We start from the raw sequence: 458,908 nt of genomic DNA, 5'->3' as shown, positions 1-458,908 counted from the left end.
GAATTCTTTTTAATAGCTGAGTAATATTCCATTGTGTATATGTACCACAGCTTTCTTATCCATTCGTCTGCCAATGGACATCTAGGTTGCTTCCATGTCCTAGCTATTGTAAACAATTCTGTGATGAACATTGGGGTACACGTGTCTCTTTCAATTCTGGTTTCCTCCGTGTGTATGCCCCCTTGGTGTGTAATTCCACCCGTGGGATTGCTGGGTCGTATAGCAGTTCTATTTCCAGTTTTTAAAGGAATCTCACACTGTTCTCCATAGTGGCTGTACTAGTTTGCATTCCCACCAACAGTGTAAGAGGGCTCCCTTTTCTCTGCACCCTCTCCAGAATTTATTGCTTGTAGACTTTTTGATAACAGCCATTCTGACTGGTGTGAGATGATACCTCATTGTGGTTTTGATGTGCATTTCTCTGATATTGAGCATCTTTTCATGTGTTTGTTAGACATCCATATGTCTTCTTTGGAGAAATGTCTGTTTAGTTCTTTGGCCCATTTTTTGACTGGGTCATTTATTTTTCTGGTATTGAGCTGCATGAGCTGTTTGTATATTTTGAGGTTAATTCTTTGTCAGTTGCTTCATTTGCTATGATTTTCTCCCATTCTGAAGCCTGTCTTTTCATCTTGCTTATACTTTCTTTGTTGTGCAAAAGCTTTTAAGTTAGATTAGGTCCTATTCATTCATTTTTTGCTTTTATTTCCATTCCTCTGGGAGGTGGGTCCTAGAGGACCCTGCTGCGATTTATGTCAAAGAGTGTTTTGCCTATGTTTTCCTCTAGGAGTTTTATAGTTTCTGGTCTTACATTTAGATCTTTAATCCATTTTGAGTTTATTTTTGTGTATGGTGTTAGGAACTGTTCTAGTTTCATTCTTTTACAAGTGGTTAACTGGTTTTCCCAGGACCACTTGTTAAAGAGATTGTCTTTTCTCTGTTGTATATTCTTGCCTCCTTTGTCAAAGATAAGGTGTCCATAGGTGTGTGGATTTATCTCTGAGCTTTCTATTTTGTTCCACTGATCTATATTTCTGTTTTTGTGCCAGTACCATACTGTGTTGATGACTGTAGCTTTGTAATATAGTCAGAAGTCAGGCAGGCTGATTCCTTCATTTCCATGAAAATTTTGTTTCTTTAAAAAAGATCATAAAAAAGATTGAAACTAACATATCTCAGTGCTAATATATGATGAAATTTGGTCTTGAGTACATGAATGTTTATTACATTTATTTTTTCTGACTTAAAAAAACTTTATTATAAAATTAATAATTTTAAAAATGCCATGCAGTCATTAAAACAAAATTAATTATACCTATATTTCAAAAGCAATGTTAAATGAAGAAAAGAATTTGCAGCAGATTTTATATACATTATGATGCCATTTCAATTTTTTGTGTGTGTTTTTTCTTTTTCAGTTTGTTCTTTTTTCATATTTTTGCCATTTTAACTTTTAAATAAGTAAAATGACATTCTATATTATTGATAGATTTATACTCATGTGGCACAAGTATTTTAAAATGTAAGGGCAGGACACACACCAATGATATCGAATAGTTTTACCTTTGAGGAGAGGTGATGAATAGCATTGCAGATACAAAGATTCCCTGATAGTCACATTGGCTCAGTCTTGGTGTTGAGTACATGGCTATTTATTGTATGACTCTCTGTATTTCTTGGTATATTTCAGATAGTTCATATTTTAAAAAATTAATTTATTTTTAATTGGAGGATAATTGCTTTACAGTGTTGTGTTGGTTTCTGCCACAGATCAACATGAATCAGCCACAGGTATACACATGTTGGACACAACTTAGCTAAACAACAACAGATAAGTTTCTCCTCCCTCTTGCGCCTCCCTCCCACCTCCCACCCCATCCCACCCCATCCCACCCTCTAGGTTGTCACAGAGCCCTGGGCTGCGCTCCCTGTGTCACAAGTTCCCATCAGCTATCTGTTTTACATATGGTAATACTTATGTCTCAGGCTTATATTTTTAATAAACATTCTATTCTGATTGGTCTTTCCCTTTGATTATAATGAAAGTAACCACATAAGTATATGCTATCTCTTGACTGGCATGAAAAGAAAAGGTAAAGAATCTCTATAACCTCCAGTTGCCATATCTTTCTGGTGCATTCTTTACTGCATCGTATTTTCAAAACACTGACCATATCCTTGATTAAAAACAACCACCCCAGTGCTTATGTACTCAGTTATTTTTGTGGGTGTTAAACAGCATTGCTGCATGGAACCAAAACACTGGTGTAGGCACCAGAAGTTAAGAGAAGAATCATGGTAGGCAAGTCCTGGGTTATGCATTTCTCCCACTAAAAAAAAAAAAAATGCGGATTTTATGCTTCAGGTGAACCTAGTTCCAGCACAGGAGTGGGGTCGTGGTGGGGGTGGAGAGAGGAGGGTGGGATGAATGTAGACGTTAGAACTGATGTACATACATTACTATGTGTAAAGTGGATAACCGGTGGGAACCTACTATAAAGCGCGGGGGGCTCATCTCGGTGCCCGTGATGACCTAGAGGGGAGAGCAGTCCGAGAGGGAGGGGATACATATGTACATACAGCTGAGTCACTTCATACTACAGCAGACACTAACGTGGCATTGTAAACAATTATATTCCAATAAACGAGAAAAACAAAAAACTTACAAACAGCGCATGAGGCTTAAAAAATCCAGATTTTATATAATTTTATGGAGAAAGGATTTTAAGTTATCCATTTACACCCCTCCATGTTATCCTCTGATCCCTACAGAGCGGTTCTGGTGTTGTGTTTTTATTTAACATCAGTTAACATTTCCGTATATCCACCTAGTCCACACACTAGTCAGTGTTCCATAGTTTTCCATCTTGATCATGCACAGCAGTTTACTTAGACTTGTCACTATTGTTGAACTTTTGAGATTTTTCCAACTCTCCAGTATTATAAATAGCATTTCTATGACCATCTTTGTGCAAGCTACCTCTTTTCTTTCTGGTCACTTCCTTCAGGTATAATCCTAAAGTGGAATTAGGCCAAAAGGTATGAATGGTTTTGTGACTCTAAGTTCATATTCTAACATTGTATCCACTTACCTTAGATCCGAAATATTAAACTTACACATTTTAATATACTTTAAGATTTTAATAGATATGGAGTGATTGTTAAAAGGTGATTAATGAAAAGCTCTCTCAGCTGCTTTTTAAATCGTGTGTGTGTATATGTGTCTAGTTATTAAAAGTCATACTCTCATTGTGAAAAAATAAAATCAGGTAAGTGAAAGTACACTATAAACCCTGCTCTTAAAAGATTTCATGTTCCAATTTGACTTATACTCTTTTATATGATTCTGTATGCAAGCAATAGTTTCATTCTGGAGACATCAGGCAACATTTAGAAGTTCTTTAGAAACCAAGGAATACATCCTGTGTGCTTGAGTCTTTTTCTCTTGATTTTGTAATTCTTTCATTATTCCTTTCTCTTCAAATCTGCAGCCTTACTGTCTATCCAGCCCTTTTTTTCTGAAACTTCCAACATAATCCAATCTCACCAAAATCTTTATTTGGCATGTTAAACCTTTCAACTACAAGTTTATTTTTATTCTTTACAATCTGTTCCAAGCCACAGCAGCATCTCAGAATAATGCCCTTGACCCACCCCAGATTAGTGAAATCAGGATTTTAAAGGGTGTGGCCTAGGAATCTGCTTTTTCCGAAGTTCCCCAGGTGATTTTTAAAATAGACAGGATGAAAACCACTGTGTTAATCTAATTTCTGGAATCATTTCTCTGTGTTTGCTTGTTTTTACTTTTTTACTAATTGCTTTCTCCTTAATTTTCTATTAACTGGACTCTTGAGTCTTCTGTTTTACTGAAACCAATAACTTTCTTTAAAAAAAAAAAACAAATTCAATACAATTCAGTCCTGAATAGGTGATAAGTCTAGAAGTTGCCTTTTCTGCCCTTGATATGCTATTTTGTTACTTTGCTAGTTTCATATTGATTTCAAAGTTTCATGTTTGTTAATGTATGTTTATCTACTGCTACACTGTGAAGTACTCCAAAACCTAGTGGCTTAAAACAACAAACCATTCCTTTGTTCCAATTCTGTGATGTGGGCAGGGCTGGATGGGGACTGCTGGTGTCTACTCCTAGCGGTGTTGGCTGGGAATGCTTAACTGGGGGCTTGAGTACTCCTGAGGCTTGACTTGCACGGCTAGTGCCTCAGTTGCCTCTTTCTCCAACAGGGAGAAAAAGGGAGGCTGGAGTTTTTTTTACATAGTGTCTTGGGGCCCTTAAGAAACTAAAAGCTGAGGTCATCAGATTTCTGAAGGCCCAACCCTGAGATCAGCAGGGTGTCACTTTTGCCATATTCTATAGGTTAGAGCAAGTCACAGGCCAGCCAGATTCAAGGAGAGAGGAAATAGACTCCACTCTGGGTGGAGAGGAACGGCATGTATGAACAAGGACAGGAGGTTTCAGGGGAATATATGCATATGCCAGACAAAGAGTATCGGTTGTAATTATTGATGAACGAACAAGTGAATAGAGTAACAAAGAGCATAGGACAGGAAATATTTTAAAATATACAGACAGTACACAGACAACAAAAATACCCTTTTATATAAAGGGAATGTATTTAATGGTAGAGACTGACTGCGTTCAGTTTTGTATCAAAAAGGAAACGGAGGGAAGCAGAAGATATTTTACATTGAGACAGACTGTGTCGGGCAAGGCCAGACTGTGTGAGCTGAGAGACGCTTCAGCTGGACCAGGAGGAACTCTCTATGGCCCCTAAGAGACTTAGGTGCCCAAGGCAGGCAGGACAGAGAAGTCAGTTCTGGGTGTGGAACCAGAACAGGCGTGAGATGTGAGAGAGGTTCTGAGATCAGGGCAGCAAGTCCAGATCAGCCATGTCAGACTCTGCCACCAGAAACTCCGGACAGGAAAATGAAAGACAAAATAGAGACCCAGGCCAACAGGAGACAAGGTACCAGGCATGAACATCAAACATGGCCTTTGACCATGAGCATGCTGCTCAGCCAGCCTGATCTGTGGGCCCTGGGGGCTAGGATTACTGCAGCTGACCTGGTGCTGGGTTTGTCAGGATCTCTTTTCTGTTTTCTTACTGGATCGTCTGTTCTATCTGAATTTCAGAAAGAAGTAGCTCTTAGTCACTTTCTCCAGGATTACTCAAAATGTAGTGTAGCCATAGCCTCCGAGATGGCCCCTGGTGACCCCCACTTCTTGGTATTCATTCCTGTCTAGTCCCCTCTGACATTGTGAGTGTGAGTCTGTGTGACGCGTAGAATATGGCAAAAGTAATGATATATCTCTTCCGAAGCTAGGCTATTAAATACTGAGAGTTCCATCCTGGGCTGTCTCTGTCTTTCTGACCACTCTGTGGGAAGGATGTTGTCGGGTTGTGAGCAGCTCTATGGCGAGGCGCACGTCGGGGGTGGGAAGTGGGAACTGAGGCCTCTGGCTGAGAACCATGTGAAGGAACTTGAAAGTCAGGTTCTCCAACCTTGTTGAGCCTTGAGATGACTGTAGCCTCTGCTAACGATTTAACTTCAGCCTTATGAGAGACCCTAAGGCAGTAACATCCAGTTAGGTCCTTGCAGAATTCACGACCCTCTGAAACTGTGTGAGATAATAAACGTGGAGTTTCAAGTTGCCAAGTTTGAGTAATCTATTATGCAGCAGTTAATGCCTAATACATGTGGTCTGTATCAGAATTTTCTGGAGAACTTATTGAACAGGTAACTCTCCGGTTGAAAAAAAAACTATCAGGGCCGAGGATGTAGAGTTGGCGGTGCCTGACGGCGCGTCTGACGCGGAGCTGGGTGGGGTAGAGAGTAGGGGGTGGTAGTCAGGGGTGGTGGGAGAAGGAGGAGGCGGCGGCGGTGAATCTTTTATAAATGGCGCCGAAGCAGGACCCGAAGCCTAAATTCCAGGAGGGTGAGAGAGTGCTGTGCTTTCATGGGCCTCTTCTGTATGAAGCAAGTGTGTAAAAGTTGCCATAAAGGATAAACAGGTCAAATACTTCATCCATTACAGTGGTTGGAATAAAAATTGGGATGAATGGGTTCCGGAAAGCAGAGTACTCAAGTATGTGGATACCAATTTACAAAAACAGAGAGAACTTCAAAAAGCCAAGCAGGAGCAGTATGCAGAGGGGAAGATGCGAGGGGCTGCCCCTGGGAAGAAGACTGCTGGGCTACAACAAAAAAATATTGAAGTGAAAACGAAAAAGAACAAACAAAAGACACCTGGAAATGGAGATGGTGGCAGCACTAGTGAAACATCTCAGCCTCCTCGAAAGAAAAGGGCTCGAGTAGATCCTACTGTTGAGAATGAAGAAACATTTATGAGCAGAGTTGAAGTTAAAGTCAAGATTCCTGAAGAACTGAAGCCATGGCTTGTTGATGACTGGGACTTAATTAACCCGGCAAAAACAGCTCTTCTATCTTCCTGCCAAGAAGAACGTGGATTCCATCTTAGAGGATTATGCAAATTACAAGAAATCGCGAGGAGACACAGATAATAAGGAGTATGCAGTCAATGACGTTGTGGCCGGGATAAAGGAATACTTCAATGTGATGTTGGGCACTCAACTGCTCTACAAATTTGAGAGGCCGCAGTACGCTGAGATCCTTGCGGACCACCCTGATGCACCCATGTCCCAGGTGTACGGGGCGCCACATCTCCTGAGACTGTTTGTACGAATTGGAGCAATGTTGGCCTATACACCTCTGGATGAGAAGAGCCTTGCTTTATTATTGAATTATCTTCACGATTTCCTAAAATACCTGGCAAAGAACTCTGCAACTTTGTTTAGTGCCAGTGATTATGAAGTGGCTCCCCCTGAGTACCATCGGAAAGCCGTGTGAGGCACGTGCACCCATCCATGTTTGATCTCTGTAAACACCTTTTTGTTTCTTAGTCCTTCTCTTGTACAAACAATGTACTTTGGAAATGTTCGTGTATAACAAAATTGATGTTTGTTTTCTGTTTGATTTTAAACAGAGAAAATAAAAGGAGTTACAGCTCCTTTTCTTTCCTTTTTTTTTCATTTCAAAGTTGCTACCAGTGTATTCAGTGATGGACAACAGAGAGACATAACTGTAGAGTGTTTATTGCTTCGTTGACAAAGCTGCTTTTGAACGCTGGTGGTTTCTATTCCTTTGACACTATGCACTTTTATAATATGTGTTAATGCTATATGACAGAATGCTCTGATTCCTAGTGCCAAAGGTTCAATTCAGTGTATATAACTGAACACTCATCCATTTGTGCTCCCCCTTTTTTTTATGGTGCTTAAAGAGCCCATCCTTTGCAAGTCATCCATCCATGTTGTTCCTTAGACATTTTATCTTTGCTCAGATTGTTGAAGAACAGTGGCTTGTTTCATGGTTTTTGTATTTGTGTCTAATGCACGTTTTAACATGATAGACGCAATGCATTGTGTAGCTACAGTTTTCTGGAAAAGTTAATCTTTTAGAAATTGTTTTTCAGATCTTCAATAAATTTTTTCTTTAAATTTCAAAAAAAAAAAAAAAACTATCAGATGAAAAAACTATCTTGGAGTAGGGGCCAGTCATCTATACTTCTAGCAAGCTTCTGAGCTGAATCTTGTGTTAGCTGAATCTTAGCTAAGTCCCCTGATAAGTTGTGTCCAACTCTTTGCAACCCCACGGACTGTAGCCCACCAGGCTCCTCTGTCCATGGGATTCTCCAGGCAAGAATACTGGAGTGGGTTGCCATGCCGTCCTCCAGGGGATCTTTCCAACACAGGGATCAAACCTGTGTCTCTTACGTCTCCTGCATTGGCAGATGGGGTCTTTACCAGTAGCGCCACCTGATTCTGTGTACTTTCAAATTTGAGACCCATTGTCTTATGCATTTAATCCCTTAGAATTACTTCTTCCAAATGAATTTGCATTTTAATCCTAATTTCTATGACCTTAAGCAATAAGTATTACTGAAGGCTTAGACACTAAACCCAGAGATTCTGATGCTTTGGGGTTCAGGACACTATTTCAAATATTGCAAGTTTTCTTCATATGTTTGAAACAACTAAAAGACAAAATGAGTGCTAAACAAGCCAACGATGGTTATAACCAATCACTGCTGTTGTACAGACTTGTCCTTCAAGTGTCTGTATTAAATATGCTTTTCCTTGGTTACCCTTCAGCCTTGAGGATGAATCTATTGCTCTGTATGTGCTCGCTCATAAACTCAAGAGGCCAAGTTTTTCCACATTCCTACAGGAGTATGTCAGACTTTGTGCTAGGCATGCATTAGGCCTCACCCTTATTTTGCCATCTCTTCTATGCCCTATTATATATCCGACTCACCACAATGTCCCACTGATAAAAGATTCTACCTGGTTGAGTACCGTAGCTTAAACTCTTGCTAATACTCAGCAATAGAGATAGTTGTTCTATTAGTTAGGGTTCTGACACGAAAAATATTGCGTCTTCAAATTGTGATCATTCAAGAAGTGTTTAATGAAGGGAGGGTGAACAAAGGTGCAAGGTGGGAACACAAGACATAGACACCAGAAGCAGAGCCATCCCTAATGTAACAGGAGGGATTGTTGCTAGAACTGAAGGACAGAGGGCTGTTGAGAGCTTTGGTGGAAGGAGGCCCTCAGTCTCCAGGGAACCCCGTGTGGGGAAAGTAGGAGAATAATACCCAGACCACACTTTCTTCCCTTCCTCTTATCTCTTCCCAGTGTTCTGCATTGGTCAAACCCAACAGGAAGCCAGAGGTAAGACAGTTTGTGGGGGTACTTCATAAAGGTCAGCCTCTTAGAGAAGGGTGGACAGTGATCTGGGGTTTCAGAGATGAGAGAGATATAGATGTCTGACACAGATATCCATCTTTGCATAAAGCTGTCCTGAGAATTTTTCAGACCTAAAATGAGCTACTTCAAGCTCAATGAGACATAGCTTATTTAATAATGTGAAATTTGATTGCATGTTTGTTTGTTTCCAATATGTCATGCCCACAAACATGGCAGTCATATTTTCTTTAAGCCTTCATATTTCTCAACCGAATCTTAACATTTTATTCTATTTTAATCTGTGACCCTACCTTTGTGGTGATTTTAATCAGAAGTTGTAGAGGAAACGGGCTTTCAGAAATTGAATCTGGACTTCCCTGGTTTTACAGTGGACAAGAATCTGCCAGCCAATACAGGGGACATGTGTTGGCTTCCTGGTCTGGGAAGATTCCACATGGCATGGAGCAGCTAAGCCTGTGTCACGACCGCTGAGCCCACACACTGCAGCTCCTGAAACCTGAGCACCCTATAGCCCAGAAAAAGAGAAGCCGTGACAATAAGAAACCCGGGCCCTGTAGCAGGCAGTAGATCCTGCTCACTGAAACTAGAGAAAGCCTGTACAGAAACCAAGACCCAGTGCAGCAAAAAAAAAAAAATAATAATAAAAAAGTTGAATCTGTGACTGGATGTCAAAGTCAGGGGAAGATAAAAGTGTCTTGACTTTCAGTAGAATGTTGGAGAAGGTTCAGAGATAGAAATGGACACCTGGACGTATAGGCCTGAAGTAAGTGGAAGGGAAGAAAGGACTGGGAAGAAAGAGTTAGATAGTTTGAAGAGCACTTCTGAATGTTTTTGAACATAAGAAACAAATGGTTAGATTGACTCCACAAACTCTTCCCAGTTGGTAAGAATGGTCTGTAGATGGTCCTCTTCTCCCCATTTGGGAGGTTAAACAGGGGCTTTGCGAGTAAAAATTCAGCGCCCAGTAATTCTTCACTTTTATGGGCTTTGGACCTCTGAAATGTGGTACATGTGGAGAGGAGGTTCTTTGTGATACTAGATCATAAAACCCAGGATCTGGAAGGGATCTTTTACCACTATGAATCTCCTTTACAACTTTCTTGCTACGTTACTTTTCAGTCACTTACATGTGGCTAGTGATAAGGAGCTCAGTATTTTAATAAGCAACTTTTCCACTCTTTGCCTATGTGTGTGTGAGTGTGCGGGCGCACACGCCTATTCGCTCAGTCATGTCCGACTCTTTGCGACCCCATGGACTGTAACCCACAAAGCTCCCCTGTCTACGGAATTTTCCAGGCAAGAATACTGGATAAGGTTGCCATTTCCTCCTCCAGGGGAATCTTCCCAACTCAGGGATCAAAGCCATGTCTCTTGTTCCTCCTGCATTGGCTGACAGGTTCTTTGCCACTGTGCCACCGGGGAATCACTCTTTGCCTATGTGTGGGGGGTGGGGTGGGGTGGGGTGGGTTAGTCGCTCAGTCGTGTCTGTGTCTTTGCGACCCTATGAACTGCAGCTCTCTGGGCTCCTCTGTCTATGGAATTCTCGATCATAAAACACTTTTCCCTAAGGGCAGAGATATATTTTCTTATAACTTCTGCCCGTTATTATTTTTTTTTTTTGCCTGTTGATTCTTTTTCTGCCATCTAGATAGATTTAGAATATTCTGTTCCTTCTGCTATATGAAAAACTCTCTAAACGCTACCCTTCCTTTTTTTTTCTTCCAACTTTCTTTTATCCTGGTGAAATAATTAACAATAAATATATATATATATATATTTTTTTTTTTTTTTTCTTTTTGCTGTGCTTGCAGGATCGTAGTTCCCAACCAGGGACTGAACCTGGGGCCCCAGCAGTGAAAGTGCTGAGTCCTAACCACTGGACTACCAGGGAATCCCTAGGTGTGTGTGATATTTTATTGCCCACCATGAACCAGACACTGGCCTAGAGGTCTTTGGCAGGGGAGTTGGCCATGCTTCTGTCATGTGGGATGTAACTGTCAGTTGCTTCAGTTGTGTCTGACTCTTTGCAACCCCATGGACTGTAGCCCGCCAGGCTCCTCTGTCCATGGGATTCTCCAGGCAAGAACACTGGAGTGGATTGCCATTTCCTGCTCCAGGGGATCTTCCCAACCCAGGAATTGAACCTATGTCTTCTGTGGTTCCTGCATTGCAGATGGATTCTTTACAGCTGAACCACCAGGGAAGCCCTCTAGTTCCCTGACTGGGGATCAAACCTCTAGTGGAAGCACAGAGTCTTAACCAGTGGGCCATTGGGGAATTCTATGGCCTAGAGGTTTTGTACACTGTATCGTTAATCTTTATAAAAAGTTGAGGTCAGCATTTTCATGCTCATTTTACAGGTGAGAAAGTCATACAAGTTCTGTGTGGCTGAGCTAGGGGTAGAAAGCAAGATGTGTGAGTCCAAGTTTCAACTTTCCCCACTTCCAGTTCCTTCATTTCCTGGGTTTCTCAGCATCCTGGTCACTCTCTGGATTAGTACTTCCCAAAGCAATATTTTTCAAAATCTGGTTGAGCTGAATAGTCTTTGTTCTTACAACCAAAGAAAAAGAAAAAAGAATTTCTTTTTTTGGAAAACATTGTGCTAAAAAAATGAAGAAGTTCTATATTTTAGGGCTTCTCAGAGCCTTGAGTAACCTAGGTGCATTGTGAAGCTCTAGGAAGAATAAAAAGTATTCAGGGTTTTCTTTCTTCTTTTTCTTTTATATCTCCCCCCACCCCACCCCCCCTACCCCCCAAGGTTTTCTAACCTTATTTGAGACTGGGACTCTTTTGGGCACGGAAGATTTTACAGAATGATGTTTACTAGTCTTCACTTTGGTGTGTGATAAGGTGCTTCAGTCGAGTCCAACTCTTTACGACTATGTGGACTGTAGCCCACCAGGCTCTCTGTCCGTGGGCTTCTCCAGGCAAGAATATTGGAGTGAAATGCCATGCCCTCCTCCAGGAGATCTTCCCGACCCAGGGATAGAACCTTATGTCAGGGATAGTCTCTTACATCTCCTGCCTTGGCAGACAGGTTCTATACTGCTAGCACCACCTGGGGAGCCCATTCACTTTGGTACGTTTTTTAAAATCAGTATTATTTTGAAGATGTGGCCATACAAAACTGAGGATGATAATCTTTCATGTAACTGGCCAGGAAAAAAAAAATCCTGTTACAAGTGTAATTTTAGCTTTACTGAAACAAAATCTTTCAACACACTGATAACTGAAATAATTCCTTATTTCAATTGAGCAGAATTGAATTGAATTATTTTTTGGTACCAGGACTCTATATGTAGCTAGTCTCTATTCTAACAATGGGAAAAAAACCCACATGCTATAATAGGCGCTAACATTTTTTGAGCAGCAAAAGTTTTTTAGGAAAATGTCTTGAAAAAAATAACATTCATTTAAAAAAAGCATGCTTTATAAAAATAATACTTGATATTAAGCATACTTGATAAAGATAATAGTGATATGGAGACTGATTTTTAAAATGCTGAATCAAGTTTTTGTGGAATGATGTCAGGAAATTCTCTCTCCCTTTGTTTTAACTCTGAACAAATTGCAAGATTTTATCACTTAGCTTCCCACTGATTTAAATTCAGTTTGTTTAGGTTTCACAAAGCCTTGTCTCTGTGTTTAGATTTAACAGAATAGATTACAGCTCTCAACTTCCTGAAAGCTGTGCTCTTTTATTCATATGTATTCTCTCTTTTTTTATTCATTTCTTGAAATTGAAGTGTTAGTCATTCAGTCATGTCCGACTTATTGCGACCCCATAGACTGTAGCCCACCAGGCTCCTTTGTCCATGAAATTCTCCAGTAAGAATACTAGAGTAGGTTGCCATTTACTTCTCCAGGGGATCTTCTTGACCCAGGGGTCAAACATGAGTCTTCTGCATTGCAGGCAGATTCTTTACCCTCTGAGCCACCAGGGAAGTCTTGTTTTTAAATCTTTGAATATTGGTAAAACAAACAAACCCTACTTTGAGACATTTTAACAATGTACAGCACAAAATTGAATCTTGGGGTTCAGAATTTTTTAGTGTTAAATGTTTTTGAAGGAAGAATGATAGACTTTCATTTCCAAATCTATCATATAAGAGAGTTAGAGTAAACCTGTAATATAACTGATGACAGGAAGCTTATCTCCCATAACCAAAGACTCAACTCTTAGAAGAAATGGTGTGTTATAACTTCCCACGCGTATGCCTTCTTTCCCATTTAGAAACGACATTGAAGGCACTTGCTGTGAGATAACAGAAAATGTCCATCCAAGTCCCTGCCCCTGGTTTCTTGCACAAAGCTCCTGAGACTCGTAATTTCCTAGGTGAAAAGACCGCTTGGATGGAACATCTCTTGTTTTGATATTTGTACTGGCCTCCATCCCTGCCACAGGGCTCCTGAAACGCTTCTGGCTTCCTAAGGAGGAAGAGCACAAGGGTCACCTTTAGCTCTTTTGGGGCAACTCTAGTGGGCTCCTGGAAGGGGCTGTTCACCAGAAAAACCAGGCCCTGATTAGAAGCCTGGAGTTTTCAGTCCTGCCCCTCATCCTCCAGGCAGGAGACAGGGCTGGAAATGGAGTTAATAGTGGATCATGCCTGCTTGAGAAAGCCTTCATGAAATTCCAACAGTGCAGGACTCAGGGAGTCCAAACACAGCCACAACAGAAGGGCAGCACCCAACTCCTCTGCCTGGATCCTCCCAGACCTCTTCTGAGTGTCTGTTCATCTGTATCCTTTACCATATCCTGTAATAACCTGGTGAACGTGTTTCCCTGAGTTCTCTGAGCCACTCTAGCCAGTTAATGGAACCTGAGGAGGAGGTCCCAGGAACCCTCAATTTGTAGCCAAACTGGACAGAAGTTGTGAGCAACCTGAGGATCAGCTGATTGCGATTGACATCCAAAGTGGGGTGGAAGTGTCTTGTGGGGCTGAGCCTTTAACCAATGGGCTAATACATTAGTAGTAGCATTGGTATTAGCATTGAGTTAACTTGTAGGCTACTCAGCTGGTGTTACAGAGAAGTGTTTTGTGTGGGGCACCCCCCCCCAACATTTGGTCATCAGAAGTATCAGATACGAAGTGTCCTGAGTGAGTAGTAAAGGAGACATGTGGGGCAGAAAGATGGGAGCAGAAATTCAGGTTTTTCCAAAAACACTTGCCATCAATCTTTTATCTGGAGCATAAAAAAATGTCACAGCCCCCTCCTTTAAGATGCTTGACCCTAAAAACAACTGACCTTGACCATGCCCTCTTATTAGATGGTTCAACTCATTTTGTAGGAACACCACCAAAAAGAGTCTTGGGATTTCTTAAATCCTGCTTTATCCAATCAGGAGATTTATGATCCCTTTGAATTGTTGCACAAAAGAAAAAAAAAATCATTGTGAACCTAATGGGGGACTAACAATATTTAATTTTACTTAAAGATTCTGGAAAACAGGTTAAGGTGAACAAATCCCCAAACTCTTTCTGTTTCGGAAATTGACTTGTTGCAAAGAACTACTCTTCCCCACGTGATGTGCATAAAACTCATGGATGCTCCATTTATTTATCTATAATAAAGTCAGACATAGGTCCTCTAAATTTCCATTCTCTGTCTCATAAGTGGAATTGGAAGGAATTGGGATTGGAAAAAATGTGCTTGTTAACTAAATTTAGCTGGTAAAGGATCCATCTGCAATGCAGGAGACCTGGGTTGGATCCCTGGGTTGGGAAGATCCTCTGGAGAAGGGAATAGATACCCACTCCAGTATTCTTGCCTGGAGAATCCCATGGACAGAAGATCCTGGCAACCTACAGTCCATGGGGTTGCAAAGAGTCAGACACGACTGAGCAACTTTCACTTTCACTCCCAAGCTGAGCTGGCATAGCTCTCAGCCTTAAAGGTTTCTGCTGAAAATAGGTTGACCTCAAGGCAAAACCTTCTCTGAACTACTATCAGATCAGAGACCTCACACTTTCATCCCTCCCACCTCACACTCTCTGTAGCCTAGTTTACTCCTCTCTGTAAAAGAAAAGCCCTTTTTGCATGTGCCTGCATGCGTGCTAAGTTGCTTCAGTCATGTCTGATTCTTTGAGACTCTATGGACTGTAGCCCGCCAGGCTCTTCAATCCATGGGATTATTTAAACAAGAATACTAGAGTGAGTTGCTGTGTCCTCCTCCAGGGGATCTTCCTTACCCAGGGATTGAACCAGTGTCTCATATCTCCTGAATTGGCAGGTGGATTCTTTACCACTAGCGTCACCTGATATTTCTAGTTAGAGATACCAAGGGAGCATATCGTGCAAAGATGCACACAATAAAGGACAGAAATGGTATGGACCTAACAGAAGCAGAAGATATTAAGAAGTGGCAAGAATACACAGAAATATACAAAAAAGATCCCAATGACCCAGATAACCACGATGGTGTGATCACTCACCTAGAACCAGACATCTTAGAGTGTGAAGTTAAGTGGGCCTTAGGAAGCATCACTACGAACAAAGCTAGTGGAAGTGATGGAATTCCAAATCCTAAAAGATGATGCTGTTAAAATGCTGTACTCAATTTGTGCCAGCAAATTTGGAAAACTCAGCAGTGGCCACAGGACTGGAAAAGGTCAGTTTTCATTCCAATCCCAAAGAAACGCAATCCCAAACAATGCTCAAACTACTGCACAATTGCAGTCATCTCACATGCTAACAAAGTAATGCTCAAAATTCTCCAAGCAAAGCTTTAACAGTACATGAACTGAGAACTTCCAGAGGTACAATTTGGATTTAGAAAAGTCAGAGGAACCAGAGATCAAATTGCCAACATCCATTGGAGCATAGAAAATGCAAGATAATTCCAGAAGAACATCCACTTCTGCATCATTGACTACACTAAAGCCTTTAACAGTGTAGATCACAACAAACTGTGGATAATTTTTAAAGAGATGGGAATACCAGACCTCCTTACCTGCCTCCTGAGAAACCTGTATGCAGGTCAAGAAGCAACAGTTAGAACTAGACATGGAACAACGGACTGGTTCCAAATTGGGAAAGGTGTACATCAAGGCTGTATATTGTCACCCTGCTTAATTGCCTTGTATACAGAGTACATCATGCGAAATGCCAGGCTGGATGAAGCACAAGCTGGAATCAAGATTGCTGGGAGATATATCAATAACCTCAGATATGCAGATGACACCACCCACAGCATGTAAGATCCTCCTGCACCTGAATCAAACCCATTATCTCCTACTTTGGCAAGCAGACTCTACCACTGAGCCACCAGGCTAGCCCCTAAAGAAAGTCTTTTTAAAGGTTTGGCGCTATAGGTAACATCTCACTCAACCAACTGGGACCCTATTCAAGCTGAGAAAATTGTACTGGTATAATTTTAAGCAGTGGTTTTTTTTTTTTCCATTTATTAGTTGGAGGCTAATTACTTTACAATATTGTAGTGGTTTTTGTAATACATTGACATGAATCAGCCATGGATTTACAAGTATTCCCCATCCCGATCCCCCCTCCCACTTCCCTCTCTACCCAATCCCTCTGGGTCTTCCCAGTGCACCAGGCCCAAGCACTTGTTTCATGAATTCAGCCTGGGCTGGTGATCTGTTTCACCCGAGATAATATACATGTTTCGATGCAGTTCTCTCGAAACATCCCACCCTCGCCTTCTCCCACAGAGTCCAAAAGTCTGTTCTGTACATCTGTGTCTCATTTTCTGTTTTGCATATAGGGTTATGGTTACCATCTTTCTAAATTCCATATATATGTGTTAGTATACTGTAATGGTCTTTATCTTTCTGGCTTACTTCACTCTGTATAATGGGCTCCAGCAATGTTGTTTTTAATACAATCAGTCATTACATCAAAAACTATAGATTATCTCAACATTAACTGGATAATTTTGTCAAATTAGAGAATGACAATTCTTTAAGAATTCAAACTTTATATGTGATTAAAACTATATGTATATGTGGGAAAGTTGATGAGAAAAAACTGATATCATATGTAACTGAAAATATAAATGTTTATATATACACATATGTGTGTTCTTTCTCTCACTGAATTTGCCACTGGGTAAAGGTAGTACTTTTTACAGTTTTTCACTATGAAAAATTTTATAATAATTTGAAGAACTGTACACTACCTATATTAAATAATTGCTAACACTTCACCTTATTTTCATTATTATCCTCTCTATATATGTGCTGTTTGTGTCCTGTTGTTGTATAGTTGCTAAGTCATGTCCAACTCTTTGAGACCCCATGGACTGTAGCCCACCAGGCTCCTTTGGCCATGGGATTTCCCAGGCAAGAATACTGGAGTGGGTTGCCATTTCCTTCTCCAGGTGATCTTCCCAACCCAGGAATCAAACCCGAGTCTCCTGCATTGGCAGGCGAGTTCTTTACCACTGAGCCACCAGGAAAGCCCATTTTTGTTTTAGTCATTTGAAATTAAGTTGTAGACATTGTGAAACTTCACCTTTAAAAACTTAAGCATGTAGAACCCAAGAATAAGGGCATTCGTATACCAATGTCTTAATCATACATACTTAATCATCTACCCGCGCCTGGCTAAGGCTGAGGCAGTGGAAGTGGTCCACCTTGGGTGCAGGCAATGATAGGGTGCATTGCCTGTAAAGAATGAAAAAGCAATAAAAACTGACCATCCACTGTCAATTCTAAACAATGTCAGTAATAAAATACGTCTCCCTAAAAAGCTTTTTTTTTTGTTTAGTTGTAAATAATTGCTCTATAGTGTTGAATAATACATAAACTTCAAATTAGCACCTCTTACTGTTTGTATTTAAATAAACACTGTATTCTAATGGCAGAGAATTCTTGTGACACAATTGGCCCTGAACTTATAAGCATTTGGGTTGAACTACAAACATTCATTTCTTAAGTTCCTAAAGGTTTTGAATTGTTGAACTACATTGGTTGGATGGGAGGTTACAGAGACACAGTTCCTATTTGAGGTCCCAGTTGTACTAATACTCCTGCATCTAGACAATAGATGAACAATGATGGCATAGTAATGGTAAAGGTAAAGAGAACTTGAATACTTCAATTCCATTATTTTATGTGACCACTTGGATTTGTTATTTGGGCTTAAAATGTAAAACAGTGATACAGTTTGAATGCAAGGTGAAATATTTTTGTTTGATAGTTTTACATTTTCTAATGTCAAAACAGCTTTTAGTTTTGTGGACAGAATTCAGATATGAGCTAGGCCTGATTTCATAAGGACTTACCAGAATTTGGGACAAACCCTAAAATCTGTGACTTGGAGCAAGTTGGAATCCCTGAGCAGAAAGCTGACAAGTTTTAATTCATACATGAAATATCTCAGTTAACCTTGTATAATACCTTTATTTTAGGTGGCATTATTCTTATTTAAATGCAATTAAATTCCAATTGTAAGTGGATGAGGTAGGGGGTTCCTGGGGAAAGAAAACCAGGCATGGCTTTCTTGACTTAAGGGAAGCCGTTTTTGGCTTAAATCATTGTGTGACTAAGTCTAACTGCAATGCTTGCCCTTGAACAGGTCTCAGTAGTTAATTAATGATCTTAAGGGGATAAAAGAGTGAAGAACAAGCTACTGTTATAAGGCAAAAGAAGTAACAACAGTAAAAACTATATTGTTAGTTGTAAAGGTTCCCAGTTCTATTCAATGGTAAAAATTAGCTTGAAATGCTGAATCACCACATCAACTGCAACCTAAGGGGTGATGATTTTGATCTTTTCTGACCCTTTGGATTTCAATCCATTAAAGCTTGGACTCTGTAGACTGTCTGAACCCCTTGGAGAAGCCCCTTCCTTCTTTCTCCTGATCTTGGGCTTGGTTGTGTCTTTTGGCTTGACACCCAGCAAGAAGCAAATCTAGTTTTTGAGTAACATAATGTTATCATTCATTACTGTGAAAGGCCAACATGTTGGTGTAAATTTTTCCCTTAAAATCAATGCAGTTAAACAGGATGAATTCATTACATTTTTAGGTATGTAATCTTTGTTTTGTTATTTTTTAAAAATTTTACTGACATGTTTTATGCATATAAAATTCAATCAATTAAAAGTATACTGTCAATTTTTCTGGCCATTATCAATTTGATTTCATGATTATTACTGGAAAATGTTTGTTGTATAGAAAGTAAGAAATTTAAGTCAGCTCCAGACATCCAATAAAATAAGTATGTCAATGATCATGCATAAAAAAATTAGCAATAATCCTCTATCTGTATCAAAATCCAACCAAGTGGTACATTTTAGGCCCTAGATTTTCCAGAACTTGGTCAGATCCAGCAGGGAGAAGGGCATTTGATATTTCTGTTAACTTATTCCTCTAGAAAATAAGGTAAACCAAGAGAGAGGAAACAAAATTATTAAAGATTAGTTAAACAATAACAACCACCACCCCAGTTATAAAGTATGAAGAGAGATTTTGTTAACTGATCTAGCAGAAAATAAAGCGCAACAGCTTGCAGAATTTTAAAAGAACTGCTGCAGGTAGAATGAAGGTACTCTGGAGGGCTTGATCATTTGGAAGTCCCAGTGCCAGCCTGTGGTGGTCACAGACTCTTCTAGCAGCTTGATGACAATTCTAGGAGGTGAGAGCGCTTTCTTTTTGCTACTGCCTCAAAATCCCTCAGGTCAGTAATAAGTGAAAACGTGATTTTGTTTCTTCCTTCTTCTTGAATTGTAGGCAGCAATTCTGGAAAATCTTTCACCACCTTGTCTAACATTTCTTTCACTGTATCCTTTTTTCCACATGGGGAGTACAGTAGAGAGAGGGTAAACGTGGCTCATCTGGGTGAGTTTTAATCTTTTCATACTTGGATAAATTGCTTTCTCTTCACTTGAGAAATTGAGAGAATTATAGTGATGACAGTTAGGATGGTATAGTGAAAAATCACTCTGCTTCTGAAGAATCTATGCCTCTATTACTTTGTTTAACCCTCAGAACAAACCTATGAAGTCAAAACAGTTTTCAATCCTTTTGACAGAAAGGAAACTAAAGTAACCTGTCTAAATTTGTGATAGGCCCCTCTTAATCACACTACTGTACTTAACAAGTAGAGAGGTTGAGAGGATTAAGTAAAAGCATGCATGTAAAACTCTTAGATTAGTGCTGACAGTGTTGAATTTTGCCTTGAGGACTGTGATCCTGGAAAATAGTTATGGTTAAAGAAATCCTTCTACCCTTTGTGTTCTGGAAAAGGGTTTAGAATGTCAAAGAATGATCCTTCCCCATAGATTTCCATTAAAACTCTTGGGTGCTCCCTTGTTTACCTGTGATAAAGGCCAAACAGGGATCCTTCAAATTCCTGTTCTTTTTCTCATAATGAGTTGAACTGTTTTGTCCCCACTGATCAATCAGAACAAAACATTTGTTAAGCAAACTTTGATTAGGATTCTCCACTTCCCTCAATCTCCTCTACTTTTTTGTTTGTTTGTTTTTTGAAAGTTTTGAGTTAAGTTTTATTTGGGGCAAAATGACCGCAGCGCAGGAGACAGCACCTCAGATAGCTCTGAGAAACTGTTCCAAAAAGGCAGGGAGGAAGGCCAGCATATATGTGATTTTCGTGGAGGGGGAATACATGCAATCAGCACATATTTTTCCAGAAGCTTTCTGCCAGTCACTAGGGACGGTCATTACTACGAACATTTTAGTGCTTTTCTAGATGTGAGGAGATACAAGAAGTGAAGTCCGTCTACTTTGACCTGTCCTCAGCATAACTTAGCTTGCAGCCCTTCCTAAACAGCTTCTTATGAAAATAGGTTGACCTCAGGGTAACACATTCTCTGAACTATCAGATCAGTCACTGCAGCCCTTACTTCTCGCTCCCACTTTACATTCTTTCTAGCCTTGTTTGCTCCTCCCTCTGAAAGAATAGCCCATTTTACCTAATCTCTGAGACCCTTGCACTTGTCTTATTTTCAGGGAACCCTCCCTATCACATGAAAACCCTCTTCCTGTTACCATAAACTTCTTTCACTGCCACCTCCCATCCCTGAAATAATCCTTTCACATGAAGTTTCTCCTTGACTAAGTCTGGATTTGCTTTTTAACAGTGCCTGAACATACTAAGTACTCAGTAAATATTAGCTGCTCTTATTATATTTCCCTGTATCCTCTTCCATTGTCCTGTGCTAAAACTTTGCTGGTATAAGCGGGAAGCCATGGAGGAAACCAACTTTCTCCTTATACCTGATGGGTCTGTATTAATCTGAGCCCCCAAAGGAAGTGGATTAATCACATCTGGGTATTTTGAGCGGGATATATTTATAAGGGAGACTGGCTACAAATGTTTGGCTGGTGGAGGAGACCCACAAGCAATAATAGCAATAGAGCATTCACCTTCTCCGGGTCTGAGAGGACTGAAGAGGCAGATGCTGCCAGAACCTGGAAGGACAGTCATGGGGACCAAGCCAATCTGAGAGCAGCATTGACCTTCAGTCAATCAATCGAATGACCCAGCCGACCTCCATCAGGGAGTAAATATCTCGCCTCACTGTCCTCTCTCTCGCTTGGATCTTCTGCTGTGGCATTCTCCTGACTAAATCCAGCAGGAACGCAGGGACACAGGAACCCTGCTAATGTAATTCACACAAGTGAGCCGCAAGGGCCAGAAAGTCAAATGGAAGAGGGCGGAGATCTGGAGGGACAAATGGAAAATGTCTGTAACAAAGAAGCTCGCAGGTTTCTGTGTGTTGTCCATTGGGTCCTTGGAAACAGACTCTGAGGCCAGTTGTCACGTGCAGAAAGCTTATTAAGGATTTCGTTCAGGAGACACAGCTTTAAGGAATCGAGGGAGACAGGACTCCAACAGAGGGAGAAACTGACTCATGATGCAGCTACAACCCAAGGCCTCAGCCTATTCTATCAGGACTGGGATGGTTTTTTAGAGTCATCCCCAAACTGAGGCCATGGAGGTAGCCCTTTTCACTTATGTGTCAGCTAGATAGATTGACCTGGGGCTAAGGCTTGGGGCAGACACCAGGGAGCACGTTTCTGGAGCAGGCTATCAGGTATATCTGTCCCCCAGTCTCTCAGTGTTTGCAGAGAGGCATGTTTGGACTGGGATGTGGCTAAGTCTACCAGGGGACTGTACATCATCTGATGGACAGTGACCTCTAAGATATAAGTGACTTTGTATCTTACGCAGCAAGCATAAGAGTTTCTCTAATGGTTCAAGAACAAAGACACCTTAAAACAAAGTGGTTGAGCATAGGTGATAGCTGCTCAAAACTTCGAAATCTTGTGGGTTATCACTTAAAAAGGGAGAAATCTCATTGTCCTGCAAGTCAGTTTGAACGTGTTCATTCGTTGGACAATCCTTACTTTTTCATGGGGCTAAACACAGATCCCTAACCATTAAAGGTTTTAAATATCCTTCAAAAGATGGCCTTTCAAAATTTAAGGGATCCAAGGAAAGGTAATGAGATCAAACTTCACTCTCAAGGAAGTCAATTTTTCTTACTGGAACATAAGCCCTTTTGCCATAGCAAATCATACAGATAAGCCTCTGTATGCTTATGATATAATTTTTTTGAGATGAAGTATAGTTGATTTACAATATTGTGTCAATTTCTGCTGTGTAGCAAAGTGATTCAGTTACATATATATATATATATATTTATATATATACATTCTTTTTTACTATTCTTTTCCATTATGGCTATCATAAGATATTGAATATAGTTCTCTATACTATACCTTGTTTATCTATTCTGTATATAATAGCTTACATCTGCTAACCCCAACCTTCCACTCCATCCGCTCCCTAAACCCTTCCTCTCGGCAACAAGTTTGTTTTCTAGTTTTGGTTGAGCCAAGCTGCTTTCAGGATCTTAATTCCCCAACCAGGGATCGAACCTAGGCCCACAGTAGTGAAATCCCAGAGTCTTAACCACTGGACAACCAGGGAATTCCCCATGAGACTGTTCTTTATGTCCATGAGTCTGTTTCTACTTCATAGATAGGTTCATTTGTTAATATTTTAGCTTCCACATGTAAGTGATAAATGATAAAGTTTTAACAGCACATCTTATGAGAAGAGTCTTTATAAGCCATCATTTCTACGAAGTTCTACCAGAAAGAATGGCTCAAGTTCCAATCGTTGCCTTCCGTGGTCATCACCAGAATTCAAACAGCTCCATGCAGAGGGTCAGGTTTATGCAGGTGCCTGGCTGTACATTTTGCAGCTAATTCACTCTGGCAGGCGTGTCAGGAAATGATGTTGTTCAGAATCAAATGTTCCACAGGAACATTACTGGACTTTTTCTACGGCTGAGTGGCAAAACTGATGATACCTACTCTGAAAATTTTCCAGGTCAAACTTAACATATACCAGGCTCTGGCTAAACGTTCCTGCTGGGAAGATGAGTCTTATGCGGTTCTGTAGGTTTGTGTGTTTCTCTGGGACCTCAAGCAGGTACCAGAATGGAAGCAAAGGTGTTTTAATGAGGGAGAATTTTGGCTTTGACTCAGGAATTCTGAAGTTCATCTTCCCTCAGAACAGAGAGTTTGGAACAGGGTATTTTGGGGTTTTTTGTTTTGTTTTTTCTTTTTTTTGTTCCCCAACCAGAGATTGAACCTGGGCCATAGCAGTGAAAACCCAGAGTCCTAGCCGCTAAGCCACTGGAGAACTACCTGAGGCAGCATTTTCAACTTGCTTTATAGAATGTCAGCCTCGCTGCCTGCTTCCTCGATATACAAGATTTATGCATCTTCTATCAGTCAGCAACATAAAATCCTAACACTACGTTCTGGTTGGAGAATAACCTTGAACTGTCAATTACTTTACTCTTCAAAAGCTAAGCATAGACAAGTGACATTAGTGAAGATTAAGGGACATGTTACTCACCTGCTTTTTGGTGACTTTTAAGATCTGTCCTGATATCACATAGATCATGATTGACCTTTATATTTATGTGACATTAACTGAGTCCTCTCCAGAATCACTGGTGTTCTCTATCTTTTAGAGAATGCAAGGATCAAATTTTGCTATAAAGCTTTTGAAGTTGTTGACTAAAATATCTAACAATGTCTTCAACATAAGACGTTGTATGATGGTTTTATTTTGTCTTAGAGTTTAGTATTAGAGGAAAAATCCCTTCTAAAAAACTGGCTTCCAAATTTGCCATTCTAAGAACAACACATTCTATAGCTCTTCTTTCTCTGGTTGGCAAAAATAGAATAATCATGCCCAGATAACATGTTAGCCTTTGGGGCCAGAGTATATACATACATATGCTTCCTCCTCCTTTTTATGACTTTAGTATTATAGTTCTATCCCAATAAGTGTGTTCTATATGCATCTCTTATTAGAAGTTACTGTAAGACCTAAATTTATTTTTAGAAAAAGTAGCGCTATGAATTTACATTACTGTAAAATGCTTCCATTAAAAACATTATGTTCATATGAATAAATAAGACAACGACAAAAAACTATACCCAGGCTAGGAACAAGATTTTAAAAATAAGAAAGTCTGAGAAAGAAGGAGTAAAGGGACTCACTATTTGTTTTTTCATTTATCCATTCTTCTTTTTTTATGGCCACATTGTGCAGTATGTGGGATCTTAGTTCCCCAACCAGGCACTGAACTTGTCTTAACCACTGGATCACCAGGGAAATCCCATCATTTATTCATTCTTAAAGTTATTCCTGGACTTTCAAGGTTGCTCGGTGATAAAGGATCTGCCTGTAATGCAGGAGATGTGGGTTCAATTCCTGGGTTGGGAAGATTCCTTGGAGAAGAAAATGGCAAACCATTCCAGTATTCTTGCCTGGAAAGTCCCATGGACAGAAGGGCCTGGCGGGCTATAGTCCGTTAGGTTGCAAAAGAATCAGATACTTCTTGGTGACTGAACAACAACAACAAATTCATTCCTAGCAGTTGAAGTTCAGGTAAATGTATTGGTTCTCTAAATGTAGCAGTAAACTTTAAGTATGCCAAACTTCATGTTGGAGGCTGGCACCTGCACCCTTTTGGGAGATTCCAGGAAAGACAAAAGTGGGGAAAAGAAGAAGACTGGGGAGGCAAGAGTATCTTACACCCACTCAACATGCCTGCCCACCAGCTTAAGTTGCCTTAATGGATCAGTCCTGATCCTTCTTGGCCTGGTTCAGAAATGATATAAATCCTGTGATGGCAAGGATTTTTACCAGGCCCAACGAACTCAGATTTTCTATTAAATATTCGGGGAATGAATAAATAAATAAATGAGAAAACGAGTCTGTGTTATAGGTACCCACTTTGATGATGGTGATCCAAGTCTCCCAGGGCCTGAACTCCTGCCCTCAACCCCAAGCTTCTTTTGCTAGGAGATAGTAGCCCCACCTTAGGAGACCCTGGGAAGCAGTTGCTTCAGTGGGTTATAGGTCTTGGAAAGGTGATTCACGTATTTTCTACACCCAAACTTCACTCCTATAAACATAACATTGGTTATGTTTTAGAATACTGTGCTCTTTAAACCACTCATAAATTTCCAATATTCATTTCCCCTAATTTTTCATAGTTGGATATAAGACAGCATAATGTGAACAATATCTTGGGTCTTCTGAAGCTTTGTGATAAAATCATATACTTTAAAAAAAAGTCATGACATTGGGAAATCATTCTAATCCTATGGTTCTCAAACTTTTTTTTTTTTTATTCTCAAGGCTTGCAAGATTTTAGTTCCCTGACCAGGGACTGGACTTGTGCCTCTTGCAGTGGAAGCCCATAGTCTTAACCATTGGACCAGGGAAGTTCCCCCAATGGTTCTCAAACTTCATTGTGCATCAAAATCACCCAGAGGGGCTTGTTAAAGTTCACATCACTGGGCCCAACTTTCAGAATTTCTGATTCACTAGATCTGGGGTGAGGCACCAGAGTTTGCATTTCTAACAAAATGATGTTGAAGCTGCTAGTCTAGGGATCACATTTTGAGAACGACAGGTCTAAACCAACTTTCTTTACCCAACCATCTGCCTGTTGTGAGACTGTGGTCGCTTCTGCCCTGAATGTGGTTAGCAAATGCACAGAATGGCCTCTGAAGTGTGAGACTGACTAACCTGGTGACTGACCTGCATTATCTGCAGCTGCTGGCTGGTTGCAAAATGGAGCAATTAAGGATTAAAACATAAATCACAGGAAATTAATATGAAGCACAATTGAGAATAAAGCCCATAAACTTGCTGGCATTCCTCTGTTTTGGTCATACACGTGCATCCTGCTTTGCATTGCTGTTCTGCCCAAGATGGATGAGACCACACCCAGAACAAACAAAGGACCGTCTCTGCCATCAGAGAATGATGAGGTCACAGGCAGGCAAGAGAAGGGAAGTAGAATCAATGAAATAAGATCGTGGTGCTGATCATAAAGAAAAATGCTATTGTATTCATTTAATAAATGTCCTTTCTCAGCCTGAGGCATAGTGGAAATCTGAATTTCTGTTGCCTCCAAAGAATCATTTCTTAATGCCAAAATAATTTCTTTCTCAATGTTTTTTACAAGTCAAAACTTTGTAAGACTATTTCATAAGAATTCATTATTGATTTAGAATAAAAACATGAAGCATATTACATGATAAATATGAATTTGAAATATAGGTTGGTGAAGTGGAAACAAGCTTAAATTAATAATTCATTTAACATCTTAGAAATTTATATTTGGATTTCTTCTTATGAACCCTCATTTAAATATTTAAGTTGATTAGCACCAAGTAAAATGAATTTTGATAGAAAGTCTGGAAAATCTGGTTAGATTGACTGGACAAAAATTAGTTTGAAAGTCTTCTTTTTATTTTGTCCCTTTAATGAAGTCACACAGTCACTTTTCATGTCACTACTGCTAAGTCACTTCAGTCGTGTCCAACTCTGTGTGACCCCATCCCTGGGATTCTCCAGGCAAGAACACTGGAGTGGGTTGCCATTTCCTTCTCCAATGCATAAAAGTGAAAAGTGAAAGTGAAGTCTCTCAGTCGTGTCCGACTCTTTGTGACCCCATGGACAGCAGCCTACCAGGCTCCTCCATCCATGGGATTTTCCAGGCAAGAGTACTGGAGCGGGGTGCCACTGCCTTCTCCTTTCCTGTCACAGACTTCCCCAAGTGGTTACTTATTCCTTAAAGTTTTCTTTGACTAATCAGAGCAAGATGACAGTTTCTTTTTTATTTATCCTACTACGAATCTCAGTGTTATTTATCCAAATCTGCTCCATCTACTATTCATAATGATTGCATTGATGCATATAAGTTAAAGTGAATTGATTTAAATAAAATTGATTTAAATTTAAGTTACTACCCAAAAAGATAGAGTGCAATAGCTTCAACTGTAGCTTCCTATTTCTTATTTGATTTAACCACAATACAGTTCTCAACTGGTAAACAGATAGTTTCATTTTTAGAAGGCCTATGCTATACATTTCCAGTATTGACTGATTTTGATAATTTTGAAAATTATTTTTACTGTCTAATCAGAAAAATGAAGCATTTGAAACAAATAGATGCAAATTCATTGAGAGGGTTAAGCACCTTTGAGTCAATAGTTTTATCATGATTTTGTGTGGTGTATATTACAATATGTCAGTATATCAAACAAAACACAAAACAATGTACATGTCTGTAAATGTTTTATTTGATTAAAACAAAACATGATGAAAAATTTCTAAAGACACACACAAATGTTGAAATTCACAAAACTTGGAGAACAACTCTTTCACCCCCACTCCCTGGCTCTCTGGGACTAGAGGATAGCACAGGGAATAATGAGGACTCATGGTTGCAATCATTCCTTTGCAGAAATTAACATAGACTAAGACGAATGTCATGCTGCAGAGTCTAATCTTGCTTAAAGAAGAAAAAGAAGGCTGCAACTTTAGAGTCTTGGGCTGGTTTGTGTACAGGGTAATGAAGTAGGTGAGTTTAGAAGCTTAGAACTAGCCCAAAAGGGATATTAATATTGCTAAGCAGTAATGTGGTGTGCCATCTCCACTGCAGATGGGGGCTCTGTGCTGATCACCTTATGTAGGAAGCACTATTTTGTTCTCTTTATATACTTTAAGTATATGACCTTTAAAAATTAGTATTTTTCCTTAGAAGCTAGCTTGTGTGTGTGTGTGTGATTTAATACTCACCTCTGAAAGGCAACCCACTCCAGTATTTGTGCCTGAAGAATTCCATGGGCAGAGGAGCCTGGCATGTCTGTCTGTCTGTCCAGGATGCTCTAGAATGTGTGTGTGCTAAGTCATTTCAGTCATGTCCGACTCTTTGTGACCCTGTAGCCCGCCAGGCTCCTCTGTCCGTGGGGATTCCCCAGGCAATACTGGAGTGGGTTGCCATACTCTTCTCCAGGGGATCTTCCCGACCCAGGGACTGAACTTGCGTCTCACGTCTCCTGCATTGGCAGGCGGGTTCTTTACCACTAGCACCACCTGAGATGCCCATGCTCTAGAAGAGTGAAGGCTATATCTTCAGGTTACACCTGGAGTCCAGGTCTTGAAATACTGAAGCTCATGCTAGGCTGTCCTGGATTAATTCAAACATATAACTGCTGCACATTGATTGAACTTAAGAGATTTAAAATATTTTCCCTAGCAGGATATCTATAAACAATCTTTCAGGGTGGGTTAATTGTGCAGAACAAATGTTACCTAAGCTGCTAACAAATGCTTAAGTATTACCTCCTAACAGGTCCTCACAATGACCCTGAAAAATTAGCTTCATTTTTCAGAGGTAGAAGCTGAGGCACAGAAAGGCTAAGTAACTTTCCCTAGTTCCCCCAATGGTAAGTAAGTGGGAGAGCTGAAATTAGGCCCTTGTCAGTCTGGGTCATGAGCCTGAACTCTGTGTTTGTGATACTTTGAAAAAAGAAAACCTCATCAACGTTGGGGCACATTCTGCTCAGGGTAGCTGTTGTTGTCCCTGAGGATGAATGTTCTTTTAGTTCTTTTAAAAAGTGGGTAAACTTGAAACCAAGGGTAGTCATAAGTTAGAACCCTTGAACAGTAACTTGCTGAGTAAGAAGCCCTGTAATGTGTAATGATTGTTCCTGCAGGCTGCATACTCACCAAGCTTCACCCGGCTTAGGCAATACACCACACGACTCCTTTAACCGCCTGCTATAGGTAACACCTCTGCAGCGTGCGTTGCTATAGCAATGGTAACTTACATTGTTTTTCAGGGAGGTGGAGCTAGCCTTGCCCAGGTCAAACAGCTCAAGACTCCAACTGAGTCTGCCCGAGGTGCCATTGGATGACTTTTTAATGCCACTGGTCCAAAACCCCACCCTCGGATCATGCTAACACTGCCACTTTCTGAACATGCATCCCATGAAGAAGGATGGTACTCATATAGGCCTGCACAGAACACCCATCATTTCACCTTTTCTTGCCTCCAAGCATCTCTCTCCACACCGCAGACCACTCTGCTTCCTTGTCCCATAAATATTCTGAGCCCCTCATCTTCAGGGGGATAGATAGGAGATTTGTCGTCCCATCTCCTTACTTGGCTACCTTGTGAATAAACCTTTTCTCTGCTGCAAACCTTAACATCTCAGCATTTGCCTTGCAGTGTTTTGCACAAACCTGGTTCAATAACAAACTGTCTTCTGAAGGACTGTGGGCCTTTGCTGACAGATGTTCAGCCAGCTCATGTTTTTGGGTACCACATCTCAGGAAAGTGGAACCCCTCAGAAAAGAGCAACAGAACTAGCAAGGGCATGGAACTGCATCTATCTGAAGCAAGACTAAGACACTCAAGACCCTTCCCACTGATATCCCCAACTCTTAGCCTGGCCAGAGTCAACAAAAGATGGGAGAAGAATTACTATTCTTAATTGTGGATTTGTTATTTATTTGGCTATTCCTTTAATTAGGTATGTGGGATGTGAGTAAGCCTAGTTACATCATTGATTTTGGTTTTCTTATCGGTAAGATCGATTCTGGATTTTCAGGGAACAATATCTACACCAAGGCAGTACAGAGTGGCAGTTTGGAGCACTGAGTCTGGAACCAGGTCATCTGAGTTTGTAATAGAGTTCTCAACTAACTTCTCACTCCTTAGATTCTTGTTCTATACAGAGGGATAATAGTTTCTATTTCACTGGGTTGGGGTAACAGTGGATTAGTATGTATAAGCTCTTTGAGATTGTGCTTATGGGCAAGGTAGTCAACTCAGTTGTGTCTGACTCTTTGCTACCCCATGGACTATAGCCCACCAGGCTCCTCTCCATGGGATTCTCCAGGCAAGAATACTGGATTGGGTGGCCATTTCTTTCTCTAGAGAATCTTCCCAACTCAGAGATCAAACCTGGGTCTCCCACTTTGCAGGCAGGCTCTTGACCACCGGAGCCACCAGGGAAGCTCCCAGAATAGCACTTGGCACTTAGTAAACTCTAAACAAATGTTAGCTATTAACACTATGGGTTTCTAGTACAGTTTCAAGGTCCAACTGTATACAATGGAGAATATTTAGACAAGTCATCAGCTAGGATCCTTTTTCTTGGTCTCCCCAAGCTTAAGAGGTTCAGGAAATAACAATTCTTTTTGTGACCCCATTCTGTTCTCTTACCCAATCAGGCATCCCCCAGCTCTAAGCTATTGTCAGGGCAGGGTTTCAAACAGGTGGAGGCAAGAGTTGGAGCAAGAGAAGAAGGAGGAAGAGGGTATTACGGCCGGATGAAGGGCTGAGTGTGTTATTAATAGTACAAGTTGTGTATAACTTGGCAAACGCTTACGTACTAATACGTGTGAAGCTTGTTTCCCTTATGCAGAGTCAACAGTGATAATGAGCTTGGACAGCTGGAGGTATCACCCTGCCAGGCAGGTCCCACTGTCTCCTCTGCCACCAGCCGACTTCCTCCTACCTTCCTGCATTCTGTTATTCTTCATTTCCCATCAACACCAGCCATCACCACTGCCTACATGTCTTAATGGCAAGTGAGGTGTCCAGATACCAATGCAGAAATTGCCTGTTTTTATTCCACCTCCAGAGAGGAACTTCATGAGTCAAGGCATTTCCAGAGCTGGACTCATCCTCTTGAAAAGGGTGAATGCGATGAGATCATTTTAAAGTTGAAATTTTATCAAAATACAACATTGTAAAGCTCTCCTTGAAAGAAATAAAAATCCTATGGGATATTCCTTGGGGTATACTCAGGTTCAAATGTAGACAGATAATTTAAATTATGATCTACATCTTCATTTAAAAAGTACTCCTTAATTTTGAGTATATTTCTCTTAAAACTTTGAATTTTAGGAATGAAAAGCCTTCTGAGACCTTTCAGTTCTATGTCAGCATGCTAATTTATTTTTAACTGGAGGATAGTTGCTTTACATTGTTGTGTTGGTTTGTGCCATACAACAACATGAATCAATCAGAAGTATACGTATGTCCCCTCCTTCTTGATCTTCCCTCCCACCCCTCACCCCATCCCACACCTCTAGGTTGTCACAGAGAATAGTATTGAAACATACACATTACCATTACATTACTTATCAAGCTGTCCTCAGGTGAACTGCTCTAAATATTATCAACTCTTCCTGCAAAACATTGATTCTCAAATTTGAGCACATATCAGAGTCTCCGGTAGGGCCGTCCACCCCAGGCTAGGCTTCCCTGGTGGCTCAGTGGTAAAGAATCCGCCTGCCAATGCAGAAAGTCAGGTTTGATCCCTGGGTTGAAAAGATGCCCTGGAGAAGGGAATGGCAACCCACGCCAGGATTCTTGCCTGGGGAATCCCATGGACAGAGGAGCTTGGCAGGCTATAGTCCATGCGGTCACAAAGAGTCAGACATGTTTGAGGGACCGAACAACAATATACATTATCACATGTAAAATAGGTAGCTACCGGGAAATTGCTGTATAAACACAGGAAGCTCAACACTTGTCAGCGTTTTTTAGATGAGGGGACTGAGAAGAAGTGAGGTGAAGACGCTTGCCCTTGTTTATGGGGCTCATTAGCAGAGCTGGGGCAAGAACAGAATTCTCAGTCGAGAATTATTTACTTTAAATCACAGAGGACTCTTCCTCCAAATTGATAGCGTTGCACTGCAAAGCATTTCAGAATGGGAGGACAAGTGAAACTAGTTGCATCTTCAGCTCAGCTGGTGTGGTGGCGAAGGATGTGGCCTGGGGCCTCACCAGCAAGGTGGAAATCCTGTCTTCCTACTTCCTAGCAGTGTGATCACAGGCAAGTTATCCCATCTCTCTTTAAGTCACAGTTAACCTGATTGCAGATGTTTTAATGTATTAGGGGCAGAATCAGTAGTGGATGCATGTAACTCAGGAGCCATTTATGTATTTGGGTGTCCAGTTACTGTTAAATACTATTTCTGAAAGGCACATTATGAGTATCTAGTGCAGTGATAGTTTTTAGCTTTGCTAAAGCAAGATATTTAGGGATGTCTACATCCTGGATGCTTTTCTAGGAGTCTCCCAACTAAGAGTCTTGAGAAATCAGAATTTTCCTTCTAACTGCATCTTGTCCCTACCTGAGTCCAAGCAGACACTCCCCTGACTCTATAATCCTGAGGACAGAGACTTGGTCAGAGTATGATGTCACCTGTAACCCAGTGCCAGTCCAGTGCCTGAAAAAGAAATATTTATGAAAGACTAATGCTATGAGATCTCTGGGATTTGGATATAGAAATGCTCCCCTGGTGGCTTAGACAGTAAAGAATCTGTCTGCAACGCAAGAGACCTGGGCTTGATCCCTGGGTTGGGAAGATCCCCTGGAGAAGGGAATGGCTACCCACTCTAGTATTCTTGCCTGGAAAATTCCATGGACAGAGGAGCCTGGCGGGCTACTGTCCATAGGGTAGCAAAGAGATAGACACAACTGAACAACTAAGACTTTCATTGTAACACTTTCAATGCTGTGAGAGCTCTAGGATTTGTATATTGAAATGCATCATGTTGATATGGCAGAAAAGAGCAAAATTCTGTAAAGCAATTATCTTTCAATTAAAAAAAAAAAAGAAATGGTTTGGGGTGATCATCTAGTTGGGATTGAAAATTAGGGAGCTTGAATTGAAATTGAGCTTGCTGTATGAAATGAGGGTGATTAAAATTATGTGGCTAATGTCTCCTCATGTCAGCCTTAAAATCACCAGTCAATGAATAAGTGAATGAATGAAGGGCTGAGTGAATTTGAATGAAGATGTGGGGCTACAGCTTTGTTACAGTAGACCGCAGCAGTGGGATATAACCTCCAAGCAAAACCGGGGAGGAAAAATGCTTAAAATGGGACCTGAGATGGACTAATCCAATATAAAATGGGTATTAATGTGTCATCTTTACCTGTGGACATCTTTAGGCAGTAGATGTCTGCATTATAATGATTACACAGAGATGCATTCAATGCCCTTGCAGGAAGACAAACAACTTGAACCTGGCCTTTGACCAAAGACGTGTGACCTAGTTTATTCTAGAATGAACATACTTACTGATGAGGCCGTCATTATGTTTTCATTTTTCTTTACAGTGGTGTAAGAACAATGAGCTAAACATTTTACATCTTGATGTGAAGGAAACTCATATGTATAAATTATTCCTGTTGTATTTATAATCCAGAATGATCTGATGAAATAGCACATGTAGATACTTAAATGATAATGAAGAGTTTGTGCTGAGTTTTTAATTTATTTGATTGATTTGTCGAATTTTAAATTAATTTGAGTTTGTAACAGAAATGTGGGTTTTTTAATTCATTTGGAGCCAAAGGTTACACGGCTTCTCTTTGTTAACAAGTCACATTTTCTCCTGGTCTCTACATTTTTTGCATTTATTTTTATTTCTATCTGGAAAGTTGTCTGACTGGTCTTCGCCACTAAAGACATCAGGTTGTATGAAAGTCTTAGCAATCCTTGCCCGATGACTGCACAAATGACTAATTAAATGTGAGCAAATTCTTGTGGGATAACTTCATCACATAGTTCCAGAGAATCACTAGTACATGTCGGTCATTAAAGGATTTTTTTTTTCCTTTTAAATGACTGCCATACTTATTAAAATAGCAAATTGCTTTATTTTCTTTTCTTTCTAGAGGTTTTCATTTTTCTTATTTAGTCTTCATGGCTAGACTTCTTTTAGAAGCTTGAAAATCGTTTCTTTCTTGATATTAGGGCCTTTTTGGCAGACACTGCTTTTTTGTTGGAGCTGAAATATGGCTTGATTTATTTTTATTGTTTCTGGGTTTGTTTCCCAACATAATTAATATTATCAAAACTGTTCTTGGAACAGAGCTTAATCCCTCAGCTTTTGTTTCTGATGCTAGGATGATTAGGTCTGGAGAAATAAATTTAAAAAAATAATTGTGTGCCAGGCATGAGTGGTGGTAGCATTCCTTAGCCTTCCTGCTACTGCCCACTTTTGCTTACATGTATATTCATCTGTATCGTCTCAGAAATAATCACCATTCCTCCAGTTTAGAGAAAATGGGGAAGTCTCATTTCTGAGCTTCTTTCAACAAACAGACCATAAGATCCACTCACTGACACAAATTCTTTTTCCTAAGAAAAGAAAGTCACCGCTTTTAACGTGCCACTCCTTAACCTCTCTTAGCTAGAATATTTAATAGAAATATCCTCATTGTAAAATCTTGGGTTCTTTTCATAAAAGTAAATTTTGGCAATGCTGTTTTCATTCCTTCTGTCTCTTTTTAATCCCATCTTTTTAATCCCATGCCTAACACTTTGTGACCTAGTGGGATTTTCAGGTCTCTTAGTAAAAATATTCTGTCTGGGATACTGGACCACAAGGATCTCAAGTAATGAATGTCATGTTAGAATTTAGGTTCTACTAATGACAGATTGTGCAAAAAATAGTGCAATAGTGAGTTACTGTTTTTGTTTTTAAACCAAAAGAGAGTACTCTTTTCTCTTTATTAGCACTAAATTTCAAGTTGCTAAAGAACCACAGTTCAGTCTACAAGGGTTATTCTGTTAATTTGGCTCTTGCCTTAATATGCCTACATTTCATTTATTTTATTGTTCTTTCTGCCACAAAAGTTAGGGTTTTACTCTAAGATCCTCTTTCTCACAGACCCCCTCTCTGGTCTCTAAAGAAAGCCTGGGGAAAGGTCCAAGCCCAGGGACTGCAGAAGAGGGATGGAGACGAGGGGGAGGCCTGGCAGCGGGTGGGTAGACCTGCCCTCCACTCTTCAGGGCCCCCTCTTACGCATCTAGCTAACCCGACTCCAAAACCTGGGCCCACAGCTTCCTTTGGCTTCTGCACTTGACTTGGAGACCATCCTCTGGGCTGACTGCCTTAGAAGGCAATTGGTTATCCTCCTCGTTGGCCCACAGGGCGATTCTGCCAGGGTACTTGCTGGCCTAGCCTCATGGAAATCTGACAGGCCTGCCTTGCAGAGACACAACAGATTGGCTTCTTTCTCTTCTTTGCTTTATTACATTCAGAGAGAGGCCCGGAGCAGGAGGAAGCCGAGGGCTGGAAGTCGCTCGCTACAACGGAGTGCTTGTGAAATTCGCTAGGCAGAGAAAACAATACCGTGGGGGTGCCACTTTCAGCCGTGCTGTCTGCCGCTGGCAGGACAATTTAAACAGCACTGTTACCCTGATCTATTTGGGCTTGGTTTCCATTCTTGCATAATGCACATGCTGCCTCTTTGTACTGTGGGTAACAGAACCCAAGGGTGCCTGGGCTAGAGAGCTACAGGGTTCTCTAATTTTATGAGTCAAGCAGAGCACAAGATGCACATTTTAAAATCTCGTCTTTTTGTTGCTAAAACAATATATCAATGTTAAAGATCAGTGGTTTTTTTTTTTTTTTATGGGAATTTTCTTTTTTTTTTATTTTAAAGTGTTTTATTTATTAATTCTAAAGATAATAAAGATCAGTTTTATTCATTATGATCTATTTTAGCAATACAAAAAATAAAGATTAGCCCTCATCTCTCATTTTAAAAAATTCTCAACTAAAGGATAATTGCGTTACAATGCTGTGTTGGGCTCACCTGTACAACAAGGTGACTCAGTTGCAAATATACCTGCAGCCCCTCCCTCTCAAGCCTCCTTCCCAATCCACCCCCAGGCCAACCGGCCAGGTCATCACAGAGCCCCGAGCTGAGTTCCCTGTGCTATGTTCTTATCCCTCATTCAGTGGGACAGAGCTGGGTGCTCATTAGAATCACCCAGGAACTTTTCAAATTACGAAGCCCAGGTCTTACGCTAAACCAGATGAATGTGTCTGTAGTGGTGGGGCCCTAGCATCTGTATTTTTAATAAACTCTTCAGATGAGTTGAGAACCACTTAAACAACCAGATTACTTTCCAACCGGCATAAGAAGTAATCTTTCCCTGTGACTCTCTCCCTGGTCACATTCCACCCCCCCAGTTCAGTTCAGTTCAGTTCAGTCACTCAGTTGTGTCCGACTCTTTACGACCCCATGAATCGTGGCACACCAGGCCTCCCTGTCCATCACCAACTCCCTGAGCTTACTCAAACCCACGTCCATCAAGCTGGTGATGCCATCCAGCCATTTCATCCTCTGTCGTCCCCTTCTCCTCCTGCCCCCAATCCCTCCCAGCATCAGGGTCTTTTCCAATGAGTCAACTCTTCACATCAGGTGGCCAAAGTACTGGAGTTTCAGCTTCAGCATCCACCCCTCAAGCGTTAAGGTAATCACTATTCTAATTTTGGTGTTTATTATCCCCATCCAAAGATTTCAGCTTTAATCACACGTGTATATGCATGTTTGTACCCTTAAATAATATATGGTATAGAATTTATAAGTTTTTAAAACATTGTGTAAGTGGAAATATGTCATGTGTATCTTTGTGAAACATTTCTTCTCAAGATTTATTCATATTGATATATGTAGTTTGTTCATTTTCACTGTATAGTATTCTATTGTTTAAATATTAAAAAAAATCTGAGGGAGACTTTCTCAGGAGTCCAGGCACTTGGCGCTTCCACTGCAGGGGTCATGGGTTCGATCCCTGGTTGGGGAGCTGGGGTCCCACAAGCTTAATGACATGGTCAAAAAAATTTTTTTTGAAGTTAAGAGAGTGGTTGTACCACATTAACAGAATTATTTTCATTTGCAGTTTATGGTCAGGGGTGCATATTTTAACAGTGATAATTCCATTATAACTCAATTTTGGTTCTTTTTCCATTTAATATTTTTTCTTTCCATTTTGTGTTGTATCATAAACTTCTTTCCATATTTTAACATGTTATAATGATCATTTAATTAACTATATAATTTTCCTTCAGGTTTCTCCTAATTCACCTGAATATACCCCTAATATTTACTCCTAGTATCTTTTCAGGGGACGGAACTGGCAATGTGATAAGGAAGATTCAGATATGAGCAGCTTGCTTATCTGTTGAGTTTTTTCCCTGGAATAACTTCCCAGAAGTAGGATTATGAAATCAAAGTCTTTGAACAATTTTATGATTCTCGATACATTTTGTAATATTGTCTTTCAAAAAACACTTTTACCATCTCTCAGTTAACACTGGATAATTTTGTTTCATGGGAGAATAGAGTGTTAGAAGTGCCTCTTTTGGAGAAGTCATACTATCGGTTACAAACTCTTAGAACAAATCAAACACTGAAAAGTGTTCCTAGAATCAAATCTATTTTAAAAAAAAGCAAAGCTAAATGGAAACACACAGGCAATACTGAAAACAGTGGAGAGTAAATGATTCCTGATGTGATTTAACAATGTGAACTGTTCCTTAAAGTGCCTAACCTCTTCACTAAACCTCAGTTTGCTCATCTATACAGTGGGATTATAGTAAGAATGATGATAGCAGTGAGTAACACAACAGCATTTTCATAGTCTTTTTCATATGCTAGGCACTATTCTAAACACTTTAGGTATACCAACATTTAATTATCACAACATCCCTATGATATAGGCATTATTATTGTTATGCCTGTTTTATAGCTGAGGAACCAAAGCACAGAAAGAAGTTAAATCACTTTTCTAATGTGTAGTTAGGAACTGGCAGAGCCGGAATTCTAACTCAGACAGTTTGGCTCCAGAGTTTACACTCATAATCTCTAAATAAATAATATAGTTCATATAAAATACTTAATACAATGCCTGGTACATAGTAAATACTCAATAAATGATTGCTTTTATTTTCATTGTTATATATTTTAAAAAGCCGACTAGCTAGTATAGGGAGAGGCGGAACTGATTTAAAAACTCTAGAAGACAGAAATCAGTGAGTGGGAATTTCAGCAAGGTGACTTCTGACTATAGCAACAGTGCACTCCTGGGCACTGGGCATGAAGAAGGAGAGGCTGAATGGCCCCTTGTCAAGAATGTCGTAGGAGAAATTTCTGCATCAGGTGAGTGGCTGAGCTATATGACCTCTAAGGTACTTTCCAACTACAGGATGCTATGATTCTAAGCCAGAATCTTATGTTCTTTATCCACACAATAAAACCTCATTTGTTTCAGTTCAACATTAGTTTTAAATATTAGTTCAGTTTATGAGCCTTGTTGATGTCATTTTCGCTGCAATTATCTGAATCATTTGCCGACAAGAGCGTGGCTCTGTGGTTTGGGGAAGCCTTTGGCGGTCTCTTGTGTTGTATGTTTGGTGTGTTATAGCACCTGGACATTATAATGACAGGTGCCGGGGACATGGACACATAAAGGCATGTGTTTCTGTGCAGGGGTGGTCAGCCCTTCGAGGTGGGCGTCTACAGGATTACTGTCACTTGGCTGAACATCATTTGGAGTCAGTCACCCATAACTATCAAAAGACCCATGAGATCATCGTGGCATTAAATGTTTACACTGAAAAATTATGAGACTATTTTTGTAGATGTGAGTTGGTGTTTCATCTCTAATAGCAGAGTTTGCACGTGACTCAGGGGAGTGGCAGTGAGTTTCTTGCTGGGAAGGGGAATTACTCCCTTGATGGAAGAAATAGTTTTGCTCAAGTCACGGGGAAGCCACACCTGACCTCATAATTTGCCTTCCCTTTGGATATCAGCCTAGGCAATTATTTTGCCTTTACCACTGCATCTTAAGCAATCCTTTGGGAGAATACACAATTTTCTATATCAACTTTATATAAGTTCTCCAAAAAATGCCACCAAAAATTTAAAAGGCGTAGGTAATTCCATTATGAAGATGTTGATAAGTATATAAAGATGTTGATATGTATATAAAGATGTTGATACATATATAAAGATGCTGATATGTATATAAAGATGTTTGCTATGGCATTCATAGCAAACACACTAGACTGGCTCAGAAAGTCAATACTTAGAAAATGATTTCTTCTTGGCTATGTATTTTTGTCTTTGGTCTAAAGTTTAACATTGTGGGGAATGTGTAGTTACTATGGAGATAGATGAAAATAGGCATGGAGTTTAGGACATCAAACTGTCAACAAATTTACTATGTAAAAATAGGATGTGGATTCAGAAGGAAAGTAGACAAAAGCTTCCAAAACAATATTATGAGATTTAATCTATAATGTAAGGGGGATGTGAAAGCTGGAAAGCAGATAGAACTTTAGGCATTAGATTCCACAAAATCTTAAGCAATTTGAAACGATCGTGTTTGGGTCATCATCACTGAAACACACAATATATTTGCCTTATAAGGAAATTAATCTATTTTTATTTGATGAGATTTGACTGTTTTCAACATTAGTAATAATTCTCTTGAAACAGAGATTGTTACAAGTTGGCTTCTATTTATGATGGCACCTTCAAGCAAACAGCTCATGTATTTACATGTATGAGTCTTTACACTCTGTGTTTGAGAAATATTGTAACTCAAGTTAAATAAAGGAAAAAAAATGCCATTTTGTTTGGAGTAAGCTAAAGTTTTCTTTGCAATCTCACCAGCAAATAATTCTGAGCATATATTTGGGGTATCTTGCTTTGGGGAACTTCAAAGAGGATGACAAGCTATCTGCCAGTAATTACAAGTGTCATTGTTCTTGTGTTATTCATAACAGATCCAATAGGATGAGGGTGGTGTCTCCAGTCACCCAGGAACTTGAATTAGAATGCTTAGGACTTGAATGACAGCAGTAAGTGATCAGAGTCACTGCTCTTTTGGAATGTAGGTAGCATTTCCAAAAGGAACAAGTGTTATTTACATACATAAAGTAAATATTGAAAGATTGGCTTATGCTAAAAATACCCAAAGTAAGGTTGTAGGGGAGGACAGTAGAAGAATGAGTTTGACTTTTCAAAACAGAAAAATTCCTTTTGTCATATCTGTTTAAGGTGAAAGTCAGTTTTTTTGATTCAAATAAAACAGAAGGGAGTTGACAAACATAATTCAGAATAGAGTTAACAAAAAAAGTTTATCCAAGAAGTGACAAATGTATAGTATAGCCAAGAATAAATCTCAATTTAAAATATTATTCTTAAGCAAATTATACTTTGACGACATCTTGCTACATTTCAGATTGTATGTTTAAAAGAACGAACTTTGAAAATTATTTTGACACGTAGCATTTTGGGTTACATTGTGAAAAATGTATGCTAAGCAAGGCAGTATATTTATTGTCTATAAAACAAGGCAAAGAAATTGAACTTAGAGTCTTCTTCTGGTAGGTGAACCAACAAAACCTTCCTACAGACCTAGAAGTTGACAGTGATCTTCTTGCCCAGGGTAAAGCTTTGAATGAGACAAGAGTCCATTTGGGAAAATAAAACAAGGAATCTCTCTCTTCTCTACTGGGGACAGAAACACAAAGTAATTCAGGTGGCTTGAATTTATGCCTCTTGTTTGAAAATGTCCTTCTTGTGCAGCTACTTCCCTTTGCTTCAGATATTTTCTGTTGCAGCATAACCCTGCGAGAGGGTTACTGGGGAGGACACATGTTCTTTTTCTTTAAATGCAGGTCCAGCTGCACAGTAAACATGACAATATGCCGTGGGAGGCCTGATATTCTTCGAGGGAGTCTTGTGAGGCACAGCTGCAGAAGGGAGGCCTGTGAAGCCAGCGGCCGACCTGCTGAGATCAGAGCAGTGGTTAAGCGAAACCTGGCCAGTGCCTTCTGGGGGCGAAACTCCTCACCGTCACGGTGGCTGTGCCCTGCCTGCTTTCTCCGCCCGCCCCAGCCCTTCAGTCAGCCCAGGCTGGAGGCTGCTTGCGTTCCTGGGAGGAAAGGACAGGTTTCTCCTCTGCTCACTCTCCTTGTGGTTGTTGTTCAGTCATTAAGTCGTGTCTGACTCTTTGCACTGCCACGGACTGCAGCATGTCAGGCTTCCCTGTCCCTCACTATCTCCTGGAGTTTGCTCAGATTCATGTCCATTGTGTCGGTGATGTTATCTAAACATCTCATCCTCTGTCACTCCCTTCTTCTCCTGCCCTCAGCCTTTCCCAGCATCAGGATCTTTTCTAATGAGCTGGCTTTTTGCATCAGATGGCCGAAGAACTGGAGCTTCAGAACAGTCCTTCCAGTCCGTGAATTCCTCCTGTGAACCAACCCTCTCAAAGAACAGGGAGCCTCTACAATGCTCCTGCGGCTCCGGAGACCAAGTAGGTGACTTAACACTCCAATCCACTGGCAGAGTTTCGGGAACAAATCAAAGAATTTAGAACTGGAAGGAAGTTTAAAGCCTTAAAAAAAAAAATACAGTCTTCTCATTTTATATGTGAAGAATTGAGACTGTGTGAGAGCCTTGAAGCTAATTAGTGCCAGAGAAATGGGACAAGAACCCAAGTGTCTTGAGCAGGATTTTTGCAAAGGCGAGAGAGAGGGAGTCATTATCTCAGGAGATATGTGATGTGGATGCTGCCTCCAGGCCAGGGCTCATTCCTCTGTACAGTTACTAAGCAATGTTGGTAGGAAACATAATTTTAGATGGGGTGACTTGGGGCTTCATATTTAAAGAAATGAATTATTGTGAGTCTGTCATGTGCAAACGAGTGCCAAACACTTCTCTTCACACTGTTTTATAAAACAATCATAAGCCCCGCAGCTTTTCCTTATTGGGCTGTGTCCTTAACTGAACTCATGGAGGCACTTCATCTTCTGTCCCTTTGAGTGGCTCACTCACACAGTGAGGAAGCTATACTTGAAATCTTGAATTCTCTGGCCCATATTTAGGGATGGTTCTCTTTCTAGTAGATATTCTTTATCTGAGTCTTAAGACTAGGCAGCTGGGTATCCATTTAACAGGAAGACCTAAATTTCATCCCTTCCAGGCATAGTGCCCAACTTGCAAAATGGGAATCCTTGCAACTCTTTCCTGCATTTGGCCTGATCTGTCTTGTGTAGTCACAGTAAATTTATACAAAGCAAAGCGTGTTTGGGAAGCAGAAACAGACAAAAACACTTCATTCTTAGCATCCTGAAAGCAAATTGCATTGCTTTAGTTCTGCTCACCATGAATGCATAGAGTAACAGGCTGTAGATATTGGCTCTATGAAAGTTTTAAAGTAGGTGAATTTTTACAAAGTTGTGTACCTATTATGTGCCAGGCATTTTTTTTTTCATTCTCCTTCTGGTTGGCATCTATCATAAAAACTTTATTTTGGGGAAAGAATTTGATTGGTTATTTATATTTTAGTTTATGCATTTATTTACCCAGTGACTATTTCATGAGCAACTACTATGTGCCTGACACTATGCTATTTGTTTGGATACAATAGGGAGAAAATAATTAGACAAATTCATGCCTTTATGAAGCCATGAGAGAAACTAGTGAGAGACACAATATAACAAAATAAATAAATGTAAGATAACAACTTGAGGATAACTGTGAAAAAAATATGCAAATTGCTAGGAGACAGGGGACTAGACCTGGTTGTAAAAGCCAAGGGAAGCTTCCCTGTAAAATGATACTTGAACAGAAATGTGAAGGAGTCAGACTTATCAAGAAGGGAAGAGTGATTCAAGTCAGGAAAATAGTATATATAAAGGCTCTGTAATAGTGAAGGGTCAAAGGGGTATAGTTTGGCCGCCTGATGAAGAGCTGACTCACTGGAAAAGATCCTGATGCTGGGAAAGATTGAGAGTAGGAGGAGAAGGGGGCAACAGAGGGTGAGATGGTTGGATGGCATCATCGACTCAATGGACATGAGTTTGAGAAAACTCCAGGAGATAGTGAAGGACAGGGAAGCCTGGCGTGCTGCGGTCCATGGGACCGCAAAGAGCTGGACTTGACTTAGCAATGGAGCAACAACAGATGGGTATAGTACATATTATATTTTTGCTTTTGCTGTAATGTGGTGAATAAGTTTGTTTGTGGTTAGAAGGGATACAGGTAGACTTGTTAGGAGGTTATTAAAATAGACAAAGTTTGGGTAAAGGGGGTGAAGAAGACGTAGAGGAACAGACAGTTTTGACGGAATTGGGGGATAGATTGGGCACGGAGGTGCAGGGAGGTCACTTCTGGCTTTGAGGTTGGTTCTACTGGATGACTAGTTCACTGAGATGGGAACCAAGGAAGAAAACCAGGTTAGGAGTATTGGTGGGTATGGGGAATGATGAGACCTTGAATTCATTAAGCTTGGGCGCCTTTAAGAATCCTAAGAGGACAAACTTGCCAGTTGTATAATCAGGTTTGAAGCCTGAGGAGACAGAGGTTTGGGCTGGAGATCATCTGTGTTGTGAGTCATCTGTGTTTTGATAGTAGTGAAGAAATTGAGTAGAGATGAGAGCACCTGGGAAGAGAATATTTTCGATTGGATTTAAATAGATGCTTTACTTTTCTCTGGGGATGTGCCCGTTTGAGCCTTGTCTAAGCACAGAAAAAAGCTCTTTGTTTCCTGAGCAAGGTCTTTGCGGTTTTAGAGCAGGTGGGCAAACTTATGAATTGGGCAGAAATGTCCCTAAACTTATGCCACATAGGTGGATCCTCCTGGGCTTTTTGAAAAGTTAACCAAAAAGGCTTGAAAGGTATTTTTAAAATCCTTAAGAAAAATCAACTTTTAGCTATCTTCTTGGGAAGTTGATAGTACATCTGGAGAGGACAGGTAAAATGCAAATGTCTATAGAGCAAATTAAATTCTGTGTTGGCAAAAAAAAAAACTAATTAAAATGATCAGAGATGTCCTTTCAATCTAAGTCAGTTTGAAGATTTTTTTTATGTGAAGACTAAATTAATCTAAAGCAACCCAACTGACTTGTAATGAATTAAAAGTGCTTATTTTCATTCTATGTCAATGGGTTTACATTCCTTCAAAAGATAAACTCTATTTATTTATGTTTATTTGTTTTATTTTTGGCTGCACTGCGTCTTAGCTGTGGCATGCAGGATCTTCACTGTGGCGTGTGCCTTCTCTCTAGTTGTGGCTCACGGGCTCTTTATTTTGTAGCACTCGAGCTCCATAGTTGCGGTGTGGGATTAGTTGCCCCGTGGCATGCGGGATCTTAGTTCCCTAATCAGGAATTGAACCTGTGACCCCTGCATGGGAAGGTGGATTCTTAACCACTGCACCTCCAGGAAAGTCCAGTAAGCTGTATTTATATATTTATTTATTTTTATTCTTGGCTGTGCTGCGGGGCTTGTGGGATCTTAGTCCCCCAACCAGGGATTGGACCCAGCCTGGCAGTGAAACACCAGGTCCTAAGCACTGAACCACCAGGAAATTCCCAAAATGTAAGCTTTAATAGCCAGTGTAGGTGAAAAGGCTGTGATTCTTCCTTAGGGTTCTTACTCTCACCTTATCTGCCAATGAGTGATTGAATAGTCCTTTCCTGATTTGTTCCTTTGTTCCCAGGGCATGTGGAACTTCCCTGACCAGGATTGAATCTGCACCCCTGCCGTAGAAATGTGGAGTCTGGACCCACTGGACCACCAGGGAAGCCCACCTCTGATCTTTTTTATTGTCTCTATAGTTTTGCCTTTTCCATGGTGTCACGTAATTGGAATCATCTAGCAGGTAGTCTTTTCAAACTGGCTTCTTTGACTTAGCAATATGCATTTATGATTAAGAGTCCTCTATGTTTTTTCGTGGCTTGAGAGCTCATTTCTTCTTATGCTGAATAATACACAATCACACAGATGTGCCATACTTTGTTTATTCACCTATTGAAGAACATGTTGGTTATTTCTAAGTTTTGGCAATTACGCATTCGTGTTCTGGTTTTTATGTGGACATGATTTTCAGCTAATTTGGTTTTCAGCTAATGCTAAGGAGCATGACTGCCAGATCATATGGTTAAGAGTAGGCTTAGTTTCTTTTCTTTTTTTAAAAATGTTTTTATTGAAATATAGTTGATTTACAATCAACATTGTATTAATTTCAGGTGTACAGCCAGGTGATTCAGATATATATATGTGTGTCTTTTTTTCAGATTCTTTTCCCTTATAGATTATTACAAGTCACTGAGTATCATTCCCTGTGCTATACAGTAGGTCCTTGTGGGTTATCTATTTTATATATAGCAGTGTGTATGATTAATCCCAAACTCCTAATTCATCTCTTTCCCCTCCACCCCCTCAAGAGTAGGCCTAGTTCTGTAAGAAACTGCTAAAGTGTCCTTCAAATTGGTTGTATCATTTTGTATTCCTATCAGCAAATGAATGAGAATTGTTATAGTACTTAAAAAAAATCTAGCCGCTGTCCTTTGTTGTGGGGTCGTTGTTGGCTCCGAGGCCGCAGCATTCATGATGAACTTACTTCAGGTTGTGCGTGACCACTGGGTACATGTACTTGTCCCTATGGGATTTGCCTTTGGATATTATCTAGACAGGAAGAATGATGAAAAGCTAACTGCCTTCTGGAACAAGAGTCTGGTGTATAAAAGGGAATTGAAAGCTAATGAAGAAGTCACCTGGAAGTAATGGCTACAGCTGAATTACAGAATGTTCACATTTTTTAAATTATAAGAGAAATAAAAACACTCATTATTTTTAAAAAATCTATTAGCAACAACATTTAAAAATAAATCTATGCATAAGCTATTTGTCTATAAAGAATAGCCATTGTTGTATATGAAGCAGAGCCTCCCCCCTTTACTGGTCATATTTTAATACTTTTTTTTCCCCCAGTGGATAGAGTTTCTCCTCACTGTGAAGGATCTGCCTATAGATAGATTCCTCCAGAATTCAATTTTTGACATTGAATCTTTGAATTCTTGACTAGTAGTGATGAGGAATTATTTTTTAAGTTTTAATAAAATCATATACTGCCCTCAACAACACCACATAGAACACAAGGCCACAGTTTGAGGTATTTGTTACCTGCCAGTAAAATCGTTTACCAGTCAATTTTGCATGTAGGCATAATTAACGTTAGCATGTAAAACAACCACAAAGACTTTGAGTGTGCTCAGCTGAGTTATTTTTAGGTTCATGCAAAATATTTTGTTAATGTAATTTTCAGGTTACTTATATAAACATTCAAAGGAAAGACAAAGAGACCTTTCATGCTGCCACTGCAGGCTCACCCGTCCCCTCCTTGCATCTATACTGGGAACTCCCAGGATTGTACCATAGAAACACATACATCCCTTTACTCATAGACTCATGAGCTAGAGGGTCTCTCAAAGGCATAAGCCTGACCCAACTTAGGTCATATGCAACACAGAATGCTTACTCTAATCTTCCAGAATTCCAGATTTTCTTTTCTAGTGAAATAGAAAAATTCACAAGCTCTTCCTTTTTCAAAGGAAGGAAGGCCAAACTGAACTTCTTTACCCGCAGTTAGAGAATCGTTCCTTTGTGTTCTTCTGTTTCAAAAACACCAGGAGCATTTTTCTTAAATGTTCTCTCCATAACGACCACAAAATGGTAGTTATGTGAGGTGAAGGATGTGTTAACTAACCCTAGTGTGGGAAATAGTTTGCAATATATGCAAGTATCAAATCATCCCATTACATACCTTAAGCTTCCGTAACGTTGTACATCAATAATATCTCGGTAAAATTGGGAAAAATGTAAGTTCTTTACTTACATGAAGACAGGCTCCCTTTTCCCCATGACTTTTGTGTTATTATTTTAAAATAAGGCTTTCTTTTTACTCCTGGCCTTTTCTCTTATTCTTTTTTTTTTTTTTAATTCTCTTCCATTATGGTTTATTACAGGACACTGAATGTAGTTCCCGGTGTTGTACAGTTTGACCTTGTTGTTTATCCTTTCTCTCCATAACAGTTTGCACCTGCTAAGGCCAAACTCGCAATGCATCCCCACTCCACCTCCCTCTGCCTGGGCCACCGCAGGTCTATTCTCTGTCTGCGATTCTGTTTCATGGGTAAGTTCATCTGTATCATATTTTAGATTCCACATATAAGTGATATCATATGGTATCTATCGTTCCCCCCTGACTTATTTTGCTTAGTGTGATAATCTCTAGGTCCAGCCATGTTGCTGTAAATGGCTTGATTTCATTCTTTTTTATGTTTGGGTAGTATTCTCTTATCCTTGAGCCTACATATTTGTTATCTTTTTAGATAATTTGATTTAACATTTATAGAGCTCCTATTATGTGCCAAGTTTTGGGTTAAGTTCTAGGAATCCCTTTAAGGAAACATCGAGGACAGGAGTTGGCAAACTTTTTCTGTAAAGGACCAGATAAATATCTCAGTTTTGGGGGCCTATCCAGTCTGCGTCACACTAGTCAACTTTCTAAGCAATTCAATTAACATTTAATAATGTAGTGCTAAGGCAGCCACAGACAGTAAGTCAAAGGATGGGCATAGCTGTGTGCCAATACACCTTTTTATAAAAGCAGGTTATGGACTCATAATGAAGGAAATTACTGGTACTGCTAAAATGAATTGGAATACAATGTAAAGAGTACTCTTCATCAGCAGTATACACATAATATGTGAACTCTAAAAGCAGTACAAACAACTTGAGATTGGAATACAGTAAAGGAAAGTAATTCATTTTATCTGGCATTGTGAAGCAAGTTTTCATTTAGGAGGTGACTTAGGATTTAAAGGATTCCAGGAGGAAGAAAGGATTTTGCAAAGAGAATTCCAACTAGTGTGAACAAGGAATGTGAGCATGAAAGAACATGTCATGCTTGGGAAGTCTCAAGTTCTCCTTTTGTGGCTAAAACACAGTTTCTTTATAGGAAGATGTGGGTGAAAGGTATTCTGGAGCCAGACTGTCAGAGGCTCTGAGGCTGCCCTCTGGGAACTAGATTTCAGCTGAGGGTCAAGACTGGGACACCATCAGCTCTGTTTACAAATGCAATCTGTAGGTCTATTCCCGTGGAGGGCATTTTGGAGTAGGAGGGAGTTGCGGCAGGGAAATAAATTTTAAACCCATTTCTGTTGTCCAAGTGACAGGGGGTAGGGCTTGAACTGGACAGTGACTTTGGGATGGAGAAGAGAGGCTGTGGGAGATGAACTGACAGGTCATAATGACTGAATAGTTGTTTCTAAAATTCTGCGACTGTCACTGGATGGTTGTGTGCTGGTCATGTAGGGTTCAGGTTGCTCTTGGATCCCTTCCCTGCCCTTCCTTGCTGGGTATCTCAGGTAACTGACCCCGTCAAACTTCTGTGCGCGTCTCCCTTTCCTCTTGGCCTCTGGTTGGGTGCAGCCAAGTCGGAGGTGGGAGGAGGAGAGAAGCCGCGTCTGTTCTCCCCTCTCTGCCTGTCCGCATGGCACCAGCTGCCGTGGTCCAAGGCTCCGGCTTCCACTCGGTGTCCTGGCTCTCCGGCTCTCTAACCCCTCCTTTTCTGCACCCTTTCGGTGTCAGTGGTAATAGAGGCTTCCTGCTGCTCTAATCTGTCTCTGGGTTGCCTCACCTTTCTCTGTTTTCTCTTTCAGCTTTTCTGATCTGTTTGTAACCAGTTCCCCTCGGTTGAGCTAATTAATATATGTTCTATTTTTCTAACCAGATCCTAGCTGATAGAGATGTAATGATTAAACTAGTTGGGCAATACAGGGGTTTAAGTTAGGAAAGGAAGACAATTCAGTTTTCAATCTGACTCATGGTTTGATAGAAAGTCCCTATGGTATCTGTGATGACCTTCATCCCTGCTTCCTCTCGACCAGGGGTCCCTGACCCCTGGGATCTCCTGCCTGATGTTCCAAGGTGGAGCTGATGTAATAATAATAGAGATAATGCGCACAGGAAATGCAATGCACTTGAGTCACCCTGATATCATCCCCCTCCCCCTTCCCTGTGCCATGTGGGAAAACTGTCTTTCACAAAACCAGTCCCTGGTACCAAAATGGTTGGGAACCGCTGCTCTAGACCATTCATTGCAAAGCTAGTCCGAATATTTTTTTTAAAAACCTGAGCATATCATATTCTTCCCTACTTAAAACCTTCCAGGGACTTTTTGTTGTACCTAGAATGAAAGCTAAACTCCTAGACAAGCTTCTACTTGCACCTACTTGTCTCTCTCTCCTCACTTCCTGTCCAGCCTGGCCCCCTTGCTGGTCCTCAGACTCACTGAGTTAACTTCTGTCTCGGGGCCTTTGCACTTCTCTCTTCCTACTGGAAATGCTCCTGCTCCCCTCTCCACGTGCTGTTTTCATGCAGGTCTCTATGTTTGTGCCACCTCTTCAGAGATCCCACTGCCAGTTACCTCCTTACTGGTTTCTGTTCTTCATCACATGCATCACTCTATGGAATTCTGTCCTTTACATATTTCTACTTCTTTAAAGCTTAACAGTAAAAAACATTTGCCTCGTTCACCTTACTATTCTTAGCACCTACGTGCAGCCTGGCGTATAATTAAGGACAGCATGCATGTGTGCATGCTGTTGCTTTAGTCGTATCCGACTCTGAGATATCATGAAATGTAGCCCACCAGGCTCCTCTGTCCATAGGATTTTTCTGGCAAAAATAGTAGACTGGGTTGCCATGCCCTCCTCCAGGGGATCTTCCCAACCAAGGGACTGAACCCATGTCTTCTGCCTTGCAGGTGGATTCTTTACCACTGAGCCCCCCAGGAAGCCAAGGACAGTGTAAGAATTTGCTAATGAATAATAATGTTACCTTTATAAAGTGTTGTATAGCACAGGTGCCTTATATACTTATTTATTTATTTTTGGCACCTGGATTGGGACTTGAACCCTGGACCCTTGGATTAAAAGTCTGATGCTTTACTAGCTGAGCTGCCCAGGCACTCTTATACAAGGTACTTTTTTTTTTTTATTACTTTGCTTATTATTTTATTTTCACGCTATCTCTTCCTGAAATACCCTCTCCCATTCCATCTTTACTGTTCTTCCAAAACAGTTGGAATCCTTTCGTCTGTGAAATGTTCCCTCCTTACTCCACACAGGGAATTGACTTCTTCCTTCTTTGGGGCCCACTGTACCCCAGCAAGACTGATTTTTTATTGTAGTCACTTAATATTGATCTCCTTTTCCTAAATAGCAACCTCTTAAAGAGAAGTGGAGATCATGAATATTTTTACCTCCATAGTAATTCATAGTATTCAATCTGTAGAATAGTGCGTGATGCATTATTGCATTTGGTAAATATTTGTTAAGTGAGTGAATGAAGTAGGAGATACAGATTTTCTGGCTTCACATTTCTACTTGTTTCCATACACTGTGGATCACTGGGAAGGGAAATAGTTCCAAATCTGTAAAATGGGGATGATAGTCCCAACCTCACACTGTTTGTGGACATGACTAAAGTAATGGAATGAACAATCTTAGGAGATTATAAAAATAACATGAGTAAAGCCTGCCTTTTGTGTATTACAGGAAAAGGGCTTCTTCCATTGACTAGAATCCTTGTCAAGACTGGTACGAGTATCAGTCTTCCCTGAGAGTTGTCTATAAGAAACCTTAAACTTTCTAGAATTTTCAAGATGGTTTGTGAAGAATGTCCTGAAGGAGTTATAGTTGCGGTAGCGTGTGTGTTAAGTCACTTCAGTAGTGTCTCACTCTTTGCAACCCTATGGACCATAGCTCACCAGACTCCTTGGTCCATGGTATTCTCCAGGCGAGAATAACTTTAGAGAAAAATACAAAGATGTCTGAAATGCTTGGCTTTTTCAGACACTCCGTTAATCCTGGGAGGAAGGCCTTATGGTACATTTTCTGGGGATAAGTGTACAGCACCCATTGTAAGAGAAGGACACCCTCGGGGACCCCATAGCTGGTCTTGGGTGCAGGTCCAAGATGCGCGTATCCGGTACAGTGTCCACCTGCACCCACCCTTTCCCCTGTGAACCCGAGTCCCCAGCCTAGCACCAGGAAAGACTGGCTGTCACTGAGCACTCCAGAGTTGGGTCCCGACAAGTGCCCTCTTGATCTGGTGCCTTGAAATCCTCAGCTCCTGATCTTGGTGACTTAGAGAAGCCAAGGGCGGGATGGAAACGTACTAACCAACTCATCCTGCCGGCAGCTTTCCCCCGTGAGATTCTGCTCTGCCCTTGGGAAGCTGAGAGGCTGTTTTGTCTCCAGCCCTACTTTGCCCTGAGTTTTACTAAGCATATAATTTACTATTAAGACCAGAAAGGAGAAACAGATTTGAAAACATTTAAAAGTATTTAAGTGCCAAAGTTTTTTCTTTTTTTCCTAAGGATAAAACTAATAACAGAAGGTTGATTTTTCATCCAAAAGTTCCTTGAAGACAAAAACAACATTTTCGAACACATCTTGATTGAACCTGGCTGGGGCAGGGACATGGTGGATGGGGACCCTAGGCGAACTGGGGTTCTCTATGTGAAACTGATTGTGACCTTGGCTTTGAAGGTGAAGTCATAGTGTGCTGAGACACCTTCCCCCTTGTTTCACCGGCACTACGTATCCATGAAGGGGGTCTTAACCATACTTTCAGACATATTTCTGGAAAATAATCCCATTTCTGCTAAAACAATTGTGGGTATTTTTGCTAATACACAGAGCCAAGTTTTAAAAGAAATCCAAGGCTTTAAAAAATGAAAAAATATTAATTACCTGCTTCCCCCAACTCTCTGTCTTTTAAAAATTAAGTATTCTAGGGCTTCCCTGGTGGCTCAGTGGTAGAGTCTGCCTGCTAACGCAGGAGACATAGGTTGGATCTCTGATCTGGGAAGATCCTCCATGCTACGGAGCAAGCAAGCCCATGGGCCACAGCTTTGAGCCTGTGCTCTGCAACCAGAGAGACCACTGTAATGAGAAGCCCGCCCACCGCAACTAGAGAGTAGCCTCCACTTGCCACAACTAGAGAAACACCCATGCAGCAACAGAGACCCAGCACAGCCAGAAATAAAAATAATAAAAAATGAAGCATTCCAAGATAATATCTGTGAATGGTTGGCACATAAGCATTAGCTGCTCTTCTCTGTGATCTGTTTCTGCATTCCTTTCTCTCTTTTTAAAAATAACATATTGTATTTAATTATATGTTTTCACATCCCTCATTAGACTTGAGCTCATCTGGGTCAGGATCAAGTTTCATCCATCTTTGATTTATCAGACCCTATGATATGAGTGTGCCTAGTGCAGAACTGTTTCTCAAAAAACTACTTGTTGAATGAATGAAATATCATTTTTAGCTCTAGGCCTTTGGCTGTCTGACTAATTAGATAATTTTTAATTCATCACAAGCATTAGCTCTTAATCAGATCTAAGGGTACCGAAGCTCACTTTTAATAAAAGAAGTACAAATTAACACTACTCCCGATACCACTTTTTCATCTGCCATATCCTTGTATATGTTGTGCACATACTATCAACATTTTGTTAGTTGTATATGTTACTATTACTCCTAGGGAAGGCATTTTGGCATTACCTTTCAAAATTCCAAATGAACATACTCTTTGACCCAGGAATTCTATTTCTAGGAATTTATCTTGACAGTTATTCTCTCACACGTGGCAATGCTACAGGTACGAACGTTCACTGTGGTCTTGTGTGCAGTAGTAAGAGCCTTGAAATGACCTAAATGTCCACCAATAAGCAACTAGTTAAATAAATAATGGTCCATGCATGCAACAGACAATCTAATCCAGAGAAAGAAAAAGATGAGCAGCTCTATATTCACTGATAGGCGATGATTGCTGAGATACATTGTTAAGTCAGAAAAACAAGTTTCAGGGCAGTGTATCCAGTATGCAACCATAAATTATTTAAATGATGATAAGATTAACAGACACATTTGCATGTGTATGTGTAGCTATTCCTGAATGGACTTATAAAACCCTAGTAATACTGTCTATCTCTGGTTCAGGGAGCAGAGTGCATAAGGGACAGGGAGCTATGGTTTCTGTCCCTCACAACACGAAAAGTCCTCTTTGATTCATTTGTTTAGCCCTGCACCATTTTCCCATTATTGTTAGCATTAAGTCCCAAATCCTTCTCGCGGTCTGCAAGGTGCTCTGTCACAGGACTCCTACCTCCTTCCCCTGCCTCTTCTTCAGCTCCTTTCCCTCTTGGCTTGGTCTTCTTTCATTTCCTCAAACATCATTCTTCTTCTCATCTCACGGCCTTCACAGATGCTGTTCCTCTGCCTGGAACACTCCTCCTCTCTGCTTTCACTTCCCTAATTCCTTGTGATCCTTGAGGCAGCAAGTTTGAGACCCCTTCATCAACGTGAACTTTGCTACCTCCCCAGTCTAATGTAGACCCCTGATAGATGCTCCCACGGCATTGTAAACTTCTCTTTCTATAGTAAACACTGAATTGCAATTAATTGCAACTAAAACACTATTTGTTTGATGTCTGTTTTCCTTTCCAAGTCACAAGCTAATGTCTATCTTGGTTACTTCTGTATACATGCATAGTACAAAGCAGGTGCTCATGAGCACTTGTGAACGGAAGCAAAGAAAGAAGGAATGAAGGTGGTTGGGGGAGGAAGTGGAAGGTAACACGGAAAGATGAAGGAAGGGAGAAAGGAAGTAACAACCAAGACAATAAAGCCCACCACTGTAAAGTGCTATCCCTATGTGTTCATCATTAGAATTCATATCTTATGAAAATTGAGTATTGTGGTTTATTGCTTAGTGAAAAATAAAATTATCACCACCAGTGAATTTTTGTTTCACTTTAGCCTAGAATCATGTTGTTCTGAATTTTTCTTCTTTTACCACTGAGGGGCAGTAGCTTTTCACTCAGAAGGCACTGATTACTATCTTTTCTGGGTGGGAAAATGTATTAATACATACACATTAGGGCTTTAGCCTATTTTAACTAGCCCATATATTTTTACATTGATGGTGCTGTGTCTAAATATAAATCAAATGGTTATTTGACTGCATTTAGAATGAACCAAACTTCTTCCCAAGCCTCCAAGACCCTGACGGAGCTCGTCTCCCTTGGAGGCTTTGTCACTCGTTATTTCTTCCTAGAATGCCATCCTCATTCAGGTTTCTGTTCCAATGTCAGCAACTCAAAAAGGGCTTTCCAGGTCTTTCCATCTAAATTAGCTTCACCCAGGGGCCAGATGGGTTTTGTTAGGTCCAAATTTGAGAAAGAGAATACAAAATTATGAATATAAAAATCCATACAATAGTAAACATTTACTTAGAAAAAAATCACAGTGAAGGACAAAGCCAAAAGACTGACACATACCATCGCCATCAGAAAAGCCTGAAGAAGAACATGTAATTTTAATAATTAACTGCCTGACATAATATGCTTTTACCCTATAATTTTGGCTGTATACTCTTTGGTTACCTCTCCATATGACAGTAACGGTGTGGTATTATTTTCTAGTTGGTGAATAAAAAGATAATCCAGTTTCACCCCAAAACAATCAACTTCACCTTTTTCTCAAGTGCACACGGAACCTTCTCCAGAATAGATCACATCCTGGGCCATAAATCTAGTCTTGGAAAATTCAAAAAGATTGAAATCATTCCAGTCATCTTTTCTGACCACAGTGCAGTAAGATTAGATCTCAATTACAGGAAAAAAATTATTAAAAATTCAAACATATGGAGGCTAAACAACACGCTTCTGAATAACCAACAAATCATAGAAGAAATCAAAAAAGAAATCAAAATATGCATAGAAATGAATGAAAATGAAAACACAACAACCCAAAACCTATGGGACACTGTAAAAGCAGTGCTAAGGGGAAGATTCATAGCATTACAGGCCTACCTCAAGAAACAAGAAAAAAGTCAAATAAATAACCTAACTCTACACCTAAAGCAACTAGAGGAGGAAGAAATGAAGAACCCCAGGGTTAGTAGAAGGAAAGAAATCTTAAAAATTAGGGCAGAAATAAATGCAAAAGAAACTAAAGAGATCATAGCAAAAATTAACAAAGCTAAAAGCTGGTTTTTTGAAAAAATAAACAAAATTGACAAATCATTAGCAAGACTCATTAAGAAACAAAGGGAGAAGAACCAAATTAACAAAATTAGAAATGAAAATGGAGAGATCACAACAGACGACACTGAAATACAAAGGATCATAAGAGACTACTACCAGCAGCTCTATGCCAATAAAATGGACAACTTGGAAGAAATGGACAAGTTCTTAGAGAAGTATAACTTTCCAAAACTGAACCAGGAAGAAATAGAAGATCTTAACAAAACGATCACAAGCAAGGAAATCGAAACTGTAATCAGAAATCTTCCAGCAAACAAAAGCCCAGGACCAGACGGCTTCACAGCTGAATTCTACCAAAAATTTAGAGAAGAGCTAACACCTATCTTACTCAAACTCTTCCAGAAAATTGCAGAAGAAGGTAAACTTCCAAACTCATTCTATGAGGCCACCATCACCCTAATTCCAAAACCAGACAAAGATGCCACAAAAAAAGAAAACTACAGGCCAATATCACTGATGAACATAGATGCAAAAATCCTTAACAAAATTCTAGCAAACAGAATCCAACAACATATTAAAAAAATCATACATCATGACCAAGTGGGCTTTATCCCAGGAATGCAAGGATTCTTTAATATCTGCAAATCAATCAATGTAATACACCACATTAACAAATTGAAAGATAAAAACCATATGATTATCTCAATAGATGCAGAAAAAGCCTTTGACAAAATTCAACATCCATTTATGATTAAAACTCTCCAGAAAGCAGGAATAGAAGGAACATACCTCAACATAATAAAAGCTATATATGACAAACCCACAGCAAGCATCACCCTCAATGGTGAAAAATTGAAAGCATTTCCCCTGAAATCAGGAACAAGACAAGGGTGCCCACTCTCACCACTACTATTCAACATAGTTTTGGAAGTTTTGGCCACAGCAATCAGGGCAGAAAAAGAAGTAAAAGGAATCCAGATAGGAAAAGAAGAAGTGAAACTCTCTCTGTTTGCAGATGACATGATCCTCTACATAGAAAACCCTAAAGACTCTACCAGAAAATTACTAGAGCTAATCAACGAATACAGTCAAGTTGCAGGATATAAAATTAACACACAGAAATCTCTTGCATTCCTATACACTAACAATGAGAAAACAGAAAGAGAAATTAAGGAAACAATACCATTCACCATTGCAACAAAAAGAATAAAATACTTAGGAGTATATCTACCTAAAGAAACAAAAGACCTATACATAGAAAACTATAAAACACTGATGAAAGAAATCAAAGAGGACACAAACAGATAGAGAAATATACCGTGTTCATGGATTGGAAGAATCAATATTGTCAAAATGGCTATACTACCCAAAGCAATCTATAGATTCAATGCAATCCCTATCAAACTACCAACGGTATTTTTCACAGAACTAGAACAAATAATTTCACAATTTGCATGGAAATACAAAAAACCTCGAATAGCCAAAGTAATCCTGAGAAAGAAGAATGGAACTGGAGGAATCAATCTGCCTGACTTCAGACTACACTACAAAGCCACAGTCATCAGGACAGTATGGTACTGGCACAAAGACAGAAATATAGATCAATGGAACAGAATAGAAAGCCCAGAGATAAATCCACGAACCTATGGTCACCTTATCTTCGACAAAGGAGGCAAGGATATACAATGAAAAAAGACAACCTCTTTAACAAGTGGTGCTGGGAAAACTGGTCAACCACCTGTAAAAGAATGAAACTAGAACACTTTCTAACACCATACACAAAAATAAACTCAAAATGGATTAAAGATCTAAATGTAAGACCAGAAACTATCAAACTCCTAGAGGAGAACATAGGCAAAACACTCTCCGACATAAATCACAGCAGGATCCTCTATGACCCACATCCCAGAATTTCAGAAATAAAAGCAAAAATAAACAAATGGGACCTAATGAAACTTAAAAGCTTTTGCACAACAAAGGAAACTATAAGCAAGGTGAAAAGACAGCCCTCAGACTGGGAGAAAATAATAGCAAACGAAGCAACAGACAAAGGATTAATCTCAAAAATATACAAGCAACTCCTGCAGCTCAACTCCAGAAAAATAAATGACCCAATCCAAAAATGGGCCAAAGAACTCAACAGACATTTCTCCAAGGAAGACATACAGATGGCTAACAAACACATGAAAAGATGCTCAACATCACATTATCAGAGAAATGCAAATCAAAACCACAATGAGGTACCATTACACACCAGTCAGGATGGCTGCTATCCAAAAGTCTACAAGCAATAAATGCTGGAGAGGGTGTGGAGAAAAGGGAACCCTCTTACACTGTTGGTGGGAATGCAAATTAGTACAGCCACTATGGAAAACAATGTGGAGATTTCTTAAAAAGCTGGAAATAGAACTGCCATATGACCCAGCAACCCCACTTCTGGGCATACACACCAAGGAAACCAGATCTGAAAGTGACACGTGCACCCCAATGTTCATCGCAGCACTGTTTATAATAGCCAGGACATGGAAGCAACCTAGATGCCCATCAGCAGATGAATGGATGAGGAAGCTGTGGTACATATACACCATGGACTATTACTCAGCCATTAAAAAGAATTCATTTGAATCAGTTCTAATGAGATGGATGAAACTGGAGCCCATTATACAGAGCAAAGTAAGCCAGAAAGATAAAGACCATTACAGTATACTAACACATATATATGGAATTTAGAAAGATGGTAATGATAACCCTATATGCAAAACAGAAAAAGAGACTCAGATGTATAGAACAGACTTGTGGACTCTGGGAGAAGGCGAGGGTGGGATGTTTCAAGAGAACAGCATTGAAACATGTATATTATCTAGGGTGAAACAGATCACCAGCCCAGGTTGGGTGCATGAGACAAGTGCTCGGGCCTGGTGCACTGGGAAGACCCAGAGGGATCGGGTGGAGAGGGAGGTGGGAGGGGGGACTGGGATGGGGAATACATGTAAATCCATGGCTAATTCATTTCAATGTATGACAAAAACTACTGTAATGATGTAAAGTAATTAGCCTCCAACTAATAAAAATAAATGGAAAAAAAAAAAAGATAATCCAGTCTTTGGTAAAACATCATTGATTGAAAGGTGTTTTTATTATTTATAGTACAGAAAAGTTGTTCTTTGCTTTCTCTACTCATTATTTGTAAAGACATGTTAAGTTTTAGGATTGGTATCAAAATTTTAGAGGGCTTTCCAGGTGGCTCAGTGGTAAAGCATCTGCCTGCCAATGCAGGAGATGCAGGTTCGATCCCTGGGTCAGGAAGATCCCCTGGAGGAGGGCATGGCAACCCACTCCAGTATTCTCGCCTGGGAAATTCCATGGACAGAGAAGCTGGGTGGGCTAGAGTCCATGGGATTGCAAAAGAGCTGGTCATGACTTAACGACTAAACTAAAACAACAAAATTTTAGCAGTCTCTATTAGGTTTTTTTTTTTGGTAAATGGGCTCTAAGAAGTGTTTTTGTTTCCAGGTGTGTGGTGTGTGTGCATGCATGTGCCTTCACACTAGCCTAGCATCACAGTCCCTCCAGGGGCTTGGACTTGGCTTGCACAGATGAAGAGCTCTGAAGCTTAAGTTGCATTATGCTGCAGTCAATGCCCCTCAACTCCCCTCCTCAATTACTTGTTATCACTTCCCTTGGTTTTCATTTTCCTCAACACTAATCACAATCTGAGCTTACCTTATTATGTGCCAACCATTTGCAGATGGTCTTCCCCCTCTGCCATGGAGCTAACAGGGAACACAGGCCCCTGACTGTTCCACTGGGCCCCCAGAGTCTCCCACAGGCTTGGCCTAGGAGAGGGGCTCAATGTTTGTTGACTGAATGAGTGAAAGAAAGTTACGCAGGATTTGATGTTGATCTCTCAAATTTGTTCTTGGAATTTATGAATGTTGATCTCTCATAAGAGCCACTTTAATTAAGCTTGATGGTATAGCAAGTGTTAGGAGCACCAATTGTGTTAATAGGATAATTTTCTGAAATGGCAGTTTTTACCCACTGTCACAATGTGCACATTTCTTTGACTAGAAATTTCAAAGAAGTATAGCCAGATTCTTTAGAATTTGTGTGGGACTCAGTTCAGTTCTGTCCAGTTGCTCAGTGGTGTCCGACTCTTTGCGATCCCATGAACCGCAGCACGCCAGGCCTCCCTGTCCATCACCAACTCCCGGAGTTTACTCAAACTCATGTCCATTGAGTCGGTGATACCATCCAATCATCTCATCCTCTGTCATCCCCTTCTCCTCCCACCTTCAATCTTTTCTAGCGTCAGGGTCTTTTCCAATGAGTCAGGTGTCTGCATCAGGTGGCCAAAGTATTGGAGTTTCAGCTACAGCATCAGTCCTCCCAATGAATATTCAGGACTGATCTCCTTTAGGATGGACTGGTTGGATCTCCTTGCAGTCCAACGGACTCTCAAGAGTCTTCTTCAACACCACAGTTCAAAAGCATAAATTCTTCAGCACTCAGCTTTCTTTTTTTTTTTCCCCCCGCGCCCCTCAGCTTTCTTTATAGATCCATAATATAACAGCTTTCTAACTTTCTTGTTCTATTATAAAGTAAAAACAAATCAAGAGAGTTGACACTCTCATACATCTTCAAGTTATTAATTTTTTAAATCATAAGTTTATATATTTTAAAATTTTCAAAGGATGCATTATTAACTTAATTGATACCTTAAAAAGCAAACTGTATTAATTGGAAGCAAAATACCAAATCAATTTGATTCCTGTCTTTATTCCTTTTAGAAATGTATTAATGAACTCTTCTTAGATAGTAGAAAATACTATAAAGTTTCTTTTTCTTCCTTAAATCTGTATTCTCATTCTACTCCTCCTCTCCCCTCAGTGTCATTTATTCTTATGTCTGAACATCTTCTGTAGATAGACCCATCAAATTTTCTACCATAAAAACATGTTTATACATTTAAATGTAAGTTAAAGTTTCTGTTGTAATAACAAGTTCAAAATATTTAGCATTTCTCTTAGATTGAGTTATTATTACTATTGCTATTTAGGTGATCAAAAGATAAATATATGACAAATTTTGATATGTAATTATGAAAAGTAAAATGTTACTAGAAATACATTTCTTTATTAAATGAGTTGAACTGGTTTTTCAATTAGCTTATGTATGCATGTTTGAATATTATTTATTGGTAGGATGAGGCAGAGTTTAGCATCAATTCTATGCCTACTTACTTTTTTATAGACATAAGTTTAAGAAATCTTTTTCAAATAAGTAAGCAGATGGGAAAGAAGAATACTTTGTTATAGCACTATTACTCAATCCCCTGGACTCCTTCCAAGTTTTACATCAGAAATTATATAATGCTATATCACCAGGAATTATTATTATTAATGCCCTGCTAGCTAACATATCCTACTTCAGTTACACTAATAGCAAAGAATTAGGAACCAGCTGACTTGCAGAACTATTAATCAACCATTAAAGTCATTTACTTTTTCAGCACCAGTGTTTAGGAATCTCCTTGTGTTTGCGGCTTCAGATGTTTTGACGTCTCAGGATAATTTCAGGTTTTACAATTCAGTGTAGAAAGATTTGGGATGAGTGAAAGGTGTGCTTTAAATTTATTTCTGGTGGGGGAGTGATTATTAGGGAAAGGTGGGAGGAGAACTCACAAATACCTGGACCACAGGTGTGTTTTTAGACACAATTATTGTCCACTCCAGTGTTCTTGCCTGGGAAATCCCACTGACAGAGGAGCCTGGCAGGCGATGGTCCATGGGCTTGCAAGAGTCAGACGTGACTTAGGGACCAAACCACCACTATTGTATAAACAGTCCTTTCAAACTCAAGGTGAGGATCTGAAATTGATTTTCTTAAAATCACCTCTGTCTGTGCATGGAAGAGAAAAGTCCTGGAGTCACCATACAATTGGAAGATCATTCATCTGAACCCACTTCAGAAGTAGCTTTTGGGGTGTACTTTTCAATGGTCATACCACTAGCCCATTGCACCTCCGTGATGAGACCCAGTTGTCCTCATACCAAACCCTCTACCAGGTCCTTCTCTCTAACAGCAAGTAGTGTTTTTCGTTTTTGAAAAAAGCTGAAATTAAAAAAAATTATCATTTAAAAATTTATTTTACTGAAGTGTAGTTGATTTACAACATGGTGTTAGTTTCTGAAGTATAGCAAAGTGATTCAGTTATACATCTGTACATCTTTTTTGATATCTTTTCCATTATGGTTTATCACAGGATACTGAATATAGTGCCCTGTGCTATATAGTAGAGCCTTGTTGTTTATCCATTCTACATATACTCATTTATATCTGCTAATATATCTGCCTCCCCACCACCCTACCCCTTGACAACCACAAGTCTGTTCTCTATATCTGTGCTTCTGTTTCTGTTTAATAAATAGGTTCATTTGTATCATTGCTTAGATTCCACATATAAGTGATCTCATATGATATTTATGTTTCTCCCTCTGACTTACTTCACTTACTGTGATAATCTGTAGGTCCATCCATGTTGTTGCAAATGGCATTAAAAAATGCTCAATTTAACTTAGCTTGTAAAGCTCCAGCAACTTTGGTCAAGACCAAAATATGAATAATCTGTAGAGGGAAAAGAAAATTAGAGTTACATCATAATTCTACAATTACACCATATCAACTTCTAAAATATTCCAATTTATTCTCAGGATCTATTTATCCAGGAGCCTCACAATTGACAACTGTGGTAAGAGTTTTTAAGGGTGACCAACACAATATTTACAAGCATTTGGTAAGATTCTTTATGATCACATCTGGGCTTCCCTAGTGGCTCAGATGGTAAAGAATCCACCTGCAATGCGGGAGACCTGGGTTTGATCCCTGCGTTGGGAAGATCCCCTGGAGAAGGGCAAGGCTAGCCACTCCAGTATTCTGGCCTGGATAATTCTATGGACTGTATAGTCCGTGGGGTCACAAAGAGTTGGACATGACTGAGCGACTTTCACTATAGTCACATCTACCAAGCAGAGTAAGTGGGTAACACACTCTTATAAAAACAAACTAAAATTAAAACACAAATTTGGTGACTCAGTTTCAATTTATCTAGAAAATATTTATTAAGAGTCTACCATGTGCCAATAACGTACTGGCTGCTTGGGATTTTGAACTGATTTTAAACTAAGTAGTTTATTGCAGGAAGGCGTGGACATGTGATTAAGAGTGGCAGGTGACAGGGCCACCTCTGGCTTAACTCCTGCTCTATCCTTTCGGTCTAGGTGGCTTTACGCAAGCCTCAGTGTCCTCTTCTGGGAAATGTAAATAATAATATGTAGTTCCTAGTGTTACTGTGGGGCTTCAGGAGATAGTCAGGTAATAAACACTCAAGAAATGGTAGTTATTTTTATCACTATTTTTATTCCCTCCTCCACCCCAGCACCTGGCATGGTGTCTGCACTTAGGGGTAGACACTCAATAAATGCAATTGAGTCAACGAATGAGTGCACAAATAACAAATGTTTTGACACACTATCTGTAAACAGAATTATATGGTGAGCAGAACAGGTTATTCTCAAAGGTACAATTTTAGTCACAATATTTAGTACATTCTAATGCCAAGTACTTTTCAAAATATTTCTTTATCCATTTTTTTACTCAATGAAGTCATAGATCTCACTTTCAGAAAGCTTCCTGTGTATTTAAACATTTTTTCCATCAAGTTTTTTTTTTTCCCAGCAGTCTACAGGGTGAGAATTATGATAGAATCCCTCTAAATCACACAAAATGAGTCCTAGAAAATCCAAAAATTCCATAGAAATAGTGAGATTCAGTGGGAAAAACACTTCACATTTTTTAAAATTCCCAGGGGGGAATGGGCAACCAAGACATCATGCCTTGTTGAGAGCTTAAAGGGCCATGGAGGACATATTATTGTTAGAGCACTTTTCTTGTGCCAGTTTGGGGGCTGGAATGGCAGCACTAAGGGGGCACCTTTCTAAGGTGAAGAGTCCAAGCTCCGGTTCCAGGATCTTTCCTGGGATCCCCATCTGTCTGCTCCCCTCCCTCTGCCTCCGCTTTCATTGTTCTGGTGATTCCAGGACACCACCAACAGTGTGTTCATGGGAATGCTGGAAGCCAGAAGGGCTTACGTCTGGGATTGATCGCCTTTATTGCAAAACAGCATTGTTGGGATCCCACATCCTGTATTGCTTAAGCTTTGGTTATTTTAACATATTCATTACATTGACCTGAATCCTATTCCTTGCTCTTAATCCTTCAAAAGGATATTGTTTTAAAATTTGGAAACGTAAAGAAAGTCTAGGTACTAGAGAGCAGATTTGTTAATTAATCACTCTACCTAGTTCCATTAATCCAGTCCTGAGTGTGCTTGAGGAAATATACTTTAAAGTCTCCTTTAAAATAAATGTCATCAGTTCTAATTATGCTTCCTTTCACATGCAAAATTTCTTTTAAACCATTCTTTAGGTTGGGTTAGTATTTTAGGTAAAGTTGGTACTTCCCAACTCTTGTCCTGTTGAAAAACTTAAGCCCAGCTTCTGAACTGTACAAGAGAATATTTAGGAGTTTGTTTTGTTCTCTTTCTTAGCTCTGGTTTTCATTCCCAGCATGTCTACTCCTACCCACAAATCTAAGGCTACAGTCTTTCTCTCTAAAACATATTTCTGCCCACAGTGTACCCACTGGTTAATTTCCATAGCTCTGATTCATCTTGACAGTCACATGCTTCCGACAGGTGAGTACCTCCAGGCAGTCACCTGGAGTCACTTTTCTGTAATAGTACGTATGTTTCATGATAGTGCTGTGTATCACCCTCATTTTCCAGGCATAAGACATGACAGACAGAATTCTGGTTTTTTGTCCTAGCCCCTTAAGGCATTTATACTCCCCACCCCTGTTTCTTTTCATGTGTCTGAGCAATCATTTTTTAGTTTTTCTAACTTTCTCAATGTCCCTTCAGACATTTTGTTTTCTCTGTGGGCTTTACCTCTCTTCTGGTTTGTAATGTAGTAACGTGTCGTTCTGGTAATATATTAGTCAAAGATGATTTCTGCGGGGGGTCATGTAAATAAAGCAGATAATGAACCGTGAAGCCTGTAGTGGAAAACGTGGAAGTTATAGGAAGAAAACTAATCAAGCAGGAACAAGCTGGCTCAAGGCTGGGTTTAGGGCTGGCTATATTTAGGTAGAGGCTTCCCAGGTGGCCTGAGTGCTAAAGAACGCACCTGCCAATGCAGGAGGCATAAGGGACGCAGGTTCGATCCCTGGGTTGGGAAGATCCCCTGGAGGAGGGCATGGCAGCCCACTCCAGTATTCTTGCCTGGAGAATCTCAGGGACAGAGGAGCCCCACAGGCGGGCTACAAAGATTTGGAAACGGCTGAAGTAACAGCATGCATACATAGGTAGGAGGACTGTGTCTTTTAGTTTCTTCTCTCTGTTGCATCTTTCTTTCTTTCTCCCCGCCTGCAGCATCCATCCCTGAGCCTCTCAGAGCTTAGTATTTTTCATGTCTCCCAGTTTCTAGTCAGGAAGGAAAGCAACCACAGAGGACAACCCCTGAGGTGTCAGCCACACTCACCGTGTCTCTGCCTGTCATACATCTGACTCCCTCATCCACAGGGTGGCAACCTGGGAGCCATTATTAGATTAGATGACTCATGGCCCAGCCATGGTTGTTTGGATCAGGAAAGAACATTGTATCCAAACTGTCAATCAGATTCTGATTCACTTGAAAATTTCAAGTGTGATCCAAAAGTCTCCCCATTCTCTCAGCACACATGAGGCTCATGGCCCCAGTGACTTGTGTGTGAATCTGTGTTTGTGCATGTGAGTGATGGAGGGGTGCACTGTTCTCTCACAGAAGCCCTGCTTGTTCCACAGTGGACCCTTCTAGCATGTGGAGAGGAAGGAGAAAAGGGAGGTGTCTCCTGAGGTGAAGATGTCTTCTCACTCCAGGTGGCACTCTTTAGGAATTCAAGTCCAGACTGTTCCCAGGAAGAAGCCTGTGAGAGGTCTGGTGACCCCAGGCCTGAAGTCTCCCCCAGCATTCCTCTGCACCCAGAGCTCCTCTGCTTCACCCCTTGATGGTCCTTGATAAGCCTGCCACCTCTGATTGCGTACCTTCTGTGGTCCCAACTCTGGGGTCTAGGAGGAGGTGAGGGGCTCATGCTCTATCGTGAGGGACTGGGAACCTGCAAGTGTGTCCACTGCACCCCGCCTTCTGATCCCACCATCACATCTTGGGCTTCCATGCTTACTCCCCTACTAGTATCTGAGGTGGAGTAAGACCAATGCTCACCAGTCATGCAAACAGGGCCTGGGGTGTCAAACTTCTCTTTCTTTTAGACACCCATCAACTTGGAGCAGTTCTATTGAGTTCCCTTCCCTCAACTTTGGAGAGGACGCCAGTCCTGAGACCAGAGTCTCTCTTGATGAAACCTTATCTTTTCTCCCCAAAGGAGAAGTCCTCTTCTTAGATCTTCTCACGATAGAACCTGGCAAACCAGCCTGGTCTCTCTAGCCCCTGGGAGGGCAGAGGTTTCTAGTTAGCAACTGGTCCCTCTTTATTTCAGCTCCAAGCCTTTCATAACTCTTCTCAGTACAGCACTGACTCTGCTGTGATCCCTGCATTATTCTGCTAACATGAGTGACACTATATCTCAACCAGAAACGCATACTGGCCTTCCCTGGTGGTCCAATGGTTAAGACTCCACCGCAGGGCACGTGGCTTCCATTCCCTGATCGGGGAACTAAGATCCCACATGCCACACAGTGAGACAGACAACAACAACTAAAACCCCAAACAAAACAGCAACAAAAACTCAAACAAAACCAGTTAAAAAAACGCACACCATCCTGCTGCTATAACTCATGGAGTTACTGTTACTTGCAAATGGAATCTTGTTCCTACATTTGTAACTTTTCCTGATGACATGCGCTTGGTAAGATTATTGCCTAAAGAAGTAAGCGTGTCTCCCAAAAGAATGACTCTTTCTGGGATGCTTCAAATCCCACCAGCTTAGTGCCTTATGTCAGACTAGTCCTCCAGAGAAAGCGGGTGGTTTTGTGATTTTCCTCCAGCAGAGTTCTCAGCTTCCTTGTAGGAATAGACAAAGTGTGTGGTGGGGTTGCCCCCAGGCAGAGAAGAGGGAAGTGAAGGTACAGGTCAGGAAGTGGTTAAAGCAATGAAGCTCAGGAGGTGGAGCACCGAGTGGCTCTGCACCTTGGCCACTCACTGAAATCAACTGGGAAACCTTCCGCAATAATTATGGTTGTGTCCCTCCCCCAGAGCATCTGATGTCACTGATTAAGGCAGATTAGTCTTCCTGAGCCGCAGAAACTCCCCAAGTGATTCTAACACTTAGCTGAGGTTACAGAACACCACTGTACATAAGGAAAAAAAGTGAAGTGAGATGGATGCTGGTAGATTGAAAAGAAAATGAGAATTCAAGATCTTGAAGATCCCAGATGTAGAGAACTTGACTGAGCCCTGGATTCAGGGGGGAGGCTGCTCCTGTTACTGAAAACCCAAGTCCATGTGCCCGACGCACAATGGGGTCAAATAAGACCGAAACATCAGAGTTTGGAACAGAGAAAATTTTATTACAGGGCCATGCAAGGAGATGGGTGGTTCATGCCTTAAGAACCCAAACTCCCTGAAAGCTTTTAGCAAAGCCCTTTTCTAGGAAAGGTGAGGAAGGGGTGTGGGTAGTTGCTGCAAACTTCTTGGTGTCACATGCTTTGTTCTTGAGGTCAGGAAATGCTACTCCTGTAAATCTCTATCAGACAAATATTACTCTCTGTTCTGAAAAAAAACGGCAAGGTCCCGAGGCACACCTGTCATCCTCCAAGGTCCAGGTCCTGACTGAGAGGAGGCAGATCTCAGTTGGCAGCTCCCTCAAGCCCAGGCCCTGCCCCGCTGTCATCAACCAAAGGAGCTGGGCACCCAACCCAACTGGCCCTCAGGCCACCCAGACTGGCGTGTGTGGAGAGACCGGGACCCAGGCAGACAGCAGGGTCGCGGAGACAAGGATGGGAAGAGGTTCCCCACTGCCTCAGGCCTGGGATGCACCAGTGGGTGACCTTGGTGAGGGCTCTGGAGCCCTGCAGGACACAGCCCCTAGCCTGTTCCTGGGTCCCCCAGCTCACCTACTGACCCAAGGCCGGGAGCAGACCGGAGGGCCCCGGGGAGGCGGCCAGCAGCCGGCCCTTACGGCCCCACCACCCTGACCATTGTCGGGATCACCTCATTAAGGGCCCCTGGTTAACAGCGGGCGGCTTGTGGGCGTGGCCCACTGCAGCACCAGCCAATGGCGGGGCCGGACCGTTGGTCTGGTCACAGGTGAGGCGCGGAGCTGCAGCAATGGCTGCCTTTCTGCGGGCTGCTCTTGCGGCGCTGTGGTAGCACTCAGAGAGCAAGACGTCAGGCCTGAAGGTAACCCGGGGTTCCAGGCGTGGCTGAGAGCAGTTCTGCGGACCCATGCGGGCGATGGGGCTGTCGGCTGGGTCGCCTTCATGGATGGTTGCCATTTTCTGACTGGAGGCTGAGGTCGCAGGGAAAGAGTCCTGTGAGGAGAGGCGGGAGCCCTTGCTGATGGTGGTGGGGCGACCTGGGCTGGAGGTGGAAGGAACAAGGATGGGAAGCGGGGTGGGGTGGGGGTTGGAGGGCATGGACCTCAGAAGGAAGGGAGTGGGGGACAGTGACGGTTGGAAGTTGCAGTGGGGCGTTTAGAGCAGCTGTGTGTACTCGCTTCCCCGGCACGGAGCCTGGGAGAAGGGAGCTGTGAGGAAAACTCAGTTTTGCCCCAGCAATCCTTTCTTTCCTCTGTGTCTCCTTTACTCCTCACACAAAACCCTTCACTTCTGATCGTCAACGCGTGGAGGCTTTTCTCCACATCAAGCAATTCTCTGTCACACCAGCTGGGATAAGGGTGGGGGATCCTACAGTTTCACTCAGTCCTGATTCTGCCTTCTGGAGATAGGGTCAGATCCCACAGGGTAAGGCTTCTGTCCCACACGACTGCCCCCACACCCCCTGCAGATGCCAGTCACAAGGCCAGGTTGTTACCTGTGCTTCTGACGGATTGGCTATAAATTGGAGGTTTTCATGACTCCCTTGCCTAGGGCTTGATTAAATCGGTAGTGTGGTCCACGAAACTCAGGGAAACATGGTTACTGGTTTATTGAAGGATAAGATAAAGGAGACAGATGAGGGTCCTGATCGCAGGAGCTTGTGTCCCCGAGGAGCTGGGGTGCATCACCTTCCCGAAGTGGACGTATTTACCAATCTAGAAACTCTCCATGTTTTTACAGAGGCTTCCTCATGAAGGCCTGATTAGTTATTAACTCCATTTCCAGCCCTTTCCTCTCTCTGGAGCATGGGGGCTGGTGATGAAAACTCCAAGTTTCTAATCACAACTTGATCTTTCTGCTGACCGTCTTTCATCTGGGAGCCACCCAGAATCCCTGCAATAGATGAAGAGTCCCTGCAATAGAGTCCCTTCAATATAAAAGATGCTCCAGGTGCTCCTTTCACCTAAGAAATGACACGTTTTCAGAGGTTGTGTTCCAGGGACTGGGAGCAGATAAAAAAAATACATATTTTCTATTGTCTCCTCGTAGGGAAATGAGCAGTGTGCCCTAGACAGAGCTGTAGCACAAGTGAGGTCTTAGAAAAGAGCCTGATTCTTCAATATTTCTGAGACTTGGTCTCCAGACTGTTGGAAATTTCTTGTAAAGTTTTTCAGAATCGAGCAAATAGGTTGTTTAGGACCCATGACATGGCCCGTGCTGTCCAGGGTTCACGAACTGACTGACTTCTGGCTCATTTCGTTCAGCCCACACCAGAGTGTGGGGAGGAAAAATGAAACCTGAATGTCTTTGCATGGAGTCTGCTCCCTTCAGTTTACCCCAGGTCCCACCTTTGGGCTTAAAATGTAGCTGCTTCCTACCCTCGCAGCCCCAAGACTTTTGTTTCTTTCAGTTCAGTTGCTCAGTCGTGTCCGACTCTTTGTGACCCCATGGAATGGAGCACACCAGGCCTCCCTGTCCATCACCAACTCCCGGAGCTTGCTCAAACTCATGTCCATAGCGTCGGTGATGCCATCCAACCATCTCATCCTCTGTCATCCCCCTTCTCCTCCTGCCTTCAGTCTTTCCCAGCGTCGGGGTCTTTTGCAAAAAGTCAGTTCTTTGCATCAGGTGGCCTAACTATTGGAGTTTCAGCTTCAACATCAGTCCTTCCAGTGAATATCCAGGACTGATTTCCTTTAGGATGGACTGTTTGGATCTCCTTGCTGTCCAAGGGACTCTCAAGAGCCTCCTCCAACACAGCAGTTCAAAAGCATAAATTCATCTTTAGTTTATTATGAAAAATTCCAGAATATAAAAGTAAAGAGAATGTTATAATGAATCCCCCAATATTGTCTGAATCCCCATATTCTATCCCCCAGACCTGAAGATTTTTGATGTTGGGACCCTGGCTGGGGAGAAAGATAGTCCACTTCTTTGCAAAAGCTTTCCTTCTGGCGCTGCTTCACTCTCACCCAACCCTGACTTACTAGTTGTTCTTTGTGTCTCTGTTGAAGCAACGTCTTTTTATCCACTTTTCTACCCAAGTGTTCATGCTTCTCTGGTGATTCAGATGGTGAAGAATCTGCCTGCAATGCGGGAGACCTGGGTTCGATCCCTGGATTGGGAAGATCCCCTGGAGCATGGCATGACAACACACTCCAGTATTCTGGCCTGGAGAACCCCATGGACAGAGGAGCCTGGCGGCTACAGGTCACAGGGTCACACAGGATCAGACACGACTGAGCGACTAAGCACAGCACAGTGCACAGTTGTTCATACATACTTGTTGAACCCCCCGTATGTGCCAGGCCCCTTTGTAGGCACTGCAGCCAGTGAAGTGAAAGTCACTCAGTCGTGTCCGACTCTGCGACCCCATGGACTGTATAGTCCATGGAATTCTCCAGGCCAGAATGCTGCAGTGGGTAGTAATTCCTTTCTTCAGGGGATCTTCCAGACCCAGGAATCGAACCAGGGTCTACTGCATTGCAGGCAGATTCTTTACCAGCTGAACTTTACCTGAGATTGTTTACCAGGGAAGTCCTAGAAACTCTGGAGTAGGTAGCCTAGCCCTTCTCCAGTGGATCTTCTGGACCCAGGAATTGAGCCGGGGTCTCCTGCATTGCAGAGCAGAAAGCAAAACAAACAAGGTGCTTGTTCTCAGAGGACTTACAGCACAGGATGGAGGAGATAGACAATACATAATCAGTCAATCAATCAACAGGTCTTGTGAAGTGCTATGAAGGACAAAAATAAGATTATTTGACAGAGCATCTAGTCAAAGTGTAAGGGAAGGCAGGATTGGTGTAGTTGGAGCACTTCAGGTGTTCAGGAGGGCACCCTGAAAGGGTGGCATTTGATCCAAGACATGAAGGTACAACCATGTGAAAATCTAGAGGATACCATGCTCCAGGCAGTAGGGACAGCCAGAGCAAAGGTACTGAGGTAGAAGTGAGCTTAGGGGCTGTTGGAGATGTTTCTCAGGGCTTCCTTGGGGCAGTTTAGCCCTCCTCAGTGCTGGCTTAAGTGACTTTTCTCTGGGCCTCCATAGCATCCACTGTCACGTTTGTAATAGCCCTTAGTTCCTTTGGTGAATTCTTGTCTGTCTCCATCACTGGCCCGAGGCTGACCAAAGGCAGGGTGGTATTATTTTCATTTTTGTATTTCCAAGTGCTCAGCTCCATCTGGCTCACAGATAGTGCTCAACAGATATTTGAAGCAGCATATGTGCTTGGAGGCAAAATGAATATGGGAATCTGGGCCCCTGGGTTCTAGACTCAAATTTGAAAGTAACAGGCACATCTCAAAAATTTTCAGCTCCTAAAATTTTCCCTATATGTCTGAGAGAAGACACTGAATTATTTTTGCAGCAATTTAAGTTTTCTTCTTTCTAGCAGGGGCCTCCCCAAAATGCATTTGTTTTTTCATTCATCAGATATTTATTGAGCTCTTACTACATCCAAGGCATTATTCTAGGCATATGGGTATGGAAGTAAACAAAGTCAAGTCTCTGAGTAGCTTGTATTCTAGTCTGTGGGGAGAAGATGAAAAAACAAATATTTTTTGAGGGAAAAAAAAAGTATGACACGTGGTGATCCATTGATAAAAATAAGCAGAGTAAGGGGGATAGAGTAGAGAGTGCACTGATGTTTTACACGGGGTGGTGAGGGCAAACGAGTCACTGTTGGGTCCTTTGGGAATCAGAAGCCAACAGGACATAGAACTGCAAGGTTCAGGGGTCAGGTGGAGTGGAAATGCTCATGGAAGTCAAAGGGGAGAGGGAGCAGGAATGACAGGCGGAAACTCCAGACTACAGTGCAGGTATGACACCGGTGAAACAGGAGGAGGAGAGAGGACTGGGTTGAGGTTGAAACTGAGTTGTGATGAAGAGCCAAGAATGCCTTGGCCCACCCAGGGGTGAGTGCTGGAGAGAACACTGTCCTCTGGGGTCCTTTGTTCAAAGTTGTCCTTTGTCAGGTCAATACATCAGGCTTTTATACCCTTGTACTGCTCAGATACCAGGCGCAGGTTGTCCCAGGAAAGGTCTGACCTTGAACAAAGAATCCATCTGCAGCTTTGACCTTGAAGGAGCTGGGCATTGTGGTCATGTAACCTAGAGCAGGGCACTCTGTCCTTCCGTGAAAGGGCATCTGAGAGGCAAAACTCAATGTCTGTGACAGGAAGCAATTGAATTGGGGAGTGACATGATCTACTTAGTTTTTAAAAGAGTCGTTTGTGATAGTCTGTGGAGACTAGGTCTGCGGGAGCCTGTGGAGGAAGCATAGCAACTGCTAAAGAAGCTTACTATGTTATAGTCAAGGTGAGCGATGAAGGTGACTTGGCCCAGGGAGGTAATGATGGGAAGGAAGTGAAAAGAGATATGTATTTTGAAGGTAAGTCTGACAAGCTTTGTTGATGGACTGAAAGTGAACATGTGCGAAAGAGAGGAGTCAAGGATTTTGACTTGATCAAAATCTTAGAATATGGAGCCGCCGTGTTCTAATATGGCAGATTCTGGGGGTAGGTCAGATTTATGGGGAAAAGGCAAGATGAGATCAGGACCTGGTTTTCAGGTACGGGCTGCACCTAGGACTTGAGGGCTCTGGGAAATGTTTTTATGGGATACCTGCATATGTAAGCCATCTTATTTTAAAAATGTATGGATTTAAAATATATTTAAAGATTTATGGGCCCATGTGAGGTGTGGTGATCTGCCATGTGATTTAGAACAGTGCATTGAAAAGCAGTACTTCTGTGAAGTAACTGTCTCCTCCTCCTGAGGAACAGGAGCCCTCTCTCTTTGTTCTTCTTTGGCAAATGTACTAGTTTCACATCTTCCATTGAGATAAATAGAAAGCAGCGCTATTCTTGCTCTGAATGCCATGGTTCTTTGGAAACCGTTTGTGTTGAATAATAAGATCTTGTGTCTGTGGCTCCCTAATATCACTTATTTAATGCTGGCTACATCCGTATTCCTGACACTACATCATCCACGGCACAGCCAGTGAATACCGGCTTCCTCGCCTCTTTGGAGGTGAGTGCTGTGCTTCGTGGACAGTGACCACGAGTGCATGTCTCATGTGGGCACGTTGAATGATAGTTTCTTTTGTGGTGAATTCACTGTCATGAATATAACTTAGGGGAAGGCCTCTTCCAATTACATAGTTAAGCCCTACACAGTGCCCTCCTAGAATACGACCTCTCTCAGCATTGACTGTGCCCTCCCCCCTTCCACACCTCCACAGGAGGCAGAGCTGGAGGAGAGGTGCCATTCTCCTGGGGACCCCCCTCCCTCATCTGGCACCGCTTCATACCAACCTGGGAGGCCAGGCCAGGGCCATGTCCATCAGAGGCCAAGGGGTATGGGTGGGTGCAGCCCGCTGACCTTGTGGAGCAGTGTCTGCGAGCTCCTCAGAGGCTGAGGCATGGCCACCTCTGGAGGAGCCTGTGGGGCGGGGTGACCCCTGGGCGCCTGGGGTGGTGAGGAGGGAGTGGCCATGTCTGTGGACGGATGCTCAGGGCTGAGAGCACCTGTCTCTAACCCGGCTGCTGCTGCTGCTGGGACCGGATGCCATGATCTTAGCGTCTTTGGTTTGCTTTGCTTGCTGCCCACTGGGACTGTGTCCCCTCGCCCCTACCTTGGGCTGAGGCCAGAAGCCCCACAGCTGAGAATAAATGCGGGTCCCCACAGGCCGCTCAAAGCGAGGGCTGACAGTGGACCTCTGGTGGCGGCCCAGAGTCCAGAACTTGTCCTGTGTCTGACGTGAGTCGCATGCGGTCTGCTCTGTGCTGGGCAGCCTGGCCTCACCTGTTCAGACACTGCACCCTCCAGCGGGAGCCCTCCTGACAACAGGTGCCCCTCCTGGAACTGAGGCCAATGAGAGTCCCACGCCTCCCTGGAGCACTTGGTCGGTGCCAGGCTGGGATGGAAGCGGGGACATCTGGGGAAAGAGATGTAGATTGTCACTGAGCCCCTCACAGGAAAGAAGCCGGGACTGGGTCCTGTGCCGTTGTGTCCAGGCTGGGGGCAGCGCTCCCAGATGGCACTGCTGGCCCTGAGCATTCCGAACAACTACAGAGAGGCTTAGAAAACTTTGAGGAAGGTGTCTCTGGTGACCAGAACCCATGCAGACCAGGTCAAACAGACTTGGGGGACTCTCCCTGGACAACCACAGGAAGGGGCTCAGGGCAGCGATCTGCTTGGGTCTAAATATCAGGTTGATGTCAAGGGCATGTTCCTGGGCATGGTCCAGGCTGGAGATATGAATCCGGGGATAGTCACGCTTCTGGGAATGATTTTATGAAGGGAAAAAGTTCTGAGGCTTGTAGCTTCCAGACTTCATCATCTTTTTATAACACATGAGAAGACAGTTCTCTCTTTCCTAGGGAGATGAAGAATTCTAAACAAGAATTAGCCACTTGATGGTTTCTAGAATTTCCATAGCTTATGCTTATGCCATCCTACAAAGACCTCTAAGTCCTGAAAACAGAAACAGTGCATAATGTGAGAAACCACAGGCCCAAATCTCCCTAGGAAGCAGGTACCTATGGGGAAAAATGACATTTTCATTCCCAGTGCCAGGCTGATTCTAGCCTAGTAACATTTTCCCTGCCCTCTGAACAGTGTTGTTTGTTTTCGTCTGCTATCTGTTTAGTCAGGGGAATAATTAATTAACAACTAAGTCTGCTGGAAACATGCCACTAGTGGCACTCAGTAAATATTTGTTGACAATGATGAGGCTGTTGCTATTAAATCTCTAATACCTTGCTTTAAAAACTCCACAATTTTATGTTTCTAATTTGATGGTATAGTTGGGACTTCCCAGATGGCACTAGTGGTAAAGAATCTGCCTACCAATGCAGGGAGATGCAAGAGATCCCTGTTTGATCGCTGGGTTGGAGAGATCCCCTGGAGGAGGAAATGGCAACCCACTCCAGTATCCTTGCCTGGAAAATTCCATGGACAAGAGGAGCCTGACGGGCTCTAGTTCATGAGGTTGTAGAGAGTTGGACACAACTAAACACACACATACACACACACCTTTCAGATGAGAAAACTGAAGTTCAGAGAAGCAGGGTGATTTATTCAACATTGCAAAATGAGGTAGGGCAAAGCTAGGGCTTGCACCCAAAATTCTTGATTCTGAATTTATTTACTGCTTTTTGTATTCCATTGCAGAAGTGTTTGGGGGAAAGATGACTGTGTTCCACTCAGCCAATTTATATGTTGGGATGTTAACCTTTCCAAAGAACAGTAAAATCTCATTAAGTCAAAATAATTGGAAAGATGGCCAAGCTGAATTGGGGGAAAAGTTTGAACTATTTTCAAAGATATTCAGCCCTTTCCTTTCAAGGCCATGTAGTAAGCTGGAACGAATAACCGCAGAATGGGGCCAAATAGAGGTCTCACTGAACCTGCTTGAAGGAACAAATAGGAATCATTTTTAAGTGGTACAATAGCTTGCATATAAGTGATGACTGCTAAAAATATTTTAGGCATTTGGGAAAATAAATTTTTGTTAAAAGTACGCTGTTTCCCTTGAAAATGCACTTGTAAAAATTTACATGGGGAACATTCACAAATCTGTCACTCAAAGCATGTGATAAAATGATTGTGCGTTTGATTTAGTGGCATATAAATTAACCTCTTTTGTTTGGCTGTGCACAAATGGTTTGGCATTATGTCTGTAGCTCACAGCAGCACAAATGATGACATCTGTCTCTCTCACTTTCCATCTCCTTAATTTTTCATCTCCAAGGCCAACAGAGCCTCCAGCTGCTGGAAAACTGGAAGCATTTTCTAGCTATTACTTTCCCTCACCACACTCCCACCAGTTTTGGCCAAATGACCCTGTTCTTCCTGTCACCATCTGTGAGAAGTCTGTATTTGGCTGCCTTTCAGTCGTTTTCTGTTCAAACGCTAAACATTCATTTGTTCCTGAAGATGTTTAGAAACACTGGGCCTGGTTATCTCTAACTCTATAGTTAACACATTCTCAGACAGACTACTCTGGAAGCACTTCCTGGGACCCTGTTTTTCTCTCTTCAAATTGACTCCTTCCCCCTTAATTGGGTAAGAATCAGGATTCTCCACCTGGCAGGTTACTTACGGAAGGTTCCAGACTGGCTGAGTGGATGTTATTGACTAACAGGAAGGCTGTTTGAGAAAACAGTCTGGGTAGTGCTCTCAGACAGCCAGTGTGCTCAAAACCGGGAACAGTGACCCCTGGGGAAAAAAAAAAAAGAGGAGCTGTGTGGAGAGAGATAAAGCTTTCCGCACTGGGTGGGTTGTCCAGGATGTGAGCCAAAAATCCATGTATCTTAGGGAAAAACTGATCAAAACAAATTAAAGAGAGCTACAGCTGCTTCTGCCATTCAATGTTATAGTTTGTTCCGATGAAACAGCTCCAGTTCAAAGCAAAAATATGGCTCCTCTGGCATTCCCAGCTGATGCCTTGCTGCCCTCCTCTGGAGAAATTGGGAACTGACGCTTTGGATCTCTTCCTGTCCAGTTCTGTCTCCATTGTTGTTGCTGACCAGTTCCTAAGTAAAGTCTGACTCTTTGCGACCCCGTGGACCGCAGCATGCCAGGTTTCCCTGTCCTTCATCATTTCCCAGAGCCTGCTCAAACTCATGTCCATCGAGTTGGTGATGCCATCCAACCATCTTATCCTCTGTCGTCCCCTTCTCCTCCTGTCCTCAATCTTTCCCAGCATCAGGGTCTTTTCTAATGAGTCAGCTCTTCGCATCAGGTGGCCAAAGTATTGTAGCTTCAGCACCAGTCCTTCCAATGCATAGTCAGGGTTGATTTCCTTTAGGATTGACTGGTTTGATCTCCTGCAGTCCAAGGGACTCTCAGGAGTCTCCTCCATTTTAGGTCTGCATTGGCTTGGCTCCCTTACTCAAAGGCACTTTGCTACAGTGTGAATAAGTATCAGGACATAAACTACAAACAGTTCACTCAGCGAGTTTACACTGACTCTGAGTAATGCAGGGATCTTTATTTCTTGGCAGGAGGCTGAACTCCTTAGTTTTGTGAACTGTCTGTCCTGGTTCCACTCTCCTTACACCAAGAATCTAAGCTAAAGCCATCTTTCCTGGCAGCCTTAGACTAACAAGTCCTTCCTGATTTGGCATCCTGCCTTTAGAATCTTATCCTTAAAAGGGAGAGTTTAGACTCTTGATCTCTAAGGTTTCTCTGGTCTTGATTCCATAAAAATATCTTGACCAGTGAGAAATGTTGAACGAACCTCCCTTTTAATGAACAAAATTTCTGGAAATAAAATGAATGTACTTGGTGGAGGGATGAATTAAAAAAATTTTTTTTTCCAAAATATGAGATATGTCACTAGGAGGCAGTGTTGACACACAGTTTCATTCCAGTGTAGCTTCAGTGTATTTCCTTTGAGGCAAATATTTTTTAAATCAAAGGATATTAAGAATAATTAATACTTAGGGGTTACAATGTTTTGTGGGGCAGTAAAAGTTCTGAATAGAATATTAAAGGGGCATGCATCTTACACAGTAGTATTCGGTTGGCCAAAAAATTTCTCCATATTTTTCTGTACGATGTTATGGAAAATCCTGAATGAACTTTTTGGCTAACCCAATGTAATAGTAGATTGAATAGAAGTATCTATCATCTATGAATGAAAGTATTAAATACTGAACTGATTTTAGAATGATAGATAGAAATTTGGTTAAAAAAAAAAGGGAGTAAGGACATTCACTCTTTTATTTCACCTCAGCCACATGCACCTTTGGTTCTATTTCTGTGCATTGTAGGATAAGAGGTGGATTTCTAATTCTCTCAGAAAATTCTGGAAATTTCTTTTCCTTTTAAATACTGCTGACTTCTCCTTTAAAACTTAAGCGTACTTGTGTCTTTTTAAATAGAAACTGGGATATAGAAATTTCATATAAGACTTAGCAAATTATAGAACAGAACTAAGAATCAAATACATCCAATATAGTCTTATTGGTCTTTTTTTTTTTAATAGCTTGAGAAATTAAGGGTTTCAAAGCAGCCACACCAATCCAAGAATGTTTAGAAAGAAGCATGAACTCTTTTCTAATACAATGAGTAGTCATTTATTCCAGTGATCTTACATCTTCAGGCTTGAGTTTTCAGAGTAGGTATTACCAGGGGAAAATATAGTTCTCAATCTAGGAAACCCTGACAGAGTTTGGAAAATCTTTTTCTTTATTAGATCTTTTTGTGCTCAGTTGCTTACTCATGTCTGACTTACTGGAGTGGATTGCCATTTCAAGACCATTGTTCCCTAGCCTTACTGACTGGAGGCATTTAAGCCTAGAGCAGAATGGAGAGAGCCTGGTACCAATCCCTTCTTGGCCTCCCCATTGGTCTGAATGCTTCTTAGTGGTGGAAATGGGTCAGAAAAGAGGGAACAACTCTGGAACTCTTGACAGCAGGACTCTGAGCTTTGAATGGTTACTGATCTGATCCCATAGGACTGATTTTCTAAGGAGAAATATAAAGGAATAGCAAAGTCCCTATAGCTGAAATGTCCCTTAGCAGTGTTTTTTCAATGTGTGGTTTTCAATTAATGGTCATAAAATCAATTTAAAAGGCCTTAACCAGCATATTTTATTCATGAAATAGGGCAGAAAGGAATAGAATTTAAAAATACCAGAATGGATCACATTTTATTTCAGTGGTTGTACATGTGCCTTACCGGGTCATTATATGAATTGTGTTTCTTATTAAGGGCCATTTCCAAAAAGCTTGAAAGCCACTTTCGTATAGCACTTTGTCTTACTTGTCCGGTTGCTACACCATTTATGACAGCTCACATCTCATCCTCCCTGCCAGCCTGTGAGAATTTTAAAGTAGGACTAATGTCCAAATTATTTTTTTCTTGGCCACAGTGATTTCCTTAATACTGTGTACCTGGTGGGTGTTTGGTAAACCTGTTTAAGATTTACTTGTTATTCATTTTGCTTCCAAGTTTTAAATGCATACTTTTAAAAAATTGTCAGGTGTTATTTATAATTATTTTGTTTAGTTCCTATCAATCTTGACGTGTAAGCTGGCATTTGTATAACCACTGCCTTTTAACCATTTTTTCCTTAGTTTTGGAACTGTGGCCCAAGCCTAGAGGAAGTCACTAAAAATGGTTTCCATTGAGGCTACTGTGCAGACTTGAACTTGTGTTTTTCGAAGAGCTCTCTCAGCTGCTGCTTGGTTGTGGCTTCTTTCTGCTGCATAAGCTCGGCTGTTCCCTTGGTCACTCCCCAGGCGTCCGGCTTTGACATGGAAGGGTTGTACGGCCTGCCCGAGGCTATCCGAAGATTCTCCCAGTATTCCTTCCTGGCCCTGGGTGAGCAAAACACACAGAAGCCTGAGGGTCTGTCTCTAGGCTGAGCTAGAACCTGCCATCTTTGGACTCTCGAGAGTGTGTCCTCTGAAACACATCTATCTTTTCTTTTTCCTCAGAATCTGTAGGTCTAAAATTACTTTGAATTCCTTCTTTTCACGTGCACATAGGTTCAAAAGCTAAGGATTTGGAACAAGGACACTTTCTAAGTTATGTCGCCTCCCCGTCCTCACTTTCTGGCTCTGCCTCCTGAGCCACCTATGCCCACGTTTGCTGCTCTTCCCAAAGCCAGTGCTGCGTCTGCACCCTCAACCCGGAGATCCCGCCTCTGCCTCCTTGCTATTTCCATCAGCTCCTAGTTCCAGGCCTTGCCTGGTCTGGTCTCTTGCAGAAAAGACTTCCTCATAGGTTTCCCTGTCTCCAGGCTACTGAAACTTACAAATTGAACTTGGTCTCAGACCCTTCAGGCTCCTCACTGCCTTGAGATAAGGTCTTCCAGACCTCGTGAGTGTGAACAGAGGCCACCTCCTGTCTGGATGTGTGTCTCCTACCAAATTCTGAATCTGAGGTTCTCAGACTTCTAATGTCTCAGCATACCGTTCTCTTGGCACTCCCACCCAGTGCTTCCCTCTCGGCTGTTCTCCTGCCTGGCAATGTAACTCGTCCTTCAGAACTCAGCTCAGATGCTAGCTCTGTGGGAAATCCTTCACCAGCTCTCCTGCTTTTCCCCCTGTTGGCCGTTAGCGCGGACCCCCAGCACCTGTGTACATCTTCATCCTTAACTGACTATGTCAGGTGAACTTGGCTATTTGTCTCTCTGCCTACTAGACTTGGAGACAGGCCTGTGCCTTGTCCAGCTTGCTCCTTTGGCATCTATAACAGTGTATGACACAGTTTTGTTGAACTAATGTTGGTCAGAGAGACCGAAACTGCTGCCTCTGCTTGGGGGGCAGTTTCTACCCACTTCCTTCTTCTGTGGAAATCTACCTAGCCCTTCAAAATCTAGCCCCAAAGTCCCTTCTTCTACATCATCTATTAGGTAGAGATAGTTATTCTCTTCACTTCATTGTTACTTTTTTTATCCATGCCTCTACTACAGTATAATACATCAGCTTTCTTCTCCATTTCCCCCAGTAGACTGTGAGAGGCTCTGAGCCAGTGACTGCAGCCTTTCATTTCTGTATTCCTAGTACCCTGCACATTGCCTGATGTGAAAATCTATTTGTTTGTTGTTCCTCATCCCCCATGGAATGTAAGCTCTGAGAGCAAAGACCTTTTTTAATCTCATTCACTACTGTCTTCCCAGCTCCAAGGATCGTGCTTGGCACAGAATAAGCAATTAATATTTGTACTTGAATCCTAACAACTGATTCACTGTTAGTGTCCACCACATAGCTGGTGCTTTCCAAGAGTGTGAAATCACATTTTGTTGCAACTTACATTATTTATATTCTATATTCTTAAAGCTTTCTTCAGAAATCACTCCGTAAAGCTAAAGTTATAAATATTTTTGTGAGAGAATGTGAAGAGGCTAAGTGATTCTTTGACATTACACTGCAAATTGGCGGTACTTTTTGTAATGACCTCACTTGGATGTATTCATAGTTTGTGTGAGTTTGGTTTGGCAAATACAGTTTAAGGTTCTTACCTGGCTCTAATCCAGGGTTTGGTGTGCATGTCCAAACCACTTCCCCAGCTGCCATGTTTTTCTGAAGCCAGTGGTAAAAATCCCCTCTCCGGGGCCAGCTCCTCTGCAATTGCCCTGATGTGGTAGGGTTCAAATCCACAACACCCGCCTATGTACCTGACCCCCAGGTTGTAGGCCTCTCTGGCGTACTTTTGAATATCCCATCTGGTTGCAACTCTGGGTTCCAGTCCTGTAATAAATGATGCTCTGCTTCAGTAAAAATATTCAAAATAAATAGCTACAATAAATGTTATTTTCAGTAAATGAATTAGATAAGATCTTATATTTCTGAGAAGAAATTTTTAGTTCCTAACTTTTAAAAATGATTCGCTACCTTGCATTGACAGGCCCAGTTTAAACAGCTGTGACAGCAGGACTGCAAGATGACCCCCAATGATCTCTGCCCTCTGATGGTCTCATCCCTGTGGGATCCTTCCTGCATTGTATCAGGCTGGTCTGTGAGACCGATAAAGTATGGTGGAAGGGATGGCTTGTGACTTCTGAGGCTAGATCATTAGAGACATTAGGCTTTCTGTCTTGTTCTCTCTTGGATCACTCATCCCAGGGGAAGCCAGTGGTCACACTGTGAGATGCTCAAATATCACAGTGGAAAAGCCCATGAGCCAAGAAACTGAGCGGTCCAGTCAACAGATAGCAAAAAACTGACCCCAACTCCCAACAGCTAACTAAGAGAGCTTGAAAGAGCTCCCATCAGGCCTTCAGATGACTATAACCCTTGTAAGAGTCTGTAGTGCAGCCTATTAAGAGACTTAGAGTTAAGCACTCCCAAATCCATGACCCACAGCTACTATGAGATAAAAAAAAAAAAATTAGCTGTTTAAAGACACTAAATTTTGCAATAATCTCTTCTACACCAATAAAACCACAAATGCCTCGCTATTCTTCTGTGATTCTTCTAGACTGATGATTTTACAGAGTCCCTCTAGAATATGAGATAAGGACCCTAGAATGAAATAGTAGGCTGGCCAGGCCAGGCTCACCTCCGGCTTGATTCTCCAGGTAGACTCACGCCCACTTCCCATACAAGCTTTATCCCTCTTCTCAGACTGCAAGGGTTCCCCTCACATTATCTGCTTTGATCTCTTCATTCAAATCTGTTGCACTGTAACCCAGTGATGGCACCTTCCCTCTGTGCCCCGCCCCCCCAACTCAGATATAGCTAGAGTATTCAAGCAGCATTCAAAATAAGAGAAAAGTATACTGGTGATAACTTGGCCTAACCTTATTTATCTGATGAGAAAATTCAGATCTGGATGAACTAAGGAACTTTGCTAAGGTTCTGCCACTTAGCAACAGAGCTAGAACCAGAAGCAGAGTCTTCACTGATCCTGCTCAGGAGGGCATTCTTCTTACCAAACTCCATGTGTGATGAACTGGTTGTCTACCGGGGTGTTGACTCACCTTTGATTTTACCTTTAGATCAGAGGTCTTTTTTGCTTGCTGGTCTTGTGTTTCCTAATGTCTAATTTAAAAGCTTTGGGGCTGCAGGGAGAACAGCAGGGCCAAGAGCTGAGGAGACATGCTGCCATCGCTTTGCCATGACAAAGCTCTATGGCCAGAGGTTTATTTGGGATTTGTCAAACATGAAGACCCTGAGATGATTTATGAAATGGCTTTCTTACCAAAGGGGAACTCTGGCAGGTCAATAAATCCCTGCTTGCCGCAGTCGGGAGTGTGGTAGGCCAAGGGCTGACTCATCAGGTGGGCTTTCAGTCCCGCAGCCTCCAAGCCTTCTTTCATGAGCTTCACTGTTTGTAAGCTAATTGTGGGGTCAAAATGGCAGTTCACCCCCACAATGGAAGCTCCTGCAAGTGGAAGAACAGTTTAGTTTTAGAGATTCACCAGATACCAGATGCCAGCTCTGAGTCAGGGAGCTTTAATTTGGTATGGTGAATTAGAAGGATAGCATTTGGTCCCTGCAAACTTATCTTACCCTTGGGCAAGAATGACTACTAACAGGCAGCAAATGCTTTCTCTGAAAAGTGCTCTGAAGAGTCTGGTACAATTGAAATGTCATTTATAAGCACTTGGCTATCCATCTTTTTTGGAAAATAAAACCAAACATTATTAGAGGTTTTTTTAACTTCAAATTTTAATAGTCATTTTTTTCAATCTTTGACATTATATTGAAAAGCACGATAATATTTCACTACTCCCAGCTGCCCAGTGGCACCTGTGGTGACCATACCACTCATCTGAGGAATAAATCAATGTTCCCTTTCACCAGGCCAATTTAAAGCATTATTGAGTTTCTTGGGCATAAGAGCAGAATGAAATTTAGGAAAAGGTTTTTCTGAAACTTTCATGTAAATGAAATCATACAATATGTGTCCTTTTGTAACTGACTTATTTCACTTAATACAATGTTTTCAAGGTTCATCCCTATTGAAGCATGTGTCAGAATTTCATTCATTTTTATGGCTAAGTAATATTCCATTGCATACACACACACACACACTGCATTTTGTTTATTCATTCATTAGTTGGACACTTGGGTTGTTTCCACCTTCAAAAAGGACTTTTTTGGATGAACTCACGGCCTAGGATTTTGCATCTTGGATATACAGTTATCAAGAACAAGGAAAGGAAAGAATCTTTCTGGCTATAATGAGAGTGACACCAACATCTGCATTACCAGAGCAGCAGAGCTGATGCTACACGCTATGATCTCAGTGTTCAGTAGCAGACATCCTAGTAGTCCTCACAGGCCTGGGCCTGCAGTTTGCTCTTCATTCTTGTTCCAGTCAGGTCTCATTCCCCATCATTCCTCTGAATCAGTTTTCGTTAAGGGCACTGATGACCTCGATCTTGCCAATCCAGTAGTCCCTTCTCTGTCCTCATCTGCTTCAACGTCTCAGCCACTTTCATCCAAGTGGCACTCTCTCCTTCAAATACTCCCCTTCTCTTGGCTTCTGAGAACTTCTCTTGTTCTCTGAGTATTGCTCCTACCTCCCTGGCTGCTTTTTTGAGAGTGCTATGTGCTAACCCCTCCTCAAGGCTGAACCTTTCAATCCTGCAGTGTCGCAGGATCCCATTGGGCCATCTTCTCTTCTGCGTCTACACTTCCTTTTCTACCCCAGGCTCTCAACACCATCTACGTACACAACTCTCCCAAGCTTCTCTCTCTAACCATGACCTTTCCATTGGATTCCAGGCTGGTATATTCAACAGCTTACTGAACAGGGTCACTTGGATCTTGACCACTTTCTTTTTTTGGATATTCTGTAGTCAGAGTTTCTCTTTCTTTTCTTGACTTCATTACACTAATGAATTAATCATATGTTGGCTATTTGTTGGATGTCATTTAGGCACAAAGGTCCTCGTAAAGGGTTATGAAGAAATATAAATATAGGACACCAAAGATTTTATAATTTAGCACAGGGTTTCCAAAGGTTTGCTCTATGAAAATTAGGTTCTATGAACAATTACATTAGGAGTGGCCTTTTTTGTTTTTTTCAACTGTAGCCCCTTCCTGGAGACTGCAAATATATATGAACATGTCAAAGGCTCTGAGAAGTTCTGCAGTCAAGAGACTGCTTCACTTGGTTTAAAACTGAATTTTCTACCTCTGTGTAACTGCAGAACCCTATTAAGAGTCTCACAGGTTAGAAAATGTCTTTTTGACATAAAAGGAAAAAAAAGAAAAAATGTCATCTGAGGATACTACAAATGTGTGGTATAAATAGAAAGTGTTAAAGCTGCTGAGAGGAGGAAGTGATCACTTGGGGTAGGAGTGACTATGTAAGGACATATGGAAGTTGGACTAACAACACTGGAAGATGGACTTGATTGTGAGATGGATACTAAGAGCCTTTATGTGCTGGGTGGTATGCTGGGAACAGGGTACTCATTGCTGAGTCAAGCGGACATAGTCTCTGCCCTCTGGGATTTTACAGTCTAGTGAGAGACCCAGACATTTAAGATATAAACAAATGAGATATCTGGGTAAGTTCTATAAAGGATATAAATAGGGTACAGTGACAGCAAGCACTGTGGCCACTAACTCTGAATAGATGGGTGAGGAAAGGATGAGACACGGGCCAAGAATCCCTGCCAGCTAACAACTGGGAGGATGAGGGCCTCCTCTGATCTTTTTGAAACATGTTAACTTAGTTTCTCCCCCCATTTTTTTTTTAAATTTTAATTTTTGGCTGTACTGTGTCTTCATTGCTGCATGTTGGCTTTCTCTAGTTGTGGCAAGGAGGGGCTACTCTTTGTTGCCAGCTTCTCATTTCAGGGGTGGCTCAGACGGTAAAGAATCTGCCTACAATGCAGGTTCTATCCCTGGGTTGGAAAGGTGCCCTGGAGACGGAATGGCAACCCACTCCAGTATTTTTGCCTGGAGAATCCCACGGACAGACGGGCCTGGAGGGCTGCAGTCCACGGGGTCTCAGAGTTGGATCTGGTTGAGCAACTGAGACTTTCCCATTGCTCGCTGCCAAGCACAGGCTCTAGGTGGATGGGCTTCAGCAGCTGCGGCACGTGGGCTCGGTCGTCGCTGTTTGCCAGCTCTAGAGTGCAGACTCTGTAGGTAAGGCTCATGGGCTTAGTTGCTGTGCAGCATGTGGGATCTTCCCAGGATGGGCATCAGACTGGTGCCCCTTGCACTGCGAGGTGGATTCTTAACCACCAGACCACCAGGGATGCGCTCTTCTCATTTTTCGTATTTATAATCAGAAATTCGGGTTCTACAATGTCAACCTAAACCTAAATAATTGTAATTATTAGTGACAAATATGAAATAACTCTCATGACATATCAAGAGTTGGATAAAGATGAGAAATTAAATTAAATTTTGATTGGTCAGATAAGACTAGCCGATCAAAATCTCTACTTCACAGAGTGAGTCAGACTCTTCCACAGACATTGTGCTATTCGTCAGGTTTAAAGTGAGGCAGCTTTGAAAACAGTCTGTGAATTTTCCCTAACTGAAATGAAACCCAATATTAGGGATGGAAATTATAGAAAAAGATAAATTGAATATTCAATATTTCATATCAAAGGATTTTAAATTTTATGATACTAATTACAAAAAGTTAAGCATACCAGTAATTTATGGAAAATGGAAAAACTTTGGCAAAGGGGGCAACTGTCTTGAAAGATATTAATATCTAAAGACCTCAACTTGAGATAAATTTAAAATAAAACATAATTTGTCCTAATACTCTTTATGATCTACCAAAATTCTTCTCATTTCTAGGTATTAAACCTTCAGTGTAGATCTAGTTGCCCCTTTCAAAAGGCTGATGGGTGTACGTTTTTTTGTTTTTTTACATTTTTTCTCTTTGAGACGCAATAATGTATCAGCATTCTTAAGAAAGTAAATGAATGATTTTCCTGTAACAAAAGTAGTATACAGTGATTCATAGATGGACCTGTGTTTGTATGTCATTTAAAAGACACACTAGTTGCAAGTCAATCAAAATCTATCACCTGCTTTAACCAGGCGCACTGCACACTCGCCGGGGGTCACGCTGTGCAAGTCTCCCTCTGGGCCGATGCACAGAGTTGCCGCCACTGGTTTCCCTGATGCTTTCAAGGCTTCAACTGCCCATACAGCCTCTTCAACGTGTTCAAAATACTGAAATAAGTTAAAGTCAAAGTACTTTTAATTTTGCTTCTCCCCAAATAATTTGAAAACTTATCCTATTGCATATAACCTAATTATCCCCAGATGAGTGTTTCTTAATCTCTGAGTTGTGATTCATTAGCATTTAAAAAACAGAATAGAATGGTGATTTCTGTGAATTGCATTCCAAAGGTTTGAAGAATGCTATATTACATCAACTGAATCACATTTAGTTGAAGCCCTAAATTGGAAGAAGTTTTCGAAAATAAATATTACTGGTACTAGTCATGACTGGTACGTAACTCCAAATGGTCCTCGTAAGAGTAAAGGCATCATCTCACTTTTGATAGTATCTATTTACCTCTGCGATCAAGAAGTCCACGTTCTTCCTCATGAAGACCTCTAACTGTTGCTGAAAGACTTTTTTGACTTCAGTTTCGCTCTTGCAGCTAAGGTACGAAGGTGTCTGGCTCACGCCTCCTGCTACCAAAGCATCTCCTTCATCAGCCACTTGCCGCGCAATGTCACAAGCGGCTTCATTGACTTTCTGCCCCTAAAAAGGGTGAATATATGGTATGGTTACATTTTCATGTGAAATTGAAGCAAAATTGTTATTCAAATGTCTACATTTCAGTTGTATGTTACAACAGTGATTTTATTTCAGAAAATGAGAGTGATGGAATAGTTCAATGTTTACGGAGTTGAACAATTTGTAGTAACAACACTGCCAATAACAGTGACGAAAAAATAAATCTTACGATGGTATTTAGGGATATTACATTATACCAAAGATCTGTGAGAGGGTAAAAGTCTTTCTGTAAAAGGATCTGGTATCTTCTGGGACTTCTCTGGTGGTCTAGTGGTTGACTCCGCACTTCACTGCAGGGGGCATGAGTTCAACCCCTGATCAAGAGCTAAAATCCCACATGCCGCAACATGTGGCCAAAATAAGCAAATATATAAAAGGATCTGATATCTTCCAATGCTTAAACTGCAGTTAGAAGAATACCTAGCAAATAGTGGTGGTGATGATGATTTGCTTTTTTGATTAATAAAAATAAACTAATTAAAATGACTACAGAATTCATGACTTTTTGTCATTATATTTTATCAATTAACAGATAAATGTATCACAAGTAAGGTCTTTTTGAAGTTTTTTTTTTCATTTAAGATTTTATTTTATTTTTTTCATTTATTTTTATTAGTTGGAGGCTAATTACTTTACAGTATTGTAGTGGTTTTTGTCATACACTGACATGAATTAGCCATGGATTTACATGTATTCCCCATCCTGATCCCCCCTCCCACCTCCCTCTCCACCCGATTCCTCTGGGTCTTCCCAGTGCACCAGGTCTGAGCACTTGTCTCATGCATCCAACCTGGGCTGGTGATCTGTTTCACCCTAGATAATATACATGTTTCAATGCTGTTCTCTTGAAACATCCCACCCTCGCCTTCTCCCACAGAGTCCAAAAGTCTGTTCTGTACATCTGTGTCTCTTTTTCTGTTTTGCATATAGGGTTATCGTTACCATCTTTCTAAATTCCATATATATGTGTTAGTATACTGTAATGGTCTTTATCTTTCTGGCTTACTTCACTCTGTATAATGGGCTCCAGTTTCATCCATCTCATTAGAACTGATTCAAATGAATTCTTTTTAATGGCTGAGTAATATTCCATGGTATATATGTACCACAGCTTCCTTATCCATTTGTCTGCTGATGGGCATCTAGGTTGCTTCCATGTCCTGGCTATTATAAACAGTGCTGCGATGAACATTGGGGTGCACGTGTCTCTTTCAGATCTGGTTTCCTCGGTGTGTATGCCCAGAAGTGGGATTGCTGGGTCATATGGCAGTTCTATTTCCAGTTTTTAAAGAAATCTCCACACTGTTTTCCATAGCGGCTGTACTAGTTTGCATTCCCACCAACAGTGTAAGAGGGTTCCCTTTTCTCCACACCCTCTCCAGCATTTATTGCTTGTAGACTTTTGGATAGCAGCCATCCTGACTGGTGTGTAATGGTACCTCATTGTGGTTTTGATTTGCATTTCTCTGCTAATGAGTGATGTTGAGCATCTTTTCATGTGTTTTTTAGCCATCTGTATGTCTTCCTTGGAGAAATGTCTGTTTAGTTCTTTGGCCCAGACACGATCCTCTACATAGAAAACCCTAAAGACTCTACCAGAAAATTACTAGAGTTAATCAACGAATATAGTAAAGTTGCAGGATATAAAATTAACACACAGAAATCCCTTGCATTCCTATACACTAACAATGAGAAAACAGAAAGAGAAATTAAAGAGACAATACCATTCATCATTGCAACAGAAAGAATAAAATACTTAGGAGTATATCTACCTAAAGAAACAAAAGACCTATACATAGAAAACTATAAATCACTGATGAAAGAAATCAAAGAGGACACAAACAGATGGAGAAATATACCGTGTTCATGGATTGGAAGAATCAATATTGTGAAAATGGCTATACTACCCAAAGCAATCTTAGATTCAATGCAATCCCTATCGAGCTACCAACGGTATTTTTGAAGTATTTAAACCTTAAAAACTGACTCTTGTCCTCAAAATATCACACAGATGCATGGAATTTTAGAATTCCTTTTTCATTTTAGAGATGAAGTTGTTGATTTGATGGGATAGGTAAGTGGTTTGCCCAGCATCACACAGTTAACTGTAGCTCAGCTAGGAATACTCTAGATTCGCTGACTCCTGCCATATATGACCTTTCTCCTATACTGTCACATTAAAAAACTGTAAAGATCTAAGAATTTGTAAGGATACTCACTCAACAACTTAGTCAAAAGGCTTGGAAAATCATTAATAGTTAAATACTTCTTTGATCTGCTTCATTAAATGCCTTTTTGTTAATTTGGGGGACTCTAGCTAAGACCTAAGAATATTATTCACACATACCTCATTTCTGTTTAAAACAAAACGAAACTCTAACAAGGCTCAACACTTTTTTCTACAGGAGCTTTGTTGATGACACAGGTGCCTAAGACACAGTATGGTGTTACTCACGGATATTTTCTCTGCAACATAGTTTCCCCTGTTCTCCAGCTTGTCTTCACTGGCATAGAAGGTGAAGGTCTGCATGACGTTGGAGCCAGCTCTGAGGAACTCCCGATGAAGCTGGCGAACTGGGAGATTGAAAGATATTCTTTGCTATCAGTTTATCAGCCTGTGATACTTTCAGAAGGCTCTTAGATAAACAAACATGAAAATATGCGCTTAAATTCCTGGTTGTCTGGCATTTGCTCATCCTGGGGGACAATGAGAGGTAGATATGGAGTCTCTTGCTAGGAGCAAGAGATTATCTCTATCAGCGATGTGGGGTGAAGGGAAGAGGGAGGTCCCACAGAGGAGGAATCATCTCAGCGATTTTGCTAGGCAGAGAACGTGGGGAAGGGCATTCCCTAGAGAGGGAACAGCCCAAGCAAAGATAAGGAGGCAGAACAGTCTTGGCATTTGGGGGAATGACAAACAGCCTGGATGGCTGGGGCTGAGGATATGCTGGAGAAGTCGTGGGAGACAGACTTGGAGAGGTGGGCTGCCAGACAGAGTGCAAATGACCTTGCACATCATCCCAGGGAGTCTAGGCTCCAGACCATAGATATTGGGGAAACATCAACAGTTTTAAAGCAATTGGTTAATATGATTAGTTCATTGTTTTTGAAAAATAATTCTGATAGCAGAGTTGGAGTAAGGTTACCAAGCTAGGTTCACAGATGAATACCATGTGGAAAAGCTTTCATGGCTGCAGGAAATATAGTGGGAAGTTTTTGTTTTCCATTTAATCAAATGTATGCAATTTAAAGAGTTATCCATTATCCTTTGCTCTAAAATAGTGGTCCTAAACTCTAACTGCCCATTACATAACCCTGCAAGCTTTTAAAAAATTATGAATATTAGGGTCAAATCCATGTATATTCTAATTTAATTGGTTCAGGGTAGGGCACAGGCAATTTTTTGGAAAGGTTTCTCAACTGATTCTTACTTTCGGTTTTGTTGAGCATCACCATTCCAAGAGAGCAGAAGGTTGTTCCTTTTATAAAACAATAGTGAGACTCGGTGTTATGTTTTTGTCAAGAGAAATGACTGGGCAGAGTAAGAAGTCAGAAGTTGTATTTTGGACACTAAAATTTATTTCTAAATTTCAGAGGCCTGTAAAATCCACAGGTTTGGGAGCAACCACATTAGAGTCTAAAAAATTACTTGGACACTGGTGTTCTTAGTCCTTCGGGGTCTAAGACGAGATTAGTCTGGTGGCTTTGCAGCCTAGATGCCTAGTGGAGTGCCAGGAACATAGGAAGCATTTTTGTTTGTGTTTGTTTATAAATGGACTTAAAGGTGAGGCCAAAAAAACACGCACAAAAAACTGTAATGTATGTCAGAAAATGGATTCCTAAGTTTGAAGCCAAATCTTTGCTTTTAAAATCATGGAAACTTTAGATCTCAGTGGGAACTTGAAAACATTCATAAATTAGGGCGTTTCAAAGTTGTTTTAATTCACAACAGAATCGACTGAAAACCCTTACGTAGAGTAATCGGGAAAACACAGCGCTGTGGCAGGAGTAGGGGAGAAGGAACTACAGGCTTGGCTCCTGTTCTCCGTGACAGAATGGCTTATGAGTGACAAGTCCACCCTGGTGGTCCTTCGATGGATTTCCAGAGACTGTACAACACAAAATGAAAACCCTGGAGTAGTGTGCAAATTGTTTGCATGTACAAACATGTTATGATTCTCAGAGGGCCTATAAGTTTTATCAGATTTTTCCAGAGGGCAGTGATTCAAAAAAGTGAAGACAACTTTCACTTTTAATCGATTTGATTATTCCTTCATGCTCCTTAAAAAAGGAGAGCTTCTCCAAGTGTGACCTTACTAGGTTCACCTGGGAACAAATATTCAGATTCCTCAAAGCCTTCCAGGCCCAAATTCATTTCCAAATACAATGCTAATTCCATTGAGTGCAAGAACTACAACTTTTGGCATAAACTTTAGTAGGAGAATTAGTCTGGTGATTTCTGCCTATCCTTTCAATATCTATTTCCTGTCATCATGAAACTCTTGAGTCTTCATCCTCTAACCAGTAACATAGGATGTGACTGGTTCCTAGAACAATGATACAATCTATACTAATTATATTCATTTTATAGCTTTAAACTCTCCATTATACTAGTCTCATTTTAGCATCATAGAAGCTAAATATTACCAAGTATGTATTATACTTGACATACAATGTAATATACAATATTATATAAGTATATATGTGCATATATACATGATCATATATGTATATGATCCAGATATATATGTATAGAGCATAGCTATTACCTTGTAAATTTTCTGAGAAAGGCGAGTCTTTGGAATTCCACACATAACTCTAAAAAGTCAAAAAAAAAATTTTGCACTATTTCTTCACTGGGATAATAAATTTGTAGCAAAATCACTTGGGAGCAAAGTGACTTGAACTAATGTGAGGATATTTATAATTGTATCCCATTTAGAGTGAGTAGTCATATATATTGATGCAAAAGGAGTATTAATGTGTTTGATGGGGGCTGGGGGAGCACTTTAGATCCTAAAGAGAGTGTTACACAGTATGTAGCATATCTAATGTATTAATTTTCTAAAATTTCCTCAAATTCTGGATTCTAAGACACATTTGGCCCCAACAGGGCTTGGATAAGAGATGGTAGATCTGTAGCGTAATTTTCCTTTCCTCACTGCTTACAGCTCCCAAAAGTTAAGCCCAGGTACCAATCCTACAAAAATGTTTTGGGTGCCATTCAGTTTGCAGGGAAACTTATCAGAATCGATATGAATTCCAGCTATCACCCAGTCAAAATTAGAAAAGCGCCTGCAGAAAACAAACTCATTTGCATAAAACAGCATGACACTGACCATTCTCTCATTGAGAGCATGAGTGTGCGTGCGTGCTGAGTCGCCTCAGTCATGTCTGATTCTTTGCAACCCCGTGGGCTGTAACCCGCCAGGCTCCTCTGTCCTGTGGGCTTCTCCAGGCAAGATTATTGGAGTGGGTTGCCATGCCCTCCTCCAGGGGATCTTCCCAACCCAGGGGTCAAACCCATGTCTCTTATGTCTCCTGCATTGGCAGGTGGGTTCTTTACCACTGGCGCCACCTGGTTTTAAATACCTTTCACCCCTCCCCTCCTTGAACAGGTTAAATACATCTGAAGTCCTATGAAATGTTTCTATGAAGATGCATTACAAGCAGGAGATTTGTCTTGTCTGATGCATCCTGGAGTTGCACTGGGGTTGACAGAGTTTGAACTAGGCACTGGCAGACCTGAATATATGGGATCTCAATCTGTAGCAGAACGGATTAAATCTAATAACTCAGAATTATGGAGTTTTCATTAATTCTTGAAAAAGCAGGCAGCTCCCAGAAGAAAAAGTAGAGCAAATGCTCAATACATTTAAATAAGCTTAAAATATTCAAGACACAAATGGCTAAGAGATCAAACGTGCTGTTTCTGCATTAATAAAATCAAAGGAAATCAGAGCAATTTCTCTTGAACTCCTCTAATGTGTAACTTTAAGAAAGAAAATGTGACTCACAAAATTGAAACTTGCAGTTTAAACAAGAGTATTATTTTGTTTTCAAGGCAGAGTTTGGGCAAAGGTAGTTTATTGTTAATGTCAGTTTGGCCCAAGAAATATTTCATTCTGAGTTTACCCCAGCACTCAAACCTTAAGAAACAAAACATGGATATATTAGAAATCCTCCGTCTGAGGTCTTAATTATTCCACTGTATTCCTTACATCACTTTAATGCAGTGCTTCTGAAAGTGAGGTTCACCTTGCCATTATTTGGGGTCAGGTATTATAAATATGCAGGTTCCTGGACCCCCTCAAAACCTAATGAAACCAAATTTCTGTAAATGAGGGCTAGGAACCTATAATTTTTAACAAATTCCATTGGTGAATCTAAAATTTGAGATCTACTATTGGTTTAGCTTCCCAAACCTCCTTATTTGACTTTTTTTAAAATGGTAGAGCACACAGTATTATTTCTACTTTTATTTGGACATATAAAAGTTGTGTACATTTGCTAGATTTCATAGTGTGACTATAGCTCTTTTACTTTTGATACTTTTTAGGGACTGTGTGAATTGAACACATTTCTGTACTTCTCTAGCAGAAATAGATGGATACAACCAAGAAACAGACTGTTAAATCGCTAAGTTGTGTCTGACTCTCTACGACCCCGCAGACTGCAGCAAGGCAGGCTTCCCTGTCCTTCACACTCTCCCGGAGTTTGCTCAAACTCATGTCCATTGCGTCAGTGATAGCACCCAACCATTTCCAAGAAGTAGATTAATGCAGTCAAAAATATTAACGAGATAAGAAACAACTCAGTCAAGTGAATAATAACAATAGTTAATACTTGTGTTTAACATGCATCAGACACTATTTTAAATACTGCACATATAGTTTAATCCTCATAACAAATTTATGAGGTAGATGTCAGTATTATCTCAGTTTATACACAGGGAAGCTATGTAATTTCCCCGAGGCCATACAACCTAGTAACTGTGTCAGGATTTGATCCAGTTAGTCTGGGTCTAGAGTCTGTACTGGATCTGAAAGCGGTATTCTCTCTGATTAGGTTCTTCATTAGTTTCCATCCTTCATTTCTGAGTTCACGGAAACATGCTCTCCTTTACCATAAAGAAGCAACTTTATTATCGTATACGATATTCACAAGAACTCTGGCTTCCTCTGAAAGATTCAGATTCTTTCCAAGGGTCGATTGCTGCTGACTTACGCCTGAGACCCTCCTTAGGAAGTGCCTTAGGCCAAAGCGGGAGGGGAGATCAAGCTTGTGTGTAGGGCTTGGTCTATTCACAGGGGGAGAACGCAAACTAGCCCCCTTGCCTCAATCTGGGGCAACTCTGAGGGGCCTGTCCAACTCTGAAGCTCCTTGAGGGCTTGGCTGGAACCTGTGTTGCGACTCCTCACAGCTTAGCTCTTTCTGCTGCTCAATCCTGCTTGCCTTGCTCCTTTAGAGGTACTGTTTCTTGAAAATACTTCCTAGTAGAACTCTTGAGCACAAATCTCCACTTCATTATATGTTTCCTGACTGGTCTGACCTGCAAGAGCTAAAGCCACAACCAGCCACAGGAAATTACTCTTCAAGCATTGTTCTGGAGTCAGATCCCATTCTGGCCAGCTGGAACACCCACCCATTCAGAGTTCTCAACCAGAAAAGTACTCTATTGCCAAAAGTTAAGATCTGATTAGGAAGAAATGGGACTTGAGACCTGGAATAAAGACATAGTTGGATTAACCCATCAACCTTGAAAACCCCACATCCCCCTGAACTCTCTGGGTCTGTAGAAGTGGCCCATTTCCTCCCCTTTTAAAGATTAATCCTTCTCTATTGCTTAAGGATGATACAGAGGCCCTGAAAGACAAACATTTATTCCTTTCAGGCTGCATCCTACCTCCCTTCCTAGCCAAAAAGACTTGTAATCAAGAAAATAAGGTGAGAATAAGGTTTGTGGATACAGATGCAGCATAGGTAGATGGCTGAATTTAAATAGGGTGGAGCTAGTATACAATGAATTTAACTAGTTGGCAAATACAGACTGGAAGAGGGCTTATCTGCAAGATGGTGACTGACGCTATATCATGGAACTTAAAGTGGGTTAAGGAAGGAAGGTGGACTTATGGGGAAGAATGGGTAAAACTCACTAAAATGAGAGAGATGAAGGACAGAGTTATGATGAGATTGAAGAATAGGAGTACTAGGAAGAATGAGCAGAAAAGATAGGAGGGGGTGTGGCCAGAGAATATGGTACTTGTCCTTGAGATTTCAGAGGTGGACAGCTGTTGGTGATGGCAAGGCCTAGGAGTGGGTTGCTGAGGTAGGGATGGAGGAGAGTTTTGCTGGAGATGAGGAGGAAGTCAGGGTACTAATAGAAAGAGTGCTGGATGAATCACATATATGGGTGTTGGAGGAGGTAGGTAGGGGCAGAGGAGAAGGAAGTGAGCCAGGTTCTAGACTCATCTAGAGCAAGGAGCAGGGAGCGAGAGGGAGACACAGGTGACAGAAATAAGGAGGGGCCACTGGTATTTACCCAACAGGTGAATCTATATTTGTACACGGCACACTGCCCAGCAGGCAGTAATAAATACTTGGGAACCGTAGCATGGAGGCATCTGTTTGATGGCGTGCTCCTAGACATGGGTCACCACAGTCGTCTTTTGTGAGAACTTAAAATAGAGCTGTGCACCAACCTGCTTCTGGGTGTTCCACGGCAGCTTCTGGGGTCCAGGGCCCTGCCTTCACGTAGCCCCTCTTCTCCAGCGCAAAGACAAACCCTCCATCTCCAATGATGACCTCTCCAGAGTTCAGCCGTTCCAGGATGCCCTAACGTTGTTGGGGTGGGGGGGATGGAGAAAATGAAAAATGAATCATTTGAATTTTTAATACAATTTTCTACTCATTTCTACAGTAGAACTTTTGCTCTCATATTGTTGAGAAGTATGATTTCTTTAAAATTCTCAGAAAATACATATATATTTTATTCAGAAATTTGTGACTATAAGGCAAACCATCAGAATGCTCATATAATAAAAGCTTGTGTATCCATGTGTATGTGCCAGGGATGGGGGTTTTTCAGAACACACTAAATAGTATTTGAAGGATATTGTGGGAGGATGTTATGTTTGAATAAATATCTTCAGAAAGATTAAATGAAAAGGTTTTGTTGTAAAGCCTCAAATGAATACTTAAGCACACATTCTTAAAACAGTGACTGTCAGTCTTTCTCCTTTTTCTATCAATAAACAAAAGAGAGGATTATGTTTTATAAAGAAGTTGAAGTTGCATATGATGCTACAAAGGCGTTTTGAGACTGAAAAGTCAAAATATATTTGGTGAGGACAGAAGGCAGAAGATACCACCACAAAGATGGCCAAATCAATTAAAGATTAACGTCTTTGGTGCTAAAATTCAGTTTCCATAACAGCAGCTGCATTATGCTGTCCAGAAAGTCGTAAGTATGCATGGCCTGCTCTCTGCAAGTGAGAGAACTGGGAAGAAACCAGTAAATAAAATATTTGTAAACTGATTTCCAGTCCAACTTGCATACCTATTCCATTTACTATACATGCAATTATTACCTTGGTGTTAAAATAGCAACTTTGAACTTAATATTTTTAAAGTGATTTGTGAATTAGTAATATTCTTGTAGAATCATTTATTTCAAAATATTATAAATTTAAAAATACTCTGATTTTGTGTGTGTGTATATGCTAAGTTGCTTCATTTGTGTCTGGCTCTGTGATCCTATGAACTGTAGCCTGCCAGGCCCTTCTGTCCGTGGGATTCTCCAGGCAAGAATACTGGAGTGGGTTGCCATGCCCTCCTCCAGGGCATCTTCCCGACCAGGGATAGAACCTGTGTCTCCTGCAATGCAGGCGGATTCTTTACCACTGAGCCACTAGGGAAACCTCTCTCTGATTTTACAAAGGAGGAATTAAAAGTCCAATCTCTGAGTAATTTACACAGTCTCCCAGGTCAGCCCCTAGAGGGCTCACTGATTATTTTACCCTCAAATAGTATCTAGATTTGATTTTAAATGGGAGAGAGGAGAGTGGGACAGCCCTGAAAAGATCATGTAAAGTAATAACCTGGAATGTACATATCTACTGTGTTCCATTTATTGCCATTAATGGTTAATAAATGCTGATGTAACAAAGGTTACAAAATCTGAGAGGCAGTCATAAGAATTTGAATGGCGTCTTGAGTCCTTACCACCTTCCGCCCCACCCCATGTGAATTCAACAGCTGGTGCTCAGAGAAAAGAAACATCTGACGTTTCTACTTTAAAGCAGTATAACAGGAGGATGTGCTATCTGTTCTTCTTTGTTTAAATTGTGAAGTAATTTTACAGTTGCTTTTCACAACGTTCTGTTAGTTTCTGCTGCACCACAAAGTGAATCAGCTATACGTATACATACATCTGCTCTTTTAGATTTCGTTCCCATTTAGGTCACCACAGATCACTGAGTCGAGTGTCCCGTGCTAAACAGGAGGCTCTCATTAATTATCTGTTTTATACATGGCAGTGGACACATGTCAGTCCCAATGTCCCAGTTCATCCCACCCCATGCTTCCCTCCTTGGTAACCCTAAGTTTGTTCTCTACATCTATGACTCTATTTCTGCTTTGCCAACATGTTTACCTGTACCATTTTCCTGGATTCCACATATATGTGTTTTCTATTCTTGGATAACTTTTCCAGATAGAAAAAATTCAAGTATTGAAGTCCATGAGATAACAACTACAAAGTATAGAATTCATCACACGTAATTTCAAAATCCAAATACCTGCCATGATTACAATGTGTCTAAATGTCACATCTTAGAACTACAGCTTTGATCATTATGACCCAATTAATAAGAAAAATGGATATATTGCTAATCAGTACAGTTGTATAAAAATATGAACAACAGTCAAATACATGAGATATGACTGGCTACAAATTTCATTTGGGTGAAATAATTCATACTTTGTTCAGTCACCTAGAAACTCTCACTGAACTCTTGTGTGTGTTTTCATACTTTAGTGCCACAGCATCTTGATGTACAGCGTAGCTAACAATCTGATATTTGGTGGCGAAGTGGCTAGTGGTGATTCAGTTACCAGGCTGTACATGAATTTATTGAACAATTTCATCAGGAAAAACACTTAGATTCTACTGCATTTTAATTTTAAAATTTTATTTATTTATTTTTAATTGGAGGATAATTACTTTACAATGTTGTGTGGGTTTGGATGAACCCAGAACCTGTTATGCTTTCCTGGTGACTCAGACAGTAAAGAATCTCCCTGCAATGCAGGAGACCCATGTTCCATCCCTGGGTTGGGAAGATCCCCTGGAGGAGGGAATGGCTACCCATTCCAGTATTCTTGCCTGGAGAACCCACGGAGAGAGCAGCCTGGAGGGCTACATCCATGGGGTTCACAAAGAGTCAGACTCGCCTGAGTGACTAAGCACATGTGAGGCACGGAGCCTCTTATACAGAGTGAAGTAAGTCGGAAATAAAAAAGCAAGCATTGTTTATTAATACATATAAATGGGATCTAGAAAAATGGTACTGATGAGCCTATCTACAGGGCAGGAATGGAGATGCACATGTAGAGAATGGACTTGTGCATTTTTAAATAACTTGAACTTCAGATTTTTCTGTTCATTTTTTTGTTTTAAAATGGAATGTGCTATGAGAAATTGCTCAAGACATTGTTTGTGAAAAGGTGTTGCAGTGTTTAATATCAGACTGTTTTTGTTTAAAAAGTACATATTTGCTAGACAATAAACTAGCAGAATATACATCAAAATGCAGCAGACACTGCTGTTAGCGTTGTTCCTAGCTGTTTACAATGAACAAGCTTTGTAACATATTTTAATTTTAACCAGAAGTGTAGACATGGTATTGTCCATATTTTAACAGTGACATAGGCATGGAAACCAGCTTACCAAAGAAACTTTTTTCTTCTCCTTTTATGTCCATCTTGCTAAAGTAATCCTTTAAAATGTTTCATTTCCTGAGTTTGAGTTTGGGGAGTGGATTAGAATTTATGGCAATGCAAATGGGCCAAAGCAAAAATATTTTTAAAATCTCTATGGGAATCATCCTTTCCAGCCATATATTATTTTAGTAGATATAGGGATTGGCAAAAATTCTCTAAGTGAACAGGTGACAGCCTATAAGCAATGGCCATCTCAACATCTTAAATCCTTGGACTTCATGGCATTAAAATTTTTTAATTGAATTTTTTTTTCCTTATGTGAAGGTATTTTTGAGGTAGGGTCATCCCTTTAGAAACTAGGTACTACCCATTTCTAGAAGGCTGCTGCTGCTAAGTCGCTTCAGTTGTGTCCGACTCTGTGCAACCCCATAGATGGCAGCCCACCAGGCTCCCCCTTCCCTGGGATTCTCCAGAGGGATGACTGGCAATGAATTTGTCCTCAGGGGTATAGTTGGCCAGCCCTGTCTCCTTCCTTGCCATTCCCTAGCCTCTGCCAGGCACGGGGTCGGGTGTTTTGACACCCAAGGGGCAAGGATACTCCCTCCTCCTTCTCATCCTGCTTCCAGCTGTAACCTTGTTATCAGTCCATCCACCCATCTATCCACCCCTTCCCTCCCCGACTCCCCGGCCTCCCACCCCCACCCCAACCCTGCACCACCCAACTAGAAGAAGGCCTGCAGTCTGGACAGAAACACTAGTCCCAAGGGAACGGTGGCCTTCTTACTGGCTTTTTATTTAAAAAACTCAGCCGTCCTTTCTCAATATCTTAGGGCCATTGTGCTTAATTTTTCTTAAACAGTCTTTTCGAGGCCTGCACGGTACACTGTTCTGTGATTTCCGAATCTAAACTGCCTGTGAAAACTTACCATCATCCACCCAATGCCAGAGCCTTAGGACTGGTGAGAACCTTGCAGGGTGGGGTCCCCAAGACGAAACGGTTGGAGCCTAGGCTCGCGCCTTCTCTCGCTAGGGGCGCCGAGGGGTGCGCGCAGACCCGGAGGAACCCAGGCGCGCAGCAGGTGACTCCAAGTCCCACCTCCCACCGCCAGAGGGGAGGGAAGTCGCACCTTGGGGAGTGTTCTGGTCTTGGGGTGCAGGACTCAGAGCTTTAGGGGTGCCCTGGAGTTGGGGATCACATAGCTCTAGAGGGCGCTGTGGTCAGGGGACAGGGGTCGGGGCTCAGAGGCGCCTTGGTGTTCTGAAGCAGCAGTTCTGGGGGCCCTGGGCTCTCTCCAGGCTGGGGGATGGGGCGGGGCTGGGGGGCTTCTGCTCTCTCTGGACTGGGGTGGGGTGCTGGGGACCCTCTGCTCTCTCCAGGCTGGGGTGCGGGGCTGGCCGGTCTAAACCCAGAGCACCCTGGGGTCCCCCGCACACTCACCTTCTTGGCATTTTTGCTGCCAGCCGGTGCCATTTTCCTGGTGTCCCGGACCGCACCTAACACGGTGGATGGATGAGGAGAGTGCTTCCCCCTGCGAAGCCTGGAGCCCCGGCTGGGTTCTTTATACCCGTTGCTCCGGGTGTGGGGTTCCCCAGCCTCTGCGCGGTCCAACAAGGGCCTTGGGCGGGGAACACGCCCACCAGCCCTTTATCCTTGCCTGTCGCTGCTTGGGAACTTGTATTAGGAGTTGGTGATCGAAATCGTTCTCCCAAATGGGAGAACTTATCCAGAAGAAAATTAGAAAACTATAAATAAACAATGAGGTTGCTCCGCGCTCAGGTTTCAGACGTATCTGAGCCCGGCCCTTCTTTTCCCCTTGCAGGTCCTCGAACTCAGTTGATTTCTCCCATGCCTGGGATCATGCCCCATTAGTCATGCACCTTCAGTCACTAGGCCAGACCCCCAAGAATTCCATCCAATGCCCAAATATTTGTCAAAGGCCAAGGATACAAAATTATTGAATGGGGATTATTGAATGACTATAAAATGTGACCTCCAGTGTGATACACACTCAGTGGTTATGTATCTGAACAAAACATGACATTTACTGAAGGGTCCGATACTAACCCTGCATTAGTGTGTATGTGTGTTCAAAATGAACTTTGCCCTTATATTCAAACATGCCTTACAGTTTCTAATGATATCTTTGCAATGTTTGACAAGGACAAACACTTGATGTTTATATATGATAGTGGAAATGTACTTTATAGACTTAAAAATTCAGTGTGAAAACTGTTTAAAAATGAACAGCATTAGAGAAACTGGAGGAAAACAGAAATGTTAACAGTAGCTATCTTTTGATGGTAGAGTTAGGTCTTGCTTTTATTTCATTCATTATACTTTACTGTATGCCAAAATTTCTTTACAATGGGAACATACTCACTTTAAAATAATGAAAACATTACTTTAAAAAGTGTATAACATGACAATAAATAGCATAGAGAACAACTAAAAAGTCTGAAGTAGAGTTCAGAAACTTTTACCTAAATACATAAAAGGTTTGTATGTGGAACAACACCTCTATTTGAACAAATGCAAAGAGGGAATTTACTGTAGTAAATGATGATTTAATACAAATAAAATGATGTACATGAGATAAAACTGAAAATCAGAGAAGTCTTTTTGCTTCAGGTAATTGTCAAGTTTAGAATGGAAAAAAATGAATGCATATATTGTAATGCAAATGATCTATTATTTCACTTGTCCAGCAAGAATAAGACATGAGATATCGTAAACATTCTTCACAGTCCCTAGATTTTCGATCATGGCAGGGTTGGACTATATGAGTAGGCAATAGTTCAGTAGTTTAATGTATTAACTACTCATAGTCTTAACCAGAGGATTTTAGATTGAGCCTTGCTAGGGTGGCTTAGACTGTAAAGAATCTGCCTGCAATGCAGGAGACCTGGGTTCGATCCCTGGGTTGGGAAGATCCCCTGGAGAAGAGAATGACTGCCCACTCCAGTACTCTTCCTGGAGAATTCCATGGACAGAGGAGCCTGGCGGAACATAGTCCATGGGGTCACAAAGAGTCAGACACAACTGCGCAACTAACACTTTCACGCGGGACTTCAGAGGAGGCCCTAGTGGTAGAGAAGCCACCTGCCAATGCAGGCGACGTAAGAAATGCAAGTTCCATCCCTAGGTCGGAAAGATCCCCTGGGGAAGGAAATGACAACCCACTGCAGTATTCTTGCCTGGGAAACCCCATGGACAGAGGAGCCTGGTGGTCTGTAGTCCATGGGGTCACAAAGAGTCAGACAGGACTGAAGCAGCTTGGCGCAGGGCTTAACAAAGACGTTGTGGCGGCGGGTGCCAGGCGCTAGGGGGCAGTATCCGCGCTCGACAGTTAAAAACGGAAAACGGCCATGCTCGATTTCAGTTTGTCCACCTTCAACAAAATTTAGGAGAGATTTTAAACAGCAATTAACTTAAAAATGAATTGAAAAATTTCAGTAGATAATATAGACACCTGGCAAAAATTTAAAAGTCTTTCCCCAGTTGCTGTTCCCAGGTCAAGGTGTCCCTGGAGATAACTGCTATTATCTGTTAACTATTTCTCCAGAATTCTGTGTATATCTAAGTGTACACATGTATCCACAAATATTTGTATTTAAACGAAGGGAATTTAATTTATTTAGACAACTGTCCACTTTCACCTTTTCTAAAATGACTAATAAGCAGCTGTTGAAATAATTTTGTTTTTCTTCAGCTTCTCAGTTTGTTCTACCTCACCACGCCCCGCCACCGCTCCGATTAGGTCGATTACAAAAAATTCCTGCGCCAGGAATTCCCATAATAGCTAATCACAGCCACAACTCACTTGGTGCTTACAATGTGCCGGGCACTACATTAAGCCTTTTATACACACAGTGTTATTTACTCCTCACAATTCTGTGAGGGAGACACCCCCTATTTGTCCTCAAGAAGCATGAAGTCAGGGAGATACAGAAAGGTTATCGGTGTGATCTCTGAAGGCCTTGTGCCCCATTTCAAAGTACCAAGTGCTGAGGTGGCTGGATGCCCCCTGGGGAGTGGGTTCTGCGGTGGCTGTTCTGGGAGGCTGCCCATGTTCTCTGCTCTCTGCTGGAGCAATGAGATGAAGAAAATCATATAACACTGAAGTCTTCGGCCTCCTATGAAGACATTTGGGTTTAGTCAAAACGGTAAATACTCACGATGTTTGAAACAGCATGACACTAGCTGTATGATCCTACGTAAAAATGGATGCTTCGTTGGGAAAATGCTCAAAGGAGATCTAGAAGGACACATCAGATGGTAAACTGTTTGTAATTATGAATGACTTCATTGTTTGCTTCCTGTGTTTTTTCCTTTCTTATTATGCACATGTTAACTTTTAAGAAATAAATGTCGTTTTAAAAACCTTAAAAAAAAAATCCTGAAGAGAAAGAGGAGGGTTAGAGTTGAAGGTCCACTCCCCCAGTTTTATAACCTCAAAAACAAAGGTCATGGTTCTGTCTCCAGCTAGTGCTTTGCTCTCCTTATAACCCCATGCATTTATTTAATAGACACTTAAGGCTCATTCATGTGCATGCATGCTCAGTCGTGTCCGACTCTTTGGGACCCCATGGACTGTAGCCCACCAGGCGTTTCTGTCCATGGAATTTTCCAGGCAAGAATATTGGAGCAGGTTGCCATTTCCTACTTCAGGAAATCCAGCAGATTTTCCTGATCCAGGGATTGACCTTGTGTCTCTTGCATCTCCTGCATTGGCAGTCAGATACTTTACCTCTGGGAAGCTCAATTCATACAATGTTTCAAAGACCATGCTTGGAGGTAAAGGACATTTCCTCCTTTTCCCCAAAGGGGAAATAGATTTCATCTTATGTAAGAGTTAAAATGTCCCCTTTATCAATATGCAGATGAAAAAAATGTCAGGACTTTTCATTCCATTCAATTTGGATCTCCAATAATTTGGCCACCTCATGCAAAGAATTGACTCACTGGAAAAGACCCTGATGCTGGGAGGGATTGGGGGCAGGAGGAGAAGGGGATGACAGATGGCTGGATGGCATCACCAACTCAATGGACATGAGTTTGAGTAGACTCGGGGAGATGGTGATGGACAGGGAGGTCTGGCTTGCTGAGATTCATGGGGTCGCAAAGAGTCAGACACAACTGAGCAACTGAACTGAACTGAACTGAACTAAAATGAAAGTGGCTTTCAGTTCAGTTCAGTTCAGTCACTCAGTCATGTCCGACTCTTTGCGACCCCATGAACCACAGCACACCAGGCCTCCCTGTCCATCACCAACTGTCGGAGGTTACCCAAACTCATGTCCATTGAATCGGTGATGCCATCCAACCATCTCATTCTCTGTCGTCCCCTTTTCCTCCTGCCCTCAATCTTTCCCAACATCAGGGTCTTTTCAAATGAGTCAGCTCTTCGCATCAGGTGGCCAAAATATTGGAGTTTCAGCTTCAATATCAGTCCTTCCAATGAACACCCAGGACTGATCTCCTTTAGGATGGACTGGTTGGATCTCCTTGTAGTCCAAGGGACTCTCCAGAGTCTTCTCCAATACCACAGTTCAAAAGCATCAATTCTTTGGCGCTCAGCTTTCTTTATAGTCCAACTCTCACATCTATACATGACTACTGGAAAAACCATAGCCTTGACTAGACGGACCTTTGTTGGCAAAGTAATGTCTCTGCTTTTTAATATGCTGTCTAGGTTGGTCATAACTTTCCTTCCAAGTTGTAAGTGTCTTTAATTCCATGGCTGCAATCACCATCTGCAGTGATTTTGGAGTCCAAAAAAATAAAGTCAGCCACTGTTTCCACTGTTTCCCCATCTATTTGCCATGAAGTGATGGGACTAGATGCCATGATCTTAGTTTTCTGAATGTTGAGCTGTAAGCCAACTTTTTCATTCTCCTCGTTCACTTTCATCAAGAGGCTTCTTAGTTCTTATTCACTTTCTGCCATATGGGTGGTGTCATCTGCATGTCTGAGGTTATTGATATTTCTCCTGGCAATCTTGATTCCAACTTGTGCTTCATCTAGCCCAGCGTTTCTCATGATGTACTCTGCATATAAGTTAAATAAGCAGGGTGACAATATACAGCCTTGACATACTCCTTTTCCTATTAGGAACCAGTCTATTGTTCCATGTCCAGTTCTAACTGTTGCCCCCTGACCTGCATATAGGTTTCTCAAGAGGCAGGTCAGGTGGTCTGGTATTCCCATCTCTTTCAGAATTTTCCACAGTTTATTGTGATCCACACTTTATTGTAATACTTTATTGTAATATAATAAACTATGATCCACAGTTTATTGTGATCAAAGGATTTGGCATAGTCAATAAAGCAGAAATAGATGTTTTTCTGGAACTCTCTTGCTTTTTCGATGATCCAGCAGATGTTGGCAATTTGATCTCTGGTTCCTCTGCCTTTTCTAAAACCAGCTTGAAAGTCTGGAAGTTCATAGTTCACGTATTGCTGAAGCCTGGCTTGGAGAATTCTGAGCATTACTTTACTAGAGTGTGAGATGAGTGCAGTTGTGCGGTAGTTTGAGCATTCTTTGGCATTGTCTTTCTTTGGGATTGGAATGAAAACTGACCTTTTCCAGTCCTGTGGCTACATAGAGCTTTTTAGACTAAAAATGTTTTAGCCTTTAAACCATTGAACATGTTTTATGTTTTAACATCATATGTAGAAGAGTGTTTGCAAACTGGTGACATAGAAATGGAGCCAGCTTCTATGTTTCCTTTGGCAGGGTCAGTGTTGTTGTAGTTGTTGTTTTTGTAATTGAATGTGGATTCCTTTATGTGGCGCCTTCCTGTTTGCAGTCTGTCCCACACCCGGTTAGTTGTTCTGCTCTCATAGCTTGATTCATGTACTCATGTTACCTGGAAGGCATATGAGTTTTCAACCTCTGCTATAAACAGAAGGAATATTAGGGATTATCAAATATATGTGAGATGTCCTTTGGTCCAAGTTCTCCCAAATAGCCCCCAAACAGAAGGTTTCACTTCCCTTATACTGTTTCATTGCCACTAATCTCAGTTATTTTTTGTTGCCACTGCTGGGAATCATCATAAAGGGTTGATGAGAGGTGGGCTTTTTACCTAAAACTCTCTTTCCTGGGTACATAGCCATTCCTCATTTTACCTTTTCTGGTAGTCCAGCTGGTGCCAGGATAACTCAGGAATTAGGGAAGCCAATCCTCTGCACAGTTGAAAATCTGCCTCCTTATCAGCAGTTCCTCTGTATCCATGATTCAGCATCCTCAGATTCAACCACCAGCAAACAGCATATTTGTTGTTTAGTTGCTAAGTCATGCCTGACTCTTTGCGACCCCATGGACTGTAGCTCTCCAGGCTCCTCTGTCTATGGGATTTCCCAGGCAAGAATACTGGAGTAGGTTGCCATTTCCTTCTCTAGGGGATTTCCCCAACCCAGAGACAGAATCCGAGTCTCCTGCATTGGCAGGCGAATTCTTTAACACTGAGCCCCCTGGGAAGCCTGAAATCCCATATAACTATAGTATTTACTATTGAAAAAAAATACATGTATAAGTGGACCTGTCATTTCAAACCCGTGTTGTTCAAGGGTCATCTGAGCTTCATTCCCTCCGCCCACTGCAGTGGCCGCAGTCAACACGATCCCAGCACGACAGTCGCGTTAACCCACATCACACAGTTCCTCCCCTGCTAGGGGCCCTGTTTACTTATGTAAAATTCAAGTCAAAGCCAGGTGGCTTTCCAGATTCTTTTCTTGCAATTGGCTTAGCATATACTTAGAGCAAAAACCAGCCTTTTCCCACATTTCTTTTTTTTTTTTTTTTTTTTTGCATTTCCCTTGTAATCAGCAAGCACTTGCTTGAGTTGGCTAGGAGGATACCTCTGGCTCCTATTCCTGCCTTTAACTTCTGCCCATTCCTAGTTTCTGGGGAAATAGTGATTTCCATTTTTGCTGGACTGTTCAGAGCTTCTTTCCACCACAGGTAAAAATGCTTCTCTCAGAGCTCACAGATCTGCCAACTTGTACAGTTTCCTGGATGCCACAGAAAAACCCTGTAGCCAATGTTCCCGTAAATTCTGGAAACCCCCAGTCTCCCAGGCTGTCCTCCCAGCATGACAATTGCTTCCCAAGTTCTATTTCTAGCTCTGAAATTTTCTCTCCTCTCCTCCGTTTCCTTCAATGCCTTCTAACAGCATAAGTAGCCAGTCTTCCTCCGTCAAGTGCCCTTTTCCTCTTTTTCTTTAAAAAAAAGAAAACCCAGAAACTATAACTTATGAGTGCTTATTATGTGGAGTTAGCTGTGCTAAGTGCTTCATAGGCATTGTGTAATCTTCACAGTAACCCCAAGAGGTAGGTACTTTGCCATTCCCATTTTATTGATGACAATACTGAGGCACACAGGTTAAATGGGAACCTTCCCAAGATCATGCCAATAGTAAGCACCGAACTCAGAGGAGGACTGCAGCCCAGGCCAAATGACAGCAGAGATCATGGTCTTTAGAGAGACTTTATTCTTCCTGTTTAGGAAACTGTTTTTCTGGAAATAACTTCCCAAATTCTTTGTAACCTCATCCAACTCATGGCCCTTCCCACTCACCTGGCCCAACACAGAGGTCCCTTCCCCTGATCAAGAGAAGTTTAGATTCACTGGACATACAATTAGTTACTGACAATTAGTTACTGACAGAAAACAGTCTGCTCCGTCCAGGCCATCATCCCCATGATGACTCTCAGATTGTGTGTGATCCCTGGCTTGTCCAGGCATACTGAAACTTTGATGCTTTAAGTAGGTAGAGGAAAGGGAATACCATAATTCCCGAGATAGGCAATCTAACCTTGATTTCCTTCATCTTTGAAAGATCAGTGAAACTTCATTTGCTTCTTTGAATGGGAGAAGGTGGAGCAGAGGCCAAAGGTCCCCTTCTCCTGTGGGGTTGGCATGTGATGTCTGTATGGCCCATCAGCTCCCACACACAGTTCCTGGTTTAGGAGTCATACTCTGGGGACAACCCCATGTCTTGGTCTAGACCCTTCAGGGGACATACTCACCAGGTTGATGGGTGTGTGGCATGAAAAAGGAGAGATGGTGGCATAAAGAAAATGTCCTGGGTGGTGGGGTGGGAGTGGTATTCAGCCCAGGACGCATTAGACATGAGGACCTCGCTGAGGAGTTGATATTTGATGGGAAACTCTTTTGGGCTGGACTGAAAGATTCCCCTCCCTTTGTCTTTCTTACAAAAAAGCCTGCTATTTTCTCATTTCTGTTTCCTATTGGTTTGCACATCACTGTTTTATTCATCAGTTGATTCTGAAGAGGATTTGGTGAGGGCTTTTAGCCTGGTGATAATAGTAGAAATCTTTGTCCATGTAAACCATTTTTTGGGTACAAGCTGGTATATGCTGCTGCTACTGCTGCTAAGTCGCTTCAGTCGTGTCCAACTCTGTGCGACCCCATAGACGGCAGCCCACCAGGCTCCCCCGTCCCTGGGATTCTCCAGGAAGAATACTGGAGTGGGTTGCCATTTCCTCCTCCAATACATGAAAGTGATAAGTGAAAGTGACGTCGCTCAGTCGAGTCCAACTTGTAGCGACCCCATGGACTGCAGCCCACCAGGCTCCTCCGTCCATGGGATTTTCCAGGCAAGAGTACTGGAGTGGGGTGCCATTGCCTTCTCTGAGCTGGTATATGACTTTAGTTTAAATGCAAGAAGGTAAAGTGGTTGTCTGAGGAGGCCTTACAAATAGATGAGAAAAAAAGAGTAGTGAAAGGCAAAGGAGAAAGGGAAAGACCCATTTGAGTGCAGAATTCCAAAGAATAACAAGGAGAGATAAGAAAACCTTCTTAAGTGAACAATACAAAGAAATAGCGGAAAACCAAGAATGGGAAAGACTAGAGATCTCTTCTAGAAAATTGGAGATACCAAGGGAACATTTCGTGCAAAGATGGGCTCAATAAAGGATAGAAATGGCCAGGACCTCACAGAAGAAGAGATTAAGAAGAGGTGACAAGAAATTAGAGAAGAATTGTACAAAGAAGGTCTTAACACCCTGGATAGACACGATGGTGTGGTCACTCACCTAGAGCCAGACATCCTGGAGTGTGAAGTCAAGTGGGCTTTAGGAAGCACTACTACAAGCAAAGCTAGTGGAGGTGATGGAATTCCAGTTGAGCTGTTTCAAATCCTAGAAGATGATGCTGTTAGAATGCCACACTCAATATGTCAGCAAATTTGGAAAACTCAGCAATGGCCACAGGACTGGAAAAGGTCAGTTTTCATTCCAATCCCAAAGAAGGGCAATGACAAAAAAATGTTCAAACTACTATTCAATTGCTCTCATTTCACATACTAGCAAAGTAAGGCTCAAAATCCTTCAGGCTAGGTTTCAACAGTACATGAACCTCCAGATGTACACAATGGGTTTAGAAAAGGCAGAGGAACCAGAGATCAAATTGCCAACATCCATTGGATTATATAAAAGGCAAGGGAATTCCTAAAAGACATATACTTCTGCTTCTGCATTGTTTGCACTAAAGCCTTTGACTATGTGAATCACAAAAAAACTGGAAAATTCTTAAGAGATGGGAATTCCAGACCACTTTACCTGCTTTCTGAGAAACCTGTATGCAGGTCAAGAAGCAAAAGTTAGAACCAGACATAAAACAATGAACTGGGTCAAAATTGGGAAAGGAGTATGTCAAGGCTGTATATTGTCACCCTGCTTATTTAACTTATATGAAGAGTACATCATGTGAAATGCTGGGCTGAATGAAGCACAAGCTGGAATCAAGATTGCCAGGAGAAATATCAACAACCTCAGATATGCATCTAATACCACTCTAATGACAGGAAGCAAAGAGGAACTAAAGAGCTTCTTGATGAGGGTGAAAGAGAAGAGTGAAAAAGCTAGCTTAAAACTCAACATTCAACAAATGAAGATCATGGTATCTGGTCCCATCACTTCATGGCAAATAGATGGGAAAAACTGGAAAGAGTGACAGACTTTGTTTTCTGTGCTCCAAAATCATGGAGGACACTGACTGGAGCCCAAAATTAAAAGATGCTTGCTGCTTGGAAGAAAAGCTATGATAAATCTAGCCAGTATATTAAAAAGCAGAGACATCACATTCCTGACAAAAGTCTGTATAGCCAAAAGTGTAGTTTTTCTAGTAGTCATGTATAGATGTGAGAGTTGGACCATACAGAAGGCTGAGCACTGAAGAACTGATGCTTTCAAATTGCTGGAGAAGACTCTTGAGAGTCCCTTTGACTGAAAGGAGATCCAGCCAGTCCATCCTAAAGGAAATCAGTCCTGAATATTCATTGGAAGGACTGAAGCTGAAGCTCCAATACTTTGGCCAGCTGATGCGAAGAGCCAACTCATTGGGAAAGACCCTGATGCTGGGAGAAATTGAGGGCAAGAGGAGAAGGGGGTGACAGAGGATGAGATAGTTTGATGGCATCGCCAACTCAATGGACGTGAGTTTGAGCAAACCCTGAGAGATAGTGGAGGACAGGGAAGCCTGGCGTGCTACAGTCCATGGAATTGCCAAGAGTCGGAGATGACAGGGACTGAACAACAACAAATATCATTATCAGTGCACAGCCCTCAGTTAACTTAGTAAAGTAGTAACATATTTTTAAGTAGTAAAAGTATTATCATCCTCCAGTTTCTGAACCTCAAGATTATAGAAACCTATATGTTTTTCAAATTAACATGTGCATATAATAGGAACCCAAAAGAGTAAAGCAAGGGATACATTACAAATCAAATTCTCTCTAACTTATTCTTCCCCAGTTTCTACTTTTCTTTGTTTTTAAAACCTACCCAGATTAAAGAATTTTTAAAAGGAGCTGGCATTTTCAGAAACAAGCTTCCAGCCATACAATTACAAATCAACTAGAATAACTAACATGAAAAATAGAAAATGTTGGGAAGGATGGGGGAACCCCGGAACTCTCATCTCTTCTGGTTCAGTTCAGTTCAGTCACTCAGAAGTGTCCAACTCTTTGCAACCACATGGACTGCAGCACGCCAGGCTACCCTGTCCATCACTAGCTCTCAGAGTTTGCTCAAGCTCATGCCCATCAAGTCAGTGATGCCATCCAACCATCTCATCCTAGGTTGCCCCCTTTTCTTCCTGCCTTCAATCTTTCCCAGCATCAGGGTCTTTTCAAATGAGTCAGTTCTTCGCATCAGGTGGTCAAAGTATTGGAGCTTCAGCTTCAGCATCAGTCCTTCCAATGAATATTCAGGACTGATTTCCTTCAGGATGGACTGGTTGGATCTCCTTGCAGTTCAAGGGACTCTCAAGAGTCTTCTCCAGTACCACGGTTCAAAAGCATCAATTCTTCAGCAGTCAGCTTTCTTTATAGTCCAACTCTCACATCCATACATGACTACTGGAAAAACCATAGCTATGACTAGACAGACCTTTGTTGGCAAAGTAATGTCTCTGCTTTTTAATATGCTGTCTAGGTTGGTCATAGCTTTTCTTCCAGGGAGCAAGCATCTTTTAATTTCATGGCTGCAGTCACCATCTGCAGTGATTTTGGAGCCCCCCAAAATAAAATCTGTCACTGTTTCCATTGTTTCCCCATCTATTTGCCATGAAGTGATGGGACCAGATGCCATGATATTAGTTTTCTGACTGTTGAGTTTTAAGCCAACTTTTTCACTCTCCTCTTTCACTTTCATCAAGAGGCTCTTTAGTTCTTCACTTTCTGCCATAAGGGTGGTGTCATCTGCGTATCTGAGGTTATTGATATTTCTCCCAGCAACCTTGATTCCAGCTTGTGCTTCATCCAGCCTGGCATTTCACATGATGTACTCTGCATATAAGTTAAATAAGCTGGCTGACAATATACAGCCTTGATGTACTCCTTTCCCATTTTGGAACCAGTCTGTTGTTCCATGTCTGGTTCTAACTGTTGCTTCTTGACCTGCATACAGATTTCTCAGGAGGCAGGTAAGGTTGTCTTGTATTCCCATCTCTTGAAGAATTTTCCACAGTTTCTTGTGATCCACACAGTCAAAGGCTTTGGTGGAGACAGTAAGGCAGAAGTAGATTTTTTCTGGAACTCTCTTGCTTTTTTGATAATCCAACAGATGTTGGCAATTTGATCTCTGGTTCTTCTGTCTTTTCTAAATCCAACTTGAACATCTGGAAGTTCATGGTTCACGTATTGCTGAAGCCTGGCTTGGAGGATATTTAGCACTGTTTTGCTAGCATGAGAGATGAGTGCAATTGTGTGGTAGTTTGAACATTCTTTGGCATTGTCTTTCTTTGGGATTGGAATGAAAATTGACATTTTCCAATCCTGTGGCCACTGCTGAGTTTTCCAAATTTGCTGGCATATTGAGTGCAGCACTTTCACAGCATCATCTTTTAGGATTTGGAATAGCTCACCTGGAATTCCATTACCTCCACTAGCTTTGTTTGTAGTGATGCTTCTTAAGGCCCACTTGACTTTGCATTCCAGGATATCTGGATCTAGGTGAGTGATCATACCATCATGGTTATCTAGGTCATTAAGATCTTTTTTGTATAATTCTTCTGTGTATTCTTGCCACCTCTTCTTAATATCTTTTGCCTCTGTCAGGTCCATACCATTTCTGTTTATTATTGTGCCCATCTTTGCATGAAATGTTCCCTTGATAGCTCTAATTTTCTTGAAGAGACCTCTAGTCTTTCCCATTCTGTTGTTTTCCTCTATTTCTTTGCATTGATCACTGAGAAAGGCTTTCTTATCTCTCCTTGCTATTCTTTGGAACTCTGCATTCAAATGGGTATATTTTTCCTTTTCTCTTTTGCCTTTAGCTTCTCTTCTTTTCTCTGCTATTTGTAAGGCCTCCTCAGACAACCATTTTGCCTTTTTGCATTTTTCGTAGGGATGGTCTTAATCACTGCATCCTATACAGTGTCAAGAATCTCTGTCAGTAGTTCTTAAGGCACTCTATCAGATCTAATCCTTTGAATCTATTTGTCACTTACACTGTATAATTATAAGGAATTTAATTTAGGTCATACCCGATTGGTCTAGTGGTTTTCCCTACTTTCTTCAATTTAAGTCTGAATTTTACAATAAGGAGTTCATGATCTGAGCCATAGTCAGCTCCAAGTCTTGTTTTTGCTGACTGTATAGAGTTCTCCATCTTCAACTATAAAGAATATGTAATCAATCTGATTTTGGTATTGACTATCTGGTTATGTTCATGTGTAGAATTGTCTCTTGTGTTGTTGGAAAAGGGTGTTTGCTATGACAAGTGTTGTCTCTTGTCAAAACTCTGTTAGCCTTTGCCCTGCTTCATTTTGTACTTTAAGGCCAAGCTTGCCTGTTACGCCAGGTATCTCTTGACTTCCTACTTTTGCATTCAAGTCCCCTATGATTGAAAAGGACATCTTTTTTTGGTGTTAGTTCTAGAACATCTTGTAGGTCTTCATGGAAGAGTACAACTTCAGCTTCTTCTGCCTTAATGGTTGGGGCATAGACTTGAATTACTGTGCTATTGAATGGTTTGCCTTGGAAACTAAGAGATCATTCTGTCGTTTTTGAGATTGTACCCAAGTATTGCATTTCGGACTCTTTTGTTGGCTATGAGGGCCACTCCATTTCTTCTGAGGGATTCTTGCCCCCAGTAGTTGATGTAATGGTCATCTGAAATAAATTTGCCCATTCCAGTCCATTTTAGTTCACGGATTCCTAAGATGTCAATGTTCACTCTTGGCATCTCCTGTTTGAGATGGCAAACATTTCCAATTTGCCTTGATTCATGGCCCTAACATTCCAGGGTCCTGTGCAATATTGCTCTTTACAGCATTGGACTTGACTTTCATCACCAGTCACATCCACAACCGGGCGTTGTTTTTGCTTTGGCTACATCTCTTCATGCTCTCTGTAATTATTTCTCCACTCTCCTCCGTCACATATTGGGCACATACGGTCCTGAGGAGTTCATCTTTCAGTGTCATATCTTTTTGCCTTTTCACACTGTTCCTTGCTGGTAAGAGTTCAGATTGGTACAGCTCTTTAGGAAAAATGTTTGGTGGTATCTTTTGGAGCTGCACATATCTGTATCAAGCAATTTCGTTCCTGGGTGAAACATGTATAATTGTTCCTTGAAATAAATGTACAAAATATTCCCAGCAACCCATTCATAAAAGGCCCAAACTGGGAACTGCCCGTCGATAACGGCATGGATAAATGAATTGCGACACACTTACACTGTGGCATTCTGTACGTAAAGTGAATGATTTACTTGTAACTACATGCAACAATATGGATGAATCTCACACTGTTGTGTAAAAGGATCCAGACACAAAAGGGCATTACTGTAAGATCACATTTATATTATGTACAGAAGCAGGAAAACTAAACTGTACTCTTAGAAGTCACAATATTGGTTACCCTAGGGAGTGCTTTCAGGTTGCTGGTAATGTTTTAGTTCTTGGATATTAGTGCTGTGGGCACCATGAACTTTGCCCATACAAAATGACAACCTTGATAAATGTTGTGTGTTCTGCCTATTACAACTGATTGGCCATTACCCATCTCTCCCCCTCTCCTTGAGCCTTCCTATTCCCTGAGACACAACAATACTGAAATTAGGCCAATTAATAACCCTGCAATGGCCTGTAAGTGTTCAAATGAAAGGAAGAGTCACACGTCTCAACTTAAATGAAGTATCTTGGTTTAAAAAGAGATAGGCTGAAAGCTAGACCTCTTGCATTAAAGAGTTAGCCAAGCTGTGAATGCAAAGGTAAAGTTCTTAAAAAAAAAAAATGTCCACCCCAGTGAACTCACTATAAGAAAGTGAAACAGCCTTATTTATTATAAGATATAGAGAAAGTTTTAGTGGTCTGGATAGAAGACCAAACCAGCTACAACATTTCCTTAAGGGAAGGTTTAATCCAGGGCAAGGCCTTAATTATTTTCAATTCTATGAAGGCTGAAGATTACTGATCAGGCGTTTTATAGAATATCTATCCCCATCCCTTTCTCGGACCATCCCTTCCCCTCACCTTCATTGCAAGCCAGGTCAGCTTGTTCTGGAGTTACTGTTATGACACAGAAAGCAAAAATCCCTGGAAAAGTTCAATCTCCAAATAGCTTCACTGATCCAGTCTTGTCTTCTTCTGAAACAAAATGAATACCACCTCTCTTGCTTTTCAGTTTTGAGTGTCCATCAGTCTACCTTTAGTACCTGTGGGGTGGCAGAAGACTTGGTCTTTTGATCCCAGGCAACTTGCTTTTAGAAATGCCTATAGTTAAGTCTTAAAGAGCTGTGTGACTATACGGTTGGGTGAGAAGCTCAGACAGTTTTCTCTTCTTCAGTTCTTCAATGTATGGTTCTTTTGTCCTTGTGGTCTTGGTTATTCTGTAAGTTTCAGGTCAAAGTTTTGCATGGAAAATCCTTCCCTGATCACCTCTTCCCATTTGACTTTAGAGTAGGAACTTTGTGTGCAGTCACCTTCCAAGGTAAGAAAATGTGTTTCAAGTCCCAAAATATTTATAGATTGTTAATATACTCTAGAACACAGCTAAGAACTGCTTATATCTAAAACACAGTTTAGTTATAAAATGTTAAAGACATTGATATAAAATTAAGAATCATAAAAAATATTAAGGACCATAGTGTTTTTAACTGGCTTTCCTGAGATATGGATTTGATTTCAGGTAGTTTATCTGGGATGTGACTCTGGGCAACCAGAGTGAAGAGTGGGAACAGTAAGACAAGGATGGGGTAAGGCCCGGGTGTGGTCCGCTAAGGAGGTCACTGCTGCTACTGCTGCTGCTAAGTCACTTCAGTCGTGTCCGACTCTGTTCCACCCCATCCCTGGGATCCTCCAGGCAAGAACACTGGAGTGGGTTGCCATTTCCTTCTCCAATGCATAAAAGTGAAAAGTGAAAGTGAAGTCGCTCACATGTCCGACTGTTCGCGACCCCATGGACTGCAGCCTACCAGGCTCCTCCGTCCGTGGGATTTTCCAGGCAAGAGTACCGGAGTGGGGTGCCATTGCCTCCTCCAAGGAGGTCACTAGTTGGAGGCAATGGGATTGCATCGCTTCTGCTGTGGGATCTCCAGACCCAGGATGTCTGTGAGACTGTCTCCTTGGAGGGACAGGATGTGGAGCATTAATCCACCGGGTCTGTTTCCCTTTGACTGAGGGCTGCCCTGAGGCCGTCTGGTTATCTGCCTCACACACTGGCTGCTCCCCTGTGTGAAGAGGGGTTTGCAGCCCATAAGGGAGAGGGCCCTGGGCCAGCGGGCAGGTGACTCTGGCACCCCTCAAGGAGGGCACTGTCAGGGCCTGGGGGGTCTGAGTCACAGGGAACTGGCCTCGGTAGCTAATGTGAATTCAGTCAGGGGTACCCAGGGCCCCAGAGCTGTCTGCTAGAGTTACACTACGGACTGAGGATACGAGATGGGAGACACTGCTGTGGCTTGAAATTCTGGTCTGGAGCTCTCCACAACATCAGATTAGGGAAACGGTTCTGGGAGCTTATTGCTATTAATTCATTTGTACAAGGCCCCACATGTGATTGCATCACAGCTCTGTGGGTTATTCCAGGCGGGTATTATTCTCCTGACTCTTTAAAAAAAAAAATCATGGTAAGATGTAGATAACACAAGATTTACCATTTAAACTATTTTCATGTGAACACTTGGGTGGCATTAAGTACATTCCCTTTGTCATGTACTCACTATGACCATCCCTTTCTAGAACTTCTAGAACTTTTAAAAATATCTTCCCACACTGAAACTCAGTACCCATTAAACAATGAATCCCCATTTTGACCTCCCCTCATTTCCTGGACCATTCTATTTTCTGCCTCTATGAACTTGACTACTCTGGGAACCCTATATAAGTGGGATCATATAGCATTTTTTTCTTTTATGACTGACTTATTTCACCTATCATAATGTCTTCAAGGTTCATTCATGTTGTAGCATATGAGACTTTTCTTCCTCTTCAAGGCTAAATAATATACCATTTTGTGTATATACTACATTTTGTTCATCCGTGAATTTACACTTGGGTTACTTCTACTTTTTGGCTATTGTGAATAATGCTGCTGTGAACATAGGTATACAAAAATACGTTTGGGTTCTGCTTTCAAATAGGGTATACACCCAGAAGTAGAATAACATGATAATTCTTTTAGGTAAAAATAAAAAGTCAATCTAAAGGTGAAATAGAGAATTTTGTTCAAGCCAGTCTGACAGATATAACCCAGGAGACAGTCTTCAGAAAACTCCGAGGACTATTCTTTTTGTTAGAAATCAAAGGCACAGTCTTACACATTTTCAAGGCAAAGGATTATACATCAAAATGACATGCTGACGTTTTACATAAAGTTTACCAGAGATACATAGTCCAGATAAACTTGTACTAAGCAAGCAACAGGTCACCATGACCCTTTACGGAACTAGGAAAGGAAAAATTAATCTTCTGAGGAGCTACACTGCTGTCATCAGAAAAAGTGAAAAAACTCATTGATTTTAATGATCTAACAGGCGTTCCTGGCTTTGGTTAATGGTTAATGTAAAATGAAGACACACATCACACAGAAGGGAGCAGTCAATATAGACAGAGAATATGTTATGCTGAATTTTCTTGTCTTGCCTTAAAACTTAAATTTTATCCCATCAGCTCTAATTTTAATTTTGTAAGGAGCCACTGTACTCTTTTCTTTAGTAGCTATACCATTATACGTTCTTGCCAAGAGTGTGCAGGTGTTCCAATTTCACCTCATCCTCACCAACACTTGCCATTTCTAGTGGATATGAGTTGATATCTCATTGTGGCTTTGGTTTGCTTTTCCTTAAAGTTTAGTGGTGTTGAGCATCTTTTTATATGCTTGTTGGCCGTTTCTGTGTCTTCTTTGGAGAAATGTCTATTCAAGTTGTTTATCCATTTTTTTAATCAGACTTTTAAAAAGTGTTGAGTTGTAGGAATTCTTTATATATTCTGGATATTAACCCTATTCAGGTATATGATTTGCAAATTTTCTCATTCCTTGTCATTGTTGTTTAGCTGTTAAGTCGTGTCTGACTCTTTTGCGACCCCATGGACTGTAGCCCACTAGTCTTCTTTATCCATGGGATTTCCCAGGCAAGAATACTCGAGTGGGTTGCCATTTCCTTCTCCAGGGGATCTTCCTGACCCATGGATCGAACCCACATCACCTGCATTTGCAGGCAGATTCTTTACCACTGAGCCACCAGGGAAGCCCTCTGTTTCCTTCATTTGTCTTTTTTCTTGACTCTCTTGTTTGTTTTTAAGATATTGGGGCTGAGAGTGATTTAATGATTTGTGAAGATCACACATATCTTTATTGGAGCCTTTATTGAACTTGAACATGGGTCCCTACTCTTTACCTAATCTCCTCTTTTCACTATCTCACCCCACTCTCTATCATTGGTCGTATCAACACTAATAGTAGTTTTTCTTCTGGCTATTGATACTGCGTAGGCAAAGAACCAAGCAACAGACTTTTAACTGGTCCTTTGGATGGCCCAGCATCTTAGTGCTCCTCTCCCATTATCCAGTGGTGATGCTTATAGAGATATAGAACATAGCTGGGTGCCTTTATTTACATTAATTAGCTAATTAATTAAATTTGTTTTCAGTATCATATCCTCCTTAAAATGTTCTATTCTGTTCCTTAAAGATGTTTCTAAGAATCAGAACATGTTCTTCAAAGGCTATTTATTCACTTTAACAACTGCTCACTATTTCATGGTGATGACAGCCGATGGGTTTTTCTACCATATTTTAAAGAAGACACTAATTAGATGGAGTGAGCTTCTATGCTCTCCAAATTAATCCCAAAGCACTAATGCTAATAGATTCAGACCATTGCCTTGTATGGTGCTTGACATAAAGTAGGCCTCCACTGAATATTTGTTAAATAAATGTCATGATGCTACAATGAAGGGAGAGAATTTTCAGGAAAGCTGGTTCATTGTTTGATTTAGCAGGGGAAAATAAGCAGTATTTTCCACATTATAGCCTCTGTGGAAATTGATTTTATTAGTCTCATTCTTCATGTCTGAGGCTTTGGGATGCAGCATCCTTAGGAGGAGACGGGGATAAATCTCTCCAAAAGAATGGACATAGCGAGTGCAATCAGCCTTTCTGGTTGGATGTTGAAGGGAGCCAAGATTTGAGCTCTTTTGATCAAAGCAACTTGCTTCCCCACTCTATTGTGGGAGGCTCTGAAAAGTTCTTTAGACAGCAGGAAACTATTTGGCCTTTCAACATCATTTCTTTTCAACAATGACCCTTGAGTAAATCACTGAGCTTTCCTGGGCTTCATCTTCCTCTCGTCAACATCAATAGAGTCAAACCAGAAGAGTTATTCTCCCTGGGCTCTAAGATGCTGTATTTCTATTTTCATTGGAAAGAAAATCTGGAAAAATAAATTGAGCAGATCTAAGAGTTATATGTACATACTCTGTTTTAAATCAGATCCTCACAGTCATTAAAGTTGATGGAAAACTTGAATAGATTTTTCCCCTCTTTCTATTTTTTACTTCAATCATTATCTCTAACTTGAAATTTCAGTTTACAACCTCAATTAGAAAGAAAGCTGAGTGCTGAAAAATTGATGCTTTTGAACTGTGGTGTTGGAGAAGACTCTTGAGAGTCCCTTGGACTGCAAGGAGATCCAACCAGTCCGTCCTAAAGGAAATCAGTCCTGAATATTCATTGGAAGGACTGATGTTGAAGTTGAGACTCCAATACTTTGCCACCAAATGTGAAGAACTGACTCATTGGAAAAGACCCTGATGCTGGGAAAGATTGAAGGCAGGAGGAGAAGGGGATGACAGAGGACGAGATGGTTGGATGGCATCACCGAATGGATGGACAAACTCCAGGAATTGGTGATGGACAGGGAGGCCTGGCGTGCTGCGGTTCATGGGGTTGCAAAGAGTCAGACATGATTGAGCCAATGAACTGAACCTCAGCTATGCATTCAACATGGTGTATATCTCATATGTATGGTTAGATTCTCATGTGAGAGTACCATAAAGATTTTTTTTTTTTTTGTCAAACCAAAGGTCAAGTTTAATGACTTTGGTATTAACTATACATATACTAGTAAGTGCTAAGACTTAAAATCTTCCAGTTCAGTTGTGACTCCAGACAGGATCCAGAGAGGAGGTCTAAAAATCTCTTCTCTGGGTTTTATGGAGGCTTTGTTTACCCTCCTGTGTTAGCCTCTTAAGGCACTGCGTCAGCCTTCAAAGGGCACTGGAAAGGGCGGCCATAAGGATTTTTTATTGCTGTTGTTCAGTCACCAAGTCATGTCTGACTGTCTGTGACCTCATGGACTGCAGCACACCAGGCTTCCCTGTCCTTTGCTGTCTCCCAGAGTTTGCTCAGATTCATGTCCATTGAGTGGGTGATGCTGTCCAACCATCTCATCCTCTGCTGCCCCCTTCTCCTTTTGCCCTCAGTCTTTCCCAGCATCAGGGTCTTTTCCAACGAGTTGTCTCTATTTCCAGTCAACTGAATATTTGATTTCTCATGGTTAATGTCGTGTTATCTGCCTGCCCACCAATCTTTGACTATCTTTCCTATGTTTGGGGGTAATTTCTCATTCTAGAAGTCTTGTCTCCTCAAGTTAAACACTTCCCCGCCCCCCCAATTCACTTTCCCAGCTTTTCTGACAGCTAGGATTAGCAGGCCCATGACTGAGGCCCTGCTAATCAGATACATCAACTTGAGAGCATGAGTGAGAAGCAGTGGGTGTATTGAAGCAGGCATCATGTAGACCCCTTGTTTGAAATGGGTATGGCCAAAGCAGCAGTGATGGAGGGAGGTGGTCCTCATATTTGGTGTCAGCAGTGGGCTCACCCATGGAATGGTTTGACTGTTCCTTGTTAAGATCAGTCTGACTGTCATCCTCTGAAGGTTCTTTGAACTTCTGAATAGTCTTTAGTAAACCTTTTCCTGCTTAAACTTGATAGAATGGGTTCTGTTGCTGGCACACCAGAACACTGGCTGATAGAATTTATTTCTAAGATAGTCTCTCATGTGTCCAGGGTTTAAATATTTAATTTCCAAGGCAAAAAATAATCTTCAAATTATCTGTTCTTAAACTCAATTTTTTAAGTTCATAAAATAATATAACTGTTCTTCTTTTTCCTGTTGCTTTATGTGTAATATTAGGTTGTCTATTTGATGTTTCTATTTTTTCTTGAGGTAAGATTATATTGCTGTAAACTTCCCTCTTAGAACTGCTTTTGCTGCATCCCATAAATTTTGAGTCATTGTGTTTTCATTGTCATTTGTTTCTAGGAATTTTTTGATTTGCCCTTTCATTTTTTTAGTAACCTGTTGGTTATTTAGAAACACATTATTTAATCTTCATGTGTTCATGTTTTTTTTACAGTTCTTCCCCTGTAATTGACATCTAGCCTCATAGCGTTTTCATCTGAAAATATACTTGATATGATTTCAGTTTTCTTAATTTACCAAGGCTTGATTTGTGATTCAAGATGTGATCCTGAAGAATGTTCCATGTTCACTTGAGAAGAAAGTGTTGGTTTTCTGAGTTTGTATGGATTGTCCTGAAGATATCAGTTAGGTTCATCTGATCTAATGTGTCATTTAAGGCTTGTGTTTCCTTATGAATTTTCTGTTTTGGTTATCTGTCCATTGGTGTAAATGGGGTGTTAAAGTCCCCTACTATTATTGTGTTACTGTTGATTTCCCCTTTTATATCTGTTAGTGTTTGCCTTGTGTATTGAGGTACTCCAGTGTTGGTTGAATAAATATTTACAATTGTGTCTTCTTCTTGGATTGATTCCTTGATCATTATGTACTGTCCTTCCTTATCTCTTGTAATCTTCTTTGTTTTCTCTAAAGAAGACACACATATGGCTAGTAAACACATGAAAATGCTCAACATCACTTATTATTAGAGAAAGGCAAATCAAAAACTACAATGAGGTATCACCTCACACCTGTCAGAATGGCCATCATCAAAAAACTCTACAAACAATAAATGCTGGAGAGGATGTGGAGAAAATGGAACCCTCTTATACTGTTGGTAGGAATGTAAATTGATACAGCCACTATGGAGAACAGTATGGAGATTTCTTAAAAAATTAGGAATAAAGTTACCATAAGACCCAGCAATCTAAGCTGGGTATATACCCTGAAAAATCACAGTTCTGAAAGACCCATGTATCCCAGTGTTCATTGCAGCACTGTTTACAACAGCCAGGACATGGAAGCAACCTAGATGTCCATCAGCAGATGAATGGATTAAGAAGTTGTGGTGTATATATATACAATGGAATATCACTCAGCCATAGAAAAGAACAAATCTGAGTCCGTTCTAGTTAGGTGGATGAACATAGAACTGTTATACAGAGTTAAGTATGTGTCAAAAAGAGAAAGATAAATATGATATATTACATATATATGGAATCTAGAAAAACGATACCATTTGCAGGGCAGCCCTAGAGACACAGACATGGAGAACAGACGCAGGGATGCAGCGGGGGAAGGAAAGGGTGGGACAAATCGAGAGAGTAGTGTTGAAACATATACACCGTGTGTGACAATAGATAGCCAGTCAGAATTTGCTGTATGATGCAGGGAGCTCAGTCTGGTGCTCCGTGATGACCTCGAGGGGTGGGACGGGGTGGGAGGTGGGAGGGGACATGTGTATACCTATGGCCGATTCATGACAATGTATGGCACAAACCAACACAACATTGTAAAGCAATTATCTCCCAATTAAAAATAAATAAATTCTAAAAATATGATGCTTTAGAAACAGTTTTTTATTCATTCAGCAAATCTTGTGCTCAGAGCTAATAAGGATATGGGTGATTAGTAAGTCACAAGCCCTATCTTTGAAAGCTCACGTCTGTTTCAAAGCTGAGCCTCTATTCCTGGATGACTTAATAATTATGAGAATACATAACATTAATGAGCACTTATACTGCCCCAGACACATGTGTTAACTCACTGAATTGTCCCAGTAACTCTATAAGTAAGTACAGCTCTTATTCCTACAGATGAGGAAAACAAGGAATGTCTCTTACGCTAAGCTGCTTGTTCAAGGCCAGATAGCACACAGCAGAACTGAGATTCAACCTCAGGTGGTCTGTCCCCAGACCACACATCCTTAACAACACTCCATGGCAATAAGCTTGTGCCACTGTGAGACTTTCAACTTCGATAATACTGTTAATATTTATCATGTTTAAAACTGCTTCCCTCATTATAAGATTGAGAATCAGCCATCACAATTAGAGCAGGAGAGAGTCAAGACTCCTCCCCTGATCTCTTTTTCTTAAAGATAGAACAACCCCCAGATGGGCGATAATCTTTCCTTCAGTTTCTGGGGGTACAGCTAAGAGGAATCAGAACTTTCAAAAAGATGATGTAAATCTTATTTAAGATTTCCTCTCTTTCCTTCTCTGACATCTTTGTGGCTTATTCTCAATGCAGCAACCAAAGTAATCCCGTCCTCTCTTGGTTCAAAACTCTCCGGTGTCCTCACATATGATTCAGAGTAAAAGCCAAAATCTTTGTTAAGACTGCCAAGTCCTGACATAACGAGACCTTCCTAACTTCCAGATCTCAGCTCCTGTGACTTTCTCATTGTGTCTCCTGGTTCCTCGGCTGTTCCTCGAAAATGTGGGGCAAGCTGGCTGCCTTGGGCTTTGACCTCTGTGGACTTCTCCAACGTATCCATGTGTCGTCATCCTTATCTCCTCCAAGTTTTTTCTTGAAAATAACCTTTTGAGTAAGGGGTCTCTCTATCTAAAATTTCAGCCTCACCTCACTGATACAGGCTCTAGGATGACCAACTTTGGCCTAGGAGAGAGTGAGTTTCCCAGGACACAGGACTTTTAGTGCTAAAACTGGGTTTGTCCCAGGCCAACCAGGTCAGTTAATCACACTGTGAATTTCTAGAACAGTGTCTGACTCATAGCAGCCTTAATAAATATTTATTGAAGAGAACAAATGAATGAATGAATAAGTAGGTAAGAGAAACAAGTACTTTTAGAAGGGAGTGAAAAGGATTATTTATTGCCCTTGAAGTCAGAAAATATAGGTATATCTGTTCATCATAGCCATTTGTAAGGCTTCTTCAGCATGGAAAGAAGCCCACATTTCATGAATGGGGAACCAATATTTCTTAATCTACTAAACAGAAAGGTATGATTTATCATTTTGCTGTTACCAAAAGTAGTTTGTAATCGTGGGTTCCACACTCATCTTCTCCAGAAACAGTTAAAATGGCTACGTTGGCTTTACTTGTTTTTAGACTTCAAAATGGTTTCCACATTTAAAAAAATATCTATGTATTTATTTTTGGGTGCTCTAAGCCTTCATTACTGTGCATGGGTTTTCTCTAGTGGCAGAGAGTAGGAGCTATTGTCCAGTAGCGGTGTGCAGGCTTCTCATTGCAGTGGCTTCTCTTGTTGCGAAGCACAGGCTCTAGAGGTTCGCGGGCTTCAATAATTGTGGCCCATGGGCTCAGGAGTCGAGACTCGGGGGCTCCAGAGTGCAGGCTCCATAGTTGCGGTGCACAGGCTTAGTTGCCCCGTCATGTGGGATCCTCCCAGATTAGGGACTGAACCAGTGTCCTTGTCGCTGGCAGGTGGGTTCCTGACCACTGGACAACCAGCGAAGACCTGGTTTCCACATTTTAAATGTCAATGATGCATTTTTACAGGTGCAGTTTTTCCCGTTGGTAATGGTCCTGAGTGCAAACTCCCCGCTCTACCCTAACGCTTCTTCTAGCTACTCTAGCCAGAATCTGCCTGGAGCTGCTTCCCGAGCCATTCTTGTATAATGTGCTGTTCCAATTCCCAATGCCTCTTATTTTCTTGCATCAGTCTCTCCAACATCATCTTCTTCAAATGAACACAATCTGATGCTAGTCTGTCATATATCATGTACTTGTTCCTCAACATATTTTTGGCACAGTGAAATGAAGTGAAAGTTGCTCAGTTGTGTCCAACTCTTTGTGACCCCATGGACTGTATAGTTCTAATAATTCTACATTAGACTGTATAGTTCTAATATAATTCTCCAGGCCAGAATACTGGAGTAGGTAGCCTTTCCCTTCTCCAGAGGACCTTCCCAACCCAGGGACTGAACCCAGGTCTCCCGCATTGCAGGCGGATTCTTTACCAGCTGAGCCACAAGGGAAGCCCAAGAATATTGGAGTGGGCAGCCTATCCCTTCTCCAGTTGGTCTTCCTGACCCAGGAATTGAACCAGGGTCTCTTGCATTGCAGGCGGATTCTTTACCAACTGAGCTATTAGGGAAGAGAATTCAACAAAGCAGCATAAAGACAGTGACTTACTCATCTTTGCATCCCTCGACCCTAGCATGGTTTGTACATTCACTCGCCCACTCATTCATTCACTCAACATATCTTTTTTCAGTTCTACAATATGTCAGGTACTGGGAATACATCAATTAATAAGACATCTTCTCTGCCCCCTCTAGTGGGGATAGGCAAGTAAACAGGAATGACCAGGAGAGTATTAAAACTACATCGTACTTATTCACGATAAATATAGGGTACTACAGTAGCACATAGAAGCGGGTGGCAGTAGCTATCAGAAATCAAGTACTAGGAAAACGTTTAACAAATGGATGAGTGAGTGGTTGAGTGAATGAATGAATGACTGAATATAACTGGTATGGGAGCATAGAATCTTCAAGGTGAATAGTCACCATCACATGGAGAGATGCTTCTCCAATTTCAGTATTTTGAAAAGGTCAGCTCATGTGAATCCATATCATGAAAAATACAACTTTTATTTCCCCCTCTTCCTTCTTCTCTCCTTTCTCTTCTGACCAAATAGCAGAATGAAATGAAATATGGTTGTCAGAATGCCAGCAATGCCTGAGTCAGCAGGCCCCCATCTACTTTGCTCAAGACTCTGATGTCAGGCAAAATTGCACCCTTCTGAAAGTCTTTTCAGCATTTTCATTGTTGATTAGACAGAATATCTGCTCATCTTCAAGGCAGCAGGCTGTACAGCCAAAGGGGGTTGCTTAACTCTGCTTACGATTTTGCTCAAGGGTATCAAATTCTGGCTGTGTTCACTGCAAAGCAGGAACTGTTTTTCCAGCTGAATTTTGCCTCTTAGCTTCAGCACATCTTTTCGATCCCTTGTGATTGCTTCCATGCCAGCTATCTGCAGGTCTGCATTGCTGATGCTACACACAGCACAGCAGGGTTTATCCCAGGGCCATCTACTGTTCCTGGTAACTCCCCAGTAAGGTAAACATCTGCTGTGGAACTGGAAAGAGCTGGTTCAAACCAGTTGTTCTTAGTTTCACTGATCGTTTTTTTAACTTTTTTTTTTTAAGAAACCTAATAGCTAAAGAAAGAAAGTTGCCAAAAGCAACTAACAATCTAGACTCTAATAAAACCTGGAACACAGAAAAGCAGGACCAAAATGCTTTCTTTTTTTTTTTCCCCTCCATTTATTTTTATTAGTTGGAGGCTAATTACTTTACAGTATTGTAGTGGTTTTTGCCATACATTGACATGAATCAGCCATGGATTTACATCCCTGTACCAAGTCAGAACCTGTAAAAATTTTGCTTTTGAAGAAAAGCCTCATTTTTCCTAATTTTAAAATTTATTTTTAATTGGAGAATAGTTGCTTTACAATATTGTGTTGGCTTCTGCCATAACTCATTGTGAATCAGCCGCAAATACACGTATGTCTCCTCCCTCCTCAACCTTCCCCCCATCCTGCACCCCATCCCACCCCCTAGGTTGTCAGAGCACTGGGCTCAGCTCCCTGTGCCCATAGAGCAGCTTCCCCTGGCTCTCTGTCTCACACACGGCAGTGTATATATGTCAACACTGCTCTCTCATTTCAGCCACTGTGTTCTTCTCCCACCGTGTCCAAAGTCTGTCCCCTATGTCTGCGTCGCTCTTCCTCATTTCTATATGTTAAAATAGTTAAAGTGAATCATAAATAGTAATTTAACATTTTAGAATGTATCAAAAAATTCATATCTCTTGAAAAGTAAGGACAAAATTAATTCAGATTCCTTAATACCCAGTCCATATTAAATTTTACCCAAGTTGTACCTAAAAGGCCTTTTATAGTATGTTTGTCAAACCTAGGATCCAATCCAAAACTATGTATTGCATTGGTTCGTTTTATACACGTGTGTGTGTTAGTCCCTTAGCTGTGTCCAACTCTTTGTGACCCCGTGGACTGTAGCCAGCAGGCTCCTCTGTCCATGGGATTCTCCAGGCAAGAATACTGGAGTGGATTGCCATTCCCTTCTCCAGGGGATCTTCCCAACCCAGGGATCGAACCTGGGTCTCCTGCACTGCAGACAGATTCTTTACCATCTGAGCCACCAGGGGAGCCCTTTATACATGTCAGCTCTGCCAGTACACTGACTTGTGGAATGGACCAGGCCAGCTGTCCTGTAAAATATATGATTCACCTGATTGCTTCCCTGCAGTATTATTTACCTTGTTCCTAACCATCTATATTTTCTCTAAATTGGAAGTGAGATCCAAAGGCTTGATTGGAGTCCAGTCAGGCACCCTTGGCTGGTAGATCATTGATTAAGAGTGTTTCTCATTCTGTATCATGACAGGAAACTCAAAATAACTGATTTTCCCTCTTGCAATCAGAAATCTTGATATCAACTTTAAGATTATAAAAAATAAAAATTTTTATTTCATTGGAAAAGTAGCAACTACCCATATTAACATATTTGAACACTAAGAAAGGTATCAGAGAAAAGGAAGTCTTCTTCCATACTAAACTGAATCACAAGTTTCCCTTGCCTAAGAGGGAACCAATCCTCCCAGAAATATTCTACACCCAGGTAATGGGAGCATGCTTTCCCTTACAACTTATCTTGGGGATCCTTCCATTTCCATACATGTTAAGCTCATGTATTCTTTTTCTTTTTAATTTTTGAATACTTTTTAGATTGAAGTATAGTTGATTTACAAAGTTGTGTTAGTTTCAGATACACAGCAAAGTGATTCAATTATACGCATGTATATATGCATATATATTATTTTTCAGATTCTTTTTCATTATAGATTATTAACACAATAAGTATAAGATACTGAATGTGGTTCCCTGTGCTATCCAGTAGGTTCTTCTTGTTTATTTTACATATAATATTGTGTGTATATTAATCCAAAACCCCTATTTATTCTCCCCCACTCCCCATTTGGTAACCACATGTTTGCTTCCTACTTTGTAACTAAGCTCATCTGTATCATTTTTTAACATACTACATATGAGCAGTATCACATGGTATCACAGTGTGTGTTCTTTTGAATGACTCCATGGTCGTTATCCTGTACTTGGTTCATAAATCACTTAACTAGTATTTCATTCATGGATGTTTTGGTGGTTTCCAGACTTGTGTGAGTAAGTAAGTGAAAGTCGCTCAGTCGTGTCCAATTCTTTGTGACCCCATGAACTATACAGTCCATGGAATTCTGCAGGCCAGAATACTAAAATAAGCAGCCTTAGAGCCTTCTTAGCGCAGTAGGCAGTGCGTCAGTCTCATAAAATAGGCAGCCTTTCCCTTCTCCAGGGGATCTTCCCAACCCAGCTATCAAACCCAGGTCTTCTGCATTGCAGGCAGATTCTTTACCAGCTGAGCCACAAGGGAAGCCCTTCCAGACTTATGTGTTTTTGCACAAATATGAAAATAATTGTAGGTTACTTTCTTAGAAATGACATTGCTCATCCAAGGGTCTAGGAATTCTAAATTTGGATAGATATGGCCAAATTATTTTACAAATAGTTCCTACAAGTTTACAGTTCTACAAAAAGATATGTATGAAAGTATCTTTTCCTTTATATCCTCATCAATGTCAAGTATTGTCAAATTTTTTGTTTTTGTTAATAATAGATGAAAAAAATGCCTTATTGTTTTCATACACATTTACCTAATTTTGAATGTGTTGCATATCTTTTCCTTTATTTAATAGGTTAAGGAAATCTTTTTTTCTAATTTACAGGTTAAGGAAAATCTCCTTTGGTATATCAACTGTATGTAAATATTTGTGGCAGGATATTGGATTGCTTTATACACAATAATAATTTATAGATTTAAAAGAAAGAAAAAATTTTGTTCCTTCCCCCATCTTTTTCCTGCTTTGGAAAGATGAAGAACAAATACATTCCACACTTCCAATAAGGGTGCCTTTCAGGAATGTGGAACTCATTTCTCCACTATATTTTGTCTAATATATTGTTATATCAACAGAGCAAGAGGGAAAGAGGTTTTCCAGAAAATCTTAAAGGATTATAGACATGGGAGAATGTAGAGAGGAGATGGTGTGAGCTGCATGTGGGCTATGGGAGCTGTCAGCTAACCCCCAGAAGTTTCCCATGAAAGAAGAGGACCTGCTGCCTAGGAAGGAAAGAGTTAAGTTGGCCCAGGAGGTACCACGCTCAGGGATGTTGTGTCAGCGCTTAGAAGTTGCCTGAATTCTCTGTCAGTGCCTACAGACTCACTACCATCACCTCACATCCTCTCTACCAGATGCCCTGTGCTTCCACGGGCACCTGCCTCACAGCATCATATCCTATAGTGGGAAAGTGATCATCAGGCAAGCGTGATGATGCTAGCGCTGACCCCAAGGCTTTGCTTTGTCCTAGCTGTGTCCATCTCCCTGTTATAATGCCTGTGTGCCCAGGAACCCAGGGTGGAATTCTGAAAGCCAATCACATAGGCAAGCCCCTCACAGCATCTGCATAGATGGGTAGACGCTTGAACTAAGACAGCTCAAGACCCCTAACTGGAATAGTGGTTAAACCCTTGCTACACATTATTGCCACTTGACCTTACCTTTGTTTAGAGTATTCAGGTTTTGTGCACACATTTAAAATTTTTATATGGTGAAATTTATGTTTTACAGATTTATGTTTCAGACTTTGATCAACCTTGAACTTATTCTAAGAGATCCAGTTTTTTCTTTCTAGGTGATTGATCAAATGTCCAGTATTATTAAACAATTCAACTTTTCCTGACTGACCTGAAATATCTCCTAATCAATCCAGCTTTTCCTGATTACCCCTTTATCTCTCTCTCTCTTTCTCACACATACACACAAATATATATACATATATAGGCTTCCCAGGTGGTTTAGTGGTAATGAATCTGCCTGCCAAGGCAGGAGATGCAGGATATGTGGGTTCGATCCCTAGGTCAGGAAGACCCCTTGGAGGAGGAAATGACAACCCATTCCAGTATTCTTGCCTGGGAAATCCCATGGACAGAGGAGCCTAGCAGGCTATAGCCCATAGGGTTGCAAAATAATTGTAAGTGATATTCTATTACTTTTAAAAAAAAAACCTATGTTTTAAAAACAAATTCCATATATATATTTTATTATTTTTTTGTGATTGATTTTGTTCTGTATTTTTATAATGTATTTTTGAGACTCTAACCTCTATTCTAGGTTTTTAATCTTTGCTTTTTGATATTTGCTATCACCTTTATGAATCTAATCTTCAGTACCCATTTTCACTTAGGAATTTGATTACTGGCTTGATTGCTCTCTCCTCTTTTGACTCTCCCTTTCCTCCTCCAGGTCACCTCTATCTCCTTCCTCCCTCCTCTCTTCTCTGCACAACTCTGTGAATCTCTCTGGGTGTTCCTGGCTGCAGAGAATTGCTTCACCATTAACCTAGGGGTTTTATCTTCTGTGTGGTATGGATGGAGAAGTCCTGAGGCTACTGTAAGAGAAGGACTGAAAGTCAGAGGCAGGAAGCTTAACTATAAAACTTTAGAACATCAGATAACTCCTGATACCAGGAACATTAACAGACAGAAGCTCAGCCAAAAGTCTCCATACCTATGCTGAAACCAAGCTCTACTCAAGAGCCAACAAGTTCCAGTGCAAGACACATTATACTAATTCTCCAGCAAACAGGAATACAACCTTGAACATTACAAGACGGGCTGCCCAAAGCCATGCCAAACCCATAGACACCCCAAAACTCACCACTGGACACTTCATTGCACTCCAGAGAGAAGAGATCCAGCTCCACCCACCAGAATATAGACGCAAACTCCCCCAACCAGGAAACCTTGACAAGCCACTAGTCCAACCCCCCCTCCCCCAACAGGGATCTGACTCCACAGTTAAGAGGAATCACAAACTTCCAGCCTGCAGAAAGGGCACCCCAAACACAGCAATCTAAACAAAATGAAAAGGCAGAGAAATATTCAGAAGGTGAAGGAACATGATAAAACCCCACCAAACCAAACAAAGGAGGAGATAGGGAGTCTACCTGAAAAAGAATTCAGAATAATGATAGTAAAGATGATCCAAAATCTTGAAAACAAAATGGAGTTACAGAAAAATAGACTAGAGACAAGGATTGAGAAGATGTAAGAAATGTTTAACAAGGACCTAGGAGAAATAAAGAAGAGTCAATCAATAATGAATAATGCAATAATTGAGATCAAAGGCACCCTGGAGGGAACCAACAGTAGAATAACTGAGGCAGAAGAAAGGATAAGTGAGGTGGGGGATAGAATGGTGGAAATAAATGAAGCATAAAGGAAAAAAGAAGAAAGAAAAGAAATGAGGACAACTTCAGAGACCTCTGGGACAATGTTAAATGACCCAACATTCGAATCATGGGTGTCCTGGAAGAAGACAAAAAGAAAGGGCATGAGAAAATACTTGAGGAGATAACAGTTGAAAACTTCCCTAAAATGGAGAGGGAAATAGCCACCCAAGTCCAAGAGACCCAAAGAGTCCCAAACAGGATAAACCCAAGGCGAAACACCCCAAGACATATATTAATCAAACTAACAAAGATCAAACACAAAGAGCAAATATTAAAAGTGGCAAGGGAAAAGCAACAAGTAACACAAGACTAACAGTTGATCTTTCAATAGAAACTCTTCAGGCCAGAAGGGAATGGCAGGACATACTTAAAGTGATGAAAGAGAAATACCTACAACCAAGATTATTCTACCCAGCAAGGATCCCATTCAGAATTCAGATATGAAGGAGAAATCTGAAGCTTTACAGACAAGCAAAAGTTGAGAGAATTCAGCACCACCAAACCAGCTCTTCAACAAATGCTAAAAGATCTTCTCTAGACAGGAAATACAGAAAAGGTTTGTAAAAATGAACCCAAAACAACAATGGGATCATACTTATCAATAACTGACTTAAATGTAAATGGGTTAAATGCTCCAACCAAAAGAGAAAGATTGGCTGAATGGATACAAAAACAAGATCCCTATATATGTTGTCTACAAGAGACCCACCTCAAACCCAGGACACATACAGACTGAAAGTGAAGGGCTGAAAAAAGATATTTCATGCAAATGGAGACCAAAAGAAAGCAGGAGTAGCAATACCCATATCAGATAAAACAGACTTTGAAATAAAGACCATGATAAGAGACAAGGACACTACATAATGATCAAGGGGTCAATCCAAGAAGAAGATATAACAATTATATATGTACCCAACATAGGAGCACCTCAATACGTAAGGCAAATGCTAACAACTATGAAAGGGGAAATTAACAGTAACACAGTAATAGTGAGAGATTTTAATACCCAACTCACACCTATGGATAGATCAACCAAACAGAAAATTAGCAAGAAAACACAAGCTTTAATTGATTCAATGAACCAGTTAGACCTAATTGATAGTTATAGGGCATTTCATCCCCAAACTATGGATTTTATATTTTTCTCAAGTGCACACAGAATGTTCTCCAGGATAGATCACATCCTGGGCCATAAATCTAGCCTTGGTAAATTAAGAAAAATTGAAATCATTTCAAGCATCCTTTCTGAGCACAATGTAAAAAAAAACTATTAAAAATACATTCCTACTATATATACATATGTATATATATATATTCCATTGATTTTTAAAAATTCATATCCAGTGCCTTTAATCACTAGGTTATATATAGAGATTATCTGGCAAGGCCACACCTTTCTTACTATCTCCCTTTTTCTAATTTTCTCATGAGCCCTACAATATCTGCCCCCATGTGAACTTAAGGGTTTGCAAGTCTGTTTCCCCTCAATCTTCATGATTTTTCCCCTGGGATTTTATTACATTTATTAATTTAGAATAACTTTGCATCTTAAAATACTGTCTTTCTCTTTATGATCATGTGTATAGATTTCTTCATTTTATTTTGCATCTTCAAATTTACTTCAACAACTCTTACACATTTTTTGTAATATTATTCCTAGATAATCATTTTGCTGAAAACATAAAATAGATCTTTATGTCCACTATACTTTCAAAATAGTTGTTGAATGTGAATAGAGAAGTGATGGCTTTTGTATGCAACATTTTCAACCAGTCACTTTATTGAATTCTACTGTTGTTTGTAAGAACCTTCCAGATCATCTTGAGATTTCTAGCTATTTAATCATTTCATCTACATAAAATATAATTTTCACTTTTACATTATTTTAAATTATCTAAATGTATTGTCTAGTATTGCCAGACCAATGTAATAACAGAGAGGAACTGAGCATACTTTCTTGACTTTATTTGGGGGCACTTTATTGACCTTATTAAATTGGAGTTAAAACCACATGGTTTGAAATAATTTTCCCCAATATGTTTTTATTATTACCTAAAATTTGATCCAATTATTATATAAATTTTGAATCTTTCAATGTAGGAAATCTATTTTTTAAAGGCTTTATTGGTTATCTGTTTGTCTCTTGGAAGTTTTATCAATGTCCATCTCATCAACGTTCTATTCTGAACATTGTACTTATTACACCCAAAATGAAATCTGTGTGTTTCATAAATCTAGTCTGACTTTTGTCATATATATATAAAACAGAGAGAGAGGGGATGGGGAGAGAGAGAGAAGGGGAGAGGGAGAGAGAGAGAGAAGTAAGAGCCTGGAACATAATAAATGCTTGCTATTACTTATTGACTATGCCAAAGCCTTCGACTGTGTGGATCACAATAAACTGTGGAAAAAATAAATAAATAAATAAACTGTGGAAAATTCTGAAAGAGATGGGAATACCAGACCACCTGACCTGCCTCTTGAGAAGAATGCAGGCCAGGAAGCAACAGTTAGAACTGGACATGGAAAAACAGACTGGTTCCAAATAGGAAATGGAGTATGTCAAGGCTGTATATTGTCACCCTGCTTATTTAACTTATATGCAGAGTACATCATGAGAAACGCTGGGCTGGAAGAAGCATAAGCTGGAATCAAGATTGCTGGGAGAAATATCAATAACCTCAGATATGCAGATGACACTACTCTTATGGCAGAAAGTGAAGAGGAACTAAAAAGCCTCTTGATGAAAGTGAAAGAGGAGAGTGAAAAAGTTGGCTTAAAGCTTAACATTCAGAAAACTAAGATCATGGCATCTGGTCCCATCACCTCATGGGAAATAGATGGGGAGACAGTGGAAATAGTCGGAGACTTTATTTTTGGGGGCTCCAAAATACTGCAGATGGTGACTGCAGCCATGAAATTAAAAGACGCTTACTCCTTGGAAGGAAAATTATGACCAACCTAGATAGCATGTTAAAAAGCAGAGACATTACTTTGCCAACAAAGGTCTGTCTGTTCAGGGCTATGGTTTTTCCAGTGGTCATGTATGGATGTGAGAGTTGGACTATAAAGAAAGCTGAGCGCCGAAGAATTGATGCTTTTGAACTGTGGTGTTGGAGAATACTCTTGAGAGTCCCTTGGACTGCAAGGAGATCCAACCAGTCCATCCTAAAGGAGATCAGTCCTAAGTGTTCATTGGAAGGCCTGATGCTGAAGCTGAAACTCCAATACTTTGGCCACCTCATGTGAAGTGTTGACTCATTGGAAAAGACCTTGATGCTGGGAGGGATTGGGGGCAGGAGGAGGAGGGGATGACAGAGGATGAGATGGATGGATGGCATCACTGACTCGATGGACATGAGTTTGGGTAACCTCCGACAGCTGGAGATGGACAGGGAGGCCTGGCGTGCTGTGGTTCATGGGGTCACAAAGAGTCGGACACGACTGAGCGACTGAGCTGAACTGATTACTTTCCAAAAATATCCATGAAATTTAAATGTTCAAACACTACAAAAGAAATTATTTTTAATTTTATTAACTATTACAAATTGATGCATTGTTTTGAAAAATAGAGAAATCAGCACATAACAAAATAGCTCAAACAATGTCAAGAAAATATTAGACTGTGACAGATTTGAACTCTGACTTTTACAAACATCTTCTTCAGCTGTTAATCTATTTTTACTTATTTATTTACTTATTTAAAATAATCAACAATAAGTGTTTCACTGAGCATCTATTACTATGCCTGGCACAATGCTAAATACTTTGAGGAAAAATATAAGAAGCATCTCACATGGTCCTTGTCCTTAGTGGTTTATAATCTAACTATTTATGATTTATAGAGATACATTGAAAAAATTCTGGGACCTAATACCTTTAAGTAAAATTATCTTTGAACCTAATCACTTTGGAAGGTTATATGATTATTTTTTTAAAATCCTAAAATATTTTATGCATCTGTTCCTTTGGGATTGCCTTTGGAGTCATTATATAAGTCACCTAAGAAAGGCAGACTCATTGCTTTAATTTTAGTTTAGAATGCTGCTCTATCCTTCTGTACATAGTGTAGTCACCTGAATTAATCACTGTGTTTGTTGCTCACTAACTTTGGGTTATTTTAAAATCTCACATTCACCCTAACTGGCAAGTTTTACTATTGTTGATGCCCTTCCAAAGCATGTCCTACAGCACTACTGGACAGTCAGTACCTGGAGGATGAGAAGCCTTTCTCATCAGCTTTGCATCTTACCCAGCATCCAGCTCTCACTTAAGCACAGCAGGACTGTAAGACAAACCCTGTGTTGAATTGTCAGCACATAAGCTGGCACTTGTTCAACAGCTGGAGACGACAGGGTGGGCTGAGGATAGAGGCACAGAAGCATTCCAGTTGGGGTTTGAGGGGGATTTCTCTCCATTCTGCTGTTTCATATTTTCTTTCATTACTCCTTAGGCATCTGGCTTTGACAGTGAAGGACAGAGAGGTCTACCAGAAGCCGGCCGCAGATTCTCCCAATACTCCCTTCTAGCCCTGCATTTGAAAAGATATATAGTTAATCAGTGAAAAGATTTATGTCTATTTTATAAGCCAATATATTATGTGTGTGTGTGTGTGTGTGTGTGTGTGTGTAGGCTAAATACAACTAAGTTTGGTGGATGATCAGGCTAAGGTAGAATTTCAGTTTTAACATATACACAGAAAATCTGTGCCCATATCCATTAATTTCAGGAGTCTTTCTATATTTATATTCTCAATAACAATCACTGGGTTTCAAATTGCCTTTCAGAAAAAGACAATGTGTTTGAATTTTACATGTTTTTGTGAATTTTATTCATCCAGAAATATCTGGCAGGATCCTTCTAACCCTACTCAATGTTTTAACATAATGACAAGTATATGAAGCCAGTTTTAAAAAAAATTTAATTAAGTTACTTTTGGCTGTTCGGGGTCTTCACTGCTGCTTGGGCTTTTCTCTGATTGCCATGAGCGGAGGCTGCTTTCTAGCATACGGACTTCTCAGTGCAGAGTCTTCTCTTGCTGTGGAACACAGGCTCTGCAGTGCTCAGGTTTCAGGGTGTTGCAGTTTCCAGGCTCAGAGCACAGGTTCAATAGTCACAGTGCGTGGGCTTAATTGCTCTGAGGCATGTTGGACCCTCCCTGACCAGGGACTGAACCCGTGTCTCCTGCATTGGCAGGTGGATTCTTTACTGCTGAGCCACCGGGGAAGCCCCTGAAGCCAGTTTTTAACATAACGAGACGAAGTAAAATTCTTTAGAAACTAACTAAAAACAGAATACAAATCACGCAGTATTTGTATCTTGTTTTTAGGAAAGGAAAGAACACAAGGTTCCTGGTCACAGACTTTTGTGTTAAATATATTTTTACAGTTTTTTTCACTTTACTTATGAAACAACTAATAAACCAGTTTTTTTTTTGGATGATGAAAATGTCAGAAGTCTATAGGTTTTTGGGTAATCACAACTCTTTGTGAACATCAGTATGTTTGGGAGTTTAGGGTACAAGAAATGTCCGCCTTTAGTCTATAGAATAATGTTTTAAGTTGCTAATGAATTCCAAAGATCCTTAGACAATGTATATTAAAATAAGCCATTTCTCACTTATCTGAACTATTTAAATCATCATCAAAGTATGCTTTCCTCACCTTTTAATTATGTTTCTATTTAGTCCTTTTTTTTCTAAGCATGAGACCTTTAAAAAAATCTTTCTGGATAAATATCCATATCTTTCAGAAGAAATGTTTGCCTAAATGATTTCTTGCATGTGTCTACAATATAAACATATTTGCATTCAGAAAGTTGTCCCAGTTAAAAAATGAAGACTATTCTAAATCTCTTCCCCACTGAAATGGATAAAGTACAAAAATGGATTAAAGACATAATAGCACTGATTAGAGAAGATGGCAGAGAAGATAGCTGGTTTATGAAATATGGAAAAGTGATGGCATTGTTTGACAGGAGAAAGAGAGGGAGATGGGAAGAGGATAATTTGAAACAGAATAGTGATTTAAGGAGCCTCCCAGAAAAGTGCCTCCAACAATAAAGTGATTGATTGTAACAAACAGCATAATCTAGATACTGGAAAACCTTAGAGAAGGGGAAGGCCTGTTATTCTTCTTTCAACAATAGAAAAGAAAGTTAATTAGACATTCCTATAAAACCACATGCTGTATAAGGAAGTTGTAGTCCAACTCTGATGTAAATTAAAATATGACATGAATTTGGACCATGAATGGAATGTAAAAGGAGAGACTCAATTTGACCTTGATGCTGTGAACATTCTCCTACGCAGGGCTCAGGTTCTGTGAAATAGGTTTATTTCTATTTCTCTTGGTTCTGTAATGAATAATGTTTAGAAAATCATGACATAGTTACCAAGATATTAGATTGGAAATTTGATTAGTGGCACAAGATATGATATTAAAGCAAGACAGACACTCTGCAGAATTTTCAGAGTAGGTGGCTAAGAGCCAGTCAGCTGACTTACTGACTCTACACTGGAAAATCAGATCACAGAGACCAATGAGTTGGATACTTTGCTTGTGGTTAAACTGAGATTAGACCACACTCTTAGAGTTCATCTCCATAAAGGAAGGGTGAAAAGCCTTGTAGCCAGTTTTGAGTCTAATAGGAGAGGGTGCGTCTAAAATCAGGCTCAGGAGAAATACCAAGAAGGAAAATGAGACTCTCACAAATGGGGTATATCTGTAGTTGACCTATTGAGAAAGTCAGGATCTGAGGGTGAAGCAGAGAAAAAAATTTTACAGAAAAATGCAATGCCTGTAGCATGAGAAATAACACAAGTTCCTGGTGGAAACCTCTGTAAATACACTCATGAGGACCTGCCAGGCCCAGGGAGTGTGGTCTTATAACAGTGTGCCCGTCAGGCTGTAGCAGTTTACTGCTTTTCCAGCTTCTCTCCTCACTCTTTGAATCTGGAGAGGTCAGAAACAGTGACCAGCAATGTGGGAAGGGAGGGTTGGAAGCACAAGACAGAGAAAGAGAAAGATCAGATGAGCCATCCCTGCTTTCCTACATATTAAAATCTTCTGCTAGAAAAAAGGAGAATTTTAAGCTTGAAACAAGTTCCAAGTTTTGATTTCACATGGAATTGAACACTTAATTACTGAATTGCCATTGTGTTTTCTTATACTGTGTTTAGTTATAAACACTGATGATCTAAAAGGAATGGTATACCATAAAGAAACCAAGTACGTGAGGGAGGAAAAGTGAAAGAAAATAGAGGACGTCAATTCTTATTTTACAGAGAATGGAATCAAGAGATACTGCCTCATATTAATGGATTAAAAAATAGGTGGTTAAATATGAAACTCAAACTTGTAAAGATAACTAACAGAACAAGCAAAGATGTAACAAGGCAAAATTGGCAAAAGGAGAACAGGGAAAGTGGGGAGATCATCTGATTTAAATTTCTCAGCTTTCATAATTACCACTTAAAGTTGATGAAACAAGAGTTAGAGGAACAAGACTTCAAAACATAAATGGCAAATAAGTTACCCCTGGGATAGGATAGATGTCAAGAATGGGGTGGCTTTTACCCTTCATTTTATACATTTCTATACTTATGAATTTTTATTACCACGTGCATGCATAATGTTAACAATAAATGAGATTAGAGGAAAATAGTAATGTTAATTTAAAAATTCCTACCTGGCTCTAATCCAGGGTTTGGTGTGTGTACTGAGACCACTTCCCCAGCTGCCATGTTTTTCTGAAGCCAGTGGTAAAAATCCCCTCTCCGGGGCCAGCTCCTCTGCAATCGCTCTGATGTGATAAGGTTCAAAGCCACAGCACCCGCCTATGTACCTGACCCCCAGGTTGTAGGCTTCTCTGGCATACTTTTGAATATCCCATCTGGTTGCAACTCTGGGCTCCAGCACTGTAATACAATAGATACGGTACTTCTGTTACCACCTCTGTTTTCAACTGTATTTTTTTTTCAACAGCAAAACTAAATTTTAGAGTATGAGTTCTTCAGATAGCTCATTTTTGATTGACACTGAATGCCTTTGTCTTATGCAACCTCGTATTATAAGTCTGGGTTGTGTTATAGTTGTTCCTTACAGCCATTTCTATTTTGTCACAAGAAATCACAAGGTCTCTAATATGCACCCGAGCTCACCAAAGGGATATTCAGGGAGATCCAGAAACCCTCCTTTGCCACAGTCGGGCATGTGGAACCCCAGGGACTGCACCATAAAGTGTGCTTTCAGCCCTGCAGCCTGTAGGGCTTCCTTCATGAGGCTCATGGTCTTCAGGCTGGTCCAGGGCCCAAATTGGCAGTTCACACCAACAACTGAAGCCCCTGTGCAAAGAAATACATTTATTTACTTGTTTCACAATTTATTTACTTGTTTATTTTTTAAAATTGAAGTCTAGTTGATTTACAATGCTGTATTAGTTTCAGATGTACAGTGAAGTGATTCAGTTGAACATATATATAAATATATATATTCTTTTCAGATTCTTTTTCATTATAGGTTGTTACAAGATACTGAATATAGTTCCCTGTCCTATACAGTAGGTCCTTGTTGTTTATTTTATATATGAGAATGTGTATCTGTTAACCCCAAACACTTAATTTATCTCTTCCCACTTCCTGTTCCCCTTTGGTAACTATAAAGTTTGTTTTCTAAGTCTGTGAGTCTTTTTCTGCTTGGTAAATAAGTTCATTTGTATTATTTTATTAGATTCCACATATAAGTGATATGTGATATGATATTTGTCTTTCTCTGTCTGACTTCATTTCTATAGACTGACAACAAAACATCAGAAAGAGAAATTAAGGAAACAATCCCATTTACCACTGTATCAAAAAGAATAAAATACTTAGAAATAAACCTACTTACCTAAGGAGGCAAAAGACCCGTACTCTGAAAACTATAAGACACTGATGAAAGAAACGGAACATGATACAGACAAATGGAAAGCTCTTGGATTGGAAGAATCAATATTTTAAAAATGATCCTACCACCCAAGGCAATCTACAGATTCAATGTAATTCCTATTGAATTATGAATGGCATTTTCCCCAAAACTAGAGCAAATAATTTTAACATTTGTATGTAAATACAGAAGGCCCTGAGGAGCCAAAACAATCTTGAGAAAGAGGAACGGAGCTGGAGGAATCCCTGACTTCTGTCGGTACCACAGAGATACAGTTCGGTGCAGTTTGTACCAAGTACAGTTTGGTACTGGCACAAAAATAGACACAGAGATCTTTTTTTTTTAATAGTTGGAAGGTGCCTTAGAAATTAGCTATCCCCCTCCACTTCTTAAGTTTTACTGCTAAAGAAATCAATTCCAATTAACTATTTCCAAACTGCTCTCCCAACCTTAAGGAACATTGTTAACTTTCATAAACAATAACTGAACTGCTTATCACACCATGGGTCCACATTACCTGCCTTCACCAGCTTCACAGCACATTCTCCAGGTGTTACACCATGCATGTCTCCCTCTGGGCCTATGCACATAGTGGCTGCCACAGGCTTTCCAGATTCTTTTAAGACTTCTACAGCCCACACAGCTTCTACAGCATGTTCAAAATACTAAGAGAAATTTAGTGTTTTTCTATTGGTCCAAATAGAAAGCAGACTTTAAGTGGTAGACCATAAATGTTGCAAAACACAGTTATAAAAATTACCAAATATATGTAATAAAATGTGCTAAGTAATGTGCCTTTATCAGACTGACTAAAGAAATTTTTTTCTGAGTAAATTTTAATTCTTTTAACAATAACATATAGATTTTCATTCAGATATTATACTATTAATAAAAAAGGACTTTAAAGTAGTTGAGTACTTAAAATTATGATTTTGAAGGAACAAAAGTTTTATTTATAAATTTTGGACTTTTTTTTTTTCTAATGTAACTAGGGTGGTCTCTGAAGAATAGTGAATACTTTTTTATGCTTTACACTTCAAAATACTTTTCTATTCACTTCTAGTTAGATAGTCATACGCTCATGACCATGTCAGTCTCTAAGTCATGTCCTACTCTGTGCGACCCCATGGACTGTAGCCCACCAGGCTCCTCTGTTCAGAGATTTTCCAGGAAAGAATACTGGAGTGGGTTGCCATTACCTTCTCCAGGGGCATCTTCCTGACCCAAGATTTGAAACCACGTCTCCTGTGTCTCCTTCATTAGTAGGAGGATACCACCGAGCCACCTGGGAAACCCTGTTATTCATAAGTGCTCCATAAAATAGGAAGGGAAATATGATTATTTCCCCAGGTGAGAATATTGAAGCACAGAGAAGGGAGGCAACCTATTGAGTGTCCTTGCTGACGGTGGAGCAGACACCTTGTCTGGTAAACCCAGGCCATTTGCCGGGGTGCTTCCCCTGCACTTAAGGAACTCCCTTAAGTGCCACAACTGAAGAGCTGATCCTAGTTTAAGTACGTGGAGAAAAGCTAGCAGAAATCTCTGTGTTTCTCCCTTCTTGACTTAGATTCTGCAGAAGCAATATGTGAGTAATCGCAGAGAAAGTCCAAAGAGAGGCTTTTAAAAAAACTTGTGTCCTCACCCATGTGGAGAACACACAGGGTGGAGTTTGCCTTCATTTTTGTAGATGACTTTTTCCAGGTGGATTAGCCAGGTGGGTAGCCCTAAGCCTTGAGAAGGTTGATAAAGCAAGGTCTCTCATAGATTCAGTAGGATGACTGGAGAACTAGCAGTTGGGAGGCTATTGACACTGTCAAGGGTAAAGGCCTGGGTTGATGCCTTGACTCAGACAGTAGCCTTCATGATGGGAAATAGGGAGATGGGAGGAAGAGAATACTCTCAGACTTCATGTGTAGTCGATGACAACTTTCATTGATTCTAACTTCAAAATATTGCTCATGGTTACAACTTTAGTGAAAGCAGAGAGATGGGGTGAGCAAGGCATGGACAGAGGTGGGCAAGTAAACTGCTGCTTGGTCTTGAGTGTTACTGGGGGGCCTGGAGGAGCCCCAGGAGCTGCCTATCCTCTAGGTTTTGCTCCCTGACAGCCTCTACTCCCCAGCCCCCAGCTCCTTCCTGCCCTGCCTCTCCTGTAGAAGACGCTCCCAGAATCCCTGTCCCCATCCTCTTACCCTACATTGTAGGGTCCCCCAAGAGTCAGCTGCTACAACCACCCAGAATAAGACCAAAGGCTACAGGTAGGCCTCTCGTGGCTCCGTTCTTTGGCTTCACAGAGAACCTAGCACACAAGCGAGAGGATGTTGGCCTTGACCACAGTGCATGTAAGCAAACCTTTGACCATGCACAGGCAGGGAATGAGGGCACAGGGGGGGCCAATACTCTTATGAAAGTTGAAGACTATGCAGTTATATCAAAATATAGTTAATTTTTTCCCTATGACATTGGCTTACCTCTGCAATCAAGAAATCTACATTTTTCCTGGCAAAAATCTCTAGCTGTAGTCGAAAAAGCTTTTTAATTCTAACTTCATCCTTGTGGTGCGCGTACAACGATGTCTGGCAGATCCCCCCTGCTACCAAAGCATCCCCTTTGTCGGCTACTTCTCTGGCGAGGTCACAGGCAGCGGTGTTTACAGCTTCCCACTGAAGTGAGAGAGCAAGAGTTCACATGGTGAGCCTGGCATTTGAAAGGTGGAATGTAATAAATAACAAAGAGGGCAATGAGCAAGTGGCATGAGTGCAAGACACTGGTTTAACCTGAAATTCAAGAAGACCAGCAGAGCTGGGTACCATCTCCTATACTCCCAATGAGCTTATATTTCCATTATTGTACTTAACCACACTGGATCTTACTGAAGGCTCATTGTTGGAGAATCCCATGGACAGAGGGGCCTGGCGGGCTATAGTCCATTGGGTTGCAAGGAGTCAGACACGACTAGGCGACTTTGCACGCATGCGTGTGCCTCCCCAATGGGCTGTGAGCCACTTCAGAATAGAGTCTATGTCTTTGTATCGTCTCTGTATTTAGCACAGAGAATGGACTATAACATGTACTCAGTAAACATTGGTTGGTTGAATGAATAAATGGGCATTAACGTTTACAAGTATTCATACTCTCCATTTGCAGAATATCTCGCAATACTTCCATATCCTTCACCTTAGCCATTTCCCCCAACAACCCAATGCATGTAAGCATCAGTTATCACACAGCCAGTAGATGGCAAAGTTGGGTATCAAACCCAGTTCTTCTCATTCTTAGCCAGTGATGCTGTCTTCCCTAGAACCATCCTGTCTGCAGATGTCAGAAAAAGAAGAGTGTGAAATGAGAAGGTAAAGAGAGAGATCTATAGTGTCCTTTCTCAACAAAAACATAGCACAGAGGATGGCCATGCCCTTCCAATAGCCTGTTTTCCCCCAGTCCCATCCCCTACCCTTCCCTTAGATAAACGGACAAAAAATATTTATTTTTTACATAAGTTTACATAATTATTAATTACTTAATGAATATTCTACGTGGAGGAATTTGTAATAAAGCATAGTACCGCATCAGGTCAGTTCCATGGATTCTCTTAAAGAGGCTATTTTTATTACAGATGACCCCTCTTCCCACCCCGCCCCACCCCCAGCTGCCACATTGTAGTCTACCTGACTTCCCATATTGTCTTCACTGGCAGAAAAGGTGAAAGTCTGCATGACATCTGATCCCGCCCTCAAGAATTCCATGTGAAGCTGACGAACTGCAAAGGAGTTGCTTTTTATTTTCCATTGAAATAAAAAAAAGTAAAAATCACAGAAACTAACATTTTTAGCAGCAGCTCATCCACTCACATCTCTTTCAATCACACACACTTCCAAACCGAGTACTTATACAGAAGTTGCAGATTCAGGTCTGTAGAATTCGGGGACGGGAAAGGGCAGAGTGCATACCAGAGGGGGGCTGTTGAGCATAACCTCATGTTGACCTGCCAGTGGGCCTCTTGGCCTGGTGCAGTCACAGGCAGGCCTCAAGTCTGGGTTGGCCCACTGGTCCTTGGTCTCTTGGTCTAAAGAGGGCCTATCCATTTGCCAGTGTCAAGAAGGATGTAGCTGGTCTACGTATGGTCAGTAGTGGGAAGCCCTCAAAGTAGAATGAGGGAATTCTCACAGTGGGCAGAATGCAGATGATGGAGTCGACTTGAGCAGCTGCGGAGATGCGGCCAGAGAGCTTTCCTTGTCCATCAGACACGCCTTCTTCTTGCTCTTCATCCCCCTCCCTCCCACCTGAATCTCTATCCTACTATTTCAGCACTTTCTTCCTGGGAGCTCAAAAAAGATCTTCTAAAATTAAGAATGAGTTCTTCTTGGGCCAGAAGAAGTCTCCCTGCTAACACCAGAAAGACAGAACTTTGTCCTACCATCTAACTCTGAGTGTCTGATGGAACAGTAATCACGGCCATTGGGTACTTAGATGCTGGGCATTTCATGTGGGTTAACTCATGAGTCCTCACAAGCAGCCCATGTCATTCTCCTGTGTGACAGATGAAGAAACTGATCCTCAGAGGTCAAAAGACTTGTCCGGGGTCACTCAGCTGGTCAGTAAAACCCACGTTTGTCTGATACACTGTGCATGTATGAACAAAACAAGAGCAAATCAAAAGTTCAATCCCAGCTTGTATACTGTTTCACCCATTTCTTCTTTAGCTGTATTTCTCACTTTAATTTAGGAAGCAAATACAAAAAAGAGCAAACTTTATAGAATTAAAGTTTCAATTTGATGTTACCAACCAATCCTATCACAGTTTCTACCTCCAAATCTTTTTTCAGCCAAGAGGATGAAGTAAAACTGTGTTTATTTCTTTGCCCCTCTTCTCCCCTCAACAGAACTGGGCTGTCTCCTGTCTAAGCTCTATTAAGTTTAAAAGTGAAAGTGGAAGTTGCTCAGTTGTGACCAACTTTCCATGGAATTCTCCAGACCAGAATACTGGAGTGGGTAGCCTCTCTCTTCTCCAGGGGATCTTCCCAACCCAGGGATCAAATCCAGGTCTCTTGCATCGCAGGCGGGTTCTTTACCAGCTGAGTTACCTGGAATTACCATTAATCATCCCTATCAAACATACTGTTTAAATAGCATATGCAAATTAAACAGAAGGATGACTCCGAAGCAATAATAATTTTACTGTCTTACAGAAACTCTTGAATATACATAAGGTAAATATTCATGGAATAAATATTAGAATATATATTTTAGCATGCTCTATATATAAAGATGCAAGTGTGTGTGTGAGAGAGAGAGAGCGAGCGTGATCACACACACACAGAGCGGGGAGGATGGGAGAGAAAGAAGCCACTTCTGTTTGATTCATGTACAGCCACTATCACCACATCTTAGCAAATTTGGCAAGTGAAACAGTCCTTAGAAAACGCTCGCTATTATTTATCTTCTCTCAGCTGGATTTAAGCAGTTGTCACCCCGGTAACCACTGAGGGTGATGCGGGCACCTACCTGCGTCTGGATGCTCTACCACGGCTTCTGGAGTCCAGAGCCCAGCCTTCACGTAGCCCCTCTTCTCCAGAGTTAGGAGAAAGCTGCCATCTCCAACCACAACCTCCCCACTATCCAGCCGTTCCAAAAGGCCCTGAAGAATAGAAGGAAAAATCACCTAAGACCATTCTTTCATTTTTCCTAAAAGCAGTTTCCAATTGTAGGAAAGGTGGGTACAGTGCTCTTATAGCTCAGTTTTGTGAAAATCATCTGTGCCTGATGGTATTTCAGAAAATTTGAGTAGACTCTATTGGACAATCCAGGTACTTGTCTTGCCCCAAGTTCTGTGACTACTTTTTCTCAAATACCATTTAATCTGAATCAAATTATAGTGAAAATGCTGATTCCATGATATTTTGGTTTTTCAAGATGTTTGTGGCAGACACTGCTGATCGCCTAACTAATGTGCATTTTTTTCTCCTCATGTTTGCTAATGTATTTTGTTTGGCGAGACAATGTCCCCAACTTAAAAAAAATTCTCGGGTCTCAGGCTCCTTTGCTGTGGGGGACTGGCCGTGTGACACAGTGGTGGCCGATGGATATAAGTAAAAGCCTGCTGAACATTTCTATAAGAGATTTGTTTTCCTGATAGAGATGCCCACACCCTTCCATCTTATCCCTTTTTCTCCTTCCTGTCTGGAATATCAGCTCAAGTCCTGGTGCCACAGCCATCATCTTGCAGCCATGCCATCGAAAGCCACGTGCTAAGGCTGAGGGTACAGGTTGATAACTGCAGCCTGGTGTCTTGACGACAGCTTAGAGGAGCTGCAGACGCCGTGGACTGTGACTGCATTTTTCAGGTGAGAAGAATAAACCTCTTTTTTGTGTGAACCATTGGACATAATCCCACTAGACACAGCATTTGCCCTACATTTTCCAGCATATTCCCAGACTTGTTATCATTCGGTACTCTTAACAAGTCTGGGAGCTAGGCAGGGCAGACAGTTTTTATTGCAATTTTGTAAATGAGGACACTGAGGTTCAGAGAGGCTGAGTGAATTGCTCAAGATCATAGAACTCAGTAGGTAAAACAGTAGATGTCAGACCTTCTAAATTCCTAATCTAGTCTCTATTTTGCCACCTTTCTAGTCAGCCCACCTATAACCTGAATAAAAGATTGCATCCAGAGCAGTTATCCAAGGGCTAATGGTGTCCACTGAGTACAAAGTACATCCCCAGATACCTACATCCTCTCATTTCCTTCAGGTCATTTGTCAAGTGTCATTTTTTTCCAGAGAGACCTTCTTTTTGATTTATAAAAACTGCAAATACTCCCATGGGAATCCTTATACTTCTTGCATAGACTACATTAGTTGAAGATATAACCTTTTTCTCTCTTTTTTATTTTTTAAATTTTGAAAGTATGATAACACATTTACAGGAGGCTTGGAAAATACAGAACAAAGTTATGTATAGTTGATTTTTTAAGTACATAAATTAAGATTTTTAGTTGGGATTTCAATATCAGATTCTCAAAAATTAGTAGAATGAATATACAGAAAGAAGAACATAGTAGATCTGAATAGCACCAAGTGTCTCCTAGTTTATAGTCTATGGGAACTTGAATAAAATTTGTATCCTACTGTTGTGTGAAAGTTGTATAAATCTTAACTAGGTTGAGTTGGTTTGAAGATACGACCTTTTAGTGAAAATATCGGCCAGTTCATCTCAGCTCTGCCTACAGCGGGACACAGAGCAGTGCATGAACAGGTGAGCTGCCCCTCGTAACCGCCACATCTGCAGCTCAGGAAGGTACATTAGACGTGGTGGCCCTGAGGCTAAACACCGGGCCACCGTGCTTCTCCACCTTCCTGTGGAGGGAAGGGGAATGCAGCTCAGCTGTGTCAGCCAGAAACACTGTTTTGGCAGAGAGCGCCTGACTCTGGTTATTTCTCCATACTTCATATCCAAAGATAAATTTTAGCTGAATGTAGAAGAAATGTTAATGTATTCTATGATTCTCACCTCTCTCCCTACTCCCTCCATGGAGTGAAATTTGCTCCTTTCATTTTGTACTTTGGAAACATGAAAAGGGCTTAAACTTTCACTGAGACCTTCCCACATACTAGGCCCAGTTTCTAGGCAAGAGGGATAAACACTGGACTAATGGTCGCTGCCCTCAAGAAGCTCCAAGCACTGGTTGCCTTGGGGAAGGCCATCGCATCAACAGACCGTCACAGCACAGGGCAGTGACTAAACGCTGCAGACGGACGTGGAAGAGAGAATCAAAGGTGTCATCATTTGTCTAAGGTTCCAAACTGAAAATCTAACACATTTCAACGAAGTTAACTTTGTTAACAGTGGGACTGAATGTTACACATCCAACAATTCTAGAGGGGAAAATATTAACACACAATTTGGCTGTTATAAGTTAATCTCTCACCTCCCACATCTGATCTGTCATAGGGTTACACCAAGCATATCTATTTAACACATCTCACATATGTCCCCTCCCCCATCCTTACTGCCCTAGGACTATTGTAATGGTCTCCAGTTCACTCCAGCCCACTCTAAACTATCTTCCACTGCTGCCAGAACAAAGCCTTGTCTGACCTACTCTTATTTATTTTTACATCCCCTTTTGCCTCTTGCTGAAGTTCATATACCTTCTATTCCTATATCCATCATCTGTGTGGCAGTATCTGGTTATTCACCTGTTGCCTCTGTTTGGCTGGAAGATGCTTGAGGCTCAGGTGGCAAGCCTGTCTTGTCACCTTGTCTCTCTACCTGATACAGCACCCACCGTGAAGTGAAGTGACAGTCGCTCAGTCCTGTCCAATTCTTTGCGATCCCATGGACTATAGCCTGCAAGGCTTCTCTGTCCATGGAATTCTCCAGGCAAGAATACTGGAGTGGGTTGCCATTCCCTTCTCCAGGGGATCTTCCTGACCCAGGGATCGAACCTGGGTCTCCCACCTTGCAGGCAGATTCTTTACCATCTGAGCCACAGGGGAAGTAGGCCCTTAATCAACTATGCCAAGAGTTAGCAGATGACTGGACTGGTTTGAAAATGTCATGTATCTCATATGTTACAAGTTTGGTCCTGACAAGGAGGGAAAAAACAATACTCGAACAGAAAATTAGCTAGGGTTTTAAGAAAATGATGGTGGAAATTTGACTGTTGCCTTCATGATAACAAGTAAGACCTTTTGATCTGTTATTTGGATGTTTGTCCAGCATTTTAAAATTTTGCCAGTTTCCTAAACAGCTATTAGGAAAATAAATGATCAAGATATGCATTCAGAGCATCTTTCAGCCCCTCTTTCACTGCTAGACTTACCACCTCAGTTAACTGCTACACCTTCACAATCTAAATATAGCTCTAAAATGACAGAGGACTGGGTAAAATAAAGAACACTGTAAATTATTTGCACTATGTCTGTATTTTCACTCCATCCTCCCTTTCTGTTTGGCAGTGACTCTCCCTGGGATCTGAGTGAGCTCTGAGAGGCATGGATGCCCTTTTTTTGCAGATAGCAGTATCTAGACCTCTTGGATTTAAGATCTGGCTTCAGGGCCCCTTTATTCATATACAGAGGAGTAGGGCAACTTCACTTTGTGGCAGGAAGCTGCCAGAGGTCCAGTCTACTTAAAATATCTCTCCATCTGTCTGAAACTGCCACCAGGACTGCTCATTTGTATTAAAGAAAGCAACTGGAGCTGTCCTCTGTGGCAGTTAAATGAATTCTTAAGATGCACCTGTTAGCTAAAAGAGTGGTGAGGTGAGCTCTACCCCACTAACATTTAACTCCCAGGCCCACATTAGCATGGACTCTCATATGAAAATCTTGGTGTTGCAAAGAGCAGAGGCCAGTAGGGAATAGAACAGGGAAAGCATATATTAAAAAAAAAAAAAAAGCCTTTAAAGAAATGGATTGAAAAGTAAGCATAGTATTAGAGAAAGCAATCAGCATAAGGTTCTTCTTTTTATCATGCTTATTTTCTTCAATGCCTATATTTTACTTTTATAATCAGAAAAACATCTCCAAAATATGTTTTGTTAAGTTTTTAAAACTCATATTCCACAACTTATGTAACTACTACCATTATTGTGTCTTTCTTACAGTGCATGTATAAATATTTTTATGTAGTTGGGATCAGTCTGTGACATATCATATCTCCTTTTGTAACTTATTGCCAAAGCACTTTGCCTGTTTCCACACTCAACTTTTTTAATTGGCTGCCTGATAACTTATTAAGTGAATGATCTTTATTTACAGAGCCCAGGACTGTGGGGCATCTTGGTTGCCCCTATCTTTTTAGTACAAATGAAATGGTGGTGCACGCTTCCACTTCTATCTTGCCACTGCCTTGCCCACCCTCTCTTCTGAATTACCTGGCACAAGTGGCTTGCTCTGAGACGTTTGGAGATGTTCCACGTCCAAGTTCATGCCCTTCCTAATTGTGTTTTGTCACCCCCTCCTCCCCACCGCGCGCACATCTAGCGTGAAAATGGGGGAACAGGGCGACAGCTGGCAAGCACATCAGGAAAGGGGAGCTAGGAGACCAGTACTGCAGGACTACGTGAGGTGGAGCCCCTACCCCTCCGCCCAGCACGCCCCCACCCTCCACCCCGCTGCGGGTCTGAGGTGTCCGCGTCCGGGACCGGTTTCAGGCTAGTAGAAGGCTTGGGGGGTTCAGACAACCGCTCTTCCTCAAACGTGGGAGGAACACGCTCTGGGACAGTTGAATAGAAGAGCTGCGGGTGCAGGTGGGTTGAGGGTAGAAAACGTGAGCGCCACCTAAATCTGAAAGGCTGGATTTCAAATACCTGCTCCGCCTGGACCCGATCTATGAGCCTGAACTAGTCTGCTGAGTCTGAGCCTCAGTTTCCTCACCTGTAAAATGGGAATAAAAGTGAAGCGGAGATCGTTTGCATAGAGCACTCGCGCGGTGCAGGGTACCAAGGCGAGGCTCCATAACTGGTACCCAAGATTGCTATCATCCTGACACCTAGGCATACTGTAGTCCTGGCGACTCGCGAGGGGGTAAACGGAGGCTCAGAGCCCTCCAGGTGCCTCGCCCGGGCCGCAGAGCTTGGCCAGGGACTGAGATGGAGCCCTCCGGCCAGGAGGGCTGAGTACCGGGCTCCCCGAAACTCACCTTCTTGACTCTGAAACTCACCTTCTTGACTCTGGGCCCCCGGGTCGGGGCCATCGCGCCTCTGCGGCGCAGCGCGGGGAGGCGGGAGCGCACGCAGCCAGGAGCCCGCCCCTAGCCCGGGGGAGGGGCCCGCCCGCCCGCAGGCCCTTCAGTCCGCTGGCTCGGGAGCCGATGCCTGCGTCCTCGCCATCAGCCTCGCCATGCTCCGCCTGGGCACACGGCGGCTGCGGGGCCTCGGGCTGCGGGGCTTCCCGCTGAGGGCCTCCCCCGGCCGCCCGCACTCAGTCTGCAGCCGCCGAGGGTGAGTGGGGCCGGTCTACGCGGAGGTCCGCGCCTGGACAGCTGCGGGGTTGCAAGTGAGGGGCTGAGACGTCCCCGGCTATGGGAACTTGGGCACTTCTGACCCCGAAAAATGGGCATTTGGATTTCTTCTTGAATTATGTATGTTTTCTTTCCCATGCACAACCGTCCAAAGAGAGAATCAAAAGGTTTCTACTGGAAGGACTCTCCTACCCTCACCTTCTTCAGTCAACTGTTAGGGTCTTCTGTATTTATCCAGAGATGGTCCGTGGGAAGGCAAACACAGGGGCATATATGGTCTTCTTTGGCTTTTTATACCTTGTTTCTTTGCACTTCATCCTTGAGAAACTCATGATCTAGCTAGCTAGGAAGACAGTCGTGCATATAAACATATCCAGCCACTGAGCAATAATTACAATTAGAGAAGCAGGTGCATGGTGAGAGGACCTTAAGAGAGGAAGAACATTGTACTCCATCTGGCTTTCTTCAGCCTGGAAAACATTGGAGTGAGGAGGTGATCCAAGATTTATAGATAATGCACTTCATGATGATTATGGTTTTTCATGGAATAAAATGACAAGTGTGTTTTTAAAGTAGACTGAAATAGATTATTCTCTATATTTCTTTGCGAAAAAGAAGCCAACTGCTCAGTTCTTTAGCTCTATTAGTTAACTATGATGGGTCAGAATTACGGGAAATGGGGTTCAGATCCGTCCTCCTCCCTCTCCCAACTAAGTCAGGTTGAGGCTCCCCAAATGATTAGATCAGTAAACGAAAGTCTCACAGACACTAGATGTTAAGTATGAGAAGGGTAAATAAGGAAACTCACACTAGTCAGGAAAAAGAAAAAGAAAAAAACAAACAGAAAACTTTAAATATCATAGCCTAGTAAAGCTATGATTAAATAAATTGTCTTCCAGAGAGGAAAACCCACCCTTATCTGCAGAATCAAGATGGAAAGACCAAGCAGAAACAGTGATCATTGGAGGTGGTTGCGTTGGTGTGAGTCTGGCTTATCATCTGGCCAAAGCAGGCATGAAGGATGTGGTCCTTCTGGAGAAATCAGAGCTCACTGCTGGATCCACCTGGCACGCAGTAAGAAAACACCTCAGCACTGTCGCAGGCACCAAGTCATGCACTTGCATGATTGGTTTCTTTTCCATTCACAGCTCCCAACTGTGAGCCTGTTACAGTGAGTTCCCTTTTCATAGGGTTGGAAAGTGCACTTGCAGCTTAGTTGATGGAATTCCAGGGGGTTATCCCATGTTGATCATCTTGATAAGATCATCTTGAACATATGGCTTCTGGAATCACAACCTGTGTTTCTACTTCTGTGACTTCAGGCAAGTTACTTAAGCTTCCATTTTCCAATGTGTGAAATGGAAATATTAATAAGTGAAAGTGCAAGTCGCGTCCACCTCTTTGCGACCCCATGGACTGACTATACAGTCCATGGAATTCCCTAGGCCATAATACTGAAGTGGGTAGCCTTGCCCTTCTTCAGGGGATCTTCCCAACCCAGGAGTTGAACTCAGGTCTCCCGTATTGCAGGCAGATTCTTTACCAGCTGAGCCACAAGGGAATATTAATGGTCCCTACCAAATAGGGTGATGATAAAGATTGAGTTAATATGTGTAAAGTTATTATGGTAAGCGTTTAGTAAATGTTAGCTTTCGTATCAAAGGATAGTGGCTGAGTGATCCTGAATATAGGCCTAAGACCTATGTACCCTCACCTGGCTTTAGTCATCCTTTTATATTTATTAATTTATAATTTTAATTTAATGCTGGGTGACAACAGCTTCATGAGGACTTAACTGTGACAGCTGAGAAAGTATGACACAGTTTCATGTTGTGTTAATTAAGATACACAACCAAGTTTATCTTGAATATTTAATGGTATGCACAATTGTTCCAGTTCTGTACAATAATCGGGCTTAGGTGGAAAGCTGCTCAAGTAAATGAGGTGATTGACACTACTCTCATACTGCCCAACTACTTATTTCTGAAATCAGGATGGGAGATGAAGTTTTTAACAACATTAGATTTCATTTTTGTTTGGAGGAAGAGTTGGGATAAACAACAAGGTCTGACTCTGTAGTACAGGGAACTGTAATCAATATCCTGTAATAAACAAAAATGGAAAGAATATGAAAAAAAAATACATGTCTATTTACATATATTTTAATCACTTTGCTGTACACCAGAAGCTAACACAACATTGTAAATCAACTATCAGTTCAGTTCAGTGGCTCAGTCGCGTCTGACTCTGTGACCCCAGGGATTGCAGTACCCCAGGCTTCTCTGCCCATCACCAACTCCCAGAACTTGCTCCAACTCATGTACATTGAGCTGGTGATGCCATCCAACTATCTCATCCTCAACTATACTTTGGTTTTAAAAAAGTAGGGTAGTGTTAGCTCCTGCCTGTCATCCCTTTCTGTCATTAGCTTTCCTCCACTGAGACAAGAGGGAACCCCGCTTTTAGAGGCTTTTTAACACCCAGAACCTCACCTCATACAGTTGGATATCCTTTCTCCAGCCAAGTTTGGGGGAAGGCACTGGCCAGACTTAGGCCTAGTTCACTCCAGAGTCCCCATGGTCATGTAGTCAGGCTACACCCACCAACTGGACGGAGACTTCTAGAAAAACAGCACCAAGCCCAGTTTCTCTTCTTTCCTTTCCTGCCAGCCCCCTCACGCCTCAGTCTGGGGTGCAGGCCTGGTCCTCCTTGAGCGTCCTCTCTTTTTTCACCCGAGGATGTCTTCCGGCACACTTACACTGACACCCTTGTCTCTTGTGTCACTGGTCCTGCCTCATCTTGTTTCCTGCTATCTGGAGAGGTGGTCCAGGAAGCCTTGGACACTGTTGGCTCTCCTCCCCTCCGTTAGCTAGACTTTCTAGGCAGGCTTCCTCTTATCAAGTAATAGAAAGCTTGTCTTTACCCCCCACCTTTCTCTAACTTCTTTTTAGCAGATATTTGGTCATTCTTTCAACAAATATTTATGAAGAGCCTGTATTGTGTTGGGGCTTCCCTGGTAGATCAGTTGGTAAAGAATCCGCCTGCAATGCAGGAGACCCAGTTCGGATCCTGGGTTGGGAAGATTCCCTGGAGAAGGGATAGGCTACCCACTCCAGTATTCTTGGGCTCCCCTGGTGCCTCAGCTGGTAAAGAATCTGCCTGAAATGTGGGAGACCTTGGTTTCTTCCCTGCGTTGGGAAGATCCCCAGGAGAAGGGAAAGGCTACCCACTCCAGTATTCTTGGGCTCCCCTGGTGGCTCAGCCGGTAAAGAATCTGCCTGAAATGCGGGAGACCTTGGTTTCTTCCCTACGTTGGGAAGATCCCCAGGAGAAGGGAAAGGCTACCCACTCCAGTATTCTGGCCTGGAGAATTCCATGGACTGTATATCCATCAGGTCACAAAGAGTCGGACACGACTGAGCGACTTTCACTCACTCACTGTATTGTGTCAGGCCAGAACTGTTCTAGGAGATGAGGGCACAGCAGTGCCCGAAAGAAAGCCCTGCCCTCACAGAGTCACATTCTGGTGGGGCAGATGGAAGCCACAGCGGCGATGCTCCTGAGTAATCAGTGCTAGATGAGTAGAGCGGGGTAGAGGGATTCAGAATCATGGGCACGGAAGAGCCTGAAGGCTACTTTGAAAAAGCGACAGGAGCAGAGATGGGCAGAAGTGAGGGAGTGAGGGGGCCACGAGGCTGTCCTGCTGAGAGCAGGTAGGCAGACGGAAGTTTTAACGAGTGGGAATACCCAGGAGGGTGAGCTTACACCTTTGTCACACTTCTGGATTGTAAAAGGAGGGTGTGCATTTTAACATCTTAATTACTAATTTGTTCATTTATAGTCGATTGATTTAATGTAACCTGCATTTTAGTTACTGGATTCCCTGCACTATCACTTCTTAAACATCTCATGCATAATAATGGTAAAAATAAAACAGCATATCCTTAGCCTAAGATCTTTTTAAGAAAAGTAGGCAAAATTTTTAAGATGATAGCTTCTTGTTAAAAGTTAACTGTGCAAAAAATTTCTCCTTAAGCAGAGAGATACCAGGATGAGTTGGAAAGGCATTATCTGCTTTGTGACCAAGTTGTAGACTCTGGTTCACAAAATGAGGTTCATGGAGTATGGACTGAAGTTGGACTCATGCATCAGAAGCCAGGTTATATGGGCCCCTGCAAATGCAGACAGCAAAAATGGAATTGCCCCTAGGAAGCGGATTAGAGGAATTCTGGCAAACCAAGGGGTCTCCCACCAAGGAGCATCATGAGGATATCCCACATGTTAGAATTTTTTGAGATATAACTGACATGTTAGTTTTAGGTATATAACATAATGATTTGATACTTGTATATGTTGAAAAATGATCACAGTAAGTCTAACTAACATCCATTACCACACATAGTTACAAAACTTTTTGTTGTGGAAAAAAAAAACATTTAAGATTTACTCTCTTTGCAACATTCAAATATGCATTACTGTATTGTTAGCTATAGTCACCATGCTGTATGGTACATCCCCCGGGACTTATTATCTTATAACTGGAAGTTTGTGCTTTTTGACCTCCTTCACCCATTTTACCCATCCCCCAACCCCTGCCTCTAGGAACCATCAATCTATTCTCTGTATCTCTGAGTTCTCTTGTTTTGCTTGTTTTTAGATTCTGTATGTAAATGAGATCATTCAGTATTTGAGATTTATAGTTCTTTGCCTGTTTTATTTAGCATAATGCCATCAAGCTTCATCCACATTGTTGCAAATGACAAAATTTCTTTCTTTTTTATGTCTGATTAATATTCCATTATATATATATAATTATATATATCTATGTGTGTATACATATATCCATTCATTTTTAACATAGAGAAGTTTGGGAGTAAATATGGAAATGTGGAAATTTGAGGGGCCAGCTGAAGGGACAGACTACAAAAATAAAGGCAGTTTCACTAAGTACAACATGTGCTCAAGAATAAACATTTCTGGAACAAGGGGAATCAGATCCTTTGTGGAGGAAGGCACAGCTTGTGAATATTCAAAATGGAGTCACAAATCCCCAAAGTCCTGAGGTTTTGCTATATTTTAATGAGACTGCTTTGTCAGCACCTGATACTGCTATTGATATCAATATAGAACATTTCTTGTAGGATGGAAGGAAAGGGGAGAGGATGGTGTAAGAAGTGGTTTTGGTCCAAGGGGTCCCTGGGAGAGGCTGCTCCTGGGAATGGTGCTAAAGAGGATGTTTTGGAGGGCTGAGAACTAAAGATGCAAAAATTTTCATTTAGGGTGTAAGAAAACAATATTAGACCTTTCTATTTATTTTATGTAAAATGTAAGAAAGAAATTAATCTTTATTGATCTTTATAAATAGCCCTTGCCTTTGATGTGGTTGACGTACTGTGTATGATGACAGGGTTGGCTGGGGAGAGGTTGACACTCTACAATGGAAGCATCCTCATTCTCTCTTTTGTCTTCAATCATCATAATATATTGCAGAGCATGTGTTGTAGGATATCAACAGGATATTGAGTTCCAGGATATTGTGATTGATTTTATAGAAACAAGGCTTTAAATAATATTATTTGTGATGAAAGGGAGAGTGAATGACTTTGAGAATGTTGTACTACACAGAGGTTAATTGGTGATACTGTAACAGTAATTAAAAGAGTTGTAAAATTTCAAGTTTTTCTTTTGAAAAAAGACAAATGTCCCCAGTTTGGTGATCTTTGCAGTGATGGAAATAGCTGTCAGGCAGTCTATGTAGTATAAACATATAAAACAATAGACATAGTCTATTCCTTCAAAGGTGGTGTTCACAATAAGTGAAAAACAATGAATTTTTGCAAAATAGTCCCGTTGGAAAGAAAGCATTTTGAGAAGGGATGTTTGGAAATGTTGATATCATGATTAGATTTTTTTCTTACCAAAATGATATATCACCTAGAAAAACTCTCATGTATGCAAGAGATACATTTAAATTTAAATACATTTAATATTTTCCCAAATAAGGAGTTTCAGTGGGGTTCGTATCTCTTTGTTGAAAATATAAAATGTGAAAGTGAAGTGAAAGTGTTAGCCACTCAGTCATGTCTGACTCTTTGTAACACCATGGACTATAGTTCATCAGGTTCCTCTGTCCGTGGGATTTTCCAGGCGAGAATACTGGAGTGGACTTCCATTCCCTTCTCCAGGGGATCTTCCCAACCCAGGAACTGAACCCAGGTCTCTGGCATTGCAGGCAGATTCTTTACTTCTCACTGCCCTAGCAGCAGGAAACTAGGTTAGTGTGAATTGTTCAATAGAAATAGTTATTCTAGTTCAGTAGGAAAGATTAACTTTTCCTTCACCAGAAATTCATAGAAGAGTTTGTTCCCTAGGCAAACGATATTTGGCTAAACGTTTTGAGTAAAAGTTTTACAAAAATCCATGTGACTCTTGCAGAAGAGAGATCATTAACTCATTCTATGAAAATAGCTTCCCAGGATAAGGAAGAAGAAGACTGATATAGTGTAGATCGGTCACTTTCTGGTGGCCTGACTTAACCTGGTTAAACTTAGAGGATCTTGAGGAGTGAATGATGGACAGAATCCTAGGCCCAGGCTCATGAATATGCATTTTGTCAACTGACACAAGATATAGGGAGACAAAATTAAATTCTCTAGAAGATACCTGAAAGCCAAAGGTTCTCTATTATTGAACTAGAAATGTTCATATCATACTAGATACCAATCATGTAAAGAAGGATGAGATGTTTGGCTAAAAGTTAGGGAGTCTGACTCACAGTTGAATCATTATGGGGCTGGACTATGAGAGAACTTATACGTTGGGGCAACATTTTTCTCAGAAAACTAGCCAAACACTAGAACAAGTACTTGATAGACACCCCAAGATTCTGGTCCATAAAAGATGATTGATGAACTTTAATGATGGTGTGTTTTTTTTTTAATGTAAGTACAGTTGATTTATAATGTTGTGTTAGCTTCAGGTATACTATTAGGTTGGTACAAACAAACTTGTGGTTTGGGACCATGAATTGTAAATCATTATAACCAGACTTAAACACATCTTTATTAAGCAAAATAGGGACCATTACGATCAAAACATTTTCGCCAACAAGAAATAAGTTTGTTTTTTCCTGTAGCATCAAAGTCTGTGCTTCAGGGTTCAACGAACTCTTGGAAAGCATTTTCTGCTTACCGCCAGTTGTAAATGTGTTTTTCCTGTAAAAAGTTGTCAAGATGCTTGAATAAGTGTAGTTAGCTGGCAAGAGATCAGGTGAATGTGGCAGATGAGGCAAAATGTTGTAGCCCAATTTGTTCAACTTTTGGAGTGTTGATTGTGTGACATGTGGTCAGTCATTGTCACGGAGAAGAATTGGGCCCTTTCTGTTGACCAGTGCTGGCTGCAGGCATTGTGGTTTTCGATGCATTTCATCGATTTGCTGAGCATACTTCTCAGAGGTAATGGTTTCACCACTACAGAAAGCTGTAGTGGATCAGATGGACAGCAGACCACCAAACAGTGACCATAACATTTTTTGGGTGCAAGTTTGGCTTTGGAAAGTGCTTTGGAGCTTCTTGTCAGTCCCACCACTGATCTGTTCATCAACAATTGTCATGTAAAATCCACTTTTCATCACATGTCACAATCCGATCAAGAAATTGTTCATTATTTTTACGTAGAATAAGAGAAGATGACACTTCAAAATGATGATTTTTTTAATTGTCCGTCAGTTCATGAGATGCCCACTTATCAAGTTTTTTCACCTTTCCAATTTGCTTCAAATGCCGAATGACCATAGAACGTTGATGCTGAGTTCTTCAGCAAGTTTTTCTGTATTTGTAGAGGATCAGCTTCAACGATAGCTCTCTATTGGTCATTGTCAACTTCCAATGGCCGACTACTACGCTTCTCATCTTCAAGGCTCTCATCTCCTTTATAAAACTTCTTGAACTGCCACTACACTGGGCCAAATGAGTTGATGTTGTGAATTGTCTCTGCTGCTTTATGACCCATATTGAACTCAAATAAGAAAATCACTTGAATTTGCTTTTGTCAAAATTATTTCCCTAGTCTAAAATAAATATAAAATACATAGCAAGTAGTAAATCAGCTAAAAAACATAAAGTGAGAAATGTGCATTGAAATGATGTATAGCATAACCACACTTATTTAAGAATGTATTCCAATATCAAATGCAAAGTTCAGCACTGCAAAACTACAATTACTTTTGCACCAACATAATACAAAGTGATTCAGATATATATTTTATTTTTCAGATTCTTTTCTATTACAGGTTATTATAACACATTAAACATAGTTCTCTGTGCTAAACAGTGGATCCTCATTATTTACCTATTTTATATATAGCAATGTGTATCTGTTAATCTCAAGCTCCCAATTTATCCCTCCCCCAGCCCTTTTCCCTTTGGTAGCCATTAGTTTTTCTCCATCTGTGAGTCTGTGTCTGTTTTGTACATAAGTTCATTTGTATCTTTTTTTAGATTCTGCATCAAAGTGATATCATATGATATTAATGGGGGTGTCTTTGAGTTCAAGAGAACCAAATGCCCAGTACCATCCTAGAAGAACCTTATAAATACTCCTAAACAGATTTTATTTTAAACAGATTGTGTTTGGATGAGCCTTCCAGGGTAAATTAGCTACAGAATGGCGCCCCAGACATTTAATTGAGAGAATCGTCTTCATATCATGGCTTTGAATTCTTTGTCTGGATGCTCTATTCTATCTGCTAGAGTTGATAGAAGAGGTTTTGGAATGTAGTTTTTAAATTTTTTCTTGAGAATGATCATTCACTATTGACTCAGGAAATATTTGTGGGGTGCAGTCTGTGCACTCATTCATGACACTAGTTAAGCTATAACAAAAGTCTGTTTACCACTCAATAGGCTCTAGTTCTTGGGAATGTTCTAGTTCTTCAGTTTTGGAAATTTCAAGAAAGGAAACAGGAGGGATGGTCAATTCAAGGGAATGGTGGGGACTGGGACGAGGAAAACTTTTTGCCCTCTTGTTCATGGTTCTTCTTAATGGAACACACATGCTTTGTTAGTTTGACATATGTCACCCCCCCATTCTTCCTAATAGTGTATATCCCTAACCTAAGCGACTCCATCTAAGTCATCCCGTTTCTGAATCTGCAAACAACTCTTTCTCTAATAACTTTTATGGACTTAACGTATATGCTTGTTGGCTGGTTCTTGCATTATTTATGTGGTTCAGATGGGTTCTTATAACTGTCATGAGCCTTAAGCAATGTGTGTTCAAACTGATTCTGATCTATTTTCAGCCCCTAAAGGACTGTCTGGTACTTCTCAGTTTCTCATCAACAGTAATTTAATTCTTAACAGATAAATTATTAACATTTTGAAAATGTTAATTTTTTTTTTTTTTTTTTTGGTATTTCCTTTCCTCCCCACTTTTAAGGCAGGTTTAACAACTTACTTTCATCCTGGAATAAACTTAAAGAAAATACATTACTATAGCATCAAACTTTATGAGAAACTGGAAGAAGAAACTGGACAGGTAAATGCATTTAACTTGAAATTATCTTTTAGGTCAGTTTCTGAGATACAGAAGATTACTGAAGGATTTTGACATCATGTTTCACTGTTTGTAGTGACATCTAAGGCACGTGAAATGTCTAATGTGGTAGAAGATTCTGATGAGAGTTTAAGATGAGAACCTCTAGAACTTACTTTTCAATCAACTGAATTTCTTGAAGTATATTACCCATGTAATTACCTGCTCCTCTTGATTTTTTAAATGAGAAGAGAATAAAAAGCAGTCTTTAAAAATATCTTTGGTCAGCTACTATATCTGGAAACTAAGAAATTAGAGCCTTTCAGCACTGGTTTGCAAATAATCTGATGATCATACATGCCAGATTGTCACATGACTTTGAAAAGTGCTTCCCTTAAAGCCTCTTACTTTTATTTTCATCTCTTCTCATTTGTATTAGTACTTCAAAATAAAGTGGCAGGCAGAGAGTATCCATAGACTAAGACTGACATTTACTTAAAATTTTCATGCCATTCCCCTTGCCTAAAACCATCACATGGCTCCCCACAGTCTACAGGACAAAAGCCGAGGAAGAGGGGCCTTTCTTAGCTAAGCCCTGCCCGCCTTCCCAACATTTTCTCTTGCCACTCTTTGCTACGCTTATATGCTTCAGCTATTCTTAATTATGTACAGCTCTAGAATGATCTGATCTCTGTCCCTGAGACAGTATTCCCTCTGGTCCCCATTTCAGCATCACCCTCCACCTTCCCGGGAGTCGTCTGCTTTGAGAAGCCATCACTGACTTTCCTCACCCAGCAATCAGACAGGACTGAGAGTGCAGCTCTTGGTTCTAAGAACATGAGTGTACAACCCTCTTATAACACGGATCTCTCTCAACTGTGGTTGTTGCTTTAATTACTTTATTGAATTGGTCTTTCCTACAGACTCTGAGCAGGTTGAGGATAAGGACCGCATCTTTGTGACTCTTCTAGTTCTTCATTGCGGTGTGTGGGCTCTAGTTGCTGCGAGCAGGGGCTGCTGTCTAGGTGCAGTGTGCAGGCTTCTCAATGCAGTGGCTTCTCTAGTTGCAGAGCACAGGCTCTAGGGCATGTCGGCTCAGTAGTTACACCTCACGGGCTTCGCTGCTCCGCAGCATGTGGAATCAAACTCCTTCACTAGCAGACGGATTCTTAACCACTGGGCCACGAGGGAAGTCCAAGGACTTCATTTTTTATCTCTGTCACTCAGGGCCTTGCTGAATGCTTGGCCAAGTAAAGAACTTCAATAAATGCCAAATGAATGTTTCTTTCAGTTCATACTTATTCTCCTTGTTGCAGCATTCTCATTCTTCATGTTCCCTCTTCAACTTTTTCTTTTTTCACATAATTTTCTTCCACTCTGCAGATGAACGCTATCTCATGTTGTAATTATGCATTTAGCTATCTGTCTTTACCTGCAGACTGTAAGCTCCATCCAGGCAGGGTCTTCCTCTCTCTTGTTCACAACAGCATCTCTAGGGGCTTAGCATGGTGCCTGGTACAAAGAAGGCACTTAGTGAATATTCCCCGAGTGAGTATCTTTTTGTATGAGGCAAACATGGTGTATAGTTATCACTATCATGAATAGCGAATCTCTTTTCTGGCACTTCTGCATTTACATTGTGCTGGAGAAGAACCATGGTTGAGTGCCAAATCATGATTTACTTACAAGTTTTTATTGGCATCATTGTCGCAGGTGGTGGGATTCCATCAGCCAGGTAGTATCAGAATTGCTACAACTCCTGTAAGGGTAGATGAATTTAAATATCAAATGACTCGAACTGGCTGGCATGCAACAGAGCAGTATATTATTGAACCTGAAAAAATTCAAGAAATGTTTCCTTTACTCAACATGAATAAGGTATTTATCTTAAGGGCATTTTCACTATTTGTTAATTTTAATTAAGATTAGAAAATGTTATTTTAGAAAGTTAATTAAAAATAGAAAAACTTTGTGCATACATTTTGAATGACAAAATCAGATGTTTAATGCTGAAATTTGGGTAAATGACAAGGTGGGATATTATGTATGTTAAATAAAGTAAAAGTAATGAAAAATCTGATTAGTTTTCTACCTATGACAACCAAAGAAACATTTTCAATACCTCTCTATTACTGTGTCCCTCAGATCTAGAGGTTTTCATAATAAACCTTCTGCTGAGACATGTGGAGAAAATAACTGGGTGTGATAAATATATGTGTAGAAAGAATGTATTATTAATTTTTTTTATAAAATCAAAGATAGAAACACATGATATACCTAATATATATGCTACACAAATATCACCTCGCTCATAAATAAACTAGCTTGACAATCTCTGTGTCAGGTATTGATCTAACCAAATTTGGCTGAGAAAATCTATTTGGATATTTAGTGTCTTTTTGCTGAGTGATAATCCCTTTTGAACAATGACTAATACTGTACTACCTAACACTATAGCACATAATTATGTACTAGGTATTATGCTAAGCCTTTTACATGTATAATCTCATTTAATCTTCACAATAAAAATAGGAGGCATTTGGGCTTCTCAGATGGCTCAGTGGTGAATAATCTGCCTGCCAATGCAGGAGACACACAAGAGACATGGGTTTATTCCCTGCGTCAGAAAGATCCCCTGGAGTAGGAAATGGAAACTCACTCCAGTATTCTTGCCTGGAAACTTCCATGGACAGAGGAGCCTGGCAGGCTACAGTCCATGGGGTCACAGAGTCATACAGGACTGAGTGACTGAACGCACCCACACCCACACACTCACACACCTACACACTCACACACCCACACACTCACACACACACATCCACACACTAACACACCCACACACCCACACCCACACACGCACACACCCACACACTCACACACACACACACACTCACACCACACACACACCCACACCACACACTCACACACCCACACCCACACACTCACACACCCACACACTCACACACACACACCACACACTACACACCCACACACACACACACACACACACACACACCCACACACTCACACACACACACACCCACACACACACACACACACACCCACACACTCACACACCCACACACACACACCCACACACTCACACACCACACACTCACACACACACACACTCACACACACACCCACACACACACCCACACACTCACACACACACACCCACACACCACACACTCACCCACCCACACACACTCACACACACACACTCACACCACACATTCACCCACCCACCCACACACACTCACACACATACACACCCACACACACTCACACACACACTCACACACACACCCACACACCCACACACTCACACACTCACACACCCACACTCACACACTCACACCCACACACTCACACACACACCCACACACACACACACACTCACACACCCACACTCACATTATCAAGAAACAGGAAATCACAGCTCGGTTCACACAGTGGGCCCAAGGCCATCCGGTTAGAAAGCTGGAGCAGAGGTTTGTACCTAGGCTCTCTGACTCCTTTATACGTACTGCCTCAGGGCATCAGGTAGGGCCGTTCAAGGAAGCAGAGGTTTGTGATTCTCCCTGGTAAATCCGGCAGTGTCTCTGATCCAAGAGAGTTCATAGCTTTGATCTGGGAGCTGGGGTTGTTTGCCTCTGGGAGTCTTTACAGGCTGCTGGCTCTCCCTTGTCTATAGTTTTGTGTGATTGCAGTGTAATGGCAGTTTGATGTTGCATTGCATCATCTGCATTAACATTCTGCCACCACTACTAGGAAGCATATTCTTCTGTTTGTATGTCAATCTTGGGGTGCTTTGCTGCAAGTCCTTACCATCACAGATTTTTCTCAAGAATATTAGGCAGCAGAAATATGTGGGAAGAGTATTCCCTGCATCTGGGCAGGGTTCCAAATCAAATAGATACAGGATCACTGCATAAGGACATATCCATTATAAAACACCAGTGTGATGTTTGTGTGTGTGTGTTAGTCACTCAGTCTTGTCCGACTCTTTGCAACTCCATGGACTGTAGCCCACCGGGCTCCTCTGTTCATGGAATTCTCCAGGCAAGAATACTGGAGTGGATTGCCATTCCCTTCTCCAGGGGTTCTTCCCAACCCAGGGATTGAATCCCAGTCTCCTGCATTGCAGGCAGTTTCTTTACCATCTGAGCCACCAGGAAAGACAAGTGATGTTTAGAAGTTTACAATAATACAAATGCCATTGAAATCAAAAGTCTCTTGCACTAAACCTGTAACCAGAGATTGGATTAGTAATCCAAAACTTCCCACAAAGGAAAGCTGGGCCCCAGATGGCTTCCCTGGGCCCAGATATTCAAAGAAGAATTACTACCATTCTTTACAAAGTCTTCCAAAAATAGAAGAGAAGTGAACCCTTCCCAACTTACTTTCTGAGGCCAGAATGTATACCCAAACTAGACAAAGACATCACGGGAAAAGGAAGACCTGTATCTCTTATGAATACTGATGTAAAAAAATCCTCAACAAAATACTAGCCAATAGAATTCAGCAACTTATAAAAAAAGATTCTTTAGCATAACTGAGTGGAATTTATCCCTTCTGCTGGGTTAGTTTAACATCTGAAAAATCAATCAATGTAACATTGCATAAATAGAATAAAGGATAAAAAATACATGATCATCTCAATAGATGCAGAAAAAAAATTGACAAAAGCCTCTTGTCCATACTTGGTACTTAATAGATTTTTGTTGAATAGATGAGAAATAGCTATATATTTCAGTGCTCCCACCTTGTTTCATCTGAGTCAGATTCTTCTTTGTTTCTCCCTCAGTATCTCAAGCCCTAGCACAAAGTAGGAATTTAAGAACTAGTTGTTGAATGCCTGAATCAAGTACACATTTTCCTGATAGCATTTATATATTTAACATGTGAATTTATTAATAGTATTAAATAATTAAATATAAATAACTGATCAATTACTATTAGCTTTGACTACAAATGTCAGAAACCAAAATAATAATGCTTAGACAGGACAGGTGTTTATTTCTCTTTTATTTAGGTAGTCCAGGCTTGAATGGTGACTCTTCTCCATGAAGATTTCAGGGACCCAGTTGCCTTCTAAATCACTGCCCTGCCATTCCTAGGATGTGGCTCTTTTGTTCTTATTCCAAGATGGCAGCTAGAGCACCAACCATCATATCTGCATCATAGACAGCAGGGTGGAGGAAGGGACAAAGAAGGGACAAGAGGCCTATGCCAGTGGTCTTTTAAAAATGATTCATTGATCATGATACTTTCCTTTGCATTTCATTGACCAGAATTTAGTAACAGTTTTAGTTACCAGCTGGAACTAATGGCTGCCAACTATTGAACACTCTTTGTTCTTAGTGTTTATGTGTCTAAAACAATGTTTGTCTTCCATTGCTTTCTGGGGGAGGGAAGAATGAATGTTGGAGACAATTGCAAACCTCTTTCAAATAGCTTGTTTACTTAGCTCTACCTAGGTCTGAACTTGGACAGGGAAAATAAAGTGAAGATGGAACAATCTGATGCCATGATGCATTTTTAAAGTTAAGCTTTACTAAATATTTGCTGGTAGGATGCTGAGTGAGTATATATATAAATTCATTTGAATATTGACTCTTGTATGATCCATTTAGATTTTAGCTGGACTGTATAATCCTGGAGATGGTCACATTGATCCTTACTCTCTAACTATGGCCCTGGCAGCTGGGGCTAGGAAATATGGTGCCCTTCTAATATATCCTGCCCCAGTGACTTCTTTGAAACTAAGGTCAGATGGAACATGGGATGTTGAAACACCACATGGATTTATGAGAGCAAATAGAATTGTGAATGCTGCAGGTAAGCATCTTTTCTAATAGTGGGATTTTTTTTTTGTTCAAGTGGCAAAGAAATAAGATATTTAGCTATAAAGTAATGTTTTATACTCTAAACATTGTTATGAAACACTGTGATGCTCCCATGTTGAACATTTTGTCTGTTTCTAAGCTACAAATCTCTCCCTCCATCACCTTGTTCTTCATATCTGAGATATGACTCTGTCCTTGGTTATCCATAAGAAGTTGGTTTTCCATCTTATTCTGTTCCAGGTCGTATTTTGCCAAACTACGCTTCTTTTTCCTTCCTAAATTTTTGCCTTCTTTACAATAATAAGCAAATTCTTTTTTTTTCCATTTATTTTTATTAGTTGGAGGCTAATTACTTTACAATATTGTAGTGGTTTTTGCCATACATTGACATGAATCAGTCATGGATTTACATGTGTTCCCCATCCTGAGCCCCCCTCCCACCAATTTCTAACGTTCAAATTCATGAGCATTGTCTTTTTGCTTTTTAGAGCAAATTTGATCATTTGTATCCTTTCTCATACATTTCGATTACTTGACTCTATTCAAAAAACTTTTAACTCATTGAATGTATTGCATAATCTTTTCTTTAGTTTGCTCTGTTGCAATTTAGACTCAGAATGTTGAAGCCAAAAGGGATATTTGAGATAATCTAACAACTCACTCATTTTCCATTTGTGAAGATCAAAGTCCAAGAAGTTCAAGCTTATTGCAAGGTGACAGTTATGCTAAATTGGCAAAATGACAGTTATGTCAAAGCCAAGACTTGAACCTGGGTCTTTGGATTCTTGAGCTAACACATTTTCTATCAGGTCCTTTGCCTATGAAGTAATTTTCAAATAACACACTAAAAAATAAATTCTTGTGCAAATGAAATGGCTTGTGCAGTCTAAGCTGGGCTATTAATTTATATTTACCTATGGTGCATAATGGTTAATTTAAAACCTAAAATAAGCATGAGGCAGCTGTTGATTTTCTCATGGTCTGCTCTTTGAGTCATTGCTTATATTTACAAAGGGAAAACAACCTTTATATTTATCAGATCAGATGATATGCCATGAGAACATGCCAGAAGCAAGTACTCTTAGGATTCTTTCCTTTAAACTGTATCTTCTGTTTGATGTTATTTTTTTAACAAAACATTTTTAGCGACCCTGGAAAAAGTAATGTCTTCAATATTTAAGAGTTTATGTTAGTATTTCTGACTTTTTCTAATCCATGCTCCCATTTGTAAAGCTTAAAAATCTCATTCTTTGACATCATTTGAAATTTTAAATAATGTAAGATGACTTGCCTAAAAAATAAAAGCAAAAGCATGCTTTGTTTTTGAACTTCACTTGCCCTGACCCCAAGGAAATCTCCATCAGGAACCCCCTCCAACCCCCCACTGTCCTTGGGCACACCTGGTCTAAATTCTGCCAGAAGATATAAGGCAACAAAATCATTCCTTCTCTTTTTCCAAGTAGCAAAAATTCTTTGTCATCTTGCAACTTTCTTTATGGTCTCATGAATTCAGCCTCTAAAAACATTTGACAGTTTTCACAGTGATAGTAAATACTAAACAGACATTCTCTGACTTCTTATCCAGCACCTGTGATAGACATTGCTTATTGATCACTGAACTCATTTCAGAGAGACTTGGACAAACCCCATGATTTTTCTTAGACAGTGCTTCAGACAGCCACATGCTCTCAACTGTTTTGAGAAATAACATAGAAGACCTTAATTTAACACATTTATCTATTATTTTTCTAAAATGGATAAATACTTATTCATACAATTCATTGCCATCATAATATTTCTTTTTTCTAAAGCACAGTTTGTGAGGAATAAGGAATCACTGAAGAGAAAGAATAATTTCCAAAGAGATCTGACCTAAGTCTAGGACATTTGTTACCAGACGAGGTATTCTGTGCGGCTGTGCAATCTTGTGGGGTGGCCTGGGCAGAGGAGAACAGGGCAGGAGGTCCTGGAGAACTATTTCTGGTGCTGGCCTCAAAAATCAAATCCCAGAGCAACATCAGAAAAACTGTTCTTCAGATGTCCTGCTTCTGAACGCCTTTGCTCCGGATGCCTTTAACTCAGCCACATCTGAGTTCCATCCTCAGGTCTTGATAACTCCAGGTAGCTCCTGTTCACAATTGTATGAAGAGCTGTGTGCTTGGGCACTTGGTTGCTCAGTTGTGTCTGACTCTTTGCGACCCCCTGGACTGCAGGTCGCCAGGTTCCTCTGTCCATGGGATTTCCCAGGCAAGAATACTGGAGTGGGTTGCCATTTCCTCCTCCAGGGGATCTTCCCAACCCAGGGACTGAATCTGCCTCTCTTGCATTGACAGGCAGATTCTTTATCACTGAGCCTCCTGGGAAGCCATACGAAGAACTGTGTTGTCTCAATTCTCGGTTCTTTATGCCATTCAGATCACATCTCAGCCCCATATCTTTTTTTTTTCCTTTTTCTTCTCCATATCTTTTCTTCCACTGGCAAACATTATTGGAGAAAATCTAACTTATCACATATTAGTAGTCTGTGAAAGGTATGGAGGAGTGTGTGCTTATTTATGTCTGTTTTCAAAAAAAACTTTTACTTTAAAGTATGGAAGTTCCCCTAAATGTAAGCCTCAGTAATTGGGGGTGAAATTTTGGACATACCCTCTTCTATACTTAAAGCTAGCAATAATTAATTTTATGAATAAAAGCAACCATCTGCAGAAGGCATTGTGCTGACATGATTTAGAATGTGTGTCTGATGGAATGTTTCCCAGAGTTATTTGGTGAGACCAAGATGTCTCATAAATTTCAGAGCTAGCCTTCTGGCAGCTCTGAAACCTAATTAACATCACTGGGATATAGACTTGGAAATATAACCAAAATGTAAAAGATGTAAAGGCCACTATTAGTTACTCAACTGTACCATAACCTGCTAAACGTTTCTTTACATGGAGTCATAACAGAAAGCTGCTGAGTCTTCAGGATACCACAAAAAGGAAGTCTAAAGGCAAAATTTGTCAGTTTGCTGATGTATCTCCAGCACTGTCCAGGGCACTGGGGCTCTCTTGACCAGAGACACATTATTGCCAGCTGTGTGACCTGGGCAAGTTACCCATTTGTAAAACAAACATGTGTGTGAAAGTGTAAGTCACTTAGTCATGTCTGACTCTTTGTGACCCCATGGACTGTAAGCTGGCAGGCTCCTTTGTCCATGGAATTCTCCAGGCAAGAATACTAATTGCCATCTCAACAAGTTATTATGATCAGTAAATGAGCTAATACTGTAAAGTACCCAGATAAGACACTTCCCTGGTGGCTCAGTTGGTAAAGAATCTGCCTGCAGTGCAGGAGACCCAGGTTCCATCCCTGGATGGGGAAGATCCCCTGGAGAAGGAAATGGCAACCCATTCTAGTATTCTCGCCTGGGAAATCCCATGGACAGAGGAGCCTGATGGGCTATAGTCCACAGGGGCGCAAAGAGTTGGACACAGCTTAGCCACTAAACCACATAGAAAGCACTAAACAAATTCAGTAGAATAATGATAATTTTGATTATTATAGTTATTTCCTGGAAAGCCTATGCCCTGGTCTGGGAAACACTAGCATTGGGTATATAGCTTCTTGGTACCAGCCTTAAGATTTCCACTCCTTTCAGTTGCTCTGCGGTCACCCAGCACACATTCTGCTGGTAACCTGACTTCCCACAGAGCTTGTTTTTCAAGCTAGGTGCCTAAGAGTCACCATGAGAAGTTTCCCAGGTGGTCTGGCTCGGAAGCTGTATTTTAAACAAGGCCCCAGGTAGGACTGTCTGTCCCAGATGGACTGTAAATATCTTTTGAGAAACACTGCTATATCAGTGTTTCCAGTATATCTTGTTCGTACAGAGGAGGGAATGTGGGAAGGTTTTGTTGAGCAAGCAGAGCCGAGGAACTGTTTCGCACCCTGCTGACCTCTTGGTGTGCAAAAGGCTGACCTGCCTTTAGTGCTGCTCTGAACACGGCTTTGCTCATCCTTGGGGATCCAGCCTGAGCCCCAGAGCAGGTCAAGGGCAAGGGCAGGAGCTATTTGCTGTGATGCTTGATGATGAATGTTTCTCTTGACCTCATTTCCAATCTACTCAGTAAGCCCAAGTTAACTCTGTAAACTTTACCTAAGAATTCTCCTAACACGGTAAATCAGAAATGTGACTGGGTCATGCCAACATGAAGCCCAGTATTCAGCCAAAAAGAAGTGCTTAATTTTGTCCAGGCTTTGCCTCAGAGAACATCACTATCATTGTCACTGTATAAACCATCTACTAGAAGTAAACCTGTCCACACACCTGTACTGTTTATTTAAACTCCATTTCTATTAATCACTGTGTTTTAAAAATAGAAGCCATTTCTAATGGTCATTTTTATTGACTCTTCTTTTTCAGATGATAATGGTAGATTATAGAAGATTCCTCCACACTTGTTTCTCTTCCCTTTGAACTTGGTCAGTGAGTGATCTAGCAAGGGTTAAAGTGTAATCCTGGCAAGATTTAGGTTAACTTGATTGACATATAGAGGAAGAGAATGCCAACAAACACCACCACAGTGTAGGGGAAATCAGTGTAGGGCTTGCCATGGGGTTTGGAGTAAGATAGTTATATGATACTTATCCACTTTATTTTAATGATGAAGTATATTGCAAACAATTAGGTTCAGAAATTTGTAAATATGTTTGAGTAGGACAGAGTTTATTTTCTTTAATTTTTGTTTTTAATTGAAATGAGCATATTAACTACTGCAGTGGTTTGAAATGCTAGGCTAAATATTTTGGCTTTTTATATTTTAAAACTGCTCCAGTGCATATAGCTAGAACAGGTGGCTTTACTATATTATCCTACAAAGTCCTGATACTGATAATCTATATCTTTCTATCAGCAAGAATAAATTAAATCTTTAAATTATTTAAAGACCAGCAGGCAGCTCTATTGTTCCCAGGTAAGATTTTTGGTTTGCAAATGGACTCCCATTTCTGTTATCCAAGTGTGACCAGCTTAGCTGTTAGGCTAAAACAAATCAAGAGAATCTAAGAGTGATGTTTGGATGTCACATAAGAGAACATCATCAGGGTTCTCAGATTCAACTAATAATTTGTGCCTAGCTCTGAACTTCATAGTGACAGAGACTTCAGGACTCCTTACCAGGTTGCCTCCCACCAAGAAAATAACCAATAACAGCACCCAGAAATAGTTAAAAGTTTACAGAATGCAACCTCTAAAGAAATAACTTGGGGAAGATTCCCTAATCATTATCATTCAACATTATTATGAAGCAAACCAGCAAACGGGACCCACCATCCCCCCAGTAAACCACTGGTGGGTCAGGTGGCCCTGTATCCCTGACAAATAATTGCTTTTGTCATTTTAGGTTCTAAAGTACCTTTATTCAGTTGAATATGTCTTGGATTTTTAGAATAGTCTTTCTGTAGCCAGAAAACCAATAAGATGTGACCACTCCAGAGGCTCCCAGTGTGAGCTTGGGAATGTCTCCTTATCATTTTGGACTTTAGCTCCACATCTGTAGACTGGAGAGTCACTGGGGAAGGGAGAGAATCAAGGGTCCTTTCAGCCACAACTTATCTGGCTCTGTCTTTTGCAATTAGAACAAAGTAATATTCGTTTCCCCCAAGACGTCGCTCCCGTGCACACTGTGAAGGGAGAAACAGGTTGTGGGAATGCTCGCTTCCCTGTGGGCCCGCTCCCCTTTGCCGGGCACCGCCTCCCTCCTGCCACAGTGCCTTCCGCCTCTGCAATAAAGGGCCTTACGGACATAGCCTAACTAAACTTTCAATATAACAGAGAATTTAAGGTGTTATCTTTCCCACAGTATATACATTTTCAAATTTTAAGTTGACAGAACAATTCTGTATTTGTAAGAATTTTAGGCTCCAAGGATTTGGAGAGACGAGAGTCTGGGGGATAGAGGGCTGACTAGCAGGGTTGAATTTTCCATATTATTATGCTGATCACAGCTACACGGGGTCTCTTTCGTTGCCTGACCTCCCTGTTGTACAAGTGAGGTCAGTCCATTACTGTCTTTTTAATATTTGTGACAGTTTATATATTTGATTTGTTTATTTTTTCCTTTTTCAAAGAATTTTTTTGCCCCATACCTTTGCTTATGGGCAAAATATTTTTCAGGAATGGAGTTCCCTTTCTTCAGAACTCTGGGGTAGTGTAAAATATTGTCTTCTCTTTCCCCATTCAGTTTTGCAATGACAAAAAGTTTAAAGTTGTTGTGGGCATTCATTTCTTAAAAGTTAATTTTAGGGAAGTATAGTTGCTTTTCAAAGTTGTGCAAATTTCTTCTGTACAGCAAAGTGATTCAGTACATATATATACACACATACATTCTTTTTCATATTCTTTTCCATTATGGTTTGTCACAGGATATTGAATATAGTTCCCTGTGTTATACAGTAAAACCTTGTTGTTTATCCATCCTACACATACCAGTTTGCATCTACTAACCCCAAACTTCCCTTCTGTTCCCCCCTCCCCTTTCCTTGGCAGCCACAAGTCTATTCTTTATGCCGATGAGTCTATTTCTGTATCATGGATAAGTTCATTGGTGTTGTTATGACATTCTTTAGATTTTGCCATGAGTATTACATTCTTTAGATTTTGCCATGAGTATTGAATTCTTCTAAATATTTTATTTTAATTGAAATAGCCATATCAATGGCATCTGTGGTACATTTTTATGTGAAGTGACATCTTCTAATACTTTTTCTTATTTCAGGATTTTGGGCTCGTGAAGTAGGTAAGATGATTGGACTAGAACATCCTCTCATTCCGGTTCAACATCAATATATTATCACATCGACCATCCCTGAAGTGAAAGCTTTAAAGCGAGAACTCCCGGTGCTCCGTGACCTGGAAGGATCGTTTTACCTCCGACAAGAAAGGGATGGGCTTTTGTTTGGTCCATATGAAAGTCAGGAGAAAATGAAAGTTCAGGACTCATGGGTCGCCAGTGGAGTCCCTCCAGGTGGGTTCAGCAAATAGAAGCTTGTGCAGGTCAGACATATATATGTTGTCCTTCCCGTTGCTCTGGGCTGTTTGTAGAATAAGATGACACTATGATACTAGACTATCAAATAGATACCTGGAACATTGAAAGTGAGGGGTTTGAGGTAAATTCTGCTCTCATATCCCTTTGAACAATCACAGCAGGGAGTAAGGAAAGAGAGTTGGTGTTAGAACAGCTGAAAAAAAAAAAGTGCTCCCCGCTGCTTTGGAAAGCCCCAGGTAATTTTTACCTGGCCACACCAACCTCCTGTCTCCCCACTTCCTTCTCACTTCTCTGCTTACTTGGTCAAGTTTCTAGATTTGTATACAGCTCCTCTTGTGCTTTGACAGTTGGTAACACAACAGGTATCAGAGATAGACATGCAACCTGTTAAGAATGGAAGCCTTGAAATCTACAGCGGAACAGGATAGGTTGGACTGCAAACTGAAGCTCTCTCCTGCTGCATAAATGGATGTGGAAAAGGCTTAGGCCTCCATGCTAACTCTGGAGGTACCACAGTTTCTCTTTTAAGTTCTGTAAGGGAGAAAAGAACCTGTTTTATTTATTTACTTTTATTTATTTATTTATTTATTTTTTCTTCCATTTATTTTTATTTGTTGGAGGCTAATTACTTTACAACATTGCAGTGGTTTTTGTCATACATTGAAATGAATTAGCCATGGATTTACATGTATTCCCCATCCCGGTCCCCCCTCCCACCTCCCTCTCCACCCCATCCCTCTGGGTCTTCCCAGTGCACCAGGCCCGAGCACTTGTCTCATGCATCCAACCTGGGCTGGTGATCTGTTTCACCCTAGATATACATGTTTCGATGCTGTTCTCTTGACACATCCTGCCCTCGCCTTCTCCCACAGAGTCCACAAGTCTGTTCTATACATCTGAGTCTATTTTTTCTTTTTTTGCATATAAGGTTATCGTTACCATCTTTCTAAATTCCATATATATGTGTTAGTATACTGTAATGGTCTTTATCTTTCTGGCTTACTTCGCTCTGTATAATGGGTTCCAGTTTCACCCATCTCATTAGAACTGATTCAAATGAATTCTTTTTGATGGCTGAGTAATATTCCATGGTGTATATGTACCACAGCTTCCTCATCCATTCGTCTGCTGATGGGCATCTAGGTTGCTTCCATGACCTGGCTATTATAAACAGTGCTGCGATGAACATTGGGGTGCACGTGTCTCTTTCGGATCTGGTTTCCTCAGTGTGTATGCCTAGAAGTGGTATTGCTGGGTCATATGGCAGATCTATTTCCAGCTTTTTAAGGAATCTCCACGCTGTTTTCCATAGTGGCTGTACTAATTTGCATTCCCACCAACAGTGTAAGAGGGTTCCCTTTTCTCCACACCCTCTCCAGCATTTATTGCTTGTAGACTTTTGGATAGCAGCCATCCTGACTGGTGTATAATGGTACCTCATTGTGGTTTTGATTTGCATTTCTCTGATAATGAGTGATGTTGAGCATCTTTTCATGTGTTTTTTTGCCATCCGTATGTCTTCCTTGGAGAAATGTCTGTTTAGTTCTTTGGCCCATTTTTTGATTGGGTCATTTATTTTTCTGGAGTTGAGCTGGAGGAGTTGCTTGTATATATTTGAGATTAATCCTTTGTCTGTTGCTTCATTTGCTATTATTTTCTCCCAATCTGAGGGCTGTCTTTTCACCTTACTTATAGTATCCTTTGTTATGCAAAAGCTTTTAAGTTTCATTAGGTCCCATTTGTTTATTTTTGCTTTTGTTTCTAAAATTCTGGGATGTGGGTCATAGAGGATCCTGCTGTGATTTATGTCGGAGAGTGTTTTGCCTATGTTCTCCTCTAGGAGTTTTATAGTTTCTGGTCTTACATTTAAAAATATGGAACGCTTCACGAATTTGCGTGTCATCCTTGTGCAGGGGCCATGCTAATCTTCTCTGTATTGTTCCAATTTTTAGTATATGTGCTGCCGAAGCGAGCACTACTTTTATTTTTAAAAAATTATTTTCATGAAACTTTTCTACAAAGCCAGATGAAGGATTGGGTCACCTAAGGAGGTATCTTGGGTTTTAATCTATAGAAGGAGCTAAAATGTCATCGGCACACAAATATTATAGAGAATATGAAGAAATGCAGGTGGAATGCTTTCTGGAATTATACTTTGATAAGCTGCTTGGGCTACAGAGTGAATCCCTCCCTCCTAGTCTTCAGAGAACATCTTTGCCCAGTTACTGCACACGGTAAACCAGCTTCCACAGACGTCAGGCCAGCCAGTTAAGGGCTTGGCTTTGCGGAGGGGGCTCTGCAGGTTTGGGCCTGAGGGGAGCAGCTCCGATCCCAGAGGGAGGGCTGCACTGCCCCCTGGGGGCCCACCCCTAGGTCCTTCCCCTGTGCTGGCAGCCTCTCCTCCACACAAAGGTTGAACAAATATTTAAACAACTCTGGTTGGAGGAAGAGCCAGACTGTTGGCTGGCCCTGGGTGCCCACAGGCTCGGGGCTAAGCCCCGTGATCTGCAGGCCTCCCTGACCCAGCATACCGTCCACAGAGGAGCAAGAAGGGGCTGGCTGGCTGTTGTGTGGGAACACCCCCAGTACGGGTGGAGACATTCTTTTAGCAGCTCATCTGTGGCCCTGCCCTCAGTCACCGCGCCCTTCACGCCGGAGGAGATGACTGTGTTCCAAGGTCTTGACTTCTCACAGTATTCTAGTCCTCGGTGTGTGGATGGGAGAAGGCTTGAAGAATGAGGCCTACTTGCCATTCCTTCCCTGCTGAGAGCTAAAGTGAAGTGAAGTGAAGTCGCTCAGTTGTGTCCGACTTTTTGCGACCCCGTGGACTGTAGCCCACCAGGCTCCTCCGCCCATGGGATTCTCCAGTCAAGAATACTGGAGTGGGTTGCCATTTCCTGCTCCAGGGGATCTTCCCCACCTAGGGATTGAACCAGGTCTCCCGCATTGCAGGCAGATGCTTTAACCTCTGAGCCACAAGGGAGGCCCCGCTGAGAACTAAAAGGGATCTAGAATCCACCATTTGGATCTTAAAGTGGTTTTCCATTTATCCCCAGTGTCCTGAAACGACTTTATAAACTCCCATTTGCCCTCACCTGAGAGGATGAAACAGAATTTTATAGTTAACTGAAGGATAAAAGATCTCTCTTGACAAACCAAGTTATTATTGTTGATTTTTAAAATTGTGATCAGATTAAATACTGGAAACTGCTAATATGAATAAAATTTTATATTATAAAGGTTACCTTTCATGATTTAATATTTCAAGAAATAACATTATTATTCTCAGTATATAATATTGTAATATAACAATACTCATCTGGTGATAGTGAATATTAAGTATAGAATTTTAAAAGAAAAAAGAAAAGTAACTTCCTTATAGGCCATCTTTAAATGTTAGCTTGGATTCAGGGATTTAAGTCACTTTGGAACACATGCCAGGACAGGTGTGGTATCCTCACCGCAATGACATTTCTTTTTTTTAAACTTTTTATTTTGTACTGGGGTCTAGCTGGAAACAATATTGTGATAGCTTGAGGTGGACAGCACAGGGACTCAGACAGACATATACATGTATCCACTCTTCCCCACGCTCCCTTCCCATCCAGGAGGCCACGTAACATTGAGCAGTGTTCCCTGTGCTGACCAGTAAGTAGGTCCTTGTCGGTTATCCACTTGAAATATGGCAGTGTGTACACGTGCATCCCAAACCCCCTAACTGCCCCTTCCCCCCGCCCCCTGATCCCGGCAACCGTAAGTTCCTTCTCTAAGTCTCTGAGTCTGTTTCTGTTTTGTCAGTAAGTTCATTTGTATCATTTCTTTTTAGATTCCACATGTTAGGGATGTCACACGATATTTCCACTTCTCTGTCCGAACACTGGCATTTCTTTTCAGGTTTTGGAAAGGAGCTCTTTGAGTCTGATCTAGACCGAATCATGGAGCACGTTGAAGCTGCCATGGACATGGTTCCAGTCTTGAAAAAGGCTGACATCATCAATATCGTCAATGGTCCCATCACCTACTCTCCTGACATTCTGCCTATGGTGGGGCCCCATCAGGGGGTCCGAAACTACTGGGTGGCTATAGGTTTTGGGTGAGTATCTCTATGTAGTTCAACATTTATTATAGAGTTACATATTTTAGAGAAGTCTTGCCCCATAATCTCAGGCCAAAAATGGAAAACGAGGGAGAGGCAGAGAGTTTTCTCCCTTTCATGAGCAATGACATGAAAGGAAAAAAATTTTCAGTCTTAAAACTTTGACTTGTATAGGTTTGACAGATTTGTTCACAGAAGGGCAGTGATTTCCTGGAATTTTCTCTTTGCTTATTTCTTGCCATTTCCATTATTTATGTCTCCTTTCATGCTGTGAATGTTCAGATAAATGAATCTGCCCCACTTTTACATGGATGTTTTCATAACACAATATGACAAAGATAATTTAAAATATCAAATGTGTAATATATCTGTTGCAGTTTTCACCATAATTCATATTTGTTCAACATGATTTGTTTCCTTATGATTACTCAAGCTACTTACTATTTATGGTTCCATTACCCATTTGATTTCTCATCTCTAACATTTGTCCCATTAATTTGGTGAATATTAATGTCAAGCCTATTCTACTGTCATATCACAGTTCCTAATAGTCTATTTTCCTTCCCCATTTTGTTTGGCCATTTATTCAACTGATGTTTGGTGATGGGCCAGCTTTGTGCCAGGTCTACTGCTGGGCACTGGGCTATAGCTGAGAAAAGGCAGGAAGTCTGATCAGAGGCACCAGCCTGGTTGGGGTGCTGTTCTTCTAGGACAACAGAGAGGTTGGGGTCTCAACTAAGGACGCAGCAGTGGGGACTGAGAGATAGGAAACAAAATTACTTAGATTTGGTGACAGATTGCATTAGGTCTTAAGGAGAGAGAAAACGGGCAAATGATGGCAACCTTTCCAGCTTACTCCTGTAGTTGCTGAGGTCAAAGGAAGCAACAACCGGGAAGATAATGAGTTGAATTTTTGACAGTGTTAAGTTTAAGTCTTCAGAACATCCAGAGGTAGAAAACCAGAGGGAGCTATGAATCTGGAAGGTTAATGGGACTGGGAGCCTAGGGAATCACCTATGGAGTCAATACGTAGGCCTGTGCATGTGGGAGTGTTTCTTTTGTGCATCCCCCGTATATCTTCTTTGGAGAAATGTCTGTTTGTATACTTCACCCATTTAAGAAATTAGATTATTAGTCTTTTTATTGTTAAGTTGTAAAAGTTCTTTATTCTTGATATAAGACCCTTATCTAATACATGATTTGCAAAATTCTCCCCATTCTGTGGGTTGTTTAATTTTCTTGATGATATCCACTGAAGCACAAAATTCTTAATTTCCATGAAGTCCAAAATGTGTGTGTTTCTTTTTTTTAATGTAGTTTTGATATCATATATAAGAAACTATTGTTTAATCCAAGTTAATGAAGATTTATACCTTTAGTTTCTTCTAAGGGTTTTATAGTTTTAACACTTACATTTAGGTCTTTAATCAACTTGAGTTAATTTTTGTATGTGCTGTGAAGTAGGTATGCAGCTTGATTCTTTTGAGGATAGTCAACTGTCCCAGCATCACTTGTTGAAAGACTGCTCTTTGCTCACTAAATAGCGTTGGCATCTGTGATGTCTTTTTTTCTGATGCCACTTCTGACACCACCCTGTAGTTCTCCAGTTCTCTGACACCGAGTGTCCAACAGTTTCAATTCAAATCTGCCGCTCACTCTCAGAGTGCAGACCCCACTAGTTAAGGACTCAGTCTCACAGAACCATCCTCACTTCAGATGCCCGTTTCCACTTCCAGGGATCACCTGTCCTTCTGAATGAATGGCTATAGATTTGGAGGTTCCTAAAACCCCTCCTCAGTTTTGATAATTCACTAGAATGACTCACAGAACTCAAGAAAAACTTGCTTAGTTTTACCTGCTTATTCTACAGAATGCAACCCAGGAACAGTGCATATGGAAGAGGCTCGCAGGGCACAGTCTGGGAGGGAGGATCTTCTGCAGAGCTTTCATGAGCCTCTCTGGTGCATCATCTTCCTAGCACTTCAGTGGATTCACCAACCCACAGGCTCTTTGAACCCTGTGGTTTAGAAGTTGTTGTGGAAGCTTCATTACATAGGCACAATGGATTAAAACCATTGATCGCTCGTGATTGAACTTCTGGTGACCAGCCTCTATTCTGAAGCCTTCTGGTTCCCCTGCCCCCTCTCCATGGAGCCAACTGTTAGCATAGCATACAAAAGAATATAAATTCCAAAAGTTTTAGGAGCTCTATGCCAGGAACTGAGGACAGAGGCCAAATATTTATTTTTTTATTGTCCCACAGCATCCTTGTAAAAAATCAGTTTGCCATATAAGTATGGATTTATTCCTGGACTTTCAATTTTATTCCATTAGTGTGTGTGTCTATTCTTAGGCCAGTACCATGCTGCCTTGATTATGGTAGTTTTTCACTAAGTTCTGAAACTGGGAAGTGTGACTCTTCCAACTTTATTCTTATTCAGTTTTGTTTTATCTATTTGGGCTTCTTATATTTTTGTGTAAAATTTAGGACCAGCTTGTCAATATCTCTAAAGAAACCCCTAGGATTTCCATAGGGATTGCATTTTTGTAGATCAGCGTGGGGAGTACTGCCATCTTAACAGTGTTGAGTCTTATGATTCACACACAAGGGATGTCTTCCATTTGTTTGTGTGCTGTATGTGTGCTTAGTCACTCAGTTGTGTCAGACTCTTTGTGACCCCATGGACTGTAGCCCGCTAGGCTCCTCTATCCATGGAGATTCTCCAGGCAAGAATACTGGAGTGGGTTGCCATGCCCTCCTCCAGAGGCTCTTACCAACCGAGGAATCAAACCCAGATCTCTGGATTCTTTACCAGCTGAGCTACCAGGGAAGCCCATTTGTTTAGGACTTTTAAAATTTCTTTCAACAATGATTTGTAGTTATCAGAGTGTAAGTTTTGCACTTCTTTTGCTAAATTTATTCCTAAATATTTTATTTTATTTTTTGATCCTGAAATTAACTGAATCACTGTATTCAGTGATCAAACCTGTATTGATTTAGTCAATACGTTTTGTGGGTCATTGTTCTTTATCTATGAATAAACAGACAGGATATCTGGTCTCATGATATTTATACTTTAATAGAACACCTATTACTAAGGTAATTAGGAAGTTGCTTTCTTTAGATCACTAGTTACTTATCACCTAGACATATCTGCTTGTGTGGGTTTGATGCTGGCATCCAGCTCTGATTGTCCTGAGTAGTTTCCCCAGGTTGTAGACGCTGTGGGGTGAATGGAAGGACTACAGGTAGGGTCGGATCAAAGTGCCTCACTCTCTCTGGCCTAACCCCAAAAGACATTTTTGTTATTTAAAAGTTGAGATTGCTGAAATAGTTCTCATGAAACACGGTGGAATGCTTTACGTCGACTGCCCCTGCCAGCTTATACCAGGGATCCAGTCCGTGGTTCTGAAGGTCAGTGGTTTCCATATATGTGGCCGAGCACCAAAATCATCTGTTGTTGTTGAGTCACTCAGTTGTGTCTGACTCTTTGTGACCCCGTGGACTGTAGCCTGCCAGGCTCCTCTGTCCATGGGATTCTCCAGGCAAGAATACTGGAGTGGACGGCCATTCCCTTCTCCAGGAGCTCTTCCTAACCCAGGGATCAAACCTGAGTCTCCTGCATTGCAGGCGGGCTCTTTACCACTGAGCCACCAGCCTTGTTAAAAAGCAAAATCTCAACTCTGTTCTTAGTTGCATGTGATTCATTCTCCTTTGCATCTTACCTATGAAATTCCTATTATTTATCTTTAGAATCCATGAAACATGTGTTGAATTGGAAAACCAACAAGCAAGCATATTCCCATACAACCCCCTCCTGTAGATTCTGATTCAGTAGTCTGGAGAGGGGCCCAGAGATCACATTTCAGTATTGTCTGTTATTCTAGTTCAAAGAATAGGTATTTGCAAACTGTCTACAGATATGTCAGTGCTCATTTTCATTACCCTAGTCAAAGCTGTTTTACTTTTGTCCCAAATATAGCAAGTTCTCCTGCTTCTAGTTGACTAACACAGTGCTTCCCAGATGTTTAATGAGTTGTTCTGAACTGAATCTAGTTATCTTGGCTTAGAACAGATTACAAACAGCAAATTTAAAGACAGGAGAGTGCTGTAAGTTGTAACGCCTGACAGTTTAACAGTTATCATAAAAAAGCAGACACAAACACTCAGAAGGCATAGCAGCTGGGCCATGTAATAATGGGTTCTGCAGATAAATGCTAGACATAGAAGCCTAACTCTTCTCTCCTCATCGAGTTCCCTTTCACTTCCATGTTATACATTACTTCCTTATGAAAATCTTACCCACTGGGCAGAGGCATACTCTGTTGTTGGTTATACAAGGACCCAAAGCCTCCATGTGTATGCCTGCTCTATGCTTTAAATGCCACGTCGATTAATTCTCCACCAGCATCATAAAGTGTGCATGTGAGGAGACTAAAGCTCAGGATGGTTACACAGCTTCAAGGCCACACGACGGGTAGTGGCAGAACCTTTCAGAATTACACTCAGATGCCTCTTACTTTGAGCTCTTCACTCTCAACCACTCCACCAGGGGCTCTCAATAGACGCTTCATCCACCTCAATAGATGTGTTGTATGAGATTTTACATATAAGTTAATATTAGTTATAGGGCTAAAGTTTGTGGAAATTTCTTTTTTGCTATGTTTAAAATGCATAATGAACACGCACGTACTCTATAGCACATGGAACTCTGCTCAGTGTTATGTGCCAGATTGGATAGGAGGGGATCTGGGGGAGAATGGATACATATATATGTATGACTGAGTCCCTTCGCTGTCCACTTGAAACTATCACAACATTGTTAACCAGCTATACCCCAGTATAAAATAAAAAGTTTGAAGTTTTTAAAAAAAACACATTTTAACATAAAAATAAACAGATTGTACTCAGGATTAGCCTCAAGTAACAGCACTCTGCCCTCTTTATTTACTCATATGCATTGTTGAAAGATAAAGAACATGATGGTCTGGTAGTGAGTCCACGCGAAACCAAAGCACAACCTGGCTATGCCCAAGGAGTCTGCCAAGGATATAAATTCTGCTATGTGTATCTTGGCAGAAAAAAGAAGTAATAACCATTAAAGAAGTAAAGTCCAATAACAGAGTGTATACTGGGGTCAGATGACTGAGTTTGTAGCCTTAATCTGCACTTTGTTGTAGTGTAATGACCTTATTTAACTCCTGTGTGCAGGTTGGTTTTCTCACTGGTAAAATAGAGTTGCTAAAGCATAAATCAGCTGGTAGATGTTAGAGGGAAACAATGCCTGGTAAATGGTAAGCTCTCAGTGAATGCCAAAAGAACTTTATATAGTTTCAAGTCTTGTAAACAGTATCTCTAGCTCTCAAAAATGGTAACAGTTGTAATCACGCACTGGAACTGCTTAAGTGAGTAAACATTTTATGCAAATAGTTCATAATTATTTTAAGCATATATTTAATTTGTTTTGCTTTCTTGATACTTAGTGAGATTGTTTGTGGGTGATTTGGATGAGCCATGTCTCTTTTCAAAATTATCTAGAGAAGTATAAATTGCTATCTTTTTATCCTGCTTGAGAAATGTCCCTATAACAAATACAAGCAAATATATCATTATTACAAATTATGTAAATCATTTTTATAAAATAGTAAAATTGGCATCTTGTTGTAGAAAAAGGTAGTTAGCATTTCCAGTCTTTGCTAAGTTCCTCCCATGTTTTTAAAAGCTTCAGTGCTGGCTAAGTAGGTGTCATCTGGGGTACTAGAATTTCTTGCATTTTCACGTTTGCTCATGTGGCTCCTTTTTGCTCCTAGTCCTCCCCCCATGACTACCTGCTCACCCAACTCCTTGAAAGCTTCTCTTGACTTAAACCACAGATGAACCACCCAAGACTTTACCCACAAGAGTGAGTGGGTAGAACCTCACATGGGTGACATTAAACCCCAATTACTCCATCTGATATAAAATTATTTGCCAGTTATGTTCTTGGTCTTTTAAAAAATAATTATTCATTTAATTTTGACTGTGCTGGGTCTTCATTGCACACGGGCTTTTTCTCTAGTTGCAGCAGGTGGAGGCTGCTCTCTAGTTGTGGTGCACAGGTTTCTCATTGTGGTGCTTCTCTTGTTGAGGAGCGTGGGCTCTAGGGCACGCAGGCTTCAGTAGTTGCAGCTTCAGGCTCTAGAGCACAGGCTCAATAGCTGTGGCTATGCTGTTCTGTGCTTAATCACTCAGGCGTGTCTAACTCTTTGCAATCCCATGGCTCCTCTGTCCATGGGGATTTTCCAGGCAAGAATACTGCAGTAGGTTGCCATGCCTTCCTCCAGGGGATCTTCCCAACCCAGGGATCAAACCCAGATCTCCCCCTTTGCAGGAGGATTCTTTACCTCCTGAATCACCCCATGGGCTTAATCGCTCTTCAGCTCTGCATAAGATCTGCAGGCATGCTCCCTGCTCTTAGTTGCTTCCCAGATCAGGGATCGAACCTGTATCTCCTGCATTGGCAGGTGGATTCCTCACCACTGAGCCACCAGGGAAGCCCATGGTTTTGGTTTTAAAGTGTCTTCATGTGGATATAGAAACAAGCTAATCCTCCACACCGAGTGACTCATTGGTTGCAAAATACAGGAGCCATTGTTTCTCCCCTTCCTCCCCACAAGTCCTTGGGTGACTGTCTCTTTGTCTGTATGCCTATGATAATGGCCCAAGTCCTTGTACAGAGATTGCTGCTAAAGGGACCTAAACTAAACTGAGTCTGAGAAGGGATGGGTGTGCCACACCAGAGTGCACATATTTCTCTTGCAAGATTCTTATTAGCGAGAATAATCATAGCTCAAGATAAGGTACCGACCACATCTGCCTGTGTGCTTCCTTACCTCTATTTTTCTAGAGCAAGATCCTTACTAGCTAGGAGTCATAGGCTATTCTGCAGATATGCAGCTCTTGAAACTGTGGAAACTAACTAGTTATCAAGTCAGGCACATTTAATTTGGATGCTTAAACATTTTTTTTTTTGGAAAAAGATGATAGTATAAAGATTATGTTGATTGTGTGTTCTGAATAGCATAGAACACTCCAGCTTTGAGGCCTTGTGAAATATTTGGTCATGTTTCATTGCTGGAAAGTAATATGTGTTAATAACAGGGTATTTATTTCTATATTTGAAAGATACGGCATAATCCATGCTGGTGGGGTTGGGAAATATCTCAGTGATTGGATCCTGCATGGAGAACCGCCGTTCGATCTGATAGAACTGGATCCCAATCGCTATGGCAAATGGACGACTACTGAGTATACCGAGGCCAAAGCGAGGGAGTCGTATGGATTCAACAACATCGGTGAGGTGCAAACTCACTACTGTCTGTGAAGTGTGTTCAGAATTGACTTACAGCACCTCTGAGCTTAGGTGCTTTTTATTCTATGCATCGTTGGGGAATGGTTAGGGAGTCTAAAAAGCATATGCTTCTAAAACAAAAAAAGAATCTATGTGAATATATATCTTTAATGTGAGGAATGCATCAGTGATTTTAACTTTTAAATCTATTTTTACTTTACCTTTGGTGATCATTTTGAATGATGGTTTTGGTTTCTTGAAAATATAAATTTAATATGTATTATTATATGCTTATATATTAAGCTTATATGTTTATTTTACATATATGCTATGTGTATATATATGTGTATATATATCTGCATACATATAGCTTCTGGATTTTGAGTACTGTGTTTTCCATTTTCTGAATCCCTTCAGAATATTTTGTAGTTTTGGTTCTATGCTATTTAGAGTATGGGTTTTCCTTTTTCAGTTGGTTATCCTAAAGAAGAACGATTTGCTGGGAGGCCAACTCAGCGAGTCAGTGGGCTTTATAAAACCCTGGAGTCTAAGTGTTCCATGGGGTTCCATGCAGGCTGGGAGCAGCCACACTGGTTCTACAAACCAGGCCAGGACCCTGGGTACAGGTAAATGAGTGGTTTAACCTACCCGTGGCTGTGACTGCAGAGTGAACTTTGGGAGTAGGATGAAGGGACTCTAGAGAAGCACCATATCCCCCACACTGGCTCTACAAACCAGGCCAGGACCCCTGGGTACAGGTAAATGAGTGACTTAGCCTACCTGTGGTTCTGAATGCAGAATGAACTCTGGGAGTGGGATGGAGGGACCCCAGAGAAGCACCATATCCTTCTCTCACCCCTTCACTCTACCCTGTTCCAAACAGCATTGAGCCTTTTTCCATAAAAATAATTTCTGTGCAGTGGAGGCCTCACTGGCCCACGTTAAGGACCCATGTGGCCTCAAGAAACCTACAATCAGCCCAAGTGAAGCCCTTTCTTGGAATTTTCCAATTGCCCAGAGGAACCTTCCCCACCCTCTCCAAATCCCCTTTATCTGGCTTTTTAAAGGTTTACCTTGATTTAAGATGCCTGGTCAAATCACATAGTATGGAAACAGTATGGAAATATGGATTTTCTGTTTATAAGGGAATAGCTGAAAGCTACTGCTTTCTAATGCGTGTGCAATGAATTACATACACTGTTGATAAATTAGGGGAAAAGGTCATTTACTTACTATTTTAGGTTAAGCTAAAACATAAAGCATATAACTGAAATAATTCTCTGATTTTCTCTAAAGTTGTTGACATAGTGCTTGAATTACATATTCAAGGATTAGTATTTAGGATGAATAATGATTACATACTTTTTTCTCATGAGAAGACACAAACCAAGAGAAAGCAAGTTTTCAAGTTGTTACCTTTTTTTGACTGTTACTCTGCTTATTTAAGCAGATTTTGATGTCTACTTTATGATCAGACCTAAATGGTCCAAAGTATAGTAGTGGGCCAATTATTGATTAATGAATTCGTACTCTGTAGTCAGCCAGTGGAGATCACCTGGGGACAAAATACTGGCTTGGTTGTTTTTCTAAGTGACCCAGATAAATGCCAGATCTATTCTTCATGTTGTACTATTTGAACCTGGCTTGTTTTTTCTACTATTTTAATAATTAAACCACTGAAAACATATCCTCCTCTGAAGTTAAAATACTACATTAATAGTCTACTCTGTAAAGTAGAAAGGCCCCTGCATAATGAGTCAGTAGACCTTTGCTCCGGGCCCCGCTCTGTCATTAACTAGTACAGAGGCCTCGGAAGTCACTTTGTGCCTTTTGTCTAAAAACGGAAGATATTGGACCAGATGCTTGCTTACTCCAGGTGGCCAGCATGAGCATCACATGGGAGCTTGTTAGAGGGCAGCATCTAGGGCCCTCCCCAGACCTGCTGCATCAGATTCTGTAACATGTGCAAGTGACGTATTTACAGAAACACTTGAGAAGTATCAGACAAGATAGCTCTACCCCTCATATATTCTGATTTATGTCCCCCAAGTTAGTATTTTTAAAATGCTCCCCCAGGTGATTCTGATATGTAACCAAGGTTGACAACTAAAAGACTGGGTGACTTTTAAGCTCTTTTTCAAATCTGAGAGCCCACAAAGCCCATCTTATTTTCTTGTTAATTAATACTTTATTCACTGTGAAATGGGTCAAGGGATAGATGAGTAACTTAAAAAATCAGTTTCCAATATATATGTATGACTGGTAGAACAGGTGGCATTTTCCCCCCAAATGAAAATGTCTAGACAAGTAGGGCTTGTTAGGGCTTCCCAGGTGTCTCAGTGATAAAGAATCCAGTTGCCAATGCAGGAGATGTAAGAGACACACATTTGATCCCTGGGTCAGGAAGATTCACTGGAGTAGGAATCTGGAGAGGCAAGCCATTCCAGTATTCTTGCCTGGAAAATTCCTTGGACAGAGGAACCTGGTGGGCTACAGTCCATGGGGTCACAAAGAATCAGACATGACTGAGCACATAGAACTTATAAAAATATTCTTATTCTGATTTTTTTTTAAACAAATAACTTGTTTTGTGACACTGTGTTTCAGGCCAAGTTTTCGCCGCACAAACTGGTTTGAGCCTGTGGGCTCTGAGTATCAACAGGTTATGCAAAGAGTAGGGGTGATTGACCTGTCACCGTTTGGCAAGTTTAACATCAAAGGCCAAGACTCCATTAGATTGTTGGACTATCTCTTTGCAAATGTTATTCCCAAGGTAAATAACATTATGGGGGTAGAGGTACAAGGCTCAGGATCCTGGCCTGCTTAATTTTCTATCCCCTCATTTTCAAAAAACCAATGTGTTATTTCAGTTCACCTAGTGATTTCTGTATGAACACGAGAATTCTTCAACTAGTGAAGGGCATTCTAGCTAATTTTCAAATTTAAATTTCTGTTGACTGAATTATTATCTAAGGATCATATGACTTTGTTTAATTGTGTCAATAGGAACCCCCAGATTGGTTGAAATGTTATTTTTTTGACCAGTAATTATAATGATCATTTAAACTGAAAACTTCAAAATTAATGGGTTTAGGTTTACAGTCTACACAATTGATATAAAAAATTCAGATGTCTTACACTGTTGACATCCACGTTTTTATTTCCATGTGGCGTTGAAAGGATACATAAGATTTTCTTCATTTCTGTAGGTGGGTTTTACAAATATAAGTCACATGTTAACTCCAAAAGGTCGAGTATATGCTGAGTTGACTGTCTCTCACCAGTCTCCTGGGGAGTTCCTATTAGTAACTGGTTCTGGGTCAGAACTTCATGATCTTAGGTAAGTGTACACATCCTAAGAAAACTATGTGCCTTATAACTGATCCAGTCTTGCACCAAGGGTACTTATGTTTTGTGGGTTTTAATAATCAGTAATTGAAAATACAACTTAAAATCTGTAAAACTTATTGTTTTAAATAAATTTCATGTCTTTTATAGGAAATTACTTCAAGTGAGGGTCCCTATAACCATCCCCCTCCCAAAGGTAAAGTAAACCACTGGGTTTACTGGTTCTAATAATGTTAACTCCTATTTATTAGGTATCACTCATATGTCAGAATCATTTTTGCACACTATCTCAATAAGTTCTTTTAGTAGGTTTATCTGCAAGGTATATATTGTGCCCATTTTCAGGTGAGGAAACTGAAGTTTGGGTTACAGTGACCTGCTCAAGTCAGTCTTATAGATTCTGATGCTCACATTCGGCTCACATTAGTGTGTTGCCTCCAGGGTTTTCTTCTTCTTTTTTATTTTATTCATACTTTGTGCTCTCTGGCCCAACGCTGCGTTGAAATCATTGATTTGCCAATGCTATCCTTCACATGAATCTTCAGTCTACTATTTAGTCTACTGGAAAATATATTGTCTTTAGTATTTCAAAAATATTTGGAATATTGTTGTTTGATAAACATCTTACTCCAACAGACTCTCACTCTAGTTGTAAGGTGATGCAAATTCTATCCTCCTATCGAAGATATGTTAGGAGTCATCTTAGTCACTTAGCTTTGTGTCAGTCCAGCTGATCATTTTATGACAGATTTGTGTGGCTCCAGGGACTTCTCAGTAAATTATAAGCAAACCCTCTAACTGGCTTCCAATCAAGACTCAGAAACTGAAACCAGTCTTTAGAGTTTTAATCTTCTCCTTGTGATTGTCAAAGCAAGCATGTGTCTGGTGGCAGGCACATTATTAACCTTTAGCAACACAATTACATCTTCTATGTATGGGTATTAGAGAAAATTTGGGTTTAAATTAACTTCCCAAGATGGAGTCATTAGTTTAAATGTAATAGGGCCGTCACTGTTTGAAAAAATTTTGCGGCAGAGCTTGTTTAAATGGAAGGATCCTTCTGTGCTGTGAAAAACCACCCACATATTTGTAAGTGGGTGGCAACCCACATATATGTAAGCTTAATGGCAGCCCACTCCAGTGTTCTTGCCTGGAGAATCCCAGGGACAGAGGAGCCTAGTGGGCTGCTGTCTATGGGGTCTCACAGAGTCGGACACGACTAAAGCGACTTAGCAGCAGCAGCTTAAAAAGAATCATTTACTACTTCTGAGACTCAGTTTCCTCAAATTTAAAAATTGGTTGATTATATGAAATGACACTCTAGGGATTTTCTGGTAATTCTAGACACACAGTATATCTTCAGAGAAATAATCTGTTACCCACATGTGTTATTCCAGCAAGATTTAACACAGTGTTTATGAATCTCAAATGCAGATGGATTGAAGAAGAGGCAATCAAAGGTGGATGTGATGTTGAAATTAAAAACATAACTGATGAGCTTGGAGTCCTTGGCATCGCAGGGCCATATTCAAGAAAGGTCCTACAGAAACTGACCTCTGATGATCTTAGTGATAACGTTTTCAAGTTTCTTCAAACCAAGCCTTTAAAGGTTTCCAACATTCCTGTCACTGCTATCAGGATATCTTATACTGGTAAGAATTGGAAAACAGCCTAGAGTAAGTCTCTAAAATTTAGAAGCACCTGGAAATGTGTGCATACACACATGTTCAGTCTCTTCAATGTAAATCTGGAGGAAGATTTCTCCTGCTCAACTCTCCTGACAATTCTGTTTATTCACTCTGCGTCTGAGAAAGTCATTCCACAGACTTCCTGTTGTGGTTCCAGGCCCATAGCTAGCTGCCTACCATTCGGAAAGGTAGGTAAGAAAGTGCAGAGGACAGTTGTTGGGATAGTTGGAAGGGATGACAGAATAGTCAGGCCAGCTGATTCTGCTCTGTTGCTGTTCAGTTCCTCAGTCGTGGCCTACACTGGGACCCTGTGGACTGCATGTATCAAGCCAGGCTTCCCTGTCCTTCACCATCTCCTGGAGCTTGCTCAAACTCATGTTCATTGAGTAGGTGATGCCATCCAACCATCTCGTCTTCTGACACTCCCTTCTCCTGCCTTCAGTCTTTCCCAGCATCAGGGTCTTTTCTAATGAGTCAGCTCTTCGCATCAGGTGGCCAAAATATTGGAGCTCCAGCTTCAGCATCAGTCCTTCAATGAATATTCAGGATTGATTTCCTTTAGGATTGATTCCATGTGGGAGAATTCAAAATGGTCTCCCTTAGAGAACATCTTGAATGTGTTAGGCACAGCCCTTAAAGCATTACCGCTGTTCATCTTTCTTTCTAAGTGCATTAGAGAAGTCTTCCTTGGCACCTAATGGCATGTAGTAAGTACTAGAGACAGGGATGAATGGATGCTCTGCAGTTCCCCACTGGTTCTCTGGGCTCGTTCCTAAGCTCCTCTAGACTCCCTGTCCCTTCACAGGAGGGCTGGGTGCCCAGCATTCACTCGGGCCCACGGTGCTCCTGTCCCGGTGGTGTTCCCCGCCCTCCGCACAGGGAACAGGGCGAGCACACGGTATAAAGGCTGGAGCTCTTCCCTAGGCTTCTCTTGTCCCCATCCTCCCTCCCCCCAACCTTGGAAAACTGGCGACCAGAATAAAACGTAAGCAAAATACAAAACAAGCAGACTCTGAGCTGGGTTTCATTTTCTTCTTTTTTTTGCCTGTGGTTCTAATGGTGAATGAAATGACCAAGTAGGGAGAAGGAGGAGGTGGGGGCCATTAGAGACTCTGGCTATCCCCCAGTGAGGCACATTCGAATAATTGTCATCCGTGGCCTGTATGTTTAAGCTTCGTGATTTGGGGCCAAGGAGCTGGGGGTTGAGGTGTTTAAACCTTGAACCCCTTATCTTGATAAACTTTGCCATGCTGAGTCCTCACTTAACATTATGGAGCCAAGGTGAGAGGTAAGGTTAAGTCCTGAATCACCGTCTGTCTGAGTCGTTTTAAATGCTGTTCTCTCTGTGTGGGTGTGGGGCAGTATTGGGCACAGAACATCTGTCCTACGGCAGGCTCCTTTGCAGTGGGGCTTGGTTGCAACTTTTTTGGGAACCGAGCTTTTATCATTCTACAGTGTCTATTTTGCAGAAATGGAATCTCTCATTTGTTGATGTGATTTAGCTAATGCACATTAGACCTAGTGATCGCCATTCTTACTCTGGTGTGGGCCTTGTGGGTGCATTTCAGGTGAGCTGGGTTGGGAGCTGTACCACAGACGAGAAGATTCTGCAGCGCTTTACGACGCTATCATGAATGCAGGCCAGGAGGAGGGAATTGACAATTTTGGAACCTATGCCATGAATGCCTTAAGACTGGAGAAAGCTTTCAGAGCCTGGGGGTCAGAGGTTTGAAATGCTATCATCTTTATTAAAATTTTTCATGTGTTGTATCTGATTTTTATGCAAGGGTTAGTTAACTGTGTTAACATTGGCTCTGACTGTAAGAGAAAGAATGTATTGTAAGAAAAAAAAAATTTTTTTTTGGCCACATTGGACAGCATGCCAAATCTTAGTTCCCTGATCAGAGATGGAATCCACACCACCTGCAGTGGAAGCATAGAGTCCTAACCACTGGACCACCAGGGAAGTCCTGAAAACTTTATCTAATTAGGGACAAAGGTTTTTCTCCTCAATTTCCCAGTTGCAAATTTAGGGGAATTGTGATGTTATGTTTATTCTGCCTTAATTCCCCTTGGTTGGCAGAGAGCCCTGGACACCTGCTTCTGTGTGCTGACTTTGGCTGCCCCAAGGGAGCCTGTCTACCCCATGGGATTTGAGGACCACCTTTCAAAATTCCTCCTTCTCCTCTGTCACATTGTCTATCATCATTGCCTTCTTATTCTGCACCTTTTGGGGAAGTAACAACAAAAGCTGTCTTTCTGATGGGCAAGACTGGTGGTCTGGAATGTGTTGGGGCAGCCCACGCCTATCATTAATAATGAGAACTCAGGATTTCTATTTGTGTAGTTACACACCATTTTCATAGGCATGATGTCATCTACCTTCTCAGCTCTCCCTGAAGAGGGTATTATTGGTGATTCTCGGGCAAGGAGGTGGGAGTTAAACACACAATCACGCTAAGAAACAGTAAACAACTTGGTCCAGATTGCACAGAAGTGTTCAAACAGTGGTTCAAACTCTGTTCTCTTATTTTATCTCCAATATAGCAGACTATCTTTAGACCTCAATTTTCTCAGGTCCGCTAGTTTTCTTGGAATACATTGAGGTTTTAGGTGTGAGAGCTTAGATAAGGGACCTTTGTAAAGGGTGTACTTCAGGGTAGCGTCTCGGGTTTGAATGTATCCTCCACCACATACTATGTGGCCTTAACCCTCCAGAGACTTCACTTCTCTGTAAGAGAGAGACAGTCTTTATCCTACAGAGTTGTTGTCAAAATTAGGTAGTCCGCAAAGTACCTAGGACATAAAGCGTGAATTTGAGGGCAAAGTGGGTTTGAAAGCACAGGCAGGGTCCCTAGGACATTTAGATCAGGGGCAGAAGAAAGTGGGCTTTGAGGTGGACAATTCAGGCTCCTGGGGTCACTGAAAGAACAAGAGCCCTGGGGCAGTTGTTGCTTTTCAGAGGATGTGCTCTGTTGTGGGATCCTCAGCCTGCTGGGGTGGGGGTGGTTCTCAGAGGACGCTGCTGCGGGGAGAGACGGAGAGGACAGCTCTGCCTCCACTCCAAGGAACTCCAAGGAACGGGCAGCATTTCTCTGCTCTCCCCCTTGCGTTTTCTCCTGTCTCCATCCCAGCCCCTCTAATTTCCCAGCGGTGCCAGCACGCCCTCTAGTGTTATTACAGCAATCAAGCATCTGGACTTGGTTTTCAATTGTTTCCTGGAATTCTGAAAAATTTTTTTTTTAATCAATGAAATATTGTCTTAAAAGTAGACTTTTATCATAGAACACATGCTGGCTTTATAAATGTCAGTGTGGCAAGGGCAGCATCTTAAAATCAACAAGATGGTATCAAGTGCTCTAGTAAGCATGAGGTTTGGGGTGAGGCACTGAGAAAACCCTAAGTAATAAATTCTCATCTCGTTTCTGGAATTTTGAAAATTTGAGCAAGTAAAAAATAATCTTAGAGTTGCTAAAATTGACTAGGAAATATGAAGTCAAATTTTATATCATGGAAAACTATATTACACATATTTTATATGTATAAAATTTTGATATAAAATTCCATGATATAAAATTTTATATCATGGAAATTTATATTACACACCTAGATCATGCAAAAGCAGTGGTTTTTTTTTTTTGTTAAGTTTGGCTACCTTTTATGGGGTTTAGATTAGTTCTCTTGGTGCAAAAGAGATTAATGACAGCAAAACTAACAAAAATCAGGTCTAGTCCCAAAAGATGGCTTTAGCTCCACTTGAAGTATATTGTAATGACAGCCAATTTGAAAAGATTGAGATTCAACCTCTTAAAAATCAGGTCTAGTCCCCAAAGATGGCTTTAGCTCCCCTTGAAGTATATTGTAATGATAGCCAATTTGAAAAGATTGAGATTCAACCTCTTTTTTTTTCCCCCTTTTCCCTCTCCTGAACTCTGTGGAAACTATTTTCCTAGCATATGCTTTTTTCCTCTACCTATCCTGATTTCTGGATGATTGCAAGATAAATAAATTACTTAATAATGTTTCAAAACATATTTATGAAGAATTATTAGGTAAAAGCTTATGAGAATCTTGTTTCTGGGAAGAACATCATTGTTGTGGCATCCCTCAGATGTTTATTATACCAAAAGAGCCTTGGAAACAAGCTGGGAATTTTAGTATCTAATTTGCTATTAAAATAACAGTATTTGCTGAAAGGCTACATTTGAATTTTAGATTTAAAAAATTACTTTAGAGGCCAGTTCACAATCTATATCTATGTCTATCTGTCTATCTATATATTTCAAATGAAAAAGTATTCTCTTTAAAAAATAAATATGAAAGTGATGTTATTAAAACCACTTGTACTCATCTAAGATTTAAAATGCATGTTTCCCTTTTAGATGAACTGTGATACAAATCCTTTGGAAGCTGGACTGGAATCTTTTGTAAAGCTAAATAAGGTATGTTTACATTCCAAAGTGTACTTGAAATAAATCTTAAAATTATGCTGTTTCATGACAGAGCCATGCTTTAAAATTTAACCAAGTATGACTTTAGGGCAAATGAGTTGAACATAAATAGTAAGCATTGCTTAAGTGCTTCATGTTAAGCTTTGTCAAAATTTGATATCAGTTCAAATGATTCTAATGTGCCTGTCGATGTAAGAACCCATCAACGTTAAAGACCAAATCTAAATTCTAAGATAAAAATCAGTAAGGATGAGATGTCAGCAGGCAGTCTTGTAAATCCTGGTGACTTGTGAAGTCACAATTAGCTGATGAGACATACTGCATTAATTGACTCTTCCTGGGTGCTCAACAGCATGAAGCAGCCTCACCCAGCATATCTGTCCATCTGCTTATTGAGCATCTTGGTATGCAACATCTGCGTATAAGCGACTGACACATTTCAAATATGTTCAGCATAAAAGTTATTACTGAGAAGCCAATACAGGCCCAGAGAGTCATAACTGATGTTGACATTCTAAAGGGAACACCTGCATCAGTGGTTCTCAAACAGATAGCATCGTATCATCTGGGAGCTTGCTAGAAATACAAATCCTTAGCTCCCTACTAAATGAGGAACTGACTCAAACCTCAAACCTACTAAATGAGAATCCCTAGCAGTCAGGCCAAGTGTTCTGTGTTTTGACAAGCTTCAGGGGACTCCAATGCACCTAAAGTTTGAGACGCACCACCCTATACAATCATTGTGGAAAAGCGTATTATGAGACCAGTTTATTACAGTCTAGCTCACCTATTGCAAATCCTACAAATATAAATGAGGTTATCCCATTATGGACTAAGTGATTATGTCCCTCCATAATCCAAATGCTGAAGTCCTAACCCCGACGTGGTGCTATTTGGAGGTGGGGCCTTTGGGCAGTCATTAGGGTCAGGTGACATCATGCTTGGGGTCCTCACATTGGGGTCAATGTTCTTATGAGAAGAAGGAGAGAGATCAGAGCTTGCTGTCTGCCATGTGAGGACATAGTAGGACAGTGGCTGTCTGCCACCAGGAAGAGGAACCTCACAGCGGAACCAAAATAGCCCTGGATCTTGGACTCACCAGTCTCCAGAACAGTGAGGAGTACGTTCCTGTTGTTTAAGCCATTCCATCTGTGCTGTTTTGCTATAGCAGCCTGAGCTGATTCAGATACGTATTAAGCAGTGTCTCAGTTACTGTACAAGAACTTAGTGGAGGTTCAGTTAGTGGTAATATTGAAGGATAAGGACAGCAGCTGTCTTTGTTTAGGATATTTGTTAGAATTCCAAAATTCCTGTCCTGTCCTGCCTTAGGTGTTAATCAGCTAAAGGAAAAGCTGTTTTCACATTCCATGGAAATGTGAACATATGAATATGAATCAGGCTAAGGAAACTTTTTTAATGCCCCAAATCAGTTCCAAATTCTAAGCTAAGATATTAACATAAACATGTATATTTATGGCATTAGATTTTAGGAAAAAGAGCCTCTTAAAGGGTTTTAAAGGGAATATCTTTCTGTATATTTTCCCCATGACTTTTGTTTTTATGACGTACCATCTGCCTCCAGACCAGAGAAAGCAGGTGCTTGGAGTTCGGGCAGACCCTGGCAGCGGATTGCTCCTTCTGCTAACATAAGTCTTGGTTTAGTCATGTAAAACTAAGGATCAAAATGGCCTGACTCCTGAAGGCACTAAACTTCTGTTGTTGGTCACCAGTAGGTAAATATATAGCTGATTTCTTTGCTTCAGTGTTTGGGTATTATTGTTTGGGACTAAGGCACAGACAGTCTTCATGTTGTAAATGGATTTTTAAAACTCCCTTTGCTTCCCTGGCAGCTCAGACGGTAAAGTGTCTGCTTACAATGCGGGAGACCCAGGTTTGATCCCTGGGTTGGGAAGATCCCCTGGAGAACGAAATGGCAACCCACTCCAGTACTCTTGCCTGGAAAATCCCATGGGCAGAGGAACCTGGTAGGCTACAGTCCATGGGGTTGCAAAGAATCGGACATGACTAAGGGACTTTACTTACTTTACTTATGATTTGTAAGCAGGTGTGGTGTGACTTGTGCGTCTATTAGTTCCTTTAAATTAGTTCAGTAACCAAATCTCAGCTTAGAACTAAGTTAGTTGTTTAATAGATAGTGACTTTGATTTATGTTATTTTTATGATTTCTGAATTGTTTGTTCTCCTTCTGGTGTCATAAAGTTAATTTCCAACGCTTTCACTGGGTGAAGGTCCATGTAGCACAAGGACTGGGACCTAATCAAGCCAGTGGTTTTCAGTTGCACAACTCAGGTAGTTAGTGGGCCTCAGTCTCACCATACAAATGCTTGCTAATTTCCAAGACAGGTGAATAGATTGCATCAGCTTTGTTTTGAGCTTGTTTGGTGGTTTCACAGCAATTTTATCTTGTCCGTAGCAGTCTCTAGTGCAAAACAGGTTCCTGGAAAACTTACTTATGTTACAAACTGAACTGTGTCACTTGATAAGTTGACTCCTGTGCCGGGCTGTTACCCAGCCTGGTTTCATACCTCTCAAAGAATAATATAATGCAAGTCCATATGGCTTTGGGAAATTGATATTATATGAAAACCAAAGCAGCAAATACAGGAGAACATTTGTATTTAAAACAAAACCAACCCCCCAGATCTTGGCATTCTCCAATTATTATAAATCACTTCTTTCTTTTTTTTATCCTTCAAAGCAAATATGTAGACTTCCCTGCTTGGCCCTTCTGTGTCTGCGCAATGACTGTACACGCCGTAACATGAAGACAAACACAGTGATGCAGGCTGTGTCAGAGCTAGGGGGATACCTACACCTCTTTATCTGAGGATGAGGAAACCGAAGCACACAGAAGTGACCCCAGTGGTGTGCTGTGGTTGGCCCAGGTTGACCTCTGACCTCGCTGCAGCGAGTGCTTCCTCACCCCCCACTTTCTCAGCCGGGTCCTTTCTTGTCACGGGCTTTGCTGTTGTCATTCTGTGGGTAAGTGGTGTCCAACTCTTTGCTACCCCATGGACCGTAGCATACCAGGCTCCACGGGGTCCTCCAGACAAGAGTACTGCAGTGGGTTGCCATTTCCTTCCTCAGGGGATCTTCCCGGACCAGGGATTGAACCCAAGTCTCTTGTGTTGGCAGGTGGATTCTTTACCGCTGAGCTACCAGGGAAAGCCCTATAAAGAGCTTATCAGCCTTGAAAAACTGCCCCCAAATTTTCTGGCAACATGTATCATAGAATTTGCATGGCTACATTTTATCAGTGAGTACCTCCCACAGTCATGTTTTTGTTATAATGAATTTTGTATTTTGTGGTAGGATCAGAATAGCTGCTTTGGCCATTTTAAGAAGGAAGATGGGTGAGTGAGGTGAGCCAGCCTCATTAGGGTGAATTGTTTTCTTATCAAAACTGGTGCAAAAGTAGGGAAGAGAAAATTGGAGCACTGAAGAAATCTTAGATCATAAAGATGGCATTTGTCTTCCTTAACTCTTAAAGCTCTCCAAGTCGGTCTCCCAATGGTGTTGGCTTATATGAAGCAAATACACGTGTGTACACATTCATCCATCTAGTCAACATTTATTAAGTACTATTTACTGAACACTTTGCTAGACCACAGGTCTAAAAGTTAAAGATATGGCTCCTGATGGCTCTTAGATCTCATGAAGCTTGAAATGAGTGGAACTTTAAGAACTAAAGCTGTAGGATGTATTCTTAACCTTGATTCTAAAAGTAATTCTCTGCATGAGGTGGGTTGTGCAATAGCATGTATTAGAACCATCTCGAAGAGATGGGAAATGCTATGAGACATGTGAAAATTACTGAATGTTTCCTTTGAAGTCTAAGACCCCTTGACCTGAAGCAAGTTACTTCATTGTGCTTAATAGTATTATAATTTGTTCCTGAGGAAGTTACTTTCTGGGGAAAAAAGGTAGTGGCTTTTCGTTGTTATTGGAAATGAAAGAAATGCATTAATTAAAAGCAAAAGGAAAATCAGCTGCCTTTGGTCACAGTCATAAGTGTTCTTGGAATTTCCCTCTTGGAATTACTGAATCTATAAAACCCCAGCCAAGGGCCACAGAGAGTCAAATACTAAGGGTGACGTATTAAGATCAGAAGATTTTTTTCCCTTATAAAATGCCCCCTGCTGTTTCTCTCTCTCCCTCTCTTTTCCTGTCTTGAGTTTCTCACCAGTAGAAACAGAATAAAATGTGACCTATAATTCAAGAGGGAGGGGATATATGTATGTGCTGTGCTGTGCTGAGTTGCTCAGTCGTGTCCGACTCTTTGCAACTCCATGGACTGTAGCCCACCAGGCTCCTCTGTCCGTGGGGATTCTCCAGGCAAGAATACTGGAGTGGGTTTCCATGCCCTCCTCCGGGATATATGTATACCTACAGCTAATTCACATTCTTGTACAGCAGAAACACAACATTGTAAAGCAATTATCCTCCAATTAAAAAGTATGATATTTATTAACCACAAGTTGAAAGACAATATTACTTCTAGAAATTATAGGGTCTCTCTGAGGAAAAAGGATTTAAAGCTAACCATTCAGTAAGCAAAGCATAACCATTCAGTAAGCAAAGCCTAACCCTCAGTAAACAAAGTGGAACAAAAAGATGATAAAGAGGCAAAACCCTCACATCCAAGTATTCAATAAATATTAGCATAATTAAAACATCAAACTGGAAATTAATCATTGTTCATGGACAACAAGTTAGAAAAGAATTTCTATTATGTTATAGTGGTGAAAGTACCCAGCTCTGGGGAAATTTTAGGTAAATGGTAATAGGATTTGAGGAAGCAGAATATTTTCAGCAACTCTGAGTCTTGGCTGTACATCAGAATCATCTGATATATTATTCCTTTAATCTTGCAACCTTTTTAAAAAACCTCAACACTCAGGCCGCATCTCAGATCAATTAAAATAGAAGGTAGAGACTTAGGCAGCAGTATTTTTTATTTTTTTTAATTCCCCAGGTGATTTCAGGAAAGATTGAGGATGACTGTTTTTAGGCAAGTGATTTTCAACTGTCTAAACATTACTATCTTGGAGAACTTAAAGAAAAATTACCTGATGCCTTACCCCCAGGGGTTCTCAAAGTGTGGTTCACAGGCCAGCAGCATCAATGTGACTTCAGGATTTATTAGAAATTCAAGTTATTGGGCACCATTCCAACCCCCAAACCAAACTCAGCAGTAGTGTCTCTCCACACGATTCTGATGAACAGGAAGTCTGAGACCTGCCCAAACCAACTGGATCAACCCTGGGGTAGGATCTGGTTTCTTGTTTTTGTTATGCAATGAAGACTACACTAAAGCCTTTGACTGTGTGGATCACAACAAACTGTGGAAAATTCAAGAGATCGGAATTCCAGATCCCCTTACCTGCCTCCTGAGAAATCTATATGCAGGTCAAGAGGCAGCAGTTAGAACCAGACATGGAACAACAGACTGGTTCCAAATTGGGAAAGGAGTACGCCAAGGCTGTATATTGTCACTCTGCTTATTTAACTTATATGCAGAGTACATTATGAGAAATGCCAGGCTGGATGAAGCACTGAATATAGCTGGAATCAAGATTGCTGGGAGAAATATCAATAGCCTCAGATATGCAGATGACACCACCCTTAAGGCAGAAAGCAAAGAACTAAAGAGCCTGTTGATGAAAGTGAAAGAGGAGGGTGAAAAAGTTGGCTTAAAGCTCAACATTCAGAAAACTAAGATCATGGCATCTGGTCCCATTTCTTCATGGCAAATAGATGGGGAAACAATGAAAACAGTGGCAAACTTTATTTTTTTGGACTCCAAAATCACTGCAGATGGTGATTGCAGTCATGAAATTAAAAGACACTTGCTCCTTGGAAGCAAAGTTATGACCAACCTAGACAGCATATTAAAAAGCAGAGATATTACTATGCTAACAAAGTCCATCTAGTCAAAGCTATGGTTTTCCCAGTAGTCATGTATGGATGTGAGAGTTGGACTATAAAGAAAGCTGAGCACCAATGAACTGATGCTTTTGAACTGTGGTGTTGGAGAAGACTCTTGAGAGTCCCTTGGACTGCAAGGAGATCCACCCAGTCCATCCTGAAGGAAATCATTGGAAGGACTGATGTTGAAGTTGAAACTGCAATACTTTGGCCATCTGATGTGAAGAACTGACTCGTTGGAAAAGACCCTGATGCTGAGAAAGATTGAAGGCAGGAGGAGAAGGGGACGACAGAGGATGAGATGGTTGGATGGCATCACCGACTCAATGGACATGAGTTTGAGTTAACTCTAGGAGTTGGTGATGGACAGGGAAACCTGGTGTGCTGCAGTCCATGCGGTAGCAAAGAGTTGGACACGACTGAGTGACTGAACTAAGACTGAGAACTACTGTTTTAGTTCTTTTAACCTCATACCAGCTATGGTCCAGTGAATAAACAGGAAAGTGGAAAATCAGCCTGGTCAGATGATTGGCTACCAGTTAATATGTTGCTTAGTTGTGTCCGACTCTTTTGTGACCCCATGGACTATAGCCTGCTAGGTTCCTCTGTCCATGGGATTTTCCAGGCAAGTACTGGAGTGGGTTACCATTTCTTTCTCCAGGGGACCTTTCCAACCCATGGATCAAACCTGTGTCTCCTGCATAGCAGGGGGATTCTTCCCCATTGAACCACCAGGGAAGCCCACCAGTTAACAAATTCTGTCCCAAATCTTGTTTTTAACAAAATTTTAAAAAATGTCACCAAATTCTGTCTCTGTGACCTTGGGAAGCTATTTAAGTTCATTTTCCAACTGAGATTGCTAGTCTGTAAAATAAGGGCTCCCTTTCATGTCTAAGATTCTATGCAATACCACCTTGCAGAATGCCTGGAGACTCTATTGCTATGTTATCTATATGAGCTGCTTGATTATGTTATTCTAATTAAGCCATCCTTAGTCTCTTACCCATTTCTGTTGCTGAAAGACAAAGGAGGGAAAAAGAGAAGAAAGAAAAAAGGAAGTGAAACCGACTTTGAGATCTAGTTTATCATCCTTGAAACATGTGTCAGAGTATATTAAACTAATAACCATTGAATCATTATCCTCATATATATCCAATTTCTGTTATAAAACTCTATTTCCATCCTAAAATCTTAAGTATGCTATTTAGCTAATTACTTTCTAATTTGGAAACATATGGGAACCCTTAGCTAGGAATGAATTGAAGTATTTCTTTAGATTGCTTTTATTTTAATTATTTTAACAGTTTGCCCGCATGCATGCGAAGGCGCTTCAGTTATGTCATACTCTTTGTGACTCAATGGACTGTAACCCATCAGCCTCCTCTGTCTGTGGGATTCTCCAGGCAAGACTACTGGAGTGGGTTGACCTATATAAAATGTACCACTGGATAAGTTTTGATGCATGTCTGTACTCATGAAAGCATCACCACTTCAAAGGTGGTGAACGCACCCCTCATCCCTGAAGTGTGTTCCTGCCCCTTGGCAATCCATTCTTCCCAGCCTTCCCTGCACCCCACATGGCCCCAAGGAACTTTTCATCACTGCAGGCTATTTTGCATTTTGCAGAGTTTTTTATATAAATTGAACCATACAATATATACTCTTTTTGGGGGGGAGGAGCCTAGATTCTTTCAGTATAATTGTAGACTAATCTGTGATGTTATATGTATCAATATTTAATTCCTTTTTATACTAACTAGGATTCCATTTTATGTATATAGAACAACTTATATGCTCATTGATGAACTTTTGGGTTGTTTATAGATTAGCTATTACAAAAAAAAATGACTATAAATATCCTTGTAGAAGTATTTGTATCAGTTCAGTTCAGTTTAATTGCTCAGTCGTGTCTGACTCTTTGTGACCCCATGAACTGCAGCATGCCAGGCCTCCCTGTCCATCAACAACTTCCGGAGTCTACCCAAACCCATCTTCATTGTGTTGGTGATGCCATCCAACCATCTCATCCTCTGTTGTCCCCTTCTCCTCCTGCCCCCAATCCCTCCCAGCATCAGGGTCTTTTCCAATGCGAAGAGTCAGCTCTTCGCATGAGGTGGCCAAAGTATTGGAGTTTCAGCTTCAGCATCAGCCTGTCCAATGAACACCCAGGACTGATTTCCTTCAGGATGCACTGGTTGGATCTCCTTGCAGTCCAAGGGACTCTCAAGAGTCTTCTCCAACACCATAGTTCAAAAGCATCAATTCTTTGGCAATCAGCCTTCTTTATGGTCCAACTCTCACATCCATACATGACCACTGGAAAAACCATAGCCTTGACTAGACAGACTTTTGTTGGCAAATGTCTCTGCTTTTAATATGCTATCTAGGTTGGTCATAACTTTCTTTCCAAGGAGCAAGTGTCTTTTAATTTCATGACTGGACTATGGCTTTCTTTTCTCTCAAGTAAATACCTAGAGGTAGAATGGCTGGGTAAAATGGAAGGGATATGTCAACTTTTTAAGAAACTGTTTTACAAAGTGATGTACCATTTTTTATATTTTATGTTCCCACCAGCGGTATGAGAGTTCAAGTTTTCTTCATATCCTCATCAAACACTTGCTGTGATCAGCCTGTTTAACTTCAGTTATTCTAAGAGATGTGTAGTGGTATCTTATCATAATTTTAATTTGTTTCATTAATGACTTGATGCTTAACATCTTTTTTTATGCCATTCCCGTCTCTCTTTTCATGAAGCATCTGGTCAAATTTTTGCTCATTTTTAACTAGGATCATTTTTTCCCTTAGTTTTGAGTGTTGAAAGTTCTTCATACATTCTAGGTACAAGTCCTTGTCAGGTACATACTCTGCCAATATTTTTTCCCAGGCTGTGTATTGTATCTTCATTTGTCCAATAGTGACTTTCAAAAAGAAGAAGTTTTTAATTTTTGAATTTTTAAACTCCTTATCAATTTGTTCCTTTATGGATCATGTTTTCATGTTGTATCTGAGAAATTTTTGCCTAACCCAAAGTCACAAAGATTTTCTGCTATTTTTTTCTACAGGTTTTATCATCTTTTTACATTGAGATCTGTGATTCACTTTTAGTTAATTTTTCTATCTGATAAAAAGTATGGATGGAAGTTTATGTTTTAGCATATAGACGTACAATTGCTTACAGCACCATTTGTTGAAACAGACTATATAGTCAAACTACTTTGCCTTTGTACCTTTGCCAAAAAAAATTGTTCATATAGGTTTAGGTCTCTTTCTGGACTCTGTTGTGTTGTATTGATCTATTTATCTTTCTTGATAAGGATACCATACTATCTTCATTATTGTAGCTTAAATTAGGGTGTGATAGCCCTGAAATTTTGTTGTTTATTTTTAGTGTTGTTTTAGCTATTCTAGGTCCCTTGAATTTCCATGAATCAGAAAGCCTGCTGGGATTTTGATAGGAATTGCATCCTATCTATAGGTCAGTTCAAGTCTTCTATCTCATGATGAGGTATAGCTCTCCATTTATTTAGGTTATCTTTAATTCCAATGATGTTTTGAAGTTTATGGGTCTGGCATATCTTTTTACAGATCTATCCTCAAGTATTTTGTATTTGTACACCAGGGCTTCCCTGGTGGCTTCAGGTGGTAAAGAATCCATCTGCAAAGAGAAAGTCTCAGGCTCAATCCCTGGGTCAGGAAGATACCCTGGAGAAAGAAATGGCTACCCACCCCAGTATTCTTGCCTGGAGAATTCCATGGACAGAAGAGACTGGTGGGTTTTAGTTCATAGGGTCACAAAGAGTTGATCATGACTGAGCGACTTGTAAATTTTTAACTTCAGTTTTCAGTTGTTTACTGCTAGTATGTAGAAAACAATGGGTCTGTATATTGATCTCACATTCTGCAACTTTGTTAAACCCACTTAGTAGTTCTAGTACTTTTAAAAAAATTCCATTGGATTTTCTACAATTGTGTGTATGAAAATAAAACTTTTCTTTGTCTTTTTTTTCTGATCTGGATGCCTTTCATTTATTTTTCTTACCTTATTGTACCAGCTAGAACATCTACTGGTTGAAACTGCAACAAATACAAGCGGTAAGAGCAGACATGCTTATCTTGTTTCCCAATTTTAGATGCAAAATATTCATCATCATCATCATCAGTCTTTCATCATTAAGTATGCTGTTTGCTGTAAGTTTTTCATAGAGAAAGCTGTAGGATTTTCACAGATGCTCTTTATCAGGTTGAGGAAACTCCTTTCTGTTTTTAGTGCTAGAAGTTTTGTGTTTTGTTTTGTTTTAAAATTGGGAATATTAGATTTTGACATGTGCTTTTTCTGGATCCATTGAGATAATCATATGGCTTTTCTTTTTTACTTCGTTATATGATGAATTACATTTATTCTCAAATGTTAACCCAATTTTAATTTTGGCATAAAATCCATGTAGTAATGATGTATTATGTGTTTCTGTGTTATTGGGTTTTATTTGATAATTTTTAAAAGAAATTTTGTAGCTACATCCTCTTTATAGGATGTGTTACAGCTTGCAATTATTTTGTTCATATTTCTTGATCTTCTTGAGTACAGGTTCTGGTAATACAAAATATGTTTTTACCATTCTGTCCCCAACACCTATCAGGGCTGGCATGTAGCAGATGAAGATAATGCCAGAGAAGTATTGGGACCTCATCATACAGGGTCTCATCTGCCATGCTAGGGAGTTTGGAGTGTATCCTGGAGACACTGAGAAGACATTAAAGGATTTTTTTCCTTCTAGTGATGGAGAACAGATAAAAAGGGATTTACCCTGATAAGTGGGAGATCATTTTCCCAAACTGAAGCAATCCAGTGGAGAGATGGGTGAGGGCTTCAACTAAGGCAGTGGCCATAGGATGGAGAAGAAAGAGGAATGAATGATAAGAAGGTAGGATGGAGACCACATGAAGGACTGTTTGTGAGGGGAGTGGAAAATAGGATCTAGGATGTTGTTAATGAACTAGGAAACACAGGTAGGGTGTGATTGAGAGGTTGGAAGGACTTGTGAGATGTGGAGGTGGGGGGTGCTATGGGATAGCCAAGTGGAGAGTCTCAGTGGCAGCTGAGCTCATGAGTTTGGAGACTGCTCTGAAAGTGTGGATTTGAATCATTCATATATAGGTGGCAATTAAAGCCAGGGGAGTTCTGGGATCCCTTCTATAGCACCCTGTACTTACCTCTACTGTGATATTTTCACACCCGATAATACTGGCTGCCTCCTCAGCAAAATCTGAGCTCCTTGAGGACAGAGGCCAAGCATCCTCAGGGCTAGTGCTGGGTGCTGTAATTTGTGCAGCCTTAGTAAGTGTTTGATGGGTTTGAACCACGGCTCTGCCACCAACTGGTTCTAAAGCTAAACAAGCTGCCTAATCTAAAAGTGCTTCAGTTTTATCATCTGTAAAATGAAGAAAACATCCACCTTTTAAGTTTGTTATAAATGTTAGATGAGTCAAAGAACTTTTGATATCTCAGTAAGTGTTCAGTTCAGTTCAGTCACTCAGTCGTGTCCAACTCTTTGCGAGCCCATGAACAGCAGCAAGCCAGGCCTCCCTGTCCATCACCAACTCCCAGAGTTTACCGAAACTCATGTCCATTAAGTCGGTGATGCCATCCAACCATCTCATCCTCTGTTGTCCCCTTCTCCTCCTGCCTTCAATCTTTCCCAGCATCAGGGTCTTTTCAAATGAGTCAGTTCTTTGCATCAGGTGGCCAAAATATTGGAGTTTCAGCTTCAATATTGCCCTTCCAAGGAACACCCAGGACTGATTTCCTTTAGGATGGATTGGTTGGATCTCCTTGCAGTCCAAGGGACTCTCAAGAGTCTTCTCCAACACCACAGTTCAAAAGCATCAATTCTTCGGTGCTCAGCTTTCTTTATAGTCCAGCTCTCACATCCATACATGACCACTGGAAAAAGCATAGCCTTGACTAGATGGACCTTTGTTGACAAAGTAATGTCTCTGCTTCTTCCAATCTTGTTGAATGGAATCTAATCAAATATGGTATGGAAAACCAACTATAGATAAAACCCTTTATCTATAGTTTTTGAAGACCCCAGCTTTTATTTATTTGTATTTTCTTTAAAAATTATTTACTTTGCATTTAGGCTTGAGTGCTTTACTTAGAACACCAAATAGGCGATAGTTCTTCACTGTAGTCTAGACAGATGAGAGCTGTTATGAAGCCTCGGTGTTCTGACTGTGGCTAGTGCAGTTAGGCATGAAAGCGCCTCTGAGTCACTGCTATACACCTGACACTGACACACCTTGTTAACCAACTCTGCTCCGATTTTTAAAGAAGTGCATCTGACAAAGCCATGAGCTCATGCCCCTGTCTTCCTGTGAATCGAAAGACTCGAAGACTGAAAAGTGCAATTTCCTATGACAGTGAATCTATTAAAAAGTCATTAAACACACACAATGGATGCTATTTGCATTTTGAAACATCTAGTTTGGATCAGATGCTAATTACCCTATTTTGGGGCCTGGATCATGAGTCATATTTTAAATATTTTCTCCAGGTTTTGATATATCCACACCTTTCTTCTGGTTAATAGATTCCCTTTAATAGTTGTATCAGACTTTTGGGAGAAGGAATGGTTAATTGATTAGCACTTTTGGTTAGAAAAATGCTAGATGAATTTTTTGTTTTAAATATGCCAAGGGTAGAGAATAAAAAGCTACATGAATATGAGAATATTTATTTCCAGCCAATAATAACAGACTAGTATTGCTACACTCATAGTTTAATATTTTATTAATAAAGAGATAGGAAAATTGTGGTTTTTATAAACTTACACAGAATGTTATAAAATTCTGCAAAAAGGAAAAGGAATCAAGAATTTGTAAGCCTGGTTTTGATGTTTGGTGTTAACTCACTTTGTCACTTTGGGCATTAACCTTAACTTTGGGTCTGAATTTTCTTATATGAAAAATGACCTTGGACTAAGTTTTCTGCCTGCTTCAATCCTGTATGATTCTAATTGTGTGACTATGAAATGAATGATGGTGTAATTTGTTTTGATGGAGTGGTGGGCCAGTCAGATCCGTTCCTTCAAAGGAACAAACCTAGTATGTGACTTTATCAGTTTAACTATAAGACAAACTTAGACGCACCTGGTATTTGACAAATGACCAAAGTTAGTTAATTATAAGGACCATAGGTTAGTCATAATTAACTAACCTCTTCCAACAATACAAGAGAAGACTCTACGCATGGACATCACCAGATGGTCAACACCTAAATCAGATTGATTATATTCTTTGCAGCCAAAGATGGAGAAGCTCTATACAGTCAGCAAAAATAAGACCAGGAGTTGACTATGGCTCAGATCATGAACACCTTATTGTCAAATTCAGCCTTAAACTAAAGAAAGTGGGGAAAACCATATACCATTCAGGTATGACCTAAATAAAATCCCTTACAATTATACAGTGGAAGTGAGAAACAGATTTAAGGGACTAGATCTGATAGACACAGTGCCTGATGAACTGTGGAAGGAAGTTCGTGACATTGTACAGGAGACAGGGATGAAGACCAGCCCCAAGAAAAAGAAATGCAAAAAGGCAAAATGGCTGTCTGAGGAGGCCTTACAAATAGCTGTGGAAAGAAGAGAAGCGAAAAGCAAAGGAGAAAAAGAAAGATATACCCAATTGAATGTAGAGTTCCAAAGAATAACAAGGAGAGATAAAGCCTTCCTCATGATCAATGCGGAGAAATAGAGAAAAACAATAGAATGGAAAAGGCTAGAGATCTCTTCATGAAAATTAGAGATACCAAGGGAACATTTCATGCAAAGATGGGCTCAATAAAGGACAGAAATGGTAGGGACCTAACAGAAGCAGAAGATATTAAGAAGAGGTGGCAAGAATACACAGAAGAACTGTACAGAAAAGATCTTCATGACCCAGATAATCATGATAGTGTGATCACTCACCTAGAACCAGACATCCTGGAATGTGAAGTCAAGTGGGCCTTAGGCAGCATCACTACGAACAAAGCTAGTGGAGGTGATGGAATTCCAGTTGAGCTATTTCAAATCCTTGAAGATGATGCTGTGAAAGTGCTGCACTCAATATGCCAGCAAATTTGGAAAACTCAGCAGTGGCCACAGGACTCGAAAGGTCACTTTCATTCCAATCCCAAAGAAAGGCAATGCCAAAGAATGCTCAAACTAATGCACAATTTCTCTCATCTCACACGTTAGTAAAGTAATACTCAAAATTCTCCAAGCCAGGCTTCAACAGTATATGAACCGTGAACTTCCAGGTGTTCAAGCCGGTTTTAGAAAAGGCAGAGGAATCAGAGATCAAATTGCCACATCCACTGGATCATCAAAAAAGCAAGAGAGTTCAAGAAAAACATCTATTTCTGCTTTAATGACTATGCCAAAACCTTTGTGTGTATCACAGCAAACTATGGAAAATTCTTCAAGAGGTGGGAAAACCAGGCCACCTGACCTGCTTCCTGAGAAATCTTTATGCAGGTCAGGAAGCAACAGTTAGAACTGGACATGAAACAACAGACTGGTTCCAAATTGGGAAAGGAGTACATCAAGGCTGTATGTTGTCACCCTGCTTATTTAACTTATATGCAGAGTACATCATGAGAAACGCTGGGCTGGATGAAGCGTAAGCAGGAATCAAGATTGCCGGGAGAAATATCAATAACCTCAGATATGCAGATGACACCACCTTTATGGCAGAAAGCAAAGAACTAAAGAGCTTCTTGATGAATGTGAAAGAGGAGAGTGAAAAAGTTCGTTTAAAGCTCAACATTCAGAAAACTAAGATCATGGCATCTGGTCCCATCACTTCATGGCAAATAGATGGAGAAACAGTGAAACAGTGGGAGACTTTATTTTTAGGGGCTCCAAAATCACTGCTGATGGTGATTGCAGCCATGAAATTAAAAGACGCTTTCTCCTTGGAAGAAAAGTTATGACCAGCTTAGCCAACAAAGGTCTGTCTAGTCAAGGCTATGGTTTTTCCAGTAGTCATGTATGGATGTGAGAGTTGGACTATAAAGACAACTGAGTGCTGAAGAATTGATGCTTTTGAACTGTGGTGTTGGAGAAGACTCTTGAGAGTCCCTTGGACTGCAAGGAGATCCAACCAGTCCATCCTGAAGGAAATCAGTTCTGAATATTCATTGGAAGGACTGATATTGAAGCTGAAACTCCAATACTTTGGCCACCTGATGTGAAGAACTGACTTGTTGGAAAGACCCTAATGCTGGGAAAGATTGAATGCAGGAGGAGAAGGGGGTGACAGAGGATGAGTGGTTGGATGGCATCACCGACTCAATGGACATGAGTTTGAGTAAGCTCCGCGAGTTGGTGATGGACAGGGAAGCCTGGTGTGCTGCAGTCCATGGGGTCGCAAAGAGTCAGACACGACTGAGTGACTGAACTGAACTGAACTAGTTTAGTCATGGCAATGTGCTTTCCAAAGGGAGTCCCATGAGAACTGTTTTAATGCAGATTCCTGGCCTCATTCTAAGTAGGAGTGTTTCAGGAATGGGTTAAGGGGCCGTGGCAGCAGTCTGTCCGCCTGGTTCCCGTCTCTGCTCTGTGCCTGGCGGTAGGTGTGACGAGCGGGCTCTCTGCCACTCTCCCCGTGTCTCTAAACGCTGGGGTGTGATCCCCACCAGTACTGTACCTGGCTTCCGAGGGGACTGTCTGGAAACCCAGTGTGTTACACTGACTCTCTTATGCTTTTGGAAACTTTTTAAAGGATTTTGGCCAAAAGTTCGATCACACTGATGACTGCTTTGAATTTTCTGGTGGGTTTTGACTCCAAATATATAAAATGGAAAAGATCCAAAAGAAGATTTTTAACGTTTCTTTCCCAGCCTGTAAGAGCCCACTACCCTGACTTCATCTCAGAAACTTCCTTCCACTGCTCTTTTCAAGTTCACTTTAGCTACCTATGTGAAAACTCTCCACTGTTCTTAGAATCCCAGCCCAAAATATACTGGTTTAATTGATTTCATTTCCATGTGCTTTTTGGTAATATGTGTGCTTTTAATAAAGCTAAAAAGAGATGATTAATTACATTTCACTTAAAATCCACTTAATGTTTTCATCTGTGTGGATGTTATATTTAGGATATATCACAGGTGACTGCATTAATGACTCTTATTGCTTTTTAAAAATTAATAGAGTAACAATATAATCCCAAACTATTTCAAGGTATAATTTCAGTGCCCCAGAAGTGTTTCTCAAAGACTTTAACAGCTATTTATATAGTTAATTTGGTAGTGACTCATAAGAAATATAGTTCTGTTCTCAGGTCATCCTGAAGATACCAATTTTAACCCCAGCACTTACCTTCAGTCACATTTTCCTCTCTCATTTGTAATGAATAACTATATAATAAAGCCTATAAACTTGGGAGGAAAGGCAAGTAAAATGAGAATGAACTGCTATCACCCCACTTTAAATCTTCCCAAGTCAAGGCCAAGGTTAGCTTCAGTTCAGTCGCTCAGTCGTGTCCAACTCTATGTGACCCTATGGACTGCAGCACGCCAGGCTTCCCTGTCCATCCTCAACTCCCGTAGTTAACTCAAACTCATGTCCATTGAGTCAGTGATGCCGTCCAACCAGCTCATCCTCTGTTGTCCCCTTCTCCTCCTGCCTTCAATCTTTCCCAGCATCAGGATCTTTTCCAATGAATCAGTTCTTCACATCAGGTGGCCAAAGTATTGGAGTTTCAACTTCAGCATCAGTCATTCCAATGAATATTCAGGACTGAGCTCCTGTAGGATTGACTGGTTGGGTCTCCTTGCAGTCCAAGGGACTCTCAAGAGTCTTCTCCAGCACCACAGTTCAAAAGCATCAGTTCATTGACGCTCAGCTTTCTTTATGGTCCAACTCTCACATCCATGCATGACCACTGGAAAAACCATAGCTTTGACTAGATGGACCTTTGTTGGCAAAGTAATATCTCTGCTTTTTAATATGCTGTGTAGGTTGGTCATAGCTTTTCTTCCAAGGAGCAAGCATCATTTAATTTCATGGCTACAGTCACCATCTGCAGTGATTTTGGAGCCCAAGAAAATAAAATCTGCCATTGTTTCCATTGTTTCCTCATCTATTTGCCATGAGTGATGGGACCGGATGCCATGATCTTAGTTTTCTGAATGTTGTTTTTTAAGCCAACTTTCATCAGGAGGCTTTTTAATTCTTCTTCACTTTCTGCCATAAGGGTGGTGTCATTTGTGTATCTGCGGTTATTGGTATTTCTCCTGGCAGTCTTGATTCCAGTTTGTGCTTCATCCAGTCTGGCATTTCAGATGATGTACTCTGCATATAAGTTAAATAAGCAGGGTGACAGTATACAGCCTGGACATACTCCTTTCCCAATTTGAAACCAGCTGGTTGTTCCCTGTCCAGTTCTAACAGTTGCTGTCTGACTCACATACAGATTTCTCAGGAGACAGGTCAGGTGGCCTGGTTTTCCCACCTCTTGAAGAATTTTCCACAGATTGTTTTGATCCACACACTCAAAGGCTTTGGTGTAGTCAATAAAACAGAAGTAGATGTTTTTCTGGAACTCTCTTGCTTTTTTGATGATCCAGTGGATGTTGTCAATTTGATCTCTGGTTCCTCTGCCTTTTCTAAAACCAGCTTGAACATCTGGAAGTTCATGGTTCACGTACTGTTGAAGCCTGGCTTGGAGAATTTTGAGTATTACTTTACTAACGTGTGAAATGAGTGCAATCGTGCATTAGTTTGAGCATTCTTTGGCATTGCCCTTCTTTGGGACTGGAATGAAAACTGACCTTTTCAAGTCCTGTGGCCACTGCTGAGTTTTCCAAATTTGGTGGCATATTGAGTGCAGCACTTTCACAGCATCATCTTCGAGGATTTGAAATAGCTCCGCTGGAATTCCATCACCTCCACTAGCTTTGTTCATAGAGGTGCTTCTTAAGGTCCAATTGACTTCACATTCCAGGATATCTGGCTCTAGTTGAGTGATCACAGCATTGTGATTATCTGGATCATGAAGATCTTTTTTGTATAGTTATTCTGTGTATTCTTGCCCTCCTCTTAATATCTTCTGCTTCTGTTAGGTCCATAGCATTTCTGTCCTTTATTGTGCCCAACTTTGCGTGAATTGTTCCCATGGCATCTCTAATTTTCTTGAAGAGCTCTCTAGTCTTTCCCATTCTTTTGTTTTCCTCTATTTCTTTGCACTGATCACTGAGGAAGGCTTTCTATCTCTCCTTGCTATGGCTTCTCTGATAGCTCAGTTAGCAAAGAATCTCCTTGCAATTCAGGAGACCCCAGTTTGATTCCTGGTCAGTACGATACCCTGGAGAAAGGATTGACTACCACTCCAGTATTCTGGCCTGGAGAATCCCATGGACTGTACACTCCATGGGGTCACAAAAAGTTAGACATGACTGAGCAACTTTCACTTTCACAGGTTAGCTTAGGAAGCAACAATTGTCTCACAGGACAAGTGTTATCTGTTACCTGTGTTTTTTAAGTATGTGTTCCTTACATTTTTATTGTTTGAGTATTAGTTTTCATTCATGTCTGAGGACGATATTGCTGACAAGATCATTTCTTAATTCAGGGATACATAGGCATAGAGGTTAAATTTCATTAATATTAACTTCTAGGGCATTTTCAAATTCTTTCATATAGTATAAAAATATTAGTTTGTAGTGAATGTCATTCAAAATAAGTTCAGGGTACCAGAGATAATATTTTTAATTAATTGATTTATTTCGTATTGAAATATAACTCATTTGCAATGTTGTATTACAGCAAAATGATTCAGTTATATATATTTTTTTCAGGTCTTTTCTCACGTAGGTTGTTACAGAATATTGAGTAGACTTTCCTGCGCTGTACAATCGGTCCTTGCTGGTTATCTGTTTTATATGTAGTAATGTATATATGTTAGTCCCAAATTCCTCATTTATCCCTCCCCTTTCCCCCTTTGGTAATCATACACTTGTTTTCTATGTCTGTGAGTCTCTGTTTTGTAAATAAGTTCATTCATATCATTTTTTTTAGATTCAACATATATGTGATACCATATATTTATCTTTCAAAGTAATTTAAAGGAAACATTCCTTAGCTATGCAGGCCAATGATAGACTCTAGGCACAGTCATTTAAAAAATTCGTATGGTTAAAAATCTAAAGCTGAGTCTTGTGAAAGACCCTTAACTTTGCTAGGCCTTCTCTTCATAAACTGGGCGTAAAATCATCTGTCTTATAGAAAGTTTGTGAGGATTATATGAGCTTATTATTGTGAAGCCCTAGGCACAGTGTCTGGCACATAGCAAATGCCTAATAAATTATAAATATTATTAATATTACTTATCTGTTATGAATTTGTTACTTTAATTTTTCTCTTTTAAAAGAAGTTTTCTGGGGTTTCCCCCTTTCCTATTTCTTGTGATTAATGGATCCTTTACATTACTACTTGTGTGTGGTCGCTAAGTTGTGTCCAACTCTTTGGGACCCCGTGGACTGCAGCCCACGAGGCTCAGACTGTGTCCATGGGATTTCCTAGACAAGAATACTGGAGTGGGTTGCCACTTCCTTCTCCTGCTTAGACTTAGGTAAAATTGTGAATTTGGTGGAGTTGGGCTTCCCTTCCAGCACACATTATTCCCCTCACCCGCCAGCACCCCTTAAAGTCCCCATTCTTGGAAATTTTGGTCATGGCCAGCTTTCACCGCAGCTCCTCTGAAGATGTGGCAGATACTGGCTTAAAGAGCTCAGGGAAGGCAGCTCAAAGTAGGTGAAAAGAATGGCGCTGGGACTCCTGAGATCTTGGTTCAGTGTCTTTGTCTAAGTTAACTCAAACTTCTTTTAGACCCCAAACTCACCTCTGAATGTTGGGAAGATCGACTTATAAGTGCAAGGGCTTTGGAGAAGGTTATTCAGACAATAGTTATCATGAAACCCCATCTTTCAAACCCAGTTCAAGCTTCTTCCTTTACAAAACTGTATGACAGAAGGCTGCCCCGCCCCCCTCTCCTACCCCAGAAAGAGCTAATCATACTCACTCTTGAGTTCCCACTGTACATACCTCTATCATAGCATCTGTCTGTTGGCCTTAGACATGCAGTAGATGTTATTTTTTTGTTTGTTTTAAATTTTCAAAACACTGTGATTTTAACACTCATAGAACAAGCAGAAGTGACATTGAATCACATTTCAAATTGGTATAACTTTATTTGTACATGTCATATTTTACCATGTTTCCAGTGATCTCAGACTATTCTTTTTTTCTGCTGATATGTTAAAACACTAAGCAGACGAAATCATTTCAGCGCTGAGCGTGTTGTAATGTGGAGGGGAAGAGGTCATATCTCCTGAGGGGCCTCCTGGAGGCTGCAAGACCTTGTGGTTTTTGCTCTGAATGCCCCGTGTCCCGTATCTGATACCCAGCAGGGGCAAGACCACAGTTGAGTAAACAGTTGAAAGAAAATTCTTTAATAGGGACTCAGGAGGACCCCAAACCTTCAAGGTCTAAGTGAATCGCATAACAGCAAAGACTCAGATTCCATGACAGGAGCTGACGATTCTACTCAGGGTTCCCAGCTCCAAAATCACACTGTTCAGTGCAGGGCCACTCAGCATCTTGTGCTCCTCCACATTGCGGTCGTTATCTTCCTATATAGACAGTAACTCTAAAAAGCACCCCTTGTCATCGTATATCCACGATAGCAAGTCTTCTTTTTAAAAAGATAACAAAAAATTTTAAAAACCTGTTATAGAGTTCTTTCTGTGTGTAGACAAACATTCTAACTCTAATGAACTTGGTTTGTTTTGATGTGTGTTATGAATTTATCCTACATAGTGTTCAAATGAACCAAGCTCTTCCTGTGTTTTCTTGCTTTGTTTAACCCCAGTTGTCCCAACTTAAATAACATGGGATCCAGTCTTCTTTGAATTTTTTAGCTGGCGTCATAATAAAGCTTGTAGTTGGTCCTCAGTATCTGGATTACAGTGGAGGGGACAGAATTAGACTTCAGTTGTATGATTCTTTTAACCTTGGCCAGTGGGAGCTTTCTTTAGCTTCCTGTGTCGTCAGCAAGTTAAAGTTGCGCTATCCGTAGAAATCACACTGCATCGTGGGCTTGTCCTAAGAAGTTCCAAGTCGGTAGAGGAGTGAGCTGGGCAGACTCTCCGGTAAAGGGACCTGAGGATCGCCCCTGCTGCTTCACTGAGAGGTGAAGCGAAAGTGAAAATCGCTCAGTTGTGACCGACTCTTTGCGACCCCATGGACTACACAGTGCATGGGATTCTCCAGGCCAGAATACTGGTAGCCTTTCCCTTCTCCAGGGGATCTTCCCAACCCAGGGATGAGCCCAGGTCTCCTGCATTGCGGGCAGATTCTTTACCAGCGGAGCCACAGGGGAAGCTGAGAGGTGAAGGGGCTCATTATACCCAGTCCTTACTGCTCTGTGTGCAGAAAGAGCTGCATAAATCCCAAATGTTGGCAGTGGAGGACATGTTTGGCATGAAAGAGCATTTACTTTCTTCTTTGATCAGGAAACAAATAAAAATTATCGTTTTCTTCCTTTTCTTTCAGAGTAGTTAGTCTAGGAGAACTGTTTTGAGAATTTTGTCTTCCACATTATAAATCGAAGTCATCAGAGATGTGACTTGAATATCACAACTTCTTTTTCCCCTTAAGATAAGAGATGGACACATGTATGTCGGAGCCTCACCGTGGCGCCTCGCCTGGGTCAGCCTTCTCCCTCTGCACTCAGTGTCTTAGCCTCTGACCAGTTTCTCATGTCTGTCCCGTGTCCTTGGCATTTTGTTGCATAGAGCGGTGTCTCCTTTACTAGCTAAGTGTCTCTGCTGAGGAGTCATGGCTCACCTGTTTGTACGGTTGGTTACTAATAAATATGAAACTCCTGAAGTTTGCATGATTCCTACTTTTCGTAATGCGTAAGAGTGGACTCAAGGTCATCCCTATCACATGGTCACTCTCACTTGCTTGCACTGCATTGGGAAGAGCCCTGAGTGTGCCCGGGGGACTGCACTGGGAATGAGACTGTCATCTGTCATGTGTTGTGGGAAAGGAGGTGGGGGGAGGTTGAAAAGCACAGCATTAGAGAATAAACTCTTTAATCAGAATGTCTGTATCTGACTAATTTTGTAGCCCACATCAGTGTGATGCCTCTCACAGTATGAGCTCAATATGTTTCCTGGGTGAATTGGCAATGCAACCCAGTGGATTAATACATTCCAGGAACCTTTATTCTGAAGAAAGGGGAAAAGTAGGCATTTTGGAGTTGCTTTAGCATCTTATTTCAAAAAAGTGTATTTCCTTCTTAGGAAAGGCTTATTTTGGATAGAAACTGAGCCACACTTTTGTACACTGCCCACCAGTCCCACTGTCCGGAACCATCAGGTGCAAGGGTACCTTTCATAACCCACCATCACAGTATCAGGCCTTGTCTGTTTCTGCCTAGGTAGTTCTGGTGCAATTATCAGAAGTTATTACCCTTAAGTCTCACCTATTCTGAAGGAATACATGGCCGATGCTGTCATCCGAAGACTAAGAAATATTTGTCTAGACGTTTGATCCAATCTGTATTTTTATTTAATGTGTAATTGGCGAGAAAATAGCAAAGACAAATTTAAATGCTTGCATCTCTAACCTTGTCACAGTGTCTGAGCATTCATTCATCATCATTATCTTGGATTCCTGCAGCCAGCAGACTTCATAGGAAAGCAGGCACTGAAACAGATTAAAGCCAAGGGGCTGAAACGGAGACTGGTCTGCCTCACCTTGGCAACGGACGATGTTGATCCAGAGGGAAATGAAAGCATCTGGTATGATGGCAAGGTGAGTGCTGAAGGCCCATAGTGAGGGGCCACCACAGTGTTTCTGCAGCAGAAACTCCTTGTCTGTGCTTCTGTTTGCAGTTTTTTTGCTAGGTATCTATCTGTTGTTGAGATGACACTCTTTTGGATTCTGAACTGACAGTCAAGAGACAGAAATTACTCAACGAAAGTAAAGTGTGAAATGTTGCTCATTTTGGAAAACATCATGTTCTATATGTTTTAATGAAAGACGATAAACTGCAAGACTTGAATACACTGGACAATGAGGAAGGTACGATTTAGAAGCTTAGGAGGTAAAATGACCTATTGACTTGCCACATCCGTATCAGTGAATACAAGAGTAAGATTTTATAACGAACTTGGTGTTCTGACTTAGCTTCTCTGGAATCTTTCAGAAGGAGGCAATTCTGACCTCAGCACATTAACAGAAAAAAAAAAATCAAATTAAAAATTTTATGACCAGGGAGGGTAGAACCTTAGAAAGTAAAGTGGAAATCTTTCAGTTCTTCAGGAGTTAGATCACCTTCTTCTCCCTTTGGGATGCTACATTTCATTCTTTCTCTTGGTAAAGCTAGAGCTAGATAACTTATCAACAGAACTTCACTTCCTCCCTCTTTTATTACTATTTATAAAACCCATTTTGGCTCAGCATTTTGCTGTGTTTTACATGGTGTTGCCAGACAGTGTAAAGAATCTGCTTGCAATGTAGAAGATGTGGTTCGATCCCTAGGTCAGGAAGATCCCCTGGAGAAGGAAATAGCAATCCACGCCAGTATTCTTGTCTGGGAAATCCCATGGACAGAGGAGCCTGGTGGGCTACAGTCCATGGGGTCACAATGAGTTAGACACATCTTGGTGACTAAACAACAAACAACAACGACAAAAAACAACAACTAGATAGGGGTTATCAGGCAGGGACTGTGTGGCAACGAAAGGGCCTTTAAGGCTCATCTAGTAGCTGTTCTGTATTGAGCAGGGTCTGCTTGGCCAACACTCACAGATTCAGAAATTCTGTGCTAAAGTGTTTTCTCATGCATTGCAGCCTACTTAATACTTGTTTCCATTTCCCCATCAGTTCAGTGACAAAAAGCACTGGTGGTGGGGAGAGCCAGTGGGATCAAATCTTAGCTTTCAGTTTATTAAGGAAATGGCATCTGGGCTAAGGGGTCACTTTGACATGGAGCTAACATGTATCGATTTCCTACTTGTGCTGGATATTTTTCATTTTATCCCATTTACTTTTATAACTCTCCTCTCAGATATGTGTGATTGTTTCCATTTAAAGATGAGGCTTTGGGATTCAGAGAGATTAAGCAACTTGCTTGAGGTCACACACTATGACATGTGGTTGGCAGAGTTGACTTCTGACCTAGGTACAGTTGGACTTAAAATTGCTTATCCTCTCTTCTAAGCCATGTTGAGTTTCCCCATTTTCTCCTTTCTCTGTCTCTTTTGGCCCCTGTGTTCTCCCAAGCACTTCATTGTATACCCACAGTTCTTGCACTGCTCAGTAACAGGTGGATGTCATAGTTGATACTATGAAACCAATAGATCTTTTCTGAGATCTGAAGCTTTATCTCAAATGCCTCAGCTTCAACTGTGTTGAGTTTGCTCTTCAGTTTGTACCATACTTACTCTTAACGCCCAGTCTCCACTTCGTCTTTCTGTTCCAGATCCCTGGTTCAGTCCTCTTTTCTTAATATGTTCCTTTTCTGGCTTCAGACTTGCCCATGATTTCCACTGAAAATCTCTCTGCCATTAGCTAACTGCATGAGCCTCTGTGTCTTGGTGTTCTTATCTGTAAAATGAAGCCACTGAGTGTGATAATGTCTAAAGTTCTTTCTGCCTCTAACTAATTTTTCCCTTGTCACTATATTTCGTCCCCCACCTTTGAGTTTGTTCCCCCCACCCCATCTTTGAATTTGTTCTACATTTTTCACTCTATTGTCATTCAACTTTCTTGGTCTTCTGATAATGGTCCACACCCATCCTTCTTCTGGCTGTTTCACTTGACCATGGAATGAAGGACAGATTATGTTGTAACACTCTGTATGCAACCCTACCACTGACCATGATCCATTGACAGATTTCTAGTCATCTTAAATGGGACCATACCCAAGTTAAAAAAACTGGAATCCTGTACCTTAAACTTATACAATGTTATATGTTAATGATAGCACAACAAATCTGGGGGGAAAAGAAAAACCCTGGGAACCCAAGTTCTATTTTAAAATTTTATTTCCTTTGCCCTCTCTGTGTGCTGAATTACCTTGTTATATTTTTCATCTTTTTCATCTTTCCATTACCTGCCTTCTGTTTATAGAGCTGCCAATCCAATTGCAATTTTAGTTATTAATAATATTTCTCAGGGACTCCCCTGCTGGTGGAAATCTTGGGCAAATCTGAAACCAGGGACTTTTCTGGTGGTTAAGACATTGCCTCCCAAGGCAAGGGTCGTGGGTTTGATCCCTGGTCAGGGAGCTAAGATCCCACTTACTACATGGCCAAAAAAGCAAGACATAAAACAGAAGCAATATTGTAGCAAATTCAAAAAAGACTTTGCAAAAATATTTTAAAAATACTTCTCTTAAATTTCCTAATACCAGCTTGTCTGCTCTTTGATGCTTAAATCGTTTTATCATGGGGCTGACCCTCTTTGACCTACTTTATACTCTAGAATGATATGAAATCTTTTTTTGATTTTTATTTCCTGACTTTATCTGGACTTATACTACCTTTGGTATTTGATATTATATTCTTGCAGGTAGATATTTGCAATGTGAGCAATGGGATTAATTGCTAGCATTGCAAATATCATTAATTTGTTTGTTCAACAAATCTGAATGTCTACTCAAGTGACAGCAATATTCTAGGTACTAAGGATGCAGCAGTGAACAAATCAGACAATCACTGCCACCATGGAGCTTATGTTGTAGGGAGGGGCAGAGACAAACAAGGAACATTAAGTAAAATAAATAGCATGTCAGAAGGTGATGAGTACTTTGGAGAGATGTTAAGTCTTATTGGGAGATGGCAGTGCTGGAGGAATGGATTATGATTTTAAGTAAGGTTTCATTTTTAAAAATCAAGGCATAAGAGTATGCATGCTGCTGCTGCTGCTGCTAAGTCGCTCCAGTCGTGTCTGACTCTGTGCGACCCCATAGACAGCAGCCCACCAGCTCTTCTGTCTCTGGGATTCTCCAGACAAGAATACTGGAGTGGGTTGCCATTTCCTTCTCCAAGAGTATGCATGAGAAGGGTTTTAATTAGTTTAAAAAAAAAAACCAACAAACCAGCTTTGCTGGGAAGCAAGTTTTGAAGAAAAACTTTTTGATAAGGAAGTTGGGAGAGTTTAGAAAGTCTTTTTCTTTCATTATTAATAAACTAAAACACACAGGGATAGCCAAATAAATATATCATCCAATTTAAATTTTGTTCTCTCTTTCAAAGACTATTTACCATGTTCTCTTCTCTATGTCTGTTACAGGCATCTGTAAGTCTAATAATTAAGAAAAGAATGAGACAAGGCTAAAAATAAATGAAGCTTGTTTATGTTGGTAAAAAGAAGGCCGACATTTGATTTCACAAAGAATATAAAACTCTATTAGGCAGAGGGTGAAGACAAGTTGTTCTCATGATTCACTGAGCAAAATGAAGCAATGAATTTAATTGAATTTGGAAAATGTTAAAGTAGAATGATATAAAATTTATGCTAGGGAAAACCTTTCCCTGGAGACATAGTAATAAGATCAAAGGGAAGACCAGAGTTCTAAAATACTCTGAGCTACCAATTCCTGGATTAGAGAGAAATTAAGGGAGAAATAAAAGTAATCATACAGAAAGTGACACATTCAATAAATATTTTAAGAATAGCATTCACAAAATAAACATGCTATTTTAGTTACTAATGCAGAAATAACTGCCAGATGAATTACTGCTGGATTTTAAGAGATGGGGAGACCTGAGGAAATAGGGCACACAATCTCTGAAGAGGGATTGTGGGTTTTTTATCCAGTGAGTTAGGGAATTTGGCCAAGAGATTTACTTAGAATTCTTCCTGTTTTCTTAAGATGCCCAAGAAAATCAGGTTAACTTTCTTAGAGTTCCAAACACAGATCTCTGTTTTAGAGACTTGGAAGTGAAACCAAAGTTATCAGTATCTTTCAAAAAGCAATGACTATATACATGTTTCGATGCTGTTCTCTCGAAACATCCCACCCTCGCCTTCTTCCTCAGAGGAATCGGGTGGAGAAGGAGGTTGAGGGGGGAATCGGGATGGGGAATACATGTAAATCCATGGCTGATTCATGTCAATGTATGACAAAAACCACTACAATATTGTAAAGTAATCAGCCTCCAACTAATAAAATAAATGAAAAAAAAAAAAGCAATGATTAGAACTCCAACTACCTTGACCCAAATCCCAGCTTTATATCATGAACTCTGATCTAGAGCAGAAAAACCAGTTTGAGACATATGTGTTATTTCAGAAATACCTTAGCTGCTAATAATCTACCAGAGAGAAGCTTTTACTAATGAATGCATTCACTTTATAAATCACCATAATAAGTTCAGAAATTATATGGAGAGCTTCTGATTTGGGGTTTCAATGAGATAATTAAAAACTGGGGTTGCAGAAACAGGAGCCTGTATTTAATGTCGTAAACGTGTAAGCATCTAAAAGACTAGGAATGCTGTGACATGACTGTTGCCTATTGTGGGCCCTGTGCTGAGGCAGCTAAAACATCACCAGGCTGCTTCATGCTCATGGATGTTTTCAAGCACCAGCTATACACAGCCACTGTGCTAGGCAGTGAGGCTGTAAGGATTCGTGGGGCATTGTGTAGCCAGGAGAAGCCATTCTGAGTTGGGCTATATATCATATTTTGCTTTTGTTGTCTTACTTTTAAGATATGTGGCATTTAAATCTGTATTGCACTGTTTGGGCATTTTATTCTTTTTCTTGCCTCTAGAGCTAAAGAAGATAAAGTTAACATTTATTTAAGTGCCTAGCAGTTATCAGGAATTGTTAAATGCTCTATATATTCATATGGGCTTCCCTGGTGGCTCAGCTGGTAAAGAATCCACCTGCAATGAGGGAGACCTGGGTTTGATCCCTGGGTTGGGAAGATCCCCTGGAGGAGGGCCTGCAACCCATGCCGGTATTCTTGCCTGGAGGTTCCCCATGGACAGAGGAGGCTGGTGGGCTACAGTCCATGGGGTCTCAAAGAGTCGGACATGACTGAGCAACTAAGCAAAACAACAAAGATATTTATATAGAAGATTCACTTTACATTGACTGCTGATATACTAACAGAGTTTAATTCAGCTCTTCTAACAGGTCATTTTCTAAATGCTAACAGGAACAGTTGACTAGGTTTGCTTTAGGATTTTTAGTTTTTTTTCTCCTTTCTATCTATTATTGCCATGCTAGTTTGATGGAAGAGAATTTTTTTAAAGTTTAAAATGGAAATGTGTCATTCTTCCTATCAAATCACTTGGCATGAAACTGAGTAAAATAAATAGATATATATTCTGAGAAATGTTTTTCATAATTTTAAACTTTCATTAATCTTCTCAAAAAAGTGAAGTTTTTCTCCTGGTGTTACCCTCACAGACAGCATATCATAAAGCCTTGTAAGTCGAACATATCTTTTGAGAGTTTTCATCTAAAGAGGAAGCACAGTTCAGTTCAGTCGCTCAGTCGTGTCCGACTCTTTGCGACCCCATGAACCACAGCGCACCAGGCCTCCCTGTCCATCACCATCTCCCGGAGTCCACCCACACCCGAGTCCATCGAGTCGGTGACGCCGCCCAGCCATCTCATCCTCGCTGTGACCAAGACGCCGCGGGCGGTGGGGCCTTGTTTTTCAGGTGGTGGGCAACACGACCTCCGGGAGCTATAGTTACCGCATCCAGAAGAGTCTGGCCTTTGCATACGTTCCTGTAGAGCTCAGTAAAGTGGGACAACAAGTTGAAGTTGAACTATTGGGCAAAAATTACCCTGCGGTTGTCATACAAGAACCCTTGGTGTTGACAGAACCAACCAGAAGCCGGCTTCAAAAAACAGGTGGGAAGGACAAAATTTGAAAAGACTCTGAAGAGGCAAATGAATTAGGGTTGCAATATGCTTGTACTCAGAATTATAACTGGTTGGCTGGAGAATGGGGAAACCAAAAATTTATTTCAAAATCATCGAAACCTAGATTAAGAATACGAAAACCTTTCTCTTGTTTTCTAAGGAAGATAGAATAAGGATGAATGATTTACATTGTTTCAAATGAAGATACTTGAAGTCAATGTTTTTGTTATCCTATATTGTTGTTTATAAAACTCCATTAGCAAAATATTTGTTTGCTAACACACAACTGAAGTAGAAAACATTATATAATTTTAGAAACATTTACATATGGTTCTTGTTCGCTGAAAACAAATTATGTTTTACATAAAAACAAATCCAGTATTGATAGATTTACTTCATTGAAAAATACTCGTTGAATAAGAGATCATTTTAAATTTTTCATAACGTGTCTAGGAAGAAAACAGTAAAATTTAATATTGGTATGTGTAACATTTTTATTCATTTCCTTGACATATTTACTTTCTTAATGACTGCCCTGAAGGCAGTTTTATGGGACATCATTATTGTCCTTTCAAAGGTTGTTTTAGAAGAGAAATTGCAAAAAAGAACAGAGTCTTCCAAAGGAAGTGGTACTTGTAAAGCTTCTGAGATGAAGCTGAAAAATAAATAGGTTGTGCCAGGACAAACACAGCTTGAATACTGAACACCTCTCTTTGGGAAAGAATTAATGCAGGTTGACATTACATTGTGTCGTTCTGGATACCATTTCACAAAGAGTTGACAAAGCAGGTCAAATAAGAGCTTAAGAGCTGACGGGATTGCCCTTACCACTGTGTATAGCAAGAAAAAAAAAAGTCATTTAGAAATAATTCCTTGATACACCTTTTGAAAGTATTTGCATTTAGTTGAATAAATCAAATTTTTCAAAAAAAGGTAGTTTGTCATTTATCATTTGTTCTGTACACACATTTGCTACCTAGGAAAAGTTCAATAAATGTGTATTAAAGAAAGCTGAATGTGAAGCATGATAAGATTCTGTAGTTAGATTTGAAAATAATTTCTTAACTTGTAAGTTTTGAAAATGTGCCAAATTTACATGTAAATTTTTATAAAAGTAGTCATGTATTGGAACTCTTCAACATGCTATTCATTTATCTTTGGTATCTCCTCTTCCATAAGAAATGAAGAAAATCCCTTTGAAAACACACATTTTCTAATTATCAAGAGTATTATCCAGACCCTTTCTCTCAGCTCTGATATAGGTATAGGTATTTCTCATTCTTTGCCTTTCTGTAGCCTAATTGCTAATTGTGTTAAAACTAATGAAACAATTGAAAAAATATAATACTACATCAATAGTATAATTTAATAGTTACCTAAGTTGTAACTTTTCAGTGACTAATTACTGAAAAATTATTTACATAAAATATTATGATAACACACTCTAATCAAAGGAACAGTACCTGGAAGGAGAAGGCAATTGACTATGCAAAAACAAAGTCAAAAAAAATGGTCATTTTTTTAAAATAAAATTCAAATTTCAAAGAATGCCGGGAGAAACAACAAAAGATTCTGATCTTACATTGCTAGAAGAAATCAGTAAAGCAGTATTTGAATGTCTTCATCTTTTTCACCAAAAATTGGGCACTTGCTCTAAATCAATAGATAGAACAATGTCAAAGTTTGTTGTCAGCCATTTTCTCTAATTTTTAGCAGATGAAGAAAAACTTCAGAAATGTTTTATTGCATGTAATATAAATGTATGATGAATTTTCTGATGAAGATATTTTAGTGGAAATTTTTAAACACAGACATGTTTGAAAGCCATTTATAAATGCTCCCAAAGCACCAAAGACAGTATTGCAATTCCTGGAGTTTGTTGTGAAAGATTTTTATGAATTTCTGCCAAACTTGTACATCTGTTGCTCATGTAAAAGAAAAATTAAAGGCTTAAAAAATATTCTTCAATCAACTTTGCAAAGATAACTGGACAAATCTGGGTATACTGCCTGGTAAACTTTAATATGTGAAGAAGAAAAAATTCAGTGAAATCACTACAAAGCTTAAAAAAGAAAAGGTTTATTATTCGCAAGTAGCAGACCAATTTGTGAGTATAAATATTCTCCTTTTTCAAAACTAATGTAGTTTAAAAATATTAATTTCTTTTTTATACTATAACATTTATTTCTATTTTTCTTATTACTGGCCTGACTATATATTCAAAGTTCAATAGAATTTTTTATCCTTTGTATTTTTTTCCTGGTAGTTATTATTCATTTCATCTTTATTACTAAAAATAATTGTATGGGATTTCCCTGGTGGCTCAGACAGTAAAGCGTCTGCCTACAATGCAGGAGACCTGGGTTCAATCCCTGGGTTGGGAAGATCTCCTGGAGAAGTAAATGGCAACCTACTCCAGTATTCTTGTCTGGAAAATCCCATGGACGGAGGAGCCTGGTGGGCTACAGTCCATGGAGTCACAAAGGGTTGGACACGACTGAGCAACTTCACTTTCACTATTCATTTCATTATTATTACTAAAAATAATTGTATAATGTAAAAGAGGGAGAGAATCACTAAAAAATGGTCATCCAGGCTGGCTTCTTCTCTCATGACTGGCACCTATCTAAGGCTGATGGCAACACCTTGGGCTGGCAAGGCACCTGTCTCCATGTGGCCTCACAATGTGATTATCTTGCCAGGTAGTCCAAAGGAGGGAACTTAACATGGAACACCAGTGAGAGATGCCAGCTGCCAAGCTGACACTATGGCTCACAGAGGTTGGAGCTATTAGTGGGAGCTGGAACTATAGAAAAGATATATCCATGCCGGTAACATCCTGTTTCTTGACCAGAGAGGTGGTTACTTGAGGCTGTCCACTTTGTAAGAATTCATTGACCTATGTACACTTCTGTGCACTGTCTTAAGCACACAAAAAATGCTATGTCAAAATCTTTTTATATGAATGGTACTATTTTCCATTCTCTACTCTCATCTAGTTGGTTTTGAGGAGGTGATAAGCAACAAGCAGGATAAGGAAGTCAAAGGAGTCAATTTGAGTTGGCCATAGCAGTTTTTAATCAGATTCTCAATTTCAGACACTGGGAGAATTTTCAGAGATAAATGAAATATCTCTTCTTTTTTTAAAAACGGATCCTCTTCTTCTCAGTACACATACTTACACTAACACTCAAAACAAAATCAACAGTAAATGGAAGATACTTCTTAGAGAGAATTACCTTCCTACATGCTTGTAAGCTTGATGATTCTTAATGCCTTGACAGTGGTTAGCACTGATAGAAGTTAATGCATATAACTGATGCATGTTACTACTGGCAACTTAAACTCATCTCCAAGTTTAAAATATGACCTTATAGGCCTTTAAGAAGACTCTGACCCCCTCTGCTTCCCTTGGGGCTCAGCTGGTAAAGAATCCACTTGCAATGCAGGAGACCTGGGTTCGATCCCTGGGTTGGGAAGATCCCCTGGAGAAGGAAAAGGCTACCCACTCCAGTATTCTGGCCTGGAGAATTCCATGGAGTCCCTAGGGTCACAAAAAGTCAGACATGACTGAGAGACTTTCACTTCACTTGACCCCCTCACTTAGATATGGTAGAAACAAACCCCATCCCAAGTCAATTTTCAAAACTAAATATATTTTGAAAATAGTTTAATAGCTAAACACCTAAAATGACAAAGTTTGTCTATTCTTTCTGATGTTCAAGTCTATCTCCTTCTGAACTATTCAAGGTAGTAATGGGGCAATGAGTAACGCCAACCACAATTTACCACACTTGGTTAGTAAACTTCAGTTTTTCTCTCTGAAGAAAGGCCTCTTGCCATTCTTATCTCTACCCATTGGTTAAACCGTTAGAGAAATATGTTTAAAGCTGTCAGCCTTTGGATGCGATATTTATCATATCCAGATGCACTGAAACCAAACAGGTTGAGATAAGCATTGAACAGAGACTTCATGACTTCTGAGCATAGCTTTTAGCCCATTGGAACCATGACAAGGACCCAAGACTCTGCAAACCATAGAAATAAAGAAGCACAGCAAAAGCATCTACGTGATTTTCTCAGTGCATGGTCTGTGGGCTTTACAGCCCTGGTCATGGGGCATATTTATTCTTGGCATTCTGTCCTAACTTAAAATGCATTTTAATTTTTGTTTAAATATAAATTATGTTACTACCAAATTATTAGTAATAACATTATTAGGAATAGATAATATGTGCTCAGAGTTTAAAATGTAGATGTCAAGGGTATATTGTGAAAGTTAGTTTTCCTCCTCTCCCTCTCCAGGGTCAACCGCCTATCAGGAGACAACCAATGTTATCATTTCTTCTATATCCTTTCTGAGATCCCCTGTAAGTAGGTAAGCATTAATCTCTTTCAACATATGAGTATATGTGTGTGTGTGTGTACACACATTTATACACGTAATTTTGTTGTTGTTCAGTTGCGGAGTCATGTCCGACTTTTCGAGACCAAATGGACTGCAGCATGCCAGGCTTCTGGGTCCCTCACCATCTCCCAGAGTTTGCCTAATTTCATGTCCATTGAATTGGTGATGCTATCCAACCATACATGTAATTTTAAGCAAATTAAAACATACCAAGCATAATGTTCTTTGCCAAACTTAAAAAAAATTACAGTATATCTTGGAGATTATTCCATATCATCCCTTTAAATGATAGCTTAGTGTCTCATAATTATTTTGACCAGGCCTAGCTATTTACCTTTTTCTAATAAAAATAACCTAGATAGCATATTTTGAATAAAAATAACCTAGATAGCATATTAAAAAGCAGAGACATTACTTTGCCAACAAAGGTCCGTCTGGTCAAGGTTATGGTTTTTCCAGTGGTCATGTATGGATGTGAGAGTTGGAATGTGAAGAAAGCTGAGCACCGAAAAATTGATGCTTTTGAACTCTGGTGTTGGAGAAGACTCCTGAGAGTCCCTTGGACTGCAAGGAGGTCCATCCTAAAGATCACTCCTGGGTGTTCATTGGAAGGACTGATGCTGAAGCTGAAACTCCAGTACTTTGGCCGCCTCATGCGAAGAGTTGACTCATTGGAAAAGACCCTGATGCTGGGAGGGATTGGGGGCAGGAGGAGAAGGGGGAGACAGAGGATGAGATGGCTGGATGGCATCACCGACTTGATGGGCATGAGTTTGAGTAAACTCCGGGAGTTGGTGATGGACAGGGAAGCCTGGTGTGCTGCGATTCATGGGGTCGCAGGGTCAGACTGAGCGACTGAACTGAACTGGATAAAAATAAGGCTAAAATGAATATCTTGATGCATATGATATTTCTCACATAGAGTACATCTGGAGGATAAATTCCTACAACTGGGATTGCTGGATTAAAGTGTATGTACTTTTGATAGATATGCAAAATTGTTCCCTATAGGGGTTATGCCAAATTTCACTTCTGTGATTCATATATGAGGGCCTGTTTTACCCCAAATAGTTAAGTTCTCACTAGTATCAGTGGTATACTATTGAAATTTCAATTCGTATTTCTCCTTTGAGTGAGGTTAAACATATATTCATATATTTAATACCCACTTACATTTCCTTTTTGTAAACTATTAGGTTCCTATATTTTGCCTATTTAAAAGTGGATGTTGATCTTTTTCTTACTGACTTTAGGCATTAAAAGATTTTAAAGTATGGGCTAAATAGGTTTTGTGTGGGTTAGAATGTAAATCAGGTGTCTCTAATATCTTTTCTATGTAAAAAATATACCCCAAGTTCCAAGCACTTCATCTACCAAACAATTAACTTTAATACCTATTTGTGAGTTGGGAGCTGCCTTTCTTTCAGTCCCAATTTTTGCATTTTCAAACTGATTGGAATGATTTTTTATCTATATTATTTTATGTGTTTATGTAGTGGGGAAACCCTAAAAAAATCAATGATTAGATTAACTCAAACAATAAAATATTTACTTGGCAGAATATAAATTACCATATAGAAGTCAATAGCCTTCATATCCACAAATAATAACCAGTTAAAAGATAGAGGAAAAGTTAAAGAAAGCCCCATTTCAGTAGCAACAGAGAAGATAAAATACTTAGGCATGAATTTAAAAAGGAAAGTACAAAGTCAATATGAGGAAAATTTTAAAACACTTCTAAAAGACACAAATGTAGACCTTAATAAATGAAAGATAACCTTTTATTTTAGATAGGCAATTTCATATAAAGATTTAAGCTGTCCTTAATTTATAAATTTAATGCAATTCCAATAAAATACCAACAGGTTGATATTAAAGTTTATATAAAACATGCAGGAATAGTCAGAAAAATATTAAAAACTAAAAGCCCTAAGGAGTCACTGTCCCCATCACTCATTAAAACATATTGTAAAGCCTCTATAGCTGAATTCATGTGGTATTGAGTTCATAAGTCAACAGATAGGACAGTGGAATAGAAAGCCCAGAAACAGACCCACACATAAGGCGGACTCTTTACCAGCTGATCCACAAGGGAAGCCCAAGAAGACTGGACGGGGTAGCCTATCCTTTCTCCAGCAGATCTTCCCGACTCAGGAATCAAACCAGGGTCTCCTGCATTGCAGGCAGATTCTTTACCAACTGAGCTATCAGGGAAGCCCATGTGGAAATCAAGCATGTAATAAAGTTTGCATCTCATATCACTGGAACAACGGTGGACTTCTCTGTTCTTTTTATGAACAGTGGCGGGAAAACTGAGTAACCATTTGGAAAAAGATAAAATTAGATCCCTATTTCACATCATACATAAATATAAATGCCAATGGATCAGGGATCTAAATGTAAAACTGAATACAAGTACTAGACAAAAATATGAGTGCATTTGACTTTAACATTAGTGTAAGGAAAATCTAACTATGACTCAAATCCAGATGCAATACAACAGGAAAATATTGATAAATTTGTCTGCATAAAAATAACGTTGGCATGTCAAAAAAATGCTATAGCAAAATATTTGACAGTGGACAAACTGGGAGAAAATATTTGTGGTGTCAATCACAAAGAGGTAATATATCTAATAAAGAACTCTAAAATCACAGGGAAATGACCAAAAACCCAATTGAAACTGACATGGACAGTTCAAAAAATAATAATGTCCCTTCAACATAAGAAAAGATTTTTAACCTTACTCATAATAAGACAAATAAAAAATAAACACAAACTATACTGAGGTACCATTTTTCTTATCAGATTGGCAAAAATTAAAAGTACAGTATTTTTTTAATGACTAGTGATAGTGAAAATTAATACAACCCGTATACATACAGAAAAGGGGAAATAGAATTGGAGGTATTCACTTGAACTCATGGTTTTATATTTATACATATGTATCTATATAATGCATGTATGTAAATACATAAATGGGGGCTTCCCTGGTGGCTCAGAGGGTAGAGAGACTGCCTGTGGTGCAGGAGACTTGGGTTTGATCCCTGGGTCGGGAAGATCCCCTGGAGAAGGAAATGGCAAAGAGGTAATATATCTAATATATAAAGAACTCTTTAAAATGATGGGGAAATGACCAAAAACCTAATTGAAACTGACATGGACTGTTCACAAAAATAATGTAATAATGTCCCTTCAACATAAGAAAAGATTTTTAACCTTACTCATAATAAGAGAAATACAAAAATAAACACAAACTATACTGAGGTACCATTTTTCTTATTGGCAAAAATTAAAAGTATAGTATAGTATTTTTTTTAATGACTGGTGATAGTGAAAATTAATACAACCCATATACATATGGAAAAGGGGAAAATAGAAATGGAGATACTCACTATGAACTCATACTTAAGGTATGTGTATACGTGTACACATATATCTGGCTTCTATCTTTAGTGAGAGATCCTACAAGCAGAGACAGCCTGGTAACAATGAGTACACCTACAGCACAAATCTTGGGATTTTTTTTTCAGGTAGGAATACTGGAGTGGGTTGCTATTTGCCTTTCCCAGGGGATCTTCCTGACCCAGGGATCAAAACCACATTTCCCATGTTTCCTGCCCGTGACTCTGCGTTGAAGGTGATTCTTAACTTGCTGAACCATCAGGGAAACCCTTCGAGAAGCCACCCTCCACTAAAAGGCATCAGGGTTCCTTGGAGAAGTGGATGCCTCCAGGGTTGGGGAAGGAAGAATATAAGATAAATCTAGAATATCTTGTAAGAAGTAAGGGATTACTCAAGGATTAAAGAAGCATGCTGAAAGGACACTGGAGCCAAACTGAAGGGATACCCACTGGCCAAATCAGAGGACATCTGAGCACTGAAATAATTAAAGTGTTATAGCATACTGACTAAAATAAGAATCGATGAGTTCATAGTGATATAAATAAATAAATGGGGAAGAACATAAAATTCTTCCTTATAGTAGAAAGACAACTGGTGATTATAGAAAGAATGACGGAATTAGGAAATCACCAATAGGCAACCATCCTAATGTTGACTGACGTAAGAAGCATCGGGGGTGCTAAAACTAATAAGCAAATGTTTTAGGAATGACAGAATATATACATATTCTCAAAGTATTTCCCCCCAAATAACTACTAATTACAAAGGGGAAAATAGTAACTTTACAGTGAAGAAATGGCCACCTTAACAAAGTTCTCAAATAATAAAGCAACTCAGTATGTGCTTCTTAGTAAGAAGCATCAAGAATGCAACATCATTTTTTACAATATTTCTGCACAAACCCATAACCTGAGTCTAATCATTAGGAAACAACAGACTAACTCCAACTAAGAAAATTTATAATAACTAGCCAGTACTGTACATCACAGGTATTCAATATACAGATGAAAAATAGAATTAACTCTTTTTCATTAACTCAGGTACACATTTCCAGAGCACTATTAATATAAGCTTGTTCCCATCAGGACATGGGAAGGCTCAGTGCAAGTTTAGTAGTTTCTAGAGCAGTTGGTCAAAGGAGGAATTGTTCTGCAGATTAGCAGCCACTGTTTGGGCAGTTTGATTTCTATCAGGTAGGGTAGGCAGGAACAGTTATGGGGAGAGGGATATGCAAGGCCACTGTGGAAAATTCTCAGCCCTTTAAGTTCTCTTACAGGGTCTTTAAATGAAATTGTCAAGCCTTTACATAGCGAGACTCAAAGAACTCTTCAAAATTATTATCTTTGGTGTAAAGAAAAATGCATTTTTTGCAACTCTTATACTTCTTAGTCAATCATTTCGTGTAGAAAAAAGAAAATGTCATCGATATTATTACTTTATGCCCTGTGAGTAGAAACCAGGAAAATCAATAGAAATTTGCATTGTTTTTTAAGCATTAAAATATCCATGGCAAAGAATTTTATCTAAAATAATTTATCAGTGAAATAAAAATTTTAATATTTAAAAATTATTCTTATTACTTTAATGCTAAATTAAATTTTTTTCCTATTAATTTTTTTTTCATTCCATCAGAGATGAAAAGTGGATGTAGCATAAACTAATCTACATCTGCAAAGAAAAAAAAAATTCTATGTATTTTATGTATGTAAGAGAGAAGAGACATTCCTTTGCCAACAAAGGTCCGTCTAGTCAAGGCTATGGTTCTTCCAGTGGTCATGAATGGATGTGAGAGTTGGACTGTGAAGAAAGCTGAGTGCTGAAAAATTGATGCTTTTGAACTGTGGTGTTGGAGAAGACTCTTGAGAGTCCCTTGGACTGCAAGGAGATCCAACCAGTCCATCCTAACGGAGATCAGTCCTGGGTATTCATTGGAAAGACTGATGCTGGAGCTGAAACTCCAGTACTTTGGCCACCTGATGCAAAGAGTTGACTCATTGAAAAGACCCTGATGCTGGGAGGGATTGGGGGCAGGAGGAGAAGGGGACAACAGAGGATGAGATGGCTGGATGGCATCACCGACTTGATGGACATGAGTTTGAGTAAACTTCAGGAGTTGTTCAGGGAGGCCTGGAGTGCTGCGATTCATTGGGTTGCAAAGAGTTGGACACGACTGAGTGACTGAACTGAACTGAAGAGGGAAATAGTCTAAAATGTGCTAAAGTATAATTATTTTTTTAAAAAGATAAAATCATGACCCTTATGCATATATAAAAATGAATACATGTTAAAGATCTTATTTAACTCATTAATGAGAAAATTGGTGAAGTGTTAATAGCAGTTCAAAGGACAATCCAAGGAACAGATCAGGAATATGACATGTGTAAATGGAGGCAAGCCACTCCAGTCCTCTTGCCTGGAAAATCCTGTGGATGGAGGAGCCTGGTAGGCTGCAGTCCATGGGATCGCTAAGAGTCGGACACACTAAGCGACTTCACTTTTCACTTTCACTCATTGGAGAAGGAAAGGGCAACCCACTCCAGTGTTCTTGCCTGGAGAATCCCAGGGATGGGGGAGCCTGGTGGGTTGCCGTCTATGGGGTCGCACAGAGTCGGACACGACTGAAGTGACTTAGCAGCAGCAAATGGAGGCAAAACTTTTTCTACAGTGGTGGTGGTGAGGGTGCCACTCCACTGGATAGAATTCATTTGCATGTGTATAAACCTGGTGGCTCAGATGGTAAAGAATCTCCCTGCAATGCAGGAGACTCTGGTTCAATCCCTGGGTCTGGATGATCCTCTGGAGATGGAAACGGCAACCCACTCTCAGTATTCTTGCCTGAAAAATTCCATGGACAGAGGAGCCTGGCAGGCTATGGAGTCACAAAGAAACAGACAGGACTGAATAACTAACACACACAATTAGTTTTCATCGCCTATAGCTGGCTGGTTATCTACAACCTATAGGTTACCTACAACCTATAAAGTTGTAAAATGATTCCCATGGAATCAGATGCAGATAACCTGCAAGGATACTGTGCAAAAATGTCTTCCTCTACAACTGTTAACAGTTCTTGTCTGTCTCCAGACACAGAGTAGGCTGAGTCTTGATGGCAATGGGAATATACTGGTCATAAGGCTAACTTCCCCATTCAATGAGCATGTGGCTAAGGGAATTTTTCCTTCCGTCCACAGATTATTTAAGGCAAATTAGATATGTTATTTCTTTGGTTCACTACTTGATTGTGGGGGAGCCAGCTGGTGGCTCAGACAATCTGCCTGCAAGGCGGGAGACCTGGATTCCATCCCTGGGTTGGGAAGATCCGCTGGATCAGGGCATAGCAACCCACTCCAGTATTCTTGCATGGAGAATCCCATGGACAGAGGAGGCTGGTGGGCTGCAGTCCGTGGGGTCGCACAGAGCCGGACACCACTGAGAGATTAAAGTTCAAAGCACAGCTCTTAAAGGGAGCATGAACCGGACAGGTTAAAGGGCGCAGCGGCAGTACAACTGCATCTGTAAAAGGGCCCCGTGCAGTCGGAGTGTGTATTTGACCTTTTTATTTTTGCTGGTGGGAAGGAAGTGGCTTCACAGGCATGCGCTATTCTTAAATGAATCGGAAACATCCAGACCTCTTGTGTCTTCATCATTCTCCCACCTGCACGACGACGGGTTCTTTGGTCAAATAATTCTGCTAGAAATGAGTCACGACTTTTAAAACATCATAGCTCAAGATCTGGAGTCAGAACTGAGTTTGAGTTAGGCTCAGCCAACTACAAGCTTGTTTATTGCTTATTTAGTGGGGGAGGAGGGGTAGGCAGTAATTGTGATTCCTGGCAGCCAGGGTTGTTTCAAGATGTGAAGAAATGAGGGATGTGAAACATTTTTGTAAGCTGTGAAGAATTAGTAAAAAGAACAGATCTGCCCTCTTTCAGGGGTGCCACGAGGCACAGTTCTTCCGTGGAAAGATAAGAAGTCGTGGCTGCTTTCCAGCACCCAGCGAGCCGCCGCGGAGCACGGCAGCAGGCGCGGCCCGGCTTCTTCCAGGCTGACTCCTCCCCACCGGCCCGCGCCGGAGGCGGCGGGCGCGGGTCTCCCCTGCCCGCGGCCAGCTGGGGGTGAAGTCCTGAGCCGGGGCGGGGCGGGCCCGGGCCGCCCAGTTCCTGCTTCTATAAGCGGTGCCTGGGGCCGGCGGCGCCGCCACAAACGCGGGCACGGCGGGCGGCGCAGGATGGGCGCGCGTGGCGCCGCGAGCCCGCCGCGAGGCCCCGGGCCGCTCCTCCCCGCCATCCTCCCGCTGCTGCTGCTGCCGCTGCCGCCGGGCTCGGGCGCCGCAGCCGGCCGGCCGCCCCACCTCGTCTTCGTGCTGGCGGACGACCTGGGCTGGAACGACGTGGGCTTCCACGGCTCGGCCATCCGCACGCCGCGCCTGGACGCGCTGGCGGCTGGCGGGGTGCTGCTGGACAACTACTACACGCAGCCGCTGTGCACGCCCTCGCGGAGCCAGCTGCTCACCGGCCGCTACCAGGTACGCAGCGCCCCCGGGGCCGCCCGGCCCGCGAGCCGCTTAGAAGTGGGCCCTGGACCCCGAGCGAGCCCGAACGGCCGGCTGCCTCCACGGCCTGACTCTCCAAGGGGCGGCCTCTCTCACCCGCGGCGCCGCGCTCGCCCCTCCCAGGCCCGCAGCCCGCGGCGGTGTCTGCGCATGCCCGGCCCCAGGGCGCCGCCTCTACCCCCACCCGCGTCCTTCCGCGCCCCACCTCGCCCGCGGGGTTTTCTGCCTTCGGTTTTCGGAAGGTCCCGGAAAGGGGCTTCTGGGCAGTGCCAGCTGCGGGGCATTGCGAGTCAGTAGTCAGGAGACCCGAGTGGACCCCGCCTAGCGGCCTTAAAGTGGGAGGACGGAGAGAGAAGGGAGGGGCCTGCAGGAATGGAGCAGGGGGAGATGGGGAACCGGGAAAGCCGGGGTGGGGGGCGGGGGGCGCGTTAACAGGGAGGAAGAGTGAGCAGTGGGGCCGGTTTTGTTTCCGCGCGAACCCAGCGGCCCTACGTTAGGACTGCCCTACCAAAGGTTTAATTTTTCCAAGTTCTCAGCAGTCCTGGAATGAAAACCACATTGATATTTCTCGGGCTGATGACTTTCCCCATCCAGGGATCAAACCGGGTCTCCTGCACTGCAGGCAGATTCTTTGCCATCTGAGCCACCAGGGGAGCCCCAGACAGCATTTCGAGTACCTCTGAGACTCTGCTCCAGAGAGGTAGGGGAAGGTCAGGTTACACATGATTTTAGTGAAGGCTGGGGTGGCGTGTGTGGAGTCTAGCACACGTTTTTGCAGAGCCTTGCTGCTAGTCATGAATTAACGACTTTAGTGCTTTTCTGGATATGAGGAGATGTAAGACTTGAGCTGATAAAATCTTCTCCTGAAAATATCTAACTCTCTGAAGGTCTGGTCTGCCAGTTTTCCCCAGAGCAGAGAAAATTTTTCCCAGGGCAGTGCCTGATTCCTAATCTCAACCCTGAACTCCCTTCAGGGGGTGCTGAAGGTCAGCTGCTGTAGTGGTTTGTGACCCAACCCTTGTAGAGGCAGATGGCAAGTGCCATTCTTAGTTGGCAGAATCACATCGCTAGAAAGTGGTGAAAAGGGGTTCTGTGCCTTTCTTGTATCCACTAGTCATCTTGGGCCTCTAGAATTGGATTTTTTTCTTAACCTGAATAAGATTGACGTTTTGTGATTATGGTAAATACGATAAACAGGTCCTGCTTGAGAACACAGGCACACCTCCGTTCGTGTGCACTATTTATTCAGCAGCCCCTTACTGTGAGTCACAGGGATGTGCCCTTGAACCTTGCCCTTCCAAATCTGTGTTCACGTAGCCTTTCAGATCAACCCTAGCCTCCTGTCCTGAGATCAAGGGAAGGGAAGGGTTCACTTGCAGTAAAGATTTGCATAGTGATCTGAGACTTTTAGAAACAGAAAAGATAAGTCTGAAACACAACTCAGGGTTTGCAGTGGAGGTAAAGGATGGTTCCCTTCACCGTCAGCCCTGAGTACTTTCCACAGCTCTGACTGGCTGCTACGTGGACTCAGGAATCTCGCTCTAATGCATATCTCACCCTGGACCCTTTGTAGGAGTAAAAGTGCATCTGAGTGAAGAGGGGAGCGAAGGGAAGACGAAGTCTGCCCAGATGGTTCTACATTTGATCTGAAGAAAACTGAACTCAAAATTGCAGAAGAATGGGAGGGCCATTCATTTCTCCAACTTCCTCCCTTCCAACAGTCTTGAACAGGAAAGCAAATGCCACACTTGAAAAATTTGTTCATAAACCAACTGCTTTTGCCCCTGAGCATTCTCCCTGATTAGTTAGTAACATTTTATCTTTGGTGGGGGGCGGGGGGGACAAATTTCAGGGTTTAGACTACCCTGAGGTTAAGAAGTGAAGGAAGGGTAAAGTCTGCTTACTCCAAAAGAGTTTTAGAGATCACTCACTGCAGCAACTAGCCTCCCCAAATATTTTGCTTGACTTTTCTTCCCTGTTTTATTCTGACTTCAAGAGACTCAGTTAGAAATTATCTTGGGTTAGTAAGCATCTTATTTTTAAAAAATTATTTATTTTAATTTGAGGCTAATTTACTTTACAGTATTGTGGTGGTTTTAGCCAAAGATGGAGAAGCTTTATACAGTCAGCAAAAACAAGACTGGGAGCTGACTGTGGCTCAGATCATGAACTCATTATCGCCAAGTTCAGACTTAAATTGAAGAAAGTGGGGAAAACCACTAAACCATTCAGGTATGGCCTAAATCAAATCTCTTATGACTATACAGTGGAAGTGAGAAATAGATTTAAGGGAATAGATCCAGTAGACAGAGTGCCTGATGAACTATGGATGGAGGTTCGTGACATTGTACAGGAGACAGAAATCAAGACCATCCCCAAGAAAAAGTAATGCACAAAGGCAAAATGGCTGTCTGAGGAGGCCTTACAAATAGCTGTGAAAAGAAGAAAACCAAAAAACAAAGGAGAAAAGGAAAGATATAAGCATCTGAATGCAGAGTTCCAAAGAACACCTGGAGAGATAAGAAAGCCTTCCTCAGCGATCAGTGCAAAGAAATAGAGGAAAACAACAGAATGGGAAAGACTAGAGATCTCTTCAAGAAAATTAGAGATACCAAAGAAACATTTCACGTGAAGATGGGCTCAATAAAGGACAGAAATGGTAGGGACCTAACAGAAGCAGAAGATATGAAGAACAGGCGGCAAGAATACACAGAAGAACTGTACAAAAAAGATCTTCATGACCCAGAAAAACACAATGGTGTGATCACTCACCTGGAGCCAGACATCCTGGAATGTGAAGTCAAGTGGGCCTTAGGAAGCATCACTACAAACATGGCTAGTGGAGGTGATGGAATTCCAGTTGAGCTATTTCAAATCCTGAAAGATGATGCTGTGAAAGTGCTGCAGTCAATGTCAGCAAATTTGGAAGACTCAGCAGTGGCCACAGAACTGGAAAAGGTCAGTTTTTCATTCCAATCCCAAAGAAAGGCAATGCCAAAGAATGCTCAAACTACCGCACAATTGCACTCATCTCACACGCTAGTGATGTAATGCTCAAAATTCTCCAAGCCAGGCTTCAGCAATACGTGAACCGTGAGCTTCCAGATGTTCAAGCTGGTTTTAGAAAAAGCAGAGGAACCAGAGATCAAGTTGCCAACATTCACTGGATCATTGAAAAAGCAAGAGAGTTCCAGAAAAACATCTATTTCTGCTTTATTGGCTATGCCAAAGCCTTTGACTGTGTGGATCACAATAAACTGGAAAATTCTGAAGGAGATGGGAATACCAGACCATCTGACCTGACTCTTGAGAAATCTGTATGCAGGTCAGGAAGCAACAGTTAGAACTGGACATGGAACAACAGACTGGCTCCAAATAGGAAAAGGAGTATGCCAAGGCTGTATATTGTCACCCTGCTTATTTAACTTCTATGCAGAGTACATCATGAGAAATGCTGGGCTGGAAGAAGCACAAGCACAAGATTGCTGGGAGAAATATCAGTAACCTCAGATATGCAGATGACACCACCCTTGTGGCAGAAAGTGAGGAAGAACTAAAGAGCCTGTTGATGAAAGTGAAAGAGCAGAGTGAAAAAGTTGGCTTAAAGCTCAACATTCAGAAAACTAAGATCATGGCATCTAGTCCCATCACTTCATGGCAAATAGATGGGAAAACAGTGGAAACAGTGTCAGACTTTATTTTTGGGGGCTCCAAAATCACTGCAGATGGTGACTGCAGCCATGAAATTAAAAGATGCTTACTCCTTGGAATCAAAGTTATGACCAACCTAGACAGCATATTAAAAAGCAGAGACATTACTCTGTCAGCAAAGGTCTGTCTAGTCAAGGCTATGGTTTTTCCAGTAGTCATGTATGGATGTGAGAGTTGGACTATAAAGAAAGCTGAGCGCTGAAGAATTGATGCTTTTGAACTGTGGTGTTGGAGAAGACTCTTGAGAGTCCCTTGGACTGCAAGGAGATCCAACCAGTCCATCCTAAAGGAAATCAGTCCTGGGTGTTCATTGGACAGGCTGATGTTGAAGCTGAAACTCCAATACTTTGGCCAGCTGAGGCGAATAGCTGACTCATTGGAAAAGACCCTGATGCTGGGAGGGATTGGGGGCAGGAGGAGAAGGGGACAACAGAGGATGAGATGGTTGGATGGCATCACTGACTCAGTGGACATGAGTTTGGGTGAACTCTGGCAGTTGGTGATGGACAGGGAGGCCTGGCGTGCTGCGGTTCATGGGTTCGCAAGGAGTCAGACACGACTGTGTGACTGACCTGAACTGACATGCATCAGCCACAGGTGTACATGTGTTCCCCATCCCAAAACCCCCTCCTGTCTTCCTCCCGATCCCATTCCTTTGGGTTGTCCCAGTGTACTGGCTTTGAGTGCCCTGTTTCATGCATTGAACTTTAACTGGTGATCTATTTCATATATGGTCATATACATGTTTCAGTGCTATTCTCTCAAATCATCCCATCCTTGCCTTCTTCCACAGAGTCCAAAAGTTTGTTCTTTATATCTATGTATCTTTTGCTGTCTCACCTATAGGGTCATTGTTACCATCTTTCTAAATTCCATATATATGCGTTAATATATTGTATTAGTGTTTTTCTTTCTTACTTCACTCTGTATAATAGGCTCCTGTTTCATCCACCTCATTAGAACTGATTCAAATCAATTCTTTTTAATGGCTGAGTAATATTCCATTGTGTATATGTACCACAGCTTTCTTATCCATTCGTCTGCCGATGGACATCTAGGTTGCTTCCATGTCCTGGCTATTATAAACAGTGCTGCGATGAACATTGGGGTGCACGTGTCTCTTTCAACTCTGGTTTCCTCAGTGTGTATGCCCAGGAGTGGGATTTCTGGGTCGTATGGCAGATCTGTTTTCAGTTTTTTTAAGGAATCTCCACACTGTTCTCCATAGCGGCTGTACTAGTTTGCATTCCCACCAACAGTGTAAGAGGGTTCCTTTTTCTCTGCACCCTCTCCAGCATTTATTGCTTGTAGACTTTTGGATAGCAGCCATTCTGACCAGCATGAGATGGTACCTCATTGTGGTTTTGATTTGCATTTCTCTGATAATGAGTGATGTTGAGCTTCTTTTCATGTGTTTGTTAGCCATCTGTATGTCTTCTTTGGAGAAATGTCTGTTTAGTTCTTTGGCCTATTTTTTGATTGGGTCGTTTATTTTACTGGTATTGAGCTGCATGAGCTGTTTGTATATTTTTGAGATTAATTCTTTGTCAGTTGCTTCATTTGCTATTATATTCTCCCACTCTGAAGGTTGTCTTTTCACTTGCTTATAGTTTCCTTCGTTGTGCAAAAGCTTTTAAGTTTCATTAGGTCCCATTTGTTTATTTTTGCTTTTATCTCCATTACTCTGGGATGTGGGTCATAGAGGATCTTGCTGTGATTTATGTTGGAGAGTGTTTTGCCTATGTTTTCCTCTAGGAGTTTTATAGCTTCTGGTCTTACATTTAGATCTTTACTCCATTTTGAGTTTATTTTTGTGTATGGTGTTAGAAAGTGTTCTAGTTTCATTCTTTTACAGGTGGTTGACCAGTTTTCCCAGCACCACTTGGTAAAAGAGATTGTCTTTCTCCATTGTATTCTTGCCTCCTTTGTCAAAGATAAGGTGTCCATAGGTACATGGATTTATCTCTGGGCTTTCTATTTTGTTCCATTGATCTGTATTTCTGTCTTTGTGCCAGTACCATACTGTCTTGATGACTGTAACTTTGTAGTATAGTCTGAAGTCAGGCAGGTTGATTCCTCCAGTTCCATTCTTCCTTCTCAAGATTTCTTTGGCCATTTGAAGTTTTTTGTATTTCCATACAAATTGAGAAATTATTTGTTCTAGTTCTGTGAAAAATGGTGTTGGTAGCTTGATATAGATTGCTTTGAACCTATAGATTGGTAAGCATCTTCTTTTAAAAGAGTCAATATTTTTGGGCAAGCCAAGTAGCCTCACTGGCCTCAGATGCTATATTCTGGTACCATTGTAAGCATTCCACATGTGTTAATTCATTTAAGTCTTACAGCAACCCAATGAAATAGGTCCTACTATTATCATCCCTATTTGATAACAAGGAAAACAATGAGGTGGTTAAGAAACTTGCTCAAGGTCATGGGGCTGGTAAGCTGTGGATCTGTGAATCAGGATTTGACCCAGGCAGTATAGGTCTATAACCATTACACTCTCTTGCCTACTCAGACTTATTTAAAAATAACATTGCAAGAGCTGCTTCAGATTTACTAAATAATCTCTTTTATTTTTTAACATTTAGGTCATTCCTAAACATCTTGATGAGAAAAATTTAACCCACTACTTTTCAAGTTAGGAATTCCCTATGTTAAATGTAAAGTGAAAATGGTGAGACATGTTTTATTTCAAAATGAGTCAGGTGTTTTGCATAATTTTAGACAATAAAATTAGGAAATTTGATGACTATTTCAAAATTAGATACTTGAAAGAACTGCTTTGTGGTCTTATCTGTGAACTTAGCACAGGTAGAGATTCCCCCTTCCTTAGTCATCAAACTTTAGATTAGAAAATACAAACTGATAAACAAGTTTGAGTGATTGAACTTTGTATTCCCAAGAAATGCTGAGTTTTAGGTTTTTAACTTATAAGAGTATTTACTGAAGAGGACTAGTAGAATTTTGAGATGTGGGTTTCAGCCTTTGCCATGTCAGCCTTCAGACTCTGACCTCAAAGGACATGATTTGCCACATCTATAATATATGAGAGTTGGAGTGAGCTCTCAGGCTCTTTTTAGCTCTAAATTTCTTTAAGACTCTTGCGTTCACTAGAGCAAGTTTCTAACTTCAGAAAAGCACATATCTTACTCACTATCTCCACCTACTGGTAGAAAGAGAGATTAATCTTGCTCAACAGTGCTTTACAAGTTGCAGGAGCTGCTTGCTCTGAGGCTAGGAACTTGTTGAAAAAGGAATGTGAATTTGACCTTTTATTTTGAGACGTTTAATTTGCTCAGAATCCTCACGTTTGAAACTTTTAAAGCTTGTATACATTGGTGAAAATTGCACAGAGTTTAGATGGAGGGGAGGGGCAGGTTGATCAGCAGAGGTGATTAGCAGAGCTGAGTAGTTACTGGTACTCCAGGGACTGGAATTCAGGTCTCTGTCCACGTTGGCTAGTTTTCTTCCCACAGTCTTGTGACTCATTCATCCCCTATTTTAAAAATCTTTGAAAATCTATATTTTACTTATATTTTGAATAGGAAATCCTATTCTAATTCCCCATATCCTTGCCAACACTGGTATATATTAGATACTCAACCATCTTCAGATATATGATCTGTGAATATTTTTATCCTTACGTTTATCCTGTGGCAGTACCACATTATCTCTCTAAGGACAGCTGTGTGAGGGTACAAACTTGTAACAGGTAGTAAATAAGATTTAGAGATCTAATGCATAGCACAGTGGATACAGACAATAATATTGTATTATAAGCATGGAACTTGCTAGGAGGTTGTAAGTTAATGATTCCAACCAGTAAAAGAAGACAATTATATAACATGATAGAAGTGCTAATTATCAGTACAATGGTGATCACATCTTAATGTATAAATGTATCACATTAATATGTGACACATCTTAAATTTATACTGTTATGTGTCGATTATATTTCAATGGAGAACACACATATCCTAAGCCAGGGATTGTGAGTTCATGTCTCACCTGAGGTACCAAAAAAATAAACACATGTAACAAAGATGTTTATAAAAGTGGGAGAATAAGTAAGTAAAAATCCTTCCACTTTTCTAATAGAATTTGTATACCACTTTTAGTTAGAACCAAAGACTTGAAAATCCTGAATTTCCTTATTCTTACAACTTGACTTCATTCGCTACAAAATGTTCATTACACCTCTGCACTCCCAGTTCACATTTTCAGCGTGGCTGCCTGTTCTCAAGGCGACTTCCCCACTGGGTTGCCCTGCCTGTCTCTGACCCAGAGAAGCACCCGATGTTGAGCGACTAGATGAATGACTTTCCTAAGCGCTTTAACACCTGTGTGTTTCCCGAAAGAGCTCACTGTCTTAACTGCTTAGGGTGGACAGGTCATTTCTCTGGCTTCCTTTTTAAGAAATTAAAAAAGATGAAAGGGTAACAAAACTGGTAAGCCTTTATAGAAGCGCTTCCTTCTGGAGGAAAAAAGAAAGCAGTAACTTTGGTGCTCATCTGGGAACATTCTTACCTTGGGAACTGAGGGGGCCACTCCACCAGGACTCTATAAACCTTGGCAGAGGATAAAAGCGATGAAAGATGATGCCAAGGTTTCATTCTTAAGGGACCCATGCCACATTTCTCTTCATCACGTTGATAAGCGGACAAGAGACACTTTCACGCCTTTTCACTCACGCCTGTAGCAGAACCTTGGACAGGAAATCTAGGAAGGAGGCTGTGTGGGAGCATGGTGGGTGATACTTGACTTTCGCCTCTAGTTTGCGTTGAGTGTGAGCAGGGAAGACCTCACCACTGCAGGCAGAAGAGGGCATTGCTCGCCGCGTTGTGGAAAGAGGAAGCGGTTCCGTCTAGGCAGGCTCTCCCCTCCCTGCAGCTTTTCATTGCCTCAGTCCTCACGTCCTGCCCGCTCAGTCTCTGTCAGCCCTCCAAAGGCGGGCCTCAGCGTCTCCTGTCCGGGGTCGCCTCTCGCGGACTCTAAGAAGTGCGGCAGAGAGGAGTCAAGAGCTGGAAGAAAGGGGCGGAGTTTGGGAAAGTTCACACACTGCCTGCCGGGTGCTCAGTCGCTTCAGTGTCCGACTCTTTGCGCTCCTGCGGACTAGAGCCCACCAGGCTCCTCTGTCCTTGGGATTCTCCAGGCAAGAGTACTGGAGTAGGTTGCCCTGCCCTCCTCCAGGGCATCTTCCCCACCCAGGGATCGAACCCATCATTCTTACGTCTCCTGCATTGGCAGGCAGGTTCTTTACCACTAGCGCCACCTGGGAAGCCCAGTCGCACATTAGGAGTGTTCATATGACTTCCTTCCCTGGTGGCTCAGCTGGTAAAGAATCTGCCTGCAATGAGGGAGACATGGGTTCGATCCCTGGGTTGGGAAGATCCCCTGGAGAAGGGAAGGCTACCCACTCCAGTATTCTGGCCTGGAGAATTCCATGGACTGTGTAGTCCAGGGGGTTGCAGAGAGTCAGGACACGAGTGAGCGACACTCACTCACTCATGACTTACTGCCGAGGTATCCAAGGAGTGAGCATAAGAGGAGCATGCAGTCCAGAGGCCACTGGGGCCACTGGGGAAGCACTTGCTGGCCTCTATTCCTGTGCTCATTTGAGGGGAGCAGTAAAGGATGCATCCTCTCCATACTGACAAGCAAGACAGCCGCCCTCTACAACAAACACATCAGGGCTTCCTTGAAGGAAGCGGAGGGGGCGGTGGGGGGGGGGTGACTTGCTCTGATGGGTCTTTTGTCTTTATTGAAGCCAAGTGTTCTTCCTAAGCCTAGCCTGAGCCCAGAGGCATTTTCCCAAGAGGGAAGGGGCAACTGGAGCCCTTAGTCTGCAAATGTTGAAGATATTTTTTTAAAAAAATCTAATTTTTACCTTTTTTACTTCCCAAATAATGGGAAAAGAGGGAATAAAAAGTTCGGAGTTGAGTGGACTATGAATCATTGACTTACGGGATTTTTAGGTCGGTTGACATTTGAAGTTTGTTATTCCAAGAATCATTCTGAGCATAAGCTGTTACTGTCTGGTAACTCTGTTTCCTTATTCATATCGCTTTTCTAAAAATTCTTTTTCCTCCATATTGTCCTTCCTTTTCATTCTGGGCTCTCGACTGGATTTATAATTTAAACAGGAAGGCACTGAAACAGCTTTTGCCTTGTTTATTCCTTTTGCAAACAACATCCCTTTGTGGTTTAGTCAGAGATTTACACTCTTTGCTAATCAACACCAAAATAAATAGACCCTTAAAACTGTCAGTGACACTGGCCAGTTCTGCAGCCCGAGTTCTGAAGGACTAGGCCAGATGGCAGAGCCAGGCCCCCAGCACACAGAATGTGTGTTCTGTAGCTCTTGGCGTCAGCAGTGCGGGCAGCTGACCGCTTTTTAGAAGGCTTAGTGGGAGGGAGCAGATTCTCCACTATCCATTTGTTCAGGGATAAACCCTAAGGTGGCGCGAGTGGTACTCAGCCGTGGTTAAAACCTGTAGTGCTCTGGCCCAGGCCCGGGCTGGCACTTCTGAACTCCTGACTGGCCCCCAGCATGTTCTGTGATTGTGTTCTGGTCATGAAGCTCTCCTTTAGGCTCTCTGGTGTATAACGTGGAAGAGCAGAGCTGCCCATTTTTTTGGAATTTTCAAGTATTGCAGCAGGAGGTGTTGCCCAAATACAGGGCTGCAATGAGTTCATTGTGCTCAGGTCAGACTGACAGGCGGAATCCTGCTCTGTTCCCCTGGACGTTATCTCGACACTACTGAAGTTCAGAGAAATAGCATCCATTGCCAGTACAGCCATTGCCAGTACATACACGCGTGAAAATTGTGCTTTTCATGTCAAGTTTTGACTTTAGACTTCCACCTTGTTCACCTGCAAAGAGATTTTTGGCTCTTTGAAATTCATAACTGCATCGTCAAAGTGCTAATCCAATAGAACAAACCAAAAATCTTTCCATCATATGGAGAATAGATTAAGAAATGGCAACCCACTCTAGTATTCTTGCCTGGAAAAATACCATGGGCAGGAAAGCCTGGCCGACTGCAGTGCTTGGGGTTGCAAAGAGTTGGACACGACTGGGCACGCACATGCATGCCATGTATGTCGCAGGGTCTCCCTGGCCCTTGGGCGAGCTTATTATAAGAGTAACTGAAATCCAGCACTCTGAGCTCCCAAATAGATCGTTAATTGATAGACTGCCTATGAGATTCTGATGTGGGAGCCATCCTCTCTCCTCCCCTTCCAGGGGAGTGCTTTTTTTTTTTTTTTAATTCTCAAGAGACCACCCTGATAGTATATTCAAGGTCTACATGGGACAGAATAACTTACAGGGTCAAATACATTTTTACATGCAGCAAAATATGTAAACAAAGATTTCCCAGCAGTTTTCTCACAGAAAGCACCCAGAAACAAGCCAGGTCCTTGACTAACTCTGCAGACTCTTTGCCTTTGTGGAGGAAATCCTTGACATTCAAGTACAATCTTGGGAGAAGCTGTTTTTTGAGGCGTTGTTTAATGAAGAAGAGACAGCTGCAGAGAGAGATAAACCTCTTTGGAGCCTCCTATACTATCTGTAGGCCCCTCTCCACTCAATGCCTGCTCTCCAAACACTGAAGGCAGATGTTAGCATGGCATTGTTTCAGATGCTGTTGTGTTGCCAAGGGGATGCTTGTGTTTTCTTTTGATTCTTCTCGGCACCTTATTCCATCCTGCCCCGTGAAGCGTGGCGTGGCTCTATAGTTCGGTGCTAAACTCGAGTGCAGGTCTGTGTTTGCCTGTTTACAGCCTCTCTACACACTACAGCTTCCTCACTTCAAACAGTGTGTGAACAAACCAAAAATATGCTTTTGGCTGTCATCCAGACTTTGGCTTCCGCTCCCCGAGTCACGCCATAAAAATGCTCTGTCGAATAAATTCTCAGGAACTGAAAAGAACATTCCCTGCTCCATAGGATTTTAGATAATAGAGGAGGCTTCAGCTGACCACCTGGCGTGGTGCCCACGGCCTTGGAAAAGCAGGTCACACAGCGTCCCCTGGCAGTGCTTTACCGCGACCGGAGATCAAGTGATGGATGAACTTTCCATTTTAAAAAATTGGCGCATAATGTTTATCTCCACTGGGTCTTTTGAACTCCGTAAAATATTATCTTTCCTTATCCCCTGCTGTTGCCGGTTAGTATAGATTATGAAGTTTTTGAAGCCAGGATTAATTTTCTATTGAGTAAACTTCTAGTGTTAACCGTGGACAGAATCCTATTATTTGAGAGAGGTGTGTGTGTGTGTATGTGTGTGTGTGCGTGCTTGTGTATGTTTAGAGAGCAGTGTTTCCCTCTCTCAGCCTGGATATAGTCACATCCCTATGAGTCAGGATCCCAGTTGGAAAGAGATGGCATATTCTAATTAGGATAATTTAGGAGAGTTTATTCACAGAGGGACTATTTTTATTTTATTTTATGTTTTTAGTTGCAGCATGTGGGATTCAGCTCCTTGACCAGGTATTGAACCTGCCCCCCGCCCCCCAGCATGGGAACTTGGAGTCTTAACCACTGGACCACCAGGAAGGTCCCAGCCCAGGGGCTGTTTTAAAAGGTGTGAATATGTTGGGGAAACAGAAGGAGATAGTGTATGACAGCTGGAGCTGTTACTACTCCTAGACCAGAAGGGAAGAAAAGGAAGAGGAGAGACCAGAACCTGGGAACAGAGAACCCTGTAGAGAAGGCCACTTTTGGAACAGCCCGCAGGATACAGATAACCTGGCCACTTGGGCCATGCATCTCTTCCCTCCCTCCAATCCCTGTCTGGGCTCGCCATTGACTGAACCCCTCAGAACCAGAAGGTGCAGAAGGTCTTTGATTTGGTCCTGGTAGGTCAATTTCCCAGGCTGAAAACAGGACAGAAGGCAAATTGGGGATTTGGAGGGCAAATGAAGGGCATCTGGAGCATAGTGTAGAGGTCCAGTTATTCCTAGGGAGGGCACAAAATCTGAATAGAAAATTTAAACTCGCTTTTATTTTTAAATAAATAGCTTTATTGAGGTATAATTGACATGCACTAGATGTTAGTCACTCAGTCATATCCAACTCTTTGCGACTCCATGGAAAAAAGTAGCCCTTCATGCTCCCCTGTCCATGGAATTCTCCAGGCAAGAATACTGGAGTGGGTAGCCCCTTCTTCAGGGGAGCTTCCCAACCCAGGGATCGAACCTGGCTTTTCTGCACTGAGGTGGATTCTTTACCAGCTGAGCCACCAGGAAGCAATAAACTGCATATAATTCAAGTATACAGTTTGATAAGTTTTGTTATAGATGTGCCCGTGAAGCCATTATCACACTATCAAGTTAGCAAACATATCACCTTCAAAATGAACTTGCTTTAACATTTATGATATTCCACATGGTCCTTTTAGGAGAGCATGGAAAGATATCATGAAATCAAGCAATAGCAAATACATTTCCAAAAGGATTGGCTCTGGACAGGCACACAAAAAATGAAATTCAAGACAATGTCAAAGTTTATGAGAAAGCTATTTAATAGTAAGTAGTTTGTAATACATTTTTTTTAATTGTGTTTGAAGGTTTTTGTTTTGTTTTTGTGTTTACTTCATATCTTTATTGCCATGAATTTAAAACAAAGCATGTACCTGCTTAAAAATTGAAGACCCCAGAGAGCTTATGTTGATGTGGTTATCCTTTTCAAACTGTACCATATTAAAAACTAACATAAAAATTTTAAATATTTTTTATTCATTGAAAAATGACAATAATAATCCTATTACATATTAACATAAATAGCTTAGGGAAAATATGCTATTTTGTGTTTTCCAAAACAAGGGAATTATGCAAGGAGAGTGATCATTGTTTTATATTTTTGTATGTTTTCTATGAATAGAAACCAGCTGGTTTATTACATTACATCTGCCTCTGTGTTCAACCAGTGCAGTACAGTTGACCCTTGAACAGCATGAGTTCAAACTGTAAGGGTCCACTTATATGTGGATTTTGTTTACTAAATATGTACTATGATGCTGCATGACCTGTGGTTGGTTAAATCCCTGGATGCAACCGACTGTAAAATTATACTCACATTTTCAGCTGCACGGAGGGTAGTGCCCCTTCCCCCCAGTTGTTAAAAGATTAACTGTATGTTGTTCTGGTAAGTTGTTAAAGAATGTCTAGCCTCAGACATATAGTTGGCAAAGGGAGGGTTATTTTAATGGCCTTTTCATGTAATTGTAGACATTCTATTTTAATGTTACACCAAGACTCAACACATGACCATTTCTTAGAGCTGGTGTGTGGCGCTTGCCCCCTCGGCAGATTTGTATGAACCTCTCCTAACCTGGGGGGTGGGTGGCCATTTTCCCTTTTAAAGAAGAGTTGGTCACTGTCTTTTGTTTTTTTTTTTTTTCCCATTTATTTTTATTAGTTGGAGGCTAATTACTTTACATCATTACAGTAGTTTTTGTTATACATTGAAATGAATTAGCCATGGATTTACATGTATTCCCCATCCCTATCCCCCCTCCCACCTCCCTCTCCACCCGATCCCTCTGGGTCTTCCCAGTGCACCAGGCCCGAGCACTTGTCTCATGCATCCAACCCGGGCTGGTGATCTGTTTCACCCTAGATAATACACATGTTTTGATGCTGTTCTTTCGAAATATCCCACCTTCGCCTTCTCCCACAGAGTCCAAAAGTCCGTTCTATACATCTGAGTCTCTTTTTCTGTTTTGCATATAGGGTTATCATTACCATCTTTCTAAAGTCCATATATATGTGTTAGTATACTGTAATGGTCTTTATCTTTCTGGCTTACTTCACTCTGTATAATTGGCTCCAGTTTCATCCATCTCATTAGAACTGATTCAAATGAATTCTTTTTAATGGCTGAGTAATATTCCATGGTGTATATGTACCACAGCTTCCTCATCCATTCGTCTGCTGATGGGCATCTGGGTTGCTTCCATGTCCTGGCTATTGTAAACAGTGCTGCGATGAACATTGGGGTGCACGTGTCGCTTTCAGATCTGGTTTCCTTGGTGTGTATGCCAAGAAGTGGGACTGCTGGGTCATATGGCAGTTCTATTTCCAGCTTTTTAAGAAATCTCCACACTGTTTTCCATAGTGGCTGTACTAATTTGCATTCCCACCAACAGTGTGAGAGGGTTCCCTTTTCTCCACACCCTCTCCAGCATTTATTGCTTGTAGACTTTTGGATAGCAGCCATCCTGACTGGTGTGTAATGGTACCTCATTGTGGTTTTGATTTGCATTTCTCTGATAATGAGTGATGTTGAGCATCTTTTCATGTGTTTGTTAGCCATCTGTATGTCTTCCTTGGAGAAATGTCTGTTGAGTTCTTTGGCCCATTTTTTGATTGGGTCATTTATTTTTCTGGAGTTGAGCTGGAGAAGTTGCTTGTATATTTTTGAGATTAATCCTTTGTCTGTTGCTTCGTTTGCTATTATTTTCTCCCAGTCTGAGGGCTGTCTTTTCACCTTGCTTATAGTTTCCTTTGTTGTGCAAAAGCTTTTAAGTTTCATTAGGTCCCATTTGTTTATTTTTGCTTTTATTTCTGAAATTCTGGGATGTGGGTCATAGAGGATCCTGCTGTGATTTATGTCGGAGAGTGTTTTGCCTATGTTCTCCTCTAGGAGTTTGATAGTTTCTGTTCTTACATTTAGATCTTTAATCCATTTTGAGTTTATTTTTGTGTATGGTGTTAAAAAGTGTTCTAGTTTCATTCTTTTACAGGTGGTTGACCAGTTTTCCCAGCACCACTTGTTAAAGAGGTTATCTTTTTTCCATTGTATATCCTTGCCTCCTTTGTTGAAGATAAGGGGTCACTGTCTTTTGAAATTATGGTTTCTATAAGGTAGAATAAGAAATGCAAATCCTCACCTTCATTATACCCTTTTAAAAACTCAAGACTTGAAAAATTATAGAAGCTTCTAATCAAACACCAACTTCTCACATGCATAGGAATTAGAACACTTTTTCCTTGATAGATCCATACTTCATATTATAGCTACCCTTTTGAAGTAGGAAGTGAAGACTTAAGTTAACGGTTTCTAATATAATTCCTGGACAAATATTTGTAGAAACTATCTAACATTTGTTAGAGTGCCTTTATTCATTTCTTTCAAAATCTTATTTATGTCTATTACCTTATTTGAATAAGTGATAAAAATGCCCTTTAGAAATGCCTTAAACTAGTACAGAAACAGAATTAAACATTCAGGTCCACAGATATGTCCAATAAATTAGGCAACCCCTTTATCTGCTTGTTTAGAATGTTTCAACATCATTAATCCATAATTTCATGTTTATGTCTTTTAAGATCCACACAGGTTTACAGCATCAAATAATCTGGCCCTGTCAGCCCAGCTGCATTCCTTTGGATGAAAAACTCCTGCCCCAGCTTCTAAAAGAAGCAGGCTATGCTACCCACATGGTTGGAAAATGGCACCTGGGAATGTACCGGAAAGAATGTCTTCCAACACGCCGAGGATTTGATACCTACTTTGGTAATGGAAATGCACATGTTTCTGTAACAGCGCAGACCAACTGCAGCTTTCTCATAAAACAAGTGAAATGAGCAGAAACTTGAAAACAGAATGCATCAGTCAGGACCACTGTGGGGCCCCAGAAGTGGCGGTGAGCTCAGGGCCTGCTGGGACGGCAGTCACCTTCACCAGGGTTCTTCACCACACGGTGTCCTCTGAAGAGTCTGCTGTCTCCATGTCAGAGACCACCGTGCTGTGAGAGAACTTTATGACTAAAAGGGGATACAGACTGATTTCTTGAAAAAAAAATTTCAGGCAAAACTCAATACAAGAATATTTCCTTCACAAAAGTTCAGAATATTCTTTTCTCCTCATGAACTGTGTTCAAAGGTTTTGTTTAGTTTTGTTTTTCCTGGAGATAAAAAGATTCTTTTCCATTGGTATCCTTTCCCCATTCTGTGAGATCTGTTTTTGAAATCACTAAATTGGGGAAGATAGAGTAAATAAATAAAATGGGAGGGTAAATAACAAATGTTAATAGAAGAGATAAGAAGTAATAAGTATTTTATGGGTGTGATAGCCCTGTAAAAATAAATGTAAAGCCTATAGTTTGTTTTAAAATATGCTCTCTCTAAACCTATTACAAACCATACTGTAACAACCTGTTTATCTCTTTATATTGCCAGGGGCTATATATCTTTCTATCAAGTTCTTTTCATGTTTTGCTTTCTGTCTAGTTAGAATATTCTGTTTTATCTGTCTAGCCCTTTAGCTTGCTACCAACTTTTCACTTGTCTCTTCATTTATTTACAACCTCCTGTATCCAAAACAGAACACACACTGAATGTAAATTTTAAAGAAATAAATAGAATAAAAAATCAGGGTGAGTAGAAAAAGATGGAATAGTTGCATGACACTGAATTATTAAAAAAACAGAACAGCTGCATGGCTGTAGGTGGACTTCACATTGAACTCCGAGGTTTGAGACTTCTTATGTCCAAAGGGAAAAAAAAGCAGTCTATAAGAGTCATATTATTTATAAGTTAAATGGAAACCAGATGTTCAAGAAGAGTAAAGCATTTTCTGGCTCTTAGACCTGAGAGAAATTTCTCCTTTGGGAGAAAGTAAGGTGGACAGCATCCTCAGAAACATCATTTTTGTAACAAAGTAGTGGTTGTCTTGTAGATGTTTCTTGAAGCATTGTCTTTTACTGAAGCTAGAGCCAGAGCACCCGAGTCCATTTTGGTTAAAGCGATGATCGAGGGCCATATCAATGCAATCACAGCTCTGCAGTGCCTTGTTGGAACCAGGGTTAAAGTCGAGATGCAAGGGTCCAGACATGAGACTGTGTCCTGTTCCATCTCTGTTCTCTAGCAGACATTGCTAATCACCGTGCCTTCTTTCTTTCTTTCTCTTAAGTATGTATTTATTTATTTGGCTGTGCCTGGTCTTAGTTGTGGCATGTGGGGTGGCTGTGCCTGGTCTTAGTTGTGGCATGTGGGGTCTTAGTTCCCCGCATAGGGATTGGGCCTGGTCTCCCTGCATTGGGAGTGCAGAGTGTTAACTGCCAGATCCCCAGGGAAGTTCTTCATGCGTTCTTTCTTAGTGAACCTGGATATATCCTCAGTATCCTTAAAGAGCCATTGAAAAATAGGACTTGGATGTAAGACCTCTTTGTCATCTTGGAAATTCTAGAGGAAAAAACAGCCTCTACATCCTTTGACAATTTTCAATCAGGCCTTTGCAAAAAGATGGGTCAATACCTATATTCTGGCAACCAGAAGAATTATAGATATTTAATTGTTTTTATTAAAAAACCATTTATGAGAATTAAGAAGCCTAACTGGATTTAGACAGAGTGACACCTCACATTCCTATGGAAGGGAGACTCGCAGACAAGGAGGGCATGATGACCATGAGCTATTATCACTAGGAAGACTTAGATGTCCTGGTAAAAAACAGTCAGATTATCATGCCTGGCTGCTCGTCTCTGTTAGTGCACTAAGAACCATTGAATTGTACACTTTAACTGGGAGATTTGTATGGTGTGTGAATTATATCTTAATGAAGCTGTTAAATATAGCAGTCAGAGATTTTAATTGTTCAAAAAGTAGTTTTTCATTTTTCCCCAAAAAGCATCAGCTGCCACCTTCTTTAGGCTCAGCCTGAAAGGTCAAATTTGTGGATTGCTAAGATGAGAAGGAAATGGCAACCCACTCCAGTATTCTTGCCTGGAGAATCCCATGGATGGAAGAGCCTGGTGGGCTACAGTCCACAGGGTCACAAAGAGCCAGATATGACTGAGCAACTTCACTTAAGATGAGAACAGCTCCATGTGACTGGCCACAGGGTTGCATAAGATCAGTTCAGTCCAGTCTGTGAACAGATCTACTATGTGAATGAAGAGTCTGATTTCTAGAATCCTTTCATCTGTACTAACTTGTTAATATTTACAATTCATACATCTTTTAATCAAATATATCCTTTGCATGTATTTTCCCAAATGATAGAAAACTGTTTATACTTACAAAGAACCTGAAGTGATTCCTCAAGGTGTTACCAATAGTTATTAACCCCAAATAGAACACCAGTGCCCTAACCCCTCTAATTATGCATATAAGAGCTGAAATTATTTTCATGGATACATTTATTTTTCTATTACATCAGTTCAGTCGCTCAGTTGTGTCCAACTCTTTGTGACCAAATAGACTGCAGCACACCAGGCTTCCCTGTCCATCACCAACTCCCAGAGCTTGCTCAAACTCATTCAGTGATGCCATCTAACATCTCATCCTCTGTCGTCCCCTTCTCCTCCTGCCTTCAGTCTTTCCCAGCATCAGGGTATTTTCCAGTGAGTCCGTTCTTCTCATCAGGTGGTCAAAGTATTGGAGTTTCAGCTTCAGCATCAGTTCTTCCAATGAACACCCAGGACTGATTTCCTTCAGGATGCACTGGTTGGATCTCCTTGCAGTCCAAGGGACTCTCAAGAGTCTTCTCCATCACCACAGTTCAGAAGCATCATTTCTTCTGCACTCAGCTTTCTTTTTGGTCCTAGTTTCACATCCATACATGACTACTGGAAAAACCATAGCTTTGACTATTCTATTGCATATTAATTAACAAATATACTGGCTTTCCCTTTCTGTTATACATATAGGATAAAAGATTACCATTTAAAGAGTTATCTTGAGACCAAGTTATTTGTTATATTCAGGACCTTGAATTTATTGAATCATGGAAAAGGAAGAAATTAGTTAAAAATGAATTCACATGCTATATAAGCTGTGTAAAGCTTTTAATTGTGGTTATAGGAAATATTCAGAGCTGAGGAAAGGGTTAGATCAATTTTATCATCTTTAAAGCTTTTTTTTTAATGTGGGCCATTTTAAAGTCTTTATTGAATTTGTGATGATATTGCTTCTGTTTTATGGTTTGATTTTTTGGACCTGAGACATGTAGGATCTTAGCTCTCCAACCAGGGGTCAAACCTGCACCCCCTGCATTGGCAGACAAAGTCTTAATCACTGGACCACCAGTAAAGTCTCTCATCTTTATTTTAATATTAATAAGCAGGGTTTGTCAGGAAATAGCTCAGAGTCCAGCACAGTTATTTCTTTTGAATAGCATTATTGAGGTGTAATTCACATACCATAGGTTCACTCAATAGAAGTGTACAACTCATTGATCTTTAATAAATTCACAGGATTGTGCCACTGTCATTACAATGCAAATGAAGAGCGTTTCCATCACCCCCCCCAACCAAAGAAAACCCATACCCATTATCAGTCCTGCTTATTTCCCCCAACTCTGAGAGCCCTAGGCAACCACTAACCTACTTTCTGTCTCTATAGATTTGCCTATTCTGAGTGTTTCATAGAAATAGAATCCAACAACATGCAGTGCAACTTATTTTAATATTTTTGGAAAATATGGGACATTTGCAGAAACAAGTAAAGTTGAGAAAACCCATTTTCTCCTGTGTGTAAGTCTAAATTGAGGGATAGATGTCTTTTAGATTTGGAACAAAATTGAGATCACTGTAGGTAGAAAAATCTAATTACAGTGCTGTACGTTAGTTTGCTCTTTTGGTTCTGTTCTGTTTAGAGAGCCTCCATTTAGAAAAGTTTGTGTCTCTCACCAGTGGGTGTCAGCATCTGACTGAAGATGTTTCCTCCAAGCGCTCCTTCTAGACATAACCTTGAAGCCAATAGGCCAAGGTCAATATCAGTGTTATTTGTATCCTGCATTCATTTATGTGATCACCTCAGAGTAAAAACTTGTAACAAATCACATTAACCACATGCTATTTTAGCCATTAGATAGCTTTAAATGTTTAAGATGTCATCACCTTTGCTGAATTTAACCTCTGATTTTTAAAACCATGTTTACTTGAAATCACTCACTTTGATAGTTATACAATAGAGCGTACACTCTAAAGATTGAAGGATGGATTTTAATTTTTTTACAACAACATTTTAATGCCTTATGCTGGCAAATATAGAGATGTTAAAAATGGTGCTCTGATTAGCCTTGTCATTTGATTAGCCTTGTCATGGGTAATCAATTGCATTAGGCAATTAAATGCTGAAATCTCCATTTGTTTAACAAGTTTTATGCTATGCTGACTACTTCCATCTCCCGTTTCTGTTGTAGGATATCTTCTAGGTAGTGAAGATTACTACTCCCATGAGCGGTGTACCTTAATTGACGCTCTGAATGTCACACGATGTGCTCTTGATTTTCGAGATGGTGAAGAAGTTGCAACAGGATATAAAAATATGTATTCAACAAACGTATTTACTGAAAGGGCTACAGCCCTGATAACCAACCACCCACCAGAGAAGGTAAATCTTGCTTCTTTATTGATTTCAAACTCTTGTGAAGATAGCATCTGCTCAGGTGAACATAGGAAGAGGCCCCTGTCTTTTAGGAAACAATCTAATAAGTTCTAAGTTGGTAAAGAACATACCTGCAGTGCAGGAGACCTGGGTATAATCACCGGGTCAGAAAGATCCCCTGGAGAAGGAAATGGCAACCCACTCCAGTTTTCTTGCCTGGAGAATTCCATGGACAGAGAAATAGAGCAGGCTACAGTCCATGGGATCACAGAGAGTTGGACACGACTGTGTGACTAACTTTCACTTTTTTTTTTTTCACTTTCAAATGTTAGAGTACATCAGTATCAGCCTGGGAAGCTTGTTAGAAATAGAAATTCCTGGAGCTCACGTCTAAAAGTCTGATTCATTAGGTCTAGGGAAATCTGAATATTTTAAAGAAGTTCTTTAAGGGTGATTCTGTTGCAGGTGGTCCCCAGATCACACTTTGAGGAATGCTATGAATGTAGTGTTTTGGTGCCAATAGAGTTTCACTGTTTTAGTGTGTTATGTACATGAGTTGTAAGTAATTAGTAAGTTGACTTTATTTTTAAAATGATAGGCTTAAGGTGCAAAATGAGGTGTTATGGCAAAATTTCTGTTAGAGACCCACAAACTTTAGATTCAGGGCCAGTTCCATACCTTCCCAACCCCTCAAGATTATCTCGGCTATTCTAGATACTCTGTATCACCTTGTTAATTTTAGAATGAGTTGGCCAGTTTCTACCAAGAAAATAAAGGGGTCTGCTTGGGTTTGGGTCTCATTGAATCAGTAGACCAACTTGAGGATAACAGGCATGTTAACAATGTTGAGTCTTCTAATCTATAAGCACGGTACACGAGTGAGCCTGTTTTTCACATTGACCATACTGAAGCTATTTGTATATGTCATGTGCTTAAATCTTTTGATTTACTTTCAGGGAAAAAGAGTCTGACTAGCCTTAACATTTTTTCTTTTTGTTAAACTAAAGTTAACCTCCCGAGGTGAAGCTTAAGCTGCTTTCTCTAGATTTAGCTTATAAATGCCTTTAAAATTGGGTCAGATACTTGTGTTGTCAGATGTTAGGCTCAAAATATGGCTTCATTAAGAATTGTGTTAACATGCCCTCAAAATTAGAACTTCACACGGTAGATTACAAAATGTGTAGTATTATCTGGTTTTTCTAATTGCCTCTACTTTGCCTCTTTGGCAGTTACTGAAGGTTCTCAATATGGATCACAGTTTATCTACCAACAGTCTTGGTACCTGGCTGCTGACTCCCTTTTTGGCATTGTTTTCTTCCTGTCTCTGCCTTTGTCTCCTCTAACTCAGTATTGAGTATGTTTCCTGATATCTGTCCTCAGCCTTGCCCCACTTTTGATTTTTTATTATTCTTTCTTGCTGACCACTTGGAGTGGCCATGCTTCCTGGGGATGATGGAAGAAATTGGAACATTCTCTCAAACATGTAGACATATGTGTATTTAAACTCTGGGTCTATACCAATATTCAGATAGTTGGAAAGATAGCTGCTGGATAATTGGCTTCAGTTCTCAGTTTTCTTCAGTATGCTTGGCATGTTATATATACGGTTGAAGACTGAAAGAATGAGCTAAAGTTTTGAGGGAATTGTGGTCCCTGTTTTTTGAGGTTTGAGGTGGGGCATTATTTTACAGATAAGCCCACTGGGCTAGAGAAGTGAGGGAACTTGTTCAAGGTCACAGAGTTAGAACTTAAAACCATGGTGTTTAACTCGAGAGCTCAGTGCACTAACAACCCTCCATAGTTCACAGTTCAGATTCCAGACCAGAGGTGATGAGCCCCAGTGTGATTCAGCCTGATGGTTCCAACATACAGTGCATTAACAGTGTACTGGGATCCTCTGGAAAGCTTGGAAGAAGTGCCACAGTTCCAAATACTGTGGTTTACTGGTCTGGGGGTGGGAGCCCGTCAGTTCCTTACTGTGGTTTACTGGTCTGGGGTGGGAGCCTGTCAGTTCCTTACTTTCCCTCCACCCCGGCTCCCATCAGTGGTCCTGCCATGAAGTCTCTGCCAATTGCCCTCAAGCACAGAGGGCAGGCGGAAGCCAGCTGCCCTCTACAGGTTCACACTGTGTCACTACTTTAATGGTGTAACAACTATAATATGACTACAATAAAAATTAGTTCCCATGAAGGAACAATAGAGTGTCCTCTCCCAGTGCCCGTAACAGTAGGCAGACAAGAGGAAGCACCTTGTCTTAACTGTCTTAACTGGTGCCATGGGGGAAGGCGCAGGAGCAGAGGGAAACTGGAGGTGCTAAGAGCTCACGAGCCATGCAAACTGGTGTGATGAGTCTGGTGCTGCTCTTGGTAGCATTATGGAAATTGCCAGGTGAGAGGTGGTTCTTTTCCTACAATGACTGAAATATTCCGAAGCAGAATCCAGCCTTTTTGGGATCCTCATGGTCAAGTGTGAAGCACAGAAACACAGCAATGAAGTAATCAATAGCTGAGTAGTAGCCCTGGGAAGTTTATGATGTAAAATGCAGGTGTTTACGTTTTCCATTCTCAATAAAAGGGTGCAGCCCACCAGTTCCAGGATTTTCATTGTTTTATTCCAAGTTGAATCTAATTCTGTGCTAATTTCTCTGTGCTATCTGCAACATGGACAACTTGTTCTAAGATGGAAATTGTTAAAGAAATACAAGGTGTCCACAAGCTGACTTAAAAATGTGTCTATTTTAAAGAGCCCTTCAAGGGAAAAGAGCATCTGGAGCTATTTTATAACAGAAACATGGTGTTGGAATCAGGGAGAAATTGCTAATGACCATTGCACAGTGCTGAGAGGGAATGTCATTTTTTTTCTCCTGCAGGTTAATCCCCTTAGTACTAACACTACAACGTGAAAGTAACACATTCACAAAATATCATTTTGTTAAAAATAGCCACCCCCCCCCCCCCCAGACTTTGCAGAATAAAAATAAATGTTTTCTCACACACCTCATCTACTAGCAGTTTCTTAAAGCAAGTGTGAATTTCTAGTGGTAGACACTCACTTTTCCCTGCCACAGTTTGGGAGGAAATGTCTTAATTTGAAAGTCAAAGAATAACACTTTAAAAACGTATCATATGCTTTTTTAAAAGTTATACTTTAAATTAGGAAAATATACTAAAGAAATGAAAATAAGGCTTTCTTCCTCACTGAAATTAGCATAATGAGAAAGAGAAATGAATCCTTAGCACCATTTTAATATGCTAATAACTTTAGGCAATAATGTCATATTGTTACTTAATACCTAAACATCGGGTGATGATTCACATTTAGGATACCAATTTATAAACCTAAGAAATCCAAAAAGGGCACAGATTCTTTACCACTGAGCCACCAGGGGAGCCCATGCAATATTAGATGGAAATACTCTAAACTATGGTACCTTGGGCCTCTCCCCATTAAATGGGCTACACTGTTTATCGTTCTGCCTCCCTCTGATGACCCAGAGAAATAGTGATGTGTACAAGGCTGTTTGCCAGCACACTAAATGGCCCTAGATCACTGCTGATGAAATGGGAAAAAGACGACTTCTTTTGTTCAAGGACCACCTTTATCTTTACTCATTAGTTAAGATATAGTTGACAAGTGTGTGTGTGTATGTGTGTGTGTGTGCACGCGTGCGTGCATGTGCACGCATGCCCAGTCACCCAATCGTATCCTACTCTTTGTGACCCCATGGACTGTAACCTGCCAGGCTCCTCTGTCCATGGAATTTTCCAGGCAAGAACACTGGAATGGGTTGCCATTTTCTACTCCAGGGGATCTTGGATGAGGGATCAAAGCTTCATCTTTTGCATCTCCTGAATAGGCAGGCAGATTCTTTACCCCTGCGCCACCTGGGAAGTGCAATGGGTAGGTAACGGGGGGCTTTGCAGGGCCTATAACAGTCACAGGCCAAGGCAGACTGCATCTCCCAGGGGTTGTTTTCCCTTTCTTGTCTCAGATTTGCCTCTTCTGTTTGAACTAACAGGAGCCTGGCCACTGGAAAAATGGGGAAATAGTTGTAGTTTCATCATTTTAGTCCCTTAAGAGCAGTGGCCATGTCTTTAGCCACTAAGGAATAGTTATGGGAAAGATTTTTAGGTAATTTTTTGCTATATTTAACCAATGATTTCCATTCTGGCTATTTATAAGACCCCTGAATGGTGGTCCCAGAATCATTGTTTTTTCCCTGGTGTGGTCATGAGAACTCTTCCACCAGTCACCCCAGCTTCGCCGCCCCGGATCACTTTCCGGTTGGAAATGACCTGCCCTCCTTCCCCTTTCTCTCCTTCACCATGGGTACTGCCACATTGACCAGAATGATGTGGGCAAGCATGTTTCTCCTGAAGCACTGGGCTCCCTCCATAATTTTTCTACCCCTACCCACTGCAGAGAATCCAGATCAGAGTCACAAACAAGGGCCAGGCTGCTACCCTAAGTAAGTAAGCCATTCAGAGAGGCCGGTGGAGAGACGGGGAACTTGGAGAGCCCTGGTGGGTGGGATCTCTGTTTCTCGTACTCCAGCCATTTGTTGTCAGATGGAGTGTGGGCCTGGAGTTATCAGAGGTTCTGATTTTTTGAGGGAAAAAAAAAACCTAAACAAAACAGGTTTTTAGTGTGACATTTCCTGGCTCTTAAACTTGATGTGGGTTGCAAATTGTTGTAGCCTTCCAGTTTTTAATCCTTCCCCATCCAGACCTGGGCTGGTTGCATGGGCTCGGTCTTGTTCTGAAGACTCAGACCCTAACTGCACTGCCAAGTCACAGGTGTCCCTGATCATTCTTTCCTCTCCAGACATCTTAGCCCAGGGACCTTCCTCCCCAGCTGGGCAGAGCATCTGCTGGGGTTCCCTTAACCGTGGTCTGGAGGAGCACGGAGGTTCGGTGGGTCTTTTGGGCTGGATGAGAATGCGTGTGTTGAGCAGCAGTAGAGGCGGAGCTAAAGCCGTGTCAGAGCTGTCAGTGTTGCCTTTTGAGGGCAGGAATTTGGGATGTCTTCCCATGGAAATAACGTACAAATGAAGCCTAGGGTCTCCTTATCACAGTTGTCATTCCATCACCTGCCTCTTACTGAACAGTCACTTTGAACGTTTTGATTTGAGGAAAAAGGTATTTCTAAGTTCCAGAGAGGTGAACTGAAAATACTCTTTTGGGTGTCTATTTGAGTTCTATATATGTATACCCATTACGGTATCACAAGGATGTATAATATATAATTTAAAACATTTTTTTTAAAAAGTAATGAATGAAATATAAGCCAACCTTCCAGCCTGTGTTCTAATAGCCCTACATTCTTTATGAATTTTAAAAGCCTCAAGTATATCAACAGAATTATGTTTTTTTTCTTGTGTCGAGTCAGTTGTCTCTTTGAGAGTTTTCAAGTCATTAAAGAATTCTATAGGAGCACAGTGAAAAGAGTACCTTCAGAAAGACTCATTAAAAGGAAGAGGCTAACTCAGAATACCACTAATGTTAAATTCTGTAAATTGATGTCAGAAGTAAAATAGAATCTGTGTATCACCCCCCTCAGTTTCCAGGAATTAAATTGGCCTTATGGTTCACTTGTTTTCTTATGAAAATGTAGACAATGCTTAAACCTCTCCTAAAAGGTGGTCAATTATTTTTCAGCTAAAGCAGAAAGCTAACCCATCTATTGGGACATATCCACATAGTAATACTGGAATTTCCAATAGGCAATTGCTTTGCAATTAATATGAATTTGTGCAAGCCATAAAGCTTATCTAAGCCTCAATTAACTTACCTGTAAAATGGTTGTAACAAGGTGGTTTTTGAATATTACATGAGACAGAATTGTTGGTATTATTATTTCCATTTGTTTAAATCTAGGCAATTTTAGAACTCAAGCTTTTTCATAAAATTCATCCATTTAAAAGTACTCAATTCAATAATAAACTCACAGTTGTGCAACCATTACCACAAGCTAAGTTTCAAACATTTTCACTGCTCCTGGAAGAAGTCTTGTACCTGTCAGCCATCACTCATCACTCCTCTCCCTCAGAAATCCAGACAGCTTCAGGCAACCACTAATCTATTTTCTATCTCCATAGATTTGCCTGTTCTGGACATTTTATATGAATGAAACCATATAAATGTGATCTTTGTGATCGGTTTCCTTCACTTAATGTTTTCAAGAGACATCTATGTTATAGGATATGCTATATTTCATTCCTTTTTATGCCTACATCATATTCCTTTAATTGCTGTATATTGCTGAAAATATACCACATTTTGTTAATCCATTCATCAATTGGTAGACATTTTGCTTCCACTTTGGGGCTATTATGAATAATGTCACTGTGGCCATCCATGTACAAATTTTTGTGTGGATATATGCTTTTGTTTCTCTAGATAAAATGCTGGCTCATATGGTAACTCTATGTTTAACAATTTCAGGAACTGCCAAGTTGTTTTTCAAACTGGCTATACCATTTTACATTCCCATGAGCAGTGAATGAGAGTTTTAATTTTTCTGCATCCTCACTCACACTTCTTCTTTCCCATTTTTGAAATTAAAACCATCTTAGTGAGTGTAGGAAATGGCAACCCACTCCAGTATTGTTGCCTGGAGAATTCCATGGACAGAGGAGCCTGGTGGGCTAGAGCCCATGGGGTCACATAGAGTCGGACACGACTGAGTGACTAACTTTCTTTTCTTCAGTGGGTACAAAGTAGTATTTCAGTGTGGGTTTTTTTTGGTATTTCCCTGATGACTAATGATGTTGAGCATCTTTTCATGTGCTTATTGGCTGTTTGTATGTCTTCTTTGGAGAAATATCTATTCAAATTCTTTGCCCATTTTTGTAATTGAGTTAATTGAGCTTTATTATCAAGTTGTAAGAATTCTTAATATGTTCTGGATACATATCCCTGATCAGATATATGATGTACAAATATTTTCAACCCAGTTTGTGGGTTGTCTCAATATTGCTTTTATTAACCAGTGAATCTGGACTTCTCTCTGTATGTTTCATGCTTCCAAGCCCACCTAACTGATTTGCACAAATTCTCTTTCCAGCCTCTGTTTCTCTACCTTGCTCTCCAGTCTGTCCATGAGCCCCTTCAGGTCCCCGAGGAATACCTGAAGCCCTATGACTTCATCCAAGATAAGAACAGGCACCACTATGCAGGCATGGTGTCCCTTATGGATGAAGCAGTGGGAAATGTCACCGCAGCCTTGGAAAGCCGCGGGCTCTGGAACAACACGGTGTTCGTCTTCTCCACAGGTGAGTCTGTCAGGAGGAAAATCATCTCTTGGCAAAGCTTAAGATGTGGTATTCGATAAATGGAATGAAGATAAATTGGAACATTTAGCAGTTCCTTATTAAAATAAATGCTACCTGCAAGAGTGGAGACATGGTAATAATGGATAGAAAAATGTGTCTGAGGAAAAAAAGATTATGAGCCTTCCTTCCTCTCCCTTCAGATATCAAACTGTTCTTCGAGTTTACTTGAAAACAAGCTCTTAGTAACTGGGTAAGTGTGAGTGTGAGTAGATATCCCTCCTGTGCAGGGCCGCTGGGCAGTGAGTGCCTGGAGTGACTTGTTCCCAGCAGTCTCTACGGACCAGGCATCCTTTATGAAGAGGACTTCCCCTGACTTGGGGGTCTCTATGTCAATGCCAAGACAGATTGTGACATTATTAAGATTTGTGACATTTTGAAAACACTTAAATGGAGCTATTTAAATTTAAATTTGGGCTAAAGTCTCCCAAGTATAGATTTTTTTATATTAAAATTTTCTGACAATAAAGTTATACAAGCTGACTATAGAAAAAACAAAATGGAGAAAGAAAATTTTTGAAAACAGTTTTCATTATGGCAAGGTCATTCTGATTCCTCATCTGTTAAGTATGTGTTTTTCCCCTCTTCTCATTAGACTCCTTGTTCAGTCGCTCAGTAGTGTCTGACTGTTTGTGACCCCATGGACACAAGCATGGCAGGCTTCTCTGTCTTCTGTTATCTCCCTGAGTTTGTTCACATTCATGTCCATTGAGTCGGTGATGCTATCAAACCATCTCATCCTCTGTTACCTCCTTCTCCTTTTGCCTTCAGTCTTTTCCAATCAATCAGCTCTTCATATCAGTGGCCAAAGTATTGGAGCTTCAGCTTCAGCATCAGTCCTTCCAATGAATACTCAGGGTTGATTTCCTTTAGGATTGACTGGTTTGATTTCCTTGCAGTCCAAGGGACTCTCAAGAGTCTTCTCCAACACCACAGTTCAAAAGCGTCAATTCTTTGTGGTCCAACTCTCGCATCCATACATGACTACTGAGAAAACCACCTCTTTGACTATGTGGACCTTTGTCAGCAAAGTAATGTCTCTGCTTTTTAATATGCTGTGTAGGTTTGTTATAGCTTTTTTCCAAGGAGCAAGTGTCTTTTAACTTCATGGCTGCAGTCACCATCTGCAGTGATTTTGGAGCTCAAGAAAATAAAATCTGCTACAGATTCCATGTTTTCCCCCATCTACATGCCATGAAGCGATGGGACCAGATCCCATGATCTTAGTTTTTTGAATGCTAAGTCTTAAGCCAGATTTTTCACTCTCCTCTTTCACCCTCATCAAGAGGATCTTTAGTTCTTCTTTACCTTCTGCCATTAGAGTGTATCATCTGCATATCTGAGGTTATTGATATTTCTCCTGGCAATCTTGATTCCAGATTGTGCTTCATCCAGCCCGGCATTTCGCATTTTATGTACTCTGCATATAAATTAAATAAGCAGGGTGACAATATACAATCTTGTTGTACTCCTTTCCCAGTTTTGAACCAGTCATTTATTCCATATCTGGTTCTAACTGTTGCTTCTTGACCTGCATACACATTTCTGAGGAGACAGGTAAGGTGGCCTGGATTACCCATCTATTTAAGAATTTTCCAGTTTGTTGTGTTACACACAGTCAAAGACTTTAGTATAGTCAATGAAACAGATGCTTTTCTGGAATTCCTTTGCTTTCTCCATGATCCCATGAAGGTTGGCAATTTGATCTCTGGTCCCTCTGCCTTTTATAAATCCAGTTTGCACATTTGAAAGTTCTCAGTTCAAATCCTGCTGAAGCCTAGCTTGACGGATTTTGAGCATTACCTTACTGGCACATGAAATTAACACAATTGTACAATAGTTTGAACATTCTGTGGCATTGCACTTCTTTGAGATTGGAATGGAAAATGACCTTTTCCAGTCCTATGGCCACTGCTGAATTTTCAAAATTTGCTGGCATATTGAGTGCAGCACTTTAACAGCATTATCTTTTAGGATTTTAAATAGCTCAGCTGGAATTCCACCACCTCCACTGTCTTTGTTTGTAGTGATGCTTCCTAAGGCCCACTTGACTTTACACTCCAGGATGTCTGGCTCTAGGTGAGTGACCACACCGTCATGGTTATCCAGGTCATTAAGACCTTTTTTGTGTAATTCTTCTATTTATTCTTGCTACTTCTTCTTAATCTCTTCTGCTTCTGTTAGATCATTACTCTTTCTATTCTTTATCATGCCTGTCCTTGCATTAAATGCTCCCTTGATATCTTGTTTTCTTGACGAGGTCTCTAATCTTCCCAATTCTATTGTTTTCCTCTATTTTTTTTTTTTTACATAGTTCATTTCGTAACGACTTCTTATCTCTACTTACTATTCTCTGGAACTCTGCATTCAATTGGGTATATATTTCCCTTCCTCCCTTGCCTTTTGCTTTTCTTCTTTCCTCAGCTATTTGTAAAGCCTCCTCAGACCACCACTTTGCCTTCCTGAGTTTCTTTTTCTTTGGAATGGTTTTGGTCACTGCCTCCTGTTATTATGAACCTCCATCCATAGTTCTTCAGGCATTCTGTCTTTCAGATCTAATCCATTGAATCTATTCATCACCTCCACTGTATAATCATGAAAGATTTGATTTAGGTCATAAAGAATCCACCTGCAATGCAGGAGACCCTTGTTTGATTCCTGGGTTGGGAAGATCCTCTGTAGAAGGGATAGGCTACCCACTCCAATATTCTGGCCTGGAGAATTCCATGGACTGTATAGTCCATGGGGTTGCAAAGAGTTGGACATGACCAAGTGACTTTCACTTCATACCTGAATGACCTAGTGGTTTTCCCTACTTTCTTCAATGAAACCTGAATTTTGCAGTAAGGAGCTCATGATCTGAACCACAGTCAGCTCCGGATCTTATTTTTACTGACTGTGTAGAGCTTCTTCATCTTTGGCTGCAAAGAACATAATCAGTCTGATTTTGGTGTTGACCAGCTGGTGAAGTCCTTGTGTAGAGTCATCTCTTGGGTTGTTGGAAAAGGGTTTTTGCTCTGACCCGTCTCTTGGCAAGATGCTGTTAGCCTTTGCCCTGCTTCATCCAAGGCCAAACTTGTCTGTTACTGTACCTCTTGACTTCCCACTTTTGCATTGCAATCCCCTAGGATGAAAAGGACATCTTTTTTGGTGTTAGTTCTAGAAGTTGTTGTAGGTCTTCATAGAAACAGTCAACTTCAGCCTCTTTGGCAACACTGGTTAGGGCAAAGAATTGGATTACTTGTTGGGTAAGTCCAACTTGATAGTATGCATGTATTTTTATTACACTGCTAATTACAGTTTGCTATGGTTTTATTTAGAATATTTGCATGAATTTAAAAGTGAAAATGAAGTAGGAGGTTTCTTTTCTCTCTGTTGGGTTTTGTTGTATTGGTTCTACACATATCATGATATATTTTGGAAGTTTTTCCATATTTTTCTATGTTCTGGAACACTTTACAGATTGTTTGAAAGATCCTTCTGGTCCCTGGAACGTTTATAGGAGGCTTAGAAAAATGATCTCCATAGTTTACATTTTTGCTTAATTATATCTAGGGGGAGTGGGTCTTTAAAATAGTTTAAAATTAATTTTGCCTGAAATACAGTGAGCCCTTTGATCTGAATGCTGAGATTATTTTTCACATCAGGAAGTCTTCCTTGTTCCTATTTTAGCTTATTACTTTGTTCTGCTTGATTTGTTTCTCAAAAATGTCTTTAATTAGTAAGTTGAATTACTGACTCAGCTTTTCTTTTATCAGCCTTAGTTTTTCATCCCTTTTCTCAGTCTTCTGGAGCTCTTCTGCATTACCAGTTCGACATTTCTGCAGTTTAAATTCTGCTCTTTAATATCTTCAGTGGAGATTATTATTAATTGTGCTTTTAGTATCTTTGTAATCCTTTCTTTGCCTCATTCACTTCTTTTTCCTTCTAAACTTGTTAGTAATAACAATGACTACTGTTTATTAAATATTTACTGCATGCCCAGCTGTCCTAGTGTTTTTGCCTGTACTTTCTCATTGTTGCTCATTAAAGCTCAAAGCAGCCTTATGAAATAAATTTCTTTATTCCTATTTTATAAATGAAGAAACCGAAAGTTAGGCTTACTTAAGTGATTTGCTCAAGGCTAATGCTATGGTCTGGATGTCTGTATTCACCTCAAATTCATATGCGATGGTGTTGGAAGGTGGGGCCTTTGGGAGGTAATTAGGTCATGACGGAGGACACCTCATACGTGGGATTAGTGCTTTTTTAAAGGAGGCACCAGAGAGATCAGTAGCGCCTTCCTCCACCTGAGGACACAGTGAGACGGTATTGACTCTGAAACGAGAGCGGTCTCATCAGAACCTGACTCTCCTGGCGCCTTGATCTTGGACTTTCCAGCTTCCAGAACTGTGAGAAATACATTTCTGTTTCCTTTTAAGCCACCAGGTCCATGGTATTTTGTTATAGCACCCAAATGGGCTAAGAGCCACACATCTTACAAATGGAAGAGAAGAATTCAAACCCAAATCAACATGAGGCCAATACCCGTTAAATGTAATCAGTTGTGCTTTTCCATGTCATCTTTTTCTTCTGTCTCATCCTCTTGTCCCTGATTTCCACTTTTTAGCTTTCTACACTTCTTTTCATAGAACCCATGGCTGTTCCTGAATCTTTCTGAATAGAGCTTTTCTAAAACCTTCATCTCCATGGTAAACGATTACCAGCTGTACACTCTTCCGAGTATAAGCGGCAGAGGATCTGGAGTGCGTGGCTGTCTCTTGGCCTCCGGTCATTGTCCCCTGGCTGATTCCTTCTCAGATCCGTAGCTTGGCGTCAGGTTGCTGCATGCAGCTCACTCTGTTTCCAGTGGCCCTCAGGCACTGGGGGCTTCCCTTCTGGCTCAGCTGGTAAAGAATCTGCCTGCAATGCAGGAGACCCCAGTTCGATCCCTGGGTCGGGAAGATCCCCTGGAGAAGGGAAAGGCTACCCACTCCTGTATTCTGTATTCCGGCCTGGAGAATGCCATGGACTGTGTAGTCCATGGGGTCCCAAAGAGTCGGACATGGCTGAGTGAATTTCACTTTTTCAGGCATTGAGTCTTCTATACTCTTGTGAACCTGATTGACCTAACTGGTATTTTTTTCTCCTTGGGTTGCCTGGTTCTTTGGCACCACCACCAGGCTCTTCCTGTCTCTGTACCTTCAGGGCTTTAATTAGAGGGGCATTTGCCAAGGGTAGTGTGCCCCGCTGCCAGGCCCTTTCTTCTGCTCATTGTTCTAGGGAGCTGTGATCTCTAACTACAGATAGGAAGTTGAGGAGGTAGTAATTCTCTGGACTTGTCAGAAATTAGCACCATCCCCTCCGGGCAAACAGGGTAGACCAGCCCTTGTTTCTTCATCCCAGCTTCTCCAGCTGCACAGCTTATGGAAATTTCTCCAGAGTTCTCTCTGGCATTTGAATAGATTGTCTGTCAGACCTGGTTTCTTACATTGTAATGAGTTTTCATCTTATTCTAACTCATGACAATGTGATGTTATTCATCTTATTCTGTGTCTGTATCGTTCAGTCGCCCAGTTGTGTCTGACTCTCTGCAACCCCATGGACTGCAGCACGCCAGGCCTCCCTGTCCATTACCATCTCCCGAAGTTTGCCCACATTCATGTCTGTTGCATCGGTGATGTTGTCCAACCATCTCATCCTCTGATGCCCTCTTCTCCTTCTGCCCTCAGTCTTTCCCAGATCTGTCTATGTTATTTTAGCAGAATATTTGTTAAGAGAAGCAGCACTAGCAGCTATTAGGAAGATACTTTTTTAACTTGTGCCGCTATCACCAGAGCTGAGCTTTATAGTTGTTAAACTCCAGGAATCTTCACACAAGTCTAATCCTGAGTAACATGAGCTAAAATTAGAACTTATTCTGGAGCAGCTAGATCATAAATTAAAGCTAGGAAAACTGATTTTAAAACCTTGAAAGCAACAATTGATCACAACATCTTTCTGCAGCTATTGTATATTTATATTAACTCAGATCAGAATAACCATTTCCACTTATATTTAGAGAGAGTGTGACTATAAGGACAAACCTAATTTGCAGTTCTTCCTCTGGAGACTTCTCTGTGTTTATTGATAATTTCTTTGCCTAAAGTGGGATTTAATAATGTGATTAAAACCCAAGGAAACAAGGCCTGAATCTGGCTGGGTATGAAGCAATGATTCATTTTTTCCAGTTTTCTTACTTTACTTCACTTGGCACTGCTCTTCTTTCCAAGCATAAAAATACTGGGTATGTTCAGCAAATAACTGTTGAATCCAATAGTATAAAAAACCCTGACATACACTAGTTTCTTCGTATCACATGTTATTTAGTAAAAGGGAGAGGCAAAGGCATGTTTTCTTTTTGGGTCTAGATGTTTAAGGACACTTTTAAAAATCTTTTTTTATAATATGGAGGAGACCCACGAGGCTTCCTCATTCCTTGTTGTCATCATCTGAGCACTTAAGGTGCAGTATGCTATCTGGGGACCACTTTCCCCCTTGGAGTGTTCATTAAAAATGTAGTTACTGAGGTGATGGCTGCCAAACACTGTGAATGTGCTAAATGTCACTGAATTCAACACACTAAAGTGGTTAATTTTATGTTATGTGAATTTCACCTCAGTTTTTAAAGAAGTAGTTTCTTAGACTCCAGTACAGATTCTAGATCTGGGCCCAGGAATCTCCATTTTTAACATTAATACAGGCAATTCTTCTTATAGAGAAATTTGAGAACTTTTAATCTAAAGGAACTTACACAAACCCTGGGAATTTAACTAATGAAGAACATATATGTACTACACATATATATTTATGGAATATACATAAATACAGTAATATATACATATTTGCCAGAAACCAACTGGGTTTGAAGTTCAACCTCTCCTAGGTGTTTTCATTTCAGGTAAATGCACCTGTTTCTAGAAACAGACTCTTGAAAAAAGTTAGTAAGAAAAATTTAAATGTAATTTTACTGCATCTAAATTACAACCTTGGATTAATGACACTCTTTTTACAATGTGTGATTATTAGTGGGTGGCATTAACAAAAATTGCTTGTCTCATTACAAACATAATATTATGTTCTTTTTATACAAGGATGACCCTTCTAATCCCTCTTTGATAGAAAATAATTAGAGTTCAAGTCCCAGTTTTCCTGCCAATTAGTTGTATAGACTCTGGCCTCAGTTTCATTATCTATTAAATTCTGATTGGCTGATCACTCATTTATTCACCTGGTCTCTCATTGCAAATAGAAAGATGAATAAGATGTGGTTCTAGCCCTTAGTAATCTTGTACTATAGTGATTCAGGCAAGCAAATACAATGCAAGAGTGCCCAGAGATCTCACCAGAGCCTAGGGATCTGGGGAGGCATTCTGAGATGCAAAGGTTGGTTATGAGTTGGCCAGAGAAGCAGTGTGTAGGTGAAGAAGAGATTGGGCAGCTGAGAGAGAGGACTGTGAACAAGGGTAGAGAGGAGAGAGCTGTTCTGTCGGAGGTCCAGTGGGGCTGGAGCCTAGAGTGCAAGGCAGGGGTGGCGAGACGTGAAGACAGGGAGTGTGACCTGCAAGTCAGCTCAGAAGAGACCTGTGTACGTGCAGGGAAGAATCGCAAAGGCAGCGAAGGCAATGGGAGGCATTGAAAGGTCTGAAACAGGATCGGATTTTCACCTTAGGATCGGTGTGGGGGATGGTTGGAGACCAGCAGAACTTTTGGGAGGTTATGGCAGTGGGTAGAAGGAGGAGGAGGAGGGGCTGAATAAAGGCAGAGGGAAAATGGATGGCGTGGAAAGGAGAGATTCACAAAGTGCCCTGAGAGCTTGAACCAGTTGACTCCTGATACGAGGAAAGCTGATAGCTGTCGAGCTGCACTTTCAGAGCTTTTGTCGGTGCTGATGACAGCTCTCCATGGATCCACCCCCCTTTAACGGACAATGGGAGGTGTCTGCAGAAAGCTGGAGAGAGTGCAGCCCGCGGCCAGAGCACCCGTGTGGTCCCTGTAGTCATGGACCCACAGTCCACTTGAGACCGGGGCAAGGGGGTCGGCAAGAGTATCTAAAAGTGTGCAGTACTGGTTCGGGGTGTCGTAGTTACTTGAAGGTGAAGTCGCTTTTGAAGGCCAGGCGTCTGTAGTGCTCAGACCGGCCTCGCACAGTGGAGAAGTGTCCTGACATGGCCACTGGTCACACCAGCATCGAGGAACCCTGTCCACATCCTTTCATTGCACATGTCTACCTGAACAGGGTAGCTTATTCCCAAACCTAAACTTTCAACACTTATTATCTGATCTTTCACAAAATTATGTGTGATTTAATGTCTTAAATAGAGCAATAAAGATTCCTAACTAACCCCCCTAGATCTTATGTCCCTTTCTCCCTCGTATGTTCAATTCCCTTCAAAATTGGTCCCCACAAATGGAGAGCTCCTTCAGTTTAAATGTTCTTAAGCAGTTGGCAGACTTGTGAATAATATAGAAATTCAGTGCCAGGAACAAAGTAATCTGATGCTGGCAAATCAATCTCACTAGGTTCTTCACACTCTTAACTGCATTCCTGACAAAGCTATGGAAAACCTGTTAAGTGAATAAGTAATATAGTGGATCCACATCGACTTTCTCTTTGCAAATAATTGCTTTCAACACAACTACTGTAAAGGGAGATAACAGCACATAGCTCAAAACTCTGAGACAAGAACCATTTTTTCCCTCACCAGAGGTCATGAACCCATTTCACCTCTTGAGAATTGTCACATTCATGTTCATGCTAAAAGCATGTTGGGACACTTTAGGATTTAATCGGTAATAGGTAGTAATGCATACAGATTTATCTGTTATTTTATTGAGTGAAGGTAATAGTCAATACATTTCGAAGGCCCCAAGAATGATCTTACCTTTGTAAGACAATGCAAACCACTGAATCTGTGATGAACCACTGAATCACAAGCCCAGAGTCTAAGGCAAAGATGCTTCTTAATCCTTATGTTTATCAGATCTTTGATGTTTTATCATAATTCAGCTTGTATACTATAATATTGTGTTATAGATAGTATGAATTTCTTAGCATGAGAAACAGTCTTTACACTCACACTTCTATGAGAAGTGGCCATTCCCTGAGTTTATAATGAATGGAAAATATGAATTGAAATAAGCATATTTATTGACTAAACTGTAAGCTTTCCAATGTGTTTGGGTTTACTTTTGCCCCTTGTTTTGCCCTCCATTTTAAAGGTCACATTTAAAATGGACCCATTTTTTATACTGTACATTTCTCACAAAGTTCATTAAAACCCAAAGTCCCTGTGGAGGTGAGGGGAGTATTGGGTTGGATAGGCTGTACTGGGGGATGAAACAAGGCAACAAAGAGAGTCTGCATAGAAAGAATCACGTGGGAACCATAGTCACAGTAGGGTGGAGGGGCAGAAATAAAGTCGGGTCATCCCAGTTACAGATGCAGATATGCAACCAGAGGATGAGAGAAGGGACCAAATGGCCTAGGAATTACTAGTTTCTGAAACAGCAGAAAATAGAGCATATTTTAGGTGTTTTGCCTCTGGAATGTTTAAAAATCAGTCTTTAATTACAGATGGAAGATAAAAATTCAGATTTCAAAGGAGGAGCCAGTGTTTTCAGTTGACAGACAAAAGATGTGTATTGTTTATACTCCTATCTTCCAGCAAGTAATGGGGCTTGACTCTGTAGTAGTTGCTTTAAGAAAACAGAAAAAAATGAGAGTGGCTAAATTTTAGCTACTGAAGAATCCAATCTAGTTCTCCCCCATTTTAATCCACACGCGGGGTTCACCTCGAGGCGGTGACTGCTGTGCATGTGTGTGGAACATACTGAAACAAGGCCTTCGCTCCAGAACTGGGGCCTTCGGGGCTCGCCTCGCCAGTGTTCTGTCCCAGATCCGTCTGCTCTTTGTGTCGATGCAGTCATTGCTGGTATGGTTTTCCTCAGGCAGCAGAGGAGAGGCTGTGTCTCCAGGCAGGAGTTTAAGGAGACTTGCTCTTCCAAGGAGACCCTGGGAACCAGGGCTGAAGCTCTTTGCGGGAGATAGCCCTGCTGTGCTGGGCCCCAGACAGGCTGCTCATCCTTTGCTTTCAGAAGCATGAGATTTTCCCCCGCCAGGCTTAAAAACAATAATAATAATGCATTTGAAAAAATCCCCATCGCGTCTCTTGCTGACTTTGGCAGTTAGGTCCCAAGCATCAACAAAATGTTGTACCCAGAAATCTGCCTTCCAGGCTTGTTCCCTTCTTACAGAACAATCCTTAGCCTGGTGGGGGTTCTTTTTTTATGTTTTCTTAATGAGAAAATATGTCAGAGATTATTGGCACCACAGGTTTGTTCCTGTTTGGCGGTTTTCACCCTTAACCAACTGTACTCTCTGTGATCTCTTTCCTATTTTCCTTTCTCAGTATGGGACACATCTAATCAACCTCTCCTAGGATGACTGCTCCAAGTAAACACTGATTTTTTTTTTTCCTTTATCATTTCTACTCCTGAACACTTTCTTATTTGTGCAGAATTTTAAAAAAAGAAAGGAAAAGGGCTTCAAAAAACTTAAACATCAGAAATGACACTCACTGCTGTGGAGACTACCAACAAAACCTAAAGCTGCATCTGTTTTCAAAACAGCCTGTGATCTGGTAGCATGCCGACACGCACTGATGTACATGCATTAGTCAATGGTGCAGAAGCAGTTGGGGGCCGGGAGACAGGAGTGCTGTTTGGACTGAGGATGCTGGCTTTCTGGAGCTGCTTCGGCATCCCGCTTTGGTGTCCTGTTTGGTGTTAGAAGGTCCATCTCAAGTCCAGAGGTAGTAGAGCAGGCCGAACGGTGGAATCTGTGGCGGATCCAGTCCCCCCAGGCGCCCGTGTGCAGTACGTGAGACTTCATCTCTGGGAGCCCCTGAAGGGAGAGGTTTGATTTGTGTCTGTGGTGGGTGGCCATCATCAGGCTGACACCAGCTCAGCTCACCTGTCACCAGGTAAGCTCACCTGAACAAGTGAGTCATCATCTTCCTCCTGAAACAAGAAATCAGTCAGTTAATACACATGACTCTCAGTTTTATTTAGGACAGTATATTGATCCCCAGGAGACCAGAAGCTAAAGACGAGAGGCATAAATTTCATATTCCCTTGGGGGCAAGGTGGGCTTCCCTGGTGGCTCAGCTGGTAAAGAACCCGCCCACAATGCAGGAGACCTGGGTTCGATCCCTAGGCGGGGAAGATCCCCTGGAGAAGGGAATGGCTACCCACTCCAGTATTCTGGACTGGAGAATTCCATGGATAAGTCCATTGGGTTGCAAAAAGTCGGAGACGACTGAGCGACTTTCACTATTTCACTATGGGCAAGGCAGGGGCCAGGCAAGCGTAAGGCTTGGAGAGGTCCTTTCGCATGTCTGGGGCTCTGACACATGCTCTGGAAGGATCTGTGTTTACTCCCTGATCGCCAGGCTGAAACTGCTTTGTGCGAGGAGAAATGTTACAGAGGACAGTGTGAATGGCCTGGAGGAGACGGAATGTCTGGTCTAGCGCCGTACCTAGCACAGACCTCAGGAAATATTTGCAGGTGGAGGAGTGTGCATGTGTTTGAGATCCAGCAACACCAGGTACCAGTGATTCAAGGTCAAGTGGGTGCAACAGAAAGATGAAGTTGGGAAAAGAGCCTCTGGATCAGGGTCAGCAGGAGAAGCTTCATGAGGAGACAGGATGTAAATTAAACTGTGCTTGAATGAGTGATAAGATATCGGCAGGAGAATGGAAACAGAGGGCAGGACATTTAGGGCATGCGGAGTGGCGTGAGCAGATGAGTGGTGGGAGGGAAGCAAAGGTCTGTTCTGGGCGTGGCGACGAGGCCAGTGCAGCCTTTCCATTGTTGTTCACAGGGACACGCAAAACCTTAGATGTGTCCTCCTGGAATGTTCATTTTGCGCCAATGTACAGAAGGAAAATTATTTAACTTAACTGGTTAGTCATTTAAAATGTTTTGATATTAAAAGAAATGGCAGATTAAGGAACAGAAAGAAATGGCAGATTAAGGAACAGAATACAATGAGTTTCACAGATTTTTTTTTTAATAAATGTTCAGAATCTCAGGTTTCCACTCTTAACCTTTAATGGAAGAATTTAGAATTCTTAAAAGGAGATCAGCTCCATTCATTTGCAAAAAAAAAAAAAAAGCCCACTACTCCTTACCTGGAACTTGGGGCAGGAGCTGGGTCTCCTCCACTGAGTTGGGGCAAGCAGTTCAACCCTTGGCCACAGGGCGGAGGGTTTTGCTTAGCTGTGAGCGAGCCTCATGTGACACTGGGCACTGTATGTCCTGGAAGCCTACCTTGACAGTGGTTGGTGTGACTCGTCTTAAAGGATGTGCCTCCATCCACACTGCAGACATGCAGGATAATAAGTCCCCTACATGCAAACGAGGTCCATTCTGACAGCACGTTTTTAAGTCCAGTTTGGTCATAAGTCTGACAAAGCTAGCCTAGGTAGCCAACTAACACAGTTGACTATATAGTACTGTACTGTAAAAGGTTTATAATACTTTTCACACAAATAATACATTAAAAAACAAGAAATAAAGAAAACGTGTGCAATCTTACAGTGCAGTACCTTGACGAGTACAGTAGTAGAGTGCAACAGCTGGCATACAGTGGTTGGCATCGTGTAAACAGGCGAGAAGAGTTATTGACTAGAGGAGGAGGTGGGAGCAGTGGTGGATCTGAAGGATGGTCAGCAGCAGGTGATGGAGTGAAAGTGATGTCGCTCAGTTGTGTCCGGCTCTGTTCGACCCCACGGACTGTAGCCCACCAGCCCCATGTCCATGGAATTCTCCAGGCAAGAATACTGGAGTAGGTAGCCATTCCCTCCTCCAGGGGGGTCTTTCTGACACGCGGGTCGAATCTGGGTCTCCTCCATTGCAGGCAGATTCTTTACGGCCTGAGGCACCATGGAAACCTAGGAGATGAAGGGCAAACTGCCGTTTCACTCCTGCTGGCATTGATGGCGCAGGCACTGGTTCCTTGCTGGAACCTTGCTCTGGTTCCTTCAATTCTATCTACGCTCTTGAAAAATCGGTCCAGTGATGTCTGGGTAGTAGCTCTTTTTTTCTCATCATAGATGACACAGTAGCACTGGATTGCATTCTGAAGGGCTGTTGTCGCCTTCATGCACTGTTCTGCGTTTGGGTCCTATGCCTCAAAAACTAACAGTGCTTCCTCAAATAGAACTAACTTACTTGATCGCACGTGTGAACACATGCTCACATCTTTGAAAGTTTGCAACTTGAAGGTTCATATGTAGGGACTTACTGTGCCTTTGTGTACAGATCTGGTCAATGCATTTTATGCATTTTGTTTTCATGCATAAAAATGAATGCAGGGAGGCCTGGCTGCCTAGGTCTGCCGGGATAATGGAATGAAGGGTCTTCAGAGGTACTTCTTGAGTCTTCAGTTTCCTTTCCCTCCTCCGCTGCTGGTCCTAGACCCTGAACTCCTCTCAGCCTCTCCAGCCCCTCTGGCTCCCTGCTTTCCCCGGGTCCTTGCCCACATGCTGTTCCTTTGTTTTCAGCATGTTGGGGTCGTGAATGTTTAAGCAACTTAGATCACAGACTCTGTTTTTCCTAGGCAAGGGAAAGGGCAATCCCCTCCCCTTCAAAACTGTCTCCAGCTTTCCCAAGGTTTGAGAAAGCCACATGTAGCCTCTCCAAGCTACAGGGGTGTCTCAGAAGCCAAACAGGCCAGATTGTTGGTGGGTGAAGGAGCTCCTAGACCTTTCTTTACCATTTCTCTTTTAATTTCCATCTTTCCTGGCATATGTCAGATTGACTTTGTTAGGATGTTTTGTCATAATACCAGTCTCTGCCCAGTGCTATAGATAGCTTTCTTGTATCATGGTCATCCTTTCACAAGTTAAAGGAAATAAGAAAATGCCAAGGAGAACTCAGTTAACCTAATACTAAATAGTGCACTAGCCTTCATTATTTGGAGAAGAAAAAGATTTGGATCTGCTAGCCACAGAAGGCTACTGAGCATCTGAAACGTGGTTGATTTGAACTGAGATATGCTGTAAGTGTGATGTACTAAACTTCAAAGACATGTTATGAAAGAAGAATGTAAAATAATATCTCGATAATTTTCATATTGATTACCTGTTAAGCTGATACCTTTAATATATTGGGTTGAACAAAATATATCATTAAAGTTAATTTTTGAAATGTGGCCGCTAGAAAAATTTCCAATTACAAACCTGTGGCTTGGGTTATATTTCTGTTGGACAGTGTTGCTCTAGCTTGTATCTTTGCAGTAATTAATTCCTCATGGGAATTCCCCAGGGATTATTTATTGACGATTTTTCTCTCTTAATCACCAAGGTAAGATGGGAAAAGGGCACAGTAGACTATGAAGTTCTACAAGGCAAGAGCTTGTCTGTTAACCTCCTTCTTTGGAGGCAGGAATGATGAGGCCATTTTGCTTAGGAGGCTCATAAACTGTCTTTGAAGATGTTTCCAGAAAGGGTCTTGAGCAATTGACAACATCAGTGAAGGAAGGGTATTGCCTCCCAGTGGCTCTCCTCAAAGATGTGATTCATTTAGTTGCCTAAACCAGGGCTTGGACTATTGAATAAAGAAAGAAAGCAGTCTTACTGCTTGAAGTCGATATCCCCAATGGGTCTCAGCATAGAAAAAGACACATGGACAAGAACCATGATCATCCCTATTCAGTTCAGTTCAGTTCAGTCGCTCAGTTGTGTCCAACTCTTTGTGACCAGCACGCCAGGCCTCCCTGTCCATCACCAACTCCCAGAGTTTACTCAAACTCATGTCCATCGAGTCGGTGATGCCATCCAGCCATCTCATCCTCTATCGTCCCCTTCTCCTCCTGCCCCAAATCCCTCCTAGCATCAGGATCTTTTCCAATGAGTCAACTCTTCACATCAGGTGGCCAAAGTACTGGAGTTTCAGCTTCAGCATCAGTTCCTCCAATGAACACCCAGGACTTATCTCCTTCAGGATGGACTGGTTGGATCTCCTTGCAGTCCAAGGGACTCTCAAGAGTCTTCTCCAACACCATAGTTCAAAAGCATCAATTTTTCGGCGCTCAGCTTTCTTCACAGTCCAGCTCTCACATCTATACATGACCACTGTTTTATAAATGCAGATCGCAACATGATGGAGGCAAAAGGGGAAAAGAAAGTCTTCTCCAATTGCTCTAAAGAAAACCCAAAATATTTAACTTGTTTGCTGTGGTGCCAGAAGAAATATTGTTACAACATAGAACAAATAGGATTATGGAATCTTGAATCATAATATTACTAAATACCCATACGGGCTAACATTTTCTTTGAAATCTTCATCATTATTAGTACTTATGTAGGTTGAAGATGAACTCTCAAGGCCTCTGTATCCATCTTCAGCAAGCATTTTTTTTTCTTTAAGATTATAGAATCTTTTGGGGGGGAGGGGAACAAGTTCACTATTAGGAAGTATTTCTCTATAAAATAGAAGTAATCTTTTCCAAAAAAGAAAATTTTTTTAAAAGTTATTTTTTAGAACTGCTTTCTTTTAAAAAAATATTTTAATTTTTAAGAGCAGTTCAGGTCCACAGCAGGATTAAGAGAAAGATACTGACATTTCCGCATGTCCTCCTTGCCCTTATATATGTGTGCCTTCCCAATCTTATCAACATCCCCCACCAGGAAACCTTTGTTTTTTAAGGTCTTTAAAGTGTTCCCTTTGTTGTAGCCTCCATTGTCTTCTAATTCTCTGGGGTAGATGAGAAATAATTATCATCTTTTTTGTAAATAAAGATACAGTCCCAAGGGTTATGGCAGGGATATAACCCCAAGGGAGGTGATTTGTTGAAAAATTAGAGGTGACCAGTAACAAAAATGATTTGAAAACTTAGATCATTTGTTTTGCATTTCAGCTACTAGGTTTGTAGGATCACAGGGCCACGTGGGTACTCAAGTCTTTTGTCCACAACAGAACTTGCTGTTCTCAACAGTGAGGGGGTATGTCTTATTCTCAGGGGTACTTCTTGTCATTAAATTCTATACTGTGCTTTGTTCAATAATATAGTTATTTATACAATGTTTAGAAAGTTAAGAGAGATAAAGTGAATTCTTAATCTCGGTACTCTTACTTTCTTCCCAATAGCAATAAAAAATAAAAAAGATTTGGGCCTCTTTGCTGGCTTCTTGGAGGCTGAGTTGCTGTGAAGCTATGAAACCTTCATTATCACCTTCCCACTGCTTGATCTGGCAGCTCACTTTCTTGAGGAATTTAATCAATCTTATCTCTGTGTATGGCTAAAAACCAATGGCATTTATTTTCTCTGCAAGCACTTATTTACTTTTTCTCTTAGACGGCTGTCCCTGTGTTGATCATCTTTTCTCCAGTCTTAAAGCACGGATTGATTTTGGAGCTTCAGCAAGATCAGTGGTTCCACTGATTGCAGAAACCCTGTTCCTGTGGATTAATGAGCAGTCTGTGTAACCATCAACAAGGGGTCCTGCTGAGAATTGTAAATGAGAAAGACGTGATGGGTTGTGAGAACTGGGGGCTCCAAACCTGAGGATTCAGAAAAGAGCAGACATAAGCAGTCTCTTCCTTGTTAAGTCTTTTCCCAGCCAGTCAGCCAGCCTTTGTTCCATAATCATTCAGGGCTTGAAAATGTATAGACTCTTGAGAATATGTTTACAAGTGACTTCCCTGGTGGTTTAGTGGTGAAGAATCCACCTCTGCAATGCAGGAGACATGGCTTCAAGCCCTGGGTCAGGAAGATCCCCTGGAGAAGGAAGTGACAACCCACTCCAGTATTCTTGCCTGGAGAATCCCGTGGACAGAGGAGCCTGGCGGGCTACAGTCCATGGGGTCCTGAGAGTTGGACATGCATTAGCGACTAAACCACCACCACATGTTTACAAGTGCAGAAATGTTGGTCAGTGGATCTTTCTTATACAGTGTGTGAAGAGTAAGACATAAGAAACAGGTTGGAAAAGAAAAATGTTTTTTTTTTTAAGAAAAATGATTTTAAATGTTGACATATCAGGACAGTGCTTTGCTTCTAAAGTTACATGCTATTATTTCAACTCCAGTTCAGTCTGTTCCCTGAAGCAGTCAACTGTCGCCCTTGTGTTTTGTTACTGTTCTTGGCCTTAGGCATGGCTCATCACAGGAACTTAGTAATGGACTGAGATTTTCTCCCAACTCAAAGAACACACCAAAACTGAAATTACATTTTAGCTCCAACAGGCTGCCCAAGTCCTGGCTAAGTGGCAAAGAATATTCCTGCCAAGTCAGGAGACGCGGGAGACTTGGGTTTGACCCCTCAGGTCTTCCTGAGGGTCAGGAAGAGCCTCTGGAGGAGGAAATGGCAACCCAGTCCAGTATTCTTGCCTGAAAAATCCCATGGACAGAGGAGCCTGGTGGGCTACAGTCCTTGGGGTCATAAAGAGTCAGACACAACCAAGCAACTGAACACACGCACAACAGCTGCCTGAGTCAGGTGATAGAGCCACATAATATGCCAACAGAGACACCAGTTTCGGTCAATACAGAATCCCCTACAGCAAATCAGTACAGAATCAATACAGAAAATCAAGATGGCATGTTGGGTGGCATGTTGGAAACACGGAGAAGCTAGAAAGCCAGGTCCAGGCAAAGCCAGGAATAGGGAACTAGGCTGCCTGTGGGATTGGCTTCTGAAGTTGGGACAGAGTCTGATTTGTAATGGACCAGAAGACATGGCGACCTTGAGGCCCTTCTGGGAGAGTCAGTGTAGCAAATGGTGAAGACAGAGCAGGAGCTCTGTAATCAGACAAGCCTGAATTCAGATCCTCTTTCTACGACTTACTAATTGGGTAACTGGCTAAATTACTTTTCTGAGCATCAGTATTCTATCAGTCTGCAAAATGGGAATGATGCTTACTGATAGGACTATTATGAGAATGCATGTAATGCACCTGGTATCAGGCCTGGTGTAAGGAAGGACTTTGGTAAATGCAGCTACCATTATTATTGCCGTCACTGTCTGAGCTTTCACTGTCTTGCACTAGTTGACCAGGACACCACAGCAGTAATCCCTGGGTGATGTGGTGTTGTCCCAACACTGTACCTGTGTTCAGGAGCCAAAAGTCCAGGAACTCTCCGTACGACATTTGCAAGGTTAACCTTAATTTTAAAAGTTTAAAGAAATACATGGGGACTTCTCTGGCAGTCCAGTGGTTAAGATTTCATGCTTCCAATGCAGGGACAGGGGTTCAATCCCTGGTCAGGGAACTAAGATTCCACATGCTTCACAATGCAGCCAAAAGATAAAAATAAATTTTAAAAAATTAAAAGTTTAAAGAAACACACACACACAAATATCTGTTAAAGGCCCATAAAAATCAAATTAGGTAGTCTACAATAAACTGAAAGGGAATATCTCTGAAAAGTTTCCATAAGTTAATTCCACTTAAAGGAAGTTCACTTTATGTTAAAAATTGACAGTATGTTGGTGTTGGTAGTTTCAGTTACAAGTAGTGCCATCAGAACTCCCTGATAAAATTGCACGTGAAATATTTAGTTGCTACATAGAAGGAGATACCTTTCTGAACAGAAACAGTAAATCTGTTCACTAAGGAACTACTCTATACCTCAGTCAAACCTACAGTTAAAAACTATGAATTAATCGTCTTTAGGATTGAAAGGATGTCTCATGAATCTGATGGGCCAACATGAGGAAGTGTGGTGACAGTTTGAGTTGTGCCTTTCTTTTGGTCTGTTCCATTGTAAGTTTCTGAGAAATTGACTGATTTTTGGCCATATTTGGTTGAAGAGTATTCAGTTTTCCTTGATTTCACTCAACATTGTAGTTTAATTTGCATTATTAAATTGTAGTTTAATTTGCATTATTATTGAATGCACAATTGCATTCAAAGAAAGAATTTCAAATGGATATGTATCCTAGCCTATAAAAATATTTCCGTGAAATTAAGTAGGTGGGTAGCACAGATAATGAAAAAAAGGGACGATAATTATAAAATCTGGCTTGAAGTTTCTTTGTGGTTGATTGCCAGTCGTCATTGACCTTATGTTTTTCTTGACAAAAATAACTTACTAGGAATATAGTTCAGATAGTCTTTAATTTAAAAGAAACTTTGGTATAATGTATCCTCCCACCCTAGCATTGTATTAGAGGGCAACTTTGAACCTGAATTCCCTGTGTATGGAACTCTCTTCATTGTAACTGTCCCAAAGCTGATGCCTGTCATTTAATGTCTCAGCTCACATTTGATGTTACCTTCTCTGCCCCTTCACTGTCTATCCTATCACAGCGATGGAATGCTTAGAGCACTTATCACAGTGGGAATTATCATGTCTGCTTGTTTTTTTCTTGCTCATTAAATTAAACCCCAAGAGAGCAGAGGCCTTGTCTGTCTTTTTCATTACTATTTTCTGTGCTTGGAACACTGCACACAGTAGATTGATACTTTAAAGTTTGACTTTGCAGTGTATACGTATAGACATATATGCATTCATAATTCCTGGTAGAAAAAGAGGCCAGAAAGACCCCCCTTCCTGAATGAAAACAAGTAACAATCTCCAGTCACTAAGTCCTTTTCACATTCCTTATTCTTTTTCTGATTTCCTTAGACACGTATTGACTTTAGGGCATGATAAATGATAAAATTTAATAGGAAAATGATAAATCTCAAGAAGAAAAGTCAGTGCATCAAGATAGCACTTATCTACAGAACAAACTGATGTTTTAGCTGCCTTCTTATCTTTTGGTTGTTGTCAGTAAGAAAAGAATGACTTGGGATGACCAGGCAGTTTAGGGGTAGGATTCCTGGGGTTATTATCTCAGTGACCTCTTGTTTTACCTAAACATTCCTGGAAGACAGGCAAGGTTAGTGTTTTACCACCGTAACCCAGAGATCTGATCAAATCTTCTCTTGGTTTTCGACTACAGAAAACTTGTCCATGTGCCCAGACCCAGTCTTCTTTGCTCTGGAATGGAACGAGCTGGGGCAAAGCTTTCTTTTTCTCCCCAAAGGTCAGGGCACCTTCATTTGTTGGCCACTTACCTGCCTTGGAACTTGCAAACCTCTACAGACCTGCTGAGATCCTGAAAAGAAACGAAAGGTAGAGTGTGTGATCTTCATCAGTTATTTACTCATGGTTTGTGCGTACGTGTCTAGGGTATTTTGAATTTTGTGGAAGCCATGCCTCACTTGTTACTCTCATCCAAAACTCCAGTTTCCTATTTAGATTATAATGGCTTATTTATCTTAGAGGATATTTGTAAACAATAAACGCTTATCTCAGAGTGTAAGTGGAGTCAGACTAAGATTGCATAAGGGATATTCCTAGCAAATCAACATCCAACAGATCTGAGGGATGTCAGGTTCCACTTGACATCCTCTGCCTCCTTTTCTTTTTCCCCAAATGAGTGCAGTCTTCATGTTTAATAGAAAGCCCATTTGACCTTCCCCATTGCTGCCTTTAGAGGCTTCCCGGGGGCTCAGTGGTAAAGAATCCTTCTGCCAAGGCAGGGGTCACCAGAGACAACGCTTCTATCCCTGGGTCGGGAAGATCCCCTGGAGGAGGAAATGGCAACTCATTCCAATATTCTTTCCTGGAAAATTCCTTGGACAGAGGAGCCTCTTGAACCCCAGAGGGCTACAATCCATGGGGTTGCAAAGAGTTGGACATGCAATTACACATGCAATTACTGCCTCTGGGGCATCTTTTCTCTTAAAGTACAGAGTTAGCTTGCCTTAAATTGACCGGAACAAAATGCTTTACTTATCATGATCCTCAATGCAGAGAATCTTTTCTTAGGATCATTGGTTTCCTTTCAGATACAGAATCAATAGAGCTTAGAAAAATCCCTTATGATGTGACTGATGAAACTCAGAGAAAAGAAGCTAAGGGCCTAGATATGTCAGCTAGATAGATTGGGTCCATGTTAATTGAAGTGGCAGCAATAGTTGGTTAGGTAATTATTGGCGAACTCAAGAAGGTATCCAGGAAATGAATGGGAGACAGAAACCAAACAGATTGCACACTGATAGGAAAGACCAGATTTATTTGACAAAAAGGAACATTTCTACCAGAATTGAGCTATTCCTCCTTTGGTCTGAAATACACAAGTAAGGAATGATGAACACACTCAAGAGCTGAAGAAATTAGTCTATTGGTTGGCAAATTACCTGGAAAATTAATCAATTCAGTTCAGTTTCTCAGTTGTATCCGACTCTTTACGACCCCATGAACTGCAGCACGCCAGGCCTCCCTGTCTATCACCAACTCCCAGAGTTTACCCAAACTCATGTCCACTGAGTCGGTGATGCCATCTAACCATCTCATCCTCTGTCATCGCCTTCTCCTCCTGCCTTCAATCTTTCCCAACATCAGGGTCTTTTCAAATGAGTCAGCTCCGCATCAGGTGGCCAAAGTATTGGAGTTTCAGCTTCAATATCAGTCCTTCCAATGAACACCCAGGACTGATTTCCTTTAGGATGGACTGGTCGGATTTCCTTGCAGTCCAAGGGACTCTCAAGAGTCTTCTCCAACACCACAGTTCAAAAGGAAAATTAATAGGAATGTTTAATGTCTGTGAGAAGACTTTAATGAAATATAACAAATATGAAGTATCTCAGTGCCAGCATGTGATTCTGAGAATTTGGGCCTCTCCATTCAGGTGTGTTGGCCACTCTTTTCCAACAAGTTGGGGCTTAGACAGGGATTGCTGCAAACATTGAGGGTTTGCTTCATTGTGTATTTTTTAATAAGTTGGCTCTAAAATGTTGCTTTTCTCTCTGAGAAAAGGTACTTTCCAGTTAATTTCTTTCTTCTTTGTAAATTAACATTTAACACAATACTTTCTAACCTTCGGATTCCAGAGTAGACTTTATTTATACAATGTGAAAAGTGTTAGCTGATCAGTCATGTCCACCAGTTTGCATCCCCATGGACTGTAGCCCACCAGGCCTCTGTCCATGGAATTCTCCAGGCAAGAATGCTGGAGTGGGTGGCCATTCCTGTCTCCGGGGGATCTTCCTGACTCAGGGATTGAACCCAGATTGGACTGCAGGCAGATTCTTTACAGTCTGAGCCGCCAGGGAAGCCTCAGTTCATGAGGCTGCAAAGAGTTGGACGTGGCTGAGCTACTGAGCACACATATACGCATGGTGGAAAACTATAACACTATTGAAAGATACAGAGAATAGGCTGTAAATTATAGTTATTCTACTACCCAAGATAAATCCTTAACTTTCTACAGCAACCGTCTCTCTGATATGAAAAATTATTTAAAAACATGATTTTTAACAATAGCGGTCACTTTAAGAAATCATGCTTTGGATCACTCCTGCTAGAAAAGAGAGGGTTTGGTGGGGTTGTCAGTTTGCTAAAATTTGGGGTGCCTTAATTGAATATTTTGGTGTAAATACTTATATCGTGGCAGAGATTAATTGTTACGTACCTAGGGGGTGTGTGTATGTGTGTGTGCCGTACTCAGTCTTGTCCGACTCTTCGTGACCCCGTAGACTACAGCCCACCAGACTCCTCTGTCCATAGGGTTCTCCAGGCAGGAATGCTGGAGTGGGTTGCCATTTCCTGCTCCGGCGATCTTCCCAACCCAGGGGTCGAACCTGCATCTCTTGTGTCTCCTGCATTGGCAGGCAGGTTCAGTACCTGGAAGGCCCAGCTACTGGTACCCAGGATGGCAAGTCTGTAAATTTCAGCTCCAAGCACAAATATATAATACTGAGCCTATATTGAAATATAGACCAAGAGATTCAAATGTGCTTTTGTAAAGTAAATTGATAGAAACCAGCACATCTGTGTCTGTTCATAGTTGTAAGAAGCATGGGAATTAAATGAAATAAATAGGTTCCATCATACAACAGGACTGGAAAACCAGTAAGTCCACCGCAGACTGCTGCCTTTGTCTGTGACTCAGCCTATGTGATGGTACTCGAAGTGAATTAAAACTACCCGTTAAAGGCCTGGTTCCCATCATGATTTTGGCCGGCAAGAAAAGGACTGGTGAAGGAGGCGGCATCACTCTGACTGAGCATGAAACATTCATGGATCCCACTGACTCCCCGAGTCCTGTCCCCGAGCTCTCCATGCGTTTTTAGTAACCATGAGAAAAAAGCATTTAAGTGATCAAAATGATACATTAATTCTTCTTTCTAATACCTCAAATATTCTTTCAGCAAAGCTGCTTTAAAAATAATTTCAGATTGTATGTTTGGTTTTTATCAAGAAGCAGGAATGGATAGTGGGATTGTGGATTGATCCCAAGAGAAAAAAGTTCCCATAAAATGTAAGTGCCTTAGTCAGATTGTTGGAGAAGCTCCTGCCCGACCTCCGTTCCATATTTTGAGCTCAAACCTTCCCCTTGGCTGTGTGGTGTCACGTTGTCTAGTTGAGTGAAATGTTACTGCTGCAGTTACTTGAATGGGAGCAGCACTTCCCGACCCACCTGCTGAGTAGGTAAATCTGAAACCCATCCTGGCAAGAATGTTTATTTGCTTTTCCCTGAAATGTGCTGTCCCTTTTTTCCTCCTGCCGATAAAAACTGACAGGTCCTTTTCCTGCTAGCCAAAAACAGTGATGGGAACCAGGTGGAAGATACGGCTCTTAGAACGTAGTTTTAATTCATTTTGAGTCTCATAAAGTAGGCTGAGTCACAGACAAGCTGGGGGCCTCACCAGATCACTCCATGACCTCACTTTCCCTCTGGCAAACCTCTCTCAGTGCAATAGGGTGATCTCACAGATGGAGTATCAGAAACAGCTTGCTTGAGAAGAGCTGGCCTGTGAGCTGCCAAGGCTGCCAGACGGCATCCCTCTAGTCCACCATCTCTCTTTCCTCTTGTTCTCCCAATGCATATGGTCTTCATGTACTACAACAGTATTATTAAACCAATCTCACCACAACCACTTAGGTTGTAGATAGCAAAGGCCCATTCATTACATAACCATTCATTAGAAGTGTGGCTTTGGAACTGATGAAAGCCTATGTTGACTTCTCATTTTCTTAAAATGGATGCTTTGAATGAAACCACTGGACTCTCCAAGAAGATTATTGACCTTACTGTTGTATTCTGAGATACCTATTTTCAGTTCTCCCCAATTACCTTTTTTTCAATATCTTTCAGATTATTATTGCCATTGTAGTTGAATAATATGATAGCAATTTGGATGAACTTCAGGAACAGAGGTTCAGATGTGTCTTTGCTTCTAACTGGCTGTGCAGTTTCTTACATGCCATTTCATCTTTCTTGACATCATCATCTTTGTGTTGATTTCTAAGATACCATTTGAGATTCTGTAGTCCAATCATGAATTCAAACACCCTTTTCTACAGGGCAGAGGACCTTCTAGGCAGGTTTGTGATCTCTATATTCCCAAACTACCTTGAAAGCCCTCTCCAAAGATTCTGATTGCCCACGGATTCTGTAGTGTAGCTGGAATAAGAACCACCATGTGTGGACTCTAGACCAAGGGCTTATTGTTATAAAAATTTCTCCTCTACTAATTTTTTTCCATCCTTAAGTGAAGGTCGATTTTATCCTTCAGAAAGCAACTACTTTTTAAATTCTTTTATAATTTAATCCTCACAAAATTAAGGTCCAGCCATTTTCTCTTTGTGTGACTTTTGTGAATATTCTGCATGGATTCAGTTCCCATTTGTGTTCTTGTTTTTCCATTCTTAGGCTTCAACCACAGTTGGCCAGTGATTCAAAAGAACAGAAAAAATGATGCAGGGTAAAAACTGGTTGACTTTTTTTTTCGAGGTTTTTTTTATTGTTTGTTTGGCAGGGCGGGGGCGGGGAGAGGGCTGTGGTTTGGCTGTGCTGGGTTCCTCCACCTGGTATCAAACCTGTGCCCTGTGCAGTGGAAGCAAGGAGTCTTAACTACTGGATTGAAGGAAAATCCCTAAAGCTGCTTGATTTTAATGTTGTTGTTTAGTCACTAAGACATTTCTGACTCTTTTGCGACCCCGTGGACTGTGGCCCACCAGGCTCCTCTGTCCATGACATTCCCCAGGCAAGAACACTGGAGTGGGTTGCCATTTCCTTCTCCAGGGGATCTTCCTGACCCAGGATCTAAACTGCAGCTCCTGCATTGGCAGGCGGGGTCTTTACCACGGAGCTACCTGGGAAGCACTGAGTTTAATGCCCAAGCCATTAAATCTCTCACTGGAGAAATGATTTTCCAAATGTGGTCTCAGGAGCATCACCATCATCAGGAAGCTCATCTGAAATGCAGGATCTTAGGCCCATCTTTGGACCAGAAACTCTGGAGATGGGCACTAGCAATCATTGCATTAATATGCCTTCTAGGAGAGTCCATACATACTGTTGTTTGAGAGCTGTTCTAGAGAAATTGTATATTTTCAGATAGTTGTTTTTTTGTTTAAGTGTGCCCAAATATTTTTGAAATAATCATTGTCCAAACTTACATGCTCTAGAAATAGAAAGGATATTACATTTCTAAAGGGGATATTTCTCTGCCTTCCTTTTTTTTTAAAAAAAAAAAATCTTTTAGAAGTTTTCATGTTCTGCTCCTAGAAAGCCTATTCATATTTCTACCTATTTGCACAGTAAAATTTGAGTCTTAGGTTAGTCCTGTTATCATGATCTATAGTGACACTACATGGAAAGTGACTTGTGAGACATTTATTTAATTCTACTATTTTATTTGTTTATTTTATTTTTAATTTAGTTCACTTACTTTTGGTTGCACTGAGTCTTTGTTGCTGTGTGTGGGTTTCCTCTAACTGGGGCGTTTGGGGGCTGCTCCTCGCTGCAGTGAATGGGCTTCTCGTTGTGCTGGCTTCTCTTGCTGGGGAGCGTGGGCTCTCGACACTCAGGCTCCAGTAGCTGCAGCGCATAGGCTCTGTAGTTGTGGCACACAGACTTAGTTGCCCCATGGCATGTGGAATCTTCCTGGACCAGGGATCGAACCCATGTCCCCTGCATGGGCAGGAGAACCCCCAACCCTTGGACCACCAGGGAAGTCCTATTAGAAACAAGAAAAACTGAATCTTCTAAATGGCATTCTTCTTCCTTTAGAACAAGACAAGGATGATTTTTTTTTTTCCAGTTACCCTCAAATGAAATTGCCTGACATTAGACCCAAAGGTTGCTCTTGTCAGAGGGGTATGCTAAGTTGAATGCTCTCTGGAAGGTGTGAGCAGAAGCTAATATCATGAATTAGAAGAGGAGTAAAAGGAGAAGGGCCTCTGGTCCTCAGAGAGGAAACTCAGACCCAGAAGCCTGCTGACTGCCAGCCCTAGGTTCGACTCTTCCAGTCCAGTATACTCTGCACCAAATGTCACTGCCTTTAGGACCATGCCATTCACCTAACTGGTGGGATTTTTGTCAAAAGCTTGATCCAAAAGAGGTTTTTTTGTTTGTTTTAAGATAGAAAGCTTTTGCAAGTTCTTTCAAGGACAGCACATAGCTTTAACACCCTCAAGCCCTCTCTCCTCTGTCAAACTGCACCAGGAAATTCAAGGTCTAGCCAGAGGCCCCCAAAGAGTTAAAAAAAAAAAAAGACAACCAGCCTGCAGAGTAGAAGAAACCAATGTCAAAAACATATGTTCCTCTGCGGGGCCTCGCTGGATTCCTGAGTCCGGATAAAGCCAGTGTGTATGCATACACGTCAGAAAGAAAAAAAGAAAACGTCTTGGCCAGTGTCATGCAGCAATGAAGCGTCGTCCCTCACCTGCATTTCCTCTTGACTCCCTGCTGCCTGGAAGCCCGGCCCGAGGGCTCCCGGGAGGCTGGTGGCCCCGACACCTGAGCCATTAGCTCAGAGCACCCTCGAGTCCCGTGCTCCTTGTGAGGGTTCCGGCTGGGCGGCCGGGACAGACCCTGCCCGTTTTCATTGGCTTCGGGGCTTGTTATTGGAGTGGCTGACAGCTGTCTGCCAGGCTGTCTGAAACCACCTTCCTGTGCTCTCTGCTGCTGCTCAACTTCACAGCACTATTGTTCCTGTTGGGCCTTTTTCTTAAAATCTTTCCCAGCTGTATCCTGATATGGTAAACCACTTAAATTAGCTCCAGATTGTTCTGTTTATTTTGTGTTAGATAAGCGACAAAATACAGTCCCGGCAGCCAGCCAGGAGGAGGGTGGAAGTGGGGGGGATGGGGACCTTTTCAAAAGGTAGCGTTTGCAGACCGAACCGTGAAAAGGCCCAAATGTGATGCCATCACGGGTCCTGCCGTTGACGAGCGATCCTGACAGGCTGGCCAAGTAATCATGTTGGATCTGAGCACAGCTCAGTCCAGAAAAGAAAACCAAGACCCCAGGGTTAAGCCACACAAACAGGAAGCTAGGTTTCCATTATTGGCAGTAGATAGGGCACCTCTGTCAGCCACAGGTCTGGTTGCAGTGCCCGCTCTCGCGGTGCCAGGCTTGGTGCCCCGAGGGTGACAGGAATTCCTTGTATTCTTTTTTAAATCGCCCGTCCGTATTGCAATGCCTGGTAGCTGATGGGCTCGACGTTGGCTGAAGGCCACCAGCCTCCCTGTATGCTTCGCAGTTGAAAGTGTGCTCTTCCACGCTGTAATTTAAAGCTAGAAATCCAAAGATGTTGAGTCACCAGCATAGGTATTTTCCACACAGCTGCAAGTGAAAACTCACAATGGACTTGGCCAGCTGTGCGCCCGCCCTGCCCACGGCCTCTCCTCTGTGGTGCCTGCTCACTGGGGCTCTCGGTGCAAAGCCTTTCTGAGCACGTAACAAAAAACTATCTTCAGAGGTAATAGATGCTGTCCTAGAATGAAGATCCTGCCTTTGCGATTGTAGGAATAAGCCCAAATCAAATATGAAGAATAAACTTCCGAATGTTTTAACTCAGCCGAAGCACACGCACAATGCCAGCAACCAGCTGAGTTACAACCATTATTGAGAATCGTGTCTGTGGTAATTCAAGACTCCCCAGGAAAGATCCCATGACTCCCTGCAGCCTCCAGTCTTCACTCTGAACCCAAGTCCTGGAAATGCTTTTTACCGAGTTGAGGGAAGCGCAGGGTCAGGAGTAATAAAATGCCCTGAGAAACCGCCTCTTAGTTTTCCTCTGGGCAAATAAACTCAGCGTGTAATAAAAAGGTCCAAAGCCAACTTTGAAAGCATAATTACTCTGTCAAGCCCCCTTCTCTCGGGTGGAATATGGCTTTTCTTCATCAGGGCCTGGCCAGGGGTTGAGTGGCCTCCGTGTCACCCTCTCTGATCCCCAGGCTTTCATCTCTTTTCTCTGTATCCTTTTTAACGCAAACAGTGGACAGTCTTGTATCTTTCACCTGGCCCGGGCTTCCCGTGAACAAAGTGTCCCTTGAGAGTGGGGCCCACGAATCGAACTCTCTATCGTCTTTTCTCACAATGCTAACCAGCAGTCATGGGCGCTGAGAGGTGCTGAATGAAGGCCTTGCAAATAATAGGTTTCTTTTTATTCTTAACTGACATCAGGTGTCGTTCATTTTGCTTCTATATTAATTCAGGCCAAACTAAAAACAGCAGCAAAACAAGAACAAACACCAAAAACCCCCAAGATCAGACCTCACGGGTCCCATGGACCTGTTCTCATTAAAGTCATATACGCACCCTTCTGGCGCCGGGCAGGATGGAGCAGCCACAGAAGGCCTGTCCCTGTCATGGACTCCAGCTAAAATCTCTGGACAGTACCGAAAACAACTGCCTGGGGCACCTGAAAAGTAAGCAACAGCAGCAAATGGTGAACGGGGTTGAAGTGAAGCATCACCCACACCCAAAGTGAGTTTTGTGGGATTTGGTTTCACTCCTCTGTCTCTGGGCTTTGACCCAAGGGCTGATGGAACTGTGGAACTATGTAGCAGGTGTTGGCAGCAAAATTTCCAGGTGAAACCCTCTTATTTATAACCAGAGCTCTGGGGAATGCTTTTGCTGGAGAACATAGGAGAATTTCCATTTCATTTATTTCCTTTTATTTTTTTCTCATTTCTCTCCTGACCCTGCCTCAAGGCAGCCCTGCTTGAGGATCTGCTTGGCTTTGGTGGTGAGGGTTTGGGCTCCTAAAGTCCAATAAGAAGATTCTTTCTGACCAGAGGACCAGGGAGAAAGGGGCCCCTTTTATACAAGGATGGTGGGAGGTTCCTATTACTATCTTTCTCTTTGTTTTTTTGTGGCTTTGCTCCCAAAGGCAACCTCACTTGTGTTTCTGTGGGGCTAAAATCTGAGAAAAGCCTGTCTTTCTGGCCAGAGGAGCCAGGAAAAGAGAACTCTGGGGGCTGGAAAGCATAGGGGAGTCTCAGAGAAGAAAGAGCTGGGAAAGAGGATCTGCTGACTGTGTGAGTGAACTGACCTAAGTCCCAGCTCTAAGCTGCTCATGTGTCACACAGACCCAAAGAAGCAAAGCAAAGACTCCAAGAACTCATCTGCAGCATAAACCAATGCCTGAACCCTAGACTGACCCCTGGGTTGGGCACACACGGGGCAAACCCAAACATCATAGCAATGATTTTTAAAACCTAAGCTAACATTAGGACCACTGCCTGTAGACAAGACAGACCTTGTACTCTAAATCTAACTAGGTTGGTTATGACCATTCTGCATGAAATAAAGTTGAATACTCTTGAATGGAAAATAGAAATTCTTGAGTGAAGTAGAAAGGGAAAAGAAGTACCAAATTAAAAATTTAGAACTGAAAAGTACAGTGAAAAGTGAAAATGAAAATTGCTCAGTCGTGTCTGACCCTGCGACCCCATGGCCATACAGTCCATGGAATTCTCCAGGCCAGAATACTGGAGTAGGTAGCCTTTCCCTTCTCCAGGGGATCTTCCCAACCCAAGGATTGAACTCAGGTCTCCCTCATTGCAGGCAGGTTCTTTACCAGCTGAGCCACAAAGGAAGCCCGAAAAGGATAGTACCGAAAATGAAACATTCATGCTATGGGCCTAGTAGCAGAATGAAGATGATAGAGCAAAGAGTCAGTGAGCTTCAGTATAGATCAACAGACATTACTCAGTGTGAAAGACAGGAAAAAGAACACTTGAGCTGAGCTGAAGGACCTATGGAATACTATCAAAAGGCTTAACATTTATGTCATTAGAGTCCCAGAAACAAAGGGAAAATATTGGTGCAGAAAAAAAATGTGAAGGGATAAAGTCTGAGAAGTTCACAATTTTGGTGAAAGATACATGTATAGGCTCAAGAAGCTCAATAAAATCAGATTAACCCGAAGAAAACCTCATCTACCTTGTAATCAAATTGCTGAAAACCAAAGATGAAAAAATATCTTGAAAGCATTGTGGGAATTTACCCAAGAGAAATGAAAACATGTTTATACAAAAACCTATGCTGCTACTGCTGCTAAGTCACTTCAGTCGTGTCCGACTCTATGGGACCCCATAGACAGCAGCCCACCAGGCTCCTCCGTCCATGGGATTCTCCAGGCAAGAGTACTGGAGTGGGTTGCCATTTCCTTCTCCAATGCATGAAAGTGAAAAGTGAAAGTGAAGTCGCTCAGTCGTGTCCGACTCTTAGCGACCCCATGGACTGCAGCCTACCAGGCTCCTCCGTCCATGGGATTTTCCAGGCAAGAGTACTGGAGCGGGGTGCCATTGCCTTCTCCAACAAAAACCTATACCCTCATATTAATAGCAACTTTATTGTTAATTGCTAGAAACTGGAAAAAACTCAAATGTCCTTCAACTAGTAAAGAGATACAGAAAATTATAGTATATCGGTACAGTGGACTATTACTTAGCAATATAATGAACCATCATACATGCACTAACATGCATGCATCTCGAATGCATTGTACTTCTGCAAGAACCCAGACTCGAAAGGTTACGTTGTCTGTGTTCAGTCTCTAAGTTGTGTCTGACTCTTTGCAACCTCATGGACTGCAGCACAGCAGGCTTCCCCATCCTTTACTTATCTCCCAGGTAGTTGCAAAAAGTTACAAGAGGTTACACACTGTGATTCTTCCTATATGACATTCTGGGAAAGCAGAACTTTGAAGATGGAGAAATAATCAGTGGTTGTCAGGGATTAAGGGTGGGGTGGAGGGTTTGACTCTGGAGGGGCAGCACAAGGGAGGGATTCTGGGTTGATGGCGTTTTCTGTATCTGTGTTGACCTTAAAAGTTCTTTTACCAGCAAAAAATGAGTTAACTCCAGAGTAGCAAAGAACTGCAAATTCAGGACAAGCAAGCTATAGTGAAAGAATAGGCATGTCCAACAAAGGAGAGGAACATTATTTTATAAAGACGAAGAAGTTGGGAAGGGTTGTTTTGAATGAACGTCTGCTGGAGAAAAGAGAGAGTTTAAGACGTTTGTGGTCTTTCATTGACTGAGTTGTTGGGATCATTGATTTCTTGTAAGAGATACAGTATACATCTTTTCCTCTTGAGGTCTGTCTTTGGTGGTTCTTTCCTGCTGGTGATTATTCTATTGTGGTCTGTAATTGACAATTCTTTCTGTAATTGACCAGGAGCGGTACTGTTTGAGAACTTTCCCTTCTGGTTCCAACTCCATTTTAGTGAGTCTTCCCTTTATTAATTTTCACGTTTAATTGTGGTGCTGCACATATGACCTCACTTGTCAAAATGAATAGCACTACACACCAAAACAAGTGAATTTTACCATACACAAATCAGAAAATAAAAAATAAATCACTAGCATGGTATTTCATATATGATAGGGTTAATGTATCTTTATGACTACATGGAGTACAGAAAGATTCATGTAATCTCTTATCTATTGTGAAGTCATTTTCCACTTGACTCCACATTTAAACTTGCAGAAAGTCAAAAATGGAATAAACAATGAAGCAGTCTCTTTAGGTCCACACAAAAAGTTTTCCAGAAAAGAATTTTGTGTCTCACATGCCAGGCATATGTTTTATAGGGTCAACTTACCACAAAGGCCATGATGAAAAAACTGAGGTAGAAAAAGTTGGTGTCTGTAAGAGACCAATGTTGAATCCAGGAGAGATCTACTGATTTTAAAAGAAGCAAGCTCAGTTTGTTGGCTTGGCGAAAGCGAGAACACAGCGTCTGGCACGTCCCGGGAGCCCCGGGTTTTGATGACTAGGCTGGTGTCCAGGAGAATCTGGTCTGCTGTCCTGACGTCCATGCCTGTGTAGCTGCTGTCCTGTGGCTCCGTCATGCCCGACTCTGTGCAGCCCGGCTTCCCTGCCTTCACTACCTCCCAGAGTTTACTCAAACTCATGTCCGTTGTGATACCATGGATGGTGACACCACCCAACCATCCCATCCTCTGTTGCCCCCTTCTCCTCCTGCCCTTGATTTTTCCCAGCATTGGAGTCTTTCCCAATGATTCAGTTCTTCGTATCAGGTGGCCAAAGTATTAGAGCTTCAGCATCAGTCCTTCCAAGGAGTATTCAAGGTTGATTTCCTTTAGGATTGACTAGTTTGATCTCCTTGCAGTCCAAGGGACTCTCAAGAGTCTTCTCCAGTACTACAGTTCAAAAGCATCAGTTCTTCAGTGCTTAGCTTTCATTATGGTCCAACTCTCACATTCATAATGACTATTGGAAAAGTCATAGCTTTGACTAAGTGGACCTTTGTTGGCGAAGTGATATACCTTGCCTGTACTCTGAATACACTTGGAGTGGGCAGGCTTGGACTATTTCCATGAAACAGATTGTAAACATAGTTGTGACAATAGGAAGAGTTTTCCTGAATGTAGGGTTTCTTCCTTAGTACACCTCTCATCCAAAGGGCAAAAAATGCAGGATGGATGCTTGATTTCAGTGAGGTCCCACCAGCTGACCAGAACCATACTTTTACCCACTGCTTATTCTGCCTTTGAAGTTCTATCATCACCTTGCCTCGTCTTACACCATTATGGATCTTATCAATTTTAATACACAAATGTATTATAAAACCTGTTGATTTTAAGAACCTTTGCCTACCTCCAAGTTACAAACATATTCTCGTACATTTTTCTATAAAAGTATGGTTTTAGCATTTACATTTAGGTTTTGGATCCATCTTTTATTTCTCACACAGCTTTGTTTAGTTAAGATATAACTCATATTACCATCAAAGTGTACAATTCAGTGGTTTTTAGTATATTCACAGAGCTGTGCAATCATCATCATAATATATTTTTTATCTTCTCCACAAAAAAATCCTGTATCCATTACCATTTTCCCTTCTTCCTAGCCTTTGGAAGGCACTAATCTATTTTCTGTCTCTGTAGATTTGCCTATTCTGGACATTTTATATAAATGAAAAAATACAATATATGACCTGTTTTATCTGGCCTCTTTCATTAGCATAATGTTTTCAAGATTCACCAATATTGTAGAATGTGTCAGAACTTTATTCTTTTTATTTTTGAGTAATATTCCTTTTTGCTTCCTATATATTGCTGAAAATATATCTTATCCTTTCATCAACTCATGGACATTGAGTCTTCCCACTTTTTTTGGCAATTATGAATAATGCTGCTATGAGCATTTATACACGAGCTTTTGTGTGGATATATGTTTTCATTTCTTTTGAGTACACACCTAGCAGTGGAATTTCTGGGTTATATGGTACCTTTATGTTTAACGTCTTGAGAGACTGCTGAGCTCTTTCCAAAGCAGCTGTGCCACTTTACATTCCTACCAGCAGTGTATGAGGGTCCTAGTTTCTCCACATCCTCACCAACACTCCTCATTGTCTTTTTTTATGATAGCCATTCTATTAAATGTGAAGTGCTATCTCTTGTGGTTTTCATTTGCTTCCCCCTGGACATTTTTTCATGTGTTTATTGCTCATTTGTGTATCTTCTTTGGAGAAATATCTGTTCAAATCCCTTGCTCATATTTTAATTTTTTTTTTTTTTTTACTATTGAGTTGAAATATGAGCCATCTTTAATTAATTTTCCCAAATGTTGTGAAGTAGGAATTGATCAAGGTTCTTTTCCCCCTGATAGATATTCACTTACTCTAGAATCATTTGTTGCAAAGACTTTTTCCTCAACTGACTTATTTGGCACCTTTGTTGTATATCAAATAATAATTAAGGGTGGTTCTTTTATTAGGCTTCCTATTCTAGTATCAAGATAGGCAGGGGGAACATCAACAGTCTCAGATATGTGGATGAAACCACTCTAATGACAGAAAGCAAAGAGGAACTAAAGAACCTCTTGATGAGGGTGAAGGAGGAGAGTGAAAGAACTGACTTAAGGCTAAATATTAAAAAAACTAAGATCATGGCATCCAGCCCCATTACTACGTGACAAATAGAAAGGGAAAAGGTGGAAGTAGTGACAGACTTCTTGGGCTTCAAAATCACTGTGATGGTGACTGCAGCCATGAAATCAGATGATTGCTTCTTATCAGGAAAGCGATGACAAACCTAGATAGTGTGTTGAAAAGCAGCGACATTATTCTGCTGACAAAGGTCCATATAGTCAAGGCTATGGCCTTCCCAGTGGTCATGTACGGTTGTGAGAGCTGGACCATAAGAAGGCAGAATGCCAAAGAATTGATGCCTTTGAACTGTGGTGCTAGAGAAGACTCCTGAAAGTCCTTTGGACAGCAAGGAGATCAAACCAGTCAATCTTATGGGAGATCAACCCTGAATATTCACTGGAAGGACTGATGCTGATGCTGAAACTCCAGTATTTCAGTCATCTGATGAAAACAGACAACTCATTAGAAAAGACCCTGATGTTGAGAAAGATTGAGGGCAGAAGAAGAGGGTGTCAGAGATGGATGGCATCACCGATGCCATGAATATGAACTTGGGCAAACTCCAGGAGATGGTGGGGGACAGGGAGACCTGGTGTGCTACAGTCCATGGGATCACAAAAAGTCGGACATGACTGGGTGACTGAACAAAAACAATTCTAGTGTACCTAGCTGTCTTGATTACTGTAGCTTTAAGGGGGTCTTGGAAGTTGGCTAATGTACTTCTCCCAACATTGTTTTTTTATTTGAAACTTGGTTGCCATCCTAGGATAAGCCTCATTTGCTCATCATGATTGTGGTAGGCAGGGTAATATTCCCTTCTCTTCCCCCAGAGATGTTACATCCTAAAGCCTTGAGCCTATGAATATCTTATGTTGTATGGCAAAGGGGAACTAAGATTGCAGACTGAATTAAGGTTGCCAATCAGCTGACCTTAAGATGGGAATATTACCTGATTGGGCCAAAGGGAATCACAAGAGTCTTTAAACGTGGAAGAGAGAGACAAAGAGGAGGTCAAAGTAATACCAAATGAGAAAAACTCAATCCTCCATTGCTGACTTTGAGACAGAGGAGGAAAACCTTGAGCCAAGGAAGCCTAGTGCCTCTAGAAGCTGGAAATGGCCAAGAAGCAGTCTTCCTCTGTTGTCTCAGAAAGGGGATGAAGCCGTGATTTACAGCACCTTGATTTAGCCCCGTGACTGTTGCTTCAGACTTCTAAACTGTAGAACTCTAAGATGATACTGAAACGTTGTTGCTGAACCATGAAAGACATGGGGATTCTTGGCCTCTGGAGGAGAAGAGTTCAATCCCGGGCCAGAGATGAGGCTTGATCGCTCAGAGCTTTTGTGTAATAGAGTTTTATTAAAGTATAAAGGAGATAGAGAAAGCTTCTGACATAGATATCAGAAGGGGGATGGAGAGTGCCCCCTCACTAGTGTTAGCAATGGAGTTATATACTTTTAATTAGTTATTACAGTGAATCAATAGTGTGTCTGGAGGTTGTAAAGACCTTACTAGACTCACTCCCATAATTTGCATTTTAAGATTACAGGATTAGCCAGAAAGTTTTTTCCAGAGATTGTCCTCAGGCAGGATACATTATTGTTATATAATCCTAAGGAATGTAGAGGGAAAAAAATGTGTGTCCCTTCTTCCTCCTTGAGAATTCCAGACCCTGCTCTCCTTGGGGACCCCTAGACTTCTTATCAACCTGCCTAGGAATTGACTCTCTCAATACATTTGTGTTGTTTAAGTGGGTAAATTTGTAGTAATTTGTTATTGAAGCCATAGAAACCTAATAAATCATGTATTAACATTTTTATATATAACTGGATTTGATTTACTAAAATTTTATTGAGGATTTTTGCATGTCTGTTCACTGTAATTTTCTTTTTTTGTAACATCTTTGGCTATGGAATCAGAGTAATGTTGGCCCCAAAGAATGAGTTAGGAAGTTTCAGCTTCTGTTTTCTGGAAGAGCTATTTTAATTTTTATTTTTGTGTTCATTCCTGCTCTTTTTCATTCTTCTGTGCTTCTAGTGTAGAATGGCCTCCTTTAAGTCCAAGTGTGTTCATATGTAGTCCATGCAATTATCTAACCACTTTGCTATGTATTCTATGTCTGCATGTTTTCATGTGAAATACATGCTATTCTATTATCAGTTGCCTTTTTTCCCTTATGTTACATTTAGAGTTATTTTAGAAAAATTAGGTGTGCAAGTATAATATGTACGAATTCCACTACAGGGCAGTCAAAGGACCATGACAAAAATATTTGTTATAAAAAGGGGGTGTTAGGCTTGAAAGACTTGAGAACCATAATATAGAAGCTTCCCCTGCCCTATTTCAGAACTTTCCCGTTGTTATAGTTGTTATCAGGTATAAAGGGAAATCTGTGAATGAACCCACAGGCAGGTAACATATTACCATATCCACAATGAAAACAAAACAACCACAACAGTGAAAACATGTTCATGTTCTATCTCACCTGCAAAGTAATTTAACACAACTATTGTACCCATCCAACACAGGGCGTCCAGCCATAATGCTCATATATATGCATGGTAATTGCAGGTGTCAATCCACAAAGATAGAAGTGCAAAAAGTATAACTGGCTCACCCCCACTGCCTGCAACCCTCACCAAATAACTAAGCTTAGTGCTGTCAGAGTCCCAACTCTGCTTAGAGGAATCCTGTTTGCAGTCCATTCAGATCATCTCAGTTAATCCAAGGTGCCTCTGTCTCATGTCTGCCTCCCCACCAGGAGCCAAAATATTGCAGCTGAGGGGAGCTTGTGGACCACAGTCACCGTCCTGCTCACTGTCTGCAGAAACCTCCAGACTCCTCTCTGGTCTTTGAGCATCATCCCTAGATTATGCTGCAGCCTCCTTGCCTGCAGACTCGGGCCCTCTCTTGCTGCGCATGTGCTTTTCTCGGGAGCAAAAGGAAACCGTACATCAGTGGGGCTGCAGTCTCTTCCACACTGTGATCCGAGGGCCTCCGAGCCCCCGGCCACTGCCACCTGTGACCTCACTGGGCACGGGGAAATGCAGGGAACCTTGCTTTCCTGTCCCATGCCACCAGGCTCCCCTGGGCCAGGAAAGACAGGCTGTTTCCGCTTGCTCTCGGATGCCCACGTCGCCCATTCTCTCTACCCTGTGATGCAGGCCGGGAGCCCAGAGTGCCTTCTTAACGTCACAGCCACGTCCTCTGGCTCTGCTTTCGTTCCTCTCTCCTCCCCTCACTGGCTCTGAATGATCTTGGAAGTTAAACCGAGTAGCCCATCCATCTGCTGACTCCTTCCCCGAGGCCATTCCCCGAATGCCCTGCTCACTTCCTGGGTGAAGGAAGTCACAGGACAACTGGAATTACTAGGAATGAGAGAAACCTGATAGACTGTCTCAAAACACTTTTCCAGTAGGGCCATAAGGCTTGTGAAGCACTCTGCTCTGGCATCATTTTCTCTCTTCCAACTTCAGGCTTAACTCTTTGCCAGGATTGTAGAAGTCTGTGTGTGCCTGCTGTTGTGACCTAAAGATGACCTGTGGAGGTGGTCACCTCCTTTTTCTAGGTCTGAACTGCCCTTAACTATCTCACAGGCCTCTGACTGTCTCAGTGCTGTAAGGTTATCATTTTAATGTTTTTAATTACTGTGTGAGGCTTCTTTCAGTGGTGTCCCTAAAATACATCAATGTGGATCACCTAACCTTGTGAACACAGGAAAAGTTTTTAGTTTTAAAACTAAAAGTCACATTTTTTTCTTTTAAAATTCATATTTGTTTCTCTTCCTTCCCTCATTCTTAGGCCGCCAACTCTCCCTACAGAGACCATCTCCAGCAGCCTGCACCATCCTAATTTGCAGATTCTAGCCTCCTGGGAAATTAGGAAGCCAGCCATCATACATGTTATTAGAAATGTGGCTGAGACTAAATGGGCCCTGAGTTAGGATCTGATTGCAGGAACTTGGTGGTGCCTGTGGGACATTTATTTGGATTTGTTTGGTCTTTTTAATTTTAATCCTAGGAGATGTTGCATTTCCCAGGTGCCGGACCTCTTTCTCTCAACATCCTTTTGTCTCCTGCTAAAACGCTTCCACTTCACCCCTTGCCTGTCATTGAGCACAGAGACCCAGGCTGCCCGCCATGCGTTCTCTTCTCCTCCAGCTTCCTTCTCTCCCAAGAGCTAGCCCTGTCTTCACCTGCTTGAGATGGCCAGTGTCACCAGATTTCTTCTCATTGTCACTGCACATCCCAGTCAATAAGGGTGCTGCCCACCTCCCATGAGCAGGAGGACCCGGAGTCCGAGAACTCTGAGTGTGTCTGTCTCTGCCTTTGGATCAGGTGTCATCTGAAGATCTGAAAGGAGTCTTCTTCTTGTACCTGTCTGAAAGTATGTTCGTCATTTGAAATTCCTTAAACAGACTTCTTAATATTTAGGTACATTGAAGGATTCTTTTGTTTCTGCCATTAAATGTTTCACTCTTCTGTTTTTCTTTCTCCTTCTTATGTTTTATTAAGATGTAATTGACATCCAGCATTGTATAAGGTGTATGGCATAATGATTTGACTTATATACATCATTAAATGATTAGCACAATAAATTTAGTGAACGCCCATCATCACCTAGGTACAAAATTTTTAAAAAGAAATATATTTTTTCCCTGTGATGAGAAATCTTAGGATTTACTCTTCTGTTCTTCAGAGAGGATCATTAGCGTTGGTCCGTCCTTGTGCTCAATCACGTCTGACTTTGTGACCTCATGGACCGTAACCCACCAGGCTCTTCTGTCCATGGGGTTTCCCAGGCAAGAACACTGGAGTGGGTTGCCATTTCCTCCTCCAGGGGATCCTCCTGATGCAGGGATCGAACCCACATCTCCTGTGTCTCCTGCATTGCAGGAGTTCTCATGACTTTTTTTTTTTGGTCTCTCCCGCTCTAATTAGCCAATCATGTGTCACTGAGATCCTTTAGCAGTTAGGAAACTTCAGAGAAGAGCTCTGGGAAAACAAAACTGCCTGTGCACAAAGCTTATTGGTTTTTCCGAGTAACCCTAAAAGCAAATCTTACTACTTGTGAAGTAGCGATTCAATAAAAATCAGTTTGTTTCTGCTTCGGTGTTAAATTCAGAATACTTAACTTGTGTTGTGTATTTGGAAATGTAAAGAGAAATTAGTAGTTGATGCTTACCCAGATAGAAAATGTGAGCTATCATTCTCTCTAAAACATCGTAGGCCTTAATTCTGTATTTCTCACATACAAGTAGTTATGACACTTGTTATTTTGCAACCACAGTTTTACTTTTTTCTACCTCTTAATGATATTTTCACTTCTCTCTTGCTTTCTTTAAATTTGCTGGACTCTGAAGTGCTTCTCTGATATTTTTTTATCTATCACTTCTTGATTGACATTAGTGACAGATAAACAAACTAGTAAAAAAAAAAAAATTATCTGGCTACCTAAAGGGATTTCAAGTCTGATAGGGATTTCAAGTCTGATTTCAAGTCTGATACTCACAGATAATTTGTGAGTAAACTATGAAACTCCATCAAGATTCCAAAACATTTTAGTTTGCCCTAAAATTCATAACTTTATTAATATAAAAAAAATCAAGCATTCTTTCAAGATCAAACTGCAGGAAAAACAAGGAGAGCTTTAGCTGCAAGAAAGGACTGAATAAACATTGGGTACTTTTCTTGGCCCTAAATATTCCAAACACAGGGCTTCTGTGCTACTTGTTAGGGGATCCAGAATGTGGAGATCAAAGCTAGTGTTACCCCTGCCTTCTAAGTGAGAGTGACTCATAACATCTTGTACTTACAACTTTCATTTAAGGATCTCCAAGATCTGTGACTACCTATGATTTAAATTTCAGAGAAAAGTTTAGATATTTGCCTACCAATATGCAATAAATTAGGATGCTGTTTTTCAGTTCCCAGTTCCATTTTAACTTTTGAGACCAAATGTTTTCAATCTTTCAACAGATTTTTGAGACTTTTCATCCTTAAGTTTTAAAAGAGGAGATAAAATCCCATTGGTATCTCATCATTATAAGCAAGGATATTAGCCCTGTAAAAATGAGGAAATCTTTGACTACAACTGTGTGTAATTTTTTTTTTCTTCTTAATCCCCGTTCATTCCCGATTTTGCCCTTTTCTTGCATCCATCTTCCTTTATCTTCAGCTCTTTTGGTGGCTGTCTCAGTTATTTGGGGGCTGGCTGCCAATTCCATTCCTCCAGAGTCCCCCTGATGCTAGTTTGGCAGGAACACTCTCCTTTGTTGATTCTTTTAATCAAGATGTAAAGTCTGATTATGTCTGGCTAGGAATTGGGGGTCAGCGCATGGATCTACCCTGAATGCTGCAAACCATTTGAAACTCCTACAAATATTCAGATGAGCATCTGCATCAAGATTCCTTTTCTGAAATTTAATTTTAATAACAATTCTAATTAAATTGGTACCTTAAATTTGTACCTCTATGACCACTGTACCTCTCTCTTTGATGATTGATGTACTCTCTTTGGGGCTTTCTAGGTGGTGCAGTGATAAAGAATCCACTTCCCAATGCAAGAGACTTAGATGTGGGTTTGATCCCTGGGTTGGGAATATCCCTGGTGGAGGAAATGGCAACCCACTCCAGTATTCTTGCCTGGGAAATCCCATGGACAGAGGAGCCTGGTGGGCTACAGTCCACGGGGTCACAAAAAGTCACACATGACTGAGCATGCACGCTCTTTTTAAATTCATGAAAACTGAAAGGAGTCGTAACGACAAAACCCCTCACAACTCATTGTATTTTTATGACTCTTAAGAAATTACATACGGAGAAGAGAATGCTCCCTGGAAGGGTCTATGCTTGGAAGACTTTCTTCCTACAAAAGCTGGTTATAATACCTAACTCTCGCATCTGTTTAATAAACACCCAGCTAGGAGCCTGTGTTGCTGTGCATACTTTGATGATCCCCATCAATGAAAATAGCTAACGTGTATCAAGCACTACTTCTGTGCCAGATTCTGTGTTAAAGTCGGTATTGTTGTTATCTTCACTTTTCAAATGGGGGAAGTTAGACCCAGAACCAGAGTGATTTGCCCAAAGTCACAACACTCAACTCTTTCCCTTGAGTATGCTTCTGCAAAATTAGAAATGTGGCCATAGAAATGATAGGGAGAAATAATATTAGTCATAAAACAGCTAGACATCTTTGTGTTTATATATAGTTATTGTTCAGCTCAAGTTTTCCTTATGTTCTAGCAACAGAGTATTCTTAAAAGCATGGTTCGCTTAGTCTTTAATTAAGAAGCTCGATGCAGAACGCGTCCCATCTAGCGTGTAATTGAATCAGGCCCCCGAGTCTCATGCGCCTCATGTCTGGGCTCCCCTGTTTCAGATGGTGGCCGGCGGTGCCCTGTCATTCTGCTTCCAGCTCCTCCACAACGCCCAGTCACCCACTGCTTACTTCCAATGTGAGATCTCTCTTTTTCTACCCATTCCATGTAAAAGGACCTTGTCTGTGTTATTTACTTCCATTTCCCCAAAGCTGGAGTGGTCCCTGGGCCATGAAATCCAGAAAGAATTGTTGAAGGGGGTGAATGAGGGCTCTTCTCCAGGCCAGGACCGTGCTTCCTCAAATGCTGTCCAACAGGCCCCTTTGATTTCAGTGTAACTGATCGGGTGCCAGATTGGACAAACAATTCCGGTATTTGTGGGTTGGATGTGCTTAAATCCTCGTGGGGTTCCAGGAGCTCCTCTTGCCAATATCCTGTAAAATAAGCGGCCTCTGTGTGCAGGATAGCTTCCTAAAAGTCAAGGTCATGGGGCGACTGGATGAAGGCTCAGAAAACTTCTCTGTGGTAATCAGAGAACTTTTAGTGTCTTCAGGCTCCATTTCTGAGGGCCTTTCTTCCATTCACTTATTTGTCCCCTCTCCCCATCCTCAAATCCTGCAGCCCTCCTCTCTGGCAGGCCTTGTGTGAGGTCCTGGGAATGCAAACAAGAATGAGACATTATTCTTGTCCTAGAGAGCCAGAGTTCTCTCAGACGATAAACCATGAATGATTGATTAACCCCAGGCAGAGATAAGTGTGATAGAGAAGTAGAATGAACATGCAGGAGGACAGTGGAGAGACAGACTGTCTGGGGGAGTAAGGAAGAAAGCAGCAAGGTGACATTGAAGTCAGGCAGGAAGGACAGCGAGGGCATTTTAGGCCAAGGAACCCACATGGACCCACAGAAAGTCAGCGTGCTCAATCCCAACATCAGAAGCAGGTTCCCTGTGGCTGAAACAGGGGGCGCGCTTTGTGGAGATGGGCAGGAGCCATGACCCAGAAGTAGTGTGGAGCCACGTGCGAAGGATTCTAGGTGTTGGATGGAAGTTTGAGCTTTTTGCCGATTGAGAAGCGATTAGAGGTCTTGAAACACACACGTGGCCTGATTGGTTTGGGGCATTGTCATGCCTCTGATGATAATGTGAAATGTTCCATATGTTACCCCAAGAGTCCAGGTGAGGGCAGTGCCAAACCCTGGAGGAAGGGGGAGGTGGATTGGAGTCCATTTTCAAGGTCAACTTGGCAGAAATGAATGTGTTGGATGTAGAGCAGGAGGGAAAGAGAAGAACATCAGATGGTAAATTGAATGTCTGGGTAGATATGCTCTCCAGAAGCTTTTACCAGGAGAAGATTGAATTTACCCAGTCCTTTAGATCCAGTCTCCAAACTTTTCGGCACCAGGGACTCGTTTCCTGGAAGACAATCTTTTCATGGACCGGAGGGGTGGGTAGGGGGATGGTTTCAGATGATTCAAGTGCGTTACATTTATTTCTATTATTACATCAGCTCCATCTCGGATCATCAGGCATTAGATCCCAGAGGTTGGGGACCCTTGGTTAAAACATAGATTAGCTCTCCAGTTTGCAGTCTAAAATAATCAACCAGAGTACAGGTCCTTTTATGGGACAAAGAGGCTTCTAGATCTTTGAAATCCTGTTGTCTGCTCACGAGTCGCACGCCAGTGGGTGGCCCTGTGAGAGGGAAGTCCAGGCCCTGGTGCAAGGAGCCCGGTGCAAGGAGCCCTCCTTGCTTTTTGATCCAGGATCCCCAAGTCAGAGTGAGGGGCTGCCTTGGGTTAGCCAAGGTTGAAAGGTCCCAGCAAGATGGAAATATACACTGACGGTTCAGAGCAGCCTTCCTTCCACAGCCAAGTCACAGCATTGCACTGCGTGGGGAGGAGTCCTCGAGACCAATGTTGTTGTCATGGTTCCGTCTTAATTTTTATCAGCTGGATGCGAATTAGGCTTCATTGTCATATGCTTAATGCATTTGCTCAGATCTTTGGCTAACCAATGTTTTTCCATGACTTTTTGACAGCTATTTTTGTTCAATAATGAATAATAAAGTGAGATTTACCATCTGTAGATGACAACATTTGTTTTATTTTGACATTTCTTTGCTAGACGGCAATGATTTTATAATTAGGTTTTTCTTCTGCCAAAAACATTGTTGAGAAAACGTTTTCCCTGAAAAAAAAAAAAAAAGTTTCATAGCTTCCTATGCTAGTTGGAGTCATCTTATTTTGATTTGGAAGTTTTTCCTAAGTCAGTTGGGAAATGAAACAAGAAAAATCTCTCTTGAAAATTAATTCTTAACAAGAACAAAGATTAACTGTTGCCCAAAAGAAAATGAGAAAATGAAAAGGATCGTGTTTGAAATGGTAGTGGTTCCATCAATGTCCTTTTGAATTTTAATTTATGTCAGACTTAAGTGAACAATATTGGAAACCCCCTTCACTACCTTCTTTCAAGTGAGCTGACTTTATTCTTGTTGTTACTTTGATCACTTTTATGTCTAACTCTTTGAAATACCTGTGAAACTGTACTAGATCTGGTGGACAGTACCCCATTTCTCAAAGGCCTAAGTCTGTGAATTTTTTGCTGAGAAGTGGCGACTATTGGCCAATGCCTCCTGGCCAGGTCCCTCGCAAAGCTGAATGGCTCTCTTCATGCCGTGGATTCTGCAGTTGGCTTTGTGACTGGGGAGCCCAAGAGAATGAGTTGCAGGTGTGTCGATTAACAGCGCTTTCTCCCTGGGGTGCTCTCAGAAAAATGATGGAGGAAGCCACGTCGATAACAGATAATAGACTCCCTCTTCATTGCTAATGGGAAAAACATCACAGACGCTAACGGCAAAAACAGCCACACTCACTGCATCAGCGCCTCCCAAATAAGATGTGGAAACACCTTCCAGCTCCTACAGTAGCAGCGGAGGCCAAATTCTCTTTACAGCCCAGAGTATTTTCCTTCCTGAGTCATACCTCAAGGCTGCTCCTAAAATCAGATTCCAGACCCAGCCTACCCTATCTCCATCACCTCTACTCTTATTTCTGTCATCGTCATCACCCAGCATTTTTGCTTTGAGCTCTAACAAATAGGTAGAATTGAAAGAGACATTACCTAATGTTTCAAAGGAGTATACATCTATCAAAAATGGACACAGCAGGCGCCTCCTACAACACTGAGCCAGTATCATGCAGCGGTCTCCAGCCTTTCTGGCACCAGGGATTGGTTTTGTGAAAGACAATTTTTCCACAAACCAAGTCCAGGGGATGATTTGGGCATGATTCAAGCACGTTACATTTATTGTGCACTTCATTTCTGTTATTACTGCATCAGCTCCACCTCAGATCATTAGGCATTAAATCCGAGATGCTGGGGCCCCTGATTTATAGCAATCCAGAGAGCAGAGGGAAATGAGTGCTGTCGTAGACATTCTTGACTTCATAGGTAGACTATATACATTTCTCCAGTGTATTTTTGTATCACATGAGTAGCACCTTCTTTTAAGTTCTGATGTATTGATTGTTGGTGACTAATAGTGAAGAATAAGGAGCATGGAGGAATTCCCTTTAACTAAAGATGGTGCCCCTTGTTTTGAACATGTAGGGTCTCAGATCAGTTCAGTCACTCAGTCGTGTCTGACTCTTTGTGACCCCATGAACTTCAGCACACCAAGGTTCCCTGTCCATCACCAACTCCCGTAGCTTGCTCAAAGTCATGTCAGTTGAGTCAGTGATGCCATTCAACCATCTCATCCTCTGTCATTCCCTTCTCCTCCCACCTTCCATCTTTCCCATCATCAGGATCTTTTCCAATGAGTCAATTCTTCACATCACATGACCAAAGTATTGGAGTTTCAGCTTCAGCATCAGTCCTTTCAATGAATATTCAGGACTGATTTCCTTTAGGATGGACTGGTTGGATCTCCTTGCAGTCCAAGGGACTCTCAAGAGTCTTCTCCAACACCACAGTTCAAAAGCATCAATTCTTTGCCTCTCAGCTTTCTTTATAGTCCAGTTCTCACATCCATACATGATTACTGGAAAAACCATAGCTTTGACTAGACAGACCTTTGTTGGCAACGTAATGTCTCTGCTTTTTAATATGCTGTCTAGGTTGGTCATAGCTCTTCTTCCAAGGAGCAAGCGTCTTTTAATTTCATGGCTGCAGTCACCATCTACAGTGATTTTGGAGCCTCCCAAAATAAAGTCTGTCACTGTTTCCATTGTTTCCCCATCTATTTGCCATGAAGTGGTGGGACCAGATGCCATGATCTTAGTTTTCTGAATGTTGAGTTTTAAGCCAACTTTTTCACTCTCCTCTTTCACTTTCATCAACAGGCTCTTTAGTTCTTCTTCGCTTTCTGTCATAAGTGTGGTGTCATCTGCGTATCTGAGGTTAATGATATTTCTCCCATCAATCTTGATTCCAGCTTTTGCTTCATCCAGCCTGGCATTTCACATGATGTACTCTGCATATAAGTTAAGTAAGCAGAGTGACGATATACAGCCTTGATGTACTCCTTTCCCGATTTAGAACCAATCTGTTGTTCTATGTCCAGTTCTAACTGTTGCTTCTTGACCTGCATACATATTTCTCAGGAGTCAGGTAAGGTGGTCTGGTATTCCCATCTCTTTAAGAATTTTCCAGCTTATTGTGATCCACACAGTCAAAGGCTCATGTGAAATAGAATGTGTATTTAATAAAGCGGCCTGGATGACCATTTGTTTTGTCAGGAAGAGATGTGAGGTTTCAGAAAAGGTTCTTGGAAGTCTGATAGCCAATGATGAGATTGACTGTCACCCACTCACGTGTTAAAGAACTGTTCCCTTCATCTAATATGGCTCAAGACTCTTCCCTCTCCCCTTCTTGAGGCCCAGAGAAGAAGCAAAGGCCTGTTGTGTCGAGGGCTTGGTCAGAAGCCCCCTGAGAGTAGAGCCTTGAATTTCCTACCCGCCAGCGACAGGGACACCTCTGGTGGAGTTACTGTCTCCTTGAAGCAGCTCTCCTGCTATGTCACAGGGATTGTGCGCACATGGTTGAGATGGACTCTGTTTATTATATTTTTCTCAGGGAAGTGGAACTTAACGTCCCTAAAAAACCCACTCCACTCCAGGGACATCAGGAGCAGGGCGCTCGGGGGCAGGAAGTGACTGGGAGTCACACAGACTTTGAATCCTAACTTTGCCAGTTAATGGCTGTTTGGCTTTTTCAGATCTCTCTCTCCCCCTTCCTCTCTCTCTCTCTCTGTTTCATGACAAAAGAGTTATACTACTAGACTATCTGTATTGTTATAAATATTGTTGTTGTTCAGTCGCTCAGTCATGTCTGACTCTTTGCGACCCCATGGACTGCAGCATGCCAGGCCTCCCTGTCCATCACCAACTCCCGGAGTTTACCCAAACTCATGTCCATTGAGTCGGTTGTGCCATCCAACCATCTCATCCTCTGTCTTTCCCTTCTCTTCCTGCCTTCAATCTTTCCCAGCATCAGGGTCTTTTCTAATGTAAGGTCCTGATGCTGGAAAATATATGTAATTTCTAATATAAATATTAGCTCCCATTTATTGAGCACTTAGATTGTGCCAGGTCCCTAGCCAGGCAACTGTCATAAATGATGTGACTTAATTCTTACCATAATATATGAATGAGGTAGGAATTATTGTCTCTACATTAAAGGTGAGGAAACTTTGGCAGTGTATTGCCCTGGGTCACACAGCTAGTGAGTTGCTGGCATCAGGCTTCAATTCCAGGTCTATCAGACTCCAGATTCTGTGATAATGTGAAATTAAAGCAGTGCCTAGTGCAGAGTGGGTGCTTAACAAAGGCTGGTTCTCTTTCCTTCCATGAGAATCCTTTGGCTGTGGTAGAGCTTGATTTCTGTGTTAGATTTCTTTATACGTGCATGCTTAGTCACTCAGTCGTGTCCAGCTCGGCAACCTATTGTTCTGTAGCCTGGCAGGCTCTTCTGTCCGTGGGATTTTTCAGGCAAGAATCCTGGAGTGGCTTGCCATTTCCTTCTCCAAGATTTCTTTATATATTTGTTCTATAGAGCAGATCTGTCATATTGCCCGTGCCACCGCCCCCCGCCCCCCCGGCCCCGTGGTTCATTTGGACATAGTGGCTTTTAGGAAAACAGTTAATTGGGGTATAATATACATGCAAATATATGGGCTTCCCCAGTGGCTCAGATGGTTAAAGAATGTGAGAGACCCAAGTTTGACCCCTGGGTTGGGAAGATCCCCTGGAGGAGGGTATCTTCAGTATTCTGTCTTGGGGAATTCCATGGTCAGAGAAGCCTGGCGGGCTACCATCCATGGAATCACAAAGTAAGACATGACTGAGCAACTTTCACTTCACTTCACTTTTACATGTAAATAAGTGTTATTTAAAATGTCTCTGAAATCACCTGAGCGTGCGGGTACTTTGGGAGATAATATGATTCTACAACCTCAGTGTATAGAAATATGATGTTTATTTTCTACAGCCTAACTCAGTTTCTGAGTCTGAGCCCCACCCAACTGGTCAGATATTGAGGTCACCCTTGTAACTTCTCCGGCTCCCCCAATGTCCTCCGTTCCCTCAGTTGTCTTGGAAGAGAAACCTTCTTTTCCCTAGCACACATCTTACAATGCAGCTTTGTCCTGCCGTCTTGTCAAGAATTTTTCTTGCAATTATTTTTTCCACCCAACTTTTCTATGTGCCGAGATATTTAGCCCACTGGCAAAGTTTTCAACTTTCACACTTAAGCAAGAGTTCAAATCGCCAGGGAGTCAAATGTTAATTCCATGACCAGTTTAAATGTTAGAAAAATTTTCCAGAAAGAAAATAAAAACGTTCCCTCTCCCCACTCACTAGGAGCTTTAGGTTTCTAAGTGAAGCTTACTCAGAGGTGTCTTTTTGTGTATCAGGGGGTGCTTCCTGATGGTGGCTCACACAGAAAAGAATCTGTCTGCAATGTGGGAGACCCGGTTCAATCCCTGGATCGGGAAGATTCCCCTGGAGGAGGGAGGTCATTCTGGTATTCTTGCCTTTAGAATTCCATGGACCGAGGAGCCTGGTGGCTACAATCCATGGGATCACAAAGAGTTGAACAGGACTGATCAACTAACACTTTGACTTTCCTTTTCTGCCTACCTGGGCTCAGTCTCCTGTGTTACACAAACTTGCACGCGTGCATCTGAATCTTAATCAGTGCTCAGCAGAGCCCAAGCAGTTCCCCTCAGAGGCCTGCCTTGTTCTTCAGTGGCTTTCTGCATGGGGGATTTCGTGGTCTCCCATCAGACGTGTCCCGGGCTGCCCCGGGGTCGTGTCTGTCAGTGGAGGGTGGTGTTGGGCGGGAGGAGGGTCGTTGGTGCAGAAGACGGGAAAGAGGAACTCCCCTTTTGCGTTCTGAAGCACCGTTTAATAACAGCACACATGCAAGGCTTTCTTCCACGTGTCTGGTCGTTAAGCTTGTCCTCACGCCGCGACCTGACTGTGTTTCAGACAACGGCGGACAGACCTTGGCGGGGGGCAACAACTGGCCGCTTCGAGGAAGAAAGTGGAGCCTGTGGGAGGGCGGCGTGCGAGCCGTGGGCTTCGTGGCCAGCCCCTTGCTGAAGCGGAAGGGCGTGAAGACGCGGGAGCTCATCCATGTTTCTGACTGGCTGCCCACCTTGGTGAAGCTGGCCGGGGGCAGGACAGCTGGCACCAAGCCTCTGGATGGCTTCGATGTGTGGACTACCATCAGGTACGGCCCCTCTTCCTCTTCCCCTCTGAGGCCGGGAGCTCCAGAAACATCTGGACTGGACTGAGAAGGATTGCTTTCATGTGAAAATGATAGTATAGCTTGCAAACAAAAGATTTTTTAAAAAAGAAATGCCTTTACAAATACATACATATACATATATATGTATAATATGAGGAGCAAGATCGTCCTCAGTGGCTGACCCTCTACGAGAGGTCTTTGTAGAAGAAGCCACGCTAACAAATTGGATAGGGTACTGTTTGCTTCCTGCAGAGGGTCAGAAGACCTGTTCTCTTGCCTGCTAGGAGAATGGAAGACCAAGGAAGGGAGGGAAGATCTGGAAATAGCCTCATCTTCTAAAGTTTAGATTTTACCCTTAGATATAAATGATTTGAAATTAAATATTTAATTGAGCTAGAGGATGACCATTTGAATGAATTTATTATTTTTCCTCTTGTTTTTTTGTTCAGAACCATTTTTCTCAGCTTGAAATGGGCCAGATATTTATCCATATTTTCTTCTAAGTGTTGTGGTCTGAGTCTCTTCCATGTAATTCTTGGACTATTGTGACATGATTTTATGTGTTCCATGAGGTCAATATCTAAATCAGAGGAATGGAGTTTTTTTCCCTCAGGTTTTTGAATCACAGACCTCTTTGAGACTCTGAAAACAGAGATTACAAAAAAATGTACCTAAGCATATGCACAAAAGCTTAGATAGAATTTACTTTTATGGTATTAGATATTGATTACATATTCTTTGCTGTGTACACATAGAAAATATAACATTCTTTGAAAGCCTCTGCCTCTCACTCATTTTTAATATAAAAATTAATACTCGCTTTATGATAAAAAGGAAATAAAAATTTCCAAGCAAAACAAAACTTGAACTTCAGCTTACTGCCAGCTTTCACTGTGAAGGCTATTGGAGTTTGACTCATAGAAGCAGGAGAAAGTTTTGAATCATTTTGCTATGACAACATATGGGTCAGCCTTTATACCCAATCAGTTTTGATTTTTTTGTTTTGTTTTGTGGCTAAAATGTCATAAACCATGGCTTGTAAAAGCACGTAATAGCCAATGGAATCAAAGCTCTGTGGCATACTTGGCCAAATGAGGCTTGAGTTGAGAAACAGTTGAATTTATTTTGAGTGATTTCCTCTGTCCCAAGAGTCACAGAAGTTTTGATCTTTAGTAAAGTCCCAGTCATTGATGTTCATCCATATCACCAAATTTTGGACTATCCATCCACATTTCACATTTCAGTGGAATTCCACATTTCAGTCTTAAGATTAGCTTGGTCAGAAGTAACTTTTAGGACTTTGGCATATATTTGCTTCTGCTTGCAGAGGAACTGGAAGAAGTTTGGCCACCCTTAAATGCATATTTCAAAAGGTCTTTCCTTAGTATCAGAGGAGAACTTCTAGTGGCCCATCCTAAAGAGAACAAGAGCTCTGCATCCTCCAGCAATGGACGCAGTGTTGACTGCAGGGCTGTAACCAGAATGTTGTCACCAACAGTATTGTCCCAGTGTGTGAAACCATGAGAGAGTGGTTTTCCTTTTCTATCTGGAAAAAATAAAATTTCTGCCCAGTATCTAATCAAGCATCTCAAGATTTTCCTCTGGAAATTCAGTAAGTGTCTGTTTCATAAGTGAAGAGCTGCTTTCATCCTGTTCCCATTTATGGATGAAAGAACCTGAAAAACAATGATTCAGCCCCCACTGTCCCGATAAAATGGATGCTTCTCACAACATTAGGCAAGCGTTTATTCAGTACCAGTGGTAGAGCATTTGGCACCCACGCCTGCCAAGGCAGAAAGCATCCAGTCTCACTGACGTCGGGAGCATCTCTTCCAAAGCAGTAAAAACAAATGGACAGCCAAATGTCAGAGACACTCAGTCTGTGCCCAGAGTTCTGGAACTTTTTTCAGTAAGATATTTACTTGGAAATACCATTTTCAAGATGATGATAGTTTTTGAAAATTTCAAAAGGATCTGATGAAAGAGGAATGCCAGTAATGGCAGTAACAGAGTCGGGTGTCTGAAAACATCCCGAGTTTCCCTAGTGCCATAATTATCAATTCCTCTCAAGCCTGCTTCAAAATACTAAATTTTAGAAGAAATTGCCGTTTTGGAGTGGGTGACATTCTTTGTAATAGGAGTTCCTTGACTTCTATTTTTCATCTGTTTCAAGATACAGTGCCTGTTTGTCAATTGTAGGGGACATCACCTCTCCAAGTTCTTTCTGATTCTGTATGGTTTCTCTGCTTTTCATCTTAATAAGCCGCCTATAATTTGTTTCAAGTCCTTTCAAAGGATTTTTGAACTTATTTTATGTTTCATTAAACTTATATAAACATAAGCAGAGCCCCTAATCATAATAGAAGGAATGTTGTTCCTTTCTGATCAATGGGAAACTGATCTAGATGGCATATCTTTCCAACCCAGGTTCGATCCTGGGTTCAATCCCACACTGCAGGCGGATTCTTTACCATCTGAGCCACAAGGGAAGCCCTTTTATTATTATAAGGATGGTGACAATCAAATATTATCTGATAATGTGAAATATCTTAAAAACTTACTATGAAACTATAAAGACTTTCCCCACCTCATGGATTCAATTTTAAGAGAAATGTTGAAGGAAAGATAAGTCACTTTTCATCCCATTTTCACAGATACCATGAGGCCTAAAGCAGTTGTAATACTTTATGAGCCAAAGTTTAAGAACCTCTACTAAAATCATGCTTTATTTAAAACATTAAGACAACTCAGACTGATTTTTGAGTAGTTATTACTGAATAATAATTTCATTGTTATTATTATTGAATATTTCCTTTTTTACTTATTTGTAGTACCACTTTATGTTCTTATTAGTGCTATGATCTGTCTGGATGCCATCTGTTTTAATCCACTGACTTATCTGTTCTTGTGTTAGCACCTGACTGTTGTAATCTGTAATCTGCTATTAATATAACTTCTAGGGTATATTTATATACCCCTCCCCATTATATTTCCTTTACAAAATTTCCTTGACAAGTCTCACGTTTCCCTGGTGGTCCAGTGGTTAAGACTCCACACTGCCAATGCAAGGGGCACAGGTTTGATCCCTGGTCAGTAAAGTAAGATCTCACGTGACCCGCGGCAAAATAATTTAAAAATAAATTGAGATGAGTCAAGGGCTCCTTAGGTACATGAATATATATCTCGTAGGGATTATTAAGTGGTGTTTTTAAAAAAGCAGGATTTTAAAATATATCTTATAATACAATGATGCATGAATGGGTAATGATTATGTAGTGTAAATTATATAACCTCAATCACAAAAAAAAAAAATGAGATTAACCACAAAAATTAATTTGGGAAGAATGGAGGTATTTGTCTTCTCACCTAAATCTTCTCCCTGCTGATTAATGCTCATTTCTTTTTGTTTGTTTTTTTTGTAATTATTTTTTCTCTATATATTCCCTTTTGGACAGATTCTGTTAGTATGCCTTCAAATTTTGTTTTTTTTTCTTAATTCTTATTCTTCTTTTAAATTCATCCAATATATTATTTTTCTTTTTTGAAATTTTATTTAATTTATTTATTTATTTATTTATTTATTTTTTAAATTTTTATTAGTTGGAGGCTAATTACTTTACATCATTACAGTAGTTTTTGTTATACATTGATATGAATTAGCCATGGTGAAAATTTATTTTTAAATGTGATAAATACACATAACAAAATTTACTATCTTAACCATTTTTAAGTGTACAGTTCAGTAGTGTTACCTGTATTCACATTGTTATATAACTAATCTCCAGAAACTTTTCTATCTTGCCAAACTAAAACTATATATACATTAAACAACAATTTTCTACTTCCCCTTCTCCCCAGCCCCTGGCAGCCACCCTTCTACTTTCTGTCCCTATAAATCTGACTGCTGGAGATACTTCATACAGGTGAAATGCTACAGTATTCGTGGTTTTGTGACTGGCTTGTTTCCTTTAGTTCATTCATATAGCATGTGACCTTCCTTCCTTTTTAAAGGCTGATTAATATCCCACTGGTATATACCACATTTTGATTTTCCATACATCCAGTGTTGGACACTTGTATTTTTTCCCCCTTTGGCGTTTGTGAATAATGCTGCTATGAGCATAGGTGTACAAATATCTCTTTGAGACCCTGCTCTCAATTCTTTGGGTTATACACATAGAAGTGAAATTGCTGCACCGTGTGGTAATTCTATTTCTAATTTTTTGAAGAACTACTGTACTGTTTTCCATAGTAGCAGTACCATTTTATATTCCCAACAGTGTACAAGAGTTCCAGTATCTCTTCATCCTCACCAGCACTGATTCTTTCCTTCCCTTAAAAAAAATTTTCTATGAGCCATTCTGATGGATGTGAAGTGATATCTAATTGTGATTTTGATTTGCATCTCCCTTGTATTTAGTGATATTGAGTATCTTTCATGGGTTTGCAGATCATTTGTATATCTTCTTTGGAGAAATATCTACTTGAGTCCTTCATCCGTTTTTAAATGAGATTTTTGTTGTTGTAACTATTGAGTTGTAGAAGTTCTTTATATATTCTGGATATTATTATATATCCTTGTTATATATATTGTTAGCAGATATTTTCTCCTATTCTGTAGATTGCCTTTTCTTCCTAATGAATATGTCCTTGGATGTATGTCTTTTAAAGGAGTCATGAATTCTGCATATTTAAAATATCTGAATGCAAGTTATTAGCTTAGTATTTTTGAATCTTATATTAATCATCAATACTCTTACAGTCAAATTTGCAATTAAAAATATTCAGAATTTATAATATCACTTATTTGTATTAAAATATAGCTGATTTACAATATTGTGTTAATTTCTGGTGTCAAAGTTATCTATACACATTTTTCAGATTATTTTCAGTTATAGCTTCCATCATACAAATTATTGACTATAGTTCCCTATAGTTCCCTGTGCTCTGTGGTAAATCCTCATTGCTCACCTATTTTATGCAGAGCAATTTGTATCTGTTAATCCTGTACTCCTAATGTACCCTTCATCTCCTCCCTTTCCCTTTGGTCACCATAAATTTGTTTTCTATGTCTGTGAGTCTGCTTCTCTTTTGTATATGGATTCATTTGTATTATTTTTTAGATTCCACATATAAGTAATATAATATTTGTGTTTCTCTGTCTGACTTACTCCACTTAGTGTGATATTCTCTGGGTCCATCTGTATTGCTGCAAAAGGCAGTATTTCATTCTTTTTTATGACTAATATTCCATGGTCTACATCACCACATATTCTTTTTTTTTCATTTATTTTTATTAGTTGGAGGCTAATTACTTTACAATATTGTAGTTGTTTTTGTCATACATTGACATGAATCAGCCATGGATTTACATGTAGTCCCCATCCTGATCCCCCTCCCACCTCCCTCTCCACCTGATTCCTCTGGGTCTTCCCAGTGCACCAGGCCCGAGCACTTGTCTCATGCATCCAGCCTGGGCTGGATACATCACCACATATTCTTAAACCAGTCGTCACTTGGCGGCCACTTAGGTTGTTTCCCTGTCTTGGCTACTGTAACAGTGCTGCTGTAAACACCATATCTTTTTGATTTAGAGTTTCCATCTTTTTAGGATATATGCCCAGGAGTGGGACTGCTGAATCATATGATAACTCTATTTTTAGTTTCTTAGGGAACCTCGATATTATTTTCCACAGTGACTGCAACAACTTATTTTCCCACCAACAGTGTAGAAGGGTTCCTAGAAAAAGGAACCAGCATGTATTTGTAGATTTTTTGATGATGGCCATTCTGACAGATGTGAGGTGATAACCTCGTTGTATTTTGATTTGCACTTCTCTAATAATTAGTGATGCTGAACATTTTTTGATGTGCCTGTTGGCCACCTGTCTTCTTTGGAGAAATGTCTATTTAGTTCTCGTGCATATTTTTTGATTGGGTTATTTGTTTTCTTGATACTGCTTTGTATGAGCTGTTTGTATTTTTTGGATATTAACTCCTCATCAGTTGCATCATGTGCAAATATTTTCTCCCATTTGGTAGATTGTCTTTTCATTTTGTTGATGATTTCCTTTGCTTTTAAGTTTGATTAGTTCCCATGTGTTTATTTTTGCTCTTCTTTCTTTTGCCTTGGAAGACTGATCTAAGAAAATATCCCTACGATTTATGTCTGAGAATGTTTTGCCTCTATCCAGTCTGGTTTTCATCTCACATGTTGCAAGTTTTCACTTTAGAAGTCCAGTTTGGATCTTTTATATCTTTTTTAATCCAACTTTCTAAACATACAGAATATAGTTTTAATAACTATTTTCATGTCCTCTGCTAATTCCAACTGCTATGTCAGTCCTGGGTTGGTAGTGATTAGTCAGTCACCTCATTGTGGGTCTTGTTTCCATGACTTTTAATCTTTGATTCAATGCCAGACATTGTACATTTTACTTTCTTGGATATTTATTTATTGTTATGAATCTTCTTGATTTGTACTGAAATGCAGTTGAGGACACTTGGAGCCTTCAGGATATTGCATTTATGATTTATTAGGCAGGTCCATATCAGTGTCTGGTTGTGGACAACCTGGTCTTCACTGCTGAGTCAAAACCTTCTGAGTAATCTACTGAATGCCCTTGGAATTTAAGTTTTTCCAGTCTGGCAGATGGGAGTAGATATAACTATTTCTAAGCCCGTGTGAATGCGGGGCGCTGGTTCCTTTCATCTTTCAGATAGTTCTTTCCCTAGTTTGGCGTAGCTCTCTCACATACGTCTGATCAGTGCTCAGCTGAATATTTTAAGGGACTTTCTACAAATCCCCAAGCTCCTCTTCCTGTGCCTTTGTCTCCTCTGGCTCTCTATCCTGTCAACTCTAGGGGCTCCCTGGCGCCTCAGCTCTCAAGTCCATGGGGCGATGCCTCAATTTCCCATCCCTGCAGCAGGGCTTGGAACCTTACTATTCTTATGGTAATAATTGAGGCCAGTGAAGGATTCCTGGGTTTCCTGTCACTTAGGGATCACTGTCCTTTGCCTGATACCTCATCTTTTGAAAATTGTTGTTTCATATATTCTGTTTCTCTTTAGGTTGTTTTAGGTAGGAGGGTAGGTCTAGTCTGACTGTTACTCCATCTTGGCTAGAAGCAGAAATACCCAAAGAATATTTTATTATCCTGTGTATTTTCTTCTTTCAAATGCTTTCCAATTCAATCTGGGATCACAGAACCAGCTTTCTGAAACATAATATTGTAAGTCTTATAACTCTCTTCCAGAGTTTTTCTTCTTTATAAACCTTTGTAATCAAATATAGAGAAATTATGTATATTGATCTATAAGTTACTTTTTATATGACAAATATTCCTTAACTTTCACATTCTCAGTTCCTAATTTTAATGCTCTTTTCATTAGTTGGTTAATCCTTTAAAGTAATTTTCATAGAGGTACATAAATGATAAGGTTTTTTTAAAAATCTTCGTATATGGAAGAATATCTTTCTGTTACCTTCAAATATAAGTAGTAATTTGACAAAGAATTCTTATCAAATCTGTTCTCCTTATTACTCTATAGACATTGCTTTATTGTCTTCTGATAAGTACCATTAAGCAAAGTATACCAAGTTTACCTGATAACAGAAGAGCTAAGATTACAATCTTGGTATATCTGACAAGGTGGAATTTATGGCAAAATCATTGTTAAGAATAATGGTGGAAATGGTGCAAATGGTTTCTTCTTTGATCCATGTGTTTAGGCCCATTTATTTTCCAAAATTTCAGATTTTCTCAGTTAGATTATTGATTTCTAGTTTAATCCTATTGTTGTAAGAGGACATACTTTTTATTATTTCAGTCCTTTTAAATTTGAGACTTGCCTCACTTTCTTGGAATCTGTGCCAGGTATCCTCAAAAAGAATGTGTATTTTGTAGTTGTTAGGTATAATATTAGGTTTTTCTTTGTGATCCAACCAGAAAATATTTTACTTCAGTAAATGAGTTTTTATATGTTGCTTTAACTATAATTTTTCTTAGCTCTGTTGTGTTGTTTTATATTATATTTGTTTTTTTATCTTTGATGAGATCAATGTATGGTTTATTCCAGTAGCATCATTATATTAATATATTTATGTAATTCTCTTAGTCACTTTTTAGGTTCTGCTATTTGGTTTGTCAGCTTTAAACGTTATCTTTGACTTCTACTTATTACCTGTAAGAACATCAGCAAGTTATCCAATTCTATCCTTTGTCTTACCTTTCTCTTTCAGTGCTATTTTTAGTTGTATTATTTCTACTTTGTCTGAGCATATAATATTATAATGCTGTTTTTCTACCCTTGTCCACAATTATACTTTTGTCTTAGATCTATAATAATATATTCTGTGCTAACCACTTTTCCATTCCTAAAGTGTTCTCAATTACCTCTTAGTTGCAGGAATTCATATTTTAATAGATTTCTCAGGATTCTTTTAATTTCTCCTTGGTATTGAAACCTTTCCTACAGCCTTGATAATACCAAAACAGTTGAACTGATATAAGGTCCTTGTCTCATATACTTTTTTTCCTTGAGTTTCTTGACAGTGTTACCTTACTGTATACTTGTTTCATATGTCACCATTGATAAATTTCATGTTACCTGGATCTTATTTCATTTGCAAGTGACTTGGTCCTTTTGCCTAGAGGTCTGGAAGGTTTTTGTTATCACTAGTATTATTTAAAGTTGAAGACTTTTACTAGGTATGTCTCAAAGGTGACCAAACTGAGTCTCGTTCCCAGATGTGCAATGGGGTACATTCAGGTCTTTTGTTTCAGAGATTTTGGTGTTGGTCACTCAGTGTGGGGGCCTCTCTTTCTGGGTTTATTTTATCAGATACAGCCTGAGTCCCTTCCCCTCTTGGACCCCTGCATCCTCTTGGGCACAATCCCAGCCTGACTCCTTCCCTAGGTGGGAACCGGCGCTGACTCTCAAAGGCTTAGATGGATATTTCCTCATGTCCATCCAGGTTTAAACATATTCTGTCTCCTGCTTATGTTGTAGGCTTGAGTGTTGGGTAATTTTACTTTCTTTCCTTTTCAGTATGTCTTTTAAGGGAAATGTGTGGAGAGATTCAAATGTAGGTGGCCACCATTATCCTATGGAAATCTAGAAATTAACACGTTCTTTGACCCTTGCTCCAGTGTAAGAAAAATGGCACTGGAAACTGCAAATGAAGTATTATAAAAATGGTTTATGAAGTAAAGACGATAGCGACACCAACCAGTAGCTCTGCATTCAAAGTCTATATATATTTAGTTACATCAGTCACGTGAATATACATCTATATGTGTGTGTGTATACATACATATCACATATATACAAATACATATATACGTATATGTATTTGTGAAGTTGAAGCAAAATGTTTAAGAAGTGATGCATTATTTTTTGATTCCCTGCTTCTCCCTCTCTGACAAAAGAGCTTCTTCTCTGTGTCCATAGTTAGGTGGTGCTCTGAGGGTTGTTTCAGACATTTTCTGTCTGCTTGCATCACATTCGAGGATGCGACCTAGCTGCCTGATTTCTCCTGTGTCCTCCCAGTTGGTCTTGTGTTTGCTGCCTGGAGGGACAGAGAGAGGGAAGAAACCAGTGGTGAGGGAGGAGAGGTGTGCTGGGCCAGCTCTGACGCCAGCTGACGCGAGCTCCCTGCCCACTTTTGTCTAGTGTGACCTCTAAGGCCTAAGTTTTGGGCTTCCCTCATAGAAGGCAATGGCAACCCACTTCAGTGGGTCCAGTGCAGTCCATGGGGTCACTAAGAGTTGGACACGACTGAGCGACTCCACTTTCCCTTTTCACCTTCATGCATTGGAGAAGGAATGGCAACCCACTCCAGTGTTCTTGCCTGGAGAATCCCAGGGACGGGGGAGTCTGGTGGGCTGCTGTCTGTGGGGTCGCTCAGAGTCGGACACGACTGAAGCGACTTAGCAGCAGTAGCAGCATAACTCAGTTGGTAAAGAATCCGCCTGCAATGCAGGAGAACCCGGTTCGATTCCTGGGTCGGGAAGATCCCTGGAGAAGGGATAGGCTCCCCACTCCAGTATTCTGGCCTGGAGAATTCCATGGACTGTATAGTCCAGGGGGTCTCAAAGAGTTGGACACAACCAAGCAACTTTCACTTCACTTTGAGTGAGGCTACGTCTATGGCTAGACGTAGACAAAGTGAATCCATCTTTTTCTGTTTTCTTTGGGACCAGGTTTCGATTCGTCTGTTCGAATCCAAGAATATGTTGTTAATCTCTTCAGCATTGGCACGAGTGAAAATCCCCTCAGGACTTTGGCATCTGGTCTTCTCTTTAGCTTCCAACACTGTTGCCAGCGTTCGTCTTTTTGTAATTCTTCACGGGTATTATAATGGAAATCGGGAAAAAAGAGATATTGGGTTCTGCTGGTTTGCCCTGATACTAACCTGGAAGTCCTACCAATTATTTTTTAATAATGAATAGGAAAAGATTGTAATAAAGGTGTGATTCAGTTATTCTGAATAATATTGTATCTTTTAGGGTAGCCTACTTTAATATTTAATGATTCCTTAATAAAGGTGTACATGAAAAATTTCTCTCATATAAAACTCTACATCAGGTGGATTTAAGTTACATATTTCCTCACCAATTTTAGTCAAAAAGTTTTGATTTCCATGGCTAAACACTTTATTCATGGTAACGTTTGCATGTTAAAATGGCTTTTAAAGGAGCATGGAATTTACACAAACCCAATATCACAGTCACCCACATAACAGAGAAAATATATCCTGGAAGTAATGTCACTAGTGTAATGGTTGAAAATGTGAACTCTGTGGTTAGATATGGTTCAAATCTGGTAATTTCCATTTATTATTTGTGTGATCTTGGGCAAGTTACTTTATGCCTCCAAGCATCAGTTGTGTGTAAAATGTAACATTAGTGATGTCCACTTCATAGGCACTTACATGAGGATGTAGTGAAAGAATATGTATAAAACAGCACAGAGCCTGGAACACAGTATCAATAGCAACTCAATAGCTTTAGGGGAAGATAGTAAGGATGATCATAATTCTTATAGAAAGTGGACAGGATGGAAGTTACTCTGTGGGTGTTTCTTGGATTTTTTTTATCAATAAGTTTTTTTTCAACATTTCATGTCTGGAAATATTGCCATGGCTATTTCTGTTTCAAAAAATTTGAAATTGCCTTCCGGGGTGTGTCTTTTTTACGACAGATGGTCAGCAGCTAGTGGTAAAAGAAGTGTGGAATATCATAGCACTTCATTTATTTATGGGGAATGTTTTACTGCCCCACCCTTCAACTAGTTGGAAAATGAAAGTAAAAAACTGGAAACTCTATAAATGGACAGTACTGTGATCTCAGTGTCTGAAACTGTAGACTTTTAGAAAATATTTATAGCATTTTGGAAACTAGTTACTGATCAGTGTATCCTTGCTCCATTAAAAAAAAAAACTAACCCAGAAAACATGAAAGTTGGGTAAATTAAAATTGAATAATGAAATGGCATCAGAGACAACTATATAGCATTTTATATAATTCTTTAAGAGAAGAAGATGGAGAAAGATTATTAATTCTTTTGTTAATAGAGGCATTTGAAATAAACAGAGATATTTGTTAATGGATCCTTAAAAATAAGCTGAATGAATGGAAATGTAGTATATTTAAAAAGATACTGAGTCCATGTCTACATTTGATGGAGGAGACAACTTAGCATACTGGCTGTGAGTGGGGAATTCAGGAGTTTGCCTGATTTCCAACCCCAATTCTGCCACCTGCCCAAACACATGATCTGGTAAGTCACTCAACTGCTCTGTGCCAAGGTTGTGTCTGTCATAATGTAGAAGATTAAGTGAGATAGTACATGCAAAACATTTGGAATGGTGTGAAGCATATAACAAATGCTCTCTAAATTCTAGCTTCTATCATTCAAACGAACTTGGCTGAAACAACCTCCACTCCTCATCCCCAAGTGGTTCAGTGGTAAAGAATCCACCTGCCAATGCAGGAGATGCTGGCTCAATCCCTGAGTCAGGAAGATCCCCGGGAAGAGGAAACAGCAACTCACTCCAGTATTCGTGCCCGAAAACTCCCATGGACAGAGGAGCCTGGGGGCCTACAGTCCATGGGATTGCAGAGTCGGACACGACGGAGCACGTGCACCGTCCCGGTGGGCGTGTTCCAGTTCTTTGTCTTTGCGCAAACCTTCCCATCAGTGACCACTATTGTCTGCTCAGGCAGGTAGTCAGCACTGTGCAGGAAGAAAGAATCTCTGAACAGTCCCCTAGGTGCCTAGCTTAAAGAAGCTGGTTCAGCCTGGAGCCCAAACATTTACCTTAATAAAAACACCTCTCACCTTGCTATAATAAAATCAGGGCATTTCATGAACTTGTGTGATTACTGAAAAATCATTTTCCATGAACATCATCAGTCATTATTTTTAGATTTACATTTTGCAAATGTAATCAACAGTTTAATGAAGATAATATTGCACATACAGCTAAGCTATACCATATGCTTAATTCAAAACATTGGGGAAATTCCTAGATAACAAATTGCAATGTATCCTTTTTTATATGCAGTTCATGAGTGGACTGTGTGACTTGGCTGTATTTGACACTGATGCTTTTCTCAAAAGAGACTTTAACTTGGAAAAGAATATCATAATATGTCTTAGAAATTAAAGTTATAGCTACATCAGTGTATTTCTATGGGGAACTCTTGCCAAGAAAGAGGGAAAGATAGGAATGTTAATGTTCCATTGTTTTACATATTATTTATGTAGCTTATCTAGGCTATAGTCTTGTCTCCGTGATTATATTCTTTCCATATTTACATAGTCAGGATCTGAATTCTGCAGCAAAAGGTGTTGTCATAGTTTTTAAGCTACCAGCTTATTCATTTCAGTTCAGTTCAGTCGCTCAGTCATGTCCAACTCTTTGTGACCCCATGGGCTTTAGCACACCAGGCCTCCCTGTCCATCACCAACTCCCAGAGCTTACTCAAACTCATGTCCATTGAATCAGTGATGCCATCCAACCATCTCATCCTCTGTTGTCCCCTTCTCCTCCCACCTTCAGTCTTTCCCAGTATCAGGGTCTTTTCCAATGAGTCAGTTCTTCACATCAGGTGGCCAAAGTATTTGAATTTCAGCTTCAGCATCAGTCCTTCCAATGAATATTCAGGATCCATCCTAAATTTCCTTTAGGATGGACTGGTTGGATCTCCTTGCAGTCCAAGGGACTCTCAAGAGTCTTCTCCAACACCACAGTTCAAAAGCATCAATTCTTCAGCACTCAGCTTTCTTTATAGTCCAACTCTCACATCCATACATGACTACTGGAAAAACCATAGCTTTGACTAGACAGACCTTTGTTGGCAAAGTAATGTCTCTGCTTTTTAATACGCTATCTAGGTTGGTCATGACTTTTCTTCCAAGGAGCAAGCGTCTTTTAATTTCATGGCTACAGTCACCATCTCTAGTGATTTTGGAGCCCAAGAAAATAAAGTCTCTCACTGTTTCCCCTGGTTCCCATCTATTTGCCATGAAGTGATGGGACCAGATGTCATGATCTTAGTTTTCTGAATGTTGAGTTTTAAGCCAACATTTTCACTCTCCTCTTTCACTTTCATCAAGAGGCTCTTTAGTTCTTCTTCACTCTCTGCCATAACGGTGGTACATCTTCATATCTGAGGTTATTGATATTTCTCCCAGCAATCTTGATTCCAGCTTGTGCTTCCTCGAGCCCAGTGTTTCTCATGATGTACTCTGCATATAAGTTAAATAAGCAGGGTGAGTATACAGCCTTGATGTACTCCTTTCCCAATTTGGAGCCATCTGTTGTTGCATGTCCAGTTCTAACTGTTGCTTCCTGACTTGCATACAGATTTTTCAAGAGGCAGGTCAAGTGGTCTGGTATTCCCATCTCTTGAAGAAGTTTCCACAGTTTGTTATGATCCACACCGTCAAAGGCTTTGGCATAGTCAATAAAACAGAAGTAGATGTTTTTCTGGAACTCTCTTGCTGTTTTGAAGATCCAACGGATGCACTTGACTTCTGGTTCCTCTGCCTTTTCTAAATCCAGCTTGAACATCTGGAAGTTCACGGTTCACATACTGTTGAAGCCTGGCTTGGAGAATTTTGAGCATTACTCTGCTAGCATGTGAGATGAGTGCAATTGTGAGGTAGTTTAAACATTCTTTGGCATTGCCCTTCTTTGGGATTCGAATGGAAACTGACCTTTTCCAGTCCTGTGGCCACTGCTGAGTTTTCCAAATTTGCTGGCATGTTGAGTGCAGCACTTCCACAGCATCATCTTTTAGGATTTGAAATAGCTTACCTGGAATTCCATCACCTCCACTCGCTTAGTTCATAGTGATACTTCCTAAGGCCCACTTGACTTTGCATTCCTGGATGTCTGGCTCTAGGTGAGTGATCATACCATTGTGATTATTTGGGTCATGAAGATATTTTTTGTATAGTTCTTCTGTGTATTTTTGCCACCTCTTCTTAATATCTTCTGCTTCTGTTAGGTCCATACTATTTCTGTCCTTTATTGAGCCCATCTTTGCATGAAATGTTCCCTTGGTATCTCTAATTTTCTTGAGGAGATCTCTAGTCTTTCAGTACTTACTATATAGCCCAAGCACTTTGCGTATGTTTCCCCACTTAATTCTCATACAACCTTGAAAGTGGGTACTTTTATCCACCTCCTGCTAGAGAGAAAAACAAGGCTCAAGTTTATATAATCTTGTGGAGTTGAGATGCAGACCCTGAGAAGCTATGCTCTTAAAGACAGTGCAGGGCTGCACATGAGACAGTGAAGCCTTCAGAACTGGTGGAGGGAAGACCATAAACCACTGAAGCAATTAGTATTGTCTGCTTTCTAGTGCTTTCTTTGTGTGGAAATGAAACTTTTGAGAAGTGTGATATCCAAAAAAATCATGAAAAACCACAATAATTGTAGCATTACCTATAAATACATATCAATAGATATGTTAGAAAATAAAAGTTACCACACTAGAACAGTGATCAATCCCATGAACATTTAATGAGTTTTATGAGGCCATTATTTATTCTGCAAAGATTGTGATGATTATACAGTTGATATTGCTGGAAACTGTTTTGAATATAGAAAACATTTCCCCCACCCCATAGCTCACTTTGTTACATACACCTTTAAAGAAGAAATTGTATAATATACTAAAAGTTTGTGTTCAGGGTACTTATTCAAGGGTATATAAAGGAAATGGATGTAGGAAGTTATCAATAGATTTCTTAAGGTATTTTCTGAGGCACTAAGACTTCCTTTCAAGAAGGAAGGGAAGTCTTATAGAATTATACATGGGCTCATTATATAAATATCCCAAAAGCTTAGCCCTCATCTTTTTGTTCTACAGAAAAAAATCAAGAATTTAGAATATATAATCAGATGTGGTGCCCTTAGTAACAAGGCTTGAGATTGGTGATTCTCATCCTAAACTGTGTGTGAGAATCAGCTGTATTTATGTGTATATATGTGCATGTTTGTTATTGAAGTATAGTTACTGTACAATATTATATAAATTATAAGTATATACTGTAGAGAGTCACAATTTTTGAAGGCTATATTCCATTTATAGTTATTATAAAATGTTGGCTCTATCCCCTATGTTGTACAATATATTCTTGTAGCTTGCATACAAGAATATTATGCATAATAGTTTATACCTCTGGTCCCACCTGCCCTCTCCCCACTGATAACTGCTAGTTTGTTCTTCTGTTCTTTATGTCTGTGAGTCCACTCCTTTCTTGTTATATTCACTAGTTTGTTGTATTTTTTTATGTTTAAATTGAAGTATAGTTGATTTACAATATTATGTTGGTTTCTGATGTACAGCAAAGTGATTCATCTATACGTATGTGTATATATGTATATATTTTTCTTTTTCAAGTTCTTTTCCATTGTAGGTTATTATAAGATATTGCATGTAGTTCCCTGTGCTGTATAGTTGGAGCTTGTTGTTTATCTGTCTTATATGTGGTAGCTTGTATCTGACAGTCCCAAACTCCTCATTGATCCCTCCTTACCCCTTTCACTTTTAGTCACCATAAATTAGTTTCCTGTATCTGTGAGTCTTTCTGTTTTGTATGTATATTCATTTGTTTTTAGATTCCACATATAAGTGATATCACATTTTTGTCCTCTGTCTTACATCACTTAGTATGGTATCCATGTTGCTGCAAATGGCATGATTTCATTCTTTTTTATGACTATGTAGTATTCCATTGTGTAATATATATGCATATATGCCACATTTTGTTTATATACATATGTATTCATCAGTCAGTAAACACCAGGTTGGTTCTACATCTTGGCTGTTATAAACAGTGCTGCTATGAACATTGGGCTGCTATCTTTTTGAATTAAGCTTTCATCTTTTCAGGATATATGCCCAAGCACGGGATTGTTGAATTGTATTGCCACTCTTATTTTTAGCTGTTTAAGGAACCTCTATACTGTTTTTCACAGTGGCTACAACAATTTACCCTCTAACCAGCAGTGTAGAGAGGCTTGCTTTTCTCCACACCCTCTCCAACACTTATTATTCTTAGACGTTTTAATGATCATCATTCTGGGATAGGGATAGGGAATACATGTAAATCCATGGCTGATTCATGTCAATGTATGACAAAAACCACTACAATATTGTAAAGTTATTAGCCTCCAACTAATAAAAAAATAAATGGGAAAAAAAAATAATGATCATCATTCTGACCAGTGCGATGTGATGCCTTATTGTAGTTCTGATTTGTGTTTCTCTAATAATTAGCAATATTGAGCATTTTTTCACGTGCCTATTGACCATTTTATGTCTTCTTTGGAGAAATATCTATTTAGGTCTTGTGCCTACTGTTCAATTGAGTTGTTTGGTTTTTTGTTATTGAATTATATACTGAGTTTGTATATTTTGGAAATTAAGCCCTTGTCAGTAGCATCATTTGCAAATATTTTCTCTCATTATGTAGGTTGTCTTTTCATCTAATTGATGGTTTCCTTTGCTGCAAAAGCTTATAAGTTTGATTAGGTCCCATTTGTTTCTTTTTGCTTTTATTCACTTCCCTGGGAGACTGACCTAAGAAAATATTGGTACGATTTATGTCAGAGAATATTTTGCCTATATTATCTTCTACGATTTTATGGTATCATGTCTTCTATTTAAGTCTTTAAGGAGTTTTCAGTTTATTATTGTGTATGGTGTGAGGGAGTATTCTAACTTCATTGATTTACATGCAGCTGTCCAGCTTTCCCAGCACCACTTGCTGAAGTGTTGTGCTTTTTGATTCCACATGGAAATGGTATCACACAATATTTGTCTTTCTCTGTCTTACCTCACTTAGCATAATACCTTTCAGGTCCATCTATGTTGTTGCAAATGGCAAAATGTCTTTCTTTTTTAGGGTTGAATAGTATTCCGTTATGTATATATACCACATTTTTTTTATTCATCCATGTGTTGATGAAAACTTACTTCCATATCTTAGCAATCATAAATTTGCTGGGTCATATGGTAGTTCTATTTTTAGTTTTTTGAGACACCTCCCTTCTGTTTTCCACAGTGGTTGTACCAATTTGCACTCCCACCAAAAGTGTATGAGGGTTCCCTTTTCTTCCTGTCCTCACCAAATTTGTTATTTGTATTCTCTTTGCTGATAGCCATTCTGACAGGTGTGAAGTGATATTTCATTGTGGTTTTGATTTGCATTTCCATGCTGATTAGCGATGTTGAGTATCTTTTCATGTGCCTGTTGACCATCTGCATTTCCTCTTTGGGACAATGTCTGTTCAGTTTTTCCTCCCACTTTTAAATTGGGAGAATGAGTTGTGTTTTTGACAAGGATGCCAATATAGTTCAATTGGGAAGAAGAATCTTTTCAATAAATGTTACTGGGATAGCTAGATATTCACATGCAAAAGGATGAAATTACATTCCTACCTCACAGAATACACAGAAATTAACTTAAAATGGATCATAGACATGAAAGTAACAACTAAATTTAAAACAGTTTTAGAAGAAAACATAAGAGTAAAACTCTGTGACTTTGGATTAGGCGTTTTCTTAGAATAAACACCAAAAAGCAACAAAAGAAAAGTTGTTCTAAACCAAAATTTTAAACTTTTTTTTCTGCAAATGATACTATCAAGAAAGTAAAAAGCAACTCACAGAACTGGATAAAATATTAGCAAATCGTGTATCTGATATAGGGCTTGTGTTCAGAATATATTAAGAATACTTGCAGTCGATCATAAACAGATAAATAGCCCGTTTTTAAAATGAGCAAAGGCTCTGAATAGACATTCCTCCAAAGAAGTTGTATAAATGATCAATATACACATGAAAAGGAAAATGTAAATAAAAAACTACAGTGAAATACCACTTCATACCAGCTAGAATGGCTGTAATTAAAAAGACATACATTTACAAGTACCACTAAGAAGAGGATAGGGAGAAATTGGAATGCTCAAACATAGCTAGTAACAGTGTAAGATGGTGCAGCTGCTTTGGAAAATAGTTTAGCAGGTCCTTAAAAATTTAAATATATGAAGTAGATGTACCAAGTCTACTCCTAGATACACCCCCAAGAGAAATTAAAACAAATGTCCATCCAAAATCCTATACATAAGGATTCATAATAGGCACAAAATGTAGAAACAACTCAAATGTCCATAAAATGATGAGTAGATACAGACATTGTGATATATCCATGCGATGACTATTATTCAGCCATTTAAGAGGAAGATGTACCGATACATGCTATAAAATGGATGTACCTTGAAAACATTAAAAATCATATGGTTTGTAAGTTATATTTCAGTAAAGCTAATTTGACAAAGTAATCAACTTGGATACTTTTGTAAATCTTTATGCCCAAGCTGAATTCCAGATCAGTGAGATCGTTCTCTTATGGTGGAACTTCTTGAGAGAAGAGTGTTTTTAAATTGTACCAGGAAATGTTCAGCAGCTACTTACTGAACTTTTCTCTTTTTTTCATATTTAAAAAAGAGTGTTAATATATTAATTCAGCAATAGATAATCCTTCCCAATAACCAGGGTACCAGTGTCCCAGTATTGGCGTCCAGTTCTCAGTTCTGGGGAGAGTGAATGCCTGCAGACAATGGGAGCTGAGCTGGGTGGGAGGTCTTCTTCCTGGGCATGAAGGACTCCCCTCGCCGATAATGGGCTTCACCTCGTTCTGACCAGCGTCTCTCTACCCTCACTGGTCTTCGCAGAGTCGTGACTCTTAAGTGTCTCCTGGACAGAGTCACAAAGCTCGCAGAGTTGGTCTTCGTGATCTCTCCTTTCATCCCCCACCACCAGCCTTAGTCTCCACGTGCTCTCCCCAGGTGCCTTGAGTCTACACCTCTGTCCCGGCATCAATGTGCGGCAGCCTTGTCTCCATCGAAATGAGTCGTGTGGGTTCTGTGCCTTCTGGAGGCGGGCTGTGCGTGCGTGAGCGCGCGCGCGTGTGTGTGTGTGTGTGTGTGTGTGTGTGTGTGTGTGTGTGTCAGTGCTTTAGTGATCCCTGCTAACTTAGCGCGTAACTGTTAAAGGAAACCCACAGCCCCTTTTCCTTCCCTCCTCCTCCTCCTCCGGCTTTTCGGCCTCTCCTTCCCCCTAACATCTCCTTCTCTTTTTTCTCTTATTCCCTCCATCTCAGGCACTGAGACCCTGAACCCTTTACCAAAATGAAAGAAGTGACGTAAGTGTTGAGACTTGAGAACCAACCCGGTGACCATAATACCTTTACTGTGTTTTCTACCTTCAAGGCAAGTCTGATCTTAAACATATCAGGACATTTCTACATGCTGAGAGGGAAATCACATGATCAGTTATTACCAGTATGTGATAGCATGAGTGAGTAGTGTGCAATTGAATTCAAAAAATCAACTAATGTGTTTAAATACTGCAGCTACAACGTAGTTATGGGTCATTTTCCTGTGTTTAAATTCCCAAATTCTGTAAACTATCTGACTTTTCTCTTTTCTTGCTTTTTAAAGTCTTTATGAAATAATAAAAATGTTCACAAGTTATATACTACCTTAAAAAGAATCTTAAAATTTTCCTGATTGCAGTAATGATGCATGCCAACTATATAAAGCACTGTTGAAAATGAAAGTCTTATGGTGTCACCCAACCCATCCTCCCATCCCAGCTAATAGTTTGGTGTACATTTTATCATATTTCCATTATCACTAGCTTCCCTTTACATGTATGTATGCACTTTTTAAAAAAATTCACCTGGAGATATTTCTAAAATCCATCACTTTCCAAAGGACTTAGCCCCAGGGAATAGGTACATGAGCTTGTCTAAGGATTTTAATAACTTCTCATATTTTGATGTGGGGTAACCCAAAGTTTAGGCTTCACAAGTGGCCCTGGTGGTAAAGAACCTGCTTGCCAATGCAGGAGGCTTAAGAGACGTGGGTTCAATCTCTGGGTCAAGAATATCCCCTGGAAGAGGGCATAGCAACCCACTCCAGTGTTCCTGCCTGGAGAATCCCATGGACAGAGGAGCCTGGCAGTCCACAGGGTCTCAAAGAGTCAGACACCCCTGAAGAGACTTAGCACACACGCACCCCAAGATTTATGATACTTTATTCAGTTCCTTTAAATGTACATGTAGTTTTCTTGACTCATTTAATAACTTCAAGTCTCTAATAGTATTTGGTTATTGTTTAAATTACTTGTCTTATTTTGTCTTTCCTTGGCTTATATCTCTGACCACGTCCTTATCAAAATATTCTGATTAGTAGATTTTAAAAAGTAGCATCAGGGAGGGGGGATCGGGATGGGGAACACATGTAAATCCATGGCTGATTCATGTCAATCTATGGCAAAAACCACTACAATATTGTAAAATAATTAGCCTCCAACTAATAAAAATAAATGGAAAAAAAAAGTAGCATCACTACATATCCGAAGGTTGGTTGACTTTTGGTTTTTTCACTCCTGTCTGCCTCATGAGATTCTACCTGCGATGATTTTCCCCAGCAAATAATTTATCACGGGGATTACTCACTACCTTTAGTGTTCAAAATTCATCTCTTGCTATTAAGTTTCATTATTTTGCAATATCTGTGGCTCTTCTGAATAATGAAAAAATGAAATGAATGCTATACAGATAAATTCCCTTAAAAAATTATTGAAAAAATATCTTTTATGTAACCATGCCTAGTACTTTGGGATATTCCAGTGAGCTCTACTTATAAAGATGAGAAATCTAGGAGTTCCTCCACCTTCTTTCTTGTCTTTTTTTTTTTTTTTGGATTGAATGAATTCTATTTTGTTTTACTCCAGAAAAGTCATACCTTTCTTTCTAAGTTACCTAGAATTTTAACATGCAAATTTTACTTTGCTAAAATCTAAATTTAATGAACAGTTGTATCCTCTTCCAAATACTACAAAGACTTCCAAATGTTTTTATTCTGATTTCCTCTCCTGACTTACTTGCTATTTTTAGCAACCAGATTTTAGCTCTGTTTGCTTGCTTTTTTTAACCTCATGAATTAGACATCACCATTCTGTTATATTCATTCCTTATATTCATCTTTTCTTTTTTTTTTTTTTTTTTGGCTTATCATCCCTGCTTACATTCAGAGCTTCTGGGATGAAACCCTAGTTTCTGTCATTTTGGATTGGTTGACAGTCTCCATGATATACAGGTCGTTAGTTAAATGTCTTAGGAAGAAAATGAGGAGGAGTCCAAGGAAATAGCCCCCCACATGCACAGAGCTGCCCCCAGGCCTAGAATCATCCCTGTATATTTTCCTCTCTCTAGTTAGAGGATTTTATGGAGTAGAGAGGAAAAAGGAAATCTTATAGAATCCAGAAGTTGAATATATTCACTTTAAAGAATTGTTTCTTATTCTGAGACTGTATTTGTCCTAACTTTTGTTGCTGTTAAAATTGCCCTTATTTTGTAAAATAATGGACGGTGATGGTAGTTGAAACTTGTTTTGGTTTTGGTTTTTATTCATGAGGTTTATTTTAACTTTCCCTTACTTGGCAAATATAACATTGCCGATCAAAACCCAGATTTTTTGAAAATTTACGAGTCCCTGAAGTCCTAAGCCACTGCTGTAGACAACTAACTGTGAGTTTGGGATGTGGACACTGAAGCTTGTATTCTTGGTTACATCAGGGGCTTTATTGGTTATTCAGGTGTGGACAAATCCTGTAGTGTTGGTAGCACCTTGCAACCTTTTGTTGTATTATCAAGTAGTCCTTAGGAGTTCCCCAGCGATTGAAATTTTGTCTAAGAACTTCTTCCTTCAGGCTGGGTCTATACTAGCAAAATGATCTGGGTGCTTTTTGCACACCCTGTGTACAAGTGGTGATGTTTATGCTCCCAATTTTTTAGAAACACTCACAACCAAATATTTGGCCAATAACTTACTATGTGCCTTTCTCATATGAAACATGAGCAGGTTGAACTGCTCTCCAGGTTTGTTTTCAACACTAATGTGAGTTGTGATTGCATTTGCACATATATCTTAAAGAAAAAAAGTCTTAAAGAGGTATAACTATTTCATATGTATTTATATTGCATATAAGTGTCACACTGTAAATTCAGATGCGGAAGACACTCATTTTTCTCATGTGGGCTCATTTAAAAGGCATGCTGCATCGGTGATATGGGCACTGATGTCTTAGCAGATGCTTTTTCTTCCTTTCACTGTGAGTGTTCAGTGTGGAGTCTATACTGGAGTTCTCATTTCACTGCTGTAACGAATGGTCATGTTTAAATACGGTCACATTATTTATTGCAAAGGGTCACAGAACTCATCTTTGTAATGGTCATGTGCTTGACACTGAAGTTGTTATGTAAACATTCAGTCATTGTGACAATGTAGACAAGTGATGACTACTTGAAGAGGCACAACCACAGATTTTGGAAGCCTCTGAATTCATGACAGAGTTGTTAACTGGCAGTTTTGTTATTTCCTATAAGTACAAGGAAAGGAAGTATTACAGTTACTCATACCCATTTGAAAGAGGAAATTAATGTTTTCTAAAAAATTCTTTTTTAGTGAAGGAAGCCCATCCCCCAGAATGGAGCTGCTGCACAATATCGACCCAAACTTTGTAGATATTTCACCATGTGAGTACGTTGTTTATTGCTACTAACTTAAATGTCTGTGGCTTACAAAGTGGTTTTATTGCCTAGGGTTTCTCTAGCCTAATTCTCCTCTTCCACTTGAGTTTGCTCTAAAAGTAAACCTTCCTCCAAGGCACCTGTGGCAACAATGTCACTGTGGCTTTGCTGACACAAACGGTGAATGCTGCTAATCAGCTATGTGACCTAAGCCAGTTCCCTCCCCGAGCCCCAGCTTTCCCATCTATAAAAGGGCATCTATTGCTGCCCTATAAATAAATTCTTCAATACCATTTTTCTAGATTCTGTATATATGCGTTAGAATACATATGTATCTTTCTCTTTCTGACTCACTTCACTCTGTATAATAGGTTCTACATTCATCCACCTCATCAGAACTGACTCAAACATGTTCCTTTTATGGCTGAGTAATAATCCACTGTGTATATATACCACAACTTCTTTACCCATTCATCTGTCAGTGGGCATCTAGGTTGTTTCCATGTTCTAGCTGTTGTAAATAGTGCTGCATTGAACATTGGTTCAACATTCAAGATACATGTGTCTTTTTCAATTTTGGTTTCCTTGGGGTATATGCCTAGGAGTGGGATTGCTGGGTCATATGGTGGTTTTATTCCTAGTTTTTTAAGGAATCTCCATACTGTCTTCCATAGTGGCTGTATATATTCCATATATCAATTTACATTCCCACCAACAGTGCAAGAGTGTTCCCTTTTCTCCACACCCTCTCCAGCATTTATTATTTGTAGACATTTTGATGATGGCCATTCTGACTGGTGTGAGGTGATATCTCATTGTGGTTTCGATTTGCATTTCTCTAATAATGAGCGATGTTGAGCATCTTTTCATGTGTTTGCAGTGGAGAAACAGACACAGAGAATAGACTGATGGACATGGGGAGAGGGGAGGAGAGGGTGAGGCGTATGGAAAGAGTAACATGGAAACTTACATCACCATGTGTAAAACAGACAGCCAACGGGAATTTGCTGTGTGACTCAGGAAGCGCAAACAGGGGCTCTGTATCAACCTAGAGGGGTGGGATGGGAGGGAGGGAGCTTCAAAAGGGAGGGGATTTTTGGACACCTATGGCTGCTTCATCTGGAGAAGGAAATGGCAACCCACTCCTATATTCTTGCCTGGAAAATCCCATGGACTGAGGATCCTGGTAGGCTACAGTCCATGGGGTTGCAAAGAGTCGGACACGACTGAGCGATTTCACTTTCACTTTCACATGGCTGGTTCATGTTGAGGTTTGACAGAAAACAACAAAATTCTGTAAAGCAATTATCTTCAATTAAAAAAATGAAAGACAATAAAGTCAGAGAAAAGCAAATATTGTATATTACTACATATATGTGGGATCTAGAAAAATGGTATAGATTATCTTATTTGCCAAGCAGAAACAGAGACACAGACACAGAGATCAATCATATGGACACCAAGGGGGAATAGGAGATGGATGAATTGGGAGATTGGGATTGACATATATACACGATTGATACTATATATAAAATAGATGATTAATTAAGAAATATTGCTATGATGACAATATCCCCTCAGCTTATCTATAGGTTAAATGCATTCTATTTTAAAATAGTGGCTGGGTGCAAGCTGAGAATAATTTTTACATTTTAAAAATTTAATTTAATTTTTATTTTAGATTGGGATGTGGTTGATTTATGATGTTGTATTGATTTTGGGTGTGCTACAGGTGGTTCAGTTGTACATCTGTGCTTGCCTGCTCAGTTGCTTCAGTTGTGTCTGACTCTTTGCAACCCTATAAACTATAGCCTCCCCTCACACCAAGGCTCCTCTGTCCATGTGATTATCCTGGGAAGAACACTGGAGTGGGTTGCCAGTTCCTCCTCCAGGGGCTCTTCCTGGTCCAGGGATTGAACCCGTGTTCCTCCATTGCAGGTGGATTCTGTATCACTGAGCCACCTGGGAAGCCCATACATGTGCATGTATCTGTTCTTTTTTGATTTCTTTTCTCATATAGGTTATTACAGAACACTGGTTTTTACATTTTTTTCAGCTTTGTTATTACTTATTTTTAGATCTTTTTGAAAAATGAAAACTGTGGAGGGAGGTTCAAGAGGGAGAGAACATATGTGTACCCATAGCTGATTCATGTTGATGTATGGCAGAAACACAATATTGTAAAGCAATTATCCTTCAATTACAATAAATGTTAAAAAAAAGAAAAAAAGAGGAGAACCCATCTTTGATAAGCCAGTTCCCTCTCTGAGCCCCAGCTTTCCTATCTATAAAAGGAGAACCCACCTCTGAGCCTCCTGTAACCGTCAGTATAGTGCTGTTATTGTCCCATTCTTACCTGAGAGTGTCAGAACCTCCTTCCAGAAAACTCAAGGCCAAATCAGCCAGCACATCATCTGATCAGGCTGCCCAGGTGCTACCCAGACCTGCCGGGTCTCATAAACCTGTGATTTTCCTGGCAACCCTGCAACTTGGCTTGATTCTGCCTAGTGCCTAAATTAACCCATAGGGAACCCTATTAATTCCTGCAGGGAGGGAGGCCATGAGGTGCTCCCACATTGCCATAGGTCGTAACGCATGCAATAGCCCTTTATAAATACCATACCAGTGGCCCCATGCCCCTGTGTCATGAGTTGGGGCCTAGACAGTGTTAACTGTTAGACCCTTTGCCAGGATCCATCATCGTGCCTCGTTGTGAGACTGTCTGCAGGAAATATTGCTCTGACACTCCGTTCACTCACTTGGGTGCTCCCATCGCCTCTTTTAGACATACCTCTCTCCCACGGTTCAGGCTCTTCTCACTCTTTTTTTTCTCCAATCTGTGCTACAAGCTGCCTTAGACTTCCCTGCCCGGAGGAGGACCCCACAGTAATTCTGAGTGTGTCACCAGGCGTTTGGGGTCCAGCTCTCCTTGCCAGCCTCACTCCAGGTCCTTCCTCCATCTTCTTGCCCTCCTAGACACTTGGCGTTTCCAAGTCTGCAGATCATCATCCTTAGGTCTTGAGCGTGCTTTTCCCTATGCCTTTCGCTGCTCCTCCAGAATTTTCCTCATCCCTTAAAACCCAGTCCACTTGTCCCACTTCTGTGAATGTTTTCCAGAAACCCCAGAGGAAACAGTACTCCTTCCTCTCCACATATGTGCATCCCTTCATATATGTCTCTGTATATGCTATGCTAAGTTGCTCAGTTGTGTCTGACTCTCTGTGACCCCATGGACTATAGCCCTCCAGGCTCCTCTGTCCATGGGATTTCCCAGGGAAGAATACTAGAGTGGGTTGCCATTTCCTCCTCCAGGGGATCTTCCCCACCCAGGGATTGAACCCAGGTCTCCTGCATTTGCAGGCAGATTCTTTACTGCTGAGGCACTGGGGAAGGGTCCAACTCTTTCCAACCCCATGGACTGCAACACGCCAGGCTTCCCTGTTCATCACCAACTCCCGGAGCTTACTCAAACTTATATCCATCAACCATCTCATCCTCTGCCGTCCCCTTCTCTTCCCGCCTTCAGTCTTTCCCAGCATCAGGGTCTTTTCCAGTGAGTCAGTTCTTTGCATCAGGTGGCCAAAGTATTGGAATTTCAACTTCAACATCAGTCCTTCCAATGAATATTCAGGACTGATTTCCTTTAGGATGGACTGGTTGGATCTCCTTGCAGTCCAAGGGACTCTCAAGAGTCTTCTCCAACACCACAGTTCAAAAGCATCAATTCTTCAGCATTCAGCTTTCTTTATAGTCCAGTTCTCACATCCATACATGGCTACTGGAAAAACCATAGCTTTGACTAGACAGACCTTTGTTGGCAAAATAATGTCTCTGCTTTTTAATATGCTGTCTAAGTTGGTCATAGCTTTTCTTCCAAGGAGCAAGCATCTTTTAATTTCACAGCTGCAGTCACCATCTACAGTGATTTTGGAGCCCCCCAAAATAAAATCTGTCACTGTTTTTATTGTTTCCCCATCTATTTGCCATTAAGTGATGGGACTGGATGCCATTCTGAATGTCGAGTTTTCAGCCAACTTTTTCACACTTGTCTTTCACTTTCATCAAGAGGCTCTTTAGTTCTTCTCTTCTTTCTGTCAGAAGGGTGGTGTCTTCTGCATATCTGAGGTTATTGATATTTCTCCCATCAATCTTGATTCCAGCTTGTGCTTCATCCAGCCTGGCGTTTTGCATGATGTACTCTGCATATAAGTTTGCTCCAAGCATTAGAGTAGTGTGAATTATTACACAATTTTGTTATTACTACATCCTTCCCACCTTTCTGGCCCCTGTTCTGAAAGATCACTACATCGTTCCATTTTTCCATCTGCTGTCTTTCCTTTAGTGGGTCGCGTTGGCAGTGGTAAACCAGTGTCTCCTCCTATCATGAATTGTAGGAATTGATGTTAGACTTTTCTGAAGGAAGTCCTGCCTTCCACACAGGACCGGGGCATCAGAGGAGCTCCTGCCACTGACGCATCAGTGAAGTGACCTCACTCAGTCGTGTCCGACTCTTTGCAACCCCGTGGACTGTAGCCCACCAGGCTCCTCCGTCCATGGGATTCTCCAGGCAAGAATACTGGAGTGGGTTGTTATTTCCTTCTCTAGGGGATCTTCCTGACCCAGGTCTCCCACATTGCAAGCAGACGCGTTAAGCTCTGAGCTACCAGGGAAGCCCATAGGGCCAGAGCCCCTCAGAAGCTGGCCTCTTGCCTTGTAGCATCTACACCACCTCCCCCTTCCTCTAAGAGTACAAGTCACTACAGGAGCCCTTCCTATTGGTGGACTTAGGGTTTTTTCCATGGCCACATACCTTGGTGGGCTGTGGCTTTGATATTAACAGTAAAAATGTTTCTAAAAGACTGGTGTGTACACGCACACACCAGAGGTCATAGGATCACCTGTGAGCCAGGAGATTCTGCAATAAAGCATAGCGAAATCTCAAAGAGCTGTAGGTCATACCCATGAGGATGACTACGGGAAGGGAGGAGTGGAGGAAGGAAGGGAACAACTGTTGAGAAGGATGTGACTTGGAGCGCTTGTGCACTGCTATGGGGAATGGAGACTGGTACAGCCGCTGTGGAAACAGTACGGCAGTTCCTCAAAAACATAAAAATAGAACTGCCACATGATCCAGCAATTCCATACCTGGATATACGCCCAAGAGAATTGAAATCAGGGATTTGAACAGCATTATTCACAGTAGCTAGAAGGTGGAAGCCACCCAAATGTCCACTAAGAGAGGAACGGATAAACAAAATGTGCTACATACATACAATGTTCAGTCTTAGAAAGAAAGGAAAATTCCGATACGTGTTGCAACATGGTTAAACCTTGAGGACAGTATAGTAAATAAGATATGCCAGTCACCAAAAAAGACAAATACCATATGATTCCACTCACACGAGGTACCTAGAGCAGTTGAAATCGTAGAGACGGAAAGTAGCACAGTGGACTCTAGGGGCTGGGTGGAAGGTGGAATGGGAGTTGTTGCTTTTTAGTGGATATTGAGCTTTGGTTTTATAAGATAAAGAGTTCTGTGGACGGGTGATGGTAGCACAGGAATGTGATCGTACTCGATGCCACTGAACTGGACACTTAAAAATGGTTCAGAGAGTAAATTCCATGTTATGTATTATATTGTACCAAAATTTTAAAAATTAAAAATAAATGAAATTTAATCCCCCCCCAAAAAAGCATGGAAACTCCATGAAGACAGGATCTATGATGTTTTATTTTATTGCCATATTTCCAGTGCATAGCAGAAGGCCTGCCATCATACTAAGTCATCAATAAATACTTGTTCATGAATGATGACTAGACCAACAGGTTATAGTCTTTGTTTTATTGTGTCTTAGCCTTTCTTGAACCTAAAAGTGCCTCCAGATGGCAGTTCACACTCTCCTCTTAAAACCCTGAACTCACATTCTACATTTTGTGCCTAAAAAAAAAAAGTCACAAGCTGCTTTTTATTTTAATTAACATTATCACATACAGATGTTTGAAACTACTTATCCAGCATATAAATGCCCACCCTCACTCTTCCCCCCGTGGAAAATATCCAGTGATGTGGCATTTTCCCTGCCCACTTCATCTCTTTACCCCAGACTTCCTTGATGGACAAATGAAAGAAAGTGAAAGTATTAGTCACTAAGTCATGTCCAACTCTTTGGGACCCCATGGACTGTAGCCCACCAGGCTCCTCTGTCCATGGGATTCTCCAGGCAAGAATACTGGAGTGGGTTGCCTTTCCCTTCTCCAGGGGATCTTCCTGACCCAGGAATCAAACCTGGGTCTCCTGCACTGCAGGCAGATTCTTTACCGTCTGAGCCACTAGGGACAAATATGTATAAATATAAAGCCCCCGGCCTGGTTTCAGCTCAGCTGACTTCCCCTCTGAGCTGAGGGTGCAGCTGCTTCTTGCGGGTCTCTGTTCCCATTTCCGCCTTTCTGGAAAGCTCCCTTTCATTGCTGCTCTGGGCACTGGCTCTCTCAGTGCCCGCAAAGCGGCCTCTGCTTTTATCTCTCTTGCCCCCGGACCCCCGGCCAGTGTCAAACATATGGTTTATAATTGCTTCCCCGTGTGCTTTGAGGAAACTTCTTATTCATCTTCAGAGGCTTTGTTTTCAGGTGACCTTTCATGGACACATTTTGGTCTCTGTTCAGGTAGTGCCTTCTCCTCCTTCATTGCTAAGAATAGATCCTGAGAAGTATTTACTCTCCTCCTGTCCTCCCACGTCTGTGAAGGGTTTCTTTCTAGCAGGCTGACCTGACTCAGGGTCTGTCTCCATCTGCACAGGGTGGGCCGTGGAGGAAGCCTGTGCTAGAGTCTGAGGGGAGGGGATGGTACCGTTGAAGGTGATTTGTGGGAAAGCCTGGAGACATTCAAAGGGCAGGGAGCAGCCGTGACCCCCGGTTAGGCTCCAAGGTCCTACAGGTGTGAATGCCACTCGGCCTGGTTCTGAAGCACTCTAGTCCCAAATTCTGTGGTCCCCTCGGTTCTAGCCAGCCAGTTCTCGTCCCTGTCCTGCCTCAAACCAGGAAGAGAAATGGTTTCAAAGGTATTGGTCTGCCTTAGAGAAAATGTATATGCTCATCCTGTATACCCCAGGCTTGCCCTGGGCTATTCTGAGGTAAAGAATATGAGGTCCGTCTATGACCACGACTCACCTTGAAAGTCAGATGTGGCTTTCGGTGAATCGTCAGAATCCTCACGTCCATCCGCTTGTGTGACCTGATGCACATGCGCACACATGAAGCGCTCAGCCCCCGGCTGGCGGAAGCCTGACTAGAGATGAAGGGCCGTGACAGATGTTAGCGTTTTCCACTCCAAAGGCCGAGGCTTCAAAGTGAGTCTGTACATCTTCATCACTATTGCATTGAAAGGGCCTCTTCTCTTCAAAGGTTATAGTATAGGATGTTATTTCTGCTCATGATTACAGGGTGAAAGAAGTCTTCTCCCCTCCTCTCACACACGCATTCTCTGTGGTAAAATTTTCGGGTCTGTACTCTAGATCCAGGAGTGGTCCAGGTTTGCATACTTGGAGCTGCTCCCAGTTTTCCTCTCTAGAGCAAATTCAGACCACTTCCTGACACTAAGTTGCCATTTCTGAGGTGATTTGTTCAGTAGATCCTGCCTGTCCACAATAGGTATAGAGCTGTAGGTTGTTGTTATTCTGTTGCTAAGTTGTGTGCAACTCTTCATGACCCTGTGAACTTCAGCATGCCAGACTTCCCTGTCCTTCATCAACTCCTGGAGCTTGCTCAGACTGATGTCCATTGAGTCAATGATACCATCCAGTCATCTCATCCTGTCACCCCCTTCTCCTCCTGCCTTCAATCTTTCCCAGCATCAGGGTTTTTTCCAATGGGTTGGCTCTTTGCATCAGGTGGCCAAAATATTGGAGCTTTAGCTTCAGTCCTTCCAATGAATATTCAAACTTGATTTCCTTCATGATGGACTGGTTGGATCTCCTTGCAGTCCAAGGGACTCTCAAGAGTCTTCCCCAACACCACAGTTCAAAAACATAAATTCTTCAGTGCTCAGCTTTCTTTATAGTCCAACTCTCACATCCATACATGACTTCTGGAAAAAACCATAGCTTTGACTATATGGACCTTTGTTGGCAACGTGTACAAGAGATCATTTAGGCTTTAGCTTTTGTTGAAAGAGGACGTAGACACAGGCCCTCACTCACCTGCTTGACAGCTGTTGGTGGTCCCCAGCTGCCCACAGCCACGCGCAGACTCCTTGGCCTGCCTCCTGCAGCCTCTGTGATTCCCCTCAGCACCATTGCAGCATCCTCCACCACCTTCCTTTGCTTCTCTGACCCTTCTCAAGGGCCCAGGTCACATTCTCCTGCTCCATGAAGCCCTCCCCAACCCTCCAGACTTGAGCCCCTTGAGTTTTCCTGGAGCATCTTGAGACACTGAGATCTTACTTCCTCCTCCTGCAGTTATTTATGTTTATGGTTTCCCCATCCAGAGCCATACACTCTGTGGAGGGTAAGGTTTCATCATATATGATGAAATACATATATAATATATATTATATATAATATATACAAAGGGCTCTCTTGAGGCCCTTTGTGTAAGGAAATGTACACATCCCCAAAGAATGCGTGCTGATAAATTAGTCATTTAGTTTGGTTATCATCTGCTCATTTAATTAGAAGACATCTAACAAGAGCAGTAATACCATACATTATTTCAAAGCACTGTCATGTCTTTCTGGGCATATCGGGGAAGTACCAACCCAGGGCGGCTTTCTATCATTCAACCTGAAATGATATATTGAGCAGGAAAAAAAAAGTTGGGTGGAATGCCTGAGGCCAGCCAGCTGTCAGTGAGATTTCCCATCACTGCATGGAGTACCAGCAGCTAGAAGGCACCCTGGCAGTCAGTTCAGCCACCCAATTTATAATCCAGATGGAGAAACTGAGGCAGCAGGTCACACACACCTAATAAATAACAACCCTGGACCTCAGGGCTCTGCAGGTCCAGGCTTCATGTATAAGACACGATCTGCTGACGTCAGAAGTCTCTGTTTTCTGTTCTGCACTGATTTTGTGAAAAAAGTACAATTACCTCCCTCAAATACCTGGCATGTTGATGGAGGATTATACATTTAAATGAGGCTGGGGAAGCAATCTATAGATTCAATGCAATCCCTATCAAGCTACCAACAGTATTTTTCACAGAACCTGAACAAATAATTTCACAATTTGTATGGAAATACAAAAAACCTCGAATAGCCAAAGTAATCTTGAGAAAGAAGAATGGAACTGGAGGAATCAACCTGCCTGACTTTAGACTATACCACAAAGCCACAATCATCAAGACAGTATGGTACTGGCACAAAGACAGAAATATAGATCAATGGAACAGAATAGAGAGCCCAGAGATAAATCCACGAACCTATGGTCACCTTATCTTCGACAAAGGAAGCAAAGATATACAATGGAAAAAAGACAACCTCTTTAACAAGTGGTGCTGGGAAAACTGGTCAACCACTTGTAAAAGAATGAAACTAGAACACTTTCTAACACCATACACAAAAATAAACTCAAAATGGATTAAAGATCTAAATGTAAGACCAGAAACTATAAAACTCCTAGAGGGGAACATAGGCAAAACACTCTCCGACATAAATCACAGCAGGATCCTCTATGACCCATCTCCCAGAATATTAGAAACAAAAGCAAAAATAAACAAATGGGACCTAATGAAACTTAAAAGCTTTTGCACAACAAAGGAAACTATAAGCAAGGTGAAAAGACAGCCCTCAGATTGGGAGAAAATAATAGCAAACGAAGCAACAAAGGATTAATCTCAAAAATATACAAGCAACTCCTCCAGCTCAACTCCAAAAAAATAAATGACCCAATCAAAAAGTGGGCCAAAGAACTCAACAGACATTTCTCCAAGGAAGACATACAGATGGCTAACAAACACATGAAAAGATGCTAAACATCACTCATTATCAGAGAAATGCAAATCAAAACCACAATGAGGTACCATTACACGCCAGTCAGGATGGCTGCTATCCAAAAGTCTACAGGCAATAAATGCGGGAGAGGGTGTGGAGAAAAGGGAACCCTCTTACACTGTTGGTGGGAATGCAAACTAGTACAGCCGCTATGGAAAACAGTGTGGAGATTTCTTAAAAAGCTGGAAATAGAACTGCCATATGACCCAGCAATCCCACTTCTGGGCATACACACTGAGGAAACCAGATCTGAAAGAGACACGTGCACCCCAATGTTCATCGCAGCACTGTTTATCATAGCCAGGACATGGAAGCAACCTAGATGCCCATCAGCAGACGAATGGATGAGGAAGCTGTGGTACACATACACCATGGAATATTACTCAGCCATTAAAAAGAATTCATTTGAATCAGTTCTAATGAGATGGATGAAACTGGAGCCCATTATACAGAGTGAAGTAAGCCAGAAAGATAAAGACCATTACAGTATACTAACACATATATATGGAATTTAGAAAGATGGTAACGATAACCCTATATGCAAAACAGAAAAAGAGACACAGATGTGTAGAACAGACTTTTGGACTCTGTGGGAGAAGGCGAGGGTGGGATGTTTCAAGAGAATAGCATCGAAACATGTATATTATCTAGGGTGAAACAGATCACCAGCCCAGGTTGGATGCATGAGACAAGTGCTCAGACCTGGTGCACTGGGAAGACCCAGAGGAATCAGGTGGAGAGGGAGGTGGGAGGGGGGATCGGGATGGGGAATACATGTAAATCCATGGCTGATTCATGTCAATGTATGGCAAAAACCACTGCAATATTGTGAAGTAATTAGCCTCCAACTAATAAAAAAAAATTAAAAAAAAAATAAATAAAAATAAAAAAAATAAATAAATGAGGCTGGGGAAGCAGATCTGCTTGTGACACTCATGTTGCTGTTTTACATGTAACCTGACTCTGTGGATGATGGCAGCTTCTCTTTGCACGGCTTGTTATGGAAACTGTTTGTGCCTCCTGGTAATTATCTCTGCGGAGGGTGGTGGGATGAGGGAGCGGGGTGTGGCTGAGGCGGAGTAGCCTACTGGAACTTGTGGAGTTCCAGGGTGTCAGAAAGACCTGGATCTGAATTCCAGCTTTGACGTATTTATTTCCTGTGAGCTGGTAGATAAGTTCTCTGTTTTCTGTTCCATTACCTATAAATTGGGGACAGTTATAGGTATCGCCTCTAAATATGTCCAAACAATAGCAAATAGTAATTATATACTGACTGTTGGGGTTGGAGGTGTGATGTCCGTACTTTTTATGTTTGGTGTGTCTGCAGTTTCAATTTTTAGTAATGAGCACACATTGTCTCCTTCACCAGGAGTAAAGCCATAAAAATTATTTTTTAAAACCAGCTTAGAGGATTCTTGTGAGAGTGTAATATCTGGAAAACTGCTGGGTTCTTAGCGAGGGGAACTGGAGGCCATCCCAGAGTTCTTGGTCGCTATGCCCACCTGTCCTGGGTCAGAGAAGCTAGCATGTGACAGCATTTTTCCTCAGGTGTTAGTCCCGATATCCTGACCTTCTGAGCCACCATTCTTTCTCTGTAGCAAATATAAGAGCTCATTTTGCAGCTTGTCACAGAATTAGCAGAATTTTGTGTCTTCTCTTGCTGCCAATGTTTGTCTGCAGAGGTTTGTCAAATTTTCCTTGGTGTGGGCTGGTCAAGCCCTCAATCACAGAACCTAAATGTAGATAAGTTTTCTCCTCTTTAATTTTCAAAGGCTTTTAGTCTGCCTCCTTGACTTCGGGGAGTACTAAAGTGTGTTTGGAAATGTGGCCTTTCTGATGCTGAAGGCCGTCCCACAAGCCTCGTTTCCCTCCCTCCCCACTTCACGCAGGGCATCTCAAGTAACAACATCAAACCTTTGCTGTTAACGCTTGGTGCTAGCGTACTGGCTTTCGTCCTGAGAAAATAAATAAACCGAACCAAACCCACAGCACTTTAAAAACACTAATTAATCCTCACCACAGGCCTAGACTACACAGAAATGGCAAATCCCACTGCCCCAATTTTATGTTTGAAGAAATCAGAGTAAGCACCTTTTTTAAGGCTTCTCAGGGCCAGATAACAGAGGCTGACTTGAAGGGCTTGGGCTGGGCCTGCCTCTGGGAGATGGGTGTCTGGCCATGCGGTTACTTGCTCGAAACCTCACTTACATATTAACTTAATTTTTCCCCCCCAAGGTTATGTTGATGCCACATCCTCTCATTTCCAACTGACCTCTTATTTTTTTTTGGTTACTTTTCTTTAATTCTGGTAGAGCTTAGAAATTTTAGCAATGGCTTCCAAGAGTAGCCTGACAATTCTAATTTATTGAAAGGTCGATGCTTATTTTGATACCCAGCACAGAAGTAGGCCACCCTCCAAGTAATCCCTTTCAGATCCAGCCCCTGTGCCCACTCCACCCTCCACACTAGAGGCCTCTTTGTAGCTAGATCTCTTCAAGATTTGGGAATGTGCAGACTCTCTGCTTTCTCTCCCAGTCTAAACTACGCATCTTTCTACCTCAGTCCCCTAGTCCTACAACCTATAAGGGTAAAGATAAATATATACTGTTCTTGAAATTGTCAACCATAGTATTTTGGAAAGATGTAAAGCCTCACTAAATTCCATGGGACAAATCCAGTGCAGTTAAATTGTGGTAAGTCTACTTTCTAAATATTGACTAATCTGGTCAGATTTTTTAGGGGCTTTAGGGTGCCTATGCGTAAGGCTGAAATGAAACTTAAAAACATTTCTGAGAAGTAAGCTGTAGAAAGCTGAGGATGTGGTCTGCTTTAAGTAACCTATAATGTAATATGTTGGGCTTCCCAGGTGGCACTAGTGGTAAAGAACCTGCCTGCCAATGCAGGAGACATAAGAGATGCGGGTTTGATCCTTGGGTCGGGAAGATCCCTGGAGGAAGGCATGGCAACCCACTCAAGTATTCTTGCCTGGAGAATCCCATGGACAGAGGAGCCTAGAAGGTTACAGTCCACAGGATCGCAAAGAGTTTAGACACAACTGAAGCAACTTAGCACACACACACTGTGTAAGATGTCAGTGATCAGGCATGGCACGTATAGAATAAAACCTGTTACCTCTGGCAGCAAATACCTAGAGAATAAATACATGGCCTCTGCTTCTGAAGAGCCTTTTGAATCAGAGGAAAAATATATATATGCCCAGGAAGTGATATTAACACAGTTATAAAATAAAGTAGCAACAAATGATAAGCGATAGAAATCAAATACATAGGCACTAAGGAGAAATGAAGAAATAATGAAAGGCATTTGGGGGTGATTAGGGTAGATTGGCTCAAAAAGTATAGCTTTAAGTTTATTATCTCAACAACTTTGGTTTTATCTTTCTTGATTTTTATCACCTTCCTCTCCCATTAAAACTGTCCACGAGGGCAGACAGTTTTATCTTTCATATTCGTTATTTTCCCTAAGCATCTGGAGCAGTAACACAACCAAAAGCAATAGTCAAATAAAGTTCCTTCTTTATTTAAAGAAAAATGGAAAAAGGAAAGATTTGGGAAAGACTTTAACAGATCTTTTAAAAAGAAATTAGATGTCAGAGGTACTTGATTTGTAATAGCTAATGTTTGTTCATAAAGTAACACAAAAACTTTAGATTTGGCTTAATATAGCAGGTAAGCGTCTGACACTAGTGTCATTCCTAATCATGACAGGGAGTCATGATTGTTTTGATCACTTATTCATTCCAGAGCCTTTCCTCTATATCATTTTATAAAAATTCCTTTCAGAAAATAACTTGGTCTTTATCTGACTTTCAGCTCCTTTCTCAAAAGAGAAAATAAGAATAAAAGAGGAAAGATAAAGAAACTCAGCTCAAGTACCACTCTCCCTTCTAATCATTTGCCTGAAATGTAAGAATTATTTGTAAGATAAATATGTCATTTAAAGAAAGTTGAGGATTGGATTTTGGTTATTTCTTGGACAAGGTAGAATGTAGTATCTGATTTCTGTTAACAACTAATGTTTAAATATTTTAATGTTAGAGACTGAAAAAAAATCTAAACCTTTCTCCTTTTCTCATTCAACTGTATTTTCAAATTTATGTGAGGTTGTTTTTTTTCTTAATCTTTCCTCAAATTATAAAGGACACATTTACCCTACATTAAGCTCAAATGAATATACATTCTTTTTAAATGAAAATATTGACAGTCTAAACCAAATTAGAAAAGAATGGAAAGAGAGGTATTACGTAAACCGTCAGACACTTGGAAGAGCATGCAAGCAAATCTAAGAACTGCATGTTTTTCATAATTTTATATTTTCCCTTTTAGAAAATTTTCACTTTCCAGATTGTTGATGGTTTGGCAGCTCCACGGATGACATCAGCTCTTCCATTGCGCAGTATCTGCTTTCTTTCAGATAACTTGAGGGCGCTTCATCAAGTTTTGGTGATTAAGTTGATTTTAAAAACCAACTGGGTTTGAATTTAAATTCCCCTAACTGCTAAATCAAACAGATTCTTGACCTTAGGCCTACTTGTAAGCACTCTTAAAAACTTATATTGCACATAGACTGCTTTATTTCTTGAAGAAGTAAGCAAGTGAGAAAAAAACATACTTCTTAAAGTTCCTGATCATATCAGTCAAAATGCACTGATCATATTGGTCATATGATCATATTGGTCATTTGATCATATTGGTCAAAATATATTGTCATTGTGGTACTCCAGCCATTCAGATGCTTTCATGCCAAGCATCCTCTTTTCTCTTATTTAATCTGACATCAAATCAAGAGGATAATCACCTTGGCAGGCATTGTTTTCCCACCTCAGAAATTACAGAGTGCCCTGAGCTCTAGTCTCTATCAGCAATCAGGGATAGCTTCTGACCATCAGCAAGGCAGTGATGAAAACATTAGTCTAGAAGTTAGACTGTAATGGGGAAGAAGAAAGCAGTCTCTGAACAGTACTAACAACTTTCCCGCATTGCCTAGGAAGTCACTTGTGACCATACTTGCATTCCAAAAGTCTGATCTGTCACCGGACCACAAACTAGTGCTTCTCAGATTAGAATGGGCATGTGGATCACTCTGTTGAGTTGGGCTGAGCTGGGGCCTGCATTCCATCTTTCTAACAAGCTCTCAGGTGGAGCCAATGCTGCTGGCTCTCTGACAATACTTTGAGTAATCCCTAGTCTAGGAAGGACTTTTACCTGATTTGAAGCTCAAGATTTATAATTTAAAATATTTGCATAAATATTTGATTGAAGACTAAGTAAATGTTTTTTTGTGTGAGATATGCACTTAAAGACAGAGATATAAGACCTTAAATCTCAGGCATGTTTTATAGGTCTTCATAAATTTCCCCCAGTCCCTATTTAGGCTAATTGGACAGGAATTTACATTGTCTTTCTCATTATCTAGATGTCAAATTGTTTCCCAATCCTAAAGTAATCTGGCGTTTAATGAAAAACATCCAAAATATATTCCGGCCAGCGAGGCATGAAGATTTTAGAGCTTATCTCAGAAACTTGGTTCCTTTTCCCCTTTGTTCCTGATGTTCTCATTCTGTCAACATTCGGGGAAAAAAACCTCAAGCTTCCAAAATATGGTCGTGAACTGAGCAACTGCCCAGGAAGCAGTTCCCAACCCTACAATGAAGTAGCCAATTTCTTTTTTTTTCTTAAAATTTTTTAAAATATAAATTTATTTATTTTAATTGGAGGCTAATTACTTTACAGTATTGTAGCGGTTTTGCCATACTTTGACATGAATCCGCCACGGGTGTACATGTGTTCCCCATCCTGAGAGGTAGCCAATTTCTACTCAGATTTTCTGAGACCCTCCCTGCTTGGGTTGTGGGTTCTGACTCCTTCCAGGTACTGGTCTGGTCTTGCAGGGTGTTGGGGATGGGTACAGAGAAGCTCCAGTGAGCCCCCGAGAGACTATGTGGAGAAACTGGGTGACTAAGGGTGCTATGTGGAAGTAGGAAAGCTCCCCATGTTCATGGTTTTCTAAATGACTGAGAGGTTACTCTCAAGTGGCTTTTGAATGCATGTATCCATATGGCTGGTCAAAGAAGTGGCTGGAGCACCTGTGGCTCCATCACCCTATCTCCTAGGGACACAGAGCATCCTCACCCAGTGTTATTGTGTGAGCTTGTCTACATCCTGGTCTCAGCAAGTTCGTTTTCTTTTGTCACCTCTCAAAATTAGAAATATAGACATGTCTACAACTTCAGAACATCTGAAAAACATATCTTGTCACCACATTTAGAGGGAAAATGGTAGAATTTGATGTTCCTATAATATTGTAAAGAAGAAAACCTATTCTTTTTTCCCCCATGAATTGATGCCTTTGTTTGGAACATCATGAGAGGATTCAGTATAGTTTTCCTTTAAAGTGTTTGGAGACAGTACAAGATAGATAACTAAAGAGAACTGACTGTGTAGCACAGGGAACTTGACTCTGTGGTGACCTGGGAAAGAAATCTAAAATAGAGTGGATGTATTAATATGTATAACTGATGTACTTTTGCTTACAGCACAAACTAATGCAACATTGTAAAGCAACTATACTCCAATAAAATGTTCTTTCTAACTGTTTAGAGATGGAAACAAAATATTATATGTAGTATCTAAGAGGAAAAAATGCAGAATAGAAAATTTTATGTTCATTATTGCCTCAATTGCATACAAAAAAATATGGGCATTAAAATAGGATTAGAAGGAATATGCCAAAATGTTATGATGGGCCATTAGCTTTTGAGAGTGAGATTGCAAATGACTTTTATTATCAGTTTTCATTCTGTTCAGTAAAGGCCAAATTTTTTTTACAAGTTATACTGTTACTCTTGCAATTAAAAAAAAAAGAACAAAGAAAAAGGAAACAAAGTAACACTGTGATCAGGCTGACAGTCCCTGAGCTTTAACCTCCTCACACCAAACATGCCTGAAGCTCTGTGCTGGGACTTGGGTCTGTATTTAATTGTTTGATGTTTTTATGTGATATGGATCTCTGTACTGCCTTGGTGACAGGAATACATTAAAGTGTCTCAATAAAGACCAAACTCATCTATTTTTCCAAAATCTATATTTGATTAATTCTACAAAGGTCCAGGTCAAAGTTATTCCTCAAACCTCATTATTTTAATAAAGAAGCCCAAAGTTTCCATGTTTGCCAGGAAATTCATTATCATTGTAAAATAGCAAAAGGTCACAAAATGTCTCCTTCCACAATCAAATAGCGTATAAGAAAAATTTCTTATTCTCAACAATTCATTACCCCACCAGAACCAAGAGAAACCTCTGACATTTGCTTCAGGGGAAATAAATATTCCATAGATCATGGAGAAAAATGACAAACAAATTAATGAAAAACAAATACACTCCTGCAGTATCCTCAGCCATGCCAGACCAAACACAAGTCAAAGTCAGCTTTTATTCTCAGGTCTTTCCAACTCTGAAGACTGACAGTTTCCATAATGGCATCAGCACTTTAGTTACAGAAAGCTGTACACACACCAAAGAAACACAAATTAAAGAAACATGCGGTGGAAAAAGAGAAAGAGAAATTCTATCATTTTATGCATATTTAACTGTAGTGGGAAAGTTGTTGCTGGCAAAGCATTGTTGAAATCTTGAGCTAATAAGTGGAAGTATTCTAGAAGTTATTCCCCACCCCCCTCACCTTCATAATGCTTTATACAAAATTGTAACTTGACTGAAGTTAGCAGTGCTCAATTTTCCCACATCCTAAAAATTCCTTCCTTTAATTCTGCCTCATTCTAGCCAGCTTTCTCTTCATCTTTAAACCTTGTCAAGGAGTAGCATACATATTCTTTCTCTACATCTTCAATTTCCATTCATTTACAAACAATTTAATTTTAACATCAAGTATATTTTTATTTTTAAAAAATACAAGCAGTACAAATAAAACCAAAATTCATGTGATGCCCCCCAGCCTCAGGCCCCTTCCCAGAGAAGACATCTGGTAGCAGTTTTGTCCTTCTGGACCACTGTCGATGTACATACTTACACAGTAAGGCCTTAACAGACTTATGTATATCTGTATATATATTGTACTTTGCTTACATAAATAGTTAGTACTTTTTTGCCACTTTTTTTGGTACCCAATGGTCTACCTTGGAGATCTTTCCAGGTCAGTACGTATAAATCAGTGGTTTTTCAACTGGAAGCAATTTCTAGAAACATTTTTTGATGGTCAAAACCTAGGTGGAAGTGCTCCTGGCAGCCAGGGGTGCCGTTAAACACCCTAAAGTGCACAAGCAGCCCCCCTTCACAAAGAATTTTTCACCCCAAGTGTCAGTAATGCCAACATTGAGAAACCCAGATATGAATCTACTTATTTTAACCACTGCATTGTATTCTGTAGTTTCTTTCACCAGTCACCCAACAATGTACATTTAGATACATTTTTAAAAACCCTTATTGAACTGTAGTTGATTTATAATGTTTTCATTTTGCTGTACAGCTCAGCGATTCAGCTGAACATACATACATTCTTTTTATATTCTTTTCCATTATGGTTTATCATAGGTGAATTATTTAAAATGTGCTGATTTGTGCCAATTAGTGAGTGCTTCTCCCACTGACTTTTCACTCAGCTACAATATACTTTCTCCCCCAAATACCTGCTAGGTCACCAGTAGCCTCCTAATTTCCCAATTCCTTGGCTTCTTTTTTGGGTGAGGCCACTTAGCCTTTCTGTGACATTTGTCCAGGCCCATCCCTCTTATCCTGGAAGCATGTCCCACCCCCACCCGAGGCTCCGCCCCCACCGAGGCCCCGCCCCCACCCGAGGCTCCGCCCCCACCCGAGGCTCCGCCCCACCCGAGGCTCTGCCCCCATCTGAGGCCCCGCCCCCACCTCGCTGCTCCCCACTGCCTTGCTGGTTTCACTCTCCCTGGCTGGCCAACCACCACTTCCGGAGCTCCAGCGGCCCTCAAGCCACTGTGCTCGGCATTGGTGAGGTGAAGATGGACTGAGGAGGTCCCCGCCCTGGAGACCCTCTGGTCCAGGAGGCATGTGCAGGAGCTGTACAAAGTGAGACATGCCCTGATCAGGGTATAGGCTAAGCCTGCTGAGTGACTGAATAAATGATTAAAGTGTCTAAGATCTTAAAGGACAGTAGAAAATGTTTTCCCTTCACGGTTTAGAATTTATTGCATATTTTATCTTCATGACTGCTTCTCCCACCACATAGATTTTAAAAAATAAATCAAGAAAAAGACTTTCCTCCCATTCTCCCACCACCGCTCTTGTTTCCCCCTGCTTTGAAAGAGCAACTGCGTTGTTTCACTTTTGCTCTTCAGGGAACGCACTTGGCCTTGGCCGTGGCAGAGAAAAGATCCAATTAGAGAGCAGGCCCGCCTGCTGCAGCTGGGAAGTGAGACTGGTCCTCCCTCTCCTCCTTCCGGAGCCTCCTTCCCCTCCGCGTTTGTTCTTTACAGACTCGGGACTGTGAGGCCGTCACCTCCCGTCACCTCCCGCCAGCCCCTCACTCTGGTGAGGGGTCTCTGGGAGCGGGCAGAGTGCCGCTGCTGTCTGACCCTTGTTTCCCTAGAGCAGGGACCGTTAAGCCGCTACCTGAAAGCTGACAGCAAAGCAAAACTCCGTAAATCCAGTTCAGTGCTCCAAGTGGACTCCTTAAGCGGGGACTGAATGGTCCCTGCGTCGGCCCTGAGAAACACAAAGATCAAGGGGACGTGGCTCTGACACTGAGGAGCCGGAGGGAGCAGTGGGTGGGGGGCACATATAAGCAGCCACTTAGAGTGCAAGGCAGGATACAAGCAGCCCCACGAACAGGACTGAGCCAAGTGGCTTAAGGAGAAAAGAGGGGGAGGGATTAGTTATGACAGGGGATCAAGCAAGGCCCTTGAAAGTCATTTCCCCTCTCTCTCAGAAATACAAGCAGCTTCGTTTGATGGATTCTTTCAGTTTGAACTCAAGGGAAGTAGGATTTTGGGAAGGAGTGATGACTCGTCAAGAGAACTAGACTCTAGAGTGCTGTTCTGCCGAGCGCCACGTACCTAGTTTGGGTGAAGCCCCAAACCTCAGATGTGGGAGTTTCTGTTTTGGTTACTCAGTCGCTAAGTCATGTCCGATTCTCTGCGACCCCATGGGCTGCAGCACACTAGGCTTCCCTGTCCTCCACTACCTCCTGGAGTTTGCTCAAACTCATGTCCACTGAGTCGGTGATGCCATCCAACCATCTCATCCTCTGTTGCCCCCTTCTCCTCCCGTCCTCAATCTTTCCCAGCATCAGGGTCTTTTCCAATAAGTGGGATTTTTTTTTTCTTACATACTTATCTCAAGTCTTAATAAAAAATAGTGTCTGTCTTTGCCCCAAATACTCACGTCTGAACAGCCCTGGTTATATGTCAGGGATGTTAGTCTGACTCATTTCTGTTCAAGACCATTTTGTGCAAGTCATATTATCTAATTCTCAAAGGCACAGCCACTGATCAGATCTGTGTAGAAGTTCTGTAGGGCTCTATTTGTATTTCTGATTCCTTACGTTGAAGCCCGGTGGGGTCCTGAGTGCATGAAGGACAAAGCTGGGGCAGAGACGCTTTTATTGTAAAGTATAAGTCCCACTGGGCAGATGGCAGAAAGGAAGCTCTGACAGACATGTGGGTTTGTGGAGGGCAGCCCTAACAGACAGAACGAAGCAGTTGGTCGAGTGGGTCAGTGAACCAGGAACACAATAGGAAGAAGCAGGGCTGGAGTTTGCTCCTGGCCTATGAACACCCACTCTTTATCTCCCCGAGTCGAGAAGTGAGTGAGCTGGAGTCGGGAAGCACGTGGGGCATGGCCCCCTCCCAGAGGGCTGCTCGGTTCACTTCCTGTTGCTGTGTAACAAATGACCACATACCCCCCGCTCCAGACAACACCCATGTATTATCTCCCAGTTCTCGAGGTCAAGAGTCGGGCAGGCTCAACCGGGTTCTCTGTGTAAGGTCTCACCAGGCTGCAGTCGCGGGCTGAGTCAGTCTGCCCTGGCCCCTGCGGGCCTGCAGGGAGGTTCTGCCCCCGGCTCTCAAGGTCCTTGGCAGAATGTGGTTGCTTGTAGCTGTAGGACTGAGGTCCCAGTTCTCCCTGCAAGGTCTTCCCAGCTTCTAGAGCCCATTCTCACGTCTTTGCCCTGTGACCCCAGAGCCAGAAAACCTCCTCTAGCCAAATCCCTCTCGGGGCTGGAATCTCTGATCTTGCTTCTGCTATGAGCCAGAGAAATCCCTGCTTCTAAAGGGCTTGTGATTCGCTTAGGCCACCCAAATCGTCTCCCTCTCTTGAAGTCACTGATTAGTGACCTTCATCACATCTTCCCTTTTGCCATGGAAGTCACATAATCCTGGGAGTAAGGCCGAGGCAAAGGTCATGGGGCTAGGATTCCAGCAAGCACAGCTGCCCAGGGTATGGTTCCATCTGACCTTGAAATGATACCTGGAGATCCAGGGCCTCGGGCCAAAAACTTTCACTGAGAGTAGGGCTGAGGGGTGGTGAGTGACACAGAAAGGAAGTGTTCTCCAGGAGCTGAACTGAGGACTTTTGGAGGCAGAACCAGAGGAGGAATTTGGCTCTGGCATGTTTGCTGAGAAGGTTTTTTTCGAGGACCTGGAAGCATTAGAATAATGGAGGACAACATGGGGTCCCTGCCGTTTCAGAATCCACAAGCTAGTATAGTTATGAGCTCTCTCCTAGACTGAATGCCCTGTCTGACCAAATCTGTACCCCGAGAAAGCTACAAAACTTCAGGAAAATGCTTTTAATATTTTACTAACCTGCCTGAGTGACCCCTGCTGCTGCGGCCACCTCCAACTTTCTACTAAAGGGACTCACTCGGGCCCTGAGAAATAGGGACTTCAGAGCCAAGGTTGTGGCTCCAAAGGGCCCCAAGGCCTCGGGGTGCAGAAATGGCACCTGAGGCAGGGGAATTTCAGGCAGGGACAAAAAGCCTCGCACTGCAGGAAAAGGGCCTTCATGGAGGAGGAGGGGCCCCAGGAGGCGGCCTTGCTCAGATCCATCATAAACTGTCAAAGGTGGGTAGTGCCCTGTGTTATTTCAAAATACCTCCAGAGTCCTGAATTCCTCAGTCTCCCTCATAAAGCCATGGTTCTTTATTTTACCTTTTCCCAATGCGTGAATTCTTGCCCCTTTTTTCATTCCTTTGTGGAAATAAAAAGCAAGTCCTTCACACTGGTTTCACAATAATATGTCATATATAGCTTTCTTCTGAGCATTCAAATGACTAATGTTTGGAACTTTTCTTATTACTCAGTAGAATCTGGACCTGAGCAAAAAGTCAGATAAAAATGGAGCTCTGGAAAAGCTATCTTCAGGAAAATATGGGAGCAAGGGTAGTAGGTCAGATGCTTTCTGCTCCCTTCCCCTTTTTGACAGGCTGCCGTGTGCAGTTTTATACGTTGCTAACTGCACAAGGGCACTGTGTGTCCTCCATCTGCCAAGTTATGCTTCTTGGCACAGAAAGGGCATCTTGTTCTAATTTAAATAAGGTACTCTGTAAACTTGTGGGGCCCTGCCCTTTGCACCTGCTCTCTTTATCTTGAACTTGTGAGCCACAGTGAATTAGGTGACAAGTGATCAGTCTCTTAGACAGAAAGCAGGGAAGGAGCAGTGGAAACAAGAAGGAAGGCCAAGGAAACAATTCTTTGGAGGAATCAGTAGGAAAAGGCAGGGAGATGGAAAAGAGGTGGTCGGTCATAGCACCTCCTAATTAGGAGTTTAGGAAACATGGTTTGCCCTGTTCAGCAAGCACAGACTAGAAAATAAGCACTGTTTGTGAAATAACACTTTATGTTCAGTCAACTTCGTAATTGCATTGTGATTAAGCTGATAGATGTAGAATTAAGCTGAATGCCTTGAATGTTACCTTTTTTGTTTAGTTTCTTTGTTTGCTTCTGTTGTTGTTTCGGTTTGATTTGGTTTAGTGTGGGCCCTTGGGATACCTTTGTATAGTCCACAAATACTTCTTGGTACTGATTATGTTCACAGCACTCTCCTAGTTCTTACATGTAGTCCTTGTATAGAGTGGTTGTCAGTCTGTAGAGGACCTGAAAATCACCTGGGCAACATGTTAAAAATGCAACTTTCTGGGCCGTCCCTGCATACAGCTGCAGCATCTCTGAAGCTGCAGTTTGGTCAAATAATCAGACACTTCTAGAGATACAAGGACGACACTTTGAGAAAGGTTGCTAGAGGGATGAAAAGAGTATAACCCAGAGTTCCTTGTCCTCAAAAAGCATGTCAGGGAAATAAAACGTAGACATATCTCAAGATTAATAATACACAACAGCAGATGCTGAAGAAGTAGGTGAGTAATAGAGAAAACAGGTAATAGGTGAGATATTGTATGGGGAGAAGAAGAATGTTCCTAAACAGAATTTTCAGAAGATTTCAAAAGAAGAGATTGGATTTCAACTGGGCTTTTAATAGAGGGAAGAGGGCATTTCAGGTGGGGGAAATACGTGAATGAAGGCGTTGCAGTCTCATCCGGTGACAGCTCAGAGCAACTTAGGGGACACTGAACTGGTATCTCCTCATTGCATCATCAGTGATCCCTCTTGAAACCACAGCCTCATTCTTCTTCCTTATTAGGCTGCTTTTACGAATCCTTCATAAGAGGTTGCACATGTACATGCAAAGAGAGATTAATCCGTGTTTAAATATATGCATGAGTTATGTATAATTTCAGCCTGATTTAAGTGTCTCTATTGTTGAAAAATTATATGGATTCCAAATGGCATCTGATTATTAAATTCAGATGCCAGAACCTGTCATTCACAGTGAACTTTTGGGGATGTACTTTTTCGGCTTTGTATACATTCCTCCAGAAGCGGTAGGCCTACAGACATCTCAAACCACAGTGCCAATCAGTGAAATAACGGAAATGGTCACAAAATTAGATGTGAAGTCATCCTCTCAGCCGTTGGCAATGTGGAGCCTTTGTTTATTCATACAACCCATATTTGCAGTTCATTCTTTTTAAATGGATTGCCATCCCAAGTGTTTTGATTGGAAAGTATTTATACTTGTGTTTTATAGTTCTTTCTCACTCAAGTCATTTTGAATATCAGAACACAATTTCAGAAAATATATTTATTCGAATCAGAAGGAAGTGAAGAGAATTCTCTCTTTTGCTGATACTCACAATAATTACAAAATGAGGAAAGTAGATAGTTGTATAGTATTGCACACTCTAAAGTACAAATCACTGCCATGGGTTTTTTTTAAGTGATAAATAAATGTTGCATGGCTTCAGCTAGAGATTGTATCTAAAGTTTAATATTTATAACTGCATGGATAGAAAAACTGTTAGTGGAAATAAATTTATTTATTCTTTGCAGGTACACTCATAATTTGTCAACTTTTAAAAATCATCAATTATTATTCTATTCATGTGTGCCCAGGACAATTCTGAGCCCTCTGAGCTACAGCTAATACTATATTGTGTGAGTGATAGTGTGTGTGTGTGTGTGTGTATTTAAAGAATCTGTTCTTATGACTTTGCTTCTAGAATGTGACCATGTCAAATATTTGGGATTACTTTCATCATAATTAGCATTAGTTTCTGACAAACTGATCTTGACCATTATATGGCCATTCTGAATCTATTACATATATATGTGTGTGTCTGTGTGTGTGTATGTACATATACAATTTTTTCACATATGCATCATATTCAAAGTTTCCTTAAACAGCTTTCCCAGCCTGGTTTCACACTGATTGCTCATTTAAGAATTGGTCTGCTCTCTCTTCTCCTTCTCACTGGAAACACTTTTCTCTTAAGCAAGGTGGGTGCCTCCCAGGACACTGTGCTTTCCTTCCTGTCTTGGTTCCTACACTGTTGTTTGTGCTTCTTTTGTGCATTTCTTAGGATCTAGCAAACAGCAGAGCATGTGTCCACTGCTCTGTGAATTCTGTCCTGTACCTTGAGTGGGGCAGCCTTTGAGTCCCCTTCCTATTTCCAAACTGATCAGCTTGTGGATCCCAATAAACAGACACACATGCACAGGCCCCTGGTGTACTCTTTCCTGCTTACAAGGATGTGCTTTCTTCTTTCTCATTGCTTGAACAGTGGATCTCAATTCACAGCTTCCAGGCAGTACATGGCCAAAAATTCTAAATATTTAATCTCTGGTGCAGGTTTAGTATAGTTGGCTGATATCCTCACAGTTAAAAAAAAAATTGTGGGTGACATATGAATATCCTGCTAGCTTTTTCATCTGCATTATTATTTTCCAGCTACTACATTTCTGCATTTTTAGGGACACAGTCTGATCTTGTACGGTGTTCACTGCTTCACACAATATGCAGTTGCTGAGATAACTATACAATTTTGAATGTTGATATACCCATAAGAAAGTTTGCTTTTTCCTCTCACACATCTGTTTTGCTTTATGCAAGAGAAATTTCTCATGCCAGAATGACTTTCAGTGGATGTATGCAATCTGCTTTATGTTGAGCCTCTGCAGTTCACAGATGCAAATGTTTAAAAAGCAGTGAGGTTAACATAGTTATTTCTCCATCTGAAACGTCCCCAGTCACTACTTTTGTCCTTAAAAAAAAATCTTATTGTGTTATAAATCCATTGTGTGTAATTCTTATAGTGTTGCCTCATAATTCTCCTATAAGAACTGAATTAACTCTTTAGTGGCCTCCTAGGATGAATTTCAAGGTCCTCCTAGCTTATATTGCTAGTTCCACTGTGTCTTCTTAACAGAACTTAGGTTCTTAGGAAGAGAATAAGGGATGTGGTTTCATTACCCAGAACAGAATCCCATTAACCAAAAGAGCCACCCCCTATAAGTTTAACCTTCTTAATGTGTGCCCTTTGTTATTAAATCAACAAATATTGCTTTACTCTGTGAGGAAGTGTGGGCAAGGCAAAGATAATATATGGATGCCAACCTCAGGAAATGTGCAGTCTAGCTGGACAGATGAAACCCAAAATAACAACAGATAGTGCGTGCTGAGTGTCAACTGTCCTGTTCTGCCCCAGAAGAAGGGAGAGCCCTCTGCTTATCACACCCACTGCTCCAGACACGTGCTCCAGGCCTTCAACTGAACCCAGCCATTCAGGACCTGAATTGTCCACAGCAATGTACCTAACTTTTCTGGTATAGTTAAGTTGTTGTACGGTGTAAAGCCTTTTATATGACAGGAAGTTTAAGTACATTAACAGTTGGTCAAAGATTCAAAGCCTTTGAGAGCTTGAGAGAAATCTAACCACACTCATTTTCTGATACAGTCGAACATGGGAGTGTCTGGTGGTTGAAAGTTCCTGAAACTCTCAAAGCACAGGAAAGCCGAGTGCAGATTCTGGTTGAAGATGTTTAACTGACGGAGCCCCTGGTGACAGTGACTGTTTGCAGAAGAAAGCTCTTGTGTTTTCTGAAAACATGTCCTCAAGAAAAGCTCAAAAATCATTCCATGCTAATTGCAGTTGTGTGATTGAAGGTACAGCTCTGTTGGTGTCTAGAATGAGAATGGCAGAGTGCATCCCCCAGAACATGAGCTTACATGGAAAAAACAGATAAAATCCACCCTCCACTCCCACCCCCGCCAAACTGACTGTTGGCAGAAACCTGGTCTGCTTTCTGAAACGGAATGTAGGTTTTCAAATTCTCTAGACAATCTCTTTCCAAAGCAAATGAGAAACAAATATCTCAAAGGCACCAGCTTCATGTTTTTAGTGCAAAGCGTTTTCGCTGTACTGTTTATGTCTTTTCACAACTAGGCTTTCCCTGAAATTCTTGTACCAATGGTCCTAGAAATTCATGGAATCAGAGAACTGGTTCGGGACACAATTGGAATCACTTCCATTCTTACTTCCCCTCCTGCCCTGACTCTCTGCAAAACAGGCTCTGTCTGTGCCATCTCCAAAAGAGAAATGACTGTCCTACTCGGAGCACTTGCAGGACAGACAGATTGACATTCTGCCTCTGCAGGGAGATGGGGGGTGGGGGAGGTGAGGCATGAGGGAAGTTGGAGGCAACAGGAAGTTGGAGGAGTGAGTAGAGATGAGGAGAGCAAGTTTGCAAAGGGTAAGCTGTGGAGCAGCGCCTTTGCTTCCGGGACAGCAGATGGACCACTGTCTTCCTGATCCAGGATCCAAGGGAAAGCTCGCCATGCCAGCTCACTAGATTGAGGTTCTGAAGGGAAACAAGGGAAATGGGCCAGGGATGATGCTTAAGCCCTACTTGTACAGTCTCCACCTTCTGCCAACATCCCGCTGCCACCAATTCCCCCTCTGAGACCAAGGGTCCTAGAGTCAGCTGAAATCACAGAACCAGACAACTGGGCCTGGGGCTTAAGACGTACACTGATGGGATGGAGTTCAGGGCCAGGCCCACAGGCCTGCTGTGGGGAGAGCAAGGCAGGCCCCAGGCATCATGGACAGGTTGCCAGGACGTGGTTGTCAGAGCCGGAGCCTGGGGCAGAAGCCTGCAGACAGCAAGTGTGGCCAAATGCCCTGTACCAAAGAGCTGCAGAGTTGCCAGCTCCAGCTGAAGGCAAAGACGTGCCCCTCACACGGGAGCTGAGCCAGACCTAACAGCCCCTACTCTCCTCCCCAGACATTATCCAGAATCACTTGTGTCCTTGTTTGTTCCTTGTTTGCTCCAGCTCTTTCTGGGGACCGGGCCTTGGTGTAGACATAGGAGAGAGTCACCCATTATACATGCTGAAATGTCGATCACCAGATGCTTCTCCTGCTGGCCGGAAGTGGGCCCTAAATCCTCTCCATGAGACTTGCCTGCCCAATGAGCATCCCTCAGTGAGAGCTCAGTGCTGCTGCCGATAGAGCCAGGCCCGAGTTCGCCCTGCAGAGGAGCCCCAAGGGGGGCCAGCCACGGGGTCCAGGCTTATTTCCTGACCCGCCCTCCCCTGGCTCTCCTCAGCCATGCCGTGTTCTTCCTGTCCCCTCAAAGATGCCATATGCTTTCCTGCTTCTGAGCATTTCCACATGCTGTTCCTTTTGCCTTGACTGCCCTTTCTTGCCTTCCTCTGCCTGGAAGAATCTGCCTAATCCTTTGAAATCCAGTTCAGACATAACCTTCCTCAGTAAAACTTTCTCCGCCAGCACTACCACCTCCTTTTCTGGTAGAATTAAGTCCTCATTGCTCCTTCCTCAGTGACCACTCACCATCTATATATACCTCTAGCCCTTTATGGCAGACTAGTTCATGCACGTTTTTGGTTAGATTCCAGACATCTTAAAGACAGGGACCTGAATGTCTGTCTATTCATCTTTGTGTTCCCTCCCAGCATATAGATGGTAATTTACACATCTTATTGCAAATCTGTTTGTAATTTACCTAGAACCTGGTTTGTAATTTACACCTCTCATTGCAAGTCTGTTACCTGAGATGCGAGCCTTTAGCACTCATTAACATTTTAGCTCTGACTCATTGAGAAAGTCAAAAGCAAGGGCAAGTGGAATAGCTGATATTTATGCCTTTCTGTGTGCTGCCTTCATCTCACTCCACGTCCACCAGGAGGGTCAACCAGGACATCACTGGCCCCTGCAGAGAGGGAGTGGACAAGGCGGGCGGGTTCCCTCCAGTGACACTGCAGAAGATTGGAGATGTCAGCCAGTTCTGAGGGTTGAGCTGAGCTGTCCTGGAGGTGGAGTGAAATTGGTCCCTGGTGGCCTTCCAAAGTATTTGGCTTTCTGAAGCTGCCCGTGGCTCAGGAAATCAGATCAAGGCTTTCATAGGAGTGCTTCTCTGTGCTGGGAGGTATAAATGCAGCATGACATGAGTCTCCCTCCACCCAGGACAGGGTGTGCTCTGCGAGCACATGCCCAGAGCCAACTCTGCACACAAGGACGTGTTCTAGGATCGTGTCCTCCTGGCCGCCCTGGAGCTGATGCAGGCCTTGTCAGAAAAGTGGCTTAAAAACCAGGCAGAGTCAGACACTCGAAAACTAACTGATGTCTTAGTCCATTCATGCTACTATAACAAAATACACACATTAGGTGGCTTATAAGCAGCAGACAGTTGTTTCCCGCAGCCCTAGAGCAGGAAAGTCCAAGTTCAGAGTGCTGGAAGGGTCACGGCCTGGTGCAGGCCTGCTTCCTGATTCACAGCCGTGCCTCTCTCTATGCCCTAGGTGGTGAAAGCAGAAGAGATGTCTCCAGAGCCTCTTCCATAAGGGCACTAACCCCGTTCATGAGGGCTCCACCCTCTGGCTTAAGCACCTCTCAAAAGCCCTGCCTTTTAATACCATCATCTTTGGTGGGGGTAGGATCTCAACATGTGAATTTTGAAGACATAAACGGTCTTTTCAAACACCCAGACCACAGCACTGGATATGTGAAGCTATTAGAGAATTAATGTTCTAGGAAACATTGTTCATTGGCCTAAGAAACATTGTTCATTGTTCTAGGAAACACTGGCCATTAAATTACTAAAAATGTAATTATAGAATTGTGATTATGTGTTTTTTTTTTAAAGAATCCTTGTCTTTTATAAAAATATACTAAAATATTTATAGGTAAATGTTGTGATGGCGGGGATTTGCTTTGACACAGTGTAGGAAGGAGGGGTAACAGGTGAATATGGAAGGTTGGCCACAAGTGGACAATTGCCAGAGTTGGGTGCCTTGGTGCTTGTTAAGCTGTTCAGTCTGCTCTTGTGTATGTTTGAAATTTTTCATAATAGGATTTTTCTAAAGCATTTAGGGGGGAAAAAGTGGAAATAAGGTTATTGTGTCCTCATCCCCTCAATTCTTGGATTTGCTTTATTTTGCCTCTTTGCCTCATCCAAGATCACCTCTGAGGATTAGAGAAGAGGACCGAAGTTATTGGTTTCTCCAGCACCTTCTTAAGAGGCCTTACTTCAGGTTTCCCAAACACGTTTAAGGCCTTTGTAAAGAAGATGCTTTTCCTCCTCCCATTGGCAGGTGGGGTTGGGGACCGCCCTGAGTCCTGGACAGCAGGTTAGCGGTGGGCCTTGCCTCCTGCTGAGACAAAGCACTTACCTCTCCCCAGAGTTAATGGGAGAGATGCCTTGTTGATGACAGGTTATAGAGGAGAAATGTGCCCCCTTCATTGTGCCTGTATCCCAGGGGAGCTGGCAAGGGCACTGTTAATAAGAAAGACCCCCCCCCCCTTCATGGGCCTAACTCTGCTTGGAAGCCAACTGATGAATATGTGTTATCTGATAGAGCCTGGCGACCACCAGCCATGTGGACACAGACAGAGCAGAGGGCAGGCTCAGCACTGAATTATTTAATCTCTCAAATGTTTCCATTTTGTCTTCCTCCACAGACTAGATGCTCTGAAGTCCATTAGCTTAATGTTTTGCAGAGTGGATTTCCATCGGTCTCATTTCCACCACCCCCCTGTTTCTTAAACATCCCCCTTTTCACATGAAAACACGCACACACACACACACACTCCACCTTGGGATGCTGTATGTTCATGCTATGGTCCTGGACCACTTCCCAGCTCCATGACCCAACTTTCCACCTATGCAGCCTACAGACATGGTTGCAAGAGAGCTGGGAAAGACTAACTCATTGAGGGTAACAGGGAGTGGAGGAGTAAACATGGCAAGTGTGTGCTAACCAGTAGAGTCTTAAATGGAATCATATAAGACCAAGAGTTTGGAGGGGAACCTCCTGTTGAGTTAACGTCTTGTCTAGCTTCCTGTCTAGAGTCTTCTGTGTTCTGTTTATAAGGGCATGACTTGGAGGAAAGTGCCAAAGCCATATTCACATTCTAGATGCCGTAGAGCTGTAGGTGAGGATGAATACAGTGGACTACTAACTTGGGGTCCAGGAGAAGCCGAGGGTCAAGAAAAATGAGGCAAACCTAACAGGCTGGAATGTGATCTGGGTGCATGTAAAGGGCTGTGCTTGGGGCCCTCTGCACAGAGCAGAGTGAGAAGGAATCTCTTAACTGGGAACTTAATATGAGGCAATAGAATGATGGCACTGCAGAAACCCACACACACATTTTTAAAAGTCCGATTGCATGGATAATTGAGATTGAAAGCATCGATACCATAGTATGTCAGGATGGGTCAGTCTTGACACCATAATTTATTTCCTGTAGATTCTAGAGGGGGTCATCTCAATAGTTTGCTGTTAGTAGGAAAGATATGATTATTTCTGTGACGGTGCCTGATCCTGTTGCCTGATACTGTGTGTTGCATGCAGAAGTTGGTCCACAAAGATCTTTCCTGTTGAGCCTCATGGCATCCTTCAGGTATCAAATTGTTGTGCATGTCGGGGCACTGGGACTGTGTTGGTTTTCATTTCCTCTGAGTAGTGGTTAGTTCTGTTGTTGTCTCCTTTAAGTTCCTCAGTGACACAGTAGGGTGGGAGAGAGGAAGATGGAGCCAGAGTAGGTTTTATAATTATCATCATCATCACAGTGAAGGCCACCCTCTTTTCCCTAGACCAGGTGCCAGGCACAGGCTCAGCACTTTGCCTTCACTGGCCTGCCTCACAGAAATGCCAGAAAGACACATGGTAGTATTGCTCCTATTTTATAGGGAAGCACAGCTTAGAAGGGTTAAGTCATTTGCCCAAGGCTACAGAGCTGGAAAGGGGTGGAGCTGGACTGGAGGAGCTGTTCTTACCAGAGTCCAGGCCCTTCATGCCTTCCAGTGCCCCCTTTGCACAGCATGGAGGGCAAATGTTCCTTGACGTGCTCCTTGCAGCGCTCGGGGTCATGGTAACCAGAGCTTGGAGATTCGCTTCAAGTGGACATGCCAGCTCACCCTGCCATTTCCCTGATCGGAGGACAAAGACACATTCAGCATATATTGATCCTTGCTTATTATTCCCTCTCTTGCTTGCTTTTCTAGTCACGGTCAGAGGAAACCAGAAAAATCTGATGCTAAGAAGAGAGTTTTGCTTCCTTTCATTTATGTGTATATCTATAATTGTATTTCTCTACTTTCGGCTGTGCGGGGTCTTCATCACGGCACAGGCTTTTCTCGAGTTGTGGCGTGGGGGCTCCTCCCTGGGGTGGCTTCCCGTCTGTGGAGCACGAACTTGCCGCTCCCAGGCTCTAGATCACAGGCTCAGTAGTTGTGGCGCGTGGGCTTGGCTGCTCCGCAGCACGTGGAATCCTCCCGGTCAGGGCTCCAACCCACGTCTCCTACAATGGCAGGCAGATTCCTTACCTTTGAAACACCAGGATAGCCCTCAGAAATAGTTCTTACTGTCGTGGGAAAAGAGAAGACAAGTTCACATTTGCCTCTTTCTTCTGCAGTGAAAGATGGATAGAAGGGAAATCATTAGAAATAAAATTAATGAATAAAGACAAAAGGATATATTTCTTACTAATCACTTCTCCTTCTTGTCTTACTAAATCTTCAACATGTACCTGGTATAAAAATCACATATCTGGCATGAAACTGTAGATGATCACAATGAAATAGTAACTTCCCATGGACTTTGCTGGCTTAATTCTGCCCTGACCTGTAGCCAAAATGTTAGATTTCCACCACAGAGAAGAGGAAAATGCAGAAAGTATCATCAGACAAGTAAACCTGATAGGTATTCAGTCAGATGCTTTTGTTATACAATCCAGCAATCAATGTGGAGAAGCCTTGGTGTTTTCGATTCTGCCTTTCAAACGGGATTTAGACTTTACTTGGGGTCTCGCATCCCTAGGAGTAAACTAGAGGGCCTTCCTGTTTCTAAGTAACCATGCCTGTGTGTCGTTCTCACAAAACCTGGCAGCCAAGTTTGAGACCCGCACTAGTGATCTCTGGCCAGGAGGTAGGGGAACATTTCGGAGAAAATCAGCCTTTCAGCAGGTACTTACGGGGCTCTTACTGAGCTGGGTCCTCGGAATTTCAGAGCAGCTTGATGATCTCGTCCCTGCCAAGTGGCATTGCTTTTATAGGAGATTCGGCAGCTGTGGGGACCGCTGCTGTGAGCAGAGAGCCCTGTGAGTGAGCCGGGACCTAGGAGGCAGGCTGACAACTCCAGCCAACCCCCGGGGGCAGTAGGGTCATACCCACAGGGCCATCAGCACCTGTGAAAGTAGGAACTGCCTACTTTGCCTCCCCTCCAGGGCCCACTCTGAAAGCACTTGGGCAATTACTGTTTCCACCGCTGCCTTGGGTGGCTGATCTCAGTGCATGACTTATCAGCCGTGTTGAGAGACTTGCGCTGCTCCCTCTGAACTCTGGCTTTTTTTCCTCCCAGTGCCTGCGGCACCCTGCTTGTGGAGTCAGAATAGTTCCTTGGCTTCCGTTCCTTCTGTGTGTGTCACATGAAAATCAGGCAGTTTCCAGCTTTCCTCTCTTCTCTAACTTTGTTATTGTTCAGTCGCCCAGTTGTGTCTGACTCTCTGCGACCCAATAGACTGCAGCACGCCAGGCTTCCCTGTATTTCACCATTTCCTGGAGTTTGCTCAAACTCATGTCCATCAAGTTGGTGAAGCCATCCACCCATCTCATCCTCTGTCACCCCTTCTCCTCCTGCCCTTGATCTTTCCCAGCATCAGGGTCTTTTCCAAATGAGTCATTTCTTCACATCAGGTGACCAAAGTATTGGAGTTTCAGCTTCAGCATCAGTCCTTCCGATGAATATTCAGGACTGATCTCCTTTAGGATGGACTGGTTGGATCTCCTTGCAGTCCAAGGGACTCTCAAGAGTCTTCTCCAGCACCACAGTCCAAAAGCATCACTTCTTTGGTGCTCAGTCTTCTTTATGGCTCCTGTCTAACTTACCCTCTACTTTTTGCCCTTGGAGAGTCTTATGCAATTACATCAACCAAATTCTCTAACCTCAGTGGCAGGTGGGTGTGGAGGGGCTGCCACGGCAAGGAGAAGAATGCAGTTGTTTGGAAATAAAGCCACCTGAGCTGGAGTGAAGCAGTCTTTTTCTTTCCGTCTCACAGTTGGGTTATATCTGCACACACACTGACTAATCCTGAGAGCATCTCTCCCCTGGTGTCGGTTTCTTTGGGCAGGAATCTAATTCTGCATGTATCTTAGGTGATACATGTGGTTTCTTAGTTTCTCCTGGAAACTAAGGGAATTTTCTTTTCTGTTCTCAAAATGTTAATGGCTAAAGAGTCCTAGAGCCATTCAGGCACTCTTCTCATACCCTTGGCTCACCAGGATGGCCACCACTCTGCTGGCGGCCTTCAGGTGTGGGTAAGGCCACTGACATGAGCAGCAGGCCCTTTGCTCGACCCAGAGCTCCTGACCTGCAGGGAATAACGTTGCAGCACCGTTCCTAGTACCTAGGAGATGCTCCATAAATAATCACTGGATGGAACAAAACCAATTCCTGATGTGGAACCAGGTTTAGAGTAAATGTTCAATAAGTATTCGCTGAAGTATGAATAAATTACTGTGTTTCATGGAGGAAGAATTCCATCTTCATAGAGCTTGCCTCGTTTGAACCTCCAAAAGGACTCAGGCTCAATAAACTAGGAAAACAGCCACAGGCAGGGAAGCAGATGGCTGATCCGAGCCCTCCAGCTGAGAAGACTAGCAGTGTTCCTGCGGGCACTTGGATGCCCTGACCTCACAGAAGCTTGCAGGAGTAGAACAGGCCTGGGGTGGGGTGGGGGTGCAAATCCAAGGGATTCCTCTGCCCCCTTTGGCATTCTTCGCAGCAGCACATGCTTTGCTGTGCCAGGCCCCAGCTTCTGTAGCTTGAAGAGTCTAGTAATGATCAAGGGAGGCAGGGGTATGTGTGGAGAGCACTCTAGTAGCAAATATTTCTTTTGCAAAAGAGCCCAGTAAGCTGTTGACTTTCTCTCAAGTGTTCAAAGGCTACCAGAGGACTGACAAGCCAATTTAATCCTATTAACACTAGAAGCATCCCCAGTGCAGAGGGAAGTACATGACGGAGGAGTGTCAGTTTCTCCTTAAGAGAGCCAGACGGGGAGGGGAAAGCTGCCTTCCAGGTCCCAGGGTGCCTGCCCTGTGTTCCTCCAAGACAGGCTCTTATCTCATCCGGGTAAGTACTTGTTTCACTCTCAGGAGAGCAAACACAGCCAAGTAAGGATGTAGATGTGTCCTCACATGTGCAAAACAGCCCTGCTTCTCGGTGACCATTCAGGAGGAAAGATCCTGGAGGTGGCATCTTAGGAGATACCGATTCACTGAAATCCATCACAAGAGCCTCACGAGACACCCTTAGATGGAGCAGTAGGACCGCAGTTTTGTCCTGGCCACAGATTCCCTCTCGGCTCTCAGTGCAGACAGAAGAGACCGAATGCTTTTAGTCTGGCCTAAATGCAGAGCTGGATATTGGAGCAGAAGCTCCCAACTCAGGCACCATCTAGCAAGGGCAGGGAGCTTCACTTCTACCCCTCATCTCTGCAAAGGGGGAGCTCAGGGTAGATGATGTCAAAGGCGCAGAGGGAGCTCTAACATGCTTTATTCAATAGCATTGGGTTGGCCAAAAAGTTCCTTTGGGTATTTTCCTGTAACATCTTAGTGGAAAAACCCGAACAAGCTTTTTGGCCAGCCCAATACTTATCTCCTTAATTATCCTCGTGTCATTTCTCTACACCTTATTCTTTTGCAGATGTCAGATCAAGATACAGATGCTGTCCCTGCATATGTATTTCCCACAGTCAAGTCTTGGCTGCTGCCCTGTGTCCACCTGTCCCAACTTAGCTCCCTCTAAGTCTAACCACCCCTGGGAGCTTCAGCTCAGTCACTTATTCCATAACATGTATCAGCTACACAGCTCAGAGCTTGTTAGTGCCCTGGCGAACAAAATAGTTATGGTCCCTGCCTTTTTTGGATCTTATACTTTTAGAGGAAGACATAGAAACAAAGTTATAGACGATTACAAACTGTTGTGTGTATTATGAAGAAAAATGAGTAGGGCTTGACCTACTTTCATCTCAGAGGTGGAAAAAGACTGCCCTGAGGAAGTATTATTTGATCTGAGACACCTAGAATGGGAGTTGGAGAAGGAAGTGGCAACCCACTTCAGTACTCTTGCCCGGAGAATCCCAGGGACAGAGGAGACTGGTGGGCTGCTGTCCGTATGGTCGCACAGAGTCAGACACGACTGAAGTGACTTAGCATGCATGCATGCATTGGAGAAGGAAATGGCAACCCACTCCAGTATTCTTGCCTGGAGAATCCCAGGGATGGAGGAGCCTGGAGGGCTGCCGTCTATGGGGTCGCACAGAGTCGGACACGACTGAAGTGACTTAGCAGCAGCAGCAGAATGGGAGTTAACCAGGCTGAGTTGTAGAAAAAAGAAAGAGCTGTGCTCTAGGATGAGAGAAGAGCAGACACAAAGACAGCTACACGCGGAAAGGGCCATCCAGAGGAGCAGGGCTCACTGTGCCCAAAGTGCTGAACGACACCAGGGCAACTGGGACATCCTGACGAGAGGCGTGGCAAAGACCAGAGAAGGGATGGATTCGCTAAGATAATGCTGGCACAGGGCACAAGCCAAACTCTGTGATAATCCAGGCATTTCTCATTTGTGCAGAGTACCCAGTGGGTACTCCTGAGCGATAGACAGTTCTCTCCCCAACAATGTTTCGGGGACCACAGCTCCTTCTCCCTTTGGCTCTGCCATTTTAAATGTGTGGCCAAGGCCAGCATGCTTGTCTCCACGGAAGATTGTGCATCAGAGGGTTTTCTGGGCCCCGTCCTGCCTGGGAGTTGTGCTCCCACCCTGTCCACAGTCCGCTGGCACACAGCGAGCTTCAGGGAGGCCAGGCAGCGTGGAGGGTTTGTGATCCCAGGAGGCGCAACAGATTGTGCAGGCCCCGTGGGCCACGCTGTAGAACATAGGTGCTATTCCTCAAGCACCTGTGATACATCCATCATCATGTCTAAACCTACATGTCTAAACCTCGTTCATCATCCTCTTCGAAAAGCAGCCTCTCCTCCCCGTCTTTGCTGCTTCTTTCAGCGATGCCATTCCAGGCTTCCTTGTCCTTTCCCCGCTCTGTTATCTGCAGACTTTCCTTCTGCCTCCCACGCCTGGACTGTTTCAGTACTACTTGCCCAGCAAGGCCCTCTGATGAGGTTCTTCGGCTCTGCTGTGGGATGCCCATTTACACATCTGCAATGTGAAGTAGCTCCTCCCTGGGACTGTTATTCCTGGCTGAGATGTGTTTGCAGGATCCAGTCATCTGGAAAGCTTCATAATCAGGTCATCATGAGAGTGGAGATGAATCTTTCTAAAATGTGCCTTTCCTGCCTGCTCAAAATAGTGTTTCCAGCTTCCAGTTACCTGCTGGAATAAAAGCTCTAACTTCTATAGTTTGGGGGAGCTAAATCAACCTGTCCTTTTCAAACTGGTCATATTCTAGACCCTCTCCAGCCAGCCAAGGTGTCCAACTATCCTCCAAAAAATTTTTTCCCAAGTGCTCCATTTTTCCTTGACTCTGCATCCATGCCCTCAGGCAGGACAGATATTTCATAGATACTGACGTCCTATGACTTGAAGGTCACCAGCCTTCATCAGAGGCAGAGGCAGTAACCAAGTTAAAGTGGACACATAAGAACCGCTACCAGTGAGTGCTTTCTGAGAATCAGAACTATCCTCTAGAGTCAAGCAGACTTGGTGAATTCTCATCTCATACAATTCCTCTCTGCTTAGGATATCCCTTCCTGCCCACCCACCTCTCCGAATCCTACCAGTTATTCAGGGCCAGCACTCATGCCCAAGTCTCACCTTCTCTAGGAAGCCTTCCTTTACCCCACGGACTCGAAAATAAGCTTTCTGTCTTTGGAGTCCTGTAACACTCCCCAAAGTCCTCTACACAACAAGGTACTTGATTAATGCTTAAATTATTTACATTATATCTTACCACTCCTTTGGCAATTTTTCATATTTTCTCTTTTACTGACACTTACCCTTCCTGTATGACCAACCTAGATAGCATATTAAAAAGCAGAGACATAGAACAGACTTGTGGACTCTGTGGGAGAAGGCAAGGGTGGGATGTTTTGAGAGAACAGCATCGAAACATGTATATTATCTAGGGTGAAACAGATCACCAGCCCAGGTTGGATGCATGAGACAAGTGCTCGGGCCTGGTGCACTGGGAAGACCCAGAGGGATCGGGTGGAGAGGGAGGTGGGACGGGGGGACCGGAATGGGGAATACATGTAAATCCATGGCTAATTCATTTCAATGTATGACAAAAACCACTGCAATGTTGTAAAGTAATTAGCCTCCAACTAATAAAAATAAATGGAAAAAAAATAAAATAAAATAAAAAGCAGAGACATTACTTTGCCAACAAAGGTCTGTCTGGTCAAGGCTATGGTTTTTCCAGTGGTCATGTATGGATGTGAGAGTTGGACTGTGATGAAAGCTGAGCACCGAAAAATTGATGCTTTTGAGCTATGGTGTTGGAGAAGACTCTTGAGAGTCCCTTGGACTGCCAGGAGATCCAACCAGTCCATCCTAAAGGAGATCAGTTCTGGGTGTTCATTGGAAGGACTGATGCTGGAGCTGAAACTCCAGTACTTTGGCCACCGCATGTGAAGAGTTGACTCATTGGAAAAGACCCTGATGCTGGGAGGGATTGGGGGCAGGAGGAGAAGGGGACAACAGAGGATGAGATGGCTGGATGGCATCACCGACTCGATGGACATGAGTTTGAGTAAACTCCGGGAGTTGGTGATGGACAGGGAGGCCTGACGTGCTGCAATTCATGGGGTCGCAAAGAGTCGGAGCGATTGAACTGAACTGAGCTGATCCTTCCAGTTCATACTGAAATCTGGAGTAGAGCTGCTGTCCTCAGTATCTAAAACAGTACCTGGCATGTCCTCAAAAACAGAGATAAGTAATTAACGCTTTTCTATTATTCATATAACACATGATTACTTCAGCATACCAGATGCCCAGAACATTCTTTTTGATTTCTTGTAGTTGTGGTCATTGTTGATATTGTCTGAATCTATGATCCCTTCTAAAATGTAGAGCCTTTATCCAGTTAAGGCAGAGTACAAGGTGAGTATTCATGAACAATAGCTCTCTCCCTAGTGGTGTTTCTGGGACCACAGCTCCTTCCATCTTTGGTTCTGCTATTTTAAATAAGCAGCCAAGGCCACCACGCTTGTCTGCATGCAAGGTTGTGCACAAGAGGTTTTCTGGGCCCTGGCCCGCTTGGGAGTTGTGGGAATTCCAGGCCCAAAGGGAGATCTTTGGGCAAAACATTTGAAGGGGAGCCGTGCCTGCCAGTGCGTCCCTAGCCATCTGTGGGGAGCTTGCTCCTTTGTTTCTTCCACCATTCAGGAGGCTGACTCTGGGTTTGTCATGAAGGATTGTTATAAATGTTCCCATTTTCCTATTTGCAATACATTTTCCCCCCAAGAAAGAGGTTGCAGGGAGTAGTGGCATTGCCTGAGGTCTGTCTTTTATTTTATTTTTTTTTTGAGGTCTGTCTTTTAAATACTTTTTTTTTTATTTTGTGGTTTCAAAATAGTTGCCTCATGCAACTATTTAGTTGCATCTATTTGCAACTATTTAGATGCATCATGCAACTATTTAGTTGCATCATGCAGGGTCTTTTCTTGCAGCAGGTGTGGACCACTAGTTGTGGTGTGTGGGCTCCAGAGCGAGTGGATTCAGGAGTTGAGGCACACAGGCTTAAGATGTGGGGTTTTATTTCCCCAACGGGGAATCGAACACTTGTCCCCTGCATTGCAAGTTGGATTCCTAACCACTGGGCCACCAGAAAAGTCCCTGGAGGTCTTTAGATTTTCCATGTTTTTAAGATTTTTCACATGAAAAACTGTACAAGAACCAGAAGAAAGCATCAGACCAAAGAACCATACTTGCAGGATCTCCCTGGCTCTGGAGTTTAGATCACCAAAATCACTGTAGGGTGCATCCTGTCATTAGTTGGGCCCCTGATACGACAGCTGATTCCTCTGTTCCATTTCTAAATCTTCCTTCTTCTCAACAGTCTTATTTGCAGCAGATGGGAAATTCAGTCCTGTCTTGTTTTTTCTCCCCATCTTAATTGGTTTTCCATATGCAGGCCTCAGAAACGGAGCTTTGCTGTTCACATCCTCCCTTAATGTGACGAGGCTGACTCTAGTGTCAGGGGAAAGAGAAGAAGGGGTGGGGGTGATGGTGGAGGGGAGTCCCTCCCCTGCTTTGGGCTTCAGAAAGGCAATCCAGCTGCTGGGGAGAGAGTGTCTGTCCAGACTGGACTGGCCAGCCCGGAGTCACACTCCGCCCCTTGGAGAATCATGTGAGGTGCCTGACAGGCTGTGTTCTCAGGAAGCTTGCAGGATTCTGGATGTGACAGTTAATACGGGTTTTCAGGAAGAGGACCAAGGCTTTGGGAATCTCAGGCTGCCTGTCCGGCGGGCTCCCGTGGCCCAGCTGCCAGGTTCAAACCAGCATCTGCAGACTCATGAGTGTTTGAGGCAAGTCCTCTCTGGAAACACACCTACTCAAGCTGATCTGAAGCATTGTTGGGACCTCTTTACCACTCCCTCCATTGTCTCTAACTCACCAGGAGAGCAAAGACACCCTCTTTGCTGACGGTCTCGGATGTGTTTCCAATCTTCTGTGCAAAGTGTGCTCTGAATCCTGCTTCCTGTGAGAACCCAATAGTCTCAGAATACAAAACAGCCTTAGTTTCAACTGGGCTGCTGCCAAGAACTCGAGTAGTCTAGAAAGAGTTGTCCCAAATTTTTGCTTTTTTGCCTTTGGAGAGCAGCACCCAGTGGTCCTCATTTCGGTGATTATAGGTTTGTGTAACATGCTCGGGTTTGGGCCACAGAATAGCCATGTTGTGGAGGGCTGTCCTTGGAAGGGCGCCAACCAGCTGCAGTTTTCTGCACTGTAATTGTTGCCCCTGCTGCCCCAGTTGGAGACCCAGGGTCTGGAGGGGCAGCATCTCCAGCTGCCCACGAGCAGCCAGGCCTGCTTGATAGCCATCAAGGACGGATCCCGTGGGCAGAGCCCCCTTTCCAAACAAAGGATTGAATTAGCATTGTTTCTTACTCATCCGAAAATGTGCTCAGAGCCTAGGCTCTTTTTCCTGCACCCTGGAGTATGAACTGTGCAACGCAGGAAGAGCCCAGCCTTCAGCACGGCATCTTGGACCGTGAAGATTTCGGGTTGGGCTTTCACCAAATGCCATGTTGGGGGCAGGGGAGTCTTTCCTTCTTTCATCCCTAGCCAGAGAACAGACGGCTGAGCCTCGTTCATGCTCATCATCTTAATCACAGGCTGAAGATGAATATTTTTGGTTAGTTTCCCTCTTTTTTTATATATACACAGTGCCTATTTATAGCTATTTGCTGACAGACCTCTACCAATTACTTGAAAAACTTGTATTTAGAGAGAGACAGACTGAAAATGTGAGTTCAGTGGATCGCCATGGTTCTGCATTAGATTAGCCCTTTGTGGGGTGGGATCAGCATGGAGACAGTAGTTGGCACGTGTGCAGTGATGCCGCAGCTGGAAATGACCGACCGTCTGTTGTCATGTTCACTGGAGGTTGATTAGAGAAAACTCACACTCTTCTCTGGTTTTTTGTTTGTGTAGCAATTGCGTTTCTTTCTTTAAATATTTATTTGTTTATTTGGCTGCGGGTCTTAGCTGTCACATGAGGGCTCTTTTTAGTGGCAGCCCAGAATTAGTGGGCTCTAGTTTCCTGACCAGGGATTGAACCCAGGCTCCCTGCGTTGGAAGCTTGGAGTCTTAGCCACTGGACCACCGGGGAGTCCCTCTTCTCTATTTTATCTTTATTATTACCGGCTCATTGGACCCTCCTGTTATGTGTCTTACAGGCTTTATGTGTTCTCAACCCAGTGGCAGTCCTGTCTCCACAGCTGTCAGTGACATCCTGTTTGCCAAATCAAGGCTCTCCTTCCCTGCTTTCTCATACGTCCCCTCTCTTTGACGTGAACCATTTTCTCCATGGAATGTTTCCCCTGGATTTGGAGGCATTCTTGGAGCTCGGCTGCTCCTCCTCCACCGTTGAGCTCCTTCCCTTTCTGCCTTGCCTTTCAAACTTTGGTTCTCCCCAGGTTCCATCCCCCACCCCTTTCTCTTCTCAGTCTGTATTTCCTGCCTCTTCTTCTGCAACATGAAGAGGTGGAGATCTGGCACGCTGCTTGGGAGTCCAGGACTCGGCAGTGTGGAGGGCAGTCAGGGGGGAGCTGCCTGGAGAAGCAAGCTCTCCTGCAGGCAGGCAGCCCCACAGGCTTGCTCAGACTCCCGGCCCTCCTCATGCCGCCTACAGGGCTGGAGAGGGGCAGTGGGGCTGGGGCGAGGGGGCAGCTGAGACGCGGTGGAACCAGAGAGAGTACTTCAAGTGTTGCCTTAGAAGAGAGGGGAGAAGTAAGCTGAACCTGTTTGATGGTCAAGGCCAGAAACAGGAGACGCGTGTCAAATTCCCTACCTCCAAACGCAGGATCGAAGCGTGATTAGAAGGGCAACGTGTGAGGCAAGGAGGTTGGGCTCCAGCTATGTGGTCCCTGGGTTAGAGACACAGGGAACTGGACAGACAGAAGAACCTCTGGGTAAGAGATGAGACTGTGGAGTCCAGCATACCTAGGGAAATGTTAAACATTGAGCTTGAGGAAGGGAAACATTGAAGAGATGAACAGAGAACGGAGAAAAAACAAAAGAAGCTGGAAAATAAAATGACATCAGGTAGGAATGTTAACTAACTCCAATGGAGCAGTTTCTCTGTGCCAGGAACCCTGGGACGCCCCTTGCAAGCTTTTTTTTATTTAGAAATGGAAGAGGAGGAAGATGCCACAGGGAGAAGAAAATTTCAAGCCACCCCCTGTCCCTGAAACATTGTTGTCACTTTTTCTTTACTGTCACGTCGTCCTGTCCTTAGGACCCAGCTGAGAACAGCTTTCAGCATCTTCCCAGGCAGCTAGCATCTCCTTTGGAATCACCCAACACTTTGTGCATTTTATTCACTCAGTCAGCAAATGTTCATCCCACTATTTTAGAATTTCTGCTTTTCTAACAAAAGTATTTTATTATTACGTGCTGGACCCCATTTTTCTTTTTCATGCTGAAGATTTAGGAATGAGCACGTAGAGTGATCAACAAAGAAATATTTGTTTAGTAGGCAAATGAGTTATTAGTCTAAAATAGGATGCTTATTCAAGATCCATTTGAACCCACATATAAGCAGATCTCTGGTCAACCTGTTTGTGATATAAATTGCTTAATTTACTCTGACAGCCGAGTTGAGGGATTCCCTGAATGGTGGTTTTCTATGGCTTTGTTTACACTGCTCAATTGACACTTCAGGTTAATGTCAGACAGCAGCCAACTGCTGAAGTTCCCTGTAATGCAGGGAATTCTCTGAATACTGACTATGCACGATTCAATAATGATTAACATTTGAACCATGTCTAGGCTGAGCAGGCCACATCAAACTCTTTTTTCCCTAGGACTTTTATAATATCAAATATGGACTGAATGAGTAGGTGTCAGAGAAACTGACTTTGTAAACCGAAAATCATAAACCTAGATCCACTTCAAATATGTCATGTGGAGTGCATATATAAAAATTATGAGCATTTTGATTTTTCCCTCGCAGGTAATAAATAACATCTGTAATATTCCTCCTCACCTTTTTCTGATTAGCTTTATGTCTGGCGTGCTTTCCCCAACACTCCTGTTTCATGTAGTAAGGATTTCACTCGGGAGAGACAGGATCCTAAATAAGTAGTGTGGGTGTAACGGTAAACTTGCTGCAATCAGGGTTAAGTCCAGGGATAAGAGACAGGATGAATTTGGTGGGGAATTGTTTTTTAATATTTACTCATTTATTTGTTTGGTTGTGTCGGGTCTTAGCTGCTACACATGGGGTCTTTATCGCATCATTCAGCATCTTTTGTTTTGGCCCATGGGCTCAATTGCCCTGTGGCATGTGGGATCTTAGTTCCCAGACCACAGAACAAACTGACATTGCCTGCATTGCAAGGCAGATTCATAACCTCTGGACCACCAGGGAAGCCCCCCTGCTGAGGAATTTTTCATGGTGGTCAGGCCTCCCTCTTATTCCCTTCTCTGGTTAGGTACCAGCAGGGCTGCATGAGCCCCAAGGGGTGGGGGTGGCCCCGAAGGGCAGAGGACATGTGACCCACCTACTGTATCCCAGGCCCACAAACCAGCTCCCCCATCCCCCAGTGCCAACATGCTCCCCAGGTGCCCAGCCCCCCACCCTTAGCACTTGTGCCCATGTGGTGCGTGTAACAGAATGCTCTGGGCTGCTGCCGCCTACCCTGGGACTCCATGAACAGTGAAGCCAGGTGGAGATTGGGCAGCTCTCCTTTTTTGCTGTTTTATGTGATGGGCAGCTCTACAATGTTTGTTTGGAGGCAACAGCTCTGTAAGACCGTAGCAGGTGTAATAGATGCTGCGTGCTGGAGAGGATGGCTGCAGGTCACTGAAGGCTGGGCAGCCCATGTTGGCGGGTTGGGCCAGGCAAGAGACCAAGGCTGAGCTGTGCTGGGTTCAGAGAGGAGAGCTCAGTGCTAAGGTGACTGCAGGGGTCAGGTGACCCCAGTACAGACCCAGAACTAGGAATTCCTGTTTTAGCTCACGCTTATTTTCACAATTTTGCCCAGACCTCCAGTTTAGCATATAAGATTTAGGTGATGTCACGACCTTTTTTTTTTTTTTTTTGCATAATTTTCATTCTCTTTCTTGATTCATTCCTATACTCATTCACTTTTAAACCACTTAATTTGGATATGATTGCTATACAAAAAGCTGTACATATTTATTGTATACAACTTCTTGGGTTTTGAAATAAGTATACACCCATCAAAGCAGTGCCGTAGTCTATGCCATAAATTATCCATCACCTCCAAATGTTTCCTCCCACCTGCTTTGCTTATTATCATTTTGTGTGTGTGTGAGATAAGAACACTTGAGCTAAGATTCCACCTTCTTAGCAAATGTGTAAGGACACAGGACAGTGTTGTGAAGTGTGTGCCCCATGGTGTACAGTAGATCTCTAGGACTTAACTTGCGTAACTGACCTTTTGTACCCTTTGACGAATACCTCGCGATTTCCCCTCCCCTTTTCTTGGCTGTGTGTGCTGAGCCGCTCAATTGTGTCCAACTCTTTGCAGCCCTGTGGACTGTAGCCCACCAGCCTCCTCTATCCATGGTGGTCTCCAGGCAAGAATATTGGAGTGGGTTGCCATGCCCTCCTCCAGGGGATAAAACCCAGGTCTCCTGCATTCCCAGTGGATTCTTTACCAGGGAAGGCCACCAGAGAAGTCCCCCCCCCACACACACCTTTATACTTGTCTAATAATACCTTGTTCCAGCTGATTTAGATCTCTCAGTCATTAGAGTCGGGTAATTGATCACACCTGGATTCTGATAGCTATCTATGGAAGGCCGCAGGTTTGACTTGAACTGAAATGCTTTCTTTGAGTTGGTCAGTCAGTTCTGTCTGTGTGCCCAGCCTTGTGGCAAGTGCTGTGGGAGTTTAAGAAACATGTAACTGGGACTTTTGTACTTACACTTACCGCCAATAGGATCTCATTTCATCCTCATAGTCTTCCTGTGAGGTAGGCATTATTTTTATCCTCATTTGACATACTTGGAAATAGGAAGTCAGAGTGGTTAAATGATTTAACAAGATAATAGGAAGAGATTATTCTAAAGGCCACTGAAATGCACAGTGGTTTCTCCAAGTTCCTTTTCAGAACTAGAGAGTAATGGCAGGGGCAATGCTGCTGCATTTCTGAAAGCTCTGTCCATCCCAGTTTTTGAGCCACGAGGGCCATCTCTATGACTTGTTAGGAGCTCCCCCCAGCCCTGCTTTTTCTGAAAATTAAGCATCAGCTCAGAATGTGGGGGTTCCAACCAGTGTTTTTCAGGAATTATTTTTAGAGAAAAACTTCTATCTGTAGATCCAGAGTGATGTTTAAAAATTAACTCAAGACAAGAACGAGCACGTTGGCATCTGGACATGTAAGTCTTCACCATGCAGTGGGATGGGAGGCAGCCTTGGCCTCAGCCCGCAGTTTTCAAGACAAGCTGGTGCCTTGATCCACACGTGCGCCCCACGTGTCCCTCCACACGTAGCCTCAATGCACTATGATCTGGACAGAGGTGCAGGCAGCAGGTGGTGGGACTCAGACTGACTACTACAATAAAGACCTTAGGGACTTGAACTTCACCTTGAGTTCGGGAGTCCTTGAACTTCTCTTGGATTGAAGAAATGATCAGCCAATCAAATGTTTAGTGTAAATAAAACTTTAGTGTAATAAACTTTAAGAGATGAATTTGTCTCACATAACAAACCACTTCAAGAACTTTTAAGCACCAAAGGTGAAGGTAGTTTTCACAGAGCACATCATGTGAAATGCCAGGCTGGATGAAGCACAAGCTGGAATCAAGATTCAATCAGGAGAAGTATCGGCAATCTCAGATAATGCAGATGACACCACTCTAATGGCAGAAAGTGAAGAAGAACTGAAGAGCCTTTTGATGGGGGTCAAAGAGGAGAGTGGAACAGCTGGCTTGAATTTCATCATTCAAAAACTGAGATCATGGCATCTGGTCCCATCACTTCATGGAAAATAGAAGGGGAAGAAGTGGAAACAGTGGAGTATTTTATTTTCTTGGACTCCAAAATCACTGTGGACTGTGACTGCAGCCATGAAATTAAAAGACACTTGCTCCTTGGAAGACAAGCTATGACAAACCTAGACAGTGTATTAAAAGGCAGAGCCATCACTTAGCTGACAAAGGTACATATAGTCAAAGCTATGTTTTTTCCAGTAGTCACGTATGGATGTGAGAGTTGGACCATAAAGAAGGCTGAGTGCTGAAGAATTGATGCTTTTGAACTGTGGTGTTGGAGAAGACTCTTGAGAGTCCCTTGGGCTGCAAGGAGATCCAACCAGTCCATTCTAAAGGAGATCAGTCCTGAGTGTTCATTGGAGGACTGATGTTGAAGCTGAAACTCCAATACTTTGGCCACCTGATGCAAAGAGCTGACTCATTGGAGAAGCCCCTAATGCTGGGAAGGATTGAGGGCAGGAGGAGAAGGGGATGACAGAGGGTGAGGTGGTTGGATGGCATCATGACTGAACAACAACAAAGTTGTTGCTAACTAAATCCAACCTATTCACTAAAAGTATACCTGAAGAGATTGCATTTTTTAAAACAGTTTGATAATCAAATATCTGGGGAAACTTGGGGCTTTCCCCATTAGCACAAGTGATTAAGTTTGCTAAGTAAATATTCTTTGTCATCAAAGTACAAAGATGGCATCATACTAGCATGAGAAATAAAATGCGTCATTAGAAGTAGAATGAAATTTTAAACTGATCTTTGTGGATTATAAAACAAACAAAGCAAAAACAAATAGAGTTCAGTGGAAATGAATGGCAGGCCACGCAACAGGGCAGAAAAGAAAATAAACCCTCAAAGTGACAAATCAATGCTTCCACCATAAATGCTTTTCTCTCCAGTCCTGTTCAAATTCTGGAACATGAATTGGAGAATAATTAAGTCTTCTCCAAATGCAGACCAGAGAAATGATTCGTTTTGTTTCATTTTTTTGTGGGTTTTTTTTTGGGGGGGAGGGTATAGTAATGAATTTACTTTTCTCTTCTTTGTAAAGTCTTAACTAGAACAGTACATAAAAGAAAAAATTTATATTAAACTGATAATAGCTAACATTCAGTGACCTTTATTGCCAGACATATTACTTATTTCATAGAGTTACTGCAAGAATTAAATGATTTAATATATATAGAACACCTACCACCATAGTTTATGTTTTGCATTAGTAAGTGCTTCTAAGTATTAGCTGTTGTTATCTTTCAGTGTTGAAAGTGTTGACAATAGACCACACACTATGCTAAGCAGTTTGTTGTTATTCTTCTAATTTCTTTGATAGTAAACTGAGCCAAGGGAGGTTAAGAAATTTGCCCAAGATTTCACAATGGCATTTATTGTGCACTTACTATGTGCTAGACATACTGCTGAAAAACATTTCGATGCATCATCAATCTAGGCCACACAACTGGTCTGTGAAATAAATTATATTATCCTCGTTTTACAAATGAGGAGATGCCTAAGGTCACATAGCCAGTGAGCGATGGAGCAGATATCCGAACGTAAGCAATCTGGTTCCCAGAGTGTGTGCTCAGGACTGCTGGGCCCCGTGATCTTCTGGGAGGGCGCTATCAGGGGCTGACTTCCACCACCAGGCCCCCTCCTTTTCTCCTGTTAGCATTCCCAGCAGTGCTTCGCTGCAGGGTTACAGGGTTGCTTCTTCCTAGCTCCCCACCCCCCACCCCGTTCTCCAGCCGCAATTAATCCATTCTGCTTAGAAGTTACAGAGAGAGAGAGACCCAGACAACCCCTCTCCCCTCTGCACTGATGTTGGGGCACCTGGCAACCTGCCTAGTTTTCTCTAGGAATGGAAACTTTGTTTTCTTTTTTAAGATTTTTTTTTCTTTTTTATGTAGACCATTCTTAAAGTATTGATTGAATCTGATACAACATTACTCCTGTTTTCTGTTTTGGTGTTTTGGCAGCAAGGCATATGGAATCTTAGCTCCCCCACAAGGGACTGAACCTGCACCCCCTGCATTGAAAGGCTGAGTCTTAACCACTAGACCATCAGGGAAGTCCCAGAAACTTTTTCTACAAAATTTCCATTTCTTATTTTCAAGTCAGCTACTAACATAACTTAATATAACATTTTATTTAAGTCTTGTATAGTTAGAAGTCTCAAAGGTTATACACCAAAATGTTAACAGCAGCTAATAAATGTACAGATGATTTTAATTTTTCTGTTCATAGATTTTTGTGTTTTCCAACTTATATAAATCACATAGCCAGAAAAAATATATTTTATAAAAATACAATCGAGGACTAGATGGTTGTTTCCCTAGAGTCAGGAGGATGGGTTGTACATCCAAGAGAGCAAGATCGCCTTCTGTGAACCCCAGGCAGCATCCCCAGTGGTCCAGGCAGCCCCAGTCCCTGCCCAGGTCAGTGACTCTGTCATCTGTGATGATTAGCATGTAGTCGCTCAGTCCTGTCTGACTCTTTGCAACCCTGTGGATGGTAGCCCACCAGGCTCCTCTGTCGTGGGATTCTCCAGGCAAGAATACTGGAGTGGGTTGCCATTCCCTTCCTTCTCCAGGGGATCTTCCCGATCCAGGGTGATTAGTGTCTTTCAAATTATCTTAGCCACAGCCTCTCAATACAGAGAAACACAACCTATTTAGCAAATATATATTATGGATTCTTCTTTAAGGTTTAAATTGTGCTGATAGAAATGGAGATAGAACCCTGGATCCTTACCTGTTAACCCACCATCCCATCTAAAAACAACTCCCAAGGTGCATCTGGAACCCCTCTGGCTCTGGAAAACACACTTCTCCACTGAACCTGTTGGTCCACCTCATTCTGGAAACTAGAACTCCTTTAGATTTCCAGAGGTTGCTCAGATATGGAGCTCTGTCCATTTACTATATATTAAGCAAGATAGTGATTTTCTTCATGTGCTCCAAATTTCTCTGCTGATCTCCTTCTTTACATCCAAAATCAATACATAAGACTAATCCATCTTATAATTGAGTTTTCCTGTCTGACCAGAATGATTTATCATCTCAGAGGTGGCGTTCAGCTCGGAAGGGAAAGAGAAAGATGTGCTTGTTTACACTTCTCTCTGAACCCCCTCGTTTCTACGCAGAGGTTAACAAATCCAATGCCCTTTCCTCATCCATCAAGCTGATGGATGGAATAGCTGGCGCTTCTGCATTGTGGCCTGAAGCCTTCTGCCCTCGTGACTTCTGTGTTGTCCTGTTACACTGGTTTTCTTCCTCATGTTCTTTGCTTCTTCTCTGCCTCATTTGCTGACAGTGTTCCTTTGGCACTAGTTTCTGCCTGTGGGCTTCTGCTGTCCTTTTGCTTCACTCCCTGGCAGCTAATGCATTTCCAGGGCTCAGTGATGACTGCGTTCTGGACAGTGCTTAAGTCCGTATGTGCCTCAGTCTCTCTTGCAGGGCCCAGTGTCTTTGTTTCGTGTGTAGTTGATATCTCTCCCTTGAGTTCATGTTAATTTTTCAAAGTCAACATGCCTAACTCTAAGATCATATTATCACCACTGTTTTCTGCTCTAAAATCTCTATTCTGCCAATGTCAATATTTTCTTTATCACCAAACTTGAAACCTTGGAAATTTGCCTTTTATACTCTATAGTCACCAAAAATCTTTTTATTTTACCTTCAAAACTTCTCTTAGATGTGTCTTTGCTCATCACTCTATGTCATAGAGTTAAAGAACACAATGTTTTCTTATCACTTAGTTGTTAATAAATATTTTCTGAATCTGGGCTTCCCTAAGTGTCTCAGTTGGTAAAGAATTGGCCTGCAAAGCAGGAGACCTGAGTTCAATCCCTGGGTCATGAAGATTCCCTGGAGAAGGAAATGGCAACCCAGTGCTCTTGCCTGGAGAATTCCATGGACATGGGAGTTGGCAGGCTACAGTCCATGGAGTCACAAAGAGTCAGATAGGACTGTGAGACTCGCTTTCACTTTTACTTTTCAAATCTGGATCTAGTCCAACTATGTCAGAAAAATTCTGAAAGTCATTAACTTTCTAAGAAATCTCTGCTTCTCGTCTTTTGTTTCAACAGTGTATTTAATACACTCAGTTTAATAATGAAGACACCAATTTAATAATTCAATACTTCTATGTATATAGATACAAAAATCCTCAACAAAATACTAGCAAGTAGAATTCAGCAACATATAAAGAGGATTATACAACATGACCAAGTGGGTTCATCCCAGGAATGTGATGATAGTTTAACAGCTAAAATCAATTAATGTAATATAGCATATAAATAGACTAGAGGACAAAAAATATTTAGTAATCTCAGATGCAGAAAAGAACTTTTGGCAAATGTCATACCTTTTCTGGATAGAAACACTCAAACTGTAAATAAAAGGGGACAAGTTTGATAGAGCATCTACCAAAAAAAAAAAAAAAAAAAACTAGCTAGCATCCTACTGAATGGTGAAAGATTGAATATTTTACCCGAAGATCAGGAATAAGACAAGGATGTTGGCTTTCACCATTTGTTTTGGCATTATATTGAGATTCTAACAGGGCAGTTGGGTAAAAAATAGAAATAAGGTATTCAAGTTGACATGGGAGAAGTAACACTATGCATATTTGTAAATGACATGAGATTGTATTTAAAAAATCCCAAGGAGTCAACTAAAAAACTATTAGAACTAATAAACAAGTTCTACAAGGTTGCACAATAGAAGAGAAATGTATACCAATCAGCGGTATTTCTATACAGTAGCAATGAACAAATCAAACATGAAATTACGAAAATAGTTGATTTGCAATAGCACTGAAAGGAATGAAATACTTAGGAGTAAATTTAAGAAAAGAAGTACAGAAGCTATATTCTGAAAACTGTAAAACACTTAAAGAGGACCTAAATAAATGAAAATATATCCCATGTTCATGGATTAGAAGATGATATATTAAGATGTCAGTAATCTCTAAATTGATTTATGAGTTTCATACACTTCCTAACAAAATCCCAGCTGACTCTTGGCAGATTATTGATGAAATTGATCCTCAAATTCATAAAAAAAAAAAAATTCAAGGGACTCAGAACAACCAAATCAATCTTGGAGAAAAAAACCAAAAACATTGAACTACTCAAACTTCCTGATTTCAAAACTTACTACAAATAATTACAATAATCAAGATACTGACTTAAGAATGTAGACATATAGATAAGTGGAATAGAATTGAGAGTCTAGAAATAAACTCTTACGTTTACAGTCAACTGATTTTCAACAAGAATGTCAAAAGCATTAGTTCGGGAAATAATAGTCTCTTGAACAAGTGGTGCAGACACAATGGATTTCCACATGCAAAAGAATGGAACTGAACCCCTACCTCTCACCACATATAAATATAATTCAAAGTGAATCAAAGATCTAAACAGAAGTACTGAACTATAAACTCTTAAAGGAGAATATAGATGTAAATCTTCATGACCTTGGATGAAGCAATGATTTTCTGGATATGACACAAAGCATAAACAGTACAGTAGAAATTAGATAAACTGGGATTCATTAGAATTTAAACCTTTTGTGCCTCAAAAAACACCATCAAGAAAGTGAAAAAGACAGTCCATAGAATGGGAGAAAATATTTGCGCCTGAGGATGGACTTGTATCTGGAATATATAAAGAACCCTTACAACTAAATAATGAAAGGATCTGAATATAGTTTTCCCCAAATAAGAGGATATACAAGGGGCCAACAAACACATGAAAAGATGCTCAACTTTATTAGTCATCAGGGAGATGCAAATCCAAACCATAATGAGATAAAATGTCATACCCAATAGGCTGTAACAAAAGACAGGCAGTAATAAGTGTTGACAAATCTATGGACAAATTGAAACCCTCAAACACTGCCAGAGGGACATAACATGCTGGATGTGGTTTAAAGCAACCTCAGATTCTGTAGTATTATAGTATTTACTCTTGAAAAAAAAAATCTGGGTATAAGTGGACCCATGCATTTCAAACCCATAATTGTGAAGGGTCAACGCTAATAGCAAAAATAAATAAATAAGTAAAATAACCTAAATTCCTATTAAAGGGGAATGCATAAACAAAATGTGCTGTTTTATGCAGTGAAATAGGAAATAATTAAAAGGAATAAGCATACATATACATATATACATAATCTCTGAGCTCTAAAAAACACAGTAGTGGATAAAAAAGTCAAGTTGCAAAATAGATGTAGCATAACACATACATGTACATTTCTGAAGTATAGAACTACCATGCAATATTCCTTGACACATGTATCTGTTACTGTATCTTTAAATGGCTAAAAGATGCACTGAAGTCCTGATAGCAGCAGCCACTGGGGTAATGGGTGAAGAGACGGGGATTGAAGATGGAGAAAAGGGATCTGTCACTTCATCTTCATTGTACTGCTTCTCTAATTGAAAGAAGAAAGCAGATATGACAAAATGTTAATATTTATTCATTCTGAGTGACAGCTCACAGGATGTTCATTATATTATTCTTTGTAGTTTGCTTTTTTAAAAAATTTCTCCCAATGAATAAAACCTAAGTTGAGATAACAGTATCTTTTGTCATTTAGTTGTAGACTTATTTATTCATAATTTAGCCTTAGACTTATTTATTGTTTAGATATTTTATGTTCCTGTTTGTTTTAAAAGTGAATGTATATAAGTATAGCTGAAATAGCTAAATTTCCTTCCTTTGTTTATGTTCACAAAGCGTCCTCATTTTATTTAACATTCTTTGTTATCAAAATGTGGTTTTTATATACAAGCGAGCAGTAGATTATGAGGGCTCACAGTTCTACCAGTCTGTATATTAAGAATGTAGTTTCTATGGTGTGTGTGTGTGTGTGTGTGTGTGTGTGTTCAGTTGTGTCTGGCTCATTGCAACCCCTGGACTGTACCTGCCAGGCTTCTCTGTCCATGGAATTTACAGTCAAGTAGACATCCTCACACACCTTGATCTCTAGAAGCACCCATTTGTATTGGAGCCAGCATAGCCACGAGCAGACAGAGAGGCAAGAAGTCCAAAGAGCTCCTCTTTGGTGCTGATGATTTGTTGGTGCTGACTGTTAGGGCCGCAGGTCTGAAACCAGCGACGTTTATTGGCTCAGTCTGCAGCACGCCTCTCCAGTGACATTGCCATCTGACAAACGGACGGGACGCTCTGCCTGTTCCCCATGTGGCATTAAACCGCCTGCAGCACAGAAGTCTGGCTCAGGCGGGGTGGAGGGCACGCTCCAGTCCTGGATCACACAAAGGTGATGCTGGGCAGGTGGTGGCGAGGGCACCTTTACAGACACGTCACCCACTGCGGCTCTCAGGCATCGGATGGGGAGTCTGGCAGACTTTGGAGGTGCACCCCAGGTAATTGCTGTGACCATATTTGAAAAGTAACAGATAAATGTGAATTTAAAGCAGAGTAATAATTACACAGTGAAGTGCTAAGGTGAGATGTTTAAACATGCACAGGTAAGGGGGGGGAACCTCCATACCTTACCTTTGGGGATTCACCAGGGTCTTCAACCGGAGTAGAACTCAGGTCTCTCTCTGCGCCTTATTTGCTCCTCCCCGCAAGCAGGAGCAGGAGGAAGTTATCTAAAAGAAGGAACTGAGCATGCTCTATTTGGACCCGTTTGTCTGTCTAATTTTGGAGCCAGCCTGTCCCTGGGATATATGTCAGTACACAAGGGTCAGTCATTAGCACGGCCTCCCTGCCACAGATCTGAACTTCTGGTTGAAGTTCTTTTCAACCAGCTTTATCAGTAACAAAGTCCATGTGTTTAGCTCCATCCGTCTGGCCTCTTACCCCTCAACTGGTTCCAAACTCAAGAGGGAAAGAGGGAGCAGGTGCTATCAAGTGTCCCCCTCCCCCACCACAACCTGATGATCAATTAATATAAAACCTCAATAGTATAAATTAATATAATCCATGATATCAGTGGGGTACAGTATAGCTGGCACAGTGATGAAGAATCCATCTGCCAATGCAGGAGACACAGGAGACGCTGGTTCAATCCCTGGGTTGGGAAGATCCCCTGGCAAAGGTAAAGGCAACCCACTCCAGTATTCTTGCCTGGAGAATCCCACGGACAGAGGAACCTGATGGGCTCCAGTCCCTGGGGTCACAAGGAGTCTGACGTGACTGAGCACGCATGACCATATGACATCAACCAATAATATATATATACTAGAATGATAGTGAGCATCGCTCACTTACATTTAGATTTCATAAGTGGGGTTAAAAAAAATGAATGTATGATTTATCATGGCATGCTTGAATAACTTGAGACAGACTCCATTAAGATGTACATTTTATAATGTATCATATTATCTACATAGGTATACAAGTGTACACAGATTTATTTAACTCAATCATGCCATAGCAAAAACAAAAGGTACCAAAAAAACAACCCTGCATGCTGTCACAGTACACAGGTCTGCAGATGGCCATCTGTACATGGGCAGAACACAGTGGTTTTAAGGTTGAATTAGTGTTCTAATCTCTTTGGGATTTCCTTTATATATGTGGTGGTTTATGGCTGATGTTTCATGTAACTTGAGCTCTCTGTTTATATTTAATAGAAGATTCATTCCTGTGGCAGGATACACATTTATGCTCCAGTGTTGAATAAAAGCTACTGTTCTGCAGGAGGGATATAAAACATTGATTTATAATGACACGTTCCAATAACAGTGATCCAATTCTCCCAAACCCTCTCCTCAGGTCCTGGGAGCAGCATGGCTCCAGCCAAGGATGATTCTTCCCGTCTGGAATATTCAGCCTTCAACACATCTATCCATGCTGCCATTAGATACCAGAACTGGAAACTGCTCACAGGCTACCCAGGTAGAAGGCCTAGCATCTCCCACTGGAACAGCTGGGAGGATTTTCCAAAGAATAACTGCCTTTCACAGAACACCATCTCTGGACTGCTGAATGAGAGGGAGGGGTGTAATCTCATCCTACATTTTTAAAAATTAGGAATTAACTGTTGAGGTGGTGCTGGGGCAGGAGGAGGCTTCACAGGTGGCGCTTGTGGTTAAGAACCCGCCTGCCAATGCAGAAGATGTAAGAGACATGTATTCAATCCCTGGGTGGGGAAGATCCCTTGGAGGAGGGCATGGAAACCCACTCCAGGATTCTTGCCTGGAGAATCCCACAGACGGAGAAGCCTAGCGGGCTACAGTTTGTGGGGTCACAAAGAGTCAGACACAACTGAAGCAACCCAGCACACATGCATGTAGAGGTGGGGTGAAGGTGAGAGGGAGAAACACAGCTCTAGGGCCTCGTGGAAAAGAAGGGTTTCAGATGTGCGTGGCCGGCAAGCACAATACGTCTAGCTAGCAAAGACAGTCTCTGAAAGTGACATCTTCAACTAGGGGTGTAGTGGTGGGGAGGGGTTGCTTCTCCTGAGCACATCCTTGAGGTGACATGTTTTAAATAGTTTTATGGTATGTGGTTAAGACTGTGATGCAATTAAGCAGTGTTTATAATGAGGTCCTTTTTGATGTTTGCAGGAAGACAGTCCTTCATTGTTTGTGCCTGTCCTGTAAATTGTAAGACATTTTAGCATCCCTGGCCCATGACTGCTAAATGACAATAGTACCCACCCCAAGCACCGCCCCCAAGTTCTCTGTAATGACTGAAATAACCCTGCTACACACACATGTACACACACACAGATACACACACACACACTCACGTGCACACACACAAGCACATACATGTGCATGCACATGTGTGCGCACACATGCACAGATACACACACTTGCATGCACACACATGTGCATGCACACAGAGATACACACATGCACACACATATGCATGCACACACGCACAGGTAGACACACATATGCATGCACACATGCACAGGTAGACACACATATGCACACATGCATGCACACACACCGATATACACACATGCACAGGCATGGGCATGCACACACGCACAGATATACACATACGCATGCACACACACAGATAGACACACATGTACACACATACGCATGCACACATGCACAGATATACACACACATACACACATATGCATGCTCAGATACACACACATACACACTTGTGCACACATGCACACACACAGATATGTACACACATACACATGCACACACGCACAGACATACACACATGTACACACATGCGCATGTACACATGCACAGATCTACACACGCATGCACACATACACACATGTACACATGCACATGCACGCATGCACAGATATACACACATGTATGCACATGCACACAGAGAGAGATATACATACGCATGCACACATGCACAGATATACACACACATGTGCATGCGCACATGCACACAGACATACACACACGTACACACATATGCATGCACACATGCACAGATAAACACATGCATACACACATGTACACACATATGCGTGCACACATTACAGATGTACACACATGTGCACACACACCTGTGTACACACACACGTACACACATACGCATGCACACACGCACAGATATACACATGCACACACACACACATGCACAGATGTGCACACATGCACACACAACATGCACACAGACATACACGTACACACACGCATGCACACATGCACACACATATACACACATGCACATGCACACATGCACACACATATACACACATGCACGTGCACACATGCACATATATACACACATGCACACACATGCACTTGCACATACATACGTATGCACACACAGATACACATGCACAGATACACACAGTTGTGCATACACACACAACATGCACACACATGCACACACATGCATGCTCTTTCCTGGAAGCCCCAGTCCCACTGTGAAGCAGTGAGACATGTTTAGTTAAAGCACCAGAAGTCAGAGTCTGGGACAAATCTAGACATAGCGTCAAGGGCCACATTTTTTTTAATGTGGCCATACCCACAACCTAGCTCAACCTTATCCCCTAAACTCCTTCCTTGAAGATAGAGCCTACCCACAATGCTTCTCCTCCAATAAACTGTTGTGTTTCTTTGCCAGGCTGTGGTCACTGGTTTCCCCCACCATCTCAGTATAATGTTTCTGTGATACCCTCACCGGATCCACCAGCCAAGACCCTCTGGCTCTTTGACATTGACCGGGACCCGGAAGAAAGGCATGACCTGTCTAGAGAATATCCCCACATCGTCAAGAAACTCCTTTCCCGCCTGCAGTTCTACCAGAAACACTCAGTGCCTGTGTACTTCCCGGCACAAGACCCCCGCTGCGATCCCAAGGCCACTGGGGCCTGGGGCCCTTGGATGTAGGATTTTAGGCAGCCTGGAGGGCAGCTTGAAAGCCTCTCTGCAAGTTGGACTCCAGGCCTTTACTCATGTGATTCTTGTCTCGTTTGTTCTCCCAGCCTGGGTGCCCCTGGCCCTGCTCTTGCTCCTAAATCACATTGAGTTGTCTAATTTCAACCCCTGGTGCAATTGAGGTGCTGATAAAATCTGAACACTGATGCTGTTGGCTGGGGTATGTGTCCGGAGGGGAGGGTGACTGGGTTCACCCTCCCTTTCCTGAGCTGCGGGATTGCTGGGAACTTGACTTAAAAGAGGAAGTTACTGAGTCTTGGAGGCTGGAGCAGCTGGTTCTTTTTGCCTCACAAGTCAAATGTTAGATTTCCCTCTGCAATAGCCGGGTTTTATTGGAGTGACTCACGTTTCTTGTAACAAATGAAAGGGTTAGACAGTCCTTAATGGTTCTGTTGGCCACGGGTTCTCCTGCCTGTGAGAGATCCTGTTCAGGCATCCCCTGTGAATAACCCGCCTTGGTTCACCCCTCGCTCATGCATCTCATCACTCACCTCATCACTCATCCTGTCACAGAGCATAAGGCTTGTTTCATTATTAACATGAGTTTGGCAATATGCCTGCTCCTTAGTTTTGGACTTTACGATTAAGGAATGTGTTTTTATCCCCCGGTTTTTCCCAACCGTTGCTCATCTTGTCTGGACTGCCAGCTACCCCTACGCCCTTTGGGGTTCTTTTTCTGCCTTTCCTCTGATTCAGACATCCTGCGCCTGGGAAGGCTGCTTTGCTTCTCCACTATGAGCACCACTGGTCTCTGATACACTGCTGAGGCCTGCCTTCCTTCTGCCCCTGACCCTGAAGCTGGAGGGCTACCTAGAAAGAACGGCGAGTCTAGCTCTGTGGGCATGTTCATGGCAGTACCTGGGTCTCTGTCATCTGCTCGGAGATGTTTTTTCCTAGTTGCATGGAGTTTATTCTCATGATTATGGCTAAGTGTCAAAATATATTTAGTTGCACTGTTCTTCACTAGAAGTGAGGAGAAACCTTGGGAAAGGATAATATTGTCCTGAGATGATGCAAGTAGTATGCAGTTTGAGAAAGGAAATGGCCAGCATGTGGGATACTGGACCTCAATAACAGAAGGCATATCCATGTTTCTCTTATTTTCTCAGCTTTACTCCCTTTATTAAGGTTGGGGGAAGAGCATACACAGTTTGATCTTCCAGCTCTTTTTCAGCCCCACCAACATCCTACTAACATGAACAAGTCCAGATGAGCTTCAAAGAGTGTCAAACTCAGGAAAATGTGGCCAAAATCTACATTCCCTTTTTTTTGCATTAACTCCACTGTTTCATTCAATGCTTATCTCCAATGCCTGGATCAATGCCTACTGCATGGAAGGCACTCGGTACACCTTTTTAAAAAATAAGTGAGTGAATGAACAAATGAATAAATGAGAAAGTCTCACACCAGGGAAGATGCTAGTTCAATGAGCTGAGTACTGGGCTGAATATAACTATCTTCCAATGGTCACTTTTCTGTTCTCAAGCTGCCCTACTGGGATAGGAGCACATATCTGGGCAGTCTAGGACACCATGGTGAAGTTGTGATGTCTTCCAGAGGGAGAAGGGCAAGAAATATGCCTGCTGAAGGGACTCTCCTGCCAATAATCCTCAGTTCTCCTCTGCAAAGGACACTGGAAACTAAAACCACCAAATACGATATAGGTCATGGCACAGCCATCCTTCAGTTCAGCGGCAATATCCTCTGGTGACAACTAGTTTGTGTTAAAATACAATGAATGGAAAGAAATGGTGCTAGAACTAATGACACCTGTTACCATCCTGCCCCCCATGCCTGGGCCGGCATGCAGCTGGCCAGGGTGCTTCTAACTCTCACTCTCAAGCCTGTGGCAGATATTATGAATAACTGAGCCCAATGTTCCTTCTGGACCCTCTAACCCCGGGGGTGGAGGTACTCTTAATACTGTAAGATTGGAGGCCATCACTGCGTGACACCTGTTCTCTCCTCCTGCTGTCCTCCCAGCAGCTGTTCCCAATCCTAGGTCCTTGATTGCTGTGTACCGTGTGGATGTTCTGCACTCGATGGACTCAAAAGGAATTTTAAGGACTGATTTTTTGGTAAAACTTTTACTTGAGATCTTATGTTATCCATAATAGAATGTCATTGGGTTTTCTTATTCTGTACAGGAATGTAGACAGATTCACAGGCTGTCACTAGAAGTATTAACAGTATTTCTTTCTGACTTGGTTTACCTATGGTTTTGTTTATTTAATTTCCTTTTTACTATCTGATTATTCCAGATGTAGGGGACAAAAAATTAAATTTATCTTTGAAAATGTGTCAGCCGTGAGTATGGGGTTTTCATTTGGGAGATGAAAAGGTTCTGGGATTGGATAGTAGTGATGGTTGTACAACATCATGAATGCACTTAATGCCTCTGAATTGTACTTTAAATGATTCAAATGATAAATTTTACATTGTATAGTTTTTAACCACAATTTCAAAACTGTGTTGGCCTGTTTTGTGTCATGTGAATTTTAACTGAAAAAGGCTATTAAATAAATATAACAAAAAATATCAGAGCTGAAAAAAAATGTGTCCATCATTGCCTCCAAAAACACACAATATCCTATTTTATCCTATAAAATTGGAGGAAGGTCAAGAGAGGATGGGAGTAAATATAAAGTGATAATAAGGGAGTGTATTAGTTTTCTATTGCTATATAATAAATTATCCCCAAATTTAACAGCTTAAAACAATGAAGATTTGTTGTGTCCAACATTATATGAGAGTCAGAAGTTTAGGAGTGGTTTACCTTGGTGGTTCTGGCTCAGGATCTCTCATGGAATCGTATTCAACCAATTGTCCAGAGCAACATTCCTCTGAGTGGATCACAACAATCTGTGGAAAATTTTTGAAGATGGGAATACCAGACCACCTTACCTGCCTCCTGAGAAACGCGTATGCAGGTCAAGAAGCAACAGTTAGAACCAGATATGAAACAACAGACTAGTTCAAAATTGGGAAAGGAGTACGTAAAGACTGTCTGTTGTCCCCCTGCTTATTTAACTTCTATTCAGAATACATCATGCAAAATGCCAGGCTGGATGAATCACAAGCTGGAATCAAGATTTCCAGGAGGAATATCAACAAACTCAGATATGCAGATGACACCACCCTGGTGGCAGAAAGCAAAGAGGAACTAAAGAGCCTCTTGATAACGGTGAAAAAGGAGAGTGAAAAAGCTGGGTTAAAACTCAGCATTCAGAAAAATAAGATCATAGCATCCAATCCCATTACTTCATGGCAAGTAGATGGGGGAAAAGTGAAAAAAATGACAGACTTTATTCTCTTGGGCTCCAAAATCACTGCAGATGGTGACTATAGCCATGAAATTAAAAGATGCTTGCTCCTTGGAAGAAAAACTAGGACAATCTAGACAGCATATTAAAAAGCAGAGATGTCACTTTGCTGACAAACGTCCATATAGTCAGAGCTATGTTTCTTCCAATAGTCATGTATGGATGTGAGAGTTGGATCATATAGAAGGCTGAGTGCTGAAAAATTGATGCTTTTGAACTATGGTGCTGGAGAAGACTCTTGAGAGTCCCTTGGACTGCAAGGAGATCAAACCAGTCCATCCTAAAGGAGATCAACCCTTTAGGATATTCATTTGAAGGAATGATGCTGAAGCTCCAATACTTTGGCCACCTGATGCAAAAAGCTACTCTGATGCTGGGAAAGATTGAAGGCAGGAGGAGAAGGGGATGACAAAGGATGAGATGGTTGGATGGCATCACTGACTCAACGGGCATGAATCTGAGCAAGCTCCAGGAGATGGTGAAGGACGGGGAAGTCTGGTGTGCTGTAGTCCGTGGGGTCGCAAAGAGTCAGACAGGACTGAGCAACTGAACAGCAGTCCTCTGAGGGCTTGACTGGAGTTGGAGCACCCACTTCCAAGATGACTCACTCACAAGGCTCTTGGCTGAAAGCCTCAGTTCCCTGCGCTTTGGGCCTCTCCAGGGGCTGAGTTATATCCTCACACATGCTACCAAGCTTCCAGCAGAGCCAGAAATCCAGAGAAAGAGGGAGCTGCAGTACCTTTTATAACCTGGTCTCCAAAAGCATGCACCGTCTCCTCCACCTTTTTTCACTTCCTTAAAAACGAGTCACTAAGTCCAACCCATACACAGAGGAGAAGAATTAGGCTCTGCCTCTTAAAAGAAGTGTTAGATGTACGGATACATTTGCCACCACTACAGGCAACAGAGGAGATGGTACAGATAGCTTCCTGGAGAATAAATTGTCTAATCAAGTCCACATGCATGTATCAAATCTGCTGTTTGAAGAGGAAGAGTAGCAAAAGCATCTGACTTTGCTCTTTTGTGGCAGAATGACCATGGACAACTCATCGAAACTTTTCTGTGCCTCAGTTTTCCCCTGGAGAAATGATGGGTTGAAGTAGATAATCCCTAACTTCTCTTATCCCCCTAGTGTCCAGAACAATGCCTGGCACAGAGGAGATGTTCAATAAATGTCAGTTGATTGACTCTCAACTGACTGAATTCTAATGCAAGGGTGAGAAATAATAGTGCTAAAAATAACCTGAGACTGTGTTCAGTCTTTGAGAAAAGAACTAATTTGTTGATGGAAGGCAGCTCAGTGCTTTCCTTGTTGGGGAAGGATACTGACTAGGCAGGGAAGTCCTGAAACTTTTTAGGAATCAAAAACTTCTCTGTATCTTAATCTAACGGTCTTTCCATGGGTGTATCCATACGTAAAAATTCACTGAGAGGTATGCTTGATGCACTTTATGGTAATTTAAAAGTACTTTATAACAAAAATGCCTGCCCTTAGAGCACAAAGGTCACTGCTGCTGCTGCTGCAAAGTCGCTTCAGTCGTGTCCGGCTCTGTGCGACCCCATAGACGGCAGCCCACCAGGCCCCCTGTCCCCGGGATTCTCCAGGCAAGGACACTGGAGTGGGTTGCCATTGCCTTCTCCAATGCACGAAAGTGAAACGTGAAAGGGAAGTCGCTCAGTCGTGTCTCGACTCTGTGACCCCACGGACTGCAGCCCACCAGGCTCCTCCGTCCGTGGGATTTTCCAGGCAAGAGGACTGGAGTGGGGTGCCATCATGTTCTCCATACTACCTATTTACCTCCTAAGTTACCATGATGTACCTGGAACATACAAACATTTGTAAAAAACAACAACAACAACATTCTAAGTGCTTCGAGGACATCTATTATTTGAAGTAGACTTTTGTGAATACTTTTGAAAACACAAATTTAGGATTTTTTATTCACAAAACCTGAGTACATCGATTTAGATTTCCTAAACTGATACTTGCTACCCAGGTTTTCCTGAAGTAGTCCCACCCCGGGATCAGTGCTGGGGGAGGCAGGTAGAGACCAGGAAATGGCACAAACTGAGGGTGTGGCCTCTGCCCCAAGGGGCTTACCACTGTATTCCGTAGTGCCAAGTTATTTCCAGCTCAACAATTTTTAAGGAATATTCCAGCCAATGCTAAGTGTATTCAAGTAGTAACTATCCTTCCCAATCACCACGTAAACTTTAAAATCTACTTTTTGTCCAAGTGCAGAAGAGTTTCAGTTTGGTAGACGGGTTCATTTTCAGGCCGCTGAGGGGCCAGCCTGCTCACTCTGGCTTCACCCGTACTGATCCCCAGAGCTCGTGGGTCTGACGCAGACGTGCCTGCCACACGCCCTTCACCTTTGCCCTGCTGCGTGGGCGCCGCCCAGCAGGTGACAGGAGGCGGAGGAGGGACGCGGGGCTCACGCTGCCCTGGGCCTGATGCCAGGGCTCTGAAGAGACAGTTTCATTCCCAAACTAATTCACTCAGGGTACCAGTCATTGAGCTTAAGGTATTTCATGCAATAGCCTTTATTAGTTTTCTGATAATAATCTTCATCCTAATCCCATTAGCAAAATGTAGATGATCTCAGAACTGTTACCCTAAAGGAGCATAACGTCCCCCCTCTCCCTCCCTCTCTGGGTCCCAACAGACGGCCTGGACACGGAGGGGCTAGTGTGCCGTCAATGACATCATGAGGTAGGCACCAGCCTCTTATTCACACCAGGGGCTTGAAGCAGAGGGGATAAACATAAACACACACGCGCCACCCCTCCGGGGTGCACAGGATTGACTGTTTATTTACATTAAATGAATCAAGTCAAAGCTTAGATTGCCCTTGGGCCAGGATGCTGTAGTTTCTGCTGCTGGGCTCATTCACGTCCGCACTGTGCCATGTACTGGGGGCCGGAACGAGGGCAGCTGATGGCAGCAGGATGGTGCGCGGGCACTGAATCAGACCCTGCTCTCAGGAGGCTCACCCACTGGGGACCACAGGCGGGAGCCCAGCAGACAGGAGGAGGACAGGGTCCTGGGCAGGCAGAAGGGAGCTGGAGGGGCAGTCAGAGCTCCTTCGTGCCCGGCAAGGGAATTCATTTTACCTTAAATGTGTGCTTCTCGTTTTTGTTCCACTCATGAGAACAGTGAGTTTGCTCTATACAAACTATTTTTACACTTGATTAGAGGAGCCCCTGATCTGTTAGGGAAAGTGCTGGTTTGGTATGAAAACATCATTTGGGGGGCTTCACAAGAGGGCATCTGGTTTTCCCTGGTTCTTAAGCCAGGGCTTGAGTGAAAAGATTTGGATTTAATGCATGCAAGTGATGGAAATATGCAGCCTCCACATCATCCAGGAGGAGATGGGTCCTTCGCAGTGGGACCTGCCTGTGTTCTATTACTGAGGCCCAAAGGTACTCCTTCCTGCAGAGACATGGCTCCCTGGGCAGCCGGAGCCAGGAGGATGCACACGACGCCTTACAGTCCCCCCCAGATCTCTGTGGCTCCCGTAGACCCTCTCACGGCTGAATGTCTTAGCATGCTGCTGCTGCTGTTTCATCACTCGGTCGTGTCCTAATCTTCGTGGCCCCATGAACTGTGGCCTGCCAGGCTCCTGTGTCCATGGGATTTCCCAGGCGAGAATATTGGAGTGGGTTGCCATTCCCTTCTCCAGGGGGTCTTCCCGACCCAGGGATCAAACCTGCATCTCCTGCTTGGCAAGCAGATTCTCTACCACTGAGCCACCCAGAAATACATGTCTTAACGTGGTGCTTTTCCTTAAATTCACAAATCTTTACTAGAATAAATCATTTAAAGGGATGCTTTTTTTTTTTTTAACCACTGGGGTAAGGGGAAAACTTATGTGATGGGTTGTCATAAAAATACAATAATGCTCTTACTAAACACACACAGTAAGTACTCAGTAAATAAATAAATTGCTCTTGAATTAGCTCTAGGAACTGCTCCTGGCCTGGAAGGAAAGAGTATTGAGGAGTTAATAATTTTTGTAGTGAATGATCCAGGGTCACCAGTGCCAGGGCTGTGACTTTGGCAACGCTGGCCTGGAGACAGGGAAACTCTCCGAGGGCGGGCCCACTGGTTCCCTGTGTGCCCAGGCCCCACAGGGGTGCTGGGTGATGCTCCACCTGACTGGTAACTACTGGTCCTCTCCGCCTGCCATTTCCTCCAAAAAGGATCACAGCCGCACTGTTTTTCTCACAGTTTGTTTTGCTCGTGTGCCTGGAGACCCCAAAGCAAGGGAAGCATTCAAAAATGAGATAAACGTATAAACACAAGAAGAAACCAACATACACTTCCTCTGCAATACAGTCGGGAAATCACAGAGGATCCGACCAAAGGAAGAAGCCAGGAAAGTCAATAAACAAGTTGGAGGAGATGCAACGTACAGAGATGAAATGTTTAGAAGAAATAAACACTGAGAGGAGGAAAAAAGAGGCAACATGGAAGTTCTTGAGCTAAAAAAGTTCCCTGAGCCTCTGTTTCGAGGATTGTATCTGAGGTCCCAGGGATCAGAAAGTCACCCTCCCAGGAGACTCTGTGTCACGAATGCCTCGAAATTTCTCCTCTCTGCCTCACAGCCCTCTCCCATCCACCTTGGTGCCCACATGGGCCTTGTTCTGGGTTGTGCAATTTTCAGGGGTGCCATGTTTTGCTAATTATTGAGGCAAGGCAAAGAATCAGCCTTGCTTAAGGGCACGCTGTATGCCAGACACCGTTTGACTTTTTACAATGCCTACCAAATTGCTCTCAGCAACATCTCATTATGAGGTAAATGGTTTTACCATTTTGAAAAGTATTTTGCATGAAGTCCCACAGCCAGCAGAGTTGGAACTGAAATCCAGTTTGCTCTTAAGAAGCCCGTACCGCTCTGCTGTTTCTCTGTAGCCTCTCGTCCCCAGCTTCCTTCCCGTCCCTGTGTCCTGCGCCTTTAAGGATCATGTGTGGGGAGTCCTGTTCTGACTATTTAGGGTGAGGGGCTTCAGGTGAGTGACGGTCAGAACTAGAGTCAGAAGCTCAGCTCGGCAGAGTGCTGGGACGCGTGCAGGTCAGAGAAGGCCGTGAAGGGACAGGTACGGCCGCTCAGCAAGAGGTATGAGAGTCAGAGGGTAAAAAGTTAACGGGAAGCTTGGAAAATAAAACACATTTGAAAGGAGTTGGGATTCCTCAGCCTGGAGAGGGAGTTTATGAATGGTTTTTCATATATTTCGTAGGAAAATCGTCTTCCCCTGCGCAGGTCTCTGCCATCTTCCCAGAGAACACACAGACAAAACCCGCAGCGCAGTGCCCGTGGGAGGAGAGGAGACCGACAGGTGGGTTCTGAAGCTTCTCTGAAGCGTCTCACGAGGGTGCTGGCTGGGACATGGAATTGAACGTCCTGTCTTGTCCTGTGACCAGTTGGCGTCAATTGGTCTCTAGTTAACAATCAGGTACCATCTTGCTGAGTGCTGGAAGGGGAAGTGGTTCTCACTAGCAACCCTGAATACTGTCTTTTAAATAATGTCAGCAGAACCCCATTCCTCCTCTGTGTTTAGGGCTCTGAGATGAAGCCTAACAGACACTTGAGATACAGATATTCTGTAAAGTTCTGTTTGTAACGATTTCTCTTTGGGGTTTGGGATGAAAGAAGGTAATGCAGAGGTTAGCTTGTGTATGTGGACTTTCTTATAAGAAATATTGCTTTATGAGGATCTTGCCTTAAAAAGAGAAATGCAAATAATGACTGTGGTTCAGATGGTATATTTTGGTTTAAATTGTTATATAGAGAGCTCTGTGTTGGTCAGCAGGACCTGGTTAGAGAAATGCTTTGATTTCTGTAGTTAATTAAACATTGTTGCCTTAAGTCAAAAGTTAAGTGGCTGAGTCGTAGTAAATTATGCTCCCAACTTCGCTTATAGGCTGGGACGGAAAGATGTTCGTGAGAGGTAATTCCCTGCTTCTTATACAGAGGTGGGGGGGTGTCTCCCCCTGAAGGCAGGGTCTGGTCTGATGCTGAAGGAGGGCTGGGCTGCTGCGGGGCGGCTGCTGGCTTTTAGATTAAGTCATCGCACTGACCACCCCTGTGCACAACCACCCCGTCACCACGCAGAGCCAAGTCAGGGCGCAGTTAATCCCTCCCGGACGAGGAGGAAGGGCACTCTTGAGGCAGGATGGCAGGATGGAGTGAGCCGAGGTGCCATTAGCCTCTCTTCCTTTGTCACTGATGTTTTACACAGAACACCAGTAGTGACTGGAGCTTGACCATTTCCTAGTACTTACTACTGTATGATTTCAAAATCCTCGCCAGCTTGATGGGCTTTAAAATGGTGCCTTGTTTCATCTTTCTTCCAGTGCCAGGAGACTGAACTTTCTCATATGTTTATTGGTTCCTACGGCTCTTTTTTGAGTGGCCTGATCTGGCCCCACTCCCCGCCCCTCCAATTTCCCTGGCCCTGTCATGGGGGCGGAGAAGGGGGAGCTGAGGTTCGTGCAAGGCAAAGCCAGCCTTTGACCTGAACCATCATCTCAGCTGAAGCTGCCAGTCCTCCTGTTTCTAGGTGGTGTATTTCAAGTGGTCCTGCTTTATCCTGTCTTTGGAACCATGCCAGGAGGCAGATAAAAGAGGAGGAGAGGGGCGGGGAAGATCTTTTCCTTTTCTTATGGACAGAGCCAAACTGAGACTTGTGAGACCCCTGGGAAGGCTAATAACTTGGTGCTCTTCAAAGTGATGTTCTTTCAATATTGGAATATTAATATTGGGATCGGAGCAGTGGGGGAAGGGGCAGGGGGAGCTGGACGCCCCTGTGACCCCAAACTCAGCAAGTCTGGCCCCAGTGGCATATCCCTCTTGGCTTGCCCTTCTCAGAGGCGGTTTAGCAACCCATGGCTTCTTATAAAGCACATCCCTTGGGGTGATCTCACCCCACAAGGGCCATAGCCCACCCAGCCCTACACAGAAGCAGATTCTGGCGACCACACCTGTCTCCCTGGCGACCATGCTTTCATGCCTTCGGACCCTCACCCAGGGGCTGGTCCTTCCCTGAGTCTGGAGTTACTCTGACGGGAGCCCCGAAGCCCCTTTCCTCCAAGCCAGCCTCAGCGGAGGAGGCCATTGCTCTCTGGATAAACAACTTATTATAAGTGAAAACTCTCATTCCACTTTTAGCCCTTCCCTTTGCAGTATGAATAACCCCAGTGACTTTCATCTGACTCTGCACTTCTGTCGGCTCTTGCAACCTGCGGCCACACCCATGACTCCAGGCTTGACCCGGGCTGGTCTCCTGGCATAGTTCGCTCCCTCCTCTGTCTGCTGTTTGCGGGACTGGCTCATCCTTCAGGTGTAAACGTAAAGGTTTCTTTCCCCGGTAAGGTGTCCCTCTAGCCCTGCTGCGCTGGGACTCTGTTTCAGACCCGCCCCTGTCCTGTGAAAGAGAGCGCCACCCTTACTGCCCTTCGTGTGTAAATGTCTGTCTTCCCCTCCAGGCGGAAATCTCCTGTCTGGTTTGTTTCACGGAACATCTTTGTCTTATCAAGCATGCTTGGCATTTAGACAGGACTCACTGAACGAATGTTTCGTTTGCTGAATTCAAAGGACATACCTTCTGATTTCAGGATGACCCTGCAGTCCCTGACTTCAAAGCACAGCCCCCATCCCCACCCCTCCCACCAACCTGCAGACCGTGTTTACTCAGCCTGATGGCAGCCTCGCCCCACTGCCTGCTCCTGGGAAGCGTGTGTCTGCAGCCTTGGCTATCTTCAAAGGGTTTTTGTTTGGATCAGCTGGAAGGACTTCAGCGCCTTCATCAAATCAGGGTGAACATTACATTGTCCAGACTCCTCAGGCAGGTTTTGTTTACCCTGGGATCGCCTCCAAGATATCAGCTGATGGCTTCAAATGCTTTTTATGGTCTCACATTTGGACAGACTCAGATTTTCCTCCTTCATCTTCCAAACCTTGCCTAAGATTTTCTCCCTTCATTTGTTCAAGTTTTGTTGTAAATGAGTTTCCCCACATGACTTTCCCTGCAGACCACTGGCTACATAGCGTCCACCTAGTGCTGTGAAGTCCCCAGACGGCAGGGACTAGCTGCAAAGGGCAGGTGGCATGCTTTCTGATGCTCCTTAGTTATGGGGGACCCAGAAGCCTTGGTGGGACTGGCAAAGCCTCCCTCACAAGAGGCCAACTACTGAGTGGGAGGTGGTAAGTTTAGGAAGAGGTTGTTTCTGAATGTGTTTGGCTAGAGGAGAGCCATTTTTCAAATTATGACTCAACACCCCAGTTGGTCCCCTGATGCGGCTAAGTCATCTACCATCTTATAAAGATGCTTGTATTTGCCTTGAAGTTACAGGACTGAAGAGCTGACTTGCGGAAGAGTTCAGTTTCTTGTGCCATCTCAGGACTAAGCCTTTCCTGTGTGGTCACAGAGGCCAAACTGGTCTTGGTACCTTTCCCACCTTCCCTTTCAGACCTTGCAATCCCTTCCTGGCTCTGTGACTCAGCATAGTCACTCTAGTAGCCAGCCGTCCTTGTCTCCTGTGAGTTCTCTACCAGCTCCGGTCAGTCTTTGTCACCATCTTGGCTGAGAAGCACTTAAGTTACAACTAATTCATGGGGGCAGCCAGAGGCCCTTGCTTATCCCAGGGTTTGGTCTTTAAGCTCCATAGCTATAAGGTGCCATAGGGAACAACAGTTGTTATAACACAATGGTGACTAATGAACTTACCCACCACTCTTAAAAGGTGTCATGCAAATACCTCAACCCCAATTAAACCAACCTCCTTACTATGCAGCCACCTCCTCCTCTTAGTCAGTAAACCTCCAGTTGATTTCCAGTGTCTTAAAAGTGGCAAATAAGATGCAGATCAAATGCACTTTCATGAAGTTGGAGGGTAAACCCACTAACAAAAGAGCTGGCAGAACTGGAGCCCTTTAACAGAGGAGGGAAAAGTGACAAGGATATAGACAGACTCTTCAAAAGAAGATAGTTTGAATATCAAAGATGGGAGAAAGGCCCTAGGAAACTGATGAAACTCTGGAATATTTTTGCAAAAATATTCCTCTTTATCTTCCTGTCGAATGTAAAATGAAGGAAGATGTACTGCGTTATATAATTTTATCAAATAGTTAATGCCCAAGAAACACAACTGATTCTTTTGGTTAGTCTAAGAATTAGTGCACAATTACACAAGTATATTTTATAAAATAGATAACATTTTTGTAATTTTTGTTTTTGTTCAAAGATGAAGTTCTAATCAAACCCATTTCCTTACTATTTACTGTGACAAGATTTTAGATAAGGCGGGTGAGAGCAGTGATATGCAGCAGAAGGCAGAAAGGAAGAAAAAGGAATATTTTAAGCAGAGGTAACAGCTAACAGGATGTGCAATTGAACTTTTCCTGTTGTCTCAGGTGTTGGCTAGAGCTTCAAAGGTGAAGTCAATGTGTGATAAGAACCCCACATCTAAAAAAGGTGCTAAGGATACCCCGCAGGACTTGTGAAGAGAAGGCTAGAGGTTCCTAAGAAGGAGTTCTTTGTCACAGGAGCAAGCTGTGCTTTTTCCTTCCCTCCCCATGGGGAAGGGGATCCAGCCACCCAAATCAAGCAAAGTGGGGAGTCAAGGGAACCTCAGGTTTAGGGGTGTTTTGTAAGAAAGGGGGATGAACTTGCCTCTTCATTTCAGAGAAGCTTGTCGAGTGGTGAAAGCGCATCAACCTGCATAGTATTAATACTGCTAGCAGAGGGGAGGGTGCTCAGGGTCGTGGGAGAGCTTGTCTTGTGTCTCCTGGTGTTTGGGGCATGAAGCCTGAAAAACAGGAGGTTAGCTGGAGCTGGGTGACAGGGTCATCCCCTCAGCCTCACGGCTGTAGGGATAGCAAGATGCATCTTTGCCATTTGAAAGGCTAAAAGTAGAGGAATCCCATGCTTGCTTTAGTAATTAGAGAGCTGCCGTCCAGGGAAGCGGGTGGGGCTGGGGGATTGAGCAGAGAGAGACTGAGATCACTGGAGAATGCAGTGTGGCCTGTCCGCACAGTGGCAGTGGGAGAAGCTGTCTCAGAAGTCCCATTAATATGCCCTGTGGGAGAGCCAGACTGAGGATGAAGGGACTCCAGACCCTCACGCAAAGGCCACACACAGTGCACATGTTAAACATGATGACCTCTGTCCCTTTGCTCTCATTTTTCCTCATCTGTTCAGCTCTGTAGGACCCCAAAGCAGGAGGGAGGAGGAGAGAGGAGAAGGGTGAAGGAACAAGCCATGCCCCCATCCCCCCTGCAGTCTTTTTAAAAATTTTTATTGATTATTTTTGACTGCACGGGGTCTTCACTGTTGCATGCAGGCTTTCTCTAGCTGTGGTGAGTGGGAGCTACTCCCGTGTTGGGGTGCAAGGGCTTCTTATTATGGTGGCTTCTCTTGTTGCGGCACATGGGCTCAGTTGCCCATAGGCATGTGGAACTTCCCAGACCAGGGATCAAACCATTGACCCCTGTGTTGATAGGCAGACTCCCAACCAGTGGACCACAAGGGAAGTTCCTGACTGCAGTGTCTTAACCCCCATGTCAGACCCGAGCCAGAGGGAGGGAAAGTGAAAGTCGCTCAGTCCTTCTCTGCAGCCCCATGGAATCCTCCAGGCCAGAAGACCGGAGTGGGTAAACTTTCCCTTGTTTCCCAACACAGGGATCAAACCCAGGTCTCCCACATTGCAGGCAGATTCTTTACCAGCTGAACCACAAGGGAAGCCCAAGAACACTGGAGTTGGTAGCCTATCCCTTCTCCAGCGGATCTTCCCGACCCAGGAATCGAACCGGGGTCTCCTGCGTTGCAGGTGGACTCTTTACCAACTGAGCTATCAGGGAAGCCCAAAGAGAGAGGGAAGAAATGATAAGTTGGAGGTGAGACTCAAGTTTGAGTGTATATCAGCACTTTTAAGATCCTAAATTGGAACTGTTATGGTATCTGAAAGTGACTGAAGTTTTGAGATCCACCTAGAGAAATCACCTAAAAACAAGACAGTAGACACAGACAGAGCTCATTTAAGGAGAAAAAAAAAAAAAAAACGCACTCAAAAAACTGATGATGTGTTTGAGGAAGGGTAACATCCCAGTTTGCAACAGGGGAAGTTTTTCTATTTCACAAATGTACTTACTCCTGGAATTTCATACCCAAGACAGCACTCCTGCCTTGAAATTACACACAGTCTAGCAGGAAAACTGGGAAGAAAGCAAATGATTCCCACACATGTCAAATGGGAAAGCACAGGGCACTATATGAACATAGAGGAGGGCCACTAACCCGGTTAGGGGCTAAGCAAGGTTTTTATTGAGGTGACTTCTTGGTTTTACGGAAAAGAAAGAGCTGAGCAGCAAAACTGGAGACTGGCGTGCGGAGAGAGAGAGGCGGGGATGGGGGAGTGTTGAGGAGTTGGCTTTTAGTTGTGTTGGTCATGTGTCAACTGAGAAAAAAGAATGTACAACCTAAAAATTGAGAATTGCGTAAGGCAGTCTTTCTGAGAACTTAAGCCAGGGAGGCAGCCTCTCAGATTAGCTCTGAGGGACTCCTCCAAAGAGATGAGGGAGGAGCCAAAATATGTAGAACTTTACAAACAAGCACGCCCAAAACAAGGTTCAGTTCAGTTCAGTCGCTCAGTCGTGTCCGACTCTTTGCGACCCCATGAATCGCAGCACGCCAGGCCTCCCTGTCCGTCACCAACTCCTGGAGTTCACTCAAACACAAGGTAGTCAGAATCAAACACTTACTGATAATGAAAGAAACACTGCCTATCCCAAGGAAATGAATTTAGCGCTTTTCTGTATATGGGAAGATGCAAGAGTCTGGGCTCTTTGAAATCATTCCTTTGGTATGCACTGTAACCATCTAGGCCAATATCCTGCTTTTTTCCATGGTGAATCCCCCAAGGGTGCACAGCTGGGGGTGACTGAAGTGGCTGATGGCTGCAACACCATCTGTTTACTGATAGAGCAGGCAACATTTTTCACCCACATGAGTGAATTAGGAGCCCTGCCTACGGATTACAGGTGGTGATTTGGCAACATCAACCGAAAGTGGAGTTTGGAGGCCTGTGGGTGGATCACATGTCCCTGAACAAGCGCGTATAGAAAAGGCTGTGGATACAAGTTGGTCAGATTGGGGTGCACATGAGAATGTCTGCCCCCAGGACCTCAGCACCTCAATCCTCTTCTAGGATCCTGAGGCAGGTAGGGAATCCCCCACGGAATGAATGTTCGAGGGCTTTAGCCCATGACCTCAAAAAGAGGAGCCCTAGCCCTTGTGACCTGGGCTTAATGCAGCCACACAGACTCTCTGGACCGTGGATAGGCAGTTTTTAAGTTTAGATCCAACAGACTGAGTGCCCCCCTGTCTTCATCAGCCCAGATGCAAGTCTTCATTCTGTCTTAGCCCTTTCAGAGAGAGGCGAGGTGAACCCTAGAAAAGGCACGGCAGAGAAGATAAGGAAACAAAGAGAGGTTTATTCTGGTGCCTGGGGCATCGCTGATGGAAACTGAACCTTTAGGATGTGTGTTTTCCCAGCAGCAGGTGGCCCCTGGCTGACGTATTACCCAGATATCCAGAAAGATAAGAACCTTAAGTGGAGTCCAAGAGAAAGAATGCACCAACTCCAAAACGCGGGGCTCAAGAAAGGGTCTTGACTGTCATGTAACCATGGGCCAAACAGTTTCCTCCTAAGTGTTAAAGAAATCCCAAGAGGGATCCCCAGTGTTTTGAGGAATGAACAGAGGAAGAAAAATGGGACATGGGGGGGCTGGGGAATGAAACAACAGGAGGGTGTGTTCCCATAGAAGTTGAGGGGAAAGAATTTAGAAAGTTGATGGATTAAAGAGCAGAAAAGTACCCGTGGATTTGGTGGTGTGGGGTGGTCACAGGCCACTGGGACAAAACCTGGTCTAGGCCAGTGATGGATTCAGGAGCCCAAATGCCCTGAGCTCAGGTCTGAATGAGATGTAAGGAACTGGAGGGAAGGGGAAGCCCTTTCCTGAAGGCTGCCTATGAAGAAAAGGCACTGGTGTGAGAGACAAGTACCTGTAGGAATGTAATGGCATAAACGAGGGTTTTTCCCTTTGGGAAATCTTGGAGTCCGTTTGAATGATGATGGGGAAGCAGGAAGGAAAGGTTGAAGAGGTGAAGAAATGAGTCATGACTAATAAAACAAGCACTCAGGAAGCAGGGAGGGATGGATCTAGAAGAGAACAGGTAATTAGTCTTAGATGACAACAGGGACAGTCTCTCACTAAGCCAGGGGAAGAGCAAAGGGCAGAGGAGATGGAGTAAGTGATAGATAGGTAAATGATAACTAGAGGGGCAGAAAGGTTGGTGTTTGTTTGCTTTCCTGGTGGTGAATAACGTATCAATGAAAGTGCTTAATACTTTCAAAATATTTGTAAAAATATTTCATTTAGTCCTCCCTACAAACCAAACACGTCCTCTGGTTGGTTCCAAATCTCGGTGCACTCCCCAGGGGTTCTATTACTCTTGGCTCTGGCGTGGTGCTGTCTCCTCCCACATGGCGAGAACTCGCTCAGACTAATCCAACAATGTGGGGAAACCCAAACATTGGCCCTCTTACAGCTGCTGCCATTGAGGGAATCCAGACAACAACGGGTTCTTTTCTACCTTGCCTCTGTCCACAAAGTTCTTGCCGTTCAGTGGCAGCCAGCACCAGCTTGTTGGTGAACCATCAGGCGATTGGTGTTTTGACCTGTTGCAAAAAAAAAGCTTTGACAAAATCCAGATCTGTATTAGATGCATGGTGCTACCTCTTGGCTATAGTCAAGGAATATTCCCTGACTTAATGAGAGATGAGGTCTTAACTTGAAATGAGTTGGACTGAGGACACTTGGTCAGTTATCCACTTCAGTTTCTTATAGCCTGTCAGTATTCAAAGAACCTGAGGCAGTAGCCGTGCCTCATCCATCTTGCAGATTCCAAGCTGTTGTTAGACCCACAGTCTTTCTTCTGGACTTTGTCCCATTCTCAGGCAGCACCACCTCAACCATTTCTGCAGTCCTCTAGATATTCATGATGGGAAAGAGGGGAGAGGAGCAAGGTGGAAATTGCGAAGAAGATGAAAGGCCAAGAATTGCATTGGATCAGAAGAACATCCCTGTGGCTGTCAAGTCAGGTGACATCCATCTGCTTTTGTGCCGGTGTTTTGAAGGCTACTCTGAAAGAGAAATTTTGAAAATGTTTTGAGCCATACTGGCATCATTTGACTGAAAAGCCACTTTTAAGTCCCACATTTATTGGAGCATACAGACATGTATTGGGGTCGTAGTTGTGATTTAGTTGCTGAGTTGTATTTGACTCTCTCGTGGCCCCCTGGGCTGTTAACGAGTCAGGCTCCTTTGTGCCTGGAATTTCTCAGGCAAGAATACTGGAGTGCCTTGCCGTTTCCTCCTCCAGGGGATCTTCCCAACCCAGGGATCGAACATGAGTCTCTTGTATTGCAGGCAGATTCTTCTACCACTGAGCCACCAGGCATCCCACATTTGGGTTACAAATTCTGATACATTTGTTAAGAAGGTTCATTATTTTATGGTCATAGTTTATGCAGTCTATCAAGCAGGACTCTGACTGTTAAAAATGAAGCTCTTCCAGCTGAGATGGAAAGATTTAATGTGGATTCAGTATTCAACTTTGTGCCAAGTATCTTTAAACTCTCCAGTCCCGAAGAAGATTGAGGCTTTTTGACATTGTGAATCAACAGTGTGGTTAAAGGTCATAGGTTTAAAAAATCTGACAGAATGTAGCTCTGATTTGTACATTCAAGAGGCAGATCCTTTTGGCCCCAGAGTATAGGTGAACTGCTAATCCTGATGTGGAAGCTCCAGAAAGCAAAATCACTTTGTTTTGAAGGTGGCTGTTTGCCTGGGTGCTGTGCTTTAATGTAAACCAAAAGGTTCACCATGCACTAACTAGGCAAGCAATAAAACACAAGCTGGCAAAAAAAAATAAAAATAAAAAATGAAACACAAGCTGGCACATTACACCTGGTTAGGGAAACCGACCTGGCGACCCAGGGCAAGCAGCATGGGAGATCTTCCTGGCCTGCCCCCATCACCTCCTACCCTTTCTTTCACTTTCCATCCATTTCGGCAGCCAACCCAGCGGTCTTTTGTACTCATTCCAGGCGCCATGTTAAGTGCACTGGACCCAGACTTGAGCTCCTCCAGGCTTGACCCTTGGCGTGGTCCAGGCAGGATGGACACAGTTCCTCTGGCCCTCTTATTCTTGGCTGTTTCAGGAACCACCTCTCAGTACCTCCACTGGACAAGGCCCAGTCTCTCTGGAAAGTAACCAATAACTGTAGCAGTCTAACTCCTGAGCAGAACCATGGGCCCTGTGCAACAGGTGGGTTGTGGTAGAGAGCGAACAAAACACATTTCTCCAAAAATGTTGGGATCCTCAGTTGCTCTTTTTTTGTAAGTAGAAGTCTCCCCAAAGAGGCCCTTTTGAATGCTACCGTGTGGCTAGAGAAGTGCCTTTGTTCCCTGACTTTTGCACTGAAAACCCACATGGGCTCATTTTACATTTATTAAGCTCCTGACATATGCACATCATGACAAGTATGTCACTTGAAGCATGTCACTCTGATCCTCTCTGCTCCCTGAAAACCCTCCCCAGCTCCAGGGCAGAGCCAGTGCCACCCAAACCCCATCTGCTTGGTGTCAGAAGCTCTTTCCTCTCATGAAAACTTCACATGACCGTAGGTTTGGGTTTTTTTCCTTCATTTTGGAAGAAAAGAAAAACGCAGGGTAAGAACACTGTTGGGCTTCCCAGGTGGCTCAATAGTAAAAAAAAAAAAAATCCGCCTGCCAAGCAAGAGACGTGGGTTTGATCCCTGGGTCAGGAAGATCCCCTGGAGGAGGTCATGGTATTCTTGCCTGGAGAATCCCATGGACAGAGGAGCCTGGTGGGCTACAGTCCGTGGGGTCACAAAGAGTCGGACACGACTGAGCAATCAACAACAAGAACAACGAAGGACACAGTCGTGTTGTCAGAGTGATTATTTGGCTTCTGGCTAACGCTTGATCTCACGGTGGGCAGAGAGAAGGCTTGGTAAAAGTCAGCTCTGCTTCTCCTTTTTGTCAACTCAAGCTGAAAAAATGTAAACCAGCCGAGTCGGCAGAGCCTTTGCCCCCAGATGAAGGCATTTACAGTATCAAAGAACATTTATTTGAGACATCTCAACCTGGATTTCCTGTGAATGAATTGGAAGCAAGTGAATGGAGAAGATCTGGGTGGAACTGGACTTTCTTCCTTCACACAGTTCATTAGAAATCAGTGCCCCTTTTTTGGAGGATGGGTCTGGGCATTGGAAGAAACCTTGCACCAGAAAGCCTTTTGATGTGCCCTGGACTGAAATGCTGTTTCCCTGGTCTTCAGGCTTGGAGTGGACATTGAGGCTGGGTTAACATTTCAGAATAGATTCTGGGACAGCAAGGTTTTCTCCTCCAAAATTATGATGCTAATGATTCAAGGTAGATGGCTGTGGTAGCTCAGGCAGCCAGCCCTCCCTTAACAACACATTTTTATTTACAGTTTCTCTTGTGTTATATTTGATGGCCATTTCCTCTACAAAATAAAGACCAAGTGGGGCATAAACATCTCTAACGTAGATTAAAACATGCTTAAAAGACTAAAGCTCATTCTGTTTGGGCTCACATATCAATTACATTTCTAGTAGATGTAATATCCTTTCTTTACTCCATCTGAGTCAGTCATACACGTGCATTTGGCACCTACATGCAGGGCAGTGTTTCAGGTTGGCATGTGGAAGCTTTAGTTGGGCTCCTTGCTGTGGGGATATTTCATTAAGGAGACACAGAACTGTGTGAAAAGTGCTGATGTCGGCAACTGACTTCAGAATGCATCTTTTAAAGCAGATGAATTGATGGGTAGATAGCATTTTTTAAAAGTATTTGGTAACATATTTCTAGCAAAATGCTAATTGTGGAATCTACCTGATAGGTATATGGGTGTTCACTGTACAATTTGCAACTTTTCTATATGTTTGAAATATTTTGTAATAAGACATTGGGGAGAAAAATCCATGTAGCTCTGGCCATTGAAGAAAGCAAAGATGTCCTCTCAGCTCCCAGGCTGGGAAGACCACAGGACACAATGATGGAGGTTTATTGAGTCCTCACTGCTCACTAAGCACTTTATGTGTACTATCTCATTTGCACTCACAACCACCTATGAAGCACCATCCTCCTCACTTTATAGATGTGACAGCAAAAGCTCAGAAAGCATGAGATGCTTGTCGAGAGTTACATAGCTGGTAAGTATCAGGGTCAGGATTTGAACCCAGGTCTGACTGCCTCCAGAACTCAAAGCCATGACGAATGCCCACACTTGAGCCCCAGATGTGGATGGCTGCTGTGGTGCCTTGTGTTGGGAGGAAAGCATTTGATGCTTGGGGAAAGCGTGGGAAATGCCCCATGCTAGCCCTGCTTCCCCCTCTAATGGGTTTCAGATAGTTTTATTCTGTAATTGTCCTTTAATTAATAGACTGCCACCTGGGAATTTTATTCTGGCTTCATCTCTCTCACTTTTTTTTTTTCCCTCACTTTAAGCAAGAAATTGATTTAAACAACAAGTTGCTTGGCTTGAAAACTATATAGAATGCATTCCTTTTAGAGTAATTATTTCCACTTAAGGACAGATTGTCCCACATATGACAGCTACAAACAAAACTGTTATCAAATTGCCCGTGGTTTTACAACAATAAATGAAAAGCACTAAAGTTCCACAATTGCACAAACTATGCAAGGATTTTTATTTCATTTTTTGTTAAACAGTGAAACAGCAAAATAAGTTACTGGAATATAAAGATAAGAGCTGAGAATCATGCTACTAACGCAAAGGGAGAATTTCCACAGAACTAGGAAGTTTTCCCCATCCCATCTCTGCTTGAAATTGATCAAAACATACCATTGGCTATTTAGTCTTTTTTAAATGCAGCATGTTTGTGCACATATGCCATTCCTGGATGTACAGTAAAAGAATAGGGAAAGGAAAATAAAATAGAGGAAATTGTTCTATGGTCAGGATACAGTGGAAACAGATTGTGGTTTTCTAGCTGTGAACACACTCTTGATCTGTAGGAACAAAGCCCTGGAGTCAAGTAGCAGGCTCCTTTTATTATTATTTTTTATTTTTGGCTGTGCTGGGTCTTGCTGCCCGAGCTCGTCTCTAGTGCTCCGGCTGCTCACTAGAGCGACTTCTCATTGCGGACCACAGGCACTGGGCGCACGCGCTTTGGTAGTTGTGGCATACAGGCTCAGCGGTTCTGGCTCCCAGGCTCCGGAGTTCAGGCTCAACAATTCTGGCCCATGGGCTTGGTTGCTCCACCACATGTGGGATCCTCCTGGATAGGGGATCGAACCAGTGTCTCCTGCCTTGGCAGGTGGGTTCTTTACTACTGAGCCACAGAGAAGCCCAACGTTTTCTTCTTAGTAGACACCTTAATTGCATCTTCACCCTCCATCTCCACCTGTGCAGGTGGGTCTGTTTCAGACTGCTCATCAAATCAGAATCTGGTGTGTCTCCCTGACAAAACCTGGTGTTGACCACTGGCTTCCACCAGGTGGTATAAAAATGCCTCCTGACCTTAAACTGCACCACAGAACCTGCCGCGCCCAGGTTAATGTCATCCTCGTGTTCAGTCTTGACTCTTTCCTTGGGCTTTTTGTCCGCCTGGGTGCGTGGCCGGGTCTCCTCAGCTGTCACTTCACGAGACGGGAGCAGAACCACATTGAATGAGCACCGTCTCATTCTGTGCCGTTGTCCTCGTGGAGCTGCTTCCAGCTCTTTGTTGAAAAGATGAAATATGACAACACTCCCTGAATCGGAGCCTTGCTGTAGTTTTCAGCTCTCTGGGCGCTCTCACTTCAAAGACCCTAAGTATCTCGAGATTGGGGTATGGAGACTTGCATGATGTCGAGCTGGGGGTAGTGCCTGGCTCTCAGACCTGGGTGCTGCTTCTCGGGGGGTCTGGGAATCCCCACGCAGCCCTGGGGAGGCAGGAACACCAAGGCGAGGGCGCTTGGGTCACTCAACATACGGTTGTCTTTCTCGGATTCTGCTTGTTTGGGGTTTCTGTCCTCACTTTCCCCTTCCCTCTGTCTTTTAAATGGAAGATGTGAGGCTGCTTCCCAAAACTGGAGACAAGGAATCCAAGCCCATAGATGGCTTCCCCACTTTCATGCCGACAACCCTCTGAGCACCCCCACCACTCTGGAGTAGACGGACGGAGAGAAGGTTTTAAAAACCAGGGCCAGGGAGCAGGGAAGGAATGTCTCGGGGCTGGGCCTCTGGGTTTTCTCTGAGCTACTCCTCAGATAACCCAGAGGTCAGGTTGTCAGGGGAGCATTGCTGGGCTTTAATGCCCTCCAGGGACTCTGAGCCCAGGGTTCCAGCCAGCATTAGTGTTCTGATTTCTCAGGGAATGTATTCACTAGACTACTCATGATGCGGGTGAGGAGTTGTACACTTGGGGCTGAATACCAGCCTCCCTTCATCCTAGCCTGAGAATCTCTGTCAGCATCTTCCCACCGTTCTCCAAGGAAAGGTCAGGTCTAAACCTGGCCCTTGGGGCCTTCAAAGTCGAAGTAATGTGGCATCAGATTGTAAAGGCTGTGGAACCGTTCAAAGGAATCTTAGATCATCTAACCCTCTCTGTTTTTTTTTTTAAATTGTGGTAAAATATGTGTGATGTAAAAGTTATCATTCTGGCCATTTTAACATGCGCAGTTCAGTCACCTCAAGTACATTCACAATGTTCTTCAATCATCATCATTACTCATTTACAGAATTTGTTCATCATCCCAAACTGGAACTCTGTACCCATTCAACAATACCCTCTTTAAAAAAAAAAAAAAAAAGAGGAAATCAACCAAAAAAGAGCGGGGCTGACCAAACATCAGGTAGGACAAGGGTTTACAATATTGGGATCAAAAGCTCTGACACACCATCTGATTTCTCTCTTTCTTTCTTTTCTTTTTTTTTAAATTTGACTGCACCAGGTCTTAGCTGCAGCATGTGGGATCTAGTTTCCTGACCAGGGATCGAACCTAGGCCCCCTGCATTGGAAGCACAGAGTCTTAGCCACTGGACCACCAAGGATGTCCCCTGATTTCTTAAAATAGGATTTTGTACACACACATACACGCATCTATACTCATCTAGCACTCAATCCTTGTTCAGGGAGCCACACTTCCAGAAGAATGTTGGCAAACAAGTATGTGTCCAAAAACAACAGACTGGATGGTGGCAAGAGACCTGGAAACCCCACCCCACAGAGATGAAGGAGCTGGTGGTGGGGACTCAGGACAGTCATGGGTGTTGTCTTCAAAAGGGGTTTACTGCGTGGTGTAGAAAAGGGACTGGACGCACCTGGCTTCTGAGGGCAGGACCGGGGGGAGTGCACGTAGTTGCCGCTAGGTCATTCGTACTGGAAACGTCAGAGATCTTTGCAGTAAGGCAGTCAGCTGCAGCAGCAGCAGGCAGCGAACTCCTGGCTGCTGAAAGCAGAGCAGAGGTTGGGTGCCCCGGGTCACCCACGCTGACACGCTGGGGAGAGAATTTACGCAGCTGAGAAAGCATCCCTTCCAACTCTGAGATGTGTCATGCAAGAGTCATTTGAGCCCAGAACCCACGTTGGCACCCAGTCTAGACCAGTTCATGCTCTTCTGGGCCAGAGTCCTGAAACAAAGGGCTTTGGAACCTTTCTGTAGAAGGTGTTCATAGTTTTACTTGATGACACAATCAGGCAGATCATAGAGGGTTTGGACTATGTACTCTTTGAACCATATGTAGGTTGTGACCTGTCATGAAATCAATATATTCAGTAATTTAAAAAATGAAATAGAATTAAATAGAATAAATCAAAGTACAATACACAGGGTGGGGTAAGTATTAGGCTTTTTTTTTATTTGTTGTATTGAAGTATAGTTGATTTACAGTGTTGTGTTAATTTCTGGTATACAGCAAAGTATTCAAAGCCTTCAGTTCAGCTTAGTTCAATTGCTTAGTCATGTCCGACTCTTTGCGACCCCATGGACTGCAGCATGCCAGGCTTCCCCGTCCATCACCAACTCCTGGAGCTTCCTCAAACTCATGTCCATTGAGTCTGTGATGCCATCCAACCATCTCATCCTCTGTCGTCCCCTTCTCCTCCCACCTTCAATCTTTCCCAGCATCAGGATCTTTTCCAATGAGTCAGTTCTTCACATCAGGTGGCCAAAGTATTGGAGTTTCAGCTTTAGCATCAGTCCTTCCAATGAATATTCAGGACTGATTTCCTTTAGGATTGACTGGTTGGATCTCAAAGCCTATATATATATATATATATATATATATATATATATATACACACACACACACATATATATATGGCTTTCCCCAATGACTCATAAACAATCTGCCTGCAATGCAGGAGACACAAGTTTGATCCTGCATCAAGAAGATCCCCTGGAGAAAGAAATGGCAACCCATTCCAGCATTCTTGCTTGAAAATTCCCAAGTACAGAGGATCCTGGTGGGTTATAGTCCAAACAGTTGCAAAGAGTTGAAAGCAACTGAACACACAAACCCATATATATATTTAGATTCTTTTCTATTATAGATCATTACAAGATACTGAATATAATTCCCTGTGTAATACACTAGGACCTTGTTGGATATCCATTCTACACTAACAGTTTGCATCTGCTAATTCCTGCCACTTTCCCCCTTGGTAACCACAAGTCTGCTCTTTATGTATGTAGGTCTGTTTTTTCTTGTAGGCACGTTCATCTGTGTCACTTTTTAGATTTCACATATATGTCGTATGGTATCAATATTTGTCTTTCTGATTTACTTTCCTTAGTATGATAATCTCTAAGTTCATCCATGTTGCTCCAAATGGCATTATTACATATTTTTTATGGTTGAGTAATATTCCATTGTATGTATGTGTGCATATATACACATACACCACATCATCTTTATCCATCAGTAGTTCTCAAGAAATACTTTTGGTTATATTGTCTGTGTGTGTGTGTGTGTGTGTGTGTGTGTGTGTGTGTATACAAGCTCAATGTAAAAATCTATGTCCTACCAGTGCTTTGGCTACCTGATGCGAAGAACTGACTCGTTGAAAAGACCCTGATGCTGGGAAAAATTGAAGGCAGGAGAAGGGAACGAGAGAGGATGAGATGGTTGGATGGCATCATTGACTCAATGGACATGAGTTTGAGTAAGCTCCAGGAGTTGGTGATGGTCCATGGGGTTGCAGAGAGTTGGACATGACTGAGTGACTGAACTGACTGACCATGGGTTTAATTTTCCCTAGTATAAAATTTTAAACTTAATGCAAAGCATGGAACAGACATGTCTAGAATCTTAGAACTGGGTTACAAGTTGCTAGAAAGGCCACATGCCAGATTAGAGAGGTGACAGTCTGCCAGGCCAGGCAGCTCTGACTGCTTGCTTTCTTGGCCCTGGACACCGTGACCCTCATGTCTGTGGTCCTGCAGTTGGCCCCACAGGGTAACCAAGTGCTTGGCTGAGAGCAATCGAAAACCTCTGCACACCTGAGGAGTGGACAGAACAGCAGGCCTGACATTTTGTTAAAGTCTTTCTTTCACACAAGGGACTGTGGTGAAAATAAATTTTGATGCTCAGACAGTAATGACAAACAAACCCTGGAGACAGAAAACCACGGGTTTTATGCAACCCTTCTTCCCCATCTCCACAGAGATCCCCACACCTGTGTGCAATTGCTTTACTCTCCCTTCTCTTAAATCAGGGTCTTCTGTCTTCCTGGGACAGGACTGTGAGCACATATGCAGGGGGCTTTCATTAAAAGGGAACTGCCCAGAAAACAACACAACTCTGTAAACCAATTATCCTTCAATAACAAAATAAATTTAAAAGGGGGGAGAACTGCTAAGTACTCGAGAGGGTTTTGAATGGATAGGCACATTATGAAGTGCAACATTTTGGACCATGATGCCCAAGAGGATGTCTATGGTAAGACCAAGAGATGTAATATATACACACACAGTGTTTCCCAAACTAAAGGATGCTGCTGCCAGATTTCCACTGAATCCTTTCAGTAGTGCAGACATTGTATAACAGATCTGTTTTTGTGTGTCCAACGTCCCTTAACATAAATGCTTTCAGCATCCATTAACATAAATGCTTTCAGCATCCGCCTCCCTGCACTTCCTACAGACCGTTGTTCCTGTCCTGTTACCATTCCATGTGGCTGTTGCGGGACTGCCAATCACAGTGCCTCGCCCCATCTCTCTGGACTCAATGATTGGTCCATGGAAAAGGCAACAGACCCAAGCTAGGCCAATCAGGGGTTTTCCTGATACATTATATTAAAGCAGTAGGCACGAACTCAGTTTTTCCTATGGGAAAAGGAGAAGTTTTTTCTAGGTTAGAGCTCCCTATGGGAAAAGGAGTTTTTTCCCATAGGGAGCTCTAGGTTAGAGCTGCCTTTGGCCTCGTTTTCCTCCAGTTGTGTGGAGGAAGATAATGGACATGGCGAGAGAACAAGAACTCTGATGACACTCTTGCTACTTTGCCCAGTTCTACTGCCCAGCACCCAGCCTACCTTACTTACATGGACAGACAGATGGAGGAGTGGGTGTATGGTGGGGCAAGGGGTATTTGCTTGTTGCTTAGGCTAGTATGAGTTGCTTTTTGTAATTTACACCTGAAAGAGTTGCTTCAACATGCATATAATGAAGCTGGTACAGGATTTAGAGTGACAACCTGTGTTTGAAGCCTAGAGCTGATTCTTATTAACTATGTTCAAGATATCTAGCTTGTCCAGACCTCAGTCTCAACATCTGTACAATATGCAAGGTATTCATGAGGTTTAAATGAGTTAATTGTTTGAAAGTGCTTTGTATAGTGATAAAATGTTGTCTGAATGTTAAAGTAATTACTAATCTAAGCACCTTTCTCCTACAAAATAAAGGGAGGCCTGCAGTCTCCCTCATGACCTTCCCAGCCGATCCATTCTACCCGAAGGAACCACTATTCTGACCCCTATCATTAGACATTATCAGAAAACCTGGGTTTGAATACCAGTGTTGCTAATTATTAACAGTATGACTAACTTCTTTGAACTGTAGTATTATCATCAGTAAAATGGAGTTAATTTTAAAAGAAAAAGCTTTGGAGAGTAGTTTAAAAGCTTGCTAGGCTTTCTAATATAAGTTTTCCAACAAGGATCCTTATAATGTGGTCTGTTAAGGAATAAGGGGTTTATTTCTCTGCTATGAGATCATTGAGGGCAGGTGCTTGGGTTGGTGGGTGGCTTAGGCACCAGGTCTGATAGCAACTGGTGGATTTTAAGACCATTACAATCTGCATCAACTTCACCAACAGGAAAGGGGAGAAGAGCGTGGAGGAGGCAGCTCCAGCTGAGTGTGGTTAACTCTCGCTCAGGGTCCATCAGCGAAGGCGTAGGCATGTGAGCCCACCTGGCTCAAGGGAGGCTGGGAAATGTAGTCAGCGGCTGGACAGCCATGTTCAGCTACAACACTCGCCAGCCAAGAGGGCAAAACCAGATTTCAGAGGAGAGCTGCTGCACAAGGAGTAAATAATTGCATTTAAGGTGTTCAGAATATTCCAGAACACAGGGTCGTACCAAATATGAGCTGTTTAGTACTGTTAATTCTCATGCAGTAGAAAATTAGGAAAGAAAGTTTTTCCTCAAACTAGGTTACAGCGTGGCTCTTTCTAGGAAAACTGTTTCTCTTCTCAAGATTATATTCTGCCAGGTTCCCTTGGCAGCTCTCGGCACGTCACTCAAACCCTTCTCTTTAAGGGCCTCCATTCGTCTGCCCTGAAGAGCTTCTAAAATACTCCCTTGTGACAGTCTTGAAAAAGCAGCCGTGGAGAAAGTCCAGCCTTGTCTGCTGGAAGGCCCCATTTACTTATGGGATGAACTCAGACAAGCAGACAATTAATGATAAATGGCTGTTAGGCTTGTTACATTTCCCAGCCTAGTTTTAGCCAAATTATGAATTCATGCAAGCCAGTATGGAGATCCTGGGAATCTCTTTTGTTAACTTGGGCTCTGGCTACTCCTCTTCTGCTTGCAGACTTGTGGGGAAGAGGGGATGTGGTGGGCACCTGGCTATAAGAGGGTGGCTAAGATTGATTGACAGTACGCCTTCTGATGTCATAAATAATGCAAGCCTCCGTCCCCATTAGCCATGGAAATTTGCAGTAGGAAACTAATGAAGTCTTTAATTATAAAGTCCTAACTGTTTAGTCTTCCAAGGAGACAGAGTCCCTAATAAATGCTCTGGCGGAGGCCATAAGCAGGGGGTGGGCTGTGTTGCGTAGCTGGATGTACGAGAGACCACCCACAGGGCTAGGAGGGCAGGGAGGCCCGAGTAGGGCTTGTTCATGACCTCAGCAGATGGACTGCAAAGGAACCAAAACTCCCCCCTGCCCTTTACCCACCCCCAGAACTGTCCAGACCCAGGGAGGAACTGGGTCTCGCTTAGGACAGCCCACCTGCACTTAGCTCACCCACAAACGTTACCTGGTTTCTTAGCAACCTTGAGCATCTTTAGGAGTCATTCACTGCACAGTTTCACCATCAGCTGAGACTAAGGCCTGACTTCTTCGACCCTGCTTGTTACAGTTTCCAGCTGTGACCAAATACAAGAATTGCTTGCAAAAGAAAAAGAGTAGGAGTGATTATCTCCCTTACTGGACTATAACGGAAGATGGGGGGACCAGGAAGTGCTGCTTCCATCGAGCATGCTTATAAAAATGCCTGCAGGTTCGATATGTCTGGTGGGGACGGGGTGGGAGGATGGATTGCCTGAAGCCATCACACGTACAGTGTGAAGTGGAGGCAATTCTCCTGGTCATTTGGGCTGAAATTCTTTTACTGAAAGGTCCAAAAAGTTGAAGCTAGGTTGCTTATTTTTATTTATTTCTAGGCTGACACTCCCAGAAAATTACCTCAGTTTTCTGCTTCACTTCACTTGTCCAGCCAACCTACAGAGAAGTCAGTTAATTGCCTAGTTCCTTGTTGTTCAGTTGCTAGGTCGTGTCTGACTCTCTGTGACCCCAAGGACTGCAGCAGGCCAGGCTCATCTGTCTCCCAGAGTTTGCTCAAATTCTTGTCCTTTGAGTCAGTGATGTCATCCATCCATCTCATCTTCTGTCATCCCCTTCTCCTCCTGCCCTCAGTCTTTCCCAGCACCAGGGTCTTTTCCAAGGTTCAAATCCCAAGTCTAGAGCTGCTTCTAGAGGCAGCCACGGTGTTCAGGTCACCACAATGTCACCTTCCCTATCACTGAAGGGAACAAGTGCCACCCTGGGGGAGGGGACCCCAAGAATGCCATGTCATCTGAATTCTAACAGCCAGATGGACGCCACCTTGGATTTTCAAGGGAAGTATCAAAAGACAGAGGAAGTCTATACTAGAAGCTTCCAAAGCCCCTTTGGGTGGTATCCATAGAAACTGGAGAAAACAAAAGTAACAAGCAGCCCAACTTCAGGCTGTGGAGACAGCCCAGGGTGAGTCAGAACTAATAAAAGTGCTCTATAATGTCCCCGCACAAACTGTGGAGACGCTTGCAAGCCTCAGAGCATTTTCACTTTGGCCTGAAGCCCCAGAATCCATTCAGCTGGTGATTAATTGCAGGAAAGATCCTGGGAAATAGATCAGGAACTGAAAGTGGTTTGTATCAGTGTGATCTTTAAAATTTGATCAAAAGCTGGACTTGGCTAGTTCCCTTTGGATGGCGTTTTCTGAAAGCAAGTTTGAAAAAGCAGTTCCCAGCCTTCCCACCATCAACTCTTCTTGAATTCCCAAGTCATATTTTGAAGCAACACTGCATAATGGATCAGAAGTTGAGCCAAGCAGATGTGTGCATTGGGACCTTTTTAGATGGCAATGTAGAAAGCAAAGAAATAAAAATAGTTTGAGTGTCAAGACAACTGGGAAAAATCAGAAGTCTTAGCAAAAATGCATATGGTTGACTTATTTCTCTGTATTAACAAGTAGTATAGAAGCAATGTTAAATTGATGGGCTTCCCAGGTGGTTCAGTGGAAAAGAATTTGCATGCCAATGCAGGAGATGTGGATTTGATCCCTGGGTCAGGAAGATCCCCTGAAGAAGGAAATGGCAACCCACTCCAGTATTCTTGCCTGGAAAATTCCATGGACAGAGGAGGCTGGTGAGCTATATAGTCCATGGGGGTCTCAAAAGAGTCAGACAGGACTAAGTGACTAAACAGCAACAATGTTAAGTTTGTATCCTAGTTAGGTCTTTTAGAAGCTTGGACTTAACATTTTCCCATAGTTATAGGGCCAAAGCTCCTTAAGTTGTAGACGTCATTACAGGTGACAATCACTCCAAAACCATCCCATCCATCCACCCTTGTAGCACCTGAATCCACCCAATTTCACCTTATTGCACTGTTTTTGTTGCCTTTCTATATCTGTGTCCTCTGATAGACTCCGACCAAGTTCATTTTGAGAAAACTCTGGCTTTAGCTCAGCACTAAGTCTTCAGTAGTGAAAGTGAAAGTGAAACTCGCTCAGTCATGTCCAGTTCTTTCCAACCCCATGGACTATAGAGTCCTTGGAGTTCTCCAAGCCAGAATACTGGAGTGGGTAGCCTTTCCCTTGCTCCAGGGCATCTTCCCAACCCAGGGATCGAACCCAGGTCTCCTGCATTGCAGCCAGATTCTTTACCAACTGAGCCACAGGTGAAGCCCAGGAATACTGGAGTGGGTAGCCTATCTCTTCTCCAGCGGATCTTCCTGACCCAGGAATCGAACCAGGGTCTCCTGCACTGTAGATGGATTATTTACCAACTGAGCTATCAGGGAAGCCCATTCTATAAATACCTGTTTAAATAATGAGAAAACTGAACGGTCATTCAGTTTTTCAGCCCTTCCATAAGAATGTGCACATTTAAACAGGAGAAAAATAAAACCCTAACTCCTGTTTTATAGCTGATATCTGTGTTCTCTTCTTCATGAATTTACCCCATGTTCTTCATAATGCTATAGATTTCCACTACTTCTGTTGGAAAATGCATTTTGGCTTCTAACCAGGATCTCAGGACACCCAAAACATGTTTATCCTGGTCAAGGTTTCTTAATGAATCCAGTGGCTTTCTGCCTCCCCAGCTGCTCTGGCAGACAGGATTCTTTCTTTCTTTTCTTTATATATGACCCCCTGCACTTAGTACAAAAAAGGGACTTCTTCTAGGGGGTCCCAGAAGAAAGAAAGCCACCTACTCACTTTCATAAGCACATGCTTGCATCCTGGGGAACATTCCTTAAGCGATGGATTTGTCTCCTAGGAACTGCTGATTCCCTTTCCTACTTTCCTTTCCTTTCGTTTTTTCTCTTTTCTCCCTTCCCTCTTTCTTTTTCTTTTGTATTTATTCAAATTGAAAATAAGGAAAACAAGGCAGTTTTGAACTTTTACTTTTCTCCTGTTAAAAAATCATTTAGAATGCTCAGCTCCCAGTCTGTTCTATTCTGCACTCTGACAGCCCAAAAAGAAACAGCTATTCCCAGCCACTTTGAAAGATTTCTTTTTATTTTTTTTTTCTTAAACACTATTTCATTTGTGCATTCCTGAGCTTTGCTCTTACCATCTTGCAATATTGCAGAGACATCTCTTTTCCATCTTGTGCTGCCATCAGGGCGGCTTCTGCCCTGGCAGTCTGGATTGTGGAGATTTGTAACCGCTTAACTGTTAGGGGATGTTGGTGGCTAGCAGGAGGTTTGAAGATGGAAAAGGTATGAGAAAGTCAGTTGGGGAGATAACAGGTAAAGACTGGTTTGCTTTGAAGGCAACACCTATTCATTAATATTATGTGAAAAATATTTAGCCAAAATAATATAAATAGTAAATATTAATTTAAACAAAGTATGCTATAACTATTTGGGAAGATGGGAGTAGAAAGAAAGGATATATTGGGAGTGGGGAGGGGAACATAAGATTTTAGAAGTAAATTTAACTCCTCTATAATAGAAAGTCGATAGACAATGCCCAACATTTTAAAATCAAGAAATCTCCCCCTACTTTAATATACATGACATTTTCATTCATTTCTTGCAGTCCAAAATATTTTCTGATTTTTACTGTGATTTCTTCCTGGACACGGGGATTATTTAGAGGCATATTTGTAAATTTCCACATATATGGAGGTTTTACAGTGTATTTTTGTTGCTGATTTCAGCTGCAATATTGTCAGAGAACATATGCTATATGACTTCAGTCCTTAAAAATTTGAGACTTGCTTTTTGACAGTATATGATTGATCACCTCCATATATGCTTGAAGAGAGGATGTACCCTGCAGTTGTTGAATACTCCATATTGTTTATTAGATTATTTCTTAATCAAGTTGCTGCAGGCTTTTGTGTTCTTACTGATTTTTGTCTGCTTGTTCTTTCAGTTACGAAGTATGCTTTTAAAACTTCCAGTAAAATAATATTTTTGACCAGTCCTATTTAGTTCTGTCAATTTTTCCTTTATATTTAGGTCATAGTCTTAAGGTGAATACAAATTTAGGGTTGTTATATCTTTCTAACAAAATGTACATTTTATTATTATTGTGTCCCCCTTTATGGATATAGTTTACTATATCTGATATTAATAAAGCTATACCTACTTTCTTTTCATTGATATTTACATTATATTTCTTAATTCACCTTTTCCTTACAACATTTATGGATTTATATAGATGATTCTTATAAACATAGTTTTTTAAAATAAAAGTTTAAGGATATTTGACTATTAATTGTCTCATTGCATTATACACAGTTACTGCTATATTGGGGTTTGTTATTTTACTAAGTAATTTATTGTTAGTCTTATTTGGTCTACATTCTTTTTTTCTCTCTTCTTTCTTTGTTTTTATTTTGAATTTTTCCCCAAGTTTTATTGAGAAGAAATTGACATACAGCACTGTGTAAGTTTAAGGTGTTTGGCATGATGGTTTGGTTTACATATTTTGTGAAATGATTACAAGAGGTTTAGTTACATCCATCAACTAATATAGATACGTAAAAGGAAAGAAATTTCTCTCTGTGATGAGAACTCTTAGCACTTCATCTCTCAACAGCCTTTCTATATATGATACAGCAGTGCTAACTATAGTTAAGTTGTACATAGCATTCCTAATACTTACATATCTTAAAAGCGAAAGTTTATCCTTTTTGACCACCATCCTCCAATTCCTCCCTCCACTCACCCAACCACAAATTTGGCCCCTTTCTCTGTGTTAGGTATTTTGTTTTTGTATTTTTTTATTCCATACATAATCGAGATCATGCAATATCTGCCTTTCGCTATCGGTATTGTTTCACTCAGCACGATGCCCTCAAGCTTCATCCGTGTCACAAATGGCAGCACTTTAAAGATAAACGTCCCATTGTCTTCTGTTTTGCATAACTTTATATTGCTTCTCTTACACTCACTTGTCTGTCTCATTGTTGTACCTTGTGTGTTGCCTGTATTATAATCAGGATCAGTTTAAGATTTTTATCTTGTTTTACAAGTCTTACTATAATGTAACTAGGTGTGGTTTTCTTTCTTTAAAAAATAATCTGTTTGAGATCAGTAAGATTTAATATATGGCTTATTATCTGTCATCAGTTTTGAAAATTTCACATTATTTTCTTCAAGCATTACATCGTTTTCTGTCTATTTGTGATATCTTCTTCTTATATCTTTTATTTACCAATGCCTGTGTATTGTCCATTAATTTATCTCTTCACAGTTCATTCTGCATTATTTGCTCTGACCTATCTCCCATTTCACTGATTTTCTCTTCATCTGTGTCAAAGCCTTTGTTCAATCCATCTATAGAGTTCTTAATTTCAGTTGCTAACTTTTTCCATTTTAAGATTTCCACTTGGTTCTTTCTGATAACATCTCTCGACAAAAATTACTGGCCTATTCATTAGTCTCTCTGAACTCAGTGAACCGTTATATGAGGCTGATGATTCCCATATCTGAAGCGCCTATGGGTCTTTCTTTGGTTTGTTATTTCTGATTTTGTTTGTTTCACGTTGTCCCATCATTTATTAGGTTATTTTTAACTTTTAATCCTGTGTTGGGGTGCAGCTGATTAATAAACAATGTTGTGATAGTTTCCGGTGAACAGTGGAGGGGATCAGCCTTACACGTACATGCGTCCACTTGCCACGGAAGCTGCTGCCCACGGCTTTTGTTTTTTTTAATTAGGTGCCCAGTGTTGTATTTACCACATTGTCTGTGAAATATACTTTAGGTCTGGGGTGATACTTTCCTCTAGAGAGGAATATCACCAACTGGTTTTACCTCAGCCGTTTTCAGAGCTGAGCTCATCTGAAGTTGAGCTCCATTCCTTGTAAGGCGTTTCGGACTCCAGCTCACCCTTATTCCTGGAGTGTTCCCTCTGGGATCTTAATTTAGAATTCACCAGAGGTCCTCTTGGTGAGCATTAGGTTGGGCCCCTTAGTCCAATATGACTGTCAAAAGTGACCTTCAGCCTTTCAGCCAGTCCCTTCAGAGTGGCAAAAGTCTCCAGGGAAAACCATCTCCATGTGCTCGGTCATTCCTTGGCCTCTCTCCTCTAGCCAGGGAATTCTTTGCTGTCCTGATTCCTCTCAGATGCCTCCAAGCAGACACTTAAAAATATTTTGTTCTGCTGTTCTAATTTTCCTCAGTGGGTGTACGGGTTTATATTGGCCAGTCTATCATTACTGGAATGCCAGCAATTAAAAAAATAAAGAGAATATGGAATCTACTTAATGATATCCTGTCATTACATCACCAAGGTTAAAAATGTATATCTCAGTTCCAGGGTGGATTTATTCCATATCTACACCAACATTAGAGTATAAAAATTCTTGCTCTTGTGTTAGAATCTAGGAAGAAGACTGCCAAAATTACAGTCACAATTTGGGAATTTCCAACTTGTTTCTTATGGTGTGAAGTAAATGGATATAAGAAGTCTGTCTCCGCCTTCAGTCTTCCACTCTGATTTTTAAACTTATTTAAACATATCTCCCAGAGTAATAGTATGTGAATGTAGACTTACATAAGTTTTGGTTTGACCTCTGTTTTTTTTTTAATTTGGCTGTGTTGGGTCTTTGTTGCGACACATGTGGCCTTCTGGTTGCTGTGCTCAAGCTCTGTGGTTGGAATCTTTGTTTCCCAACCAAGGCTTGAACCCACATCCCCTGTGTTGGAAGGTGGACTCTTAACCCCTGGACCACCAGGGAAGTCTCTTTGGCCTCTCTTCTTTTAGGGAAAGTCTGAAAATGTTTTGATCCTTAAAAAAAACTCAAACTTCAAATTTTTTAACACCCTATATTTCCGAGATTTCTCCTCCTTCCCATAGAGTATGTACCTCCTTTCCCTCTGATGGCTTTCTCATGCCAGAACCTGAGGGAATCCTCACTTTAAAGGAACTGGCATCACGATCACAAGAGCCGTAAAAGTGGAATTTAAAAAATTTAAAACAGGCAGTGGTATCTAAGCTCTGAGATGGCCAGAGTCCAGTGAAACCATTGAGATTAATATATGCTGGAGCCGCTGGAATTTCTTGGGACTGAATAATTCCTAAGCTCAGTATCTTGTCAAAACAGATTGGAGAATGATTTTTGCTTGATGTACTTTCCAATTAAAAAATCTTATACACTATGCTTCCTCATAATTGCACCATTATAACTGGATTAAAGAATTTGGGATTTACTTTTTAAAAAATTAAGCAGTTAAGGGGCTTCCTAGGTTGCTCAGTGGTAAAGAATCCGTCTGCCAATGGAGGAGACATGGATTCAATCCCTGGGTTGGGAAGATCCCCTGAGAAGGAAACGGTGACCCACTCCAGTATTCTTGCCTGGGAAATCCCATGGACAGAGGAGTCTTGCAGACCCCAATCCATGGGGCCACAAAGAGTCAGACACGACTGACTCTTTGTGTACACACACACGCAATGTGTAGATTGAAAGATTTGGACTGGACAAGTTTGCCCAATGAGATCTTGATACTCCCTTTACTGAGGTATGCATTGATAGATTAGAAGAGCCTTCCAAGTAGATGATGGTTTCTTTCCATCATAGTAGGTACCTCTAGTTAGGTGAGTGAGTAACTGACTGTAACTTCCTGAAAGAACTATTATTGGAATTAGGACATAACCATCCATACTGGAAATACTAGCTGGCCACATACTAAGATCAACGAATCCCAAAGTTGCCTATTCATTTTATTCATAAAACAACATTTATTGAGTACTTTCCATGTAACAGCTTTGGGAAAAAGCAGTAAAAAGTCAGACTTGGTCCTTGCTTAATGGGACTAATGTTCTAATAGACAAAATATGATAATAGTACTTAACAGATAAGCAAAAGAATTGCAGGGTGTACTGTGTTATCAAAATAAATAAGCAGGGGGATTTGAAAGAGAGTGTCCAGAGAGGCCACTGTAGATAAGAGGGTAGAGGAGAGCCTAAGGAAATCATGGCCTGAGGCATGAGATTGCGCCAGTCATACAAAGATCTGGGGAGAAAGAGGCCCAGGCAGAGGGAACAACCTCTGAAAAAGGATTTGGAATAGTCTAGGCCCAGAAAGGAGGCTCCAGTAGGATGAGACAACAGGAAAAAAATAAAGAAGTGTTGGGAAGATAGGCAGATATTGGGTTTTTAGAGATCTTTGTAAAGGTTGTATGCGAATCTAATTGTGAGTGAATATTTTCTCAATATGAATATGGATCCAATCAGTTCAGTTCAGTCACTCAGTTATGTTTGATTCCTTGCAACCCCATGGACTGCAGCACGCCAGGCTTCCCTGCCCATCACCAACTCCCAGAGTTCACTCAAACTCATGTCCATTGAGTCAGTGATGCCATCCAACCATCTCATCCTCTGTCATACCCTTCTCCTCCTGCCTTCAACCTTTCCCAGCATCAGGGTCTTTTCAAATGAGATCGTTCTTCACATCAGGTGGCCAAAGTATTGGAGTTTCAGCTTCAGCATCCGTCCTTCCAATGAATATTCAGAACTGATTTCCTTTAAGATGAACTGGTTGGATCTCCTTGCAGTCCAAGGTACTCTCAACAGTCTTCTCCAATACCACAGATCAAAAGCATCAATTCTTTGGTGCTCAGCTTTCTCTATAGTTCAACTCTCACATCCATACATGACTACTGTAAAACCCATAGCTTTGACTAGACAGAACTTTGTTGGCAAAGTAATGTCTCTGCTTTTTAATATGCTGTCTAGGTTGGTCATAACTTTTCTTCCAAGGAACAAGCGTCTTTTAATTTCATGGCTACAGTCAACATCTGCAGTGATTTTGGAGCCCCCCAAAATAAAGTCTCTCATTGTTTCCACTGTTTCCCCATCTATTTGCCATGAAGTGATGGGATGGATACCATGATCTTTGTTTTCTGAATGTTGAGTTTTAAGCCAATTTTTTCACTCTCCTCTTTCACTTTCATCAAGAGGCTCTTTAGTTCACTTTCTGCCACAAGGGTGGTGTCATCTGCATTTCTGAGGTTATTGATATTTCTCCTGGCAATCTTGATTCCAGCTTGTGCTTCATCCAGCACAGTATTTCTCATGATGTACACTGCATATAAGTTAAATAAGCAGGGTGACAATATACAGCCTTGATGTACTCCTTTCCCAATTTGTAACCAGTCTGTTGTTCCATGTCCAGTTCTAACAGTTGCTTCTTGACCTGCGTACAGATTTCTCAAGAGGCAGGTCAGGTGGTCTGGTATTCCCATCTCTTGAGGAATTTTCCAAGTTTGTTGTGCTCCACACAGTCAAAGGCTTTGGCATAGTTATTAAAGCAGAAGTCGAAGTTTCTAGAACTCTCATGCTTTTTCAGATCCAACAGATGTTCACAATTTGATCTCTTGTTCCTCTGCCTTTTCTAAATCCAGCTTGAACATCTAGAAGTTCACGGTTCACGTATTATTGAAGCTTAGCTTGGAGAATTTTGAACATTACTTTGCTAGCGTGTGAGATGAGTGGGTTTGTGCAGTAGTTTGAGCACTCTTTGGCATTGCCTTTCTTTGGGATTGGAATGAAAACTGACCTTTTCCAGTCCTGTGACCACTGCTGAGTTTTCCAAATTTGCTGGCATATTGAGTGCAGCACTTTCAAAGCCTCATCTTTTAGGATTTGAACTAGCTCAACTGGAATTCCATCACCTCCACTAGCTTTGCTTGTCGTGATGCTTCCTAAGGCTCACTTGACTTCACATTCCAGGATGTGTGGCTCTAGGTGAGTGATCACACCATCATGATTATCTGGGTCATGAAGATTTTTTTTGTGTACAATTCTGTGTATTCTTGCCACCTCTTCTTTTTTTTTTCATTTATTTTTATTAGTTGGAGGCTGATTACTTTACAATATTGTAGTGGTTTTTGCCATGCATTGACATGAATCAGCCATGGATTTACATGTGTTCCCCATGCTGACCCCCTGTCCCACCTCCCTCCCCATCTCATCCCTCTGGGTCATCCCAGTGCACCAGCCCTGAGCACTTGTCTCATGCACCCAACCTGGACTGGCGATCTATTTCACACTTGATAATATACATGTTTCTTGCTATTCTCTCAGATCATCCCACCCTCGCCTTCTCCCATAGAGTCCAAAAGTCTGTTCTATACATCTGTGTCTCTTTTTCTGTCTTGCATATAGGGTTATCATTACCATCTTTCTAAATTCCATATATATGCATTAGTATACTATATTGGTGTTTATCTTTCTGGCTTACTTCACTCTGTATAATGGGCTCCAGTTTCATCTATCTCATTAGAACTGATTCAAATGAATTCTTTTTAATGGCTGAGTAATATTCCATTGTGTATATGTACCACAGCTTCCTTATCCATTCGTCTGCTGATGGGCATCTAGGTTGCTTCCATGTCCTGGCTATTATAAACAGTGCTGCAATGAACATTGGGGTACATGTGTCTCTTTCAGATCTGGTTTCCTTGGTGTGTATGCCCAGGAGTGGGATTGCTGGGTCATATGGCAGTTCTATTTCCAGTTTTTTAAGGAATCTCCACACTATTCTCCATAGCGGCTGTACTAGTTTGCATTCTCACCAACAGTTTAAGAGGGTTTCCTTTTCTCCACACCCTCTCCAGCATTTATTGCTTGTAGACTTTTGGATAGCAGCCATTCTGACCAGCATGAGATGGTACCTCATTGTGGTTCTGATTTGCATTTCTCTGATAATAAGTGATGTTGAGCATCTTTTCATGTATTTATTAGCCATCTGTATGTCTTCTTTGGAGAAATGTCTGTTTAGTTCTTTGGCCCATTTTTTTATTGGGTCATTTATTTTTCTGGAATTGAGCTGCAGGAGCTGCTTGTATATTTTGGAGATTAACCCTTCTTTTGTTGGTCCGTTTGCTATTATTTTCTCCCAATCTGAAGGCTGTCTTTTCACCTTGCTTTTAGTTTCCTTTGTTGTGCAAAAGCTTTCAAGTTTAATAAGGTCCCGTTTGTTTATTTTTGCTTTTATTTCCAATATTCTGGGGGGTGGGTCGTAGAGGATCTTGCTGTGATTTATGTCGGAGAGTGTTTTGCCTATGTTCTCCTCTAGGAGTTTTATAGTTTCTGTTCTTACATTTAGATCTTTAATCCATTTTGAGTTTATTTTTGTGTATGGTGTTAGAAAGTGTAAAAATACGGAAAAGTTCACAAATTTGCATGTCATCCTTGCACAGGGGCCATGCTAATCTTCTCTGTATCGTTCCAATTTTAGTATAGGTGCTGCCGAAGCGAAACACTCTAGCCACCTCTTCTTAATATCTTCTGCTTCTGTTAGGTCCATACCATTTCTGTCCTTAATTGTGCCCATCTTTGCATGAAATGTTCCCTGGTATCTCTAATTTTCTTGAAGAGATCTCTAGTCTTTCCCATTCTATTGTTTTCCTCTATTTCTTTGCATTGATGTCTTATCTTTCCTTGCTATTCTTTGGAACTCTGCATTCAAATGGGTCTATTTTTCCTTTTCTTCTTTGCCTTTTGCTTCTCTTCTTTTATCCTCCACATAAGGCCAGGGAAATTTATCAGGATTGATCTGTCATAAACTGCCTAGAAGTCTGTATGTGAAAAGCACCGAATCACTAAACCCAAAGTTAGGACACCTGGAGTACTGGCCTCAGCTGTGCTCTTCATAACAGGATCATAACGATACCTGGCCAGTCCATTTCATGAAGCTCTTATCGAGTCTAGATGAACTGACTCATATCAGAGCATGTCAACATGGAGAACTGCATGAGTACACAGGGTTATTCTTTTGATTCCTGGCCCAATCTATCACCTGTAACGACCCTTTCAAAAAATTTCGGAGGAATAACAGGGCATCTGGGTGCTATATCTTGGGCAAAGCAGAAAAGTCTGCCCACCTACAGGGCTGTAGGAAGGATGAAATGGAGTCGCCTGTGTGTATGTGCGACACCCAACACCCGCCCTAGAGGCTGTGGCCTTCACCGCCTATCTTTCTTGGTTCAGCGCCTTCGGTTCTATTTTCATATTTACTATGTCACTTCCAGCCCGCATGTCAAAAAGTTCCTGTCTTTCCCTGATGAGTAGTGATTTGAGTATTTATATATCTTCTTTTGTAAAGTTTCTGTTCAAATATTTTGCTTAGTTTTTTTTTTTCTTCCCCAGTGGGTTGTTTAGCTTTTATTGTTGCTCTGTAAAATTTCTTTAAATATTCTTGATTTGGAATTTGTTTTAATGCATGGAAGAGATAATAAAAGCTTAAAAGGCAAAAACAAAGCAAAACTGACCTGTCCTGTGACCCATGTTCTCATGATTCTTCTCTGTAAGGCAAAGAGGGATTCATTTATGATATCCCTCCAAATGATAGAACTTAAATAAAATGCACTGGTTTCCAGAAAGCCTAAGCAATAAATTTAATTTGGGGAGTATCAGGTACTGCAGAGAGGCTTCCCAGGTGGCTCAGTGGTAAAGAACCCACCTGCCAATGCAGGAGACACAAGAGACGTGGATTCGAGCCCTGGGTTGGGAAGATCCCCTGGAGGAGGGCATGGCAACCCACTCCAGTATTCTTGCCTGAAGAATCCCATGGACAAAGGAGCCTGGCGGGCTGTTGTTCATAGGGTAGCAAAGGGTCAGACCCGACTGAAGCATCTTAGCATGCACACCCTCATGCAGGTATTGCAGAAGTCATCAGTAAGACAGAGAGAGGGAGGATTCTGGGTTTTCTGGACTCCCCAAATTACATCCAATGCGTAGTTGTTGATTCTGACCATAAGTACTGTTGAATTTCCCCAGAATGTTAAACAAAATCGACACAACATTGACTCTCTGGACATTTTCCCCCTCATTTGGGTCTTATTACCAATTCCAGGCCAGATTGCCCTCACTGACCTACTGCTTTAACACTCCCCACACCTCTTCCAACATTTTTAGCAGTTTTCTTCTTCCTTCCTGCCTCCCTAGAATACCTATAGCTAAGGTAACCATATATCCTAGGATGATCCTGGTTTCTACTTGTTTTTCTGGCATAATCATCAACATATTGATCCTTCTTTTAAATGTGTCCTAGCTTGGAAAACAAATTAGATGGTAACCCTACCTGTAGCTGAATGAATTTGAGCAAAGCCTGAAGGCAAGTCTAGGGTGAGGAAAGAGGAAGGGCAGAGCTAAAAAGTCAAGCTTAGAAGGTGCCAACCCTTGTCTACCCTGCAGCCCCATCCCTCAAGTACTGGTGCCAGGCCAGCATTTGCTGGCATCATACCAGGGATGAGGCTGGCTCTCAGGAGAGGTGTCTCATAAGTAAACTAAAAGCAAGAGATTCCTAGAAATTAGAGGTAAAAAGATGCAAAAGACAATGGAGGATGGTTCTACGAGAGCATCAAAATGTTATACGCATCCCATGAGGATGCAGGAAGACAGTATTTTTGTTGCTTCAATTTTATCTCCATTCCTGAGGGGTTGGTGGCGTGTACAACACCAGCGTCCTGGCTGATTCCTTTTGCTCCTTACCACACAAGTGTTCCTGCTGAGGACCACAGAGGACTCACCCTTACCAGGCAGGGTGCTTGGGTTAGATTTCGTTGCCTGGACCAAAAGGCAGGAGACCAGGGTCAGGTCCCATTCGTCACTTGGTGACCATTAGAATTATTTTCACTCTGATGGGCAAACTTTTCATCTGCAAAGTAAAGAGAGTTAAACCAGATGGTCTCTAAGGCAATAGTTCAAAATATTTGTATATTGCTTAAAGAATTTGAAGAACTTTCTTCCTTAAGCAGTTTTACATTAATATAAAATGTGAGAGTGAATAAGTTGGCTAAAAACTCAACATTCAAGAAACTAAGATCATGGCATCTGGTCCCATCACTTCATGGCAAATAGATGGGGAAAAAATGGAAACAGTGACAGACTTTATTTTCTTGGGCTCCAAAATCACTGCAGAGAGTGACTGCAGCCATGAAATTAAAAGATGCTTGCTCCTTGGAAGGAAATCAATGACAAGCTTAGACAGTGTATTGAAAAGCAGAGATATCACTTTTCTGACAAAGGTCCACCTAGTCAAAGCTATGGTTTTTCCAGTAGTCATGTATACATGTGAGAGTTGGACCGTAATGAAGGCTGAGCGCCAAAGAATTGATGCTTTTGAACTGTGGTGCTGGAGAAGACTCTTGAGAGTCCCTTGGAGTGCAAGGAGATCCAACCAGTCAATCCTAGAGGAAATCAACCCTGAATATTCATTGGAAAGACTGATACTGAAGCTGAAACTCCAATACTTTGGCCACCTCATGTGAAGAACCGACTCACTGAAAAAAGACTCTGATGCTGGGAAAGATTGAGGGCAGAAGGAGAAGGGGGCGACAGAGGCTGAGATGGTTGGATGGCATCATTGACTCAATGGACATGAATTTGAGCCAACTCCAGGAGTTGGTGAAGGACAGGGAAGCCTGATGTGCTGTAGTTCATGGGGTTGCCAAGGGTTGGACATGACCGAGCAACTGAACAACAACAAAAATATTTCTTTAACACAAGATGTAATTTCCAACACACAAAGTATATGGACATTTTTAATAAAGACCTTGTTACATCATTCTTTAAAATGTATCCAAATACCACAGCCATTTTATATCTATATCATCTTTTTTACCTCAAAAAATTATTTAATACATGAAAATTTTACATTGTTCCCGTTTCAATTGAAACTCATTTTAGTCTGTTTGTTGTTGTTAAGTCACTATGTCATGTTTGACTCTTTGCAAACCCGTGGATGTTAGGCCACCAGGCTCCTCTGTCCATGGGATTTCCCAGGCAAGAACACTGGAATGATTTGCTATTCCCTTCTCCAGGGGATTCTCCTGACCCAGGGAATGAACCCACATCTCCTGCATTGCAGGGTGAATTCTTTACCACTGAGCTATCTTAGAATTAACTCATTTTATTCTGTTTCCCCAAAAGAATTTTACCCTTGATATAATTTATCTGTATGTTTGAAAGTTTTTTTTTAAAAAATCACGCTATCATTCTTTGATGCAACAAAAGTATGTGAACACAATGAAATTTTTAAAATTTCCTGTGACTGAAAATTTCAAAGGTAAAAACAGTAAATAAACTCTAAATGGAGTTATCACTGCAACTGTTTTGACCAACTGAAATCATTAAACAAGTAAGTATAATTTTATTGGAAATGTTTCTCTTGGTAAGATGGATAGAGCTGCCTTAGTTTTTGAGCAAGTTATTTATCATTTAGTATAATTTATCAAATCAATTTTATCCTCCCCCCCCCTTTTTAAGAAGTGCAGAGGAACATTATTTATATAAAAGCAGATGGCACTGGGAGGATTTTCCTTACAGCAATATCACTCTTTGATTTGAAGTCCTGAGTTATATGTAAAAAATAACCCTGTGATCCATTATTAAAAATAATTTTTAATGTTCTATCAGCTAACAACCCTATAGGCCATCTTTCAATTATTTTGAAAGCAGATACTTGGAAAATAACTTCTGCAAGAAATTAGACTTGCAAAAAGAATTATTTCCTAACCTGTATTCACTTTCTCAAAACCAACTCTGATATTTCGAATTGTTCTTCTGTTTGGTCTCCCAGGGTCTTTCCTCTCTGGGGTAGCACCCAGGATAAAATGCAGAACAGGGAAGAGTAACTTTTGTCAAGTAAGAAGAGGGTTGGGAGAAAAGAACTGAGAAAGTAGAACCTATCCAGCAAGGTACTTTCCCAGACAAATGAATTTTAGGCATGAGCACTTATATTCATTCTATATCTAGAAACAGATGCCAACCTCCTAACCTGTGAATATATACCCTAGAAGAAAATCTTTATGATCCTCAGGACCACACACACCTCACTTTGAAGATCCAGCTCTAATATCTAAAGGTCTGGACAATGTTAAGTTCAAGCAAAACAACTGAAAGAAAAAATTTTCAAGTTCATTTTATTTACTTATTTCTGATTAGGTAATGAGACGTTGAAGCCTATACAGTAAATCTCCATATCCCACCCCTGCCCCCACCTGTCCATCAGCCATCCATTCTTTTCTCCAAGTAATGGATGTGAAGTGTAATCTGTGGAGATGATCTCACATATTCATTTAGTTATGATCAGAGATAGTCTTTTCTTCCTCCTCTTTCACAATTGCTACTGTGCTCTACATACTGTCTGGTATCTTTTTTGTTGCTTTGCTTAGAAATTACATTGGAGATTTTTTTTTTAATGTCATCATAGAAAAAATACCCTCATTCTTTACTGACTGAGCAGTATTCCATTAAATGCTATAATTCACTTAAACATGCCCTTATTGGTGTTCTTTTAGCTTGCTTCCAATATTATTTAAACAATACTGTGATAAATATATTGTATATATATCACTTTGCATATGTGTGAATGTATTCACCGAGTAACTTCTAAAAGTGGAGTGTCTGGTCCAAAGACCTGTGTATGTATTGATTTTAATTAGGCATTAGTAATAAACTACTTATGGCAGAAAGTGAAAAATAACTAAAAGACTTCTTGATGGAAGTGAAAGAGGAGAGTGAAAAAGTTGGCTTAAAGCTCAACATTCAGAAAACTAAGATCATCGCATCTGGTCCCATCACTTCATAGGAAATAGATGGGGATACAGTGTAAACAGTGTCAGACTTTACTTTTTGGGGCTCCAAAATCACTGCAGATGGTGATTGCAGCCATGAAATTAAAGACGCTTACTCCTTGGAAGGAAAGTTATGACCAACCTAGATAGCACATTAAAAAGCAGAGATATTACTTTGCCAAAAATGGTCCATCTGGTCAAGGCTATGGTTTTTCCAGTGGTCATGCATGGATGTAAGAGTTGGACGGTGAAGAAAGCTGAGCACCGAAAAATTGATGCTTTTGAACTGTGGTGTTGGAGAAGACTCTTGAGAGTCCCTTGGACTGCAAGGAGATCCAACCAGTCCATCCTAAAGGAGATCAGTCCTGGGTGTTCATTGGAAGGACTGATGCTGAAGCTGAAACTCCAGTACTTTGGCCACCTCATGTGAAGAACTGACTCATTGGAAAAGACCCTGATGCTGGGAGGGATTGGGGGCAAGAGGAGAAGGGGATGACAGAGGATGAGATGGTTGGATGGCATTACCGACTCAATGGGCATGGGTTTAAGTAAACTCTGGGAGTTGGTGATGGACAGGGAAACAGGGAAGCCTGGCGTGCTGCGATTCATGGGGTCTCAAAGAGTTGGACACAACTGAGCGGCTGAACTGAACTGAATTGAGTAAACTGCTTATCTCTGAAGAGGATGTGCCAATTTAATCTACCACCCACAAGATATGAGTGCCTATCTTAGTTATCCGTAACTCTGTAACTATTCCTGTGACAAATCACCCCCAAACTGAGTGGTTTCCAACATCAGTAATCACCTCTTATCCTTCTCTGTTTCTGTGGGTCTGGATGAAATGTGACTTGGCTAGGTTGTCCTGGTTTGGGATCTCTTAGACGGTTGCATTCAGTTGGGAGCTGGGGTCATCTTGAAGACTTCCTCAGTCAAGCCTCTGGTGTGGGACTGAGGAGAAATGAGCCCCCAGGTGATGGAATCATGGAGACCTCTCATGTGTCTCCATCCTTTTGGGGTCTCTCTACATAGTCTGTCTCAAGGTAGCCAGACTTCTTTCCGAAGCGTCCGTCAATGGACATTTACATTGTTTCCATGTCTTGGCTGTTGTGAATAGTGTTGCTTTGAACATAGGGGTGCATATATCTTTTTGAATTACAGTTTGTCCAGATATATGCCCAGGAGTGGGATTGCTGGATCACACAGCAACTCTATTTGTAGTTTTTTGAAGATCATCCATACTGTTTTCATAGTGGTTGCATCAACTTACATTGGTGACTTTTCCATGAAAAAAATTTTCTTATGTGTATTTAATTAAATTTCACTTTTAACCTTCTGGCTTTTTTGTCATATTTGGAAATTCTTCTCACTCTGAAATTGTGAGTGTTCCTTCCCATGTTTTCTTCTGCTCTGTGTGTTTGGCTTGACTTGGTTTCTGCATTTTTACTTTTGGTGCATTTAATATTAATTTTATTTTAATGTGTGAAGTTATGGATTAGAATGTCCTGTTTTCCAATGGCCGTCTAGTGGGCTTGAAACGTTGCCTGTGTCATGTCATGTTCATGAACTCTGCATGTCTCCTCCTTCTGTCCCGCTTGTTAGTGTGGGTCTTTATGTGATGGTCCTGCACTGTTTTAAATTTTGTAGCCACATAATGTATTTTAATATCTAGTAGGACTACTTCCCCTTATTTATCATCTTCCTAATTATCTAGGCTAGTCTTTCTAGTCTATTTTTCTGTGAAAACAATTTCTTAATTGCATGGCAATATTACCCTCCATGAAGTGTGATTAGGCTGAGATATTTGGGATTTTTCTGCACATAAAAGAAGGAAATGGGAGGTAACTTGCCATCTTAGGGGAAAAAACTAAAAACAAAAACTGGCACTCAGAGAGACAATTTCATTCTCAAATCTGCAGAATAGCCTGTGGCCTTGCTCTAAGCCATGATGATACTTAAAGAGGAATGACCCAGTGTGGTAAAGACTAATGAGGAAAAGAAAAATGCTAACCTTTTATAAGATCATTTTCCTCTAGAGAATTTTAATGTGCCAACTCTCAGGGTAACTGGATCTCTTAATGATTAGGAATCATGCAACATTTCTGATTGCTTGTCTGTGTTACTGTTTGAGTATAGTTTGCCAAAAAAGCAAATTGTTCCTAAAAGCATGGTGAAGGGGTAGTATATGGAATTCAGTCTTTAGAGGTTTTATTCACAAATACTGTGTTAGGCTTTTCCGTATTTTTCAACAAACCAACGCATCTAGTGAAAATGTCTTAGAAGTGCATTTTTGTTACTTTTCCATTTCACTTCAGGGTTGTAAACACTCGCATTTCTGTGTTCTGACTAATGTACAACAACATTAAAAGCATAGAATTTGGCTCTTATTGCAACTTTCCTACTTAAGGGATCAAAGGCACTTTGCTATTGTTCCTTCCTTGTTCTCCTGGGATACTGGGAGATCCTGCAGAGTCTCTTGCAGTACACACTTGTAAAATGCCTTGGATTTGCAGAGGTTTTGCTATTACTATTTAATAATGGGTCTCCGGATTTCAGGATTTCTATCATGAGGGAAAAAAACAAAGCTCAAAAGTTCAAGAAAAGCATGGATAAAAAGCAAACAGAAACTGAAGATCTGAAAACCCGGTTGTATATTGAATTGCCTCTGTATCTGTGTATGTGACTTAATTTGAAAAAGTAAGATCATTTTCTAAGTTTTTTTTTAATTGAGATATACTTGACATATAACATTGTGTAAGTGTAAGGTGTAAAACGTGTTGATTTGATGCATTTATATATGGCAATGTGATTACCACCATAACTTCAGCTCATATCTCTATCACATTATATAATTATCATTTCTTTTTTGTGATGAGAACTTTGGAGATTTAGTATCTTAGCAATTTTGAAGTATTTCATTCAGTACTATTAAATACTGGAAATAGGGTCATTGCAGATGTATTTTAAGTTTCTCAAGATGGCATCCCCCTGGAGAAGGAAATGCAACCCACTCCAGTATTCTTGCTTAGAGAATTCCATGGACAGAGGAGCCTGGTGGGCTAAGGGGTTGGAAAGACTCAGACACAACTGAGCGACTAAACAACAGGATGACATCATCCTGCATTTAGAATGGACCCTAAATCCAACAACTGGTGTCCTGGTAAGAGAAGGGAGAGAAGGATTTAACACAGAGAGACACAGAGGAGAAAACAGTGTGAAGATAGAGGCAGAGACTGGAATGGTGTGTTTATAAACCAAAAAATGCTAGAGACTTCTAGGCAGTGACCAAAAGCTGGAAGACAGGCAGGGACTGGGTTCTCCCTCAGGGCAACGCTGCTGACACCTTGATTCAGACTGCTGGTGTGCAGAACTGTGACAGAATACAGTTCATTTGTTTTAAGCCACCCAGCTTGTGGTAATTTGTTATTGGCTAAGAAAGGGAATGGGGGGTGGGGGGGGGGGCGCAGAAACAGGAAACTATATAGACCTTTCATCAAAAGAGGTTGAGCAGAAAAACTCAGGGTCTGTGAACATGACAAAACAGAAGAAGCACTCCCAATTTCCCCGCTCCCCTCGGTTTCCCGCTCCCCTGACTCCCAGGGCCCTGACTTGCTCTGCACACCTTAGATGTCTCCTCTGTGAATCACTCTCCTCCAGATTCAAGAGGGTCCTCCCTCTCTCTTCAAACTTTCCCCTGCGCCCCGACCTCCCCCGGGCACAGCTTACAGCAGAGCTCGCGAGCCTCTTCACAGCATGGGAGTGGTGGTGTTGACCTTCTCAGGAATATTTGTATTCTTAAAGCGGTTAGACAGGGCTCCATCGAGAAGGAATTCTCTCTCCTGGAGGAATCTCTGCCATCACTGTGGGGTGGGGTGAATAATTTTGCAGAGGGTCTTGGCCCAGCCTCAGTCCTCCCTGCTTTCTCCCTGCAACTGCTTCCCCAGGGACCCCGTTTTCTGTGGTTTCATCAGAGCAAAGGAAGCACCCCACCCAGTCCAGCTGGGTGAATGCCCTTTTCAGGCCCAGCACCCTGTGATAAGTGGAGGCCAGGGTGGGCCAGGCAGAGCGACTCGAAGGTTAAGGCTTTGTAGGGGGCGCTGTGGAGAAACCACTTTGACGAGAGTAGGGGGCGGCGGGGGCAGGGAGCGTCCATGAGGGTCATGAGTGGGCAGAACCGGCTTCACAAAATTTTCAGGGCCCGGTACAAATTGAAATGTAGGCCTGTGGTTCACACTAGTTAAGGACGTCATGACAGTGAGAGCCGAGCCCTGAGCCAAGGCAGGCCCCTTCTAAACACGAGACTCCACACATACATGTGTGCTCACGAGCTTGACCCTGTGTGGCGGGCACCAAAAACTTTGAATCAGAATTTGAAGGGCTGCGGTAACTTGGGTCAGTGGGCATCTATTTGTGGACTCATTCCAGGAACCATGTAGCACAAAGAGATGCTGCCTTCAGAGACCAAAGACATGGGCTTGGCAAGGGGACCTTGAGGAAGGCCCTCTGCAAGCTGCCCAGATGAGCTGGTATAGGTTACAGGGGAAAAAGTAAAATAAACATGATCAGGTATTGAAAATCCTCCAGCAGGAAGGCTCCTGGTGACTGGGGGAGATCTTGTTTCTGGACCCCAAGGTTGCCTTGCCTCGCCTCTGCAGGATGCTCTTGCCTTGGCATGAGCCAGGGTGTGGGGGGTTGGGATGGGGAGTTTAGGGTGAGGGGGAAGGTTAGGATGTTGATGCTGAGGGAGCTTACAAGGAAGCGGAGAAATTTGGCAGGAAAGAGATACATCTCAGGGAAGTGGAATTCTGTGTGGGTGATGTAAACACTCTCCCTCCACACTCCCCCCCACCTGCGACTTGACTCCTACTCCACACCCTGGCAAATCTCCAGTAAAAGAATGGCCTCTCAGAAATCTGTGGAGTGAGCTTTCTTTGGGGGGATGAAGAGAAGAGTTTAGTCCAGGTAAGAGTGGAGAGTTGAGGTGAGGGCTAGTATATTGTAGCTTTGTTAGCACACAGAGGTAAGCTTCTGCAGAACTCACTGAATTGAAGGGGGCCTCTGAGCTGAGCAGCCCTTGGAATGATCACAGTGAAAAGATTTTGCCTTTCTTTTTGGTTCCTGAGCTTGGAAAACTCCGGAGGCTGGTGGGCACAGTCTGCTTGGGGTGGGTTCAGTTACTGGGAAGAGAAGAATGTGTACAGGAGTGACTGTTGACTTAGTTCTGGAAGCCAGGGGAGGAGCCGGGAAGGGTACTGAAGTCTCAGGCTTCTGAGATAAGAGATAGGGCACTGACAGAGTGCCTGTCTGACAGAGATAAGGCACTGAGCGCCCCTGGGGCTAAAGCCAGGCCATTTCTCTTCCTCCCACCAGGCCAGCTTTGGGCTATCCCCTAACCAGAGTCAAAATTGTTGCACTGGCTCCTGGTATTTTGCTGACGGGTATGACCTTATCATTTCCCTGGTCAATAAACCCTGGGAATTGACATTTTAGTCTAGAAAATGTTATCTCTGTATAACTAGTTGTGGGTTGTGAGTACCTTTGGTTTTAACTCACTTGTCAGACTGGTCTGAGGCCAAAGTACACGTTGCAGACTTTGTCAGTTCCAGAAATGAACTCTGAGCATATTTTCTTTCTCAAGTAGCACAAAAACTTTCTATTTGTCCAAGGTAAATGACCAACAATGTCCCACCTAAACAGGTTCTACAGACAAAAATACCACCAGATACAATGTGCCCCCAAGACACCCCAAGAATGTGTCCACCAGTGTTTAATTTCCATAAACGACACTGGTGTGAACAAAGCAGGATCCATGGTTGATGTTTCTCATTCTTGTGTCGGGTGGGGCAAGGTATTTCTAGTTACCTGGTTCACCTCTGAGCCACCTTTCTGAGAAACACCACCACCTCTTACCGTTCTTCCAAACTAAAACCTTAGCTGACCTCAGCTCTGGTGAGATTCCCAGGAACGACCTACTTGCACATGACAAAGGAAAAAAAAAAAAAAACACTTTTAACTCCTAGCTGGTAGGTGTTACCTCCTGTTCTCAAGCATAGAATTAACTCAGTCCATTCTAAAGGAAATCAGTCCTGGGTGTTCATTGGAAGGACTGATGCTGAAACTCCAGTACTTTGGCCACCTCATGCAAAGAGTTGACTCATTGGAAAAGACCCTGATGCTGGGAGGATTGGGGGCTGGAAGAGAAGGGGATGACAGAGGATGAGATGGCTGAATGGCATCACCGACTCAATGGACATGAGTTTGGGTAAACTCCGGGAGTTGGTGATGGACAGGGAGGCCTGGCGTGCTGCGATTCACGGGGTCACAAAGTGACTGAACTGAAATGAACTGATGTAATCTTTTGAAGCTATGACTTCAAATCTACTATGTGCCCATTGGTCTCCACTTATGGAATTGCTGTTTATATTCATTTAAGCAGGTCATAAAATATTATAAACTCCTAAAATGTCATTTAATACCAAAGTTTAAAATTATATGGTTTCCTTAAGTCACAAAAATGGAGCAATAGTAGTTTTTACTTTTAGGACTCTATATTTTAAGTCAGGGTTGTACGTGGCATTTGATCTCTGGAAAGAGTTGTTAGTTGCTTAAAGTATTCTTTGCCTTTTTCATCCTTTAACACTTGTCTCCCCATTCCAGCCCACCACTCCTCCTCGCCCCCCACCAAGAGCCAGCCTGCAGGAGGCCAGTGGTTTCATTCCATTGTTTGAAGGACTGAGTGAAATCAACCACTCGGGGACTCCATCCATCAAGTCCAGTGTTTGGGTTTGTTTTGTTTGGTAGATGAAAAAGCCCAAACTGGCTGTTTCCAGGTCCTTTCTACATACCACTGTATGGAGACCAAGTGTTCTCCCAAGAAATAGCAGAAAATGGATAATTCTGTGAGCTGACAAGGCTTCCCACTATAGCCTGTTCTCCATCCTTCCCACCAAATTCTGCTCCATTTCCATAGTCTCTAGAAGTGGAGGGCCAAGGAGCAGTCACTGAAGCCAGGTTCGTTCATTCATTCATTCATTCTGACAAACATTTACTGAGCATCTACTGTGTGCTAAACACTGTTCTGGGTCCTGTGGCTACAGATGTTGATGTGGAGGAAGAAAGTTCAAGAACTCACAAATCCTAGCATACAGATGTAAGGCCAGTCCTGGAGAGAAATAGTCTCAGAACCTTACGGCAAGGACACAATCATCAACTGTCTCTGCCTCTACCCTCCAACCCACATCCATCCCAACAAGTGAATATGGCCAGTGGCGGAGGACTCCTCCTCATGGAAGACTGTTCTTCCCACCAGTCCCAGCTTTGTCCCCTAGAACTTCACAGAACCACCATGCTATTTCCCACATGATCACCTTCTCCCGTTTGAAGGCAGCTGCCATGTTGCTGGTATTCTTCACACAATATAAAGGGACAAATGTGTGGGAGGCTGGCCCACACTGCTGCCGCCGCTGCTGCTAAATCAAATCAGTCGTGTCCGACTCTGTGCGACCCCATAGACGGCAGCCCACCAGGCTCCTCTGTCTACAGGATTCTCCAGGCAAGAGCACTGGAATGGGTTGCCATCTCCTTCTCCAGGCCCATACTGAGACTAAGCTAATATGCAGAAATGCCTGGGCTTTTCTGGAAACTACTGGGATGTCTCCACCCTCAGTCTGTTCAAATGAGACTATGAAGATCTATTAAGAATGAATTCCCCCAAGGAGAGGAGTAAGATTGAGGTGACCAATTTTACCCATCACCAAGGCTTGATTATTGAAGAGCTCTGGGTTCCAAAACAGAATTTTTAAAATACACAGGTGTTTGTGTGCACAGAAAAAGAGTAAGACAAAATGGTGATTTTTTTTTTCCCTAGAGGTGGGATGATTTTTAATGTTTTCTCCATATTTTTAATTATTTTTAATGTTCTCTACAAAAAATATATATAAACCATACTAATAGAATACAATTTTATTAAAAAAATCATGTAGAAACATTTTCCATAGTGATTGACTTATCTTCTCCTTTTCACTATAGAACAAAGATCCTTTAGATTACATAATAAATAACATTCATAAAATTCTGTTTATTAGCAAATATGCCTTAGTAAATTAGTAAAATTGTACGTTAGTAATTAGTACAAGTAGTAAAATTATTTCTATGTAATTTGTTGGTATTAGCCCTTACTCTCTCCATGTATATGACAGAAAACACCTAGCACCAGGTCCATAAAGATACTTTAAAAGACATTAATGACTTTCTTCAAACAAGCAGCCAGAAAATCTTCACTGGCATCTGTACAGTTTGAAAAATAAACGTGTTAACCACTCAGTCATGGCTGACTCTTTGCGACACCAGGGACTGTAGCCCACCAGGCTCCTCTATCCATGGGATTTCCCAGGCAAGAATACTGGGGTGGGTTGCCAATTCCTTCTCCAGGGGGTCTTCCCTACCCAGGGATTGAACACAGGTCTCCTGCATTGTGGGGAGATTCTTTACCGTCTGAGCCACCAGGGAAGCCCAGTTTGAAAACATAAAAATAACCACCAATAAAAATCTATTTCTCCTAAAAGATTGAAGAGGGTCTCTTGGAGAAGGCTGGTGACCAAGACATTAGGGCAAAATTTCTAGAGCAGTTAAGCACTGCTTCTTAACACATAATCACATTCAACTAAAATTGCTTTTCAGATTTTTAAGAGATTTACAAAACTGATCAAAAACATTCACACATGTGAAAATGACCATCTAGAGAACTTGGGTTATAGTTACAGGACTTAAGGAAATAGTAACTCTATATTTTGCAACTGGTTATTGAATGCATGGGTTTCCTAGTAAGCATCCTAATGCTTTCAAAACTGTGAATTCTGTTTTTCTTAATTCTGATGGTTTGGTGGTCATCGGATTTTGTTCCTTTCTAATGTGATGGTAGTCACACAAACATGCTGTTTTCTATTCCACTACTGGGTTTAAGGTTACAGGGTGAAAACGGTCACAATAAGCCAGTCCTAAGGCTGGCCCACTTGAGATGCAGGTTTCCAGATGGGTCCTGGGATGGAATGGGGTCACCTTGGAAACCAGAGGCATTGAGAAGTTCAAAACAAAGAGATTAGAAGTAAACCTGACTCATTGGCAGTTCATCAGTGGTCTTTGGTCTGGAAGATGCTCTTTAGCGTAACTGAAATAAACGTTTCAAAACCGAGTAGAGCGAGGAAGACTGAAAAGGTTTCAATTATTGCTCGACTTGTGATTTTCTGGATCACTTTTTTCTCTCTTCTCCAACTCTAATTTAGTCTATATAATGAGGACCTCTTCACAGTTGCCATAGAGATAACTAATTTAAATGGGACATGTTGGAGTGACTCCTGTTTTTTTGTATGTTGTTGTTCAGCCACTAAGTCATGTCTCTTTGGGACCCCCATGGCCTGCAACAGCCCAGGCTTCCCTGTCTTTCTCTATCTCCTGGAATTTGTTCAAACTCATGTCCTTTGAGTCAGTGATGCTATCTAACCATCACATCTTCTGCCTCCCCCTCCTCCTCCTGCCCTCAAATTTTCCCAGCTTCAGGGTCTTTTCCAATGAGTCGGCCCTTCACACCTGGTGGCCAAAGTACTGGAGCTTCAGCATCAGTCCTTCAAATGATTTCAAGCATCAAGTCCTTCAGGATTGATTTCCTTATAGAAGAAAGCATAATATACATGAGAGATCCCTCTCGCCTCAGGAGGAAGATGAGTTTAGGGAAAACAAAACTTGGAAAGGCTGACTTTTTTTGGCTTTGGAAAGACACATTTGGGATCCTCCAAAACTAACTTGAAATGAACCCATGTTGTATTCTAGCTTGTGATGTAGTAGTTCACCCACATGTTCATTTAAAGTCAATTCTCTGTTAGACACAAATTCTGCTGTGTGTTTGGGGGATCTTCTTGCTAGAAGCACAGGTTGGTGTCTAAAACAATCTGAAATCAGACTGGCTTCAGATCCTAGCTTCATTCCTTACTAGTTGTGTGATCCTGAGAAAGTCAATTAATCTCTCTGCACTTTGGTTTTCCACAAATGTAAAGAGGAAATAATAAGAGTAGCTACCTCATACAATTGGTGTTAGGATTGATAGAATTAGTACACATAAAGCAGAGAGAAGAGTGCTTAGGGTACACCACACAAAAACTTCTCTCCATGTTGTTGTTGTTGCTAAAATTAGCTCTTTCTTTCCAATGTGTATGAAACAATAAGAGTAACTGCTGTTATTACTGTGACCTAAAGGAATGAATTCTTTACCAACTGCGCTATCAGTTGGTAGCACAACTGATGGGGTGATTATTTAACTTCTATGGAGAGTACATCATGAGAAGTGCTGGACTGGATGAAGCACCAGCCGGAATCAAGATTGCCAGGAGAAATACCAATAACCTCAGATATGCCGATGACATCACCCTTATGGCAGAAAGCAAAGAACTAAAGAGCCTCTTGATGAAAGTGAAAGAGGAGAGTGAAAAAGTTGGCTTAAAACTCAACATTCAGAAAACTAAGTTCATGGCATCTGGTCCCATCACTTCAGTTGGCAAATAGATGGGGAAGCAATGGAAACAGTGACAGACTTTATATTTTGGGGCTCTAAAATCACTGCAGATGGTGATTGCAGCCATGAAATTAAAAGATGCTTGCTCCTTGGAAGAAAAGTTATGACCGACCAGGCGAGCAAAGGGGATCCCGAGTCAGGATGGCCGTCCTCTCTAAGGAATATGGTTTCGTGATTCTAACTGGTGCTGCCAGCTTCTTGACGGTGGCTCATCTAGCCATCAGTGTTTCCAAGGCCCGCAAGAAGTACAAAGTGGAGTATCCTACCATGTACAGCACCGACCCTGAAAACGGGCACATCTTCAACTGCTTTCAGCGAGCTCACCAGAACACCTTAGATGTGTACCCTCCCTTCTTATTTTTTCTAGCTGTCGGAGGTGTTTACCACCCACATGTAGTTTCTGGCTTGGGCTTGGCGTGGATTGTTGGATGAGTCCTTTATGCTTATGGCTATTACACAGGAGAACCCAGAAAGCAGCAGGGGGGAGCCCTGAGCTTCGTCACCCTCACTGGCCTGATGGGCACCACTGTGTGCTCTGCCTTCCAGCATCTTGGTTGGGTTAGAACTGGCTTGAGCGGTGGGTGCAAGAGCTGCCATTGAAGAATTATAGGGTTTTTTGAAACTCTCATTCATTTTGAGTGACTTTTATTTTCAGTTACATTTTTTTTCTTAAATAAAATCTTAGCTGATATGAGCCTCGTACCTTAAAAAAAAAAAAAGACCAACCTAGACAGCATATTAAAAAGCAGAGACATTGCCTTGCCAACAAAGGTCCATCTAGTCAAAGCTATGGTTTTTCCAGTATGGATGTGAGAGTTGGACTATAAAGGAAGCTGAGCACCAAAGAATTGATGCTTTTGGACCATGGTGTTGGAGAAAACTCTTGAGAGTCCCTTGGGCTGCCAGGAGATCCAACTAGTCCCTCCTAAAGGTAATCAGTCCTGAATATTCATTGGAAGGACTGATGTTGAAGCTGAAACTCCAATACTTTGGCCACCTGATGGGAAAAAAAACTATCTCATTTGAAAAGAGCCTGATGCCGGGAAAGATTGAAGGTGGAAGGAGAAGGGGATGACAGAGGATGAGATGGATGGATGACAGAGGATGAGATGGTTGGATGGCATCACTGATTTGATGGACATGAGTTTGAGTAAGCTCCAGGAGTTGATAATGGACAGGGAAGCCTGGTATGCTGCAGTTTGTGGGGTTGCTAAGAGTCAGACACAACTGAGCAACTGAACTGAACTGAAAGGAATGAATGGGCTTCCCTTTCATTGGTAAAGGAATGGCGTTTTCATTGGTAAATTGGTGGCTCAATGGTAAAGAATCCACCTGCCAATCCAGGAGACGCAGGTTTCATCCCTGGGTCAGAAAAATCCCCTGGAGAAGAAAATGGCAACCCATTCCAGTATTTTTGTCTGGGAAATCCTATGGACAGAGAAGTCCATGGAGTCAAAAAAGAATCAGAAAAGACTTAGCAACTAAACAACAACAGCAAAGGAGTGAATATTCTTCCTGAAGTTTCTAATTTATTATCAAGTTGAAAATTGAGCATTGGAGAGAATGTAACCCCATGTTTCAAAATTGTGAAGGTATTTGTTTCTCTACAGGTATCTTTTTCCTTTTATGTGGTTCATTTTAAATGTGACAGATGTGACTTTTTAAATTTTTTTTAAAATTTTAATATTTCTATTTATTTATGTACTTGACTGTGCTAGGTTCTTAGTTGTGGCATGTGGGATCTAGTTCCCAGATGAGGGCTGGAACCCAGACCCCTGCATTGGAAGTAGGGAGTGGCTAAGACTCCACCTGACCACCAGGGAAGTCCCAATGTGACTATTTAAAGGGGCAATTGATGAATTCTTTACAGGGGAGAAAGGCTGGAAGCATATCAGTACCCCCCCCACACACCCCCCGGATAATAAAACAGTGAATCTAAATGAGATTTTAATGTGAACCTTCTATAGGAATCACAGCACTTCCCATCACATTGTATCGTCTTCCTGTTCACTCCAGTGTCCTGTTCACCATTTTTTCCTGCAGCTGTTTATTGGGTGTTGACCCTAGAAAACCACCTACTCCCAGGACCCATTTGGTCTGCATCAAAATCTTTCTCTTCCCTGGGTGAGATGGCCTTATTTTTCTTTTGTTTGCTTTTGTCTACTTTTCCTTTTATATTTTCATTTCCTTCGGGAGTTTTAGTGCGATTATTTTTTCCTTTTTCATTCCCTTTGATACTTACTTGGTGTTTCCTACTTGTGGGCTGGCTACACTTAGTGAATTGAGATGCTCTGCACCTCTTTGAAAGACCTACTTTTATTTTTCCTGTCCACGTCATTTGTGCAAATCCTTAAAGTTAGAGAGTTAGTACTAATGACTGGTCAACTCTATTAATGCAGTCTCCCCTCTGCCAAAGTTTACTTTTCTGGTTCAAAGTCTTTTATTGCAAAGCTTGTTAAGAGCCTTTACTGCTTGAAGAAGGTGCCTTTTGGAACCGAAAGATTTCCTGTTTATGCACAGGGCAGGCCCCAGCTGAACTCATGACAGTGTGGGCAGCTCCTGAGATTTGCCAAAGAGCTCTGAGTGGGATTCAAGAGGAGCCATGACAGGGACTTAAAAGCTAGAGTCTGCGGAGCTGCCACATCTCTGCTAGAGAGTGTGAGAAAGCACCCAGCTAGAGTGGTGGACAGACTAGGTGCTGCAATAGAGAGGGTTGCCCCAGCCTCAGGGCTCCAGCAGGGCTGCCTTTGAGTCTGAAGCGGTCTTGGTTCTAGAAGAGGAAAAGTTACCCTCTTCAAAGTCTCCAGGCTGTGTAGATTAAAAACCAAGGACTGAGTTCCCATAATTATGGCTACACAACAGACTTCCTGGGGCTTTCCTGGTGGCTCAGATGGTAAAGAATCTGCCTGCAATGCAGGAGACCTGGTTTCGATCCCTGGGTCGGGAAGATTCCCTGGAGAACGGAAGGTGTGGCAACCCACTCCAGTAATCTTGCCTGGAAAATTCAAGGACAGAGGAGCCCGGCGGGCTATGGCCCATGGGGTCACAGATTTGGACATGACCGAGTGACTAACATACCAGACAGACTATTGTTTTGAGCTCCTTTTCATACGAATAATATTTATAGAAAATTCAGACCTCTGCAAATCCATTCAGGGTCCACGAGGGTCTGGAGGGGTCCTAACCTGCTTCTGCTTAGGGGTGACGCTTGTCCCAAATCACAGCAGGCCTGCAGGAACTCAAAGTTTTCTATACCATATCAAATGTTCCCTTTCTAAAGCTGTCTCTATGGAATAACTGCTCACAATGCCAGCAAACTCTTGTCTCCAAGCAGGGGATCTCTTCCCGGATTGGGGGGTGGGGTCCTGGAGGCTCAATTAACCACTGGAAGCTGCCTGATGAGGCAGAATCTCAGCAGGGAGGCCTGGAGAGGAGCCAGGACAAACCCAGCAGGCCTGGCCCCAGAGTGTCAAGTTTCTGGGTCAGGAGGAACCAGATGAGGCAGTCACCCACGTGGCCAGAGCAGCTAAACCAAGGAAAGAGTGTGCATTCTTCATCATGCCGGAGGAAAGAAAGTCATGAGTTCATGACCAGCCCCCTGAGGAGGTCTCACTCAAGTCTTCAGATGCACGTGACCCTGGAATGCCCACCCTCCACCAGGTTCTCCTAGAATGGCCCTGAATAAAGGTGGCGTTGTCTTGCTTTTTGGTTCCCTGTCTTCCTGGCTCCACACCAGCCAGCCCCTTCCTATCAGTGCAGTCATATTCCAGGCGGTAGGTGAGATATGGTGCTGTTCCAGTCTAGTCCTCTTAGGTTTGACACATGGGGTTAGTAGTGTTGTTATTATTGTTAAAGCCCACCACTAGTATTTTTACTGTCAACTGAAAAAATACATGCAACCTAAAAGTTGAGAGTCATTTTTTTACCAGTGGAAATATTTAGGACTTCAAGGCCCAGAGGCAGCATCTCAAGTAACCCTGAAAGAACTGCTCCAGGAAGGTGAGGTGGGGAGCCAGGTTATATAGAAGTTTTGCACAAAGGGAAGGTAGTCTGAATGTCAAAAGATTGTATATAGTAAATTAAAGAAAACCAGATATCTCAAGTTAAGGAATTTGGCATTTTTTCGCGTGTGGGAAGGTACGGGAGCCTGAGCTCACTAAAATCATTCCTTTGATATGCACCTCAGCTATCTGGGGTTCTCACATCCCTTGTTCTCTTATCTTGTGTTATCTTGTGTTCTCACATCCTGCGTGTCCTCGGGACTCACTGTAAGGAGTGGCTGCAGTCAGATGGCGGTTATTTGGCAGGTGCTCTTTCCTTCCTGAGTTTCTTCAGACCTCACCAGTTCACGTTGGAGGACTGAAGCCACTGATGACAGTGACATCCTTGCTTATTGCTATGGCAGGAAATATTCCAGTTCTCACTTCTAACCAGACTCCAACTATGCAATGATAGGAAGAGCAAAAGACTCCATAGAGTTATCATGTCTTCCTCTTGTTAAAAGCCATTTTCATCCTCATATGTTGACCTCACAATATTGCTTATCTCTTACCACAATATTTCTGCATAATGAATAACCACAAATCTCTGTGACACATAAGGATAACCAGTGTTTTGCTTGGCTGTCTGGGATGGTCAGTCAGCCAGCTCTGCAGGGGTGCCTCACACCTCTAAGAGTTGGCTGGCTTTGGCTGGGTGGCTGAGGTGACTCAGTCCAGCAGACTGGCCCAGGCATGTTCTCATGGCCTGGGGGAGGAGCACAAGGGAAGGAGTGAAATCATGCAAGCCACTCTAACTTCTGTTTATGAGGTGTTGCTATCATCCTGCCAGCAAAATCAGTCCCCCACTCAAGCCCAGATTCAAGGAATAGGGAAACACATTGCCTCTTTAGGGAGACGGGCCGCAAAGTAACATGGCAAAGGGTGCTGGATGTAGGGAGGGTTTCAAATCCCACCACCACCCTGGTCTCAACTATGATTCACTCCATAGAGAAGAAAAACTCCCACAATAGCAACCCAACATGGTGCTGAGTTACAGTCCACAAGATCAAATCTTTGACCCCATGAATGATCTGGATAAACATCACTTTCTTAGCATGTTAATAAGACATAGTTACTATAAAGTTGGTTTTTTTCCTTGTTTGTTTTGGCTTTTTAGATGAGGGTTGGGAGATACTTCTCCATGGATCCGTCTCATTTCTTCATGTGTCTTGTGAGCAGGGCCACTAACTGCCATTTATTCCTAGTTGTATTTCCAAGTATGTTTCTATAGCACAGAGCCTTGGAAGACAGAAGAGGGGGACAGAGGGGAGGTGTTTTCCTCTAGAGCAAAAGCCAGGCAGATCTCTTTATTGCCTATGATAAAATATTCAAGCTCCCCTAGCCCAGGATCTCTCAGTTATCACACAAACCACAGTATTTACAGCATTCTCCTGTTTCCCTCAGCATTGCCCCTGTGGGATTTAGGGGTGGGGGTCTCGAGGTACCACTGTGGATGTGAAGCTCATGCTGCTTGCAGTGCTATGACCCAATAAAATTCTTTGTCCCTGACTCAGGATTTTTCTGCCAGCATCTAGGAAACTATGGCAAGTTACCTTGTGAGTTTGTAATTAGGGCAACACTCAGACACCTCATGATCCTTAACGAGTCAAGTAGCATCCTAACAGGCTGTTCATGTCCCTTGCCCCTAGGAACACCATGATCTACCAACCATGGCTATGGAGCCCTCTCTACTGGCCAGAGCACCCTGACTACTGCCTTGGTCTTGATGCCCACGATGCCTCCTTTGCTCTGACGGTCATCTGCCACCATCCCATCTGTCATGTCAGGATTTTGTCATTTCCACTGACACGAGGGAGCTCATTTCTATGAAGGCATCTCCTCCTATCGAGCCTGGTCCCTCCCAAGGACACCCCCCACCAAACTTCCCTAGGATGTCAGTGCTTCCCTCATCTGTACCCTTTATTGCTTAGTGAAGGGAACATTCCCTCAGCCTTCCTGAGGAATAGAATACACTGGTGGTTCCTATGGTCTTACACAATAAATCGATTCTAACATTCCCACCAATCTGAACTTTCTGACCTCTTCATCAGCACAATGCCAAGGAAATTCAAACATTTCTGCCTCATTTCCTGTGGCCATTTTTGGATCCAAACTTCAAGGAGCTATCCCAGCCCTATATTAGTACCAGTCCTGGTTATCCTTTCCCAGGTGTTCCCATGGGACAGGGCTCCTACATCCATAAATTCCCCCCTCCAGCCTCACATTCTGCTCTTGCTACCAATTCTACCTCCTCCCTCCACCCCCGTCTGATCCCTTTAAGATCAACCCCTCATGTGATCCTTGGTTCCTACTGCTTGCTAATAACTGGGTCCTGCAATGTCTTTGGTGTGTAAGATTTTTACTCCTGGAGAAGGAGCTGTGTGTCTCAACTCAAACTATGCTGGGACCTCATGTTTGTTATTGTTTGGAGACAATGAAAGGAGGAGGGTAACCTTGAGGCACTCAGACACCACGTGCATGTCCGTGCTCCTCTGCAGGGGGCGGGCTTCAGAGGAGTGTAGGTCTCAGACCCCTGCTTCTCAGGCCCATCCATCCAAATCTCCCCAAACCAAGTCTCAGCGTCTTACCTTTGTTTTCACCCTCACATGACAGAAGAGATTTATTGAAGCCGTGAATTAATTTCCTTTGCAGGTCTGCTCCTCTTATAACTATTCTGGGGCCAGTTTTGAGCACACTCTACCCAGCAACTTCTGGAGATCTTCCGGTTTTTATATCATACTTTTAGTTGATAGTTGGCTAATCTGAATCACTTGTTTGTTTGTTTTTGAGGCTCCAGGAAGTTAAAATCAGGCCAGACCCCTAATCTTTCCATTTCCATTACCCTGATTCCAGTCGAGTGTTATAACTGCCATAGAACCCTCTGTTTGACTTTTTACTTAGACCTATACAGGCAAGTCTTAGTGACCACGATGTGACAAAGTGTGAGGGGTTATCCCCGACACACTCCAAAATCCCATCTAGAGAGCCTGCTTTTTAGGACCACTGCTCCCAACTCTCTTAGCCATAGCTCTCCTGAAAGCAGAGTCTAAGCCAGTGTCAGCTGGCTTTCTTGGGAGTGATCCCAAGGAGTAGGAGTGAGGAACCAGGGGAATAAAACTAGGAAGGAGAGAAAGCCAATAAAAGAATACGATGTATAACAGTGTTCACCTCATCCCATTCCTACTAAATAGTGTATGACATTCAATTGTTATGTCTTTAATATTTTGAGAAGAATATCCTTTTGGGTAATTTGAATATTTTTGATGAAGTTTCCATTTTTTGTCTTATTTTAAAATTGCTATTCTGCTTGAGATGTTTTTTCTTTCTATTTTTTGTTCACTTACTTTGAAGATCCAGAGTTGGTTTTTAAAAAATAGTTTCAACCATTTTCATAGTCACACTTATACATTACTAGTCACACCTATGCATTACTAGTCACACTTATACATTACTAGTAGGATTACTAGTCACACTTATACATTACTAGTAGGATTACTAGTCACACTTATACATTACTAGTAGGATAAACACTGATACAACATTCTTAGAGAGCCTTTTGCAGTACACACTGCAAAATACACATTACGAATTTAAGATGTTTCCATCTATTGAAATCTCTGTAAGACAAGCTGGACTTGGGGTCCTGGAACAGGGTAGGTTTAAGCAAGCCTGGCTTATGGGTCTAGGTAATGTAGGATTGACTTTTCATGGTTGTGTGTGCACTCAGTCGCTTTTCATGGCCAATTTCCTCCAATTTTGTTGTTGTTGTTGTTAGTGATGTTTCAGGGCGTTGGAAATTTTAAGCTTTTATCTGTTCAAACCTGTTGATTTTAGAAAATCATTCTCCACCAGAAGTTAGGAAATGTCAACCACTTTTTTTTTCTTCTAGTCTTTTTCTTCCCCCAAAGTTTTGATATTGTAAAACCATATAACTTCCTGCACATGTATAAAACCAGTTACTTAAAACCTGGAATAATACCACATGCTACAGAGGTTGTGGAAAGACTGGACCTCTCATGGGCTACTGGTGGGAATGTAAAATGGTATAGGACCTCTGGAAAACAGGTTGTTCATTTCTTATATAACTAAACATACAACCTGGCAATTGCACTCTTGGGCTTTATTCCAGAGAAATAAAAAATTATATTTACACAAAAACCTATATGCAAGTGTTCACAACAACTTTATTCATAATAATGAAATACTGAAAGCAGCCCAAGTGTCATTCAATTCGTGAGTAGGTGAACAAACTGAGGTATATCCACACAACAGAATAAATACTACTCAGCCATAGAAAGCAATAAACTACTCATGCCTGCAACCAGATGGTCCTCAAAGGCATCATTCTCAGGGGAAGGGACAATCCCAGGAGGTTGCCTGTGTAATCCTAACTCTGTATAACATTTCTGAAATGACAACACTCTAAGACGGGGAACAGATTAGTACGTGTCAG

General features: G+C 41.7%; 4 protein-coding genes, 1 long non-coding RNA gene, 5 other non-coding genes and 3 pseudogenes across 24 annotated transcripts; 6 read left to right on the top strand and 7 right to left on the bottom strand.

The window, feature by feature from the left end:
- The first annotated feature begins 5,801 nt into the window (after positions 1-5,801).
- LOC110136213 (mortality factor 4-like protein 1 pseudogene) lies at positions 5,802-7,049 on the top strand (annotated as a pseudogene).
- A 3,576-nt stretch (positions 7,050-10,625) lies between these two features.
- Positions 10,626-10,698, bottom strand: TRNAE-UUC (transfer RNA glutamic acid (anticodon UUC)). The gene has a single exon. It is a non-coding gene; the product is annotated as a tRNA-Glu (tRNA).
- A 34,609-nt stretch (positions 10,699-45,307) lies between these two features.
- Positions 45,308-45,610, top strand: LOC139035465 (NADH dehydrogenase [ubiquinone] 1 beta subcomplex subunit 1 pseudogene; annotated as a pseudogene).
- A 21,587-nt stretch (positions 45,611-67,197) lies between these two features.
- On the top strand, positions 67,198-89,338 carry LOC139035548 (uncharacterized). The gene is made up of 2 exons (XR_011488123.1): positions 67,198-67,329; positions 89,074-89,338. It is a non-coding gene; the product is annotated as an uncharacterized lncRNA (long non-coding RNA).
- Positions 78,044-100,389, bottom strand: BHMT (betaine--homocysteine S-methyltransferase). 5 transcript variants are annotated; one of them, XM_070468602.1, is made up of 10 exons: positions 99,538-99,877; positions 98,619-98,686; positions 97,099-97,162; positions 95,371-95,503; positions 89,124-89,242; positions 86,441-86,632; positions 85,944-86,091; positions 82,133-82,315; positions 80,451-80,679; positions 78,044-78,801 (listed from the first exon to the last, which is right to left on the bottom strand). In XM_070468602.1, the coding sequence occupies exons 3-10, from the start codon at positions 97,123-97,125 to the stop codon at positions 78,615-78,617; spliced, it is 1,218 nt and encodes a 405-aa protein (XP_070324703.1). In that variant the 5' UTR covers positions 97,126-97,162; positions 98,619-98,686; positions 99,538-99,877; the 3' UTR covers positions 78,044-78,614. The 5 variants fall into 5 exon arrangements, with proteins under 5 accessions (XP_070324703.1, XP_020753428.1, XP_020753430.1 ...); XM_020897769.2 differs by lacking the exon at positions 98,619-98,686; XM_020897771.2 differs by lacking the exons at positions 97,099-97,162; positions 98,619-98,686; positions 99,538-99,877 and adding an exon at positions 100,050-100,389 and having other exon boundaries at positions 80,607-80,679.
- Positions 100,390-119,736: 19,347 nt separating this feature from the next.
- Positions 119,737-119,859, bottom strand: LOC139035794 (small nucleolar RNA SNORA26). Its single transcript, XR_011488506.1, has one exon. It is a non-coding gene; the product is annotated as a small nucleolar RNA SNORA26 (small nucleolar RNA).
- Positions 119,860-134,704: 14,845 nt separating this feature from the next.
- On the bottom strand, positions 134,705-150,853 carry BHMT2 (betaine--homocysteine S-methyltransferase 2). 4 transcript variants are annotated; one of them, XM_070468599.1, is made up of 8 exons: positions 150,775-150,853; positions 145,612-145,744; positions 143,775-143,866; positions 142,581-142,772; positions 140,627-140,774; positions 139,347-139,529; positions 138,875-139,103; positions 134,705-135,716 (listed from the first exon to the last, which is right to left on the bottom strand). In XM_070468599.1, the coding sequence occupies exons 1-8, from the start codon at positions 150,805-150,807 to the stop codon at positions 135,635-135,637; spliced, it is 1,092 nt and encodes a 363-aa protein (XP_070324700.1). In that variant the 5' UTR covers positions 150,808-150,853; the 3' UTR covers positions 134,705-135,634. The 4 variants fall into 4 exon arrangements, with proteins under 4 accessions (XP_070324700.1, XP_070324699.1, XP_070324702.1 ...); XM_070468598.1 differs by lacking the exon at positions 150,775-150,853 and adding an exon at positions 150,489-150,699; XM_070468601.1 differs by lacking the exon at positions 150,775-150,853 and adding an exon at positions 144,524-144,729 and having other exon boundaries at positions 145,612-145,701.
- A 67-nt stretch (positions 150,854-150,920) lies between these two features.
- Positions 150,921-225,268, top strand: DMGDH (dimethylglycine dehydrogenase). Of its 8 annotated transcripts, none has more exons than XM_070468589.1 (16): positions 150,921-151,054; positions 151,974-152,148; positions 160,513-160,611; positions 162,322-162,486; positions 166,248-166,452; positions 173,216-173,464; positions 177,383-177,581; positions 184,750-184,919; positions 185,388-185,541; positions 187,523-187,688; positions 188,125-188,255; positions 189,698-189,915; positions 191,520-191,677; positions 194,334-194,393; positions 217,085-217,219; positions 223,093-225,268. In XM_070468589.1, the coding sequence occupies exons 1-16, from the start codon at positions 150,954-150,956 to the stop codon at positions 223,306-223,308; spliced, it is 2,601 nt and encodes an 866-aa protein (XP_070324690.1). In that variant the 5' UTR covers positions 150,921-150,953; the 3' UTR covers positions 223,309-225,268. The 8 variants fall into 8 exon arrangements, with proteins under 8 accessions (XP_070324690.1, XP_070324693.1, XP_070324692.1 ...); XM_070468592.1 differs by lacking the exon at positions 223,093-225,268 and adding an exon at positions 197,559-197,679 and having other exon boundaries at positions 217,085-217,213; XM_070468591.1 differs by lacking the exon at positions 162,322-162,486.
- On the bottom strand, positions 175,357-175,464 carry LOC139035840 (U6 spliceosomal RNA). Its single transcript, XR_011488544.1, has one exon. It is a non-coding gene; the product is annotated as a U6 spliceosomal RNA (small nuclear RNA).
- Positions 225,269-235,236: 9,968 nt separating the features above from the next.
- On the top strand, positions 235,237-396,676 carry ARSB (arylsulfatase B). The gene is made up of 8 exons (XM_070468597.1): positions 235,237-235,638; positions 251,716-251,902; positions 256,535-256,725; positions 263,785-263,992; positions 313,084-313,327; positions 336,408-336,478; positions 391,770-391,892; positions 394,062-396,676. Exons 1-8 carry the CDS (start codon positions 235,342-235,344, stop codon positions 394,325-394,327), a joined length of 1,587 nt encoding a protein of 528 aa, XP_070324698.1. The 5' UTR covers positions 235,237-235,341; the 3' UTR covers positions 394,328-396,676.
- Positions 396,677-417,797: 21,121 nt separating this feature from the next.
- Positions 417,798-417,870, bottom strand: TRNAG-UCC (transfer RNA glycine (anticodon UCC)). Its single transcript has one exon. It is a non-coding gene; the product is annotated as a tRNA-Gly (tRNA).
- Positions 417,871-434,430: 16,560 nt separating this feature from the next.
- On the bottom strand, positions 434,431-434,538 carry LOC139035727 (U6 spliceosomal RNA). The gene has a single exon (XR_011488446.1). It is a non-coding gene; the product is annotated as a U6 spliceosomal RNA (small nuclear RNA).
- Positions 434,539-450,556: 16,018 nt separating this feature from the next.
- LOC110147309 (glutathione S-transferase 3, mitochondrial pseudogene) lies at positions 450,557-451,134 on the top strand (annotated as a pseudogene).
- Positions 451,135-458,908: the final 7,774 nt, after the last annotated feature.

Source organism: Odocoileus virginianus, chromosome 6 (genome assembly GCF_023699985.2).
Source record: "Odocoileus virginianus isolate 20LAN1187 ecotype Illinois chromosome 6, Ovbor_1.2, whole genome shotgun sequence".
NCBI classification, from domain to species: domain Eukaryota; kingdom Metazoa; phylum Chordata; class Mammalia; order Artiodactyla; family Cervidae; genus Odocoileus; species Odocoileus virginianus.
The sequence above is the reverse complement of the archived record's forward strand: the minus strand, read 5'-3'. Positions and strand labels throughout refer to the sequence as shown.

What these genes read in the sequence shown, in the direction of transcription:
- BHMT (XM_020897768.2), bottom strand. Translation starts at nt 100,082, where the DNA reads ATGGCACCGGCTGGCAGCAAAAATGCCAAGAAG. An exon ending in AGTGCGCCTGGTTAAAGCAG is followed by an intron (nt 82,316 to 85,943) that starts GTGATAGATTTT and finishes TTCCACTTGCAG; the next exon opens with GAGCTTCCATTGTGGGGGTG. An exon ending in AAACCCTGGATTAGAGCCAG is followed by an intron (nt 78,802 to 80,450) that starts GTAAGAACCTTA and finishes TTGCTCACCCAG; the next exon opens with GGCCAGGAAGGAATACTGGG.
- BHMT2 (XM_070468598.1), bottom strand. Translation starts at nt 150,611, where the DNA reads ATGCCTAGGTGTCAGGATGATAGCAATCTTGGGTACCAGTTATGGAGC. An exon ending in TAGATTTCTTGATTGCAGAG is followed by an intron (nt 140,775 to 142,580) that starts GTAAGCCAATGT and finishes AATTTCTCTTAG; the next exon opens with TATTTTGAACATGCTGTAGA. An exon ending in TCTCCCTGAATATCCCTTTG is followed by an intron (nt 139,104 to 139,346) that starts GTGAGCTCGGGT and finishes ATTGTATTACAG; the next exon opens with TGCTGGAGCCCAGAGTTGCA.
- DMGDH (XM_070468589.1), top strand. Translation starts at nt 150,954, where the DNA reads ATGCTCCGCCTGGGCACACGGCGGCTGCGGGGCCTCGGGCTGCGGGGC. An exon ending in CTTTACTCAACATGAATAAG is followed by an intron (nt 162,487 to 166,247) that starts GTATTTATCTTA and finishes TGATCCATTTAG; the next exon opens with ATTTTAGCTGGACTGTATAA. An exon ending in TAGAATTGTGAATGCTGCAG is followed by an intron (nt 166,453 to 173,215) that starts GTAAGCATCTTT and finishes TTCTTATTTCAG; the next exon opens with GATTTTGGGCTCGTGAAGTA.
- ARSB (XM_070468597.1), top strand. Translation starts at nt 235,342, where the DNA reads ATGGGCGCGCGTGGCGCCGCGAGCCCGCCGCGAGGCCCCGGGCCGCTC. An exon ending in TGCTCACCGGCCGCTACCAG is followed by an intron (nt 235,639 to 251,715) that starts GTACGCAGCGCC and finishes ATGTCTTTTAAG; the next exon opens with ATCCACACAGGTTTACAGCA. An exon ending in GATGTGTGGACTACCATCAG is followed by an intron (nt 313,328 to 336,407) that starts GTACGGCCCCTC and finishes ATTCTTTTTTAG; the next exon opens with TGAAGGAAGCCCATCCCCCA.